At 43.7% G+C, this 493,663-nt stretch overlaps 25 protein-coding genes across 43 annotated transcripts; 12 read left to right on the top strand and 13 right to left on the bottom strand.

Moving 5' to 3' along the window:
- Nucleotides 1–12,066: 12,066 nt before the first annotated feature.
- On the top strand, nucleotides 12,067–18,633 carry pigl (phosphatidylinositol glycan anchor biosynthesis, class L). The gene is made up of 5 exons (XM_036523290.1): nucleotides 12,067–12,100; nucleotides 14,188–14,236; nucleotides 14,441–14,472; nucleotides 16,203–16,336; nucleotides 18,490–18,633. Exons 1-5 carry the CDS (start codon nucleotides 12,067–12,069, stop codon nucleotides 18,616–18,618), a joined length of 378 nt encoding a protein of 125 aa, XP_036379183.1. The 3' UTR covers nucleotides 18,619–18,633.
- Nucleotides 18,634–18,978: 345 nt separating this feature from the next.
- Nucleotides 18,979–20,795, bottom strand: cenpv (centromere protein V). Its single transcript, XM_036524929.1, has 5 exons — nucleotides 20,610–20,795; nucleotides 20,154–20,252; nucleotides 19,597–19,666; nucleotides 19,317–19,431; nucleotides 18,979–19,119 (listed from the first exon to the last, which is right to left on the bottom strand). The coding sequence occupies exons 1-5, from the start codon at nucleotides 20,642–20,644 to the stop codon at nucleotides 18,986–18,988; spliced, it is 453 nt and encodes a 150-aa protein (XP_036380822.1). The 5' UTR covers nucleotides 20,645–20,795; the 3' UTR covers nucleotides 18,979–18,985.
- A 3,079-nt stretch (nucleotides 20,796–23,874) lies between these two features.
- On the top strand, nucleotides 23,875–26,309 carry ubb (ubiquitin B). The gene is made up of 2 exons (XM_036523015.1): nucleotides 23,875–23,972; nucleotides 24,685–26,309. The coding sequence occupies exon 2, from the start codon at nucleotides 24,693–24,695 to the stop codon at nucleotides 26,292–26,294; it is 1,602 nt and encodes a 533-aa protein (XP_036378908.1). The 5' UTR covers nucleotides 23,875–23,972; nucleotides 24,685–24,692; the 3' UTR covers nucleotides 26,295–26,309.
- A 4,156-nt stretch (nucleotides 26,310–30,465) lies between these two features.
- p2rx5 (purinergic receptor P2X, ligand-gated ion channel, 5) lies at nucleotides 30,466–40,637 on the top strand. 2 transcript variants are annotated; one of them, XM_036524378.1, is made up of 12 exons: nucleotides 30,466–30,995; nucleotides 33,099–33,249; nucleotides 34,362–34,433; nucleotides 35,266–35,341; nucleotides 35,997–36,081; nucleotides 36,464–36,544; nucleotides 37,172–37,313; nucleotides 37,795–37,928; nucleotides 38,736–38,829; nucleotides 38,941–39,006; nucleotides 39,417–39,499; nucleotides 40,059–40,637. In XM_036524378.1, the coding sequence occupies exons 1-12, from the start codon at nucleotides 30,859–30,861 to the stop codon at nucleotides 40,174–40,176; spliced, it is 1,239 nt and encodes a 412-aa protein (XP_036380271.1). In that variant the 5' UTR covers nucleotides 30,466–30,858; the 3' UTR covers nucleotides 40,177–40,637. The 2 variants fall into 2 exon arrangements, with proteins under 2 accessions (XP_036380271.1, XP_036380270.1); XM_036524377.1 differs by having other exon boundaries at nucleotides 39,417–39,517.
- Nucleotides 40,638–41,660: 1,023 nt separating this feature from the next.
- On the bottom strand, nucleotides 41,661–42,833 carry emc6 (ER membrane protein complex subunit 6). Its single transcript, XM_036525564.1, has 2 exons — nucleotides 42,724–42,833; nucleotides 41,661–42,490 (listed from the first exon to the last, which is right to left on the bottom strand). Exon 2 carries the CDS (start codon nucleotides 42,468–42,470, stop codon nucleotides 42,138–42,140), a length of 333 nt encoding a protein of 110 aa, XP_036381457.1. The 5' UTR covers nucleotides 42,471–42,490; nucleotides 42,724–42,833; the 3' UTR covers nucleotides 41,661–42,137.
- A 236-nt stretch (nucleotides 42,834–43,069) lies between these two features.
- On the top strand, nucleotides 43,070–47,287 carry shpk (sedoheptulokinase). Its single transcript, XM_036525718.1, has 8 exons — nucleotides 43,070–43,141; nucleotides 43,564–43,734; nucleotides 44,065–44,206; nucleotides 44,909–45,092; nucleotides 45,449–45,601; nucleotides 45,899–46,074; nucleotides 46,211–46,411; nucleotides 46,893–47,287. Exons 2-8 carry the CDS (start codon nucleotides 43,582–43,584, stop codon nucleotides 47,285–47,287), a joined length of 1,404 nt encoding a protein of 467 aa, XP_036381611.1. The 5' UTR covers nucleotides 43,070–43,141; nucleotides 43,564–43,581.
- A 2,659-nt stretch (nucleotides 47,288–49,946) lies between these two features.
- trpv1 (transient receptor potential cation channel, subfamily V, member 1) lies at nucleotides 49,947–63,185 on the top strand. Of its 4 annotated transcripts, XM_036524131.1 has the most exons (18): nucleotides 49,947–50,056; nucleotides 50,393–50,514; nucleotides 51,015–51,123; nucleotides 52,953–53,194; nucleotides 54,059–54,216; nucleotides 54,489–54,641; nucleotides 54,804–54,941; nucleotides 55,762–56,060; nucleotides 56,568–56,744; nucleotides 56,963–57,118; nucleotides 57,239–57,334; nucleotides 57,661–57,731; nucleotides 58,494–58,659; nucleotides 58,994–59,060; nucleotides 59,646–59,995; nucleotides 61,169–61,290; nucleotides 62,032–62,132; nucleotides 62,704–63,185. In XM_036524131.1, exons 4-18 carry the CDS (start codon nucleotides 52,980–52,982, stop codon nucleotides 62,790–62,792), a joined length of 2,358 nt encoding a protein of 785 aa, XP_036380024.1. In that variant the 5' UTR covers nucleotides 49,947–50,056; nucleotides 50,393–50,514; nucleotides 51,015–51,123; nucleotides 52,953–52,979; the 3' UTR covers nucleotides 62,793–63,185. The 4 variants fall into 4 exon arrangements, with proteins under 4 accessions (XP_036380024.1, XP_036380023.1, XP_036380026.1 ...); XM_036524130.1 differs by lacking the exon at nucleotides 51,015–51,123; XM_036524133.1 differs by lacking the exons at nucleotides 49,947–50,056; nucleotides 51,015–51,123 and adding an exon at nucleotides 50,068–50,149.
- Nucleotides 63,186–72,064: 8,879 nt separating this feature from the next.
- Nucleotides 72,065–117,604, bottom strand: fam222ba (family with sequence similarity 222 member Ba). 5 transcript variants are annotated; one of them, XM_036524337.1, is made up of 5 exons: nucleotides 117,522–117,604; nucleotides 116,868–116,877; nucleotides 109,440–109,489; nucleotides 81,223–81,350; nucleotides 72,065–73,672 (listed from the first exon to the last, which is right to left on the bottom strand). In XM_036524337.1, exons 4-5 carry the CDS (start codon nucleotides 81,302–81,304, stop codon nucleotides 72,078–72,080), a joined length of 1,677 nt encoding a protein of 558 aa, XP_036380230.1. In that variant the 5' UTR covers nucleotides 81,305–81,350; nucleotides 109,440–109,489; nucleotides 116,868–116,877; nucleotides 117,522–117,604; the 3' UTR covers nucleotides 72,065–72,077. The 5 variants fall into 5 exon arrangements, with proteins under 5 accessions (XP_036380230.1, XP_036380233.1, XP_036380235.1 ...); XM_036524340.1 differs by lacking the exon at nucleotides 117,522–117,604 and having other exon boundaries at nucleotides 116,809–116,871; XM_036524342.1 differs by lacking the exons at nucleotides 109,440–109,489; nucleotides 116,868–116,877; nucleotides 117,522–117,604 and adding an exon at nucleotides 108,846–108,911.
- eral1 (Era-like 12S mitochondrial rRNA chaperone 1) lies at nucleotides 107,971–113,690 on the top strand. Its single transcript, XM_036524343.1, has 11 exons — nucleotides 107,971–108,330; nucleotides 108,906–109,073; nucleotides 109,451–109,578; nucleotides 109,705–109,782; nucleotides 110,042–110,088; nucleotides 110,209–110,270; nucleotides 110,375–110,487; nucleotides 110,633–110,998; nucleotides 111,274–111,423; nucleotides 111,760–111,840; nucleotides 113,545–113,690. Exons 1-11 carry the CDS (start codon nucleotides 108,225–108,227, stop codon nucleotides 113,665–113,667), a joined length of 1,422 nt encoding a protein of 473 aa, XP_036380236.1. The 5' UTR covers nucleotides 107,971–108,224; the 3' UTR covers nucleotides 113,668–113,690.
- Nucleotides 117,605–120,460: 2,856 nt separating the features above from the next.
- Nucleotides 120,461–126,736, top strand: tbx16l (T-box transcription factor 16, like). Its single transcript, XM_036523289.1, has 9 exons — nucleotides 120,461–120,542; nucleotides 120,917–121,079; nucleotides 121,596–121,698; nucleotides 122,263–122,427; nucleotides 123,590–123,736; nucleotides 124,247–124,314; nucleotides 124,877–124,956; nucleotides 125,716–125,929; nucleotides 126,053–126,736. The coding sequence occupies exons 1-9, from the start codon at nucleotides 120,461–120,463 to the stop codon at nucleotides 126,720–126,722; spliced, it is 1,692 nt and encodes a 563-aa protein (XP_036379182.1). The 3' UTR covers nucleotides 126,723–126,736.
- Nucleotides 126,737–130,892: 4,156 nt separating this feature from the next.
- flot2a (flotillin 2a) lies at nucleotides 130,893–151,997 on the bottom strand. 2 transcript variants are annotated; one of them, XM_036524083.1, is made up of 11 exons: nucleotides 151,068–151,997; nucleotides 142,614–142,695; nucleotides 139,121–139,211; nucleotides 134,848–134,971; nucleotides 134,603–134,721; nucleotides 134,144–134,257; nucleotides 133,309–133,428; nucleotides 132,758–132,972; nucleotides 132,028–132,211; nucleotides 131,513–131,662; nucleotides 130,893–130,965 (listed from the first exon to the last, which is right to left on the bottom strand). In XM_036524083.1, exons 1-11 carry the CDS (start codon nucleotides 151,114–151,116, stop codon nucleotides 130,927–130,929), a joined length of 1,287 nt encoding a protein of 428 aa, XP_036379976.1. In that variant the 5' UTR covers nucleotides 151,117–151,997; the 3' UTR covers nucleotides 130,893–130,926. The 2 variants fall into 2 exon arrangements, with proteins under 2 accessions (XP_036379976.1, XP_036379974.1); XM_036524081.1 differs by lacking the exon at nucleotides 139,121–139,211 and adding an exon at nucleotides 138,477–138,567.
- Nucleotides 149,759–163,304, top strand: si:ch211-283g2.1 (sodium- and chloride-dependent GABA transporter ine). Of its 3 annotated transcripts, none has more exons than XM_036524078.1 (16): nucleotides 149,759–149,810; nucleotides 149,906–150,022; nucleotides 154,008–154,056; nucleotides 154,408–154,607; nucleotides 155,591–155,725; nucleotides 156,172–156,376; nucleotides 157,053–157,185; nucleotides 157,485–157,619; nucleotides 157,898–158,001; nucleotides 158,369–158,493; nucleotides 159,680–159,792; nucleotides 160,628–160,768; nucleotides 161,062–161,161; nucleotides 161,298–161,398; nucleotides 161,520–161,687; nucleotides 161,950–163,304. In XM_036524078.1, exons 4-16 carry the CDS (start codon nucleotides 154,481–154,483, stop codon nucleotides 162,097–162,099), a joined length of 1,737 nt encoding a protein of 578 aa, XP_036379971.1. In that variant the 5' UTR covers nucleotides 149,759–149,810; nucleotides 149,906–150,022; nucleotides 154,008–154,056; nucleotides 154,408–154,480; the 3' UTR covers nucleotides 162,100–163,304. The 3 variants fall into 3 exon arrangements, with proteins under 3 accessions (XP_036379971.1, XP_036379972.1, XP_036379973.1); XM_036524079.1 differs by having other exon boundaries at nucleotides 153,926–154,056; XM_036524080.1 differs by lacking the exons at nucleotides 149,759–149,810; nucleotides 149,906–150,022 and having other exon boundaries at nucleotides 153,660–154,056.
- Nucleotides 163,305–166,006: 2,702 nt separating this feature from the next.
- On the bottom strand, nucleotides 166,007–197,973 carry dhrs11a (dehydrogenase/reductase (SDR family) member 11a). The gene is made up of 7 exons (XM_036524084.1): nucleotides 197,678–197,973; nucleotides 174,603–174,812; nucleotides 168,944–169,038; nucleotides 167,557–167,686; nucleotides 167,175–167,267; nucleotides 166,963–167,028; nucleotides 166,007–166,467 (listed from the first exon to the last, which is right to left on the bottom strand). Exons 1-7 carry the CDS (start codon nucleotides 197,807–197,809, stop codon nucleotides 166,426–166,428), a joined length of 768 nt encoding a protein of 255 aa, XP_036379977.1. The 5' UTR covers nucleotides 197,810–197,973; the 3' UTR covers nucleotides 166,007–166,425.
- An 829-nt stretch (nucleotides 197,974–198,802) lies between these two features.
- On the bottom strand, nucleotides 198,803–209,067 carry ggnbp2 (gametogenetin binding protein 2). Of its 3 annotated transcripts, none has more exons than XM_036524292.1 (14): nucleotides 208,989–209,067; nucleotides 207,631–207,760; nucleotides 206,329–206,409; nucleotides 205,263–205,516; nucleotides 204,811–204,909; nucleotides 204,098–204,211; nucleotides 203,728–203,937; nucleotides 202,469–202,643; nucleotides 202,070–202,258; nucleotides 201,186–201,333; nucleotides 200,470–200,595; nucleotides 200,205–200,359; nucleotides 199,851–200,099; nucleotides 198,803–199,467 (listed from the first exon to the last, which is right to left on the bottom strand). In XM_036524292.1, exons 2-14 carry the CDS (start codon nucleotides 207,721–207,723, stop codon nucleotides 199,261–199,263), a joined length of 2,100 nt encoding a protein of 699 aa, XP_036380185.1. In that variant the 5' UTR covers nucleotides 207,724–207,760; nucleotides 208,989–209,067; the 3' UTR covers nucleotides 198,803–199,260. The 3 variants fall into 3 exon arrangements, with proteins under 3 accessions (XP_036380185.1, XP_036380188.1, XP_036380186.1); XM_036524295.1 differs by having other exon boundaries at nucleotides 203,734–203,937; XM_036524293.1 differs by having other exon boundaries at nucleotides 204,098–204,208.
- Nucleotides 209,068–209,412: 345 nt separating this feature from the next.
- Nucleotides 209,413–211,755, bottom strand: pigw (phosphatidylinositol glycan anchor biosynthesis, class W). The gene is made up of 2 exons (XM_036525663.1): nucleotides 211,431–211,755; nucleotides 209,413–211,101 (listed from the first exon to the last, which is right to left on the bottom strand). Exon 2 carries the CDS (start codon nucleotides 211,064–211,066, stop codon nucleotides 209,570–209,572), a length of 1,497 nt encoding a protein of 498 aa, XP_036381556.1. The 5' UTR covers nucleotides 211,067–211,101; nucleotides 211,431–211,755; the 3' UTR covers nucleotides 209,413–209,569.
- A 184-nt stretch (nucleotides 211,756–211,939) lies between these two features.
- On the top strand, nucleotides 211,940–224,471 carry LOC118775194 (unconventional myosin-XIX). Its single transcript, XM_036524962.1, has 24 exons — nucleotides 211,940–212,180; nucleotides 214,922–215,069; nucleotides 215,258–215,406; nucleotides 215,572–215,685; nucleotides 215,778–215,910; nucleotides 215,993–216,062; nucleotides 216,244–216,346; nucleotides 216,489–216,585; nucleotides 216,753–216,829; nucleotides 216,959–217,049; nucleotides 217,208–217,376; nucleotides 217,672–217,745; nucleotides 217,849–217,970; nucleotides 218,089–218,202; nucleotides 218,531–218,707; nucleotides 218,912–219,052; nucleotides 219,209–219,316; nucleotides 219,844–219,914; nucleotides 220,094–220,173; nucleotides 222,128–222,288; nucleotides 222,440–222,569; nucleotides 222,800–222,885; nucleotides 223,255–223,575; nucleotides 223,986–224,471. Exons 1-24 carry the CDS (start codon nucleotides 212,058–212,060, stop codon nucleotides 224,097–224,099), a joined length of 2,973 nt encoding a protein of 990 aa, XP_036380855.1. The 5' UTR covers nucleotides 211,940–212,057; the 3' UTR covers nucleotides 224,100–224,471.
- Nucleotides 224,472–225,363: 892 nt separating this feature from the next.
- On the bottom strand, nucleotides 225,364–227,319 carry znhit3 (zinc finger, HIT-type containing 3). The gene is made up of 5 exons (XM_036524963.1): nucleotides 227,200–227,319; nucleotides 226,881–226,912; nucleotides 226,304–226,369; nucleotides 226,141–226,221; nucleotides 225,364–225,655 (listed from the first exon to the last, which is right to left on the bottom strand). The coding sequence occupies exons 1-5, from the start codon at nucleotides 227,265–227,267 to the stop codon at nucleotides 225,453–225,455; spliced, it is 450 nt and encodes a 149-aa protein (XP_036380856.1). The 5' UTR covers nucleotides 227,268–227,319; the 3' UTR covers nucleotides 225,364–225,452.
- A 6,562-nt stretch (nucleotides 227,320–233,881) lies between these two features.
- Nucleotides 233,882–243,606, top strand: vkorc1l1 (vitamin K epoxide reductase complex, subunit 1-like 1). The gene is made up of 3 exons (XM_036524448.1): nucleotides 233,882–234,092; nucleotides 238,513–238,622; nucleotides 243,133–243,606. Exons 1-3 carry the CDS (start codon nucleotides 233,902–233,904, stop codon nucleotides 243,357–243,359), a joined length of 528 nt encoding a protein of 175 aa, XP_036380341.1. The 5' UTR covers nucleotides 233,882–233,901; the 3' UTR covers nucleotides 243,360–243,606.
- Nucleotides 243,607–248,271: 4,665 nt separating this feature from the next.
- On the bottom strand, nucleotides 248,272–257,257 carry gusb (glucuronidase, beta). The gene is made up of 12 exons (XM_036525825.1): nucleotides 256,990–257,257; nucleotides 255,596–255,781; nucleotides 254,455–254,636; nucleotides 254,054–254,196; nucleotides 253,642–253,829; nucleotides 253,290–253,442; nucleotides 252,851–253,029; nucleotides 252,202–252,348; nucleotides 251,384–251,468; nucleotides 250,669–250,845; nucleotides 250,137–250,272; nucleotides 248,272–248,960 (listed from the first exon to the last, which is right to left on the bottom strand). Exons 1-12 carry the CDS (start codon nucleotides 257,203–257,205, stop codon nucleotides 248,812–248,814), a joined length of 1,941 nt encoding a protein of 646 aa, XP_036381718.1. The 5' UTR covers nucleotides 257,206–257,257; the 3' UTR covers nucleotides 248,272–248,811.
- A 30,053-nt stretch (nucleotides 257,258–287,310) lies between these two features.
- On the bottom strand, nucleotides 287,311–297,350 carry ca4a (carbonic anhydrase IV a). Its single transcript, XM_036523263.1, has 8 exons — nucleotides 297,234–297,350; nucleotides 291,109–291,153; nucleotides 290,641–290,811; nucleotides 290,264–290,409; nucleotides 289,485–289,577; nucleotides 289,145–289,211; nucleotides 288,243–288,406; nucleotides 287,311–287,721 (listed from the first exon to the last, which is right to left on the bottom strand). Exons 1-8 carry the CDS (start codon nucleotides 297,292–297,294, stop codon nucleotides 287,542–287,544), a joined length of 927 nt encoding a protein of 308 aa, XP_036379156.1. The 5' UTR covers nucleotides 297,295–297,350; the 3' UTR covers nucleotides 287,311–287,541.
- A 4,553-nt stretch (nucleotides 297,351–301,903) lies between these two features.
- On the bottom strand, nucleotides 301,904–369,087 carry mtmr4 (myotubularin related protein 4). 5 transcript variants are annotated; one of them, XM_036523262.1, is made up of 19 exons: nucleotides 369,054–369,087; nucleotides 355,366–355,426; nucleotides 329,852–329,941; nucleotides 320,835–320,951; nucleotides 315,805–315,887; nucleotides 314,607–314,773; nucleotides 313,953–314,049; nucleotides 312,239–312,352; nucleotides 311,694–311,878; nucleotides 310,052–310,180; nucleotides 309,456–309,567; nucleotides 308,548–308,743; nucleotides 308,072–308,257; nucleotides 307,452–307,622; nucleotides 306,850–307,004; nucleotides 305,176–306,478; nucleotides 304,717–304,854; nucleotides 304,479–304,567; nucleotides 301,904–303,879 (listed from the first exon to the last, which is right to left on the bottom strand). In XM_036523262.1, exons 2-19 carry the CDS (start codon nucleotides 355,366–355,368, stop codon nucleotides 303,702–303,704), a joined length of 3,513 nt encoding a protein of 1,170 aa, XP_036379155.1. In that variant the 5' UTR covers nucleotides 355,369–355,426; nucleotides 369,054–369,087; the 3' UTR covers nucleotides 301,904–303,701. The 5 variants fall into 5 exon arrangements, with proteins under 5 accessions (XP_036379155.1, XP_036379154.1, XP_036379153.1 ...); XM_036523261.1 differs by lacking the exon at nucleotides 369,054–369,087 and adding an exon at nucleotides 361,134–361,248; XM_036523260.1 differs by lacking the exon at nucleotides 369,054–369,087 and adding an exon at nucleotides 358,685–358,843.
- A 3,462-nt stretch (nucleotides 369,088–372,549) lies between these two features.
- On the top strand, nucleotides 372,550–381,871 carry hpda (4-hydroxyphenylpyruvate dioxygenase a). Its single transcript, XM_036525769.1, has 14 exons — nucleotides 372,550–372,621; nucleotides 373,455–373,481; nucleotides 373,867–373,929; nucleotides 375,169–375,273; nucleotides 375,863–375,905; nucleotides 376,040–376,122; nucleotides 377,275–377,364; nucleotides 377,981–378,087; nucleotides 378,462–378,539; nucleotides 379,284–379,446; nucleotides 379,706–379,777; nucleotides 380,126–380,248; nucleotides 380,575–380,691; nucleotides 381,359–381,871. The coding sequence occupies exons 1-14, from the start codon at nucleotides 372,619–372,621 to the stop codon at nucleotides 381,470–381,472; spliced, it is 1,188 nt and encodes a 395-aa protein (XP_036381662.1). The 5' UTR covers nucleotides 372,550–372,618; the 3' UTR covers nucleotides 381,473–381,871.
- A 2,902-nt stretch (nucleotides 381,872–384,773) lies between these two features.
- Nucleotides 384,774–470,210, bottom strand: LOC118775768 (E3 ubiquitin-protein ligase RNF43). 2 transcript variants are annotated; one of them, XM_036525851.1, is made up of 9 exons: nucleotides 469,547–470,210; nucleotides 416,961–417,083; nucleotides 391,054–391,128; nucleotides 390,814–390,945; nucleotides 389,559–389,660; nucleotides 389,141–389,305; nucleotides 388,514–388,634; nucleotides 386,713–388,158; nucleotides 384,774–386,471 (listed from the first exon to the last, which is right to left on the bottom strand). In XM_036525851.1, exons 1-9 carry the CDS (start codon nucleotides 469,787–469,789, stop codon nucleotides 386,446–386,448), a joined length of 2,433 nt encoding a protein of 810 aa, XP_036381744.1. In that variant the 5' UTR covers nucleotides 469,790–470,210; the 3' UTR covers nucleotides 384,774–386,445. The 2 variants fall into 2 exon arrangements, with proteins under 2 accessions (XP_036381744.1, XP_036381745.1); XM_036525852.1 differs by having other exon boundaries at nucleotides 388,532–388,634.
- A 7,938-nt stretch (nucleotides 470,211–478,148) lies between these two features.
- On the bottom strand, nucleotides 478,149–480,902 carry hsf5 (heat shock transcription factor family member 5). Its single transcript, XM_036523288.1, is given in 5 exon segments — nucleotides 478,149–478,161; nucleotides 479,002–479,171; nucleotides 479,592–479,689; nucleotides 479,902–480,299; nucleotides 480,367–480,902. Coding segments are annotated over 5 exon segments (1,215 nt in total).
- Nucleotides 480,903–481,914: 1,012 nt separating this feature from the next.
- Nucleotides 481,915–484,870, top strand: supt4h1 (SPT4 homolog, DSIF elongation factor subunit). Its single transcript, XM_036525325.1, has 5 exons — nucleotides 481,915–482,090; nucleotides 483,211–483,317; nucleotides 483,407–483,462; nucleotides 483,969–484,022; nucleotides 484,416–484,870. Exons 1-5 carry the CDS (start codon nucleotides 482,022–482,024, stop codon nucleotides 484,481–484,483), a joined length of 354 nt encoding a protein of 117 aa, XP_036381218.1. The 5' UTR covers nucleotides 481,915–482,021; the 3' UTR covers nucleotides 484,484–484,870.
- Nucleotides 484,871–493,663: the final 8,793 nt, after the last annotated feature.

Genomic DNA, 493,663 nt, shown 5'->3' with positions numbered 1-493,663 from the left:
GTTTGTGTTGTGTAATTTGTTTTCCGGTACGTGCGTGCACGCGAGCGTGCGTGCTTGCTTGCTTGCCTGCTTGCCTGCTTGAGTGCGTGCAGCCGTGCGCAGGCACGCACAGGGCACTAATGCAGGACTAATCCCTGGCGAGTCTGTGAGACACCCCTCCTCCAGTGTGGGTCAGGCCCAGCAGGGGTGCGTTAGAGGTGACAGTGGGATGGGTAATGGGAATCTGCTGCTGGCATCCGAGGCCCTGCCCTTCCTCTGTCATCACTGCTATTCTGCTGTCTCTGCTAAGATGAACAGCTTCACCACCCTGGATATTTATGCTAGCCTGTCTGTGTAGCAGCGCTTGTAAATTCTGAGGATGTGAGCCTCTCAGTGGCCTCACAGCGGAGCATGAACCTCTGCCCTGTATAATTACTGGGAAAAGCTGACAGCTGATGGTATGTGTGATAAAATTACTGGTAACACTGAAATTAATGTTGCTTTTGTTGGACTAAGGTATCATTCAGAATTCATCATAAGTTTATCCATGTTGTAAAAACGTTATAAAATATGAACAGTTTTAGCAGTATTTTGAATGATTTTTACCTCTTATAACAACAGTGTATGTCTACATTATTGCATGAATAATGAATCTAAACAAAAGTGATAATTCTCTAATAATAGGGGAAAAGTATACAAATTAGAAAAACTGAATAGGAGGTTTGATTTTTTTTTTTTTTTTTTTTTTGGTGAATTGGCCAGACTCCCACCTTGATCTGAAACTGTATCTGGTTTTCCTTTTTCCCAGTAGCTGCTATCAGACTGTTGCTGGCACAGCCTCGTCAGAGCTTAGTGCCTGCTGAATAGGACAGCTGTGTTGACAGTATCCTGGCCCCAGAGCATTGTGGGCCCTTTGTAATCAGCACAGATCTGCCTATGCTCCAGTGCGCCCGCGCTGAACTGACTAGACCCCGTCAGCTCTCGCAGGACACAGGAAGGGCAGTCCACGCTCCTTCTTATGTTACATCAGTTGCTTGATTAGCAGACCCGCTGATCCAGGGCGACCAAAGTGGCTTACGGTTTACTCGTGTATGCGTCTCGATGCAGTGGATCAAACGGTTACACAGGAGAACCAAAAAAAAAAAAAAAAAAAGCCAGAAATTTAGGTCTGTGCAGCCACTGAAGCAAAATGAGGACATTGTGAATAGTTTTCCTTTGTTCTGTAACTACTGACAAAAAAATCCGGGAGAGTAGAGAATTCAGTATCTCTGCCTAAGTGTACTTCCTCTGCAGGTTACCACTCCCACTGTGTTTAATTATACATCGCTTTAGATAAGAAAAATAGAAGTGCATTATTTTTGTGTTGTAGAGGAAGTAGAGTATTTGAAGCAGAGGACATATAATAGGTTTGAGTTGTGCCAGCCCTAGCACTGACCTTTGTTTGTACACTAATGTTGAAGACTGAACATGTGCCAGTTAATGAAATAACTGGAAGTGTCCTGAAACAGAACACTTGCAAAAAAAAATGTAAAAAAAAAGAAGAAGAAAAAGGTCTGTATTCAAGATCATTCAACACTTAAACAGCAGCACTGCTCACAGGAAGTGATTTGTTTCCTGCTGAAATGTTCCACACACTCCAGTGGTGTGTTGTGTAATAGCCACTCTGTGTATTGATATGTGCGTTATATGTGTCCACTCCTAAGCTGTCAGCTACTGCAAACTGTGCTAAATGTCTGTCTGGTCTAACATGAGAACTTGGCCTTTTGCCATGGCTATGTTTTATGGCCAGCAGGAATTGGTTGTGCAAACTCAGGTGTTAATCAGTGCTAATGTGTGCCAGCACAAATTAATATTACGGCACATTATGTCCTGTGGTTCACCCCCAAGGCTACTATCTTTTAGAATCACCCTATACATCCATTTCTTCAGGTGAAACCACAGTGCACACGTTTGTTTTTGAAGTCAGCGTGGTGTGATATTCAAAATGCCGCCGTGACGGTGTTTCCTGCCTCCTCAGACAGTTGAGGCCGCCCAAGGCATCCAGTAGCTCCGCCGCCCAGCTGCGCAGAGGCCCCGAAAGGGTTAATGACCGCATTGTTTCAGCCGCTGCAGCCTGCCCCGGCTGAGGCGGGACAGGAGCCTGTGGTTTTCAAGGCCTTTGCCCATGTGATCAGACTAAACAAGCACTGTCAATCAGTCACAGACTTTCTAGTAGGCCAAAGTTCAACAACTGCTTTCAGATGCCTGCAGGCAATTACACGTGGACATGCAGAGCAGCGGGAGGCAGAGAGGTTACTCTGGGCCGTTTTTTTGTTGTTGCCATGGAGAAGCTTCTGCATAAGGCATCCATTAAGCCCACTCTCGGCCTGTGGCCAGCTTGAGAAAGGTCAGGTAGATCATCTGTCTATTGTTTTTTTTTTCTTCTTTTTTTTCCCTTTTTTTAAAAAAAAAAAAAAAACAGTTGCAGGGGATGTCAGCCGAACCTTCCGCCAAACATTACAAGTTAAACTTTTAAAAACTAAAAACTCTTGTCTTAACCCTCCAGTGTGTGAATGTCGTGTGGGAGTTGGTTTGATACTTGAAAATATGTCTGTTTTTCTAGCTGGGAAGAAGCACAAGGAGCTACATTGTTGAAGTTATTTACTCCCACGCTGGCTGCAGAAACTGCAGATACTCCACTTGTTAGAAACGCGTAAAAGGTCAAGGGATTTTTTAGCTGCTATTTTAGATTTATTTTAGCAAACAAGACCACCTTGTGCAAATAACTTTTAGTTAGTGCAATCATGAGAATTTAGGTTGGATTATTCAGGAGGTATAGTTTTTCACAATTTTAGTCACAGATAAGGAACTTTTATGTTGTTTTGAATCACACAGAAGCTTTATTCGGTCTTTTTCTCTTAAATCTATGTGGCATATGTGAGTAGCCACTGCAGTTAATTTCAAAGGGAAAGCGGGGTGAATTGCTTCAATGCAAAAGTTGGTTTACAGTTCGATCACCACCGTGTTAACCCCCGGTTCTGCTCTGTGGGAAGCACTGAGATGGATTGAACATGTTCTCACTGCAAAGCGAGTGAGAACATGAGCTCTGTGTTTGTTTGTCTTGTACAGAGAAGAAGGAACTAAAACGGTTCCTTCTTGCCCAGTTTCTTTCCAGTGCGGTAGAAATAATCTAAATAATCTATTCCTGCCTCCAGTGCATCATTTTGAGCTCTATAATATATTATTTCCAACAATAAGTAAATGGTAACTATTCAATTATTGTTTGCTTTTGCTCATATAGTGCATCTCTCTGCCTGTTTAAGTTGCGGATTCTGGATCTACTTCAGAATTTTGATATTCCACCGACTCTAGCTGAATTCAGCTTTGATTGTGTTCAGTGCCCAAGAGTAATTTGAAGGTAAAAATGATACCTAGGTGCTAGGTTGAAAGCAATGTTGAATGCAACTTCAAACTGAATATATGAACACTCACTGAGACATAAAGCATGCAATATAAAGTAGAGCCCAGTTTACGACTCTGAGGACCAAATTAGTCAGACTTCATGCTTAGTTTTACCAGTACATGTGAGCTTTTAAATTTGTACCTCAGCTGTGGTTCTCTTAGAGTACTTTCCATCTAGAGGAGTCCTTCCAATTTGTGGGGGGAGGGAAGGGCACCAGTGGGCAGGACGGATCTCCATAAATCTGGACCTCAGCACTGTGCACAGATACCCCTGGAACTTTGTTGTTTGCCCACCCACCACCCCCCTCCCCCCTTCCCGCTACTGACACAACATAGCCAGGATGACCCCCCGTGACCTTGGCAGCGGTTGATTTGTACCCTGATCCATCACTCTGTGGGACAGGCACAACAGTCCCGTCTCATTGTAGGGGTTCGGGGGGCAGGGGGAGGGGGGGTGCTCCGAGGGGAGGAAGGGGGGCAGACTCCATTCATCCCCTAAATGTGCCCGAGCTCAGACCATTACTCTCTAATGTGGCCCCCTGACCTTGAGCTGTGTGTTGCTGCGGATATTTTTTAACGCTTTCAGCGCCATGCAACACTATCGCTGCTGGGGTGGCAGGGGGCTCTGCTTTTCCACCCACACTATGCCTGCTTTAGCTGTTATTTTGTATAAACTGTGCATGTTGAAAATAATCCCCCATTTGAGAAGCTGGTACTTAAGCACTGTTTACGTTATTGTACAATTAAGTAATTGAACAACTTCATTGAACAATTAAGTAAATGGTGCTTTTTCCCAGGAGCGTTCAGAGACAAATAATCATTGTTTACAGATGAACTGGATAGACCAGTGGTGAACCGATGGTCTACATAGCAAAGCAACAGGGATTGCAACACAATGTTGAATAGAGGATTTAAAAAACTGAGGTTGTGCATTCCCCCTCGAGTGATTACCTTGCGAACACAACCCAAACACCGGGATAAGCAAAGACATCACAGGGGCCACTGCTTCCTAGAAGTATTTTGGTGACATTCTTGTGTTACCAGCTGTGACTTGAAGAAGCTGGTGACAGACCGGACAGGCACACATGGCCTCCACATTACGTTTCTGCTAAGGGCTGAAGTGGAAGTCTGACCCAAAGCAGAGAGAGACAGTCCCCCAGGGAACCCACATGGCAGAGACTGTTTTGCAGCTCCTGTCCCGTCAAACAACCCTCCTTCTGTGACGGGACTTTACAACAAATTTTACAGTAACACAAATGCAGAACGTCTGTGTACTGCTGGCATCCAGGGCACCACAGCCAAAGAAAGAAACCATTGTCTGTTAACATTGCATGTGTTAGTTTAAGTAGGTAGGGACACTATATATTTTGTCCTGCCCGGATGGCACTGATAGTGTTTGTTTGGTGCGCAAGATTGCATCCTCAGTTGAATTGCGTTCCGAAAGTAAATCGTTTCGGAACCAAAACTCCAGTTTACAGATGCAATCACGCTTGTAAATGGCTCTGCAAACCAGTAAATCAACATTCTGCACTTCAGAAATCTCCGTGTTGTTGTTCCCAAATGATACTAAGAATATGAGGAAAACAACCATCTTTGCCACAGACCAGACACAAATTTAATCAAAAAATGTCGCAAATGAAGATTCTCTCGGTGTGCCAGTCATAGCTTTATTATGCCTCCCGACTGTGCTTGGTCTGTTTTTGCCCATTGTTTGTAGCCTATAAGGAGTTAAGCTATTTCAAAGCTACCCCCTCCCTCCTTTCTAATGATGCCGTGCCCTAAGGCTGTTGTTTTCATCTGAACTGCCTTGACCTCAGTGTGTCCGAATCAGTTAGAATGTGCTTGACTGCCTCTCTTTCATTTGTTTGATGTCTCTGAAGAGAGAAAGAGAGAGACTGCAGTCCGGCCTTCCTGTAACTGGGAGACGCTGACCACAGCCATGGAGCACCGCAGATATAGAATTACCCAACTGGGTAGAAGTTCTGTTTGTTTTGCAAATATCTGCCCTATCCAGTACCTACTGAATGGATGACTCCACATGCCGGAAATAGCCATCTGACGTTCTACAATCATGTTAGTGTCTGTCTAACATGTGAATTTGATCCAAGATTCTGAAAGAACCGTTCTAGTCGCTTAGTATCTGCAGTCAACATTTTTTCCACCAAACAGCCTTTGTCTGCGCCTGTGGTCCTGCTGACGTGAAGCGTAGCAAAGCTCACTAGCAGCAGCATGCAGAAACATCAGATGAGCAGCACAGGGCCTCTGCAGCAGACATCAAAGCAACCCACATGAGAAAACAAAGTTCAAAACTGAGAAGGCTGTCGTTATGAGCAGAAGTGTTGTCTTTTGCTTTAGCTTTTTTTACCCTCAGGAAGGAGCGTGAACTTGCATGTATCGGAAACCACACGGTACACCGACTTGTTAGAGTGGGAACATTAGAAAGTTACAAAAGGTTTCAGTGCAAGACAGTCACTACCAGACTGTTTTAAATAAACACACTGAAAGCCCATAGATCTGTCCTGGTTTGCTGGGGTTTTTTTTGGGGGGGGGGGGGGGGGGGGCTAAAGGCTTTATTGAACATTGGATTGATGGATGCCAACCTGTCAGCATTTCCCAATGGCTGAGCACAGAGTTGACCCCCATGCATTAGAAGGTGGGTAATCAAGTTGTCAGAGTGGAACAGAATGGGGGAGCACCAGCTCTTGTGTGTGAGGTGCAATCATTTTTCCCCCGGCTGAAGTTTGGAAGATGAATATTATGCAAGAACTCCATGACCTCTAACCCTTTTTCCAAGTCAGAGTTCACAGACTCCCCCGAATTGCAAATCACTTGAAAGGACCTGAATTGTCATTAAAAGCGCTTCCCTGTAAGCCAAGCTGAAAATGCCACCTGGTGTTCTCATGAGAAATGCTCCCTAAATCCTCTAACTGCGTAAGGCTACAATGTAACTGTGAAGTCTTAATCTTGAACACATTAAAGCTTTTTAATGATCAAAACAAGAATCTGCAAGTTCCTGGCTCTGATGCATTATGACTGCAGTGAAAAACTTGTCAAGAAAATGCAATTTGGCTGTAAACACAATAATAAATCATGTTGCATTTTGTATTTCCAAATATTCTCTACCAGCTACTAGAGACTAGATCCATGTTGGTCAAGCAGCAAGCACTGTTTCATATGACACTGAAAATAGATGTTCCACATATGCAGTCAGGATTATAGCTGCAATTTCCTTTTGAAGATGCTGCGCATAAGCCAAAGACAGATAAAACATACTGATTGGATATCAGTGCAGTGGATAAAAAGCATTAATAATACTGCCACAGCCAACTCTTTATCAACAACATTTTCCCTTGTGAATACCAAAACACAGTAAGTTTGCAATTATAGCAGCAGTATTGCAGCATGTTCTGGATAGGATATTGTAATATATATTTCCAAAAAGTTGCTTTTGAAACCAGTTCATTACCACATTATTCATTTCATTTCACCAATTCATTACCACTGATGTTAGATTACTAGCTGGTGCTCTTATCTATAAGGACTTGCATACATTACAGTTTCAACTTCCCAATGCAAGGGCCCCTTGACTTGTTCTTTGATGAGGTGTAAATGCTTCAATATTATTAATTAATGATTGTGGGATGAAATTAATTTTTGGAAATAATGGGAATAATTATTTGACCATTAAACCTCAGGAAAGTATCAGGTTGGATGTCACACACACACACACACACACACGTACGTGTACATACACAAGTAGAGCGTGACCTTTACAGGACTGATAAGATGCTTGGCACATACTTTGTCAAAGTCCTTTAAGTTAGATGTCAGTTTGCAGAGGTTGTCTTGCCAGTTGTTGAATGCTTAAAATTCCAGTTAATAGCTGGAAGGCAGGGAAAAGGACAGCCCTAGTTTTTTAAGCCAGTTGTTTTGCTGGGAGTTGAATAGGCCAGTCTAGTTACTATGAGTGGCTGTGGCAGAATGTTCATGCAGACAACACTGGTGTTTTCTGTACAGCAACAATAAATCAGCGTTACACAAACATACACAATTATAAATGAAATGTGTGTTTATTTATTCCAAAGCATTTCAATGTTTATATATTCATTGATGTATTTCACTTTGAAAGCTTCAGACCTCCATAAGGTCTGATTCCATAAGACCTTATGAGTAGCTGTTTTGTTTTTTTTTAATGTATGTTCCTGTATTTACACCATTTACCTCCATTGTGGCAGGATTTTCCTTCTCCATGCAAACAAGGGATGTGTGTAACCAGTAAAATACAGAAAAGTGTTTTGCGGCAGATGTTAACCAGGCTGTCTAGTTTGTAATTTTTTTTTCTCTCGTCTGCAGACTGCTGTAGGAGGGAACCAACTCCTGTTTATTCTGAGGAGTACTATTTGTTTGCTCAGCAGACAGTCTTATACAGGGCCATTTGCGTAGTTTCATTTTTTTCATTTTCTTCTTACTTATTCAGGGTTGCAACAGCAGTGTCCCAGCTGGGAATTGAATCCTTCTTCTTTTTTTCAAATGTTTTTCAGAGAACTTCCAGATGATCCCAAGGCAGAATGGAGTGTTCACATAATCTCTTCCTTGGTCCTGAAGCAGGTTAAAGCAAGCTCCATCAACTTGGTGAGCCCAGTCTTGAAACTGTACTGTTTCGGGGTGAAAATATGGTCACTAATATCAATGATATCAATGCTCATCATACATATATTATATTGCTTATTTAAGTTCAAGTTGTGGACAAAAAAATGAAGCAGCTGCAATGTGCTTAGATGTACCAAACACACATCTAACCCCATTTCAACTAAGGGATGGGTACTTGCTTTCCAGTGCGTGATAGTTTAAAAAGAAAAGAATTTTTTTTTTCGTATGGTGTGTTATCCAGAGCTGCATCTAGAGTCCTCTGTAGCAAATGAAGTTATACATGGTAACATGGCTCTAATTGCACAACAGCACAAAAAAACATACATCTAGGCCCTAGATTCTCGGGCATAAAAAGAATGGTGGGGAAAATAACTTATTACACTTTGTTTGCTTATTATCCAGAGAGACTTACATAATTCACAATGTTCACATGTTATTCATTTATACAGCTGGGTATTTACTGAGGCAATTCGGGCTAAGTACCTTGCCCGAGAGTAGAATAGTAGTGGCCCAGCTGGTAAATTAGCCAGCAACCTTGGGGTTATGATCCCTGGTCCTTAGCACAACACCACAGTGTCCTACTTTAGGGTAAGGGTTAGTGGTGTTAAGGCTGGAACACCTGTTCTTTTTCAAATACCCCAACTCCAGCTCCTACCAAACACTTCCCTTGGTTTAACGGCTAAAAGGGGAATTTAAACCTTAATATGGTGCTTGATTTAGATGCTTTTTGAAGAAGGTATTGTCCTCAAAGAAACACAGCACAGTATTATTGAACACTGTGTTTCTGTGGCTGCTGTCAACACAGGATTCGGCGATAATGTATAGGCATGTATAAGTACACATGGAGTTGGGATTGTGGATAGCAGAATTGTGCAAATCGATGAGTCATAACATCAGTACATCATTAGTGACTCAGTGAAGGGGTAATGATTGGCAGGTCTGAGTGAATACATGAATTAATGGGTGAATTATTAGTAGGCTATCTGTTGGAAAGTAGTACTGTGCACCCATTACAGTAACAGCAATTTTTCCACCTGCAGCAGTGACTCAGTCACTTACACAGTGCTACCAAACGGTAGAACCCTCAATTACCACTCGATCTCAGCAAGTCAAAGAAAAGTAAAAAAAAAAAAAAAAACGTTTGAATTGGTTACTCTGTTTTCTGAAATGTTAATCTCCTGTCGGAAGTACAGCGGTTCTTTATCTGCCTTTTCTCTGTTATGGCTGCGGTGCATCTGTTCTACCAGTGCATTCTGCTCCTCTAGTGTCAGTTTGTGTCACTCTAACCTCGCAAGAGCTTTAGCATTGTGTTCCCACGACAATCTAATTGGGGCATTTGTGTCCCTTTGTGTCTGCACGGGCCTCGCATTGGCTGCTGGGTCAGGCTGCTGCACTCCAGAATCTCATAATAATTAATTCACCAACAGGATCATCCACCCACTGGCTCTCCTAGATGCAGAGTGTCTGTTGTAGCACTCATATGTGGTTCACTCAAGACTCCAGTCGCCCGTCTTGTGTGTTTTCCAAGTGATTTTTATCAACCCCAGACATTATTTGAGCTAAATGTTCTCTTAAAAAGTTTCTGAAGAGGACTTCATAGTTGAAACTGTGACAAACATGTTTTTTTACTCCACAAAGTTTGTTACAACCCTGATAAACCCAGGCAGCAGCTATTGTGGGCTCAGATAAACAAGTTGCTAAGAGCAGAAATGTAGAAGGCTATCTGGAGAATTCTCTCAATAAACATTTCAGCAAATCCCAGAAATGTATTTACCTTATTTATACTTGTATATATTTTGCATTTGCTGTATTCACTTACATGTGTTTGACAACAAATGGTTAACTAGAGCTCTTTTCACAGTGCTCCATTCTGTGTTCTGGGTGAATACCAAGTAATGCTACTTTCTGATTAATATCTGAGTGCGTTTTACCATGCAGTTTTGTTTTTATCAAAATATTTGCCGAAGGCAAATTAAGATATAAATACAAGTCAGAAAGCAGGAGGTGGGTGTGTCTAAACAAAATACATCATCCCGAATGTTTTTTTACTGCAGCCATTTATTTGAGCAGCATTCATGTTTGTGCTAACAGTAAGCCTCACAGATTGAAACTTTTATTGCATTTCTAGCTCAGGAAGAAAGTTTATATGCTCAGTTTAAATGTACATTCATTTTGTTTAGCCATTTGACCATTTCCTGCTTAGTGGCATTTATTTTGATTTGTAATATCAAAATTTTGCCATCGGTGTGTATTTTTTCCATCTCAGAAATGGAAAGCAAGAGTATTGGATTACAATCATTGTGGAATTTTGCTTGATATGTGCCCAGATTGCTGACACAGTCCCTTACATTGCAAGCCATACTGACTGATTGCTAATTTGTTACATATTCACAATACACTCTAATGCTGCACCCAAAGGCCAAGTCCCTGAAGGACCTGCTCATCAACCACCTCATCTGAATGCTTAATAAATTCATATACATTGCCTGGTCTTGTCTAGAGCCTTTTAGGCCTGCCCTGGGCTCTATATTGGCTTTGTCTTTCAGGCAAGGACAGCTTTTCATTTGGATAAAAAATAACTGTCTTTGTATTGTGTTTTTTGGATAGACCACTTCCTCGGAAGGAAAAGAGAGAATCCTGGCCTCCCCAGGGGAGCGGCAGCTATAGTCCCTGCTGGCTTTAGCAGATGTTCCCTCGGACTTAAAGGCCCATGCAATGCCAGCAACAACACAGACACTGTCAGCTGTACGGGTCATTCCCAGACACACTCTGTCTGTCTTTATCCCCTTTTTTTTTTTTTTGCTCTTTTGTTTTAATCGTTTTCTTTCTTTTTTTGTTACTGACTTCCCCCTAAAGTAAAGCAGATTCCCCCACTGCCAGTCTGGAAGCCACTTCAGATTCCCTGTTTATTTTGGCTACATCTTACACTTTAGGTAATCAATGTTCCTGTTGTATTTTTTTTTTTTTTTTTGCTTTCCAAATCGGCAAAAAATACCTCCAGACGGAGGGAAGGCCAAAAGGCCCTGGAATCGCTCACTAGCTGAGAATGCGAAGTGTCTGCCTGGTGATTATCATATTTGGGGGGTCGGATTCCCTTTGCCTCTCGTTAGGGCTGAGCCATGGGGCGTTTCGCCTTGCCGACTGCCGTGCCCTCAGTTGTTTATTTTCCACTCCTCTTTCACGCTGGGACTTTTCCCCATGTCTTAACGAGGTAAAACTTTTCCCCATGTCTTAACGAGGTAAAGTCACGCCGGAAAAGCATGAAGATTCTAAATACCGGTTATCCTCTGCCAAGCAGCGCTGCGTTTGCCAGCAGACAGACCCAGACTCTCAGGGATTCTGATGCGCGTCCCCGGGCCAGTAATCGGCCCATCTTCCCCTCGCCGTTTGGCGCTGTCTCCGCGAACCCCTAAAAACCGACCGCTGGAAGGAGCACCATCAATCCAGCGTGGACCCCGTCCACCGCGGGAATTGAAACATCACTGAACACACAAACAGGCCGGGGAGCCTTTCGGGAGAAAAAAAAAAGCGTTTCAGGCTCCAGTCATATCAAAACAATGATTTTGGTGATGATATGTATGTTTATGTTTATGTTTCATCGCTCTAGTGTATGCTGTCCGTTACGTTTATCTTCATTACTCACATGTGTGTGCAGTTTGGATTCCAGATTTTGGCACTGTTCAATTCCTGAAGCAGCTGAACATTCCAATATCTTTTTGGCAACCCATACAGTTTACTGGCATTGTTGTGTTGTCATTTATGCAGACGTTTACAATCAAATGTCTCAGCAATCACAGAAGAATGTGCTGTATTCCTATCCGGAGACTTTCTGAAAGTCTCTGGAATTACCATTTTATTCACTTGCGACTCAATTGCTGAATGTCGCTTGAGTACGCATAAAAGGTATGCATATTCATGTTAGAACATTTCTCACCATTTGCCAAACAATTATTCTCCTGCAGGTCCTGACCTTTGATGGAAGAGGAGTGAGCGGCCATGCCAACCACATTGCCATTTATAGGTCCCTCAGGTAAGATGAGAGTGCAAAACAAAAAAAGTAAGTGGAGCAGAAGTATATTCAGCACAGTTACCCAGTTACGAGGGTTCTGCACCAGTGTAAGATCACAGTGCCATGCCTACTGCAGTCTATTTAAAAGCCTCCTAGGGCTGTTCCAAGTGAAATAAAACTCAGGCAGTTTTTGGATAAATATACGAGGTGTTTATAGGTCTGCCATGAGAGGGCCACTGCCTTGAATGTGCTGGATAACCAAATACTTTCCCTGGGGATCATTTTTCAATTACTGACTTTTTCAGGATGTGATTAAACATGCATCTTGACTGAAAATTGTTAGGTAAAGTACTACTAAGTATACATTCAGAGGTTCAGCCCCGGGTGTCGTCTAACACCTTAGCCACAGAGTCAGGCACCAAAATTGATTGAGAGAAGCATAAGCTGCCCTTTAACATCTTGGCTTTGTGATATGGGGTACAAGATTAGATGGAAGGGCACAGATAGTGCAGATGAGCACCTTTGTTTTATAATACAGGGCACCAGATTAGATGGGGAAGCACAGACAGAGCAGCGGAATACCTTGTTAGTAGAGCAGGGCACCAGTGTTGCCTGAGAAGCAGACAGATTGTTCTCGAGGCAGCACACGGGACAGTACATCGTGTCTGCATATCCAAAAGGAACCGGGGCCAGGCCAATAAATGGACCTGGCAGCCAGATTCTCAAATCCGTAATTATAACTTACAAACTGCTCTGGTTCCAAGGAGCCCAGCCCCGATGTTCTGTTTTGCATAATTTGCTCTTCATAGTTTAAGGGCCATCCAAGCCACATGCAAAGGAATAACAAGCTGTTCCCCTGAAACCGCTGCAGACCTCATCTGGGGTGGAGAGATGTAGGCGGTCTGAAGGACAGCCTCTTGCTTCGCGGTTGCATCAGTTCATTATAAAGCAGGAGGGGGCTGAAGGAAGCTTTGCGAGTTACAGTGCGTATTGTGTGCTGTTCGAACTGACTTTTTGTCTCGGGCCAGACTGCGTTGTGCCCATAAAATGATAGCGCTTTAACTATCTTCAACATTACGTCAGAGTCAACAAAGATATGAGACAGCAAAGGGTTATTTCTTCAAGATTTCACCAAATGCAGCATTCCGAGATCACTGTGCAGTCAGTAAATATTTCAATTCTGACATTGTCAGTTATTCCAAGAAGTTAAACAATACATTAGGAATATCAAAACTGACACAGAAATACCCCACCCCCACCTCATCAGCACCCTTTAAATGCATCTACTTGTATGTATTCTGTTAGATAAAGCCATTTTCTTGAATTAAAGCAACTGTATTTAAATGTAATGTTGGCAGTAAGGAAAGCCTATTACACTCTGTTCATAAAGAAACAACCACGCCAAACCTAACTGTGTTTCCCACATTCTAGTTGTTAGATGCATCAGCGGGCTGTCGGGGGGGGGGGGGGGGGGTAAGCATTTGGAGGTGAATGCAGAAAGAGGCAATCTGTGTTTTCTCAGCTTCAAATAATTAACCGATAAAACCTCTGCAGCTGGAAGAAAACGCTAGCTGGTTTTTACACTATTTAGGGAGACTCAGAGCGGAGGAATGCAACAGAGGATTGCCAGTGACCGTAGCCCTCGGTTTTGTAATAAAATATGCATTTGCTTTTCCCTGCAGCACATCTACAGGTTCTTGAGGACTTCTGAAACTCTTGTTTTTTAGGCAGCAAGTAATCTGGGTTTTCATCCCTCGCATTAATAGAAAAGGGCAACTCCAATTCCCCCAGGTCTGCATTCACGGGAGCCCTCGACTGTCTGCTCTCATAGCTTTTCATCCCGCCTTTATGGAGGCTTAAAAATGTTCACCTCTTTCCCACTTGGACGGGCGCCAGCAAAGCAGTTTACGTTTTACAAACAGACTTTAGCTGCAGAAGCGTATGCAAACATTCTGAAATTTGTACCTTTCTAATGCGACTAGTACCCACAAATAGAGGCTATTTTCCTAACCCTGACCTGTTTGGCTGGCCAAGCATGACCAGCAGGGAGGTCACTGCAGAGATTTCCAGGAACCTCCAGACGAGGGGTGGTACATTTAAACTGTGAGAACCCAAGCTTTTGTGTACTTTAACCACACGGCAACAGTCAAGGACGATGTAAATAAGCCATTTGGTGGTTAATCTCTTTTTATATAATTTATCATTATGGATACTTTTTTAATTTATGTTTACAGAAGTAGACAATAAAGTGAAGGAGGCTGAAAATGAGGAGTTTAAAAACTGAACTGATCTGCATGTTGAAAGCTTGTGTGTGTTTAAATTCCAGTAGATCCGATCAGATTTCTTCATTTCTGTCAACAGCTATCTGGCCTCCACTGGAAAAATACCAGATGGTGAGTATTTTTCTTTTGAGTGAAAAACCAACAACAGTTTGGAGTAGGTCACCTCAGCGAATTTCAAACAATATAATAATAAGTAAATAACTTCACTTTTTCAAGGATTAAGATTTCTCTGTGAGTATTCACGTGCTTCTGAATGCTACCTGTTTTGTAATTTGTTATAAAAAGCTATTCATTTCTTTTTAAAAATATACCAGCAGACTATTATTTGCATGTTTTTATTATTAAAAGAAATTACGTGTAAATGCAACCAGTTTTAAATCAGTAAAGAGCGCCATCTACTGTTCAGTGTAGCGTATCACGGTATTTCAAAATTTTCTAATTGCATTAAGCAGCATTTGTTGTACTGCATCCTCCTGCAGGCTTGCCATCTTGTGTCTCAGTGATAAAACATAGATGTGCTGCTGGATTTAACTTTTAAAAAATAATTATCATGAACAGTCCTGGGGAATTAAAATATTTTTTTCTGGTAGCCATTAGACAGCATAAGCAGCGAATTGCATAATGTGTGGCTTGATCCCTTGAACAGGATTTAATATGCATATTCAATTTAGTTCCATCCAGAATTTTCCTCTCCACCAATGAGGTCATCCTACTTTATAGCAGCTGAAAAAAAGATACTATAAAAATAGCAAAAGAAGGCACATACAGTACTTGTTATTATGTGCATGAAACATGTATTCTAATATGCATGTATCAAAGGAGTATGTGTGCTGTCCGACCTTTTCTCGGTGCATCACTTCCACCAAATAACCTAAAAACACCATCTGCCACAGCAGACGGAGAGCGGGCAGGTTCGTTCCAGGTTAATCTGCCCGTCCCCCTGCAGCCCTAACAAACGTTTCCTCTTACATAATCTCCAGCACCAGGGACCAAGCGAACCTGGAATCTGTAAAAACATTTTTTAAAATAAGTTACGTAAATTGCCAGTGCAAAGTGGGGGAAAAGACAGAAACAACAAAAACTTCAGGCTGTATGTCCTCAGGGCATCCTCCTCATTTCCTCAGAGGCTGGAAGGAAATCTTTAATAGACATAAAAAGCAACTACTGAATCTTGTAATATATAAAACAAGGATTTAATATGCGTCTTCTGTTTGATTTGACTTATTCACTTGTGATCAACATTCACTTGTGATGTAACACTTGTAGTGTAGTGTAGTGTGGTTTGCAGTCTGAAGCTCTGTAATCTTGTATGTCATGCCTCAGGTAAGGTTACTACACACATAAGCGAGGGTCAGGAAGGCTCAGGACTGTAGAAGAGTCTTTGACACTTTCTCTTAAACCTCTCTCCATATCTCAAGAACTTCATAGACCGTTTTATTGCCTAATATGGAGACGCATTGTAAAGTGTAGCTTGTTTGCCACTGAGTCATTTGTGTACTTTCCATCCAGCACTGCATTCATTCAGAGGGGACTCGTTTAATGGGCACTAGTTACCATGTGACAATCAGCCAGTTAACACAGCGGCGTTGTCCCCTTCACAGGTTTATAAGCTTGGCACAAGCTGCTTACACTCTTAAATCACTTGCATTCACGGTTTTTGCCAACTTCAGAGTTCATGAACAGATGCGGCAATGACCCGTGTCTAACCTTTCACTGCACTCACCATGGACTCCGGGAGCCAGTGTCCGTTGTGGGTACAGCAAGGGCAGGAGAAATCACTGTGCCTCTCCAGAAGAGAAACTTAGTTTTTGTCAGGACATGGTATCTCTTTGCTCCCACAGGCTGCTGTGTCGCCTCACTGCAAACTGTCAACATAATCAGGAAGTACCTGTCTGTCCTGGAGGTGCCTATCAGCTGGCTCTGTCCCTCTGACTTCTCCTTCCTCATTGGCTCAAAGGAGTACAAGCAAGCAAAGGTACAGATCAGATTTTGAGCTGCAATCTCTAAAGTCCCTTCACACACAAATGGGAGCCATGGTGGACCATTACTGGGCATATTATGGTTAAAAAATTGGGAGTGTTTTATTACATGTTTTTTTTTTTACACATACATAGTAATATCCCACTCTGAATGGGCAAGTAGTGTTGTACTCTGACTTATTTGGAAGTATTTCATTTGTTGTGAATTGAATAATATGGTGTGGGAGCGGAAGGACGAATATGGGGTGTGCTCTCAGCAGATGTTTTCACATTCAGCTTTGTGCTGAAATCATCCAGACACTTAAAGCCTTAAACAAAGGGCAAATGGATGCATGAGACTGAGGAGTGTGCAGACGCGTATCTGATGAGAGCTGCCACCCATCGATGTATGATACTGTTGGTGATTTCAGAGTGTTTTGTGCCAAACAACATTGAGTATGTTTTTAAAAACCTTAACCTGCCTCACTACTCTTTACAGAAGCTGATATTTGGCTTTTTTGTTTCCTAAAGTAATAAATCTGCTTGATTGCTTTGAGCTTACATAATGGATGAATCACCAACACCACTTTCATATTCAGATTCATACTTTAGTTTGCTAGGTTTCATGATTTTAACGATTGTTAGTGTTTTGAAATCAGTTATCTAGGGCAATGTTCATAAGTTGTTCTACATGTTACCCATTTATAGATCTGGATTCTTCCTGAAGCAATTAAGGTCAAATTTCTTGCACAACAGCAGTGCCCCACCTATGATTTGAACATTCAACCCCATGGTTACAAGCCCATTTCCTTAAGTAGTTCTCCACAATGCTTATTTTATGTTCCAGGAAAGAGGCCTTCCATTTAAAGATTGTATCAATGTAGATTCAAAGTGAAACATGGTGGTAGACTTATGGCCTGCATTTTCTTATTTAGAGAGTGTATGTATCAAAGGCCATCTCTACGTCCTCTGGATATAAATTACCAGAGTACACAACAACGCAAAATAATGGAGTAATAATATAGTTTTCACTTCACCTGAAACAAATGCCTTGCTGACCAAGTCACTGACTAATTTGAGTAGGTTGTGTTAATTATTATTGACCTCTTCAAGCCAATCAATCAAAGTGCCATTATAGAGGTGTAATGCACTTCAGTTTGTTCCAGTTATCAAAGAAATTAAATGATCATTAAATGATCATACAGCTGGATATTTACTGATGCTGTTCACACTGCTAGATATATCTGAGTACTGTCCAGGGGTGGTGGGGCTCCACCGTGCAATCAGACAAGCAAAGAAAAGGAGAGATGGGATGATTTCACCATAAACTGGTCACTTCCAGCAGTGTAGCATAGTGCTAAGTACCAGGGCTCAGAACTGAAAGGTTGCTGGTTTGATTCCCCACTGGGTCGTTGCTGCTGTATTGCGCAAAGTACTTAACCCAGAATTGCCTCAGTAAATACTCAGCTGTAAAAATGGATAACATGTATAATTTGTAACCTATGTAGGTTGCCCTGGGTAAAAGTGTCTGCTAAATGGAATTAATGTAATGTATTGTAAACTGTCCTCCATCCGTGATAGCAGACTTACCTGGGAGCCAATGAGATGCATTCAGTTCTAATGATTTACTTTTTGTCCTTAAATGAAGCTTGATTTGCTGTTTGGTTAAAAAGATAACACACACTGTGCACTGACTAAGCGAATATGAGGGAGTGTGTTGGATAGGATATTAACTGTAAGTGCACATTCTTTTATATAATGTGTGTAACTTGTTTGCATGTGAAGGGGATTCAGGGGAAGCAGTTAGGGACTGTGGAAATAATGTACACAATTTTAAAGTTACAGAGTGTCCTCAGGAACATTCAGATTTTGCTTACTGGTTACAGAAATGGGCAGAGTTCTTGTTCTGTTATATGTAGGGGTAAAGTGGTGACATGCTAAAGACCGCAGCTAACCCAAATCCAGCCCTGAATGAGCCACTTCAGCTTTAGCTTGAAAAATGTCTCTGGCTATGTTGTAAGAAGTTATGACATCTTGTATTCTGTTTACTGAGGGGAATCAGAGAGCCGGCACGCTGAATACATATGAATTTACACAACGGTGTGCACACTTACTGTGGTGGAAACATAGTGATCATTACAGTGCATGTGAAACGTTTCTCTCTCCCCAGAGGGCCATGTTGTGTCACCACAGCCAGCTCCTGTGGTTCCGACACCTCTACCTGCTGCTCTCCCGCTACATGTTTATCAACACATTCCAGGTCATCACTCAGGACAAAAAGGACCTGAAAATATTCTAGTTTCTCGCCCAACTGTGTGACCTACTGTTCACTTCCTCTTACCTGGGAGATGTTATCTTCTTACGGTTCATTTCTATGCACTGAATCTTACCTATAATGCACTGTTGTTCTTGTGTGATGGAAAAATACTAAGAAGCTGACCATGATTGTACACTATAAGCTGGTGAGTTGTTGTTTTTTTTATTTGAAAATATTCTTCTGTACTTCAATAAAAATTTCATTGCTAACTGTGATGAAGAGTCCTTACTCTTGTTTTGTGTTAAGAGTCCATACTTTAACCAGTTAACGATTACACCCCCCTTCACCAGTATTTAAACAATGAAAAAGCCCTGTTGTAGTTGTCTTGATTTCATTTGAATGGTGCGTGTCACTCAGCCACATTTTTGGACATGCTCCTGATGGTCTGATGCTTCTCCATACTCTCCTCCCAGTTCTCTCCACAGAAATCCTCGACCTTCACACTGCGCACAGTGCCGGGGTCCAGGCAGTGCGGTGCTACACCTGGAGAAACACACCTGTCCAAATACTCGTCCTGCCACACCCACGTCCCTCACATTGCTTTCACATGAGGAACTCTCACAACATTTACAGTGTAAACAAAAAATGGCAGTATCCAAATGTCATGATGTGTTGCTGGTACTGGAATAACAACACCTTGGTTTAAAGGCCCAGTTTTTCTCAGTTCTTCTTTTTCTTACCGTATCCATCAGGATTTGATCGTGGGGTGTAGAAGCTCTGAACTCCACAAGTTTTGCAAAAGGTGTGCTTGGCAGTGTGCGTATTGAATGTGTACGTGGTTAAATTCTTGGACCCCTGCGAGACATCAGAAAATACACATAATTACTTAAATCAACTGGCTATGGCTATATTGCAGAGCCAAAATAAAACTTCTAGTGAGTGGATCTTGACATGCAAATATCAGTAAAATAAAACATGATAAGTAGACTTAAAAGAAACATCTCTGAAATATATACCTACCTGTAAAAGTTTGAATTGGCTTTTTGGTACTATGAAATGGAGGTTCTGTTTCTTAGTGCAAATACTGCAGCTGCCAAGAGAACAAATCGGTTTTGAAACTTATATTACCAGCAGGGGGCGGTGTGTTCTTTTATGGCTCTGCATCTGGAAATATCTGATGGTTGACTCAGAGGTACCACCTACATATATCTGAAAAGTTTTAAAATGCTTCAAAAATCGTGACCTACTAACCAATCGTCTCTTTAAAATAGCCATAGTGCCAACGAGGCACATCGGACATAATTAAGTGCTGTGCTGTATTTATACGGTCATAGCAAATACTTAAGTGCTTAAAAAATACTCAAAAACATGGGAGAAAGTGCAAATACATAATGTTCTTTAAGTACTCGAACCAAGCGTATGGCATTCCACAAATTCATTATTACAGTTTTCACTACATTGTATGTTTTCGTTTTTTAACGGCTGCAACTCGTGAACTCAAAACCATTGGTAAAAAAAAAATGAAGCCCTAAAAGTGACTTCATGAAATCACAGTATGGATGGACATTGTAACATACTTGCAGTTAAAGACGTGTAGATCAGGGGAACCCCACACTTCGAAACGGACAGCCCCACAATGGCATCCACCGGTGTGCATCACGAGCCCCGCACCCTCCCTGTGTACAGATTTGACATTAACTGTGTACATGCCAGTATACGGTCGTCAGCGTTCTATTGACAATTCGCATAAAGACCTTCTTTGTCGCTTCAAGCTGAGATTGTGTAGTTCGTCAACTAGTTGTGTTTCAAAAAGCTTGCTGTCCTTATTGTACAGCCATTGTGGTGACATGTAGTTAACAATAATCTGATTGTTTTAAGGACTGTCCCTAAAACAAAGAGCCCCAAATGCTGCTGTGTCACGCTTTATTTGAGATTTGTCTTTCCCATTTTCTCTTGTATTTAAGGAGAAATATGCGGTCCGTGTTATCAAAAAGCCCCGTTATACACAAGAGCGTATGGGACTAACTACCTACCTTTGAACCGTAGGAATATTTGTTACGTTTGCCATTAGGGGTTGTTCTTCTCAACTTTAAAAATATGAGAAACAAATATGTCACAAACCCATTCGTGAACTAGAAACCCTACGTTTTCTCAAGTTGTTAAAATGGTTCCACCAGCTGGACTTTGTAGCTAGCTCGCCACCGACTGCTGGCGTTGGTTTGCCGACGCTCAGTCACATGTTTGCCAGCTCATTTCCTTGACTATCCCTGCCTGTCGCTATGTACTGATTTCCTGGTATTCATAAACGTTGCATTTACACAGTGCCGTACTTGTTTTCTAAGGCGTATTCCCTCATAGGCGTATAGAAACAAGTCTGATCCTATTTCAGTTCTGAGACACGAGGTAACATGCTGTAGTGCTGGGAAGTCAACAACAAGGTGATGAAACCCACTTATTCTTGATCATGAAAGGCATAATGGAAAGCACGTTGATTTCCCACAGAATCAGTCCTTCCACACAGTGTTTAGAAGAAATTAATGCCACATTCAACTTCAACATTTTGCAACCTTGGTTATCCTTCTTACTGAATGTTGGCCAAAGTCCAACAAGAACCAAGGACAAACATCTTAATTGTTTAATGTAACTAATCCTTGCAATCCCTGTCCTATTTGCCAAAAGTGTCTAACAAAAACATTTAAACTAGTCATGAGACTATCAGGAGTCACAGTTGGCTTCACTGTAATGTGGTGGTGTGATATTCTGGGTAGGCTTCTGTAATGTTATATGTTAAGAAATGTTAAGAAATAACGTGGTCCAAAAGGACAAGCACCCAGCCAGCACAAACAACCAGAGGCTTGTGTCAACCTGCAAGACCAACCCTGACCTTGAGGAATGAGTGACGTGGCATATCACACCCCATATTGAGAAGGGCAAATGACACAGCAATAATTTGTGAGAACATAAACGCCACAATAAGAAAAACAAGAACCCTTTTTGAAAAAAAAAGCTTCCACTCTACAGTTTCACATTTAATAATACTTTATCTGACACTGCCATCAATTAAACCATCCATTGAATGCCCGACAAAGAGAATAAGACCACTGCTTATCAGTTTGGATTTGCTCTATAATGCTGATAATTCCTAATATGCCTAAAGGTACTTTTACTTACAGAACCATTCTAATGTGCATAACAAAATACAGGGTGTCATACTAAATGAAACTGAATTACAAAGTGTACAGATAAACTAGCTATGTTCCTGTTACTTAATTTCCAAAAACTAAATATTACATTACGATCCAATGTCTTTCTGCTCTGTTAGGGAGGATACATTATACACTATCCTTCCATTGCTTGCCTTCCCAGCTATATTAGTATTCCTAAAAATAACATATGATGCCCGCTTGTTAATCCCCCCACCCCCACCGCCCTAAATGGAAATTTGCAACAGGGTAAATATGACTCGTCAATAAATGACCTTTATCAGCACTCAGTCTTAAGACATCTTAAGACAAGTCTTTTGACACCATCATTCATTGCTGATATTGAAAATAAAAGCCTGTTTAGTTTGTTGTATCCTAGGACACCATCTAGTGCAAAACTGGTTCCACAGGGCTATCCAGATTAACGAGGTGCCAGCTGTTTGCGATGCTTGAGGAACTGATCTTATCAGGCTGACTCTGCAGTTACGTTAATCTTTGAACAGAAACTCAGGACGTCCAGTTCCAGGACAGCCAAAGAGCATTTTTACAATACATATTCTGTACCGTTCATCAGAATAAGGACACTCTTATTCTACTGGTGTAACTTTGAACCTTTTGTGGGTGCAGTGCAACTTTTCATGATGTCCAAATGTTTCTTGCGCCTTGAGATGGTGATAATGCACAGGTCACAAAGACTCACTTAAGATTTGAGAATAACATTGTTTATTATTTTCAGTGGTTATTTTACAAGTTGTCTCACACAACATGAAAACATAAAGATTATTACTTAAATGCCTGATATGTGGGAAATATGAATGTGTTTAGTCCATGCAATATGTGATACTATATGTAATTTTAACCTTATTGTCCTGCCCATGTGAACAAGGCCCTCTAGATTGGCAGTTAAATGCCTGGATTTTCCCTGCAAAGAAAATAGAGACGTTAACTAATTATAAGTATTCTTTTCTCATAGAAAGGGTCTGGGGGAAGCAGTGTAGGAACTGCCCACGAATGCAGAAAACGTCTTTCAAATTTACTTACATATTACTCCTACTATTGTTCAACAGAACAAGCGCGACTTTATAAAGGCATTTCTAAAGCTGAGGCTTGTGGTATTGTCACAACTTTGCTCTGACCTACTTTCGTAAGCAAACCAGCTGGCAACATATGTTTGAGAAACACGTTACCATCTGTCTGCGCTCGTGTAGCGCATTACTTTCTATATTAAGTCGCTTGAATAGTTTAAAGTTGATCTTTCAGTCACAGGACGCGTCTAAACACTTGTGTTTTTCCTCTGTTCATAGCCACCAAACAAAACTGGTCTCAAATACCTGTCTGCTGAGTCTCATGTAACGCAAACACCTACACCAATTGCATTCATGGACAAAATGTGTTTTTTGTTTGTTTGTGTTTTATTTGAATTGTCAATTTTGAAAAACAGAGCATGGAATCTCAAGACTAAAGAAATTCTCCTCAGGTTTTCTTATTCTTTCGACAGCGCTAGCTAGAACATGAAAGGATAAAGTAACCTTTATGCAACTCGCTTACTACACTTAACATTCCTAAATCATGACTATTTAATATGCTGTCAAAATTTAATTTATGTATAACATGACTAGCATTTTCTCCAGGCTATACTGTTATTAACAGCAAATTATCCCGATTATTCTAGACCTGACGTTGTTTTGAAATTTCTTAATGTTGCTAGTTACAGTACCTTGACACTGATCTACATTCCATCGCAGTGATGCAAAACCTACCAATCGCATTTCAGACAAACAACCTAACTGGCCAATCCGTGATTGAGGGGCGGGCTGTCACGTTAAGTCCTTCTCGTATGTTCTAGACCTTTTCAACAGGCCGATTATATATTACTCCGCACTGGTTTACTGTAAATGCAAGTTTACCTATCATTATTCAATATTATTTCACAATTAAAACATATAAATAATTTCTTAATATATTATTTATGAAAAACTTTAACATTTTAGTGGCGATTACATGCGGTTGAAATGTAGAACTATTTTTTTCAGCGGAAGGATAGAGACACATTACGTTATGCAACGTCACTAAACGTCGTTTGGATAAATACAGTACAGTCCACATCTCCGGCAGACATAACGGAGCAGCGCACACATAGAATTAAATAAGAAGATAATTCTGCTGTCTTTTTTGAAAGAACGCTACTAACTGGTAAGTTATTCTGATTTCTTTATTGTAGCCCAGAACATATTTCAAAAAATACGTTCATTGTAATGTTCCTTGGGATTCACAGAGTTTAGACAACTGGAAGTTTCGTTAGAAACGTCGAAGGGCGCGATTGCGCAGTTTTTTTTGCTAACCGGTTGGCTAGTTAAATACGTTAACCTTATGTTTTTTTCTCTTTATGGCTAACTTGGTAGTTTATATTGTTTGGATTTAGAACGTTTGGAAAAATAATATCCGATTGTTTACGGCTGTTTTTGGTAGCTAACGAGGTACATTTGGTAGGGGACCAGCTATTGAAAATGCTGATTCATTTTAGAAACTGCCTGAACAAAGAACCCGGATGTCAAGAAATGGCGTTGATGGTCTAGGCAGTTTCCTCATTTGGCTATTGCAAGCTTGTACCAGCCCATCGTTAAGGATTAGAATTTGGAGACCTCTACTTATTTACCACAATTTGAGCGTCTGTATATGGCAAAGCGCATATAGTGTCAAAATGTTAGCCCACATTATATGGTCTGTGTACGAGCTGCGTATATAATCTAATTTGGCCATATGCTTTAGATTAAATTGATAAATGAAATTGCTTTTAATTTTATACGTTCTTGGTTTGACGTTAGGTGACTAATCGCTTGTCTTGTGGAACCTCAATAATGTTTTAGAATAGAACTGATTACTAACGTTTTTTTTTCCTCCCCAGATTGAAAGATGCAGATCTTCGTCAAAACCCTCACAGGCAAGACCATTACCCTGGAGGTGGAGCCCAGCGACACCATTGAGAATGTCAAGGCCAAGATCCAGGACAAAGAAGGCATTCCCCCTGACCAGCAGAGGCTGATCTTTGCCGGCAAGCAGCTGGAAGATGGCCGCACCCTGTCCGACTACAACATCCAGAAGGAGTCCACCCTTCATCTGGTGCTTCGTCTCAGGGGCGGCATGCAAATCTTCGTCAAGACCCTCACAGGCAAGACCATTACCCTGGAGGTGGAGCCCAGCGACACCATTGAGAACGTCAAGGCCAAGATCCAGGACAAAGAAGGCATTCCCCCTGACCAGCAGAGGCTGATCTTTGCCGGCAAGCAGCTGGAAGATGGCCGCACCCTGTCCGACTACAACATCCAGAAGGAGTCCACCCTTCACCTGGTGCTTCGTCTCAGGGGCGGCATGCAAATCTTCGTCAAGACCCTCACAGGCAAGACCATTACCCTGGAGGTGGAGCCCAGCGACACCATTGAGAACGTCAAGGCCAAGATCCAGGACAAAGAAGGCATCCCCCCTGACCAGCAGAGGCTGATCTTTGCCGGCAAGCAGCTGGAAGATGGCCGCACCCTGTCCGACTACAACATCCAGAAGGAGTCCACCCTTCACCTGGTGCTTCGTCTCAGGGGCGGCATGCAGATCTTCGTCAAGACCCTCACAGGCAAGACCATTACCCTGGAGGTGGAGCCCAGCGACACCATTGAGAACGTCAAGGCCAAGATCCAGGACAAAGAAGGCATTCCCCCTGACCAGCAGAGGCTGATCTTTGCCGGCAAGCAGCTGGAAGATGGCCGCACCCTGTCCGACTACAACATCCAGAAGGAGTCCACCCTTCACCTGGTGCTTCGTCTCAGGGGCGGCATGCAGATCTTCGTCAAGACCCTCACAGGCAAGACCATTACCCTGGAGGTGGAGCCCAGCGACACCATTGAGAACGTCAAGGCCAAGATCCAGGACAAAGAAGGCATTCCCCCTGACCAGCAGAGGCTGATCTTTGCCGGCAAGCAGCTGGAAGATGGCCGCACCTTGTCCGACTACAACATCCAGAAGGAGTCCACCCTCCACCTGGTGCTTCGTCTCAGGGGCGGCATGCAGATCTTCGTCAAGACTCTCACAGGCAAGACCATTACCCTGGAGGTGGAGCCCAGCGACACCATTGAGAACGTCAAGGCCAAGATCCAGGACAAAGAAGGCATTCCCCCTGACCAGCAGAGGCTGATCTTTGCCGGCAAGCAGCTGGAAGATGGCCGCACCTTGTCCGACTACAACATCCAGAAGGAGTCCACCCTCCACCTGGTGCTTCGTCTCAGGGGCGGCATGCAGATCTTCGTCAAGACTCTCACAGGCAAGACCATTACCCTGGAGGTGGAGCCCAGCGACACCATTGAGAACGTCAAGGCCAAGATCCAGGACAAAGAAGGCATTCCCCCTGACCAGCAGAGGCTGATCTTTGCCGGCAAGCAGTTGGAAGATGGCCGCACCCTGTCCGACTACAACATCCAGAAGGAGTCCACCCTGCACCTGGTGCTTCGTCTCCGAGGGGGGCAGTAACCATTTTCATGGCTGGTTACTGACCATTTGGTTTTGGTTTACATTTTCACTTTTAGTTACTACTTTTCTTTAAATAAAATGTCTTAAATGTTTAAATAAAGCATTCAAGTAAAATGAAATGGTCTCTTGTACTTGATATACTTTACTGGTGCTGTGATTTGAGACATGCATCGAAGCGTGTAAAATGGTTCCATTGCATAAGGAGGCAAAATAACATGAGCAGACAAAGCATGTATTTCAGGAAAATGTTAACTTCACAGTTTTAGCTTTACCCATTGAAATAAACACATAACAATTAAGAAACTTGTTGAGTGGGAAATGTAGGTTGGTCCCACTTGACATTGTGCTTGGTGCACGTCCCAAATTTTGTAGTGCCTACATTAAGTGGTGGTCATATCCATTTATCTACATAATAGTCCTTAGTACCTACATGTTCTAAATAAGCTTACTATATTGTATATAAATAGCAGTGGTGCAGTTGTAAGGGGAAGTAGGTTGTGAGTTTGAATCCCAGAAAGGCTGCTGCCATACTGCCCTTGAACACTAACCTGGATTGCTTCAGTAAGTATCCAGATGTACATATGTAGAAATGGTTAAAGATATATGCTATGTGTGTTGCCCTTGGTGGGGCTGTGTGCTAAACAAAGCAAATGCACAAATGAAGCACTGCCATTTTGAGTTACAGTAATATGCATTACATGACAGTTTCCTGTGTCAAATGGAGCCGTTCCCCAGGAGGTGGAGCCACGGGTTTGTGACAAACTCCTTGTCTCTGCACTAAGAGATTAATAGCCTATTAGAACAAAACAATGCTTTCCAGGCACAAGAAGGCTATTTCTTGGGGAGTTCAAGTCTGTTCATTTGATTAGCTAAGTAGAATTTCCACTCATCTAGCCAACAGATATTGATAAACTAATTTGTATGGGGACCAGAGCCTGCTCTTCTCAGTGAAACCTATGCTGAATTATTTATTCTCTTCCAGTTCTCTTTGGAGTCATTCATTGACTGTTTGTGAAGTTACTGTGTTTCATATTTTGTAATTTTGAATACAGCAATGGCTATATGGGGAATACCACATTCTTTGCACTGGATACATTCTCCTCTCTTGCATTCTCTGCGATTGACACTGAACTAGCAACTGTTTTAACCTCTGAATCAGAGCATCATTCAGATCACTCAAAAGAATGGTAAGTAAATAAAACCCCCTCATTTTATGACAGACTGACCTGTAACATGGCCACCGGAAAATCTGACATTTGTGTGACAGTACACTTTTCTTGCCAGCAGGGGGTAGAAGAGCATTGCACCCCATAATTAAGGATATTGTCAAGACTTGGTATATTAGATAGCAAATATCTAATACACATGCCTTCATCTTGCATGTTATATTTCTTCTCATATAGATGATAATATCACATATAGCTCTCATACATAATTTCCCCAAACTGGACTCACATAATCCATATCAGCACAACGAATGCATCACAACACCAATCTTGCATATGACTTTGCATCTCCATCCCGCTCAGTTTCATGGGTGAACATATTCCCTTCTTTTCTCACTTTAAAAACTGTTCGATTCATTTCCTCTTGACCTGTTTCTCTTGATTATATTATCTTCTACCCACAGGTAGAAATCAAGTAAACGCGAATCCACACAAAGCTAAATTGTTTTCAAAACTGTAGGATTTATCAGTCTGATTACTTCAAATGAGGTAATAACGTAATTTTGCCATTGATTGATACTTCTGGCTGGCAGCAGTCTGTTACCAAATCCATCAGAATACATTTCCAGTTGACAAGATAAAGTAATTACTCTTAACTGCACTTTCTGTAAATAATACTATTCTTTTGCACTTCTGGTTAGATGCTAACTGCATTTCATTGGCTTTGTACCTGTACTCTGCACAATGACAATAATGTTGAATCTAATCTAATCTAATGTAATCTAAAAAGATCATGGTCTTTTTAGATATTACAGACCAGATCAGCTTTATTCATTTATTTGGTATGGTCTGATCTAGAACAACTTATAGGGCTAACATGGTATGATACGCTATACACACAGATCTGGAAAACAGGGCTAAATAAATACTGCCAACCAATTATTATTAAGCTCAACATTTGCACATCATACTAAAGTGAACATAGAGCCCATGGGGTCTGTAAATCCAAAAAATGGAATTACTTTAAATTATGCACGGCACCAAACAATGATCCATTAGAGCAATGTTAAGTTCTATTATGCTGTCATACACACAATGACTAACAATGATCTGAAATGAGTTTCATTACACTGTGCTAAAATTCACTGACTGCTAATGCACAAAATAAATCGGCACACCGGTTCCAAAAGGGTAATTTTATTATTCAGTAGTGAAAAACAAGCAAGCACTACATTTTGACCTATTAAATCTTTTCCAGGCTTCATGTATTATGTGACATCATTACTAAAGTAAGCCTCTTCCTTAATATATGAATGTAAACCATTATATACCTTTAGGCTGACCCTCATCCCAATCTAAAGCATTCTGAGCTCAATAAAAGTTGCAATACATTATTAATTTAAAATTGCTGGGATATCATAAAAAATCAAAAGTAAAAAAGCTTGTTTATATGATTATTTTTTATCTTTAGAGATTATTATTCACAGTAGTTAAGGGCAGTAATGATGTGGATACTTTAGATTTTCTAAACTGTCATCCAAAATCATATTTGTGTACAGGATACAGGTTATACCTTATATTTAACGTACATTTAACAAACTCTCATCTGCTGTCCAATACTAGGTGATCAGTGGTCCTATTGTCAGTAACATTTATTCCTTGCTGTTGGTTGTTGTACAATAATGGCTTCCAGAGATTCTCTCTCAGGTCGCGCTAACTTAAGCATTACATATGTGTCAGTTAGCTGGGGACTGGGTACAAACATGGGTTTATAGGAAATTTATAAATTAATACTGCAATTTTGCAAATGGCAAGGTTGGGTTATAGAATTTGAACTCTGGTCTTCATCTACTCCACACTCCAGTACAGTGGGTGGCATTGATATAAACCAAATCAGTTGGTTTGTGACCTGATAAAGAATCCTCGGATGAATAATAATAAGATACTAATAAATGTGCCACTGCAGCTAAAAATGTGGGGGGTGGTATGATATCACAAAGTTCAAAGCAAACTGAAGAGAGATGGAGAAGCCTGTGAAAAAGCATATTTGAAATGGAGGTCAAAAAGAAGGTCACTTATTAACGGTAAGCAACCATTTTTTCAGAGAAACTTGTGATTAAAAGCAGGCTAAGGCACCATGATAAAAACAGAATGTGTACCTATGAATAAATGATAGTGCTAGAACCTTGTCTCCCAAAGGGTGCTAGAGACCAATTTGTCAATATCGAACAGTATGACTTTTGACCAGAAAACCTTTGTGTGTGTGCATATATTATTTTGTATGTATGTGTATATATAAAATGTATCATCAACTCATTTTGATAGTTGTTTTTCTTTTGCTGTACAGGCTAACAAGTCATGTTGATACAACCATTTTCAAGGAGTTTGTCATAGATTGCTGTACATACCCTGTGTTTTATTACAACTGGGTTTTACATAATTAAAGTTTGCTATTACCAAAAACATGGTAAAGGCTGAAGAAAGCTTCCTCATGGAGTGGAAGCAACTGGAAAACCCAGACATGTTTACCATGGTTCACCTCTCTTGGCCTGTTACTGGGCGGAGATTTTAGTGCTGTGAGCTGTCAGTCTGAACAGCTGTTCAACAGGGGCACGCTCTCCCCCTCACAGTTAGCAATAAGATCCGCCTGGCAGGCTCAGGTGTCCAAGGCTTATTTTTAGCCTCTGTTGCTGAAGACACAGCCAATATGAAGAGGTGGGAACATCAACAGTGAGCTGTTGATATATAACCAAAGCCCAACCAAAGTGGTTAACATTAATGATGATTTTTCATGTTGAGTTTCAATGTATACTTAAGATAGAACACACTTTGTAATGCTGCCAATCACAACGAAGATTAAATGTTACTGGTTACCTGCCATTTTTGTCTGTAACAGATTGCATTTCCCTTGGTGCTCGAGCGTTCCTTCATTTCACAACCTGCACGGTTCCATTTCCTTTACTGAGTGACATGCTTTTAGCACACTCTGTTCATTATTATGCAGCCAAATCTGCAGGGCTACATCATTTGTATTATGTGCAAATGTGCCTTGGATAAGCGTTTTCTTGTTTTAGTACTCAAAGTTGACTTTTCATCAAGCCCTAACGACAATACAACCTGTCCGTGGTAAATACCCTAAGAAACCGACCAGAGGTTAGCAACTATGCTGTAACAGTTTATAACCTAGGAGGCGCACTGAAGTGAATAATAATGACCGAGTGGTACTACCTGAATTTGAATATTGACTACAAAGTAAAACTAGAAACTAAAACTCTCCTGTTTCCATAGCTGCTGTAGCTTTAACTGTATTAGTTACTCCTACCGGTGAACGGCTATCACCCACCCGGCTTCAGTGTAGTCTCCGGCACGTCGCCGTGTGCTGCAGGTCGGGGGAGGGAATGGCTCAGAATACCTGGAAGAACTTTTTCCTCTCGGTTTTCGATTACAAAACAGAGAAATATGTTATCGCAAAAAATAAGAAAGTCGGCGTGCTGTTCAGATGCTTCCAGCTGGCTGTTCTTGTGTACATTGTTGGGTAAGGATTATATTCTATGTCTTCGACTTATAAATACTGTGTGTTGGTCTGCATTACCGGGTTTCAGAACCCAAAATATGTTATCAGCTAGTAGCTGTAATTCTGTTATAAAGTAGTTTGATTAAAACTGGTATTGTGTTTCTCGCGAGGTTGCCAATTTGTGTTGACAGCAAGAATAATATTCATTCATTTCTGTGCTAAAATTTCACGATGGGCCTTCGAAAAAGAGTGGTATTTTGGATGACAGCTGGTTGTTGGCAGATTTTCCAGAATTGTCGTACTGTAGTGGAGGTCATAGGATTATGGGTGTAATGTTATATTTAGATGTCTAGCTCTTCTGTAATATTTTAGAACTCAGGGTGTCAGTCTGTGGCCCACAGGAGACCGTATCAGCATGAATCGTACGTCTTTTCATTCATGTATTTTCCGGGAACGCATGTTAAGTAGCTATTGAATCAATGGATAACATGAAAAGAAAGACTCATTGAGCTCACCATAAAATATCAATACAAATTCAAATTCAGTAGACATATGTTTTAACATTTCGTTCGCGTGTAATAATAATTACTATCAAACAATTTCCCGGGAAAATTTCCACTAAATACATAACAATAATACAAGTGGAAGTGGAGCACAGGGCAGTCTATGATGTATACAGGAACTAAACGTGCAATTAGGATTGGAAATATATTTATATTAAAATTTATTATTTACATTAATTAAAAGGCTACAATGTAGGCACAGTCTGCAGCCACCACTTTACATGACAATTAAATAAAAAAAAATGCATATGATCTGGTTCTGTTGTCACCCACTAAACAGGGGCTTCAGAAGAATGTGGCTTTGTTGGCCAATACTCCCGGTAGAAAAAGACTGAAATAATGCTTCCAGAAAACATCCAGTTGTCACTTTTACACAGGGTCAAAGTTCAGGTCAATAGGAAATTTTTACCTGTCAGTGATCAAACAGAATGAGATGTTTCATAGGATGTTTCATACCATTAAGAGACCATACCAAATAGGTGGACCAACTATGATATGGCTCAAAATAATTATTATAGTTTATTATATTAGTATATTATTGAAGTTATTAAACAAATTGTGATGTGTGGCAATATATACGTCAAGATTTGGGGAAATGGGACAAACACTCTATTGAAAGACTACATGCAGACTCCTGCATGAGAATCCTTCAAGTACAGAGAAAATGCTGTACTTTCACCTGCAAAAAATATTTCATAAACTTACAAGGACTTGCCCCACAGCTCCCTGAAAGTAAAATGTTGAATTCTCCAAGGAGATGAGGGGAGCTGCATGAACATGTCACAGCTAGTGGTAACAGCTGGTAATTATATATTTATATATATATATATAAATATATTGTTGTGATCTTGAAATGTCTGTATAATATGTACATATACAAAGTACACATAATGGCATTCCTAGTTTTATTTGAGATATTCCCTCCAATATGCAGTAGATGACGATATTGTGTTTATAATCTTTAGAGTGGAAGAGACTGAAGAGGTGTTCTGATTCCAAAGTGCCAGATATCAATCCAAAGTGCCAGATATTAATCCTCATTACTGGTCATGTTCCATGATTTCCAAGTTCACCATTGGAAATTCTGAAGTTAAAAAAAAATTATTTTTGAAATGCGCTTAGAAAGGAATTCTCTGTAACCGTGGCATTGGATTTGGAAGCTTTCCCAAGGGTCCTTAATGCCAGTCACCACTGGGGTTAGCTTACAGCTGCATACTTCCTTGAGGTTATTTAGTCTTTCATTCATCTCACTAATCTACAGTTGTACAACATCTGATATCAACTTCATGGGGCAATTAAAATGTCGGCATCATTAGACCTTTCATCACCAGGAATTAGAGCGCAGAAACTGCTGCTACCTCACTTGCCATTATGTTTAAACTGCCCCAGGAATAATCCAAACATTGACTCTTGTCAGAGTAGTACCTGTGTCTCACAAAGCTACTATAGATAGCTGCTAAAGCTTCTTGTGTAAAGTAAGGAAAAAACAAAACTCCTTCCCTGGATGGTTGTGTCTTAGTCGATCCACAGTAGTTTTCCTCTCTGTTTGGCCTCTACATAGGTGGGTCTTTGTGATGAAGAAAGGATATCAGGAAAGAGAAGAGTCCATTCAGAGCTCTGTGATCACTAAACTGAAGGGGGTGGCTCTCACCAACACCACAGACAGTGGGCTCCATTTGTGGGGGCCGGAAGATTATGCTATCCCCCCACAGGTGAGTTGCAGGTGACCATTTTTTAAGGCTGGTAAAGAGCGTATGTGGAAAATGCAGAAGTGTTGGAGTTTAGAGTTTTAAAACATTTTTAAGATGGTGCACAAAGCAATATCATGCTTTCATGACTAAAATCTTCAGACACCTTAACCAGTGTCAGTACTTGAATGTAAATTCAGAAGGTACATAGATATCAAGATCAAAGCCAGAATTTGTTGTTTCAGACTACCATGCGCTCATGTTACATACTATACTTCTTTTGCAGTGTCACAGAACACAGCTAAAACTGACTTGATCCAAAATTAATTTTTTGTGTTTAAAACTTGAGATGACCATCATTAGATGTTTTATACCACAGGAACAGGTCACACCCCCATTCGTATGTCCATCATTATCAAGGTGCGTGTTTACAGTGCAGAGGTTTTTAGTTTGCACCGCGGTAGTCCTATGGTAATTTGTAGCTGTCTAGGTAAGGGAATTTGCAGTGTAGCAGGATGACTCTTGTGGCATGCCCTCAGCCACTGTGAAATTCACGAACTCAGAAATGACCCAAACTAATAATATTGATATGCTTGTGGAGGAAGTGTTTTTTCCTGATTTGATTTTTGTTTGCTGCTCTTCCCGGATGCCTGGAAACATGTTGGCAGGGAATCAATAGAAACAAATTTTGTGCAATAAAAGCCTTTTCAATTAAAATCAGTCTTTGGTAATTAACAATAGATTTGCCCCTTAAAAATGTTACTGCTTGTCTGTAATATTGTGTCAAGGTGTATCTAGATAAGGCTGCATTTCTTCTGAGTTGCCTTGGAGAAAACAGATTTTAAACACAGAAATTTATGTCAGGTCTTAACTTCATAATGAATCATCTGATTAAACTGTATGTTTGCTCTGGATCAGTATGTCTTGAGCCCTATGTTGTCACCATGAACCAGATTTTAGATCATTAGAGAAGAATATTTTATTCATATTAGCAACATTTTCATTTCAAAAGGAGCAGTAGGGCTTGATTTGTATGAATTGGCAATCTTAAATGTGCAGACTTGTGCAGACAGGAGAAACATCGTTTTTGTTCATCACAATGAATTTAAGCTCAACAAAATGTCTTTTTTCCTCAGGGGGAGAGAGTTTTCTTCATTGTTACAAATTTCATAGAGACACCAAACCAGAGGCTAGGCCACTGTGCTGAGGTGAGAGGTTCACTGTGAGACTTGCGTCTAAGGTATCTGTACACTGGTCCAATCACATAGGGAAAGAACAAATGCCTGAGTCAGTGCATAATGCAGTAGTTAGATCTGCTGATTTAACACAAGGTTAATCTGATGAGGAGAGAGAGCCAAGGCAGAGAACCTTAATGTGGCTGTAGTTCAGCAGCTCAGGACTGCCATCCCATTTAGCACAGAGTAAATGCACATAGTCATCAGTGGTCATCAGTGGTTTGGTGTGATTTCCTGTGTCAGGGCTATTGCATTTTCTTTGGGAGTGCCAGCTTCCTCCACCATGGCAAGAGTGCACTTAACTACACACATGGTACATAATGGTTTGCTGGCTCAGTTCCCCCCATTTCCCTCTCATGTCAAAGTCTGCTTCTGACTGATAAGTAAACACTTTCGTTCTCCTGACACTTTTGCACAGTGATTTCGGTTTTGTGGGACGTGTAGAATGTCACATAGCCCAAGAGGCAATTTTTCAGTTTATTCAAATTTATGGGCAAGGGGTGCAATTAAAAACTGTTATATGTCCCATAGTAAGATGACCATTTCCAGACTCAAGAATAAACCAGACATATGTTGTATTGTCTGTGAGACAGTTGTTGTTGCAAACTGAGATGGTTATAAAGAGATGCCAGGTTCAAGTGTAACGATAATAGATGCAGCATGTAAACCATTTTATTTTTGATATTTTATCACAGCCTGCTGTAAGGACTTTACCTCTCCAAGATGTTGAATGTGTGCTTACTTGCAGCCCACTCAGCCAGCTGGTCAGGTTTGATGCATGCATGTGTAACGGTCTTTCTTCCAGAGCATCAAGGTACCTGATGGTCACTGTAGGGAGGATGCCGATTGTACAGAAGGGGAAACAGTCATAGCTGGACATGGTATGGACCACATTACTCATTGCTAACTTGTGTCCCCAAGGTCAAAGAATAGGTGTCTAACAGGGGATTAATAGTGTGACATTTCTGTTGGTTGATGGTTAGAGCGGGTGGAGTTTGTTAACTGAATTATAGTCATTGGGATATATTTGGTTAACGTGCCACTATATGCCACCTTCAAACAAAACCATCACCAGGTTGTTCAATCACAGTTCTGAAACAGTACATTTCAAAGATCGGCTTCATTCATTTCAAACCTCTCTAAGACAGGTGCACTGTATGAGGAAGTGCTTGTGCATAAAGTGCCACCTTTGTCCTCAGTAAACACACATCTAGCTTATGCCCCTAGGGGTAGGTAATAATGTGACTTCTTGCACTTTGGACTGAAATAAAACAAAGATTACATAGGACCTGAGTGGGAAAAACAAGGCCTGTGAGAGATAAAACTGAAAAAGCAATTGAAAACAATGAAGATAAGTTTTTCTTGACACATTAGTAATGAAATTACCATGGAAACTACATCAAAAGGATTTACATGTGACCTATGATGTCGAAAGGAAGTTTTAGATAGGAATGAAAATGATCTCTGAGTGATGTATCGCACATGTTTTAAAAGGGATGCAACAATGTAAAGTGTGTCCCCTGCTGTCCCCTTTAGGAATAAAGAGTGGCCGATGCTTGAACTCTACAGGTACCTGTGAGATATTTGGCTGGTGCCCCATTGAGAAAAACCACAAACCACAGTGAGAACACTTTTTATTCCACTATTTCACTATCTGTCTATTATGAGGTTTAAGTCTGACTTTCAATATTAAATATTGAAAATATCTTCTTGGATAGCCACTAAAATGATTATTATAACATTACATCAGTGGCTTCCAACAATGGGTAAAGGTATACCCAGGGGTATTTCTGAAGGCTGTAGAAGGTGTTTGGGATCAAGATGAATAAAGATAGATGATAATCAAACTAAAGGTTTAGAGGTCATACACGGGGAACTTAGGAGGAATTAAAGCTTTTGGCATTGTGTTCAGGAATATTGTAGAACTGATAAAATATTGGTTATTAATGTATTTGTTTATTTTATTAGTATTATTAAACAGCTACTTTCTGTATTCCTTACAGAGAAGCAGTGTTACAAAAAGCAGAAAACTTCACAGTCTACATAAAGAACTTCATCAGATTTCCTAAATTTCAGTTTTCAAAGTAAGTGGCGCTTGTACACGTCAGCAGAGACTGGAAGCAGAGACTTCTAGAAACACAATGACACTTGATTGTGTGCGTGTGTTTTGGGGGGGGGGGGGGGGGTTACAGAGAGCCATGTCAGAATGAAGAGTCTCTTGTTTGTGCCAGGCCTGATGTGTTTTGCAGAGACAGTTTCTTGTTATCTGAACTCCCCCTGACAACTGACTCTGCTCTTGGCAGGTGTCACAATAGAGGACTGTAGCGTTCTCACATTTCAGTGTAGCTGTTGTCACAGACTCGCTCTGTTGATCACCCAGCCTTTCTACACCCACACTGCACTGGAAACACATTACCCTCTGTCCTGGCCATAAAATGCTAGGCTTTCTCTTTGAAACCCTGGTTAATTTAGCCCAGGGAAGGTGATTGGCTGGAGGTACCAAGTACTATGAGCCATTAAGCTTGCCCTTGTGACCTTTATGTAAATCATACAGAGTAAGTAATAGTAAATTGTAAAAAAAATAACATAATGTAATGTAATAGTGTGATAGATCATGTAAATGATACAAAACAACAGAGGAGAAGAGCATTTTGTGCCTGGGTATCAAGACAACACAGAGAGACATGTTGTCCTCCTATCTATGCCCACAGGTCGAATGTCCTGGATACAAGCAATGACACCTATTTAAAAGGGTGCACATATAACGAGACCTTGCACCCCTACTGCCCTATCTTCCGTTTGGGTGACCTCGTCAGCTGGACTGGCCACAGCTTTCAGGACATGGCTTCGATGGCAAGTATTCAGAATAGCAGCACTCACGGCTCATCTTATCAGCTAATCAGTGACTTTCTCATTCTGTCCTTAAGATCTCCAGAGAATGGGGGCAGATTTTCCGGTTATGTGAGTAAAGCTACGTGAAGCATTCATGGTGTTAGCTGCTTAAGCTGTGTACAGTACAGGGCATATTTAGTTCTGTCAGTGTTACTCATTTTCCAAGGTGTTCTGGCTAGTTCATATGAAAACTGTATTTAAATTACCCGACAAAATAAAGGTTCACATGTCTGGTTCACATGTCTGGGTAATTACAGTGCCTTCATTTGGTTTGCCAGTTACCTCTTGTCTACATGTTTGAAGGTTTCATATTTGTATGTAGTAAATCCTGATGAACAACTAAGATCATCAGGTGTTACCTCTGGTGTTATCACTGTATTTAATGGGCCATAAATGTCACGCGTCCTTGTCATTCAGAAGCTGCTGATTGTGTCTCATTCAGGGCGGGTCAGTTGGAGTTCTGATACAGTGGAACTGTGACCTGGACAAGGACTATTCCAAGTGCAACCCCCACTACAGCTTCACTCGGCTGGATGTGAATGCAAACAATTCCATCACATCTGGGTATAACTTCAGGTACATCACCCACATGGGTACCTATGTATGGTACAGACCTTGTGTGGACGTTTCCCATCTGGGGTCACAGATGGTACAATATGATTATGAATGGTGAAAATAAGTAACCATTGCATGGAGGGCATGGAAGGCTAAAGTCTGACAGGTGTGGTGAATGGGAAGTATGTCATCAGAGACAGAGTTGGAACAGTTTGATGGAAGTTTTTATGTATAATATGGAAGACCTATTAATGTGTATTAATTCATTCTTTCACTAAAGATTTTTTTTCCAGTAGCGGAAATAGAAATTGCAGTCCTACAACATCCAAAGTCTCAGCGGGCTGTCTTTGTCAAAATAAGGATATTCAGAGTGCATAATACTCCTGTTAGACAGCATTCTTGTACAGAAAAGCTGTTCTGTTTCCAGATAGATATTTGTTTGGTTAAATTTAAGCCCAGTGGGGCTGAAGATTTGAATTCATCCCACACTGTTTTTGCCCTCCAGGTGCTAATGCATAGAAAATGGTTACATCAATTTTCAAGCCTTCCTACTCTGTCATGGAAGAAATAGCATTCATACACCTCACAATAATGCACTGCTGCCCCTGCTGTTGGCTCATTGTCTGAATCTGTTTTATTACTGCCAGAGAAAGCCCATCTTCAGTGTAAAATGGATAAGTTGGCCATAGCCTAGGGGATCAAAGTTTAGATTGGATTTAAGATCTCAGGAAAAAACTCTTCAGAGTTTGAGTTTGTTTTTTTTTCATGGACGGTTTATATGATGGTTATTACTGGATGTGTATTAAATTTTAATCACTGTTTCCCCAGATATGCTCGATATTACAAAGATGCGGCAGGGAAGACTTATCGAACACTAACGAAGGTGTATGGAATTCGGTTTGACATCATGGTGTCTGGAAAGGTGCAAAAACAATTTTAGTGTGACCTTATTCACGTTGACATTCTTACACCCCTGTTGTGTTCCAAAAGCTATGTAAAATGTTTCCTGTCTTATTGTTTGGTTCTTTTTCAGGCTGGAAAGTTTAATATTATTCCCACCATTGTAAATATTGGCTCGGGCCTTGCTTTAATGGGTGCTGTAAGTATGAACACATGATAAATTGTGTTAAATTGCTATGTCCTGCAAGTCTATATGAAAATCGCGTTTCATATTAAGCTGTATGAGATAGTGCCACAAAGAAGTAACAGAAGGCTAGAGCATAAATAGCTGTTACAAAGTTTGGCCAACAGAGGACACTGCAGTATTATGCTTGCTGTGTCTGGGCATGTGTGGCATTGTGAAATGGCACTGTGATGCACAGCAGAATTTGTTTGATCTTTGGGTGGTGCACAAGAAACAACGTGTACCAACATGTGCATAAATTAAAGAAAGAGAATAAGAACAACATATATCTATATACATTGAGCACCGTACATATGAAATGTAACACAAATTCATAGTGAAACAGTTATGTTTTTTTCTCAAAGCCAAGCTTGATGTTGTTTTAGGGAGTGTTCATCTGTGACATGGTGCTGCTTTATATGATGAAGAAGAGCACATTCTACAGAGAGAAGAAATTTGAGTCTGCCAAGTATGAACCTTTCAGATGGTATTTATATTTTATTTTATACTTTCTTTTCCTATGGCAAAAAGACCAGAAGGGTTGCCCTAAGAAAGTAAAAACTCATCCAGGTGAAAAGGGAAATGCTGTCATACTTCTATGTAGGAATGTTGTTAGCGGAACAGTAGGGGCCACTCTGGACCAATTAGCAACCAATGTCTCCGTGGAGTGAGGGGGCCACTGTGTTTAAGGGGGGGGTCATATTTTAGATGGCCTTAATTATCACAGTACCATTTCATTTGTTAGAGATAATTGAGGGCCTTATCCAAGACATATGCTGAAATTCAGGCTCTTGGTATCTGACCAGCCTGGCCTTCCCAGTCTAACTGGCTAATCACAATACTTTGTCTCAAATACATTTGATATATGGCAATCATTCTGGTGCAAAAATATCTACAACACGCTTGTTGACATGCCCTTCATTATAATTTTTACTAGTGCGGACAAATCATATGTTTTTGCATAAATTAAAATTATAATTATTGTGGTTTTTTTTATTCAATCAAACAAAATATTGTTCTGCCTACAGGAATGATAAGAGAATGAGGGCCAAACCGCTGAGGGTGGACAAAACACTCAGCAAACAGGTCACAGAGCAACGGCAACTCACTGACCTGTCTCCAGAAAACCAACAAGGGGCTAAATGAGCTGCACTTCCACCGTCAGGGAGCAAGGCAGAGTTCTGAGACGGGAAGTGGAGCGCAGGCACTCGGATCACTAAACAGATGACACCGATTTTCTGGTGCCATTGGAGGGTGATACGCACTGTGAGGGACAAGGAAGGGACGAGGACAGGGCCCTGCACACCGCTGGAGACAGAATGGTGTTACATGCCCGCAGCTCCCCTTGATTACACGGAAACAAAAGACACTGTGGACTGTGTACTGCAAAATGAGATCCACAAAGGTACAAAAACAAATAATTCCAGTTCTGTCCTCTTGTTGTTTTCTGAATGAGAAGCAGAGCGAGAGTCGACATTTGTCCTCAAGCTTCTCATGTCCATTTTTCACGAGATTGTTTTATGGCAGTGTTTTGAGATTGTTTTATGGCAGTGTTTCTCAACCCTACTCCTGGAGGCCCCCTGCTCTGCACATTTTCCATCTTTCCCTGCTCCACCTACCTGACTGAACTCATCAGTGCCGCTTTTGATTAGCTGAGCACACCTGATTTAATCGAGAGCATGTTAATCACACTAATCAGATGTGTTTGGAGCAAGGATATAGATACAGATAGAAGATATGCAGGACAGTGGGCCTCCAAGAGTAGGGTTGAGAAACACTGTTTTATGGCGATGGTCCGTGATGGACCTGCGAGCATGAATCTTGTTATCTGTAATCCGGGGAACACCGAGGGGTATTGCCAGCAATCTTGACATCAGCCCATGCTGATTTTATCAAAGATCAAGGGTTTGTTTGTGAAAGGCAGTGTTCAAAATCGTGTGACTTCATGGGTCTTCTCTATATCGGTAATGGAACACAGATTCAAAGATGATTGGCCTATGATGCCAGTGGGTAATTCATTAAAAACAATTCTCGAATACCCATCAGTTGTTTAAAAATGAAGGATATCTGTGTGCTGTTTCAGGGTTCTGCTGCGTGGTTCATCCTCATAGACTGCAAATTCAAATAGTAGTTAAAGCCTCTGTAAGGACAACCACAAATGGCATTCTGGTGGTTCTTTAACAGTATGAAAGGTCTGATGTGATTTGCCCTTTGGTGTATTGAGCTCTGAAATTCTGTCATTTGAATGTCTTTAACACATATAACCACTCTTCAGTTTAAGTGGTAAATCTTAGTCCAGACACTTCATGTCCTCAGTGGTGGGAAATCATTGGATTGCAAATACACTCCCAATAAAGGAAATGCACTGTAAGATAACGCTTTTGCCTTTATGCCCAAAACAATGTGTGCTATGAGCCGTTTAATTCTTCAGTTTGCAATGAGGCAGCCAGACTGACATAACAATGCATATACTCCAATTTGCTTATTTGCCTAGCAAAGAGAGAATTTCAGTGACCTGATTTCCAAACACTTTTGTCAAAATTTAATAAATATGTTAATCATGGTAATAAGTCATAGATTGAGAAATAAAATGGGTTAAATAAACTGAACACAGCAGTCCTGTGCATAGGTGACAGGTTGTTTATTACAGTGTACAAACTATGAAATTGGGTACATTTCCTCCCTGCTTTACACAAAGCATTGGTTATTCAGGTTGAAGAGGCAATGAGCTGACATCCTGCCCAGGGTACATAATGCAGATGACATCCAACTGCTTAACCCTCTCAAAATATGGATGAATTCTCACACATTGCCCCATAACCAGGCTTTTTTTTTCTTTTACTTCTTTCATACAATAATTAAATGTTAAACAACAGGCAGCATTTCACATATCATTTCAGTACAAAATGGGCAGGAAATGAAAACAAGGTAAGGTTTCCATAGTGGTGATCTATACAGAATAATTTACAAAATCTTTTGATGCACTATATCCTATATCTACATTTAGGTTATATGGTGTTTTAAAATTGGTTACAAAATCCCGAAGTCTAACGAAGTCCTTAAATTCAGATCAGGCACACGCCGAGCTGCACACTGAAGGTCTCCAGCTAGTACACGTGCACCATGCCATACAGGAAGGTCCAGAAAAGAATGTAGGTAAATAGGCCTCCCACAAGTCCTCCAGTGAAAAGCAGCCGCCTAGACTTGAAGCACTTGTTCCATCGGCGACCAGCCTTGAGTATTAACAACAGCGATAGAAGGAAGGACGCTAGAAAATAGAAAATGAAGCCGTACAATCCTGTCAGCCCCAGAATCCCTGCCGTGGCTCCGGACAGGGCTGAAACGGATGTCCTGCAGTACTCCAAAACCGCTGCGTTGCCCCGTACGGCCACCTCACTAATGAACTGTGGTCCTTCCCGTTTAGCCGCCAGTGTGGCCATGTCTTCTCTAAGCGGAGTAACTGTAAAAGACAAAGACAGATACAACTACTACTGATGCAAAAATAAATAAATAAACAAAAATCCATGGGGGAAACATCTAGCTAGCTCACTAACGAATAAATATTGGTGTTTAAAGCGTCACTGCACCGTCGGATTCTTGTAAATGATTTGTCTTTAACATAATAATCCAAATCAACATAGAACAGAGCACTATCTCATTTTATTTAAAACATTCACTTGTAACAATACTTACAAATAATGTGCAATTGAAACGCAATGTGCCTCGTTTCTAAGTCAAATTCACGATGTCAGCAATCTTCCCACAAACTATTGCAACACCCTTCACACGAACTCAGCCATTGTGTCTCGCAATGCTTCATGGGTATTTCATTATCTATATTGCCAATTTCGTGGAAAAAAAATAATTCAAAATTATACGAACATGTAACAACTACATATTCAATTATTCCTTTCGTAAACGTAAACTATACAATTTATACGATGAAACACGGACTATTGCCACTGTCAGCTAAAGTAACCTTTGACCATTACTACGGTGGCCCTTGTAGACAAATATAGCTAGCTGTTAGTCAGCCACACTGGTTAATGTTTTTTGAAATACTGATATATTTTATATACTAACGACTTATTCTGCGTCTGAAAAAAATCGTGTGAGTGATACTTAAATTATGTGAATGAATGCAACAATTCAGATACGAAATTGTAACGCAAAGATCATTAGCTAGCGAAATAATTTGGCAGGTTGATTACTGTATGTAGCTGGCTAATATGCTTAAACGCTAATGTGACAAAAACGCGTTTTTGAAGTAGATGATTGATATATCGAGGTAAAACAGCTGTGCTTACGTTCTGTGAAACTGTTACTTAACCAAGTAAAGTAGCGAATATAGTTAGCTTACTGTCAGTATATCTAGGATGGTTAACGTTAGCTATCGTTACCAAATATTTTCGACACTGCCAGACCATGGTTACTGTCAGTGATGCTCCGCTGTCATTCCTGTGTACAATGCTTTTTGCTGTCACTGTAATCAAAAGTGGGTTCTTATAAATTGTATATGCCCTAAACGAACAGGTTTGGATATATGACACGATGGCACTGTCGTCAGTTTCTGACAAGTATGTACTTGGCATGGACTTGGGGACAACTTCGATCAAGGTCGTTCTGCTTGAGACTCAATCAAAGAGAGTGACGGACAGCTACACCCTGCCAACGAGGGCTGACACAAGCAGCACAATTTTACATGTATGGCATAGTTTTCAGAGATCATCATTTCAATGTCTTGAAAACAATATCACACAGAAGAAAAAAAATAGTTTGATCAAACACATTGAAAATGTAGTGACTAGGTGTTGTAGTAAGATATCTAAATGCAGGACATTAAACTAAATTCCTGATATTTACACCTTCAAAATACTCTATTGATGTTCATCAGACTGAATGCATCTTGCATGGTGTTATTTCAGTTAGTCTTTTGACATTGCCTCGTACTGAGTATTTTTTTTTTAAAACAAAGCCACACATATAATTTATTAGAAATTTGATTTCCTTTGTTTTCATCAACTGCACTCACAGGCCAAAGAACAGAATCCTGAGCGAATATTAGATACTCTAAATCAATGCATTGAAGCATTACCCAGAGACAAACGCCAAAACGTCATCAAGATTGGGGTATCTGGACAAATGCATGGGGTCATGTTTTGGAAAGGAAGAACAGGTAGAAACATTTTAATACATAAACCCCCTCACCCTACTGTAGCAAACCAAGTATTATTGTCAATGAAGATATGTAGGCTTGCACCCCAAGGCATATAAGAGTCATATAGCCTTGTATAGATTCATTTTGGTCTCATTATGATAGGTGCATTTCCTGTAAAAACATGTTTGAATAATTGGTTGTTTTAAAGAAAAATTTGTAAGAAAAATATAAGTTACCTTGTTGCTACTACTTTCTGTAACAGTGCAGAAGCTAGACACTGGTGTGGTCAGTGTATGGATAGACATCCAAGGGAAAAATAAGCTGTTAGAAAAAAATGTGTTAAAGGGTTAGCACTCTTCCTTGCAGACCTAGACTACAATGCTCTAATGCAGTGTTGGGGGACCCTGTGAGAGATATATTGTGTCAGTTTAAACGTTAAACCTTGGACCTTAAACCTTATGTTGTCCTGCCCATAGTTTTAAGATAATATACTGCTAAATGTGCTTAGCTCTCTATCCAGGTAGACATTACAGCTTGGTGGTAGATGATGTGAAGTATCAATTTATTGCAAAGTTAGGTACATTTGTTAGATGATAGGAGCGACACAAATCTATATTAAATATGTAAATTTGTAATAATGCTTCCATTTCAAAGAGGACCAAAGCATACTTCACTGTTTATTAGAGTGTGAAACCTTTCACCCTTGATATCGTTAATCAGGCTGTGGTTCGGGGAGAAGGGATGCTGGTCACACATCGTGGTGCAAAGACACAAGTCAGCTGATCACTTGGCAAGATGGGCGCTGCAGCAGTGACTTCCTCTCCTCACTGCCACAGCCCGACTCTCATCTTAGTGTGGCCACTGGCTTTGGCTGTGCCACCATCTTCTGGTACCTCAGACACAGGTAAGGCCAGCTATCTATGTCTCTTCTCTTAACACAGGCAGACCTCATATGAGGGGAGTTATATGTGCTAAGCATAAGTATGTCAGCTGACCTTGTTTAAGACGTTGAAGTGACAGGGTTTTTGCGGAATAGTCATTCTTAGCAGTTACTGTTTGCATTAAGAGCAAAATAACTAAATTATAGTGAATGTAACATCAATAATGTGCGATAGTAATGTCATAGGACAGAAGGTTGGTTGTAAAAGAAGTTCCTCCTTTTTTTATGTGTTTATGTGCCCAAATCAATTTTAAGTACATTTTTTCATAGTCAAAATAAGCAAGATGGAGTCTTCTTCTTAGTGTGTCTCTTTAATGTAGGCCTGAGTTCCTGGCTGACTTCACTACTGCTGGAACTATCCATGATTATGTGGTTGCTATGCTGTGTGGCTTGGACAAATGCGTTGTGACCGCCCAGAATGCTGCTAGCTGGGGATACTTCAACACTGACATGAACCAGTGGAACTTGGACATGTAAGCAAGTCATTTTCTACCATCAGTATTGTGTCTTGAAAGTAGGAATGCTCATTATAATGAATACTGGGAATGTCATTAAACATGCAGTAATATGTACCGAAGCACCAGTTGCACCCAGTGGATTGGGAGCAAGATGATTGATTGATTGATTTCCTACCCCATGCCTAAACTACATGGGGTAGGAAATCAAGGATAACAGGGTGTCTGGGGTAGTATACTAAAACTCTCACTCTCTCTCTCTCTCTCACTCTATCTCACTCTTGGCCTGACTCTGTGTGTGTGTATGTACTTCAGTCTGAAGGACGCTGGCTTTCCTGTGCATCTGCTCCCTGAGCCAGTGCCGTCTGGAAGCCGTGCAGGGCTGACCTGCTCTGAATGGCACGGGATTCCCGCACACACACCCGTGGGAGCGGCGCTGGGAGATTTCCAGTGCTCCGTCTACTCCTGCATGACGGACAGGACTGATGCAGGTGGGCGGCTCACAGAGGTTTTGGGCGGAGTCAATGCTCGCATTTTCTTTTTCTCAGGAAAGCACATGAAAAATGAAAGGATCGCACACACCACAACCTTCTTCTCTTCATGTTTTTGTCCTTGTCCTGTTTCCAGTCCTGAATATCAGCACCTCTGCCCAGCTGTCTTTTGCAATGCCCGATGGCTTCGAGCCCCCTGCCACCCCGGACCCCCACTCCCCTGTCTCCTACTTCCCGTATTTCAATGGCTCCTACCTGGCTGTAGCAGCATCACTCAATGGGGGCAACGTGGTGGCTACTTTTGTGGAAATGCTGACCTCTTGGATGAAAGAACTAGGTAAATCTGAATGAACAATGGTGGATTTATAGTCAAATTCTCCTTATTCTCTGATGAAAACCACCAACTGGGTAACAGGTCGTTATAGGTACCATATATTATAAGTTATAAGTCCCATGTTTTACTCTTATAAGGTCTAATACGTGTTCCCTCCCTGATGACAGCTGTAAAGTGTGGTAGTAAGGAGCAGGGCATTTAACCTAAAGGTTATTGGTCTGATTCCCCAGTAGGCCGTTGCTGTTGTATCCTTGGGCAAAGTACTTAATCCAAACTGCCTCAGTAAACACCTGCTGTGTGAATTCAAAACATGTAGAATTTGTAAGCTGTGTAAGTCATTCATTTTTAAGAGCATCTGCCTAGCACATCTAATGTCTATATGTAAATGTAAAAGTAAATGACACTGCTCCTATGAAGTCGCTCCAAGTGTGACAGCTTGATGCAAATTACTTGGCATGGCCTGATTGTTATTTGTGATCATCAGGAACGGACATCAGTGACACCAGCATCTACTCCCAACTGATCAAAGCTGCTCTGAATCAGGAAAGCAGTGACCTGAGGGTGAGGCCAACCATCCTGGGAGAAAGGCACGACACCAGCAGCCTGGGCCAGGTGTCCAACATTTCCGCGTCCAATGTCTCGCTGGGTCACGTGACCAGGGCACTGTGCCGGGGGATCATGGAGAACATAGCCGCCATGCTGCCGCCTCGGACCCTGCTGGATTCTGGGGTAAAGCAGATCGTAGGCAGTGGGAGTGCTCTGTCCCGAAACGAGGTGCTTAGACAGGAAGCCGAGAGAGTCTTTCCTCTTCCTGTACTGTACGGAAAAGATGTAGATTCAGCTGTTGGTGTTGCCATGATTTTGAATGACAGAATGTGAGCCACAAGTGTGACTGTTAGGAATGAGTTTATTCATGCATCTTGGTGAAGCCAGATCAAACCACTGAAGGGATTTATCATCAAACAATGCAATAATCACTTGGAATCAAATCTCTCTCTATATATATATCTTTATAGATAAATATTTTATTTGCACTGTGAAATAACCTCAAGGCTATGTCTTAACATATAATTTAAACATTATAATTTAAACATAGTTTTGTCTTAACAGAATAGTATATAGTACATACAGTATGCCTTGAAACTTGAATCCATCATCCACTGAAAGAAAAATGAAAAGTCCTTTTTTGTGACCAATTTTCTCACAAGATAATGGATATGCACAGGGGACAAGTCACAAATGAGACAAAGACAACAGCAGAATTAATGTACAAACTGTCTGTTCAGAAAAAAAAGATTAAGTGATTTACTAGTCTTTGACAGGGCTGGCTTATTCTGCCTTTTTAAACAATTGTTAGTATGGTTAATAATAATTTCACAACAATGACAATGACAGCTGCCGTATGCAAGACTTTTTCATACATATTCCCCTTCATGCAACCACTTTTTTGGAACTGCCAGTTGTAAGTTAGGCTTGTCTTACTGCAGCAACCACTGCAGTCATGCAAGAGGACTGAAGCAAGATGAATCCTCTGATATACAGCTAATTCCTAATTTTCACATTGCAAGTCCCATGGTGTGACACAGTGAAGTGGGCGGCAGTTGGAGGATAGACACTGGAGAGCAGTGAGATGAGATGAGGAAACCCTGGTGACCCCCCCGACCTTATCCTCGGCAGAATGAAGCCAGTTTGCTCTGCTGCTGTGGGCCCCCTGTCACTGTCAGCCAATGACACGGCTGGAATCGAACCTGGGTTGTGAGGCTGAGCCTGCACTCGAAATGGGTGCCTTGCCAGCCCAGCCAAACAGAAGCCCCTGTATACAAGATTGATAGAAATTTGTAGCTACTTACACATTTCAAGTTCTCAGTGATGTATTATGTTGTAATACTTTTAATTGTTACTCTTAATTATTAATTACTATTGTTTCTCAGGTAAAGCTTCCATGAAATCTTTTCCAATGGTAAATAATAGTTCCATAATAATAATTGTTAATAATTCTGTCATCCTGAATGATCCTGATGCACTCAGGTGGTTGCTGCACCTTGGGAATGGTTGAGGTGAGTAACTCCCCCTTCCCTCTTTCACTGTAAAGCACGTTTAGAAAGGTCCTATATCAGTGCAACTCACCATGTAAGTGCAACTCATAAAAGAGAAAGAAAACAAACACCATGAAAGCGCCACCTGTTTCTCATGTTCATTCTATGAATATTTCTACTGCTGAGAAAGGTACGGTTGCCAACGTTCCGTTTGTCTGCATTCTGTTAAATTATTAAAATGTTTACAAATGGTGTCATTTTAAAGTTTATTTGAAATAAAACCTGAAACTGAACAGACTTTGTTTGATGGATACTTATAAAAAATGATCCCAGTTAGCTGAGATTGAACATTACATTATAATTACTGCTGTGTCTAGGGCATGATGCATGTAGTCTGTGTCATGAGCTGTTTTCTCATAGACAGTAATGAGGACAACATTGTGCTGCCTTTGCACGGTCGCTGTTCAAAAGCTGTTCAATATTTTTAGCAGCTAAAGGCACTTGACACATTAGAAAGAAGCATGTGATTTAACACATTAATTGTAATCAAATTTTAAATGTAGCCAAGAGTGTTGTTCTGGTGCACCCTCAGCTCCTTCATCCTCAGTCAGATTTCACAAAGCAGAACTATTATTGTTCAAAGCACCATTTACTCATATCTGAACCTCATACAAAACCACTTGCTCTGTCTCTCTGGTTATTTATAAAATGGCAGTTTGAATGCTTCCTCATGTGGTGGAATGATCTGACACAGGAAACAATTTAGAATAACCCACACAACTAAGACAATACGTCATGGCTGAGACATGATTTGAAAAAGTGTTAACAAAAAAAAAAAACAAAAGCAAAATAAACCCTATACAGCTGTAATGTTATCACAGGTCCTCTATAATGTATAGTGGTTATTTTGTTTTTGTTTACAAAAATGGGACATTAATTCTCACTGCTGTGGTACTTTGTCCCTAAATTCATTAAATGTGCATGTGTTTCTCCATTGTAGTTTTTACTTGCTACCTTTAAAAAATGATGAAGTTGATACATTTCTTTTGTTATTTCTAACTGTAACCCTGACCAGTTATTTGGGTTACCAGGACAATGTTCTCAGTAATTCCTTTTAATGATAACCATTCTTGGTAACATATGGTAAACGGTTACATTACAAAATTTGAACGGGATGCATAAGTTTGAAAAGAAAGGTATTGAGATGTTGGACCTATCAATTATGACATTACTATCAATTTCATGATGAGGGTGAAACATGGAGTAACAGACACTGTTTCACAGTTAAAGATGTTTTTACATGTATCAATATCTTGTATTGATACATTTGGAAAAGAGGCCAGTGAAGATTTTCATTACAATAGCCACATTATCATTCTCTTTCAAAATACCATTGTTCACAAGAACCTCCTCCTACCAGCTCATAGACCACAGATGAACACTGTTGCGTCTTTAAAGCTGGTCACATGAACAGAACATTGCTTCTGCAGACCTCAGATGACTGTAGCTTTGCAGAAGTGTCTGCAGGAACCTCGGGAATGGGGTTGTGGTTGAGAAATGAAGCGGGGTCAAAAACAGCAGATACAGGCTACTGAGGAAAAGCCAAACTAAGGTAAGCGAAGAAACTGCACTCATGCTGCAGGACAACTGACACAAAAAAACCTTTTCCTGGAATGGTCAGTAAAAGGCTTCTACAGCGTATGAGGTATGAAGTAATATTTTTACTGAATGAATCAGTTACAGCTGGTCTCCAGCATTTGAAAGCTTCTGCTGGAGCAACAAACTTGTACATGTGCAAGGCAGTCTCTGAAGCTGTAAATAACAATGAGGTTTTGGGTATCCGATTTGAACCAAAGCGGTTTTCTGCAGCACGTTGGCATATTTCCTCAGACAGGATGTAGCATCTCTGATGTACGACTTGACTCAAACAGGTGCGTACTTGTTTTAGACTGTGTTTTGGACAAACCAAGACAAAGACAGTGAGAAGAAGAGGGAAGTTGTGAGGATAATCCTAGGACGAGAGAGGAATTCCCCTAAGCATACAGAGACGACACTGCTTAGGAGCTCAGGGTAAGTCAATATTGTGCATCATTAAACGTGTGTTGTGAATTTGCTATGATGACATGGAAGACATATCTGAAGCACTCATGACAACAGAAAAATTATTTCACTGAGGCTGCAAAACACCACCAATTCCTCACAATATGTGGTTTTTTTTCTGCTAATGTCTGCAGTCTGGCAGAAGAGAGGAACAAGCATGTGTGAAACTGCTGGAATCAATATCTAATGAGGGCTAATGTTGAAACATTAGCAGTTAGCAGTGCAGTAATGCCCTCTCAGACTCTCCATGGAGACCTGAATGCCTCCTCCTATCCTCTCTCCCTCCCTTTTCTCTCACGCTACTCCACTCTACGCCCATCCACTGCATCCTGACCCACAGCTCATTACAGCATCATGCCCTGGTCTTCATCATAACATTGACCCGCCCATGGATGCTGGATCTGAACTACATTCGACTGGTAGAAATGCATAGTTATTTGTTTTAATATACCTTGACTTTGCATTTTTAGGCGCATTTTTTAACTAAATAAGGGATGAAACAAAAAACTTTAAAAGGATGAATAATGCAGTAGCGTGGAGCAGTTCGGAATGAAAGGCATGAAATGAGCACACTTTGATGTAAGTACCGCTGATCTGTGATCTGCATGTCGAATGTAACTGCACCTCTGTTGAGTCTGTTCCTTTGGCAGCCCTTGTGCTTTTGATTAAAACTGCTGGACCTTGGCTTGCTAGTAATGAGAAGTAGAGTGGCAGTGAAGGTTCTGACAAATTCTTTTCAGTGTCTTGATGAAGGTCACACTCGGAAGTCTAAGTAGCAAATCTTTTCACATACCAAAGTCTTTACACATGCTTTTCCAATTTTTCATGTATTAACAGGATAATTTTTAAAAGACCCGTTCTCTGCATTTTTAGACATATGCAGACATCATTTTTCTCACATCAAGAAATGAAAAAAAATCTAACACACCAGAGTGATGTCCATTATCCTTAACAGACACCAGAGGACATTGCATAATCAAATCAGTTCTGTATTCTTATCTTAGTAGAAAAACCAGAAGTGGTTGTAATCAGGTTATAATGTCTTTCAGTCAGGTACACTTTCCAGACAGTGGATAGTGTGATAATCATCCATTACAAGAGCTGCAAGGTCATGAATTTTGAAAGCATGGGCCAAAAAAACACCATTCAGAAAAATAATTTTAATTTATTAATTGAGATTAGAGTACATAGTAATTAATTAAAAACAATGTTGATCTTTTCAGATGCATTTTTTTGTTTCCTTTTTCAACAAAAGATCCAAAATAGTACATAGGAATGAAATGGAATTTTCAGAGCCAGAAACCTCAGCACATGAGAATAATGAAAATCCATAAGTGAGATCTGGTTACAGCGAAATGGATACATTAATAATTCAGGTCTCACTGATGGAAACCACCAGCAGCAATAACATGTACATTGCCACTCCTCCTTGTCCAATAGCTAAAAATGTGTTGTGGGGTCAAGCATGGTAACTTATGTTTACAGTTTATGTTGAAACTGATTTTATTGGATCTATGTTTTGTTAAAATATCACCCGAGCATTCATTTTATTATAACATGGCAAGTTGCGTGTTGCTACTGTAACCACAACTATCAAATTTAGAATGATAGTTCTATTAATCACATGTGTGATTTTGGGGAATCACATGAGTGGGCACTGTTTTGTTGCTATGGCAATTGCATGTGTTGGAAATTTAAATGAGAGCACTAGTATGACTTCTGCTTCTTGCTCTTCTTCTGATCTGGGTGCCAGTCTCACTTCCTGTTTACTTGAGTCTTTCTTTGTAGATCTTGTGTTATCATTGTAACGGTATGATCCGCTTTGCATGAAGAAAATTTTTTAAACTACAGGTTTGCCTTGGACAGCAAGAATCATTTGGTGCAATAGCTATTTATTTGAGACTTGTGTGTCAAACACAAATTTAAATTTCAAACAGGAGGATAAAAGCAATAATTCAGGCAAATGGAAAAATAGTCCCATTTTGTCCAATTGTGGCTGTCCATGGAATTCTTGTTTTGGGTCTTAAAAAAATTTGGTTTGGTTTCAAGACTCTAAAAAAACACTGCAGAATGTGACACTGTTGTCATGGGAGGCAACAAGTAAAAAGCATCCTTGTTGTGCAGTTCCAGTATCACATCACAAGACTGCGCACATGTGTATTCATGGGTCAAGAAGCTCTCAGTGTGCCAGAGGGTATGGCTGGAAGTGATATATCACAACCACAGCAAATCCCTGCCACAGTCAATGTTACAATGTGTGGTTTCACTCTTTTCACTCTTTCTTCACACATTCTCACTTTTCAGGTGTGACAATATGCAGCACATATGTCCACAAACAGCACCGCAAGTCTAGTTGCAGTGTTACTGTGGTTCAGATCTTCGGTTGTTAAGACGTTTCCTCTTCTCAGACTCCCAGGCCGCTGTGAGAGGGAGATATGAGCAAGTCTGAAGTCACAGAGACAACGCCCTTCACCCTGGAGACGGATGACAGGAGCGATGAGGAGAGGTCCGAGGGCAAAAGTGTTAAAAAGGACCGGGTGGCGATGGCCCTGGGGGGCTCTGACAAGGGCCCAGCCCCCATGGACTCTGACTACCAGGAGGAGCTGGGAGAAGCCAAGCCAAAAATCAAATTCAATTTGAACTTTGACAAGTAAGCTGTCCCGTTCCCCAGCATTGAAAGGAACAAAGAAGGAACAAAACCAATTTTCAACCAGTTTTGAAACGATAAGATCCATTAGTAGTGTATTCTACAAACATATTCTCCCTTTGTTTGATAACAATCTCTCAGAGAATCTGGTGTGAAATCTAAATGTGATGGTACTACCATTTTGAAGAGAGGATCTTTCTTTATGACTGGTTTCTGGCTTTCCTACTCAGGCAGCCTAAGAGATTAATAAAATAAAAGTCCTGAGTCTCCATCAACCCAGTGACATACGGAACACGTCACAGTGTTATCCATATGTTGTCAGGAGGTATATGCTAACTACTGTAACTAGTTCGTGGAAAAGCCCTGTGCAATTCGTTTTAATGAACTATTTATGCACAGCATTATAGTTTGGATGCTTTTGAATGCTAGACAATGATCAGTGGGTAATCAAGCAACTGTCGTCTACTTACCTAAACTAGCAATGACAACATGAATAGTTAGTCTACCAAGTTAAGTGGATTTTTACCCACATTTATGAAAGCAGATATGTTTCTTTGATCAATTACTTATCAAAACATCAGAGACAACAGCAGAGACAACTAGTGAGAATAGTCTATTCAGCACTTTAAGACACATATCACAAGGCAGGAAATTTTCATTCACCTCAATTTAATGTCATTCAATTCAATGGCTTGGAAATGTGTTTTGTTCTCTTTTAATGAGTCTTCTCTTCTCTGTTGATATTGTAGGGGAAGAAAATCTGTGGTAGTGGAGTGTAAGAGATTAGCAAGAGATTACACTTTGGCTTCATTATGATGTTTTTTTCATTAATTTGATTGGCCACAACAATTTGGTTTCCCACAACAGGAAACTACGAGGTGCTGAGGGGAGCGAGGATCAGAATGAAACCAGGAAATTTGATGTTAAGAAGCTGTTTGATGCGGTGTCAAGCAGGGACGTGGCCCAGCTTCAGGGACTGCACCACTACCTGCACCGGACCATGAAGCACCTCACCAATTCAGAATGTATGGGACTGTTTTCATTATCATTAAATTGTAATCTTAACCTGTTTTGCAACAAGACCAATATTATGGACAACATAACTCACAGGAGGCAAGACACACACTCATTCATCACATATGCATATACATGCCTACATATACTCAGGCAATTATCCATCCATCTCAGTACGTATATATATACAGACATACACAAACACTAAATATTCTCTTCACATCTTGATATTCTCTTTCTCTTCACTTCCTGATATTCCCTTTTCTTAAAAAAAATCCCTTAGATCAACCCAATGGTAAAAATGCACTCCTGAAAGCTCTCCTCAACCTAAGAGATGGTAGGAATGATACCATAGAATTTCTTCTTGACATTGCGGAGAAAATGGGAGATTTACAGAAGTTTGTGAATGCATCCTATACAGACAGTTATTATAAAGGTGAGCAACAAGTCACCCTTGGTTTTTTGTTTTTAGCATATTCTTTTGCATATTGTTTTTATCATATTTTAGAATATTCTTTTCTCTATACGAATAGGCTAACGCTGTACATTCCGTACTGTATTCACTGGGTTGCTGTGTGTGTGTCTATGGATGATACAGGACAGACAGCCCTCCATGTTGCGATTGAAAGGCGGAGCTCATACTACGTGCAGCTGCTGGTCAAAAAAGGAGCTGATGTCCATGCCAAAGCCTGTGGAAAATTCTTCCAGATTCATAATGGAACATACTTTTATTTTGGTGAGTATAACACTCTAACAGGAGGTCGCAACAGAAGTGAGCCACAGGCGTTCCGTTTATTATGACCAGGTGATTGGTTCCTGCATTCGTTCTGTCCCCTGTCTCGGAGTGTTCCGGATGGCAGCTGTAGCATTCCTGTTGTAGCCACGCATCTTCTGCCTTAGATATCGCTCCTCCAAGAACGTTCAGATTAGAGCAGCAAATCAGAGCACTTACAGCTTCAGCAAAGGCAGTGACATTACACACAGAGGTGAACATGATAAATAGATGGTCATAAATGGAACATGTGGTAACAGCCATCTATTTCCTGTAGCTCAACCACAAATGTAAAGTGCAATCCTCTTAGAAAAAAAAATCCTGATTGCCCTAAATACAGCATATATGCCATTGTATGTAATATTGTGTATGAATATTGAATAAGTGAATTTAATAAATAATATTGACTTACTTTCATATATTCCAGGTTTCCTGTATTAAAAAATATGAATTTGTTCCATTGTATGTGTAATTTTATACATTTATTGCACAATGAATATGAATGCATAAGTATACATGAAATGAAAGTGGCAAGATTATATTTATTCTAGAATACACAGTACAAAATACAGACATATGATATATTAACCATGTAAAATTATGTCTTAGACTTTATGTTCTATAATTTAACATCACTTTTTTGGAGAGGGCAGCTCTCATTGGTGTGATTTATAAAGAAATAATGCCTCTGAATATTGTAAGGGCTAGTGTTTGTGCTGGAGACAAGTGCAGACTCTGGATTGGTGAGTCCCCACCCATGTCTGTGAGATCGCCTCATTCACAGGCGAGCTGCCGCTGTCATTGGCGGCCTGCACCAATCAGCTGGACATCGTGGAGTTCCTCATGAACAACCCCTATCAGAGCGTGCGCATCACTGAGACGGACTCCCAGGGCAACATGGTGCTGCACGCGCTGGTCATGGTCGCTGACAACACCCCTGAGAACACTGACTTCGTCACCAAGATGTACGACGAGATCCTCACCAGGTCGGCCAGGCTCCACCCCAAGACTAAGCTGGAGTACATTGAGAACAAAGAGGGTCTGACCCCCATAAAGCTGGCGGCCAAGACCGGCAAAATCGGGGTAAGTCCTCACTTGAGCCACCTCATTCACGGTACCCTCACATTCTCTCTCTATGAAAAATGCCTCTTCTCTAGGCCTCAATCTGTATTTAATCACATATGATTAGACCTAGATTATCAATGTATATTCCGCCTTTACCCTGACGCTCATTGTGCCGTTTGAAGTTGTTGAAGTTTGCCGTTCGAAAGTATATCGTACTAGTTGCCCTTTAGGCTGTAATTGTAAAAATCTGATAGTACTGCGTCCTCAAACAGACCTTGCTCTCAGCTGAGAACTGTCTCATTGTGGAACTGTACACATCCTGTCCCCGTACTGTCGCTGTACCTACTGTATGCACTTTTGTAAGTCGCTTTGGATAAAAGCGTCTGCTAAATAAATAAATGTAAATAAATGTAAAATATTCTACTATGAGATATTCTCCAAAGATCACATGGATTTTGGTATAAAGGTCAAAGCTGGTTCTGTCTGTGAGTGTCACTGCCTCAATTCTACTGCCCTCTTCTCCAGCTGTTTAAACACATGATGCAGAGAGAGTTCAAGGATAAAGACATCAAACACCTGTCCCGCAAATTCACCGAGTGGGTCTATGGGCCTGTGCACTGCTCCCTGTATGACCTGGCCTCACTCGACTCCTATGAGACAAACTCAGTGCTGGAGATCATCATCTATGGCAGCGAAATTCCAGTAAGGCAAAGGGTGGACATTTTGAATTTCATTTAACGTCATTCACGTCCAACATGCACTTATGCTGTAACCGAGCAGGTCTTGTCATTTGTAACACCTGGGCGGGGTGAATCATTTCATGTCATGGAAGTCATTGTTGATACACTCTCAAGCAGTAGTGACTTTGGCAGAGGTATTCTTGTGTGTTTTAGAGATTTAAGATATGTATCATGTTTCAGAATCGTCATGAGATGCTCCAGACGGAGCCTCTCAACAGACTGCTAGAGGATAAGTGGCAAAGGTTTGCCAGGTGGATATTCTTCTTCAATTTCATCATTTATGTCATGTACGTGACTGTCTTCACCTTTACCGCTTACTACAGGAAGGAGGGAAAGGTAAGTCCTGGTGGGTCATATGGTTCGTACATGTTTGTTGGCTCAGTACTTGTCAAAAAGGAGGCAGAAAAGAGGACAAAATGTTTGAGAAGCTGACTGAGACAGTGCTTTGAATTGCAGCCACCATTTCCTATTGAGCATTCCACAGAGGGCTACCTGCGGCTCTCGGGCCAGCTAACCTGTGTGTTGGCATCGATCTATTTCTTCTGCAAAGCGGTATGTGTGCCACACTTCTTACCTGTGCGTCTTATTCACCATTAGACGATATCAAACACAGCCTTTGAGAATATAATATGATACATATTATATTCTCAAATATTATATTCTATATCATATATTCTATATGATGTCAATGTGGTGGTAACAAGAAAATGAATGAGCTATGAAAGTTCTCCAAAGGCTACTCTCAGCTGTATCTTCAACTGCAACCTTCATCATCACACCACACTGGATTACCCTATCTAAGTGTGCAGATACAACGCTTCTTTTGGTGTTGCATCTGTGGCTGACAAAAACCTTTTTTCTGAAACTGCTATTTTAAGATACTGGACTTCAAGAGGAAGCCTCCGAAACTGCAGACGTTGCTGATAGATGGCTACTGTGAAATTCTCTTGTAAGTTCTTACTTCTCAATTTTTTGTTTCAAAACTTGCACACAGATCACCCAGATGACTACCAATTGTATATTAATCTACTGCCCTGATCTTAACAGTTCTAAACAGAACATATTTCTTCCTTACCTGATTCATATTGCAAAGTGATTGATTATGTAATTTACACAGGTTAGCACAGAACAATAGGGGGCTCCCAAGTAGTTAAGTGGTTAAGGTGTTCACCTTGAATGTAAGCTGCACACTATGGCCCAGGTTTGATCTCAGCTATGTCATTTGGTGATGGCAAGGACCCCACAATGTCATAACAAACTGGCTTTGCTCTACTGGGAACAGGAGTAAGTTGGTAAGAGTTTCCTTGTCTTGCTGCCCTCAGACACTCAGTTTGCAGTTTGTCAGGTGCCTGTGAGTTCCTCAGATGATGCCAGCAAAGAAGCATCTATCTTCCAATGAGCACCCGCTCTGCTGTGGTGTGCTGTGTGACTTACAGAGTCAAAAATAGCCACTGGCCGTGTGAATGTGTCAGAGGACCGCATTTGTCAAACCTCAGTTGTCTCAAACCAAATGCAATGTTCACTGCTGTGAGACAAGCCTAATATACAATTGGTGATTGCAAAATAGGGCAGCATAAAGGGGAAATAGTAAAAAAACAACAGCATTCCTGCTTTCAGTTTTCACAAGCAACTGTATATGTACTACACACACACACACACACGAGCAGTGTTTTGTGTGTGGTATCTAAGTGTTTGTGCCTTCTTTTCCCAGCTTCCTGCAGGCAGTGTTCTACATCTTTTCCTCGATATTGTACACCTTTGGTAAAGAGGAGTACGTGGGCTTGCTGGTTCTTTGTCTTGCCCTCAGCTGGATAAACATCCTCTACTTCTCTAGAGGGTCCAGACTGATGGGAATCTACAGTGTGATGATACAGAAGGTATCTATCAAAGCGGCCAGAGGGCCAATTCAATAAACCTGCACTAAAGTTGGGAGGGGCCAAACACGAGTCACACTGATCCACATTCATTACTTTGCATTACAATTGCCAAACATTGACACTCAACATAGCAACACCCTCATACACAGCAATGTACGTAGCTTACATAACATTGATCTATACAGTTGGATATTTTACTAAAGCAATTCACACTTTCCTCAAGGGTACAACAGCAGTACCCCCAGCTAAGATTTATTTTTTACAAGACCAGCTCCTTACTACTGCAACACACTGCTCCTCACGTTTGTCCTCTTCCTCTCTTTGTCCTGGTTAGATGCTCCTCAGCGACATCGTACGGTTTCTTTTCGTCTACATTGTCTTCCTCTTTGGATTTTCTGCAGGTACCCATTCCCCTTCCTCTTCACCTTTTCATGTCATGGTGTGGCTGGCAATTGGCTCTGAGAAAAACTGTGTTGCCGGATATAACCCTTTATATGAAAAATCTCATTGCTGTTTATTGTGTGTTTGACAGCAGAGCCGGAATTTCAAAATCCAGTGTAATATGCTGCTCATTCAAGACATTCTCTTAAATTTGCATGAATATTTTTCAAGTACAGTCAGTTGGTTAAAACCATTATGTCTTCCAAGACCAGACAGAGAGAAACAGATCCATAATAAGATCGTTTTAATGCTCACAAAAGTCTTTTTTTCTAAAGAAGTATATGTACTAATTTCATTTAACATGTCTTTCTAACTGTTGTTTGGAAGTATTTGGATATTACCTAGTGAAAGTTATTAAGTATTTGAAAATGAACTGCAGGGATAGTAACTGACAACCAAACACCAAGTCAGCAGTCTTGAAAGTATAAACAATGCAGATTTGAATGCTTGGGTGCACAAGCAAACGCTTTCCGTGTGTTTTATTGACCAATAGAATATCTCGAGGGAAGATAACGCAAGAAAGCTGACTTTGCCTGTATTCACAGCTGTGGTGACACTGATACAGGAGAAGACTAATGCGACCAATGTCAAACCGGTCCAAAAACCAAATAATCCAACGAGTAGGGCCCTGTTTGCGCCCGTGGATGACTCTGAGGGGTGCAAGAAGCCCACCTACAACAACTTCTCATACACCACGCTGGAGCTCTTCAAGTTCACCATCGGGATGGGTGACCTGGAGTTCACCGAGGACTACCAGTTCAAGGGGGTCTTCTACGTGCTGCTCATCACCTACATCGTGCTCACCTACATCCTCCTGCTGAACATGCTCATTGCACTCATGAGCAAGACGGTGGAGAAGATCTCCCGGGAGAGCAAGAACATCTGGAAGCTGCAGGTACGCTGGCGCAAACAGCCGCTCTGGTGTGTGTCACGTTGAGAGTGAATGGCACAGCCAGGGAAAGCAGACGCAGTTATGTTCCTAACAGCCTAAAACTCTGAGCAGGGACACTCAACCGTTCCTTCTGTTCCAGACATCTACTAATGTTCCTAACTGGTTAAAACGAAATAAAATTAATAGGAGCGTACTTTTTTTTACAGACATGGCCATTTTCTTGAGTACAAGTACAATAGGAGTAATTAGGTCAAATATCCGGTCAAGGAAAGAAATCATAAGAAAGAAAGAAGTCATAAGATCAGAAAATCCTACCAGCTGTGTGGGTGTTCTTCAATAACTGTGAGCAGCAATAGGACAGAGATACTGTCAGCCAAGCAGAGAGTACATACATTCCTATCAATTATATTTAGGAATTCAATCAATAAAGGATGTACAGTATACAGTTACCTTGCAGTGCAGTTACATCATGTGAGGACTGAATTAATGCGAACATATTTATACGTGCCAGTGAATGGGAATTTCTTTTTTCAATTTACCCGGAAATGTTGGAAATTTTGTTACTGTTTTTTGCATCGATTCCTTAGAAAAAAATGTGTGCCTCTGTTCCATGGCAACAGCTGGCAGTCACCATCCTCCATTACAGAGCAAACTGTAACAGGGGCACTGGGGCTGTTTTGCCACAGGAATGTCTCATCAGTGTGTGGTAGTCAGTGCAACACCCTTGGCTTCCTGCTGTGGGGGATGTGGGGATTGCAGCCTCTCCACATTGAGGGCAATAACGGGCATGAGGCCATACTGATGGTGAATACCAATGTCATCCACCTTTTCGTAACCTACAGCAGTCCAATCCTCCCTGCTCCCATTCATAGTCCAAATGTGAAAGCAAGAGTTGCACTTCCCAGGGTGATAAACTGTATCGATGTGGTCTAGCGCCAGGCCCCCTCCCCAGGCAGAGGGGAGAGCAAATCTGTCTCACACAGAGAAAGGTGTGATCACGTGTCCCTAATAATAACTCGCACCCATTTGTCGATCAATCCATTCTGTCTGGAATCCACCCCCCCCAATCCGTTTGTGAAAGTGACAAGAAAAGTACTGCAGTGGAGGGTCTGAACCTGCTCGTCTGAGGTGGGTTGCTGATGAGTGATGGGAGGGGGGGTGTGCCTGCATCCACAGAAAGCCATTACCATCCTGGACCTGGAGAAGAGCCTGCCGAACTGTCTGAGGGAGAGGCTACGCTCAGGAGTCCAGAAGGACCTGAGCAAAACGGCCGGAGAGGACCGGCGCTGGTGCTTCAGGTGAGGCCTTGCCCTCTCTGCCATGCATCGCCCACCCCAGCGGAAGCACACCGGCCAGACGTTTTAGCCATCAGAGTGAAGCTGCAAAGCATGTGCCCCCCCCCCCCCCCCCCCGTGCAGTGCAGCACTGAAAGCAATAATGGCCCATGGCTAATCGTTCTATGCAGCTGAGTGATGTATGCAGCCCCTTTGGTTTTTCATGTGCTGAAGGTGCAGAACGTGTGCATGAAGCATGGTTATTCTCTTGTGTGTCTGGCATATTGAAATTAGGCCCCTTTGTTGAGCTGGAACCACACCAACTTGTTTTGCTCAGGTTCTGGATGGTTTTCCATTATTTTATATATTGTGCTGACCTGTGTCTATTCCTAGTGCCAACTGGCTTGCATTAAGCATAGGATGGTGCATCACTGGTAACAGCAAACAACCAGAGGCAGAAAAATGTTGAGAGGTCTAATAATTTGGGGCCTAGTTTTCTGGGTAAACACAGTTTCCTTAATCTGGGAAGATGCCAGCATTCAGCAGGCTACAGCTGTAGTTCCAGGTAATGTAATGGAAAAACGGTCGTGCTTTAAGTAAATGGGCCAGCAAGCTGTTGTACCAGCTTGTGCTGGCCTCACTCCAGTTCCACTGTCCAGGAGGGGTATTAGACAGCTCTGCACTTAACGCATGACGTGCACCATGGATCTGTATGAAGGGGATGTGTACTGCCATAAATGGAGTGTGTACCTGTTGCCATTTTAGGGTGGAGGAGGTCAACTGGAACAAATGGAACACTGACCTGGGCATCATCAACGAGGACCCTGGGAACTGTGATGGCACCAGAACACCTGGTCCAATGAGAGGTACACTCCAGAATCTCCAGACTGTAGGCCCTTAACACACAATCATGCCATATGAAAGGGAATCCACGGTTAATCTGTGTTTACAGAATACTTTGAAAGCAACTACTTAAAGGTTACCCCACATATCAAACAAGGCAACAAACCTGCACCAAAACCTGTATCTGGCTTTAAACAGTACTACCAATAATTCAAAAAACAAGCTAAAAAAGTGGAGGGAGTAAGGGAAAGCTAACAAATAGAAGGTACTGTATTTAATAAAACAATAAAACCCATTGTACAGTCCCTTCTCCAAATAATGAGTAATAATCCACATACTGTCTTGGTGACGTTCATCTTGCATAGCTGTGGTCATATTGCATATGTAGGGCAGCAGTGTGGCGCAGAGATCACAACATTGGAACTGAAGCTTGAAGGATGCAGGTTTGATCCTAACATGAGCTTTATTACTGTCCTCTCAAACAAGATGCTTAATCTGAGATGCTGCAGTATCCAGCTGTATAAATAGACAGTATTTAACACTGTGAACTTTTGCAAGTCACCTTGGGTGGTAAATGATGTCATGTGCTTCAAGGTCCAAGCTGGCGTCAGACTCTGAGAGCCTTCAGCAGGAGGCAGCCACGTCGACAAGTGGCCCACGAGATGGACCCGTTTCCTCTTTAACATGGCACTGCCTCACAACACAGGTACCTCTGAGGCACCCACAACCTTATTTCATTTCCCAAAAATCACTGTCTCTGAAAACACCTTATTGTGGCACGTGCATTACAGAACCACTGAGTACTTTGATCCAAGTCTGCAAGAACTTTTTACACTGGCTGGACCAGATAACGACTGCCTGAAAAATAATTTCTGCCATCTTTGTATATAAATATGTGTTGCTTACTCTGTGTGCATGCCATTCAATCAACAAATGTAGTGAGTCTGTTTGTTTGTATGAAATTGTATGGTTAAAATGTTATGGTTAAATGATGCCAAAAAATGCCGAATGAACCCCTCTCTTAGATGTGAGTTATATTTATGAAATTGTGATGTGTGACATATTACGCGATTAAGAACCACTTTGTGTTGAAAGATGACATACTGTTGTACTGTTAGGTTTAAATGAGATAGCAGTATCTTTCTTCCCTTTATTCACAGAAATAAAGATAAGTATAGTACAGTATATATTTATGTACAGTCATTGATATTAGAGAAATGATGAAAAATAAATAGTGTGTATGGTGACAAAATTATGTGTTTTTATTATTGAAACTAAACTCTAAAGATTAATATGGAAACCATAAAACACAATGTGGGAGAAACAGTCAGCTCATACAATGAGAATCTTTGAGACATTCTCACAGCTTATCTTTATTTCATTGTCAGGTGTCAGGATTTTTCTTTCTCATATCTCACTTTTGTTATCAGGCTTCACTAAAATTGTTGTCAGCCTTTGGACCTTATTTTCCCATGACTTCACAAAGCTTAATGTCCTATAATGCACCTATTTCTTTTTTTGCTTTCTTTTTCTATAAATTTCATTGTCCAGATTACACGTCAATAAAATGTGCTTTTTTTTTTTGTTTGAGCACTGGCTCAGTTACACAACTGTTTTTACTAAAAGCTGCTGCAACGATAGTTTCCAAATATCTTTAGCAACTTCTCATTCAATTATGAGAGAGGGCTAGCTTTCCCATTTCAGTGCTTCCTCTGAACAGCTAGTTAGACTAAATCAGCTAGCTAACAACCATCTTGATATGGGTATTCACAGGCTAGGTTGCAAATTGAGTACATTGTTTCCTTACAGATGGGGTTCATTGTACACCAGTCAGAATCAGACTCAGAATCCGTCTTTATTGGCCAGGTATGGTTTTACACATACAGGGAATTTGACTCCGGTTCCAGTGTCTCTCGTAGTGCGTTCACACAACGATTTACAAGGTGACAACAACAAATACCATCCAACAGCAGTGGAACAACAAACAAGAAGAGTAGTGCAGGACACATACATAGAACGGCGTAAGGATGGAATGAATGAGGTAGATAGAAAATAAATAGATATGAACAGATACTGTACAATAAGTTAACAGCTGCTGCATAATACATTAAAGTGTACAGGAGTGCAGGCTGTGGGTCTGTACAACTATTTGTTTTCGACAGCTATTGCACAGTGTATTTGACAGTTACGAGAACTTTCTTAACTCTTATTACAGCATGTGTGTGGAAACGGGGGAATGTAAATTGCAAGTGTTTTCAGCTTATAAGTAATGGAAATTTGCTATTTATGATGTACTGTATATGGAAGCAGTAATTTTATCTTAATGCAACACCATGTTGAAGCTGAATTAATTTTTTTGGCTTCCCATAGGTACTCTCAGACAGATCAGTGAAGGTTCTTTGCTATGGCAGGACAATGAACTGGGTCACAACCGGGTCACAGATTCTTTCTGATCAAATTTGTCCCTTGACGTCCCTTTCATAGCTTTAAAAATGAAGAAAATGTCATTAACAGGAAGAAATCTGAAACGTTGAAATTTTTGTTTTAAACATGCAATGTTTACAGCTATCAAAAGAGTTGCAGACAAAAGCACAGACAAGCTCTGAGGGATGTCAATGAAAAATGTTAATAATGGAATCCAGGAAGGCCAGAGGAAATATATGAGTGATTCCTGACGACAAAATCATATCAGACTTGAGAGAGAAAATTCAGATGACACCAAAGCCTAATTTAAGTGTGAGACATTCTCAATAATACAGTTAGGTCTGTTAAATTGAGTCCTCAGATTACTCCAAACAGCAGATTATAGCACTAATGCCTGTCCCTCAAAATGGAATACCCAGAAATTGGACCTGAGATATTAAATCAGAGATTCAACATCAACGGTCCATGGAAATTCATAACATTGTTGCCAAAATACCTTAGTTGGAAAATGTCTACTTTATTTTCTTTTTATGATTTCAATCCAAAAGAGCCTACACAATTTAGCCTGTAAAACTAATCCAGTAGTTGAACTACTTGTGAAATTATCTGATGTTTTTTGCCAGTGATTGATGTTGATTGATGTGCATAGACCACTCACCATATTCATGTGAAAGCTTGCTAAACAACTAGGGTTGGCACTACACACACTTTCTCATTAATATTCATTATATCATCAATATTCATTGGCAGGTGGTCTGCGTTAATAAATTCTTTTCTTAACAAAACAAATCTTTGTTACAAAAGTTGTATTTATATTATTTCGTGTGAAACCCTTACATTTCTTATATTTTAAATTTGGCACTTTCTTAAGGATGTGAAAACATTGCTGGCCTGACAATTTAAATCCCCCCCCCCCCCCCCCAGTTTTGAAGCCAGACATTTTGGCAACAAAATGGCTTCCTTGTCAGTGGATGTCCGAACTCTAAAGGGACTCTGGGATACAAGTGTTAACAACACTGCCACCTAGTGGAGTACAACACACTACTGACAAAGCAGCACCAAGGTGCTTACCTTAATATGAAGCCTGCATCTGAAGGTATGATAATTTGACAGTTTGACATTTTAAATTAGGCTTTTATTTCATATTGTTACTCTGCAAATATCACCATCACTCACACTTACTTGATGTGAAACTAATTATGTCAATTGGGTACCTGAAATTGAGGCGACGAGGAAGACACAAATTGTTTCCACTTATATGTTTATATTATCCTGACTGAAAGCAAATAACTGTAAGAAATTATACCAAATTAAGACTATGGCCTGATTAACAAATCGAGTAAATTAGAACTCAGCTGAATGAACCGAAAAGCAGACAGATTTGGCAACACCAGCTTTATGGAACTGTGAAGGCCTTCTGAAAAACATTCCTCTTTCTGTCTTAGTTTTCCCAGATACACATTTAATAAATCTTGCTTCACATTTGTGAGAGACTCTGTTAAATTGCATTGAATTTGTAATTTGCATTGCATTCTGTAGGCTCAAGCGGAGAGTGAATTTTTTGCAATGCCCCACTAAAGGTCCAGATTCCAGCTAACCTTTCCTCACACTCTAATTGCTCTCAAGTGTATATCCAAAAAAAAAAAAAAAAAAAAACTGTGAGACACTAAAAACTTGTCTTTCAACGAAAAAACACATCAATATTTTACAGTTCATGTTGCAATGAACACCCTTCATCCATTCGGCACACACGCATCACCGGTGCAGTGCAGTGCGGCGCAAAGACTGTACTGAGATCAGTGTTCATCAGCCTCCCTGCTGTGTGTTCTTTATATAGCTCCCATTTGCATGTACCTCAGACAGCACATATCCATTTCAACCTGCCCACAGTAACCAGGCATTCAGGCCTGCACTCTCTGCGGGACTCTTCGGCAGCCCCGGCGAGCCTTGATTGGCATGTATTAAATAAAAATGGCTGTAATCAGCCGCTGTCCGGCTCGCGCTGCCGTTAAACAGCGATCGCGAGGCGCAGGGGGTTAATGGGAGCCGCCGCTGCTCCGATCCCGCTGCCTGCCTCGCCCCCGCCGCTGGGACAGTGATGGAGCGGCGACGGGGGCCGACGGCCGCGGGAGCCTTGAGAGAACGTCACTCCATCTTTGCCGAAATTTCACAGCCCAAATAAAGTTCAGCAAAGAACCAAATGGAGCTGTCGCCTAAGGCAGGAGGCGCACATCCATACTCCAGTGGGAAGAGCTCCTGGGACCCAGGCTGAGATAAAATGCCCCAGCTCAAATTTCCGGGACTCAAATAAATAGGCTTTAGAGGACAAATTACAAAAGACAAATAAATCCACGGTCCAAAGACGCAGGAGTTTAAAAATTTAATGACAGAAGAGGATCTGCTCTGTCTCAGGTCAATTCAGGCTAACTACGAAGTATTTTGTTCTTCACTTTAAATAATGAAATTAAGTACGACTATTTATTCTGTTTCTCTGTTAACTTCAGTGGCTGAAATGCAAAAAGAGACCCACTTAAATTACTTACCTAAAGATGAGGACGTAGCAGATACATTGAGTCAGGGCTTTTGTGTGTGTCAGTCAAGGTGAATGGACAAAGTGAAGGGATGAATGTCACAGGGTTACACTATTAACGCCTCTCTCTCTTTTTGGTGTGGATCCTACAGATACTTGATCAGTGTTTGGGGTGTCTGGGGTTTAAACCAGAGCTGAGGTCTTCAACAGTTAATGTAACTTGCTCAAAGCATGTTACGGACACGGGAGGATATTTATGGTAGATAATCAGCCTGTGAGAGCTTTGTGCTGGGAGAACACTTTTACAGAATGTCAACTAAGCATTTCTATTATTTATAGTGTTTGACTGTAATGATTTGCTGGATCAGTAATTTCACACACATCATGTTGTCCTGCCTGCGAATGCGATGTGCCCGACGCCCGTAAATAAAGCAGCTTTGCGCTTATCTTTCAATGCTTCAGGAACCTCAGCTGTTGTTGTCAACCATGCTGCTGAACTATTTATCAGCATGGATCTACCTTACAGTCACAAATGGAGGACAGCTCTCTTAATGGCACTTGGCAAGTCCTGCTGAACCGATATCCATTTCCTTAGTCGCCAATAAACCAAAAAACAAGGCATGTCCCTTCAAAGGGCTCTTGTGCACTGAAGAAGCACTATTGCTGGGTTGCTCTGTGGGACCATATGCTGTAAACGATAATATACTGGAGCAACAATCGGTAGTATAATCTTTATGTATATGTATACAGACACACATACGTACACATGCACTCACACACAAAGATGTCATACATAGGGGCGTGGCAGATACTAACAAAAAAATTGGTGCTACGGTGCATATTGTGCAGCACCCCACCATCGACACATACGGCAGTAATTAATATATTTATTACATCCCAGGCTTCTCCTGGACCACACTGTCAACATTTCCTGTGGTAGCCATTTCACAGTGAAACAGCAGTGTAGCACAGCAAAACCAGAAGGTTGCAGGTTTAAACAGTTGGAACACTGCTGCTGTAGTCATGGATAGACAGCTTAGATCGTAATCACTGCTTAGTCTTAGGTTTAGTCTGGGCTGCTTCAGTAGAGGTCAAGCTCTATTCACAGGTTGCCCTGGTTAGGGGAACTAAACAAAATAACCTGTACCACTCCCAAAAAAATCATGCAATATGGAATGTGCATATCTAATATCGAATATGTGAATATCAAGTGCACTCGAGGGTGGCACAGACACCCCTAGTTTTCCTATTCAGTGGTCTCATCACTGGCCGCCCCCGTGTCGCCGCCCCTGTGAGCGTGTGCGTTTCTTAAACTCACGGGATCTTTAATCTTCACTTCATAGTTTGATACAGCAGTACAGAAGAGCAGAAAACCCACGCATTCACTCTTGTGTTATTTACTTCCTTTTCTCTCCGCTGTTATTGTGAAGGCAATTACTGGGCCCCCAGTCAGCTCGGTGGGAGGTACTTCCTGTCAAACTGCAGGCCGGCTCCTGAACGCTCCCATGTGGGCCATTTTCACACGCAGCCAATTTGGTGAAACAAGCAGCTGCGGGCTGAGCCCCGAGCTCGGGAGCGCTGCAGAGGGGCGCACGAAAACGCCCCAAAGTCAACCAGGAGAGCGACAGCATGCGCGTCGGCCCCGCTCCCACCACTCGCACTACGGCCCAGCAGCGAGCCTTTAAAGCTGAACACTTTATCCTCCCAAGTACAAAAGCAAAACTTAACATGAAGCATTGTCAAACATACATTTTTCAAATGGGTGTTTTTTTTTTCTTAAATACTATCATGATCAGGTCCCAACAGAAACCGAAAGAAATAAATAAAGAGAGAGGGGGAGAAGCCTGGAGGAATGGATGGTGTACAAACGCAAGTCAAGGTTTATTTTGGTCAGCAGGGAATGTTTGTGCAACACACATTGTCATAAAAAAGGGAGAACAAAGAACCTCCTGAATAAAGGGGAGTGGGGGGTTGTGGGGGGAACTTCCTGTATTCTGTGATAGTCTGGGTATTGGCAGAACAAGACAAGACACCACCTGCTGATGCCTTTGACTCCTCCAATATACCGAATGTCCAACAGATCAATTGCTCGGAGCTTGTTGACCTAAAAAAGACAAGAGGGGTTGGCTGAGGACACGGAGGGTAGGGAGGGGGTGGGAGTGGCGGTGTGTGCTTAGGTACACAGGCTTCTTTGAGAATCCGGCAGCGTCTCTGACTTTTGAGGGCATTCAGGGCTTAGCAGTGAAGATCCCAAAACACTATGGGCCCAGGCTCTTAACCCCTAATCGACTTCCCCTGCCTATTTAGGTATGCTTCTTTAAAAAAATAATAATAATACAATACCCCTGCCATTGTTATGACTGAGTGCCAGCAACTTAAATGCCAAAATGGATTTTGTTGTTGTGGTTGTTGTTTACCCGTAAGACCCCAGGAATTCAGATAATGAACGCAGCAACAGTCATCAAGTGGATTGACCTCCACGGTGGACACTGCGCACCCTGAACATGACAGGGTGTGTGTGCGCGCGCGTGTGTGTGTGTGTGTGTGTGTGTGTGTATGTGTGTACTGGACCATACACACGTACACACAGGGAAAAAAAAAACAAAAAAAAAAAACACGTCTCCATGTTTAGTCCAGGGGAGGCACTTTGCATCATAATTATCAGAATTACTTTGAACCGAACATTCTTATTGTCCTCGGGCTGTAACAAATTTTCATTAAAAAAGGAAGGGAAAAAAAGAAAAGTAATCATGCTTCAAAGCTCACAACTGAAGGCCAGAAAAAAAAGAGACCGTGCCAGTCCTAGAGTTACGGCATTAAAACGCCTGGTAAATTCAATCATCTGAACTGGGCAGACAAGCAACAGTACTGGTGTTCTCATAGGCAAGAAGGTCCCTCTCCTCACCCCTCCCTCTTGGCTGGGCGTACGGGGCCTGTGTGTGCGCGACGTGTGAGATCGGTACATCAGAGATGACACCCATGCAGCGCTGCCTTTTCAAAGCATAAATTAGAACTTTATTTTATTATTACAATATTACAAAAAAAGTAGCACAACTCCCACACTCTTGTCTTGTCTGCCATGTAGCCACAGTGTGACACTTAAAAGGAAAGGCCTAAGGATTTTACTCCTTTTGCAGCAGTAGCAAAGAAGAAAAAAAAGTAAAAGAAAAAAAAAATCAATTTAAATAACAAGCAAATCAAGTAATATAAATATTCACGTATTTGCAAACCTGAAGCTTTGAAACTTTGAAAAAAGACATTTGTTACAGCCCAGTACTACACATAGCTATAAAATGTAATTACGTTAAAATATTTCTTTTTTGTCATTTTAGGAAAATTCTAAGTCAGTTTTTTTTTTTCTAGTCATCTATATTTTCAGTTAAAAAAAAAAAAAAAGGAAAAAAAAATTGCTGTTCATTTGTATCGCCGCCATCGTCATTGTCAACCTCATCGTTTTAGTATTCGACGTATACCATGCTTGTGTTCAAGGAAAAGTCCAAGGACCAAATACTTAAGGCTTTTTAAAGGGCTGTGGGGGGAAAGGAGGCAAACAGATTTTGGGTGACATCAGGGGATCCACCCACATACAATATTACTCAAACCCACACCAACAGGCAACATTCATACACAATCGTTACACTTTTAAGTTACAGTAGTATAGTAGTTAAGCCAGTGTACAATAAAATAAACAATGCATTTGCCGTTTTGCTATTTTTGTTTTTTAAAGTAATTTTTTCCTTACCTTCCGACAAACTTGCAAGTGATCAATTTGCTCTTTTCACGCACACACACACACACACTTCATCTTGTAATCAGTAGTGAATAGGCCTTTTTGTATCTTAATGACATGACAAGAAAATGCTGATTCGAACCTCTGGCTTGGTTCACAGATTTCTAACATGTAAAAAAAAAAAATTTTAAAAATCAGCCTTTCTGGTGCCAAGCCCCCCACCCGCCCACAACTCCCAACCCAACATAACATACACATTTCCAACCAAACATATTTCTGCAATTCAAGTAACAGTTTTCATTCGTTAAAAAAATGAAAGGGTAAAAAAAATGAAAATGGCACTACTTCCAAAGCAGTTTTTCCCCTGAATTCTTCCGAGTGTTGCAGTGTGAGAGAATCTTGGCTTTGCGTGTTCATTCCTGGTAGGATCTACATGTCTATAATCTGTACAAACACCTGATTAGATAACGAGACCCAGCCTTGGACATTGACCGGATTCATTCACAACAATCCTGTTTCACAAATAAATTAATTAACTTAAAAACAGCTTTCAACATAAGCCTCTTTGTGCATGTACATACAGTGAGAGTCACTTCTCTCCTGCATCAGTAGTGTCTACAAACATTCCATTCTAACATGAGTGAAAAACAAAACAAAAAAAATACATATTAAAAATGAGCAGTTCTGGTTTTTTAAGCTTTGAAAGGAAACATTTTTCAGATGTAACAAACCTGGACATTTGCAGCAGGTTTGAAACGTTAAACAGAAAAAGACAGAAATCCATCAAAACTGGTCAAGGCCAGAACCAGCGCTGGACCTAAACGCCCAACATTCTTGACAGAACATGTTTATATCCATAATCGATTACTCTGTATACACATTATATCCATGATAAATCTATTGCTCTTAAAACAGAAGAAACAAACTCATAGGTACTGAAGTAGATACACTTGAGGATACATTAGAGTCAGGCACACTGACAATGACAGCCAGGCAAGAGAGAGGACACAGAAATGGGGAATGATGTGTGAAATACAAAAAAACAAACCAACAAACAGAAAAAAAGACCATGTTTCCCTAAGGTGCCTAGCAACAGCACTAAGTCATTATTTAGAAAAAGATAATTGATCACTTGCAAGATTGACAACAAAAACACTGCTTTTTTAATTAAATATATTCTTTTTAAGTTAGCAGTCATTTACTTAATTTATTAATTTAATTCCTTTAACTTTTTTTTTCTTTAAGACTAAAAGAGATCCATAACTGTGTAGACAAGGCCGTAGCTTATCTGTACCCTGGGTGCTGGATATGAGCATTTCTATTGTCAGCGGGCTCTGGGGCTCTGCTCACTGGGGGCCTGTGCATCTTGCCCATCATGGCCAGATTCTGATCTCGGAAGCAGGGGGGCTGGAAGTCCCCGCCCAAGTAATCCACGGTTTGCATCAGATTAGTCTGGCTGGAGGAACCAGCTCCAGCCCTGTAATGTGTCCCCGAGGCGCAGTCTATGGAGGCCCCCGCGGGGCCCCCGTGGAATGGCATGGCCAGGTCCTGAGACCCTGAGCTGTCACTGTTGGGCGTGGGCAGGATGCTGTTCCACACGGGCTGAAAGTAGTGCCCGTTGGTGTAGGTGACGGCACCCGGCATGCCGTTGACGGGGGGCGAGGGCGTGGGCTTGTCCAGCGGGGGCTTCAGGCCGTAGGGCTGGCCCATGCACAGCTCGGGCAGGTAGCCGGCGCCCTTGCAGGGGAAGCTGGGCCCTCCCGGCGGCTCGCGGGGCGGCTGCTTGCACGGGGGGGCACCCTCTGGAACGTGCTGCAGGTGGGCGAGCTGATGCTGGTTCCAGGAGCGCATCTGCTGCTGCTGCTGCTGCTTCATGTCGCCGTGGTAGATGGGCATCTGGCTGATGGCGGCCATGCTGGGCGGCGGGATGGCGGCGGGGGCAGGGGCGGCAGCGGCCTTGTCGGAGCAGCCGTGGGCGCAGGAGGGCGGGTTGTGCATGGACACCCGGGAGCTGGCGTTGATGAGCAGGTTGCGGCTGATGGGGCTGGGGTTGGCGATCTGCCCCTCGCACACGGAGGTAGTGCTGACGCGGGACCCCGCCTGGCAGAACTGGTTGATCTGGTGCACGATCCTGCTCAGGTTGGGCCGGTTTTGGTGCAGGCTGGCGGCCATGGAGAGCGGAATGGTTGAGGTAGACACGGTCACGTTGGGCGGGACGTCGGCGTCCGCCATCTTCCTGTTCCCATGCAGGCCCGGGAGCTGCTGCTGCTGCTGCTGCTGGGGCGGCAGAGGGGGCTGCTGCTGCAGGATGCTGGGCGGCAGGTGGCCCAGGCTGGGGGGGTGGGGGAGAGTCTGTGCCCGGGGCAGGCCCTGGGACTGCGGCAGGCCCGGCAGCTGGGCCATGCCGACTGGGTGCCGGAGCCCCTGGGGCTGCTGCTGCTGCTGCAATGTCTGTGGGTGGGGCAAGCCCTGCTGCTGCGGTAAGGCCTGGGGTCGCGGGAGACCCTGCGGGTGCGGGACAGTCTGGGGGAGGTTTAAAGTGCTCGCCGTGACGTAGGGCCCGCCCGACGGGTTCATGACGACCTCGGGGAGCAGGCGCGCCCGGCTGCCGTCAAAGTCCTTGAGGATGCCCTTGACGGGCACCTTGACGATGGCGAGGAGACCCGCCTTGGAGCTGGCCTGAGAGGGGTAGGGGCTGTAGCGCTGGCCGGAGGTGTCCAGTCCGTTCACTGTCCGGCGGACGTGGTTCCTCTGAGGAACTTTGACGCTGTTGGGGAAGATTTTTATAGTCAGTGGACTGTTGGCGACTTTCTTAGCATAAGCATCCAATTCCGCTGGGGTTGGATACTGTGCGGATCTCATCTTCTGTGTAATGTCCCCTGGGAGACGGAGACAGTGACGGAGAGAGAGAGAGAGAGAGAGAGAAAAAAAGAGGTATGTGTTAATGCAAGGCAAGACCGTGAAAAGCAATGTCATGTCACAGCAGCACCGCCAGCGCAGCCACGGCCGCCGCCCCCTCCTCCCCTCCGCCGGTTCAGGTGCAGATCTGTGGAAATACGACCAGAGTTGTAATCTGAGAAGCGGAAGCTTTGTTCCACGCAGATCCATCTCGTATTCTAAAGCTCAGCATTCCAAAAACAATTGCTTTTGAGAATACAAAAAGAACGAGGGAGCAGGGCTTAAAAACGTGGTGTCCAGTGACTCCTAACGAGATGAAACCGCACAGGCCATGGGATATAGATTCTAATCTGTAATACCCGGGATTTTTTTTTTTCCACGCTAACGACATTTCCACCGCTTTGGAAATTGCATGCGAAATTAAAAAACAGGCAGACCTTTCCGTGCCGAATCTGCTGAATTACAGGGACGAAAACAAAAAGACGCCCCTGTGCCACGGACCCCACTCCCCCGGGTGACTTGTCAGCCTCTTGTGCAGTATCAACAGGGCCGGACTGCATGGGAGAGGAATGCCATCATGTGGCATCTCTAATCACTGGGAGCGCTCCCAGACACTCAGTGGCGCGGGCCTCGTGTAATTGCTGCGAAGTGTCTCTGCTATATTTAACAATGCTCCTGTGTCACTCTGTGCGTGCGTGCGTGCGTGCGTGCGTGCGTGTGTGTGTGTGTATATGTGTGCTCAGGTGTCAGAGTTGCAATGTCTGTGTAACCGACACGTGCAAGTGTGTCTGTGATCTCCAACCACGGCCCTGGGAGACACGGCTTCTGCCACCGGAGACAATTAGAGGAAAGTAGTATTCGCAAACAGTCAGCTCTGACAGGGGCCTGCGCAGGCTAATGAGCGCAGTTCTTTTACGTACACGCACAGGCAGGTGCGGTCCAGCACCCAGGCGCTGCACACCTGGCTCCCCCGGACTCTCCCTGTCTCAGGGAGCCTCGGTCAGTTTAGGAGACCTCCAGGCCGGCCCCGTTAGCGCAGACGGAAGACCTCCCAGCTCGGATGCTGGGGCGGAGTGCAGCAGGAAGCGGCAACCAACCTTCCTCCCGAGAGCCCCGTCTGGGCCCCGATCCTTATCCGCAACCCCAGCCACGCAACGGGGGGACGCCTACAGCGTGCGTTTAATATGCGCCGTGGAGAATGCCACCTGCACAGCCTGCCGGAGAACAGAGAGAGGGGGAGAGAGGGAGAGAGAGAGAGAGAGAGAGAGAGAGAGAGAGAGAGAGAGAGAGAGAGAGAGAGAGAGAGAGAGAGAGAGAGAGAGAGAGAGAGAGAGAGGGGGGGGGGGGGAGAGGAAGAGAGAGAGAGAGGGACAGAGAGGGGGAGAGGAAGAGAGAGAGAGAGAGGGACAGAGCGAGAGAGCGAGAGAGAGAGATCGCTCTCTGTTCTCGCCCGGGTGAGAACTAACTACCGCATCTGACGACGTACGGGAACAAACGCCTTCAGATTTAATTAAGGTCTTTAATTTAGGGCTACTTAGATTCCTTTTCTTCTCCCCTCCCCGAGCGGGGGCGTCTGTGTCCGCGGCCTGGCCCGGAGACGCGTCTTTTAAACGGCGCCCCTGGCAGCTCACGAGCGAGGAGGAGGCAGCGGAGCGTGAGGACAGGATTTGTGATTTGGTGGAGTGGCAGGAGCTCTGCCAATGTGCTAATTAATCCCATCTTTATTTGCAGGGGAGAAACAATGGGCAGAGAGACGGGGGGGGGGGAGTGTTTTGACTAACTGCTTCTTCTGCTGACGGGAGGGCCATTAGCGCACTGGCATTTGGGATGAAAAGGTCTGAGCCAAGCGTTTAGCTGAATGCTTTCATACACTCCTGATTCATTTTCCCCTCAGTGACGTTCGGGCGGGACTGGCACGCAGCTGGGCGCATGTACACACTCACACACACACACACACACACACACACAAACACACACACACGTTTGCAAACTCACACACTAGAGTGCTTGTATGCCCAGAGACACTTGTCGTCATTCAGGCTCAAATTTTCCCCTCTCCTGAGCAGCTCCAACCTCCGACCGGTGTTCGTCCCCCATGACCACATCTGAGACGTTTTAATGGCCCGGCAGTAAGGGGGACCTGGGAGGTGGTGCTCCGGAAAGTCAGAAGAGGGCCGAGAGACTCCAAATAAGAAGACAATTATATACGACCTTAGTCAAGCCGCTGTCTCTCCACGGCTAGGAACTGTTTAAATAAAACATTGGCCTTTCAAGTGCCAGGAGAGTTCCTGTCGGCTTGCGTGCCTCTGACTGCACTTTAATGCCACCCGGCAAACCTTGAGAGACTCGCAGGCCATTTGCATTGATTTGCATAGGACTCCTGCGGGTGCGCGGTCACTCCGGTCTGCGGCTCGGACGAGCGCGGTCAGGCCGCGTCAAAGCCGCCCCCCGCGCAAATGCAAATGCGTGGGAATCGAGCAGAGCGGCTCTCCGCGGTAACTGCAGGGGCTTTTTTTGGAGGGGGGGGGTTTAACCGAACAGAACGGACGTGGCACGAGCACAACCCACGACTGTTCATCCAATGAACCGGGGCGACAGCAAACCCCGCCCCCTTCAGACATTCCACGCACCCGCGGACGGACACCTTTGCGGGGGAGATTATCAGACGCCGCTGTCTGTGGCCTCCGTGACTCAGCAGTAATGCATCAAGGTCAGGCCGCGCGGACGTGGCTGCCATTTGCTTAAAAAACGTGGCGGATTTAAGACTTTGACACCCGTCCTGCTCAGGCACTGTGAGATACGGCGAGAGCAAACTCCCCCCCGATATATGCACACCACTCGGGCCCGAGCAATAATACATGTTAACTGATGCTTGGCTCGGTCCCACAGGAGAGCTCTCCTGCGCGCTAAGGCGGGGCCCATCCAGATAAGAGGGTTATCTCTGGGGGACAGGCACCTCTATTGCAGGTCCCTGATGAAAGATTTCCACAATAGGTAAACAGGCGAGGCATTCACAGGCGAGTCCGCGGCATCCTTAATTACCCTGCTCCAAGCAGTACACAAGAAAATTACTGGCTAGTCAGCACCCTCTAATTGGAAGGACTTACGGCAATAAATGAGCTTGTTTTTCTTATATTCTGGTGGTTTTTTTTTTTCTTTCTTTTTGAACACGTTCCAAAAAAGTAACCCTGGGTGGATCAGATGACAAACGCAATGTAGCCACAGTGATACCGCAGAGCAAAACAGCAACAAGGAGAGCCCTTGAATCAAGGTTTGACATGAGCCCGCTCTGACCGGAATCAGCACTGCACATCTACCACGTAAAAATGACAAGAGGCAAAAAAAAAAAATCAAAGGGGCCACAGCAGCGTTACCTTCCTCAGATTTCCGAACACGGTGCCGCCGCCTCCAAAACAATGGCGAGGACAAAAACAGGCCTGTTGTCGAGGCCTTGATCTCTCTGCCCACTGGAGCAGGGTGACCCCGCCGGCTCAGTGTCCCCCCCCCCCCCCCGAGGGCAGCCCCCCCCCCCGAGTCGACCTCCACTCACAGATGAAACACAGCTCCCCTCTGTTCCTCTGGAGCCCGCAGCGAGGCCTGGGGGGGACAGGACACGCCCTTCCGGTCACTCCCCAGATTTCGGCTTTCTCAGTCAGCCGGAGAACAAAAAGGCCCGGCGTTCCTCCCGCTCCCCGTTAACCCCGACTCGCACCTAAGTGCGAAAGCCGGAAGCGCAGCCGGCCACCGGCTGCAACGGTCGCCCTCTCGACCGATTTAGGGCCGAGTTAAAAGCCCCGGCGTTCCCCCAGCGGAAAGATTAGAGGACATAATCAAAGTAAAAGGCCTCCGCTGCTGCCAGGGGTTAAGCTGCCACTCTACATTTGCATCCTTTTTTGTTCCCACAGACGGAAAAAAAAAAAAAAACAAAACAAACGCCATCCTGCTGTCCATATATTTCCCCAAAGCGGACAATGCGTTCACATGCACGCTTAATGCTGCACCGGGTACGTCTGTGGTGGGAACATCCAGCCTGGCCTTACTTCACACGGCACCTGCTTTGTGACAGCCCAGACATGACCTGTATCAGTTCATCCCCATTCGTTTTAACAGCTTAAGCCAACTGAGCATGTTTCCAAGTTATGAAAAGGGCACTTTCTTTAAAAATAAAATAAAAAAAAAGGAATCAGGACTTCGGCACATTTCAATTGCGCTCGGTAGTCAGGAATGTATTCTAATGGAGCGCTGGGGCAGACGTGGGCTGGGTGCATCTGAACGTCTGGGGTGCGGGGCAGGCAGCGCACAGCGGATGGAGAGCGACGTCTTCCAACAAGAAATGCCAAGAGAGCGCAGGAGCGGCTCAAAAAGGGCACGGCGTCCAACAGCCGGCAGCGCATGCAGATTTACAGGAATAGAACCGTAACCTTCAAACTTGTAGCATCTTCTGTGGCAGCTTCTCCCATCGCCAGCCCCCTCCCCGCCGCACACCACCCTCCGCGTAACACCCCCCCCTCCCTCCCAAAAAAAAAAAAAAAAAAAAACCTCTGCTGCATGTATCTCCAAAGGCTGGCTGTCAAATTAGTTTTCAGTCATTGTGACAAATCGCGCCCCAGAGAAGCAATTCATTTTGCGGCATGTATTGATAGCCCAGAGACAGATGGGCTGCAGATCACCAGAATCCCAAGATGAAGAGCAATTATGGAGTGAAATTCTGATGCAGACCACTCAGCCGTTGCAGAGCCCCGGCGACAGGGCTGCAAAGTGCCCTGAATATTTGAGTGTCCCTGGCCCTTCTGTAACCCGTGTCCGTTTGTGTAATACATGTCATATTTCATGAGGATTCTAACTAGATTAAAAAAGGGAAAAAAAAAAACATGAGGTATGACCCCTGGAATCCTTTCTATCCTTCAGATCTAAATCCAAACAAAGATATTTCGACGTGATATTTCATTATGCACCTGGAATGTTTTGAGATTCTAATTTCCGTACAGCTGCCCCGGGAATTCACTTGCGCCTGAAGACACACAGGAGGAAAAAAAAAAAAAAGCCCTTTTGGTTGAGGGCAAAACCCAAACCTTCAGCTGAATCGCTTATTCAAAGGAGCGCGCACTTCACTTAAAGCATCAGAAAGGCATTCTATCTGGGACATCTGTGAAGCCGTGCCTGGTAATGTGGAAAGTGTCTTGTTTTCAGCAAACCCTCCTGTATCTCCGATGACAAGGGAACACATCTGGTGCGATCCGGCTCTGCGGGGACTGCAGAAAGAGGAGGCGGATGACAGGAGGGGGAAACTATTTTTCTAAAGGCCCGCGAAATCTTGTCATCCAAAATGAGGGACTGTAACTTGTTTAATATAGGCCTTCTTCGGGATGCCTTCAGATTAGATGAAAAGGACTGTCAGAGACAGGAGGAAATTACTTAGTTTGAGAAAAATGCCAAACGGTTCCCTCAGGATTACCCAAGTAATATAGGCTCCATCCAAAACTGCACAAGGAAGAGGAGGGGAAAAAAAGACAAAGTACACTTTATCAGTTAATGGGTCACAGGAAAGGCAAATGGGGGGGAGGGGGCATCCATCACTGTGCACCTGTCACATGCTACAGACGCCCACTCCACGAGTCCAGGTTTCTAGAGGACAAACAGAATTTGGGCTGTCACCAACTGACAACGCTACCCAGCGAACTTTCTCCCCATTACAAACTCCCAAGGGCAGACTGATTATGGTGATTCAGAAATCACAGCCCTGATGAGCCATAGAGAGGCCATCTTTAAAGGGAAAAAAACTGCAGTAAAAGTAGGTCAGGCTCCATTTAAAATCCATTCACACGGGGGCTTCGGGAGCGATCTCTCCGCTATGCTCGCAGAGGGAGGACGGCCTCGTGGGAGAGGGAGAGAAAGGGGGGAATATGGCGGTGGAGGAGTGGGATAGGGAACGGGCACCCACAACCTCATGCACTACAGCCAGCTACCTGTCCCTGAAACTCACTCGAAAGCGCCAATATGAACGGGCTCTGTGGATGTTCGGGGGCATTGAGATGTTCCCCCACAGACCTCTCAAGCCTGTTTGTAAACAGACTTGTCAGCTGCACAACATGGGACCCAATGTAGGGCTGCTCCCTGGAGGACAGGTCATTGTTGACTTCAGAAAGATCAGAGAAAATCACATTCCTATTTCCATCAATGGGTCATCTGTTGAAATTGTTGATAGTTTTAGATTTCTTGGTATACACATCTCAGACACCCTCACATGGTCTCTTAACACCGACTGCATCCTCAAGAAATCACAGCAGAGCCTGTACTTTCTGAGGCGTCTCAAGAGTTTTGGCATAAGTACCAAAGCTCTTGTGAACTTTTATCGCTGTACCACAGAGAGTGTACTGACAGGCTGTATCACAGTGTGGTTCGGCAACCTGACTGCTCAGGACTGCAGACTGCTACAAAAGTGTAAAGACAGCAGCAAAAATCATTGGCACAGAACTACCACAACTTCATAACAGCTACACCATGCAAAAGGAAAGCCCAAAAATCATTAAGGACACCAGCCACCCCGCTCATGTTCTGTTCTCGCTCCTTCCATCTAAAAACATGTTACCGGAGCATCAAATCATGCACCACCTGTCCCAGTAACAGTTTCTTCCCACAGGCAATCAGGTTGCTGAACAGCTGACGCAACCATATACGGCAACAATGTGCAGTGCATAATATGTAATGTTATTGTATATGTATTCTGTGTATATAATGTACACATACGTGTGCATGGTGTACATAGTCTATGTAGGTCTGTAGTGTCCTTCTTTGTTGGTTTTGTGACAGTGTACCCTTTATGTTAAGGCGAAGAGAGTCGGACCATCATTGTATTTTTAATACACATGACAATAAATTTGAACTTGAACCTGGGGGGGGTGGTTGAAGCACCTCCCCTGAGCCTGCACTGCTGAATGCTTGCCTTGTCTACCTCATTTGGCATCTTAATGAGATAACTCCTCATTACTACTGAGGAGTCCCGTGGGCCACCATGTCTTTTGGGACAAGTTTTCCCTGGTGAACCGGGGAGAGTGCCCCTCTTGCTCTCCCCCTCTCCTTCAGGAGGGATCTGCAGTACTGTGTCAGCGGGGCCGGTGTGGGAGCCTGTGTGGGAGCCTGTGTGGACGCGTTAACTATAATAGATTCGTTAACTATAATAGATTCTGTTAACTATAATAGATTCTTTAGGGTGAGTTCAGTCTGTAAAACAAGAGGACATAAATGGAAACTAGTTAAGAGTAAGTTCCGCACTGATGTAAGGAAATATTATTTTACACAAAGAGTTATCAATACATGGAATAGGTTGCCAGGTCATGTAGTTGAGGCAGAGACCCTTGCTGTGTTCAAGTCTAGACTTGATGCAGTTTTGGATACTCTTTAATTAAGAAATGGCGAGCTTAGTTGGGCCGAATGGCCTGTTCTCGTCATCATATGTTCTTATGTTCTTATGTTCTTATGTGGATTTTAGCGGCAGAGTGAGGCCGGAGGGGCGGGGTCGGGAGGCACTTACATTTCTGAAGTCCAGTGTTCATCTGCGAGTGGGAGAGAAGCTGGAGGGTGAGGTCACCTGGTCCTGGCAGACAGGCCAGCATTTCACACAGGCATCAATGCAACATGGGACACGCGCTCCTCGTCACACTGCAAGAGACACACAGAACAGACAGGAGGGGTCAGATGTTTGAAGAGCACTCAAGGGAGGGTAAATAATGGCGGCAGAGCAGCTGGACCTCCTTGAAAACTCTAGAATGATCTTAGCAGAAAGGCGCCAGACATGCTCCAATCTGATTCAACACAACGAAAGCCAGTTGTGGTCACTTCTCACAGACCTAACATTGTTGCTTCAATACCGACTGCCAACACAAACTTTAATTCTCTTTTTTTTGTCCATTTCAAAGGAGTGGATGTATGAACAATGCACCTTTCTGAAAAGGCCCAGTTATCTTTGTTTCATTCTAAAACAAAGGCCAACAATCATAGCAAAACACACGCACCGAGATTAAACCCGAGGCTTGTGGCACCGATTTTCACTTCAGTCTCAAATTTTTGCAGCCTTACTGCGTGACTAATTACACCGAGCAGAATCCTGAACCAATTAATTTTTTTGGTGGGGGGGGGGGGGATTTTAAGACATTAAAAAAAATCCCAGACACGCTTTTACAGGTCAAAACATTAAAGCCCGGAGCATGTTAATTGCCAGTTATTTTCCCTGAATCAACTCATTTTGTGTGTGTGCCGGGGAACGGATTAGGTCTACACAGTTTGTCAATTTAAGTCACCCCCCCCCCCCACCCCAACCCTCCGTGTGACGTCCAAACCAAAGCAACAGAAGCAGACAAACCTCTCGGATGAGAGGCAATTACCAGCGAGGAGCCCTGGCACCGCGGCATACCTCGGGTGACCGACGACGAGCAGCACTCTTCGCCAGCGCTGCACAAATGTACTCACTTAAAGCCTCAAAAGGTCAGGTTGACAGCTCATTTAATCCTCACAGCGAGGAAAACAAGCGTTAATGAAGCCGCGGGTTACATAAATACCTTGTGCGCTGCACCTGTGGGGGCAAGGGGGGGTGGGGGGGCGGGGGGCAGAGGGAGGGGCTGGCTTGTCGGAGCCAGATCTGAGGATTTTCGCTGCGTTCGGCGGCTGCCTCCCCGCTCCAGGCCCAGCCTCTGCAACCCCTCTTCCCCGATTTCCCGCACGAGCGCCATATGGTAACAATTCCTGTCCCTGATTTAATATGTCACGAGGCATTAACTTTAATAGGCCCGATATTTTATATTTCAATGAGATTTTACAGGCCGGGTGGCTTGATGTAGGAGAGGTTTTTTCTTTAATCTCTCTTTTTTTGGTATTTTTATTTATTTATTTATTTTTTTACAAAAGCAGGTAGACCCTTTCTGGACTGATAAAAATAATTAAAGGAGTGACAACAAGCTGCTATTAACAATGGGTAACAGCCTGCTGGATGTGTCCTTGTGAGCCTGTCAATGTGACAGTGAATATTTACAGCACACCTCCGCAGAGGTGCTACAGAGTGAAAGGTGCAGGAGAAGCTGATCACACAGCAAGAGGTTTTTTTTTAATGGAGGGGGGAGGATGGGGGGGGGTCAGGTTAAGCAGCCCGATTTCCCATTCCGCTGGCACACAGGCAGGGCCGCCCGGGGACCAGGCGGCCCCGGGTCCTTCCGACAGAGGGAATTATCTGCAGGCAGCCAGAGCACGGCCCCAGCGCGCCTGTGAATGTCAGAAAACTCGGAAGAGGAGCGGCAAAGGTCAGGCTATGGTAATGCCCGCTGCCAACGCCGCGCTGCTTTAGTGAGTGTAAAGGTTAATAAACATGTGGACATCAAAAACCTGCACACAGCGCTGGGGGAGGGAGGAGGAGGAGGAGGAGGAGGAGGAGGAGGAGGTGGAGGTGGAGAGGAGCGCTTTAGAGAGGATGAGAGAGAGAGGGAGAGGAAAAAAAAATCTCTTAATAGCAATATGTTCCTCGACCCGAGAGCGCCCTTCCCTCATCAGAGAGGGAGGAAGATTAGAAAACCATACTCCGAGAAGTAGATAAGGACATGGAAGGGAATCGAGAGCCCGGGCGCCGGTATCTCCGACGGAGGAGAAATAAGGACGGGGGGGGGAGGGAACAAGAGCTTTTCAGCGACGTCCTCTTAATCGTCAGTCATTCCACGAGAATAAACGCCGGCGCTCCCAGCTAAAAGCGGGTGTCAGCCTCGGCGGCAGAGATCAAACTTCCACGGCGGAAATATGACAGGGAAGGAACGTAATTGAATTTTGTTTCGGGTAGAGGAGAGCGAACTCTGAAGGGAAGGGAGAGCAAACCAAAAAAAGGCAGAGTTCCTTCAGCGCTGACCTGGGCACTGCCGAGTGCGGCCCAGCCAGGGGCATGGGGCACTAGTCAAGCGTTTGATGCTGACAACTCGAGACACTCAAAGGCACTGACGGTATTAAGCATCCAATGACTCACCCCTTCTTTCCCCTGGCGGTATCTACTCTCTAAAAGGTTTAAAGTGAAGAAAAGAGCCACCGTGACTTCTTTGCCTTTTCAAGTGACGGCAAATAAAAGGAGACTATGCAAAGTCAATATACAGCACTGAAAGGTAGAGCGGGATAGAGCAGCCAAATTCATCTGTCATTTTACAGTTCGCAAAAGTGTTGACCTATATTTTTTCCCCCTCTTGGGGGACCTGCACATCCCAAATGCTTTTGGGTTCCTGGAAAAAAAGACAGAGCGGGAAAAAGACTGGAAGCAAACACAATCTGACTGGTTAAGTTTTAAATGGTTTAAACCAGCTGATGCAGAAATAGCGAGGGCTAATAGGCTGCCACATTGTATGTTACATACAATAAATGTGCCATCTTAAAATAACAGACCAATGGGGTTTAATTCCATGTTTACACTGAGGTTATGGGTCCATAATAGCTGGGGAAAATCCAGTTCATGAATTTCAATGCAGACTCGCGAGAGCATTCTTAACAGAACACAAAACAGCCACAGAATGAAATTACTTTCCGTTAACGCCGGCGTTCAATTCTTCTCCTTCTGAAAGGAAAGAATAGGCCTATCCCGGATTCAAATCGGGCCATTCTCAAATTCCCTGCTCAGCAAGCTCTCGCAAATGCGACTTGTAAGTTTTCACATCAATTCTGCCTTCCTCACGCCATAAATCTACACAAATAAAGCAGCCGGGATTTGCGATACGGTGTTCGGTTACTAGAGGAGGGCTCGCAGGCATGTAGCACTCACTGTTCAAATTCTCCCAACGAGAGAAAAAAAAGGAACCTGATGACTACAGCAGATCCGCACTGGGCGCTTTAGCCGTGACATTTTACCATAGAAACCCTCATCTTTCAGGAATGTTATTTTTAAACAAAGGAGTTGGATTGTGTGTGTGCGTGTGTGTGTGTGTGTGTGTGTATGTGTGTGTGGGAGGGGCACCGTTTCCAAATACACAACACAAAAGGTGTCAGGACTAAACCTGTCAAACGAGGAAATTGCTTTGTTGTAGAGCAGGAGAGGAGAGAATTACATCGCACTGGGTATAACTGGGGAGGAGGTGGTGGTGGTGGGGGGGTATCTGTGAAATTAATCCCGAATGAGATACAACACTGAGGAGGAATAACTAATGAGCCTGTGACACTTTTTTAATTGAAGGTGAAATGAAGAAAAAAAAAAAAACAACAAGCAACCTTAAAAGGCGCAGAATGACACTGCGAGGTAGCTCTGCTGACACTGTGACGGAATGCTTTCATACGTTAAGACCAGTGACACCTCAAAGCATAAACCCTGACAGGAAAGGGAAAAAGCTCTCCATAAACGCACGCGTCCTCTCATCTTTCATCTTTCCTTAAGGTCCTTATTTATAACAACTGATTATACCCCGCTTTTTTGTCTCCTCTGACAGAACTGCCTCAACATGCCAGAGAAGAGATGCAACACATGAAGGTGCTGCATATGTCTGTGGGTTTACTTATGTCCTAGCCTGATCTTGCCTGCAGCCACATCATTACTAGCACTGATTCAACAGTAACGGGACAGCCAGGGGGTGTCCAGCCTGTGGCAACTCTCAGGCAGTAACAAATAGCAATCCGGAATTTCACTCTAATTGACTGAACACGGCAGCTAGGAGAGGGGCATTTGTGTTTCGTGCGTGTGTGTGTGTGGGGGGGGGGGGGGGGGGGGTAGTCAGTACTGGAGGGTGGTACAAAGCCAGTAGAGCCCACAGAAACTGAATCTTGACAGGAATACCAATTTCAGACCCCTCACAAGTGTCATTTGACAGACATGTTTACACCTCATAAAAATGCATTCTGGACGAGCTGCCACGGCACAAAGTGGATCGAAACTGAAAGGTGCCAATATTTATTTATTTCCGTCTTCGCCGCCGCCGCCGCCGGGCGCCGGACATGCCTCGCTGAAGGAATCCGGGGAGGGTTCTTTCAAAGAGCGACGGCCTATAACGCGGCAGCACGCGTCCTGCATTCTGAAGGTATTACTGGTCTGCACCCATGGGTTCAGTGTCCAAACCCGGGCCCGTATTCGATCCGGGCGATGTTATAAATAAGCCTTGCCATAAATCTCTGTAAAATATTTCCCCGCGCGGCCTTAGACGTCTCGCCAAAAAATGTCGGACAAAAGCGAGGCAAACTGTGCCAGAGCGAGGATCCACATTTTAGCTCCCCTCTCCGTGTTTATCTTTGCAGATGCTGCCACTCTGCAATTCATCTGGAGCGCCGACCAACTGTTTAAACACAGATTGGAAAATAATTTATGGCAGGCAGAACAGTAGCAGGAGGCCAAAAGCCAGGGGTATCCTGAGGGCTCGGAGAGCTGCTCTTTTCTCTAAGCAAGCCCCACAGGAGGGGGAAAAAAGAATACCAAGACTTCTCTTGGAATGTGTAACGAAGCTTGCGGCGTGCAATGTTCTCTGTGACAAAGTCAGTGAGGCTGACCAGTGGCATTCAGTCTGAGGGTAAAAATTCTCTCCACAATGTTATTTCTGTGCGACCCAATGCAAAATTCCCCTTCACACCCCCACCCTCCTAGCAGAGCCCTTGGTAAGCCAATCCTGAACTTGCTGTGGCACCTAAGATACAGCCATTAAGAGTGTCTGACTGACGCATGGCGAGAAATAAAAACTTAAACAGACCCTCTCCCAAAATGAAAAATACACATTCGGATGAGCAGACAAAATAGATGGAGACGGATATTGACACACATAAGCATCCGCAGCAAGTGGAGGGGGGAGAAGCAATTGCTTTAACCTGACAATTCAGATTGGTGTTGCCTGGGCAATAAATCAGCGGGAAGTTGCAATCCCCTGAAAGGCGACCATACTTGCGTTTCATAAGCCCTAATATTTCACATAGCTGCGGTGCACTCCTGCCAAAGGGGGATCGGGAGAGAGATTACTTTCTACAGCTACTTTGCCAAGAATTACGACAATGCAGAAAATAAATTCCTCTAAAACCTCAGAAAATCCCAAAATGTGTCGCTAGACGTGCTCACGGAGAAAACGGGGATGTGCGGACGTTCTCGAGCCTGACAGAAGGTGGAAAAAAAAAGCTCCTGCCAGCCTCCATCCCCCCCCGCCCCCCCGCGCCCCCAATAACCTGTCATAAATACACTGTTCTGTGTGTTCTTTGTTGCTGCAAATGCGTTAAGAGCTCACCGCTAATGCACAACAGAATTATTTGGGTTCACACAAAGAGGGAGAGGATTGATTTAATTCATGAACAGGTGCGTCCATTTGTATTACCCCCCCCCCATCGTCTCTTATCCAAAATTGGACGTCCTGGTGACAAATGGATGGCGCAATTATAAAATGCTTTTTAAGTGCGTTTGATTAGGATCTGCTCCGCCCGCGTGCTGAAACGCCCTGGGAGCTGTTCTGCACGAGCGGAGCTCCACGCCCCCCCCCTCGTCTCCAGGTGTTGCCGTACCTCGGGTTACTTCACGCGCCCTGCAAGCCGATCCGGGTCCGTGCAGCTGTTCTTCGCTTTGAAGGGCCTGAGCGCTCCACTCAGCAGTATTCCAACCCCCCCTAACCCCTGTGTTTGAGCTGAAAGGCCTTTCCTGCCGCACTGCTGACATTTTCCAGGAAGACTCTTCCTTTCCAAATACTTAACCTGGCCCTGACCAGCCCCAACCTGTTTATAAGAATCTGAGCAGTGCCATGACAGGATGCCCGAATTAGGAGGGGTCACCTCGATTACAGTAGCCCAAGCCCTGTTCACCCCTAAATCATTCTGAAGGACTTAGTTCAACACTTCAGAGTTGACCACACGGCCTAGCGAGGGAGGGGCGCCCACAGCGTGGAATCAGTCCTCTGTGTCAGTACCCTACATTACATTACTGTCATTGAGCAGATGCTCTTATCCAGAACAACTTACACAGGTCAAAATTGTACCGATTTATACAGCCAGATATTCACTGAGGCAACTGTGGGTGAAGTATCTTGCCCAAAGGTACAGCAGCACTGCCCCAGTGGGGAATCAAACCAGCAACCTTTCGGTTACAAGCCCTGTTCCTTACCATTATGCCACACTGCTGCCGGAGTACGAATCCAAACATTTCAAATCCAAACCTACCAGCCTTGATCTATACTGATGCGTGAATTTCAAGACGAACTTGTAATGGGGCCACAGCTTGGCGATTTGGTTATTTCAAGTACAAAAAAAAAAAAAAACAATAAAAAACATGTACAGATCATGGTTGCGTTTACCCCCAATTAGCTGCCATACTGCAGACAGCAAAGTTCAGATTATTAGCAGCATCTGTCTTGAGCTCTGTCGCTCGAAGGCAGACACATCAAAACAGGCTCGTGGAAAGAGAGCATTCCCCTCTGCGGGGTGCCTGGAAGGAGAAGCACCGCTGGGAATTAGAGGGGTTTGTGTTTCTGGTTCGACTCCCCTCCTGTTTGCGATGATGGCTCAGCCAACCCCCTCCCCCCTTTCCGCCAACCCCCTCCACCCTTTCCACCATCCCCCCCCCCAGCCAGGCTTGTTCTGAGGGAATGGGCAAACACACCGTCCCTCCCTGCCGCATCCCGACGGCAAACATTTCACAGCCATAAGCCGAGAGGAACATCTGGCCTTCTCGCTCGGCTCCCGGATCACCAGCACACGAGCGGGCCTCAGATCAACCTCCATTTCACTTTCTGCGGGAGCGGTAAGCCGCAGGGGGGGCGTCCGCACACCGGAATGTACACGGCAGGCTCTTTTTACCCTAAAGCGGGCAACGACACGTGAAACCAAATCACGCTTTTAACGGCACGTGGCCAAATGCGGGGTCCAAAATATTTAACGCTCCCAGGCGGCGGTGAGCAGGCTGCGTCCCGTAAACGTCAACCTCGGGGTCTGGTCCCCGCCTCGGCGAGCGCGGCTTTCCCCGGCGCCCGGGGACACATGCTCATCAAAGGCCCACGCGGTGAATAGCGGTAACACGCCCAGCGGCAGATGTTGCAGAAACCGACCCAGTTTCCAGCATTAGGGACGTGCACATCAAACAGTCAACAAAGGAGTCTGCCTTACCCGCGGTCAGCTGCAAAACGACACAGCCGAACTTTAAGTGTGACATCAAAAATAACAGCCAGAAACACCTGAGCTGCGCATGTTACCCTGTGACATCAATTGAGGGCAGACCCTTCGCCTTCTCAAATACCCCAGGCATTGGCAGTTGGCAAATTATTTGGGAAAACAGTATTTTTTTCACCAGACTCAAGTGTTCAGACAAAACGGCAGCACTGAACTCCATGTTACGCTGGTTCACGTTGCTCGCGGGCACCACATCACCAGCGCGAGAGCTTACCGCCATCCTTTTTAGCCATGAAAGAAAAACGTGCGCTGGACCTGCACAGCTGTTAGTGCAGGGAGCCCTGCAGAGCCGTTTCAGAGTTAAAGCTCTGCCTGTGATTTTCCGGCGCGGCGGTGGTGGAGAAGGGAGTGTTCTCCTTTCAGCCCCGTGTTGAACATCAGGAGGTCTCACGGATGTGCTAATTGGGGTCTCTGAAAGCGGTCCCCGCAGCCCTGAGTTCGACAGCAGAGAGGTAAATTAATCCTCTGAGCGCTTGTAGATCACTGAAACTTGGCCGCCGCTTCATCACACAGACTCAGCGGCTGCGGTGATTTAGCGCGGGCGGTGTGGGGTGGTGGGGGGAGGGGGGGTGGTTGTGCTTTTCGCCCGGGTCATCTCATAACCGTGCAGGGGCCGGGCGGATAACAACTGTGACGGGCACAGAGCCTTCAGCTGCGGCACCTCTGCAGCCCCGGCAGCCTCCGCCGCCGCTAGGCGGGACGCCTGGAACCGACTGTCTCACCGCACGCTTGTGGGAGCGGGGTTTTGGCCTGGGAGGAGACGCCGATGAACGATGGAACAGGTCCTGCGTCACGGTCCTCAAAAAAACGGCATTACAATAAATTATGGTAACCTTTGGAAGGAGGTATTAATAGTTTTTGGCTTCGGAACAGAAAAGGTGAGCTCATATTTCAAAGCCGGGAGAGGCATATGGCAGCCTTCCTCCTACTGTCTGATGCGCAGGCACGCGGTGCTCTCTGAGAGGAGTCAGAGTGCCGGGGAAGCGCCCCTCGCCTCTGCGGCCTCTGCCAAGTCCTGGCCTCATTACAGGGCCCCGCCCACCGCGGTTACTGATGCTGGGGCCGACAAATGTTATCCGTAATGTCAGTAATTTGCAAAATAACTGAGGGAAGACCATTTTGGAAAGATTTCCCTAAATTATCCCAGATTTAGGGTCTCAGTGGTTTCAAAACTACAGGGCGTATTACACATATTGCGTGGTAAAAGCTGCAGTTTATCTCTGCAGCTAATGCTACTCGCTAAACTCTCGACAGATACAGCTTATAGAAAGAAAAGTTTCAATACAGTTCCTGTGACAGTAGTGGTAATGTAAAAAGCAAACAGCTACTGAATTCAGTGAAGAAAACATGGCAAATGAAATTCAAGTCAATGTATCTTGGTACTAAACTGGTCAATCTTGCAGATAAACACCAATTACATTAAAGGTTGCAGCTCCCTCCCATCAAGCCGGCTACCAATCCAGCCACTTAATGTCCTGCCTACATTACCCCCACAGTTATCCTGAGCAGTATAATTGTAATCTTTTACAGTGCTGCTACATTTTGTCAGATATCTGTGCCTTATTTTGTACTTGGCAAACCAGATTTACAGTGATAGTTGCCTCAATTAATTTAAATAGTACCAATTTTCTGTTGAATGTTGGAAGAGCAGTGATGTTTTTAAAAACCGGTTCAATCTAGAAATTCCTCCTATCAGCAATTCAAATCCACAGAATTTGGAACTGCATTTGCCACAATTATGCATTAATATTAATTCAGAAAACCCTCCCTCGCCACATGTACACTGATCACGCCACAGAGAGGCCTGGAAAACAGTCAATTCGTAGAAAAGAAGATGAATGTTATACTGTTTATCAAGGCAAAAACAGGTTTTGCTGAAACAGAATACATTTGTCCAAAAAACAAGAGCCATGGGCAGGAAAACCAGTCACTGGCTATCCTCCTAAGGCCATTTCCAGTGAAAGCAATGTTGGCAGATTTCACATGCAGACCAGCTCAGCTCATGCAGACCAGCTCAGCTACTTGCGCTTGGCCTATGCTATGTTAGCATGTTAGCATGCGCAGTGTGCTGCTGCTGCTGCTGGGGAAGCAGATCTTTACACACTCTTCCCCTAGAGTTCTAAAGGTTGATTGAATGATTAACCCAGTTTCTCTACGCAGCTTTTAGTGGGGTGGGGGTGGGGGTGGGGGGGTTACAGCAGCGAAGCCCTGTGAATAATTAGATAATGAACATCGCGGTCTTTAACCAACAGCAGTCAATCAAATCTCGGAATTGGTGTCAGTGTTCAGGGCAAACTTGCCCCCACTGCGCAGAGAGCGCAAGCAGCGCTGTCCTGTGTTTGTACTGGCCACATTCAGGCTTACCTGCCCTCTACCACAAAGCCAAACATTAGTTAAAATGGCCGTTAGAATTTTTTGCTGAACTTCTGCAGGTGCAACAATAGAACTTTGGAACAGCTTGACGAAAGTATGCAGCTGTCAAATCATTTTTTACACCCCCCCACTTTTTGTAACATTTCTCACAGTAACACAACATAACGGAGCGCGATGACCTTCCTTCGCTGTGCTGTTTATTTATATGAAGGCTGTGCCACCACAGTGTGAGAAGGAGAACCTCCCCATTTCCAGCAGACCTGTTCTGGCCACAGTGGGTGCCGTACTGGAACGCGAGCCGAGGCCGCGGTCGGTCCTGGCCTGCGCAAAGTTACACCTGAAGGTAACGTAAACGTGCCAAATAAAAGCCACAGCCACACTGGGGCCGCAGCTTAGCTCAGTCTAAACACAGCATTAGTTCCTATCTACACGCCGGGCGGGCAGGCAGGCATGATAAAGCGATCAAAAATGCAGCCTTTTTATGAAACAGCACGGCCACCTTAGCGGGTCCTGACCAGATCCAGGGGATTTGTATATTAAAATATGGCAGAGCAGATTGAACTGAGAGCAAACAAACAATACTGTTTACCTTCCTCACAAAAGCATATCAGAATTTAATTACTTTTTCAGGCGGGAGAAGATGAGCTCAACCTGTTTCTACATGTAATATCTAAGGGGTGGGCTACTGTCAATTTCTCCAGGATAGCTGTTAAACACACCTGTAGTTCTCAGCTCCTCCAAACACTCGGGAGGTTTCAGCAACACCTGGTCCCCATTTGGGTGCAGGCTATTTACTATTAATTACAGAGAGCTGACACGGCGGGGTGGTAGACGTGCACCGGGACCCTGGAATGTCAAATACAGAATGATAAATAGAGCTCTGTGACTAAACACACATAGGCTTGAAGCAGCAAAGTGAGGACCCTGCCTGCTCCAAATTCTTCCCCCCCCCCCATCCCATACCCCTTTCTTTAAATCGCATACTGTAAAGTTAAACTCAGAGGCATTTTCATCCCGAGTTATACAAGATTGTGAGCTTGGAGATAAAACTTGACATTTTCCCTTCAATGGTCCCTTATAAACAACTCCTTTATACACGCGGTCTGGCCAGCGTAATGGGACGATTTTAGTATTCACTCCAGGGCTGCCCAGCCACGTACAAAGGAGGGAAATGGCAAAAGATAGGCTACTGTAATCATTGATTGCTGAAAGATGTCGAACAAAGGAGGCCAAACAAAACGGCTCCGCTTCCCTGTGGCATGTACCGCGTCAGTCCACTCAATGGCTGCAGAAAAGCACCCTTCCACACTCCCGGGTGGGGAGGGGGTGGAAATATAGAGCGGTAATTAGGGCTTTTTTTGTCTGAGGTTTGTTTGCGATGCCGGAGCCCGAAGTCTGCATCGACCCTCTGAAGGGCAGAGAGGTGCCCGGTCGCCACATGTAAACCTTCTGACGACGCATGAATGCTGAACCGCCGTAAATGTCACCCGAGACGCGGCAATGGCAAACATTTCCGCTATTCCCGTAAAAATTCACGAACCATTAAAATGCACCTGAGCACACCACCTTGCTAAACAATGCAAAGTATGAAAATCCAAAAAAACTACAAACCTACTGAATACTTTACAAGAAATGTTAGAAGCATACCAATATGACAAAATTATTCTGTCCATCTGAGCAAATTAATCAAATACTCTTTATCAGCATGGACAATGCAATTTCAGAGGCAAGTTTCATTTTACCTTAAATGGTTATGTGCGACAGTTTTTCTGCAGCATCCCTGGTGAATTATGCAAATTGTAATTTTCAAAGTTTTAAACAAACGACCATTGAAATTATTATGTTCTGACTCAGCCTTTGAAGGTCAAAATTTACCCTTTGCTGTAGCCCTTACAATAATGTCAGCCACATTTTACGACAGGAAGAATGTCATCTGGTTATTTTTCTCTGCTGGAGATAGCATTTGCTATCACTAACAATGGTCCCAAACAAGGACAGGGGTTAGGCCACATAAAGGCTTCCTTTCTAGGCCCCAAGTTGGGCTCTCACACACACACACACACACACACACACACACACACACACACACACACACACACACACACACACACACACACACACACACACAGAAAGGATCCTCTGACAGTTAAGTAACCAGGTCACCCTACAACGACATCTAAGCAGTGCCTCTTCACCTCACTAGCCCTCATCCCCCAACCCTTATCCCCACCAGCTCAATCCCTCCAAAACAATACCGCTTAGTCGTCTCAGATAACGGCTTTAACATTCAAAAGAAAATAAAAGCACCAAACAGGACAAACACTCCAGTGTCTGGAAAAAAAAAAGAAAAAAAGATTAGGGAAAGAAAAACAGGCATGCTTGTTTTCGCCCCTGTTGCAAACTTTCCACAGTTCTTATCTTAACAAAAGCGTGGCTTCAGACACAGCAATGGCAACCTCGTTACACTATCGCTCGTGGCTTTGAATCTCACGCCGGCGAGACCCAGCTGTAATGCCACGTTGTTTGCAGCATACCAGCACAAACAGCACGTCCACACTCAGCTTCCACAGCTGCTGTAAGAGTCACCTCTGCTGGTGTGCGGGAAGCGTCCATGCCACCTATGCCAGACACTTGGGACAGTACAAAAAAACATGGTGTCAACGTGGTTAGAGACCATGTGACTCTCAACCTGCGTCACAGATAATTGGGTCAGAGGTCATGTGGGTGCGGTGCCGGGTCCTGATTCGTGCCTGCGCCCGTAATAGACAGCGACCTACAGTAAAGGCCAGCAGAGACAAATGAGCCCCACTTTAGAATTTCAACAACCCCGCAACAGCCAGATCAGCCATCAACAGAGATGTCTCATGAGACGTGGCCTGATTACAAATTCAACCTACAGCAGATACCAAAACAAAGACAGCTCTCGACCCAGGCAAAGTCAGTCAACCGATGGGCACAACAACCCCACACTTCATCAAGTTGTTTTTCAAAACTGCACTTAGATCTACTTGATTACCTTCTGCACGGGCTAGAATTCACAGCAGCATACCTGTGAGGACAAAATATTTTGCATTCTTGGGATGGCAAACCAAAAGCTTCCTCACTGGGTTACCATTCAAGTGCACTGTGCATCTGCTAAGGCCACCTGCTTGTCTAAGAGGAATGTGGGAGATAACCAAAGGCAGGCCCTTCAGGTCATCACAAAGGCCCACAGGCAGGAAAAAGAGACATGAGGAAAATATGAATGGCTTGCCAGACATATGATCGCTGTCACAGTGTGGCGAATATTTTCAGCAAGGAACACTGCAGTTTGATCTACGTCCAAAGATCTGTGCAGTGATCATGGCTGATTCCGGAAGGTCGAGGCATCGGGCTAAATCAAACAGCAACGCAGTATGGCCTGACATTACAGCCTCAGGGCCATAGGGCTGATGTAGGTGGGAGCCTTCATGCATACACCACTCCCGAATAATAGTAGCTTAGACGGTGGTGTGTGGGCATATCCAACCGGTTTGCTCGGCCCCCTGGAAGGAGTAGGCTGTGGTGTTGTTTGAGTTGGTGGCAAGTATCACGCCTCTGATGTGGAAATTAAGAGAATGGCAACATGCTCTCTTGGCAGTCCACACTTTTGCTATTTGAGCTTTCTCAAGCTGGAAGGTGAGGTCTCCAAAGTATTTTTTTACCCTCTTACAAAGTAAGTGTTAATAATGCTGAAATGTTTGGGAAAAACAAATGAGCTCATAGCTGCACTTATCTATCCCCCCGCGATGTAATTAACACAAAAGTGAGCTGCATGAGCAAAACATGACTAACTGCAATGAGATTTCACAACATCACCTTTAGGTTAAAAACAATCAAGCAACAACAGTATACTGCTATTTAATCTGAACTGGCCAAGGTTTTACAGGGAACGGCCAATGTTCCTTGTACCAACTGCGAATCTGAAAAGTAGCCATGCCTCCACCCCATACCCCGTCTCTTCCTCCTCCTCCTCCTCCTCCTCCTCCTCTTGCTGGGGGCTGAGCAGAAGGCACCCCAACTTGTGCCTAGTCAGCTTAACATTTGCCTGGGCAACCACACCATCTCCAGCTCTCTCCAAAACAGGAAGTAATACAAAGGGTCTTCCTCAATCAGACCATGAACACACCCCCAAACCCTTTGCTTCTGCCTATCAAAAGCTGCGACATAAAAAAAGAGTGCATCTTTTAATCATGCTGCAGAAGCCCTGCACTAAATGATGGCATCTCATTCAAATCCGCCTGGACTCGCCCTACACGCCATAAATTCAATGACCCTTCATACAGTGAGAGAGCAGTAAAGTTGAGGATTGAAATTCAATCATCCTGACAGACACCCCCCCCCCACCAACCGCCCCCCAAATTAATTGTAAGTCTCAATGCTCGATTTCCATATTGGAGGTGATGCAATCAATCTATCTGGTTTAGGTGGGCGCTCTTCAATTCTGATGGACGTCTTGTTATTTATTAAAATGAAGAGGGCGGCAGGTATCAATGCAGCGAGGTTACCCGGCCTAGCGTGTAAATTCATCAGCCAATACAGCCCACAGCAACATAACCGCTCACAGTGATTTGCATGGGGGGTGGGGGGGTGTGTAACAGAAGAGCTCAGCTGCTCCTACAGATTTATACAGAGGCAGTGAACCCTTCACCTGCCAGCATGAGACATTTAAGCAACTTGCTAAATTATTTGCAGTTATTCTCCATTTCAGGCTAGTCAGAAACACATGTCATGAATGATTGATTTTCACCTTCCTAAATGGGTCAGGTGCCCGTTCTGCTCTCTGCTGGGAACATCAGGCTCGTTATTTCCAGCCATTAGCGCTGCTTATCATATGGAAAACGGACAAAGTCTAAAAACCTGCTGAAGGTTTCATTAAAACACAAAACAAAAAACCCCCACTAACAACCATTCCACCTCACTAAAAACATTTACCGCTGTTAATGTCTGAGCCCACAGCATTGGGAAACCAATCTAATGCAGCAAAAAAAAAATTAACCCTCTCCTCTTTCCTCTGTGGGCTTAAACTTTCCAGACCACAAGGGCAAAGGGCTCAGAAGTTCACAGCAGGGATCAAGCCCCCGGCAGCCCCCCTCTCGCTCTTTCTCACGTATCACTTGATCTCTGAGATAGCATGACTGCAAGAAGTGGCAGCCCTGTGACTCCTGGGACCTGATTGGGCCAGACAGCCCCACCAGCTCTGCAAAAGCTATTCCAGAGTTGCTTGGCCAGCAGTCACCCCCCCCCCCTTCCATATCACACACTCACCCTGTATTTGTCGTACAAACCGGGGAGCCCATCACAAAGTGCAGACCTGCAAGTGACATCTTAAGGATTAAAGTGATTGAGATGCAATTTCGCCTGGCAACCACTCATTAAGCAAGGTTCAGAAGCGGGTCAGCGATCCATTCGGCCTCCTTATCTTGCGCCATAAACAGATAACAGTCTATGCCCTGTCCTCTACTGTTCCTGTCAGACCCAGCGGCCCAAACAACTTCCTCCAAGAAAAAAAATTAAATAACATAAAAATAATAAAAACACTTCCTAAGTCCTGAACACCCTGCTTCTTCCACTTAGCTCCCGAATAAACAACACGAACTCAATGAACCTAATTTCCTACTGTAGGCCACACTCAGAGGGGGGGGGGGGGGGGGGGGGGGGGGGCATGGCAATATAATGCTCCCCATGTTTGACACAGTACAGAAAGAGCAAATGCCACAGGAGTCAAGACAACCTGGGGACTGCAAATTTGAATGAGAGTCAACTCTAGCCATCATAAAACAGAGCTGAAGAAAGGTCCTATGGTAGCCTCCACCCAGCACTGCTTGGTTTTGCATTTTGGTTAATGCAACAGAAAGGAAAACTCAGAGCTTGAGGCCTCTTGCATGAACTTCAAAGGCTTTAAGGCTGGACCACCATTTGTGCTTCTTTGTTTCTGTGCAAATGACACTCGGCCAACAAAAAGATCTACTGAAAACTCAAAGTGTAACATGGAAAACAAAACCGCCCAATCCTCCTAATGAACGAAAAAAGACAACACAAACAAAGCAAAGGGGAAGAAAAACCCGCAGATATCTGGAACTGCAGAGCTACCAACCTGTGCTGTTTGGTTAAAGACAATTCTAATTTTTAAAGGTTTGGAATACAGTGCCAATGCCTCTACAATACTACCCAAACTGTCACATAAAACCTGCTTAAGGAGGAAATTCTGAAGACATTTCAGCTGCCTTTCCCTTGAAGCCCCCCCACAGTGACTTGCACTGCTACTAAGTGCTGTCATGGTTCTCTACGCTGATTAAGAAACCTACAATCCAGCAGCGAAAAAGGCCTGATAAATCACTCCGAAGTTAAAACACTCAGGTGTTGCATTTAAATGATCAGAAAGAGACAACACTAAAAGAAACATTTTAAAGTGCAACAGCACAAACTGTGTTGCCGGGATGGATGTGGTTTATGAAAGTACAACAAAACAGGCCTGTATTCAAACTAAACTCTCACTCTTGATGCAATCACTGTATATAATAAATGCCTTTGTTAAATGCTGAACACACACTGTCAGAGAAAACTAATACTGAATAATTATGCTGCCTAACGAAACTGTTTTGATGAGCACTTACTGAATTGATTCCCAACTTGAAAATATTAAATGGCAAACATTAAAATGAAAACATTCTGATGAATCATTTGGAGATCTGGGTTTTGCTTTAACATTCAACATTCCTCTGAGGTCTCAAAGAAACACCAAGCATCTGGTGCTATTTAATACAATTTGTTACTGCACTGTGTGTTATATCTTGAATATGGAGCCATGTCATTTCATCTTGCAATCAAATCCTTTAAGACCAAACTGCCACCAATTGACTGAACTTGTGAGATGCAATGCAAGGAAAACAAGGAGTAGTTTAAAGCATGCTTTATTTGTGACAAAAGACAGGATAAATTTGTGAATATCACAGGGCTGGATGGCAATTTCACAGGTTTAAGATGTTGATTTTCATGGAGTTTGTAACAAGGGATTTTACCCGCTTTAAAGGAGACAGAAAGTAACATTATTATACAACATAGCACAAGGCTATTGATCCCCCCTCCTATGCACAAATGCCACTTGGTCACAATGACCTTCCCACACTGTGTCTAGAAAACACACACACACACACACACACACACACACACACACACACACACACACACACACACACACACACACACACACACAGACATACAGACATACACACAGCCATCCATGTCCTTTAATTAATATTTACTGAAGTGCTTGACTAGCCTGGAGTGATTTGCAGAAAATGTAATGACAAACAGGCTGTATTATGTTTTCTTTTTCCCCCAAGCTATAGTCACGCTTAGCTCTGGCTAATCAATTAAACATAAACTGGTTTCAAAAACAGTTATGAGCCTATAGACAGAACAGCAATCTAATTAGCACATGGATTATAAGGTTACCATGCATTGTGACGCTTTGCGCTTGGGAAAAAAAAACAGTACCTACTATATATACATATATAATTCTTTCCCCCAAAAGAGTCTGTTTGCATGCTCCCCCAGCACGCTGCCATCATAATTTAATCGTTACTTCTGGGAACCAGTTTATGGATAATTGAAAACCCCAGGCTAAGTGTGACTAAAAGACAAAAGGGCATAAAGTTGGCACGCATCTGTCATTTGCATTTACATCCTACCTCTGTGTTATACGGGCCTATATACTGCATTCTAATGAAGAGGTGCCAACATCCAAATCTAAGAGGATGGGCATTTTCCTTTAAGAAGAAAAAGCTTTCAGACTTGAGAAGGAAAGTGTTATTAAAGCTCTGATGTCAAAGGTTTATTTGTTTTCATTTGCCTGACATTGATGAATAAATTGCTTCCTCCATTTAGCAGAGAATTTTAAAAGGACCCTCGCCCACATTTCCCCTTCACTAATGATAATTAACATGCATAAATCGTCCACCTTAAAGGTCTTTTGAAAGGACTGCGCTGAACTTGAAGTGGCCATCGTTGTTTAATTATACCTTGTTTTATAGGTGTTATATGACAAATGGCTAGTTATCCATACATCATATTTTGAGCAATGAAAGACGTTAAGAAATTCAAGAATAATCTAAAAGCACGTGATAAATGGCAACGGAGGACTAAGACATTCATAAAACCGCTGAAGGTAAAAAGCTATTACGTTACACCCCTCTTTCAGAAACAAAATAAAGCCCCGAATGTCAAGCTAATAACTTCTTTCTTCAACACATCCAAAAGCAAAATCACTTAATGGCTTTTCATTGTGAGAGGAAACGTTACACCCCAGACGTCGAAACGAACCCTCACAATGCTCGATAATTGTACTGAGAATAGAAGCCAGCGTTTCTCGGGGAACAAGTGTAGAAATTTAATTATCCTGCCTTTGGAAAATGTAGGGCATGACAATGACAGCGAAACGATGTAAAACTGCACTCAGAAGAACAAATGTCAGCCACTAATTTTGGCAAAGTGGCAGGAGACATCAGACAACGGAACCATATGATAATAACATTAGCTTCTGTCGTGAACGGAAAAAAAACGTTCCCCGATCAGAGGAAATTGCACTTTTAAAAATTGTTAAAGGTGACGAGTTTAGTCATATTGTGGCAACATTGGCTAACCCTCCTGACGAAATCCGCACGGGACCCTCAAGTAAACATCACTAATTTTTTCTGGTCTATTGCAAGAGGTTAACTAACTAGCTACTGTACTATCGAGTGACGGAACCAAACCTAAACATTCTTGAAAAGGAAAAGTGCTGCAGCAAACTCGCTAATTAGTCTCCACTTTGCACTGTCAACAGTAAGTCTTAATCCTCCGTACAAGAAATTGTAATGAAGCTTTCATGCACGCCATAACAGCTGACAGTGCCGTGAAAAAGTACGATCATTTGGGAAGCTGAGCAGCTATAGCTGGCTAGTAATAACTGCCGCTAGGTCGATATGCAAAGATTGCTAGGAATGATGTTGATATCGGCTACCTATTAACAATAACAAACGCCCAAAACTAAGTTTATTTATTTCGGCATTTTACTTAGGTGTCATTTGGGGGCAATTTGTTCATCACAGATGGGAAATATTCCCGTAGGACTCACATCCGACAGCGTACATCCCTGCTTAAACAGCCTGTCTGGAGTACAGTATAGAAAGGAAAATTATCAAAAAGAAGCCAAGCTTGCTACCAATTTAACCTTACCACACGATCGTCTGTAGAAAAAAGCAGAATTCATCGGTGTTAGAAGATGCACAATTGAGCGAAGATCCATTACCTAGGAAATGCATTATTCCAAATATCCCCGATCGCAGTCAGAGCAGACATCCAACCCTCAAAATAACCGCAGCCACCTAAAGCAGATCTGCCCTGGTTTAGGCACACTTAGAAGGCTTTCCTCCTCCCATCGTCTACAAACTCAGCCCACAATTGTGACATCCACCCGGAAGTCGCACATTGGTTGTTAACGATAGGTCGGCGACCACGTAGGAAGCGTCAACCGGCACGTTTTAGCCAATCGGACAACCAACTACGAATAGAAGAGGTAGGGATTCCGGACCCGAGGTCACGCAGCCGGATATACAGCATGACGTCACCCCTTTGTTACCTTGCCGACCCCTCTCAATGGAGCTCGTGCAAGAGGATTCCAGGGAAAGCAACGCGACACGAGAACGAATACAGTAGCGCTCCCAAGAAACATCACTTCATCAAAATTAATACACCCTAAGGCATCGGCACATACAAAACAGTGCAATCGCAAGGTGCACACAGCTAGCCAAGTCGCAGAATGCAAAATCAACGGAATGTGAAACATAAACCATCCTAATAGTTCTGACGGCGCCTGGACGTGCAGGCGAGCTACGTCAAAACAACACCAGTCAAATCATTTGCAAAACAGCAATGGATACTTTCCCATAGATTTGGCATCGCTGCGTTTCTATCGGTAGCTAAACACATAATATGCAACTGCATTGTCCCTGGGAAATGATTGAAACATTATTCGTGCTTGGAAACTGAACGCTTGGTACATGAACTCCGGTAGCATCAGATCTGGCCAACACAACAGCTAGCTCTGGTTAGCTATGGCTGACCTGCAGCTACAATGCGACATTAAGGAGGTCCAACACTCCCAAGGAATCCGTTCAACCATTACTGCGATGCTGTCAAATCTTCCACAATGGATTTCTCCTAAATACGAACCTGAACGATATTTTATGACGTCGCGTCAGGTGTAGCTCAAGTCATTGTGCTGAGTTAAATAGCTAGACTAAATGTCAAATGGCGACGTGTTATTTGTATGAAGTCCACAAGCTTATCACTTAAACAGCAAGACGTACGTAATCGGGGTGTCAAACTAGTTAATATTACCTGTCAAATAACTGCAACACTAGCCATCTGATCATTTCACAATCACTGACAGATAACGTAGCTAGCCACTACTTATGCACACCATTGTTAGCGTAATCATATCGTTAGCAACCAATCAGAAAAGCTTATATTGTGTACATATCTAGGCTAAATAGTCATCTATCGTTAGAGAGCTACATTTTATGGGTGATGCGGTAGCAGTAGCTACTGGGACACGCATTAAATCTCAACAGTAGCTTGCTAGGCTGGCCATCTGACTCGTGGCCGAAAAATCAGTCGTATTCAGATCCTAAACGTTTTAACTAGTACTCACACTAGCACATCTTCACAGCAGAACACAGGCAGGTGGCTAGCTAGCTACAATTTCACTGCTAATCAGCAATATAACAAGCTTGCTGGGTAGCTAGCAAGCAGTCCAGTAAATGCTGAAACAATGTAAATGTTCAGCAGATTACAGTGCTGTATAATGGATTATGCAGCCCGACAGATGTATTCAGAAAATTAGGTAGGTAGCTTGCTAGTTACACAACTGCGTGTTATCCAGATAGCTGGTACAGCTAACTAACTGTCGCTGATACTAGCTACATAGCTAGCAAACGCTTCCATAGCTTAGACTTCTTTGTTGCAGCCACCAGCTTTAGACTTGATAAGAGCTATTGTTTGCAAATGTAATGCAAGGAATTAAATTTAGAACAATGATACTCACTCTCCGTGAACCGCTGCGACAGGCATAGTTTAAAACATCTTTACTGTTTATTGCTAAACACCGATATTTTCTGCTGTTGTAGCTGTTCGTTGCCGAATCACTGCTGCTGTCTGCGGCAGCAACTTCCGGCGCATGCGCAGTCATACAAAACACAAAAAATCAGGCATGATTTCGGCATCCTTTCTGCATAAATCAAGAACGAGCCTGTCTGCATATCGCCTGATTGAAAACTATAAATGACTTAGCTGTGAAATATTTTTGTTAACATTTTATTTTTTATTTTCATTTAAACAAGTAGTTGCAAGATAATGGCATTCATTTCGGAAACACCAAAGAATAAGGCATTATGGACCTGATTCACTGGTGAATATCTGTACCTAGCTTAAGTGTTAAGACAATATATTGTGTTTGCAAGGTAGAAAATGGTTTTTCATTCATTTAACCTAATGCACTGAAATTAACTTAGTGCTCGCCATAAAAATTTTGACTCATTTTCTGCCGACGACCGCAGCAGTGCTAATGCTTGACCAAATATGTCGGTACATTACATTCGTTGAAATAAATCAGTCAAGAGTATTCCTGTGGACTGGAACTGACGACATTAAGTTAATCATTCAAATATATACAATATTGGAACTGATGAAAATGCAATAATGATGATAACAAATCTGCACAACAGTGTTCGTAAGGCGCTCGGAACGCCATTTGCCAAAAACGTCCTAATCCAACCATCATTTTACATGGTTGTCTATATAACTTCGCCTTCATTTTATGTAGTTTGTACAGACTTTGTAAATGACAGTACGGTATTTAACGATTAAAACCATTGGAAGCATTGGCTTGGAAGTGGATGGCCCATTCATTTGTTAATATCTTATTGCCCATGTATACAAGTCTTCAGGGAGCCATTTAAGGGGTAACTTAATTCTTAGAATGAATACAACAAAAAAAAAAAAAAATTGTTGTAATGGTAGGCTCTAGGTACTAATCACTTAAAAGTCAGCAGGCACTATATATTGAGGAGCTGGGTTTATAATGTTTGCAAGACAATGCTTCAAAACCAAAATCCTCATTGACTCACCCATCTCTCATATTTGGTTTCAATCTAAAATGGAGTTGTCCTCCTCTGTTTTCACATAAACTACATGTATCCTCAATTGTTCATATCAGCTGTAGACCCTGGGCTAAACAGATGTTTGTGATATTTGTTAAACAGTTCCATGTAATATATACATGTCTTGTCAATATGCCTGTGTGTGTATCTACCAAATCATACTCTTCACATTGAACTGCATCAGTGACTTATATATCTATGGTTTGAGACATCATCCAGTTCACTATGGCACGGCTGTCTCACAGATCAATCTGTAAACCCATTGTCAATACTGTCATGTAGCTTGTGATTTGATATAGTGCTTGATTGTGCAGTCTGATCTGCAAGGATCTTTGGTCAAGGACTTATATTTCTGTGACAACTGAAACAGATTACACAATTACACCTACCCAGCTGTTCCCTTTGCAGTATTGATTCATTCTGTAGCTGGAACATATAGGTGAAATAAGATGAGAGCTGTGTGACAATGTATTTTGTTTCTCAACACATTTTCTTAAGATAACAGAAGGGGTAACTATCTATATATAGCTGTACAAAGAAAGATATAATGGGTGTGACTGATGGAATGTCATTGCACTTTACTAAGACCCTAATGTAGATTGTTTGCCTGGAATGTTAGCGTGCTAAGTGTTATTAATGAACCCCCATCCGCCAGTGACAAAGAATGCATACAAATGAAATCCCATTTCTGGAATGGATTGCATGCATTTCTGACAGACTTAATATTGTCTAGGTTATGTCCTGCGATTAGCAGAATACAGAAACATTATTATTTATCAAAGCAAATGACAATCCTGAAATGACAAGAAGCATGGCTAAGGCTAATGCTTGATCTGTACCCATCATCTGTAACCATCCACCTCCATCCATACATTTCAAATAATTAATAATAATCCATAACCAAATTATCAGATGGGCTTCAATGTCCACACAAATATTACAGCTTGCGTGCTCACATTGTTTTTTCAGACTCAGTTCATCAGGCACTGGAAAGATGCGTCCATATGGTAACTGTACAATGTTGGCAGTATGTTAAAAATTTGAAAGAGGTGCTGAGTAATTTGGCTTGGGTCAGTAATTTAAACAGAACATTACAAAAAAAGGCTGAAAATAAAATTAAAATCTATGAATGCCATTGTCACTCATTATTTAAAGATGAACCTCTCAAGTGTCACATTTGAGAGGACAGAGCCAACAGGCGTGTTCTTAGTGCTACATTTGAATAGCTGGCAAAGCACAAGCCAATGAGCTGGAATAGTTCAATTCAAATCAGCTTTCGACTGGGCCACACCTATACTGCTGGAATATTTCTTAGGATAATAAAGCAGAATGCATATTAGTCCACTGAAATGCCATGAGATAAATGTGTATTATAGTGATACATTTCTGTCATCCTGATGGTTTCATCTCCACCATACCAAACTAGGTGAGTCAAAGCAATTGTGTGGCTGCTCTCCAAGCCAGGCCATTTAATGGTGCCTCAAGTCATATTGTGTCTCAGAGCATCACTTTACCTCCTCCTTGAGAGCACATCTAGAGAAAAAGCTGCTTGAAACCCCAATCACACAGCGTCAGGGAAAGCCAGGGGAAGTGCACTGCAGTGGCTCCATCAGGCCATAATACAAAGTTAATGATGCAGAATGGTGTCTTTCTTCAACCCTGGAAGAAGTCAATACAGGATGTTTAAGAACAGCGTTCCTAATTATGCTTTTTATATTCAACGCGGGTGTGATTGATGATTTCAAAGGAAGGCATTATCGATCCACTTCACAGACAAGTCATATTGATTGCATGTCTGGACTGAATATAAGTTTTTTTTTCCTTTTCTTCTTTTTGATGGGGGGGGGGGGGGGGGGGGGTCGAGCTGAGAATCAAAGTAACAAATGCGAGTGCTGGATTTTTTTTTTTCCTAAAGCACTCCAGTGTAGGCCTGATAAAGGATAGGCCAGCTGTACTGCCTGCATTATGGGAAGCAGTCATCTGTAATGGATTAGCGAGTGTTCTCTGCCGTGCAGCGATCCTCCCACTCTGCTAGTCACTGTCACACTCATGTCTAGTGCTCATCATTTCATTAACTTTGTTATTCCTCACCGGCAGCAAGGTTGAAATGGTACCGTGGCAGCTGTTTGGCTGCATATCTATTTGCAGCCTTTTAAATGGACAAATATGAGGCTTACTGAAAAATGAGACATGACAGGGGCTCTCTGCTGGAGCCTACAAAGGGCCCGTAAACAAAGGGAATGCCATGGAGCAATACGGAGCAATACTTGTTTGGAGCAGATTACTGGTCTCCATTGTAGAAAATTTAGAAAGGGTACCGTCTTTGATTTAATCATGCTCCGCTGATTTTTTAAGAGCTTAAATTCATTCTGTGCACAAGAACAAGACTTGAGGGGAAACATCTTTTTTTTTATGAATGTATTTTTAATCCTGCTCCCCTCTGTAATCTGGATCTGAAATCGCCATCATGCTGGCTGATTAAATGATCCCCTGCAAAAGCAGCCCTTTCATTTTTGAGTGTGCCATTTTTGCTTGTTTGAAGGGTAAAGCTAATGCAGTCAAATTACCACAAAAAGCACTCTAGTAATGTTACACGTGCAATGGCCATGTGAGTAAGAGGCTAGAAGCGCAGCCGCTGTGGAATCTGGTATGTGTGTGTGTGTGTGTGTGTGTGTGTGTGTGTGTGTGTTTTTATGCGAATGTGAATATCTCCCAAAAAAATGCAATGCAAAAATGCAATCCTTCAGATAAACCTTTAATTGGGGGGCAGTCATCTAGTTTCTCTTATCTGTGTATCCCTAAGGTCTGAAATCCATTTCCTTGGCCTTTCATTTCCTAATTCTATTCAGGACATTTGCATTGCAGTCTTTTTTGTGGTTGCTCTTTCATTTTCTGTTTCAGAGGTGGATAGTGACAGATTGTGAGCCACCTGATATCCTTCACCTCTCCCAAAGGAGGTGTTTATTCAGCTCCGAGCGGATCCTAAAGGACTACCAGAGAGTATGTTTGATAGGAGAGAAAACATCCATTCTTTCTGCCCTTACTGGCTTTCTGGGATGGTTGTTTTCAAGCATTTTCATACTGTTTTTTTTAATTTCAGCATTTGTATTTAGAGTGGAATCTTGTGTTTGAAAATATGTCTGCTCAATAGAGGCCCTTTATGTTAATTGGCAGCGCTTTATTGCCTTTGTGCTGTGTTTTGTGTAGTGCTATTTTGCAGTATTATCATCATTTCTGACTGTCAGATAACATTTTTGTATACTGTTTTTAGATGGCTTCCCAACTCTTGCTCATTATCATAACGCACTGTGGAGCAGCTGCCCTGAATATTGACTCCTTTATTTATCACTGCGTGGAAGAATGGCACATTATCACGACTGTATCCACCCTGTCTATTGCCGAGACCCCTGACCCCAACCCAACAAGTCACACAGGGCATGTTTGTCCCATCTCAGAGTCGGAGGGTGCCAGACTGTCTCACCAGAACTTTGTTACAGCATCACATGGCATGAGAACTGGCCGAGAGACTATTTTTCTTTGTGGAATCATGACAGCTGAAGGGCACTTTACTTTACACTTTTAATGGATCAGCCAACTTTAAACTGTAGATGACAATTGGTGGCTTTATGTATCCAATAAAGATGTTTATGTGCTGTTTGAGACATACATTGCAAACAGATGAGAAGTGTCAAAACACATAATATTTGCAGTCTGGCAGTTGGTCTAATTACCAGCTCCACAAAAGCGGTTTGAGGGGAAAAAAAAAAAAAAACTCAGCTTAGTTTACTTAACTTATTTCAGCTCCAGTATGAAAAATTGCTTTGGCTAGCTTCATTAGTTAGGTTTTTAGTGGTTGAATTATTTTTTTATTAACAGAATGAACTTATGTATACACAGTCAAAGCAAACATTCCCTGTCTGAATCAAGCATGCAAACACTCTCATCGATTACATGCCATTTATTTTTCTCTTGGTACAAAACCAATGCCATTCCATGCTACGATCTGTTAGTAGACAGTCAGTGCTCTTTGTCACAAAGTAACAGATCAAAGGACTGGTCATCAAAAACACATTACACACTTGAGGCATTATTGCCAGTTGCAGATGCACGTCTTTTGCAACTATTATTTTAAAAAGATAACCAGAGTATTGTCAGAAGATGGAAACAGACAGTCTTTTGTACTGTCCTGCAATGGCATGCGCTCTGTCGTAATTCAGAAAGTTGAGCCAGTTCCTTTTATACTAGTCACTGCCAAAGCAATACACTGCATACAGGACATATTATATGTGCAGATGTATATAATGGTCCACAAAATATTCTGGATAAATACATAATAAGGCTAGTCCAAATCATTTATTCAGAATTCATACAGCCTGTAGTGTTGGTTCTACATAATCAGTTTCAAACAGCCTAAATTTACACAAGATTTTTTAATTATTTGCGCACACCTATGCATTTCATTTTAAATACAACGCATGTCATCATCAGCCCAATGACTGCATTTGATTCTTGGTTGTTTTCTTGACATGTTTAATGAATTCTTACTATGTCTGTAAGTCAATGTAAGGAGTTTTGCTGCGTGTATACATTCTTGTCCGCTAGATGTCACTACAGATTAATGCCACTTATCAAGTTTCTGCAAGGACGCTCTTAACCAAGTCCAACATTCCTTAGTCGAAACAAAATGTCTGCGCCCTATGGATAATGTGGAAGTAAACAATCATGACAACTCAAATAACCTTGCGATTGGGATAGCGTGGTGAGATCGCCTCGGATTTTATAAATGCTAGCTCCATTGTAATACCAGTCGAAGATGTCATTACGTTTTTGCAACCTAGTTTTGCGAAAATGTCTGCGTTGTCCTGCTCACGTTCACGTAGCTGCCCAAGTTGAAAATGCGTCATTGTTTCTTAACACAGGTCAGTAGCTACCAGGTTAGCCACTTAGCCTTTAACGTAGGCGTATTTGCAGAAAGTAGCAATCATAAGCAAGTATAGAAAAATTATTACAGATGTCTGTAGGTAGCTATATCTAGCCAGCTTGCCGACTATTTTTGTGGGTACTTTGTGTCTGTAGACGACTAGACAGCTAGTTGGCCAGGGACGAGAGGCAGCAAACTAAACAGCTAATAAAATCTAAGTATTAAAATATATATCCAGCTAATAATAACATTTTATTGTCAACTTTGACAACATTATGACACTAGTTTGAAACATTTTGAACTAAGTATCTAATTAGCTGGCTTGCTAACATTCAAAATAATTTTGAGGGCGTTGCTGCATACCCACGTGCTAGCTAGCTGGCTAAGCTCCTTGGCTACATCAACTAGCTGGCTGGTTATATTGGTCTAGTCCTTTTTTTGGTTTGCAAACCTTTATGCAGCTGGTTACATATTTTCGAGATTGTGACATTGCGTATCACGATGTCAAGTTACCTGTCTTGTCTTACGACGAGCAATCGACTCTGTAGACGGTTGTCAATGTGTTGTTCTCAGGTGGTGGTGGTGTCGGCCGTCTGAGGATCACTGGACAAATTGGTCTTCACTTCACTCCTGTCTGTTATATTGCATCGAAGGCGGTTTCGGGAACTCTAATAAAAAGCACCGCGACGGAAACACATGACAGGCTTTGTCACCATCCAGCCTCCGTTCCGCCCGACAACGGTAATCTCCAGTGGTTTTTTACAAAACATCATGAGTGGACACGGCCGTTTTTTTGTTTTCAACGCCTTTTTTCAGCTCTGTTTGTTTTCAACTGTTTCCACTTATTCCCAGGAGATGCAGATTGTATTGAATTTGCATCTGTTTATTGGTTCATTTTCCAGTAACGACATATCAACTCATGTATATGTGTGTATATTCCTTATTGCCGTGACATCAGGCACAAAACTTTGCTTCTGACAATGGCGCACAATTTTAAAATGTCATTAGATGGGTGATGGAGAGCATTCTTAGAGGAGTTGCCATGTTAACCTGATTTGTTGCTAGCATTTTCATGTCCCTGGCAATGTAAGCATACTGAAAACTTACCTCTGTTTCAGATGACCATGAGGCGTTGATGGTAAACCATCCAGATCAACCTGCAGATTCAAAGATATTAAAAGTGGCCATCATTGGTGCCCCAAATGCAGGGAAGTCAACTTTGTCAAACCAGCTGCTTGGAAGGAAGGTATATGTCATTTTCACTGCACCGTGTTGCTTTCAGTTACCAACAATGACTCAGTTGTGCAGTGTATATGTGTATAATCAGTCTTTTCAAATTCTGAGCTATGAATGGGATATTAATTTTTCATAGGTGTTTGCTGTATCAAAGAAAGTGCATACAACAAGGACTCGTGCTCAGGGCATCTTCACAGAAGATAACACCCAAATTGTACGTTTTTTTTCCTTCTATTACAACTGTTTAGAACTATTTAATCATTTAGAAATCTATTTGGAAATAAAATATTTTTTTACCTCTGGTTTTATCATATGAGAAAGTATCTTTTGATACCAGCATGCAGTTGATTTCATGTCATGATAATTGAAATTTTGTATCATACTACAGTTGTCTAAGTACTTTGAAAGCTTGTAACAAAAGGTAACTGCACTTTCATATGTTCTCATTTCTTTCTCTTTCTTTCTCTCTGTAGATCTTGCTGGACACTCCTGGTCTCACTACCCCTTCAAAAATGAAAAGGTTTGTTCAGCTAAAAGCTTTATATTTGGGGCAGTATTCATTGCACATCAGTACAGTAGCTTGCTTTGGTATTTAAGTTCTAAAATAGGCTATACTAAAAATGGTGTGTTTCTTTCCCAGACACCAGCTGGAGAGGTCTCTCCTTGTGGATCCGGGGAATTCAGTCCAGGAGGCTGACCTAGGTAAGGCGATTCGACTTTCCAGCAAGGACAGCAGCGCTGACCAGGAAGTTATCAGGGTGTGGCCAGGGTCAGTGAGGTCACGTGCTTCCTCTTCCCTCACGCAGTGCTGGTCCTTGTGGATGTGTCAGACAAGTGGGCCTGCACTAAACTGAGCTTTGAGGTACTGAAGTGTCTGGCCCAGAACCCAAACATCCCAGCGGTCCTTGTCCTCAATAAGGTACAACAGTATTCACGGTCACCTTCAAAATGTCAAAGTCACCCTCTCCTCACTTAAAGCCAACGATAGCACAGTCTAGATATGTTTTCTCAGTACAACACATGTGAAGACCACCCCCAGCCAAACGCATATCAATCTCTTGCAGGTGGATCTGTTGAAGTGTAAGAGCAGGCTGTTGGACATCACTACCGAACTGACCGAAGGAGTAGTCAAGGGCAAAAAAATACAAGTCAGGTCAGCGGTCAAGCCGCTGCCCAAGAGGGGAGGCCAGGACAGGCAGGTGGCCGTTGCCAAACCAGATGGCAAGCCACAGGAGGGTGGGGTCAGTGAACTAGAGGGACGTGACTCTGACAGCCCAGCTAACCTGCCTGAGGCCCCTGTGGGAAACAGTGCACCGAGAGTGCTGAGCAGACAGGAGCTGCGCATACTGAGAGCCAGGCATGGCTGGCCCCACTTCCAGGATGTGTTCATGCTGTCTGCCGTGGAGGCAGAGCAAGTGGAAGCTTTGAAGGTATCTATACTTCTACAGCAACGGGCAACGCCCTCTTAACAAACTATGCAGTGAGAAGTCACCTGAACTACGACCCAGACACCCTTCGTCTATAACTGGCAAGGTCTTATGATGTTCATTTGATGTTCATTACATTAAGGCGGAGCTGCACTTCGCCTTTAATGTGTCACGCTTTGTGCTGTATTTGTTCCAACCGTGCTTATGTAATAAAGATGGAGGGCACTTGCTGTGAAGGTTTTGGTTATGCCTTATGGTTTTGTCCTTCCATCCCACAGAGGTACCTGGTGATAGGGGCCAAGCCTGGCTCTTGGCAGTTCCACAGTAGCATCCTCACAGACCAAAATCCACAAGACATCTGCATCAACACCGTGAGAGAAAAGCTTCTAGAGTATTTACCCCAGGAGGTGCCCTACAACGTATCTCAGGTAAAGCCATACATGCTGTCACACACTGGGCACACTCACTCCTCCGCCCTACATCTAAACCGCCACAGGCTATCTCACAGCGCAGCTTGGGCCCTATAACGACCACAGGGTTTAAAAACAAACAGCTGCCGTGAATGCGTGTTAGCTCACAGTGTTCTTCCTTGTTCTTTTGAGGGAAAGTTTTAAGGACTGTCTTGCAGTTCTTGGGAGTTCTGTGTGAAATCCAGTTTCTCTGATGAATGAGAACAGGAGCAAGGGCAAACTAAGTAGGTTGGTTGGAGAATTCATTGTGTACTACTTTGCTCTCCATTTCTTTCCCACATTTTTCAATCACAGACCATTGAGTTGTGGCAAGAGGGAGATCAAGGGGAGCTGGAAATATCATTAAAACTGAACGTGAAGAAGGAGGGCCACATGGTAAGTGTTGCCTGCCTCCTCCTTTGGTTTCATCAGCAGCATGCAGCAGTAAAATGAAGATTTGATTATTGGAAGATGCAGGACTCAGAGAGGTAAGTTTGCCGCGGAAGGTGACTGAGGGTGAGTTTTCCCATCCACCTGCGAGGCAGACAGGGTGAGGGCTGGCCCAGTTGGTGCGGTTTTCACACCTGGCCGCCAAGCACGGGCCCATGTTCGTCTGCACATCCCTCTTGTTCGTGGAGTCGATCGCGCCTCCTCTGCCTGTGCGTTTTACCCTCACTCACAGGGCCAAACAGGAGCGTCTTGCACTGGTGTCCCAGCGGCTCTTCAATGCCCTGTCTCCATTCTTGTACCAGCACCAGCAGGCCCCAGAGGGCTCCACCCATTTTCCACTGTGCTCCTTTGGCCAGCCATGTGAGCAACGTGAAACTCTGGACCAACGGTCTATCTGTTGATGGTCAGGGGTGTTGCTAGCAAACTGTGCGGCGAGCTTGCGTCAGTCAGCAGCAGAGCTTTTTGGGAACAAGGGAATGGTACAGAGGGCTTTGATACCTTGTACGGTGTAGCCAGCTGTTTGTCGATTTAGCATGCACGCCATGCTCACCCTGTGACAGTTGTTCTTATCCAAACATTCATTCTTTCTAGCAGTATAGTCGTGTGACAGCTATAGCTATCTAGAGCTATATTAACTTTGCATTTTGCATGGGGCAGAGTTAGTTCTAGGCAACATTATGACTTCGGTAAGGGGCAGGGCTCTTAACCCACAGGTTGTTGGTTCCATTCCCATTGGGGGCACTGCTGTTGTACACTTAGGTAAGGTACATAACCTGAATTGCCTCAGTAAGCATCCAGCAATATAAATGGATAATGTAAAAATGCAATGTAAGCTATATAAGTCGCTTGGGATAGGAGCTTCTGATAAGCAATTGTACTGTGTTTCTACAGAGTGCACTCTCACATGGATTAATATAAATATATACAACGATATAGCTTACCACAGCTGTTTTTCATGCTAGCAACGTGTATTAAATTATTTGTTAGATGAAAGCTTGGGAATTTGATAAACTAAAAGTTTTCTTCTCCTGTTTGGGTGTCTACAGTGGCGTATGTGGCTCCTCATATTCAAATTTGCGTGATGCATTACAGTCCTGCTCCAAACAAGGCCTTGTCATTCACGCTCGGCTAGGTTCCAGCAAAGATTAACTTTGCACGGGTCCTTCAGTGGAAGATTGAGTACAGGAGTGGTATACTTCAGCCCCTGGGAAGTACACCTTGTTGTGTGTTTTCAACCAATGCTGTTTGTCAGTCTGTCTGACAATATTTGTATAAATAACAATGAAATAATATAAATTAAGGATATAAAAACATATACATAAAGATTTGTGCGAACGAATGTGTTTGAAAGAACATCTTTGGCTGTCCTCTGAAAAAGTGTCAGTAATTTACCACACAGTTATCATTTTACGCATGTACAGTATGTAACTGGAGCTTCAAATCAATCAGAATTTTCACAGAAAATGATTTGCAGTTGAACCCTAGGGAAAGTGTTTGGTTGGATGTAATAACCAAGAATGGGAACAAAGAGCTTCTTTATCCTGAGAGAAAAAGCCATGTGATCAGTTGGGGAGCTGTAATACCAGAGGGAAAACCTAGAGCACTCCTAGCTTATGATTGCTAACATGTTGCATTTCCCTTGGATTCCAGAAAATGCTGATTGGACAGGCCGGTCAGATGATTGCCAGGATTGCCCAGGAGGCTGGGAAAGATCTGATGAATGTTTTCCTGTGTGACGTCAAGCTGAAGATATCAGTGAAGGTCAAAAAATAAAGAGAGTGGGGGGGGGGGGGGGGGGGGGGGGGGTGGGGGGGGGGGGGGGGAATAAAGGACAATCAAAGGGCCGTGTTTTTTGGAGGAACCATGTGACACATCTGAGGCCAGCTGTCACAGACGAGCATCCTCATTAAAACTGTCCTAATGGAGCGGGAGATATGAGAAAGCGTGTGTTTGTGCGAGTGTCTGTGTGTGTGAGAGAGTGTGTGCATGCATGCTCACTAGCTGTGACAGTGACTCCAGTGGAATATCGCTGTGCATATATGTCTTCATAAATAAAAATTTTTTTAGCTAAAGCTATACACTTACAGTGCACTGATTTCACAACTTCCAAAACTTATTTATGAATGGGAATTTGGTATCAGTCTCTCCAAATGCAGTGTACACAGGTTTGTTGTTCGTTTTTAATTCAAACTGGCTTTATCTATGAATTTATGTTGTCTCAAAGAATAGGCCAAACTAAACAAAACAAAGAAGAAAAACGAAGGAAAATTGTGACAGTGTAACCTTATGTTGGGCCTAATGTGTGAAGTCAAGTGTTCCACAGGGAGAGGGAGGGAAGGTGGTGCCGGGGCTTTAGAAGAATTAAGGGTGTGAGAGGCGGGGGGAGGGGTCTGTGAAAAAGGTGCCTTTTTATCTGTCCCGCTGCAGCTCTTGGAATCGGCCCCTTGCCAGTGTTGTCCCGCTAACCTGGGCGACTGCAGATAAATAAACTGGTTCTGGCACAGTCATGTGCCGGACTCAGCCCTCCGCTCCTCTTGTCCACACCCCCCCCCCCCCACCCCCAACCACCACTGCCACCCCCACCTCTACCCAACCGCACTTACACCCCCCCCCCCCCCCCCCCCCCCCCCCCCACAGTGTCCAGGCTGCAAACACTCAGGCCCATAGAACTAAATTACCTCCTTAATGGAACGCAACCTGCTCCACAAAATGGGTCAGATAATACAGATTAGAGGCATTTTCGTCCTTTCGAGTTTATCAAGGCTGGATCAAGGCCATCTTGATGAATAACACCAGAGCTCGGTCGCTCAAAGCAAGGGTACGGAGCTCTGTTTCATGCACCAGCCCTGTCATTCTGGTTCATTCTGTAAAGCAGAAATGGCCTTTTTTTGTTCAGTTAGCCAAATGGTTCACTTAAGGGTTTCGCTGCATCTGGGCTGACTGAGGGCTCCCGAAAAGGGGCACAGGATGGTCAGCTGTTACTGACAGCTTGCACCCATTGGTTCGACATCTGTAGTCTGACATGAGGTGAATGTCAGACTACTACACAAATCCGTTTCAAATAAGCAAAAAGGTCAACTTAATGTATCATGGCCGCCGACTTTGCTCTTACTGAATTTTGTTTTGGATTTCCATCTCTTGACTTTGTCTTATATAAGACATTGTCCAAATCTAAGACAGCTGTTAATATGTAAATAATGGTATAAAAAAATATATTTAGATATATTTTAACATGTATGAAAGCAAAAGTTGCATTTCAAATAAAATACTGGGGTGGAAAATTGATGGAATTTTTTCCAAAAAAAACTTGACAAAGTAGCAAATAGCAAATAATATGTAGCAATGACAAGCATTCAAACATTGTGTCAAGCCGGTTCAAAAATGTAATTATACTTAATTTTTCATTTGTTATATTGTTCAGTTGTTGGGCCTTAATTAACATAGTTGGCTCTTAATGCACAACAATCATTGCTCAGTTAAACAGGTTGTGCTAAAACCCATTTGAAAGTTACCTGTAGTTTCACCTTTGCTGTCATGTTCAATGGTACAGTTTCATGGTGCTTTCAAGCATGATGACATACAAAATGAAAATGCAAGGAGTGCAATTCTAAAAAGCTCAGGTAAAGGGAAAAAGAAAAATTCAGAGATGTCTTCCATGCAAACCATACCACTTATGTGGCTGAAATGATATCTGCATGCATCTATTTAATTGCACTTTTTGTAAACCTTCACTGTTAGTTTCGACGAGGGTTAGAATACCAAAAGACTTCTTGATCAGATCCTCCAGTTAACAGAGGGGAAATTTTTACATATTCAGATCACGGTCATCACAGATGGCCAGTTAAGAACATCTGCTGTAGGAAACATCGTAGTGTCCCCCCTCTACTTTTAAACATGAAGTCTAAGCCTTGTTTAAAGTAAAATCATGTGTGGGGTGGGGGGGGGGGTATTTTTGATAATTTACATTTAAGAATTAAGACAGAAAGTGAAAGGCGGATTAAGGGTGATTACTGTTTTGGGACCAGTCCAGACCTTCTTTATTTTATTGGATTTCAGGTAATACTCTTCATGATATCTTCAAACATTTTAGAGAAGAACCCCAAACCACATTCACTATATTACCTATGTGGATGACACAAAATCAGTCTAAAAGTCTGCCAAGAACTTTTAAGGAATTGTAATAGGCAAGATTTAGCACCCTGTCCATTTCATTGTTCAAATGTTGCCCCACTATCATCTTGTATGTACTTATGTATGTATAATATGTGCAGTGTTAATTTTGTATTTTTGTGTGTTAAACATACAATATTCAAAATAAGTCCATGGTGCTGAACTAACACATATGTACTGTATCTTTTGCACTGAACTGTTGTTAGTATTACATATTAAATATGCTCACAATATGTCAGATTATCAGATAGTGTGCATGGAGCGTGGCAGTTAGTTACAGTTAGAACAGACAAATAAACAGACTGGTACAGATAATGCCTGCGGAACCAGGGGAACTGTTTCAGCAGGCGGTTTGAAGGGAAATTAATTCATTTAATCACTTTCATGAACTTTTTAACATTTATAAATAGGCCTACTTTAAAATAAATCAACCATGAAATGGCTCTACGCAGCGAGTTATGGATTAAGGTCTTTATTATTATTTTTTTCAGTCCATTCATAGAGACACGGACCCTTACACAAGTTGAAGATGTGTGGGTTGTCATATATAACTTCCTCTCTGTGATTTCAGATGAGAGTGAGCAGAGGCGATATAACCCTTACCATTACTAAAAACTCAGTAATGGTAACGGTTTGACCGCCGCTGTCTGCGAGTCCTGTCCTGGCACCGCACGCTGTGTGACGAGCACATGAGACCCTGGGTAGTACATCATCTATACTGTAGTGCCTCTATAACAAACTTACAGTATATGATGATATCCTGTCCAGGGGACAAGGCATACAGCAGGGAGGATTTTGGCTACCTGATTCTTCCTGTGATGAAGAAAAAAAATTAAGTGCAGATTAGGTCAAAGCTTGGGAATGCGTAGCATTTTTCTAAACCTAAACCTGAGTTTATGCAGGTGTCCAAGCTGAAATCCAGTATCTTCTTAAAAAAGGATCATTCTACAATTTTAATAAAACTGTCTACAGATATGGATTATTAATTTCTTTATGTTATTACCTAATTACGTGTCACAAAGTCCACTTTTTATGTTCTTTATGACAGCGTAAAAGTTTTCATAAAAAAATAAGGAAATGAAACCTATGTATACAAAGCAAATGCCTCCCGCCATAACTTTGTAATTGGGTTGTACACACGTATCAATTTTAAAATGAAAATAGATTGTATTTAAACATCATTCATGGGAACTTCTGTCTTTTTTCCTTTTACATATACAATATTAACATTGTAACTGTAGTCATTACTGCCAGCAATGTATTTGATCGGCAAAACCACGGATGAGTGTTCCTTGACTTGACCAAGTATATTTTTAGTTGAGAGTCATGTGTGTTTCGACTCAGAACTTCTCCAAATGCCTCAAAAACTTGGACACAACGTTCCCACACATAATTAGGCACCACAAATGAGGCCTTTGACAGCTTTAGAAGTTATATTGACTAGGTTAAGTGCTCACCTTTGTGTCTGCGGTCCTCTTGAAGCAAGTGTTAATTAATGGCTTAATTACACCTTTTTATTGTGCTGTGTCTCCATGCTGTTCACGATCCCTTGACAGATTGCACGGCCCTCCCAGCCCTTCTTTTAATGTTGCAGCCCCCATTTGCATATTGTGATGACCTCAGAGCTATGTTCCCCTTATCTTTCCTAGGCCCCTCCTGAACCAATGAAATGTCTCCCCAATATCAGACACGAAACAGTTACACAACATCACGTTTCCTTCACACCGCATTGCGCATCCCCATACTTCGTCATTTTTACTGGCAGAGAGCCCTTATTTTCATCTCCGAGTACCCGAATATCTCTGAATGTGGGACTTGTTTTCAAGCACAGCCCTGTGATATGGCAGTTTATGGAAATGTAAAAGTCATTGGTTAGTAATTATGTTTTTTCCACAGTTTTCCTCTGTCTTGGGAATTTCAGTATGCCATGTCTGCCTCCCTTGAACACTGCTTGTAAGCAGGCATTGCTCAGTGTATGACTACAGGACAGGTTTAGACTGATGCGCATTAAAAGCACGGCTGAATGCTGAACAATGAAGCCAGAACGCACCCATACATCTGTGGCAATGCCCTGGCTTTGCTAAAAGAGAGGAGAGGCTTCTAAAAATACAGCACAGGTGAGGTCTGGGGCTTATTCTGCTAGGCTCTGAAAACTTCCAATACACTTTTGTCTGCTCAGTTTTATGTTGTTTTTATTTTAGCTTTTTGGTATCTGGGTGTTAAATTAATTGGAACACTTTATACCACACCTTCAAGTATAACCCACTTTCAAACTTCTAAGACCATTGATACAAAGGAATGAAAAGGGACCGTAATAAAGCTACTTACAGAGTGACACTGAGACCCGTTTAATAATCATAATAATTATACCATATTTACTGGTTTCAGTGCAAAATTCTAGCAGACATTGGGTAAGGTGTATTGTTCAGTGGCATGACTGACATGAGTCATGAGTGAAAAGTGTATTCCCAACATAAACAGAATGCAATTAGAGAACTCTTTTTGGTTATATGGATTACTTCCATACCGCTGGCTCTGAAAACAGATTAGCAATAAATAAATCAATAAATAAATAATATGGTCACACCATATTAATACGGAAGAGATGTCAGTGGGATAGTATGGGTGACAAGAGGAGATGTGCTGGTTACCCTGGAAACGGGATCCTATGTAAAGGGTGTGGACTTGACCAGGACAGCGAGTGCTTGGGCCGTGTCCACAGATAAACTGGGACAAGGGCTATCTTTCGGGCACCATCGTGCAGCCTGGTGTCACTCCAGCTCACTATCAGGTCCAGAAATAAATGGCAGGTTCTTAGAAACTTAGATCACATGCTTTAGAAAACTGAATCTGAGACTGTAGGTGTGTATGAATTATACACGAGAACACCAAATTGCTGTACAGTTCCTCTATATTTAAGAACACATGTTGCCACTGTCCATACAGATCAGTAATGATATTGACATCTGGTATAATGATTTATTTATTATCTATAGTTTTCATAAAGATAGTTAGCACAATTGCTAAACAATGTAACATGAATTGTTATATGTTGTATGCTATTTATGTATATTTTTTCTTTATTGAAACCTTTATTGAAATAGCAACTGATTATTTCAAATTTCTCTCTTCTATGAGGTGCTACCCTACATGACGTAGTTTCTTTTCTTTTTTAATGATGACGCCCAACACTTGTTATTGGTTAATATTTCAGGAATAATTTAGTGACTGCATGTAAGCATTCGCTGGAAGTACAGATGTAAACAAAAATCAAGTCTGACTCTGCTTTGCAGCACATTGTAAATAACAGAAATAAAACCGGAGTAGTTTGTGTGAAATTACTCTGGTAAACCGACTTAGCACTTAAGAATGAGCACGCACGTGTTTTAAAGCTGCAGTTAATGGAAGTGAAAGCACTCTCTCCTAATGGCTCAATTAAATGTAAATTTACAGGCATTTCACAGCGGACAGAATACCGCAGCACTTTACACAAATACCCTTTGCACTGCGCTGTAGCTGTCAAATTCCCCTTCATATAAAAAAACTAACATTTGCAGAAACCACAGGCTTCTCTGCATGTAGCAGACATAGGCATACTATGCTTTCAATTCCCACTGTGCTCTGTGGCTAAAGCCAGGTTCCTGACTTTCCAGTCAGCATTTACTTTGACATTTGCATTTCACCCAAAGTGGGTTTTATTGAAAATGACATGCAATAGCATGTTCTCAAACTACCCAGCAATTTATTTTGGATTATGCTGCCTGGGGATTATTTCATACGTCTTGACGTTCTGTTATGTCAGACAAAATCACACAGTTTGATTGGTTAAGAAGGACTAGATGCTGACAACAAGCAGCATGGGAGTGTGAATCTGAGCAGACACCCAAGTCAACTTTTTATGTACTTTTTGAAGATCAAGCTATAGCAACCACCACCACAAGAGAGGCAGTGAAAGTTGTTGAGAAAGTGGCATACAGACAGTTAATTCACTCAATATGCACTCCATTTACACACCACCGCCCCTGTCTAGGCAATACGTGAACTCTGCCAATAAAGGAGCTGGGCCCTCCCGGCTTCCTGTAGTAATGGCAGGACAACTGCTCAGGTGATTAGCGCCTGAGAGTGGGGTTTTGAAGTGGAGGAGCCCGGCGTCTCTGATGTGTCCTCTGCTCAAGTGCCAATCCCAAACTGTGAGAGACGGGAAGAGAGATCAAAGGAAGTGAAAGTTGTTGTGCCCCCCAACCAACCCCCCTCCCCCACACCTTCTTCAATGGAAAGGTAGGGGCAGAGAAGATAGATTATTCTTCCAATAAGATACCAAGCGCAGACTGGTTGAACCAGCACCAGCACCAGCACCTAGGGTGGCTTAGGAACAAACGCAGCTAGCTCCTAAACCATGTTTTTGCACAGAGAGGGGCCGTTCTGTGATTACTCCTTGCCACTAAATCCTCAGCAGAACTACACTTACTGCTCACAAGGTAGGTTTTGTTACAGACACTTACATATGTCTAACATTTATTGATAGATTATCATAATGTATGTATGAGGAATTTTTAATATATTTTTCCCCAAAACTATCTGTGGTGGGAACTGGCCCGCTGCCATGCTGCTGAATGCCAGAGCAATTGCCTGTACTATAACAATAAGAATGTGGTAAATTACATAGCTATAATGCAGATGTGTTTTTCCACTGGGTAGAGAAAACTGCAGGTTTAAACAGTTTTCTTTGGCGGAGAGTGGTTGTAGTAACACTGACATACCATTACAGATTTTTTTTGTGGCAGAAGACATAAGTGTAAATACATCAGGTAATTGTACTAAACTGACATGCAGCAATTTCCCCGGCTGGCAGACTGGAAAGATGCGCTTCTCAGAGGCCAGTGTCTGGATGCTATGAAAATGGACACAGAAGCCGAACTTTCCGCACATCAGATTCGCGTGTCACTGCAGGGTCGCGAACTCTGGGACAAATTCAGTGGCATAGGAACGGAGATGATAATCACTAAATCCGGCAGGTAGGCTTCCCATATATCCTTCAGTACAAGTATGAATGCAATTGCATGCATGGCCAACAAATAGCCTCATGGACACCATACATCACTTGTTTTTTTTTTCGGACGTGTGTTGGAAATATTATTGCAGTTACGCGATATCTTTGAGAATGTTACTCATGACATGCTACAGAATCTCTCTAAACTGGAACAGATCTTCTTCATCTTATTATTATTATTATTATTATTATCTGCTTCTACTGCACAACATATAGCGACGCGTGTCCGAAAGTGTGTATTGTGTTTGGTTAAAAGTACGTTAACGGGCTAGTTTTTTCCTATTAAAGCGTCCCTGCTACCCCTAGGGTTAATGGTAATGTGTAAAAGATTATTCTCTTATAGTTACACCACAATTTAATAATAAATACATAGCACTTCCTTATCGTGTTTGTAGCACAACTCGTTGGTTTCAGAAACTACACGCACACCACATATTGGCTGAATGTATGACGTAAAATCTCATTGCGTGTTGCCTTTCAGACGTATGTTTCCCGCCTGCAAAGTAAGCATCACGGGGCTGAACCCCAAGGCCAAGTACGTGCTGGTGATGGACATGGTGCCTTTTGATGATAATAAATACAAGGTATCGCTACGTAGGATCACCCGGATTAACAACGGGCACGTCGCTCAATTCCCCTGTGAGATGTTGTTCTGTGTTGTTAAGTTTATCAGCTGAGCTCCATCCTTTGCTTCATTTTGTGGCCTCCTGTCTTTGTTCCTGTGTGGGATCGTATCTGCAGACGGTTACATCAAGTCTCTCCTGCTGTTATGTTTATATGGAGGAAATAATGAAGAGGAATTAAAGTAAGGCACAGCAGCCAGACAGCTGTGCCAGCTGTAGAAATGGATAATACTCACAATGTGAGGTATCCAAGTCTGCTTTGAGTTTATCTTTACAATCAAATGCATGAAACACAGAAATGCTCAAGAATCATGCTTAAGTAGCTAAATAAGTAAATAAATAATTGAATGAATTGCAGTTTGCCACCCACCAACTCCCCTGGAAGGCACACCTACCATTCTAATAAACACTGACGCATTGGGCAGGGAGGTGACGAGACGAAGGGCCAGTGGTGCCTGTCTGTGTTTGTGTGTGTGTGTGCACGCGGGTGTGCGGTATCTAAAGCAGAGCATCTTCCTCCCGCAGTGGAACAGGGACAGATGGGAGGTGAACGGTGTGACCGAGCCCCACCTCCCCAATCGCTTCTTCATCCATCCTGACTCGCCGGCGCTCGGAGAGAGGTGGATGCAGTACCCCGTCTCCTTCCACAAGCTCAAGCTCACCAACAACACCCTCAACACCAGCGGCTTGGTAAGGCAGAAGAGCCCCCCTTCCCCACACTGTCTGGCGCTCACCCTGTACGCCTTCACAGAAAGCTGATGTACAGGCTGCAAAACCGTGTGCACTGAAGAATGTCTGTATATACATATAGATGAAGGCCTATGTGAAACACAGCACCAAACACGCACCAAATGGGAGATCATTCTCACCTGCACAGAATGCATAAAACATGCAGGTAAATGTACGTCTCCGTTACACGTCAAGCCCGCATCCAGAGTCACAGCGGCAGACTTTCATAAAAGAACTGCATGCAAAGGCTGTATCGCGCAGGCTCATTTTACCTCCGCTTCCTCACGGAGGCGACCATCTGATATGTCTTCTGGGCCTGGGGTTTAAACCGGAGGATTAAACCTGTGTATCAGCGTTATCTTGGAGTGACAGCGCGGAAAGAACAAGTAGAGCCGGGTATTAGAAGTGCACTGGTGAGTTCAGCAAGTGCAGTATGGATTCACAGTTTCCTGGGTCTGGATGGGCAGAGATCGTGCAGTGACGGGGACACTTAATCCCTGTGAGCCATGCTCCACCACCTTGCAAGAATAAGCAGGAAATCGCTACAGCCAGAGGGAGTACGGCGATATTCAGTTACCCAGGACATATCCAGTAAATCAAAGACCCTTTTTTGCTGAAGTGCTTTGTCAATGCAGGTGTATCTCTATTGTAACGAATCAGACAGAGGACTGTGAGTGAGGGCAGGGCCCTTGGCGAGACTTACGCAGTTAGGCAAGGCCTGCATTGTGCCTCCACCAAGAATACAGAATAACTTAGATGGTGGGCACACCATGCTGAAAGTCTGCTTTGGAACGGCATATAAGTGGTGTTTTTCCTTTGTTGACAGCCCTAATGATGTGTTTATGAGCCATCACCCAGCTGGTATAATGGGTTAGGAGTAGCACGCGCTATGCACAAGATTCCTGGTGCAATTCCCAGGTGTTTGTTGTTGAAGCTCAAACGCCTCAGTATACATGCCTGATGTGTTAACTGTAAGTTATGTAAGTCCCTTTCACATGTCAAGATGTTCTCTCTATGGCCTGTTTACACAGCACAGTCAACCTGCATGTCTTCCTGATGCAGTAGGTGCCTTGCCCATCTCTCTTGCTGTGAGGTGCTGATGCCCTTGTGTCGCTTATTGCAGGTGATTCTCCACTCCATGCACAAATACCAGCCTCGCCTGCACATCCTGCAGACCCCAGAGCCCTCCAGCGGACACTCGGGAGGTTGCCTGCGCTTCACCTTCCCAGAGGCTGCCTTCATCGCTGTGACGGCCTACCAGAACTCAGAGGTACCGACCACAGCTCTCAGGGCTGCGGACAGAGGGGTCAGGGTGCACTCGAGACAGTGCATCCACTGACAGGAGAAAACCGTTATGTGTATTTGGATTTATCTGGTGCTACACAAACTGGGGTCAATGGTGATGGAGGCACACAAAGTTATTCTGTGATCTCTCCTGCCCTCTGGTGGCCAAAAGTTGACATGACAATTTTGGGACTACCTGGGCAAGTCAGTCAAAAGAACCCTTCGGCCGTTATTATCCTGAATCATATTTAAGTGATTTTATATTAAGATTTTATCAAAGTAGGTTATACAATAATAATAATATAATTTTAGTTTTTATATTTTATTATGATTGCAATATTTGACAAAAAGCAATGCCTCGGAATAGGCATTTAATTTAAAGAACTTGATTCTTAATATACCAATGTAATTAGTAGCTTCACATTCTGGGCACGTTCTAAGCATTATTAAGACCTTTGCCTTATTGTGTGTTGTTGGGCTGTTGTTTACATTTCAGATAACAAAACTAAAGATAGACAACAACCCATTCGCTAAAGGCTTCCGTGACGGGCTAAATAGTAAAAGGTAAGAGACCTGTGGAAACGAACCTGATGGCTGATTTAAACGGAAGCAGTGTGTCGCGCCTGCTGTGATGGCATAATCAGAATGACACACTGTAACCTGCTGAAAGAGGTCACACTGTGTTAAATGGATTGCTTCATCACAACTCAAGCCATTTCTACATACTATATTGTACTATTGTCCTGCCAAGCCATGTTGATTCAGATGAGATCTTTTGTGGCTCAAGTTAGTGTGCTTATAGCGCAATTCAACTCAATGTAAAACTGAAGGCTCTCTAAATAAAACAGACTATATGTATATAAAGTGGAAATAAAAAATATGAGAAACACATGTAAAATTAGGTTAGGTTTTGCTGCACATTACAAAATCTGTTCAATTTTATATTTACACACTGCAGAATATAGGTAATTTTACAATATTTTAAATGATATCTGTACTGAAAACTTAAATAACAAACGTTTATATACTTCCCAATGCATAAAACATATTTTGCCATGTACAAATGTATTTCCCGTGTATGTATTTATATGATGAGTTTTACATGTCAAGCTTATCTTTCCTATAGGTACAGGGAAAAGCCAGAAAAGACCTCCAGCCAACAGCCTGTAGAAAATGATCAAGAAAGAGGATCAAAAAGCCGTGCTGGTACTGACCATTTTATACAGCACGCTTACATCATTCATTGCTATTGTAATCTGTACTGAAGGTGAAGGGTTGATTACATCTTTACCTTTGGACTGTCATTACAAGTATATGTAATGCATGACTGTGCTTTTTTTAAATGCTAGACTTAATAACATCTTACTTTAGGGTTACATGAGGTATGGCTATAACCTTCACTCACTTATGCTAAGCTAAAGTTAAATAGGAAAAGGGCTGGGGTTGTTCTTCCTTACCCTACACTTCCATTGCAGCGAATTTTGCTTCGCTTTCTTTCAGGTTATATGGGGGCGAAATTCGATCTGATTTCACACCCATACAACCTGAAAGAGAGGGAAGCAAAATTTGCTGCAATGGAAGCATAGGGTAGGGAAAAATGGGTTGCCATTAGTCTACCAGCAGGGGGAGCTTCTGTGCCGAAATAAAGCCAAAATTTAACTACTGCGCTAAGTTGGAGATGCTTGACTTTTGACAACCTGTGGTTAAGTAAGACCTCTCTTCACAAACAGCAAGTGTGCCATACCAGGCCAGTTGTCCTGACTAAATGCTGAATTTTTTTTAGCACATAGAGTTATACACCCTCTAGTTTCACCATCACCATTTCTGTAGTTAAGCTGTGGTTGAGCCAAGCGCCTCACGCTCTGTAAAGCATTTTGAGATGTGACAAGCACTACACAAACATGGCAAGTCATTGCATCTGCTGGTTTCCATCAATTGTTTATTTTATTCTCTCTTTTTTTTAAGTATTAAGCACATTAGACACAGGAGATGGAGCGGACCTCACAGTCTCAAGTTCAGAAGATTCCCGCAGTTTTGGGTGCAGGACGGGCAGCAGTGAGGCTCCAAACCCTTTCATCTCCGCGTTCATGAGCCAGGGACCCTGTGGCCCGGAGGAATGGGGAGAGGGCGTCAGGTTACCCAACAACCACAACACGCTCCCTGCCATCCCTTACACCAGGTAGTAGAACTGGCTTTGGATTGCGGAGTGGAGCCTGACCCTGTCTCTGCTTCAGTTTCACATAAGCTGTCTGTTGCTGTGGCCTCTGTAAACTTGCATTCCAAAAACCTCTTGTTGTTTCAGCTCCAGCCACTATGAGGCCAGAGCTTCTCGTCCCACGAATGCGGTCGTGCCCCTCTCCAGACAGCCCCTTCACGACCAGTCCTTCTCAGAAAGCCTGGTATGTGGAAACCTGCCTCATTTCCCACAGAGTCTACCCGCTCCAAGCGGCAGGGCCGTGGACCAGCAACGGTGTCCTGGGGGGAACCCTGTGGCCATGCTGGAAGCTGGCGTGGTGGAGAAAAAGGAGCGGCAGCAGCCGGAGTTCGAGTGCACCCTCCCATTCCCGCCAAAGGTCAGTAGGGTCCAACTCCCCGAAAGCACACTGAGGAGCCTGGAGATGAGCCTACCCTCTGACCCCAGCGGCCCCCGGCCCCTCTCAGACATCCTCAACAGGATCCGGGGGAGGCGCGAGGGGGTGGCAGGCAGCCCGGGGAAACCGATACAGGCGGAGGCTGCGTGGGCGCCCCTGGCCTTCAGCAAGGAGGCCGTGGCGCCATTTTACCAGCCACCACTGGACCACAGTAGCGAGTACCTTGGGTTGCAGGGCATGCTGGGATACCCAAACACCATTGCAGCCAGTGCGCAGCTGAGCAGCGGCCACGCTGACCCCCGCGTGCCCCCAGCCTCCCTGGAGTATCCATACAGAACGCCTCTGATCGATTTCTACTTGAATGAGTATGCTGGGAAATGAAGTCCATCAACATGTCAGAGTGAAACACCTTTCACCTTTCCCCTCTAGGTTGTGGAATACTGCGCTTCGAAATTGAGAAACTGGAACGGTTTTAAAGAATAATGTTCATGTTTACCATTTTCCACCAGATTAATGGTGTTACTAATGCCTTTTAAAGTCAAATGATTAGTTATCAACCTGTTGAGCTACACAAACAACTCGCTATACAAGTGTCACTTTCAGTCAACACTATTTTTTCAATTATGTAATTACTACAATAAATACTACAACTAAACCAGTATCTTCAAATGTAAATACCACAAGACTTTCACTCAGTGCCTGTCAAACCTGGTTAAACAGCATGTCAACATTTCCTCCAATGTAACCTAGAAGTTTGAGAGTAAAGAGGGTCAAAGAACAGATGTAAGGTATCCAAGTAACAATTTTAGCGATTAAATGAGACCATCATGTAAATAACTGTTCACGAGTGCACACTCATTTTTTGGCGTTACCAGAAGAGCAGTTTCATACTGGTGGTGCTTCGGTTGATCGTGTCATAACCACGCTGATTTACAAAAGTGAAAGAAACCTCTGAAGACTGGAGTGTGGTGACTGAACATTTATTACATGAATGTGAGCAACAGGTCAGGATCCCATGGAGGAGGGTCACATGGGTACATGCAGAATTTCCCATGCAGGGTCAGCTGGATTCCAGTACATAAGTCTCCCTCAGGAAAAGATAGGCCGATACATTTAGTGATAATTCAGAGCTGAGCAGACACAAGTTGACACCTCACGCAGATATATGTATAAAGTATATGTAACAATGCATGTCTAAGAAGGCTTTAGCGTTCGGTCTTCACTCACTTTCTTCCCTCTGCGAGTGTCTGTTAAAGACTTTACTCTATATTCTACTCTTCAATTCAAATTCACTACTGAAACTACTGTCATGCCAAAATGTCCAAATCTTATTTGACTGGCTTTGGCACTTACATTTTAAGCTGAAATGATGGGGAACGTGTCATGGGTAGTCCAACAAACAGTAAACACTCATACAGTTTGTATCAACATAACCCTTCATTTGCCACCGATAATGACATTTCACAAAAAAATTCATGTGCCGAAATCAAATCATGACAGCTATAACAAAAAAAAAAAAAAAAACATCAAACTTGACATTAATATTACGAGCTTCTATTTTCCAAGGAGTGACAGTTCAAGGTATGATGTACAAGATAATAAACAAGTATTCAACCTACTCGACTTGTACTTGTCTGTTACTGGGCAACATTACTCACTGCCCGGTAACAGAGTACAAAGGACTGACATTTTACACAGATTACAATTTGTAATTAAAGTCCAGGTAGATACTGACCAAAATGAAATGATCCCCATTTATATAAAAAAAGGCCTTTTTAAAAAATGCACATTGGTTACACACGTTTTGTTTTCAGGCAGCTAAAATTGGACGCAGAGAGGTATACAGGTGGTTTATGCATGTTGGGTCAAATACAGAGTGAAGTTAAGCCTTTCTTAAAGAGGTTACTTTATCAAAGTATGACTTGTGATTCATCGTCACAAACCGATCAGCTTTACCGCCATGTCGCCCACTGCCACTCCAGTCACTGTGGATGGGGAGGGGAATCTTCCTCAATTCCTGCACCAGACTGCTTATGTAAAAAGAACCTTGGCAGGAATCCCTCCAGTTTGGTTTGGCAAGTAGTGAATCCTGCAAGTCTGCAAAACTGTTGCATACCACTGTGTGGTGTACAAAACTACTGTATATGCACTGTAAAGAAGGTACTGTAAAAAAAACTTACAAATAACTTTTTTAGAACTTGGCTTGAGGTCACTGGCTTAGAACAACCTCTTAAGGTCAGTGGTTTGAGTTTTCCAATGAGGAAGCAAAAACCAATAATAAAAAACCCATCTCCCATACCTACTAAACTACCTGGTAAAATGAACTAGTATGAGAAGGCTATTAAACCTTAGACTTAACAAACATTGGACAAGGAATGTGACGAGACATAAAACTGCAGATTAAAAATGTAAAAACTGCTTTTGAGGTGTGTTCCAAAATGTGCATTCTTTTTATCTAAGCACAGAACAATGTAGAAAGCTGGTAACAAATCTGTTGTGGAACACCAGAGCAGAACATCCGAAGTGGGACCATAAACATATTCTCTCTCCTGTGTCTAATAATTCACAGTCTAGAGCACAAAAACCAAGTTAACACACAACTGGTAGAGCAACAGAATTTTCACACCATTGTGGTATCACACCAAAAAAAGAAACTACCACGGGATACAGTAGCAAAAGAGCGATAGTATTTTTTTCCTTCACAGAACATCTAAAAGGCATAAAAATATCTTACAACAGCTAGAAAGAAGCGAGTTCAAATCCTTAAATGTGTTAAAGCTTCGGTCTTCGGTAAATGGCAAGACAAATCTCGAAATCTGGCGATTGGTTATATGGATTAGTACTCAGGGGAGCCTGACAGAATTCTACAGACAATCTTGGGCTCCTATTAAGGCTACTTACTATGATATGGCTTAACATGTACATGTATGGGTGTGTGAGTGTGTATGTACGTACACATACATACACAAACACAGACACACATGGACACATTCAGTTACTAAAATTTCACGCTATTTTCAGTACTGCTGTTTGCCCTCCCGCTGTCTGCCCACCCCCACCCCCCAAACGGAGCCAGTTACCTCTCTCCGCTAATGCAGCGCCTCGCTGCCCTGTTCATGGGGGCGACCCCACCCCACAGGCAACAGAGGGTGCACCTCAAATATGACTTGTGGAGGACGTAGAGTGAAATGAGAGTGCACCACACTGAACTGAAACGGAGCAGCACCGAGAACTGTAAACCAGACTCAGACAAAATGGATTTATGGACTTAGGGTGGATAAAGAGAAATCTACTACAGAAGTACAAGCTGTCCCACTAGACTACTGTAACATTCCATGTGTGTCAGTTGGACATCGTCTAACCAGCCCCTACTCTCAACCACAGAATAAAAGGCGACCCTTGTCGACAGACGAATGAATTAAGATCAATGGATTGCATGTTATTCCACACTGATAAACTGGCCAATAGGAGGGAAACTGCCTGGCTGGTCTGGCAATAGATTAACACAACCGAACAACAATTGGGGGGGGTGGAGACAGCGGCCGGCCGGGGGAGGACTGGAGGATACAAAAGCTGCATTGAACGGCTTTCTCTCCTACTTTAAGCACGTCTAAAGTGAATGAGGTAGGCTGTGTGACCCACTGAAAAAAACAGGGCTCCTCCTGAGCAGGTCCGAAACCCAAAGCAGCACAACCCTCGCTCGGGTTGTCCTTTGATCTATAGAGCCAGACTGCCATGGCGGGTCTCTGGAGACTGAGGAGGAACAGCAGAAGCCAAAAAAAAAAAAAAAGAGGCGCCTTTTTGATCCCCTGGGAGGCAGGGCCAAAATGGAGGAAGTGAACTCCGCACCTCACCCTGAGAGGAGGGGGGAGGGTGAATCACTTCAACCAAAACTAACGGGACAATAAACCACCGCCAGTTTTTGGCTTGCCTTTCGAGTCACGCGATAAAACTACAGAGCGGTGACGACTGTCTGAGCTGTCAACCGGACCCCTTTAGGGCTGGCCTCTTCCGAACAGTCCTAACTGACAGGGTTAGAAGGAATATAATGGACAAAAAAAACAATACAAACAGATGTAAATCATCGATGACCGATCTGTATCAGACGGGGGGAGAGATCGGGATATAGCAGTAAGAGATGCATCCTAAGTAGATCGCTCAGACATCCCATACCACCGCTGCAGCTACAGACAGAGGCCACCTGTCGCCTGCGGCAGACAATGTGGCCCCACCATGGATCACAGTGCACAGACAAGCCTGGACTGCACAGCTGACTCTAAACAAATAACCACAAGCAGCTGCTCAGGTAACTACATGTTGAAAGTAAGAGTGGGTGTTTTCCTTTTCACTGTGAAGCCAACTGGATTATGGTGAATTATCTGAAGAAAATAAAACTAAAATCAACAATGAATGGAGCAGTGGTGCATGCAGATGTTCTGGTCCTATGGAACTAAGGCACCAGAGGTTCAAAAAAAATCCACCTGTCTGTAGAAGAAAAAACTCCATTTTCAAGTGTTTTTGTTGAAGGCAGTCGACGTGAGTGCATAAAACAGACGATTTTGAGTAAAGAGGGCGGCGATTGTTTTTATGCTTGAGGATTGGTCATCTTCTGCAGTAAGGGGATCTGTTGGAGAAGAGAGAATGAGTCGGTTTAAGGGTACAGTTACTGAAGGCATTACAATCAGCAAACTGCAATATGGCAGCAGTGTGGCATGGTGGGAGGGAGCAGGGCTTATAGGGTGCTGGCTGTGTTCCTTCCTGGGGCAATGCAGTTGCGCTACCCTTGAGTAGGGCTGTTAACCTGGATTGCTGCAGTACAATATCAAGCTATATAAATATATGATATATAAGATATGCAAGTCCCTTTAGATAAGGAAGCTTGTTACGCTGGAAAGAATGTAATAATAAAAATGAAGAACGCAGGTAAATGAAAAGGAGTAAAATATTTAAGCACTTGTAAATAGCCCACTCCAAACGAATGAAGACTTAACCACACCCTTTCCAATAAATTCCTATAGTACAAACAAACAAACTCCATAATCTAACCTTTAACCTTACTTTTGATAACATTTTATTTCCCTACTATACTGAAGCAACATGTGAGAGAATGGTGTGTGTGTGTGTCCGTCTGTCCATCCACCCACACAGGCGCAGGTTTCCTGGTCTCTCACCTTTGACAGGTCCACCCCGGTCAGGGCGTTGACAGACACAGGAAGCTCGGCTAGTAGGCGGTTCACCTCCCCAGTCACACGGTTTCCATCCCCACTCAAGATAACGATCTCATTGGTCCGGGCCAAGGGGGCAGCCACCTTGCCAGCAATCTGCAGTGACACAGCAGTTTTTATGTGAGGACTCAGAAAAAGGGCACTTTATGGAGCTTCAGGTCATATGATCCAGTTAACCAGCCAGGAGTCTACGCCAAGCAGGTGCTTTGCTTAGTGGCCAATTCAATTTCCTTTGGTGCTTTTCCAAGCACCAATGCCTATGTTTTGAACATTGAGTCCCTTTGTGGGATCTCTTTTGACTCAACAGTACAGAGGAGAATCTTTGCATCAGTCCCCTGAACGGGTGTAAATATATGCAGAGTCACTAGTACATTCAAGCTGATATAGCTTCGCTTGATTGCAGAGTGCCCTTATCTAAACGATGCTCTGGCAGCACACCCTGGAAGAGGGAACCCACGCACCTTTGGCAGGGCCTCCAGGACAAGCGCGGTCTTGGCTGCCTCTCCGTACTGCTGGTACGCCTCTGCTTTCAGCCTCATCTTCTCGGCCTCGGCTTTCCCCACGGCCTCGATGGAGGCTGCCTCTGCCTCGCCTATCCGCCGGATCTTCTCTGCCTCGGCCTGAGCAGTCAGCACTTTCTTGATCCTGGTAAAAGCAGACACGGGGATGCAGGTGGCTGAAACTTGATTGAACACACAGGTCTCTGGCCACAGCCAGATACAACAGCATATTTTCTCTGACAGCCTTGACATGCTGCCTGTCTCACAGCCACTCTCTTAATACACACGATGGAAGAAGTCACCTCGTTATGAACCCAATTCCTGCCTGCCATCCACTGCACTCCTAGTAAAGCAAAGCTGCAACAGCCAATGGAATTTGGAGTATAGACCTGAAGAAATATCTGACAGGAAATCCTAAGCTTGCTCCCATTGAGAGGAAGGAAAAAAACAAAAACGCCCAATACAGCGCTGCCCCAGGAGACCCGGTATGTGCACCGGCATGTTGCATGTACTTTCTCAAATGCACCAGGGTCTTCATTACATGAGGAGACACTGGGTGGCTTCAGCAGATGTAAATACAATGCATACTAAAATGAGACCATAGAACAGTGAGTAACCCTCAGGAATATCAGCACTGCATGCTCCCTGTCCTGCAGACACGTTTTTTTTGGAGCACGGAAGGGGGGCTTACTTCTGTCCCTCGGCCAGCTGCTGCATCTTGTAGGCCTCCGCCTCGGCGGGCCTCTTCACCGTGGCGATGAGCTCCTTGTCGGTCCTGAGGATCTCCTTCTCCTCGATGGTGATCTGCTTCTTCCGCTGCACCACCTCGATCTCGATCTCCTCCAGCCGGATCTTCTGCTGCTCCTTGGCCGCCTGCAGCTCGTAGGCCAGCTGAGCCTCTGCTTTCTACTCCAGAGAGAGGGAGAACGCAGCGTTCACGCACCCACAGCTCTTCATCTGACGCTCCGACTGCATCTTTACACGATTTTTGTTTTGCACTCAAATATTTTTAACATGCATGAAAGAACGCACTGCACTCCATCTACACCTTCATTTTTGGGATTCATTCCACAGACTTTTGATCCGTGCTCATGTATGGTGTTTTTGATATGCGTACATTAAGGGGGGACGTGCTACAAACAATCTACTAATCCATATCAACATTGCACTTCCACTATACCCTTTAACAAGAGGAAATAAGAAGAAACCCTTTTGGTGGTGACAGTTCTTCCACATTAGTACCTTTGTGTTCACTTCTTGGTTGAAAGCAGCTTTCTGCATCTCCAGCTCTCGCTTGGAGTCTGCCATCTTGGTGTCAGCCTGAAACTTGATATCCATCATTTCTTTCTTACACTCAGCTTCCTGCACAGAAACAGAGATGACGAGAGGAGGAGAAAGAGCATACAGATTACATCACTATCTTTATTAGCAAGAATAGATAAAACAGACAGATTTCCACTTCCTGTGAATATGCAGAACCACACTATTTTTTGTTCCTGTATTTGTGCTCCAGACAACTGCTAAAGTTCCCAATGAATAACTGACAGAGTTGTTTTTGTTGATCATTATGGTGAGGTGGGCACCAGCATAGCTGTTATTGGATGCTTTCATTTCAGAGCTGACACGGGCCTCTCCCTCCCGTTTTAATATCTTGGCTTCTTGGGTTTGACATCAATCAAATTGGGCATCTGTTGATAGCGCTTGGCACTAGATATAGCTTATTGGAAGCTTTTGTTCTAACAGGAGTGAAACATATGTGTTTCTCAAACATAATTCTATTAATTAAAATGATAATCAGCAACGGACACATATCTAGGTTTGTTAAATAGGAATAATAAGAATCAACGAGGCCAAGAAATAACTGAACAACAAATTAAGCTGAAACTCAGACAGCTGTTAATACCCTGCCCCTTGAACAAATCCAAAGCTAAGTAAATAACTGAACTTAAGTGGTTTAACTTGTGCGCAACACTGAGTTCCACAACACTGTAAATGCTGAGCGGAAAAAGCCTTCTGGTTTTCCCATCATTGCAGTTACAATGTCCTGCCTCCGGTTCAAACTCCACACACCCCTTACCCTGATTCCTGCATCCCTCTCAGCTTCTGCCACTCCGATGTCTGCGTCCCTCTGGACCGCGGCCGTCTGGGTCTTCCCCAGGGAGCTCAGGTACTCCACCTTGTCGTACACATCCTGCCAGAGGAAGAGCCCCACTTCAACACCCCAACCCCACACCACAAGTACTGGCTAAATTTTAAAACACTACAGTGAAACAGCTGGAGTGTATTGACGCTGGACTGGTCACCTGTGGTACAACTTGTAAAACCTTCACAGGATTTACAGTTAAAATCAGTCCTTTTGCATTAGCAGAAAGTGAATTTACAAACATATGTAGTCTAGAACCAGACTCCTACGTGCAAATATCTGTTGTTCGTGTTGTGCTATTGTTTGCCACTGCTCCTATGTGACACCTGCTGAACCTGGCTTGTGAAGAGGATATGGTTGCCCAGCAATGCCCCCTTCAACCCCCCCACGCACCTTGATGGTGAAGCTGAGGATCTCAATGCCCATGCGCCCCACGTCCGGAGCCGCCACCTCCCGCACCAGCCTGGCAAACTGGTCCCTGTCCTGGTAGATCTGCTCCACCGTCAGGGTGCCTGGACACAGCAGAGGTCAAAGGTTACCGGGACCTAGCAGCAAGCTTGAGATAAAGCCTTCTAGGTTTTCACAGGCATGGTTAGGAGGACCCAGCAGCACAGGGGTTCAGCACTTTACCCACTCACCCAGGATGGAGCGCAGATGTCCCTCCAAGGTTTGCAACACCACGCTTTTGATTTCCGTGACCGACTTCCCCAGGAACTGCTCACAGGCAACAGCCAGCAGCTCATTGTCAGTCATGACTTTCACCTGGTGAGACGAAACACGGATATTAGCAGGACACTGCTGAAGCCCGGAATGTCTACAGTTAATCTGTGGGGGGGGGCGACTATTAACCTTTTAAAAAATGTCATAAGGGTCAAAATCATTACACAAGGAAGACTGTCATTTTAAGATCAATGTACAATGGTTTTGCCTCTGAATCACTGTTTCAAAAGACAATCCAGGTTATGCGTCACAGTTTTATAATGAAGCAGGCCGTTTCGTCCCAAACAGACCATGGCCTGGTTTTGACAAATCTGTGTTATTTCAGGGAGCAATTTCACTATATTTACCATCTATGGCCCCAGGTGGCCCTTTTCCATTATAAAATATCTGCTCAGAATAACCAGGATTCTCACAGCTTGCAGTACTGGGAACCCTTCATATAGCCATAGTAATCACACCTGGTTGGATTTCAGTTGGATTTTCTACTAAATATGTTGAAATATCATTTATGCTAAATACTTTTACAATATAAGTGATCTTAATACTCTTGGTAAATCAAAAAGTGACTATCAAATGAAGGGCACTTTGAATTCAAAAGATACAGTGTAAACTATTACATGCAAAACTTAGACTCAGACCATTGAAACATACTGTACATAGTGCACTTATTGATTATTGATCAGTTCACAGCATCTGATTGATCACTTACAGCATCCAATATATTCTAGTTTCTACAAAAACAGGTCAACAAACACATATAGGTGAAAATATACAACATTGTGAACAACTTTCACTTACTGCTAGGCCACTACAGTAAATATCCAGCTGTATAAATGGATAAAATTGTAAAGAACTGTAACCTATGTAAGTCGCTTTGGATAAAAGCGTCTGCTAAATGAATAAATGTAAATGTAAATGTAAATGACATCTTAACAAGATACTGCATGTAGTCAAAATATGTTTAACATGGTGAAAACGTCCATCTTAAAGGGGATTCGAGTTCCACCAAGATCCCACTTTAAGTGTAGAGATGCAATGATCCTTACAACAGTGGAACACAACTCCAATTCTGAATAAAAAGCTGTAGAAAAGCAACCCGAAGGCTTTGGCTACCGACTGAATATCAGGCTGGATTCACAGGCCCTCCCACCCCCAGAACACTTTGTTTTTATTGTAACCGTCACATGGTGCAGCACAAGAGATAACCACAGCCCGCATCCTGTCCTCCCCCAATTAAGGAAACAACAGACGTGACATAAACTGAGGGAAGAGATAAGGGAACAGAGGATGGAAGTTGTGCCTTTCGCTGTGAAAGGAAGGCAATGAGCAGGTCCTCGAGGCACAGTACAGGTATGGAGCACTGGAAAACACGGCATGCACTCGCGGGCCGTCGCAGCTCGAGGGCACCGCTTGGTCGATCGATGGGGAAACGCAAACAAACAGCACTTCTCTGGCAGGACCAGCTGTGGCATTGGCATCAAGGCAAGCAAGAGTGAGGGCGGGTGCATTCGTGACCCCACCTCCCATTACTCAACATCAACATCCCACCCCACCCCCTCCCCTCGACAACTTTCCCAGCATGCTCCACACAGCAGACAAAGCAAAAAAAAACAAACAAAAACATAAATGAAGTAACTTTAAAATCAATAACGATTACAAAAAAAAAAACAAAGCAAAAGTGCACTTTTAAGACTCCAGTGCGTCTTTGACTGTCCTTGTTCTGGTGTTTGCTCCACGAAAACAACTGGCCTTCAGCTAAACAATGAGTTTCACCTTGCCTTCATTCATCTCGTCTGAATGTGTTTGAAATACAATAATTCGGTGCTCTTAGGGAGTTGGAATGCAGGAGGGAAAAAAAAAAACAGTACTAATCACTCAACCTGTTTTACAATGGTCTAATCATCTATATTGACGTACACTAAATTCCAAAATATGGGTCTGTTGAATGTCATGTTGCTGCCATGAGCAGGTTCATTGGCACACTTCAGATCATGGCACACTGAGATCTGCATGCCTTCCTTTACAAAGACACCATTTTTGGAAGGCTCTCTCTCTTTGGACTACAGAGTGACCCTTCCACCACAATGGCTTCCATACAGTCAGATCAAATGAGACAGAAACACGATAAGTCCCAATGCTGGACCAGCAACACTGCTCTCTGTCTCAACGCTGTCATGCTGTCACTACCTGACAGCTCAGAGACAGGAAAGGGAAGATGAATGAAGCATTGTGGAATATCTTACAGCAACTGAACCCCAACTAAACTACCGAAAAGACTAAAACTGAAGAAATGCTTCTGAAAGGTTTGGAGGGGTATTTTCACCAACAGTGTGAGAAAGGAGCTTGATCAATATTCTTGCTCAAGTTCACCTGCAACTGGGTTTTTGGAAAGGTGATTTGCTTTTCTCAGCTCCTCAAAAATGAACAAAAGTGGGAAACTGGAACAAAAACTTGTAGTAGTGTAGTTGGTGGCTTTAAGGTCAACTCAATCCCCAAAAAACATTTTCTTTTTAAGATGCAGTCTTCAAAATATAGATGTACTTGTAGCATGTTAACATCAGGAAGCGGAATGCAGGGGAAGGCTCATGCCAGGAAAACTGAATGCTTCCCATTGCAAATCAACAGACTTAAATATGACACACATTTGACAGCAGACTTTAAACATAACCACTAACATTTCAGGACAGAGAACATGACCAGCAGTAGAAAATAAGATGTGAATGCTGAACTTCCCAGCACTAAACTACTTGTATCAACAGCTAAACAGAGAAAGTGTGTTTTCTGTCTGAAAGGATTTAATGTCCTCTCCAACACACTGTAAATCTTGGCACATAGAGAACACAAAAATGAGGGAAAAATCAAATCATACAGAAGAAAATGGATGCAGGTATACAGATACACATTTCAGCCTCTCCAGTTCCCTCCCCCCTCCTGCAAGTGTGAACTTTAAGCATGAACACGAAGCTAAACAATCCAAATGAAAATAATTGTGTAAACAGCCGTGAAGGTCAATGACTCTTGGCGCAAACATGCTGCTGCATCCTGTTCAGTAACACACAAAAATACTGTGTCCTTCTCTTATTCTGAAAAGACTGAATCTTAACATACTTAAAATCATACATTGATTAAGTCGTTAACATTTATTAGAATGCTCCAACTGTCGTTAGTCTCATCTAATAATGTACTTCCAGCTCACAGGTGCCTCTTTACCTCCTTTTTGGGTTTGGGGCACATGCAACTGTATTAAATTATTTAAAATAATTACAGTCACCACCACGTGGTGACAATGACAAAGGTAATAATACTAGTGATTCAGGGCAACTTGATCATTATCCAGCTATGCAATTTCCTGAAGCAACTCAGGTAATGAACTTTGCTCAAGTCTGCCAGAGGACAGATTTGAGCATGTTTCTGGAAGAATGATTGACCTTTAGTGTGGTGTGTGGAGCACACAGTGGCTCTGCTATGTGTTGGACTTCCCTGGAGGTCATTGGGAGACTGGGCCCGACTGAGCTGAAAAAGGCATTCCCAGAAGGTGAGGATTTACCTGTGCCACCCCAGTGACAGTAATAGCTACACCCTCCGCTGTCTCTACATCCTCACACTTGGGCTGCAGGGTCATTATCTCAAGGGTAATCCTGTGGAGAACGTAAAGAATTGGCATGTTCGAGGTAAAGGGAAACCAAAGTGGGGGGGGGGGGGGAGCAAACAAAATGGAATTAAGAATATGAAGAAACAACCAAAAAAAAAAAAAAAAAAAAAAAAAAAAAAAAAAAAAACTTCACCCCAAACTCTGAAGAACCCAGTGTATTGGCAACGAGGGAGAGGCAATGGAATGCTCACATCAAACTCAGTCAGAACCGGGCTTTGTCGGACCAATCAGCATCCAGAGCACCAACACAGACACAATTTCAGTCACGTGGAGTGATTTTTTTTTTTGATTGGGGGGTCCATATAGTTTTACTGCCCATGGGTTCTGGGTTCTCTGAGCAGACATTACAGGGCCTGTTGCCAAAGCACCCGGGTGGCGCCAACAAGGTGAGAGCGGTGTTGAGAAGCCCAGAGAGGTTAGTTAGATCATCCCCTTGCTGCAGAAGGGAGTCAGGAAGAAGGGAAACAGAGGCAGAACGTTAGACAGGTGTTTGTTCGTTGCGTTTTGTCCCCCGGGCTCATCTTAGCGCGATTCATTACCTGAGCGACCCCTGTAACATCCAAGGGGACACCCTCCGAGGTTTCGATATTCTCGCAGCGACAGAGGATGGTCATAATCTCCAGAGACAGTCTACGCAGCAGAGGGTTGGAATAGGAGAGGCAGGACAGCAAATATACAAAAGCGGTTATCAGAGACATTGGGGTGGGCGCCCGTTGTCATTAAAAAGGAACCAGAAATGCGACCCCTTCATTAAAAATGCCTGCTTGACTGAAGGATTTCTCTCACATTGACCGATCAGTTCTTTAATGCTCTAAAGCCTTTTTTCCAAGTCGCCAAGACTCTCCAGACAATTGATTGTTCAGCTAAAGACCAGTCTCGAGTCTGAGCTGCATTGACCAGCATGAAGCAAACAAGCCAATGCGTTCAGCCATTTGGGGCAGGGTCCTGCTGGCTTTGCCCAATACCAAGAGGGGATAAAATTGCAGAGATTACACAGGAATGTTTCTAAAGAGCAAGACCCCATAATCTCTATTCTCTACAGCCCCGCATTCTAGATTACTCTAGAGCTGCTTAAAGCCATGCCGCGGATGGCAAAAAGCTCTCAGTGGGAGAACGAAAATAGCGGCATGCAATATAAATTGTGTCCTTAGGCCCATAACAATGTCACACTAATGGAATTAAGACACTTGGATTGATGAGTGCATCGTGACTGCAGCTCCACAATCTCCTAAATACAAGAAGGAAAAAAAAAAAAAAAAAGACATAGAAGGGCTACATTTTCTTGCCCAGGTCTCAATTCAACACTATTGCAACCACTTAGGAAATACTTCTAAAATGCCAGAAGGTCAGCACTGTACATCTTAAAATGTGTCCATAATGAACGAATCTCCCCCCAAACATTTATGGCCATGTGGCTGGTTTGTTCAGATGTATACATTTGTGTTTATCCGGTTTTTAGATGACTTACAAGGTCATTTATTAAGCAGCTCGAGAAATCCTCATTCAAGCATCTGTCCCATTGTTTGTTCCTTTTTACTGGAAACTGACCCCCAAAGCAACTTAGCCGCCAAAAACGTGGGTACCTATTTATTAGAAAATGTTATTTGTATATTTAAATAAGAAAAAAGAAACAGTATTCTATAATGTGCTCTGAAATAAAACCCCACTCTACTTCCTGTCACAATGTGGTCCCTGTAACAGAGCATCATCACCATTCAACTGGGTTCTGCCTCCCCTAGCTTAAGGCTTCGGTGTGTTAAACCACAGGCAACCATACATTTTAAAACCATTTAAAACTGGCGGACTGGCCTCTATAGGACATTAATCAGCTATTTGAACCAGTTCCTTAAATTCTAAATTTTCTCGATGCCACAGTTTTGACACAGGCAAAAAAACATGGGGCTTATAAATGCATATTTGTGTAAAGGGTAATAAATGGTAAAGGCAGAGCACATTAGGGTGTGTCTGCACCTCCATTTCAATTCTAGGTGTTTTGTACTCAACAGGCAGACTAATCCTCCAGCTCCCCTTTCCAGAGAATTAGATCAGATACTCTGCTGGTCTGCAATACGATTACCAAGCTCAGTGTCGGGTCTAGGGACTATTATTACTCCCACAGCACCCTGGGTAATCCGCTCACTGCAATATTTGGTGGCCAAGTCCTCTTGTTAGGTGGTTAGTTACAAGCGTACGCATGGATGGCTCAAATAGTCTTTGTATCGAATCAAAAATCTGTTTTATTCATTTAACACAGCAACTAAATAATCACCAATATTAACACACTAATACATTAAAATGTGTGCTGCAGACACTCACAATATATGCATTTGTACATCAACAAAAGTGATTGGATTGTTTTCCAAATTATGTATACATTCCAAGATCTATGCAGCTAATTTATGCCACAATTAAATGCCTCAGAGAGCAAAAGCAGTTAAAACTGGAATATGTGGCATGAAGCACGGTTTACATCCCTGTTCAGAGAGTCTGTGTGCAATACTTTCAATACATTACATCTGCCAAAAATGAAAATGATATATGTCAACCAAACAAGTGCTAACTAAAGAAAAACAAAAAGCTAAAAAGTTCTGAACATTTGATGAGCTCTTACCACACTACTTTGAAAAAGCTAAATGTGTAAGAAGAGCAACTTTTGAAGCATGCAGGACATATTTGAGCCATCCATCTAGCAAAACCTTTTAGCTAGGTACTAACAGCGGCTACAGGAGGCTATTTAAGCTGCAGAAGACGGCCTCCTCTGGTCTGCATGATGTTAAGATCCAAACCCAGCAAAGTGACAGACAGGGGTGAGTTCCATACCAGGCAAGCAAGGAGGGTTAGCATGGCAGAGACCAAAAACAAAAACAAACCAAAAGAAAAAAACAAAAGCAAAAGGCAATATAAATCAAAGCACATGGTCTAGTACCATACATAATATAGCATGTTTTACCTTTAAAAATCAGTGAAACTTAGTGTAACTTACATGGACATCAGTGATATGAAGAAAACACAACACATCATCATCAGAACAGAGTAAAGTGCAATGTCTACATTATGTATCTAGCCTTAAAACATGGATAATTTCTATGTGCTATAGCCATGGCTCACCGCTCTCTGTTGGGATAGCATTAAACTGAATCTCCATTAAGAGTGTCTTTCCAGTATGTTACCAGTGCTGCCAAATCTCCAGAAGCCAATAGCAATTGTAGTGATATGCTGTGGGCAGGCATTCAGTTGGGTGTTTCAGATCTATAATCAGTGTCTGTTGCAATCATTCATTCGTTCTTTTGCTTACAAAGGCACCAAGGGTGCAATTTTCAGACAATAAAATGCAGTTAAAGAGTTTGGTTTGAGGAACCAAACATTTCTTTATGAACGGTCATAAGCTTTGAAACAAATCAGTCTCATGAGGCCACTGGCGTAGTGTGCGCTGTGTCCATCTAACTAAACAATTACTTTGCGGTTCACTTTTGAAACCTATAAACTTATACAATTCAGCTTTAAACACAAGCTCCGGTTAAAAATACATGTTAGATGACAACTAAATTAGAAGTTTCCCCAGGTGCCTTGTATGTGCCGTCTGTCATTTTCCAAATCTTTTAAGTGGTGTGCCTGAACGACTCATTATATAATAACAAACCTTTATTCTCTGAGATAGAGTTCGCCTATCCCGGTTACTACAGTCCTGCCCAGCTGTAGAAATAAGGCCTTTTTAAATACTGACTTGTCAGCAAGGTATATTCTTCTAAACGTCTTTATGTTGAAATGATTCTGTCATAAGGAAAAAATGTGCGATCCTACATTCACATGAATGGGATGACAGCTTTCATTCAGTTGTACTGAGACTGCACATGATGTGTGGGAGCAGCCAGCAAACATGGCTCTTCAGCAGATGCTAATTAAGGGTGTGCAGGAGTGACCTGCAGGCACAGGCAATGTGAATGTGACTTGAAGGTGTGTGTGTGTGTGGGGGGGGGGGGGGGTAGGTGGAGGGGTGGCCCGCAGCAGCATCGCCGGAGGTGGAGGCCTTACTTTTGAATGTCTGAGATTAGCCACCACGCCCACGCCCAGCCTCCCACCATATACGTCTTCTGGTCTGAACCGCAGCAGCCACCTAGAGGAGGACAGAGGACACTGCAGTTAGAGCAGAGGGCTAAGCTGTGAGCACACTGGATGCGGGAGAGCTACCACGCAGCGGTGCGCATCATCGCTGGCTGAAATTTATGCCACGCGCTTCCCACGCCCAGTTTCAGAATCAATCATTCATTTAGTATCTATATACAACTTGTAATGCTGGTAGCAAAGTGCTCGCTCGTGTGGCACTGACAGGCAGGGTACAGAGGCCTTCGGTCAACATGCCCTGTCCGGACAACTGGTATTCAGACTGTGCCCTCCAATCCCTGCCCATTAAAATATTATGTCACGCCTGACAGCACTTCGGTAACAACAACAGTGTGTACTCTCCCGCCTAAATGCGTTATCCACAGCGACTTTCATTCTGATAACCATCAGTATCTCAACAGTGACACTCTAGATAACATGAGAAGACCACAGCCTGAGAACCCAGCAGCCCAAAATCACTTACAGGCACCAACTGCCTGCAAGCTCTAACTGAGCCCTTTCACATCTGCCCTTTGAAATCTAGCCAACTGCCTTCTGCTCTGCCACTTTATTGCAAAACGGCACCTGAGAAATCACTTTGGCTTCACACTGGTAAACTGCTAACCATTTCCTGCTTGAGCGATAGCCACATTTATGTTACGAAGTACGGTTCCCATCATGAAAATGACACACAGAATCGCACAGTGCAATTCCTACAAGCACTCAAAGGGAGACTGATCATTTTTGTCCAAAAAATGGAATCACTAAAACCTAAAATCAAGAAACTGCAGATACTGTCCTGCATTGTGCATGCTCTTCTCCATGTGGCCAGACCAGTAAAAGACTGGGGGTGATGTCACATTACACCCACGTGCATTCGTAACTGAATATGAGGAACTGTGAGCTTCTTCAATACCGTTTACGTGCAGATATCCTTGTATCTGTTTCAAGCCATTACTGAATAGCAAAATATTAGCAAAAACTCTTTTCTATGACACGGTTTTGTACAAACTGTCATTTCAAAGTAGAACACAGAGGCTGCGTTAAGAAAATGAGGTAAGTGCAACTGCTCCTTGTGCAACCATGCATTCTCTTCCGATGGAATTCACAGTAGTGCCAGTTTCGACATTACGAGAACAAATTAACCAGCACAGGAATGCTGTGGGCATGCATGGAAGGGCTATGAAATAGATGATGTATCACACCGTTGAAACAGAGCCAAACTTCAAACACTGGAACGAAACTCTGAAGGCAAAGACGCTGAAGAGTCTCTAGAATAGTGTACACGGGGGTCTCTTTTTTTCCTTGCTTCCCCCCCCTTATTTTTAAAAGCTCAACTACTGAAATCATTTTTGCACGTTTTTCCCCCCCACACTGAGATAGCATATATTCTGACCAAAAGACAAGAGTACATGGCATGTGAATGAATCTGTCCCATGTATTTCACTTCCTCCAAAATCAAAATTTGCTTTACTTATTCTGTAATTCATACTATAAGTAGCAAATGCAATTAGCGGATATCTCAAATAACACACCTCCATTTACAGTGATGGCGTCCTGCTAGATCTGGCACAAAACAGGAGAAGCTGCAGTGAGTAACGGGGACCTGGCCCTTCAATGGGCTTCACAGGCTATAGTTTCAAGCACTTCAGTTCAGCCTACCGCTTACTGCATTTATTTGCTTTGCAGACAGCCATACCCAGAGAGACATGCATACCTTACTTTTTCCATCATACCCATTGACATAATTGGATATTTGCTAAAGAAACTGAAGGCAATTCTTGATTAAGGGCACAGCTGCTCCCAGCCAAGATTCTTCCCTGCAAACATTCCGGTGGTTTCAAGTCTGCTTCCCTGACTGCTGTGTCACACCACTGCACCATCATGTGAAGTTATGATGTCATTGGCTTGAGCCCATTGGCTCAAGAAAGAAAGTCATCCCTGCGGATGAAGCTTCAGCCACATCCTGCAAGCGCCAGCCAGTATACACCAGCTGGAATGCTGTGAGTGCAACTGATCAAGCCTTCCGCAGGCCCCGGCCTCCAGCTCCAGTGTATTCAGCCTTTACTGCTGCCCGTGGGCCTCTGACAGGACATTTAGAGGACGATGCTGGAAGTGGGAGGGGACAGCCATGCAGACCTAAGTAGCCACTCCTCTCTTCAGCTCCTCTCAGGCTGGTCTGAGGTGCCTGAGAAACACATGGAGTGTGCTTCAGAAGTATGGGATGGGAGGAATGGGGAAATTGTTGTACACCTACTTACATTATACAGGTAAGCACTTCAAGACATTTTGTTGTACCAACACTCAAATTAAACATCCACATTTTGAAAGGTTGTTTAACAGTACAGAAGCAGAAGCCATGTAACATTAATCATATGTTAAGGCATGAAACCACTATCCCCCTATGTGTAGTTTTGAAGATACTCCCACCGCAAAAAAGATTTGGCTATGTGCCACATGAGGCAACATATGTTTTTTAATGGTTTACCAAAAGACAGTAACTGACAACAAAATTTATGCTAAAGCAATACTCAACATTCAACAGCTTCAGACTACCCAAAACTAGGCCACCAGCACTGACTGTATGGCTGAGCTGTTCATGCGGTTCACCACGGGTTTCTGATTCAAAGTTGAACTTTCCCAGAGTCTGGGGGAGGTTCAGGTCTTGCTCACTAAAGCCACAGTAAGAGCTTGGCAGAGCGCAGAAGACACATGCCACTACAGGCCTACAACTTTCACTGCCTGTAAATCATAAACCATGACATAACATGGTGTTTTTCCACCTTCTTAAAATGTTTAGTGGAATCTTAAAGTAAAGCCAAACAGAGCCATCTGAAAGTACTTCCCACAACTCAAAGAGGAAACAAAGAACTTCCCATAAGTCCGAGGGGAAAAAAGGGAAAACGGCCAACTCTAGCTAGGCTCACACATAAGGACATCTAGCAGGCATGGAAACAGGCTCTGCTGTGTGAGGAATCCGTGGTCTTCAACAAAGACTGCCTGGAAACAGGGTCTGATATCCACGGTACAATCAGCAATTCTTACCCAAGAGTCTGAGGCACTCTGGTCCCAGGATGCTTTGCAACCAATTAAAATGGACACCACAACAACTATTCTTCCTTCAGTTCTCCTTCTCATATCCCACTGGCAACGGGTCAAGCTCTTCATTCATATGTAGTTCAGGTCTGTAGCTGGTTTCTTTGAATGTGGAGTTGGCCCTATTTACCTTAGTCTATGCTGTAGTGCAAATACAGACACAGAATACAACGGCTGCATTTCACCTGACGACCGTCCTGCAGTGCATTCGAGAGCCAGCAATCAAAACTAACGAGAAAACACATAACCGGCAGATAACTCTAAGGTGTCGCTAGCAATTTAGCTATTGAAAGACTGCACACCCTGATCTCCCTGTAACATTTTTTCTCATGAAAGATTCCTTCGTCAGCAAAACAAATGTGTACCAGCCACTGCCATCAACAACAACCCTAACTATCCGTCTATCACAGGTAACCATGCAATCGCAAAGTGTGCCACTCTTTCAAGGACACGTACAAATAATGGATAGTGGCTGCACTTTTCTCCCCTGTTTGTCTAGCTGGCAAGCACACAGTTTACACAAGGAAAGCTGGACAACTCTGCTGAACTCTCCTGCTAAGGGGTTTATGCATATCTCTCCTACTCAGGTTCATTTAACACAATGTACTGACAGTAAGTACTGTGGTGGACAACAAAATAAGCTTCATCATCCATTCCAGCAAGACTCAGTTAGACCCATCAGCAGAGAGGATATTCTGTCTTTTCTCAAATTTTTCCCATTGAAATCCTCTCTACTACAACGATCTTATCATAGCCACAGAGATCCCTTACCCTCCAGGGTGAGCAAGGTCTTAGAACAAGTGAGGAATTTAAGGGAAGGACAGCTTTGAATATGAAGTCAGTTATGAATGTACTGTCACTGGCTACAGCAATCAATGGTTAGCTAGACCATTTGAAATTTCTCCTGATACACAATCACCTTCATTAGCCCATTCAAGGTATCATGTAACTCAATGGAAATTGAAATTAAAAAACACACACACACACACACACACACACACACACACCTACATGCCCACACGCCTAAACTTGAATGAAAATCAGGTAGCTGAAATACTTCTTACCGACACATAACACTGTTGATGGTACCCACCAAATGCCTCCCCACATACTGTTTCCACTCTCGGACTGGGCTGTTCCTCTCTCCCCCATGACTTCCCGTATGTACCCCAAACATTGCTGTCTGGACATCAACAGCTGCATTCTCAGCCACCAGGACACTTGCTCTTATTGACAGAGCCACGACGGAATGAATCCAGCTCTACTGTGCTGATAATCCAAAGTAGACAGCGCTTGCATGACCACTTACAAAGCAACTCCGCAACATAAGCTATTTTTAACTGTGCTGAAACTACGCCGAGAGTAGGGGAGGGCCATGCTCGATATACCACGGCCAACTAAGGGCTCAAAGGGGTCCTTAGGCTAAGCTAGAGCATTAGACTTGTGAGTGGAATTGACTTGATGCAGCTCATTCAGAGCACTTCATTTCATGTGGCACTGAATCCAAATGTTGGTACTAAGTATGCTGTCCATCTTTCAAAAGGCGATTTTTGACATTATGGGGAGCTCTTATTTTTAGGTGCGCCTACGACCAACTGTTGCTGCCCCAGAGGTAAGCTGCTCAAACATAACTGATTTGTTCCCCTTTTCCAGCGGAGAACAGGAAACAGGCAAGCAAGAACTGGAACAGAACAGCACAGCATGATTGCATTAGGTGAAACCAGAGCTGCAGCACATGATGTCACACTAAACGCTACCGTCTGACTTCGTCTGCAGTCCAAGGCTGAGGTCTACCCAAAATAGTCTGTATGACTTCTATCTACCTGCGACCATCGACATGCTCTGTTCGCCCTCTCCTTTTGCCTTCTGTGTTTCTAACATAGACACTGGTGGAAGCAATAGAGTTGCAAAACGTTTCAGTTCTACCCACAGCTCACTTGAATGTAGGCTAATATCAGAACATTTCAAATGCAATAACTGGCTGACGCAATGGAATTACAGCAACTAGAATATATACACAGCATCCCAGAAGAGGTCTTGCACAACATACAAGCAAGGCTGCAGATGAAAATAATTTGGCTAAAAACTATCCTTTGACTAACCCATAAGAATGGGAAACCATCACAGACTTAAAATGGCTGAATCAGTGATTCTCCACCATGTGATCCAATTAGCACATCCAATTACCATGTGATCAATTAGTGCAGATCATTTACGATTCGGCAAAGGGGAAAGATGTCAATCTGACCACAGGAGGCAAAACTAACTTTTGTAATATGCAACGTATTGTAGTTGGGTAACAGCTGCAAAATCAGTCATTCCCTGTGATAGCACAGGCCATTCATTTTGTACGGCTGCGGAGCAAGAACTGTGGGTGCGGGCAGCCCGCACCACACATTCTGCTCCCCGAAAAGCCCACACTGACTAAAGGGCCGATGACCACAGAGCTGAGGCCCATAAACCCCAGTCACAAGAGCAAAAACAGGTGGTCACAGCTGTTCCGCTGGATTCAGAATACTACAGGAACGCTGCGGTCTTTTCCAGTAGATTCCACAGGGATATTAACTAACCAGAGTAGAAACAAAGATGGCTGAAATCAACATGTAATTCTGCAGAGAGGTTCCTCTAATCCTCCAGCTCTGTCAATCATGGGAATCATGGCTGAGAGCTAGACACAAAGAGAGCTGCCCCGAGTTGGATGAATCCAACACTGGAATTCTAGGCATGTGAATGTAACTGGTACATGCATAAAGCACAAGACAAAGCAGACAGGGCCTCAAAGGAGCAGCACAGCTTGTATCCCCAGGATGAACGGGGGGTCATGGTAATTAAACCATCCGGCCAAAGTACCTTTTCCACAACAACGCTCAGCCACACGCACGCACTAGGCTGTTGAAACACACCGACTGCATTTCTGTTCCCCCGTAACCCAGCATCTGCACAGCAAACAACCGTTCTTCATTAAGATGCAATTGCCAGCGCTACCTGGAACACTGTTGCACTGCACTGCTGTGCACCACAAACCATGAATAAACCACTATTCTCCATTTCCACATCCTGTTATCATTACTTGTTGTTTTCATCAATCAAGTCTCGCCATTTATGCATGTTATCTTATTTGGCAAAAGGATCCAGGCTCTTATGTTATGTCACTGTGTTCACAGGAAGCTCCTTTAAAAAGAAAAAAAAAAGCTTTCAAAGCATATCCATTTACATTGTGTATAAAAGGAGGCTGAAGCTGGGCGATGGCTATATAAACCATCTCTCCAATCCCACCATCTGGTCCATAATTGTAAAATTCAAGGCCAATTGCCCATTTGCTTCCTTGCCAAGAAATGGATGCAGGAAAATATTGCTGTCACGTGGTGAAAGAAAAATAGTTTGAGAGACAGGCTCAAACCCAAAGTGAAATGGTGAACATCTTCATGTCAGGATTCATGATGATATAAGGTTTAGAAAAACACTATTTCATGCTGACTGTGTGAATCTGGTGTTTGTGGCAGAGACGCAAGGAAGAGGTCTCTTCTGAAGGCCCAACACAATAAATGGTGGAACAAACTTGCCAGACCGTATCTCAGTAACAGCTGGGACCTTGTCTTATGGTCAGGTGAAAGTCTGAGTTTTAAACACAAGCTCACCAGCTTAGTGTTAGGCATTAAAAAGCTGAGAAGCATGCTAAGAAAACAGTCATTCCCCAAGTGAAAGAAAGGGGTGGAATTGTTTTACTCTGTGGCTTACATGTTCTGTTCCTGGTGTTAGTACTATAGTCAAGGGGATGAAAATTCCAGCATCGACCAGGATGATCTGGTCAAATATCTTGCACCTGCAGCTGAGAATCTCACATTCAGTTTAACATGGACATTTCATTCAAGGCAATGATCCAAAGCCTGCCTCCAGTATTACAAATAAACAGTCACATGAACACAATATCGATGTCCTTGAACACAGAACATTTGCTTTGAATTCAAGAAGGCTGTGACGTGTGAATAAACAGCAAACCTGAGAAATTCTACTCGGAGGGATCTTCTTTCGGTAGATTGCATATAATCTTTTGTATAGCTAATGTGCAGAGAATCTGCCTGGTTCGCGTCAGCTCCTGCATTAATATTTCCCTTTATATTTTTCAGCATGATGAGCTCATACAAACGCAGAAACTCTAGTAAATCTAATTTAAGGGGAGCCCAGCAGTGCGTCATGCGCATTACGTTTTAAACGACGAAGTGATCCCTCCAAACCCTTCGACGGTATGTGTGCCTCTATGCAATTTGTTCGAATTGTCTTGTCAATATATAATATGGAAGACTATAAAGATTTACAAATACATGTTGCTGTACAACTCATCGTGACGTTGACGATGCGCGCACAAACCCACCGATTTTACTATTCGTTAGCAGAACATGTTAGCAGATTGCTAGTTAGCAACATTTCAGCCCTTCGCATATTGATGGTGTTCATAACCTGTTAAAAGCGATATACAATGCGTGAATTTGCCTCGAAAACGCGTCCCTTGCAGTTAAAGCTCAGGTCGAGTCAGACGTGGAATTTCGCCATCCAGTGTGAGCTGAAGAATACGTCATCGGGTCACGTGCGCCACTTCCCCCCATACTCGCTGCCTTAACGATAAACCTCAAGCTCTTAACGTAATTTTCCCCTCACAGAACCGTGACCGAAACGGTAATCTTAAATGCCACCAGTTTAGTCCGGTTTGTGTGCAACTATGTTGAAGATGGCCATCTTACTGAATTTATGACTGGTCAACTCGTCAGCATCGAGCAAGATAACGTTCGTTAACGTTAACTGCCGTATACGATTGCCATACCATTGCTTCACACAGAGGACAGACACATGGGAATACGCAAACCATCCTGTTCAAATCTGGAGACTATCTATCAAGAGAATATGCACACCTGGCAAGACTAAGCACTGATCTAGCTCACTGGCTTTCACTGATCCAAAATAAAATGCGGAAAGTTCGGAATTGTGAAATCGTAGCAATAGGTAACACTACGGCTCATTTCATTTCTCGTCGAATGTCGCTTTTTGAGTTAGAGTCGCAACTGCTAAACCCCTGTATAGAAATACCAATGCTGGAATACTTCAAATTCCAACTGAATTTGTTAAGCCAACAAATCTAACAGAGCTAGCATGCACAGCAATACACGCCCACGAATCCATGCGTTCCGCGTTTTACTTTGGACCATTCCCAGAGCGCCATCTTCTCTTATCAACAGCCCAAAACAATATAGCGTTACCTACGCTAAGAAAGAAATCTCTGTAACGTTTAGCTACCTGAGACCACGAGGGCTTCATTTGGTCCAACGGTATGGCAGTTACCCATTTTACGCTATTTTTGGCGCAGTTAACACGCAGTTGGCCAGCGGTTTCTTCTTCGTAACGGCTGGCGACAGCTTTGCTCCGACTATAATTGTCCCCTTTGCTACAAACACTCCTGGCTCCGTAGCTTCTTTGCCTCCGCCCTTAACAACCCCGCGTGACGTAACTTTCCACAACACAGCTGCGTAACGCCCCAAAGACTCGTAAAGAAGGCTGTTCACTCCCTTCTCATTCCCATCCTCAGCTTCATGGAGGGGGCGTGTTTGTAACGTTTGAACACACGCAATTTTCCCCAGCAGATGCCATCTTGAACTGCAGCGGCGTTTCTACACGTAATTAGGCTTGTTTTGTACAAAATAATTCCTTGCTCGATGTTATCAGAAAGACAAGACGGGGGTTTGCTAACTGTAATAACCCAGTTCCCGTTCTGAAACCTGGAAAAGCGCACAAGTTGTATATCTCGTTGCCATGTACAAAATCTATGCTAAACTACTCCGCTGTATGATGTGATTGGATTTCCCGGCAATGAAAATGGGGCAGAGATGGGCGCTGTCCAGCTGGTGAATGGAGAAGGGAGTCTCTGTTCATGTCAGCTGTGTGACATTCGAGGCAGTGGAGTCGGTAGCAATGACACATTTCACAGAATTTAAGACTTACATCCGGCACGAGTCAGACAGATGCCTAATAGACAAAAATAAGATCGGACAAAAGCTCGATTCTTTGCAACCTAAAGAACATATAACTGCAATTTCCCCAGAGGTAGCATAGTAGTCCACAAATGTAGTTCCCAGTCTGCTTCAGTGTTTCTCATTCTGCTTCTGGGAATCTACTGTGTATGGTGGCTTGGTTTCCAGTTCATCTTTCACCTCGCTAATTAAGTTTCATTGAGCGGCTCCTTGAGTATTAATTTGCATTTGATGTTTCTTAAAATATTTTTTGCTTACAGGCATGGATTGCCTAACGTATTTGTTAAAGGGAAGAATATTGTTTATGTACGTTAGTCACTCATATGAATAGAAATTAATATAAAATTAATGAAGCAGACTGGTATTATGCTTGACAAAATAGTTTTCCCGTGGAAGTAAGAACCAAAATTAATGAAGTGAACTGAAACAGCTGCATTGAATGTGTTCGAAACAAAATCTGTTCAACAAATATATGTCTTTACATGAGCACAAAACTCAATTTTTCTTTCACAAAGAAATTAAATGCAGATTAAAGCAGGAGTATTGAATACAGTTCCGCGTCAGTTCAATAAAACAGTAGCTCAGACTGAATAAAAACCAACATAATAGGTGGGTCTCCAAACGAGGTCTGAGAAACGGCGTTCGATCTTGCAGAAGAAAACGCTGTTTTTCTTTCGAGTCGAACGCTGAAAATATTTAATGGTTTAGAACGTCTGATTACTACACATGCAAAGACGTGCAGTATTATAAGAAATCAAGACTATTAAGTTGTCGGTTTTCGTGTGCCATCTAGTGGCTATATACCTGTACTGCTTTTTTTTTAAATTACTGCACTATGCGTACCTTGTGTGTGGCAGTAGGCGTTTGATGCTAGTGGCACTTGTTTGCCATCTTATGCCATAGTTGCAATCAAATTAGCTTTTAGGGTGATACTGTCGTGTCAACACAACTGGTTTAAGCCTTCAAATGATATTTGATTTCCCCTCTGCATCATGTGGATTAAGAAAGGAAGCCGATTGATGTATTGATGTATTGATGTATTTGTGTAATAAATCGTAAATTGTGAAGGGCCAAACTTTGAGTGTCATTCATACCAAAACGGCTTTTCACTTTGTAACCACTGCAGATTTGACCGATTTTCTGTGCTGACATAGTCTGCCTCTGAGGATTTTCATGATGTTGTCAGGGCCTAATTCGAAGTTAACTCGCTGAATGGTTTTCTAATCACTCTTAAAACCACCAGATAATGCCTACCACGTTGTCACTGCGAGGAACCTCCATCGACAAACATCAATACGTTTGACACAGGAGCCGTATGGAAAATGAGTAGCCATGAATGATTAGTTAATTGACTAATTAACTATAAGCCTCAAATTCATTCTTACAATACAGTGCTCTTAATGTTGAGTTGAAGGTTGATATTCTAGGTTATATACTGCAATTCGTAATACTATCTGTCAATAGGCTAGGCTAACATATTTAATAGAATTAGAAGCTCAATTCTCACAGGTCTCAGTATCTCATGCCATTTGATATGGATATGGATATAGAATACTAATCAATTTAAACTACAGTTTTTCATTGTCTGCTTCAACAGGTGTCTTACGGACCGGCAATTCACCTTCAATGTTTTTGTTGAAATACATAACCAACATTGGCAGGTGTATTTATACTAGGCCTAGCTGCAAAACGTTAAGCAGCTGTGAGGCCTCAAAAATACACTAGCTTGTAGAATGTAGCCATCTTTATAATTGTATTGTTTAGTGCTGATTTTCATTAGCCTTTTGATGTTCTGTCAGCTAAGAGCAAACCATACATTACTACATATATTTTACAAACATAGCTTGATATTATAGACACATTGAAAGTAAACTGATAAGCTGAACAACAGCAGAAGTATTCTTGTGAAACTAACTTTCCACTGTTAATAAACAGTCTGCAGTCCTATTTTCTGTTCCAACATCTTTTTTTTTCCATGTCTCATCAGCTCTGAAAATGGAAGAACATTTCTACACCTTAAATTAATTGTCAGCATCCTTGATTAAATTTACATGGTCAAAAAGAGGAAGAGCCAAAATTCTTATAAGAAATATGCAGCTGTAAACTGTCGTAAAATGTCTTATCTAGCCCATGAGTACCTTGGTCAAGGGCACAACAGCGTTAATCCAGCCAAGATTTGATTGGAGGATCTTTCTGTCTTGTCTTCAAGTATCCCTGCTTCTACACTGCTAGACATTGGAAGAATATCCCTGGAACAGGTATGCATAGTTAATGCTGTTCAATAGCTGATTTAAACAAAGACGGAAATAGTCTGAAAGAAAAAGTTTATTTGTGTTGTTCAGATGGGTATTTCTACTATTACTGTCTGCTGCAGCACTAAACAGCGAAGTTGCCTTGGGGTTGCATGGCATTCCCAAGGACAATTTATCACTGTTCTGCCTGGTTTTTGAATCTTAAAGGAACAGTAGATTTGAACTTCGACCAACTGTTATATGTAAGAGTCTAAAGGATAACTGTTTTATTTTTTCTGTAAATTTAGGCAGCCCTCCTAATCTCAGCTAATCATTATTGACAATAGAAAAGATTAACAGCTTGTACTTTACTTATAGTCCACCAAGAAGCTACCTCTGTTGTGTGCTCCGGGCTGGGCACAGAACTGGGGCAATTTAGGGGACCTTGAGAATGGACGGAGAAGTTAGCAGGCCGACATGGAGCAGGCAGATAGAGTTTACTTTGGCTGGGATTGGCTGTGCCGTCGGCCTGGGAAATATCTGGAGATTCCCCTATCTGTGCTACAGGAGCGGAGGAGGTAAAGCACTCCTTGTGATTTCGACTTGTTTTTTCCTTTGAATGCTCTTGCATGTACTTCAGTAGAATTTCATACTGGCCTTTAAAAATGTATCTCTAAGAGTGGTTTCGTAGCTAGTTATACTCATCAATTTCGCTAAACATACAAATACAGTAGCAGGAAAAGGGTAGTAAAATAATAAATATAGAATTTCTAATATTTTGAATAAGGTAATAAGGTTATATACTTTGTCTCAGTTTAAACTACTGTTGTGTGTTCACATTAGTTCCTGTTTACCTGCTTTAAATGTGCACTTAAAGCACATGAAAACATACTTTATGATAAAATTAAGCTGTGAAAAATTTAAGATACCTGTTTTATAAAAATATGTGGTATTTTTCTTCCACATGATAGACAAAGACATGTTAAAATAGGACCCATGGCCTGCTGAGCAATATCCAACAACATACCACAACAACAAAGTATTTATTTTATTGATTAAAGAAGAGATAGTTTGGAAGAATTCGCTTTCATGAAAGAGGCAAACTTATTAGCAAGACTTAAACATTGTAGCACTCTGCATCTCTCTGTTTAGAGTGCCTTTTAGTAAATAAGTCATCAGTCATAGTCCAAGTTTTATGATGATTCTATTCTGAGAAATGTTTCTGTTGGGAAATTACCAATTTCCCCTTGACACTATTTGTATTTTGTAACAAATCCTACAGAAACTTGGCCTGTTCATCCAATGGGATATTTTGTACAGAGCCACAAGAGAGATTGAAAAATATAGCTGAGTCATTTGGAGAAAATCCATGCTTTCAAATTATGAAAAGCATGCAAAAGCTGACACAGAGCAGGTGTAAAAAAGAGGCGAGGGGATGCGGTCAAGATAGGATATAGAACTAGGACACCGTAATTACAGTTACATCACCACACATGAATTTTAAACTCGCTGTGCGCAGTGATCATTATTGTTACCTCTGCACTGCTTGTATCCCACAAAGGTGCTTTCCTGGTTCCCTACCTCCTCATGTTGGTAGTCCTGGGAATTCCTCTACTCTACATGGAGCTAACATTGGGACAATATCTGAGAAGAGGGCCTGTACTGGCCCTTGCCAAAGTTTGCCCACTACTTAAAGGTAGTTGACCATTTTAACCTCACCTTTGGAAACTGCATGTTGGCTCCCCTACCTCCTCATGACTTAAATATTTCATTTTCTTGTGTATTACTTTAGGGTATTCTTGCACTTGTTGTTGACGTTTACGGTCACACTTTTGTATTCAAGCTGACACTAGTTATTACAGCAATGTGTTACGGATAGATGAATGGCCAGATGTGGTTTGTTGTATTGTCGTTCAAATGACTTTATTAGATGCATTTTGGTTCCCCTGCTTTGTAAGTTGCTCTGGACAATAGCATCTGGTAAGGGGCGAAATGTAAAAGTAAATGATACAGAGCCAGTTTAAAGTTGGAGTCCTGAAATGTATGTGCTCTTAACCAAATGATTCAGGACACAGAAAGTAGTCTGAGATTTCCGCAAGTCCGTCAATGGTTTCATCATGATTCATTGTGATTTGTCCTCAGGGGTTGGCCTGGCGACAGTGGCCATTTCCTTCATAATGTGCACATACTATAACGTCATCATCACATGGAGCTTGTACTACCTCTTCAGCTCCTTCCAGAGCCCTTTACCCTGGGAGAATTGCAACAACACCTGGAGCCAACCAAACTGCACCGATCACACAACCAACAGCTCCTTCTCCACCACCGCCAGCCAGCAGTTCTTCAAGTATGTGCTGTAACCATAACACTGTCCCACAGCAGGGCTTGAGGTGGGGATTGGGTTGTGATTGGCTGAAGTCACATATTCTCCACGTAAAATGGTGATGCGTTTTGCCAGTCAAGTGCAAGCTGAGTTTACACGAGTGGTCCTGAATGTTGGTGGTGGGGTGCTGGTTATGTTGTAGCCTGTGTGTGTCATTTTTAACAACATCAAACTAAGCAGTTACATCAGGCAAATCCTCATGGTTATGGAAGTGACCCTACTCTTATGACTTTAGTTATCAGATAATAGTATCCGGGAATAATGTGGCTTTATCTGTCTGTCCTTCACAGCAACTTTGTCCTGAGCAAAGTCCGCACCAAAAAAACTAATATGTAATAAGCAGTATTATTTATCAGATGTTATTGATTATAATAATAAAACTACGTAATGATAGTAAGGTAATCAGATGCTTATCAGATGTCAGATAGGCTTCTAAATAGATTGGCACCTTGCTGAATTCAGACTCGCAGTGTCACCCGGATAACTTACCTGCTGTGTGCAACAGGGAGCATGAATTCACAACACTGCGGTCACGTCATGCTGTTGTGTAAATGTTGAAGCTATGAAATCCACATTGGTAAATGGAGTGCTGGCGTGATTTTTGGATCTGGTAAGAGGGACACTCAATGGTGCTTTGCAGTTACAAGGTGCTGGAGCGGACCGGGGGAGTGGAGGAGACAGGGACTATGCGCTGGGAGCTCTTCCTGCTGCTCTTGGTGGCCTGGATCCTCAACTACCTCTGCATCTTCAAGGGGGTCAAGTCCACGGGGAAGGTAAGGGCTGTGGCCCAAAGCCACTCAGAAAGCAACACAGTCCGTCAATGCCCGTTGTCACAGTCATCCATGGGACAGGATGACAGTCAGGAGACAGGTTAGCCATTCCATGAAGCTTCATTTTTTCATGTATTGCAAATAACCTGTAGCCTGTGCACCAGAACACAATGAGAAAGACCACAAAAAAAGCCGCCCATTAGAACTGTCCTCCCTAGACAAGAGGAGCTCCTTGCTGTTGTTTTGACACCAGGCTGTAGACCTTATGTGCACATATATGTTTTTCTTTTTTTTTTCCACAGGTGGTTTATTTCACTGCCCTCTTCCCTTACATCATCTTAGTGACGCTGCTGATTAACAATGTGCGGCTGCCGGGGGCCCTCACAGGGATCGAGTTCTTCATCATCCCAGAATGGGAGAAACTCAAGTCATTGGAAGTAGGTGCATCTGACGGCGGCAGCAAAGTGTGGAGGCAGGGTTCAATGAGGGGAGACCTGCAACCAGAAGGGTGTGGGTTCCAATCTCACATTTGAACTTGTGATGGGGCACTGCCGTTGCTGGCTTGAAGAGGTTGCTTGACCTGAACTGAATATGCCTAGCTGAATGTATGTGTAAGCTATTTAAGTTACAGTCGAAAAGATAAAGTGGGGGGAGGGAAGCCCTCTTTGGCTGTCTGATGTGGGAGATTCAGTACCTTCCTGCCTCTGCCTTCCAGGTGTGGGTGAACGCTGCAGCTCAGATCTTCAATTCCATTGGCATCGGCTTCGGCTCCCTTATGGCTATGTCCAGCTACAATGCCTTCAACAACAGTGTCCTCAAGTGAGGCTTTACATTATTGCCTTCGCAAATCAGAATTGACCATCAGAGATTGCTATCTACAGAGATGGCTACGATGATTCAGTTTGCATCGTAAGCAAGAAATGGTATAGTTTACCATGAGCTATGAATACAGGAGAATGAAAGGATGCTGTATTAATGCATTATATAATGATACCTATGAATCTGTAGAATTTCAATTTCCAATCTTCCCCCTTTGCTGCTCTGTGCTACTGTAGGTTATGATGTGCATTTAAAACCATAATTTGGTGATAAATTTGGTGATGTCATCGTTGTTAATCTGTGATTGGTCTCGTTGATCCAGAGTTTGTACCTTACTAATTCATTACCTGATTCTGCTCTTACTCAGAGATACCCTCACCATCGCCATTGTCAACTCCCTCACCAGCATCTTAGCTGGATTTGTGATCTTCTCAGCTTTCGGCTATATGTCACACCTGCAAAACATACCAGTCAGCAACATTGCCGTGGATGGTGAGCTCATAACTCGATTTTGTAACTTGATTCGTTTACAAAAACCTGAAATTCTAGTTTGGGTTATACAGAAACATTTCCGACATGGACATTTGTTGATTGCTAAGGTGGATTACAAAGGTCACTTCGAGAATCTTAGGACATGAGGACAAATTCAAAGGTTACTCTAACTGACACTGAAAGGAGTACTATCTTGTTTCCTTCCATATCAGAACTTTGAGGCACAGGATGCATTACTGAAACACACCAGCAGATTTATGATTGTTTGTCGCTGATGTGTCATTAACTAGAAGCCTTGCTACAGCTTACATCATGGAAAACACAGAGAAATAATTTTCAAGAACATAACTAAGTAACTATAATATTTAATATAAATGTGCTCTGAGAGCTTGCCTGGCAGCGGGGGTGGTTTTGATGTTCTGTGCACCTTGATAAAACCATCCCCGTATAACTAAACAGTGCAACCATGGGCTTTGATTTTTCCGTCAAGTAAGGGAAAAGAAGATAATACGGATTCTCATCCAATCAGAATGGCCAGCGTTTATCAAGGTGCTCAAAACTCAGCTCATTTTGTTTGTTTTCCCATTTCAGACTGTCTGTCATCTGTCATGCATAAACCATATAACATATAACATAAAATTTATATCATATAAAAGATGTATCACTTAAATTTTAAAATATCACATGGACTCAACTACAGAAAATATAAAAATACAAGATTGCAAAAAATGTTGCCTCAAGTATAAGTTAAATGTTATAATAGCCTTGCTCTATTTGTTGTGGGAAATGAGGAAAGAGTCTCTTTGTTGAAAGAAGACTCTTTATTTTTCTCCAAGGCATTGCATCTCAAGTGAAGTTATGTGCATTTTCTACACAGTATATGTGTAGGATCAATTTGCTCAGTTTAGATAACAACAGTAAAATGATATTTATTGACACTGTATCAGAAAATTAATTACACAAATATTCTGTCCTAGTGAAGGACACCTATTGTACTCAGGTATGACGTATTTGCAATTTCCAACTTTTGAACAAAACAACTGTTCATTGTATTTTTTTTAATAGAGAACATCATGCTGATCATGAGAACAACTTCTGCAGTCTTTTAGCTAACTGCACTCTGATTACATGGACAGTTCTGTGTCCACATTAAATTATAATGTATGCCTTTTCCATATGTGTTCAGGTCCTGGCCTTGTGTTTGTGGTTTACCCACAAGCCTTTGTCACAATGCCGGTGGCTCCCCTCTGGGCGGTCCTTTTCTTCTTCATGCTCCTCTGTTTGGGTCTGGACAGTCAGGTAACTTTCAACTCTCAACAAGCCGTACAAAGTCATATTGAAACAGACAGTGTATGTTCATATGGAGATAAGAGGGTGTTTCTTTGATGTCCTCACCTCACAATGCTCACTGTAGATGGTTAAACCCCAAGCTAACCCTCTGATGCATATGCTACACAGTAACCACAATACAGAGTATTGCAAGCTAATCTTTGACAGTCAGGTGTTGCAGCCATGCAGTAAGCTAAAGCCACTGCTTGAACCTCTGTTTGTGCACAAGTATTACAGAGCTACAGGCCATCTTGACTAGTTGACTGTCAGAGCCATAACTGTGAATAAACACTAGAAAGACTTAACACATGGGGGCTTCTGAGTGGCTCAGCCATCTAGTGCTTATTTCAAGTGCAGGCTGAGCCCTACACTCCTGGCAGAGCTGTGTCATCAGCTGACGGTGACCGGGAGCCCACAGTGGTAGAACATTTGCTTCATTCTGGCAGGGGTAGGGGTGGGTATATTGACAGGGTTCCCTTGCCGTTCTGCTACCGTGGCATATGACAGCTTATGAGGCACCTGCAAAGGATAGAAGGCAAAGAGACAAGCCTACTGTACAACTGCTGGTCCAAATTAGGTGAAAGCATGATGAAAATACTAAAATAGTCTTGACACAAATGATTCCTTAATCTTAACCTTAAGATACTACCAAACCACTTTGGACGCAGAACACAGGAAAAAGGAACACACTCCCCATGGACCGTAGAGGCAGACAAGCCTTCTCATATGAGACAGAGTCAGGTAGACAATCGATTACTGTGTGAAGAGGGAAACACCACAGCGGTGTGTGTATGTGCTCCTGCAGTTTGCCATGGTGGAGGTGATGGTGACCAGCCTCCTGGATAGCTTTGGTGCCACCATTCTGAAGTATCTGAAGCACACAGAGTTCCTTGTCCTTGTGGTCTGCGGCACAGCTTTCCTCCTGGGAATCCCTCATGTGATGCAGGTAGATAAGAGACCCTTAAAGTACACCAAGAGCACTGAAACATCCAATCATTAACTCACTGACGGAAATCGGTGGAACATTTACTGAAGACACATTGCAAGGTATTTTAAAGCGACCCCCTGGAAAATTGTTTAGCTGTGCGCACCGCATGCGCGCTCATTTATATAAGTCATACTCTCTTGGCTGGTAATGATTACAGCGGGTATACATGTTTTCTCCTTGTAAATATGAGTATGCGCTGGAATGTATGTGTAAATTCTGGACTGTAGAGTGACCCAGTTGTTTGTGTCCAGGTGGGGATTTACGTGTTCCAGCTAATGGACCATTACACCGCCATCGTGTCCATCATGTTCCTTGCCTTTTTCGAGGTGGTCGCTGTTTGTTGGATATATGGTGAGCGTACAGTGCAAACTCGCAGAATTGAAAAAGAGAACAGTAGAGTTTTTCAATGACCTGTGACCTCAGCCAGTTCGGCCAGGTGCTTGTCTTTTAATTTCCTGTAACTTCATTTATTTTTGTTCCCTCGTAGGGGTAAAGCGACTCTCTCAAAATGTCGAGGAGATGACTGGAAAGAAGCCGAGCATTTTTTTCATCGTGTGCTTGACAGTGATCTCGCCACTGTTAGTTTTGGTGAGGGCCTGTTCCAGCTCTACTAGGAGCATGCTCAGTTTTCGCGCAGTGAAATGGCTGTGTGATTTGGCCACTCTCTGAACGCAGAGTGTTAACCGTAAGCCTTGTGTTTTGTCCGCAGATAATCCTGGTGTTTTCAGTCATTCAGTTTAAACCAGCCCGCTATGAGAGTTATGTCTACCCACCGTGGGCTCAGGGGATTGGCTGGATCATCGCCTTGGCGTCCATCATCTGGATCCCTGTAGGGGCTGTTCACACACTGTGGGTCCTGCCTGGCTCCTTCAAACAGGTAAAGCCTATTGGAAATCCAAATCCTCAAATCTCAGAAAGGATCTTGCATGGCTTTTAGGTGTCCTTGATTAAATTGTTTAGTTGCTCACTGTTTAATGCAGATTAATGCAGTCTTTATATTGGTAAAACATGCTTGCAGAAAGATTAAAGCAGACAGGAAACCTGACTTACACAGTATCAGTGTAGCACTGCAGTATGGAAATTGCTATGGCTTTCCGCTCGTCATTATAACTGTTTGTTGCTTTTCTTTCACTTTGCAGAGACTACAAAAGTCAATCACTCCATTTGCGCTTGATAAAGATGCAAAAAGACCTTATTATTTGGAGAAACAAAGAGGGATATGCTCAAATGTATCAGTTTTGTCCATTGACCCCCTGCCAGTGAAAGCTCCAGTTCAGACCAATTTATGAACTCAGCACACCCTAACCCTGAAACCCTGTCAATATGTGCCATGGATTCATCTCTTTGCCAAAAGCTGCCTGGAGCCCTGTGTCCTCTTTGCAATGAATGACAATATGGCAGATGCATAAATCTGAGTGGTGAATCACTCACTTACAGGGAGTTTACCATTGACTGTTTTTTCCTCACCTAAAAAAAAATAAACTAACAAGTACTGGAAAGGCGTCGGTCATCAACCCCATGAATAAAAGGACAGTAAACTGGAGCCTTTATGTTTGGACAAGGAAAAATTACTTAAAATGTCAACAAAGAAGAGGTACCTTTGCATAAAATCATAGCAGGTTGTTGAAACAGCACAGAAGAAATCCTGTGTTGTAACAAATGCATATTTAGAGTGTAACAGGCTCTGTATCAAGCCTGGTCTTCAACATTCATGGGTCTATGTCATGGCAGCCACTTTCTCATGCAAGTCAGATTTGACAAGGTCGTCCGCTGAGTGACTCATTTTTACCACCAGCCTAATTTTTATGCATATGTGAAACGATACACTACAGAACAAGCAAAGCTGTATTTTAGGCAATTATCCTTCTGAGGTACCACAGGGTTTATACTTTGGGTTTCAGTCAGTCAGTATGTTTCAGTCAGCAGCTGAGGTTAGTGGTTAGAAAGGTACTCAAACCATTTAGTGCAATGTGTGTTAATCACAGACTGATTGAAAGGTATTGATAAATCAGACAGATCTGTAGGCAGTGAGGACAGGGGTTCCTATCACTCAAGATAGAGGCCACCTCTATGCTCTGATCCATTATGTGTTAACCAAACCAACCCCCTCCCCTCATCTTGTAAAACAGATTAAATGGATGCTAGATCAATATTTGGAGTCACAGCCTTGTACATAACCAGTATGCAAACTCCAGTAGCCTCACTCTCTGGTGAAACCTTAAGGCAGCACTTCCTGGATGTATCAGTTGTGTCCAATGTAAAACAATACACTTTTGCAGGTTTTCCTTTTAATCTGCATATTGTCTGCCAAGTTTTTGCTTGTTCTGTATAGGTATTACAGTTAGCAAAAATCTGGTACCAGTCATTTATACTATGTAAGCATGACTAGCAAAATAAACTGTCAGCACTGCACTAAGGTAAAAAGTCAAAATCAAAGTCCATAGCATGACTTTTCAGAAAGGATCAATAAATTGAGCGTATTACACCTGGAAAACACGGCAAGCGAAAACACAGAAATAATTAAATCATATAAACATCTCAGTAGTTCTCTGAATCCATTTTTTTTTTCAGCACGAGCAGAGATGAGGGCATGTCTTTGGGTTTAAACTGTTTTTATGTTTTATTCCTGTTTAACTGTTTGAGTCATGAACAAATGTATCATTTCACCTGTAAATGTTTTTAACTCTTTCTGCTGCGAGGAGCTTGAAAAACCTTCTTTTATGTAAACTCTGTACTCGCATCTGTCATTTTTTTGTTTTTGTATGCTTAATAAAAAAAAAATCATGAACAAGCTCATTTGATTTCATCAGCGATAATTACACTGCAGTAGGGTGTATGAAGTGGTGGAAAGGTTGGAGCGCGCACATGTCATTAAGGCATTTCATGTGTATGTGTGTATGTGCACAAACAAGCATAAAGAAGAGGCTGATGAATGGCTAAATTCATTTACTACAGGAGTATTTATTGTACCCTATAGGGAGGAGCAGTATTTTGGCAGCTTGGTTCGTTCTACTTGACAGTCCTGTACGTGATGGTTTAAGAACGGTCGTGGGAGCATGAGGCACCGGCAGTGTGATATCTCTATAGGAATGGAAAGTGATTGCGGGAGCACAGGTCTGGACAAGTGCACTCAGCAGTCTGTCACCCTGATGTGGGCCCGGTCCTGCTGTGTCACCTTCACGGCCTCGTCAGCCCTCCTCATGCCACACGGCCAGCAGCCACCACAGACCAGCCGTTGCTGACGTGAACCCAAAAGCGGTCATGCCACTAGTTTGCATCATGAAGATGTGTGAGCTGCGCCTTTTCACTGCATGGTTTACATTAAGTTTAATATTATTATTCATCCACTGTGTTAGACATACACGTATGCACCCAGCATGTGTAATTTTGTGAAAAACTTCCAAGTAGGCACAACATGTGAAAACAATCCATTTGCAGCAAATATGATGTATAGTCAAGCCTGATTCATTATTTCAAATGTCAGCGAGTCAAACTGCTGCTGCAGATTGGACAATTAAATGGAGGGTATGATATTTGATGTTACATCATCAGCCAGTGCATTATCCAAAGAGATTCTAAAACACAGGTCTCCAGCATTTGATATGAACATTGTGATGATCATTAAAAATGAATGAACAAACTGGTATTCATTTAATCTCAACAGGGCTTTGATATTGTGCTCACCGTACAGTAGCTGTCATTTTCATTCAATATGATTTGGCTTTACTGGCAATTTCAGGGCTGGGTGAAAACGATGTCTGCGTAGCCTATGGGGATAAGCTTTTTATTAAACATTCTTTTCTTAAAGCTCTTTATGATGAAAACCTGCTCTATTTCATACTATATTCCTGATGTGTTTTATATGATGGAGAATATTCCCTACAGGTCCCTACAGTGGAAGTGTACCTTAAGGCATTTGGCTGATTCTACCCGCAATTTCCAGGATTCGCAAATATCCAGGTAATTTTGAAAGGAATTGGACCGCGTAAGTTAAGCGATGATGGATGCAAAGGAGCAGAGGGCCTTTGTCAGCTGTGGCTTTGCTGGTCACACGTTTTATCATTGTTCGTTGGCACCCAAGTTCTGAGTGCGCTCAATGAGCGTCAACCCCTCACCCACTTTTCAGGTCGATACCAAGAACAATATGGGTGCTATTTAAAGCCATCGTCACACTTACACTCACGCCCAGTCAGGGGTGCATGGGGAGTACCACTCTGTCAATGGTTGACAGAATCCAACGCTCATATAATCAGTCACCCTGTACGTGGAAGGGCTTTCTTAGAAAGATTCCCTATTTCCAGACATCGTTCTTTCAAAAGAAAAAAAAGACAAGAACATTATCGATCTCATTTATGTCTACTCATCAGCAACTACTCCAGCCTTGAGATGGGCCAGATGAATAGCGTGCCACCCTTAACCTCTGTCAGTTTCATAAGAGGGCCTTTTATAGCTTCAGCACTTGAACAGGCCCTTCAAACACAAAGCCTTCAAATGTTTGCCTTGGGAGAGTGCGTGCGACAGGAACCCAGCAACGTCCCATTTCCCACTCAAACTTCCCCTCAGAAAGCGAAAATGTCACACTCAGACAGGCAGGAGGGAAGGACACCACACCAACAGTCCAAGCTGTAACAACGTAGCAATAAAATTTTTTTTATTGAGAATACCTATGATTACAGTACACACTCACGAGTAGTACTTTTAATTATACACATGCCCACTTCTGAGTTAGAAACATTATCTAAGGACATTAGTGGTTTTCCCATCAGCCTCCAAAGTGCAAACCGATTTGTTAAATGGGTGATACTGAGAGTGTGTATGTGTGTGTGTTTGTGTGTGCATATGTGTGTTGGAGGGGGTTGTATGTTAAAAGGCAGGGGTCCAGAAATGTTCTCAAACTTTCACCTACACCATGGTTTACAGTCTAATGCATGATTTACACAGGACTTGAGAGACCAGCGCATGGCTTGCCAAACATTTCAGCAATATGACAGACTGACAAACTAAATGCGTTGTATTAAAACACAGAACAGGAAATTAAATGGATTGATCCCCTATGGTTACGGTATGAACCACACCAAACTATCAAAGTTCTAATGCTTATAAAAAATAATAAAATAACAATAGTAATCATTATTATTAACAATGTTTACTTTTATTTCTCTTTTTTTAAACAGATATGTAATATGACCTAAAAAACAAAACAAAAACCAAAAAACAAACAAAAAACATGTGCAACTGATGGCAAACGTTTCCACTGTAATAATGATCGTGCATGTGACCACATAGCTCAGGAGTGCTAAGATACACACCTTTTACTCCTCTTTGCAGTCGTTTAATTTTTTTATGAAGGCTGAAAAGACACCAAAAGTATGACATGTTCTATTCTTGCAGTTCTCTGAATAATTTGTAGTTTCCAATCAAAAACAGTGACTCATGTCACAGAAGGGACCGATCATAGGCTCCCACAGTACTGTTTGAGAATTGTTCCCCACCCCCGTCTCCAAATCTGATCCTTCCAATCCAGTTTAAAACTATTTTTTTTCCAGCAGAGGTCGCTAGGGAGTCACCAAGGCTGCTGGGTCTATCTGTTCCACCAGCTGCGTCCTGCTCAGTTGCTATGACACCTGCTCTACTGGCCTCATCTGCACGTCTCCGATCTGGGTATGAGGGAGAAAGTGTTTAAATCAAAAACGGAAATAACAGCATTTTTCAAAGACCGTTATGGGCTGAATTCTTTGAAAAATTCTACATCTCTAATGGATTTCATTTGAAACGTTCCTTCCCTCCCATGTGTGCCCATCTTAAATGAGAATTTGTCTACTATCTCCATGCTTTATTTTTCTGCATTGCACATGATTTGCACCACTCTGTCATGTAATATTCTGATCAGAATGGTCCACAGCTTGTAAAAAATATATATTACACACTTTCAGATATCTGCTCTTGCAATGTGAGGGAAGGAAACGTCAAAATGAGAGCATACAGCTGAGTAAATTGAGAAGGAGACAGAAAAGCTAAGATGGGCTGGGCTTTCATGTGACTGGAGAAACTTGACGTAAGGTTACAGAAACAGTTACAAGAGCCAGTGTCAAATCCTTACAAGGGATGTACACAGGACATGGATATAAACTAAAATTAGAGGCACTGCCTACCTGAACATGAGGAGGAGCGCTAAGGACATATGTGACAGCGTTGGCTATGTCTTCTGCTTTCAAACACTGCAGGAGCAAAACAAACCAAAACGGCCTCTGAACTGCCCGCATGCTTTCAAAGAAAGACTCGCCACTACCATCCCAGCACAGGAATGGAAGTGCTCTGCACTCTTCATAAAAGAGTGTTTGTGCGAGAGCTGTACGTATCTCACCTTTATACTCTCATATGTAGCAGCAGCTTTCTCTGGGTCGCTGTTGTGATGCCGAAAGGCAAACTCAGTTTCCACTATTCCAGGGGATATACTCTGTGATCAAAGTAAAAGACACAGTCATATCCACGGCGCCAACTCCTACCGGCTTCTGTGAAAGAATTCTGCAGAAATGTTACATTTACATTTACATTACGCAATCTTTAAATAAAAGCCACCGGTGAATGCTTCTGAATGACAAGTGTGCTTTAAGTCACATAAGACAGACAATGAATGCATTTGTTTTCCATGTTATGCAAGGCGGCAGATGTGACACAGTGGTCCATCCAGGCAAAACCGGACACATCCGCCATACACGTGTACGCGCAGGACGGGCCGCCCTTACCGTGGCGCGTATGTGACTCTTGGCTTCCCGCAGCTCTTGCCGGAGCCCCTCGGTCAGCGCCGTCACGGCGTACTTGGTGGCGCAGTAGAAGTGCTCGTCGGCGCTCGGCACTATCCTGTGCCCGCCCATGCTGCAGAGGGGGAAAGAAGTGAGCGAGCCGTCCGTCAGATTCCGCACTCATTACTACATTACATTGACATTATTGCTGTTTAGCAGACGCTGTTATCCAGAGCGACTTACATCAAATTACAGGTTTTACAATGTTATCCATTTATACAGCTACAGTAAGGTTATCCATTTATACCTCAGTAAATGTACAGCTGCATATTTACTGAGGCAATTATGGGTGAAGTACCTTGCCCAAGGGTCCAGCAGCTGTCCCCGTGGGGATTCGAACCGGCAACCTTTCGGTTACGAGCCCTGCTTCTTAACCACTACGCTACACTGCCGCCCATTACCACGCAACTCGGGCCTTGCTCAGACACAAACAGGTGAATTCTTAGACAGTGTAAAGACTCCTGATGAGTACAGAAACATTTAGGGGAAAAAAGTGCCTTGAGACAGTGCATACAGACAAGTGCACTGAGACAGTGAAATATGCATTCACAAGACCCACTGTGTGTACGGTTATGAACAAGCGCACGTTTTCTTCTCCTTATCTATTTAAAATTCATTTATTACACAGGGTAATGATAACTTTTTTTAATGAAAAGCAAGTAGGGAGAATCATCTGCTATAGAGAGAAAAATTAATTACACATTCAACAAGGTATTAAACTAATATCCATGAAAAATGGCTGTCAGGTCTTAGAGGAAAATGAGAAGAGAGATAAAATATGTAGTACGCCTGTGGCAAAACTGAATTTTTAAAACGACAAACATCTGCAACACACAATGTTATTACTCTTGCTAATCATGAAGAGTTTAAAGGCGTATCAAGGGCATGCATATTACCATGGCAGCAGGGAGGCTGTACGCTGGAATGCATTTTATCCTGAGATGACATCGTCTGCACACGTATACTGTACACGCGGGCCTGATCCCTTCTCTTCGGGAACAGAGAGGCATCAGGTAGAGGAAGGGGGTCAGAGATGAATGGCTGATTGTGCTGGCGAGTCACTGCGTAATCTGCCCGTCTGGCCTGCGCGCGGGCCTAATCGCAGCTGGAAAGGAGCCCGTTTTCTGAGGCCACCGAGGGACTGTCTCATTCGCCGGCTAGTTCTGCCTCCCATTGAATCTGGGTTGCAGAGATGTCTCTCTTCTGACCTAGAGGGAATGCCCGAAATAACCTGCCCCGCCAGCGACGGGTGAAGTGGACAGCCTGGTCTGCCTTACATTGGTTAGCCAATCGGACGGCTGGAAGGCTGTGGGCGGGACTGGTGCCGTACCTGTTGACGTTGATTATGTGGCCGTCGTCCACGTGCCTCTCCTTCATCGACTGGTAGGCCTCGCGTGTGCAGATGGACAGGGCCAGGACATTCACCTGCAGAGCAGACGGACACAGAGACACTCAGACCGCAGGCGTTTCCACAGCAATACTACCGCTGAAACGAAGTGCACAGTGACATCAGGCGTCTCAAAACACAGTAAACTAGCACAGCTGTTGGCCCTTAATCCTGAACTCTCTGCCCTTAAAGAGGTGGGGGGTCAAGGCCCGACGCTCTCCAAGATGCAGAGAAACAAAGTCAAATGAGCGAAGCTGCTGAAACTCTAGACACGCCTTTACAAAAGACCTTCACTCAGGCTCACGGTTTCAGGAGGTGATTAACACAACGAAGCAACGCAGGATCATGCCTACAGTGTGCCATAACACCGAAATACACAGGACTAGTTAAAAAGATAAAAATATATCACATTCGAAAGACGGTTCAGTGCGTGCTGACCACTTCCGCTGCCATTGGGAGGGAGACCGGGAGACGGCATTAGCCATGTTAGCCCTGGGGTGTGTGCGGCGCTGCATGTGCAATAGCCAGCTAACAGGGATTAGAGGAACAATGGGGCGGCCCCATTAGAGGGGCGCACCCCCGCTGGGCTCTCGATATATTCTCCCTGGGGCCGGTGAGGCTGCCTTTTTCCTGGGCTCCCAGGATAACGAGCCCTGGCTTCCTCCACCTCCCGGGCAGCGAGCCGCCTCTTGCGGAGCCATGATTCAGGCCGACAGCAAGCACTTTCATTTCAGCATGCATCCTCTTCTGGATGCCCTGAATCGTAGGCGAAGACCCGTGTGTCTCTTGGCTATTTCTTCCTACTGGACTTTTTTTCTGAATTCCAAGACTTATTGTTTTTCTCTTGAGCCTGGGTGTCACCCTACAGCATTAGGTTCTTCAACAGCTCCAGTCTCTAAGTTCTTGGAGCAACAGCAACAAGAGAGACATCTCCACAAGCTTACATAAAAGAACAAAAAAAAAGAAAAAAAGAAAAAATGTAGACAATAAATACCATTCAGAGATTAAGATAATGTCATCTAAAAGATGAGGTTTTCTCTCTTTTTGTAGGACAGAATGAAAACCCCTTTTGTCTGAGGCAAGATGGGCTCTTTTTCTGCAAACTGTGGCTCCATTAGGCTTCTAGCTGTCCTTTTGTCCCCATTAAGTGCTCCCTGTGAGGACAGAGCCGCGTCCAGACCGGCTGCGGCCCGTTTCAGAGCGCCGCCGTGGGCCCCGGTCACTCACCGCTCTGGCTCAGGATGTGAACCGACAGCTGGATGCTACAACAATGCAAAAGGAAAAGAGGGGGATGAAAAGACACAATGACTGGACTGTAGCAATATGCCCGACCAGGAAGACGAATAAACACCTCTGAAGAATGCCTTTCAGAAAAAAGCAGCACCTCGGAGAGGAAGTACTTGGCTTATGAGGTGACGCTCCTCGCAGTTTCAGAATGAATCACAGCGCTGGACGGAAGGAAGGGAAAGCTTGCCTTCCTCCAGGTGACCTCTGACCCCACTCCCATGAGTCTACCACGCTACGGCCATTAATAACATGAATGGAGGCATGTAGTTACAAAACCGCTGACTGCCACCTCCACTGTAACACCCTGTAGGTACTCGGAACAATCACCAGGCGACGGGTTAATGGCAAACTAGCGTACAGGAGGAAAAACAAGGTCAGTATGCAGATTAGACACGCTAAAAATACTCCGGTGCACATTCATCTTGGACACCATGGCAACAGATGGACGGGCAGAAGAAACGCCGCACCAAGGTGATGTGCTTTTAAGAGGCTGAATGGCACAGTCTTAATGAATCACACATCTTCTGTATGAAAACAAGGAAGGAAATAATGAGGGCCACACAAGTGTCGTCCTGTGTGGAGCCAGGCCCCCTCTCATAACCAATAGAGCAGCTCCCTCTCTCTCTTGTTGGTGCGTGTGTGTGTGTGTGTGTGTGTGTGTTGTGTCACTCACTCCCTCTCTCTAAAGAAGCTCAGTGGGGCCTGATTCCCTCAGGACTCCCGGGTCTTTACAAATGTCGTCCCTCTGCTCCATTCTCACTCCCATTCCCCACTCCCCAACCTCCCCCAACTCCACACCAGAACCCCACATCCAGCACGTCTGGGTTAGAAAGTGACACTAAAACTACTGAATTTCATTTGAATATATTGGCACTCGGTTTGAGAGCGTGTTAGAGAAACAAACCTAACAAGACGAGGCAAGTGGCGAAGCCACTCAGTTTCAGCTGGGGGATTTTGCACTTACTGTAACCATTTAGAGGGGATTCAGTTTCTTCGCCTCTAAGCTGTAATTACGGATTAACACTTGTACAGCTCTCCAAATGCACACATGCTATTAGGGGGAGGCTGGGCTGCTGAGTATCTCGCTGTCACGATTTTAAAAGTAAAATATCTATGTATGATAAGTTAATTTAATCATCAGACATAAAGCTAAAGTACATTTGGTTCTCCTAATTTTGCAGTGTAGCAAGAAGATGAGCCCTGAGCTGTTCAGGATGTCTTAAGATGGAGTGTGTAATAGCCATAAATGGTTAGACTCTGGACCTAAGGTTGTGGGTGTGTATCTTGGGTGGGATGCTGCTGTTGTAGCAAGGTACTTAAAGCCGATTGCCCCAGAACAAATGGATAACTGTATGTGTCACACATTAAATAAAGAAAACAACACTGGAAGCCACACTGGCTATATGTCTAAAACCTGCCAAATTTCAATGTTCATAATCAACTAAATAAAGAACAGCCAATACATTTTTGATAAATATGACCACCAATGTTTTGATCCTGGACCACAACTGGTGTCTACTGAGTCAAATCTGTCCATTTTTCTTGCAGTTTTAACCCTTTACTAATCAACAGATGTGACTAACGTCTGTGTGCATATTACAGCAAAGGAAGATTAAGGTATAGTTTTGACACAAATCTTCTAAACCTGAAGTAAAACCACCACAGCAAGCTATTTGGTTACTTACATATGTAGCATGTAACCGGTAATACCTGAATAATAATAAATAATACCCTTTTTAAAAAGGAAACATTTTTCATTCAAGGTTTCCAGATCTAAATCCTCCCAGGAGCTAATCCATGTCAATCTCAAAAGCAATTTACCACAGTTCCCCATTAGAGGTCACTGTTTTCTTTTAAGACACACTACAATGAAGTGGGGGTTGGGGTAGGAGATGTGGGTGTCAAGAGATGTTGCCAGAACTTTCAACAAATCACATGACCCAACTGCTTCTGGTAAAGGAGCATTTAACACTGTTTGTGTTGTGTTGTGTGGAGCACAAGCACTGAGCTGGTCAGTGGGTGTGCCTTGCTCCTGTGAAAGACTGTGTCAACATCCATCAAATTACCTGCTCTAACCTGATGCATGAGACTGTTCTTGCCAGTAGGTAGTTACAGGGACTGGAAATGCTGGACAGGGGGAGAGTTGAGTCGCACAGGCTCAAGACATGCTCAAAGAAAGCCGGAATCAGCTACTTCCCACCTAACAGCTCTGTTCTTTTGTTATTTTTGTAGGGTGTAGTGTGGTCCACTTCGACAGGAACCAGAAAGGGAAACACAAATGCTTCCGAGCAATAAAAAAATTGTTATTCTCTTCCTTGTTTCCATTCTTCTGGTGTGAGAGCAGAACTACAATATGTCAATGTTACACTGTTAACAGATCAAGTTATTGCTGTGTTCACAAGATCGACTGTATTATGATAAGTGAAATATAGGGGGTAGACAAAATAAAGAAAACACCTAATGAAAAAGGACCCATATTGACTATCGTAATTCATAAGGAGTCTACAAATGTGTTTCACATTAATGTCAATACTAGTTACCGGTATGTTTCTGCGTTAAAAAGTTTTAAAACCAGCACTCTGATATGTGAGCCTCTAAAGCAACATGAGAGATCTAACAGCTTTTGAAAGAGGATGAATAGATGGTGCCGATATTGCAGGTGTGTCAGTCACTGAAGCAGCAAAATTATTTAGCGTGTCAAAGGGAACAATGTTGCAAAATCGTGACAGCACATGCCAAACAAGGAAAAAAACATCAAGATCAACATTGAAGCTTAAAGGGAAAAAAATTTAAACAACATTGAATGTTTATGGGAAATTCTGGAATTTTCACCTCCTTCATCTCTCAAAAAGCTCTCAACTCCTGATCTCTGGTGTAAACAGAACATGTATATATTTGTGACATTTGTCTGGAATCATCTCTACAGCCACAGATAACAGTTCATTTGCAATCATAATTTTTGCACCCAAACCAGAACTGAAAAACTCAATAATTTGAAAATATTTTGCTGGAAATGCGCCCTAAACTAACTGCATTCAAAGGTAAGGAAATTTTGAATGAATTTTACATTTTTCAACAAAGTAGGGTTAGGGTTTTAGTACAACACAATCTCATTTTCACTGCGCCTTCTTACCCTTTTTAAAACTTGACTACTTCGATTAATTTGTTTTATTCAATGCTACCACTGTATCGCAGACATCCCTTTTTTTTGTTTTTAAAAGAGTGACTTCAATATCTGAACTGAAGAGAAAAAAAAAAAGAAAACTCCAACAGATGACGGTTTCATGCGGGCAACCATGTTTGACTATGAGTGACAGCAGCCTGGTCAGCCAGGTCAGTCTATCTCACGCTGACCCTCAGTGGGGGTGGGGCGTGGCTGGAGCGTGCTCTGTGGAGCGTGCTCTGTGCTGCGCAAAGCCGGGCATGTAAGAACGCTAACACGCTTGTGTAACAGGACAGTGGCAGATGGGCAAAGCCCAGCAAGAGCCAAAGGCCACCGGGTGAGGGCTGCCGTAATCCGCATCCCTCGCCCTGGGAAGAGCGCTCGTTATCACGCCAGCGCGGCAGGACCCCGGCCCAGAGCGCGGACAGGCCTGCGAGGTGCACCCACTCCCCTCAAAGACCTGGCTGAATTAGGGATGTTTAATCAGCCACGCCAGAGCAGATGCGGGCAGGGTGGGGAGCGCTGGCTTCCAGGCTGTTAAACTAAGTGGCTGAAGATATCAGGCCCTTTAATACCTTTGTGCCATAATTCCTTGATCTGAGCTCCACAGACACGAGCCTTTTCTGTGCTGCTGCCCTACATACTGCAGAGAGATCGCACACAGGTGCGCCGACTGGCAGCGGCAGCCATGTGCATAGTGATAACGAGCCGGACTCCTGCTCCAAAGGTTGACGGTTCGACTCCCTGGTAGGGCACTGCTGTTGTACCCTTGGGCAGGGTGCTTAACCGAGACCGAGCCTCAGTGAATCTCCAGCAGTACGATTGGCTACTATAAAAAGAGTTAAATATACAAGTCGCTGTGGTTAAGCTCACCTACCAAGCAAACTAACTGAACTGAAACTGAAAGGGAGAGAATCCCTCTGTGCAGATTTGACATGAGTACAGCATGGCTTGGGCGAGAAGAGGAAATCACAGGGAGCGCTAAGACCCTCTGAATCACAGTCCTAATCCGACACCTGTTTCAGAAAAATGCCAGTCTCTGAAAGCGAGGAGGGAGCAGGAGCTCAAATCTCAGCCTCCCTCCAAACCAGTGTGTGTTTCCCAAGCAGAGATGCAGCATACGGGGCCCGGGGGGGGGTGGCGCACACTCACGTCGATCATGTTCCTCCAGCCGTCCGTCCTGCCGCTCAGCAGGGACTCGGCGCGGGCGAGGCCGGCGTTGTTGATGCACACGTCCACGCCCTGGTGCAGGGTCTTGATGGCGGAGAACATGGACAGGATCTCCTCCTCGTTGGACAGGTCGCACTTGTAGGGGATCAGGGTGCCGCTGTAGCCCGCGCTCTGACACTCAGCCGCCAGTTTCTGAAAGCCGGGAGGAAAACACCCCATTACGCTCGCAAGCAAACTCTTCCTGTGACTGGAACCAGTTGCTTTTTTCCCCACAACAGCACTATGTTACAAGTACAGCACTAATGAGTCAGTAAGTGCACAGCTTCATGCCAAACCCTATTTAATGCAATTTCTGTAAGTCAATCTGGATAAGAGCATCTGGCGAATGAATAGGTATAGATATAAATATATGCAGTTGCGTAACATAATTGGCTTTTGTGTTGAATTACAGCAGTGCGATCAATTGAGTGAGGGGCACCGTTTATTTAAGTTCTGAGCTGCAAAGGATTTAAGAAAAAGGACAAGAAATCCAGATGAACGGTGGCAGCGTAATCGTGATTGTCACAATATTCCCATTTACCGACAAAAGCTAATCAGATAGATGTGCGCCGATATTATGAGAACCGTACAGTACACACCCAGTATTGACGCAGAGCAATCGATCTGCAGAGAAACACAAGCACAGCTAAATATAAAACACTGCCAGACATGAGAAAACACAGCCCTCTCCTTCGGTGATGTCGGTTTTATGACAGGCATGATGTGAAGGCAGTGTTTAATTAGACAGAGTGCAATCACAATCCTGCCGACAAGGGCAGGGAGGCAGAGTGACTGCAGCAGAGACCGCAGGGCTGTGGTGATGCACAACAAAATTTGTGCTGGAACCCGATAAAAAAAAGAACTCTGTAAATATGCAACAAAAGCTTTTTTTATATTACACTAATGCATGTTACACTAATGCCAATGCGTGCCCGACATATAAACCCAAGTAGTTTATGACTGTGGAATTGTGGATGAAGGGAAAAAAATTCCCCTCCCTACTGCCCCATAAATTCAGACTAAACACAACACCAACCATAAAATTAAAGATATAAAAAAAGCAAGCCTTAGAAGTCAGTTTGAAGACTCTTTATTGAAGCTTATTATTTCTATTTTTCTGTTTCAGAAGACTCAACTGCAGAGCGCATTCTCACAATCAAATTATATAAAAAGGTAACAAACATGACAAATTCCACTGAGATGAGTATGCTTACTCATAAAATATTTCTGAATTACACTTAAAACTATTTTTCCATGATCAGAAAGACTGGCCTGTGAAGAGCTGGTGATGCAATTGAACTGAAGCAATACTCTGAGGTGAACGGGGCGCCCTGCACCAGACCTTGGCGGTATGGAGCACACAGATGTGGCACGGACAAACACACACAGCCTTACCTCCCTCCCCTCCGCACTCCCTAGAATCAAGACCAAACAAGTTTGTATACCAGCTGAGGCATCGGTGGAGAGGGGTTTGCGTAAACGCAGAGGCAGGAATGTGGCTGGTGATGTGCATTAGGCTCAGCTGCGGGCACTGGGCCAGGCCTGCTCAGGTTTGATGTGCGTGGCTCAAAACCAAAGAGTCTTCCGACTATCACTTCAACCCAGTTCTGTCAATTTTATTATTTTTTTTTTTTTTAGCTCCGACAGGAAGCCAAAGGAAGGCAAGAAGTCCTTTCAGGGCAAAGAAGTTTTTTTTCTCCCACACTGAACCAAAAACCTCCATTTTATGCATTATTAAAATGTTGGTTGAGAAACGTCAAATAGCCTCTAGATTAATGTGTACATGTCCTTCTTATCACTTGTGTTAAGGAAGAAAAAAAACCTCTGAAACCACCTTGTCTAAGGAATAAACTAAGCTAGCTGACCTACCTGTAACCTACGGCTAGGTGAAATACATACAGCAAGTAGGAATGTGTGAAACTACAGTGTTTGTAATGCAGTGTTGCTGGGAAGACAGTGATTACCCCTGACCACCTTGCCCTCTCCATGCGCAGGCCGCCAGCTCAACCCGCCATTGACACACACCAAGGTTTTTATTGTTTTCATCACAAATATTAGTATTAACAAGAAGAAAGTCAAAGTAAAATCTGAAACGAAAACCAAAACCCAAAACCAAAAAGCACACAGAGTGAATAGCAGCAGTCATTGCCGTCCAGGTGCCACCCTACCCGAAAAACCCTGGTCAAAACTCCCACCCAAACCTCACGCATCACTCATTTTTGAGCACCTCTGTGCAATCTCCCAAGCATTATGATGTGTGTACCATGGGAAGTGGACTGTATGAACTAAATACATCTGGAGAGCATGACTACCCTAACACTTACATAACACTTACATATTGAGGAATACCAGCACATATGTTTAGTCTGCAGAATCTGTAGACAAGTAAATGGGGGTAAACCGGCGCCAAAAACTGTAACAAGGGCAGGCAAATTGGCACTTATTTTTAAAAGGGCACCTCAGAGGATCAGGTAGCACAGGCTGACTGGTGGATTTCCCTTTTACCCTGTAGTGTGCTGACTTTAAGTGCATTGAAAGTGCACATTATCAAATTAGAGATATTCTAGTCTCCTAGTACCTACATCATGCAGCCAGCTAATTCACCATGGCACCAGGTCTACACCGCTGCCTCAGTCAGGTACATCTCCAGCTCACAGCCTCAATTCTGCTAATTTGAAACTGAGAGCAAAAAAAAACCGCTATAATAACATTACATTTTATATACACACACACACATGTGATTAGCTTTGGAGATGCACCCATCCAGGGCGACTGGAAATGCTTACAATTTTATTTGTTTCTGCAACTCATTTACCAGTTTACTTGTGCTACAACAGCTCAGTAACATTGTGTATGATACATTGTGTATGATGGGTATGCTATGGTGTCCAATCTGGGATTTAAAATCACAGCCCGCATACCGAGGGTCTGGGTACCTCACCACTGTTACTACGAAAGCGGTTTCACAGTAGTTTTGCACTGAGGCCCGAGAAGCTGAAAACTCTTCATACGATTCAGTGTATTTCAGGGTCCATCCAGATTGGAAACACAGTGCATGAGGAGAGACTTTATCACTGAGTCTGCACAGCGGACTGCATCAGCTCAGTGAATCTCCTCCTCTGGGCCTGCTGCGATCCAGCGTGTATCCTTGGGCACAGCTGCAGTGATCACGTGATGTCTAGGTCTGGTCTGCGCTCAGACAGGAGATGTGTGGGGGGAGTGCGGGGAGGGGGGTGTGTTAGGACGGGATGCCAAGGCAGTCTCAGACGCTCTGGGCTCTTATTCTGAACGGAGTGACATTTTGGACAGAGCATGACAGTGCACACAGACAGCCCCTGTGTGCTGACAGGTCACGAATGAGGCGGAGACCAACATCACAGGCCACGCATGCACGCCCACACACACACACACACACACACACACACACACACACACACACGCATATATCAGTGTCTGAAATTAGACAAACCGCTTGGAGATATCTCCGAGCATTGTTTTTTTTAAGCTCCTGCTTTGCCATTAGCAAACAAGCATATGGCATATGGCATATGATTTCTTTCACTGCTGAAGAACGAGATACCTGAAAATATAACTATAGAGTAAAAGATGAGATAAATTATGACAAGGGGTAGAGATTTACACTGAAACAGTGAGCAGAAAAAAAGAGTGTTTTCTCCACTGGTACTTTTTAGAGAGAAGAGATGCAGTATCTCCTCTAGTTCTGGTACCTGGGCAGCTGCAGATGAGAGCACCGGGAGAGAGCACACGTTCACAGCTCTAGTGGCAGTACGTGCACTCCACAGCCAGTCCCAGCACTGCAGACCCAACAATGGGAGTTCCCTTTGTGCACCATGCATTCTGCCAGCCTGGGGCCGGCGTCAACGTGAAGCAGACTTGCGGGAGGGGGGGGGTGACTGCGCGCGGACTCTGCGCCAGGCAGCGTACTCAGTGCAGACTGGCGAGGGCTGAATGCCGCTTCTCCCTTTTGTGAGCTGGGACTGAAGTGGGGGCGCAATAGCTCCAAAAGGGGAACACAGCCCCGGATTTTCGGCCAGGGGAGGAGTGTCAATCACACAGCATGTGATCTGGAGCTCTGGCTCAGAGGCTCGTCTTGTTTGTGTTCCCATAGGAGCACCACTGTCAAGGCATTGGTCACACTTCTCCATGGAGCCGAGCGCCAACACACACACACACACGCATGGATGCACACAAGAGGGCAATGAGGTCATATACCATTGAGAAATTGGCACCCAGGTTTGGTGAATCTCATTATTTCTTGGCTTGGTAGGCAAAATTACTGAGCCCCGTATGATTCATAACTGCAGCAAGTCCATCTGTAAAGACAGTTTTGAACTGAACCATTAAACATTATCAACAACCTCAAAGCAATGCCTCTCTAATTCAGGTAGAGAAACAGAGACAGAGGCATGTATTGTAGATTTCTGGTGAAATAAACCATGGGTCTCAGTCTCTGATAACGAGGCATATTCCAAGCCCCCTCTAGGCTTAACTGGAATTGACATTTACAATTAGAGTTAAAGGTAAAATAAAACATGACAAGCGGCAGTTTTACATCAAAGTACACAATGTAGGAAGAGAGCGCTCAACTGGTAAAATTTAGACAAGTTGCCACATTTGGCCAGCCTTCTCTAGGTCTAATCGACAGCCTGGTCATTGACGCCTTCCACCCCAACCTTTACATCTAATGTGACAGAGGAGAAGAGAAATAACCGCGGACGAGCCTCAAAACAAAACTCGAATCACCACTTCTGAGCCTCTGTACCTGTTTGCCTCACAGCACTGAGGGGACAGGAGGACACAGGGGGGGAGAGAGACTACAGAGCGACCAGGGTCACTCTGGATCAAATCACACACAGGCACTAATCCAGGCCGGCCTCTTATGTAAGGCAGGCAGTACAGAAGCTGCTATCACTGGCCTGCCCAGTAAATCATTTTAAACATATTTTTATTATCAGTAACTCATTTACAAGATAATGAATAATACATTGCAAACGCATAATTGTCCACTCTTTTGCCATTGGTGACACCTGTATACATGTGTATGAAAAATGAAGGCTCTGCCCTGTTTAAGTACTAGCGGGGCTATCAGTAGAAACACCGCTGATAAAATGTCAATCAATGATACAGTTCAAATAAGGCAGAAAGGGTCTAAATGAATTTGGTTTCAAACAGGAGAGGAGCCTCACCACGCCTTAGAAGCCTCAAGACAACTGAGGAATTGCATTACGTACCGATGACTGGGCACGGATTTGTTCCTGCCATTTGCAAGTAGGCTATACAAAGCAGGGTGGTGCGGTTAAAAAGAGTGTCCATGAGACTATTTTAGGCATTGGTCACAAAATCCTTTCCCCCGCCCTGTCTCTTTTAAGCACCTGTAACACACAATGCAATTCGGCTTGTCACATTGCATTTCTGTCCTCATTACCAGAGCTGTTGTGCTGAGCTGACAAAACAGAAAGTGTGAGAGAGAGAAAGAGTGTGTGTGTGTGTGTGTGTATGTGTGTGTATGTGTGTGTATGTGTGTGTGTGTGTGTGTGTGTGTGTGTGTGTGGGTGTGTGTGTGGGTGGGTTCTGTGGGAGAGACAGAAAGACATGGGAGGGGAAGGGAAGTACGTAGAGAGAGAAAGAGTGAAAGAAAGAAAGGACAAAAGAGAGAAAAATTAATGGTTGACACCTTGAGATGCGATAAAGAGGTAGAGAGAGAGAGAGAGGGGAGGGGAGAGTGTGAAAAAGAGAAAGTGAAAGAGTGATGGGGGACAGATATCAGTGCAGGATCCTGCTGTGATCTGAAGGGGGGGGGGGGTCTCTGGTAAAGAAAAGGAAGTTCCTGCCTTTGTTAAAATTGAAACTGGATCGACCCCATCGTTACCACGCTTTTAACCTCATTTCAGTACCGCAACCACACCACTGCAGCTCCTTGTGTAACATGCATCACACATCCCAATCAACTGCTTATAGGTGACATTTTCTTCCAGACTAACAAGTGCTCCATTTTCATTAAAAACACCAAAGGCCTGAAAAACAATTTTACCAATTTACATTCAAAAGCTGTGGAGAAATATTTTTAACCTTCCAGGCCAAGCACTAGAACCTTCTTGGCCACTGCACCACAGAAAGTGACACTTCGTTTGAAGTCAAGAATATCAGAACTGCTTCACAAAAGAAGATTAGCTATCATATCTGCACTGAAACATCGTGAAAAACTGTTGTAGTAAAACAGATTCAGGGCTAAAATGGACATGTGTCTGACCATTTTCTAAGCAGCATTCTGTCAGTGTAATTAATTTTCTTTAGCATATCAGAACCCAGTTTTGTTCTTTGCACTAAATTAAAGAGACATAATAAAAGTGACATAAATGATAGATGACTATGAAGCTAGATATACGAAATCCCTCTGATCCTCATCCATAAACTCACCAGAACTTATTTTGTGTATTTAATACACTCAGAATCACTTCTGACTTTTCCACCCTTGTTGAATCATGCCGAAAACTTGAGCCACAAGTGCAAATGTGCTGTGGGGTACACTCTGGGTGGTCAGTCTGCAAGAATGACTTTAAAAAAAAAAAATTGCCCTCCTCTAAACTGAGCTGTCATCTGGTGTGGCGATGACAGCGCCCCCCTGGGCGCCCGTCTCTGTCTCGACGTCCACCGCGGTGTTGCGACCACACATTTCACAAAATCTCTCCCAGGGCATGCGTAGGCACATGCACATGTTTGGCTGAATTATCGCTTGTGTAATGTCTAGCACTTGCTAGAAAATAGGAAGAGATATGTACTGTAGAGGATTTTATTATTTTTTTTTTTACTAAGATACCAATATCTTTTTTCATCGCAAATGCCTCACTCTTCACGTCTTTCAAACTGTAAGGTGCATTTATGACATTCATGACTCAGGAGGTACATGTGATTCGCTCACCAGCGCAGCCTCCTTCACTCATTAGCCAGGCCTTTTACACTCGCCAGCCTCGCCTCTTTTGCAAGCCAGCCAAGCCTGTTTCACTTAGTGTCTATCGCTTGCTGGCCTAGCCTCTTTCACTCACTAGCAGATGCAGGCTGTTTCTATATTTTTCAAAATATTCAAAGGTCCATTCATTTGTGAGTGACAAAGATGACCTGAGATTCTTCACGCCCTCAGACTGTAAGCTTCCAGCCACAATTAAACAGATCTGCCCTGACAGGATTTAATGGCGCAGAACGAGACAGGAACCTGCACACCAAACGCCCACACTTAAGCTTCAGCAACAAGCCGGTGGCAGAAGTACCGCAGCAGTGGACTTTTACATTGAGTGGTTCCGGATGATTGCAGGTACACTTAGTACTGAAGGACACAGAAGATTACAAGGACTTTCATAAGATTAGGCTGATATATGAAAGGATGACGTCATAATGGAGCTGATCACAAACCTGACTGTCTGTGTCTGGGCGTGTCCTGCATTGCAGTCCAAAGGTTGTGACTATATTTTACTGCATTGATTCCTGTAATCATAGATCTTTGTAATATGGCAGTAAATGATTATTACACATTGGTTGCTGTCATGCTGAATAATGATTCAACATATAATGTGTACGGTATCTCAAAAAGGGCATGACTGTATAAGGTACGAGGCCCCACCAACCTATGACTTGGCGGATGACACACCTGCCATCCCAATATCATTAATGGGCAAAAAGTAGTTAGCCAGACCCCAAGCCAAAGGCACATGCTCCAGAAACTAGAATGTAGCACTACGAAGCACCAAGGGAAATACAGAAAAATACAGCGTAGAGTCAAGTAAAAAAAAAAACATCCCATTCATAATTTGCTGACTCTGAACTGTTACTACATTTTGTGACACATCCAGCAGTCACGACAGTGCCCTTCGCTGGGTGTTGTGTAATAGTGGAGTAACCAGTATGGCAAGGTTTCCTTTAACCTTGCACAGAACAGGCAGCTTTCATAGCGACAAAGGTTTACTATAAACACACAACAGCCCACGATTTCATGAACTCTTTGTGGCCATTGCTTTTAGCCACAGGCTAAGAGTCCAGAGAGGTGCAGTTTGAAAGCAGTCAACAACATGCATGTCACTACAAGGAGTGGCATGCATGAGCGGAAAATGTCAGACAGTGTCCTATCCCTGTTCCTGTTCAGTGTCCCTGGTACCTGTTCAATCTGCCTATAGAGTGGAGTTACGTGCAGTACCAGGCTGTGATTTGTATGGTGAAAACATCAAAGCACAGCTGTCTACACACTGCATGCTTTTACTTTTCATTCCACTCCGCTCCGCCAGCTACCTGGTTGGACTGGATTTGCTCAGTTCTGCAGGCTTCCCCTTAATACCTTATATGTGTATGACACCATTGGGGTGTGCCAGCAGATTCCAAATCAGGAATCAGTACGTTATGAGGTTGTGTAATTAACCCACATGTATATATACATACACAGTTTACATAATGTTTATTAGCCACTTATCTGTATCAATCTGTAAGAGCGATTACATGTGGAGTAGTCACACGTTATTCTTATTAAGCTTTCTCTTAGTTGGGTTGACGGAATAATGGTAAACCAAGCTAAATTAGATTGTAAACCGCTTGCCAGCTGGACTGCATGATGGGAACTTTTCACTGCTTGTCTGTTTGACAGCCTCACCAGGGTAAAATAGGAGCCGATGCCAATGCGCCGGGAGCACACTGTGCTGAATGAACAGGATCACATCACTCACGCGGCACGCATAAGACTCATTCCTATGACATCCTGCAAGTGTGTGGAATGTCTTAATTAGAAACCCCGTGGTCAAGCCCTGCCTTCTGGAACAGAAGAATGTTACCCGGACAGACCCAGCAGCAGGAAGGGAGAGCGTCTGTCTCAGCCGCCTGCCTCTCTGCAGGGAATTATCAAGGCAGCGGTGATCACGTGTGGCTCAAACACGTTAGGGCCGGAAAGGCAGAGAAGCAGTCGCACGCAGAGCACCATGCTTACAGGCAGATTCCACTACTCCCCCCCCTGAAAGTGGGCTGATGCCATTCCAAAGGACCCAGGATGCCCTCTGTATGGCGGACTCATGTGACGTGCCATTTAAACACCTGACCGCTGTTCTGTCAGGCGGGCGTCTCACCGATTTCAGCGCCACTCGCAGCATCCGCCATGGGCCAGGGGAATGCTGGGACACGACAGGCACCCGGCTCCCCTCCCATCGCGTGAAAACGGTCTCGTGAAATTTTAAGGTCGCGTCAAAGACACCGTCCACACCCCCAGCACACATGCAGCAGACAGTCCAAACCCTGGGGAAGTCTGACGGCAAGGAACTGGAAATGGCCCCCGGGGGAAAGTGCAAGTCTCACTTACTTTATAGCTGTGCACTTCAACATACAGTGGCTCGATTTACAATCCGTGCACCACTCCTCTGGCTTTCCGAGTCAGACTTGACATCTGCTTCTGGGTAGCACTGCTATGATTGTTGGGAGCTGAGAGTTGTTAAAATAGCATTCCTGCCGTTTTCAATAATAGGGATGACAACATATTCCCCATTACCAAAATGTTCTTACCACCAGTGGATTATGCCATTTCTTCTTTAGGAATTTATTAAGGGACCACTACAGGAATTATCCTGGATTAACATGTAAGCCCTTTACAAACGTTTATTTATATATTTATATAACATACTTGAATGTCAGCATTAGGAGACGTTCCAGTATTCAGGATGGGTAGCGATTTAGGTCCCTAAAAACCCAATTGATTTTCATCTGCCATCCGTCTTTGGCTCAGTCTCCAGTCTTGTGTGCATCTGGCTCTAACCTCTGGGCATGTAACTTCACGCAGTCACAGCCACATCCCTTGGTGAAATACCTGATGGAGCCAAAGTGTCCTGAAGGCAGGCATTTATTCATTATAAAGTCTGGCATAGCTCTCAAACACAGCCCAGTGCACAGGTGCTCTTTATTTTTTTTTTGCCTTAAAACTTTGCCTTTCACTTAAAAGTCAGGAAACGCGGACCATGTGACACACCAAAGCTTTACCAGAGGTGCTGCCGCTGTCTGGGGGCAGAGGCAGGTAAAGAGTACTTTTTCTCTCCGGAAAAGAAGTTAATGTCAAAAACAAGATGCAAACAACTGACTGTCCTGGATCCCTGCAGGAAGCCCTCTTTATGTCACAAAACAGCTTCCCAGAAATGACAGCCTCAGACAGGACGGCGCAGTGGGAGAGGGCACAGTAAGAACTCTCTGGGGGCTTTCCCGGCCTACCCCTGAAAAGACTGACCTTTTCTGTCAATTTGGTAACGAGTGGGCAGCTTACTGCCCAGCCTCTCACACACCATGACCTCCCAGTCATGCCTGCACAGAGAACGGCACAGAAACTGTAAGCGTATCTGTCATTGCAAACAGATTTGCATCGGCTGTCCTCTGGTGATCGAAATCCTTGCCACACGAGATTTTCTAAATCACGTAATCACATCAACGAGGCCACAATATTCACAGTTCTGCAAAGTGGATGTCTTTTATTACATATCAAAGTCACAAACATTTTAAAATCTGGAAACCCTGGCATTTGTTACTTAATCCTAAAGGTGCTGTAGGGAGTATCAGTCTGGAAGGTTCCGTGGCAGCAGGAGCACGCTTCATACAGATATAGCGTGCACATTGAAAGCACTCCCACATATGGGCTTTCAACCGCTCCACTCCATATAGAGATGCTACAACACCTCAGGCATTCTAAACTCTGCGTGGATGATCAATCACTACAGTGAATCTCAATTCCGAGGGCACGCAAGTCCACACCCTGAGTAGGATAAAGCTCAACCTAATAATGGGCTTTGGTCGAGTATACAATTCATGTACAGAGGGCTTTAAACACCCCAGTTGGAAGCAGAGAAAACACCCAATTCTGTGACTATGAAATCTGATTATAACATTTGCAGGAGATGTATATATCCACATTGTATATACAACTGCACAAACTTTTACAAGGCACCATATACACATGGAAAAAGAATGTACCTTTTAAAGCAACGGTCACAAACTGAGTCTGTGTGTGCTATGGGCATTAAGTGCAACATCATACAGTAAATAAGTAATTTCCCTTGCATGGCAGCACTGAGATTGTTTTGATATGATGTGATTCAGAAACTCATAAACACATAATTACCTCAGCCAACAACATCATACATGACTCCAACGTTCAGGCTGAGGCTCTGGGAAAGCAATCCATTTGCATTTATCTCCTTGCAGGTGTGCATCTGTAATGGTATCATGTTGCTTCATGGGAAAGAAACCAATTTTCACAGGAAAATGCTATCAGGAGAGATTCAAACAGGGGTTTGTCAGCATACCACGGTACCAAAATACAAACAGTGCAGAGCCCATTAACTCAAGGACAAAGCAGTAACCAGGGCAAAAAATTTATGGGGGAAAAAAAGAATAAGCTGAGGCAGAGTTTTTCCCCCCAGTTCTCTGAGCATTACAGCAGCATTTTACAGATAGGGGTTATGATAACGATCTGTTTAAATGCATTTTACATTCTGACTAATGGCAGACTCAACACATGACCCTCCGTGATATCCAGCCTGCTGTCACATCTGAGTCACCCAGCAGCTCCATGGTAACAGCTTACGGAGACAAACCCACATGAAAAACAACATGCACACACACCAGCCAGAGGTATGACCTTGTCACCACCTTGACTTTCCTCGGGAGTGGATCTGAAATGAACAATATGCTGTGACAAGCCATCCTATTGTTTCACAACTCCAGTTAAGCAGGAAACTTATTATTCATAACCACCATAAGCAAAATCTGGGTCTGTTGAGGCAACTCTTGTTTTAAATAACCTTATGTTACTCCAATAAAGCAGCATTTCTCACAAATGTGAAACTAATAATCAATGACCTGACATTTGGTTATTTTACAGCTGGCCATTTGAGTCAACACATAAAAGATAAAAACCAAAAAAAAAAAAAGAACGCAAAATGGAAAACTTCAAGGTTTGGATTTTCAAAGGGCCTTTTGAGAGCAAATTCAAGGGGACATACTTTACAATTAGGTCATGGTATCATTAAGATTTTATCAAAACCAGTACCAATATTACCACTGCGTAACAATACCAGTAACAAAAACTACCGTACATCTCCCAGACAAGGAACAAACTTGCGCTGTGAATGATTATATTTTGGAACTTTAAAAAAGTGAAGCCACACTTTGGACTGCTTATGCCTCCGCCCACACCTACATCGTAGACAGGCAGCAAACGGTAAACAAACAGATTATACCAGATGTTGAATTCACTGTAAACAAGAAACTGTACTAATGGTTAGGTGGTTGTGACACATGCGTTTTAGTCTGGTTTATAGGCACAGGTATAGCAAATTTTGATATGATTTAGCCTGGTTTTTCCCACCATAAAACTAACAGTATCTGTGGTGAACCAAGATCCGGGACACACCCCTACTAAAAGGCCTTGTTATTGAGCAAATCATTGGGGGGGGGGGGGGGGGGGGGAGAGGGGGGGGGGGGCATAAATAGGGACAGACAGTGACAGGGAAAGAGAGAGACAGAGACAGGGACAGACAGAGAGGGGAGGGAGGGAGAGACAGAGAGAAGGAGAGACAGCCAGAGAGGGAGAGTGCAAGTGCGCAAGTGAGCGAGTGAGTGAGATCACTCTTCACAGGCCTGACCGACTTCAGAGCCACTGCTTGGTTAAACTACTCACCATAAAACAAGCTGCCCCTGGCTGTCAGCCCAGACGTACTGATGAATGAGATAGCCAGTCACTCGATTGGCACCAACCGGGGCTTTAGTCTCACGCAGATACAATGAGTGGCAACAAGCGATGGGATTCATTAGCAACTGGCATCATCGATCGCCACAGGAGTGGAAGGAAAAAAAAAACAAACCAGCTGGCACAGCAACACTATTTATACATGACTGAAGACTTTTTAAGCATCACACTGAGCTGTAAATCTAAATCTGACGTGTCCAGTAACCCTTCCCATCAGACCACACGGAGGGAGCGGACATAGCAGTAGCTATTTCTGAAGGGTGACAGATCTCCACGTTTTATTCAAGATGATCCGCTGATCTTTCCATCAAATCGCTTTGCTGCGTGGTTTCCAAACAATCCTGCGACAAAAATAGTAAGCAGGTTTCGACCACGATCCCAAAAAGTTTCACAATGTAAAACACACAATGGAGCTTACTAAGGCCGCACCCTTCACATTTTTCCATTGAAAATCTGCTGTTGTAAAAACACCAATGAATTTAGCTGACCACTACGAAGTGGTCAAAATATAGCCTCGCACTCTAAAAATGGTCCCCGATAAAGCGTTTTGTCACTTTAAACTTGCTCAGTGCAGACTCATTTAGAACACAGTGGTGGTTTCTCAAAATGTCACATTTTAATTAATGGTGCTTGGCAGGGTTTTAAGCTTCAGCCGAGTGATTTCAAAGTGTGATTTACGGCTCTGGGGAGCTTTGGGGGTCTCCAGAGAGAGGAGCCGCTGGAATTCCCTAACAATGGCGGGAGGAGGACTTCACTCCACAGCGCTCAGCTGCCTGTGCTTCAAAAAAAAGAGAAGAGTCTTCATCATCAGATGTTACTAAAGAAAAGGGGCCTCAGCACACAGATATAATGTACTATAGGCACCTTGCAAAGACAGACTGCACATTACAGGGCCCATTACACAGCTGCACACACCCAAAAGGGTAACTTGCCACAGCCTCTCCTCACGAGACTAAACGAAAGAACCACAATATCCCCATGGCTACAACACTGTGCATAAATTAATTAAGAAGCGATGACACCAAAAAGCCTGTTAGGCCATTTGCAATCATCAGATACCCACAGCAAGTTCTCATTTCCATTATGGCAGAAGAAGCGGAAGATGAAACCCTCTCGTTACAAAGCGCTGTAGAGAGCTGGGCTCAGAGGGACACGTGTTACAGAGGCGCCCTTTTCTGGGGTCACATGCTAAAAGATGCAAGGTAGACACAGACTGATTAGTTGCAACAGGAGCAACAAATCAAATCACTACTTTATGCTGGTTTCATAGTATTTTATGGTAACTATAATGGATAGTCTATATCCATAAATCAGTGTCATCTGCAGCCATACCACTCCGAAACTTTCTCCTGCCTTACAGGTGAAGCCAACCATGGTAAGGCTTGGTTAGTGTTTAGATGCAAGATCCCTGGGACAGCCACGTGACTGCTTGTAATGATGTCAGTGAGCCAGTGGGGGGCAGTCTCCTTTGGGACCGGGCGGACGACCAGTGCCCTAGTGCAGTAATATGGACACTGTGCTATAGCATATTGTTATCAGGGCGATATGCTAAACCAAGGTCCTGACTCACAGTGTTCATTAGGGAGCCCTGTGGAACCTACCTCAGAAGACTAGGGGGTTCCCTATTGTCCTGATGCAATTACTAATGGCCATGTAATCATCCTCCAGTGTAGCTGGCCACAATAAAGCTCTCCCTCTCCATCCCAACTGATGTAAGTGTGGTAAGTGTTTGGGCAGAAAATGGCTGACGTGAATCACCCAGGTGGGTGCCACGCATTAGTGGAGGATAAGGTGAGTCACCCCTTTCACTCTAAAGGGCTCTGAGAACGTTGAAAGGCGCTATATAAATGGAATCCATTGTTAAATACAGAGACGCGTGGTGGGGGACACTGCTGCGCTGGCTTTGCGCCGACGAGAGAGATAATCAAATTCAGAAGGTGGCTCACAGATGGCGGCTGGACCGCAGTCAGAACTCAAGAGCAAGAGCGCACATCTCCTCATGTCATCAGCTCCCCTCCCGATAAAGGTCAGCAGTACAGCACCCCAGAACTATGCATGGTCTGTGGATCAAACCGCAATCCTCCCCTCATCCCGGCTTTGGTTCCACATACTGCTCGCACATTTTCTCAGAACTGTCAGATCTTAAAACAAGCAGTCAGAGATTAAGTTTCAACCTCCCAAAGTGAGCTAACAAGCCTTCAAAAGCTGTATCTGCATCCCTGGACAGAGCACACAGCACAACAGGCTTCCATTCAAGGATAAATCAAAGAGCTTGGCTATTAGTTCTGCTCATGGTCAGACTTTTGATCAGATGGATAAGAAATCAGAAATATGCAAACAAGCAAAAAGGTTACGGCTGGTGCACAACCTTCCACAGAGCTAATAATGCGTTTACCATGTAGTTTCACAAAAGGACACAAGCAGAAATTGGCTCATTTTTCATTTTCAATTTCACACTGACACCAAGTGATAAATGCATAGAATAATTTAACAGATTTCATAGATTCAGAGTACATGGAATAATTTTCCAGGATTCACAGATTCAGAGTAAATGGAATAATTTAGCAAGATTCATAGATTCAGAGTACATGGAATAATTTTCCAGGACTCATAGATTCAGAGTAAATCGAATAATTTTCCAGGATTCATAGATTCAGAGTAAATTGAATAATTTAGCAAGATTCACAGATTCAGAGTAAATGGAATAATTTAACAGAATTCACAGATTCAGAGTACATGGAATAATTTAGCAAGATTCATAGATTCAGAGTAAATTGAATAGTTTTCCAGAATTCACAATGCATGCAGAGAACCTTGGAGTGCTCAGGATAAGACCTGACATAGTGCTTAACACACTCTTGATACGCTAAGCAGAATGATGAGCTTAGCTGGACTCAATAACCTACTCAATGATAAACCTTTGTTAAAACAATCTTATGTTTTACCGTACTTGTACAGGAAATTAAACATATGAACATATATCTCTGTGAAAGTCTGGAAGTATTGTTGTCCAGTAAATTGGGGAAAGTGGCTGAAAAATGACATATGGGAAAGAAAAAAGTAAATGCAGTGAAAGGAATGGAAAAAAAAAAACCCCAGACAAACCAGAATTGCTCATTCTGAAAATCGTAATTCATCCTTTCAAAAAACAAGACAAGTGGTGGCCCTAAATACAGGCCTGTGTAAAAATGAGCAGCTTGGAAATGCTGTCTGAGAAGCATTCTTTACATATCTGGAAAACAATGGGAGACGAAAAGACACATACAGTTCAGCTAACAGTCACTCAGTGAGCCAGTGATCAGACACTCTGTGTTGACTTGGTTTTCATGCATCTTCCTGCGCTTGTTTCACATAACATCAACAGAAAAGTGGAGACAGCTGCCATTCTAGTGCCTGCACTGGTCATGAATACACTGTCGACTAGAATACAAGAGGCAGCTGGGATCTTTATTGTCTCAGCCAAGAGCCACGCCTGAAACACAAAACATGAAACCGTCAAGCTGTGACACTCCAAAATAACAATAACACACCCTACACTTCTTGTCAACATCCTGCTGGACGAATTAGCTTTTGAGTGGCTATACAGTGTATAGTGTTTGGACGTGCTCAGGTCGATGGCTACTGATTTTTTCCCCTCAGAGATGGCCCTTCCCTGTGCACTCTGCAGCTGGACCATTTCCCACAACTCTAAATTGAATGCAAATCAGCCTGAAAGGCCATTTAAAAGGGCAACTTGGCAATCGGAGTGATAAAGTGTCCCCAGACTCTTTTGAAAAAATTTGAGCTGTTTATGGAAACACTAATGAGAGGACATAGAAAGGTAGATAAAAACTGAAGCCGTTCAGTCCTCATGCCGTTATTTAACAGCATATAGGAGAAGGACAGTAATATTCACATATCAGCCTGTTGTTTCAATGTAAGTGCATCTGAAGGAGAAGGTTTTAGTCGACGGTGTCCTGCTGTGGCCAGATCATCTAGACTGACCTGTCTCTTTTAGAAATAGGAGTTGTTAAAAATGCGATTTGGAATGAGAACACCTGGTGTTTGCATCTGTCAGTCCATCTTGTCAGCAACACACAAAAAAAAAAAACCTTCCTAGGGGACTGACCTTCAGCAACCCCGGATTTCATTCGCTGCCAGTCTGCGAAACAGTTCAACATGAATTGGGCTTTAGTGGGCATATTAAAATAACACTTTTCTGCTGCAGGCATACAAATCAAACACTGACTCCCTAAACCCTGCTCAACAACCAAGACACCTTGTGTAATATGTCCACACACATTTTACCTCAGTTGACAAAAAGGGATCCTGTTTGTAAAGTGTTCACTCAACCTTTGCTGAGAGCACAACCATAACAGGTCCAAGAGAACAAGTTAATAAAACCGACACCACAAAGTCATGGTATTTCTGTCTCAATATTTTGAAAAAGTGTTTATGACTTACTACAGTTAGGATACTGTAAACCACAGAAGAACTACTGTAAGCTGGACCTTTAATTTATGTAAGAGATTGAACAACTGTACCACACTTTTATATGTAGGACAGTGCAGGACGGAGGTCTAAAAGAACCCCAATCAGAATCAGCTTTGGGCTTCTGAATTTTATGGATGAGCAAAGCACTGCATTTTCAACACAGGCAACACTCATCTTAGATCCGACTTTGGGTTTTCCCATACATATAATAACTTTCTTTGTTCCGTTAAGCACACACTCCTCAATGGCTCGATAGCAACGGCAAGGAGCCCGCATTTAAGAAATGACCAACAGTTCCATTCAGCCAGCGTCTCACCCCGCTTATCCAAGTCTCCCCATTCCTGACCGCACGCCATGGAGACCACACGTTCTCCACCACCGCGCTGCTTTTTTTAACCACTCCAGAGAAGCCCAGACGCGAGTGGCTGCCATCGACTCAGTTACGCCACTAAAATGACATGTTTCTCCCGAAAAATGTGACCTCTTCAGATCACCTCATTCTGGCACTTTCGGTACACAAGCAAACATCTTGAGATCATCTTCACTGCGCTGCTGATCCGCTTTAGAGGACAGAACTTAAAGTAAGATAAATCTTAGTGCTAAGGATTTGATTAGACTTTCACACATAAAACCCTGGTTTAAATCTCACGCAATTTTAACATTCAGGAATATACATTAAAACAACTGGACAACATGGCAAGTAAACAAATCTTCATCTTTTTTTACATTACAAAATTCTTTATAAAAAGTTAGTAATACTGCCATTTCTACCCAGTCTTTTTGTAAATCCTGCATCTGTTTTTCGGTAATGTCAGTCCAGAGACACTAGGAATCTAGGAAGTGTTGTAAATGGACTTGTTTAACGCATACAACTATAATATAGTACATGCCTTGGACGTAAATGGCTCGGAAATGTTTGCATTTATCACATTGAGGAAACAACATTCTTTCTTGAGATTTATTTTTGTTGTGGACGTGCCAAGAATAGCTAAGTGTGTCCACTCTGTGCCATAGATCATGTCAGAGCTGTGCCAGGCACAAACTCATTAAGAACTTGGTTGGGTTGTATTTTCAATGAAATTACTGGTAACAGACAGAGAATTTAAAAAAATGTAAAACTCTCCTTCTCTTTCAAGGAAACATTTTCACCCTGACTATTTTACATGGTTTGTTTGCTGAGGCTTGAATTACATTCTCCAAAAATAAGCTTTGTGTCAATCAACATTTTTCCACGACATCAATGTAATAGTAAATGTGTTCCAAATGTGCTAAAAAAATCCACCATGTTTGATGGTTTTTGTTCTTCATGTTTACTCTTGTATATGCCATCAGCAACGATTTACAGCACACAAACAGGAGAATGGGCTCCAGGAGGATATTTTAAGCCCACACCACTGATCTGCCCACTTCTCCTCCACCACCTCCCTGCAGAGGAGACTGCACATCCTGCTCCTGCCGCTCTCCCGGGGCACCTAACACGTGTCACTCACATAACATCCCCACAAAACAACGGGCACGTTGTGAACAATCGGATGCCATTGGACACCTACAAAAAAAAAAGGAAGACAGAAAGACCTCTTTCAGGGCATTCATCTCAGCATAATTACAGCAGCCCCTGTGATCTCAGAGGACGGGGTACAATGCCAGCTTTGTGGGCGCGAGCCCGGCTCAAACACAGACAGCTCTCTCACAAGACACACCAGGGGGAGGACCTGCCCCACGCTCACAGAATCTGACACCCTTCGCTTGGCTGGCCAACGATTTGTCACTGGCCCCTTGAAACAGCCTTCACCCCAAACTTGATAAATGACCACACTCTCTGTTCAGAATCAAAAAGCTTTACTCACAGATTTTTTTTTTTTGCAAGCTGGTACATGTTGCGCCTTGCACCTGTTAAGGTCACGGTTTAGCTATACACCCAAATTTCTATCTTCACTTATTCATGATAATGGCCACACAACATTTCATTATCATGTTGCGGCAATACTAAATCTGGTGGAGTTTAGCCTACTGCTTAACCTTCAGTGTCTTAACACCAGATATTAATTAAAAATAAATATTTTTAACGGCATTCCTCATTCCGTGAAAGATGTGGCACAGATGGTGGCCTTTAAGCATAGCAAAGCTTTTCTGATTTTGAAGCTAAATGATGTTAGACATAAAAAGGTGAGTAACCAAAACACACCATTATTATTCAATTAACAATCATTTTCTTTTACAATTTATATTTAAGATAACAAAAATTATAAAGTCTTCATGTTGTCAAGACCCCTCCCCTTCTCCCTCTGGCCTTGTACACACATTTACACACTTTTCCACACCTTTTTGCGTGTCTAATGTGATTTAATTTACACCTGTTATAAGCAACGATCAAAACCAAGGTTGCGCAGCATTGCACTTTTTCAGCTAGTCTGTGCAAGAGAAAGTCTTGAAACAACAGATGTGCAGAACAGAGCTACACGGAGAACCCCTGCAGAGAGACACAATGTGACATTAAACAACCATTCCCGACTGTTTCAGAACACAAACGATGAAGTCCTGTTCTTTGAGCCAACAGTTTCTGCATGCACCGGTTGGGTCCATTTTGCAGCGCTGCCTCCATTATCCCAAGACACAGGCAGAAAACTGGCAAGCATGGCACCTATGTTTGCATTTATGACTTTTCCCAGATGATAAGGGTATGTTGGGTGGCCTTGCACTCACAAAACTCTTGTGGTATCCTATAGTGGGAGTGTGAAACATTTCACCTAAGAGAGGAATCGTCTCACAACCAATACCCTCACAACTGTGTGTGTGTGTGTGTGTGTGTGTGTGTGTGTGTGCGCGTGCGAGAACCCAAAAATGTAACACCTATATCGGTTTTGAACCTCAACGTGCACGCATGCGAGACGCCTCTGTCTCTCCCTCTCCTGAGTGCTTTGTAGTTGTAAGAGTTTGGCAGCCTGGCTCACGCTCACAATAATGCAGGTCAAAAGAGGATCTGTTAAATGCAAGGAAGTGGCTAATCCATAAACCCTGACATTGGCTATTCAGTCAAAATAAGGGATGGACTTCCTGTTCCATCTGAACCAACTGATCCAGGCTGCTGAAAAACCCTCAGAAGGTCTTGGACTCTTCTGTACCCTTTCTTATATTCTCTCAGCATCCATCCATCAGCTCTGGGGTCTCACCTAAGCAGCCAGAGAAGCTGTGACTCTGGGACAACCCTGCGTCAGAAACAGAGCATCAATCAGCACCGGTAGAAGTGACCAAAGGAGAACAAACTGTAAGATGAACCAGAACTGCGCTTCCACAAAAACAGCTGCCGATTCAGACAGTTAAATTGGTTACTTAATGAATCCAGTAAGGAAATATGACCATATTAGTTTCAGGGAAAAGCTAACTTGATTTTCTTTGCCACTCGCACCTGCAATGAGAGTCAAATGCAAGTTTGTGTGTGACTTTATGCTAATCTCAGACTAGAACTCCACTGGTTTCGCATTGCTACTTTTCCACAGGGCTTGGTTTCACTATAGAAGTTCTCTGAAGAATAGGCAAAATGGAGAATACAGAAATTATGCAGCTATATTCCTTCTTTGCCTGAGAATTATTTGCTGCTTTTACTGCAGTGGGTACACAGTGAAAAAGTTGTGCGCCTGCCTGTTGAAGACTCGTTATTTTAGAAACGGGCAACACACAAGACAGGCATCTGAAGCGCGGCAAAAAGGTCACCTCAGGAGAGCAGAGTTTAGTGCCCTTCATGAGCAGGTTTGTTTCCAACTGAACTTGAATGCATTTTCTTTCACACTGCACATGGTGTCCTGAAGCACCAAAAATCACAAGAGCAATGAGTCTGGTTCCAAAGGGAAGACCAGTTTTTATTATTTAAAGCCAAACCCTGATGCGATGTCAGGGTTGCGTGTGTCACTGCAGAGGAGCCGAACCAAACTTCTTTTAAAATTAAACGGTAAAACAAGCTATGTGTGAAAGAGCTAAACACTTCAACAAAGACTGTGTATTGCCACATATCATCTTAAAATACTGTAATATTATTGATTAACCACATTGCAAAAATCAAGACACAGATATAGTTTCCACAAAAAGACACTGATAAAAAAATTCATAAATTAATAAATATATAAATCTGAAAGAGATACAATTCAAATGAGCGAACCAAATGAGTGTCTGTTGGCCTCTTGAATTAATGTTAGACTTTTATTTGCAAGTAAAACTTCACAAAACGACGCATTTGCATCACGGGTGACGGTTACCATGAGTCCCTGCATTGCTGAACCGCAGCCAATGCATGATGCATTTAAAGACCAACAGACTCGTCGGGAGTTTCAAACGGGCATATCAAATTTTTCCTTGACAGCTGACAGCAACAACCCCCTGTCCACGCGCTCCACTGGGCGCGCTGACAGAATGACAGACTGCCCCGACTCTCCTCTCTATGCTAAGGACTCAAAACACTTTCACGTCCACTCTCCTTAACGAATGTGATCACAGGCTAAGGGTAAGCACTCGGCTGTGTACACAATATTAATGGCTGAACAGCTGAAAGCCAACACACAGAAAGGTATCCGTGGCTAGTGGCCACCGCCCAAGTGTGACTTCATATTGACTAACTTTACTCTTCTCCACCTTCATGGCAGTTATTGAACCATAAAGCCGAATGTTACGTTTGTTCTTTCAATCATTAAATTACAGGAGCGCTGTGGAATCGTGCAAAAAAAAAGAACGTCAAGGACAGGGTTTCCAGGACTTAAGCAGCAAGGTTAATGTTTGACATGGTCCCGTGATTAGCAAATTACAGCAGCGGATGTTTTGCATAATCTGCATTGTTGCGCAATGCTCCAAATTGTTCAGATGTTTGACTCTGTATCAATGAATAAAATACGACTAAATCTAAACCGATAAATTAAATTATCTGAATGAGAAGTCTGCTGAATGTACTTTCCTGATTATGCAAATAAACTTAAAAATACTGGCATGTAACTAGTTCCAACACATGTACAGTTTAAAGGGTGGGTATCTATTTAAATCTCTTGCGTAGCCAGATCTGTGAGATTGGAAAGGACTGGCAACAATGAATTCGTAGAGATCTGTAGCATATTTAAGAATACTGTATTACGTTTGAAACTGCATAGAATGTTTGGATAGACCAGACTCATTAGTGAATTTATGACAAAAATAAGGCGTTAAATGACGATAATGACGTACTTCGTGAAGGCTTCAAATACGACAGACTGTTATGCCAGACTGTCCTTACAAAAACTCTCGTCTAGCCCCACTTCTACAGACATGAACGAAGTAGCATGCGTAGTATTACTTCGAAACGAGAAAAAAATCTATCTATACAATTAGTGTAGTTAGCTAGCTGCATGTCAAGCAACAATGGTTTGCGTGTGAATAGTCATTTGTTCCCAGCTAACTAGCAAGACTGACTCTCATAATGTAACTTGCATGCCATCTTCATATTTTCAACGCCTGTGCTAAATTTCAGCTCTGCGAGATGTAGCAAGCAAGATACCTAGTTTGTTACATGCACGTTAGATCAGCTGTGTTCACCGCGATTTGGAGCCGCTTAGCTAACTCACTAGCCAGCTAGCTTGCTGCTCTACTGTTTGTAAACGAGTCTAGTTAGCTAGCTAGCAAGCTAATAAGCCATCTAATACATCACAGTAGTTAATAGAGGGACAACGCACGCCGGGTGCTAAGTAATGAGCGGCGTCAACACTTTACACACTCCACACTGTTGGCCATTTGTTTTTTAAAACAAATTACCCACCTCTATTTTGTCAACATTTCTGGCACAGCCGACCACCTTCATGCCGTGTTGGACAAGAGCCCGTGCTACAGCCGCTCCAATCCCGACCGAGGCTCCAGTCACAAGAGCAACTCTGCCTTTCCAGCGCTCCATTTCTGCAGGATACAACAAAGAGGAACTTTGCAAAAACCGTCGAAAGCGGACAAATTTCGCTTATGTCTATCTCTACAATAAAATAAAAACCAATCACTCGTGTTATATAGGGCGGGCAGTAGTACTGTCCAACCCTCCCCTAATCCTGCTCTCTCAGCATCCAGGAAAAGGCACCGTTGAGGAAGCTCCAATCCCTGCACTCTGGATTAAATATTAAATAGCAAAGCAATACGCAACGTCTTCGGTTGACGTTGCCTCCCGCATGCTTTTTGTCTTTCCACTGGCGCCGAGCGTCCCGTGATGAAATGTACAATGCTGTAACTACTTTCAAAGTATCTAGTATTTATTAGTCGAATGAAATCTGAAAAATTTTAATCGCCTATGCATGCTTATTCATGGACAAAGTGAAGCATTCCATGGAGGGCAGTTATTTACAATACGGCGTTACTTTATTTTCATTATTTTAATTTGAATGACAGTAGTACCTCTTTAAACTCTTTAATGTTACATTGTAAATCTGCCAACATCATCAGGTATTATTTGAAGCATAATTCCGGGTTACAGTTAGCAACCACATAATATTAGCCAAGTACATCCACTACTCGTCTTATAGTGCGAGCTCGAATTCGAATTCTTGTCCAAAATGTTAACGTTATACGAACGGTTCTGTTTAATTGGAGAACGATTATTTTCTGTCATTTCCCATTAAAGTTACAGTAGGCTACGGGCTAACAACTCATGTACCGCCTTTGACAAGACCAGTACATTGGTGCCCTAGCGCCATCTAGTGGCGACTTAAATATCGCGCTGATTCAACAGGTGCCCGATTTCTTTAACCATTCACTTACTCCTTCACTTACATCTTCATAGAGTCCTTAAAAATACTATGGCTAAAGTCTCATAACACACACGCACATTTAAAAAACAACAATTTTCTGATGCATATTAATAAATATTCTTTATTTTTGTAGATTTTTGCACATTGCACTCTTTAACATTACATCCGAACCTCTTTATAAATGGATGTCTTTTTTTAGTAAAATCTTTATATTCAGATAATTTCATTTCTGTACACATTTATTGGTACAACATTTGCCACTAAAATGAAGTGTCACAGTCAGAGAAACAATAAATGGAAGAGAAGAGAAACATAAGAGAGACTACCACATCTACCTTAATGTCACAGCTTGCAAAGCCTGAAGAATCAAATCAACTGTGCTCTCTGCCACCAGCCCTCAGAGTGATGCCAGAAATAAATAGCAAGGTGGACAGAGAGGAATGGGTTGGGGGCAGGAAGGAAGTACAAAAGAAAAAAAATCACATTCACTTCCGATGAGAAAAAAAAAAGAAAAGTAATCGAACAAGACACCGAATGTACTTCAGAAATTTTAAAGGCGGCGCAGTGGTCATTATGAGCATTTCCATAAAAATACAGATTTGTGTTCAGGTCATTACTTCACGCCAGCTGTGGTCAGCCAGTCCCCACTGTTAACCGGTTTCTTCTGCTCGTTTGAGCGGCAGTACTTGGTAAATTTATCTTTCAGGTGCTGTCGGTACTGATCTCGGTTATTGTAGAACGATTTGTTGTTTTCCACAAATGACTGGATTTCGTCTTGCGTGAGACAGTTCTCCTCGTCTGAAGTGACTTCAGATTCATCCTGTTTCAAAAGAAAAATAATGACTCAGACAAAAGCTAAACACAGCTCAAGTTACATTCTCCAAAGAAACAAATCCACACAGGCAAGAAACATGCTGAAATTTGCACAAGCTGCCACCTCTGACAATATTCAAGCACAACATTAAAAACCGGACGCATCTGGAGATGACTTCAGCAAGGGTTAACTGGGCTAAGCCCATCTTGCTCATTCTCTAGATGAAGCACTAAAAACCGCAAACAGGTGAATAGTATTAATACATTAAACAAAGGTCCAGATCCCACAGTTTAAAACGCTTTGCTCAGACAGCAGTGTTTGACCTGGGATCTGAACATGAAACGTTCTGGTTACAGCTGCACACTGCTGCCCATGGTGTGTATACGTACGAGGAGTTCCATTAGACTCTTAGTGCTGCTGTCCCAGCGCGCACACGAGCTTGCATCCGGCGGCCCGGCGGTGCAGTTCATGGTTTTTCGGTGTTCTGCCCAAGGCAACTTGAGTGCAATGTTCGCAAAGGTGTCGCAGCAGAGTTTCACACAGGCTTCTTTGGCTCTGCAGGTGTGCGGTACGCTGTGCGCGCTCCCCGCAGATCCTCTCCTGCTCGCGTCCACCACACAGCCCTCCGCCTTGTGACCCTGAGGAGCCGAGCGAAGTCAAGTACGTTTCATAAATGTGCTACGACGGTCATCTAACTCAGTGGCGTTCGGGGATTTGACGGAAACCGCTCACTGCCAGCTTACCTGATCATCAGCGCATGCCAGACCTTTGTTTTTCTTCTTCTTCTTCTTGCTCTTGCCCTTTGTGTTCTCTTCAGAGTTGGCCCAGCACTCCACACAGCTGTCAATGCCATCCTCCTCCTTATCCTCAGTGTAGCGATGGCTGCAAGAATATTCACCTTGAATGAAGGGAAAAGAAAAAGCAAAAAAAAGCCGTTAAGTCAGTGCTTTCAGAGGCAGGTCCTTCGCGAGACCACGCTCGGAAGTGGCTGAAGCGGAGTCACTGAACCTGTTTCATCGTGGTTGCAGATGCCTTCGGTGCAGGCCACGTCTGAGCCCTCTCGCGAGCCCGTCTCGCTGCCCTCCATGCTCGAGGAGTAGCCACAGTCACTGCCATTGCAATGTGGTAACAAGCCTAGAGGGTCACACAACAGAGGCTGTGTAGTTAAACCTCCTGCGATTGGCTGTGGAAAACACTGACAACAGTTTACACATCGTTTCCTATGCGAGTTACACTGATCACTGCTAGCACTGGCGTAACTCTGTTCCTAAGACATTATACATTTCAACAATGTCCTGTTAACAGATCATTTCTCACTGCTTCCAAAAAATTAATGACAAAAAAAGACATTAATGACCATGTATTACGGCATACTCTCACTGTTTCTATGGTAGGCAGTGTTGTAAGTACTATGCTCAAATATATGGTAACATGCACTTTAAAAAATCCTCAAACATCTGAATATGTGCAATTTCTCACATAATGTTGATGTATAAATGCGGACCACAACATCAACAGCAAACACCCTGCTTTGATTGCGTTGATCCAAGTATACCATGTAAACAAAGGGTTTTGCCCTTCTGCAGTTAAAAACGAGAATCTCATTGGGCTACTGTAGTCTACACTATATGCCATGAACAATCCTGTGTTATAATTCTGACTAATGTACATTTGAGGGAAATCCCCCTCCTGACTGGCTCTGACACACTCACGAGGGCTTGTACCTTTCTTGGCGTTTGGTGAGCCCAGTATTGCACTGTCGGGACAGCTGCACGTGGAGCTCTCATTGGTGACGATGACTTCCACACATCCGTTTAACTCCTCTGAAGTGCCACAGGCAGTGCAGCCGTTCTCCACGGACTCCAAAGAGCCCTGACACGCAAGGGTAAAACGCATCAGAGGAACGGGCGACAGATGCCTGAGTCACAGTTATTACTCACTCACAGCTAGTGCTCTACAGTCAGCGTGCAAGCTTTAAGCAAATAAGCACGACGCCTACATCGGGAATGACTTCACAAAATAAATGCATCCGGCGAAAAATCTTCGTCTACCAACTTAAAAAAGAGATTTGTCGGGCCTCTTCATGGTTCTGAGTTCATACAATATATTACGCTCATAAAGACAGGATCAATGCCCATTTTTCAGAGGTCTTAATTGGCAGGCAAATATGAAGCCTAGACTTAACACAAGCTGCAGTGATAATAATGGAATGTTTAATGGAGCACTTTCATAAAAGTGCTGCATCCCAGCAATACATATCCATCAATGTTATTGCACATTGATATTCTTAAGTATGAATTTGGACCACTGCAGCATGGACCACTGCAACATCAAGCACTCATCACTACTTTTTCTGCTGCAATCCACGTGTAAGCAAAACCTACATATTACGTATTATATGTGCAAGCCAAGCAAACCTAGGTATTAGCAATTGAGGAATTTTAGACAGGACTTCACAAGGTGACCTTGAACGTATGCCCAAAATGACTGCTTAAGAAAAGCAACAGACTGCACCAGAATTTCTTCTTCGCGGTGAGAGGGAGGGGGCGGCGGTCGGTGACAGATTTACACAGGCACGCATCCGCGGCGCTCAGACCCGGATGATTACCTCATCCAGGCTCTTGTCCTTGTCCTCGGCCTCCTGCCCGGGCACGTCGAAGCCGCACTTGTTTTTGCGCCTGTTCTTGCGCTTGAGCCGCTTCTTCTCCTGCTTGAGCTCGCGGACGCGCTCCTCCTCCGACAGCTCCTCGCACAGCTGCTCCAGCCGGCTGATGCCCTGCACCTTCTCCACCGCCATCTGACGGGACGCAACGCGTTACTATGCAGCTCACGCGCCGCCGCGCAGCCAAGGGAGACGGCATCGGGCACGACCACTTTCAAAAGTTTTACTCAGAACATTGCAGACGCCAGTTTAAAAAATATATATTTTATATATAAAAACACAAGAACGTCAATAGCAGGGGCCTACATTACTGGTTCTACGATGTGCGCACGTTTACATGTTTACCTCAAAGCTTTTGCGCAAGGCGTCCACGCCCAGATAGAAAAGCATCTGCCAGGTCTGCTCCTCGGCTCTCAGCTTCTGCCATATCCTGTGCAGACGCTCGTACAGGTGGATACCCAGACAGGTTAGGACTTCCTCTTGAGCAATGTCAATGGTTTTGGCATGCCTTTCTCTACGCCTACAGGGGGGAAAAAAAAAAACATTACTTAACACAGATGAACTGAAGAACAGTCCATTCAAGTGTATTCAGGAATGTGTGATTGTGATCCTCTTGGAGTAATCTCTGTCTGGCAATACAATGTCTGAGATGTTATTAGTCAAAGACCCTATTTGTGTTCTAATTCAAGTAGAGTGCATCTTTAACATTCAGGGTTGCACAAAGCATGCCAAAAGCCAACAAACTGGGGAAATCCCATTGTAAAGATCATATGCATTGATTACAGTAGCATATGCTGTTCTGAAGCAATCAGACCCCAAACACATTTCTGTAACATAATTAGACATACAAGAGACCAGTGAGATTTTCTTAGGTTGAACAGTGAATGTCATTTCAGTCACATTATCATTAATAAACATCATGAACAACTTTTATTCAATACAGAGGTCCCTTTACTGCTACGACCCATTACACACACATTACACCCAAACATCTCTGGGTACTCTTCTATAATTTAAATTCTTACTATTCTATTCTGAGAACGTAGTTTCCCTTTTGCTTTTCTTCTGAAATGAAAATGAAAATGGTAAGTGTTCCTCTTACACCGCCAGCAATCCACAGCAGCACTTCATTTAAAACTGATCTAATAATGCCATACTGAAAACAGAAAGTAACTGCTGGGGATTAACATTTAGACTGGCTGATATTTGTGAATCTTCACAAGAAGCAAAATTGTCATTAACAGCAATTTCTATCAGAGAAGATTTAACACAGAAATATAAAACTGCAGGGCAATTCACAAGTGACTGAAATGACACACTGGCCCCAGAGAATCAAGTCATCTTTCTGGGATTGCCGTTGAAAGGATTAAATGCACTTGAACTAATTTCAAGCATATGACCTTCCATGTAAATAGAGCACAAATAAATTCAAGATGCTGGCCTAAAGCAAACAAAAAACAAACAATAATTCATGTATGTACTGGTTGAAGGCTTCATTAATCTAGAATCAAGTGGCTGGAAAAAAAAAAAAAAAAGATGATGAAGGAATGTGTAGAAAAAGCGAACGAAAAGCGCTAGATAGCCCATTCTAGCAAATTACATACTCATACCCTCCGGCAAACTCGGGCTCGGCTCGGCCAAGGAGATGGGCGATGAAGTCGGTCTCGCAGCACACGTGGATGTGCCGCTCCTGGGGGCAGCAGCGCAGGCCCTCGTACAGGGCCGCGCAGTAGCCCTTCTCTTTGCTGCAGTCCAGCTCGCCCACCAGAATGTTATATGCCCTCAGTACCTTGTTCTTGCAGTCAGTGCAAAACCTGGAGGGGAGGGAGGCCATCATTACAATGATCGAAGATTCTACACGGAACTCCACACAAAAGATGCAACGACCGACAGATTAATCCCAAAGACCACTTCAGTGAAACAAAAGGGGAGGGGAAAAAAAAAATCGGCGCATAAAAGTGCAGATCGTCTTACCGGTGTTTACGCAAGTACGTTTCAAGGGTTTCTAAAAGACAGGCACTGTCGATCAAAACAACTTCGTCCCTGCATTCCTGAGACATGAGCTCCCACACGTCCATCCAACAGCTGCTGCAAGAGAAAGCTGTACCTTTAACACCTCTGTTCACACAATGTCTACATCTGAACTCACAAACCCACCTGTCCTGACTACACTAGTATGATCAAATTTTTTTTTTAAAAAATTAAATACCGGACTCTGGTGCAAGGCTCTTTGGGATGCCCTTATATCCTTCGTTTTTCAAAAGTTAGCAATTCAAGCTGTCCGAGTTGAAGGGCATTCACCACGGTTTCATGCTTGTGATTCAAAACTGACATGAACTGAAAAAATCCCACTCCCTGCAACCTACCTTCCGTGAGCCTGAAAAGGTCCAAAGTGAAAAACGATGCTACATCTGACTTCCTTCTCAGCTCCTCCACAGTCTGTATCTACAACTAAACCCTTGTCTGCACTTCCTTCTCTATGGTTCACAAAGAAACAGTCAACAGTAAAGACTTGTAAAACGTCCCTTTTCACTTTACTTTTTAAGGCTGGGGCACTCCGTAAGCAAATAATGTACGACGACACAAGTCAACACACTGACAAGGCTAAGGTCATATTATTAAAAAAATATATTTCAAACCATCAGACGAAAGAGGGAAAAAAAAGAATAGTAAGAGACAAGACTCACCCCAAAGGCTTGGGTTTGTGTGTATCTAAGGAGTGCAACTGGCAGCGCTTGTTCTTTTTGCTTTTAGGAATAGCATCGATCATGTCATTCAACTTTGACCTACAAGACAAAAGATGGTATAACGAGGTATATTTTTCAACAAGTACATTGGTAACTTATCGAGGACACGTGTCCTTGGGCAATTGTTCTTCTTTTGAAAGAATATCATTGCACAATTTTCAGACTGTGCGAGGCTTGCTGAAAGCCAACAATCCTGGATCATTCCCCAGATCAACATATTATCAGTTTGTACTTCTATCTCTTATCAAATATATATATATATATATATATATATATATATAGCACGCTTCCTGTTCGACCACTTCTTCCTTGAATAATTCATCTGCCAACAGGCACACATACAAACGGAGTGATTTTGAAACAATAAAAATTGAACCCCCATAGGGTCTCACCCATGCACGTAGAAAAGCATGTAGAGTTTCTTGGCGTCCGCCATGCAGGCCCTGGTGACGGAGAGCACTCCTGTGGAGCCCACGGTGAGGGGCTCCAGGGCTGGGTTCCCCGACTCCACCAGCTGGGAGAAGAGGCGCTCCACGCTGCGCCGGCAGCCCACGCACGGCACCAGCTGGGACAGAGCGCTGAACACCTCCCGCGAAGTCACCATCATGGCAATGTTGAGGTCCTGCTGCTTCAGCATGCTGTGATTCTGCGGTGAGGGCCAGCCCAAGCGCATACTTCAGGATTGCGTACGTGCATCTTGCACTCAAGCATTTACCATATCGATTAGTACAATTCCATAGCTCGAAGATGAAATCTGTCACTACTGATAACCTTGTCCTCCTGAAGACAGCCTTTTACAGTATGTTCAACAATAGGAAACGGCTATGTATCAGTTCAAACACAGAAGATTACCTTAAGTTGGTTACATTAATTTCTCCAGTTTGATAAAACAGGGGTGAGTTTTAATTAAAAGTGCTTCAGCTATACTGAGTGTCATTTTTTTTACATAGTCAGCTATTCAGTGATATAGTCAACTAATGGGAAAACACTACCAAATCAATTCTTTAAATAATAATCATGTATCTAATGGACCAACCGATTTATAGCACGTAACATTACGCAAAATATAACACACTCTGCCACCAGACCTAAAATGTATCATTTGCAGTCCAAATCTCATATTTTGAAACCCAATATTAGTTTATCATCAGTGTCACATCTGCACATAACTCAATTCTTGCCCCCCCCCCCCCCCCCCCCCCCCCCCCACCCCACCTCAATTCACTATACATCTGCTGTCTAACCTCGCTTTCCACCTGCCTTCAACCTCTTTTACACCAGCAAACTGGTACACAGTTGAAGTATATCATCTATCATATTTTCAGCAGCTAAACAAAACCTTACCTGACAGCATCACATCACTGAAAAGGCTGTAGTGGATATACTTTATACCTGTAGTGTACTGCTCTCTCTTTTCAGCAATACAACTCTACGCACACTCCCATACACAACCCATACCTGTATGAACTGTTTCATCTGTGAACTGTTAATCTGATGGCTTTCAAGGTGCAGCACATTGTCAGAAAATTCCATCACCATCTGAAAAAATAAAAACAAACTGGATGTTTATACATATTCATCTTCCTGCATGCACAAACACAGCATTGACAGTAATAAAATATCATTTGTCAGGTATTTGCTGATACCTATTATAAATAAGATGACTGAAGCCCTGTTTCCAAAACAGACATCTTTTCAGTTTAGGGACTGACTGAGTGGCTGTTAATTAGATTACAGGACTCAAATGTTAACAATACAGATTCAGTAAAAACAGACCAAACTTATGAACACACCTGTTAACAACAGAAAGGGTTTAGACAAAAATCCTTGACACTGCCACGAGGGCATTAACAGGACGCATGGCAACCCTAAAGTTAAACAAAAACCTCAACAACTGTCATTACAAACTGCCATGTAAATGTGGACATATTACACTTTTTAAACAAAAACTGTCGGACTAATTAAAGCTACACGTTAAAACAATTCCGTGAAATGACACGTTGTCTTGTATGATTTTTGCATTTGGTTTTAAAAAATAAATATTGCGTTTAATCCTTCTGGGCTAAATTTTTCATACGTCATTACACGCTAATGCTAGCTATAGAGCTAATTGAGACTGTTTAAACCACTCTCCGGTCATTCTTAGCAGTGCATGTAATTAATCCAAATTACAACACAAGATTGTCCAAGAAACAAACCTTGCACCCGGTATGATTTCGGCAAACGACCTGCTGCTGATCAAAACGTTTGTAACAGCTTATACATGGAGACAACTGCGCTATGTGGACATGTAGCTAGCTAGAATTACCTATGGGGTTGAAAGAAGGCCAAGTGGCAATACCTAGCTAGCTAGCCACCAAACCAACTAGCAAACTAGCTCGCTACCTTCCTTGCAAAAGCACACGTCGAAAATCTTGACACTCAAAATATACGGCTCTAAGAAACCACACTTAATAAAAGTCGGGTTGATTGGGGTAGTTCGCCACATGAACTCTGGCTAATGCACAAACCCTGCTTTCCATCTGTAGCTAACGTAGCACTTTAGTGCACGTACTAACAGTCTCTGTGGAGCGGGCTAGCTAGCTACAAGGCTAACTAGCAGCCCAGAAATCCAAGAGGCCTAGTTCTTTCGCTCCCAGCCTCCCCAGTTTATTTGTCCCGAGTTTCCTGGTTGTAACTTCCAAACAAATTACAGGCAAAATTTACACAAACAAAGCACACAACCTTTCCGCGCACTTGCTACGCTGACAAATGACTTACTGTTAGCGTGTCATCGATGTACAGGGGGATCTGTCTTGCGAGGAAAGGGAAATCCTCTTCCCCGTCCCTGCAAACGGCAACCAGACGCGCCATGTCTTCTTCCAGCTTCTGCTGTAGCTAGCAGTACTGCCTGCATACGGAGGGGACAGTCTAAGTAAGTTCTCTCAAAAACATTCCGCAGTTTCACCAGAGACATTTTCACCACTGGCCATTTTTACTTTCTCACTAAAATTCGCTTTTATAATCGCCTTTTGTCAAAGTGACGCAGAAGTAGTTATCTTTAATAATATAACTGTTGGCTGGGTACATTTTTGAATGTCAGTTATCGGTTAGATAGATTATCGTATCCAATGCACACACAGCTGCAAAACATTCACATAAACAATAAGCAACACTTAGCAAGATTTTTAGCATATGGTCTAGCCATCTTAAACTGTTTCTGTTAAATAGCTGGTTAGCTTCATTAGCTTGCCACATAGACTATATGAAGTGTTAAGGACACAGCTGTCCACCAGGTCCTGCTAACAAGCTATATGCTATGAAAAACTTAGCTAGCAAGCCAAATGATTGACGATTTACTTTTCAGTGATACATAAAACGAGAATGACCAACCAACTAGATTAAGTGGTTTGCTAATAACGTTTCGCAAGAAAGCACAAAGAGGCTATAAACGGGAACTATAGTATGAGAGCCCTTTTCCTCAGTTAGCCAAGAGAGCCAGTTTCTGTTCTCTCCGACGCAGCAATAGGTAGTTAGCTAAGATTTAGTTAGCAAGTTATGGCCAGAATATATATTAACTATCTTATGTGCTAATATTCTCGTCTTGCCTGTAGGATACAGACACTTCAGAATGCTGCAACATGTCGCACCTAGTTGTGAGACACAAACCCAGAACCGAAGCGTCGCAGCTGGCTAGCTTGCTCGCTAACAGGCTTATGTTAACTTACAAACATAGCTACCGATCTTACAGCTGATAGCTGCATTAGCTACCTTGCAAAATGTCAACTTCTGAAAGAAAAAACAAACTGAGTTTTAACATAGCTAAACGCACAGCTCGTTACCCCCGTTCCCTATTATTTTAGCCAACTAGGGTTGCAAATTCCTTTTTAAAATTAAACGTAAAAACAACAAGCTAGCTAATTTAGCTATACAGCAAACTGTCCGTGTTTCTCCAAATAAACTAGCTAGCTAGCGTTATAACCATCGTTTGGTAGCTAGCTAACTGACACACTATGGCTACATTTCAAGTTTAAGCTAGATACTTTCTTGAAATGGTTGAAGGTGATCATTGCAAAAATAAATAGCCGCAATGCTGGCTGTAGGTCTCTGAACACAAGTCTGTGTTCTGAAGAACTTACCTGCTTTTGAAAGCTGCGTTTTTATATAAAAACAAACAAGCGTAGCCAGCTACCAGGCGTATGCGGGCGACGAGATCACAGTAACCTTTGACCTTAGCGTTTACGTAGAAACTAGTTCCGGGCTCGTGACGGAGAACGGATCACATGTTGTCGGCGGGTACACACGAAGCGGAATAAAAATCGAAGTGGTAGCGTTGCGTGAATATGGGGATGTGAAAAGGCTAGCTGGCTTACTTGATGATCATAGTATGTAAGCTGTTAAGACTTTTTAAAGGTTGTTGGTATTTAGCATACAAATTGTGTTTGCACAGTACAAATACAGTGATATTTTTATTCATTCATCATATATTTACAGTATTTTTCACCATAACAATATGTACAAAACAAATGCATGACACTATACAGTATCAGCTTAGATGCTGCAGCTTCACGTTAGGGTTATTTCCCCCTTAATAATAAAACAGTTAGATCATCTTGTACTTTCTGTTCTCAACATTTCAACACCTTGAATGAATAATGGTTCAGAAACCATGGTCCATGGTCCATCCATTCCTTTCTTCTGTAAACAGAACAGGACTGATTTACCAGAATTTAACTGTAATCTTCTTGAGATGTAAAATTAATATGATAGAACAATTCATAAACATGTACAACAGCAATACACACACAGAGAAGAAATCATTACTATTGACTGTATCAACCATAACATTGGTCAGACCTGTCATAATATTTGCCAGTAGGAAAAACAGCAGCTGATTTCTGTTTACAGCTTGAATGAGACAAACCCCCTCAATCTTCTCCTTTATTTTCTCCTCTGCCAACTGGGCTTCAGGCTTGCTATTTTGAATGGGGTTCCAAGATGAAGACACTAGTGTACAACTAGATAACATTTTGGAAAAAACTAAGACAACATCAGCAATGCTTATACAGGACAGGAAAAACAGAGACTGTGCAAGAGTCCAAATACAAAAAGAAAGATTTGCCATTCTGCGAGAGACTGGCTCTACAAACGTCTGGCAGATATACAACACTGCCCATAACACAAAACTTGCTAACAAGAGATGACATATTGCTTTGATCCAGTCTTTGACTAGTGTTCTTTTTTGCATCACATAGAGTCCCACCTGTACCCCAGCAATATAGATAGCTATGTACCCTATGACTGAAAACACTCCTTCTTTGTTGGCACTTAAAAATCCTCCAGTTCTGTCACTGTCGTGTATAATAAAGGACTTGAGTTCGGTTATCTCAAGAACGATCTGGTAAAGTCCACCAATGATTACAGCCAACAGCCATGACTTACTAACTGGAAACAGAGCCAAAAGTATTGAGGCAGACACTCTGACTATAGCCAGTGTGAAAAAGAAATTCCAGTGCACACCATACTCTGTAACATGCTCGTGGTAACCTGCTATTTTGACACTAATCAGCCTTGCCATTCCAAGGAAAATGAGGGGCCAAACAGACAAGAGCTGTTTAAAAATAGAGCTGAACGTAGACCCAGGAGCATCCTTTCTTCGTGCTTCAGGGCAAACTAGAGAGTTAGCCAAGATGAAGGCTCCCACACCAAAGTCCATAACCCCAGTCCCATAGGTTTCAGTTTTTGCATAACGTCTGGGGAACACAGGAAAGTCAACAGCAAGAATGCTAATGGCGGTCTTCACATTGACAAGCACTCGGAAGACCGTCACAAAGGGTATGCAGCTGGTCTCCAGGTTCATCTGCAAAAAATTCTTGACCACATCCTGCATGGGCAGACCAGCACCATGTTTTCTTCTGTGGTAAACACAGAATAGCAAGCTGATATTAATGGCTCCTAGAGTCATGATGACCAGGGGAAGGATGTCACTCAGTATTGTGCAAGACAGGACAAGTGGGAGCATCACTATGGTAAAGTCCAAAAGAAAGTGGACGTTCCAGGGAAAAGGAAGTATACCCTTACCAAGGTGATAAAGAATCAGAACTAACCCTCTGCTTATCAAACACAGAGGAGCAAGGGTGGATCCCAGCGAGACCTCAACCAGGCTTGTCCCAGTCAGGTTGCTGACAAATGCCTCTTTGAGTTCTCTACAAGTCATATTGGTTTGTTTGTCCGTTTCCAATCAGAAATCGTCTGAAATGACACAAAGTACATGGAATTAAATTGAATCAACCCGTATGAAAGGAATGTCAAATTATCAGATTTCGTTTCACTGCAGCCTTTTCAGTTTTAATTTTAAATTTACTTGAAATATCCATTTTGTACTGCGTACATCTCCAAAGTGAAAATGTAATATACAGTATACTAATGAATAAAAGTTTACACAGAAGATAACAGCTGATACAAATAACTTCAATCACTCAGCGGCTCCGTAAGTGTGCTTTAGTGTAGAATATATGCATGCTTGCATGCAGACAAGAACTGAAAAGAAGAACAAGGGAAAAAAAACACATTCGGCCTACCTCTGAAAACTGCGGAGGGAAAAAATCAGGAAGCTGTAATTTAAGTGATTCGCCTTGATAAGTATCCACGCAGGTGATTAAAGTAAAACTTCAATTAGGCTGCCCAGCTAGCTAATAGCTATGTGATGTTACAGCTAGCTAACTGTTAAAGTAACTGCTAAATAAAGCTATGCCTCGTTATCAGTTTTCGGTTGGTTGTTTGATAGTTAAATATGTGTCTTACATTTCGTAAATATTAAAAGTATTTTATACATTTTAACAGTATGCCGATTCTATCAAACCTATAACGCACTCACACGCCAAAATGTTTCTTTTCATTTCCGTGTTGTTCAGTAGGCGTTTCTGAGTGAAACGTCACGAAGAAGGCGTGGCCATGCCTAACGTCTGTCCCAGGCTACGTAGCGCTTCGGGTTTCTACGATCTACGCATGTTTCGGCAGCCGGGATGAGTTTGAGTGAAGTAAGACTGGGAGGGGGTTTACCCTTGGAATTTCACGGCAGAGAGGAAAGAGTTAGAGTGAAGTGCCGTCGCCTGCGGAGCGGAGTAAAACTATGGAAGTTTAGCTGGGAGTTTGATAAAGTCAGACATATCAGCACTTCTAAAGTTGGCGTGCTAGCCTGTTAGCTAATGGCAAATGTCAAGAACAAACTCTGGGAAAACAGCGGTAACGCCACATTCTCCACCAAAGACGGGATGCACGCCAGTTCTATGAATTTTGAAAAGGGTCAACGGACGAGACATCAGCAAAAGGTACTGGGCCCTACCCTAGCAAGATAGATATCTGGCTGGGATGTTTTTGCACACGTGTCGTTTCAGTTGATTTACGTTTGTGATGTTTACATTACTTTAGCTTTTTCGCAATCTCGGTGAAAGCTGAGAAGTTCCCAGCCGTTTTTAAGTGCCAAAACTGACTATAAAATGGAAGTTTATGCAATGGTTTTCCAAGGTAGCTCGCTGCCTAATGTTGTGTAAATCCAACATTAACGTTTTCAGTTGTAGTACTATCTAACGGTAATTAGATACAGTTAGCCTAACCGTCGTTAACTGGTAGGTATTGTGAATAATGTTAATTATTTAAGTATAGTATAATAGTTAAAGATTATCTTGATTAAAGGAAGCTAAGGGGAAGATTAAATTAGCGTAGCGTAGCTGCCTTACTTTGATATAATTTACTGTTTTAAACGATAGGTAACAAGGAAGTATATGTAAAAACGTTTCCAATCAGCCTAACTATGTAGGAGAATAAATGTTAGTTGGAGAGTAAGATTGCATTATTTTGGCAGTAAACATGAATCAAATGTCAGATAGCAAAGTGGCAAGTTGGTTAGTCGAGACTAGCAGGTCAAGATAATTTCTTGTTCAAAAAACTAAACCATTTTAGTTAGCTAGCTACATTTATAGTACTTATCTGTGGGAAAAGGTGGGGTCATCCTATCAGTGGTGTCATTTTCCTTATATCTCAATAGTATAGTTAACTAGGGCTACCTAACACCTGTATTATGATAGCCAGCTCCCTATAGCTAACTGCCCATACATCTAGCGATTATGTTGTCATTCGGCTGCAGCACATGTCGAGGACGTACTGTATCGGATTAAGCAACTCACCAAAACAAGGACACCTCCATTACCTTAATCTCCACCCCCCGTTAATTGTCAACATAATCCCTTAGTCATTGGTATTCGTCGCCCGAATTCACATCATAATCTGGAGAGCGATAATTCCTCCAATGCGAGTACAGTGATTACAGAAATTCCTCACGTGTTTCCCAGCGTTGCAGTTAGCCTTACTGTTAAACATACCTGTAGTTAGAATTTAATTAGTGTAAATAATATCCGGGCGCACAACAGGATTTTCTCTGACAGCCATTTATCTTCTAAATTATTTCACCACTGTTTGTCTTTATGTTGTGCTTATTTTTTCAATGGATTTATGAAACAAATGGGATAGGTAATGGGAAAACAGTTCAAATCACGTAAACTTTGAGGAATATGATTCAAATATGAGATCTGTTGTTTTAAAATAAGGCAGTGCACACCTTACATGAATTGTAAATCACGCTTCACATGGGTTCTGTGTACACATATATTTACATTGGATTTTAGAAAGCTAATTAACTTCTAGACAACACAACGCCATCAGGGTTTTCAGGTCATTGATAGGTGTCTGAATTAGAGTAATCCTGGATTGCACTAGATGTACACTTAAAATCAAATATCAATAAATGTCCATAAATGCATTACACATATTGGGTTTTCAGAAATATTACTTTATATTTCACTCTGAGGACAAAGCTAGGATACCATTGAAAACTGGTGTGTGGGGGAAAATAACCCCTTCATTTTACATTATGTAGGGGTTAGAGTGGAGCCACTATGAGTCTGCTGTCTGATCTAAATGCTGTCCAAGAAACACAAGTGTCACTAAAGGCCTGGATGCCATTCAAATCCAATAAGAAGTCTGGAACAAACCAACAACTCTAATTAAGAACTGAGACTCTGAACTGTGTTGTCTAAACGTTTTTGCTTCATCTAGGTTCTCAAAATTCTCAATCGTTTAGAAGCGCAGTTGCTGTGTTGAAGAGAGCGTGCATCGCAGAATATGCTGTGGTCGTATGCTTGGGAACTGTTTGCGTTTTTCTCTTGAAAGCTGTCAGTCGTCTGGAAATGGATGACTCCTTTGTTGCTAAGTTGTGTCAGTGCGTGAATCCACGGGCACAGCATTTTTCTTCATGTTGTGTTAGAAGTGGCATTGCATGCTCATCTGATGGCATGTAAAATTGGTCTGTCTCCTGGCTGCTGTCCTGTCTCTACAGTAAGGCACCGCCCTGTGCTAGGGAATGCAGCAGCAGAACAAGCAGTTCTTTCCACTTCTGTAGAGCTCCTCAGCAGAACAGCAGAGGCAGAACGTTACCCCACCTTATCTTTGGTCATGGTTTACATTGAGAATGTACATGCTTGAGTGAGAAATAAATCGTATCTGAAACATCTTATTTTTGTGTTACCTACAAAAGGTTTTTGTATTCAGTACTTTTATAACTGTGCTGATCATAGTCATTCTGCTAGCTTTAGTGCTGGTTTCCACAAACCAATTCTTTAAAATGATTTCCTTGTGGCAGAAATACCCTTGAGCCAAGGTGAGCTGTGTCATCTTAAAGATAAGACTTTATCCTAGACCCAGGCAGAACCTGATACTGTATGAAAAGTACATAGGGCTGGAACCAAGAACAAAAATGTAATTGGGTCTGAACGCTTAACAGTGAGAAACCACAATGTATCGTGTCATTGATGTCAGTTAAAGAGGGGACAAATGCAGCAGCTCTGGTGTTTAAATAACACTTCCTTTGCTCTCAGAAATAAATGCCTGCTGCGATATTCTGTAAAGAAGAGCATGCTGTATGGCCAGGTTAGTGTGTATTTGCCTGATAATTGCAGGGAGGCTTGTAGGATTTTTGTGTGTTGTACAGTGAATGTGCTGTGCCTGTGTTGTGTAGGCCAGCGGTCTCAAAGAGAAGATCCAGTCCCCTCGTCAGTCTCTCGATGACTCATTGGAAGCAGATGTCCGAGCTTTCCTGATCGATGAAGGTTTACTCCACACCTACGACGACCTAACCAAAGTCAATCCTGTGACCCCCACTACAGGTAACGCGTCCTTTAGCGGGCTGCTGTTTTCCCAGCCGTGCTATTGTGCGATCACGAACATCAAGTCGTCTCACCTGACTGCAAGAGTGCATAGCGTGAGGAGGATGGAAAGCTGCCGTCAGTACTTGACTGGTCACCGCAGTGTTGATTGTTAAGCGGTGGTGTTTCCCGTTCTTCTCGTTCTGCAGTTCTGAAATGCCTGCAGGCCAGGTACCGTGCGCAGGTGTTCTACACGAACGCCGGCTGCACCCTGGTGGCTCTGAACCCCTTCAAGCCCATTCCTCACCTCTACACCCAGGACCTGATGATGGAGTACCACCTTGCTCAGCAGCTTCAGGTAGCGAGTTCACTCCTCAAAACCAGCAGCGTCACAGGCTGGTTGAAATATTGCCGTGGTGCATGCAAGGGGCATGGGCTTTTGGAGTGAATTTGGTCAAGCTGAAACCTTTAACTCAGTGACTGATGTCCAGTTAAAAATCCCTTATCTCTGTTGCTCATCCAGGAATACAAACCACACATATTCATTGTGGCTGAAGCAGCATACAGGAATGTGCAGAGTCAGGTGGAACCGGCGAACCAGTCCCTGGTGGTCAGCGGGGAGAGCGGAGCTGGAAAGGTATGTCACGATGGACTGGCCAGGTATTGCATTGTCTTTACAGCTGAAGTAGGGCGAAGGAAATGTGAACGTTGAACGTCTGTCTCCTCCAGACATGGACGTCTCGGTGCCTCATGAAGTATTATGCCACAGTTGCCGCCTCGTCATCTTCCCTGAATTGTCAGGACACCGTGGAGAAGATAGAGAAGAGGGTTCTGGACTCAAACCCCATAATGGAGGCCTTTGGTGAGAGACGAGGTCCAGAGATTGGTTGATTCTCTCTGGTTGACTTGTTTTGGCTGACTGCTTTACTCTGTTTTCTCCACAGGGAATGCATGCACTTTAAGGAACAACAACAGCAGTCGGTTTGGGAAATACATTCAGCTCCAGCTAAACAGGTCAGTCTGGTTGTGTTATTCAGTAGCCCTTAATCTAAGATCCTTTTGCTGTTTTATTGCAATATAAAACAGATTACCACAGATGTGTGGTAATGTGTAATGTGCGGTTAAAACAGATGTGTAGAAATAATGGTTGTGCCTTGGTTTGGAGCCTTGTTTGACTGCTTGTGTGTGCTTTCAGATCACAGCTGTTAGTTGGGGCATCTATTCAAACGTATCTCCTGGAGAAGACCAGAGTGGCTTACCAAGCTGCAAGCGAGAGAAATTTTCACATATTTTACCAGGCAAGTCATAATGAAATTTTAACATAGGAGTGTTGGCTTGTCCCAAGGTTGGCTGAATTCTCCCTGACTTTTGGTCCAGGCTTGTTGGATGTTTTTGTCTGTAGGCTGTTTTTGGACTGAGGGTCTCTTTGTCTGTGTACAGATGATGAAAGGTGCTACAGAGAAGCAGAGACGTGAGTGGATGATGCCACTTGACCAGTGCTTCAGCTGGTTGCCGAATGCTGAAAAAACACTGGAAGGTAAACCACAATTTCATATTTCAGACCACATCAGATTAAACGCAGCTTCATGATTATTGTTACTTTGTGAATGATGCAGTTATGTACATCTTAATGTCTTTGTTGCATGTAATGATGTGATAAGCGCTTCACTCTCACAGAAGTGACTTTTCTTTTGTGTTTTGTAGAGGATTGTTTTAACGAAACCATAGATGCAATGACAAACCTGGGCATTACCAAGAAGAAGCAGGGACAGATATTCCGGGTAAATTGAGCGGTCGTTACCGGCGACTCAGGTAATGGTGTACTGTAGCTGTGTGCATTTTGGTAAGTCTCTGAGGAGTACTAAGGAATCGGTTGTGTCTTCTCCCTTCTTTGTTTTAACACCATCCAGATATTATCGGGCCTTCTTCATCTTGGGAACTTGAACTTCTGCCCCCCAACAGACGAGTCCCAGCCTTGTGATCTCCTGGAGGAATCCAAAGGTAAGCCACCTGCTCATTCACCTGCCAGCCTTGGCGTGTCTCCGTACTACACCAGGGCAGAATGAGAGCATTGTGGCGGGCAGATTTGGAACATGCCCTGTAATGACCAGCTGTAGGTACCCGTGACTCTTAATCTCTGTGGCTCTGTCCTCTTTTAGATTTCCTGCAAAAGACTGCAGACCTGCTGCAGATACCGGCAGAGCATCTGCTGGCCTGTCTGAGATTAAGGACACTGCGAGCAGGGAAGCATACTGTCCTCTTTAAGCCCTGTTCCTCAGCAGAGTGCGGTGTGAGGAGGGACTGCCTAGCCAAAGTCATCTATGCCCAGTGAGTGGGTTTTTTTAAGGAAACATGTAATTTTGTGTCATAAACAATTTAATTCCTGGAGGTGCCATGTTGGAAAATATTCGCACACGTTGATAGTGCTCCTCAGCAAAGGAAGTACTGCCGACATGATATCATGTTTATAAAACGAAAGCTCTTAAAAGAGCATAATAGTGGTATCACCAATATTCTGTCAATCATATACTTGATGAGACTCTGTCAAATGGAAACATTCTCAAAGGGGGTCATTAGCTTGTGAATTATATGTTGCTTTTGTTTTTTTTACTTCACTGTACAGAGTGTTTGACTGGTTGGTAGCATTCATCAACAACAGCATCTGTGCAGACACGTCCAGCTGGTGCAATTTTATAGGTACAGAATTCCCCTCCACTGATTACACATTCTGCGCGCTCATATTCTTCAATGTTCTATTCATAATTCTTGCAAGCTAAAGCTTTGTCAATGTTCTGGGCAGGTGTCCTGGATGTCTATGGTTTTGAGTGCTTTCTGTTGAACAACCTGGAGCAACTGTGCATCAACTATGCCAACGAGAAGCTTCAGCAGCACTTTGTTGCCCACTATCTCAAAGCACAGCAGGTACTGTTTGTGTGTATTGTGTGCAGATCGCAGCCGGACTAGAAAGAGCAGCCTGACTGTGTCGAGACTGACTTCGGTGGTTCTTTTAGTTTCTTTACCCAGTGTGCCCTCTCCGCAGGAGGAGTACGTCTCCGAGGGGCTGACGTGGTCCTTCATCAAATACCAGGACAATCAGAGCTGCTTGGATCTGATAGAGGGCACTCCTTCTGGTGTCTTCTCCCTGCTGAATGAGGTTTGTCCATGTTTCACCTGTGTGCTTCACTCAGTCTGTTATTTCTGTGGGATTATAAGGAAAGCAAACTAACTCTTGTGATAAAGTGACTTCAGAATACTCCTATCCATAAAATGGTTCTTTATACTTGAAATTTGCAGTTTGTTGTTATGTGTTGCTAGTATGTAGATGTATGTGTGTATGGTATGTAGCCAGTGTGTATTTCATTTGAGTCTTCCAGTGCCTTGGTTATTAACTGCAAGGCTATGGCTACTGCACTGTATATTGCCATCATCATCTGTGATGTTCCAGCGTAGAGCAGAAGCACCAATTCCCTGCTTGCTTTCAGGAATGTCGTCTCAATCGTGCTGCCGACGCTGAGCAGTTCAAGACGCGGCTGGAGAAGGAGCTGTCCGACAACACCTGCGTGAGCTGGGACAAGTTCAGCGCGAGACCACACTTCACCGTCTCTCACTACGCAGGCAAAGTCAGCTACCAGATCGAGGGCATGATGGAGAAGAACAAGGTTTGGAGGAAACCTCAGGCTGCTCCCCTCTTTGCTCCTTATTTCTTTTTCATTCTTTCTGTCTGTCTGTTTGTCTGTCTTTCTCCAAAGCTGTCCAAAGCCCTTGCAATATAGACAGTGCACATACATACAGACTCTCTGTATCTTGAAGGCACATCCAGGTTTTTAGTACTCATGTCTGAAGCTGCATACATTTCCCTGCAGGATCCTGTGCCTCCTGAGCTCATACACATGCTCCAGATGTCCCAGGATCCCCTGGTTCACAGTCTCTTTGCTGACTACAGCACAGACGAGGAAGGCCTCAGGGGACACAGCAAAGTAGTCACCGTTGTCTCCAAATTCAAGGTTAGAGTTAACCATTGTTGATGAAATGGCTTTCCTTGAGAGTGAGTCATTTATTGTTACTGTGCATTTGTAAGTTGATAAGCTGTTAGGTGAGGTGTATTATTAGCCTCCCCTTTTAGTTTGGGTTTTAATAATGACGTTTTTGACTTGTTGCAGAACTCACTGGAGAGCTTAATGAAGATCCTACACAGCACCACTCCTCACTACACCAGGTGCATTAAGCCCAACGCAGACTGTCGGCCGTTGACCTTTAAGAAAGAGGAGGTGGGTGACTGCAGTTCATTGTGCTGTACATGCAGTATTAATAGTTCCAAAGACTATTATTTGTATTAGGTAAGTGAGAGGGTACCTCATTCGTTTAATAATCATTTTTCTGTACTCTGTTGTTCTTACAAAATTAAGCAGATGCCCTTGCCTAGGACAACATATAACGTGTAAGATAATTATAGTGCCAATATTAGACAGACCCTAGAAATAAGAGCAAATGAATACAGATGAAAAATGAGACATGTTTAATAAACGTAATATGCGATTTTAAAATAAGCTCATAAACGGTGTCGGGGGATGGGTTAACAACTTTCTAACAACACACATGCGCAAAGCTGGTGTATGCCATTAAATTGCCAAGTGTTGCTTGAAGTGACAAGAACTTGAACAGGCTCCTTTTCCTAGATAAGATGTAAATGCGAATTATATTCACATTACAGTGGTTTCCCCATGTAGAAGTCAACAGTGGAACTTTAAGATTCCTATTGATGTGACAAAGAACACATGATTTCCCATATCTTAAGGTAATTGTCCAGCTGGAAGCGTGCGGCATTGTGGAGACTATCAACATTAGTGCAGCAGGCTTTCCCATTAGGTATGTAATACATTTAACCATCATAGTGTTCAGCATTCACAGACTGTATGTATGTAGAGTTTCTGGAAAAAAATACTTGGATTAATTGTAATTTTTCATGCTAGTATTTGTATTGAATATGAATATATTTCATTGATGTGTGCTGATTGTAATTAATTCATTGCTTTCCTCTTATCTAGGATTCCTTATCTACGCTTCATGCAGCGCTACGGACTGATGACAAACTCCAGGATATGCTCTCAGTCCCAAACTGGAAATGGTAGGACTGATTTATGCATATGGGCATTTTACTGCTTGTGATAATGACAGTAAATGTGGCTTTTTGTGGGACCCTTTGGCCAAAACCAGATCAGCATCAGGACTGCCAGGACAAGCAATTGTGTTACCATAGCAGTATAATACAATTGTAATGATTCATATAACAATATAAGTAAATATTAACAAAATGCATAGCGTGAGCATGCCAACTTTATATGGTAGTATGGATTGAGGGTTAGCAGAAAATCATATGGTGTTATTGCCTTTAATAAATCAATACCCATATATAGCAATATCTTAAATCTTCTCTTTCTCTGTTATGCCTAAAGCTGAAAAATATCTAAGAACAAATGAAGTATGGGGAAAGTACTAGGCATTATTAAAGGTCATGTCGAGCCATTGTCTCTGGGATTATCAGTACTTCATCTTGCATTGTCATTCAGTATTTATAATGGTAATTAGTTTGAAATTTATTTGAACTTTTCTGACATTCACTAAGAATTTACAAAAGAACTGTCAAGGAAGTCATGTAGCTGGTTGATGGCAGCACACACCAAGTCAATGTGTTTCTCCGAACATATTTATAAATGTGAGGTACACCCAACTAATTGTCCTCCCAGGGTATAATTTTCGCACTGTGCAATCCCAACTGCCTTTTCAGTTGTTGCATATATTAGCACATTTTCTGGAAGTATTCCGTTTCCAAGAACAAGAACCAGAAATAAGCACTATTCTAGAGTATTCCAAGAACATGGCAGAAGGCAAGGTATATTATTTTAAAACTACTTTTAAGAAAGTGCTGCTTTTGATTTCTCTTTGTGAATGTAGCTAGCTAGGAGTTTCCTGATTTAGTCTTAAGAGAAAATCAAATCCAAAATGAGACAACTGCATTAGTAAGGAATATTACACTGTTTCATCAGAAAATCAAGCTTTTCAGAACTCTGACTGTGAACAGGTTGTGGTGAAGTCTAGCTAGAAGAAGTAGCTCACTTGTGATCATGAGAAAATACATAATTTTTAAAAACGTATATACTTATTCAAATTTCCCATTTTACTTTTGTGGTGTGAACTGCCTTTTCAAGAGTTGATATTAATGAATCTTCACAGGACATTGGCACCTATTGCCAGCACTATCAGGGGTACACAGAATTGTGGTTAATTGGATTACTGGGCGCTCGTGAGCTCTGGAATGTAATTTTAAAGGCTGGCATGCAGGCAGTCTTGTGATTTAGCATTATGAAATTAATGTCAACACATTTCTCTTACTTCCTTTGCTGATTGCCCCTCTTTTTTTCTTTCCTCTCCTTTCATTCCTCTTGCTACAGTTTAGCCCTCTCCTCCTCTCTACCCATTCTGTCTATGGCTATGAAGAAGTAGCTTTAAGAGAGATCACAAATATATTGTATTTGCACAACATGGTATCTTATACCAGGTGTGGCAGGTAAAAGCATGCTTAATGCTTGATTTCTCATCAAGAGAAATATATTTGCTGTACTGACAATAATTTGGATAATATTTGAAAGGGATGTTTCTCACACAAACTCCTCTCAGCATGAAGTACTTTTACTCTGAGGTCCAGAGTCCACGCGTTAAGCCACTGCTCCACAATGTATCACACAGTGTTATCATCTCTGAAAGGAGTTTGCTTTTCTTAGGTTTGCATAATATCAGGACTTAAGTATTCAACAGACCCCACTATCGTGTGCTGGCGCAGAACAACAAGGCTTGGTTTAAGTGATTAAATGGCAAGGCAACATAGGCAGGCTCATGTAATGAAAGCACATTTAGTTTGGCCTCTTGTAACCACGCAGAATACAGATGGACTTGGGCTAAGGTTTTGTTGAGGATCCTGTCAGGATCAGCATGCTGTTGAAGAAGGAAATGTGGCTGTGTGCTAGTTAGTACTTAGTTGTCTGCAGCTGTTTCATGCATTCTGCCTCCCCTCTCTGTCTCAGGACTGGAGCTGGATGAATCCACCCTGGGTCCTGCAGTTGCTGATGCTCTCAATATGGTGTTGCAAAGTCAGTCCCTGGATCCCCTCAACCACTCTAATGATGAAACTCACAACACTTTAGTACACTGTGGGAAGACCAAAGCATTCTTGACGCATTCAATGGTTTGTATACCTAACAGGCCTTGGTCAGTGGTGTTACAGTCGAAAGTGTCACTTTTTGACACCATGTTTCTTCTTTGTTTGTTTGTTTTAATTGCCTTGGTGTAGTACGTTTTATGACTGGTCTGACTGGTGCTCCTGTTTTGCTCCTCAGTTGGAGTACCTGGAGGGCCACAGGGACAGGGTGCGTTCTCAGAGAGCTTTCAGCATCCAGTGCTGCTGGCGCAGGTACAAGCGGAGGAAACGGGAAGCTCAGAAGCAAGCTGCAGTCAGGATCCAATCAGGTATCGCCATAATGAAAAGGAGGGTCCAGTTAGAGCAAAATGAGCTAGTCAAAAACTTAACTGTCACTGTTCTTTTGTCTAAGAGTATAGTAACATCTCCTTTAAAATTAAGTTGTATTTTGACTTGGACCATACTGGCCTATGTAATTATAAGTATGTAATTTAGATTAGTTTAGTCAAATCTGATTGTCCAGTTCCTGCACTGTGCTAAGACAAATATTTACCTTCAGCTGTGCGATCCTGGCTGACAAGAAGACAGATCAGACAGTGGCAGAAGGCTGCGTCCCTCATCCAGAAGTCTTGGAGAAAGTGGAAAGTGAGCAAAAAGCACATTTTTATATGTAATGTTTTTCATTCTTTAATTTACATTTACATTTATTCATTTGGCAGACGCTTTTATCCAAAGCGACTTACATAGGTTACAGTTCTTTACAATGTTATCCGTTTATACAGCTGGATATTTACTGAGGCAACTGTGGGTTAAGTACCTTGCCCAAGGGTACAGCAGCAGTTTCCCAGCGGGGATTGAACCGGCAACCTTTCGGTTACGAGTCCTGCTCCTTAACCACTAATAGATAACCGCTAATAGACACAGTGCTATAGACACTACTAATAAGACACCACTAATAGACACAGTGCTGTAATAGATTACAGCACTGTGTCTAACGCCACACTTTGCCTGTAGGCTGCAATGGAAACCTTGGCTGAGGCAGAGCTGGATGACAGTGCAGATGTTAAGGGTGAGCTGCCCGTGTGTGACCCCACTATTCGGGAGAGGGGTTCAGTGCAGCTCTCCACCCGCCAGAAGCCCGTGATGGTGCGGGCGTGGCCCCTTGGACTGGCACTGGCTTCGGCACCCAACATCACCGTGGCAGTGACCGCCCACGGCTTCCAGAAGGTGATGTCCCTGATGGCCTGTCTGAAGCTGTCCTTCAGGAGTGGAGCGTACAAAGTGGAGACCAACCAGTTTGAGGAGGGAGTGGCCTCTATCAGGGCTCAGCCCCAGGTAATATGAACTCCTACTAAACGAGTTTGTCTGTTTGCGATAATAATCAGTACAGAGCTATCTCATATATGAGCTTTGGTGCAAATTGCAGGTAATGAAATTGGAGTTGTATTGGTGATCCTATATAGGTTATTGCCAAGTTTACGTGATTAGTAGCCTCTCTCTGGTTTTTCTTTAAAAAAATGGGGGTTGTTTGGGTTCAGGTGTATTGAGTTCAGACATCAGTTGTTTATTTATCAACCAAAGGACTAACCTTGAGTAGAAAAAACAAGGTCAGTATTTCACTTTTAGGTCAATCAAAATTTTTTTTTAATTTAAATATGCCACAGGTTAAAAACATTGAACATCTTGTTCCACAGTGCCTATGCTAGAATGTGTTTCAGTAATTTTTCCCCACCCTTTCTATTTAGGAGTCAGTTAAACTGCATTTCCTGAGATCTCCACTTATGTATGCAGAGAGGACACCAGGGAGAAACCGAGATGGAGTTACTGGCTTCAACCAGATTCTGCTGGAGAAATCATGATATTTCCATTTTTTCTTTTTTACTTTTAGTCAACACTAAGAGTGAATATCCTTATCACCGCACTTTTCAGCAATAGCCAACCCAGGGAGATTTGTCTTGTGCTGCCTTTTGAAATGTTATTTAAAATCAGTATTTACTCTTTTGGTCTCAGGCTGATTTTACACACAGCACACTAAAGTGCCTTCACCAGTCGGGTCTAAACTGGAGAGTGTAATGTAAGCCTTTTATTTATGTATGTAGATCAATTGTGTTTGTCTTTATTTAATTTGCAGTACTGTGTAAGACCACCGATAATGTAAAATTTTAAAGCATTGTATCCAATTTTATATGATCAGATTCCTTCAAGGATTAGGATGCCACAAAGCATATTTTAATAGCGATGTGTATCTTAACACTAGATACTGAACTGTACTCTTTACACTACATGACCTAAATGATGATTGAAATATTTGTCTATTCATCTACAATTTGTAAACCATGGATAATGAGACACTAGATCTTTGTAGGGACTTGGAAGTAGTGCTCTCGTAAATGAACTTGCTGAGTATTAACATATCATTGCATTTGGAATGTTACAATGTACAGTTCATATGTGGGAGAAAAAACACTAATCTCAATGTTTAGTGCTTTTTGAGGTTCAATACTCAATTACCAAAAAAGGCATTTCCTATACTCTTGTGGGTCAGTCTTTTTAGAGACACTAATTGCCTTGCTGCTGAACATTCAAACTAAACCAAAGACCAGGGAAAAAACTGAAAAATGTATGCCTGTGTGGTTCTGTATGTTATTTTTTTTTTAATCCTGAAATGTTGGGAGTCAAGAACAAGTTTATGTACACTGCTCAAGAAACTTGTTTTGCTTAATTCAAGTACCTTGTATATTTATAAGTACCATTAGTTCTTCTTGCTTTGTCAGTTTTGTTGTTTGAGATTTTCTTTGGGCTGTTCATCATCAGCCTCCTCAACATAAATACCAAAGCACTAAATTGGTATGGTAACAGCATGTTGAACACATTATTTCATGTAATTTCCATATATCAAATGGGAGTTGTGTGAAACCTGATCAGATACCTTGATTCAACAAATATCTACCTGTAACAAGTAAAACTGTAAATTAAACAGATTGTCATAATCATCAGCTTGAACAAGCAAAATGGGTTTAAGTCAATACTGTCAAAGGGATGCAATGACTGTCAATAAACGTCCTTAAAGTCCTTGATTCTGCATTTTTTGGGGGAAAAAGACAAAATATGGAAACAGTGAGTTGCAGCATTTAATTACAGTATTTACAACCATATTTTACAGCACATTCTAGAGGCTCTCCAATGTATGCTCCATCAACTTCTCACACTCCCTACAGGGGTTCATCCACTGGACAACTGTCCTCATCTTTAGCTGGTTCAACAATTTTCAAGCATTGATCAGCAAACTCCACAAACAGGGGTTCCTGCATGGCCACTTTCATGATATCTGCTTTGCTCTCCGTTTGGTCTACAGTGAGCAAGAGCTGTCTCAGGTGCGGATTACACAACATCGCCTTCAGCTCCTCTGATTCACCTGAGGGAATAGGAAAAAATGTATCAATCTGCAATTATTTTTAAAAAAAGTGGTTGAAAGATTCTTAGTATTTGCATCAACCTTTGCAATACTACTTTTTGAATAATCCAGCAATAGAACTAATACTGTTGACTCCTTATGGTTTTTTGCTTGTATTGTACTCTGCCTCACTTGTAAATTGCTTTGGATAAAAGCGTCTACCAAATGAATAAATGTAAACGTAGAACAGAACCTCATCGACTTCGTTAGACAAAGGCAGTTATGCTGATATTAAAGCATAACGAAGAATTGCATATCACATGCTACAAAATCAGTCAATTACTGTCAACTGAAGATTGAAAGCTAAAGCTGAACTGACACTGAAATTAATGGCAAAAGTGATCATGTAAGACTGAAGTTCAAAATAATCTGCTTGTGCTATACTGACTTTCTATTCAACTCTAAAGCTCTAAAATGTTTGAATTCCATTACTGTGCAGAACATACCCAATTGTTTAAGCCTCTGTAACGGAACTCTGTCTGATTGGTCGTCCTCATCGAGCAGATCGTCCACACTCCAGCCTCCCTCTGTTAAACAACACAACCGTTGTTAACATGCAAGTTTATATTCAGTAAATAACATGCATGAAGGAATGCCATATGAACTTACCACTGTTGCATGTCACAGACAAATCTGGTGCAGGTGACGCAGTCGGTTTCACAGGCACGCACTCATCTATTTAAAATATTTGTATTATTCTTAATGCTAATGACTGTCCTATGCAAGATCACGATGTGTACACAACTTGCTACTGCATGGTAAAATAATCTTATTCCATCGATTGGTCCAAAGCGAAGCCTATGGAACGTAATGTAGCTGTTCACCATAGCTCAGAATTAAAATACGAGGGATATGGTTGATTTATGAGTAATACACATACTAGGTTATACAGCAAGTGCAATATTACAAAACCCCCCGAGCTTATTAGCTACAGTACATAGGCAATTAAATGCATAATCGTTATTCGTGTTTTATTTCAGACCAAGAGGGCTCTTGTTACGCCACCAGGACGCTGCTAGCTAAGTAGCGAGCTGGCAGAGATCGTTTTCGAGCCTCTAACGTACAATTTATAAGCATCGATAAAAGTCGGAACATGTCGTCCAAACGTGTGAAGCAATCAGTACAACGGTTGCTGGCTAGTTTGATTTGTATCGAGTAAACTAGCTAGCTGTAGGGTATGTCATACCTTTGTGTTTCTTGTAGCAACTGACCGAACAGCTGAATGAAGAAAACAAAAGACGAAGAAAAAAAACAATTAGCTACTACATATATATTAGAGTCTGGCAACTCACTTCCTGGAATTCTCCCACAAAGCTTATTAACCAAGCGTTAAACTATAGGTAGTCAGCTATGGATTTACTGAGCTATGAAAAAAGGAAAGGCAAGGCAAGGCCTGGTTGTATTAGCCGACACGAAATCACTTGAGCCGCCTAACACAGTTTATTCAACCTGAGGCCCAACTGTTAACACACGCAGACGAAATGAGACTTGAAAGTAATACTCACTATCTGATTTTGCAGGCCGGGCATCGATATTTTGGTACCTGCTCGCTACAAACACTGCAGATCTGCATAGCTAAGCTGCACCGTGTCTCACTTATTCCCACGTGGAAATGTGTTCCGCTTTCTTCGGTTGTGCCGTGGTGACGTCGGCAGATCAGGAGGCGGGGCTGAAGAATTTGCAGGGGTTTCCTAGCTTTGCCGTGCCATATTCGCTATGATTTGTCCAAGATTTTAAGGACCATGTCTGGGGATCATGTTGGACCAATATATTTTTATGTTTTAAATATTATGTAGGTAGATTAGTGGGACAAATCTAGTCTTTATAGGGGGTTATTACTGGTTATATTTTTTAATTAATTGACTCCCCGTGCTCCTCAAAGAAAGCGAACGGAATTCCTTTGATCATCGATGTGCCCAGTTTTAAATTTCTATCATACATGTGTTTCAGTTACCCCCATCCTCCTCACAAACTTGTGAACCAGCATTGGTATGGAGCAGAGCCTGTTTAATGTGTATGAGGATATTTATGTTCTTGGATGATGAAAGAGTCTTTCATTGCTGTAGTTTTGATTGCATTGACAGTACCTGCATTCACAGGTATGAAGAGGTGCATTGTACAATGCTCTGCTTTGGGGCTGGAAGTAACGACGCTCATGCTTACTTAATACGGCAGCAAAGGTGGTAAACACTCATCCAGACAAAAATAATAAAGGTTGCCTTGGAGTATTTATGTGACATGCCAAAGTGCATAAAATAAATGCAAATATTTTAATTCAACTGTAATGTGTTGATTAGTGAAATCTCAATGTCAGTTAACAGTTTACCCTTTTGTTTGATACATTAGTTTAAGCACTTCTCATATGACAGAGGCAATATCCTGAAAACAAAAATCATATACTTGACCATGAAAGAGATCTGAAAACAGTACTGCAGTGAATCAGCAAAGGTCATTGAAAGATGTAGATAGATGTAATTTGTAACTTGCAGAGGAGGTGTGTAAATAATTTTGGTTAGAGTAAGAAAATATTCTACTGATTTCATTTATTTAAAAGCAAACAACATCAATTCTGCATAAGTTTCTTTATTTCTTGACAATTACTTTCACCTTTACAGAAACACTTCTGGTAGATTACATTATATCCATATATTTAACATATTCCTGTTCACTAGTGTGACCAGAAACCATCCCAGGTCACGCTGGAGTGACAGACTGCAGAGCAGAAATAGAACATTTCCTGACGAAAAATCACGCCATATTCATAGGCACATAACAGTCATCAAGCTCCATCCTTGGGACAGGAAAGGCAAACCAAACACCTGGACCATATTCAAGGGGAAGAATCCAGTCACGTCATGAGTCCGTGAGTCCGCTGTGCAAACACCATCACTACATGAAAAAGAAAAGACAATGTACTTGTAATTTATTACTGCTGCTGCTGCTTTAAATACAATGAGCACCCTGAGGTTTTTCGAAACTCTGTGTCCTTCCTATTAAACTTGTACATTTGTGCAAATTATGAGAGTGACGTCAGAAGTTTAATTGGTTTCAAAAAAGTCACGCATTCATCATGGATTAAACAATGCAATCAATGCTGAAGTTTAAAGTCAAATTTCCAAGTCAGACGTTTTTTTAGTTAGTAAGCAGACATAACAACAATTGTGTTGCACTTCGCAATGTTAACATTATTATGATTTCCATAAGAAACATTGCTTTAGCTACGACGACATGCAAAATGTACAGATTAGCTACACGTACAAACGGTTCCATAGCAGATGAACGACCTCCATAACATTACCAGCCCACTGAATGGCGCAATAGGAGTCATGTTCAGACATGTCCTCCCTACAGAGGATCATAACGAAGCGTTCCTTTAAAGGCTGCATACATTACTTTCCTTTCTACTGTAACGTTTCTCCATTCGCTTTGGCATTACCTGTGTTTTCTCATTTAGGAACAGCTTTTTGTTCTTTTGCGCTTCAGCTCGCTGTTGTGGTATTTCTCTGCAATTTTTCGCTCGTGCCCAGCAGGGCAATGGCGATTGGTGTTCAGCTCGATCTCTCTTTTGGTTCTCCCTTTTCCTCCCGCGTGGCAGGAGTATTCGATCAGGTTATAGTAATCATACTGATCATAGTGTTGCTCTTCGAAATTTGCCAAAGTATCCAGATCTGTCGCCATGATATCAGAAGTAAAAAGCAGTTCTTTCCTCGTCGTTCTATCTCACCGTTCGCTTGTATGTAAACAATCTTCCCCACTCCTCAAAGTCGCAGTTGTCACGTGCTCGTATTTTTCTCAAATAGCGCTCTCTGATTTGCTGAAAATAGGGCGAGATGTAATAGTACTTTGGACGTTATGCTGCGCAGAGTCTCGGATCTGTACTGTGTGGGGACTGACTGACGTTCGAAGACAAAGTTAAAGGAATGACCCATGTGGATGAATTACACATCCGTGAATCTGCGCTGAATTCAGCGAAGTACATGACGTCCTACAATGCGACCATCGCATCATTAAGAAAAAGCCGTCCAGGGCTACAGTTTGTCTTTTGTTCAATTTATATTCAGTTATTTAAAGCCATTTTAGTGCCTTTATTCTGAAAACATGAGTACCTACAGCGGAAGCTTCCTTTTTACCTGGAAGGAGCTAATCAACGTTCCCAGACCTCTGTCAATCTGCTGTGTTGATCCCCTATGGTTGTTTCGAATAGAATTTACAGAGAGGAATTAGGAAGATCAGTGATGACATCAGATATGAAAAAGGGTAGCAGGAACTGAGCAATTTAGTAATTTCATACGATTCTCTTTATCACCACAAGAGGGGGCTTTAACTCATGGCAAGTGAAGATGAAGGGCACTTACAGTATGTGGTCTTAGCCTTGATGAAGTACACCATCAGCCTAATTTAAAACAAACCAAAACTGCATCACCTTCCACATTTTATAAGCCAGGCTGTTATAATTTTGGATATGATTTACCCACCCCAAACATTTAGTGGCTTAACTGCATTGGGCTTTAGGATGAGCTGTGTCCAAATGATGTGGTTTATGGTCAGAGCTGATCCCAGTTTCTGTCGACTGATGTGGTTGATTAAAAAGTCCACCCCCTGAGCATGGCAACAATCTTTCCCAGTCCATAACTTGATGGAATAAATGATCACGGCTGCAATATTTTGAAACAGAATACATTTATGGAGCTTTGCATATTATTTGAATTTGTGTGTGTGTGTGTGTGTGTATCATTGTTCAATGTGACCAGTCAACTTATGGTGAAGTAGCTGTAAAGTTTCTGACGCTAATAACCATAGCCCCCACTGAAACTCATCATGAGAGGATGAAGTGAAAATAAATCCAGGAACATCTTCAGCCGCCATTTCTCAGCAGATCATATACTGAATGTTCTGTGGCTCTGATGCTGCAAAATCCGCAGCTGACTCCACTTTTCTTTTTGTTTGTTCATCATATTTTTCATTCATCAGTAGAAAAACAAAGTACGCTGCCTTAGCTGTAAATCAGGTTGGATAAACTAATGTATAAAAGCGGCAAGATCTGGACTAAATAAAAAAATTGTGCTTACCTGCCTGATCTGTACTAAAACTTAAATTGGGGTAACCATTTAAGATGTGTAACAACATTGATAAACATCTATTTTAAGGAAATGAAATGATATAGAAACTTTATAAAGGAAGCTTTGATAACCAATGTCAGAAATATGTAAAGTTGTTTATTTTTAACATCTTACATGCCAGTCTATTGTGAGATCTGAGAAGACTTGCCTTTGTTTCTAATTTCATTTCAGTGAAAGAAAAGCTGCTTGCTGAGACAGTAGCTGAACTGTTTGAGGAAAAATGTGAGACATTTCTCATGATTTTACACCTCAATGAAAATATATGTTTCAGATACACTTTTCCAATATATGTAGGTGTCTAGATTACTTTTAATTTTTCTATCTTTTCGTATTTACACAATTTCTTACGTCTAAATGGAAACTCAACAAACCGGATAAAAGGATGGGAACACTTTTATTCAAAATGGATGACATGATGACAGAAAGGGCAAGTGAAAGAGAAAAGCATGAAAATGAAATGAAGAAAGTTTAAGAGCAAATTGATGCTATGATCACTGAGCAACAGTATCAAGTATCAGTGAGGCGAGATGTATACAAATCATGTTTCGTATCTAAATTTTCATTGCAAATAAATCTATGTATATATAAAATGAATACTAAATTTGTTTATAAAACTGTCAGCTCGATGTAATCTAAATCCCACACAAGCATGCAGCGTGAAATAGACTGCACCTTCTGTTATGTAAGTCAATGTCTTTGACCAATGCAGTCTATTAATTCCCCCTCTTTTTCATCCAAATGAAAGCCTGTGCATCAGAACAAGTCCTGGAAGTATAGAGAGGAGTGAGAGCCAAGCTTTGACAGGAAAGCAATGTGATTCATTGATTGAATTGCACAGCTCAATAAAAGCCTTATTACAATCAGCTGAGATGTTGACAGAATATTTCATCCAAAGTTGCAACATGGCTTTACTGAACCAAATGACTTTTAACCTGATGAGAAACCACCTCTTCAGAGTCAGGGAGTTCCTTGGCCCACTCCAACCTCTGACCCCTGGAGCCATTTTCCAACCAATCAGCAGAGAGTACACAGCACATACGACTGGAAACCAGCAACATTCCACAGCCATTCTACTTTGACCTTTCTGGTTATCTCATTTTTACCTCTGACACACAGATACACTGATATCCATTAAATGTTCAAAATTAAATCAGTAGCAATGAGGCAGCCATGTGTTCTTTGGACATAAATACATATTATAAGGGCAACTGGCGACACTGATAGAGGCCTATTATAGAATGTTACATCTTCACAAAAGATGCTTTCAGGATATAAAATGCCAACCTACTATAGAAAATGGCATTTGCTAACTAGTGGTGTATATGGCTTCTGGGTTAACAGGCTAACTATCTTGCTAGCTAATGAGCAGACTGTCTGAAAAGGAAATTATGAGGCTAGTGATGTAACAAGCTAGTTAGAAGACTGGCAAGTTAGAAGACTGAGTCAATGGGAATTAGATAGCTAGCTTTTGGTTAGAACCAAGCTAAGCTAGCTGTCTTTCTTGCACAACCAAGACGGCTGTCATCTATTTTTTGCTAAGGGGTGGAAGTGACTTTCAATTTTCTGTAAAGAGGAGATGTATCAATTGTCTGGATATGAGGCAAAACCAATTGTAAAATATAAATTTGGGTACCAAGTTTAGGTATTTATTGTGTGGCCAAGATTGCATCCAAATCCTTTTTTTTTTTTTTAGTTAATTGGTACTGAAGTAAATGTTTGTAACGAGTCAGGCTTCTGGGTGATTGTAATTATTTCCGTAGTAAACCCCCAAAAAGGCCTATCTCTCATTGTTGTACAAGTATGGAGTATTCCCTGCCAGCCATAATTTAGCAGATGGTACACCTGCCACCTCAATACACACTTCCATTGTTTGTTTTGGATGACACTATTGATAATATTGTGCCACCTGCTATATCAGAGTGACTTTTCAAAAAAGACATTCTTTTCACCTTTATACAACCTTGTTTGGAATGTCCAACCTCACATTGGGCATCAACCTAGCTGTGGTGAACAGACACTCTTGAGAATCTCATTATAACTGGCAGCAGATGTAACACTTTTTAGGTTAATTAAAGCAGATCTTTGGTTTGTAGTATTGAAATATCATGGCCCAGTCAAACTTGAACCTAATACATGTCCACTGTTATGACAACATTTACATATTGTACCTAGATACAGTAGTTGTCTAGCCAGCTAGCTATGTGGGTGTGTTTTACAAGAGAAATATAAAATTGTCATTTTTAAGAACATTACTACTCTTAAATACATTTGTTTTGCACTAAGTGTAATGATGCCTTGTAATTTATCTTCATTTTGCTAAAATATTGATGAAATATTTGCTTCCTGGAAAATTGCTGGTATTTTACAGTAAATGGTAACCTACTAATGTGTAAAGGTTTAATATGTTATCATTTATAAGGAGATTTATTTAGTCTTTGTTGGATGTTTTGGCCTGTTATCATTGACCCTGATATGAAGTCGGACCCTTAAAGCACCATGTTTCCTCTTGAGCTAAAATATTCTCTAGAAAGTCAGTACATTAAATATAATGAAAAATATTTAGTATAAGGTGAACACTGTTGCCAACTCACCCCCACAGATCCAGAAAAACTAATATGTCTTAGGTATTGCCAAACTGCTTAGGTCACATGGTTGTTCAGAGTACATCAGTGGTACACTTAATTTAAAGTGGTAAACTTTGGATTTGGAGCCACTTGAACAGGTAATTACATAAAAATATGGCAATTAGTCTCGTTAAATCTGAAAGGTGTATGGAAGTGTGCTTTAAACCTGAATATTTACTAGAGCCAGACAGATCATAAATATTTATCAACACCTTTGCTCTTGAATACAGTTAAACTGACCAAGACAGTCATTTCTCTCGCCTTGTCTCCAGTTCCAAGATCAATCTGAGTTCTGAAACAGCAGCCTGCCCTACCCTGGTTTACTAGTGGGCTTGGTTAACTCAACTAGACAAGCAAAGTCGAAGTGGGTGACACGCCCCTGGACGTCGTACGCTGTTCCACGTCGCAGCTCCCCGGAGCCCCAATGGTAGGCGGCTGCGTGTGCAAGCAAGGCCGGAGAAAGATGGCGGCGCCCGTCCTGAGTGTGTCCACCCCTCGATGGGAAAGAATAGCCCGGCTCCTGGTCTGCCTGTTGGGCATCCTGCTGTCCGTTTATGCTTTTCATGTGGAAAGGGAAAAGGCGAGGGACCCGAATTACCAGGCCATGTGCGACGTGAGCAACTCAATGAGTTGCTCTAAAGTGTTCTCCTCCAGGTAATTTGAATTTAGTGCAGCGGGCGGTTGGTTGTTGGTAGTGCGAGTTCAGACGAGCGGCTGAATGAGATTGGCGCGGGGGGGTGAGGGTATCGGGTGGCATCATTCACCTGTCAAAATAATTTTGTTCAAGTTGCCCCTCATCACACGTACGTTAGGTAGTTAGTTATCTAGCTTGTATAGCTAGCTATTTAACGTATGCACTCCCAAGATCCTTAGTTCAGGTCACTGTTTTGTATGAGTTCTTAGCCAGCTAACGTTAGCTAGCTAGCGCGCTATATAATGCCTGGTATTGTTCAAAGGCCACAGTGAAACAGGGTTCATTTCCTAAAATGCGTTTATATTTGTGCACTTGGATGAGCTATCGATAGCTGGACGAGCCACGAAGTCGCAAGCTTTCTATTTGACTGAAGAGGGGAAATTAATGGACAGCAATAGCGAGGTATCGAAGAAGGGAGCTAGCTACCGTTTGGTAGCTATGCGTGAGCAAGCGAATACGAGGGCTGCTCTGCATCTATGGATTCACGCGCGTGTTTGTTGTCATCAGAGTTTAGCATCGGGCTTCCGATCGTAGCCATGTATCAGAATCGATGGAGACTTTGTTGCTAGTTTCCCGCGGTGGATGTCCGAGTTAAGCAAATGTAGGCGTTATCATGTAGTTATCAGTAACGTTTGGAATGCGATCCTAGGTAGCTAGCCGCATATTCTGCAGATTTTCCTTGCATTGTACTTTATGTGCTAAATGCTCTAACTATACATATGCCTATTTACGTGTGTAGGCATTTGTCTGTCTCAGTAGCTGTGTAGCTAAGTGGAATGTTGGAGAGTATTGGAATACATAAAATAAAAACAAATACAAACTGCCGGGGTATCTAGTTTTAGTTTGTATTTTAAATGGGATTAAGTGAGCATATGTGCTGGAAGCACTTCAGCAAGGACTAAACTAAAAACTAGGATGAATATTCATATTCTTAAATGAAAACATGCAACTTATCTCAATTTGATGCTGCATATGGATTACTGTGCAGGTCACACAATTTAGTTTAGATTCCTCAGAAGTATTCATTGTAATTGACTATATGTATATATCTTCCACTTCAAGATTTGTGTGTGCATAGTTATCTGTTTAATTAAGAGATGAGGGTCACCTGGATCTTAAAACAGTGGCTATCATTGGACAGTCTCAGATCAGCTGATAATTGGAAAAAGAAAAAAAAAAAAACCATGAGCCAATAACATTGCCGATAGTTCACAGTTGGAGTAATAATCACACTCAAACCTTTTATTGTCCCTTTTTATGTTGTTCACAAAGAAAATTAACAGATTCCTGTATGCAGCATGGCATTTTGCAAGTTTCTGTATGTTGTACCTGCATATGGTTATTGGTGATCATAGATTTAGTGTTTCTTTCATAGGTCATAACTTGTAATCCTAGCCGAAGGACCATGAATTGCGCTTGGTTGGTTTAGTCACTATACTGAAGAGGGTCTTTATGATGTGACAGGTGTAATTAAACCAAGGGCTATCAGACAGGCTCAGTCTCTTTACATTTGGCATTCACTCCCTGTGAAATGAGAAGGAAGAATGACACATGTGGTGGGAGTCATGAGAACGACACTGCTGACAGTTAGTTTCATAAGCACTCTCACCTCAAAAAAAAAGGCTGTCATGTGACCACACCGTTGAATCATAGATAAAAATGAGGGAGCATTTTTCTGCAATTGAAGGAAATCTTTTCTTGCTAAAAGGCCTAATCCAGCATGTTGTAGTTTTGCATCAAAAGTAGAGGCTTGGTGAGGAAATTGAACAATACAGGGGAAAATATGTGGTTACATACCTTGTAAAAACATGTCTTTGTACTACAAATAATAGTGTCATTAACTATTGTTATACCCAAAGCTGAAGGACGTTGGCAATGTACTGTGTGCTGTTCAAGCAATGAAGAACCGACAGGTGACGTAATTACTATTTTAGAGGCCAACGAAAAACAGTTTTGGCTTTGAGAGCTTGGATCTGACATTATGTTGACCCAAAGTGGTGAAGCCCTCCTTTTTACCGTGAAGAAGTTAGGCTGAATTTTATTCTCAGGACCCTTTTCCCCCTTCACATCTGATTGCATATTCAGAAATGTGTAGATATGTAATACTTTATGGATTGCAGACTAAATATTTTCCTTGGTGGTTTGATTAACACCATAAGATACTGAGTCATCTGTATTTGTAAACTACTCAGTGCTTAGAAATTCTGATAAGATATTTGCTGATTCATTGTTTGAAACCAAAAGGGCAACTTCACCTTTGTCAGTAGCAACCCATATAGGGTAGATTGCAGGACAAACTGGATAGTTGATGGTGCAGGAACAGGACATTTAACATTTCAAGCAGCACCAATAAAATATTCATCTGCATGGGCACTCATACTAAAATTATGGTGTTGGTTTCCTTTTGATGTTAAATAGATTCGTCTACCACAAACGCATTTTTATCAACCGCTTAGAGATGAGCTGTTTCCTGAGGACACGTAGCTGTGGCAGTGATAAAAACACACAGTATTTGTATCTGTTTAATGTTCATTTTGGTGCCGTAGAATGCAAGCAGTGGATGTGATCACAAGGTCTGCAGAGAATATGTGACCTTCAGCACATGGCACGTTGTTGAAGAGAAAAAGGGAGATTTAACAGTTTGAGGAACAGGACAGTATGAGTCTAGCCTACTTCTACCCCTCTTGTTCCATTAACCATGTCCTATCTGCTGTTATTGGGGTTTTTGACTGGTTTCCTGAGCTAAATAGTCAGTTTTTTGTATAGGTTGATGTTTTGTACTGGAAAAAGAGGGTTTCCTGCCCAAGAGGGCCAGCTGTTATACATCTTATAAGCGAGAAGTTAAAAAAAATCTTCTTTATGTTTTGCTGAGGGCTGCTGCATGCTCTGATGTTAGTCTAAACCCGGTCCTTGTGGGGTGTGGGAATGCTGAGGATCGCAGTGCTTGTGGTAGCGACAATGTGTATGCTACATTATTTTGAACCCTGTCTTTGCCTGTGTTGATGTGAAATCACCCATTTATGATCCTATTAGTATTCATTTGCTAATATATATTCATCCAGGCTTGATTATTATGTTTTAAGATGTGATTACTTTCTCTTTGAGCACTGTGCTTTAGATTAGACATGGCTGTACTTTTGCTCAGATGTTCGCACCTTGAGGCGTCTTCCAATTTGATTGATTGATTGTAACATGTCTGATCTCACATATTTCCAGGCGTTTCTCACAATTGCTGACACCCCAGGCGTTTCTCACAATTGCTGACAAAGGGTCAGGGAAATAAATGTAAAGGTTTTCCTGATGTCCAGGTCTCACTTTGATTTTCTTTGTTTTTATTGTTTGAGTCCCTCTGAAAATAGTCCTCTGCAAAGCTCTGCGTGACAGTCTACTCGTGCTGTACCAAATAAAAGTTGATTGATTGATTGTCACTATTTTATTTTCATTCTGTTTCTATCACTGTTTCTGCTGTCATTATTCTGTTTTATTTTTACATTACGGTTAGTTACAGTCTTGTGCCTCATTGCAGTGGTCCGCTGAGTTTGAGTGCTGTGGTGCTCAAGGCTGGCAGGGTACATCACCATGGCAGAGAGCAGAGCTGTCAGGCCAGCTGAAGGTTATGTCACAGCTCTGTCTCAGGGCTTTTTTTCTAAAGCCTCTCAGCAGAGTTAACAATCTTAAATATGCCGCAAATTTACTACAGGCTAAAGGAATTCAAACTAGCCCAAACAAGGGCAAAGTTGCTTGCTGAAGGCCAGACATCTGCTTTATTCTAATCTGGGGTAAGAGAACTAACTTAGGTCCCTGCGGATAGTTTCCTCAATTATTCTCTTCCTACATTTTACAAGAGAACAAAAATCCCATAAATCTAATAATAAGCACTCCTCATCTTAGTGTCATAGTGGAAGGCTGTGCCCCATTGAGACTAATGTATTAATGACCCATAGTTATTGTTGTTATGAATTTTCTCTTCCATTCTATATTTGGAGCAGAGCCGTGTGGGTGTCATATTTCCTTTAAAGAAAGTAATCTCGAATGATACTCTCTTTGGCTCTTACAAAAGGCTCCTTTATTTGTCTCACTCTCATCTATATGGAAATTGTATTTGTTCTCTTTTCCCCTTTGTGTGTAAACTCGAGACGTGCGCATGCATAATGCTTGAAATTCAAGAGTGGTGTGTGATCATGGCTGTAACAGCGTGTTGTTGATGTTAATGTTGCCACTTGTCATTGCCTGCTCTTGTTCCTCACAAGTAGTCTTCTGTTCAAGATGACTAATTTTAAATAAAATGAAATTCTCTAATAAATGTTCATAAATTAATTGTAATTCAGTTTGCCAACCAGTTGAAGTCCCTCTGTTTTTTTTTTTTTTTTCCTTCTTCAGGTGGGGTCGAGGATTTGGGCTGCTGGGCTCTATCTTTGGGCAAGACAGCGCAATGAACCAGCCAAACAGCGTCTACGGCATTTTATTTTATGTGTTTCAGCTGTTACTAGGTGAGTATTTGTGTGGTGATGACAGACCCACTGATATGAGTCAGAAACAAAACTGATACATGTCACCTTTTGTTTGTTAATATCAGAAGCTATACACTTGTCTCCTTTGTCAGATTAGTGTAGAATGTTGATTTAAGGTAGAATGTTATTTTTACTTTTCTTTACCAGTACAGCCCTGCCCGCAAATCATGTATGTCTGGTGGCCTGACAGATAATTTAGTGTTTACAAAAGTGTGTCTGTAATCTTCCCTAAAATACATTCATTGTGCCAGTTTTTATGAACGCCGGTAGGTTAGGCAATAACTTGCAACACCCTGTACGGACCTGTAAACACTCCGGGAATTAAAATGTAGTGTGAGCTGAAAATATGCGAAGACTGATAATGGCATGTTGACACAGCCTCCCTGAAACATGCATTCCTCTTTTCATAAACCAGGACCATGCTAACAGAGGAAAGTATTCACTCAACAGCCTGAGCAGATCTGTGATATTACTAAGTGTGCATAAAACAGTGTTAGACAGGGTAGAATGTTTCCAGTACAAGAGCAAATGGGAATAGAAATAATGCCAGGGAGGGATTTGCAAAAAAAAAAAAAAATTATAATTGCAGAGTGTGAACTGCTGGGTTCATATATTTCTACGAAATGCATGGCTTTTCATTCTATACTTTAAAACATTATTTGCAAAGTAAAGAACCTGGGATGTATGGTGAAAAGGAAGGAGACCATGCACTTGCTCCAGCAGACAGAAGCCACAGCTCTTACAAGCCCCCACAAGGTCTGTGCATCTGAAAAACTCTCTCAACCTGTTGCCTCCAATATTCCTCATTTCGAAGGTCGGCAAATTGACATCACTAAAAAACTAATTCCATTGTTGTAACCTACAAGCAGCAGCATTGTAATGTAGTGAAAAGGGGCTTGTAACCCAAAGGTTGCCAGTGTGATTCCAGATGGGATGGTGCTGCTTGGCACGGTACTTAACAAGCATTGTCTCAGTAAATATCCAGTTGTACAAATGGATAACATGCAGAATTTGTATGCCATGATAAGAGCTAATATGTGTCATATTGAACCTGTGACTTTGACTTTGCAAGTTATGCGTCCTTCAGCCATATAGTAAAATGTCTGAACTGCAAGAACATTTCGGCCAGTGTGGTTTAAAGTTTCCTCACCATTCCTGACAATGGCTAAAATTCTGAAGCTGGGTTACGACTTCGGTCAGTTGCAGTCAGTTTAGTCAGCGCACTACATACTTCTTCAGAGCTGTGCACATTTTTCACTCCAGTCAGGCGGTACTTTTTTGTCATTGTTCTGAGTCCGCATTGAATAAACTCCCTGGATGGCACAGGGACTGTGCCTGAGAGTGCTCTGCATACCACAGTACTGTTAAGCAGCGGCAGAGAATTCTTGCATTTTTGGACTGTTTCAGACATGTTTTCTCGTCTTAGGAAACTGAGAAAAATGCCACTTGACAATTGCAGACAATTCAGTGTAGATGCAGACCTTGTCCTCTTGTGTGACCAAATATTTTCATCTTAGCTGCAGAATACATCAGCTGCTACCCCATGTGAATGCTGCACACTGTTCTTTAACAAACAAGTGCTTGTATTATATGTTATCTGTACTGTTGCCTCGTGTACAGTATCCACAAAATAGATGTGTAATTTGCAGACCTTTGCAAAAGATTACATTTCTCCTTGATTGAGGTTGGTCCATACTTAGTTATATTTTAGAAATTGTCCTGGGCCCCATTCTGGCATACAAATGTGCATTTTTAATTCACCCTTCGTTGCTGCATGGATAGATAGGTTGCTCATCCCTTTTGTTGGTTCATTTCAGGATCTTCCCACTCACTCAATAAACTGCATTGGTTCTGAGCCAAAAGTGTTTGACATCAATTACAACACCTTAGCATAAAATTTTGATAGCGGTCATTAAAGCAGTTTTATGTCGGATGCAAACAATTGAAGGGATAGTGGATAAGCTTATTGGTGTCAAAAGCTGAAATCAGAGTAACATAATTGCATGGTTGGCTTTTTGTGTACTTTGGCTTTAGGTTGGCTTTTTACTTCAACCTCAGTTTCATTCAGAAAGCAGCACAAATGAGTGGGCTAACTCCACCTTGTAACATGAATGATGAATCAGTGTAAGTTTCAAGATGACTTTCACCATTCACACATTCCTTTGCCTTGAAGGTGCAACATGTAAGATTTGTGTCACTATTTGGACATTTAGTTGCTTTATGTTGGTCCAGACACATTTGACCTGTTGCCATAAGAGTAGTGAAAAATGTTTTTTAGATCAGTACATGTGGCTGTATTGGCTGTTTGTTTTCACATCCAAGTTGGTGAGCGGCTGTTTTCATCCAAGAGGTAGCATTTCCTCGGCAATCCTCAGGAAAGCCTGAGACGACATTAGCGTGCAGGACACTGAGAGAGCATGGTGGAGGATACAGGCGTAGCTGGAAAGTTGCCTACTAAAATGTTTCCATTCAAGCTGGGAGCTGCAGATGCTAAACAGACAAGCAAAGGAAGAAAACTCGTATTGCTGCAAGATGGGCATTTTTCCTGTGGAGAACATTATGTCACAGGGGATAATTTACACTTATGATGTGGCTGTTTTGTCTTATTGTATATGTTAATCTTCATATGAAAACATAATCTGATGTGTATCTGGAAGATGAAGATCACATAGTGTAAGTTTATTTTCTTTATGTTTTTTCCCCCTAAATTTGGAATTAGTAGTTGTACATTGGCCTTGTCTCACCATAACCTCTGAACAGGTGGGCAAGGTAATGCAAGGGCAATCCTCCAATACCTACACATGCCACCTGGAGAAAAAAGGGGATCCCCTATCCATCCCTAACCCTGGTAGAACAAAGCCAGTTTATTCTGCCACTGTGGGCTACAGGTCATTGTGGGCTATAGACCTGGCTGGTTTCGAACTCAGGGCGCAGAGCTCAGCCTGTGTTCCGAGCAAGTATTGTAACTGGCTCAGGAGCATATGTAATTTAAAAAATAAAAATCATAATTCTCGCTGCTCAATTGACAATCGCACTTTGAGAGCCCTAACTGCTGCATGTTGCTGCGCTTCATTCTATGATGTGAACTCTCTTAGTTTGTCCAATCTTCCTCTCAGTTGTCTGGGTTTTGCATTCCAGACCTCTGGGCTGAGGTCACAGGGGTCGTGCGTGAAAGGCTTTCTCTATATCTGAATGCCTCTCTCTTTGTAAAGCGGGCCTCACATCTGGCTTGGTGCTGTGCTGTGGAGTGTTCACACCAGCAGGTTGGAAAGGTCATGTCTCCTTTCCGGGCAGAGTGCGGTGGTGTAATTCAGTAGTGTACCAGTCTGAGATACAGTAGCAGGTAAGACCTGTGTCTGCATAGCACAGAGGCCACCTTGACAGTTGTTGTATACTCCCTCCCAGAGTCTGCTGCTCCAGGACAGGCCCAACCTTTAAAGGTCAGATGAGCACCCCATGGACTCTGGTTAATTCGGTCACATTTGCGTTTGTGACAGACAGCACAAATGTTCATGAGACTGCATGACTGTCGCACAAGATCTCCAGCAATGGCACACGTTTCTCTGATTTGTGTCAGAACAGGTAATTCTTTTCAGTGCCTTCTTGGTGCCCTGTGCGATAAGTACTGTTGTGACTCAGAGGTGCCATTTGCAATGTAGTGCCCTCCCAAATGTCTGAGGTCCTGAATTTCTGTCCTGCATTTGCAGTTCTTTTAATACTGTGCAATTTTAAATCCAAGCTCCTACAGTTATTGTAGCAAATGGCTACCTCACTTGTAAGTCGCTTTGGATAAAAGCTTCTGCCAAATGAATAAATGTAAATGTAATGGGGCTGTGTATAGTAAATGTTTTCTTCCTAAGGATGGCCACACTTTTATAGAAATGTTTCTCATCCACACTTCTGGAGAGCAAACCTTGGCTCAGTGCAACACCTGATCTTTGTCAAAAATGTTAATGCTCCCGTTTTATTCGTATAAAAATGTTTTAAGGGCTCTTGAGTAGCTAAATTGGTAAAGCGCATGTCTTGAGTTTAGGCCAAACCCTATGGCCCGGGTTCGAAACTGTCCATGTCATCTGCTGACAATGATATCCATAGCAGTGGAACAGGTTGGCTGTGTTCTTTCACAGATAGGAGTGGGTAGGTCAGCCAAAGTCCCCTCGTCACACTGCTCTCAGGACCCTGTGAGTGCTTGGATGATATCATTAGAGTAGCAACTGATGTATATTTTTTATCTTAAGTTGGAGACTTTGTTTTGAAATGTTGGATAATTTACCTTGAAAAAGTAGTTACAGTTGACAAAAGAATGTACCAACACCAATGAATGCCAAAATATGTTGTGGTATTTTATGTTATGCCTTTTTAATACTGACTGACTGGATTTTCCTGTGCAGTAAAGGAGTGGTTCTTGTTGGTAATGGCCATGTGAAAAGCACATCGCCTGTCTCACTGATTTGTACCCCAGTGTTCTGACCTCTCTGTGTCTTCGCAGGAATGACCGTGAGTGCGATGGCTGCCCTCATCCTCATGACCACGTCCATTGCGTCAGTGGTGGGGTCGCTGTACCTTGGCTACATCCTGTACTTCGTCTTGAAGGACTTCTGCATCATCTGCGTCACCACGTATGCACTGAACTTCATCCTCTTCATCCTCAACTACAAGCGACTGGTTTACTTGAATGAAGCTTGGAAGCAGCAGCTCCAAGCAAAGCAAGACTAAAAAAAAGAGGTAAAACAAAAAAAAGAGAAAATAAATGTGACCTCTGAACTTTTGACTCGCCATCAGGAGACCTTGCTTCCAAACAATGTTTATTCTGCTGTTAAAAAAAAAAAGCAAAACAACAAATATCTCACCATGTCGGGGATGGAGATCATGCGTACCATGCATACAAAGGAAGGATTTAAAAAAGCAGAAAATTATGTCTTTTATCTAGTATTTTTGTTTTGTTCCCTAAAATAAATATTCTTTCATAAGGGATGGGCTTTTGGGGAAAAACAACAAGAGAGCCAACAAAATTAAAATGAGCAAGCACTGATGGAAGTTTGACAGTGGAGGATATCCTACTCTTGAAGAAGGAAAAAAAAGATTTAAAAAAATGGGACTATGAAGGTTTATACTTGAACCGGATAGGAAATAATGAGTTCCTGTTTCTCTCAGCTGTACGTAAATCTAAAGGATCTGAATTACGGGGATAAAAGTAGATGCATGATCATGAAGTTATTTCATAATTCACAAATGTGATTCCATGAAAAGAAATCAAATGGAATAAAACCATAAAAAACATTTTTTATGTTTACATAAAGTTTTGAGGAGGACCACTAATAGAAAATATGTGAGAATGTGTATTTTTTGCAATTCTGTAAATAGCTGCTTAGCAATATTCCAAGCTAAATTGTGTTTTAGTCTTTGACACACAGACTTAAACAATACACTGATTTAAGTCCTCATCTGGGTGAATATTACCAGAATGTATTTGCAGTTGGTGTGCAGCCACCATGATTTCTGCAATCAAAGCAAGGAAATGCGGCGGGCTATTTTCAGTTCTACTGGTGATTGATGCTCACTGACCAATCTCAACAGTCCTCAGAAGTCAAAGGGGTGAAAAAAAACCCCTTGTTTCAGTCCTCCCTCAGTCTTTAAAGCTGGTCTTGCTCAGATGCACTTCCAGAATGGCACCTTTCTTTCGAAATAAATGGGTCAAGCATCCCTGGCACCACACTTGGAGAGTAACGCATAGATATTTACGTGCCTAAGACACAAGTAAAGTATTTTGGCTGGGCTTGTGTAGTCAAATGATCACTTTCACCTAAATAGTGGTAGTTACACAGCTGTTTTTTTTTTTTTTTAAATAGTTTTTCTTCAGAGGTCATAGCATGCGAGGGCGAATGCGTGGCCTCCGTGGCGATGTTAACGGTAGAATTACTGGAATGAAGTAAACGGTCATTTTCACAGTATTCCACTCAGGCAGTCAAATGGCTTGTGAAATATTAAGACTAGGCAAAAAAATAAAATCAGAGTTCACTTTTTAAAAACATTGTTGCAGTGATTCCATTGTGTGTGTGTGTGTGCTTGACACGCTTGTTCAGTGTTAAGTCTTACACATTCTGTAACTTATTTGTGTGCAAGTTACCTAGCTTATGGGGCAGAGCCAGAGCCCAATGGGGATTTAAACCCATAATGCTTTTGTGCAGAGCCCACTGCTCTATCCACTACTCTGTATTGCTGCCCACATGTATAATAGCCCAAGCTTACATGACTGTCCATAATAAGTAAAAATGGGCTGGTGAGTCAACCCCACAGCCTAACAAAAGGTTTTGAAATGGTTTACTTCTTGATGAAGGAAAGTTCAGTGGAGGCTTTTTTTTGTCTGTTTCTGTCTGTGTGTATGTACTCTCCCTCATTGGGCAAGGCAATATCTCAAGAGGCTGAAGTAGATGTATGCTGTTGACAGAAAGGCAGACAGTAGTTTTCTGGTACTGTTTAAATGAAAAATCAGACATGGTAAAACTGGCTTCTCAAATGCTAGTTTTCCATGCATCAGTTGAAGAAGAGCCGTTCCTCTGCGATTGTAATAAAGTTGCAGGCGTTTGCTTCATCAAGCGATGTGAATATTATGATCAGGTTATATTTAATCATAAACAATCTATTACAAGCTCAGACTGAGTGTTAGGCCTGTATGGTGAGGCAACGTGTGTATTTGTCTTCTCTGTGTCCTACTTTCCTGCCCTTATAGTTCAGTTCCCTGGGAGTCTGTAAACTGTATCAGAATTTCATTTAGGAAATAAATCTCTCAGCGCATAGGGCTAGCAAGTTTAAAATCCAGCTGCATCATGGTGTAGATCAGAAATTCCCAGACCTACTTCAGGATCACTCTCCACTAAAAGGGGGGATCCCCACACACTTCATCCATGCCATGGAAATGGGACATAGCATTCCTGAACAGAACACCTTCTATAGGTCTCTGTAATCAAAAAAAATAAAATGTAGATGGTCTGTGTTAAAAAAAATGGAAAAACCATAAGATAAAGAGATGGTGGTTCTTGTTAGCTGGTTGCCAACATCACTTTCCTGAGTATGATGATGCCCAATCTATTTGTGCCATTTTTTTTAAATTTGCAGAGCAGCCATCAAACTGTTAGCAAGAACACCGGTGGCAGCTACATTTGTCTCATTTAAGATGGTGTTGTAATTAAAGGATGTAACCCTCTGTAAGTTTAAGTCAGTGGTAAAAATGTTAATGTCAATACAAGGTTACTGTTTTATGTGATGTGGTGCTTTATTGGGCACTCTGCAGAAAGGGAGATGTGTAATGGTGGGAGAGAGTACAAAATTTTGTGGAATCATGTTCATTTTTAAGCAAACAACCCGAAATGTACAACCAGTTGTCTGTAGAAATCACCAGAAATAAAGACATTGTCAGAGCGGCTTTTTAAATAGGTTTTGGTTTAGCCAGAAGTGAACACAGTTTACGGCAAGTGCTTTCCTCATGGGCAGTATCACTTCAGATTGAGCCCCTGGTCTCTGACTTGTAATACCACAGAATGTGCCTTCTGCTCCAGCACTGGGCCTTGAGCAGTTCTAAGCCAGAGTAGGTCCTTGTGAGGCGTAAAATGAGAGTGGGCACTGCTGCTTGCCTTTTTATGGTACATTCAGATTATCAGAAATCCCTCAGATTTCCAGTTTGCTTTTATGGATGTTGTGATAGAGCCAGCCATCAAAACTGTCTTTCAACGGTTGCTTCTGCAGTTTTCCCATTTGGTTTACTCTGTAGCATTGTAATTTTTTTTTTTTTTTTTTGCTTTTAGAGTTAGCAACCTCATTTTTTCTTCGAATATTTTGTCAAACTGCAAGAATGTTAAAAACTGACCTTTTGTCGTCTGTGGCTAGTAAACAGTTTTTATTTCTCTGCTAATGTTATAAAAAGGGGCTTTGTTTTTGTTAAATTACTATGCCCTTCAGCTGTGTAGACTTAACACTATAGGTTATTTTAGTAAGGAATGAACAGGACTGGAGGTCGGGTATTCCATGTGTCAGCGTCAATTTTATTTTTAATCTATTTTTGTGGAGGAGAACTGTTTTTAGGTTTGCTTCTGTATTTGCCAAATATGTTGTTTAAAATGCTGTATTTTCTTACATGGAAAAAGTGTTACATGAAGGGTAGGATGACACAAACATGAGAAGCAATCGATTAAATCCACCATTAGACTCTGTATATGAAAAGTGTTGCGTGTGATGACACTGCAGTGAACATTGAAGTCGTGTCATTGTCGTGTGGAAATGGTCTACCATTAAAACATTCCCTCTAAATCCACCCTCTTTTGTTTATCCCTGACTATCTTTACTGTCTGGAATTACTGTTTCTTGAAATTGACTGTTAAGGTTACGGTTTTGGCCAAGTCTCAAACTGCCTGATAACACCAGTGCAAATACAGTAGACAATTGTAGCACTGTTTTAAACCGTTTTAAAATCATTCACTTGTGGGGTATGTAGTCCTATTGTAGTATGCGAACTACAATACAGATGGAGTTGTCTTGGCTGTGCTATTTTGTCATGCAATACTGATCACAACTTTTCTGAGTATTTTTATATAGGGGGGTTAAAATAACCTTGAATTATAAACCCACATACACATGACAGCTGCATAGAAAGGTCTTTTATTGATTAAATCCTATTAAATTTCAGTAGGTACATACTTCAGTTGTATGATGCAAGCTTCTTTCAACAAGTTGGAAAAAAATCCCACCATCATATACTCATATGTTCAAAAATAAAGCACAATTCTTTTCACCAGTGTCTGAAAATACTGGCATACGCAGGTAATTGAGACAGACCTCTTGTATTGCCTTCCATGTTTGGTGATAAATACCTATGTGATGAAAACGTAAATGGAAGACTTCAGGAACACACTGGAACAACTCTGACAAGAACTACGAAACCCTGTCCAATAACAGCGGGAATGTTATGCGAGTGACGTTATACTGTGCTTAAATAGCCACTCAGTCTCTCACTACAGCACAGCTTAAAACGACAAACATGACCTGTCATTTCCAGGTGTTCCTGTGATCTTCAACAAAAATGGATTCGCAGTTGCTCTGTCGAAGGTCTGATGATTCATAATGGAAGCATCAAGGATTCATATACTGTACATACAAGGAATTTGTTTTCAATGCAGCTGTGATTTTTCAGGATAAATACACTGCAGATTATCAACATCACAGGGATGGAACAATGTCAAAAATGTGCAGACATTCTTCAATCCAGTTGCAGAAGGTAGAAGTAGAGTTTTTCATCCTAGGACTTCTGAGAGATAAGTCGGGTGAAGGAACACTTACAGAGTGATTATACTTCAGGTTTTTTAAATTACTGCAAATGGATTTCAATAGCAAAATGACTGGTTGTTTTTATTTGTGCTGTATGTCAAATGGTTTGATATAGACAGCTTCACAAAACATTCAACATATGCCCAACCGTTTCATATGTTACACAGAAGAAATGCAACTGAATGCTGGAACCTACGATGGGAGTGGTACAGAAGAACTGCTCAGAAGTATTCCATGCAAAAAGCGCTTCCCACATTTCTTGTAAGCCGTACTTCAGGAACTGGAATCTTAGGAATTGTCAGGAATCTTAACCTGACACGATAAGATGGCTCCATGCAAAGAACGAGGGGGTGGTGTTAAAATTTTGGCAGGTGGCCACGGAAGAGCTTATCAAAGTTGAAGTGCTCTGACGCTGCAATGAGAAGACTGCTGGGGCAGCAGAATCACCAGTGACCCTTGTGAGATACGCAAGAACGATATGAGGTAGACACTCCGTTCAACCTGTCTGTCAGCCCCTTAGACATGTGCCCTGTCGACAGTAATGCTGGAGGAAGCAGTATTTGTTTATCTGCATAAAAGTTAAAAAAAGTGAATCATGCTATCTGTACAGACAGGTACAACTAATAAAACCGTCGATTCACATTCAAGCGAAACATCCCTGAATAATTTCTTTTTAAAAACCTGACCCCAGGATAATATGAGAGGCCGCAGCTGAATCGATTGAAAAATGGGGTACTGCATTCTGGCAGAGACAAGGCACTGTGTGAAAGAACTACCCGCGTGCCGGTGTGTCCACGTTAACCTCCGGCTCCTGCGACAGCGAGGGACCCGCGGCAGCCAGCTGTCGGCCTCACAGACAGGGGTACCTGGCCCAGGTGGGGAGCAGGCCCGTTTGGTTGGCCAGCCTCCAGTACCTCTCCCTCAGGATGAACGCCCCCGCTTTGGGCTGCCGCTGGCGGCTGAAGATGCCCTTCTTGTTCCCCACGACGCGAGTGATGGCTGCAAGTCAAAGAGTCAGACATGTTAGTGAAGCTCAGGGGTTTGGAGCTAGGAGACAGTGCAGCTCCCAGATGGCTCACTGAAGCGGGGGGACTCGGGGGGGGGGGGGGGGGGGGGGGGGGCACAGAGCCTCGTTACTGGCTTTCTTTTCATGGCCTCGCGCTCCTTCATGCTTCGTCAGAATGCGTCTCGGTCTCACTCGGGGAGGAGCGTGGGGGCAACTGTTTGGGCTGTCACTATGGCGTCCTGGTATGGTAATTCGTGGAATATGAATGCGTGTCTTGCATGGCAGCAGGGAGCCGTCACACGCCCAGCGTGTAATTATGAACTCTCCCGCTGCGCCACCTGTGTCCCTGCCGAACAGGGCCAACGCTGTGACACAGCAAGCTTTAAATACCAGAACGCAACCGCACAATGCTTCGCTCTGGGAACGCCCCGCATGAAGGGACGCGCTGCGTGCAGAAATATCAGTAATACCCTTTTTATTATATGGGATTTGTATGCGTAAGAACATAATCACACTCAAACAGGCGTGGCTGTGGTGACTGTGGGTGTGCTTCCAATAAGTATGCTTTTTTCCCCCCTTGAAAACCTGTTTGGAATGGCCAGTTTGTACATTAGGCTTGTCTCTCAATGTCACAATGCATTCTTACATGAGGTGAATGCAATCTCCTGATATACCTGCATGCAGCCAACAGATATTTTTCACACAACTCTTGCAGTGCAGCAGACTGGAGTGGGAGGGCCAACTGGAGGGTAGGTGTTATGTCATGAGGTCATCTGAAAAACTTGCAGGCACCTGGCTAACCTCATTCCATGGTGGAACGAAGAAGTTTTGTGCCACCGTGGGCTCGCAGTCATTGTCATCAGATGACAGCTGGTTTCAAAATTGAGCCATAGGGCTCAGCCTGCACCCAAGACCAGAGCCTTGCAGAATGAACCACATGGGAGACCTGAATGAAAATTTCTAAAACAGACATTTTTATAATCTGAGAAAGAGGTGAAGTACTAATGAAGACCCATGGGTTGTTTGGGTTCAACTGGTTAGAAATAAATGCAGCTATTGTTGAGTGATTATACTTTTATTTATACTGTGATACATTTCGTTTTGTTTCACCATTAAATTAATGAGGTCATCTCTTGCAACTTCAAAATGAAGGTTTTCGCATTTCTTACTTTGTGCTGTCATAAAATCTGCAAAGTTCCAGATGAGCTCGCCGATGACGTAATCTTTCCGCTTCTCGTCGAAGACGTCATGGTAATTCTGCAGGACGATTTTCTGGTACTCCTCTGTGAACATCATGGGAGGGTCCTGCCACCAACAGGACATCATCACTTACGGCTTTCCTGTTAAACTTTGTGTGTGTGTGTGTCCGTGTCCGTGCGCGCGCGCGTGTGTGTGTCTATCTGTCTGTCTCTGTCTGTCTGTCTGTCTGTCTGTCTGTGTGTGTGCATGTGCTTTGAGCACCTGACCCTTTGAACTGGTGTGTGTGTGTGTGTGTGTGTGTGTGTATGTGTGTGTATGTGTGCGCGTGCGTGTATGTGTGCGCGTGCGCGCGTGTGTGTGTGGATGTGTGTATGTGTGCGTGTGCGTGTATGTGTGCGCGTGCGCGTGCGTGTATGTGTGCGCGTGTGTGTGTGTGTGTGTGTGTGTGTGTGTACGGACAGACACATGTGAAGCAGCACTCCTGGGTTTGCAGGCACTCACAGTGTGCAGGCCCGGCACCACGTCGGCCCCGTACTCGCTCTGAATGATGGGCTTCTGGTACTTCTTGTACCAGTTCTCAAACTGTGTCCTCAGCTGGATGGGGATGACCTCCAGGTGTCCAGGGTCATGGTACCACGAGAAGTAGCTGTTCACGCAAATGACGTCCACATATGGAGCCTTGCATGCAAATACCAGACATTCTCAGTAAAGACAGAGCGACACAGCTATGGTTGCATGAGAGCTATGGAACTGTCAGATGCTGTATTACAAATATGGGAGTACAAAGTTGGAACTGTTTAATTTGACATCTCTTTCACCTCTAAACGAAATACACAAAGTGTAATAAAGGCAAAGTCAGTACTTCTATGCACCGTACCAACAATTCATACTACTACAAGTACTGACTTTGTGACTTCTACTGACTTCGATGAAGTTAACTAACGCAGCACAGGATGGTAGTTAGTCGGCAGTGCAATCTCACACACTTGTACAGACCGGATCAGGGAGCTGGAATTGGGGCGTTGGAATGCTGTCCAAAATAGTTCTTTTCTTTCAGTTACAAACGTTTCTGAATGAGTCACAAAGAGATTTTTGTGCTCAGTCGAAAGAGGTGATTAAAATTTTCCACAGCAACAGGACCTGCAGTTTACCAGCCAGCATGTGGTACATTGCACACAGAGGGGTAACACACTTGAAGCAAACCAGTCACACTCACCCCTTTATCCCTGGCAAAGTTGCTGTCTGTAATGAAGGTGACAGGGCGAGAGGGGTCCAGTGACTTGGTATGTGATATCAATGTCCTAAAAAGACATGATATTTGTTTTTTTTTTTCTTCAAAAAAGAGAACACTAAACTTGAACCAAACTGAGCACCAAAGCTCTCTGAAATTTACATAAGGATCAAAAGGAAAGCTCAGAGGTTCTTGTTGGATAACACTTCCTGATAAAGCAGAATGGATTCTTTTTTGAGCACACTACATGATAGATTGTCTGTTGAGTTTGGAACAGCACTCATGTGTTTGAGATTCTACATTTACTGTACGTATCTGACATGACGGAATTCTAAAAGGTGGAGACATTCACTGGTGGCATTGTTACTCCCCTTCTGAGGTATGTGTTTCAGGCTACACCTGTTCTGTCATTCTCAACGAGCGCTTTCAGGTACTCCTCAGACAGCATTCCTTTATGACATGCTCAAACTACACACCTACACCCCATATCGCCACAATCAACAGCACAGCAGCTTTCAAAAAGAAAAGCGTGTATTTAAAATGCATCAGAGCAAACGAAGCTGGATTCTGGGCTAGGTAGCTGGTTCACTGTATGCTACAATTCACACCTTAGTGTATATGAGACAACTACATGGCAGTTTGTAATGCAGTGTGGCAAATATTAAACATAAAAAGCTAAAGACATCACGGAGGAAAAGGAACATTGCAAAACATTTATATGTTAAAGTGATTTTGAGGGAAATGACAAAACAGTATATTAATTTAACACATAAGTGCAAGGTGACGCTGAGGTGTTCTCTTACTTAAAGTAGGCGCCAGCAGGGGGCATCTCAGCAGCCGGTTCATTGGCCACAGACCACATGACCACAGAGGCGTGGTTCTTGTCCCTTCTCACCAGCTCCTCCATAACCACCAGGTGGTGAGCGAGAGACGCATTTCCGAAACTGCGGCTGAGGAATCACACGCAAAAACACAAAATGATCAGTCTCATGTCAGACGAACACATGATCAATACTAATAATATAGATAATAATAACAATAACCTCAGAGATTATACAAGTGGTTATTGGAACTCAAACACTTGAGTGCTTAACAAAAATTTTGAGAAGATAACCCACCTAGGAACAGCACACATTTTGCAGAGGGTGCTCTCCATTACATAAAAGTCAACCTATCGTTTGGCACCCAAGGACCATGGTTCTACAGATGCATTACAAGATGCAAGAAAGAAATTTTACAATAATAATAGTGACATCTTGTGACAAGAAGACCAGACTAAGGTACAGATAAGAGATTTCTGCATTTCAATCTGAAATGATTAAAAAATAATGCTTCAAACTCTTCAGCGTTCATTGACGGGGCCAACAGAGGTGGAAAATTAGATTCGCAGTTCTCACTGGCGCAGTAAGTGGCAGTGTAAGTGGAGGCGGAGGCGCTGAGAGCGGCCCTCACATGTCTTTGATGCCCACGCCCGGACACTCGTCTATGACCACGATGCCGTGGCGGTCGCACAGCTGCAGGATCTCCTCCGCGTAGGGGTAGTGGCTGGTGCGGAACGAGTTGGCCCCCAGCCACTTCAGCAGGTTGAAGTCCTTCACGATAAGGGCCCAGTCCAGGCCCTTCCCTCGGATCTGTGCCACATGACGCAAGCCACACACTTTCACAGGCATCATATTCAAGTTTATATCATGGGGACCGAAAACCTGCCCAATTAATTTTATTGATTTATAGAACACTTTTTATCAGCAGTGCTAAGTTAATGCATTTTAGGTTACTGAGAGGGACAGAGTGCAAAGCTGAAGTACACTGGAAATTCACTGTAAGTAAACAGCAGCAGCAACAGTCAGGCCAGACTCAAAGTGGGTTTCTGCTGCCACCTGGTGGAGCTTACATCAGAGTCCTCGTGCTTGTTCACTCCATGGAAGTAGAAGGGCCTGTTGTTGATTAGGAACTGCGTATTGGTGACCTGTACTGTGCGGATTCCCACTGGCAGCGTGTAGAAATCCTCATACTGAGCACTGCCATTCTCTCCTTTCATGTGCACCTGAAACACAGAAGCACATCTCTCCAAATCCTTTGCTGCTGTGATTCATGGACCAGGAATTGCAGCCACACCCAAAGGTTCTGTGACAGATTTTTTTTTTTTTTTAGAAATTCTGGAATGGTATCTGAAAACATGTATTAAATTTTGTGACAAATATAAAACTTATTAAAGTAGACAAAAAGTGAAAATACAGGCATACCTCCAAAGAGTACAAGTATCCAGGGTTTTCATGCATCAGGTAAGGCCACCAGAGGTTGACATCCACAACTTTCAGAATCCCAGAAGGTCCATCTGAGGTAGCCACACATCGACCGTCCTTATCTGACAGCATCACCTTCACTGTGGGGTTCTGGCTGCCCAGGACAGACACCTGGTAGTTTACTACACCTGGGAAAGGACCCACCAACATTCACATTCACTCTCACGTAAACTAGACATCAACAGCAAATACTATCTGAATAGAGGAAAACAAGTTCTACAAAGTGCATCTACAGAGCCAGAATTTTTACAAGCACTTGCTTCTTATTCAGTTTGCTTTGTAACATTTCAGAAAGTACTGTGTGAATTAGAAGTACTACCAGTATATAAGTATTAGGGGTATGCCTACTCACCTATATTGTCTGCAAAGCTAGTTCCCACTGTGATGTCATCAATGTACGCCTTGGGAGTTGTGTATAGTAACACAGGACGATGTATTCCCGCATAGTTAAAGAAATCAAAGTTTGTGTTCTGCACAAAATATCCAGCTGGGTACCTGTTCAATGGCAGAAAAAACACGTCAAAAGATCATATACATTCTCCTTTTCATTCAAAACAACAGGGATTTGCCTCACCATGAACTCACTGCGCACACACATCTGTAATCATATGTGTTGCTTGATTATTAACATGACCAGATTCAGCAGCCTGTCCTGCCCACATTTCAAAAAGCAGGGGATTAAAGAGGACCACGTCGCCAAAGCAGCCAAGCTACCGTGCATATTGGACTGCTGGTCCAATTAGCTGTGCTTACTTTGTAGGGTCGTTCATGTACTGGATGGTCCCTGGGGGCAGGGTCTGGAGGGTAAGGGTGTTGTTGACTGCAATGGTGATCCTACAGGATATGCTGGGGCCAGATCGGATCACGCTGCTGATATCAGCCTCAAAGGGAAGGTGACCCCCCTCGTGTTCCGTAACCTGCACTCCATTCACCCACTGTCCAGTTCAGACAGGAAAGAAGGGGAACAGTCACAGCCAGGATGTGTCAGCATTGTGTTACACTGACTCACAGGCCGGTGCTGACACATGGTCACATTCATAGAATGACTGGAAATAAAAAGGCTTAGGAAAATGAATCCTTTTCATTTACAATTGTACATTACATTCACACTTTCTTTTGCTGGGGCGTAATGTTCTCATTTACTAAATGTAGAATAACATAAAAAGTGTATTTTTCCAATGTTGCAAGAGACAGATAACATGCCCAATGGTTCAATTGCACAAAATTGCACCATTCAGCTAAAGAGCTAACTGACATTTCACAATTTCTCTGGTGTGCACCAGGCAAGAGGTTCATACACTCTGAAAAAAAAAAGAAGTTTTTTTCTACCAGCAATGTTTGTAATTGATCCTATCAAGGCTTTGCAAACAGCAGGTGGTCAATCATTTATGCTATATGGGCAAACTCGAATCCTGATCCTTCCAAGGACGAGTGATCACACAGAAGTGCCAAACAACATATTTTCAAAGACAGTCCAGTCTGTCTGTCTAGTCTGAGACTGTCCTAGTTCAGAAAGCTTGGTACTGTGCACAGAAAAGCTAACTGGGATATACCTTCTGCCTAGCTGACCCCCAAAACCCATTTCATCAGTGGAAGCCCTTACTGGGAAGGACTGAGGACACACCTTTTTTTTTTTTTTTTACAATTGTGTTGCATTTTACTTGGGCAATTTCGCCATGGTGTAATTGTGTGGAAATTACTGTGAAAATGTAAGTCGCCTAATTTTCATCACTATTAATGTTTTTTTTATTTTCTTATTATTTATCAATCTGTGTGTTGATATCATATAGTGAAGTTTGAAAATTTAAATAACAGTAACTATCCTCACACCTGACTACAGGGAAGGAGCATTTTGGTTAAGGAAACAGAGATGGAGGGAGGGCGTTATACTCACTACAATGGAGTAGTAGTGTGCACTTCCCACCCTCAGCACTATCCTCAGTCCCTTGTCAGACACCCAGCGTCCTGGGACCAGCACCTCCCGCTCATACCACACCCAGCCAATGAAGTCCCTCAGCCGTCGCTCCTGAGTGATGTCATTGAAGCTGGCAGGCACAGGCATGTCTATCACTGGACCTGTCTGCACACAACAGTCACAGGGAAATGTGAGAACAAAACAGGTTTATGTGGGGGGGTGGGAGGGGGTTCTAATTGAGAACTAATTTACACAACTGGAGCTAATCACAGGAGCAATTTAAACCAATAAAGAATTTTTTTTCTGATTAACTGAGCACCCAACGGACTGAATACAAAAGAGTACACATTACGTCACGGGAAGGACTTGCAAGCAACAAAGTAATTTGGCCAACTCCCAGAAAAATGTTTCTATACGCTGCGTACAAGATAGGTCAAAAAGTCTCAAATCTCCAACCTAAATTGTTTTGTGAACACCAAAGTATAAACTTTGGATGTTGAGGCTTGGAAGTACACCGTGAATTGTCTGGAAATAATACAATGCATTTTATTTATATATACTTTTTTAAACACAGAGAAAGAAAACAGCAGGAGGTGTTTACATCAAGTGTTTTGCTTTATTCAAAGGACAAAACATTATCCCTGAAGTGTTCAAACAACTCGCTTCCCTTTCATATCCGAAAATGACGTCATTAACCCTTTCGGTATTTGTTCGGCCTTATCTATTCCCTCGAGTGGCACAGGTAGAACAGGAAGGAAGATCTGTTTCCTCTTTACTCCCTGTGCAGAGTTCCTATGATTCCAAAAGCTGGTGAGGCAGCAAAAAAAAAAGTTAGCTAGCTCTGCAAGCTGGGAACTGGGCTGACTTGTATGCACGCAGACAAAGGGATTGGGCCAAAATGAATGAACAACATGCACTGGATATTAACACTGCGTTTTAGGTGGGTGGAACCTAAAACGTAGGCTATGTGAATTATCCTGCACTTAAATACTTGATCATACAACGCACTGCATGAAATAAATACCGTTAACTTATGAATGCTAGCATGCTATCAAGCCAAATATTAGCAGATAGCTAACCACATACTAACGATGCTTAAACGGCTGCGCTAGATTGACTAGTTATGAAGAACATCATTACGACCACAGATAGCTAAAACGTTCTATTAATATCACTACTACTATTGTCTCCAGACAACATGTAATTTACCCAGGGTCTATTAACCCATCTAGCTGGCTTAGTGACTTCGTTAATAAGATGAAATAGTTCATGGCTAGCCAAGCAGATAGACAGCTAAAGCATTAAAACGCACTCTCAGTACGGCAACATCTATTTCTTCTATCGATAGTAGCACTTTCTTGTTAGCTTATTACCTCTGCCAAGGGACTCTTGAACCATGCCTTTTCAAAGCCCAAGTTCCTGTTCCGTGAAAAATCGGCCCTGAAGCTCCACAGCCCATTCAGTTCTTTTATTTCCCGAGACAATGATTCTCTGGGATAGAGCATTCCGCCGTCTAATGCCCGACAGGCATCCCATAGTGCAGAAATGCAAAGCAAACTGGCGACGGCCGTCTTTCTCCTTCGCTCCATGGCTGCACTATTTGCAAATCCCGCAAACCTCCTGCCAGCCTGTGAACTTGGAGCGTCACATGACAACCCGGGCAGCCAAGATCACATGAGCGAGAAGTGTGGCGTCACTCAGCAAGGCTGCTTTGTATCGCGCGGTACTGTACTACAGCGTGTAGTAAACGAATTGTTTACGACTTTGCGTCATTTTACTATTTCTTTGCAACTACATTAGCTAAAAGCTATCGCATAAAAAAAGCTGCTCAGAAGACAGACTAAATCTATTGAACAGGTGGCAGGGAATTCAGCAAAAGGGCCGCAAATTTAAGGAGTCATCGTTGTGCGCTTGAATGTGAGACTATAGTAATAATAACAAAGTTAGGTAGTTGGCTGGATGTACTGCTTTGAAAGCAGTATTAAACAAAAAGTTATAAATTTGTCAATTGCTAGTGTTCATTCGTTTTATCATCCGCGCAAATAAGTAAATATTAAAAACACGAACGGCAACAGTCAGATATGTTGAAACAAAGGTACACAACCTAAAATAAATATACAACATGGGACAATAAGGACAATAAATAGAACAATAAATACTGCAACTGCAAACTGCACCATTAAAGTGGCAGTTTCAGCTTCTTGCATGTATTGCACTTACTGTATTGAACCTAAACATACAGGTGCAATGGGTTCATCAAAAATAAATGACAAGAGGATCTTTCACTGAAAGAAATAGGTCCCTGTAAAAGGTAGAATCAAAACCCTTACACCGCACTGAGAGTAGAGCATTCTGGGAGCTGTCAACTGGTCCGTAGTTCAGGACCAGCGTTACAAACAGGAAAATGGCAGGTAGGAATGTGCCAAGCCAGTGTTTTTCAGAATCTTCTTTGCAGTTGTTGTTAGTGTCTGTTCAGTCCTGTCTGGCCTAATATATTTGGCTACAAATACGCAGTGCAATAAGCAATATAAACAACCCCAACAACACCAAAATATGTATCTCCACGTCTACTTTACAAATATGTAAGCGTTCCAGAAATACACTATATGGACAAAAGTATTCGGATGCCTGACCATTACATTGTAATGGCATTGTATTCAAATACATATACTTTAATATGGAGTTGGTCCTCCTTTTGCAGCTATAACAGCTTCCACTCTTCTTGGAAGGCTTTCCACAAGATTTTGGAGTGTTTCTGTGGGAATTTGTGCCCTTTCATTCTGTAGAGCATTTATGAGGTCAGGCACTGATGTTGGACGAGAAGGCCTGGCTCGCAATCTCCGTTCCAGTTCATCCCAAAGCTGCTCGATGGGGTTGAGGTCAGGGCTTTGTTCAGGCCAGTCAAGTTCTTCCACACCGAACTCATCAAACCATGTCTTTATAGTCCTTGCTTTGTGTACTGGGGCAGTCATGTTGGAATAAAAAAGGGCCTTCCCCAAACTGTTGCCAAAAAGTTGGAAGCATAGCATTGTCCAAAATGTCTTGGTATGCTGAAGCATTAAGATTGCCCTTCACTGGAGATAAGGGGCCTAGCCCAAACCCTGAAAAACAGGTGTAGCCAAATACTTTTGTCCATATAGTGTATTTGACATCCAATTTTACAGTTCTTGCTGACGAATCAGTTTACTTGACAGATATGAGACCTCTAACCACAGGTGAAGAGCTTTTGTCCATATAGTATATTTGAATGTGATGCACTTGCAGTTGTAAAGTGTGCAAAGCCTGGCAGTCCCACTCACCCTCACTTTGTTTGGAAAGTTGTGGCTGCAGTAATTGAAATTGTTTTTGAAATGCTTTATGTGACTTCCTTTGTATAGAGTACTATGCTAAAGGCAGTTAGACTGAGTAAAACAATCAAGTGTTTATGACCCACCTCCTTATTAAAATGTAGAAGTGAAAAACGTCCATCAGTATGAATTAGTTCCTTTTGTGCATGGGTCAGATTTGAAGTAATCCTGACATTAGTTTCTAGTGATCTAAAATTTTGCAACCTGCTCAGCAAGAATGTATAGCTAGTATGTGGATAGAAATATCATGCTCGCCAATGATATCCTTAGACCATGTTTATTTTAACACTAATTAACAGAGCTGAAAATCAATATAGCCCTTACAGTGGCTGCTTTCTGCAGTGGCAGCTTTGTACTCATCAAAATAGTAAGCATTTTTGGTCACAGCCCGTTTCTTACTGAAGGGCTTTTCAGTGCACCAAGCCATGTGTGGTTTAAGGATGCAATTCACAGGTCAACACTAGGTGGTACAATTTTGTTAGGAACTGCAGTTCCTACACTATTGTGGGTAGCACAGTGTTTAGCTTTTGAACCAGATATGGTCAGGTCCTCATCTAGCTGTAAACAGAAAGAAGATCCTCAGGCTGTTAAAGCGCAACTGTTTTTAAATTCTAAATGAGGTCACAGACTCCTATTTGCAAGAAATTAAGTCACTGATATAATGGTGAGCTTAAAACAAATTTCCTGCCCAAAATCAACTTCTTGTCCCACATGTCCTCTATAAAAACACATTTCATTCCTGGCAGGATTTCCTCATTAAGACTGGGGTTAAATGAAGGGTATGTTATTTCTATTTTAGTTGTTTCACATTGTCTTAATTCAAATCAATTGAAATTCAAAGTCCCGTCCAATGTAGTTGAAGGAGAACACACGGAATGCTATAACCTTCCAGAATATCCATAGCTTTAAGGTTGTTTCCTTGGATTTTCTCAGTCGCTTTAAGGTACATGGCCCAGGTCTCTTGAGGATACACAGAACACTTTATATAACTTCAGTGCGTCATATAAATGCTTACTCCAGTAAAAAGAAAAAGTAACAAGTTGGCTGTATTAATTATGTATTGCACAAGTACGCAGGACTAGATGACAGAACTCATTGTTCCCGGTTCAGCTAGTCTCATTTAGTTACAATGATTTAAACCTTATTTCACCTCTTTGTTTACGCAATCTGTTGTTCCACACATGAAGACAACACTGTAGTCAAAGGCAGATAGTCATGTGAGGTGTATCACTTTGGAAGGGCAGAAATATGCTTTAAAATGCAGGCTACAGACCACCAGGGATTTGGTAGGGTTGAGTTTAGCCAAAAGCACTGAGAGAAAAGTTCAAAGTGTTTTGCCATTTTCTGCGTTACAAAAAAACATGGCAGCTGTAAAGTGCTACAGCTGCGTGCTCACCAAACACACGGACTCAGAAAAATGTTTCACAACCCATTTTGTTGCATCCTTAGGTAACCTGTGTCTAGAAGAAGCTTAAAAGCTGTTGATATACCCAGAGCACCAGATAGGCTGTCATATGACACTGCAAAAATTAAGCAAGTCAAGTGACATCCCTCTCAGTAGTCCCTTCCGTTCATGTCAACAATGCATCTGTTGCATCTGTAGCGTTCTAATGACCTCCACTACCAGTCTGTGAATTTCTCCAGCTGGTTCCGTCCAGCTGGAAATATCAAGTCGCACATTTTTCATTGCTTTTTTGAAAGTGAAAGAGTAAAGACTTCATTAGTGTTTTAGTTACTGGTCCCTGTCTTTTCAATCAATATTTTTCATTCATATAATGAAAAGAATAGTGCTTTTTTTTGTTCTCTATAAAATGTACACCAATCATGGCTGCCATTTGCTGTTCATGTTTCAGTTTCAGCACCTTTCTCTACGCTGCTATTTCAACAGATTATGGGCTCACACTTTCCTGGCATAGTAATAACAGTGACCTTGGTTGTTTTGCTATTTGAGAAACTTACCAATGCATCTTATACAATGAAATAAAAAGCCGTGGCCTGTGAGGGTTTTAAACCATACATTATTAATGACTGAATGAAAGCAACAATATCCTCCGCTGGAGGTCTGTGGACTGAATGCAACCTTTTCCAATAGCTTTCACAAAGTTCTTATATTTGTTCCCCACTTTGTGCCAAAACGCTACTTGTTTCATTTAAAGAAAATATACATCGGCTCTCTGTAATGCTCTCTTTGTTTTAACATGGATGAGAAGAAAATCAGCAGTCTCTCCTGACGTTTGACAGAAAAGGAACAGAGCATTCATGGATTGCAGTGGTGAGGATAATGGATAACCCACTGGGAAGATTGCCTGTGGCATTCAATTTAATTACAGGCAAATAAAAGCCCTCATGTAGCCCTGTTGGATTATGATATGCAATACATTCCCAATATGTGTACCTATAAGAAATGAAAGGTTTCCGGTTTACAAGCTCTATTTTATGACTGGTGCAAAACCACCCAAGCATTTACATCAATACAGGTTTTTCAATCAATACAGTCCAAATGGTATTGTGCACAGGTCATCCTGCCCGATCATAGTATACCATGATGAGCCACAATACAAACCCCTGTGGGAAAACAAGTTTAAACAATGGATCCATGTCCTCAAAGATGTGAACTGCATGTATGGGGCTGCCACTGAAGTGGTCCATATAAGTCATCTTTCATCTTATGGAAGAAAAGGGGCATCTTCATTGTTATGGGTGATGGTTCATTCTTTTACTTTAAAAATGTTTGGATTACAAACATCATGCAAAGCCCAGTCTCTGTAGGGAAGAAACCACTGATAACCAGTTTGTTATTGATGTTCTTCCTGCGATTTCAACACGTTTTCTGCTTCCTGTTTCTCATCATTGTTGGAGATGTGTGTCAGCCTCCATAGTGGTTTTGACAGGAAAACAAATGTTCTCCTAAAAGACCCCATTGAGGGGTCTGAGGTCTGAAAAGCTAAGCTTTGTCAATTCTTTCAGCGGTCACTAAATTATCTGACCAGTCGGGTCCAACGTTATCAAGATTTTAGTGTTTTCATTTCACATGACAGTCCGGTGCCCTCATTAAATCAATTATTAAAACCTCCTTCCAGATTTTAACTTAATGTTCAGAGACAAATATGAAACAAAACTGTGGATGTCAGCTGCTATTTCAGCTGTGGAATCTGTTGAATCATTCAATGTCAGCTCGAGGTCAGAACGAAGCCTCCTCACAGAGTTTGGCCAGATTTAGAATCAGGGACCATGCGGTGCAGGGCGAAAGAGAGCAATTAATGAAACCTCAGGTGTCTTCTCTCTCAGTCTACCCCACAGCTCTGGCATTGATCCCTTACCCATGATTCATTTCTGTGCCACATCATTGCCAGCTCTGAACATGTAGTTCAGCACAAACAAGGAAACACAAGAGGCTACTCTTTCTTTTCTTTTTACTTTGTAGCCATCTGTGGTTGCAGCATGAAAAAAATAAAAATAATATTACAGTAATGTGTCGGTCTGGTTTGTCTGCTGTCCTTCCTTTTTGTATTTAAATTATTATAAAGACAAGGGCAAGACATTCGTCCTCTGAAAATGAGTTTTTTTTATTTGGGGAAACACAGTTATAATTAAATGGCATTAAAATAAACAGAAATTTGTTCAGCTAGCATCCTTTTCTGTTTGGATTCTGTTTCCTCCTGGAATACATGCCTTGCCCTGGATAAACAGCTGTAATGAAGTAATGAAATCAGGCAGGAAAATATGCAGTGTGAAAGACACTAGTAAATTGTTTGTGTGAGACCAGAGGTGGCAACATAGGAAGCAATCTCTTAACTCACGCTGACCCACGTTGCAGAGATTTACTGACACCTTTCATGTCATGACCCAGGGTGCGATTGAAGCAGTCAGCCACTCTATTTAATGGCCAGGAGAAAAAACACATTAGAGGTATATTCTGATGTAAATCTTCGTCAACTGAATCTGCAGGGACCAATGCCTGCAGGCCTAACCAGCATGTGAATACGGTACTATGCAGGGGAGGAATCCTCTCTCTGAAACACAAGCTATAAATGGAAGCAGACAAAAGCTGACAGCCCTCACTGTGTAAGACGTGGTGGCCTGTAAAAAAATGTGCTGTATTTTGATAATTTACAAGTCGAACGGCAAACGTCACTATTACTCACTACTGCCTCTACCCAGGTTTCCGTGTCCCGTGTCAACCCTGAAGTGTGTTTCTTTCTGTTTTTTTTTTTCAGAGAGTGACATGGCTGTGGATGAATTGATTGCAATGCATAGAGGAGGAACCTATTTGAGAAGCGGTGAGACCCACAATAGAGGTTACAAAGAAGCAGAGACTGAGATCGATAGTAATTCCACTTCACAATCCCAGCTGTCCAAATGTGGTGTGCGAAATATATATTATACCTTGTGTTTTTCCATTAGAGATATTAAGGTGAAAATGGGTATGGATTGCAGGATTTCGACAACTTAAGCATTTCAAAGAATTTCAAGGGAACATAAATTCAAAGGACAATGTATACATTTAGAACGCATCACTTAGGCACATACATAAATTTCCAGTTGATTTGTAGGGCTGTTAGATCTCAGAGCAGGTGACCATACACGTAGAATGGAAAAATCAATCCAGAAGTGAAGGGTCAATGTCCTTTAATGCGACAGTTCATTATAGGCTTTAATTAAACAGTCACATGGAAAGTGAGGGGTCTGGGGGAGAATAGGATGTCCACATACAATGTAAAATGCATTTATTTTCAAATACATTTTGTCTATATATTTTTATCCCACGTATTATAGACAGATGATATAATGCTCCATACTGCTGTATATGTAACATGTTACACTTAAAATTATATTTGTAAGACAAAGCAACTACTTATACAAAATCATGTACTGTTTGATATTTTTCCGCATTTTCTTAAATGCAACATTCACTCAGAAATAGCTCTTGTAAAAAAAGAAATACTGGCATGTTTTTAACTGTTAAGCATCATTTTCCTGTCAGCAGGGTTATTTGATACAGCATAGGGTTTGGATCGGAAAAAAACGTTTCATAAGCACTTTTTAGCCGTCATCTCACAGCATGTTCTCTTATGCTATTTAGCAGATGTGAACTAATTGCCCTTGACAACTGTTAGCTGTGCTTAGATATTTAAATAGAAATGGCTCTCTTGTATTTCTTATATTTGTCATTAGATATCTGAGACTCTGTAATCACCTTACTCTAGTAATCCTTCATCTTAAAAAATACAAATATTAACCATTATTCCAGTATTAGTGTACATTTGTAATTTATAGTATTTTAATAGGCCTATTAATGCACACAGAAATCTCATAATGTAATTGCACACTATGCGTGCATGCGTGTGTGTGTGAGTTGTGGGCTATTGGCTGAAATAGTTCTTTCTTATAATGTTTAGGGACACAGTTTTAACGAAGCTTTCCTTCCTTTATCAGTGTTTTCCTCTTCTGTGTCATACCTCTAGTGGACGCAGTTGTTTACATCTCTGTTAACTGGTCTGCTCCTACAGCGGTGACCAAATTTCTCTTCCCTTTGCCTGTGGCTGACACAATAACAAAGTCATGGAAGAATGCTCAGGTTCATCTTTTCGGCTGAGGGTGCTGTTACCGCCATGAAAGTGCCATTAGGGCGGTGCTGCTCACAGCCATTACCCCGTTTATGATAATGATACTGATAAAATGATTCTGTGCCGATTTTTCTGCTTGCACTCGAAACATAAAATTGCAGCAGCGTCAATGAACAGTCCATTACCTTGCAATGATAGAGGATGGTGAAAATAACTTCAGTTTCAAAAATGAATGCTATAGCCTGACGATCCTCATAGTGCCAAGATCTGACAGAGTAGGCGACAGATGTTTGGTATCACAGGTACTGCACTGCCTGCGTGAACCTGAAATAGCGCGGAGACAGAGGAAAGAGGCATTCCTCACATCCTCGCAGTTCCCGTGAGGAAATGCCACTGTTAAATAATTCATACAACCGCCGCTGAATAATGAATAGTGAGTGATTAAAGGGATGCATACTAATCAAGAGCTCACGGCCCTCTCCCAATTGTGAGATCTGTCACCTACGCTTCCGCAGAAAATCCGTTGGTACAATTGTGGGGGAAAAAAAACCCAACACAACCAAGTATTAATACGAAGCTTTCGTTGTTGTTTCCTTAAAATAATATGTGCTTTTCCAGAATAAATAAAATAAAATAACTTAAAACCTCACAAAGGTTGGTACTCTGATCCCTAAACCTATTTTGAACCATCCTATGACCTTATATCAGATTACATAAGCGGGGTGCAATTAAGTATAAAGGAGGTTCCATGCTTAAAGGAGCGCTTTTTGTGAATAATGCATTTCCATCCTGCAGTTCTGTGCCTCGAGGCGGGGGTTCCCTGCGCACAGCACTGCTGCGAGAAGCTGCATAGCGCATCCACGGCATCAGAGATCTTACATGAGCCGCAGCACGGAGCTGTTAAGAGCCGGTCCTCAGACGGAGGGTCGTAAACAAAGCAGAAATGCACTCCTCACATGTGCGCAATTGCCGTGGCACAGTCAGTACAGAATAATTTATACCGTACGCGGGGGTGAGTCCAAACATTTCATTGCATTAGCATGAATGCAAACCTACGACAGAGAAAAGGAGAGCATATTTACATCATGGTATATATTATATATAGCCCTACTTTTGGCGCGCACAGTCAATATGACTTAATTTGATGATTGCGAAGTTAATATTTGCAAACATATATGATGTGGTCAAGGTAGAGACTTAATCGTGCGTAGTCTATTCAAAGGATCTCTGCATACCCATATCTTGGGAAAACAGGAATCGCTTGGGTTGCTAATGCAGGGGCATGAACAGATAATTGGTAAGACAGGCTACATAACCCTCATGAACACAGTACATTCACCTTCTTCACTATAGCCAGACTCGGCAGAACTGAACAAAACGCGGTAAAAAAGACGTTTTGATCAGTTCATTCATACTCACTCTTATATTGTTCAGAATTTTTGTTTTGATGTACTACCTCCACCATAGAATTTTCTCTGTTTCAACATTGAAATGATTCAGAATGACGCATTAACTGCTTGGTTGTGTGAAAATTTTTTCAGAACTTTTTAGGAAGCTCCTTATCTAAAAAAGATTACTGTTATATGTCTCCATGACCAGCAGACAGAGTGAAATAGATTTTTGTACTTTTAGTTGGCCCTTCGTCAGACCTCCTAACGAGATCTCAGTGACTACCACTCCTCACTGAGATATTTCTCTAGCTAAATTACGTTACCTTATTATCATTTCGCCAGTGCATGTAATGAAGTGTCAGGAAAAGCTGCACAAACTGGACACCCATAAACACATTTGAGCAAGCCTCAATACAAACATAGGGTCGACATCACAAGTGTGTGCCTAGATCAATATATTCAACAAGTGTATGTCAATGTCATATAACCAACAGAGGGATTGTGCCATTCCAAATACAAAGCTAACACATACCCTGAAGAATCCTGAAGTATATCTCTGTTTAAAGTGATTATACATAACACTAACATACACTTCATCATATATAATTACTTATCAAGGGAACAAATGATCATGCTTTGGGGAGGTTGAGGTGTAGCCTGAAGAAATGGGCCTTCAGTCTGCGAAGGAAGACGGCCAGAGTCTCTGCTGTTCTGTTCTAGACTGATGTTCTGTTCTAGACAGATGTTCTGTTCTAGACTGATGTTCTGTTCTAGACAGATGGCGCAACCTGGAGAAATTCCGAATTCTGACAGGACAACTTTACTGTTTCCTTCAATTAAACAAGTAAATTTACACAAGATACACTCTTGGCCTTTTACTTGGCCACCACTACACCAATCACTCTGAGGGTAGTAGGGGAAACAGCCACTAAAAAACAGGTGGAGGCTAGGGAGGAGGACAGACCTGCATGCACAACAAGCACAATGCACTTCACTGGGTGAGCTGGGTAAGTAACACAGAGCATCTGTCAGGTACTGTAAGTAATACTAAATCTAATCAATTAAGATGATGGGAAGTGAAGCCAATCAGCTGATGATGCTCACTAGTGCCTAGAACCAGGTGTGAAGTGGTTGCCCAGCAGTTAAGGTTTTCAAGCCTACAAGGCTTTTAGAGCATCTACAACATTTTACATTTGATACTAATATTACTTTTTCCTCTTAATGTTATTTTACCTTGTATGGTGCTGGTTAAATGTTGACTGTATGTGTATGTGGGTTTATATCAAGATTATTGGTTAGGGCACATTTCTTTGGCCTACAGCATTGTGGGTTCAGAGCGGGGATTCACAGTATTGCCGTACCCATGGGAGGGGTGCTTAAGGGTGTATGTGAACTTCCAGTATTATAAATCAGTAACACAAGTGCATGATGCTTTCCTGCATTACTCCACCCCCCTTACAACCACACACCTTTACGGTGTGAGTCCCAGATGCAAATATATGCAAATAACCTTGTGGCACATTACTCTCCTGCCACATTCTGATTGAGATTCTCTGCTAGCACATACAGTGAGTGGGCAGGTGTAATGACACTGAGAGCTGTCTCACACACTGCTGAAAACAGCCCATTATGGTGTTAATCAATGCTGCTCCATTGAGGCAGCTTCACATAATTCATCACAGGCTGTTCCTCAAGCCCAACAAGTGGAAAAAAATCACTCCACTGGGAGAAATAGGTTCAAATACAGGAAGTATGCTGAACAACTATTGTAGTATCACTTTGTACATTGTGTGAAGCATTGGTTTAAATCAACAGAAAGTAACAATTTGATCCTTTTAATCAAACTGGTGCAGAGCCAGAACAAATAAATTGCAATGTTTCCGCGGTGCATGTTCAATCTGCTCCATAGAAGTGTAAAACAATAGACGTAAGTTTCCGGGCGCCTCTGATATCTTAACGCTTTTGCATTGATACTCAGTCGTGAGTTATGGAGAATAAATAAAAAATGGAAATTATCAGCCTGCTTACTCTTATCATGTAGGGTCCTTGCCAAAAATGTTTTCAGCCATTTATTTCAGCCGGCTACCTTAAAGACAAACATTTAATACAAATATTTTGTGCATTAATGGTTTCATTCATTCATTGGTAGAATATGGGTTAATGGCAAAGGGGAAGGTTCTTCTGCAGCTCCATTCTATCCCTTCTGTTTTGTGAAACACAGAGGGAGGTTCCACTGCACATAAGTCACGGCAAAGTGTTGCTTGGATGCACCAGTTGATCTGACATTTGATTTGATGTGTGCTTGTAATGTGCATTTAATCACATCCCCTTTTTGAAAACCACACTGTCTGAAGCCTGAAATTAATTCCAAGATCCAATTAGACATTGAGGCTAAATGATAACTGCAGAGAAAAGCACTGATTTTTTTTTTTTTTTTTTCAAACAGAACAGAGCTGGTTAACGTGAGCTCTACTCCAATACAGATCAGTAAATCCAAACTAGATTTGCTGGTCCAAATTAGTTCTTCAGTAAAACCTGACAGACTAAAAAAGGAGCAAGTGTCGCAATGACATGTGTCATCGTATGAGATCAAAAGGAAGGCTTTTAACCAATGAGACACAACATGCTTCAGTGTGTCTCCCCTTCTGCTAAACTCTGATTGATCATGGCCGTCAGCTGGCGTTGAGCAGGGTGGGAACGTGGCGGTAGGTTTATCCCTTTCTCATGAGGAAAAATTTGGCCAGCTTTTATTTCCAGGCTGCGGTTACTCTCATCCCTTCAACTTTTGACCTGCGTTACTCACCCCTCACAGGCGTCGTGCCGACCAGGTCGGTGTTCGGGCTCATCATCACAAACAAACTCCGGCTTCCTCTTCCTGTTGTAAAGCACCAGGAGGAGCCTGGTGAGTAGCCGACAGAGGCCAGAAAAGAGAATAGTACACACGACAATGTAAAACAGGCAACCAGGATGTCTGTGTGAGTAGTTTCCCACGGCGGAGCCTCCCCCTTTCTCCTCGGCTGCTGTGTAATAATCGCTGGAGTCAATGCAAGGGGACAAAACGGAGCAAATGTCATGAAACAAATGCACGCCCTGGAGCCATCGACGACATTCCAGCGAGGGTGACCCAGCATATGAGGGTGACCCCTGTGCCAGTATGTCTCCGAAATGAAATGTTATTTTTCAGGGGGATTCGGAGCCAAATTAGCAAAGCAAGCGCCTCTTACACAGAAAAAGGACACGACCTCAAAATTGTGTGAATGACTTTTTTGTTCTTCCAGAACAAAACTCTCAGTCCCCACATTCATTTTTCATATGAACATTTGAGCAGATGGATTTTTGTGTAAATTCGTATTTGCCCTCCTTTTCCTTGAATTGCTATTGGTGTTTAATGTTGGGAGCCCATGCTGAGTATTTAGGCAACACACACTTCTCCTCTCTATGCCCAGAAGACCTAAAGACAAGACAGTCAGTAAGAGTTGTATAGCACATCCATACTCCTGCATACCCATTTACCCCAGGGAGCAATCCGACTGTGTTTTTCAGTCCTACATGTCATACCAAGAGGTTTCTCCATAATCGTAGAATAACAAGCAAAACAAAATGAGTATCAAGGGATGAACACCGTACGAACAATAGACCACCTCTATTCTGAAGCTGACTAGACACATGAACTCCTTCGTGATTAATTACTAGGGTCTTTGACTGCTCTGAGTAGTATCTGGATAACAGTGAAAAAAATCACAAGTCAAACATATGTATATGTTCTTAGTAAGGCAGCAGTGTGGTGTAGTGGTAAGGAGCAGGGCTCATAACCTGCTGGTTCAATTCCCCACTTGGGCAGTGCTGTTACACCCTTGGGCAAGGTATTTAACCCATAATCATGTCAGTAAATATCCAGCTGTATAAATGGATACAATTATCACTCTGGATAAGAGCATCTGCTAAGTGACAATAATGTGTTGAGTTATGCATTATTAAATTCAGGCACCACATGCACATTGTTTCTGTCCTGCATGTCCCGGGAAAAATATATAACCTACATTTGCAGTTCCAAGCAAAAATTAAGGAGGAGAATTTTCCCTATGCAATTAACCAAACTGAGAACAAACTGGTCCCACCCATGCCTGCAAATCTCACTATCGGCTTCCTTTACACACCATCTGTTCACAACATCCCTCCTCAACCCCATCTTCCGCTTTTTTTCCTCTGTTTACAATGTCTACATGAGGGGTCAACAGCTCACAGCCGGGTGCAGGCCCTTCGTTGGCCTCAAAGGCAAATAAGATACCGCTAAGTAACCACATCAAATACATCCTTTATGCTTTGATCTTATGGAAATTCATATCTACTGAATTTCAATTTGATTGCATTTCAAGGACACATGTGACGCATGGTCATATCTCAGTCTCTCATGATCCAAGCAGTAATTTCCCCAAATAAACCTTGGATTTGTATTCCAGGACACCGAATACATACATTGGGAGTGGTATACAATGGGACATCGATCTTGAGTGCTCAGGTATGTCTTGTGGGGAGGATGAAATGTGTGCTGTCCTTGTACCCGTATAAACTCAATTTAAACAAAAGAACGTATTCGTAGTAGAGTGAACTAAATCATCCCTTATCAAACCATCGGTTATGGAAGGATTAAGTGTTATTTTTATTTTTATAGCAAACGTACTCAACAATAGCACGGCTGACAGTTTGATGGATTGATTATTAGAATGGGAAAAACAGACGCTGGTTAGCAACAACTGGTGGGGATTCAGGGAACAATTAAAAACACAGAAAGTGACACATATTCCCCGTTTACACACTGTATCGGGGGCCAGCTGCTCGCTAATCGCCCGTCTGGCAGCGGCTGAGTTATTCACATAGGCTCGAAACCTGGAGGGGGAACAGAGGCAGCACCGCCATCGCGGCCGCTGGAATCCGGGCCTGCTTATCACAGCGATTCATCTACGTTGTGAATTGTCTGGTGTTATGACGTGGCCTTGCTCCGCTCGGTCCTGCATTGTTAGCGGGAAGGTGTCTCGGCCCTTTCCCCGGGGAGGGCCACCGCAGGGCCAGACGCATACCAATGTACAGACACGGCCCTTTGCAGACAGCCAGGAGGAAATTTCATATTTACTCTATTTCCAGGCGGCGTACTCCTGAGGAAGTCGCAGGGGAGGATAAGCAGGGGCCGGAACACTGACATAAAACGGGAAAAGTCGCATCAGATGAGGCGGACGACCGTCGCAGCTGGAGCTATTTTAACACTCCTCCGAAACGATCCAAAAAATTACTGACAAGAAAGAAAATTGACATCATTCCTCCAAGTGCATTAATGAACCGTATAGCACAACCCAAAGTTTGCTGTGAGTGGGAGTAATCCAGAGTAAACCCCAGTCTGGACAAATGCCCTGCGGGGAACTGCCTGGGTGGAGCAGTGCAATTTGAAGACCCCAGTGAGCTCCCCTGTTGTTTCAGGCTGGCCGGAGTTCTGAAGACCTGGTCGAACAGCACGGTTCTGCCTTATGTCTTGTCTTTGCTGTTGGAGAGTCGGAAAATGTGTTAGGCTGCTGAGTCTGCTTTTGCACAAGTGCTGTTACTAGTTTACAGACCGAGTGGGAAATATCCTGAGCTCTATCTGGGGGGACAGTAAAAGGGTATTTGGCAAACGCTCTTTGCTAGCTCAGTGCTCTAACACAAGTCCACTCAATAAAATATGCAACTGCCTTTGAGGTGTGTCAAATCAGAGTCTGGGTAGACTAATCCTGAAGAAGAGCAGCCCGGTGTGTAGTGTCTGCCACCTCATCATGGTTTGGGTCATCTCAAGAAAAACAATCTCCTTTTACAGCCATAACTTTGTCCCTTTTTGTGCCTTGGGTTCAGACTTCATGCTCCGCGGATGAAATCACCGGTCGACCAAGCAGACAAAGTTATGACTGGAGATGGGACTGTTTGCCAAGAGCGTGCGATTGTGCACAGAACGGGCGACAATGTTGGGAAGTAAACTCCGACCCATCGGGCTTTGCCGGAGAAACTGTGGCGCTCAGCGCACCACAATAAACAAACCTGGTGTTCCAGGCACCGTCTCCAAGGCCCGCGTGATGGATGCCTCCTGTTTTCTTTCGCCACTCCCACCCCATTGCGGCCCCCGCTAAAACAAACAGGGCCCTCACTGTTTGTGCCGTATTTCACATCCTCCCCCAGTTTCGAGCGGGGGCCGAAATGTCACCCCGCCCCCCAGTGGGACACCACCTTTGTGCGCCGCTGACACACCTTTGTGAAGGGTGCCGCCCCCGCCCCGGTCACTGCGGGCACTACGACAGCACCAGCGGGGGGCGACCAGCTGCTCGCTCCGGAGCACATACTTCCTCCCTCCGAATAAAAACAAACTAGAACATGAGACCACGTTCCGTTCACGTCACACCGCCCCCCTGTCCACCGGGGCCAGTTCCTCAGCAGACGCCCCCGAAGTCATGTTTTGGTTACGCCGTGACAGAAGGCCCAGGCATGGTCACGCGCTGTACGTCAAAAAGCTCAGGGAAAAAAAACACCTATGAAGGGAACGCTGTCATTTATCCAGCCTCTGCTCTGTGCAGGTTTTTTATAGCATCCATGGTGCTAAAAAACTAAGACAGATTTAAATTACTTCTACATGCAGCAAGATCACAATTCCTTTGTGGTAATGAATCAAGTGAGCACCAGCTTCCTCGTTAAGCAGTTGCTTTTTAAAAATGCATAACTTTGAAAGCAGAAGAATAATAAAATTTAAGAATTTCATCAACAAGGCAGCTCCTTTGTATTTTATTAAATAAACCAATGAGACAGTGAGGATTTTCACTGTCCATTGGTCTGGCAAGTGTGTGTGAGGAACATGTCTTTAGGCTATGGAAGAAGTATACGGACTCCAAACATGGTGAAAATTAGGAAAGAAATAAACATTTTTCCTCTATATGAAAATTTGACCCAGAGGAGCTGTGCAGACATATAAAAACCATATTTTCTGCACGAGCATGAACACATATAGCTCACAGGATTACAGTTTTTCAACTGTTCAGTTAGTGTTAAGTTAGTACTGACTTAGAACTGAGTTAGCAGGTAACTGTTGAGTTAGGGCTGATTTGGTTAGGTGAGTTAGCACTGTGAGTTAGTCATGAGCACAGTGCCTGGTGCAGACCTGTGACAGACTTTTGCAAAGACCTTGAGATGGTGTGAGCCTGACAGACATTTTCATTTTTTTCCATTTGCTCAGACCCCCTCTGCGTGCTTTATCTCAGGCACATTCTCTCAGCTGCGTGAGCGGTTAAGCCCTGGCAATGAGTCTAATATCGAGGGAATATTCTCATGGCAAATGTGACTCCTGTATCGATAAAAAACTGAATTCAAAAGAGCAAAGACGAGGAAGGAAGTGTAACAATGTAAAATGGGGACCAGTGGTCACCTTTATCCTGTTCTCCGTAATGACTCGAGCGGCGCACAGAGATGCTATTGTGAGTTGACGCAAGGGAGTCACCAATACGGTTAATTAGTAGCGTGGTGTGATCAGGGCGTGATCTTAGCCCGGAGAGAACAAAAGACCTGATTCGACATCTGAGCCGAGTTAAGCTCAAGCCTCGGGCTGTCCTCTCGGGCCCTCACATAAATAAACAAAATCTTGTTTTCTGCCCAGAAAATCTTGTTCCCCTGCTGCCGTGCGGCAGGGGACGTGATTGATAAATATTAAATAAGGTAATAGCTGCGTTTCAGGGCACTCTGCTGAAGAAGGCCGAGAGCAAAAATAAAGCCAGGCTGAACCAAAAGAGGTGTGAAAAATGCCTCGCTTTAAGCCAGCTGTCGCATTTATGCACTCTTCTCTAAGGCAGGCATTACGCTACCACCGTTTTTTTTTCTGCCATAGACAGCTGAATAACAACTTTATTTTCTCCAAGTTTTATATCACTTGGAAAAATGAACTTGATTCATCCTGACATTGAGTTTGTGTTTTGAATGGATTTTACTTAGTGTTTCTGAGACTGGATGCCTGCTTGCATTTCTGTTAACATAGTGTCAGTCCTTGCCATTGTGTCAGCAACAACAGAGTTGCACCAATACTAGTATGAGTCTTTCTTGCAGCCTCATAACTGTAGTGTAATTTGAGTGCACTCCAGAAATGTTTTAACTACATTCCGCTGCAAATCATTGCAGAGTAGCCGGACCCTGATTCCCATCGATTTGTCAGCTGGCTGAACATGAACCAGAGCATGGTGTTTGCTACACAGCTGGTTAGGAATATCCACTTGCCGAGGCAGACATACACCAGCACTCAGGTATAATCCAGAAAGCCCAAGCTGTAAGTAGTCCCTGCATGGAACTAAGAGCCTTTTCAGACCGAGCCTGAAGCCTTTATGGAGCAGTCCCATTGCACGCACTACAGAGATTAATCACCTACCTTCACACAAGCTATGCATGAAGGAAGGAATTCGGCATGTGTGTGTATAGTTATATTTTACAGTAATAATTGTGTCTCCAGAGGTCCTGCCCTTTTTCACGCTAAAGCTCACGGAGGTGCCGGGTGCCAGGCCGTAACACACGCAGACACATGCGCACGCAGAAATACACACGTATACATTGAGCCCAGAGGTCAAGAGGTCGGCTCGCTGTGTATTTGCACATGTAGCCACTGTGCTGGAAGAGAGGCCGCAGTTCCCTGCTTCCTTTGCCGTCTCTGGTGAAAAGGGAAAGCCCTGCCAATGACCATGTCCCGGCCCCAGCACGGAGTCTTCCTGTCTGTTTAGGATCCGGGCTACCTGTAAACATCTGTACATGAAATACAGCACCAGGATCTTTAAAAAGCTCCATCTAGTGATCCCGGTGTCATAAAAATAGATTCAGCTCCAGTCACTTATCAAACCAGTCAACGCTGTCATGACAACGGCATTTTTAACGGTATTGTCTTTGAGGCATGACGGCAAGGCCTTGTAGCATGGGGAGCAATCAGGATCAGGAAGCATTCATAAAAACGCCCCACCATGCCATTTATTCTTTCTATCTTTATCTAGGTAAACTGTCTGCTTAAGATATTGTTGAGAAATTGTAAGAGGACTGTGCGTGTCTGTGTGCACATATATAATGCATCGAGCTCTATATATATGTAAAATGACAGAGTGCTTAGAAGTTCCTTTCTCTACCTCTCTCAGGTGGACTGCTGGAGTGGCCCCTTTTAAAATCACCAGAACCTGAATAAATCATGCCACAGAAATGGAGCACTGTGAAAAATAACTTTCCCTCTAAAGGTAAGTGCCCGGCCTCTTAGTATTGGTTGAGCAAAATAACTACTATCCAATACTATGAACACAAGCCGCAAGAAGGGCACATAGACAGGGAGCAGCTTGAGTAGTTTCCGTTTTGGATGGTGAAACTCTGTGTGTGTGTTTGTCTATTCCCTTTGAGTTTTCCTTGAGTGCATCTGCTGCTTAGGTCTTTGCCTACAGAGGCCTAATATCTCTATGAAATTGCTAAAATAAACAAACAAAACATATCTGCAAGGTGGGCAGTCAGGTGCTCTGTCTGGCCCAATTTATATAGGTCAGAGTGAGGATGCTGATTTCCTGGATTGCAGCTGACAGCACAAAAACAAGGAAACAGAGAAAGTGGGCAGAGGCCGTCTTACCCCTGACTGTAAGCAGAATCCTGGAAACCAAGGTTCCTCTTCGCAAAGTCAGCATGAGTCGGTAAAGAGAACCTCCATATTCACACATAAGCACTCTCACGTGCATTCATATTCTCACTCTCTCTGTCACACACACACAAACACGCACACACACACAAATACTCACATACAGACAAGCATACACTCACAATCACACTCATTTACATGCACAGTCTCTCTCTCTCTCGCATGAGCTCAAAGATTCTTTCCCGCATTTTAAACACACATTTTGTCTAACACTGTACACACACTCACGCTCTCACTCTGCCTACAGCTGTTGGACAGGCTTAGAAGAAACAGTGGAGTTTGAACCGTAATGGCTGCCTGTTGCAGCAGAGCACATTGGGGTGATGGAGCCCCAAGGCTGGCAAGGTGCATGTGCTCCGCAGGGGACGATGTTGATGTTTATGGACAGTACGTTTCTCCAAGGATGTTAGCAACACACAAAGAGCTCTGCGGTGGCGGACCTGGTGATAGCACTTCTCTAGTCTGCGCACATATCCAACACACGAATAAAACGCGTAACCCGACACTCTTCTCCCTCCAGACTCAGCAGAGGTCAGTGATGAGAGGGGAACAATCAGGCTTGCGCTCTCCAACTGCGATTAGAGGTGAACAGAGAGCTGGGGAGAGAGCATAACACTAGGTGCCTTTCTTAATGAGGACAAAAGCCAAGCCTCACCAGTGTGTCCATAGGTAGGGCAGATGACGACGGCTTTTAAGGAAAAAGCGCTCGTTGACATTTCCTCTTCGCTTTTCTGCATAAAGGGCACGTCTGAAATATTCCCTTTCGCTGCATGTGGTTTTTGGCACCATCTGGGAGAGCAATCTGACTTCGCTCCCAGGGGACGTGAGGTGTAACAATATACGGAAGACTTTTTACTGTCTTCTAAAGGTCAGGGCCCAGTGCAGGGTAGAAAATCCCAGAATACCCTGGTACCTTGACTATATGAATAACCCTGATACCCGTGTCTCACTTCTCTGTTTAAGGGGTTTGATGTTTTGTGGAATTCAGAAATGAATTTGAAAAGCCTTGTACAAACCACAAATGCTATCATCGTCTAGAGGGGGGCTGTCCTCCCCGGCCACAAGTGTATTACCTTCTTGCCCACATAATGCTGTTTATGTGTTTATTGATTTCATGCAATACAGAATTAATATGATGAGCAGTGTGACATTAAAGCAACATCAATGACTTCTTTGTGTCCAGTTATATTATTTAACAACTGGTTTAAAGGTGCCTTTAGAACAACAAGAGATGATGGACTAGACTGACCATGGCAGAACTCACGCTGCAACTCATGCTGCAAGCAAAGCAACGAAACAATGCTACCATGATGACGTCTGTCAGCCAGAGACCCGTGCCCCCCCACCCCCCACCCCACCGAAGTGATCATCCATCTATCAGATATACAGCACCCTTTCTACACACCATTTCACTGCTATCTAAAGTTTGTGATCCATTTCGGTCCGTTTCTGCAAGCAGGGATCATGAAGAAGTGCTGTCCTGATTATACTCACGGGCAGATGTGCCTCCCAATGAGTTACATTAATGGAGAAAGGGGAGTGTTACAAACTGCGTGAGATGGTATTTGTGGGCAGGATGGAATTACATTTTGTGTACCTGCTGAGGTATTCCATTTATAGGGAAGTATTACACCTGCGGTTTGAACAGTTTGCTCTCTCAGATTATTCAGTCCTCATGGCAGAGACTGAACATGGTGTTCGTGTGTATTGGCAAACGCTGCGATACAAGACATACCTCAATACACAAAATTCCAAAAAAAAAAGATGAAGGATGAATGTGCAGATGATTAGATTTAGCAACATGGTTTGTAACAGATGAGTCTGTTATAACATATTTGAAAGAGGTTAATTTCATTCTTTCTAGCAATATTTACATCCTCCTACCTAATCAGCCTACGCTGCCCTTTGAAAAAATGTTCAGCTACACGTAGTGCTGAACACACCCTTTATGTAATCCTAACGTTTTACTGGGTACGTCATTTTTGTCTAGGTTTATAGTGTCTCTCCTGGCTAGTGCTAATCTATTGAATTACATTAAAATGAAATGATAGGGCAATTTGACTGAGATTTTTTAAAGACTGTAGCAGTCAGCTGTGCCAGTCTATTTCCACAGCCCTAGGTAGATACAGGTCGAGTTTAACAGAGCAAAAAAGGTTTGCATAGCATTGGAAATTAAAGCAATATTTGAGAAATAGTGTCTCCACTTGATCTTAGAATGGCTTAATCCTGTAGGAAAAAGGACAGGAAACATCAAACAAAACCAGGTGATTAAAATTCAAATTATGCTATTGAGTAGAAGACTGGATAACTATCCACAGTGATTTCTGAATGTAGTGCTTCTGATTAAAAGGCCTTCAAGAGTTACCATATTGTTACCATATCTTTGCCAAATCACATCAGACACATAAGATAATTTCTTTGTTTGTAAGTATTTTCCCCCTTTTCACCCAGTGTCTGTAATCAGTAATCAATATTAGATTCATCTCACTGCAACAGCCCCTGTGCTGGTGCAGGAAAGCAGTGTATTGCGAATGTAGTTTTGCACAGACCAACGGCAACTACTTTCCACACTACAAGGCCCACAGTGCATCAGGAGACACAAGGGACACTGGCTACCACTACCCCAGTAAAATGAAGCCAGTTGGGCTCATGGTCATTGTCAGCAGATGACACAGCCTGGTTCAAACAATCTCCTTAACTGACTGATCCATTTGGGTGCTGGGACAATTTCAAATAAAACATTTCCTTAACCCTGCTGGATCCTATACTAGGTGTGTCATACAAGTGTTTTGAAATTGAGTAAAAAAAATTTAATCTGGATCTTATTATTGAAAGGGGCATCCCTGTGTTTGTAGAGATGGGGATCACCACAGCTGATGGCAGGTTTATGGGTTTCACAGTGATTTAACAATTGTTTGTGAAGTGATGGTGAAACTTGAGTATTCCCCAAAGCCACATTTTGGCTCTGGTTACAGATTATTACCAATTACCAAATTCCACTTCCAGTTTTGTTTTTATCAAAAGAAATGCATCAGAGTAGCTTGTCTTGTAAGAAACTGGAAAATCAGCAAATGGCAAAGCAAGAAATTGCAATTAGCCCCAAAACAACACTTCGCTTTCCCTCAGGTACAACAAACAATACCTTAGCAGAAAAGTCATGGACAGCTAGTTTCCCTTCTTCTTTCAGCTGTCTCTGTACATGTCTGCATACAGTAGCTTCAAAGTCTCATTTAGCCCCACAGGCTTCGAAGTCACAAGTTGTAGGGTTGGCTGTGAGCGCTTCCTTCAGAAATCTAAATATTACCATTGAGGGAAAACGAAATGCAATCTTCTCTCATGTGTGGATGAAGTCATCTGGTGAGCCGTTGAATGCGCGGCGTGCCTGTTTACGTTCCTTGGCCTTGTTTTTTTGGAAGCTCTGTAGTATCCAACAACAACAAGGCGCAAGACAGTAGCACTTCAGCAAGGAAGCGCCCCACGAGCAGCTCCCACTTATTGTCATTGTGACTCTGGTTCATATGACTCACGCAACTGAATTTGGAACATGTAAAAGGCCTCTTCCTCTCTGTGTTCCAGGCACAGGGAGTGCCGCCAGTCGCGACACAATCACACTGGAGGGGGTAAATGTGCAGGCGGACAAAGAGACAGAGAGGCAGAACATTTAGACCAGGGTCCACACAGAGCCCGATGGGAACTTGATTAGACGCCAGACTTCACTTCATACCAGAAATCTGAACACCAGCCAGCGTGTAACTCTTGAATCACTGCGAGGTAACAGATTTTCAAAAAAAAAGCAAAAAACATAAGCATGTATTCAGTAAAGGACATGAAATATTTTTTTTAAATTTCTGCAGTAGCCTACACTTCTTTGAAGGCAACACACTGTGAAACTGCTGGAGGGGATGGAAAGTGATTATGTGTGTGTGTGGGATTGCTGAACTCAGTACAGTACAGTATAGGCAGCTCGCTGTGATGGGTTACAGGATGCTGGGATTCCTTTAATGTTGTGGGAAGGGGAGGGGGCAGGGGGGGGACACACTGCACCAGAGGAGTGTGGGAGGGAGGGGGAGGGGAAAGCGATTCCGATGAAGTGAGGTTTGGCATTCTGTTTTTATCCTGAGCCTCCTGTGAGAAGAGACATGAAGAGAAATGGGTTAAAGGGCACCTAAGACTGCTTTCAGAAAAAAACATTCAGTAGTTTGCCTCAAAATGGTCACGGCAAAATGAATATCTAATTAGAGCTGGAAATTGATTTTGGAGTGAGACTGGTGAATATAGTGAGAGGCGACATCTCTGAGACAAAATAATGGAAGCTTGGTTCATCTGAAGCAAACACTTTCCCTAGATTTTATTTCTCTATACATCAAATGAGATATCCCTGAGTGACAGTTCCCTCCCACAAAATCGATGCTACGGTACTACAAATGGCAAAAACTGAGGCAGGTTTCCAATCACAGATCCCCCATGAAATGCAGGTTTCAAGACACAGTTGTACCATTAGAAAAGAACACTTTGCCAATCCATCAGCCCACCATGGCGGTGATATTTGACCTTTGACATTACACAAGAATGCTCACTTCCCCAGCATCAGGAATGTCGATGGGTCATTCTATTTTTAAATCCTACGACATTCATTGAAGACCAGAATTTTGACTTTTTTACATTGGCAAAACCAGCTTCTGCAAGATGAAATACATGTTATGTGCATTCATTCAAAATGCAGGAGTACGAAAAAAGAAGCTAGCTCTATTCTTGCATGGTCTGTGGCCATTAGTACAATATATGGTCTATATATGTATCCTTTTTGAAGTGATGATTTCATAATAACTTTGGAAAATGTCCTTCATAAAAGAAAGAAGAGTATTATATAATGCATGGAAGGCATTCAGCACACATGTGGTGAGGTCTTCAGCAATTTTCATGTGAATTATCACTGGCCACAAGAGCTATAGAAACATAAGCATGAAACTGTTTGCTCAATTGAGAGGCATAATTAAACAAAAAAAGATTAAAAACTAAAAAAGATTATCATACACTTAAACACATTTTTAAATATTTTTTTTCTTTTCTTCTCTGATGATAAGGTTCCCCAAAACAACTATCAACTTTTACACAAGTTTTATAACAGGATTAAAACCTGCGGCCAGTTCCACCTTAAGCACTGATAACAGAGCACATGATACGCCTGCTGCAATAACACAGCATGTCACTAATCCAGATCAATTTCCAAAGCGAGTGTTCCTAAGAAGGATTACGGTGGTTAACCTATTGGTTTAGCTGACTTTCAATGATTTACTTCCAAGGCAAGGGGCGCCTGGTAAGCACATAGATGAACAATGATACTGACCATCAAACAAAGCTCACATTTAAATCTAAGTTAACTTGATTGAAATACACTGAAATATGCAGGCACTATGAAATTATTTCTCAGTATAAGAATGTACCCCCCCCCCCCCCCCCCCACAAATAAACAGTAGAGTAAATTAGAAGTGGTACAAGCATGCATACTGTCTTGTGAAATAAAACAGCATTATGAACCACTGGATTTGCTCCAGGTTTCCTTCTTTCTAAGTTTCATTCAGTCTAATCTTTGAGTAGTTGTGCTACAGTGTATCCAATGATTGATATGAACGGGTACTGTGTCTACAACTGATTTAAATGTTTGAAACCCAAGACATCTGAACTAAGATAATTTATCTTGTATTTACCAGATACTGTCTGTGGAACTGAAAGATCAGCTGAGGCCACTTGATCAAACCAAATGAAAGATAAGTCTAAATATAAGAACAGCTTATGACAGCAAATTTTTACTTTTTTTTGGTTAACTGCTAACTAACTGCTTACCTTACAGTTTCAATCTATTTCAGCCTGAGATGTGATGAAAATATTGTGTAAGAACAAGAAGCATTTGCCTTAAATTTGTCTCTGAATTCCATCTGTTCTCAGTTCAGTGGCCCAAATGTCACCACATTTCACATCATTTCTGTTCCTCCCAGTACTAGCAGAAGAACACCGATTTGAAGACATGTGGCCCTCCCTGTGAATATTGTTCCCTTAATATATTGGAATCCTTGTCAGTAGGGTTGTAAACCTGTACTCATTTGGGGGCCTTTTTAACCGTTACAGATGTTGGAACAACGCATTCATGGAATTTTATCATGTGTCAAGAAGAACAATGCTAACAAAGGATATCTCATACTTGCAATCTTTACTTATGTCACTGACATAATATTTTGATGATCTTCATGTGTATGTTTTTAAGATGATGGTCATTTGGGCATACGCCTCTGCTCTGACGCTTTGACAGGCATTTCCAAGGGTGAGTTCATCATCACATCAATCCGTGGGGTTTATCTGCTGCTCAAGTCAGCTGCTTCAGGTTTCACTGTTGTGAAATAAACCTTTACCCTTTCAATCACCTCCAACTGCTGACTCCAAGGATAGGAACAAGGGCAAGGAATATTGTTTTAACCTCTCTGGTACCATGTGTAGAGGCTGATTGACATAGCTGGGAAGTTTTTTTTTCTCCCAAAGCAATATTCGATCTTGTTACATCATGATCACTCTACCACGAAGTATTTCATCTCACATATATGTTCCTACACAGAATCAAATGCAATTTTTTGGGTTTATACAATATCTGGGTTGAATCACAAATCATGCAAGTCATGCTCCCTAGAGTATGATGGCTTTGTTCTGTTTACCATAAAATTCTGTTAGTGTCATTTAAATATTAACTAGAATATTCCCTAAAATAGATAGTGCTGTATGGTTGAGCCAAAAGATTCTAAGTCAGTGGTACTCAGGTATTTTTAGGTAAGCCCCCTTGAAAATTTCGATTAGTTCCTGCACTCCTGCATCCTGTACCCTCCGCTCTTGTTACATTACATATTACATTACACTTGATTAGCAGACACTGTTATCCAGAGTGACTTGCATAGCTCACAGTTTTTACACGTTATCCTACTCTATAGTGGGTATTTACTGAGGCATTTCGTGTTAAGTGAGAATCGAATCACTCCCTCCTGGGAACAGTTACTGCGCTAACCCTGTCAGCAAAACCACTGGAGCTCCTGCTCTTGATCACCCTCTATAGATTTCTCAGAAGCTCAGAATTCGCTCTCTTCATCAGTCCCTGTTTGATCCTTCAGGGTACATGCGTACCTCTGGTCTGATCATCATCAACCTCAAAGTCAGCATACTCCACCCTAGGAAAGGTAACACTGACCAACATCGAAATGGATCATTCATATTCTACTCCAGAAAGCATACTCTCATCAGCCTTCACAATGCCCATATGGAATTAAACGTTTGAAAATTAATCATTGATATTTTGATTTATTGACCAGCTTCTCTACCTAATTGAACAACCTTTTTGCATGGGAATTACATTGCCAGCCTGCTTAAAACACGCACCAGAGACAGTCAGAAAATGCCTTTCCACCACGTGGGTCCACTTGTGTGGTGGGATGGTAGCTCTGTGGAATGAACGGTGATTTCAGATCTAATGTCATGAGCCTGGGAGCTCACAGGATTCCCTCTGTCTGGGGATTCCCAAAAACACAGTGACTAAGAGTACTCCCCTGATTTTGTATTTTTGGTCCTGGTACGCAGCCATGCTGTTTTTGATACTGTCAAACTTAGTTGAGGCTTTGCAGCAGTGGAGCAAGCTACATTTCAGTTTGTGAGTAATATGGAAGACGAGTGGCCAAAAATCTTGACTAAATCATTAAATGTGCTGGGCCTACTCCCTTGCTTGAATGGAATCTTGCATTAATAACCCTGTGGAGTTTATCACTACCTGCGGACAGTATGGGCTATGACTTTTTTCATCCCAAAGTTGACAGCATGCCATGAAAAACACTGATTTTCATAGTACAACTGGCTGTCTCAGAACAGGGAAAGCTTTAACTGTAAATAAAGACAAAATGAATAATCAGAGAAAAATAGTCAAAGCTGAATGAAATTCAGGAGTTAATAATAAAGATTTAATTAAATCCTTTGTGTTGATGTCATATGAACTGTGTACATTTTATGTTATGCAATAAGTTATGGCATAGCTTATTGCATTACATGTGTACATTTCTGTGACTAATTTATTGCCTACATCCTGCCTGTGATGTTTATCTTGAATTATCTTGTTAGTATCATAGCCCCAGTTCTGGCATGCTAATGTAAAGAAAACTATGTTTAAGTTAAGATATTTAAGATTTGTTCATCATTATGGTCCTTCATAATAAGATGGCAAAACAAGCAGCGCTGGTTGAATTGATTAAGAACTTACGATGCCAAAAGCAACACGAATGGATTTGTGCATAGTAATGCAATTTGAATTTAGTCAATCCTCCTGTTTAGTACAGAGGTACATCAGCTGGATATTCTATGTGCATTTTCCACATCTGTATTGTAGCTGTGAGCTGGATAAGCTGTTTATTATATTTATCTGAATACTTAAAGGCCAGTGTTTTCATCTTGTCGTAATAATTAGCGATTCCCCTTCAGAGCTAACAAATGCTCAAACTAACAATTACAACAGCACTGTGTTTCAAATATCATAAAACCTCTGCTTTGGAGGGTACCATACATACACTTATTTAAACAGGGAGATCCCATTACTGCCCTCTCTGAATTATTCCTTGGCTTACACATTCCTTTAACTCGATTTACTAATGTGGCACCGATTAGGGTAGCTTGGGGGACGCAAGAGTGTGTTTTGCCCCAGTTTACGCTTTAGAAAGTGCCTCTCCATGGAGACACGCACTGTGTTGGATGCCTCATCTTACCCATTGTGATGCTATCAGATTGGCAGGGGTCACTGAAAACACGAGGACGAAGTGGCTGTGCATTGATGCCTCTGGTTTCCTTTCAGGAGAATGAGGTCTTTGTCCGTTGGGTGCGGAGCCTGAGCAGGGGAGCGAGTACTCGGCCAGAACTCAGGGGTGGAAGTGGAAACATGTTGTTGGGTCACACAGGACATTTAGCATCGCCTGGCAAGGTGAAGCCTAATGAGCTGGCGTCTGGCCTTCCCAGGCACAGGAGGTGTACACAGTCCTCTCACACCCCCAGGACACAGGCAGAAGTCTCCATCTGTGATTCTGGAGCTCTGGTCCTGGGCACTTCGGTCCGAGTTGCTCGTGCACAAGTGGCTCTCTCAGACACCAGTGCCCCCTCTGTCCTGGGTGCCACAATGAGGCTTTTGATAATTTGGACATGGGCAGAAAAATCCTGAGAGGCGGGTGATCTTAGGACTGAGCCTCTCCTACTTGGACCGACCTGCCGAACTCTATCGGGACAGCGCCCGTGTCCAGTGTAAGTCAATTAGAAATGGATTAGGGTCGATATCTGCAGCAGACTCTCCACCTCAGGGTCTGTTTGGGATTCGGCTGGGTAAACGAGAGCCCTGTCGTTTCTCAAGCTTCCCCAGCCTAGAGTCAAAAGAACCTCAAAGATACTTTTTTCACATTCACTTGCTGAGCATGTTGTACTTGCTGACTGACTTTAAAACCTGAAGTGTTATTTTATTCCATTGCCCATGGTGATCAGAGTGCTTAACTTCCTCGACCCCATCAACGTCCCCTCTAAAAGTCATGCAAAACATTTCGTACCCACTGAATCTTTGTTTATAACTAGGTTAAAAGAGATGCATTTTGGGTAATGCCCCTGCGATAGACTGGTATCACAGGCAGGAAGTGTGCCTGTACCAAATTAGCTTTAGGCTGAGCTCCAACCTAATGTGCCATCCAGGCTCTGACTGCTGATATTCAGTTCCATTTCCTGAGCACATGAAAATGTAACTAGAAAGGAAAGTTTGAGGATAAACTTGAAGTTGGTTGTGTAACAATGATTGCAGCTAATTGTTTTAAGCTCTGCTTGAGAGACAGTCTGTATCTGAGGCCACTCTAGCAGTCCTGTAAGGTGCACATATTAGAATTTTCAGATTCTGAGTGTTCTGTCCATGTTTGTAAATGGAAAATTTTTCAATGTAGAATTGTAAATATCTCAAAAAATATTTTAGGTACTGACGCAAAATGCACCAGCAATGCAATCCCATTTCAGCTGAATGTACTGATCAAGTTTAGCTGAAAAGCTATAGCAGCAGTTAAGCGCAGAAAATCAGTTGGAATAATAATAAGACGACGAAGAACAGTGAGTTGGCTTTTTCAATCTGCCTTATCTGGTGCATAAAATGGAAAAGGCAATTCAGTATTTAATTGAAAAGAAGAGTCAAACCCATGATGCGTCCATCACTACCACCCCTCAGAGTTTCTCGAAAGTAAATGCGATTCAGACAAAAATAAGACAAAAAGGTGATCCAGTTTTTTGTCCTTGCATTCAAACATATTGTTCATTTTATTAGCCATATTGTTCACTTAGCATCACCGTCAGAATCATATTTGCAGTACAGGCAAGATAAAAGTTGCTCTGTGTGTACAAACATTTCCTTACTGCATACTGGACAAAGGAGGAATTTCACAGTGAGGCCAGCGCCTGACAGACATCCACTGGTGTACATTATCATTCCTTTTACGCTGGATGATTTTTATCAAATGAATAATATGCTGAATTAAATTCAATCCAATAAACAAAAAATATATATAAATAAAAATGTGTCTCTTCATATTAATATACACATACATACATGACATGTGTTCAAATTACACAATATAAAAATAATGTTAACTTAGCGTTGCAAAAACATGGAAAATGCACACAGCCCCTGTTTGGTGAGCACACAGATCTAGTCCTGATCTCTGGGGAAGGTGTGTGTTTTTCAGTTTTCCTGACATGGATGTACACCCCCCAAATGGAGACCAATGGGAGACTGTATATTGACCAGTAAATCAAATTCAAGAATCAGTGCATGTCACTGCAAGACAAGCTATACATTCTGTGGGTTTGGTAGCGTGGCTGGTCCCGCCGTGGGCGCCAAGCCTACCTGTGGTGCATAACAGAACAATGAAGCATTGCTGGAGCTCTTGCTTGTTATACAGGGTTTATAAAATGCTGTATTTCAAGCGGGCTGTGGGACTGCAGACGACCACAGGCCTGTCTCAACAGCCTGAAGCGGACCGTGCTTGGTGTCGCTGATATATATTTTTTAGGGAAGGGGGGGGGGGGAATTGAGGCGGGAAATGTCTGCTTCAAATGGTTATCTCAAAGACGACGTGCACGTTTCTTCAGTTCTGATGCAGCTCCGCGTCACTCGCCCAGGGCGCATTCTCAACGGCAGAGCGTGTCGCCCCGCTGTATCATCTCCCCCTCGCAGCTCATTCGTGACACAGGCTGAATGTTACCAACAACAGGGAGGAAGTGTACATTACACATGACTGTAAACTCTCAGAACAATGGGGTGTTCGTCATGGGTCACACTGTACTCTTCTCACAGTGTGATTCAGAGGGAGAAGACTATTGAAAAGGGGCTCTGGTAGGGGGCAGTCTGACCTGGCCATGTATGCAACAAAGCACAGACATTGCTAGGGATCCAGTGCTCGGAAGTATTAATGAGTGTTCCTACTGATAGCTGCAGGCAATTTACACTGTCGGTTCATGCCACTTGATCGTGTCGTTCCGTTCAGGGCTCTGCGACAGCTGGCTTCAGATCAGCAAACACCCTGAATCAAATGGAGATTTAGTGAGAGTGGAGGGTAGTCTCAGGAGGGACAACGGGATCATCAGTAGTACGTTTCTGAAAGCGTCAGTGCCTGGAACACCTGAGAGGTGGAGGTGACGTTTTAGGGTTTCAACAGCAGTTGAGGTCTTAATGCTCATGAATCACTCTGTAACGGGATTGTGCGGTTTCCGCTGAGGCAGTTAGTGATGAGACATGGTTGTTTGCTTTTTTTTTTTGTTGTTGTTGTTTTTTTTTTGTATCATGATGTTTGTGCGTTGTCGGTGAGTCAGCAGACTGCCTCGTCTAGTTGGGCCGGGACAGCCCAAAGGCCGCCGCCACCGAGATGGCCAGGAGCGCCCCGCTGGCCAGAACCACACTGCCTGCCGATCGGTACACCTTTCGGCCGTTCAGCGGCTGCACCGGCCGGAACGTGCCCACCATCTTCTTCCCGTCATGGAACTGGAGTTCAGAGAATGCACGAAGCTGTGGGAAGGAGACACAAGCAAACCGTGAAGGCTACAGTGTGATGGATGTCTGCTTAGGTCAGCTTAGCTTAAAACACAGTGGAATCACTGTCCGTCTTCTAATATAGACTGAAGACACACCTCTTCAGACTGCATTTGGGTTGCACCTCAATCCCCACCACCTAACATTTGCTACTTGTATTACTTGCTGTTTATTTTACGTGTATAGTTCTATTGTGTTGTGGATTCTGTGATCTATTGACTGTTGATGTATGATAGTGTGTGTACTTGGCTTCCATTATTTTCTAGGATATCTAGTAAGGTTAGCATAGGTTCACTTGTAGTAGGACTTCAATAGCATTATGCTCACACTCACTAGTCTGGGAGTGTGATAGCCTGGTCTGACACTGTTGCTCATTCAACTCAAATAGATAGACTTATGTTCTATTGTGCTGGAGGTTGCTCTGGATAAGAGTGTCTGTTAAATGAATGTAATGTAATGTAAATGATTATACTGATATCTTAACAGAAGCCTCATACCTGGTCCCTGCTGAGAGGGATGGCGTGTTCAAAGACGGTCCACACAACTGCCTCGGTACAACCAGGGGTGGTGAGGGAGCCCTTGTAACGGTAGTAGCTGGTCATATTCTTTGGTGAAGGAAGGAGAGCATTCAGAGACAGACCGTTGATGGTTGTGTTTGCGCCTGGGAACATGGGATGACAAAAAAACAAGATCAGGACACAGGTGTGCCGTCATTCAGTTTCAAAGGGCCACCTTAGCCTCTTTGAATTCCATCCCACCGACATTTTTCACCGATAAACCACTGTGCAACTTTGGTATTGTTAGGAGATAGTTTTGTGGAACGGCATGGCGTTTGATCTGGAGACACGCGATGTGTATTCGAATACAAACGCTGGAGACAAGTGATGTGTATTCAAATACAAAGCGATGTCACTACATCCGACCAGAGCCAAACGGCACCTCTTGTGAACCCTATGGAGCCAATTAGGTTACAGGGCTCAGAAAATACCCGATTAGAGAGGGAGCTATGCACAGCTCCACAAAACCAATCAGAACCAACCTGGTCATCATAACTCATATGTAAATGTATGTATAAACTGTATAAAAAGAATGAAATGATATACTAGTTGAACTTCTGCTCAATGCTGATCCCCACGGCCGGCTGTGCAAATAAACCTTCCTGTCTTTTGCTGTGAACATCGAATCTGCTTCTTTGTCATAATGAAACACATTTTGGTTTTCCGGACTTTTACTAACAGTATGAAACAAGCAAAAGTGACATCAGTATATGCGTGAGGTAGTTCACAGCTATTGCATTTAAATTTAATTTAGTCATTTATAACACATCCACATAACTGGATAAGCTACAAAACTAAAGGCAACAATGAAGAACAAGGTGAACCAGGATGTTTTTACTTACCAGTAGTTTTGATTTTTCTCAGGGCATTTATGAGGGGTTCATATTTCCTATTGGCACTAGCTGATTCCTAAAGTGATAAACATGGCACATATTAAATATGCATAAATGCACATGTACGTCATTACATTTTTACATCTGCATTCACTCATCTAACTGGTTATACAGTCACTGCTGAAATCATTCTGACTAATATTTACATACAGCCATTGTTTTTATTATGAATGCCAATAATATATCAGGGTACACTTTCTTTTTTTAATTATTCAGTCATGTTTTGAGTGATATTTTTTCAGAGAATCTAAATTAGTTGGCATGGAAAGGTGAACATTGAGTTTTTTACCTCATAGAAAAATCCGAGGACCGCCACTCCAGTCGGGTCTTGGAGAGCACTGGACAAAGAAGTGTGACTTTTTTTGATATGGACAATATGTAGCTGTGGAGAACACCAGAGAGAGACAGCTCTGTTGGTAAAGCATCAGTGACAATCCGAATCGGAACATTTGCAAATCCGTCAATAAAAGCCACAGCTCTTCTCCATTGAGAAAGGCCTAACCCTGCGGCGTTTGGAATGGCTTTGTGCTGATTTTATCATAACACTAACAAACTATGCAGAACATGTACTCTGCTACCCATGAAAGTGCTGATTGTGTCCAGCTGCATGTACTGCACAACTGCTGGAAACATCTCATTTCCTCTCACACTGACTTATCTGCCGAACAGATATGCTTATCCAGGGTGGCTTATCCAGCTCATGTTTAATTCATTACCCATTCACACAGCTGGGAACCACCGGAAGATATGCTTATTAATGCATTCAAGGTGCTCTATAAAGTTTTATATCACTAAGTGCCTTAAGGGTGAAACTGGATTCAAAACTCACAATGTACTGGCTGAAAAGTTTGCTCTGTGAGCCTTTACATCATGCTGCTGCTCAGCCTTGCAATGTGCCGTGTATATTTCACATTCCTCAGCACAACAGCTAAAGTGAGAAACAATTCAAGATGCAGCGGAGGCCGACTGAGAGAAGCGGCCCGGTCTGGGTTGAGGATGTGTGTCTGTGCAGGGGTGTGAGCCTTTGGGGGGGGGTCAGTTTGGCTCCTCTGCGAGCGGGCACTGTACCTCCATGGGGTACTGCTCCCCGTCCACAGTATGCTCAGACCCAGGGCCCCCATCCGTGCCCCAGTGCAAGTGGAACTGCACGGCCTTATATGTGGTTTTCAGGTCCCCGTCGCTGACCGTGGCCACGTGGGGCACAGCCACTGCAACTGCAAAGAGGCATGGGAGAATTGAGCCACGATAAAAATCCAGAAACAACCCCCCACCCCCACCCTGTGCTGCAAAAAAGCACAACTTGAGTTAGTTCTTAGTGCCTCTGAATGAAAAAACTTTAAACTGTAACTCCAGTGGGTGCCCAGGAACTCACAAGACAGGTAATACACTAATGTCTGTATTCAGTGAAGGGAAAAAAATAGTTTATAAAAATAGTATAAACATACCAGAATGTCCATTATTTTTAATGTTGCTGTTAAAGGTATCCTGATAGCCGGTAAATTTGAAGGGGGTAAGGCGCTCATCTGGCAGAGTTCTCTTGGTCACAATGTTAATGGGAGACTGGGATTTTCCTGAACAGCTCTGGGCGTGTTCAGCCTCACTCCAATGGTCAGGAGCTGCACAAAAATGAACAGGTAAGATTGCACAAGAAATCATACAATTTGATTACATGTCAAAGACAATAGTCATGATAATTTCCCAGTTCTCACAGTATACATTTTTAAAATAAAAATATTTGTTTGCTTACAGCGAATGTGACCTACACACTACTAAAGGGTACAGTAGTAGTAATACTAGTGATAATTACAGGACACAGTGCACTGAAAAATATTTGTCTTGTCGATGGGGTATCCTCATGACATCACCAATGGCAAACAATATTTGAATAGATAATAAACAAGGTTAAAACTCACCTTTACAATGGGATTCACATGTGAACTGGGACTGGTAGCACCAATCTGAAACAACAAGTACATCAGTCAATGGAACCCAAGATTCAACTCTGCTGTCAAACCTGTCCCTCATTCTCATGAGGTCATGATTTGCCTTAAAGTCTTTGGTGACTCTACATGAAATCATGTCTGAGCCACAAAGGAGCTGCAGTTTAAAACTAAGCCTGCATATTAACACATGGGGCCCTCTGTTGTCACTTCAGACCTGTGCTGAAACACATAAGTAAAGTGGGATTACAAGGTGAGTGATTACAGCAGATGGTAAGAGTCAACAAAGAATGGGAAGACCTGTATTTTATTACTATAATTCTCCTTTTCAGGGCATTTAAATTCTGCTACCATCTAATGCATCCTTTACACATGTACTATAGGTGACTCTTCTTACAAAGAGAATATTACAATATTTAGATATTCATATTCAGATTTGATCTATTAAATGATGTAATATTCCTGCTTCCCATCCTTAAGCATAACTCTTTTTTTGGGAACAGACTGGGTAACAGCGGAAGCACTCAGGAGTTGATCTGGCAAGTAGCCAAATTGTTGGAACACCCTCCAAAACAGAACTTCCTGTATTGAAATCTTATTTGTGAAATCAGTTCCAATTATCAATACTTGTTGTTTCTTTTTCTGTTGTAAACAACAATTGTTCCAGCATTGCCCAAGTCAATTGTTATTCCCGGTCATACAAATGCCTCTAATACACAGGAATTGTCTTCCTATTGTTCAGTGCCACAAAGGACATAAGCTTTACTTATGCTTTATCTTTCCGTAATATCAGTATATATACAGAAACAGAATCACTGTTCTCAACTAAGAGCACAGTCTTGCATGTTTTTCTTTTTTTTTAAGTTTATTAATATTGAACAATGGAGCTGCATGTTTCCACTTCTCCAAACTGAGACAAATATCTGGTTCTATCTCAGAAATCAAATATTTATAAAAAAAAAAAAAAAAACGCACATTCCATTGAAAATCTGGGAAGGTCTCCCCGTTCATTAAAACTGGAAGGTTTTGTTGTATTTGTAAAGGAAGTCCTATGAATTGGGTAAAGCAAGTTGGTTTCTTTTAGCTCAGCCTTATACCATTTCCTTCTGTGGAAGAATGATAATCTCCATTAAAAATAAACACTGTAGGGATATGAGAACACCATGCATCTTATGCCATTGCTTGATAATACTGTCCCATTGCACTGGCCCCACAAAAATGTTTGCATGTGGCTGCATAACATTCCCAAGATTGTGATGTGTTCCCTCTTGGCACAAAGCCAAATTTACAAACACCATGTTCCCCCACCTATAATCCACAAACCACTTGTCCCAGCAGTGCAGCCAATTTCTGAAACATATGATACAGCACTGCAGAGTTTTTTTTTTTTTTTTAAAAAAAGCTTTTACAACACTAAATAAACAGTACAGTTCAGTACAGCTAGCAGATGTTCTTATCGAGAGCGTGCATCTTATCTTCTTATCAGTGTACATTTCATCCATTTATACAGCCAGATATTTAGTGAGGGCATTCAGGTTAAGCACCTTGCCCCTGGGTGCAACAGCAGTGCCTATCCTGGGAATGGACCCTGCAAGCTGTGGGTCACGAGCCTTACTCCATACCACTACACCAACACTGCAGCCCCTATCATACCTGCCATCTCTACTTTGACCAGGTTATAAGACAGCAAGGAGGAAGACCTAGCTTTCAATGCATCCATACTCCAAGTGCAAATGTGAATAAAATATTTTAGTTTCATATAGTTATGTGTATTTCTACTATTTATTTATTTAACAAAATTTTTTTAATGGCTTCACATTCAATTTAAGATGTAAATTATTTACTCTACTTCTTCATGCACAGGTCCGATCTTCAACATCCTTATTTTCAGATATGCATTCCACAACAAATCCACTTTGATCTTTTGTGCTGTCCTTAAAGCAAGGTATCCGTGAACAATGAATCTCAGCACAACAGCGAAAGATCTTAGCAGAAAAAAAAACAAGGAGAGGAAACTGTCCAAGAAAAGGACAAAGAAAAGAAAACAAATAAAGGAACCTGTTCTTTGACAAGTGTGAAATCTATGCATTTCAGTTTTGCGAAAATTGTAAGATGGTTAAACAGAAGGCACTTGTATGCTATTGTTGTCAATATACAATACAATGTATGATTTGTTTGATAAAATGCAATATTTTGCTTTGGCGCACGTGGAAACATTCAGTGAGAGGCGAAACTAAAGATAGGGAGGTGGAAACGGATAACGATTTCAGAATGCATGCCAAATGCAAGGATGAAAACCGGAATCGCACCTTCTACAACGATCACGGTTGCATTTTACAAATGCACCACATTTGCTCGTAAACACCGTGAGCGGGAGGCCAGCGTTAATTATCCCAGTGCTGTAAACTAGAGGGCGCTGTCATGCCCAGTGTCCACTTAAACGTGTCCGTTTCCTTACAGTTCGACGTCAGCGACATCAAACGAAAAGATGAGAAAGCCAACACCGTTTTATTTATAACCCTGTTACTCTGTTTGACCTGTTCAACAGAACCATTATACAACAGAACCATATATATTGCCCCCCCCCCCCTTGCCCTTGCTATACCCAGTTTTATGGACGAGATGACCATTTAATTACCAAAAGCGTGATATTTAAAATAAACGTGAAAATAGCCTTTAAAATGTAAAAACTGAACATACATGGAATAGGTTGATTGTGGTTATTCCCTACCCTTTACAATAGTCGATTTATTAATCCGTTTTCAATAACTGTTCTTTTCACTAAAAAGACAGCTAACAGTTTTTGACAGTTAGGCATCGATATAAGCCCTAGAAGACACATCTTGCAGATCTGTACTATAAAGACAACTGGTTTAATCTTTGTTAATATTTTTGTGTCACCATTCATGTAATCCACGCGTGGTTTTTCGTTGTTCAAACCTTCGCCTCCTCATCAAAATGTTCCTGTGTGGTATCAACAAAGCAATTAAAATCGTATTTGAATATGCGTCGGTGAAATTTCATTTGATATAGTTTAGGGACTGGCTAGGTTACTTCGTTTATCACAACGACCACATAATGAGTCTGCGGACTGCGCGCCGCTGGGAACCACTACGGCGGCCGCATACGCGCGTGCGCCTTTGCGCTCCACTTGTGTAAGGGCAGGACAACCTGAGATATGAAGTAGCCTACCACCCTTTAGAAGCAGTCTGTCTTGTTAATAGGCATTGATTCAGAGTAGGTGGTAAGGCAATACGATGGTGTTGATGTTGTCAGGGTAGGTGTTTTTTTTTTCTCAAATAATTTAATTATCGAATTCGTACACTGTATAGATCATACTGTAGAGATCTGACTTCCATTCCCAGCAATTAAACAGTGCACGGATGTAAAAAGCGCTCCCACACATATAGTGCATAGATGCTCAAATTAAAACAGATTTTAATCGGAGGTTTATCATCAAACCGTGTACACTTATATGACTGTTACTTTCCTCTGCTCCATCAGGTGCGGAACCATACGATGTTTGAAAACCTTTGAACGGCAATATGCATCAACAGACCGCAGTGTCCGTTAAAACTGTTTAAAAAGACATGTATTGGCAAATACAGAATGCAAGCGAAGACGATTCAGCACACACGAGTGGAAATGTTACCTGTTGAAAGAGGAACCCCGATTTATCAACACCATCTTCCTTTTAAAACAGTCAGAACATACTGTATTTTTTTTTTTTTTTTTTTTAGAAATTGAGCATATTCGCTTTTATGGGGCTGAACAAGATTCCACTAAGCGTACAGACGTACTGACTAGTCCACTGAGTCAATATTGTGTACTTGATAATGATTACGCAATTTCTATGTTCTAAGCATAAATGTAGTCATTATTTCGATAAATTGCTGCTATGCCGCAGTAATTCTTTGCCGGTGAAAATAAAGTAGCACATCAACAGACCTTCGGCAAGTGACCGTAGTTTAAGTGACGCAGATATTGTTGTCATCGACTATTAGCTTGTTTTATTTACACAGAAGGTCAATCACTCAGATGACAAGAAAACAACTGGCAATGACAAGGATCGCCATGTGCTTGTATTCCAAATGATCTCATTCAAGTTAATCGTTAACGTTAATCGCCTATGTAAACGAATAATGACATAAAATGTTATAAAGCATCATTGGTTGCTGCTTGCTTTTAGCCGTTTTCAGTGTATACATTATTGCAGCTGTACAGGCACCAAAGCCGTGTTCAAGCTCTGTACCGAGACCTATTTCGTCGGATTCTCAAAAAATGTCACCTGCTCGAATCGCAGAGGTAGAAAGACGCGGGACGCTGTATCAGAAAACCAATCAATACACCTCTGTGCACAATGCATCACCTACACTGAATGCTTTTACGACCTTTGACAAATATTGAAATAGCACACACGGATCTCAGAGAAATTTCCTAGGCAAGGGATCCAATTCTGCCTGCGTAAATACGTCTCCATTTCCAGTTTTGTCGGGAGGTGGACTGCCTCCGCAGTGCAGGGATGCCCTGGAGCTATTGCGTGCGTGATCTGAAGTTGGATAAAAGCGACAGCCAACGGGAATAATCGATCGCCGACCGTTACATCAAAAAGGCTTACAAACAGCATTAAGATCACCGACAGAATTGTGTGATTGACGTTGCATGTCCAAATCATAGCGACTTAGCCAATACTTTCTGAAACACAAAATTGTGGACCTTTGGCACGGACGAGTGCAATCAGGATGCCCTTTTTCGATTTGCTGCCGTTGGAAAGCAGGAAAGTGTATTTCCAGGTGCACTTTAATGCAGGACAATATTAGGGAAATTACATGATCTAAGGTGGGTTTCTCTTCTTGAATTCCGAAGCCATTCGGATGTTTGCAGTTTTCGGAAAATCTTGTAATATTAGCGTTACGCATTGCGGTATATTAAATCTGGCACTTTACGGTACCGATACCGTCCTTCTCGGATCCGATTGCCCGTTTGCAGATTTACAGAGTTAACTCTTGGAGCATACAGAGGGAAGGAAGGCGTGCTAGAAATCAGTGTGGAGCGCACACACTGTGACGTTCTGGAATGCGTGGGAACATCTGTGGCCACTCGCTGTGCTGATAGACGCGCGCGTTGAGGCGCGGATGGACATCGCGCACATTTATCTTGCCTATCATCTGACAGTTGGAGCTCCGATTTCGCCTGTTATCATTTTTCTTGAAAAATCCTTTGTGTTAGATGTATAAATGGGGCACACGAAATAACTGATTCAAATCTTAAGTGCCCTAAAGGCATTGCAAAAAAGGCCATTGGGATAATACATTTCAATCAATCAGTATCTGGTGGGCTTGTTGATCGTACAGACCGTTTTGCAACTTAAGCTTGTGCTGACGTGAGCCACCTCTGACGGTCCAGATAAAGTACTCGTTACTTGATCACTAACCGTCGGATGTGAATGCAAGCGTGGTTATAGTTATTTCATTTTTCACAGTCATATTAAATTCATATAATTATTAGAAATATTACTATGGTAGGCTACCTATCTGTTTTGAAACTGAATTACAAGAAGCATAAACCGTATAAATATTTGAGCAGTGTGGCATATTAAACAAATGTGAAACAATTGATGTAACTCAAAATGTTAAAATGATATTATTTGTGGCAAAGCTAAAGATGATGCGCCCAAGAATATCAGTTTTTGAACAGACATTTACCACTTAACATTTTATGATCACCAGGCTTTGCAAAGTGTTGCAGAGCAATTCATAAAAGCAAAATGTCATTTTGGAGTAAAAGTCTATTCTTCTTTGAGTAAATGCAACAAAATAGGCAATATTAATGTATTTTAAGTTCAATTAATTTGTTGAGCTGCATAAAAGACAACGCTTTGATCTTTGTAGTGATACCCATCTGTAAGAAATTATTGTATAATTTCAGTAACATTGAAAAGATTCATCCAAATATACCCTCCATGCAACAGTGTTCTGTTATATATATTACATTTTATTATATAGATGTACATATTTTTTAGAAATTATGTAAAAACCTTTATAATAGATGCAACCAGTATGTTAAACCGTGAGTAAAGAATACCAAAGTTCACTCACCTGCGCCCTCGTTGATCTTTACAAAGAGAGCTAGAAAAACTGAAAGAAATACTAGATGCATTTTGGTTCGTCTTCAGCTCGTTCACACGAAGGCGCCACAATGAGGTCTTTTTTGAATGTGACCACATTCTTACAGAGAGTCTTATACTCCATCACCGTAAGACGGTACGACTTACCAGGAAACAATAGCCCCTCCCCTCACCTTGATAAGCACGTGGGTAAAATGAGCCCGTTTTTCGTATCCGTCTTTTAGTGACTGCTTTTCAGATCTATGATATAGACAGGTACTAAATGGGTATCAGCAGAACTGTTACAAATAATCCTTTATAGAAGGTTTTGTGCATCAGAACTGAAAATAAATTAGTTCAAAAACGATTTTCTGCACACACACACACACACACACACACACACACACAGATATACCAGTCAAGCAAAACCCTTGACCCCCTGTACATATTGATATTTGCTTTCTGTTATGGACATACCTGAATAGCAGAGTCCACAGTGTTCAGTTTACTGGTATATCAGCACAGTGAATCATGTTGGAGTTGGCAGCTTTAGTCCAGAGTGGTGGTCTCTGCACTCCAGGGGCTCGTACTTGTCAGGAATGGGGTGCATGTGCCCTGAGTATCCAGCTTCCTCCTTCCTCCTGTTGCACCAGGCTGTTAAAGTACAACATGATAACACCTAATCTCAGACCTAAGACTGGCAACCTGGTTTACTCTGGGCTGCCTTTAAACCCGCTATCTCCCGGGAAGAAAGAGGGGGCCAGCAGCTAGCTACAGCAACTACACCGGTCCCCTCATTTCATTGACTTTTTCCCAGGACGCAGTATCAGGTTAAATCTTTTTTGTTAAAGGCTGATTGTTTGAGCCTTGAGGACCTAGAAACAAAGGTACAAGCTGTTTGACTCCTATCTATATTCCGAACACAGCCTTCCTTAAGGGTACACTGACCCGCTGACGAGACAAACGCAGTAATATGATGAGCCATTAACTATGACCACAAAGCATTTCAGAATTATATAGAAGGAACCACATTAATTTTATCTGACTATTAGCTAAATGTATCTTATGTTTGCTGTTCTTTTTGGTGTCTGCAAAATGTGTTTGTCCAAGGTAGGTTCAAATTTTCATATCATACAAATGTAATTTTAATAAGAAATCTAAATTCAGCTTGTTTTTTTTTTTTTTTGGCACAAACGTGTTTTAAGATATGTTGCTCTTTTATTTTGGACAGTCTTGATGTGCTGGGTAGGAGGTTTATGCAGTGAAATAGGAGCTGCACAGATACATATTAGAATTAGGGGTCAGTTTTTCATTTATCTGTTCATATTTTCACTGTGTTTAACTGCAACTCCTCTTACACACATTACCAGCTACAGTCCATCTAACTGACAATTGAAATCACAATTTTCCCATTCAGTGAAACAGTTCAATCAACCCTGCATGCACTGTAGCTCTTTTACGCACCCGGGGCATTAACATAAACGACCAATGGCTATGAAAGCTACAAGGTGATTTGCATTCTGTCAGAGGTATTTTGCGCAAGAATGAATCTTTTCAGCGAGGGAAAGTGCATCAGTGTGATGAAAGTGTTGAATGATCCGGTCCTTTGTTAAACACTTAGACGCGCTTCTGTGTCCTCCACTCAGTGCTGAACAGGGGCTCGTCCGTTATTTAATGTTCACTGACCAGCAGACCCCTCCCATTGCAAAGAACATGTAACAGCACCACAAGAGCTGCCCGTTGCTAACTGTGCTGGTGGTTCCCACCTCCGGTTGTAGGAAGAGGAAACCCCTTGTTTATTGCCGCCAGGAAGACCTGTAGTCATCCTGTAACCAGGTCAGATGAAAAAATAAGACAAAACGGTAAGAGGGGAGCTCACCCATATATCAAATATTGGAGACATGGGTAACATTCCCCACCACGATCTGCTCCACTTCAGCAGAGGAGGTCTTTTGTTTCAAGCTGACGTAACTGGCATATCATAAATGTTGCTCGGCACCGAATTAGAATCGTTCACTTAACAGTTGTGCTGATTAGAGATCAACGCTGCTGAGAGGGGCCAGGAAATGAGGGAGCAGTTCAGAATACGAACCCAAGTTTGATGTAACTCAGCTCAATTCATTCACTGCTGTGGACATCCACTCATATTAGACATTGTCACGTGGTGGCAAATAGACCAGTAACAGTTCAGATGCACACCAGGACAGGAAGTGCCTCTCATCAGTCATCATACAGAGGCCAGCCTATTTATAAATGCAATGTGTCATAATTACACTAATGATCAATAAGTATTGTGTATTTGAGTGTTGTGTACCCACAATCAAATGTGTGTTGGGTTGAATGCATGTAGTTGGCATGAGATGGAAGACATAAATAAGGGACTGTCTGGCAGTTCAATCCGACAGATTATGTTGACACACAATGAATTACAACCAGTCTTTGGAAATTTTAATAGGTATTCGTTAGGTAAACTAGTGCAAAACCAACGCAAAACATGGTCGTGATTTTATATATATACATCAATCACGACCATGTTTTGCATTGGTTCTTAACTAAAATTGTTTTAATTTAGTTAACTAAATTTGGTTTGGTCAACAAGAGGTTCTGTAGCACCAACTATAGCACCGGTGACATCTAGTGGATGCTGTGTAAAGGCACAGTATTTGATGGCAGTGTATAAGGCATTGTGATTACTGCCGTCATGGTGTGATGTGGGTGACCTCTACTGGTCAATGACCTGACATGATTCTTGCACTGTGTCAGATGTGCTCCTCAATTTCATGCTCCCCACCCCGCCCCTCTGGCAGGGGATTGAGACAAGCAAATGAGTAGCGTTTCGGCGGTAACAAGGCCCACCGCGCAGTTTCGCCTGATTGTTCTTAGTGGGAGATGCGTTTTACATTTACGTTGGTTCCAGTTTTTCATGCGAAAATTACTCAAACACCCAACATATCTCTCATTCAAATTAAGAAGTACCTTCTTAGACCTGCAGAGACATTCTCAGTCGTCCATACAGCTGCCAGTCTCCATCCTGGGTACGTCGTCGGTCCTCCCATATCGTTCTGTCAGGCAAAGGTGAGCATATTGATGGAGAACCGACAGGCTGCCACGGTGTATTTCTGGAATAGATTCGAATCTATTCGAATAGATTCTGCATACTAAATTAGGCCTGATAAGTGTTTTCTTTCCAAATCAAAGTGCGTGATACTGTGGGTGACCTTAATCGGAAATGCAGTGATACTTTAAAGGTTGGATATGAATAAATATTACTTTAAACGCAATCTTCATATATACATCTTCATTATTGGTACGACGGAGAAAAAAGTACGCGAATGCAGTTTCTCTGCTTCCAGTTTATCAGTTTGGCCGACAGCTGTAAAGCTTTAAATCGTGTTGTTTGTAAAAGTCCAGAAAGTGAATGACTTGTGACCACTCTCGTTCGGAATATTTGATCACGGTGGGCTCTGTCCTTGTTTCAGCACCTTGGCTAGCGTCGATCTGAAACGTCGAAAGTCAACGCGACTCCAGTCAACTAAATACTCCCTGTGTTTCCGAAGTACTGTACCTGGGACAAGTTTTATCTTCTCTTTACTCCTTGTACAACCAAAACTGTATATGTAAGAGGGGGTTTTCCCAAAACATAGTAAAATGTATTCAAATCTGACATTCAGTATTCTGTAAATTCTATTTTGTTCTTGGTGACACAGAGCGGACACACACACACACACACACACACACTGGTCTTTTGTAAGAGTTTTAGCCACCCCTCGGTAGAATTCCTCCACCTGCTTTCTGATTTCAGATTGCAGATGTTTTTTCCTTTAAGCATTTCCTTGTAGACTTGTAATGAGACATTATTGTATTTCCTTCCTGACAGTGACTGTGCCAGTGACCCTAACTTTTGCAAACTGATGCTCCAGTAGAAACTGGGAGGCTCCCCATATTCTGAGCTTTCTTATAGCCATTAGCAGATTGTGGAGGTCAATTTGCTGAAACCATGACAATGTACCCAGTACATAATCTGTGATACACCCAGTGTAACACTGGTGTAAGAAGTTTAACTTTCAGAGGACTTTTACAGGAGTTTTTTTTTCCCAGTTTTTAGAAGGTAATAATATATCTGGTCACCTTATTTTTGAAAAACAAACATGCTGTTACTCTCTGCATTTGTGGTAGTAAATAATTTAATAATCTGACATTTTCCTTTCTTTGAGAAAAAATTATGTGCATTTATTCATCGTGTGTAGATTTTTATACATTGTATCCTCTATTGCTCAACTCTGTCACTCATAATACTTACCTTTGCATACAATGAGCAAACTACCATCCCATAATTATCTCCTTACAAATCACCAATCTGGAACTACATCAGCACTGTCAGATATAGAAAAATATGCAGACCGAAATCACAAAGAAAAATAACCTTTCATACAACTCCAAGAGCCTCAAATGATTAAAAAATATTTAACCATTATTTTATCAGGTATGGACAACTGAGGACCAGTTCTCTTTATTAAGTCACTGCATTGCTGAACAAGCTGATGACGTGGAGCTGTTGGCCACAGTAGAGGAGTGTCAGAAAGAACCTTCAGTTGTGGTATGACACCGACTGGGCGTCTCACTGAATATAATGAAGAAGACACATTAGAAGCAAATCCCTGATATAGATATATATATCTTTTTATTTAACCCATGGGATTTCACTTGTACAGTGCAATTCTTTACAACAAGTATTCACTAGGTGACAGTTTAGCCACTAGTACAGATTGGATTACTAGATATATTACATTTCTGGGTTCTCTTTTTGCCTTCATTAACACCACTGAAAGACAGACCCAAAACATTAGGCAACAGAGAAGGCCTGCTAAGTAATTCAATTTTCACAGTTTTTTTTTTCATTCAAACTTTTAACCTAATTTTCATTTCCCTGTTGAGCTCACAGAAAAAAAAATCTCCTTCTCGGTAAGCAGCTAGCTATTTGTACCATTAACTTATCAAGCAATTCCAATTAGTTACCTGGACATCATCCGTCATGGAAAAAAGGTAAAAAAATAAACAACAAAAAAAAGATGGCACTATTGTTTTTTTGAGGAACACCATCCAACGATACACATACCTTTTAAGAGAACAGTGTGTGGGAACCATGACCAAAAAGAAAGATTTTCATAGTACTTTTGTACGTTCTTATGGAGCTTCCATGCCTTCATGTAATGTTTAAAGATGTTTCCCTTTGAGAAAGGAAAAGGGTTCGATATATAAGGATACTACTATGTTGTGGAAAGACAGTTACTGTACACTTTGACTTCAAAAGCCTCCTGATAAGCACACTTCGAACATTCCTTCACCAGACTCCTTTGCCTCTGTGTTGATCAAACAGCCAAACTGCTTTAGAGTGTGAGTTTCTTTAGTGAGGACCTATTGTTGGAAATTGAGAGTATGGTGTAACTAGGAACAACATTCCGTTTCAAAAACACAAGGACGGCTTTGCCTCACCTGAACCGTTTAAAACTTATTTCTCTGACAGGCTGTTTTGCTAAATGTTGTCTCTCTCTCTCCCAAAAGAAACAGGTAAACCTGGTGGAGAGTCTCGGCCCTGACCGCGATCGCAAACTGAAGAACATCACGACAATGCTATATTCAGGTTAGCGTTGAAAAGACACAGATCTGCATAACTGTGATATTTAAAATACACTGCAAGAACAGACAAGTACACAACCAATCTACGCACATAAACATAAACCGTGTCAGCTTTTCAGTTTTTTTTTTTTTCTGTCTCTCTCCGTTTTCGAACATTACATTCAGGCTCCAGTTGAGGCCCACAAGAAGATACAACAGCGTTCACAGAAGATTTCTCCCTTTTGCTCTTGTTTGGTCTCGAATTCCCTCAAATATACAACAGCTTGTAGTGCACAAAAATGAAAAATAAATGTCAAATACTGTAGCAGCATTTTAAATAGTAAGCCTCCGTTATACTGATCCAAGGCCCGGGAGTCCCGACACTTCAGTGGATGAGAGATTGTCTCTGGGTGGCGTGTCGCAGGATGCACAGCTCATGGTGCATAGCTTTGAAATGAGCGCTGGACAGAGGTGGGCTCACCTACGGCTCCCGATGGCGGGCCCAGCCCGGCGGCCATCGCAGCAGGACGCTGCGGCCTTAAGGCTGGAAACACAGTCGCTGTGGGGAGGGGGGGGGTCGTTGCGTCGACGGGACCCAACCCCTCAAAACCCTCTCTTTCCTCCCTCTATAATCTCTCTCTCTCTCTCTCTCTCTCTGTCTCTCCGCGTCGCTCACAGTGCCCTCCGTAAGCTTTGGCTCCAAGAACACTGAGTCCTCACCCGCAGCCAAGACCAGGGGGGCGGGGTGGGGGTAGGGTGGGTGGGGCTTGGCTCGTCTGTTGAAAGTGGTGTGTCAAGAAGTGGCACCTTGTTAAGGGCGGGGGCAGGGGGCGGGGCCAGGCCCTCAGCTGGAGGCGGTGGCGATGGGCTTCTTCAGCTGCTGGCTCCTGATCTCGCGCGTCCTGGACTCCAGGAGCAGGTCGTGGCAGGAGTTGCACACCAGCACGGGGTCGTACAGCTGCTGGTCGGGGATGGGCAGCTTCAGGTGGCAGCAGTCCTTGCAGAACACGTTGCCGCAGTTCCTGAGGAGGCAGGGGGATACCAGAAGGTTCAGAATGTCTTGCTGTAATGGCATGGTAAAGTGAGGGAGCTGCTGTTTCGCCTTTACTAAGAAAGGACAGTAAACTACAGGCTTAAAATAATGTATTCATCTCTATCTGTGAATATCTATCCCTTTTTTCTATAAGAAAAAGCACTCTACACTAGTTGAGCACTTAACTCAGTATCTTACTGACCTCTTGTAAGACTTCTCAATAACTGCTCTTAGCACAGTGATGCACTTATTTGGAAGTCGCTCTGGGTAAGAGCGTCTGCTAATTGACGTAATGTAATGTAATGTAATGTATTGACATGGTTCAAGACTCAAAGACAACTCGATGTTAGGGCCATTAATTATGCAGTTATCTTTAGTCCAGAACATCTGTATCACTTCTGTAGAATCAAGAGGACTCTTTCAGAGCTCAACTGCAATGTGGCAACAGTTTTCTTCTATTACAATGTTAAAGGCAGCATTCCAATCCGTATTGTTATGCTTTCTGCTAATACTGTACGCAACAGGCTCCACTCTCCACTGAGTTTTGAGTTGCCTATGAGAAGAAAAAGGAAACGAAAGGTGACCCACCTGCAGTGGTGGCGTCGCTTGGCTATCCAGAACTCACAGTCGCAGCTGAAGCAGTGGGAGGCCATGTGATCGGGGACCCACCGGGTGACCTGTGACGGGAGGAGAGGGACAGCAGTGTCAGAGCGGAGCGGCGACCGGGCCACGGCGGCGGCAGGGGGGGAGAGACGGCGGGAAGAGGAGGAGAGGAGGAGGAAGGGAGGACGGAGGGAGAAAAGGAGAAGTAGGGAAGAGAAGAAACCTGGAGGAGGCAATCAGGCACGCTGACCTCTGTGTCCTTCCGCTCCACGCGGTCCCAGCTGCCTTCAGAGAAGCGGTCCTCGCTGTGGTCGGACAGCGAGTCCTCCTCATCGCTGTCGTCCGACTCCCGCAGGCATGTCTGCAACAGAGAGAAAGGCACAGGGTGAGGAGACAGCAGCGGGGTGCTCTTCCTCATCAGTGTGCACTCTGTACATGTGACAGACTGACGACAGTCCATACAGAGGCCTGAGCGCTGACTGCAGATCAAGTCATGGACAGACACGTGCGGGTGTTTCGTGCATTTCAAGGATGTCTGATCCTGTCATACTGAGGACAACGGTAGGACAACTGTGCGCACATGCTGTGAAATGAGATCACAGTCGGTGGCAGCCGGTGCGTTAGTACTAATACTGCATGTCGAGCGGAGGGAAGTGTGTGAATGCGTAGGCGGGTCACTCACGATGTCGTCCTCGTAGTCGACGTCGGGCTCGGAGGGCGGGGTGCAGTACTGCTTGCTCTCCAGCCTCATCTGCAGCTGCCGCACCTGCCTGCGCAGCACCTCCACCTCCTGCTTGTATCCGGCCTCGATCTGCCGCAGCCGCTGCTGCACCGCGTCCATGGGCACCGGCAGCCCGTCGTCGTCCAGGTAGGCGGGGGCCGGCGCCGGGGGCGGGGGCGACAGCGGCGGCGGGAGCTGGCGGGACGAGCAGCTGAGGGCGGCGTAGCCGGAGCTCCGGACGGCGGACAGCCAGCTGGAGTGGACGGGGCTGCAGGCGGGGCGGGCGCCCTCCCTGCGGCAGCACGGTGCCCCGCTGGGCGCCATGCCCTGGGCGCGGAGCAGCTTGCCCGCCAGCCGCCGGCTCTGGTATCCCGGCTGCAGGGCCCTGCAGAGCCCCGCCTCGGCGGCGCAGGACGACGGCACCAGCCCCAGGCTCTCCCAGCGGGAGCCCAGCAGGGTGAACTCGCTCAGCTGGCTCTGGGAGATCAGCCTCCGCGTCGTCCTGGTGCCGTCTGGGTGGGCGTGGCCCGTGTGCCCTGCCTCCGCTGTGGCTTCCTCTTCCTCCTCTTCCTCCTCGTCCTCGGGCTCCTCCTCCGTGCTCGCGCCCTTGGAGTGCGGCGGAGATGCCCTCGGCTGGGGGACCGCGTGTGTCTTGTTGGAGTTGTCCATCAGTGGGGCGGGGGGGAGGAGCTCCATGGCCGTTGCGGGCACTGAGGGGCCCTCCGTGGGGCCCAGCAGAGGGGTGTGGCCATTGGGGAGCATGTGGGCGTCTGCACTAAGTGAGGGGGGGCTGTCAGCAGTCCGTGACTCCCTCTCCACTTCCTGTGACAGGGGCGGGAGTGGGAGTGGGGCGCCGTTGAGGAGGGGCGGGGCCTGGGGGAGGAGGGGCATGGGTTGGAAGGTGTAGGCATCCCCCTCCTGGGCAGGGGGTGAGAGCACAGAGGGCAGGGGCTGTGTGGTGAGACAGGGCTCCTTAAGGGCAATATAGTCCTCACTGTCCTGCCCGTTCTCCTCAGAAACTGTGGGTGGATCCTGGAGGCCAGTCTCCGCCTCCAGGCCCTCTCCCTCCCCTTCCGTGTCCACCGTGGCCTCCTCGGGGCTGTCGGCCTCGGCCACGGCCCCTCCCACGGCAGACACGGGCTCGAGCGCGGGCCGGCCCTCTTGGCAGTGCTTGTTGAGGTTGGGGTCACTGGAGGTGCGAGTCAGCGGTACGCCGTTCTCACAAGCAGAGACCAGGTTGTCCATCGAGCGCGTCTTGGGAAGCCTGCAGGAGACATCAGCTTCACTGAATCACCTGAAAATTTCTCTCTGGCTGTTATGCTTCCTTGTATTGCCACAAGGAGGCGCTCTGTACAAGAGTAAATCTGACTATTCATTCTAAACCTGAACTTCAGCTCTCAGCTGACGTAACCAAAACACACTTTTGTAATACAAAGAATCATTTAAGAAGCACGTATATAAATATTTTCCATCCCATAAACCTTAAGGCTTTGAGTTTTCTCTGACACTCTTAGTGTGAATATAGCCCGCTCGTGGTTTGGCGCATATTATTTTGTTATGCTTCCGTCTGCCTGTGAGCTGTGCGCTCGTGTGGGTAGACAGGCATGGCTGCAGCTGATTTGTTGAGAGACTGACCTATCGAGCGAGCGGGAGGTGAGCTCCTCCCCCTGAGTGGAGGGGGACAGGTAGAGCTCCACAGCGTCCTCGGCAGCAGTGCAGGGGGAGGAGGTGGGCAGGTACACGGCCGTCCACAGCTGCAGGGCCCGCGTGTGGCACACGGGCTGCAGGACCTGAGAGAGAGAGACAGACAGACAGACAGACAGACAGACAGAGAGAGAGAGAGAGGGAGAGAGAGAGGGAGAGAGAGAGAGAATTGAATTGAATTGAGAGAGAGAGAGAGAGAGAGAGAGAGAGACAGAGCTGGTCAGAGGCCATCTCATTGGTCAGAGCCAGTCACCTCTAAGCACAGCTTTGCACTGCAGTTTCCTTCTCTCCAGCAGACAGACACATGCTCTAAGCAACAGTGCTGGAGATAATAGATTACACAGATTACAAATCTCCAAAACCGGTGCACACAGCAGTACAAACATGAATGACACATTTATGCTTTCATGGTATCAATTCTGTCTCCTGTGATGTCCTTCAGCCTTTTTCATGGACTAGAACAGATCCTTTCATGTGACATTACTACACTAACGCAGCAGTCAGCTGTGGTACAGGACGGTGCCGGCGGTTACCATGTCGTGACTGGGGATGTAGAGAAAGTTCTGGAAGTTCTTGTTGCCGGTGCGAAGCAGGGACCAGACGGAGCAGGTGCGCTTGTAGATGTTGCGGGCCTCCCTCTCCCTGGCGTTGTTGCACAGGAAGGTGCCGTACAGACAGGAGTAGGTGTGCTGCACCAGTTTCACCTGCAAGCACAGCCCCGCACACACACACGATAAGGGATTCTGTGTTTTCCACTGCAATCAGAACTTTTATGACATCAGTAAATCCTTACATAGTACATCCTTACATACATATACTCCATACACACCCCTGGCCAGCAGACATTAAACAATAATTCAACTAATAAGTCCAATTCACAATTAAATAACTATTGTTAGAAACCCTGGGGAGTATTTGGTACAACATAACCAAACAAGACATTCAGGTCAAAACAGGGCATACAAGAGAGAAGCCACTAATCAGCTTTAAAAGTACTGTAAAATGTGGACGTGGTAAAAACAGTATCAAACTGTAAAGTGCAGAGAGATGAACATTAAAGTTATGCTAATTTCTTTTTCATGCTTGTTGTTGACAGTCTCTGACTGCAGTCTCCTCTGGAGCAGTAAAGGAAGCAGGTGGCGGCTGAGCTGACCAGGAATGCCTCGTTGAACTCAAAGAGGCAGGGGAACTGCTTGAGCAGCTGGTGCACGCAGTCCAGCCACTGCAGGAAGACGGGGCACTGCTCGCTGACGTCGTCCGCGTTCTCCTGGTGGCCGCAGCGGTCCCCGAACTTGTGCCCGTAGTCCAGCCACTCCGTCTCCACCAGCACCTGAAAGCCCTGGAGCAGGTGTGGTCAGTTACCCATTCAGTTGCATTGCCTTTCATTACACGCATTTAGCGGATGCTCTTATCCAGAGCGACTTTGTAAAAAAAAAAAAAAAAAAAAAAAAAAAACTATGTTATACATATATACAGCTGGATATGTACAGCTTACTGAGGCAATTGTGGGTTACGTACCTTGCCCAAGAGGGGAACTGAACCAGCAACCTTTTGGTTACGAGTCTTGCATCTTAACCACTACGCTACACTGCATAAAATTTAGAAGTACCGGGTACAGAGCAGGCCTACCTCCAGTGTCCTGTAGTAGGGGTCCAGCAGGATTTTGGCCAGGGCCACTATCTGTGGGGTGCGGTCCCAGCCGTCCGAGCAGTGCACCAGCACAGGCCGGCCCTCCCTCTCCACTGCTGAACACACCAGGGTGGCTGCCTTCAGCATGACGGACAGGTGCTGGAGCCAACGGGTGCTCTCCAGAGCAGACAGCCAGCTATGTGGAAACGCGTAAGCACCAATCAGCAACGCCTAATTCTCAAATCTTCAACAGATGATTCAGCCACAGCTGCCTGTGACTGCCTAATGAAAGGTAAACCTGGCCATCAGTTCTGCAAATACAGAAATCCATCCCCAAACACCATTCTACCATCTATGGATTCCACGTGTCTATGGTCTCCCATATGTATACCATTTTGTCAACCGCTAAAAGTTGAGTCTGAAGATCAGAACATTTATTGTTGTTTCATTTCATCTTGGCTTTAATTCTGCTTTTGTGCATTTAGTAACCCCATCCAGGAGATAACTCAGAAGACAACTCCACAGGTGGTGAGGAATGGCTGCACTCTAAGAGACTGCAAACCTTGAGTGCTTTGGGTGGCTGGGTTTGCCCTGCACTAGTTGACCTACACAATGCGAGGTGCTAATTCGGACTGAAGAAATAACTTGTGAATACCTTTTCATCGCATGGCTCAACATTTTAAGAGAGGCCACCGCGCTGAAAACTAAGCACACCGACGCTATTCGTGTGCATGTGATGTCAGCGGTGATGTTACCATCTCAGGTTGAACACATGCTATACGCAGAGAGACAGTTAACATGTAGACATAACCTCCGGCAGTCTGACTGGGCTGCAGATATGTTCCTCCCCCTCGTCGGTGTAGTGTTTCTGGGCACGGGATGATGAAAGGTCGGGCGGATCCACTTACTTGCCAGGGTCCGGGATCTGGCTGCAAACGGCACGCAGAGATTGGAAGCTGTTCCTGATGGAGTGGATGTTGGCCATGCCCATGAACATCACCTCGCAGTTGGGGTAGTATTCTGCACGGACAGAAACACACCAAGGGGCAGGGTCAAGAAAGGGTTGCCTTACCCTCAGCCAACGACAGTGCGGGCCGCACTGCCCGGCAGCGACCGTCTGATTGGTCGGGTGGGGGAGGGAGGGGAGGGGCAGGGGCAGGGCTGGATGGGAAGTGGGGCAGATGGGGTCGACCTCCCGCTGACCCACAGGGCACCCTGATTTATACTCCGGATCAGGTGGTAGTCCGTCTCCAATTCTATGAAAGCAGCAGGAAATGAGAGACGGGTGCGTGACGCAGCCAAAGGGGTCACGTCTGTCTCGATGGCCGAGCGGGGAAGACAGCTGGAACATGACATCCACCCGCAACGTGAGAACGGCCCATCAGCTGAGCCGGGCATGTTCAGAACGCGCCGTGGACGGGGGCCGAGGGAGGACAGGATGAATGGCCGAGCCGGGGGTGGTGGGGATGGGCTGGCGTGGCCGTCTGGCACCGCCGGCACTCACCTTCGCACTCGCAGCCGCCTCCCTTGGCTCGGTTGGCCACGGCGGCGGTGTAGGAGCGGGCGTCCAGGATCAGCAGCTTCTGCGGCGTGGCGCTGCCATCCAGACTGGGACAGGCAGTCAGAGAGGAGTCTGGGAGGTGGGGGGAGAGGCTGGCGTTAACAGCGAGGTCGATAGCAATGACAGTGCTCCAATCACGAGGATCAATGCTGCTTCCTGATGACATAACAAACCCGTCACACTATCCTCACAGAAGTGACTGAAGGGGCACAACTTTAACGAATCTGATGGCTTTTCAGAAACAAAGTATATAAATTCTCCATGTATAAGACAAAAATTAGGGCATGTATGTTGGTCAGCCTTCGACATTTTCAGGGTTTTTCTCATGTTTGTATACAGAGCACTCCTCCAGGTACTCCAGGTACACCTCAGCCTGGGCTGGAATTGGCCTCTGTTGGCTAACTTTCTGATCTGATACTGAGCTTGGCCAAAGAGACCAGGGGGGAGGTAGGTGTAGTTTATTATGATACTGTTGAATGATGAATGAGAACACAGCCTTCCACAAATACGCAGTGCAGAAAGGCAATGGAAAGATGAAAAGGGAGATCAGCATCCGGGACAGTGAGCCGAAACCTTACACTCCACATAGAGATACGCCAAAGAGAGTGAGACATGCTGGATATGGGGAGACTACAGCAGGGAGGAAATGATACTAAATCCTTTCAGAATATGGACCCTGCTGTACGGAATGAAACATACATAAAGCTATAGCTGCATGGACCTGACCCCAGCTAGCCCTGATCTAGGACTACTCGTCTCCTTTATCCAAACTGATCCCGAGATTTAAAACATACATTTTTCAAATTCCTCTGTATTTCTTGGCACAATAAAACACTGTGTTTCCAAGGAAATCGGCTCCAATAAACCCGCAGAACCCGCGAGCAGACTTTAGCATTCAGCTTTAGACGAAGCGCGCCGAGCTCCTGCGGACCGAAGGTCATTACAGAGGCTTTCGGGGGGAAAGTCTCCAGAGCTGCGTTTTTGCCATCCTCGTGGCCTCCTTCCCGTTCATTTCAATGTCACCCGCGCGCCGAGATGTGGCGACTGGCTCTCGCAATGAGCCAGCATTCTTGGCCTCGGACACGTAAACAGAGTAGCAAAACAACCCCCCCCCCTCGCCGTACATTCGGCTCACAATGTGCTTCTGTCTCGGCGCATCCGGCTGTCGTCTCGGAACGTTAATTTTCCCCTCTGTCCCGGTGCATGTGTCGATCTGAGGCGCGTAATTGAAATGGCACTTTCCCAAAGGGGTTATTTTTAGAAAATGTCTTCATTTCTTTCCGCCGTTTCGAATTTGTTTTTTCCACCCCACAGAAATTTAATTGGGGTGTCTTTTTGGCAGATGAATAAATTAGTTTATTTCTCATAACTGCAGTGATAACAGCCTCTTTGTCTTTGTACTACCTGGTAAAAAAAAAAAAAACGAGACAGCTTGAACATGAGGCTGTCCTTCTCTGATGAAGTAATAACACAAAGCATCTGTTTGTGGAGCAGACTCAGGGCCCGGGATTATCTGCAGGCCCACTGGGGCCCGGTCCCTGTGGGTTGTGCCGTCTTGGTGGGGGGGATGGGGGGCGTGGCTCACCGAAGTCGCTGTCGGAGTTGTCGGCTCCCTCCGTGCGGGGCCTGCAGGTGGAGCGGGTGCCCGGGTCCAGCAGGCAGGCCTTGGCGATGGAGGTGACCAGGTACTCGTCCTCCTTGTTCCTCCAGCCCCACCAGCTGATCTCCGGCTGGCTGCAGCGCGCGATCACCGCGCCGTTGCGCTGGTGCCTGGCAGGTCCCGATGGAAATAGAGCAGGCGGTTATTGTGACGCAAAAAACGCCGCTGGATAATGCAGGCTGAAAAACGGGCTTGATTAATGAGCAGGTCCAGAACTGAACACACCAGGGCAATGCAACTGAGGTCCTGGAGGGATCTAATCTAAAAGGTTTTCCAGCTCTGTTTGAGGCACTAACAGTCACAGAACTGGGGAGAGAAGCTAAATTGGTTCAATCAGGATGGTAATTCATTGAATCAAGTGGTTAAGTGCTTGGCTGGAACACAGGCCTCAGGATATTATGGTTTTTCGGACCATGAGGGGGCAATGTGTTGCGCAGAGTGTGTGTGCGTCTGTGTGTGTCAGGGCACACCTGTAGACCACCACTGGGATCCTCTTCCAGGACCTGAAGGACGCCACGCTCTCAAGCTCTTTGTCTGTGATCCAAACTGGGACCAGCAGCTTCTGAGGGTAGCTGGAGCACAGCCTGGCACAGCAGGGAGAGAGGGAGAGATGGTGAGGAACCTGTGATCCAAAACACTGATCATGCAACAGTCAATACACTCATTCAGTACACTCAGGCAACACCCTGTAGGTATAAATATTATACTTGTATTGTTCTGCTCATATTTATCTGAATTTTATACGCATTGTTGGTTGTTGTTATCATTGCTATCATTATCAACAGAGGGATGAGCACACCTGGTACACTGGCGCCCCAATTTTATTTTGGTTTCGTAATCACTTACTTATTGGGACAAAAAACACAGCTACTGGAAAATATTAATTCAGATTTTCCAATCTGAAATGAATTCAAGGCATTTAACAAAGTGTCACAATGAGGGAAAGCACAGCTTTTTCTACACAAATTGTAATGGGCATGGCCAGAGAGGATTTACACCTGAAACAAAGCAATTAATCTTATGAGCAGCACAGAGCCTCAGACACAGTTGACAGAAGAGCCTTGCTTAAATCCCTTCAATAAACCTACAGAAAAACACAATCAATACCACTCATCCATCACTGCACAACACACTGATTGCGCGCACACTCACACACACTATTCATACACAGATACACACAAACATGCCCAACTGATGAGACACAGACTCATTCGTTTCAATTTTCGGTTGCACCACATTCATTCAATGGATGCAAAACATATAAAGTTAACACTGGAATGTGGAAACGTTGGCACACGAGTGCCACATCTCTCATCTCTCAACATCGTTCTCTCTCCTGTAGCTCTCTTTACCCACCCTCCCTCTGTCAGACAGCTCTCTCCCTCTCTTTCCCCCTACACTTTTCTCGTCTTGGCTCCTGTATTTCTCTCCCATGATCACTTGCACGTCTCTTTCCTACAGCTCGCTCTCCCTCCCTCTCCCGCCCCACCAGCCCCCCCCCCACCCCCAGCCTGCTGCCTCCTTCCTCCCGTATCCTGGCAGCCTGTTCAGGCTCTTGCCACTGACTTGTGCTGATTCATCAGGAACAGCAGGCCTTGATCTGCTCTAATTACACACCTCAGCTGGGAGGCCCTCTGGAGAGACAATCGCAGGCCCTCAAAGCAACACATACCCCCCCCCCACTGCGCCTGCTGTATTTATTGTAGAAAAAGCCCTGGAAATTGTGTGCGCTCATGTGCGACTGTAAGGTGCGCGTGTGTGTGTGTGTGTGTGTGTGCGTGCGTGCGTGCGGAGCCATAAGCCAATCAGTGTTTTCACTGTGGTGCGTACATGTAGAGTGGAACAACCAGCTTTCACTACCTTGTCTCTCACTGTGCAAGTAGGCTACGACAAAGAAAACCTTTCCTCGATAATTACAGATCTTCAAACTTTTCGTTCCGCTTAACAGAATATAGTTTCTATAAAAAATATTTCCATCCATTTCATAACCAACAGCTTTCCGCTACAGTTCTGTCTAAGTATCATCCTGTTCTTTTGTTCTGCATCCTGCCCATTCATATAAAAAAGTGTGAGCATGACAGAATGCAGGCACCCAGATGCTTGGCTGAGCCGCTTCACTCCACAGCAGGCAACGCCGAACTGTGGCAGAGCCCAGCGTGACGAACACAGTGTCCTGAGACGTACTTGTAGTTGCTGTTGATGTCAGACACTCTCCAAGCGTTCTGCATGTCGTAGCCCATTCTCAGCACCTCCATTTCCAGCCTCTGTCTCACGTGATCGCCTGAGGACAGAGGAACATAATGAACAGGGGAACGAAACGCACACCCCAGCACACACACATTCACACGCACCCAGACACACACACACACACACACACACACACACACACTCACACGCACCCAGACACACACACATTCACACGCACCCAGACACACACACATTCACACGCACCCAGACACACACACATTCACACGCACCCAGACACACACACACTCACACGCACCCAGACACACACACATTCACACGCACCCCGGCACACACACATTCACACGCACCCAGACACACAGACATTCACACGCACCCAGACACACACACATTCACACGCACCCAGACACACACACACACACTCGCACGCACGCACAAAAGCAAGGAAATACAAGCCCATTGTGTTCAGTGCTGCTACTCCCCCTTAAAAACAGTTCACCGCTGTTTAAGTACAAGAAGACAGAAGGGTCAGAAGGCCCACGTTTATGCATGAGAAAGAACATATATGGGCTGATATGTATAGAGTGCTTCGGCATCTGAGTGTCGCAGTGGGAAAGAGCAGCAGGGCCGCACCTGGACGACACAGGTGTACGTGCTGGTCCTCGTCGTCCGCGCTGCCCCCCAGGCACCAGGCGTGGTAAGCCAGGGCAAACAGGTCCTCCAGGCGGGACGGGTGCGCAATGGCCCTGTTCAGCCTCTTCAGCCACTCCTGGCACTGCTTAAAGGTGGAGAAGTGGCACCTGGAGCAGAGCAAACACGGAGGGGGTCGTTCGTGGACAATGAAGGTGCTGAGCTGGACTGCTGCCGGTCAGGACTGGCAGCTGCGGTAAAGGGAAGGGTTCTGGGGTGGGTGCGCTGATTGTTTCTCTCGTACAGCTTTATCTCTATAGCTGTAACACAGCGGAGGTGCTGTTTGTTTTTCTAGAAAAATTGACAAGTTTCCATGTAGAAAAAATGGAACGGAATCGACTGTGTGGAGAGATGAGATTAAGAAAAAAGGCATTTTTTCAGAGGGTGTTTTGCTGCTAATTAACATGGCCTCTTTTCCTGTGTCGATCACATGCTACGAAGCGGGGACGGGGGGTGAGCCAACACCCCCTTCAAGGAGGGCGCCTTCCTGCCTGCTAAGAAACTGTCAAAATCAAGGCGGCGAAAGTTGAGACGTTTCACTGGCAACAACAAAACCCGCCTTCAACAGAAGTAGGTCACATCATTTCCCTGCGTGGCTTTTAACAGCTTAAACCTGCCATTTCCACAAATGCCAGCACCTGGATGTCTGCTCAATTTCGGCATGCTGTAGCAACTGAGCAGGTTTCCATTTGTCAGAAATAGGAAAAAAAATGCAAGCCTACTCACAAATGTTCCTATGCAACCACACAGAATCACAGTACATTACTACTGTGTCTACATGCTGTAAATATCACCTCTCAATGAAAACTGATACCCAGTACAGTACATTCAGTGCCCGCACCAAAGCAGGTGCTCACCTAGGTTTTCTGCATGCGTGCATACTACACATATTTATTTGCTTACCAGATGGCCTTATCCAGGGCAACTTACACAGACAAGAATTAATATATGTTCAGCTGGATATCTACTGCATTACTTCCAACTTCTACAGCACAGCGGCAGTGACTCGCTGACCACTGAGCCACAGGGTCCACTGTTAGGCATTCTGTTGCTCTGCAGCAGGTAGCATAGTGCCTATCAGATGGTGTGGAGCCTGGTTACTGGGGGCCCAGGCTGAGATGGGCGTGGCCTCGCTGCTCACCTGACCACTTTGGAGTCCTTGCAGATGATGTGCAGCTGGAACATGTCCCTGCTCTCCACGCTCTCGATCAGCCGGAGAGGAACCTGGGGGAAAGGACAGCACAGGACAGGTGAGTCTGGGCCCGCCTCAGACACAGGATTCCCCTATCATGTGACAGACAACAGCCAATCAAACACAGGTACAGTGAAGGCCAAAAAGATAGGGGGGTCAGACGTGTTAGAACACTCTTGACCACGGCCTCTGTGTGAATAGTAAGTACACAGTGTTTTTAAGGTCACTGGTTTGGTAGTTCCCCTGTGCATGCAGACACCCTTTACAGTGCAATGTTTAAGGGTCATCAAAATTTCTCATTCAGGACCATGCAAACTTCCAGGGCATGACTACCTCCATTTGAGACATTATGAGGATTCAGCTCCTCTTTAATACTGACTGAAAATGATCAATTAAGGTATTCATTTCCTCTTTCCAATTAATTAAACTCTATTGATACAGGCAGGAATGAAATGTCAGTATTAAACTGGTGCAGTGCCCGAATGCAAAACACTCCAAACATACTATAAGTAGCAACAGATATACAATTTGCTATTTGTTGACATCCCTATCTTACTACTGAAACCACAGATCATCCTAAAAGGAAAACAATCTGTCAAAAGATGAGAAAAACAAATAGAAAGAAAACTGATTTAAAAAAAAAAGTGTCTCGAGTTGTAATTTTTGCGACTGCTTGGGTTAGTTAGAGTTCAACAGCAGTATCCTCCTTGTTAAGCAGAGCCGTGTGTCGCTTGGGGGAAATGATTATGCAGTGCTGACAAACAGCTCAGCACACACCTTTCTGTCAGACCAGTCGTCTCAGCACACTGTGAAATGAGGGCAAACAAGAGGCGCGCGCGCGTGTGTGTGTGTGTGTGTGCGCGTCTTTGAGAGTGTGTGCGTGTGTGAGAGCGTGTGTGCGTGGGGAGGGGGAGTCCTGCATACTAAAGGAAGTCGTGCATGAGATTATGACTCAGTACCGGCGCATAATCTGCAGAATCTGCAGTCTTTTCAAAGCCACATTCAGCCGTGAGGCTCTTCTCCCTGCGCCGGTTACAGCTCGTGTCTTGTGGGGAGGATGTTGCTATGGTAACAGCAGCATTGTCAATCTTGACTGCAGCTCGTGCTCCATCATCTGACTGCTGCTTGAGTGAAATCGTAGCGAGAGCATCAGTGATAATGTCTGAATGTTTCATGTTTGAATTCATGAAGTGGTTGTAGTCGCTCACGAAAGCCAAACACAAAGCAGCAATGTTAAAGTAGCAGGCATATGTAAGACACAACATGAACTCTACTTCTTACGTCCGCTGTACTCATAATTTTCAGTATCAAACGCAGTGGCAACCGGTTAGACAGGGACACTATTAAATTAGCTAGCTAGCTACTCCGGCAACTTCATTTTTAAATAATGTTCCTGAGTTGTTTTCAACAATTTGTTTCAATCAGTTGTTATCTTTCATTGACAACATTCTCTTCTTTTAAGTGGTGCATTTCTACAGAGAAAATCTATAGAGGTACTGATGTCCTACAATAAAGCTTAAGGTTTTTCGCTATGGTAGAAATGTACAGACAGCTACACTTACTGTAGGAATGCTCACTTTGAGCTCCTGAAATAACAATAACAATGCAATAGCAATAACAATGGGATCAGCAACCACCTCAAAGCACAACATGTATTTGAGCTCTCAATGGCACAGCCATGGAGTAGCCTGTGAAAGTCCTTTAAAAAACAGTCAGTAAAACTAGAACTTTTAGCTGTGGCCATTGCACATCAAAATGATGGAGTAGGAACTGCATTCACTAAATAATACAGTAAGATTTGGTGCTTTAGTCAAATGTACCATAACACAGTGCAATATGATTACCCCTGTTGTTAAATATTTGTTGGCATTCGACATCTACCCAAATGGAGCATGACACAATATCTGACCCTGTGATTTTCACCCTCTGCACTAGGAGTGATCCGAGTCATTCATTATTTGTTGTCGTCCGGTGCGCTTAGCGATAGGGAGCCATGTCACCCGGCTCAGTTAAAGCTGCTGTTTCATGCTACGCTTCAGAAGCCTTGCGTCTTAAAGAAGCAGGGGGTGGGTGGGTAAAAAAAAGATGCTTGTCATGAGGTGGCGAGACAGAGGCGCCGAGTACTCACTGAAATCTCAGTGTCCACACCTGGATAGGTCTACAACACAAAGACACAGGGGGGGGCACAGGGAGAGGAGACAGAAGAGGAGATGGAGAAAGGATTAAACTAGTAAGGAAAAACAAAGAGGTTAAATGAGAGACGGCCAAAGGAAAGCAGGTATGGATGCACTCAAGTGGACAAAGAGAAAACAATACTGCTATTAAGGAGTAATTAAAGAAAAGTAAATTAACAGAATGCAAACACAGGAAATAAACAGGAAATAAACAGACTTGGTGAGAAGGGGCATGGGGGTAGAGTATGAGGAGATGACTGTATCTTCATTTTCCTTTTTCACTTGCTCAACTACCCACAATCCTCGCGCAGACAGGAGCCTCGACCGCCCTTGTGCTCCGTTATAATGAAGGGAGTCACGGTGACAAATGCTCTGCTCCCCTCCAACGAGGGACACGGCTTAAGGAGACAAAACACTGCCTGATTTCAATGCGTTTCAGCACACCAGCCAAGGTCAGGACAGCAAACAGGGAGCTTATTCACTCCCTGTCTGGTGGGCAAGAGAGAGACATGGTGTGCAAGGTGATGAGTTTACATTTGCTGGGCTTTTTCCCCCCAAACCCCCCCTAATGATACCTGAATGGATGGAGTAAGGGAATAAACTCAGTAATAACTCAGTAAGGGACACACCTTCCCAGGGGGAGAGATAAACATACGATGAATTCACTCTCAGGACACACGGCAGAATTCATGTCAGGAATGTTAAAATACGTGGCCATCATTTACCGTGCAAATGGAACTATAAAAAATATCTACTATTGTTAGAATGTTTCACATTCCAGTTTAGCATTTTGTTTCCAGAAACTCAGCAAATACGGTAAAAGCATGAACATTTATGGTTGCAAGAACTAGGCAGATTGTTTTGTATAGGCCTGCAGTACCTACAGTTTAAAATTTTGGTTGCAACAAGCAAACGAAAATCTAATTACAAAATTAATCAAAATCAATCTTGCTCTGGGATGAAGCACTCAGAGGAAATATTCTGAGACTGAATGGATACAGAGGTGTGCGCTCACTCAGAGTGCTAAACTCACACTCCACAGTGTCCTCACTGCTCAACAGAGCGCAAAGTGCAGGGTCAGATCGGAGGCAAAGATAATCCGTAATACATCAGCCCTCCTGGCGCACAGACTGCGTGAGCCCGGCACTGATCTCAGGCTTCCCTCTTCCCTCAGGTGCCCCTTTCAATCCCGAGTCATGACTGCACCTCGCAGGCCTCGGTTCAACCCCTCACACGTCGGCTAAACACCCGAACAGACGAGACTCCAAAGCAATTACACAGCCTGTGGTTGGAACTGATGCAATCGGGAGAGAGAAGAGCCTACTGCGCGTGAAACACTTCACCTGGAGGAAAAACCTGTGGCTGAAATGCTGTAGATGACTGTGTAGAATTCTCAGAATGCAGGAAACTATGGAAACCAGTTCTACCGCAGTGGCCTTGAATTATAAAGGGTGATAAAAATATCCCAGTGTTCCATCTAAAGCAATGCAGTTTCCACCACTGACATGTTGTTTCCTTTCTCCCCTAACACGACCATATGTTAAGTAGTCCCTATTTATTTATTTAGTGCGCAAGAGTTCTCTGGGAAAGGAAAAGAAAAAAATGAAACCACGTGAATGTGACTGGTTGGACATACAAAACTACAAGCTTGCAAGTCAAGTATGACTTGCAAGCGTCATACTTTTGTTCCGCTTGGTATGACTAAAACACTTCCTGCTTTTAATTTTTCAATACTTATCGATTTTCTGCAGAGAACTTTAAACAATTTCCAGCTCATGAAGACAAATATGTACATAAAAGCTGAGTAAACCCAGGAGTCCCCAACCGCAGAAACACCCCTGGCGTACTTTAAATCAGCACCCATGACAGCATCTGCATAATGTGTTGGTCTGCAAGGAACTGCTAGATTTATGCCGCTGAGATGGTAGGATTTCACAGCAGGGGAAAAATCAAACAATCGAAACAGTGTCTTTTCCGAGCCTGTCCACTGACGTCAGGACATAAAGAAGGCCGCCGCTGACGTAAGCCTTGCCCAGTCTCCTGGAACCCAGAGATCGTATTAAAGGCCGGACTGGTGGATCAAAGAGTCTCCTGTCTGTGGTCCCTACAATGGTGCCAACTTTGGGAGCGAGAGAGTGAGAACATAGGAGTAGTTGTGAAATTCTGTTGCATTCAGCCGTTTGAAAGCTCTCTAGTCGCAACGCTCACGATAACAGCCGACTCGGCCGAGCGGACTTTAGGACTGTATTAGGACTCGCCCCCAACTCTGGGGATCCATTTGCGGGTTTATGAGATTTTGGAGCGGCGCTCGTCTCACGTCGTGGACAGAAACCAAAGCGCGGCATGACCTCAATATAACGGCAACACGCCTTGTCCTTCATTTTGTGCAAATAATGTAAGAAAGAATTAGTTTAGTCAAGGGAGCTTGGCCGTCACTGAAATGTATGTGAAAATGTTGCGTGGCACGGGCTGAGGCTCGTAACTCAAGGCTGAGCTAACAGCACAGTGAGGGTAGGAATAACAGAAGCCTATCTGAGGCTGGCTGCTAAAGGTTTCAATCGAGCCCCAGTGATGTGCGCATGTATTACTTTCTAATGGAGTAATATGTACTTACAGTAATAATTGATAACTCATATGTGATAACTAATATGTACTTATACTGATATCCTGTACTGTGTTGTTACAGTAATAATTATTAATAATAGATTAACTAATAATAATAATAATAATTAATCTATTAATTATAATAATAATAATAAATAATAGATTAACTAATAATAGATCATAATGAATATGAATACTTACATTGATAATGGAGTCCTTGAACTTAATGTGAAGCCTGTAGTTAGACATGGCGATGATGGCATCATCAGCACGGCCGAGATACTCCACCCCTTCCCCCTGAAGAACTGGAAATGGCACCTGATTGGAGGAAAAACAAAAGGAAGAAAAATGCATCAGAGAGCAACCTCAGGGCTCATACGAGCTGACTTCCTGTTTCCCTCTGAGAAGGACGGTAACTTCAAATTAACTCTGTGAAAGAGGCACTGCCTGACCAGACAAGAATATATTTGTTGAGCTCTGGAGAGACCCCCGCACCCATGTGGCAGACATTTAACCTTTTTCCCAGTCAGTAAATTAAACAAACCTATATTTTTCCCTGAAAATTTTGGGGATAAACTTAAATTTACAGTAGTAAATACTGACAGCCCTCTGCTCAACAGTGTAGTGTTAGTGTTCATACATTGCTCCTGCAGTGAAAGTGTAGTGAGGGTCACACCCAAGTGGTCAGTGCACCAGCACGGTTCTGCATGTCGGGCCTCTTGAGTAGCAGGCCTTGGGACGGTCAGCTGGCATCTCTCTAAAAACAGCAGGCCTAGGCGAAAGCCTTTTTGCACGGAGCACAGACGCCAAGGCCTTTAAAAATTTAAATCCTATTTTGCTAAGATGGCAGATTTTGGGGCTCACCCTTCTTGAACAGAGCATTTGTTTCGGACATATGGAAATAGAAACATCTGTGGCTTTTCCCATCTAGTCTGTCAAAAAATAAAGACAAAAGCAAATCTCTCTCTCTGGGAGCTGCAGCTCCACTACAGTCTTGAGAAAACTGCTCATTAATATTACAGCTTAGACTCTGCATAAAGGACCATGCAGTAGATAATTGGTGTTACTGTTAGATAATAGAACACTTCTTCTCCCAGTTTAGGGTTTCTAATTAGGCAGCTAAACATGTGAAGTGTGTGAGAGAAAAGCAAGCAGCTGCTGGTGCCAATTTATTAATGATACTTCAGTCTTGTGAAAAGGGGCTTATCGGTTTTGAGGCAGGTTCAACAAATAAACAGCACATTTAATCGATCACTATTTCAAAGAAGATTGAATTACGACCGTGGGCATTTTCATCAAATTTGCTACCGACGCACAAGGACTTCATCATGGTCAACAGCAAGGATGTTTTTTTTGTCTTACTTGGTATGTGTACTAGATGATTGTGGTCAAAGCAGTCATGGTTCCTGTTCTCCATGCTGGGATGAGAAAATAAATGTTTCTGATGAACGGGACTGTACAGATAAGCTCCTGTTAAATAATGCATCGCCTACATGCGTGGAGCGCTGATTAAGCCTATAGAAAACTGGAGAAATAAACCCTACTGGCACGACTGTAATGCTGGCAAACGGGATACTGCAACCAAACAATGCACATCTCAACAGGGGCTCGCTTCAAACCAGATTCTGTACAGCACGACCACTTCTGAACTCTCCTGCAGCAGACGACAGCCACAAAGGACGAAACAAAGTCACAGATTTGGGCGTGTTTTTCCATAAACGATGACACGCGTCTTCTCCAGGACGCTAATCCACTCACGGGCACCCTTCAGGTAACACCTGCGGTTCTGCACGGGTTCTGCACGCAGACGCGGTCTCCCCATTTTACCCAGGGCCCAGGTGTCCAAAGAGGCCGGCGAGGGAATCAATAAGCCTGTTTAATGATGGCGATGCATCACACAAGGGAGGGGCAACTCCTGGGCCCCCCACCCCCCCCTTCTGCCGCCGGGATTAAAACCTCAACTTTTATTACTGTTCCCTGCTCTGCGTCAGCCTGTGCTGAGGCCAAAAAAAACCCCCTGGCTCCGATCTCTTATTCATGTGCTGCTTATCTTTCGCGCGGCGCCTGGGTGGCTTGGCGTAGAGGCGGCAGAGGGGAGGGGGAGTACGCGCAGCTGCGGTGACCCCCGCTGACCCTGAGCTCGTGCCCAGCCTCGGTACCAGCCCCGCCGAACGCCCTTCACGTCGGCAATCTGTCACGGTCACCGCAGCGAGGAGCACGCGCGCCCCAGGAGAGCACGGAGGACAGGCTGCTACTCATCTGCATCAAAGCATCCTGATTGGACCGTTTCCCAGTTTGCCTTTTGTCACCTGGAGTGGGGCGCGATCAAAAATGCAGCTAAATGACAGACTGCTGATGAGCCTGCATTAGGATCGATTTAAACACTGTCATCCACAACTAGACAAATGGCCACTTTTTTTTTTTTAAATGTTTTTTTTAAATGAGGCACAGGTTAGACAAAAAAGGACACGATGACCATCGGTAAACTCAGGAGCAATAAACCTGCATTTATATAGATATACCTACAGAGATGACAAGGCCACGTTGATGGTAAATGCATACGCTTTGCTGAGACAGACCAGATTTACACTCTATCAGGACACACATCATGGCTGCAGCACTGCATCTTATAATTTGTATTCTAAATTCAAGCGCATGAGTCACTGGTCTGTGGCTATCGTAGAAGAAGGTACTCCGTCACGTTTTCCTGGTTACGACTGCCGGCAGCGCTGATAAAGGACTGACTAATGCTTTGCGACGAGGCTCGTGACTTAGGGCCTCTGCTGCCTGATTGGAGAGGGAGGGGAGGTGGGTGCAGGCCATAGCCAGCGTGACTCTGCCGAACGTATGCTCGTGCTCACACACACACACACTTATTAGACTTATGCACATACATACAGTGGATGCCTCACAATACAATAATTTTACTTTAAAAAGTTCTCGCCTAGCACAGTGACTTTTAGAAAGGTGTAGAACCATCTGGAAAAATTATGTAGGATACTGCAAATAGAAACACTTGACTGCAATCACCAAATAAACAATTACGCACCAGTACTTCAGGTCGGTGTGCAATCAGTATGTGAATACAACATTAGTCTACAACGCACTCTGGATTCTGTTTTAGCGTCTGACTAACAAAGCCTGTATCTCCATTTCCACAAACATCCTTTCCTTGTCTTCTGGCAATCAGTTAAAATGGAGGTTGCGGTACGAGGAAATGTTCTAATTGAAGCCCTGCGACACAGTGGCGGCGAGCCGGGGAGATGTTTGCAGATTGCCCGCAGCGAAGTGCATACTGAAAACATCAGCTGTCAGCGGAATCATCCAGGGAATCGCAGCCTGAAAGCAGGCGAGCGCAAGTCGCCGGAGAGGGAAGCGGCGGCGTGTCTCAGACCAGCGACGAGAGACACGGGGGGGATGTCGGGACACGGGAAATGAGAAACCTGCCCATAAAGGGTCTGCTGAACAGCTGCGCTTCTGGCGGTAACAGTGCCCCTTTTCTGGGGTGCCTCGTAATCAGTTTCAAAAAGGACCTAACTTGACATCTGTCTCAAACTTTCAAATGATGAGGAAAACAAAAAAAAAATAAAAACCAGTAAGATCAGAATATTTAATTTGATCAATACAGGAATACAAGCGGTACATACAAATCGGTAATGCACAACACTGATTTTTCAGACACAATTATAATTATGTATTCCAGCAAAAATTAATTCAAGGAAATTCACACATGTGGGAGGCTTCGATTTGTACTGTTTTTATCCAACTGCAAATAAAGTATCCGCTTGTGTTTTGAATGCAATAAAGAATCATTCTGACATTAGACAATTATGGCAGAGGTTCATTTCTCCGTCTAATTAAAGTGCCTCGTTCCAAAACCTGGCTCCAAACAGGACGGCTTTCAAGATGAAATTCGTTCAGCAAGCTGCGCCTCAAGCCCTTTGCAAGAACATTTAATTCTCTCATTAAAATACACTTCTTAATCCTCGCCACTTGCAGATTATCAATAACACTTTCACTCTGTATATCACCTTCTGAAGCACCCGGCAAACACACCTCCCCGCACTGCCTCTTTGTCCTTCAGTACGTTTTCAGCAATTACGTGGCTTGGGTTCGGTTGCTGGAGGCGGAGCGGCAATGCTCTCGACTTTGAAAGCTGCCTCTTCAGACATGTCACTGGAAGCGTAATTGGTAGCTGGCCTTTGATGTAACGTCTCAAGAATGACACCCCCCCGAAGAATGAATAGCAAAATCTCAAAGGGCTCCACCGTGGCTAGGAGGCCTTTCTCGATGTGATAGAGCACTTTAAAAGGGGCTAATTTTGTCTCTGGCTTCATTGGAATAATTTAAACCTTTAGCTAACATAACGAAGGAAGCATGTTTACTGGGTCATAAGAAACTTGGCAAACGACGGTCCTGTCCATTCCTGGCCATGGTGCTCTGCTCCATGCTCCATCCCATTGGCAATACTGGGAACAGAGCGCATGCATTTTTCATGGGCTGCAGCGGGGAAGCCGGCGCTCTGATGAAAGCCGCCCGCATCAAAGCGAGCAGGTAAAGGCCTCCAGGCAGCCGCAAAACTCCAACAAGGCAAGCTGGGAGTACCAGATCAATGCAAAAACACCATCTAAAATTCTATACAAAGACCTTCACCGTCAGGTACGATTTTTCGTTTGTGAATATACATACTGTGCCATATGCTGGACTGACTGAATGTTACTGTAAATGTGTGCCATTTTCAGTAGGAAGGTGAGGTCATGGTGAATTGTGTTATGCTTTCATAATGCTGACATTAACTAACACTTAAAAAACATCAGAGCCCGTTTCAGTTGGATTCACATTTCACTCGAGTGTGACGTTGCAAAGCTTCCTCAGATGGGATTGTACAATGCCAAGAACACTTTTGGTGGTGAAAGAAAGGCCAAGCAACTCACACAGAGGAGGTTCTACGATGCACTGACTGGGGTGATCAAATGAGGCCCTCTTTAAGATGAATTCCCGTAGGTCTGAGTTCACCTTCAGCAGATAAATAAGAGCTTTTCCCCAGCATGCTTGACAACGTAAATTTCGCAAATCCACACTTTAAAACCAGAAAATAAGCAGAGGAGTCCGGCTATTCACAAGGGAAATATCTGCTCTCACAGTACAACTTTAACATGTTTACGTTACGTTTAACACGTTTCATTGAGGAAAATCCACAAAGTCACAGAGTAGAGACTTGCATCACTAAAATGTAATGACTCAGCGTGCCAATGTAAAACTCATTTGCAGTAATGCATTTTCATCCAAGAGGACCAGTGTAAATTAAACCACACAGCCACAGGCTACTTACAATGGACCGGTGACAGTAAGTGATGTAAATGAACTAAGCCGGTTTTCTTAGCTGCTACTTAGGCTTATCACCATTTCCCACCCCAAACATGCATCAGAAAGCCCACTAATAAACAGATGCATCCCCAGTATTGACACATTCTCAAGACATCTTGATTCTGGACTTATTTCAAATGTTCCAGACCATTACGCACAACAAAACAATCGCGTTGATGTGCGGCTTTTCGGGAGAAACGGAGGGTAAAAACCAGGAACAGCTGCTGGAAATAATAAAATAACCAGACGTCTTCCTCCGTAATCTTGCATATAAAGATGTCATCATTAGCAAGAGGCAGCGGGACTCGCGGTACTATGTTTTGCCTGTTCAGTGTGGTTGAGCGGCCCTCGGGGGACAGCGGTGATGATGACAAACGCTGCCACTTTGCCGGGCCCCCTGGGTCTCCTAGGGCTTACAGAGGTCCAGTGTTTTTTGAAAGGCAGCTCAACTGTTAGACAGTAAAGTGTGACGAAATACAAAAGCCTGATGATCACTGTAGAAATACTTTGCCTTACATTTATCACTTACCATGTTAAAACAGGTTTGCCGATTTCTGGAGCAAATCCCTAAACTGGTCATGAATCCCAGGGAGAGTGCTTAATTGGATCTTCTGAGCATAAGCCAAATCAATGGTCATTACAGAGCAAGGTTTTTAAATGCATAGTGTCTCTAACCATACACTGCCCCTGGGACTCATCTTCTAACAGAGCCCCCGTCTACGCACATTGTTCCTTTAGACTGTGATTTTGGGATGCAATCCATGTTGCCGAGGTAACTCAGATTAGCATTTACTGAGAACACCGTGACTGCCGGGAAATAATTCATCCTGGTGTTTGGAGTGTTGGACCAGCTGTTTTTGGGGTACCTGCCAGTCTGAAAGGACCTGTTCATATGGTGGCCCAGTCACGGTGGTGGGACATCTTACACATAATGAGTGTGGCCACTGAGTCCTGCCCCAATGAAGCTGGGGTTCCTTCCCCTTTCTGACAGCATGAGTCCTAAGTCTTATACTAAAGGCTAACGTCCTGCTAGGCTGCTTCCTACAGACAGATCTCCACAAGTCAAATTTGAGAGGATCTGAGGGTGAAAAATCCTCAAAGCTAAGATTTGCAAAAGCAAGCTGCTTTTTTGGCCACTACATTTCAACTGAGCCATTTCTCAAAAATCCTGAGGCTTGCGCTAAACGCTAAAGGCCTGCAATGCTGCTTCCTATACAGACCCTATACAAATTTTAATAAGTCATATTTGAGAGGATCTCAGGACGACAAAACTCCTCAAAGCTGAGGTTCACTAAAAGCTGGCAGCTTTTTTTTTGCCACTACATTTCAACCGAGTCATTTCTCAGCGCTGCCAGTGCTGTTGGACTTCCTAGCTTCCAGACTGGTGCCCAAATGAGGCATTTCTGGCGATGCAATGTGGCGGAGCGGTGTGGACGGCACAGAGGGTCAGCGCTTCCCTCGTTTCTGGAGCTTGGCTGTGTGAGGCGCGTCTCCGCACCATGCTGCACCACACGCCAAACAATCCCCCTCACCAAATGGAGCTTATTCTCAGCACCTCCTCTGCAATCGCGCGACTTGGACCTGAAGCCCAGATTAAACTTCATCCTGCCTGATTAATGCAGATATAAGAGTTACACAGACCTGCACTGGAATGCTCTATAGCCAATCCATGGAGCGATTCAACGGTCATAACCGTCACCCACTCTAGCAGGTAATCTGCTGGCTTTTCAAGTGTAAGGGACAAGTTTACTGTGTATTACTCAGGTGGGTATTACACTGTTGATTTGCCAAGATCCCACCCAAACTGCAAAACACTGCAAGATCCTCAGCTGAAAGGCTCTTTGGGAAGACTAGCCATGATCATTAGATGATCTATATGACATAATCGCTACTCATATATGGCCTTCAACAGATGCAACACAGAGATGGAGTGCGATTTTGATCTTTCCCATGAATTAAAGGCTTTTACACATAATTCCAAAACCATGACAGTCTTGGGGCTGAGGTATACAGTTACAGTTACATTTCCTCTCATTTCAGAAAAAAAAAAACCTTCACAGGAGGCATATGCACCAAGGACAAATGATCTTCATCTCATTCCCGTTATTTTTATGAAAATGAAATAAACATGATGGTGCAGTTAACTTTTCTGAATTCAGCTTCCAACAGCAGTATCACCATATGAAAAGCTCCATCCCTTTTGCTCCTGTCTGATTTATTCTTCTTTGTGTCAGAATTTTCACTGAAACTCAAGCCAGCCTCAAATCTCAAACAACCCAGTCTTATCTCTCAGCTGCACCAGGTCAGTGTGACTGCAGCAGCAGGGGTTTTTTAAAAAAAAATAATAATAAAAAGGAGAGTACAACATGCTGTTTCTGTCCTGGGTGTTCCCGGATGTTTTTGTGTACCCAAAAAAGGGACAGAGAAAATCATTGACTGTGTAAGGAGAAGGCTGAAGTTAGCCTGTCTGCGCATTTTCAACCAGCACGATTCCACGCTCCCAAACTGATGCAATGTTTTCACCACAGATACCGACATGGGGGAACAGGAGACTGACCACAGACACAACAGGGAACCAACCGAAATCACACGCCTCCTAGGTGCGAAATGTTTTTAACAACTGTAGCTTCAAGTAAATATTTTGTGCTAGTTCATGTGTATTGTACCTAAAAGACCTCAAAAGACATTACTCTGCTCCATGAGCACACATTCTGATGGCAGCCTCTACCATCTGTCTCTACCTTCCACACTAAACAGACTGCTACTATTTCAAAATTCAGTATTTTGCACTATGGTGTTGAAGTTAACAGACTAACAAGAAATGTGAATAGAATTAATCTTTAAAGGCAACAGGCAAGTTCAAAAGTGGTGCCCACTTTGTGCAGATATCCACTTTAGTGGAGAACGTAGAGATCTTGGAAAATATTAATATCAAAATTCTCTGAAGAAAAAAAAAAACAAAATTTCATTTTCTCATTAGAGCAGAAATGGTATTTTCATGAATTATTTTTCCAATTAGACTGCTTAGACTACACCCGAATCCCCACTTGTACAATGATGGCAGAATAGGAATGTTTGAACTGTGAAGCTTAGAAAGTACTGCATAAATATCCAATTAACGTAATGCAATGTCAGCTGTGAGAGGAGGACTTGCATGCTTAGTGGGAATGAGGTATTGGACAACCTAAGTGGTCATGTGTTTTGCAAAGACATTGTAAGAATGCATGATGGGCAGGGATGAATTTTAAGCAAAACAAGGTCTGTGACCTTGAGTTTTGACCTTTAACACGGGGATGACAGCGGTTCTACAAAACAGTGAGAATATTTGTGTAAATGTTCAAAGTCCAAATGGCTGACAATATGGGATTAAAATATGTCCCAGGTACTTCTTTGTCCATGGCTTTCGGTCTTATGACCAAAACATTAACAGGGTTCGAGACCAGAGAGCACAACATTCATGGTAAATCAAAATTCGGCGTAATGCAAACGGGTGTGATGTTATCGACCAGCAACCACTTACCCCTCGTCCAACAGCAGGGCAAAAACACATAAATAGTTTTAAAAAGCAACGTTACAAACATTAATGTTGTCAAGGTTGTGGTCACACATATGAAAGAGGCAGGCGGATAGAATCATTCATTTTTCAAATTTCAATGCAATTCAAATTTGTTTACTGTGGCAGAAGCTGCTGCTGTTCTGGGAGGTCATGCAGCTGTGCCCTAAGCATGTGGCCATTCAGGGCACCGTAATTGGATAGGGGAAGTTTGTGCATAACAAATGCAAGTTGACCGATCTTGTAGCTCTATATCTATTGAGACAGTGCCCAGCTGATGGCAGAGCTCAACACTCACCTGCAGACTCTCGTCTTCCTTCACCAGCTCCTTCTGGGGGAAAAGGTCCTTCGCCTGAATATACTCCAGGCTGGGGGGTCCCTCCTCACCCTGTCAAGAGAAAGGGACAGAGTCAGAGAGCCTAGCAGCCGGGGTACACAGGGAACCCATAGTCACAGAGAACGCAATGCACACACACACGCGCACGCGCACGCGCACGCGCACGCGCATACACACACACACACACACACACACACACACACACACACACACACACACCAGATATGCTTCACTGTAGACTGTAGACATCTCTCAGAACATACCACATGACAAGAAGCATGGGACATCTCAATGTATCCCACTGACAACATTCAGTGTACACGATGCAGGGTTCCAGGGCCCTCAAGCCTCACAGACTACACGTGTCTGTCCTAAACTCAGTTTTTCCTAGAATCGCACATTTCTCCTGAAATGGCATTGGAGGATCTTTCAAAACCATCATCATGTTTTTTTTCCAAGCAGATTACTTGCTATGCAGTAATCTGCTATTACAGAGGAACGTGATTGAATGCATGAAACCGGATTAAACATTGACTGCGGGCCTTGTGCAATGTGCTCAATGCGTCTAAAACTGGGTGAAGGAGGTGAAGGACCTTCTGTTGGCACATTCTTGAAGCCGAATAGAGGGGAACTTAGCAGCAGGCCTGAACAATTCCCCACACAAACAGTTCTAGGAAGAGAAGTTCGACTTCCTGCCTGAACCTTCGCCGTAAAATCTCAAAACCCGAGACAGGAACATTTTGAATTAATAAGAACGCCTTCGGAGGTCTCAAAATCACACCACAAGCCCTGAGGAGGAGCCATTTTGAACCACCATCCTAAATGCTGTGTCACTTCTGAGCCGGGCCTGACTGACCATTAACGGCTCGCGTTAAACATTTACCCAGTGCTCCCTGCCAGCCGTTATCACCGAGATCGCTGATGAAAGGCACTGTGTCATGAGCAAACACGGAGAACGTGCACCAGAAGGGTCACTATTGGGAGCAGAGTTCACAAAATCTGTTTGATATAAGCCAAACTTATCAGCAAAGTCACAAGATAGGACAACCAAAGACTAAGGGCTGCAACAAAGAAATATGTCTTTGTTATTTGCCATTGGAATATGTGCAATTACATAATGCCCACTACAAATAATCTTTCTGCTTCTTTAATAATATTACTACTAGTAATATCAACCTTAATTTCAACACTACGAATAAAAACTTCAATTTAGCCAACATTATACTACATGGACGTCATATCCAGTAATGGATTATTCCATCTGAATTCCAATCCATCCATCAGTTTCTGCCAGTTTATCACGGTATGAAAGTCTAACAACAACCACAGGAGAACAGTACAATATAGTAACAATGTGTGAGTGCAGTTTGATTGGTCCTTGCCAGTCCATTAATCTAATGTTAAAACTGCAAGATGACAACACAAAAGGTCAATGCAGCATCGTCACACAAAGTAAACAGACTGATATTATGGCTAGTAATGTTTGTTGCAGTTATTATTTCCTCCTCAACACTGTTTGCCTTCTCTGTAGCTTGACCAAAACATGACAGCATTTTTGTTTTATCTTTCAGATAGCAGGGCATTCCACCAGTACTACACAAACAACTTGGAATGCTGTTTTTCCAAACTATGCAATCACATCCTGCTCAGCAAAAAAGGCAACAAAAAAGGCAGTAGCTAAATCCGTGAATAAAGTATGATGTCCACACGCCTCAGAAATACGTTTCCAACATTACCAATTACTCAATTAATCAATTAAAGTTATGCAAAAATGTTATGCTGAAGAAACAAGGTAAAAGACATCAACCATCTATCCTGGTAACTTCTAACGTTTCATTTTCCCATCTACAACTGAACCACTGCTATCAGTCAAAACGAAACCCATCCCAGCTGTACCTTTTTACTGCCCCCAACCTCCAGATTCTCCCTCAGTGGTGGCAGAGCTAGAAGACCTGTGCAACTGCCCAAAAAGTCAAGACCTGTGACAAGACCCAGTCAAGACCCCTGGCATTAAAAGGGGGGGGGGGGTGAGAATGATGACCTAACCCCAGGCATCACGGAGGCTAGCATGGCCCACGCTGCCCTGTGGCGGGGCAGGGATGGCCATAGACTCAATCAGTTCGGGCGCAAACGCATTCCCACGAATGGGCCCAGGGGCCCCAGACTGTCTATCAGTGAAATGGAGGGGCAGCCTCCTCCGCGGTTACACAGCCAGAGGCTGGAGGAAACACAGGGCTGAGCCCGCGGAGGCCAACTGATACGGAACCGCCAACTTGATGAGGGGAAATCATTCGTGGGCTGCTTCGCCGAAACTGAGGGACTCAGGAGCCACGCTCATTTCTGAGACAAGGCAATTGGGGGTTGGGAGTTGGGAGTTGGGAGTTGGGAGTTGGGGGGGGGAGTGCTCCATTCCTCCAGCTAAAATCAATGCTGTTGCTCTGAAGCTGTGGTTATTAGGCTGTCGAACCCCCCTCCTCCTTTATTGATGAGCAGAGCAGTGAGCCACACTCATCTCCTGCCTCTGCTTCTTAACATGGGCACTCCAGTGGAGAATTATTTACAGTCAGTGCCCACAGGGGGTACGTGGGCTGCAGCCAGATAGATGTCCCTTGGTAATCGATAGGATGCCACGTTCTGAGGGGGATGTGAACCCCCTTGGCATTGGAACGGGCTTTTTTGATTCGATGAACAGGTGCTGTGAAATGGATACAGTGCGCCCAGGCAGGACTCTCTGAGCAGAGCTGGCGGCGCTTCTGAAATCGTTTTGATGCTTGGCTGCTGCCAACCACCGAAAGAGCAAAGGTTAGAGGGGCGCGGGCTTCGCTTTCTCTCCCTCTCTCTCTCCCACTGCAGCTGGGCAGGTTCGTGAGGCCGAGCACGCCCGGAGCGTGAGCAAACTCAGCGGGCCTCCCGGAGAGTCCCACGGGACCTCCATCAAGATGCAGCCGCATCAGCCTGCTTTTAAACACTCCTTAGCCTCTGCAGCTGTTAGCAGCTGGAGGTAGCTGCTCAGTGTGGTGCTTCTTCTGCATTGAAGAACAAGGTCCGAGTTGATTCCTACCCTGTCGTAAGCTTAGCTCATGCTTACATTACCTGTAAAATCAACTGACATTTTTTGAGAGAGACGGATTATGTTTATACAAATTACACATTCCAAAGAGTTGTTTTACTGGGGCATCTGCTTAAGCCTCAGACAGAATAAAACACCACCAGCTTTCTTCTTTATTTAGGGGGATGGGTCAGGGCCAAAGACGAGACTACTGACATTTAGTCCTGGAAGCTTTGTAAGTTTCTTAGGTAATCTTGGGAAAAAAATTCTGACTTGAAAAGCCTAATTTCCTCTTCGACCCAGACTGTTTTGCCGAAGTGCGAACGGGCCAGACACCTGCCCTCTGTGATGCTCCTGAGGCAGACACGCCATGTGGAGCAGGCAGCAGTGCAGTCTAAACAGCGCCGTCCCTGAGCAAGAACACTGGGACAAGGCAGACATCCTCAAATGACATTACTCATCCTGTTAGACAGCCACTTAGGACGGCTGTGGAACTCTGGGAACGCGTCTAGTTTGACGCATGAAACATTCATAGTTTACCGTACATTTCTCACGCATAGTACATCTGTTCGGAACTTGAATTTAAATCTAACCTTCCTTTGAAAAAAAAATGGGAGCATATGAAAATTAACCAGAAAGTTATTTTTTTTAAGGTTGAAATATCAATACTAGGTGTGTTCAACTGAACACTTTCTCTGGGTTTTATTTTCTCATAGAACCGCCACAGTATCTTTTAAGATTCACTTTCAACGTTCAAAGAGTCAGAAGCACAGCCATGGTAACAGCACCGTGACAACAGACGCATGGGGCATTGTGATGTCACGGCTGCATTCATTAGCATTTCGCTTCAACTCAAATAACCAATAGGCTGTGCTGGGTCACTCTCGCTGCGGCGTAGTGCAGCGGGAGCATGAGTGAGACAGGCAAACGCGGTGCTGCAGGACTCCTTAGGCAGAGCGAAAAGGAGCCTGCACAGAAACTGCTGGAGGCTTTGGTAGGGAATACACTGGGGGGGGGGGGGGGGTTGGGGGGTATGGACCGGGCATATGTTTGTCACCGTCCACCTGTGGGAGGTGACGGGGTGCCCTGGGGGTCCAGACACCAGACGCTCCCCGCCAAATCCTTCACAGCCAGCCATACCCCCGCCCCCCCCCAGCCCTGGGCCACAGCTCCTGCCCCCCCCCCCCCCCTCCCTCCCTCCACTATCTGGCACTACAGCAGGTGCTTGGCTCCCTCCATCCATCACTGCCAGCGCTGCAGACAGGCTGAGCGTCCCGCAGTCCTGCTGGGGCGGCTCTCAGGACACACGCGGACACAGTGTCTCCGTCCCCGCCTGAAGCGGTGGGGAGCAGAGCGCCCCCCCCTTCCGCAGAGAGCCCCGCCGGCGTTTCAGACGGCTCCCCGGGACGAGGAGCTGATGCCAGCGTGCGATGGGCGGGGGGGGGGGGTTGGTGTGGCACGAGCTTGCCACATCGCAGGTGTCAACTTCAAAAGCGACCCCAACAGGTGACGCCGGCAGGGAGCCCAGATATCATGTTGCAACAGAATCGCGTGCAGTTGTGTATCTGACCGCCCGACAGAAACAAGTGCGGCTAACTGCATCATGAATAATCAAAATCAGCGAAAACACTCCAATTTGTTGATCTGAGTACATATATGGAATGCAGTAAGGACCCATACAGAGTGAAATAAACATGTATAGGGGTAGAAATTCCTGAGGGGCACCGTTTTTTGAAGGCTTATACACAGTTAACTAACCCACTTCATAGTCACAGGTGCCGTCACTCATAACCTATGCAAATCCGTGTCAGGGCTGTGGTTTGCTCAATATAGTCAAATCTACCACAGCAGCACACTTGACTTGTGGCTGGCGGCTCACGTCCGCAGCTCCATGACTAATGAGAATTATGTGGTTTTTTCGGAGAAGAGGTGAGAGGCAGAGGAGAGCAGCAAACACAGGCTGCATCAATAACCAGCTCATGTGCAGTGTTGGTCAGCCTCCCAATGGGCCCTGTCAGTGAGGCCTGTCCAGCACCAGTGAACTGACTTTCAGAAACACAGTAAATGCTGCCTCGAAACCCACTTTGTGTTCCAGCCCTGACTCCAAACTTACAGGACATACGACATTCTCATCCACAGAAAACGGACCCTTTCCCAGCTTTCTGTTCTTCTTCTCCTTTTTTTTTTTTTTTGTTTTGTGTGGTACCGGAACTGACAGACAGGAGATGATTTAAAGGCCGGCCGCTTTTGACAATCGCTGGAACGGAACCAAAGGCCCGAGGGTGAAGGGGAGGCCGCGCTCATCAAAGGCGCTACGCTGATCTGACACGCAGACATGTGAGAGACGGAAATGATGGACAGAAGGTGGTGGGGGGGAATGATAACAGTGCATCCACTGTGAGACACGGCACAGGAACGCGGGGTGCAGTGGACCGAAGGAACCAGAGTCACTGTAATTAAAATCTGCAGACAATGGGCGAGACGGTACAGTAGCAGTCTGCTCCAACACGGGGCCCCTTCAACCGTGAATCCTGGGGACCACTCTCACGGTCGCGTCTTCCCCACAGTGCTTGCCAAACAGCAGCACATCCACAGTGATGACTGTTATTTGCATAGCAGACTCCCACATCCAATCCTAATGTTTTACACTTTCTCCATGTATACAGCAGAATGCTTACTGAGCAAGGCTCAAGTAAGCTCAAGTATACAACAGGCAATCAAAACAGTCATACAATAGGCCACCTGGGATTTCAACATGCGGTCCCCCCTTTACAGGTTCAATTCCCTAAACACTTGAGACAACAAATGCTCCATTTTTCAAATATTTCAAAACGACATCACCATGGACCACCATCCAAATGCTTTATCAAGACAAACGATGAGCGATTTAATGAAGAAAATCGAGAGTTCTATTATTTCCCATCAATATTCATGAAGGAAAGCCAAAGAACCCTGCATAAAATAACAGATAATTAATTGATGTTACTCAATTTGAATGTGTGAGGGAATGCAGATCTTTGCAATGAGTCATCATTTACACAGAGCTGAAACTTCATACACCACATTGGGGAAAAAGGATTAGATTAATCAAATACTTAGCCTTAGGAGACACTGAAGATCCAAATATTAAATTAATCAAATTTCACATCCCTGCTAGTAACCACAGAGTACTGCTGTCCACATATTAGCAGCAGAAAACTGTCATACTTTTCCTACTGCATCTGTCTGCAAAGTCAGCTTAAGAAGAAAAAAAATGTATTTATCTTAATTGATCATATATTGTTTCATTTATACCTATTTATAGAGGCTGGTATTCTTTTTTGATCCTTTCAAAAGTTACAAAATTTGCAGCAGCCTCTTCAATGACAGAAGTAACAGCTTTCAGACAGCTTATGTTATGGGGGATGTTCAGGCTTTACATGCACTGGTCTGTGTAATGATTCACTCTGGACAAAACAAGGCACACAGGTTTGAAAGGTACCTTCCCCAAGATTCAGGTAAAGGAAGAACCTGGCCGAACAAAAAAGAAAGCAGCAGTACAAAAAAAAAAAAAAAATCACCAGAACCCCAATTCTCACAGAGGATCAAGGATCAAAACTGATCAAAACTGTTGTGACAAATGTATCATCCACTTGCATGGAATTTTTCTGCTGCTGGCACAAAATGGTTTCCGTGGTGGTCTGTGTGCATAGACTTCACCAGAAAGCGAGTGGAAGCGTAGACCCTTCCTCGCTGGCAGAGAAATGGGTCAGAAAACTGTAAGAGAGCAGCCAGAGCCGGCACCCTGGAGCCTGCGCGAACCTCCACCTGTGAAGCACCGGGGTTCTAACGCAATCCCGTCGTCCCCTTCCCCTCGCCTGACAAGGCGATGCTAGCCGAGGTTAATGCGATTTGACGCTACATTAGAGCCCGTCTACCTGCTAATTGAAGGCAATAAATTACAATTACGGCCATGTTAGATGGTGTTCGTAAGCTGTACGGGAGTCAGTCTGGTCAGCCTTGGTGACGCCCACGAGCCCGGCGATGCCACCGACCCTCGGATATCAGAGGATTTCTCCCACGTTGACAGCATGTAACACGCGCTGAGGAAGTCACGTGTGCACTCCCCCATCCACTGCCCACACTGTTTCTAGGCGGTGGATGGGGGATGGCCAGGCCTGTTTCTGGGCTAAGACTGCCCAGACCCTGACCCCACTCCCTGCTTGGAAAGCAGAACTGAGATTAGACCACCCTGCTGCTCCAACCCGCTTCACTGGCACACAGTTTATAACTGCGGCAGCGCTGAGCCTTCACCAGCAGTGTGCCCACAGACACAGCAAGGACAGACACGAGCATCGTAGTGACACAGGACACATGTAGTAATTACTCAAGTCAAAAAGCATCTGCAGTTTCTTCTAACACACAAGTCTGTTAGTCTGCAAAGAGGGAACTAAGGAGAAAGCTCAAAACTTCCTACATCCAGAGTACATCCAGGGCTAGAGAGAGAGAGAGAGAGAGAGAGAGAGAGAGAAGAGAAAAATAGCAACAGAAGAATAAAAGAGAAAAAACAGAAAAAAATTGAAAGAATGAGCGGCTGTGAAATAAGCTGTGACAGGATTTCAATTCATGGTTATCTAGGCACTCACTGGAATGGAAAACATTGACAGTGAGACCAATAAGAAAACATAACTTGCAGTGAGGAGTGGGACTGCCACAACAAAGGCAACACAGACTGTGTATTTCAGTCGGAGGGTAAAATCCACCTCGTTTGGACCACGGACACCATTATGTCGCCATAGAGGCCCATCCATCTTACTTTCCAGGAGACTAAATGACAGCCAGTCCGAGTGGCTGTGAGACAGACTGCAGTCCTCCTAAAGCCAGGTACACACTGTAACCACTGCTGTTGGGAATCAGTGCGTCCACACATTACTTAGTTTTGAGTCCGAGTTTTGTTAAAGCATGACTGGGCCTGGCTCTGCCGTGGCCGGCCAGGTTCTGGCAACTTCTATTGAGAGGTGGGATGGGGCATAGCGGTAGTGTCGTGGAGTGTTTTCTGGGACAATCAATCAGCCGCGTCAGACACCTACACTCGGCGCAAGAGCATCACATGAACCAACTGTGCTCCAAGATGATCTGAAACTGTATGAAGCTCAAGCCTATGAATTATTCCTAGGCAACTTCATTTGGGATCCCCATGACAGAAGCTGAAGATTGCTCTATCCTGGGAGGGTACCCTGGACACGGCAGGCAACACTGTGTTTACAACTCAAAAGCATGGAGAGGTGGAAACTGGGGAACTCCATCTATATTGAGTGAGAACTGAGCACTTCAAAGGGGCAAACTAGAAAAGAGCTGGAGGGAATGCTGGGATAGCTTTGTAGAGGCATCCTGGCCCCCCGTGAGAGACATCCCTCACCATCTGTAATAATCCCCCCCGGGACAGTGAAGCTGCTGGAAATGGGATCTCAACAATAATGCTGCTGGTTCATCAAACAGCTCTCCATCTACTCAGCTGAATCAAGACTTAATCCAATCACATTTTAATTTCACATTGCAGCGGTGGCCATCTTCCAGAAACCACTGACCATTTTCTTTTCTTTTTTTTTTTTTTGTTCACTTTATGAGAAAAAAACTGACATAGGTTATTCAATGGCAAGAGGTACAGTATTAGGACAATACCAATTTTACTGCTGGCAAGGGTCCTGATAGATTGCATTCAATTTACGGTTCACTGAACATTCTTACTGAATGTCTTTCACCAGATGGTGTATCATATAAAGTAGGAAACAAGCTGTAAAAAAAATCTCTGAAGAAAACATGAGGAAAAATACTTATGTATCTATTTACCTCGGCAGAGCCACTAGCTGTCTGGACCTAAGATAACAAGCTGATCAGTGAGATAGCCTTCTACATCACTAAACCACATGAACATTGGTGATGTTACACAGCCAGAGGACAGGTGTGTGATGAAAGATCAAATTCCTAGATTTGCTGCAGACTTTTGCAATAGCGATCTATACAGGGAGGTTTCAGTTTAAAATCTGTGGAAAAATCTGAAAAACATACCGTAACAGTATGACGTTACTGCACCTAAAAAGCACGACTTCACCCAGACCAAAATGGTCATTAAAATGAATGTGACCTCGATTCACTCCACCTGCAATGTACTTCCTCCTTAACTTAGTGTATTTTCTCCCACTGCATTTTCCTTTAAATTCAGCAACTGCTACACTTAGAAACGTTGTGCAGGAAACAAAGTACTGCTTCCTAAAAGTCACTCAGAGTTATTGACGAAGCACAGTGCAGTTCTGTAATCTGAGGCCTTGCTCACACCGCAGTACCTCAGAACATAACGTGACACCACAGTCACGTAAATGAGGAGGGGGCTTCTTCCAAGCTGGGAACAAGTGGTTTCTGCCCTCATAAAAAGGCCATTACATTTTGCTATCAATTAGCTTTTTGAAGCCAAATGAACTGAACTGAACTCAAGTTAGATGCATCTTATGAAGTCAAATGAACATTCTGCTTGACTGTCACATCAGACAATGCAATATAAAGTAATGAGCATTATGTATAATTAACCAATATAATTTAATGACATCTTGAACTCATGCACCACAGAGTACTAACAGTACTGCAGATGAAATAAAACCCTAAGATTTCTTTCGAGCATGTAGCAGGGTGCCTATATTTTGACAAAACTGTCATGCTTTTTGAAATAATGTTAAAAATGCCTTTTAAGGTCCCTTGGCCAGGTTATCACAACACGCTTAATTGCAGTTTGTTATGGCAGGACTCTAAGGCAAATGATTTCCTGGCTGGATGTTTCAAAATTACCCACCATCACATTACGCTGTAGATCATTCTGCTTCAGCATCAAACGCTGGCCAACAGGTGCAGGGCCCCGAGCGGCCCTGTCACTGCTCAGAGCTGCGACACAGTTACTCTCCCCGGTCACGTTTATACAGGGGCATTCCAGCCTGCAAAAGGCACTTTCCACACTCCGTAAGAGCCTCTTATGGAGGAACAGCCCTAATAAAACATGATCTAGAGCTATTATTAGCGTGCTGTGTCTCATAATAGCTTTTCCACATCCATCACCAAAATGCAATGAAAACACCAAACCCGCTATGCGTGATGCTAGAATGCACCACCACGTGACCTTGAGGAATCAGCTTAGCCATCCTTCACGTGATTCTCATTGGAGCAGAAGCCCTTGATTGGGTGACAGGTCAAGAGAGCTCCCTTGACCCCGAAGGGAGGGGCGATATTGCTTTGCCCGGCCCCCAAGTGGAAGGAAGCCCCCCTCTGTCCCCGAGCTGTGCGGTATCCCAAAACATCCATGCAGGAATATGGTGACAAGGTGCCATAAATCACTGAGCCAGACCGCAACCCTCTGAGATATTCATCTCGCGTCAGAGAGGGGAGAGAACAAACCCCGTCCAATTCATCACATTCTACAGCTATTTCTCTTTGGCAAAACTACTCACTTGGTGGAAAACTTGGCAACATTTTTTTGGACTTTTTAAAGAAATTATTCCATGCTCCTTTAACCCTTTTCTCCTATCTGCATCTCTCTGAGCCTGATGGTCAAGGTTTTTTTTTTTAAGAATCCAAGCTGTAACACATATAACTATAGTACTTCAACTCAAATAGAAGGACAGACATACAGTACTTATGCTGTAGATACCCAAGTGGAGGAAGAATTTCATGTTTATAATGTGGTGTTGAATACCATCTTGTATTAATACAGCAGTGCAATTTGTAAGCCATTCATGCTGTCCATAAAAATAGTAAGTTCATGCAACTTGATATTTGTAATGCAAACTTATAGCTTGACAAGAAAAGCTTTGACAGGAAAAACAATTTCACAGGGAGGGCTGTGCATGCAATCTTTCAGCAGCTAAAAATGTAATTTTACCTCCTTCCCTCCAGCCCTGCCTGTTAACTTAAGCAACACCAGTGCATAATTTAATAACCCCACCCCTGAACCACTTCCAACCAGGCAAACATCACTGTTAATTCTTCTCATGCAAGAAACAAGATGGAAAACTGTGGCAAGCCAGTCTGCTTCTGGAATGACAGAAGAGAAGCATTTCTGCACTGCTCAGACAAGAGGGCATGGATAGAGAAAGACTGACAGAGGCATGGTCACATTATTAAGGGTCCTCCCAGAGCCAGTTGTGATTCAATGCAACAACAGACACATTTAGGCTAATGACTCCATAAAAACAAATGGGATTTCACGGCACATGGAACTTTCAAAGCTTTTTTTAGGGGAGCAGTTTTGACTGTAGCTGGGACACAGACGTTCTAAATTCGGTATATCCTCAGACAGCACATCAAAGCCCATCCCTGGCGGATCCGCGCGGAGCCGTTTCCGTGGCGTTTCAGGGACCGAGGAGGAGATGCCACACACACAGACGCGCACACACACACACACACACACACACACAAACACACACACAAACACACACACAAACACACACACATACACGCACAAATACACACAAACACACACACTCGCACACACACACAAAGCAGATAATTTGGTGGCTGAGGGCTCTGGCAGCGAAGTGGCACAGTTCACTGTCTGTCTTTCCTAGGCTGGCACTGACACCTGCAACAGCCACCTCCCCAACCCCCCACACCCCACCCCCCGCTGGCATTTTAATCACCTCTCGTGGCACGTAACCAGCAGCTCTGTGTCAAAGTCACCTGTAGGCTGAAGAGCCCCCCCCCCCCCCCCCCACCCTCCCCTTCCACAACACGGCGGGCTTGTATTACTCACAATCCCTCGACTTTTCAGAGTGGGCGAGCGCTGTTCGCGCTGCTCTCAGGCGAGCATCGATTTCAGTGGCTATTTTTGCGAAGGGGGCACTCAGAGACGATTAGATACAGAGACGAAACCGCAGAGGCTGGCATCTCACCGCGTGTCGCGGGGGGGGAGGTGAGACGCACGGTGAGAGGAGTCGCATAAGCGGAACAGGTTGTGCCAACTGCGTTTTGCTTTGTCACTCCGCTTCCATTGCCCGCCCCTCCCCCACATCTGTTCCCAGCGTACAGCAGACAATGCCCAAATCGCAGACTTCCTCTCCCTGCTTCCTTTCATCAGAGGACCACCGTGTCATCTATCCAGCTAAAACATCGGAAACCGAGCAACAAATACAATTTTTTAAATCAAAATTCCTCTCTCTTCCTTGTGTCGACAGTGTCAGAGAAACACTTTACCTACTAACATTGTCCGTGGAAGGGAGTATTAACACTACACAAGTTGAAAAGAGAAGACATTTTCAATTCATTAAAACAAGGGCATTTACTCGTTTCTAAAACGGTGTGAATGAGACTGCGATCAGGATGCTGGCAAGGTTTACATGCAGAGTGTGGGATCGTGGGGTGTGCCCGAAAAAAGACTGACTGCAATGGCATTCAGATCAAGAGACAATAACACTCAGGGCCAGACAGCACCGAGGACCCGAGTCCGGTTGCCATGGAAATGTTTTGAGAGACGCTTTCCCAGGGAACAATGTGCTCCATCATTCACACAGACTACCGTCCCCTAAACTGACTGGGGCTTTGTTGTGGATTAGAATTTTTCGGATTAATAAATCACTGTTGCTCTGGAGTCCCAAAATATCTCTATACCTCACAACCTGCATGGCTTACAGCAGTATAAGCAGCAAAAGGGCCTTATTTCTCCCAGGACACATAAAAAAATACAAAAACCTCCAAATATCCAAATGTTAGGTTTACTTCAATGGGCAATACACCTGCATGTTGTTAAGCAAAACAATAATATTTTTAAAATATCTGTCATATAAAAGCCTATTAGCTGGTGTGAGACTCACAAATTAGGCTGTGTTCTGCATCAAGTTAAAACGAGACACATGTGTCTCTTCATCCATAAGGACTTTGTCATGAGTGGATTTTTTTCCTGACTGTCATTCCATATAGTTTAGGCAGGCTGATTAAACTGTCAGTTTAACGTGATCTTAAAGACTTGCTTCTCAGTCTATATGGTAATTGATGTCAACCTGTAATCTGATGTAATCCGTTGTGCTTTCAACAAAACTAGTCCCAGTTCTAAAAAAAAATATCTATCTGTCAACCTCCAGGTATTACTACAAGGAAATGACTTTAAATGAAGATGTTTGTCAAAAATTAGACACAAGTTCCTCAAAAAATTTCACTTAACCATGACCATCTCCTGATCGAAGTTTGGTCAGGATCCGGAGCAGCCGGTTGCACAAGGAGGCAGCGATGGCAGTTTCCTTCAGCCCTGGCTGGGAAATATCCCCAGCTTGGATACGGCATACACAGGGAGGGGGGGAAAAGCTTCCAGACCACAGGCTCACCGCATGGACAGCCGAGCATGTGTGGTGTGTGGCACGCCGTGGCCGGGGGACTGGGGGGAGGGGGGGAGGGGGGGAGGGGGGGGGAGACAAAACGAGAGGAGCGGAACGCACCCTCACAGTGACGGACCGCGTACGCGCGTGGACACAGGCCGGGCTCTCTGGCTAATCCACAGCTCTTGCCGCGGGCGGGACATCGTGTGCCAGAGAGTTCCAGCAGGTCGCAGCGGACCGGGCAGCAGGAGTCTGACGAGCTAGGTGGTGGTGGACACGCTATGAATCATCCTCTCCCCTCTCTTCCCTTTCTTTGTGGGAGTGTAAATATTTCAGAAGGCTGAATATTTAAAATCACGGTGTTTGTGACGAGTCGAATCCTCGTCATGCGTTAAGTGCGGCCTGCAGCTCGGATCATCTCAGACACGCGGCCCCTGGCATCACGCACTCCCTCTCTCCCTCCCTCTCTCCCTCTCTCAGGCCTTCGGCAGATGCAGGGGAGAGAGAGGCTTTGCTCACTTCCATCGTGTCTTGTGTCCAGATGTGTGGCTCCCCTGCTGTACGGTCTGATCAGTCAGGCTGTGTGACAGCTGTGTATCTCTTGCGCATTTAACCACTTTCAACCACTTTTTAAAGCAAGTATTTTTAAAGTGGATCTGGAATCCCTGGCTGGGGGAATGAATGATAAAGAACTTTAACTCTGAGTGACTCTTCGGGGGGGGGGGGGGGGGGGGGGGGCGCCTTTCATCTCCAGCACATACAGTAAATTCCATCTGAAAGGAAACAGCCTGTACTGCGCAGAAAATAATGTCAGGACTCTTTGTGAGCAGTAAATCTCAGCGTATCGTGGCTGCACCGCAGGGAGGAGGCGAGGCGGGGCCCGGATGCTACAGTCACGATGCAGATCCGCTCCAGACGACCCGACCCCCAGAAACAAAAACGGGTGGGCCGGGGGGGTTGGGGGTGTCAGGGGATGGCAGTGATCTATGGTGAGGTAAAACAGCAGCAGAATGCAAAGCACCAGGACACCTCTCCCCTCTCCACCACGGCAGATGGGGACCGTCTGTCTGAGGTCCCCTAATCATCAACGCGGGCCACACGCAACCTGACTGCCGTCCCGGGAGCCCCAGACAAGCTCCTCCAGGTGCGCCGCTGCCTTCATTAGGAGGAAATCAATAATAAAAAAAAAAAAATAACCATGGCAACGCTCTTCTCATTGGCCGCTGTCGCACCTCCGTGGTGTTTGTTACTGTTTATCAAGTCACCGGGAGGCCTGCCCTTGAAAGGATGTGAGCTGATACCAGAGACGCGACCCCCATGCACAATCTGAACTCGTGGAAGGACACCAATCATGAAAACCCATCTGCCGTCATGCCCTAACGTGTCCCTCCGACTGTGCCAGGCGCAGTGGTGTCCAATGCATCAGCTCTGTCATATGCCAGCGTTGCCGGTATTGTGCACAAAGTCGCCCTCGTATCCAGTTACACTCTGAGATCAGTTAGGCGAATGCATTCGGAACATAATGGCATCTTTGTAACGGAAAACCTTTATCAATGCAACAGTGTTTCTATGACTCATTCTGGAGGCAGTCTGGTCACTGCAATTGAGACAATTACTCCACATAGAGAATATCAATTAAGGGGAGAAAATCCCACTTAGCTTCAAAGCACATAAAGACAGTTTCAGGCAGGCCTGATATCTACCACTGGCACCAGGAGTTTCTGAAAGTCTGCCGTCCCCCGTCTTTCACGATAATTCCGCTGTGGTTAAGCTGTGGCATCACTGCTGTCTGTAATTTTAAATCACGCCAGAACGCTGAGCCTAAAAACACACAGCCAGATAAACTGAGAGAAAAGATGACTCCCCTCCTTCCAGCAGCTGTTAATCTTGTGGTGCTGTATCTGCCTGACAGTGCCTGTGTGCTGAGGCCAGAGATGCCTGGGGGAAGTGACCGCAGCCCTAACCGGCCTGTCAATCTGAGCATCACGCTCAGAGCAACTCCAGCAGCTGCTAATCCTCAGTTTAATAATCAGAGGCGCTGGTCTCCATGACGATGGGCCAGCGTGGCGTTTGTCCTCTGCCCTCTGAATCCCCTTGACACGACAGGCAGGTAACCAGCCAATCACAGCGCCGCGCTGGACTAGGGGGCTCCAAGGGGAGGTCAGAGTGCGCCCCGCATGCGCCCCGAGCTCCGCAGCTGCCGAGGCGGCTGTCGGAGAGCCAATCCCTGCGAGGGGGATCGGAGCGAGGCAGAAACCGCCAACTGTGCACTTTATCAGCGGCGAGCACATGCTCTACTGTACCTCCTGACCTCAGAGCCCATGCTGTATTCTTTAAATGCGCTCGTCAGTCAGGTGGGAGAGCTCTGCGTTAGAGAGAGACGCGCTGGGATAGCTCTGCGTTAGAGAGACGCGCTGGGAGGGCTCTGCGTTAGAGAGACGCGCTGGGAGAGCTCTGCGTTAGAGAGAGACGCTGCCTCTCCCCTGAGCACGTGCACGCAAGCGTGCCCGTTCTACGGCATCACCTTTAAAGGTGAAGCCGCTCTCCTCGCGAGCGCCGAAACAATAACAATGGAGCACTTCCTTTTCCTCAAACCACACCTTCGCCCTTCTTTCCTGCGCCGCAAGCAGACACACATCCTTGTTTAACACAACGCTGCCCCCCTCCCTCCTGATGGCTCTCTGGACCATAGCAGGCGCTAACGCTACAGCTCTGTTTTCATAAGCGTCACGTCGGCGACTATTCTATTTTTTTTTTTTTTTTTTTTTTTTAAGAGTGGTGCTGGTTACTTAACAGCTGCAGTGCTCACATGCTGACATCACAAACAATCCCCTGGAATAGAGACACACACACACACACACACACACACATGCGCACACACATATACGTACACACGCAAGCAAGAAGCAAGCACACATATGCACACACGCACACGAACACGTGAACATTAAAAAAAAAAGAGAAGGGCTCAGACTTACAAAGCAGTTTAGCATAGAGCAGGAGACGCGCACAGCCAGGCTCATGATCAGGGAAGGTGGGGCTGCGTCGGGGAGACCAACAGCCAGCGGAGCATCAGAAAACACAGTGCCGGGAAAACCATCATTCCCTACCAGTGCGTCCCTCCTCCACCCCGCCACATGCACACACGCGCGCACCGCCGACCACCCCCCCTCCCAGACTCCACAGTCTACCCCAGCAGGCGCACGCTGACTGTCCGACCACCCCCCCCCCAAAAAAAAAGGCGCCTTCCTCGCTGGTGCTTGGATGAGCTGGGTACTCCGTGACAGAACTCCCCCTTTCACGGCACGCGAGGAGGAAGAAGGGGGGGGGCGTGCAAAAGCAGGAGAGCGTCAGCGAACGTGCCGGCCCAACCGCACGGAACGATGTGGATCCTGAATTAAGGAGGGAGGGAGGGAGAGAAAGAGAGGGAGAGGGAGAGAGAGGGGAGGGGAGGGGACTGCCCGATGCTAGGCTCCGCCCTCGGCAGCGACTTCCCCCTCCCTCTCTGCCATCGCTGCGCTGCTCGCAGAGTCTTTCTCCTCTCTCTTTCTCCCTCTCCCCCTCTCTCTCTCTCATCCTTCCCCAGACCCCTCCTTCCCGGTTCACCCTTCACCGAGATCCCTTCATTAGCGGGCCTCTCTCTCTCTCTCTCGCCGACGCGGCAGCTTGGAGGAGAACATGCGCGGCGCTCGGAGGACGCCCCGGCAGCGGCACGTGTCACAACAGTGTGCTGTGGGAACGCGCATCTGCGCAGCAGCGGCGGCGGCAGCGGCAGCAGCGCCGGGCTCTCTTCCCTGCTCTCAGCTGCTACAGCAGGACCAGATGCAGCGTTCCGAGCCGGATCGGGCTGGGCTGGGCTGAGGTGGGGGGGGGGGGGCTCGCTTTCGTGCAGCCCCTGCAATATGATGGCTGCTTCCTGCACGCCCGCCCCGCCCAGCTGCGGTACTGCGTCCGGAGGGGCTCGCCTGTGCTGGGGTAGGGAGACGCTGATGCGCAGTGAGCTCCAGTGACACAGCATTCTACAGCGCCCCCCCCCCCCCCCCCCCTCCTGCTCTCTCTCCCTCTCTTCATCTCTCTCTCTCTCTCTCTATCCCCCCCTCGGTGCAATGAGTCACTGCCTGGGCAAAATGCATCACCATCACGGCGTGCTGCAGAGCTGCAGCCGGGCTCACAGCTCAGGCAGGACCTCCATGCTGCCCCATCCCCCCACGCTTCCCCGCGTCCTGTCCTTGCCGCCATCCTCCAGAGGAAGCACACGCTGGCCGCCGGGGAGAGCGGGGCCCCCGGGGGGCCCCATCACGTGGCGCGTCTCTGCGTTCGGTCCCTCCCCAGGGCCACTTTCGCGGGAGACAGAGCCTGACATTGGGCTGTTCTCCTGAAATTACACATCTGCGAGCGTGTGCTGCTAGCAGCCGGAAAGCAAGGACGACCGCGAGGGTCACGCACACTGCGGAATGTCTCAGTTTGCAGTCAAACATGAAGTATGACAAACCTGTACGTGTATGTGTAGATTTACACACACACACACACGCACATATTTTCAGGTGTATTTTTACACACACACAACAAATGACTTCGAATTAAGGGATGTTCCCTGACTGTATCCTTAAATCTCAAAACTCCCCATAATGCAACATTACCGCCACTGTCCTGTACCACTGTTGGGCCGCCTCGGTGATGTAATCAGACACTGATGCAATGCTGAGCTCCGAGGGCTAACGGCACAAAGAGTCCGAAGCGTGGGAGCGTGACTCATTACTGCACTCATCGTGACAGTGAGCCAGTGGAGAGGGGGGGGTGGTGGGGGGTGTTAACACAACCCTGAAAGAATCTCCCAGATACACAGAGTGCTGCTGAATATCCCCCCCACAGCGCCGGAATACCAATAGACCAGACCGTGTCAAATGCAGCTCATTTGCATGGCCGGCTTTATCTGGGTGTTTGAGCTCCAGCTCCTGCCACAGTCCTGCCCCCCATCCCCACAGTGTGTTTGGTGAGGTGTGTGTTGTTTGTCTTTGTGTTGAGGTCAGACAGAGGTCGCAATGGGCTGGGGATGGGGGGAGGTTCATTTATTGGTTTCAGTGGAGTGGATGGATGTGTGTGTGAGGGTATGTGTGGTTTCAGTGGATTGGGTGTGTGTGTGTGTGTATGTGTAAATGACTGGTTTCAATGGGTTGGGTGTGTGTATATGTGTGTAAACGACTGGTTTCGGTGGGCTGCGTGTGGGTGTGTGTGCGGGTATGTTTTAATGACTGGTGTCAGTGAGTTGGAGGCTAATGAATGGTAATGACGGGTTTCAGTGGGTTGTGTGTGTGTGTGTGTGTGTGTGTGTGTGTGTGTTTGTGTGCGTGCGTGCATAGGCATTTACTGACAACACCAATTTAGGGAGAGGAGGACATCCGCTGATACTGGGCAGCTGTAGATTGCACGCTTAGGGCAATTCTTGTAGGGCTTTTACTACAAAAGACAACGCTTTACAGGGAACGTGCCAGGCCCTGACCGTATATCAGCGGGATCCCTCTGCCTGTAGGACACACGGCACACCTTCTCTCTGGGAGGGGGAACCGAGGGGAGGGGGGGGGGGAACATAAACGTGCCCACCTTGTGTAAATCACATCAGTCCTACTCTCTGACTCCCCAAGGATTCCCCGCGCTGTAATGGAAACCCTTGGTTAATGTCATATTCAGGCTAGGGGGGGGGGACTGGGCAAAGGGACGATTTCACTGCTGCATGGAGTACCGCAAATAGCGCATCGCTCACGTGGCACGCCACGGCTGCCCGCCCGCCCCTCCCCCCGCCGACAGCGGGGAAACCCACCCCCTGACGGGCAAGCGAGAGAGAGAGCGGAGGCTCTCTGATCAATGCACAGGCCAGCCACCGAGACGCAGTCTACTGACCCATTCAAAAGGCTGACGATCCATTCACACGCCTGGAGGAAGGGGGGGGGGGGGATCCTTCATTAGCCAATGAAAAATGTGCGTTTGCTTTTAAAAAAACAGCTGCATAGCCATAATTCAAATGAGCGGATGTTTTTTCCCTTGGCTATAGCAGAGAAAGGTGCAGTCCCGCACGTTTAAAGCAAGGAGTGCTGTTACGCAATGGTGGGGGGAAAAAAGGAAGCCCTGACCTTTGCGTAAATCTCCCTGCTCTGTATAACTAATTTTTTCCCCACTTATGAGAATAGCATTGCTTATTTTAGCCAAAACCAGGCTGACCAGTGATGGAGGGAGTTCCACTGGATTCAATACCTCCCAACTGTACCTCAGCATATCTTCTTCTGAATGCTACTGCTGACCGCAAAAGCACTGTTTTTTAGAGGTTATCTGACTCTTGCGCCACCTTATCAAACAGAAATAACAAAAATCCTATTGCAAGAAGGATAACAAAAATGCCATCTCGTTTTCACACCAAACAAATGGACATTTATGTTACTGAGCATCACAAACCCTAACTACAGTACCCAGGACAAGCCTGCAAACAGCAAACAGATGTTCACAAGGGGTGGAATTGAGTTTTAACCACAGACATAAAGTTCTATGGAGGATTTTTTTTCTTTACAAGGTTCGTAAAGAGGAAAGCGAATCCATTCAGTGCTGAAATTCAGAGTTTCCTTCCTCCCTTTTCCAAGCCTATTACCCCCAAGCAGGCTTTGATCAGGCTGTGCCTTGCCAACTAAACCTATATTGGCCAAAATTTGACCAGACTTGGGTGCCCTCTAGGCAAGTGGGAGTGAGAGGGAGGGGGCCTTGCTGATTTTCTACTGCAAATAAGGCTTATGAAGGGAACACATTTCAGGTGCTTCCAATTCAACAGCCCTTATCTGAGGTAAGCGCTTTGCAGGTGTTCCTCACAGCGACCGATGCCCACAGCAGTTTGGGCGCTGAGAACAAAAACAGCTGGAGAGTACAGGTGACCTCATGCTTCACATACACAGATGACATCATGTAGGGCAGTCTCACAATGGGAAATGTTTACCTGCACGGTTCTCAGGCCCGGCACGGTCACGCCTCGCAGGTATTCCACAGCCGCCAGGTACACGGGTAACAATGGAACGTAAAACAGTCCATTGTTCGCGCCCATTTCCCCATCACCGGCTCACAAAGGGGGCCGCTACCTGAATGCCCGACTCAATACCGTAGTGTCGTTTCAACCTACCAATGCATGCTGAGGCGAAGAGAACCCTAGGAGTCGCAATTTAACTCCCTGCCACCTGACTGGATTAGGGCAGATCATATTACTGTGAAGTGGCTGCCGATGTGCGCTCTGCCTGTTAATATCCAACCTGTCAAAAAGCATGCCGCCTTCCATCCACCAAGTCAAGGGTTTCATTATCTGCTACAAAGAGACTTAATGATTACACCATGTTGTCATGCTTTGCATTAAAATTCTGATGTGCAACTGTTCACTTCAGCGCAGAGCTTCCGATCGCCCAATCGCGTGGCTTTGCTAAACAATTCCGCCAATGAGGGTGGCCGAATAGCTCAGAATTTGCATGATTTAATTACTGAGAAAGCAAACAGTAAAGCAGGGAAGGAGGCGACGGGGTGATTTACTGTCTACTTGAATGGGGAAAAAGTCGATCAAACCCTGCCGTGCCTTTGGCTCCAAACTGGCCCTGCAGCGTGAGGAATTGGAACATGTGTGAAGAATGAACGTAAACACATTCTCCTCGGGGGGGGGGTGAACGGGGAAAGGGGCACCCTTAAACCCAAAGGCGACTTCCCTCCTAAAAAGCCGTAATTAGCCTATAAAAGATCAAATGCATGTTTCAATGCATCGGTTTAGGTCACCAATATCCTCTGCCATTTCCAAGACAACTGCTACAGCGCATGACTGCAGGAGGATTTTGAGGGGCGGAGTAATGTTGGCCCAAACAGCCATGGTGGTGAGGTGATACCCCTGTACCCATACACTGACAGCTGATGACAACTGCAGTAAAACATCAACAATAATGAGAAACTGAATAAAAGTGCAAAAAGTCAGGAAATGGCTCCTCAAACAATCCCAAAATCGACAGGACGAACAAGAGACCATTTCAATTCTAAATTAAGATCCCCCCCCCACCCCCCGCCAGGTTTTTTTTTTTTTTATGGCAGGTGTGTAAAGATTAATGGGTCACCCCGTGTACTTTATCAGATGACTATTTTTGTACATCTGACATCCTGAATAAGGGCCTTTACTTGGCTCAGCAAGAACGCAATCAGTTCGAGTGCCGGGTTCGAGTGTCTCATCGCTCCTGGGCGGGTGCCACAGTCGCACGTTGGCAGGCGCTTGCAGCCGCGCAACGCCAGCGCTCGCCTTCCCCGAGCCGCGAAAATCTCCGCAGCGTCCGCCTGCCTGCTCCACGCGGCGAGGGGAGCGACGCGGCCCCCACTCCTGTCCTCAAAATCCCCCTCAGAGATAAGATGCACACTCTTCCATCTGCAGCTTTAACATTTGGGAAGAAATGGACAATTTTAACTTGAGAGATAATTAAGACACTTAATTGAGATGCCAAAGTCTGGATGCATCAGTATGGCAGACTGTATGACAAATAAAGACAAGTCGATATCAACGCATATTTATGCAATTCTGTGGCACATATCTGTGAATTACTGTCGAATGCATTTCGGCAATTCTCATCTTTAAAAACTGGGAAGGAGCATGTAGTAGTATTTTCCAATCACTTAACGTGCTATAATTGCAGGCAACTCCGATTATCCAGGCTAAGGGGGGTTGAGGCGTGGACAGTAAGAAAAATGTCATTTTGACTAATTGTCTGTTTACCTTTGAAATCGACATATTATTCTTAACATCCAAAAATGAAGACTGCTACCTGGAGAGCCAACATCCTGTTTAAATACTGCATACAAAAATTAGTGTGCTTCCCAGAAAGATGCCTGTAACAACATACATGACACATTACATTACAATATCGTCATTTAGCAGATGCCCTTATCCAGAGCAACTTCCACAGGTTGCGGTTTTTACATGTTATCCAATTATACAGCTGGATATTTACTGAGGCAATTGTGGGTTAAGGCTCAAGGGTACAGCAGCAGTGCCCCAGTGGGGAACTGAACGAGCAACCTTTCGGTTACGAGCCCTGCTCCGTACCACTATGGTATACTGTCACCCCATACAAGGTGAGTCGACTGGTGGCAGCTAGTAATACTGCCACCTATCTTTACTTGACAAGTAGCTTTAACAGGTAGCCGTCTATGTATCATATCGATGAACATTTGTGAAACAATCAGTTATATTATTTGGCAGAAGGTCACAATTTTCCATCTTTCCATCTTCCATCTAAGTGACTTGTGAGAGGTAGACTTACACCCACCCCTACAAACAAACATGTGAGTAAAAGCATATTAAAGAAACGTAAATGCAAACAAATTATGATTCAGCTCCCAAAAACAAAAACCAGTATTCAGAGGTATCTCATTTCAGTACTACAATGGCAATCAATATCAATGCAATTTAGTATGCCAATAATAAAACTGTTTAAAAGTCTACAAATATAATGCAGTTGAAAATGGTTGAATAGCCTCCCACTGCAAGTTGCATACAGAAAAACTATGTTCCTATGTGTACCTTAATGTGAGGCAAGTCAGTGTTAAAGATGGAAAGACTAAACATGTTCACATCATCCCGAGAGGATATAACAGTCTGGCATATTGCCCATCGAGACAAATAATGCCAAAAAACATTTTGTTTTTAAAAAAAGGGAATGCCAAGTAATCTGTGAGTCAATCAGTCTTTTGCGTTCAACTCCGAAGGTTCTAGAATCACAAACCTTTGCAGTCTGCTAAAAATACACAGCTTCCTAACAAGCTGGCTGCATTGTCTGTGAAGGTTTTGTAAGCAGACCCACAGCACAGTAAAAGGGCTCTCTGGTATGACAGCTGACAGGAAGACAGGCAGCTCTCCCATTCAGTATGGTTTGTTAGCTTCATTATCCATCTGCAGGCGCATCAACAATTAGGCTGGCATACAATGGCTGCCCCGGCGCTGAAGAATGGCACATTTGGCCAATTTGGTGGAACTGTAAGTCACGAATTCCAATGCTTCCAATGACCCTCTGGCGACACAGATAAATGGAACCTCATTTTCCTTGCGTACCCCTCTTGGACTCTCTCTATCCGAACGCCGTAGGTCCTCCGTACTAGATGTTTGCACCTCAGCAGTATCATATCTTAGCGTCATTCCTGTAACTCAGGGTATACTAGGAAATGCGATTATGCCAGGCTTCCTCTGAGCACATCAAAATAACATAGTAAATAACATAGGTAAATAAATACTGCTGGTGTAATGCAAGCTATTCAATTGAAACCAAAGCAAATAACCGGTCTTAACCAGTCTGCGCAAGGTGACCGCAGAGGTCAAGGCAAGTGTTTGATTTATGATTCGAGATTGTAATGTACAAGGTCCTCCAGGCACATCAATGTCAAACACTTTAATGCAATGGCACTGGAGAGGACGACTTTATTGCCGCGGTTACCAGAACCATAATGAGCACCCAGTGCATGGGAAGCGTACAGGCCTCTGAGAACCGGGACCACACTGCGATGTGCACGCGTGAAGGTCAGATTCTCAGACAACTACCTTCATGTAGCTCTACGCAATGGTCTGCTTTACGGCCTTTACTGCGTCAGGGACACCTACTGCTTAAGAAATAACAACGTCACTCAGGGGAAAAATTTAAAAACACTTAGGCCAACTCAATAGCTGCATTCCGGCTGCAAAGCACAAACATCCAACAAGTGTTTGCTTATTGACTTTTGCTCATTCAGACTTGGTTTGTGGCAAACAGCTGCCTTCTGATTGTGCAGGCTGTTGATGTGGAAAGGACGCTGTACTTTGGAACAAAGACAATACAATACAGATAAAATAGGATCCTCCCCAGAGCAACAGTGCTGTTAAAATAACATCTTCACACTGACATCTGTTAGCGAATGAAAATGTCGAGAAATAATATGACATGGTATATTACATATATTACAGATATTTCATATGAATGATAGTGATATGAATTTACCTATCAAATGTATGCATATGGAAATATTTAATTGATCTAAAAGCTGAAAATGGTTTATCATAAATCCAACAACAAGGATTTTTCAGTGACGTTTTTCCATATGTGAGAATCAGACTGGGAACATTCCTTATCAACACATTTCAAAATAGATCATAGATAAATAGATTAATTTGTTGTTATTACTCGCAATCTGATTAACCTAAGCCCTTTATAATTGTAAATTTGAAGCATAAATACATTTCCAATATGTATTACAGCAACGGTACTGTGTACGATTGTTCAGGAACAACGCACATAAAGCATCTTTCTACAACATTAACATTTATGGTGAGATTTACGCCCCTGAACATTAATTCTCTGCAGCTCTGACACTTTCACTGGCTGCTTCACCGTCGTGTCCATCAGCAGATCTGTATTAGTCACACTTCCCGGGCAGGCATGCCTGAGCACCTGCAGTGGGCTAGCGCCTTCCCATCACAAGAGGGTGTTGTTTCAAGGAACATGGCACAGAGGATGGGCGAGCAAGGCTTCCAATATCCTCTTAAGGGGTGGTGCTGATCTGACCTGTTTGTACTCTGAGGAAAACCGATCTGGATTGGTCCATTTCAGCCAGACAGCCACAACACAGCCTCACCCTTTACGCGGTCCACAAAGCCTTGCTTGTGCATCCCTACCAAACACTGTGTGACATACACTGTGTGTGTGTGTGTGTGTTTCATGCATGTATACTCACATACATAGTTCAAAGGAGAAGGAAGACTACTGACTTTGCTCACAACAGGAGCTGAGCCCTGACTAAACAGGAACTTTAAACAGTTGGTATGCAGTAAAACCAAAACCCCCCTCAACATCAAAGACTTCAAACATCTGCATGCTCCCCCCTGGCCAGTCTCCATGCTCCTTGCTCTTACAATAAGGAAATAAAACCAAGGTGAACAGAACAGTGGGGTACAGGGAGACAAATCAAGACAAAAGTACATGGCATCCCGTTCCTAAGGCAGAACCCCACTCGTTAGCCCAGAGGGGCGTTGCAGAGGGGCGATGCAGAGAGGTCGTGCCGTCCCAATGCCCCCAACTCACCATGTTTCCAGTTGGTGTTGTGTGCTTCCTCTCTGCCTCTCTCCACGGTCAGCACCGCCTCCTGCAAAGGGAAGAGAAACACTATTCAGGTAAAAGGGACACCTACAAATACGGCCGCTCCCTGGGGCCACACAGTCACACACCCCATAAATCCATATTAGTTAAGCTCAATTTTATACTGCAGGTCCACAAAATAGACATAATGAAAAACAGTTTTTGATCACTGTGGTTTTCTTGATTGTTTCTATTTGGGTTCATTAGTTCTTAAGGGTCATTATCTGTCAATTACGAACGACAATTATATAACTATTTAAACGTTTAAAAAAAAAAAAAGTAAATTCTAAATTGAACAAGTTGAAACAATAACACTTGTAAAATTAACTTATCATACCCATGCTGGATTGATATAACAATCATTTCCAGTTCGGTTTTCAGAATCTCAAAATTTACCCAAAAATGAAATCACTACAGCTTGCAGATTCATACAAAAAAGAAGTGAGCAGACTGCTGTGCTTGAGTCCTCACACTGATAACTACAAAACAACAATTCGGGCTATTTTTGAATGCTTAAGCCTCAGCTGCCTTTGAGTGAAATGTGTTTTTGAATGTCAGAACAGGAGGGAAATAACCCCATAAGAAGGCAGCAGCATATTACAGTAATAGAATGACACTGTTTTCCTTCGAATGTAACAGTAGGCAAAATCTCTGGAGAATTCTGACATTAATCATTATGCGTTTGAGGCAATTTATCAAGAGAGTAATCATTACCATGCCCTGCTGGGCAACTGTGACAAAAGTTTCCACATTTTTAGATAAATGTCAGAAACGCAGATGAGCACAGGCAGCAGAAAACAGGAGATGGTTATCACGTTGAGGTGACAAGCCGACATCGATTTGATCATTTTGAATTCGCCCAGCAATGCAGGACTCTGTCTCATCATAAATGGCACTAATTGCTCTCTAATAATTTCAGCTGTGAATTCATTTTTTATGGCCAGGCACAGCAATATACTGTCAATATAATCAGCAAGCAAACTGTTGATAAGGTGAAATGCATTCCAAACAGCAATGGTTGTTTTTTCCGGTTTCATTCTGTGCTGACATGCTGATCTTAAGCTCGTCTGATTGGCTCATTCCATGCACTGTGGCCACGTCTTCAAACCAGTCTGCCACTGTGCACTGAGCTTTGGGACAGACATGCCTCTAAGACAGAAACAACAGTGGAGAAGCCAAGCCTCAGGAGTGAGGGGTACAGGTGAAAATGATGTCAGGGTAAGCACTAAGATCAAAATTAGACAAACCACAGCCAGTCCCCAGAGGTGTGAGTTTCAGTTCTCTTCAAGCCTGGACACAAGCCAGGTCATTAACAGAGACACCAGCATTCTCTGTGCTACTCCGGTCTGAAATGTCACTAAGGTTACTAAACACAGAAGTAGTCCAGGTGCCGGCAAATCAAACACATAAGCCAAACACAAGTGGGCCGCACGCTGGACTTTTTTCCCCAGACACGTGACAAACTGTGCCCGAAAACACCAACACAAAAGAATGAATAAGAAGGAAAGTGAAAATGGAGCCAACAGATGCTTCTGCTGAAAGCAGCTGGGCGCCTTCCTGTGGGCAACCTCATCGCTCAGCTGCAAAAGGGCGTGTGCTGACAAGGCACGGGGCATTTCTCAAGGGCGGGGCTCGGGTTGCATGTGATGCAGGGGAAGTCCCCAGAGTGTGCGGGAGGCAACCTGTTTGTGCATCTCTACAAAACAGGGAATCTTGGGAATCTTAAAAAGTGATGCTCATCTGTTTTTACTATGATTGAACCAGACAAAAACCAGAACAGCTATTAGCTCAATTCTTTTTAATGCAAACCTGGCATAACTCATGTAAAAAGCACTTATAATAGAGGCACACTGGAGATAACTCACATTTTGCAACAGCATGAAAAGTGTGAATTCTCAAGGATGCAGAAACACTGCCACCTCAGTGGCATAAATCTTTTTTCCAGAGGAAAAAAAAAATTAAAAACTGATGTCAGGTCACAGACAGGAATATTCTGTTTCTGTCTTTTTTTTTCCCACCACAATCAACGACATCTGCACATTATACAAGGGAATCTTTTCTGCATATCAAGTGATTCTAAACTGAACCGTCCTGTTTTCTGTAGAAGACTAGAATATCATAAAAATGAAAAAGTATTTTTGAAAATGGAAAAGGGAGTGTACAAAATGCTAACCATCAAAGTCTACTTATAGAAAGCTAATTAAAGTAAACGATCAGACGTACATGTTTCTTTAAGGGATTCACATTCTTCCCGAGTTGTCATCGTAGGGAACATCTGGACCAAATTTGATCATTCCCTTTTAGCAAGCTCAATGATCAACATTTTGTCAAATTTGCGTTGCAACGTACTGCAGCCAGAACTCAAGAAAACCGCTTAGATAAGGTAGCCTAGTGTCTATACACGGCCCACGTGTGCAGGCTAAAACACGCACATGCACACGCACTCACTCACACACATGGGCGCGCCCTGATCCAAACCAACCAGTCTAATAGGATGAGGGGAGATTTACAGGAAAGGGAAGCCTAACATGCTTTCAGAACTGAAACACTGGACTCCGTTAAAGAACGCACAGCCAAAAAGCCAATGGTGGAGTCAAGCGACATGGGCAGCGCACGCAAAAAAAAAAAATCGCATAATAAAATTAATCAGATTCACTATTTTTGCACGGTATGCATAACCTACGTCCGTTTAGATAACTTGAGAACTAGGTCCAGGCCAAGCCCGACGCTATGCGTGTGCTTAGGTGTTGTACAGCACCCCCAGTTGTCTCCTCATATCCCGATGTCTACATAGTATTTATGACTTTTGTGCCCCCCGTGGATTGCAATTGCACCTCTCTGTATTTTTTCCTGGCCCCGAGCCTGGTCCGGGCTATTTAACTAGATGACTGAGAAACGCCTTTAAAATAATATGAAGACTAATTCGTTTTTAAACACCGCGTAATCCTCTCACACAGGCATCTCCTGGCTTACAGCTTTGAGCCAAGGGTGACAGTATTCAAATATTAAGGTTATCTGGTTACCGGTGAAACAGTATCTACAATACATGAAACTCCCCTTCATCTTGCGAAAGGCATGAAAACATACGGTACCGGTGTAAGAAGGTTTCACATTTCTTGACATTGTAAAAAAGAAACAAGGATCAAGAGCTGTACACATCAGGCACAAAAACTTAAAACACGGGCGAATGAATCCGTTTTGTTTAGTGATACATGTACATATCTGCAGCTAAACAATCGTCCGTGCAAAACAGTGGGAAGTCTACCTGTTGCAGGTCCCGTGCTCGCTGCCGTCGCCTGCACGGCTCCTGAGAATTTTCTTGAGTAAGCTGTGTTCCGAACATGCAAACCGTGACTTTCTGCGTTTCCGAGCAATCGTCTATAAAAAGTTTAGAACGAAGTGAAAGTTTGTCTCCGTCATTCAGAAACTCAACACGCACGCCGCGCCTGAGGAGCAGCGCTGTGTGTAAGGCGTGCTCTACGTGACTGCCCTCCACCGTCAATCACCACGCTGCGTGCCTTCCTCAATCAAACTCTGTCACACAAGATGAGCCTCAACAAACAATGGTTTCCCTTTCTTCTTGGCCGCTCACACTCGTCGCCGAAAGGGGTCGAAGGGTCTGCCATTGTATCCCAACCTCATACTTAGCGACACAAAAGTAAGGGAACATTAATTCGTCTGTTTAATACTTTCCGATGTAAGATTTATTTCCAAGAGTAGTCATGTAACGTTAGATTAAGCCGAAAAATCATTTCAGAACCTTCCTTATGTACTTTGCTTTACAGCGAACGGCTCATACAATACACTAGCATGAATGAAAGTAACAACATTTAGATAAGGTGCCAAATAACGCAGAAAGAAAGAAGAAGACAAGAAGGGTAAACTGAACTGTCCAAATCCACGCCCCGATTTACGAACTAGTTTACTCCAGCGAGCTTTAATCTGATTTTGTGGGCGTACTTGCTCCAACACGCCGTTTGCGACAACGCCAGAAGACAGTGGGCATCAACCAGGTGTAACCTGTGTAATCTTGTGCAACTGAGCTAATACTACACAGCGCTAATCTGTCTGAAGTCGACGTAATAAAACCTCGATGGAAAGGCGTAGCCCGACTGGATAAAGGTAAACGGACAACCAGCGGGTCGTGCTGTTGTAAATGCCGTGCATCTTCCTCAACGGTACAATAGTCCATAAAAGTATCTCAACAGCAGCAGCAATGGATAGGAAATGACTGAACTTTCCTAGAAATTCATGGCATCCCCAGAGCTTCCTGGCCATACAAAAGATGGAAGAGTGTTTGTTCTATGAGAGAAGCTTTGCTAGAAGGAGCATGTTTCAGCTCCTCTGCAACACAGGCCCTAATCAGCAGAAGCAAGAAGGGAGTGAATTGCAATGCTGCATTTTGATCTCACCATTCTTTTCCATCAAAGTTCTCACATTGCTGTAGCAGTTCAAAGTAACAACCATAAAGTTAATGGCTCATCTCATTACACTCTATAGCGCCATCCAAAAAGCTCTCCATGCTTGTGTGTGTGTGTGTGTGTGACGGGGGGTGGTTACAGTCGACTCACTATTAGCAGTATTTATTGTGGCAAAAATACTGAAATGGGCGAGGAACAAGGCACCGGTACTGACATCTTGGATGAAGCCAATTCAATACACTGCAAATGCCAATTCAATACACTGCATTACTCCCCAAAGGTTAATATTTGCACATACTGTCAAGCACTAAAACAGTAAAAAACTAAACAGAGCACACATCCTTAACAAGGCTGCACAAAAGGGTATTCCTACAACAATGGTCACTGATTAACCATAATTTTGGACCTGCACTTTAATGTGTAGTGTCTTCTTTGAAGAAAGAAAAAAAAACAGGTTGAATAGGATCAGCTTGTGCTATTGGCCAACCAGTAACGTGCTTGATGGAAAGGATCTGCCAATAATATATCACCACTGTTTGCAGCTGCCTGTAAGGCAATGCTCTATCTTTCATGTTATTCATAGCCGCAAGCCTAGGTGGCCAAGTTTTGATACCGTGTTTCAGCCAGTTCACATTTTGCTGGCAGTATACAGACCTTTAATTTACACAGGAGTGTAAATACAGATGATATGAATGTCAAAAAAACTGATAAATACAAATACAGAAACTATACAATAACAATTATTCATGTCAAAGGCGCGACAGAGGTACAGGAAGAGTCCACCCATTTATGCTTGCATATGCATTTCCCCCTGCAGTCGCTTGTCCAAACTTTATCGCTCATGCAGCGCTCGGCCAGATTCAGCCACGGAGTAAAGCGCCATTTAATTTTCTGCTTTTTTCATTTGCATATTTTACCCAGTCTGTGGGATTGGAAGCAGTCCTGGCTGCCCAAGCTGAATTGAGCCGTGGAACTTGTAAAAAGTGTGAACAGAAAACAAGACGAACACGCACAAAAAAAAAGAAAAAAAAAAAAAAAAACAGCAGAGCAACATACCCTGGTCTGCTTTCAGCTGTTTGACTACAGCAGATTACCCTACAAAGACTAGTAGGGGACAGATTCAGATCTGGTGAATGCATTAGCTTGGGCTTTTCCAGTAGCCCTTGCTGCCTCATACTTCAACCCCCCGTCTCCTGACACACCCCCCCAAGCGCACGGTAAACTTGTAAAAGAAAACGCCAGGAACTCTGAAAAATCTGCCCGCAGTGTTACTTAGCTATCAGAATCACTTACCTACTGCAGGAGTATCTTAAGCAGTTAAACTGGCTGCAGAGTGTTAAAGGGTTTTGCGTCGCGCTGAAATGAAGTGCTACTCCTCTGCTTTCGCAGCTCGAGCTTCCTCCTTCCCCGAGCCAGCTCTTGTTAAAATCCAGGCCATGACGTTGATTTGACACCATGCCAGGTTCCTTTTGGCTGACAGGCAAGCTTTGCTAGGGCACAACTACAGTTTATATATAATCTACACCAGCGAGAGCTCAATAACTTATTTGAAATTGCATCAACAGTGCTTGTCCGACGTGCAATACGAGGTACGGTGTGGTACAATGCGCTACAGATCTGTCCAGGCTACCCTGGAAAGAACTCACCCTCATCCCTGAAAGTGGGAGAAAACATGACACATTTCAATTACTCCTATGAAGTTTTAGCAGTAATCGTTCCTCTGTCACACACTAGAGGGGGTGTGAGAAGTTTCTGCCCACAAGCGCATGACTCTGCAGGCCTATATCTTGGTCACAGCTTTTTTTTTTTTAGACAATTTTGAATCGTCTGAGGGGCCAATACTTCATACCGACTGAAGGAAGCCAAATGCAAAACATGGAAAAGAGCATGGTTCGTCTTAGGTCGATGTGTGGAATTTCAAGCAATTACACACAGGCAAAGCAATCTTCCGACAATCTGTACAGGCATTCCTTCACCACACCTTCTACAGTTGTAAGCAGGTTCATGCATGTCAGATCTTATCTGGGCTTCACCCACCAGTACCGTGTAATAGCAGTATGTGTGACACAGCGCTGTCCTGCAATTATCCTGACAGCCGTCCATTTGAGTCGATGTTTACTCCGTCTGCCCTGTGCTTCACAGTGAAGCCGTGGGACCGAACCAGCAGGGGAAAAACACACATCCAGTGAATTTCGGCATTTCAGTGGGAGTCGGATGCACTGTATATGGCTGCAATGAAAGAAAAGTGTGTTTGGGAAGGCCTGTGATAATCCATGTAAACTGTGCTGTACCTAGACCAGACAGCGATTCATCAGAACTACAAGAATAGAGCAGCTCTTCAAATAGCCCCATGCTAACAAGCTCATGCTGACGATTCTTGGTTGGTATCTACATGTTCCATGAGATCAAAATGAGTGAATCTTTCTGCATTTTCAAAGATAAAAGGATAGATTCCTCCAAAGAGAAGTGTAAATGCAAATCAAGTAATAAAATAACTTATTTAAAAAATATATATTAGAAGCCTCTAAATTCTCATCCTTTTTCATCCTAACTAGCCTCTAACTTCGATGTTTGGTCTTTCAGACTGACAAAGAGTAGAGTGTTGTGGTAGAGTGAAAAGAACAGGTATTTCATAAAAATCTAAACACAAGTGGCACAAATCTCTCAGAAGCCCATGACACGGACCTTTGATATTGTGACTTAGAAATCGATATGATTTTGGAAGTGTAAAATCCTAGCATAATTGGATGTGCTAGAGACCGGAAACCACTTTTGTGTTTAAAACCATTTTCAACTTTGCCATTGAGAGACTGAATGTACAAACATAATTAATAATTAATTAATGGGCACATACACTTCAAAATAACATTCTCCAAGGTAATGACTAAGCTACATTTCAAGAGTTCATAATGAATAAAGTCTCATACCAGAATGATAAAAAAATGTTTCTAGTTGGGTCTTTGTCTTTGCTTTTAATATTTACAAATATCAAGAGCAACTTAACTCTTGTCTACAGTAAGAAATGGTACCTTGAGAGGTTAACGTAATACAGAATTATTTAACTGACTCCAAAAAACACCATCTATTTCAGAGCTTTAAAACCACTGCAAACAATTGCTGCAACAATGGATGGAACATGCCCATCGTGTTCCATCGTGGGGAGAAAACAGACTCACAGAAAAGCACCTGCCTATTCCATGCTGTCACAGGACTAATGGAAGGGGGAATTCTGGGCCGGAGGTGGGTAAGCCTCACTGGCTGTGATTGTTTCAGTTCCACTTTCAGCTTCACCATCCTGAACAGAAACCTTCTTTCATAACTTGGTTTTGAGGAACAGGATGTTTGTGACTTATTATTGACAAACCTCCAAAAAAGGAAAAAAAAAAAAAGAATTCTTTTTATGGCAGGCTTCCTGAGGATCACTTGTTGCTAACAAGATGGACACTGTGTTGTTAGCTGGGCTTAACTGTTCAAGTGAGCAGGTAGCACTTTAACCTGTTTAGACTTACATATTATTTATTTCTGTATGATAACTCCATAATTCTAGAAAAATGAACGCTCCAACTTAATTGTCCCCACAGCACATGGTTAGAACACGGCAAAGGGGGGGTTACAGAAGACTCATATCTGTTGATGGCTGGTAAGGGACTTGTTTGTGTCAAAAATCACAAAACTGGAAAAGCAAGCAGGAGAGCAACAATAAGTGAAAGAGAAAAGGCTCATCATTTTTGGGAAACAAAATTGGTTACCAACTTTCCCACTCAGAAATGCTGAGACTTCTGGAGATATCGGTCAACAACTTCAATCAACTGGCTGTATAAGAGACGCTGAACAGTTAGGAACAGAAGCACCAGTATCAGTAACAGAAATTACGCTCTCTGTGCATAAATGTTAAAGGGGACAGCCATCCACAGATGTATAAAGAATTCAGATCACAACTCACATGGTCTTCATGTGCATTCTGGTATGGCTTGATTTACTGCATTGAAACGACACTGTGTCTCAGGAATCAATCTAGTGTATCACACCAGCAAAACAGATTGCAAAGTGAAAGCTGTCAAGCTTCAGGTAGGGCCACTTTATTTCAAACTCACAAAGCAAACTGAGACAGGGCACAAGGCCTCTCCTTTCCCAAAGAAAGAGAAAGCAAGTACAGACCTTATACACATTAATCTGTAGTGATGCACATTAATCTATAGTGCAATCACTGGCAGCAGACATGATCATAAACCCATAAATCAGGGACTCAACTGTAGAGAGCCGGCTATCAAAATCGTCTCTGGTGGTCTTTCAAAAGCTTTCCAGCAAAACAGCAGAGGGAGAAAGGGGAAAAGTGACAGGGGTTCACAAATTATGTACAAAAATGACAATGTTTTGAGAATGACAAATCACACACTGAAACATGACTGATGTGGTTGCTCTGAATGACTCATGGCAACCTGTGAACAAATAACAACCACAGCAAACATACGCTCTCCTCTATTGGCCACTTTCTTTCTGGGCAAATCAAGCAAAGGTCTGTAGTGCCCCCACACCGCAATGTTACCTATTAAAACAGCATTTGAAAAAATTTCTACATTTCCAAAAATTTCCAGTGAGTGGCAAACACGGGCAATTGGGGAATTTATTTGCTTTAACTTCTCTTTAGAGAGACTGAGTCACTCAGCTCAAGGCATAAGAGAAAAAAACTGGAAAATATGCCCAGCAGAAGGAAAATGCTATCTGCCAAAGCCAACGAGAGCGAGCAAAGAAGTGTTTGGCAAAGTTATGAACTGCCACTACGTTTCATGGACTGACTTTGGTTTTGAAACTATGATTTACAGTTTACAACTGACTTTTAAAAGCACACACCATTTCGAAAAGGCCTGTTGAATTGGGGGTATTGTGTTACTGAGCGAGAAACTGGCATTGGCATACAAGTTTGTCGCCCACACTTTCCACACGAGGTAACCAGGTCGGAAAGAAAAAGAAAAACGACCAAACAGCTGGGGACCTTGGGGTCAGCCTGATATTTTCACTTCTTTTTTCTCTGTAAAGGGGGAGTTTCATTTACCAGATACATTCCTTGTGCAGCTGGATATGCTTTTGAGCACCCGGGCTACCGTAGCTACCAAGCCTAGTGATATCACTTCGCAACAATAATGGCAATAGGACAAACGCATGCAAGGTGACAGCATTCGAAAAAAAAAACTGTACAGCAGATGTTTTGGTTTAGCCTAGCCATCACAGCGCGGCTAAGAAGCTTCAGATTCTCCATTGTTTACAACCACTCTGCAGCACTTTCCACTCCTACGACCAAACAAGACTGTCTCAAAGTTCACCTGTGATAACAAGCATGTGTTAGCAGTTAGGTAGTTCATCCTTATCTGGCACCAGATATATGAGCAGTATGGTTTTCTGTTGGTACCAATACACCGTAAAAAGGTACAGATAGCGGAACCATTCAAAGCTGGCCCGTGATGACTAATACAACAATTAGTGCTTACTCCTTCCGATTATTGTCTTAAAATGCCCTTTGATACAGATTAGGTCATATTTTCAGACATAATCATGAAGTATGCAGTGCACGTGACTGGACTGCGCCATACCTCCTTCCCACCCACACCAAAACTGACATAGGAAAGCAAAAAGTGGGGATAACTCCCCTGTAAATTTCATCCTTCTGACAATGATATGACATGACACTGTAAAATTCAGTAAAATTATAGAGGAAGAGGTGAGAAAATCCTTCTAATTTGCTCTTGAGGAAATGTCATATTCTCACCTGAACTTAAATTCTTACCTGCAATAAAATCTGGAAAGACAAATGCTTTATTGAGCAAAAACACTTGACATCCTCATGAAAAACATTTTTTTCCTGATCTGACACTGAATATAATATGCTGAACACTCACCAAATGTTTTTACGTTTAAAGCAATTCTGTGGCCCAGGCAACACTGATGTTATGTAATTTGCAGTTTCGGAGGGCAACTTTCACAGACTAAAATTAGCAAACAGACCAGACTGGATTATCTAATTTAACCAGAGCTTAGTCTTTAGATAAGTGCCGGGGTCAGTGAAACCACCAGTAAGTCTTCCTTCAATTTAACGTATCAATACGTTTACAAATTACACACTGGTCTTCAAAATCTTTCCCTTTAAAACTTGAGATTAAAATTTGCTTGAGATTACTTCCATTTATTTTTATTTAACTGGAAATTTTTCAAAAAAAAAAAAAAAGATTTTTGGCAGTGAAATCCATTGGTTTGCATTTGTACAGCAAAACATAGCCCAAAGTCGGCTTGACAAATGTTTTGGAAAAAGTTTTTTACCACACCAATTGCAGACAAGGAGGAACTATCTCAGAAATATCGCTCATGTTTTTTTTTTTTCCATACCACTCTGAGATGAGAGATAACACAATGCCAAGAATGTAAAGTTTACTGCCTGGCTTGTACCAACTTGGAGTCGTACAAACTATGAACAATGTGGAGAAAAATAGATCTTGCTTCACTCTAGGGGTAGAATCCTTCTCCAAACAGGGGGAAGGATCACCTCTGACAGACTTGTCAATGAGAGCCCCTGAGCTATTGCACATTTCAAAGTGAAGCACACTCTCCCCGCCTCAATCCAGACACTCACTCTGCAACTCCCTTGGAAATAAATAAATCAGTGAAAGACAATGGGAGCCTTTGGGCTCTGTGCCAATTTGTCCATCCTTTATGGATAAAACTACATCTGTCATCATGAAATCAGTCTACTGTGTTCATGTGAAGACACTGTGTTCTGGACAGAAGTTGTTGGTTACTCTCCATCTGCAGTGCTTTGACCCTTGACAGATGTTCTACACAGTTTCTGTAGGTCTATATCAATGTATTACTCACCACTAAATATGAACAAAACAATTCATACACAGTAATAATATTGTCAAAAGAACAACAATTTTGGTCATATACAAGCATTTAAAACCCAAACAGCAATGTTAACAACTTAAACTTTACATATCTCAGAAGAAAATTAGAATAGAATATTAGAATATACAATAAATATTACACGAGAAATTTGACAAACGTGTGGTATAAATGTAAAACTCATTATAACTCCAAACATTAATGCCTCAAACTCAAAATGAATTGTGAGTTCCTATAATTGTAAGATGACATTAGCTTTAGTAAAATATCAAAAGTAAAGCTTAAATCCTCACAAAATCCCTTTTGTTATGTGATGTTACTGGGCTTGTGCCTTTGGAAGATGACTACCTTTAAAATAGTGAATTTATTAATGAAGCATTTTAAAACATGAGAGGAGCAGTAAAAAAAAAAAAAAAACTGCGTGTGTTTGGGGGGCAGCATAAGTCAAAAGTAATCTCATTCCAAATCAGCCTTATCCCCCAACATTTTGCATTTTGCATGGATTTTGCAGTTTCAAAAACAGACACCTTGGTAAAGAGCAGACTCTACAGAGCACACTAAGATGTAGACTTAAAGGCCTCATCAGTTAATTCCCCTTGTTCTTGGGAGCAGAAATACACTAGTGACCAAGCAGGAGTTTTAAATGTGGGAAGGCAGTGAGCTCACTGTAGCCAGCCAAATGCCATGCACGCAATCATAAATGCAATAGCTGCATGCTGTGCCTCTGGACCTCAGAATGGGTTTCATCTTGTGACACGCTTAAATGCAAAGACGCAGTCTACGGGATCCCATGCTTGTGAACACTCTTGTAACTAGTCAATGTTACAGAAAGGCTTGACCTGAGGAGAATCAGCTACACATTTCAGCTGGCACTGGGCTTGCTGCAGATCTTGCAGGGGACAAGTGACAAGTGACGCAATGGCAACGCCACCAACCGTCTCATTAAATGGGACACGCGGGGGCAGCTTCAACTTTTGACATGCTAGCTGATGTAGATGAGGAATCGGCTTAGCTCTCTGAAAATCGGCAGCACGATCCTTACATGACACCCAATGTAAGGTGCACAACCTGGGCAAATATTTAACTGTTCACTGGAGTTTGTTTCGGCATGTGTATGTCGTTATCGTGACTGTTAGCTCGACTCAAATAAACCAAATAATTGTATTTGTAGTATATGCATAACTATGCTATCTAGTTATTACTTGTCAAATGTCTCCAAATGCTAGCTAGCCATCTACCGCAGACCTGTATTTCCAGAAAACTCAAGAATACTGGACCCAGTGCATTGTGTGGGCCTTTTGAGATACACTGCAAGTAAAAACATATTTACTAAATAGCTCGACTGAATCCCGACTGAAAAGAATGACGAATTTCGTAGTTAGACTGTTTGGCCAAGCCGGTCACTCCTGCAGCTGCCAAACGGTTGACCAGAGACAAAGGCATTATTTGGCAAAGAACTTGGAGAAATCAACGTCAGTATCCCGCCCACCTACACCCGAGAAATTTGCACTACAGTTAACAGTCTTTAAATGACAGTGCATCAGCGAGATAGCAGGCTAATAAGCTAGCTGGCTACAGCTAAACTGTGTCACTCACATCAACGACATGTTTCTTGCAAACCTGTAGTCATTATCTAGCAATGTTGGGAAAATCGCGCCTTGGCTCGTTAACAGAATGGCTCTCTAGTCAGGAGACAGCAAACCTAACTATCCTGTTGTCAAGATTTGGGAACTAGGATAGCTAGTCTGGCTAGAAAGCGACATGTATGGCAGTGTTTTGAGGGAAAAAATCTGTTTTCCCTCCTTTATAAAGATAGTTTTCTAGCCAGACAGAATGCAAGGTAATCACCGCTAGATACCTTTGATGCTAGTAGTAGTTTGCAAGATGATGTCAACCGGTTTTTTTAAATTATGGACGCCGACTGTCAAAATCATATAGCTACAGAATCATTTCTAGTCTAGTTAGCTAACATAAAATAGTTTATTACTCTGTATATCTAGAGTAGGGGCAAAACAATCAAAGTAACTGACGGTTTGCTATCGAATCATTATGGGTGTTCCCTGTTGAAATGCTAGCTAGCTAGATAGCTAACAGCGGAACAGCCATCAACAGCTACAGCTAGCTGGCTAGCTACAGTGAATGGCAAACAGTTGCAATGGGTGAAACACATGCATCTTAAAAAAAATCTTAGACATTACCAACAGATATCATGCAATATTTAAACATAATTTGCAGGACTCTTGATACAATTTAAAAAAATACGTGGGAAATGATAGTGAACAAAGAAAGACATTTTTAAGAAAATACAATCGAGTTACTCACTCAGAAACAATCAGCTGATACAACGGTGACTCAGTATACTACACCACTTCCGCATTCAAGAGCGATGACCTATGCAGGAACCAATCCCGAACAGATAGACAAATACACTTCACCAATACAATCGCAGCATTTAGAACAATAACGTCACAGGCTAGGTCAGTGCAACCAATGATAAATGACAACAGGTAGTTTGTAGCACACGCGAGAAGAGGTCTGAATGGCGCGCACACACCCACGGGTAAGCCAATCAAACGACAGCACAGAGGCGGACGAAGACCAAGTATAAGTGATATTATTGGAGAGCCAACCAAGTGGCAAAAAGTGAAAGCCAATAGAAAATCACAGCGCGGCACCGGACGGTCACATGCAGAGGCGCATGTAAAAATGAGACGCTATTTTTCAATAAAGGGATTTCCCCCCAAATTTATATTAAATAAATCATATGAGGGAATTCACTCCCATTAATTACTAGGCAACCGCATGAGTTACAACATGTCTTTTTAGGAGACTTCTATAAAACAGTCAGAGTTGCCTCACGCAAGCGATTAGCTGTAATTACATTTTAAAGTGCATTTCAAACCATGCGCAAGGAGCCGATTTGCTATACTAAGCAACTATATTATAATAAATATGACCACAACAGCTATAACAATAACAACAGCAACAACAACAACAACAACAATAATAATAATAATAATAATAATAATTTGTTCCAGGGCACATCATTTGTAATAGTAGACGATGACTATACACATGGATATACTCAGCCAACTGGGAGCAAACTCTTCTCGCTCACCCAGGATTGGTAATTATCTGTACAATTACAGCCATCATTGATCACTTCTTGGGTCATGGGTGGTCGTGCATGAGTTGTGCAATTAAATGCCATTAGTGAGAGATCAGTGAGCGATATCCTCCCACACCCCAGACCATTTGTTGTGAGAAGCCTTCTGTCTTGGGTCTTTGTGCCCTGGCTTGTTGCTAATAGACCACATATTTCATTTACACTTCAACTCATAAGCAATTATGCAAAATGAATCTGATTTCCTGTGAGTGTCCTGGTGGTGAACACCACAGAGTTTTTCATTAATTCAGTTATATTAATAGGTTTACTTTTTTAACATTGTTTATTCATTCACATGACAATTGATTCATAAACAGACTGCAAGATGTCTAAAGCAGTCTAAATCAATACTTTCTCAGCCATCTAAGGGCTATAATACCATTCAGTAGAGTACAAACACTAGGGCAACATGGAACCTTTCAAAAAAGTAAAGAAAACAGTAGCCTATAGAATATAAAAATATACATTTATGATGTTGGTATTATTGCATTCAGGTGTATATTTTGGACTTACCTCCAGTGAAGTTGTAGGCTGTTCTATCAGGGATGTAACATGTCCTTACAGTAACCGGTTGCACAATTTACAAAAAAAAAGTCTTCACTGTGTGCTTGTCATGTGATACCAACATAAAGTAGTCAGGTGTTTTTCATAAAGTAAAACTGAAAGAAGAAAACTGCCAGTCAATCTTTTCTTTAGCACATTAGGGTGGAATTACAGAGTTGTGAGTGTTTTACATGTGGTACAGATTGTATTCTTTCCATTTGTAGTGTTTACAGCTTTGTAGTTAAGGGCTGGGGCTATTTCTGTTGCTGGCACTCACTTTAATCTTCTGGGCTGACCTCAAATGGTCTGTCACATCAGCCATCAGTCATACAACCCCTCACCTCTCTTTTAGGTATGTGACAAGGCTGTGACCTTTCATTGCAGGCCTTGAAACGCACCACCCACTGTCCCACTTCAGTAGCCCATCTTTTTGGCCCACTTAGTAACTGTCAACAAAACATTGGGCAACACCTAAAAGTTGAAGGAAAACCACAATGGAGACTTGGATTTGATTATTTACTACAGGCAGGAGGAGCAGTGTCAGATCAATATGAACTTTAGCTCCATAAAAAAAGAAAGTCAAGAGGTAACAGATGGGAAGATGGAATTTAAGAGGTTAATCTGTGTCTTGGCCAGAAAAGAGTTCTAATGGATTACTTTAAACACATTCTGGTATGCATAAACCTCAAGGGAAAGACAATTATTGCCACCATATTCAGTATTCTTTTATGCTGTGACAGGCACATTTTAGGGTGATTTTGAAATGCCATATAATGTTTTGTACACCATAGTAGTGATGTGGAACTGATCCCTTACATCATAGGCACACAACTGAGTGACTTTATGTGATCATCATGATGTGGAAAGATATCGAAATTTTCCAGTCAAACCTGTGTCTAGGGACACTATTGGCCGTCTTGAAGCTAATGAAAGTGCACATGTTGTGAAAGTCAGCTGATTTAAAAAAAAACCTTTAACTCACATTACATTTCCTTGCTGGTGTGACTTATTGTCTGCAATAATGGAAGAGAAGTGTCCTCAGGCTGTTGCTTTTATCTTTGCAGATGACGCGCAATCATCTATTATTGGTGCAAACTTGACACATAGGGAGTTTACACCAATCAAAGAGGAGTGTGCATAGTTTGCAAAGACAACAACATATATCTTCTCCCAGCTCCATGTTTCCAGACTCCAAATAGAACAGAGTTGTAAAGAGGACCATTAAATTTCTCAGCATTCTAGTAATAAAACTTATTCTGAGTAAAAATATATATTTTTTCAATTCTTAATATTTTCCTTAATTACAATGACTGCTTGTGATGTCGTGTAAGAATAAATAATGAATACTTGCTCAGCTTTACTACACAAACTGAAGGAAAAAGGGGGTTGATTATACGCCCTTACCCCCTTAGTGCACATAACAGGTGAAGCAGTGTCTCTCTCTAGAGGAGACAAAGTGTATTAACTTGTCTTCAGCAATAGCTGTAGATGAGTCTGTAGCTGATGAACTGTGTCTGACAATCAAAAAGCATGCCTTTGACTATGACCTGTCTGTAAAAATGTTTAGAGAGACATAATGGTACACAGAGGCAAGATGGGTGAGTGAATGTACACACACTTGCTTTAAGTGTGTTACATTACACTAAAATATGTGCAAGCACTCAACATGTCATGATTTCTCTTGGTGTGTATAAAATAGGAAGTTGATGCTGTCACACTTAAATGTATACTTTTTTACTGAGCTTGTCACAGTTGTTTTTCCAGTTGGGAGCTGATTAAAGTATCTCTAAGGATAACACAGCCATTGCTTAATGTATAATTTTTCTTCACTCTGGCAGTACTATTTAACTGTGATATGAGAAGAGCAGCAGCTTGCTGTAGTCTCTCTACCGATCATGGACCTGGTTACATTGTGGTTACCTCACAATCCTGTAAAAGAGAAGAGAAAAGAAGATCGATATCTGACGAGAGGTATGACAACACTTGGCAAACATCTCTCAGTGCACAGAGAGCACAGAGCCACCGGACCGCATCGCTGTGGACGAAGAGGTGGAAAGGGGGTGTCATCCCAGAGACCAATCATCAGGGCCCTCTGGTCGTACTTATCTGTGGGTCCAGGAGGTTAGCGAGCGTTCTTGGTTCTCATTCCAGTCACCGGCGTTTGCTGAGAAACGCAACATGGTAAGTCCAGTAATGCTGGTCCTCATCAGACAAATGACAATGCTGGATCCTCATTAACTACTTTAACCAATGTGATATCAAATATCAAAAGCTACTGTAAGGTAAAACAGTAGATTCATATGTGAGTTACAATTCTGGGTTAAGACAAGCTGAGGAGCAATAACTGCTGGAAGAAATGTCACAGGTTATTAAAGGAAAATGATACATTGTCATAAAATTGTATCCTTGTTATAGTACATAATCTATTTTTACATTTGTCTGATATATATTGGAGCTGCTGAAGGACTGTGAATAACAACTTCACAGTTATGGTTCCTATCCAGAAGAGAGCAAGCAGGTAGTGGTGATGAGCTGTCCATGAGTCACCAGTTGACAGTCCACTGGTAGCTATCATTCTGAGTGTTAATTTGGACACACTCCTGAGCAGAAATTCGGCTGTTTATATTGCATATGAGGACTATAATATCTGTGGATTTGGTATTCTATTTAATGAAACGTCTGCTTCAACACCTGTAAGACTAATGATACACAGGAGGCACCTGCTATTAGGACACAGTGCTTACTTGGAACCCTTGTTGTAAACTGGATCGTAGTGACGTGAATCCTATTTTCCTACAGACATAGTGCCGTACATGGAGTTACGTTGCTGAACATGGGCTAGAAATGGATATTTTCACAAAAATCAATTGCCCAAGAAATATAATTCAAATTTTGCTTTTGATCCATCGTATTTTATTGAATTGTGTCACGTTTTTTTCTCTTTATCTGTGAAATTCAGTAGAATTTCCTTCATGTGTTTCTCAAAGATAACATCATTTTTTTTCCCATTCTAGACTTCTTACACTGACAAAGGAGAAAAGGTGCAACCATAATTATTGTTCATTTCCAATCGCATGCATAGTTCGTCAAGTTCATCATTTGTCTGTAATATTACAATAATGCTGCTGAACTACAATAATTGACTGAATGTCTTGGTAAATGGTAATGTTGCCCCAGCATTTTCCATTGGGAAAGCTACACTTGCATGAACTATACTAGGTGCCTTTTATCCTTAAAACCACTATCTGTCATCTTCGTCTTCATCATGCAAGTTTATTCTTTGATATAATGTGTTTGCCATTAACCCTCACACGCAACAAAAAAACTAGAAAAACACTTTAACATTGACAAGAATTTGTAAAAATTATTACTTCATTTGAGCATGGAGGAGAATTAACAGATCATTTTCTTCATATTTCCTTTTAGCCAGAGAGGGGGCGCTTTGTTAAATTCCATCATGTCACCTTCTGGGTTGGCAACGCAAAACAGGTGAGAGTGTGTAACCTGTCATTCATTCCACAGTACAATTTAGCATGTGGGCGCAATATGTATGAACATAAGCGCATTCATGGATAACAGATAAGAATTTAACAAAATGTAAAGCTAGCTCACATACAATTGAAAGGCATTTCATCCGTTTTCGGTGGTAGGATTTTTACACCAACATGCCAGGTCCTTGCCTGAGTGAACCATTGCGTTTGCCGATGAGCACCACTCGGGTCGTTCACCCTTCCCTTATTGACGTTAGCATCATGAAATTTGATAACGTGGTGTTCTCAATACCCAGGAAAATGCCTTCATGATTTAAGATTTAAGATGATTTAAGATCCCTTTACAAGTACGCAAACTCCAAAAATAAGAAATTCTGGAAATTGCCCCAAAATAATATATTTGGGGTGATAATGTGGAGATCACAAAGGAATTTGTATAAAATGTTACGATGTGAGGAAAACCTTGTCGAACAACGTGTCAAACAAAACTTGTCAAACAAAATTGTGCATTTTCCTGGTGAACGTGATGTGCATGTCAGTAATGAGGCTGGTTCATTCAACACAGTGGCCTGCAGATAGCACTGCAGGCATAGGATGGTGTCCATAGGACATCCGTTTACCAGAAATGCTTTGAGACATATGAAAAATGAGCCAAATATAAAAACAGCTTTATATGACATGATTGTCATGTGGGATATAAAACCAGTCTAATTAATTCTGACATTTTTGTGATAAACACTAGTTGTCACTGTCTCCATGAAGTCGGACAGCCTGAAAATACTTACGCAAAGCATTGCTGTTCTTGCTTATGTATCTCAGTTACTATGTGTGGGCATAACTAGGTCAAAGATGAGAAGCATATAGCCAGCGTAGTTTGATTTCCAGGTAGTTTGTTGTACTTTCTGCAAATATTTGAGCTATACATGTTGGTATGAATTTCCATACACCAGACGTAATATATTCACTCTAACCTTTGCAGTCGCAGTACCTGAAACCATGTCACCGACCACACTTTGCATTCAAGCTCTCACATTGTCAGTTTAAGAACGATTTTTAAAAAGAAGTTTTCAGTGGTCCTTCCTATCTTTGACGAGACATGGTATCGTATCAGACTTTTGATCATTAATTTCAACTTCATGAAACTTGGAAATCGAATCGTTTGCTTTATTCAGTCTTCGAACAAAGCCACCCTGATCAGCGCAGCCCCAAAAAGACCAGCGATCTTCTCTGTTCATAGGCGGCTGTATTCTACTGTGACAAGATGGGCTTTGAGCCACTAGCCTACAAGGGTCTGGAGACTGGCAGTCGTGAAGTGGTGTCCCATGTCATCCGACAGGATAAGGTCTGGAATTCATTCCCTTCGCCGCTCGCCGCAGCCCCGTGAATCGTCCACTCTTCTGCACTGATGCACATCGACCCGAGGGCGCGCGCGCATTGTTATGCCTTGCTCTAGAATTTTAGCTTGGTCACGTTGTTGTACGATGCTCTTGATGAGGTTTGCTGCATGACATGTTTAATCTGCTTAAACGTCTATTCCCCTATGTTACACTTTCACAAATACAGTACAAAGCCATGCGGTTAATAATCTTTCCTCCTCGAAAACCCTTTATTAAACCTTTAGGAAGTGTTGGATTATAGCTAGCATGCACACGTGCACATATAGTCACGGGGCTTTAAAATGTCGAATTGTAAATGCTTGGTACACCCAACCGAAATCTTTTCAGATCCAACATGCTATCCTTTTAATACCTTTTCCTCCTACCTTTAAGAACTTGCCTGAGCCGGTATCGTTTTCAATGCTTTCAAATGTGTCGAGAAAGTTAAATGAATGAAAACTCTCCCTCTTACAAATAAAACAACAACATTTTGTTATATATGATGTACAACGGTGAATAATGGTATTAATCTGATTTTTTTTTCCTCCTTCCCAGATATTGTTTGTTTTTGAGTCTGCCCTGAATCCTGGAAATGAAGGTTGAGCACAGTTTGTCCTTTATGAAATAATCACATTTAACATGGCTCCTTCACAGCCAGCTCTTTCTTACAGAACAACGAGAAGTGATTTCTCGTCGTCGTAAATTTTTCATAATATTGTGTTTCTTGTACAGAAATTGGGGAGCACTTAGTGAAACATGGAGACAGCGTCAAGGACATAGCATTCCAAGTGGAAGACTGTGACTTCTTAGTGAAGGTAAATGACCTTTTTGTTGTGGGAAACAATAGATTCTGGTGAACTGTCTTCAAACAGATGTGTAATTCAGGGGTATGTGGTAAGCCATGAAGGTCGCTTTGTTTTAAGGCATTTTATCATACATCCAGAAGTGATATTCCATGTTCGGGCCAACAGTCACCACAAGGTGGAGCCCAGGGACAGGTCGACACTGACATGTTATTCATTTTGTTGAATTTTGTTGAGATGCCCCCAACAAGAGCAATGTATAAAGTGCAAAGATTTATACCTTATGCATATTGTTGTAGCCTGATTTAAACAGAAGCAATTGGGCCACAGGAGCTCTGTTGAGTATCCCAGCCCGGCCTCACAGGTCCAGAGTTCAAAGCATGAACTTTCTCAGTACGTGCCAGCCTGAGGTGTGCGTTTGCCAGAGAAGTGCTCTAACAGCACAGGCCAGGGGTTGGAAACCCAGGCCAACAGCCAGAAATGCTTCTGTTGTGTTGTTTGTTTTTCCAGACCCTGAATTATGATCAGTCATTACTACCCAGAAACTTTGCAGGTGACCGTGTGTTCAAGTTTAGAGAATAGTGAGAACAGAGAAAGGTTAGAGAAGGAATAGAGAACTAGAAAATCTGTAAGACAGGGCTGAGTACTCCTTGGCATAGGCAACAGGGGGGTTCTAATGGCGAGATCATCTGAGGCCAGCCAGCGAGCTGAACAAACCAGGCTTTGGTTGAGCTCCATGGGGAGAAGTTATCCTTTAACCAGCAGGGAGATAGGAGCCCTCCCTCTGCCTGGAGGTGGGAGAGACATGCAAAGAGCCGCTCTGTTTGCCCACGGCTTCAGTGCTGACTGAAGCAGGCTTGCCATCCAAATTCAACAGGGTGAAACGTCTAAGTGGCGAACAGGGGCTGTGGTGGCTGCCAGCGGGCTGCAGTCTTCTGTGAGAGCTGCAGTAGGCCGACCGATAAGTGGCCCTTTGATGGAGGCTCTTAGTGCACGAGCGAAGAGCTCTCCCTCTCTCGTTCTTTTATTTTACCACAAGGGGGCGCACAAGCCACATACAAGAATGTATGGGATCTTTCATTGAATTTATATGCAACTGTTCTCACACACAGAGTATGTGACTGAAAAAAAAAGATTTCAAACTGTTTTTTTCTTGTTTTTTAGAAAGCTAAAGAACGAGGCGCTGTGATCGTCAGAGAGCCCTGGGTGGAACAGGATGAATATGGCAAAGTGAAGTACGCTATTGTGCAAACTGTGAGTCAACAGAGAGTCGGGGAGATGAATGTACTGGGGTGTGCGCATGCACACGCACACAGACACACACAGACACACACACAAGCATGCATGCACATACGCACGCTCGCTCGCTCGCACGCTCGCACGCGCAGACCTGCAAACATTCTACTGTGAATAATGACAGAAGATTAGCTTTCACCTGCTGAAGGCACAGCATTCTTTGACAGTCCCATAGTATGAAAGCCCATGAGGCGTTCATGGTAAATAGCTTGTAATCCCTACTGCACCAACACCCTGACCAGCTGTAGTATTTGTGCTCTCTTGGCACTGTTGTGTCTGACAACTGCAAGTGAACTCATTTGACTTGCTTTACATATTTGTACCCTTACTCACAAAGAACAGCCATACATTAAATCAGCTCAGATAAGGCAACTATGAGTCACTGGCTTTGTAAGCCTGTGCGCATTGCTGTGCAATCAATCTCCACAAAAAAAGCATTCAGCTAAATCTTTATGAAAGGAGCAGACTTTAATCAGACCCTACAGTTAGAGGCAAGCTACGTTTGCATGTCTGTTTGAGTCACCTACTGCTACAATTCACCTGAACTAAAACATGTTCTGCTTCCCTGTTCTAGTATGGAGACACAACACACACATTTATTGAGTACCTGGGTCCCTACAAGGGACTGTTTCTGCCAGGATACAGAGCGCCACTCTTCAAGGACCCTTTGCTACCCAAACTGTGAGTGCCCTTGCTCTCCAGGATCCTTCTTCCAGCACCATCCTCTTTTCCATACACGGACATTTGCTTGTAAAACTGCTAATAGAACAATAGTACATAAACATGATGGAGTAACATAATTATGCATACGCTATCAACATGATTACAGTATGTGATCTGTTGTAACACTCAAAGGAAGCAGCACTAAAACCAGACAGCGCATTTTGCAGTCCTCCATTAGAGTTCGAGCTACTCCAAAATATTTATAAAGCTCTGTCAAATAGAGTTACAGAGGATTTGAGTAACTAACTGTGAGAAGTCTCTCTCCTCTCTCCCCCCTCACACACACACACACACTCATCAGAGACTCTGTTCACATGATGTTTTTCCCCCAGGCCGCCAGGCTGTCTGAGTTTCATTGATCACATTGTGGGAAACCAGCCAGACGACAAGATGGTGCCAGTATCGGACTGGTAAGGGTCATGCAGGTCTCACGTACGAGGCCGACAGAGGTGAAAAATATCCCTTCTTTCATTTGCAGGTGACAGAGGAAAGGCAAAAATCACTGTCCTAAAGCATCCTAAGTTACAGTACATTAAAAGGGTTTTCTTCAAAAAAGTATCTGTAGATTATCTTACAAAGTCTATTTACAAATAGATAGTCTTACAAATCTACACATTTTTAAACAAGATTTAAACTAATTTCACTTTTTTTTTTTTTGGAAAAAGTCAATGTCTGAAATGCATTGGAAAGTGTTTCAAAATTAAATCCAGGGAAACTGCTTAGTTGTATTTACCAAGCAAGTCAATTATTTGGACTTTGTAAGGCTCATTTTAAAAAGCTGGGTACATTCAACTAAGCACTTACCCTGGAATTTATATTTCCATAAAGAAATGTAGCAAAATTTTAGTCTCTCAGTGCCATAAACTCTCTCAGAATCATGAAGAAAGGGCATGAATCTGTGTTGTCTGAGACATCCTCCTGGGTATGCAAGCTAAGTGGCCGTGTTGCATCTAGCACCAACGAACCATTCAACAAACAAAGCCGGGTCAGTGAGCACCCAGCTGATAGTGCTTGTGCTGAACAAAGGCAGATCCACATCCTCCATGGCATCAAAAGCTTCAGCGTTTTGCAAAGACATGAAGGAAAACACCCTCAGTTAGAGGAGGTGAGGTGAGGCCCCTCTCCTGAATGCTGATGGTCTTCCGTCCCTCCAGGTATCAGAAGTGCCTGATATTCCACCGCTTCTGGTCCATAGACGACAAGCAGATCCACACGCAGTACAGCGCCTTGCGGTCCATTGTGGTCACCAACTACGAGGAGACCATAAAGATGCCCATCAATGAGCCCGCGCCAGGGAAGAGGAAGTCACAGATCCAGGTGCGGCTCTGACCCAAAGACTTATTCTTTGCACCAAAAGCAGATCCATCCATATAATCAAGCTGCATCCCTGCATCTTCTGTTGTGGAAATAGGTGCCGAGAACAAACACTTCATCCATGAGAATTACTGACTTGTTTCTGCTGAGTATTATAGAGGCTACTAGGTATGAATCGAGTATAAAGAAGGTGTTTATCCACAGTTCGGTTGTGCTTTTGAGTGTGCACATGAATGGATTTTGTTATCTCCTGTCCATATAGGAGTACGTGGACTACAATGGTGGCCCTGGTGTACAGCACATTGCTCTCAATACCTCAAACATCATCCAAGCTGTGAGTTTGCCATGTTAAAGGAAGCTAGAAAAAAGCATATGACACCATCAAAAACTCAGAAAGTGTTTTTAGGCACACCATGCCAATCAAACTTGGAAAGGTTGAAGTTTTTTTTACATTACATGGAACTACATTAATGGAATATTTAAACATTAAAGGAACTTGAAATATTTCAGACCCAAACAATAATAGCAATGTTTTAGTGCAATTGACATACAAGGTGTTGTATTATTGATGTTTGACAGCACCTCTGCCTATACCAAGCTCAGTGACCCTATTAATAGCTTATTACTCCAGGTTTGTCATAGAATGAATTGGATCTCATGACCCTGTCTTTGTCCCTCCCAGATTATCAATCTCAGAGCTCGTGGAATGGACTTCTTGAGTGCTCCAGACACTTACTATGACACCTTGCGAGAGAAACTCAAGTCAGCCAAGATCAAAGTGAAGGAGGACCTTGATAAACTGCAGGTGGGCAAAATACCAGAAGTGCCATTTTGGATTACTCATGCTTTTGGGGACATTTTATATTATTCATACCAAAGGAAACATTCTGAATTAGTCAGTAACTTTGCCCCGTCCCTCTTCGAACTCTTCTAAGGTCACTGTTTATTTTTAACTTCAGCAAAAAAAAGTGTCTGAATAGTTGCATGTAACAGATTTAAGTTACAAACTTTTATACTGTTTTTAGCAACTCTCTACCACTTTGTTACCTTACACTGGCTACCCAGAGTTACTATACTAGACTTGCAGACCAGTGCACTTTCACGCTCAAAGACTTGTCCATCTGAATTCAGGAACTGAAAATCCTGGTGGATTTTGATGACAAGGGCTACCTACTCCAGATCTTCACCAAACCTGTGCAGGACCGCCCTACCCTCTTCTTGGAAGTCATTCAACGACACAACCACTTCGTGAGTATGCTGTACAGTGGTCCAGAAGTCATACTTACCCACATACTCACTTTAGTCATCAGCAATACTTTAATTGCACCTTGCCCTTGCATGACTATGGCAAGGCTGAAATGATGATGACCGAAAGAAGAGTAATTCAAAGTACTTTTGTCATAAATCGCTTCACTGGAAATAATGCAACCTTATAGTCAGGGTTTAGAAAGACACTATTCATTAGGCTGTTTATTGAGTTCTGAAGCCAGTTCGAATAAATACCAATACAGTCACTTAGACAGCATCAGTGACATCAGATGTATCTGCCAGTCATGTAAAACCTCTCTGCTCAGGCCAACCCACCAAGCTCCATTCTGGGCATTCCATCCAAATCCATCAGGCATTTACCACCAAGCATTTTAACACTTGTTTCCTCCTCTCTCGCTAATATGAAAACAACGGAACAAAGTTGTAAAATGTCCCATAAATCTTTCAGGACTTTGGTAAAAAGACAAATTGCCATAGGCAGTTTTTTTCCTGATACCGGTGCAGTGTTGTAAAGTTTTCCTGTCAGAACATGCTCCTGTAAAATACATGAGACATTCCACTGTTTTGGGTAAGTGATATGCCAAATGAAATTAAAAAAAAAAAAAAAAACAGCATAATTTAGAGTAATTGTCTGTCCCCTTTTCAGGGCTTCGGGGCTGGAAACTTCAAGTCTCTATTTGAAGCCATAGAGAAGGACCAAGATGCCAGGGGCAATCTCACCGTGTTGACCTCAGAGGCCCAACCCAAGGCTTTTTACTAGCGCATGCTGCTACCCCCGACCAGTTCAAATTGTATGCCAACAATAATAAACTGAATACAGTATGCATTGGTATAATTAGTTAAAGCAACATCTCCCCACTCTTTTGAGTCACCTCTTACCCTGCTTTCATTACTGTTTGTGAGTGATATTAAGTGAAGGCTATAATGGTGTGCAAGTACCAGGAAAACCTCAGAGCCAGTGCAGGCTCTTGTCTAGCACACCATTATTGTGACAACACTCTCCTAAAGCGCAGTCAATTTTAATATTCGTTAATATGTGCTATGTGCCTCAAACTGGAAATCAGCTCAAAATGGAAGCATGCCAGTGCAGTCAAACCTTGAACAGAAATAGGCTGTGAGAAGATTCTTGAACTGTTCGCAACATTTTACCGGAATCTCTAAACTACAGTTTGCTTTGATCGTTCATCTGGTTAAACCTACCTCTGTGTCACTGAAGCTTATCCATCTGTGTAAAGGCTTCTCCTGAGACTGCACCAAAACCATGCACTTCTACTGGGTCACATTAACAGGAGAACACGAGACACAATTGAACTGCACTGATTGTGTGTTTTGCTGACTCTTCCCATTCATATTTTAACAAACAACGAATGATAAAATATCCTCTTCTCAGTGCATGATTACTATGCATTGCCTCCAGGAGATGGAAAGAACACTACACTGCTCATCCTCTGTTAAACCCTGACTGGATTGTGATGGTCTTGGAACAATGGGCAAAACAAATCAATTGAAATACAATTCTGTGCTATTAAAAAACTGTTTGTTTCCACTCATTAGAGAAGTTTTCCATAGTTTTTCAGAGTTTACAAGACGGGGGTTTGCATCCAAATCAACGTCACAGCCCACCCACACAGAAATAACTAGCGGAGTGTGAGATGATTGAGAAGAAAACCTTCAAAAACATCATGTTCAAAATGGAACCAAAGATACTGTATTAGCCCATGATTTCAACCTCTCTCTTTTACACTGAAACTTATGCCCCTGCATTTTAAATTGAAAGTTCCATTACTGAACCTCCTTAGGTCAACATTTTACATTGCAACTGGAACAGTTCACCTGGACTAGGAAGAAATGCAATGTGCAGTCTCCCTAGTATTTTTTGTGATCTCTGGTAAAACAATGTCCCCGCAGGTAATTCATTTTGACACCATTATACTCAGTGTAGTGATGAGCTCACACAGTAACAAAAGAGTTAAGATACCCAAAATGTAATTATATGTAAATACAACTTATCTACTACTGGATTGTACAACTTCCAACACTCCTTTAGCACCAGACTAATGTGGATTGGTGTCTGGTATCTTTCTCATTTCCTTCATTTTAGATTCTGTACAAAAGCCATTTTTTCAGGAATAAAAGCCCACACAAAGCTTCAGAGATCTTATTTCAAAATAATTTATTTGTATATAATTGGAATGAAACCAGGCTGGTACATCTGTGATGGCACTTGTTTCATATAGATATTGTTCTGTATGTAACAAAACACTTTCAGACCTGGCAAAAATGGATAAATATATTAGTAAATAAATATATTAGTGACATATTACCATATTGAAATGTTCTATTATATATAAAATACAACACTTTATTTTTTATTTTGTCTTTCTCTTTTTTACACAAAATATCGAAAATATACTGAGAGACCCCTTGGATTTCTACAGGGATTGTGCTCCGTTATAAAAAGGCAGTTTCAGCTCATTTGTTTAAAAAAACAAAAAATAAAAAACAAAAAAAAAAAAAGAAAAACAAAAAAAGGACCCAAACAGGATTAAAAAAAACCCCGAAGTTCTCTGACGTTTAATTGATTTAGATCCAATTACCGTATGCTGATAGCTACATAGTGCTTTGATTGTTTGCTTTTGTTTTTAATCTTTTTATGCCAAAGTGCAGTTTGCGTTTCAGTGAATTCAAGACAGATCTCAGATAAGGACCAACTGCTAAGAGACACAAAAGCCCAGTTTAGATGCGTTCCCTCACAACCAACAGAACACAGCCCACTGTTTCTGTAAGGACGTGATAGGAGGGAGCTCCCTTTCAGAATTCTTAAAAGCACATTGGCATGGGATCTCTTTGGTAGAACATCCAGATGAAAGAGTGTGCAATACATCATTTGTTTTAGTGCGGCCACGCCAAGGCCCAAATTAAATCAAAAGAGTGATTTACCCGCTAGTCAAGAATTACAGATCAGGTACCAACAGTATTTCGCTTTTGCACTCACCGAGAGATGCTTATTTAATCTTAAAATATAGCTACTTGCTCAATACATGTATTTATATTTCATCAGCAGGCAAGTCAATGTTTGTAAATAAAATCAATTAAAACTAAACAGCATTAGATCCAGATTTATTCTGCCTAACTCCCAGTGGCTGTCAACTGAAATAGAACTAATATTCACGTTACTTGATTAGCCAAATTACAAGGTAAAACGGTTAAGTGCTGTCAGCTCTTTCTTTTCACAACACTACAGATCTACACTTGGTGTCTACAAGCAGCAAAGCTGTTTTCTGAGCCAAAATACCAAAATGAAAGACGTCCTTTTTCACATTCTCACTGCACTTCAGTGTTCTCAAGCCTTACCCAAAATAAGGTACTGTGAATGCTGAAATTATTTTTTCAACAATTATTCAACAATTGAAAGGCCTGAGGGTTATAACTGTAGAGCATTTTTTTGTAACACTTCCAGTGTTTTATTTTTTTTAATCATATGCATAGAAAAGGTCTCTCCTTTAATGAAACTGTAACATGAGACCTAAAACACTTGGTCTGCTTGGGTGAATGCAACAGGGGCAAAAACGTAAGGCACAATAAGCACAGATATTTCTGTTGAGGTCCTGTTTGGACTAGGACTCCACTCATTCTTTCTGTTGATCCAAAGGCACCTTCTCTTCTCCTCCAAGGATACCGTATCGTTAGAAAGTAAGATGATGGATTCTAATTTACACTGAAAGTTATGTCCCTGCATTATTACAATTAGTCACTGGGACTATAGGTCCAACTGTTTAAATAGTGACCGGAATTCCTTAGCCAGACTAGGAAGGAACTCAGAGTGTACAGTCTTCCTAGTGGTAAAACATCTCTGGTTTCTCTCTGTAGCAACATTCGAAAACTATTAGCCGTTGGCAAGAAAACAAAACAAAAAAAACTGAAAAAAGAAAGAAAAAACATAGCTAGTAAATCATACAAAAACATTTTCAGTCAATTTGTTTCTTTTAACATTGAAAACAGTATTACAAACTGAAATAAACATTGGGAAAAAAATCAAATGAAAATAAAAACAGCTGCCTTTTGTTGAATTAACTAGCTCGAACCCCCATCTCTCAGTGGCCTCAACCTGGGCACATGGCGACTAGGGAGATGACCATGTTACGGGGCTTGGCTACCTGAAGGGAAGCTTATTAAAGTTAACAGAAGATTTTCACCAGCTGCTTTCTTGTGGCGCGCAGCGGTGACATCGTTCCGGCAAAGCGGAGGGAACAGCACTGGTAGCTTTGTGTTAACTCCTGTCACTGCGCATTCTGACTGCGAATGTGAGGTAGGCTGGAGAGAGCAGGACTGTGAACGCCCCCATGCACTCAACCACAGAGATTAGGACCAAAGATAATGGTCCTGCTTCTTAAGACCTGGGCAATACTGTCATCAGCACACACTGGGTACACAAAGTTGTGTCCTCGACTGGGGGGGGGTCGAGCCAAATTGTTTGAAGCCAGTTTTCAGTTTGAAGAATCCCAAAAACAGAGCGGGAGGGGACATGAAAACGTTAAAAAATAATTGCACTTCTCCTGCTTGCCCCATGCCGTCTCCACCATGAACCTATAATTGATTTGTTTACTATATTAGTTCTGTACGTCTGCACTTAGTCTTCGTCTGTACTTTGTAGTGATTTCCTTTAGAAATGTCTCATTCCTAATGCTTTAACTTTACTGAGTGTATTGATTACCAAGACTGGTGTATTGAACTTTTGAATCCTTAACATTGGGGGGGGATAACTTGCACTCAAAAAGAGAAATGAAACATTAAATGCTACCAGCTGCATGATTTGAGAGTGCCTTTAAGCTATGCAGATAATCAAGAATTCAGACCTTCATCATCAGTGAGGCAAAAACAAACAGAGCTCCTGAAACAGACATTAGCAGCAGATCCCAGATTTGTTTAACAAGACATCTCATTACGATGTGCCTGGTTATGTGGTTGCAACTTATACTGGTGCTGGTGCTTTCTCCCCCCAGATAAGTGATGAGCATCTAAGAGAGAAATGTTCAGAAAAAGATTCTCTACTCTGAGGGGCTCTCTAATGTAGAGCTTCAATCTTTTGGTAGTGGGGTAGTGGGCAGTTACTAAAGAGCACAGAATTATGATGCATCTTGAAACTGAAGTCATACTGCCATCTCTTTCAAAATGCATTCCTACTGTGAAATGAATCCCCCTGTTTTCTTCATGCAAGCAACCCCCAGTTCCAAATATAGATATCTGAACACATTTCATTAGAAATCTTATGGCTGCTTTGCATTGACTACAATACGAATCAAATCAAATCAAATTGAAATGTAACATTTACTAAACTGAATTTCAAATGTTGGTTATGCCTGTTCAATACGAACATGAAAAAATATTTAACATGTATCTTATGAAAATTATTTCAGAATGTTGCCTATGGTCCACAGGGTGATACATGATGAATCACCCCTCTGCTGATGAGTTTAAATTGTTGAAAATCTGACATAACGAACACCAAGTGAAGCATTCTGATTTGACAAATGTGATCAGCACAGCTAACACGGCCAGCATTTACGTGTCCACTGAATAAGAACGGCGTGCTACAGGAACTGGGAGCAGCTTGAGAAAGTGAATGTGGTTTACAGTATGGAATCGTTTGGAAGACTTGTGAAAGACTGTAGAGGGGTAGGCTTGTCCATTGCGGCTCCTTTTAGCAGCGTGGCGTTGGGATGCACCGTGTGCTCACACACCGGACTCCTCCTCTGATCCTGCGGAGAGAGGCAAAAACCAGTCAGCCCCCTCACAATCCAGAACACACACACACACCTGCACACACACGCACGCACTCACGTACGCGCACACACGCACGCGCACACACGCACGCATATGATTTACAGGGTTACAGGGACATTTTCAGTTGCTTATTTTGGGAAAGAAGCACAAAAATTTGCATTAAAAAACCTGAATATCTGGTGCTGGTATTCTAATAGAGTGGAGGAGGGTGCGTACCCTGATTGTTGTGTAAAGTTTGGCAGTATAAGCAAATGTCTGTAGAGAGTTCGGTCCCTGCCTGGTGGGCCCTGCACAGTGGCCTGTCCATGGGGGCTCGGGGACCCTGGAGCTGGGGCTCCGAGCGGGCCTGCTGGACCCCCTTCTGCCACACCACGTGCCCCCCGCAGCACGGCCACTCCCCCATGCCCCCCGAGTCCAGGATGAGAGGCACGGGCAGCAGCGGGGGGATGTCCGGGGGGCAGCAGTAGGCCGCTCCCTGACCGTAGTGGATGTGGATGCTACAGTCGTCCTGTAGGTCCAGGCTCTGGTGGAAGTGCACGGCAGGGGCGTCCAGCACGCAGCTGCTCTTTTTCCGCCGGTGGTGCCGGCCGGGGCCCTGGTGGCAGCAGGGGGGCGGGGCCAGGGAGGGGGGCGCGACTAGGACGGGAGGGCTCAGGGTGGGGTCTGCGAGTTCGCGCTCAGCCTCCTCTCCCTGGTGGGGTGGCCTGTCCGCCGGCTCGGCTTTGGGGCACTGGCACGCCTTGCTTTTGCACTGGCCCTGCGGAGAGTCCCCGCCTGCGCCGGGGGCGGCGGCCGCACCCTGCTCCTCGTCCGAGCCCCTGTCGGGGCCCTGGCTGTGGTCCCCGTCGTCGTAGTGGTGGTGCCTGTGACGGTGGTAGTGGACGTGGTTGAACACCTGCTCCTCCGGGCAACTGCGGTTGACCACCGAGTCCAGGGAGCGGGGCCTGGTGCCGGCGTCCAGGCTGTCCCGGCGGGCCCGGCCTGGCCCATAGTACACTAAGGGGTCATAGTCGCTGCTGAGCGAGCTGCGGAAGGTGGACCAGCTGCCGTACACGCCCTGTAGGCTGACGTCGGTGCAGTTGAGGACGGAGTCGCTGGATGAGCCGTGGCAGGGCCCCGAGCTGGAGTCGCTGGCCGGCCCGTCGGCGAGGTAGCCGCTGCGCTCGGTGCGGTAGCTGCCCCCCGAGCAGCTGCCGTCGTCCTGCCGGCTGTGGGCGGCCGGGCGGGCGGCGGGGGCCTGTAGCCGGGGGTTGGACGTGCTGCGTGGGGCGGGGCAGCCGGAGCGGTACCCGTGGCAGGAGCGCCGGTGGTAGTGCGGGCCGAGGTGCCCGCCAGGCCGGCAGCCACTACTAGTCCTGTGGGGCCGGCTCAGGTGCCCCTCAGGGAGGTGGTAGCTGCAGCGGCCCGCCCCCGCCCCCAGGGGCCTGCTGGGAAGACAGTGGAGCGCTCGCGGGTCCACGGGCGGGGAGCCGCCGAAGTGACCCAGGTGAGGGTACTGCCCGGCGGGGGCCCGGGGGTAGTGGTGCCGCAGGGGAAAGGGGACGGTAGGCTGCTGGAAGGTGTGGTGTCCGGGGTAAGGGTGGGGCCGCAGGAAGCCCGGGTTGTGCTCTGTGTTGGGCTGGAGTCGGCTTCGTTGTGTCTGACGGCTGGTCATCTCCGCTCCTGAAAACGGTAAGAGCCAATGAGAAACGGGCAACACGGCAGGGATGTAGTGCAATCATCCTGGCAATGCAACAGGGATGTTTCCAGCTCACACATCTATCGAAAAGATACTGTTAAAAAAAATCAACGGTACAATATGCAAGCATGGAGAACCGTTTCAAATAACTTTCTACAGTGGAGAGGCTGAATGTATGATAAATTAATAACTATATCTTCAGTACATTTGATCCAGATGAGTCACACGGGAATACATTAGCTTATTATATACTGTATAAGAACCCCTGTCCCTTTCAGCACAAGCAAGCCAGCACAAGACTGTTTATTGGGGCTTTTCCCAGCAGGCAGCGGGGCCCACCTGGCCGGAGCACATTACCCATGATGTTGTGCATGCAGAGAGGGCAGGTGCGATGCTGCAGCAGCCAGGGGTCCACGCACTCCTTGTGGAACTCATGAGAACATGAAATGATCCGCAAGTCCTGGAACAGAGAGACGCCGCGGTCAGGGAGGGGGGCCGTGGCGGTAAAGCTGCGGCCGACACAAGTGCTGATGGAGCAGCCACGCCGAGCGCGACAAACGACAGCATCTCTATGACACCGTGGCGTCGTGAACCTCACGACGGGTGGAGCTGCCATGCGTGGCCACTGACCATCACCATCACCAATCAGAACACGTCCCTCCACGGCTTCATGGTTCTGTCGAAATCGCTGAGACATTACGGGCATGTTGCGACTCCATCCATTTCGGATCTCAGGGGCAGAATGGGCCGTTCGCCAGAGCGCTGAGGAGCAGCTGAGTCAGCTAAGCACACACGCACCACTGGTCTGCCTCTATTACGAGCCGGCAACAGGAGCAGACCAAAGGGGGGGGGGGTGTCTCGTGTTAACCAAAAGGCAGCTATTTCAAATGGCACACACCCATCACAAACACCACACGGCCTTTCTCACAGAGCGCTGGTAATGCCCGCTCATCGAACCACGCCCACCTGTCCGTCCAGGAACTCCTCCAGGCAGATGGCGCAGACGGGCCCGGAGGTGGAGCTGCTGCCGGAGTCCCGCCCACCGCCAAAGCGCTGGCTGCAGCCCTGCGAGCTGTAGGTGCGCGTCTCCAGGCGGTTGATGGCCCGCATGGTCTGCTGATGCACAGAGTCCTGCAGGGGAGGAGGGAAGTAGCCATCCTCAGCCCCTTCACATGCACCGCTACGCAGAACACCAGAGGACAATGCGGGAACAGTGCTCCACATGCACTGGGAGTGTTGTTAATCTGGTCTGACACTGTTGCTTGTGTAACTTGGATGGATACACTCTGTTCTTTGTGATGGAAGTCAATCTGGATAAGAGCATCCGCTAAATAAATGTATGACGGAGGGGACTTGTGACTCATACCAGGGTCTGTGGACTCACCCAGTTCCTGTTGGACTTGCAGCGGTAGCGGAAGGCGAAGATCATGATGATGGCCAGCACAGCCAGGACCACGGTGAGCAGGATGCCGACGTCATAGTGGGGCTGTGGGGAGAATCTTGTCACTGACAGGGAACACACACGGTCAAGCATGCACACACACGCATACCCACCGCCTGACAATGTGAAACCCTTCATGTGATTCCTGCTATACACTGCCACTAGGCCTCAAGTACACAAACTCTGCCTCACTGGCTGAGGACTAAAGTCTAGAAACCATCTGATTTGTGTGTTGTATTGAGTTCTCCTACTCAGAACACAGCACAGAGTGGATGACCAGCTATAACACAGAAACCCACTATGGCCTGGTGTGAAACACAGGTGTGTGAGCAAGTGACAGGTTAGGCTCCCGCCTCCGGCTCCTCTGAGCTAACCGCAGTGTGACGTGGAAAACACCGCCGCTAAAGAGGCCCCCGCTTGTTGATAAGAGGTGAAAAACTCTGCTCAGGAAATAATAGCCGCGCAGACAATGAGGCGAATGTTTACAGAACGCTCTTGGCTTAAACCCACACTTCCCAGAGTCAACAGTTCCTGCTGCACACCAAACTCCGCTTTAGATTAAAGGAATCAATGGGCGACTGTTTGCATCCACTCTCACAGCTCTCTGCAAGAGCTGCTATCGCTTGGTTCTCAGTCTTCACAGAGGGAGGGGAAGTGTCTGTCCACACTGGGACCTTACCACTAACCTTCAGTGTGGAGCCACATGGATGACATTCATAACCTGAGAAAAATCTGACACACAGCCCTTACAAGTGCATCTGATGCTGTTATATGAAAATTCCCAACAAATGTCATGTAAAACAGATATGTCTTTGCAGAACTAATTCAGTTAGATTTGTACTGTTTTCTGGGGTGAAGTCAAAAAGAATTAGAAATGTAAACTCAGGGAGAATGTTCTGGTGATCCAAGTGTTCTGGTGCAATCTAATTAAAAAGTTCTTAAAAGGAAGATTTGTACCTTCTCAGTTTAGCCATGTACCTACTTTCCCTAGGGCTTTTTCCCCACCCTAGGTTGCTATTGAGAGTTATTTTTAAGCATGGGAGCCCTTGAAGCTTTTCTTATGAGGGAACCAGATGAAACGTGACACATTAACAAATTATGTGAAAGGCAGACCAGTGCCCCATTGGGCAAGAGACACATTTCATGTTCACAGTGCGTTTAAGGATCAGCCATCCTTGCTTCCGGGCAGGGTACCTACCCACTTGACCTCGACCATGACTTCGATGCGGACCATGGCCTCCTCGTTCCTGTTGACCAGGCCCATGAGCACCTCGGCGTCCTTGGCCTGGACCAGGACCACGGGCTTGGGCAGGTCATCAGAGTTCTGCAGCTGTGTACAAATACAGAGGGTCAAAGGCCGTCGTGAACACACAGGCCCGTCCCTCTCCCAGGAGCAAAATGTGCGGCCCCAGTTCCGGCCAGCAAAAGGCCCTCCCACCTCGTGCGCGGCGGCGGCGTTGTCGGTGACGTCAAAGATGACAGCCTGAGCCCCCCTCTTCAGCGCCAGACGAGCCTGAGATAAGAGACAGAAGGTATGACAATACTGCCCATGAGGGAGAGGGACAGGGAGACAGAGAGCTGAAGGAGACAGAATGGCATGGAGATGGTAAGAATGGTGAGAGGTAGAGAGTAGGAGAGTAAAAGCTGTTACTTCACATTCGTGAAGGAAAAAAGGGAGTGCGCACAAAAATAACTGATGCTGACTAACACCACTGCACTCACAGTTCAGGTCCATGGGAAGGCAGTCCACTAGGTGGCGATCGCGCACAAGGCAGAGAAGCCTGCAGCGGAACCATTATGCAATAGCACTGGCCAGGATAGCCCCTAAAGGGAAGGCAGCGGGCGCAGCGACGATAATTAAATGCATCTGGCCGTGCTTCCCACCAGAGGGGTCCGCGCTCAGCGCAGCCGCATGCACTGTGGCGTCTTTGCTGATAATACTGAGCGCTAAGCCGAGAGGCGAGGAGCCAGGGGGAACGTGCAGGAGAAGCCGTGGCAGGACGGGGGACACGCGAGCAGGTGGCAGGTGCCTGTGCCCGTTAGAGTCAGCAGCAGGGGGCGGGGCAGGGCAGGGGGGGGAGCGGGGGCTGCAGGGACCCACCCCCCTGGAGGCCCATCTCCGATTTCAAACCAAAACAAATCGAGATGCTGCCAGTGAGTAAACACGGGGGCTGTGGAACAGGAGCCAGCATGCGTCCCACTGAGGAACCATGGAGGGGGGGGGGGCACTGTGGCCCTCTGCCCTCAACCCTGCACTGGGTATGAGAGCTGGTGGGCCTCTCAATCTGACTAGCAGTCTTCCTTTGGAATATCAAACATATTTGCTTTTTGCTGCCATCTATATCCATCTACACCAAATCTCCGAACAATTGAGAAGACACAATTGAACACCCAGGTCCGACTTAAATGCTGAATTAAATATAAAAACAGTGAGGGCTGGAGCAAACCACTAGGTAAATACATGCTGTCAAAATTTCAAAATCGGTTGATCCATCCATCATAAGTTAATAAGAAAACCCCTTCAGGTATGGTGTGCCACTGCCTCTGATCACTTTTTAACACTTCAAAAAGTAAAAGGAAAGTTAATACGTGACTACAAAGGGAGCCGCTTCCTTTGAGTGTGCACGAAAATTGTCAGTTGGGCCCTTTCCTGATACGCATTGTAGGTTTGGTGTTTTTTTCGCCACCATCTTTGTGGGAGAGTTGCCCACGCGGTTGGTGGCACTCGGCAGCCTCGACTCACACGGGGTCCCGCAGCTGCCCCTAACCCCTCCCCTGAGGGGTTCAAAGGGCACTGCTGTATGCGTGAGGTCAGGCCGAGGTGGAAGGTTAGGGCTGCGCGGCCGTCCTCTTGGCCGCTGGTTCCCTCTCTCCGAGGTCCCATGATGGCGCGGGGGAATCAATACAGCTTTTCCGTGCCGCTCTACGCAGCTGATCAAGTCCTGGAGCGGTCCCAGGGCAGTCACGGGTTTCGTTTTTCCAGTATGACAGATGATTTATTGAAATTACAGTGGAATATGTATGCGAATAAGCGTGTGTGGAGGGGGGGGGGGTCTGGAGAGAGCAGCGCCACATAAACGTTAGCAGAAACATGTGCGAGTCTTCATTCCATCTCTCTTCAAAAGCGTTCAGCCCGGCTGAAGTAACGTACACCGAAAAACAACACTTGTGGTGTGTGCACGAGGTTATACTGAACTCGTTTTCTCCGCACTGCTGTAAGCCTACAACTTTAAAGTATCTGTTTTACTGAATTAATGAGGGAGGTATGAGATCAGATTCAGCATGTGTGAGGTGCCAGGCCCCAACGGGTCAATTACAAAACTAAACAAAACAGCGCAATTCTGCACATTTGGCAAAAGTAACTCCCTGGATAGGCTTCAAATGAAAACGATTTCTCATAACTGCAGTCAGCACTTTGCAGCTATGGAAACCAGAGCAGAAAGCAGCTCACATAATAAGTACTGTACAATACATATTTTACGCCTTTTCTTTTCCCTTCTTTTAACTTGGAATAATGAAAAAAGCACCTACCCCAAAAAAAAATCTTGCCACGGGGACACAGTAGCAATTAAACAGGAGATGACCTTTCATGGTGTTCCGTGACAGCGTAATCATTTTAATAGATTCGCACAGATACAGGGACAGAGATAGTGCTCCCCAGGCGGCCAGCGGCATCCAGCCCCGCGTTAGTGCCACATCAGTTCCGCCGCCACCGCGCCTGCTCAACCCGGAGGTACCGCGGATCACAGGCCCGGCTTGGGGCTGGGTCGCGCTGGCATGGAAAAGCACCATCTGGCTCGGCGATCTTTTTAAAGCGCGCCACCGACACAGCAAAGGCCAACGGCCCGTTGGAAGCGTACAATAACAGTCACTGTGATGACACCTTAAACTGGCTACACACGAGAGGCAGGACAGGTCGCACAACAGGAGCAGTACCACATTGCTTGAAACCAGTCCGCCAGAGCGATATATCATTAAACCAGCCCCAGACAGAGGGCGCACTGACGGACATGATATACTCCTGTCTAGCTTCTGGCTCCGGCGGAATCTGATTGATGTGGGCAGGAAGCGCTCGGAGTGGCCGTGATGGAGCATAAATCCATTCTGCTCTCTCTCTCTCTCTCCCTCTCTCTCTCGGATTGTTCCCCCCGCTTAACGAGCAATAAGGGCCGGAAAGCTTCCTCTGGGACACCTGCGACAATGCCGCGCTTGGCAGCAGGCGCCGCCGCGCTCCATTTTCAAAACGGCCCCGTCGATTTTCGTTTCATTTGTTTATGTCATAGCTGCGGTTTGACATTATTTTAAGCCCAGCCCGGCGTTTTGGCAGCGGTCGGGAGCTGACTTTGATGTCTTTGTTTCACGCAGACGATTTTTCCACTGCCGGGCGGATCATTCAGCTTGTTAACTTGTTTCAGTGTGCGATTGATTTTATATGCAACTTATACCATGACTAATGAGATTTCATCCTATATTCCACTGATTTGCAGCCATTTTCCCTCTTGGAAGTCGGAAAGAATTCAGAATGCCCAACTTAATATCTCAGTGGATGAATCACAGATAAAAAGGGTCTGTGAACCTGGATTTTGTACATTATGAGCATAAGAACATTAAATCCATCATACTTTAAGAGGACAGTACAGTTAAATACTTTGACTTACTGACAAATAATGAGTGATTGAGGCAGGAATTGAAGGTTACTGCCTTGTTTGGTTAGATTGGCCACATCAATTTTGGTTCAGAACAAAATTCATGGTTTGTAAATCGTTTAATGCGATCCATCCACAAATACAGCTGCACAAAAATAAATTAAACAAAATAAAAGAAAGTAACATTATTACAGTCCAAAAACAGGGTAGGGAGGGAAACCCATTCAGCAGAGCAGCGTTTCTTCGGCAGGTAGTTCAGTTACAAAGGACCCAGTTAAAAGAAAACAAAACACTGTTTTGGCAGGGCTGGGAGTCAGCCGGCATGAAGAATGCAGGGCTGCAATTCGATCCGAGTGCATTACAGAACAGACTGGAATGTATAAGCTGGTGGAGATGAAGTGGCAGTCCGTGTAAAAGCGGGGCGGGGAGCCCCCCTCTTCCGAGGGTCTTTAAAGCCAGATGAACCTGTAAATTTGTCCTTCGGAGAGGGTGAAAGAAACAGGTGTCTCGGAGCCCAGCTGCTCACAGCTGCTTCTGATGAGGGATTTTCACAGCGCTGCTGTGAGCGTATGTGACGGAGTGAGCGTCCCACGGCCCCCGAGCAGCAGCGGCGGCATCGGTTGTGTCTCGACCCCCATCTTGCGCTTCCCGCGTTTTTGCAACTGGTTGCATGCAGGGAGATGATGGTGGCTGAAGGGCCACTCAGGGGAAATCCCATCCAGTTTGAATATGTCCCCGAGCTTCCCATCACCCCCCCCCCCCCCCCCCGGCCAACAGAGCCTGGGAGAACGGTGCAGGAGCTGACAGGACATGCTCCCAGCCCCCCCACCCCAGTCAGACAGCACTGATGCAGCTGCACTCAGCTTCAAACACAAGGCCCAGTTGTTTTGGAAACTGGGAGGGTGTAATGGAGGAGCGCTGTGATCTGCGGGGTTGTCCTGGGGCCAGCCTGCGGCCCCTTATGCAAGCCCTCCCCCCACAACCCCCCTCCCACCTTGCTCTCCCAGCCATCGCTCACATCTGCCCCCCCGGCCACCCCGTCACGCCATCTGATCACATGCACTGACCACTCTGCCCCCCGGCACATCAGCCCATTAACTCTGCACGCTGACCCCCCCACCCCCCCCCAGAGCCACTTCCCGCTTCAATCGCTAACTCCACGTATGGGATCACCGCCTGAGGCCTTACCATGGATTCCACCCCCCCCCCCCAACCCCCCCTTCAAAACTGCACAGAACGAGCTGTTTTACAGCTACCCTCCTACATCAACTCTGTGCACTTCAAAGAACACACAACCCGCCCCCCAATGAAGATCAAGACAAGTGCCAACAATATATCCCACAGTTCCACTCTATATAAGGTTCCGCTGCTATAAAAGGCGAGGAACATGCAGCAGCCTGATTGTGAAAGGAATTAAGTTCATGGTGAAATGAGATTTAGCCTCTACTCAAAAAAACAAAAGAGCATGTCTTATATCTTCGACACAAAGGATGCAGGACGGGAGAGGCTTGTGAAACTGAAACTCCCACATGAGACTGAAACTCCCATATGAGATAACCCCAGTCGTTACTTAAATATATTTGGCACTAGTCAGACGACTGACGGCTTCTTCCACAGAGAGCACTAAACTCCATAATGACAGGGTCCTGCCTGCCGGCCCTACAGGTTTGAGGAAGGGCGGAAAGTTTTTGCAGCCTGTCATTTTGCAGTTAGCGGAGCACACTGAAGTCATTACTAAATTATTGTGACAGACCACCGATTAAAATAGGAGACATTAAAGTGACAAAATACGCCGCCATTAAAAACAGGTGTCGGTTTAGGTTGGTTGCTAAAATTGCAAGTCAAACCCCGGGGGCCAGCGCAGGCTCAGTAGACATGCCGCAACAGAGCAAATAGACTCTCCTTTTTAATCTTTCATATGGCCCATGAAAGCGGTTACAGCCCCTCTCTCCCGAGCCATCAAAAGGCCTGTTCTGTTTGAAATGACATCCAAATGGTGGCTTTGAAGGCCGAAGCCTGGACTGCAGCCTAAACAGTCAGTCCACTGCGGGTCAAGGCTAGGGGAGACAATCCCGCCCAAGGCTGAGCAAACAGACCTCGGCTCTGCCAGGAGACACGATGTACCTGGACACACACAGTTATTCCACCACACTCTGGGGCTTACAACCACCCCATACCAGTAAGCTCTGACACGGCACCCTTTCGGCCGCTGAAAGAGCGTGCGTGCGCGTGCATGCGTGCGTGTGTGCGTGCGTATGTGTGGCTAGTACGGTGTGCCCTTGATTGCAGGCTCAGACCCAGCGTGTATGGCGTGAGCTTGCGTGTTCTGCCACGTCACCAAGGTGAGCAGGTGAGTCGGTCTGGCTCTTTTGAGCGCCACAGCTACGCTCAGTTCCCAAGGTCTATACGGCCTCTTGCTCACCTCAGTTTTGCATACTGCAACCCCCCCTAACCCCAGATCAGCCCCCTATCCCTTTCTCCCAGCTCCTGTTTTCTCCATACAGGTGCCCAGCCTGAAATGACACGTCCCTTCTCAGTACCTGCAGTGAAAACCAGGAAGAGTACAAATCTGATAATGTACTGTACAGGTGTATGCTGCTTCCTTTTCTAATGAGGAACCGTTTCATTACTTCACTTCGCACTTGCAGGCCCTTGAACCTCCACGCAGCACAAGCCGGAGGAAGCTTCAGACAGGCCTTGATTCCTCATGGACATTCAGTATTTGCTTTGTTTTAAAACACCAGATGCTCTGTTTACTCTTCAAAGCTGATTACATTTCTCAAATTCCGCTCCAGGCGAAATGTTTACCGTCACAACCAGCCTCTCTCCAACTTCCAAACTAACTCAACCGCACTCTACGTACAGTATGTATACTTCATAGTTCGCTTCATTAACTACAGACGTGCCCTTGTGATGATGGCAAGTTAACCCCCCCGCCCACACACACACACACACACACACACACACACACACACACACACACACAACAACACAACAGAGCACGCTGTGAAAATAACGGGAAGCTGATTTCAGTATGCCTCAGGGGGGTGCATTTAACCTGGTCATGAATGGTTAAAGGCCGTGCAGAAAGGTTTGCAGTGAGGCCCCCGGGTCTCTCTGTCTGTGTCACAGCGAGTAGAGCGTGTGAGCCTCCGGCCCGCCCCTGTGCACCGCCTCCTCCATTCACTGGCTCTGGAAGGTGGCCAGGACCCCACCCCACTGCCCATCCCCCGTCAGGCGGCCACCTCAAAGAGCCGCACACACTTGGAGTGGAGCGCTGCCAGCGGCCTTCTGCTCCTACCAACACCCCCCCCCAACCTGCCTAACTTGCAATGCCATGCCTTTCAATGAGGTGGCCCTAAACCAACGCACTCCCCCCTCCTCCCTCCACAAAACCCTTACAAAGCCTTCAATTTCCCATCATCCCTGTGGAATGTCAAACGGACCCAGCTTTCTGTGAACTTTACATTTACAGCCATTCACATATGTCCTGCTGTGAGCAGCAGTGTTCTTACAGTTCAAACACCAAAACAGGAATCTGACAATGTTACTACATACACACCTGTTCATGAGGATATGACAGATGCTCATATATTTTATGCTTCTATGCTAACAGAACACGCTTTTAAAACAAATGACCATTAAAAGGCAAACAAATGCTCTTTTCCAGTTTTCAGAATTGTCAAATAACACTGCCATAATTCATTTGTGAAGTCAACCTCCATTTCCTATTCAAGCGCAAAAAAAAAAAAAAAAGAAACAAAAGACCAGCGGACCACTTGAATGGACATCCCTCTTCAATGTACAACAACCTCAAAGCTGCACACATGCTCACCACATTTTTCATCTATGAACATAAGGTATGAAAAGCAGCCAGCCATATGAGCCAAAAGGATTGCAGATGTAACTAGACCATACTGAAACCAAAGCAAGCTCGACCATAACCGAGCATAGCATGAGAAAGGGCTGCCAAGTCGCGCTCATGCTTGATTTCACAGCAATAGGCCGAGCAGATGCCAGACTTCAGGTGCGAAGCAAGCGACACACACATTGCACTCTCATCACCTGCCCTTGGGGAACAAATTACAACAGGAGTGTCGACAGGGAATACCACACTTCACACGAATTATCACTGGTGGGAAAAAAAAAATCATAACATTAATCCCCTGGAATCAGCTGGGAATCCAACGCTGATTGGCATTTATTTGTTTTGAGCATTGTTATAGTAAAGAAAAGAACAGACAGACCATGTTAACTGAACACAGTCACGCTACAAACTAAAAAAAAAAAATTAACCACTACACATCTGTCAACTGACTTAAGTAACATCTTTTTAATAGATCAGCTGAACGGATATGATTATTGTATAAAATTTTGGAGTGAGCTCGTTTCTAGTTAGGGGTATGATATCTCTTCAGCCACTCTGTGTGACATGGTGACTTTCTACGCTATTTGTACCTCCTACTGCAGTTCTCAGAGCCAAGAGGCTCACAGTGTTCTGCATTCATAAGGAGTTCCAGTGGCTCTGGGTGCATGAGTATGTGTGTGCGTGAAAGCCTATTTGAGAGCGGAGAATGGGTTGGGCTCCTTTAAATGTGTGCCAGGATGGAGTGGGAGAGTAAGTGTGTTAATTTGAGCGCTGGCTGGGTCGCGGCTCGCCGGCAGGAGAAGGAGAGGGAGGGTGGAGCTGACTAGAATATACATTACTCACGCGGCCCTTTGATCTGGTGCTGGAGGCAAGCGTGTCAGCACAGGTAGACGGCAAGTTCTCAGAAACGCTGGGCGAGTAGACGAGCTTGAATCACACGCCGTGCCCCCCCCCACCCACCCCCTGCAACACATACTCATCAATGGGGACTCAAGGATATCCCCTGGAAAAAGCCATGAATCCAAACAGGAGGAGTGGGAAGTACAGAACTCTCAAACCACCCTCCCCCCGACCAACTTTTCAGTTCTCCTTCCCTTTTCTCTCTCTCTCTTGCTTGCTCGCTCTCTCCACGTCTCTTTTCCTTTGCTGGGCCGCGGCACAGATTTGAAATGCAAAACACAAGGTGACAGAAAAAGGCCACCGTCATCTGATACACTATCACTTGTTAAACACATCCAAGATACAGACATCAAAGCGCTGGCGTTGTGGGGGAGGAGATAGTCAGAGGCAAGCTTTCATTCCGTATTAAAAATACCAGGAAAAACAAGGCAGGTTTTTAATGCAGGCCCTCCAATGGGCAGAGCCCTGCATCACCGCTTACCTCATTATTTAATCTTATCCTGGACACAGTGACTGAGGCTGCTGCTGAATGAGAGTGACTGATCGTCTGGTCCAGACGGGCTCAGATCTGCTTCTCACCCCACAGTGACAAGAACATCAAGTTCCACACCTCAACCTGTAGCTTTCTTAAGATTTGACTGCCTTCCCTCTATATTAGACTGAAGTGGTACTGTCAGCAGATCTTAGTAAGGTGCTGACAATGATGGTGCACAGGGTCTTGGAGCCCTCGGCTCATGTTATTCCAGAGGAGAGGGGTGAACAGCCAGGGCAGGCACCTTGACATTGCGTATTTTGTTCTCTGTTAAAATCTTGGCTTTTTGGGTCTGAAATGCAAACAGTGGTCCTGCTTGGTCCCAGACTTGTTTATGCTGAGTGAAATTATTCTGGGGGACTGAGCGCTGTGAAGGTTTTGGCCATAAAAGCGCCCGCTGCAATCATTAAATCCCACAAGGGACCAATAACCGATTTATTATTTGTATTGCATGCAACCATGAGTTTTATGATAGCCGCACTGGCGGCTTCATTTGCTAATGCTAAATTTCATTTTAAATATTTGCACTCTAAAATGTTTCTCTATTCAACTTACAGGGAGGCAAAATGGTGTTAGATTTCAAATGCATGTAGTACTCTGTATAGTTTGGCCAACTCTGAGTAAGCGTTTTTCTAAGAGAACAGTCTCAAGGGCCCCACTGTAGGACGTGACAGACTCCATGCTAATTCCTTCTACCTCCATAATAAATTGACACTGAAAATGGGGAAGTCAATTAGAGCCCCTTTCCTGTCCTTTCAAGCGCTAAATAGTGTTCCTGTTTGGACAGTGTATCCTGTTATTTAATCAACCCTGTTATTGACAACAGCCCCCCTCCCCCCAAGCCTCCTCCATTTCAGCAGACCTCTAAGCCACGGGGAATTTTCCTTTGAGACCCAGTGGCCGCTTCTCTCTTTAAAGAAAACACGCTGACAGCGCCACAGATTTTGTGAATGGCTTTTTTCAAGATGAGTTTTTTTTTTTTTTTTTTGGTGGGGTGGGTTTCTTTCACATTTCACCCATTCCTTTATTCCTCCAGCCTGAAGCCAAATGACGATCCAGTCTGATGGAGGGAGCTGTACAGTGCTAGCCCAGTCTGTAAAAGGGAGTAGTATTGTACTAACCCTGTCAGACAGAGGACTATAGTACTGTAATAACTGAGTCTACGACAGGGTGGTATTGCACTATCCCAGTCTGCAAGAGAGGGCAATACTGTATTACCCCAGTCTGACCCAGTCTGTGAAAGGGTGTATCACGATTACTTCACCTCAAAGATTTTCACTGATTACTTGTTTGCTAATCTCAGTGATGCAAAACAAAGCAAAATGTTGCCAAAGGAGTACCTCCATCAATTTTTTTTTCATTTAGCATTTTCCAGAGTCCCTGCCTAGGCTCCAGGTGGAAAAAAAAGAGATGGGAGAGAAACATCTTTTTATGGGCATATTTGGGCTAATCTCATTTAAGACTGCGTAAAGCCCGCTCTGTTAGTACAGTGCAGTTCAAAAGGCTTTTTACGTGCCTCTGCTTGCTGACATAGAAAAACAACATTCTAACGCACATATTTAGGGCCAATTTTTCCTCTTAATACAACAAGCGTTTAACCGAGCTTTTGGTAGAGAGAGGGAAAGGGAGAGGGAGCGGCAGAAGGAGAATGAGAGAGAGGGGAAGGGAGAGAGACAGCGAGCGTAAGAGCGAGCGAGCGAGAGAGAGGGAGCCAGAGAGAGAGAGAGAGAGAGAGAGAGAGAGAGAGAGAAAATGAAATGAAAGTGGCAATTAGATTAAGTTTCCTGTCAACACGCATAAGCTTGACTTCCCGACCTCGGAGCAACCTGACAGAAAGCATGCGCCGTTCCATTCACGTTCACGCTGGCACACATCAGGGGTGAAGGCCTTCGGCGTCGCCGCACTTCACAACGCGCCGGCGTGAAAATGCGCCTGCAACCACACGACTGGGGTCAGAGGAGCAAAATAACTCCCCCGGTGTGCATCACGCTGTCACTTGTCACTACAAAGGCTTTGTTTGCTTTGACAAGTTAAATTAAAGAATGCATGCTTCGGAAGACGAACAACAAATGCACAATTCTTTATATTGAGCACACGAAAAGCTGTGTGGTGAGTGGTGACTTTTGACAGGGTGCATACAGTTAACACTCCCCATAAGGTTCTGCTTATTCCAGCGGTGCATAAGTATCTGATGTCATCACTTGAGGGCAGGCAGTTTTTTGCACATGTACATGTGCATAAATATATAAACCCACATTACAGTAAACTGACGCACAGGCACTTAACCCCTCTCAGTGTGGGTTTTCAAACAGTTCAAGTCCACAACGCACCTCACAAACACATACTCTGTGACTCACTCGCTGGGAACTGGCACATTCTTTCATGCAAGCATGACACCAGTTGCCATGCTATTTTAATTGTTGTTAATTATGTCTGCATTCACAATGTCTGGATCCAACTCAAGACTTCAGCACTCACACAAACTGTTATGATTGGGATGTGACTAAATGTCAGATAAGGCTGATAAAATTAAAATACAGGAACAATCAGTCTAAGAATGGAGCAGCTGACACAGTATTGGCCTCCATATAATTTTCGATTAGGAACCCCCTGGTTTTTCAAACACCTTGCAATTCTTATTTTATTTGTAAAATCTATTTCATCTTTGTCAAGAAAGAGTAAACCTTGTACAGGGATTGTACTTTTAATAGTCTAAAATTAACTTGTGAAACAAACAACGTCCACATTGATCCTATACTGCTGCTCGTCTAGTCAATGTTCCACACTTGCACATCTTCAGGATGGAACCCCCCCTCCCCTCTCCCTCCCTTCCCCCCATTACTCTCCACCTCCACCACATCCTGCCTTCCAGGTACTTCCATCACCTGAAGAGTGAGCGGCCTGCTCACTGCAAGGCAGGCCCGGGCTTGATCCGGAAGCTATTTTCGCAGGCAATTAAAAAATCTGGAGCTTCAAGCATCTGAAGGAACAAAGGGCTAATAAGCATTTCAGACCCCAAAGTCTAAGCCCCCAGACATTTTCATCTTACCGCGTCCTGTCTAAGAAAAAAAGAAAAAAATTCCATTTTTTCCCCTTTTTTCTTTTTACAGAAAGGCTTCTGTAACCAAGACAGTGATGGTTTAATCCCTCACCCTCCACCCTCCCCCCATCTCCCCCAGTAGTTGACTGGTGTTGACTTAGTTCAAACGGCAATTTTTCCATCTGCATTTTGCCCTCATCTGAGCCTTATTATCAGTCAGTTTAAAAGCCATTTTATTTCTATTGCTCATGTTATCTCCAACATCATCCCGACAGTCTGTACGGCATGTTGGACATGAACAGTAGTCAGCCGAACACGACGGTTACGCTAGTTCACTTTAATTCTTTGCAACATTCTGTTGATTCTAAAGTGCATTGTTGCAGATCTGAGATATTTTTTATTTTCTGGTCTCTGAAGATGCCGAAAAGCACACGTACAAGACTGCACACAAAAACACATACAAAAGAGTAAAAAGAGGGCAGGTTCGCCCATCCATGGGCATGCACGCACTAACTAGACATACGTGCGCAAATGAACGACTACAAACAGAATCAGAGCTGCATGTTTAAAAGGCCCCACGACAGTGCTGTACGAGACACAGACGCTTTGCTGCTGCAGAGTGATCTTCACCTCCGTTTCAGCGCGTACGTGTTGGAGGCTCAGTGTGAAGAGCGGGAAAGTGTGTGACAGAGGGACTGACCCAGCGTTTTACTGGAAACCCAACAGCAGCCTTTCCTACTGGCACAGTGGCCAGGGGAATGGGGGTTGGGCGGGACACGGCGCCCTCAGATGCACCTGGGTGTGTTTCCAGAAGCCTTATAACACATTCTCACAGTGGCTGAGAACAAGGCCGACAAGAACATAACCAAAAAAAAAAAAAAAAAACGCTCCAGGCCTGTCCTTACACCCTGTCCTACCACAGAAATGACTCGGAGCCCCAGTGGTTTGCACCAGCAGAACCGGTGAGAGGCTCCTGTACAAATGGGCCAGGCCGGTCGGAAAGGTATTTTAATAGCTATGATTTAACAGTTACTTAATGGCAACATCCCCAAGGCGCGCTGTTGCTTTTCTATATTTAGCGCCGCATTTTCTCAGCTCGCTGTTTCCAAACAGTGACGACAGGCTGATGAAACCATGACCCGGCGCTCTCTTTGATGTGACAAGTGAAAGATGCAGCCAGCTAATACGAGCACCATGAGATGCAAACACTTTGCATTCCCAAATACCAGCAGCCCCTTCAAGTTTGGGTCTCTGAACGCAGAGAGCCAAAAAAAAAAAAAAAAAACACTCAAGCCAATATTCCAACTGAAGCTATTTTCAAATGAACCTCCTCCTCCTCCTCCACCTCCTCCTCCTCCTCAAAAAAATAGCTTTGTAGACGTCTCACTGTTTGCTTATAAAAGTTCTGTGGCTGTGCTGTCAACAAACCCAAATTTACTCCCGACCAGCTAGCTTGATGTAATTCTGGCACCCAAATTACAACAATAATAATGTTCCGAGGGGAAAATATTGTGTGCTCTGAAAACGTTCTAGATTTCATCTGCCCTCTTTTGTGGTGTCTCCCAGATGAAAAGACAGCCATGACAGATGCCATGTATCATTTGTAGGCTGGAGAAAAAAGAGCATTTGCACAAGTAAAACTGCGACCCATTAACCCTTCAACCCTATACTCCAGGGGAGGGGCCCTGAGGGCAGGTGCCGGCTTACTGTCTGACAGAGACAATTTCATACATTTTCCACTTAAATACCAATACTCAAAGCGCACCTGGAGCTATTCTCAGAGAAAAAACCTACAGTCAACCATTCAAGAATCATTTAAAAAGCATATCTACAGGATGCTTGAAAGTAGTTTTTTTTTCCTGGTAAATATTGAGTAGTACGCTTGGAACCAAACCCCACAAAAGCATGTACAGTAAATTAATGGCTCATATTGGGATGATTAAAACATTTTAGGTTCTGTATATTACACCGAGTTCACTGAGGTTGCCAATATCCCCCTTGGTTTACCAGCACTTGCACTGAGTGGGTGTGATAGGGGCTGGACTATTGTTTAGGGGTGCTGGATGTGGACACCTGCAACCCAGAAGGTAAATAATGCTTTTAATACAGACGCACAGTGTGTCGGTAATCCCAGAACACTTGACTGAATGTTTACTGCGTAGGTGAAAGCATACAGATACCAGTATAGCAATAATATTTTACTTATACAATCACTATAGGTAAGTAAATCATTACAACATGCATCAGTTTCTAAAGTTGTTTCATCTATAGCTGAAAACAAAAATCACTGAGCGTGTGGTGTCAAAACAGAAATAAAACTACCAAAGCTGATTTGCACACACCTCCATCTGAATGAGCCTCACCTTTGACAACTTTGTTTCCCCTTCCACAAAGGGGCTTGTAGGAGCCAAAGAGAGGACCTCATAATGCACTATGCCTGCCTAATGCTGTCTGAAGGATACACAGTGAGATACGTGCTGACAATAACTTGGGAGAAGTCTGTTCCTCACCAGCAGTGACATTTCACTCTTTAAGATTGAGAGGCCTCTGGAATCTGCTGGCCAGGGGCCAGATTATTAATGTGTGACAATTAAAAAGCAGCCAGTGGCTTTTGGCGAACATAAATAAAATGCTCTGACAGGCCATAAAGATCAGTGCAGAGGAGCGATTCCTCAAAAAAAAAAAAAAAAAAAAAAGCAAAGGCAGCTTCTAATCAGTCAGCATTCCAGCATATTTCCCCTGTTCCCTAAGCTTGAGAGTGGCAGAGTATCTGTGAAACTGATTCATTACCAGGCCACGCAATGCTCCACAGTATTGCACAGTGGAATGGGGGGGGGGTCTGGGGGTTGGTAAATGACAGTAATGCCCCTTTCTCAACATGAGACCGGAGGGCAACTGTTTCAGCCGACCTGGAAATTTCCATTACATCAGTGGTACTTTACCACATATACAAAATCTATAATTATGGGAATAAGAATTGAGGCGGGTTCAGTTTTTCCCCACTAAATTCACCAGTTCAAGTTCAATTAAAGTTGGCCACATTCAATTGAAATTGAAATACCCCATTTAATCTGTTTTGTTGTTATTTTTGTTTGGGATTATATAATAGAGCTCTGACTGTAATAAATTAAGCAATTATATCAGGACACCAGTTGTTACAGCAGACTACACTGAGTGGATAAACTGGCCTTAATCCACAAAATGATGCAAGAAATTCAGTGACACAATTCAAAACAGCCTGAGACATTCAATGGAGTGGAAGTGAGCAACTTCTTCCTCTTCTTGAACCAAAATGGCAGTGCACTGAGGCATTTGTTCCAGCTCCACTGGCTACTGAGACTCAGTGGAGAATTCCATTTGGAGAGGACCCCATCTTTCCACTAGATCTGAGATGCACTGTTTTGCAAACAAGAACATGATACAGATGCAGGTCCTGCTGGAACAGAGATCCAATCCAAACCCCCCCCTCTCCCCCCCCCCCCCCCCCCTCCACCGCCCTTCCCCAACCAAACACTCCAGACTCAAGCACTACCCTGTGAAGACTTGAGAAGAGGCTTTGTGCGAGACAGCGCCGGCGTCGGCGCAGAAGACGGTGCGTCGTCTGACTCCTAAACGCGCTCTGGAGGAATGCAGCCGTTTCTCAATGCCCCAAACGGTTTACTCTGCCAATCAGTACAGACAGGGAAAGGGGGGGGGGGGGGGCGTGTATCTCAGCGCTGTTTGCCTAGCTGCAGTCAACATCAAAATGCAGAACATGTGAAACTGGAAAAGCATGCAGTTTATTGATGCCACTGATGTGAAAACAAGGTGCTTCAAAACGCTTGTTCAAATGAGGAAAAAGTCGACATTGAGCTCAATGTAGGTATTTGTGCAACCCCCGACAAGAATTTTGGCCCACTGGTTGCTTCTTGCTGTTTTTTAAAATTTATTAATGGGGGATATATGGTGGTGCTTTTGCACAACTAGTCAAATACTTTTTTTAACATGTATTGATGTATTAAAAACACAAGGATAATAATTAATACAGTGAGGGCTATTCTGTATTTATATAGTGGATATGAGCTCTTTTCCAGACAGTGGTAGTACCCTGAAATCTCTGTTAATGTAAAACATTACAAACAGACAGATCAGTTTAAAAAGCACCTAGGGTTTTCCTATGAGAAAATATGACTTGGTAGATTTATCAAGCATTAAATCAGCCATGAAATCAATGAACAGAGTTAGCAAGTATGGTTCATCTAAGCAAATTCTTTCCCTGTGGTTCATTCTTAGATGTTCAGAGAATTTGAAATTAATCAAACAAACTCCAACCAGATAACCGATAAATATTGTAAAATAGACTCCAAGCAATGTTAGTGATTAAAAGATTAATTCCACAGTACGGTGAATAGTTTCTGATACTAACGATTATGTCATACCTTTAAAACAGAGTAACTGCTTAATAAAGCTAAACACTAGCACCACATAGTTTTGATGTCAGGTCTGGATATAAGAAAACCGAGAACAAAAAAAAATGCTTTGAAGTTGAAATGGTTAATGCCATTTTGACCTGTAACGCAGCCTTCAAGGAGAACGATACTGCTGGTGCTGACCCTTTGGTAAACCTTGGCCCTCAGCTACATGGAGGTTAAAAGCCAACCAGAGCATGCATCTAAGAGCAGATTGGCTCAGAGAAGTGGCCAGCAAAAAAAAAAAAAAATTCCTCCACACATCAAAGGGAAATATGCTGACTGTACTGGTTACCTTTCACCCTGTTCTTACTGGCCCACCCCTACTTGACCTCTGCTAGCACAGCATACCAGACTAACAAAAACATCCATCTTGGTAACTACGTATAACAAGACATTACAGTATTTGCTTAGTATATGCCCTCATCATGTGCAGCTCACAAATTTATCATATCCTTCATTTTACTAAAGCAATCCACCTTAAGAATTCTAGCAATGTTAAGTATGTTAAGACTGCAATTGGTTTCTCAGCAAAAATAGCACCGAAGCTTCATCCAGGATTTTACTCCACTTACAGCACTAACGCTGTGTTTGTTAAGGTAATCGATGACTTGAAAATGTCTTTTCAAGTTTTTTAGTTAGACTCAGATCTAAAAAGGCTGATTTTACACACGGGGTCCCACAGGGATCAATTCTTGGCTCCTTGCCCCTAACTTTGTATATGTTCCCCTTATGCAGAATCATTCGTACATGTGGCACCACCTTCTGCTGCTACCTAGATGAAACTCAGTTGTACATCTATTTTACCTCATTATGACAGTGCTACCAGCCACTTGGCTGAATGTCTGAGAGATAGATCTTGGGTCAATTCAATTTCAAATCAGTCAATCCAAGGATCAACTTAAATTCAATTAATGAATGAATGGAAGACTGCATTTTCTATGAGGATTTTTTTTTAAATAACTGAATTTCAATCCATTTCCTGATCTGGCTGGACTGAAATGTAACTGTCTCTATTATTTACCTCCAGACAAGTGTTATCCATCAGCAGTGCCTTGGCCAGGATTCATACCTGTAAATGTCTGACTACAGCTCCTAAAGTTCCTGACCTCTATGCTACCATGCCACCTGCCAGAGGATCTGTGCCCTGCCCTTGACCTGCTCTGGTGTCACTCTGTCCCTGTTCTCTCTGACCTTCACCCACCACAGCCAGAATCCCATTCCACGTTACACATAAGCACACATTTCTGGGAGTGAGACGGCTGCACAAATGTTCCAGTTTCACATTTAAATCAACTGTTCAAAACCACAAATGTGAGACTTGGGACCATTTGTTTAAGGCTGGGGAGGGGAAGGCATATCTGCTGGAAAAGCAGCTTTATTCTCATGAGAAACCTTTCAGCGTTCACCTTATTGGTGCAAATGGTGCCAAGAAGTGCTTTCCAAAGGAGACCAGCTTTCATTCACTAATCCTTCAGGTATGAAGCCTAAAGTAAAGTAATACACCATATACAGATTTCCTTATTGTTGACTACCCCCATGGCCAGCCAATGAACTCATGAGGGAAGTTCCCTGAACCCAAATTACATTGCAATTCAGTGGCTTGAATGCACATTTGCTTCCAATCAATGGTCCGGAAACACATCCAAACCAAATGTGCATAAAATGTAGTCCTTGGTATGACTCTTGACATGACAATGAAAAAGTAAAAAAAAACAAATCCAGGCAGACGGCTTTGGCTTCTCTCGGACGCTCGCTTTGTTTTCACACCGTAGCCCAGCGCCGGAGCGTTAGCGCACGCATTCAATAGCAGGGGGGGGACGCGGAGGCTTATTGCTTGTTTGGATGTGGAGATTAGACAGATTTACTCCATTCTTTGGGAGCGCTCCTCAGGCTGCGTCCCCCCCCCCCCCCGGCCCTGTTGACAGGCGGCTTTCTGCGGCGTTTCAGATGGGAGGATATCAACGCTCGGGGCATGCCGGAACGCCGCGGGTTCAATCGCCCTGTTTTTCGCCGGATTACACGGCCGGCACATTGTTTATCACAGGTGGCCCTGTTCTGAATGGCGTTATCTCCGTCTCCCTCACACACAGAGACGCGGAGACACAGAAACGCTATGTGGCGAAGTTAAGGGGGGGCAGAGTGTTAGGCTCGCTTGTCCTTACCGCCCTGTCTGTAGACTTTGGCTCGTTTCCGCTGGACGGTACAGCGTGCTGCCGCCTCTATGACGGCAGCTAAAGACTTATCACCTTCAAGTCTGGTCGGGCCTTAAATTTCAAACACCAGGGTGGGGGGGGGGGAGGATTGGTGGGGCCCCACAGCAACTGTGTCCTGTTGTTCAGTGACAGTAGTGTGAAACAGCGGTCGCCATAGAAATGGCCTCTATCATTGTCATCTGTTTGCTATCATCTCATCACCCACATCGCCCCTCTGGTCATCACTGCGTTGCTCCGCAGCTATGTTACAATCTCCAAATATTTAGTCAGAAAAACAGGGCCCTGGAGACAGGGGGGTTTATCGCATGTTTTTTCCATGGGAGAGACAGCATTTCAAGGGCTTTGTGAGAACAAAAAAAAAAGACCTGGAAGGGGTATTTTGTTTCAGGGTCTTTATGCCCAAAGAAACTCAAAATCACGAAAGGAGCTGAACCCGTCCTGGGAGCAAATCTAATACACTACACCAACTACGCTAGATCTATTAAAACAAAGACGAGGCCGCCCCCTTCCAACCCCATTCTCGCTGCGCAGATCCAGGATTCCAGACATTCATGATTTCCCTTTGTTTAAAGGCGTTTGCAAAAGAGCGGGTCCGTGTTCCAAGATGAGAAGGACAAAAAGAAAAAAAAAAAAAAAAAAAAAAAAAGAAATGCAACGGCATGTCTTTTAGCTCTCCACTTCAGCTGAAGAGTTAGCGCAGAGGCTGAAGGTCACGCTAGTTAAGTGTCAAGCTCACCCACCGGCTCCACGCCAGGATCCTTACGGTTACAACATCAAACACTGCAGCCTGTGCCGTCCTCCACATTGTTTAAATACTTTTTCATCTGGCGCTGCGGAGTGACTCGCACCGCGCTTGGGGACGGCCTCACAAAGGCTCTTATTGTTTTCGCATATCAGAAGTCCTACGACCGCGGCCCGCTTCCCTGATAATATCAGCACACAACGCTGTGGAAACAGCACAGTGGCACAGGAATTAGGGAGCCAAATTCATGCCTCCCGTCACAAAATGAGAGATACACGACCAGCATTTTCACTAAAAGAAAGAAAAAAAATGACCAAAAGAAAAACAAAAAAAAAAAAAATCTATTGAACAGACTATCTGACTCCCTGTCAAACTGGCCGTGAAATCAGTTTCATCTCCTTCAAAGTGCCTGACAAAAAATAGAATTCTAACTGGCTGACGTAAATGGATATAAGAGTTGGGGGGGTCTGATTTTGGGATTTCGGAGAGGGTCAAGTGTGTGACTGTGTGGCACCATCCAGCTTGGGGAGGATAAACCAGGAAGGATAGGAAGAGGTGCATGTAAAGGAGGGAACTGTGCTGGCAGGCAATGTGCAACCATCGCTCTAAACAGGGCTCTCCATACTCAAAGACTGCAAAACGCTATTCCCACTGAACTGTGGGCGTCCCGGAGGAAGGGGCATGAGGGGGAAAAAAACAAAGAGAGAAAGAGACACAAGGAAAATTGGACCACGTAAAAGCTTCTGTTCATTAATTCTGGTCGCTTTTGCAGTTAGCGTGCAGGAGAGGTATGTGGTGCCTGGGGACACGTTTGAAAAGTTAAACCTAAACAGACATTCAAAGGGCTTCAGGTGAAACCTGGAGACCTGACGGAGTTGGGCGTTCACTCCCCAAATGGTGGATTTGTGGCATTCCTGCATTGTGGGAGCGAAACAAGTTTGTGAACAAAAAGAGTCGAAAACGAAAGCTAAAGGCCATTGTTTGAAGAGAAAAGAATCAAGGCGGGGGTGAGGCGGCCTGGAACTTTGCTGTGGGCTGGGAGAAGAGTGCTACGGAAGGAATCCAGGTATGCTCTGACAATACCTGCCCGGACCTCGCTGTTGACTGAAGCTCCGGGCTGTGGAGCCACAAGACGAACTGAAGCTCGCTGACAAACAGCAGGGAGCCCCTCAGAGTGTCGACAGTTACAGCTTCAGCCAAAGGGCACAGAGTCTGAGGCCCGGGTTCTGGGAATTGCCCGGCAACAACGCTGTCTGTCAGTGTGCTGTTGTTGGAAAACACCAGTTAGTTCCAACAACGTTTGAAAAACACTGACATCAGCGCTGTGTGAATACTAAAGTTTGCTAGGATGTTTGTTCAGTGAGTATTAACATGCACACAAGACAACACGGAGGTGGAGTGAATGTTACAGGCCTGTCTAAACCCTTTCCTTTTTGGGCCTGGTTTCTACGCTGCTGGACTCATCTCCCCCCTCGTGCTCACCACGCTACACCCTTAGCGCCAGCTCATCCCCTGGGCCTCAGACGAGCGGCCCAAACGCTCCTCAGAAATTGGCACCGGCCCTGCGCAATCTGTAACTTCTCCCCGGCAACCACTCTAAATGGATTAAAAAGTCAAACAGATAGAGGGAGTGCGTCCGACTGAAGTGGTGCCAGAGCTAAACAATGTCCCAAACTGCTGCGCTTTCAACAAGCCGAAGGTCAGGCCCGCCCGTTCAGCAACCCGACGCCTGCTCTCCCAGAGGCCCCGCCTCCGCTCCCCTCCCCTCCCCTCCAGCGCCAGCCCCCCGGCTGGCTGGAGACCGCATTAGGAACGAATGAGTGCCTGCGAGGCGGGGAGACGAGGGCCCGCTTTTCAAGTGCAGAGAGAGAGTCGGCAACCCTGCCGCAGAGACCCACGCATTAATCACCGCCCGGGCCCCGCCGCTGCAGGCCCGGCGGGGCCGAGGAGCGCCCTTGTTCCGACCGCTCTCTCTAAAAAAAAAAAACCTTAAATAGGATGACGAGAAGTGACGGAGCAGCGCATGCATTTCCTTGTTTATAAGCCTTGTTTGAAGGCTTAAGATCATGGTGGCCTAGAGTTATATATATATATTTTTTTTAGAAAAAGCATGCTTCAAAGGATTTAAAAGGAACTTTGGGTGCGTTAAAACGAGCCTGCCAAAACTTCGGAGATCCCAACAGAACCGCGATTGAGGGCGAGACAATGGGGAGAGGCACTTGGAACGGAGCTAAAAGCAAACTGAGGTGGTCTGCTGGCCCAGTGGCCGATGACACACAGCCAATGTGGCGTGGAGTTGCCTTGACTCAGGCAGCCACACAGTGCACTTGCCCATTAATGCCGTCTGATGTGTGAAACACGGGCTGCACGATAGCTTAAAATCTGCCGTTATGGACTCTCTCCTGATCTCTTAAACAACAACAGTGCCTAGGCCCTTCACAATCAGTGCATCTATTCTGAGATATCCCTTTTGTACCTGCTTTCTGCATTTGCCCTCAATGCTGATTCAGATATTTTCCAGATGTTTCTCCGGCAGTCCATTCTTGATATGTCTCCCGTGAGTTACAGCAGACGTTTGACTCAAACTACCGAACAAAAACAGCCCGAGCCCAGCCTCGTCGCGTCCGCTGGTGTAAACAGGGGCAGAGGCAGGGGCTTCCCGACAGGGCAACCTCAGATGATCAGAGGGGAACAAAAACAGTCTCGCGGGTTTGATTTATTAATCTCTCAGCGGATTTCCCTTGTTTTCTAACATTTCCTGTGACCCGGGCTACTCTTCCTGTGCCGCCGTGCGCGCAGTGCCATGGAGCTGCACCATCTCTGTGCTCGGGTGGGGGGGGGGGGGGGGGGGTTGTGATGGCGCATCTCCCGGCCAACCGACGCGGTGGCTGGTGACCCCTCAGCTCCTTTGGGTGCTGACACCCCGAAACCCCCTCCATCGTTATGCTGAGTGGCTCGTTAGGCGTCCGGGTCAGGGGGTGGGGGAGGGCGGGGGTTGCCAAGGCGTTTAGCGGTGCTGCTCAATGTACTCATCACCACCCTCTCAGCTGCATTTCCCACAGGAAACGGAGGGCAGTCCCAGAATGCCATTTGTGAGGCACGCTTTCACATCTAGACACTGGGTGGAGAATACAGCCCCTCTCCCCCCACACACAAAAACACATATTATCATCACCAGCAAGGGTCCAGTCATAACCCCTCATGCACCTCTCATTCCCATTCAAAGCTCAGTCATCAGCAGGGCAACACTACAGGCCGTACTAGAAGCCAAGCACAGAGGGGGGTCAGTTACAAACTGAAGTCCAACAAAAAAAGGCTTTATGTCTATGCAAAATGAGGTGGAGGGAGTACACAAGAAGAAAAAGTCAAAAGAAATTCAAAGGAACTCTCAGAGCACAGTGGTGCAAATATCTTGTACACTTGTGCAACCAAACCAAAACAAGATCCTTCTAGTAAAAATCAACATTTCAACATATAATTTCAGTCCAACTTTGTTTTGTGGTCATTTCCAGACCTATCACATTTCTTAAGTGCCACTCTGTGACTATCTGCTTTGGCAGTGCTTCTTAGAGTGCTGAAAGGAAGTTAAGAGGAGAAGAATTTCAGCGTTACACACGCACGCACACCCATTTTACTGTCCCTCCCTGCTCAGAGTTTTTTTCCTCCCAGACAGAATTAGAGAATTAGAAGGCACCGGGATTACTACTGGGCAATGAAACTGCTTTGGAAAAACAGGGAATGAAGGAGCGAGGTTTTCTTTGAGTGCCAACATGTCCAGACATGGAGAGCATGTACAGCCATTCTTGGAGATCAGGCTTGGTGAAAGAGACCCCCCTCTTAATACCTTGCTCTTTATTAAGACTGCATCTTTGCAGAGATGAAGTCTGTCAGGGAGTTCAGCTCAAGATGCGATTTAGCCATGTAGCTTGGCAGACCTTCTAATCTAGAACATCTTAGGTAGTTACGTACACATCATCCATTCATACAGCTGGGTATTTACAGAAGCAATTTTGGTGATGTACCTTTCTCAAGGGTACAACAGCAATGCCCCCACTATGCCACAATGATCACACTGAGCGCTAGTTTCCGTTTAGCTTGAGAATCAGTGATGGGTGACCAGTTACAGCCCACTGCAATTATGAACTGTGAATGATGTCGAGCAGTTTGCGGGGGGGGGGGGGGGGGGGGGGGGGGCAGTCAGTACACGTTGCACAATGGCACTCCTGAACCCTGGGACTCGCCCATCAAATCCTGATACTGTTATTTGCATGCCGAGAACTGCTTTTAAATGCAAATGGAGGTGAAAGCTGCGCTCGGGGGCTGGGAGGCAAACTGGGTCAGCAGTGAACACCAGGAGAGGGCGACGACACAGCTCGACAAACACACTGGCCTTGCTGTCACCTGGCCGGCTGGAGAGGACAGCGGCCATCATTATCCACTGCTCTGGCACAGTAGTTCCAGCGCTCTCATTCCCTACAACCTGTTTACCCATTCAGAACCAGAACTCCTGCATCGCAACCCTCTGTGACGTACAAAGTTTAGCTGCCAGCGATAGCTGGTAGCTACCATCCTGGTGAAACTACCTCAGTTTTCACAGCACCTGGGTGGGGAGGCTAAATCAGACACAAAATCCAGTCCCTGTGGTGTCCCTTCCCTTCCTTTCACAGGAGAGACCCAATCTCTCCTTTAACTGGGCGTTATGGATGACAGTGGGGAGTGAAGAAACAGCAAAACGGGACGCTTTCATGTGTTGGTCTTTCATTTTGGGTCAAACAGTAATGTGACAATGAGCATGCAATGACTACATTAAAAAGTATAAATATGGCCACAGGTATGGCCAGTCTGGGAACACCTGCCATAAAAAGTTCCATAGTTACCAGGCACAGCTGCCAAAACCAAAATGAACACGTTAGCAATTTGAACAAGAAGATGATGGTTTCAAAGGTCTGGTCAAAGGGCATTTTATTAATACTTGGCAACAAGCCTGTCTCTGTGCCAGGTCAGAAATGGATTCAGATACATTCAGTTACAGTTGTTAATGAGTCCAATAGATTAAATTAATTAAATGTGCACAAACTGGACTCATTTTCATTCAGCTTGGTGATGGGGTGACAGGATCCATCTTACTTTTACTACAGTTAAAATTACAGCAAAGCAAGTTGTGAATCAAAATGACAGAAAATTATTAAAAATAAATACTCTGGGTTTGAAATCTATTCAGAGACATGTAGGCCACAAGTGGATATCTGTTTTGTATATATAGATTTGCAAAGCAAGTGCACTTAATGAAGCTGTAATGAGACGGTACTTTTCTTCTTCATTCATTTTTTTTTTTTTTAGTCTCGAGGTCAGAGTGTAACTGGTTCATTCAGCCCTATGCCGTGTTCTTTGAAAATAGCGTGGCTTCAGCCCGGAGCTGGAGCGGTTGTGCGAGAAACTCTGCCCACTATGGAACGCGCGGCCAACTGTCTGTTTACAGCAAAATATATTTACGGCTTTCTGTGTGAAAGGCGAATCGACCACAATGCAAAGCGTGTGGAATGTATTGGTTATGGCTTAAAGAGCGCAGCCGCGATAACTGTAGTTCAAGGACAGTTCGCAGGAGGAATCTGGATCCCGCTGTTGTGTTTAGGGACAACAGAGTGTTGCCATTAAAGCTTTAATCAGTGTTTGGAGACAGTCTGAACTTGACACAGTAATCTTCCCCATAACACCACCTGTGTATCAACAGGTCTCACGCAGCAACTGGCTAGAACAGTAAGGGCAAGCAAAAGCACTCCTCCCCCCCTCCCCCCTTAGTCTGGGAGACAATTTAAGTCCAAAAGTTCTGGTTCAATCAAAATCTACCTTTACAAACCCGCAGTCAAAATTAAATGAGAATTCTGATGTTGTAGAAATAATTTTTCCTCTTTGTTTTGAATATGGTTTAAATCATCACGGTTATTTGCTTCACCAATTCCTTACAAAACGTACAAGAACTGCAAGTGTAAATCTTACCCTGCAGCCTAGTTATACAGCACAACTTTTACTGAGGGTTGGAAGTAGTGTTAGCCTTGCTCAATCACTCAGTTACAGCTGGGATATGAGCTTCAAACCCTCGTCCCCAGCGGCCACCGGAGCTCTGAACACCATATTGCGTGTGGCCCTGAATTTACACTTCCAGTGCATCGCCATCTCCTCCCTCTGACCTTTGTTCCGAACGATCCAACATGGCGCCAGAGGTCCTCGGTGGCACTGGAGCGCGGGGATGCGGGAAAGCAGCTGGGGGCCCTAGTGGAGCTGTCCCTGGCGACAGCTGGGCCTGCATTTCTCAAGTCTGAGCCAGGAAGCCCGCTCTCACATACCAGCTCTGCCCTGCTCTTCCCCCAGCGGGACCATCGCAGCCATATCAAACATCCCCGCAATCACATTCAGGCCCTGCCAACATCCTGCTCCCCCAATACCATGAAAGGGGCCAAGTAATATCCGTAAATCCCCCAGTAAAGGCCAGTCCAGCTTCAATGGCAGACGTGCTCACTATAAAAACACGAGGAGCGCCGGCGAGAGTCCTCCCGCTCCGCCGTTTGATTCGTTTTCCAAACGCGTGGGTGCGCTTTTTGGACCGAGACAGACCATCTTAAACAAAGGGGCTGTTTCGCTCTAATATGATTGACACTTTACCACTCTTTGGGTATTCAAACTACATTTCTGAGCGGAACTTTAAATCAGCTAGAAATTCATTGGGGTGGGGGAAACAAAAGCATTCGAGAAGTAACCTTCCAGAAGTGACCGATGAACTTGTGCATCTTACAATAAAACCAACCACTTATTTTTCTCTTCAGGAAACATCTTCCAGGTGTGCTCCGAGGAGAGCTCTGGGCTGTGGAAGGTGTGTGCGCGCACAGGCGGCAGCACTGAGCAGCCGCGCGGCGGGTAGAGGTTAGTGGGACAATGCACCCGGGATCCGGCCTTACCTTCTCCAGCAGCGGCAGGCACTGGGGCACCTTGCGCTCCAGGCTCTCCAGCTTCACGATGCTGATGAAGACGGTGGCCTGCTGCTCGTCCTCGCTGGTGTTGCACAGGGACAGCGGGTGGGACTGTGGGGAAGGACACAGGGCACGCGGTTTAGGGCGGGGTGCCATATAGGGCGACAGAAATGGCCACGCTGGGTGCAGGGAAAACGGGCATGCTCAAAATGTCAATGTCACACCTGAATGGTTTGGAACGGCCCATAATGTTGCAATTAAAAATGATCTGATTATGCCAAGATAAGAAAAGGTACACAACTTGCCTGAACCGTTGTTTGCTACCACTGATGGGAGTGTTTTTTATTCCTGTGGTCCTCCCCAACCTCCACTTTACAAATAATTATATTCTCCTGTGTCTAAAGAGGTGGATGCTATTGTTCGACCGCACAGGAGTGAAGCTGTGCAGATATGTCTGAAATAGGATCCCACCCTCTACCTGGTTCCCGATAAGCACAGCGGCTGATACCCTGTGCTTCCTCCATATGTGGGCTCAGATTTGACTAATAGACTCCTTATCAAAAACAAAAAACAAAACAAGCAGAAAACACAAACCCGTCAGACCGCTCCAGTTCCCTAAAATCGGACAGGTGCTAAATCAAAAGCAATCGTGGAGGCAACATCAGGGCTATAAAATGTAAACCCTCCCAATGTGGTGCGCGATTAGGACAGGAGGCAGCTGCTAATGCCGAGTCCAGCCCATAACGGCGCTGCAGGACTCGTGTGGTGCAGGACGCTCCATGCGTCGGTGCGAGTTGCGAGGGGCCGGTGTTCAAGAGCTCCAGAAATAGCAGCGGTGACCGCGGGCGGTTGTGCCGGGGTTGGGGGGGGTGGGTGCACACACAGCGATGGGGTGGACACTTCACTTTCATCCCCTTGCAAGCAAGGCCAGATGTGCGTGCGTCTCCCCCCCCTCCGGGACTCGCCAGCAATGGGGGCTTACTTGGGAGCGCTGGCTCCCCCCCCCCCCCCCCCCCCAGCCCAGGCCATGAGGGTGAGCAGCATCTGCCGCGGGGTTTCATGTGGCTGGGCTGAAGTCATGGGACTCCCCTGATCTCACCAGCGGAAATCCCAAAATTAAAAGACCCCGGGGGTGATATGGAGGGCTGGCCGCTCTCCGGGCGTGACGTCATGCGCCCTCGCGTCCGCCGATGGAGAGTGTGTGCGCCGCCCAACGAGCCCGGGGCCGCAGGGCAAGGTATGCCGCAGCCCGGGCCACCACCCGCTGGCATCCGCACAGAGTGCATGGGGGCACCAGGCTAACCACGGTGTAAATTACACCCTGCTGAGACCCAATGGCATACCAGGGCGTGCCACTGAAATCTGGAAAATGGGGGAGATTTAGCAGAGGAAGAGGGCGGCTTTTTGAAGACACGTCACGCCACTCACAGAGGACACCCCACCCAGTGCTACCCACAGAGAGATGTTCTCTTCCGTTCTCTTTCCTTCCACGAAGGTAGGGAGAACACCATAAGGAACAGAAAGTACATCGCTTATTACCTCGTTCCACATAACTGCACTGTTCCTCATTCTTGCCAGGAGAGAGCTAAGCTGGGGAGTGAGCATTCGATGGAGGGTGGAGAGAGGGCATTGACTACGCAGGCAGGCCGTTTCCCGGGACACTGCGCGCCCAGAGGACAGAAAAGGAGTATCGCTCTCCCCCTGCGTGCAGCGCGTGGTCTTGGTCTGGCTCGAGCAGCTGCTTTGCTCATTTGCCATTTACTACATCAAAAACAAAAGGCCTGAAGTAGGACCTGGAGCTTCCAGAGACAACAACAGAAAAATGAATTAGGCAGCACTGCATCAGTGTCATCATGCAGGCTTGCCATCACGGCTCCTCCTCCGTTCCATTCTCACGCGCACCACACCTCTGCAACTGCTCCCTTACAGGAGGGCAGAGGGAAATGTGTCAAAAAGGAATTAAACGTCTGCATGCTGTCTGCTCCCGAACAAACAGGTGACAAAGCGTGACCTGTGCACACAAAAAGGACAATGTTTTAGCGACTCTCGTTCATCGAGGTGAGACATGATGTCACCAGCATGTCCAAAACACTTCTGTGTGAACAGAGAGGAATCTTATCAAGCAGGAATGAAATCAAAACTATCCGCCGCTGGAGCTTTTGTACATCAAAGATGGCTGACGATTAAAAAAAAAAAGTAATAATTGGCATTTTGTTAAGTGACACCATCATTTGCGCTAAATGGTCATAAAGACTTAAAAACCTTCAAAGTGGACAATGGTTTGGTCACATGCCAGTTTGACACAAAGTCTAGTATGGAAAGACTGTACAGTGTAAGACAGACACAATCACTGCAAATATGCGTGTGTATGCCAACGCCAAAGGAAGCTGCAGCCCAGCTTCCATCTATTTTTGCTCGCTAATTTTGGAATTGAACTGCAAGCAGCGACAGTAACAGCCATATGATCTACCAAAATGGGTTTGTTTGGTTTTGAGGGGGCCCTAAATGAGGCCTGAGAACTAGAAGTCGAGTCTCCATTTCACGAAAAGAAACCACACTGCTTACAAACAGTTTCCCATCCATGTTAACAATGGTCACTCCAAGGTCTATACCCATAAAAGCACAAGAGATGTCCTTCCATTCCTCTGTAGCCACGATTAAAGACAACCCTCCTCTTCAGTTCAATCAGTCTGACCAAAATACTCCCAAGGCTAAAGTCTAACAGCTTGAAAACAAACGGCAAGGGAAAAAAAAAGGAAAAGTAAATAGCAGCTATGCTGAGAAGTCAATATTTTTTTCCCCTCTGCCCTGTGGGTCTTCTTTTTTCATCCGCCAATATCGGGAAAGCTTTTCTTGTTCATCTGATGCCAGGAACAAGCTCAGCCTTGGCGGTTATGTCAGTGTGTGTTACAACCAAAGGGACATGTCTCGTATGCTTCTGCCCTTCAATTTCAATCAAAATAAGTCTATTAATGTTTTCATGCATATTCTTAATGACCTTGTCCTTTTTTAATTACAAAAAACAAAATTAAAATCAAAAATACATGTCAGGAAATGTGGAGGTAAAAATCCCATTGTTTACAGTCAATAAGGAAAAATAAGCGCCCTTCGAGTACATCTGCAGAGAGCCAACCCTGTGAACCGCAAGGAAGAATTCCATTAACCAAGCTTCCCCCCACACCTCCCCTGCCCAAAAAAGAAAAAAAAAATATTTGGCACCTCAACTGGTTCTGTTCCGACCCAGTTTCCAGAGGAGCCTTCACCGTCACTCCTCTGAGCTCCGCAGCTGGGACCCTCAATCAGACTCCAACAGCTCCCAGTCCAAACGGGCCACGGAGCCAAATTTCCCATCAGGAGACACCTGTGGCACAGTGTAAGCTGAGCGAGCAGCAGCTGTACGCAAACCGGGTCTGGAGCGGGCGTGAGGGCGGGGGGGATGGCGGGGCTCAGTGTCCCGGGAAAGGCCCGGAAACAGAAAGGAGGCTTGGGAAATGGCTGCGGGGATATTTTGACTGGTCTGGCAGTCCTGAAGGGGAGTCCTGGCTGACATCTGAGACATTAATCTGAGGCTGTGTTGAATCCCTCCGTTTGGTGCTCCTCTCTCGTGCCTCCTCAAGCGGGCTTGGCTCCCGCGGCCGGCGCTGCAGGCCCAGATTCGGATGCGCTTGGCTTGCACTGACACTACATTCAAAATGTCGCTCCCGCCGCGGCCGCCGCTCTCCTTGCTTGTGCGGAGACGCTGTTTGTTGGAATGGTGCACTGCTCCATCCAGTTTCTTGGCCGATTACTCATAATCACAAAGGAACTGCTTAAGGGAACTGACTAAGTGTATTTCCTCTCTGCTCTCACAGTCCTTATATCATTCCTCCTGAAGGGTTCACCATTCGCATCAGACATGATATACACGCACACAAAGATTGTATTTCTGTGTGTGTGCAAGTGTGTGTGTGCATGGAGGGAAAGATTAATTTTCTGTATTGGCCAAGGGATTGTTTTTGTGAATAGTTATCAGTGTAAATGCACTTAAACACATGATAAAAACTGTAACAAAATAGTAAAAAATAGTAAAAAAATTTTATTTAGTTGTTTTTTTTTCCCCCCATACAAAAATTGGTTTATGGACTCTTCATCAACATGAGGAAGGTTTGAGATATGATCACAGTGAAAGACTGCATATAGCTCATAAATTGAAAAACACACTTCAGTCCTCATGCTAAGGAGGTGGCAGATACAGCGACGATTGTTTCAGCTTGTGAAGGATTCAACCTGCTGTAAGCCTCCCGTCAAAGAAAAGTGACAGATTATACAAGAGATTTATAATTCCTCTGAAGCAGCCTTAGTCTGCAGATGTCCATGTACTCTTCTGGACCGTTCATCATTTTTAGATGCAAAATCCTAACCCCTTTCCCCTGTGCTTCCCCTTCCTCCAAGTCTCAGATTATACGGACCATGAATGTCTCACACAAATGAACATCCTGACAGAAAACATTTATCTTCCCAAGAGGAAAATGAAGCAATATTTTGAAATGCATCTTTCTTTCTATATGAGTAAAAGTATATTTTCTATATTGTAACCAGTCATGGTGTAATGTACCACCAGCAATCGTCCCACCTGGCACAATTTCTGCACTTCCTGTTCATATCCCCCTTATCCCACTGGTTACACCAAGGTGACAAGCAGGTGCTGGAGGTGGTGGTGCAGATGGTTGAAGTGCCATAAAAACCAGTTTGCTGCCCCTTCTCATAAAAACAGTGCCAACAGTCCCAAACTAATTACTGGTACCAGCCAGTAAGTTGAATAAACCATTAACATCACGATGTGATGTGTTTGCGCTAACTTACTTTGCCCCAAGTTTACTTCACTGGCACCCAGGAGAATTCATCTCACTTCCAGCATAAATTTTCCAGCATTTGTGTCGACTTAAAACTTTTCAGTGTTGCACACACTAGCACACATGCACATACAGACATAGGCACAGCCTTCTTTGTTTTTGCATTTTCAATTTTTTTTTTTTTACCATGTTCAGAGGCAGACAAAAATAATAGCTGGTTCATCTTATTTCCATGTGGCCACTCACGATCTCAGATTCACAACAGACAACAAAGTGGTTGATTTGTAACTGAGGTTTTGCAGTTTCAGCTACTCGCCGTTCTGACCACAGCACTCAAGTTGCATTACCATTTTGACCTAAACGGAAAGCAGGAACGTCCAGTGCCGTTCGGGAGACCCCGACACAGCTGGACGGTGGGCCCCAACCACACCCTGCAGGTTATCGAATGCCCCCCCCAGCAGCAAGGGTCGCCCGCAAGACCCGACCTGGAGTCCCGGGGACAGAGGTGCCTCGCATGGCAGTGCCGGTCCGGGCTGGCGGGGGGGAGAAACCCTACACCTGGCAGGGCCCGGGAGAGCAGAGCCGCAGTGCGGCGGAGAGAAGGGATCTCATTGCAAATGTCAGCGCCGCTCAGGGGAGGCCAACAGCTGCCCTCCCACCCCCCTGCCCTCGGGCCCGTGGCTCCTCCGAAAACTGCCTCCACGCACTCCCGGCAAATAACAACTATCCCTACCTCCGAAACATCTGGAAAAGTCCCGCTGCAGAAGTTTCCGATCCCGGCGAACGCGGGCGGACGCGAGGCATTACCGCTTGAATCTTGTCAAAACAGAGGCGCGTCAGATTTCCCCCACTTTATTGACAGTGTCAGGCCCACCCCTCCCCCCCATGCGATCCAGTAACCGTTACCGCAGTGAATAACTCGCAGAAACGCGATACCATAATGACTTCAAAATAATTACTTCATGCCTTAGAAAAGCCCTGCTACCCAAAACCACCGGGGTTTTTGTTTTCCAACTTCCAAAGAACGATTTCCTACTTTTCAAATGGTCCCTCTTGTCTTGGACGCTTAAAGACTTCCAGACCCTCCGTATGCCCCGACACAAAATGAGACCTTAAGATCACGCATAGTCAGGTGTTGCAGTGAGAGGCCATGTGTTTTTCTCAGCACTGGCACTGTGATCTGCACACAGGAAAACTTCTATGAAAAATGAGCCCCTGTCATTTTATTTATTTCAGGTGACGCCGTGCTAAGTGAGCTTCTCTTGTACTGGTCTTGTCAAAAAGCGGGTAACTGCAGGTGAATTGGTACTGCGGGACACAGACAGCCAGCTAAGTAGTAAAACACAATCCTATCGCCTTATCCAGAATCAACAAAAATAAAAGATGCTTTGGAGACGTCCACGGGAATTCTGAAAAAAAGGTCAGCTTGCCTGTGCATTTTTTTTTATTGTTTTATATGTCTGAAGCTGTGATTATGGTACATATGCTCTCACAAAAACATTACAGCAGCAGCACTCCAAGCCCTGTGACTGCACTGGTGTAGTGGTGTTGCAGCAGTTCCCCACAGTGGCCAGCAGGGTGCGCAGTGTCACTGAGAGCACAGGGGACTCCAGCTACGGTGTGCAGGAGCAGCGCAGCACGCTGCCTGCTGCGCCACTGACCCGTTACTATCCCCCAGGAAGAGCACAGACTGGGGACGAGTAAAAAGGGGCGGGCTGATGGGCGGCGCTCCTTTCTGACGCGTTTGCCACTGCAGCCTGTTCATCAAAGCGAGGAGCTGTCCCCGCTCCAGACCAAGAGGCCTTAGAACAGGAGCCTAATTCTACTGTACGTACAGTGCCACAGCACAAGAAATCCATGACATCAGGAACTATTACTACTGTACCCTGTGCCAATCCAGTAAGCGATGTGTACAGTTTGCGCAGCGTCTGTTGTGAGCGGTGTTGACCTAAAACATTTAATGAGCTTTCTAAAATTAGCTCCGAGCGCCATGTGTGGGACGCTCGTGTCGACCGTACTACAGGAGCAGTTGGGCAACAGGAAGGATCAAAGCCAGCCGCGCGGCTATGGGGAGGCGATCTAAAACGGGAGCGACCCAGAGCGTCCGGGAGCAGTCAATGGCTTCTCAAGCGCCCCTTGACAGAAAAAGAACAAAAGAATGTGGTGCGCGGGCTTCCCGCCCGTTCCCCTCCGGCTGTTTACAGTACCGGCTCCCAGCGTGTCCGGCGGCAGGCCTCTGTTGTGGGCCGGAGCGGGCCGCACAAGTCACAGCCCAGACGGGCCGGGCCGGCCAGATCTGTGCCCCGCTGGATTCTTTCCACCGGGGACCGCAGGGCCTCCCATGAGAGTCCCTGTGATGGATTTCAAAGCTCACAGATAGGGTAAACAAAGAGCTTCCCTTCTGACGCGACGTCCCGCGCTGGCGTTTTGATGAGCCGCCTTTCCTAAAAGGCGGGCCGTAAACGCAGAGCCCTCCCGGACATCCTCTCCCCGACACGTTCTGAGGAGCAGAAGCGCTCTCTCTGACACACTCTCAGGAGGAGAGAGGCGCTCTCTCTGACACACTCTCAGGAGAAGAGAAGCGCTCTCTCTGACACACTCTCAGGAGAAGAGAAGCGCTCTCTCTGACACACTCCCTGGAGAAGCACTCTCTGATACGCTTATCACTGATATGCTCTCGGGAGGAGAAACCCTCTCTATGAAGTGCCCTCTGGGAGAGAAACCCTCTCCAACGCACTGTCTGGAGGAGAAACCCTATCCCTGATGCTCTATGGAAGAGAAATCTTCTCTCCAACGCAGTCTCTGGAGGGGAAACCGTCTCTCCTACGAGCTCTCAGGAGGAGAAACCCTCTCTCCAACACACTGTGACACGTTCTCAGGAGAAGCGCTCTGCAGCTGTGGATGGAAAGTTGGCGGGGGGTTGGGGGGGGCTTTGATGGCTGGCTCTTGGCAGCTGGACCTCCGCTCTACAAAGCCCCCAACATTCCCCCACCCCCACAATCCCACAACCCCCATCTGTACCTCTCACTAAGTCTGAGCTCGATCTTCCTATAGTGACCTCACAGCACGGTCCTCTTTGAGGACATCTTGAGTTTCATCTCACAATTCCAGCAGGATGGATTTGGGTTTTTTGTTGTTTTTTTTTTTTTGGTTGTTGTTTGTTTCATCCATGGGTCACGACCAAAATCCGCAAAGGCCACCTCGTCGAGAGTACCCCCAAATTAAGATCATATCTCATGCTGTTTTGGAATTTCGTGACCACAAATTGCATTAAAATCGGCCCCTAATTCAAACTGTAGAGGGAACACAGCAAACAAGCTCACTGTGGAGAGGAGCAACCCGCATTTAGTCGCAATACAAAATGGAAGATGGGGTAAAAAAAAAATAGGCAAGCAGGCAAGACATATGGAACGTGTTGCGATGGGTGGATCTGAAGAATGGCTGTCTGTAACCAGTGTCCCTTTTCCAATCCGTCCGATCCTTATTAATCTCCCGCTCTGCGCCGCCTTGCCTTCCCCAAAGCTGTAACCACCGGCCACATCATCTCTGAGTGCCAACGCACCACTTGGCTCTGCGCAGCCCCTGGCGCTCACCAGCCTCAGCCACCTCTCCCCCTGTGCCGCTCCCAGAAGCCCGGCCCCGCTGACGTCTGGCTACTGTGTGCTGTAAACCCAAATAAAACGGGGCCTTTCGAAAGCCACGCGTTTAGAGGCTGCAGGGAGGGCGTCACGGCGTGGGGGGGGTGGGGGGCTTTCATTATGTCCTTTTAACGAGAGACAGGTGCGTTTTATGAACGTTCACATAAAAAAAAAAAAAAAAAAAACTCGGCCCGTCATGCATGTTTTAATATCTCCCTTTTCACACAGGATGAGACACCGCAATCATCCACCTTCCTTTATTTCAGCTCAAAGTTCAAGGCTGTGCTTGCTCTGATGGATTCTGCCTCCCCCACTCTCTCTCTCTCACACACACATACACTCTCTCGCACACACGCACACTCTCTCTCTCTCTCACACTCACACACACACACACACACACACACTCTCTCTCACTGACACACAGCCTTCCCTCCACGCAGGGCCGTGGCCCTCCCAGCAAACGAAACCGCTTTCTGCGCGGTGTCTTTGCAGCCTCTGGAATTCCTCCCCTTTCACAGTGCTCTTTTGTGGGCCGGAGGCCGCACAATGGACCTGGAAACAAAGCACCTGAAGCGGAAGTGTCTCTCTAGCCTCCAAGCAGGTATAGAATGAGGTGCCAAGCTGCCGTATCCCACAATGCACCGCCAACACACTTCAGCTGAGGCCGTGGCCCCTGTAAAATGATCCTTATCTTTAACCTGTTACAGGTGCTGCAAGTTAGACTACTAGTTTAATTTAATTTCGCACTTCACCCATTGACTATCTTTTAACTTGTCACTTACCGAAACAACAACCTCAAAGAGTTTTTTTGACATTCAGCCATGTCTGGACCCAAACCTGATTTAAAATGTTACTGTGTGTAATGACACTTTTGGAGCGCAAGTAGGATTAGGTTTCTCTGGGATGGTGAGCTGTGGCTACAGTTTTATTTTCTAGGCTGAGGCAATGCGGAAGAGAAAAATTCAATAAAAGTAAGGGAAATCATCATCATAAATCTATCAGATATCCCTCCTACAGCACAGTCCAGAGTTTATAAAGTTTATAGTACAAGGATTATACTGCAGTTTGCCTGATGGAGGCAAAATATCTGCCAGTGCTTCCTCTACAACAAAGTCAATGCTGTCGATTGGGCTTGCTGTTGTTACTGTAAGCTGCGGATGAAAAAACACAAGCGAATTCCAGCTAGAACGCTGAGCACTCCCCGGGCACCGCTGTGTGTTTACGGAATTATGGAAGAAAGTCATTTGTGGGAGAACACATCAAAACCGTGCCGCGCTCTGACGTCTTTCTCCACAGAGCGGCATTCTCGGGCTCTGACGCACGGGGCCCCCGCTCAGTCCCGCACTCTGACTCGGAGGCCCGTGCTCCCCGACGGGCGAGGCAGACACCGACTCAACCCCCGTCCCCCCCACCCTCCCCCGAAACCCGCAATCTGCGCCATCAAACATCTACATCTCCATCTTTGCATCCCGGAGGAGGAGGAGAGACTGGCTGCTGGTGGGGAGGCAACTGGAAGGTCACCTTAGAGAGCTCGCCTTAGAAAGCGAAGGCGCACGGTTCTGGAAGTGCATCCGCAGAGGTTACGTATAAACAACTTCTGCATTGCTACTGAATATCCCTCCTTTAGAGGGTGGGGCGAGGCTCCCAATACTGTTTTCAATCCACTGCCCATTGTACATAGAAGACCCCACCCAACCCTCATTCTTTGCATGCAATCATAATAGTACCAGAGATGCAGTGCTTTAGATCCTGAAACAGAAATCTATTTCAATGAAAGCAGCAAGTTTATAAGTTACCCAGAGTACATTTACATTTACATTTATTTATTTAGCAGACGCTTTTATCCAAAGCAACTTACAAAAGTGCATACAGTAAGTACAGCGACAGTGAGTACACTGTGGCTGACACTGAAATCAATCATATAAGCAGAATTCTCCTTTATTCACCTTTATTCTGCATCATCCATGCCAAATGAGTGAGTTAACAGCACCTTTTAAAGCAACAGAGAAGAACTAGACCAACAGAGAAGAACTAGGCCAACAGACAACACCGAAGGACACATATATTTTGAAGGAGAATTAGGCTGAAAAAGGCTCTTCCCCACTGGTAGACAGGGTAAAGCATGTGACTGCATTGGGCGCTGGAGCAGCCGGAACCGCGTTTGACGAAGAGCCTGGTAATCCCGGCGTGGGAGCGGCCGAGAGCCGAGACGTACGTGGGCAGGCTGGCAGAGAGTGCAGTTGGGCGCTGGACGTGGTCACGGGGTCACTCTGCGGCCGGAGCAGGAAGGACGGGCGCTGGGTGACCGCGCCATGGCGGCCTTTCATCGCCTTCTCTGCAGAGCCGCTGAACTGCACCTCCCTCACCTCCCGCGGCGGACCTACAGAGCCCTCGGCCTGCTCTGACCCAGGGCACCATCCCTGCCCAGACGGCCAATCATCATCCTACCACAGGCGCGGAGCTGAAGGACAGCGTGTAGGGTGAACCATTTCCTGAACTAGGAAAATGTAAACACACACACACGCACGCGCATATGCACACGCACACACAGAAACCAGTTCAGTGGGGCAAACTCATGAGTGGCGCAGAAGATCCCTGCCGCTCTGTGCGCTGCCGTGAGCACCGTCCCGTTACGTCCAGGAGGCCACGGAGCAGGGGGCGCGTGGGCCAGCGGAGGATGACCTCTGGGTTGCTGCGGCGTCTGGTGCGGGCGCTCCTCCTGAGCCCAGGCCCGTCCCCGCTCCACGGCCTGACGCTGAGCCAGCAGACGGCCGGGAGTGAGGGCTTCTTGGAATGTCATGGAAAAATGATTGCGAGGAATTCAGACTTCTCTGCGCAGAGTAAACAGCCGGGCCGGGGAATGCTGCCTCTCGGCTTTGAAGTCACTGATCTCCCTTATCGCCGGTGATTCAGCCGAGATAGGGACCAAAAAAAAAAAAAAAAAAAAAAAAGAAACTGTTTCTTAGCAGTGCAGTGCAGGCCGAAACTATGTTGGTTTATTTTAAACCGTAACTTCACAGTGTCCCGGCCACTGTGGTCATGATACTGCCTATACCACCAGGAGCTACACCTACGCAACGCATTATGAGCTTGTTTGGCGGTTGCCCGCAGTCAGGGAGACTCGCAGAGCTTCCATCTTTACTGAAGCTACTGAAGCCAATTCTGACAAGTTGCATACCTCGCAACTCGCAGGAACAACAGCGCTGCACTCAGAATCAAAACTGCAAGCTTCAGCGGAGCGCCCCCGCAACGACGCCCTCACACCTGCTCTCACACAACGCCGACAGCTCTGAGACCTCTGCTCGACGGAGTGCAGCGCCCTTCTGAAGATAACTCTCCCAGCTAGCGTCAATTAACCTGGCCTACTCCCTCCAGCGTGTTCTAATACCTTCTTTCAACATCATTCTTCCAAGAAACTGCTGTCCAAGAAAGCTATAGCAGACTAACCGCCTCCTCGCAGTTCACCAGACTAGCAGGCACCAGCATTTCAGCTACAGGCTCTGAGGCAGGATGTTCTAATATATGGCATTTATTCAGATGCGCCTCTCAAATGTCATTCGCATCTATATGGGGGGTAAACTCAGTCAATAATCTCAGCTGTCCTCCTAAGGACATGCTCTTTTGATTTAGATATTAGGAGAGCAGTGCAGTGTAGTGGTAAGGAGCAGGGCTTGTAACTAAAAGGTTGCAGGTTCGATTCCCTACTAGAGCGCTGCTGTTGTACCCTTGGGCAAAGTACTTAACCCACAACTGCCTCAGTAAATATTCAGCTGTATAAATGGATAAAATTGTAATCTACTGCATGTAAGTTGCTTGGGACTCTGGAATGCAAGTGGGCAATGACATGCAATTGTGACAAGCTGCAGCATCAACCTGGCCACATATTTCCACATATGTGCCACATATTCCTTTAACTGCAAGTTCTTCACTGGGTCACGGAAGAGAATAAGCTAGAGGTCATCAACTTGTGACTTCCATGTGGTGAGGACAACTCAAATCTGATACGGCACTGCAATGGACCGACAAATTTCTACGGCAGAAAACAAGTGATCGTATTGTGCTTGTACACTGTCCTGAGGATAAGCGAAGATTGGAACAGGAAAAAAATAAGCCTAACTACAAAGCTACGTTGTTTTCTTAAACTTTTTTCCATTGAAGTAAGGGGAACAATGTGTTTTGCATGAGATTGTTTATTTGCACTTTATTTATTAAAAGGGATCTCTGGCTTGCAGCTGTGTAAATGGAAGAAGTTAGGGACAGTCAACACTAATTAGGCAGAAAAGCACAGGGAGAAAAAAAAATCACAGTGGTTGATGGTGGTGCCTGGCATTTAAAAACTGTTTCTGTACAGCATACAGAGTGCAGATCTGAGCCCACAGAACATCACCCCGGCCTGTAGAAAGAATACTTGGGGTGTGAGGGTGTACCCCCTTAGCCAACCGCTAGGAAAAACTGTGCATATGGTTGACAGATCTCCTTTCTCCTCTTAGTGTGACCAGGATCTCACATAGAGTGGTTACGAGTGGCAGCAACAACTATGGTTGCCAGTTCCATCTTAAGAAAGTAATGACACCTAGTACTGGTAATGACTATAAACAAACATACGTGAGTGGAAAGTATAAGCATAACTACTACTATTTTTATAGTTAGAAATGAACAAGTTAAACAGGCATTCTGGCATTGAGGCATTCTGTTGTCAAGGAGGGACTTTTCAGCTTCCCAACTATTGTGATTGTTGAAATTATAGTTGTGAATCTGATTATGCTAGTGATGCACACAACTTTCATTATTTAATCAAACTTACTTGTAAAATACTTAGGTATAAAGTATAAAGATGCTGAGCAGCATTTCTGATTGCTTTGTGACATTTACAAGTGTCACAATTCCAGTCCTCAAAGAAGGCAATCCATCATCGATGAGAACAACAGAAAAAAAGCTTGCAGTCAGTACGTCCCTATTGCCCATATTTTCCCACAGTCCATTCTTGTGTCGGTGTCTTGCACTCGTAGGACTCTCGTAATGAGTGACGAGACGAGTGGGCTACATTACAGTATGTAATGGGTTTGCATGAGCAACCACACGACTGTACTGAGCACAGTTTGCCAGTACAGCCATTGTGCCCAAAGAGACATGTGAACGAAGCTCCGGAAAATGGAAGCCACCATCGCTGCGTTCCCGACCCCCATGACAAACGTATGATCAAAACTGCCTTGCTCGAAATACACAGAGGACACTCCATTTCCAAGTGTCTGTCTTGTCCTTGTGCCAATCAAAAACCCAGATCAAAGACCCAAGAGCAAGCCATCGATTTCCACAACCCTCCAAATACACCAGGAACAAAATGTCTTTGTGCACAGCTTATATTTATTTAGACATCATTCCTCATTAAATGTATTTTTGACATAATTACAGAACGAAACAACTTAAGCTCTCCTCAAGGCATGCAGGCCTTGCCAGGACTCTCAAAGACAAAGCAAAGCCCTCTGGCACCACAAAGTGATATTTTCAATTGCATTTAGGAATCACGATTTTTTCTTCCCTCTCGGCGGGGAGAAAGCCGAGATCCCAAACGCTCAATTAGGAGCCGATCTCGTCAACACAGGCCATCTCTGATATGATGTTTCACATTTTTAGCTGTCACCTCAAGCTAAATCTTCAAGTGGCTGACTTGCCACAGGCATCTCGCTTGTTGAAAAAGACATCCCCTCATTTGCGTTGCTGGCAAAACAAACCTGACTTCTGCTCCACTTTCTCCCGGTGAGGCCTACCGATCATGTCTGCGCTGGGTCCGACGCAAAGGCTAGCTATGAAAGGTGTTCGGTAAACTGTTCTCCAAAACCTGGACAGTCTGGGAGTCACAGGAAATCCTGTTCTGGAGGACAGGCCTGTTGGCAGGAGAAGAAGGCACTTGGCCACAGACACACTAACTGTGTTGATGTTTTGGTCTTCTGCTGGCAGCCGCCACCGTAAGCAGTTGGAAATTTTGCATCCTCGTTCGCAGCCTCACAAATATATATCACCGACAAAAGTGAGCGAGCAACTCCCCCCCCCCCCCCCCCCCCCTTCAGCAGATTACAAAAACAGTCCTGCGAGGGTTCCTTGGGCTCCTTAAGTCATTTCCTGCTGGCATATTTATTTCAATCTCCTGTCTTCAAAGAGTCTGTCTCGTTGCGGCGTTCCTTTCTTCCCCTGCGCCATGACGCTCCCTCGGTCATCCTCGCCCTCTTTTTAAATTCAGGATTTATCGGCCGGCGGTTCCTTGTTTTCTAATATTGCCCCTTCCTCGCTGGCCCACTGACAGGAGCCAAAAAACCCGGCCGGCTCTTCAGCCAAGAATAAAAGGAGCTGGCACACTGTTGACACGGGGACTCTCCTGGCGCCAAATGCGAAAAGCAGACTCAAGCTGTGAGGAGGATCACGTTATAAAAAAAAAAAAAAAAAATTCAATGGAATTAAATAACCGTCTCATTCCATGATACGAACGCTCCAGGCTTTGCAAAACTGGACAGGGTTCATTCGCCTATGGTCTGAATTTGAGCACTGCTGAATTTATGGTTGGTGTGAGTATAATAGCACTAAAAAAAGTCTGTGTGCAGTGATTTACCTACATTTGTTGTCTGGGAAATGTATAATTTCTCAGCATACCAAGGAAATGCAGTGGATAGCCTACTCTGTTCACCTTAGAAGATAAAATGCAGCACTTTTCAAAAATGCAAAAACTGACCCAAATATCTGCAGGTTGGATGTCTGTACCGATAAGCCTCTGACGGCTGCACCAAGGGCTAGAAGGCAAACTAAAAACTAGGTCTTAAGTGCAGGCCTGTTTCATTCACACAGTCAATGAAACCAACTTTGACAATGAATCACCATCAGCCTGCAACCTGATCTAATCTGGCTCCTCACAGTATCACTCAACAGGTTTACATTATTGCGGCTCTTCCGCACAGTCTGAGCCTTTTCTTTGGCCCCGGGGCGACGGAGCTGGCAGAACAGCCCTGTGAGGATGAGGGGTCAGGAGACAAAGGAGTGACCTCACATGACTGTAAAGCATACCCCTCACAGGCCAGCGGAGGGATCGCCATCGCCATCTTGTTTGTGGTGGAGAAAGCCGCTGGGCCCACAGCAGGCTGTAGCGAGCGTCTCAGGTGTGAGGCCCCGAGGACCTGGGGTGGACAAGACAAGCCCATCTGACAAGTACCTGCTACAGATGCCCCCAGGGCAGTGCTGTGACCCAACACCTTGGAAAAGGCCCCCAAAAATCTGCTTTTTTCAGCATCCTGTTTCTGCCATCTTACTAATGCCTCACAACCAAATACCCATTTTACCACATGTCGATGAAGAGCGAAACAAGACGGTTAAGTTTCTGTGGAGACAATCAAAGGGTAAATCCTGCATTGATTCGACAGTGAAGGCGGTAGCCCTTTTTCATTTTTAAAGGCAAAAACCGGTAATGGAATAAGAGCGTTTCTGAGAAACTTTGTCAGGGGGAGCCATGGCAAAGCGGAGTGCGAAATTCCAGACCCATTTTAGTCGCGGCCTTTGTAGGCGTGCCAGCGCAGAGCTTTGCCCAAGTACATACAGCACCTGCTTGAAAAATCTCTCAGATCAGGATAACTTCACAGTCAACCACAGTAAATAACCACAGAAATTAATCTCCTGGTAATAACGAGCGCTATTTAGAAAAAACACAGCACACTTTCTTTTCCCTCACTCTCGCTGTGCAGCGTGGGTGGGCTGCAAATCAAATAGCTTCATAGTAAGTCCTGGCTAAGTGCTTAAGTACAACATGGCTGGAGGCGTAGAAGTTATGCTTACAGTGACAATCACACACATTTGATGCAGCTGCATTTGATGCAAGAACATATGAGAGGACAACATACACACACACACACACACACACCCACACCCACACACCCACACACACACCCACACCCACACCCACACACACACCCACACACACACCCACACACACACACACACCCACACACACCCACACACCCACACCCACACAAACCACCAGTGGAAATGTGTGGATAACACCGTCAGTCAGAGATTACACTGGCAATTCAGCTGATCTGTGTCCACGGAGAGAACAGAAATATGCCTCTCAAGAAAATCCTCATTTCCACTTCTAAAAGAAACTGACAGCTTAAAATCCTGAGGGGAGCAGCAGCGGAGACACACGTCAACATGCGATACTTAAGCTGGTGACAAACAATGCCCTGTCAGGTATCCCACACCAGGTAACGTCCCCTTGCGCTGAAAGGGAACATTGTTGGCTACTCCAGATGGCAATCTTCAAACAACAGACAAAATAGAGCAGCCCCCCTTCCCCCCCGTGCCTCTTTGAAACTGTTTACTTCCTGAGCAGTGGGGTGAGGGATCTGGGAGGCTCTGCTGTAGGGGTCTGACCCACAGCGCGAGGCGGGAGGCCACATCACATGGGTCTACGTGCCCATCGTGCCAACTGCACCACTCCTCCATCCGCATGACTTCCTGCCGGTAACCCGGGCGTCCTTTCATGCTGTGGATCAGTCACCCCCGACAGCATCTCAAAGCCACGCGTATGGCCTACTGTCAAAATTCTCTCCATGTTGAAGTCAATCTGCAGATCTGCACTTCTGTGGACAGCAGTCATTTGACACCAAAATGACGGTAATCAGAGAGACAAACAGTGCGTATCTTATTTTAAACCACACATCTTTTTTGTACCTGTGTATTCCCAGGTTCTTGAAACTCAAAAGCAGGTGTGGTCTGCATGATGAGCCTGCTGCCCCGACACCCTGAAGTTCTGACTCACAGTGCCATCGTGACCAAAGGAACAAGGGGCTGAGGGTGGGGGCTTGCAACACGCACAGGAAAGCACACCAACAGTTTAATTACAGTATCGAGAGTTTCTTAATGCTTTCATGCTTGTAATGTGCAGTAGCTGGAGGGGTTTCCGTGATAACCTGTACTGGTTGAAAAGGGATAGTTCCTTTTCATCTCCGTGTCAGTTTACCGCGGTAAAAGGATCACGCCATGAACACCTTCTGTCAAGCCCGGATGATGCTGCAGACAGAAAAAACCGTGAAACGCTGAGAGGAAACCCCAGCCAAACAAACAGGACTACCTTCAGTACAGGTACGTATTTAACGAGTAATTTCATGGACATAATTATTCCACATGTAATAACATTTGGATGAGGACAGAAAAAAAAGGCAAACCAATCCATAACTATATATGAAGTGAAAAAATTCCTTTAACAGCCCTTTCAGAAAGCAGCTTTTCCATTCTTTTCTTCCCCCCCCTTAAACAGCTTCATCAATCACCTCTTTGACCCTTTTGGTACAGTAAACGCGCACAGACGGAGCACAGAAAGGATTAGCCAGTTCTGTGGAATGTGAACTCATTCACTGTACACCGGGCTGAACAAACAGAATTATGCTCCAATCAGGACTGGAGATGTGGCAAGAGAATATAACCACAAGCCTGAAAGAAAGGAAGCGGAAAAAAGAGGCACAAGCTAACTCTTAGATGCCCAAACTCTAATGCAGTTGTTGAAGCCCTGCAATATTGTGAACGTTGAAAATCCTAGGGTCTAATTTTCATGGTCATCGGTCATTTTCATTGCTTTTTTCATTAAAGTAACTAGCTAACACAGCATGCAGTTGTCTAACTCTGCATGAATGGGGGGGGGGTTAACTGAAAACTGAAATTTTTTTCCCTCATCAGTGAAAAATAAGGAGGTGTGATGAAGGCAAGACTATGTACTACTACTGCCTTTAGGGTTTGAGATGGCAAGGAGTGATAGGATGGAACTCATCAGTGCTAGCTTTGCACACGTTGCGTACTCTGCACCGATTGGTCTAGAGGCTCCATCTGGCACTCCTGTGCCCATCACAGACAAATGTACAAATGCCAATAAAGTTTACCATTGTCTGCATCCTTACTTTTTTTCATTGCATACATCCCATAGCTACTGACTGTCAGGTTTATAATACTGAGTTCGTCCACATAAAATTGCCACAAACTAGCTGAACACAATGTAACTAGTCTGTGATTTTAATTAGCTATGGCAATTTGTTTATCAGCTATACACCTTGATATCTACTGATGGTTTAAGTTAATTTCCTCTATAGCTTTTTGTTTGCTTATCTGTATTTACTAGCTACTAAGATAATGTTATTTTTGTTTACAGCACAGAAAAAGTTTATATGCTTGGTGTTCAAGTCATTGTTGCTGCACAATCAAAACTGAAGGAGCTCAGCAATTACAAAATTATATATATTATTTATGATCATAATATTGTCCACAAGACTAGGCTGTAACAGTTTGAATCTACATTAGGTGATAACTGTCTGAATCTACATTAGGTGATAACTGCCTGAAACTACATTAGGTGATGCTTGTGTTGCAAGTGTTGTACAGCTACTAGGACATAGCTAAGGGAGCAACTAACTAAGAGCATATGTATCAGACATATTAAAAAGGGGTGTGGCTTGAGCAGTTATGATTTCTCCAATAGCTGGTAGGACTGGTCCGTGATGGTGCCATTAGGCAGGCACGTGTTTAAATAGGGCGTGGCATGCGCAATTAGGATTTCCCAGGGGCTGTGAGAGTGACAGTTAATACGAATGTCTTTCCACACAGAAGCATTAGGCAACCACACGGCTGCTGAAAAATATGCCTTTTGAGATATGGATCAAAATATATTATGCAGAAATGTGACTCAGTGTCAGAAGTATGTGAACAGAACTCGGGGAAAAACAAAAATCGCCCGCCGTACAATTGACACCTCAGCTTGGCAGATAGTGCACTTCCAGTTCTGCAGTTAAACAACCCAAGACCTTTATTTTGGCGCAAATTTGGTTTCGTGTTCCACAGATACACACTGACATATACATGCTAAACACGCATGGTGTAGCAGGGCTGGACTTTGTGTTCATCTTGGCGCAACTGTTACAAGTGTTTACAGAACAACACAGATTACATTTCAGCCGTCATGCCAAGGTAAAGGAAGGCAGTGTGAGAAATGACACAAATGTCAGCTTTTGTGATTGAAGAACAGACTTGGCTGCCCCATGGGAGTGCTTCCCTGACACAGATGGCGAAACCTCTCTTGATCAGCTACGCTCGCAATCTAAGGACATCCAGAAACCCGTGACTCATCAAGAGCTTTGTCATTAATTGCCTTGACAGACACCCCGACCGAGCGTCGATGTAAAACAGAGTGCAGGGTTCTGTGGTTTTTGGCATATGGACAGTTTTAGCAAGTGGTGCCAGAGCAATGTTGTTCAAGGTTAAGAAAACATCCACCAACATGCCCTACAGTATTACTGTCCCATTATCTTAGCTTGCAATTTGTTTCTCACTTAGACCCAGGCAGACGGGTTCAACAACTGACAGCAATTTTCAACACACCCTCACACATATGGGATATGGTGGGGGGGTGTTGGGTGTCACAGACATTTAACTTCCTTTTGAAGGGAAAAATCAGAAAGAGTGCACAGATCAAGATAACCCAATCCAAAACAACAAATCAAAACAACTCCACAAGCTCCCTAGGTGGAATCAAGACGCTCCAGGACGTGAGCGAGAAGCACTACAAATACAAACTTCAATCACATTTTAATCGGTTTACACAAAACCACACAAATGCGGCTAGCTGTAATGTGGTTCAAATTATTCATTGCGGCATTCAATTATTCGGGCCGATTCACTCCTCAGAAGTGGAGGAATGCGAGTGACTGGTGTAAAGTCATGCCATGATAAGTTGCCTTGTCTGGTCAATAAATTAATGGATGAAAGGCATATTTGGACTTCCATTCAAATCTCCAGCACTTTACCCCCTCCCTGTTTTCTCTCTGCAACAATGGGAGGTGGGGAGGGTCGGGTGGGGGCAGCGGGTGCAGTTACAGATTAATCTTGTTAATATTGCCATTGCTGTGCAGAAAGAAATTGGGGAAATTAAGCGGTTTTGAAACAAGGTTCACTCAACCAAAATCACTCAACCAGCACACCCACTGGGCATTTCCACAGTGGGGAATTTTTCTGGCGTTCCTCCACAAAGGGGTGTTCATGATAGCATGAAAGTAACTGATTTATAATTGTGAAATTCTTGGAGGTTCCTCAAAGCCTTGGTTATAGTAGTCAGGTGCCTACCTGGTACTCAAAGTGGTCAAATCTGGTGAGGCCATTTTCCAACTATTTTCCAAACCTTTAAAGGCCTCACCAATCCTAGAAAATCAAGACTGGAAATTCACGAGTAATACCTTACTACCTCTTTATAGGATAAGACCCACTCGGGCAGAGAGGACCAATGTGTCTTTTCTTAAATTTAAGCAGGAAGAACAAAAACAGGCTCTGAGGAATTGCAGGGATGTTAAAGCTGCTTTTTGCTCCATTCTCCGTTATCCTATAGATACAAGTTTAGGTCAAACTTCATTTAAGGTAGAAGGAAAGGCAAAATGGTGTGCTAAACAACTTTTGAAATTTAACTGGGCAAACAGGGGTCAGTTTACCCATTTAATTTAAGTGGGGGCACCATGTTCTGGCTTGAGTATCTGGGCCTCGCTGTGCAAACCCAGCAAATTTACTGCTGCCTTGACTGATGTTAAGAATAGATCATGGTTGCTTCCCTTCATTTTTGAAGAGGGAATGCAGAAGTGGCGTTTACTGCTACAATGTTTGCTTCAGGCAAGAGCTCAAATGGCCCATGAGTCACAACCTGCTGCTCTCTGATTGGTTCAGTGGTTAAAGGCTGTTTGTTGACAGCTGACTAAGATTCTACATGTAGAATCAAGGGGGATGGTTCCAGGCTTAATCCATTCACAACCAACTCCCACAGCATACCAGGCGGATTTCCTGGGCCAACCGCCTGGTCACTCCTGCCATGTCTGTACTGGCCTTAACACAAGGGACTTATTCCCCAAGGTTTTGCCGGTCTGTGTTCATCTGAAGGCCTGAGTTGTGTGCATCCTGGAAACTCCACACAGAGGAGTGTGGTTTCAACTCCTGCCTGATTTCAAGCTGATCACTCTATCAACATCTGAACAGATCAAGAACCAAGTATTGCAACCAAACAAGTTATCCATGACACCAAAACAAGCCATTAACATGAGTTAAATCGAAACAGATATTTTTGACTTGTGTGCTGACTTCATGAATGTTGCAACTTTTAATCTAGAAGCAGCCTACTTATAAACTGCTTACATTCTAAACAACTTATCAAAAATTAACAGGTAATCGTATTAAAATCTTGTAATTAGGATCAGGACAAGCATCATACTGTATACTTCGGTATACTTCCATCTACCAAATATGTGATTTCATACAAAATCCTAAGTATGTATTTGTTTTCTTAACAAACACTTATTATATGTAATCCTCACAGATTAATTAGTTAGAATTTCAACATCAGAGGCAGAAATCATTTCACACTTGATTCTTTCTTCCTCATGTATTTCTAAAACCTGTGATTATCTGCAAATGCAACTGTATTGTTGGACTAAAGATCCAGTGATTTTGGATTTGCATTCTAGGGGTTCCAAATGCAATGTTCCAACAGATGTATGCAGTGTGTAACGTGTAATGTTGCAACAGCGACATAAAGAACCCCTTAATCAGCTTGAAGGTACAAAAGGTGATTACAGGTCGGTCTAGAAATTTTTATAGTTTTTATAGAAACATCTATCAACTGTAAGCAACTTTCCAATCAGCCAGCCTGTATCTGCAGAACATAAACACCCAGCACTTAATGGGAGTATTGAGCTACAGACGTAGCACTGGTTTCTCCTGAAATACTGCAACCAAAAAAGTACATCATTGCTGCACTTCCACGTTTGAGAAATACATTAATGGGAGCAAACACTTGCTCCCTTTACAGTTTCATATGGTGTTGAAAATCTAAAGGGGGTGTAGGTTACAGATATAAAAACAAAGTAAAAAAGTGCATCAGTGGTGCACTTCCATGTTTGAGGAAGCTTGAATGCACCGATGTGAGCCAATGCTCGCTCTTTTTGGCGCAGCGGATTGAAACTCTCACAAGCGCCTGTACTCTGTACTTAAATCTGTAACCTTTAGATTTTCAGCAGTGTTTGAGACTGTGAGGAAAGCGAGCATTGGCTTTCAAAACGGCCCCTTCGGATATCCCCTAATCTGTTTCTCGGTCATTTGATTTTACATCAAACAAACCCCCAGACGGTCCAGGTGAGTCCAGGTCTGTCTAGCCGCGTCCTGTTATTTACTTTCCTCCGCTCTTTTTCGTGTCAGGAGCTCCGGAGCTCTCGGGCTCAATTAAGCTGGCACCTGGCCGAGAGAGTGGCGGCGGCGGAGCGCAGGAGTTGAAAGGTGGCGCGGTGAAAGAGCCGTGTGTCTCCCGCCGGCGGAGAGAAGATGGTGGGGGGGGGAGTCTCAGCTTGCAGCCCCTCTGGGGATTGGCAAGGACATGATTGCAAGCCTTCTTTCTTCTTCTTTTCTTTTTTTTTTTTTTACTGCTATTCACAACTTTCTGTACCCTCCTCCAACCACACTAGGGCAGAAAAAAAGAAAAAAAAGAAATTCGGGATTGACACCCCCCTATTAAACGCAGATGAAAGTTTTGACTTGGGCCTTTCGTCTAGGCGAAAAAAGGGAGAGTTGTAAAGCAGTTCTTGCCCCGTCCCTTTCCGCGTCCATTAACATGACTGGACCGGTAGCAGCAGGAAATAATACACTGTAAGCACGATTAGATCTTCACAATATGGCACCTAATACAACAGACCTCTGCTTTGGGTGTTTGAAGTAATATTGCTAAACACAAGCCACCAAACTCCTCTCTCGTTCACATTCTTTCCATTTCAAATAGAAAGCCTACTATAATGCGGATAAACATTTTCTTCTCTTTAGGTATTACATGCATATATGAAAACTTTTGAAAATATACATATTTCACATAGTTCAGCTGGATTCTGTGGAAACTACAAATCTCCCGAGGACTATAAAAGCAACTGGCATGCAAAGCCCCAATCGTTTCAGAAGGAAGCGGAGCTGAGACAGGGTGTTTTCCACATTACATGCATCCCAATATCAAAGGATATAGGAATTCCAGCTGCAGCGTTTTCTACTGGTGTAAGAATGTCATCTGGAGGAGCCATTCGGAGCCAGTGGCCTCCTCGCCTCACTGCCAAACACCAGTGCACACACAATGAGCAAAACACAATGATCTAAAGCAGCCTCAGGTCTCCTTGCGTGTCTATCACACAAAAATGCAGAACCGAACTATTAGCAACAGTCAGTCATCTTTTACCTACTGATAAACCTACAACAATCCTTAAGACATAGTATCAAATAATGATAATAATAAAATAACAGTTATTTGAATTACTGTTATGCTCCTCATCATCAACACCGCCATCACCACCAAGTGAGTTAAGTCATTTACAGGCATGGGAAAAAAAAAATCTTCATAGCTTGTACAGGCCTCACTTGAAAACAAGGTACGTTTCATTTGATTGACAGGACGGAAGAGAGCAAGAAGAGAAAATTGCTAGATATTCTTAATAAAAATCTGTCTTACACTTCAAAGGTTTAATTACAGGCTGTAAATACTAGCACGCAAGCGATGTGGCTCGGGGGCATTTGTGGAATGCCTGCTCGGTTCTTTTGGTGCTGATCAGCCTCATAAGAAACTCTCCAGCCCCTCCAGGCCAAGCGAAGCGGAGCAGGCTCCCAGGGGTCTGCTGTGGAGGCACGCACGTCAGGGTGGACGCGGGCCCCTCCAGGACCGGGGCCCACACAGCGCGGCCCTGCACCGCGGGACACCGGAGGGGGGAGGAGCCCCATGCGGAGGGCTGTGCTTCTGTGTTCCCCTGACTGGAACGGAACGAACCTTCCTCTGCACATGCTGCCGTGGGGACGCCATCCTCCTCTGAGCTCAGCCGCGCTCCACCCACCTGGTCAACCAGCCCCGCCGCCCCCGCCGGTGCGGTGGTTACGAAGTCCCACAGAGGCAGCACACTGAGTGCATCCACTGCGACTGAAAGAACAGCTGGTGTCACAGCAAAGAGAGCAAAGGGATGGAACTATAAGGGCAAACATTTAAAAAAAGAGACTTCTGACCTCCTCACAACAGAGCCAACCTCAGCTGCGGCAAATTCAACAAAGTATGCAAAAGAAAAATGAAAAATGATGCCATTCATGGTGCAACCTGTCATGTTGATTATCGGCTTTAAAGCGAATCTATAAATGACACCAGTTGGATCTGCAAAGCAAACTTACTTCCTTAGCAAGCCTTTATTCTCATGCTGCACCTTTCTTTTACTGAGAGTCCCTGACTCCTGCTGCCCTGTTCCAGTAAAGGACAGCCGAGTCTACAGTTAAACTAGATGAAAGGCCGTGATATTCCCTTGTGTGACCTGTCAGCTGATGCGATATCGATCTCCAACAGGAACATCTCAAGATTATCTTGTTTTACCACTGGCCTGGGGAGGCATGGAACAATCTCATTGAGAAAACACCAATTATAATGATTAACAGTGCAATATTTCAAGATGAGAGCCCGCGTAAAATTCCTGGCATTTCTTGGTGCGGAGGCGAGTTAAAAATTAGTCGTTTATTGTGGAAGACGTCAAAGATGGCAGTAGGAGCATATAAAATGGACAGCGTTTCTCTTTTTTATGGCCGTAATAACCCCGCTGAGGACTTCAGAGCGAGTCTGCTGGCATTCATGCTCTGTTTGGAGACGTCACCCGTTAGGGCAAGCGCCTTGATGTGGGCTTTTATTATGAAGGCTGGGAAAATAAAGGTTGCCGAATGGAAGGGATGGGGGGGGAAGTCGAAGAAAAAAAGTTTTCACATAAAAGGCTGATAAGAGATCTGGATTACGGATAACAGACAAAGGCCGTACGTGCAGAAACGCGCCACGGCCCAGGAGATGAAGGGCCGAGATAAGAGGGCATAGTGAAGGTAGGTGTGCGCGTGTGTGTGTGTGTGTGTGTGCGCGCGCGCATCTGGGGGTTCTGGGATCAGAATCAAACCTGGCGCTTTGGAGAAGGGGAGAATAATGACAAAGGCCGGTCACATTCCCTGCACCTGTGAGCAACATCTCAGGATCGTCTGAGCGCTCGCAGAGGAATACGGCAGGCATCGCTTCCTCTCAAAGGGCCAGATGAATAAGTAATCTTTTCATATTCATCTCCATTGATCCCAGTCCTTTTGACTGCTTTCCTCCCCCGTGTTCAGTGCCAGCAGTCTGTGTCTGATAGCGATACAGACGCAGAAAAGAGGCCGCGGTAAGAACACCACCAATGAGCACCTCCAGTGCTCTGAAACACACACTGATTTCTCATAATGCTATCGCTCATTTGATCCACGACAAGGTTGTATATCCAAGACAGATTCAGTGTGTACAATTGTCCTACTTGTGTTCTGTTAGTGTTTATAACCAAGAGAGGCGGCCAACATTTCAGTCCTGGCCGAATGTCTGAATGGAAACCACCACTTTGTGAAGGTATGGCAAGATACGTAACTTCAACCTAATGTTCTGAAGAGCCAGAACCATACTGTAGGTTTTCACATAAAAATACACAACCTTAAAATATCAAACAAAACTGACATGCAACTATACTAAAAGTGACTGTTAGGCTGCATTTCCCCCCAAAGAATCCTCCACTGCTCTGCTGAAAAGGGCCAGCCTCCTCATTTGACAACTGATTGACAAATGATGATTACACCTAGCAAGGGTTTCATGAATCTGTGATTCTCTGACACACCTGTTCTCTGAAGCTCAGGTCAGCGGGTTGGCTGACACAACCCCCCCGCCCCCCAACCCCCCCGGAACCTTACACTCGGACATCCCACGGCTTGGCCCAAACCGGCCAAGCGACAGAGCACAGCAACTGGATCCCCATTGTTAACACAGAGATGTGAAGGTGGATAAGGCCTCCTGTTATGACTGCACACACTATCTGATGAGAAGAGATAGCAAGCAGGCAGCGTGGACAGAGAGGAGCTATTGGAATAAGGCCTCGGTCAGAAGGTGGGCTCACTGCCACTGTGGACAGGTACACCACCAACTCTTATCTCCAGCAAGTACAGCCTGTCATGCAGACCTTTCTAATATTAGCCCACATATTTATAGACACAACCTATTCCCAAAATAGATAGGCCCATCCCTTTTCCTTGGTCATTAAGGCCCGTGTATAATTTGAAACCTTTAATGCGACACTGCTTTTTTTCCCCCAAGAGTTACCTGAAACCCTGTTGCAGAGTGCCTAGCATTCAGTAACTGACACTGCATGTACTGTAGAAGGTAAACAAATTATAGCTGACATGAAAGAAGGCAGAGTGACTTGGCGGAGCCTCAATCTAAACTATTCTAAAGGTGACGCTCGCTCATATGAGCCATTGCTCAGTTCATAACAAATGAGTAATACTGTCGTTAGTGGGGCAAGTACCAAACACCAAAATCTGAAAAGGTGTACAAGGCCAGGTTTCCTATGAGAGCAAAGCTCGTAAAATGCATGTGTTTTTGCAAGGAATCCTCCATCAAAAGGCCATCAGTGGCTAAAGCCATAAAAAGGGCTGCAGGGTTGTTGTAGGGGTTGCAAAGCATCCTGACACTAACAAAGTGATATGCAGTACGAATTCAAAATGCTGCTGTGCTCATTCAACAAAAATATAATCCAACTGTTGTCAAATCAAGATGATTCCAGGACATGACGTGATGATAACTGATCAATTTAATACAGTTCTGAAGCCACACCTTGCCGTTCCTGTCCTAACAACTATATATACAGTAGGTTTTGATGACAGAGCACTGTATCAGGTATAATGCTCCAAGGGTTGAATCAAAGTGTAGTTTTGAGGGTTTTATTCCAACTTTGCAATACAAAGGATGTTGACACATCGAAATGATGTCACGAGATGCATCCCTCCCGCAATGAGAATTTCCGACAGTGAAAATATCCTGTGTTCAATAAGATCTCTTGCTCTCTACAGAGCCATCCAAGATTAAAGCTGTAAGATGAGCTGGAGCACTGAGGTGGTTCACGCTGCAGACCTTGCAGTTACGGATGTGGATGTTCTCACACTTCTGCTGCTGTTGATGGCACCATTTTGTTACTGGTAGCTCGCTTTAATGCAATAACGAAATGCACGGCTTTCTGGACACTGCAAGCTGCTGCCCCCCCCTTCTTTGTCAACATCAAGAGCGCTTTGCATGTTAGCTTAACATCTCCTCCTCCTCCTTCTCCCATTTAAAGTTCCGTAACTATTGAGGGCTTGGTGCCAAATATGCTGGAGCATTCATCCACAGCTGCAAGCAGGCGGTTGCTGCTTAAAACAATGGAAGTCTCTCATTAAGGCTGACCCTCCCCAGCCAGAGAAAAATGTCCTTAAGACCTGGCTACTACTAACAGGGACTTTTTTTTTCCGCTTCCCTCTTACAATGTTACTGAAGTCATGGCCAATTATTTTAGGGGATTCATTTGGTCGGAGCGAGGGGGGTTGGATGGGAACAACCACAGCGGACACAGAGCAAGTCTATGGTAGCTGTGATCCCACAACACACAGGCCTGCCATTTCTGTGGTGGACTTCGGAGTAGCCAATGAAACACGGGTCTGTGGGCCCTGCCCCCCAGCCTGACAGCCTCCTCTGTTGTCATAATTCATTTATCATTATTAATAATAATCATGTGGATGGACACATCTGAAAACTTATTTGTGAATTTTTCTCAGAAAAGTGCAGCAGAGGGGCAGGAAGTCGAGCATGGAAGACACCAAGCTCTTCAAAGCAGGCCAAAATCCACGTTTCTTCATAGCAGCGCTCGGGCTAAATGCACTGCAGAGGATTATGTTTGGGGGGGGGGGGGGGGTGTTAGAGGTGCGCCACTCCTTCTGAATTAGGCAGCCCAGGGGAAACGCCTTAAGCATTTCCAGTTGTTGCTTTGGGGCCACACCCACGGCCTAATCCCGCTGGTCTGTGCAGTAGTGCAGCAGCGTCGGCATGCGCCTGAGGGTGGCGATCGCCCAGCGCGCAGGGTTAATAACGAAAATGGAAGCGGGACGCAGATAAGATCGGCAGCGAGGGCTGCACAAACAACGGGCCCGTGGCGTGCCGCCAAAGAAAGCAGGCCTCCCCGTACGAGAAAATGAAAAGGCGCAATGTGCCCTCCACACTCTTCTCCTTTTTAATATAGCACCCCTCTTTTATTAATGACTACCCTTCTCCGCCCCCACCCCAAACGTGTTGAGGGTCTGCTGGCAACGAAGACCTTAGTGTCTTGGGCCATACAGGCAACACTGGGCTTTCAAATGCCTTTTCAACGCCTCTAGGTTGGCTTTGAGCTGCTGTATTCCAAATGCGTGCATCTAGTCCATGTAATGCTCCTCGTGATCACATGAAACTGATTATCGTACATAACTACCGAGGGGATTAATCTCAGAAATGATATGAGAATACTTTGGTGCAAATTGGCTAAACAGCATCTAACAGGAAGATGGAGCAGAGGTTAAGCCTAACAGCAGTGCATGACTCCACGCAAGTCTGCACATAATGCTGCATTCTAGCTAGCAGCAGTAATGTTGCTTCAGAGTTAGCAAGAGCTCTGCCCACATCATTAGAGAACTTATTATCTCACCCCCCTCCCCCCCCCCCCATTCATTTTGTGTCTAAAGAGAAAACACTGACCCCTGATGGGCAACCTTGGTAAATTACTCTTGGGTTTGATTTGGATCCAGTGAAATCTGGACTAAGAATTCATTTCTTCTTTTTCAGATGTACATTAGTATTTGTTAAACTAATCAGCACTACTGGTTAGACAGACTGGTCTACTAAAAACCTGGATATTCATTAACATTCCCACCATTAGGCTATAGCAGTATCTAAATATGTAGACTATCAAAATATGGAACAATCCTCAGGGGAGGTTTGAAAATTTATCCTGCAAAAAGCAGGGGGATGAGAGAAGTGGGTGGACTTAAACATACCATGAAGTATGCCATGCATACTTCTGAGCTGAAGGGTACTAAAAATGTATTCTTTGTGAAATCTGAATAATACTGACATTCACCTTCAATCACTTTTCTGAAAATAATAAGCAAACATGTAAAAACACATTGCCAAAGTTTCCAAATTACAAAAAAAGTAAACATAAAGGCCAACATAACAACCAAAATATACTTTGAATATGATTTAAAATATACTGGCAAACAGTTACTGACAGTGGACAGTAACAGTGTTCATGTAGACTATTTTTGTCGCTTGGTTACATTCAAAGTGTTTGCCTCTGCAACCAGCACCACATTGGTTTGGGGGGTAAGTTGGAAGCTTCAAGCTCTGCTGACAGTCGAGCTAGTGTCTCTCATTTCTGTGATTCACCACATCCTTATTGAAGCTCAACATACACTTCATGTGGTGCCCATGTAACTTGATGCCTGCCTGGGAATGGTATTTCATGCTTTTAGAAAGCTTTGTCTGAGTTAGGAGGGGTGAGGACACAGGGGTGTGTTGGAACTGGTGAGGGGTAGGACAAGGGGAGTTTCAGCGCAGTGGTGGGTGAAACAGCTGGCATTTCACTGAAGGGCTTTGAATGCTGGCAGTAGTTTCACTTGAAATGTACACAGTCTGTGCTGGTAATGTCAGTGTAGGGGTTAACTGTTCCTCAAAGCTCCAGAAAGATGTTCCTATAGCACAGCACGAAAGACAGGGGGTGATCCCCCTAGCTAAATCCAGGAGAGATATGAGAGAGAAGCCTCTGCATAGCAAAACTGCCTTTCTACCAGAGAGTGTAGCTTAGACTCTTGTGAGGGCAGTGCTCAAGCGAAGAGAGGGAGGAGACCGGGGGCAGCACGGGCATGGTGACGGCATTTCAGAAATGGCCTGCACGTATATCAACTTCACTGGCTCCATGCACGCACACACACACACACACACACACACACACACACACAATCAGGTTTGTGAGAGAGCGAAAGGCAGAGGGAGGAGTTTGGCAGCCGGCCCACTTTCAGTGCTCCCCTCCTTCACTGCCCTGAACACTTGCTGGCCTATTATATAGCTTGCAATCACAAAAAACATAAACAAAGCATCTTTTTATTCACCCATTAATTGGTTTGTTACATACGGTTTCCTTATCAAATGCATAATGACAAAAAGGTTGGGGGGGGAAGGGGGGGGGGGCCCTGATGGTGCACAAAGCACCCTGACACAAGCACAACTTCATTACCGACGACCGCTGCGGGTACCCTGCGAAGCTGCCCGGACACGCTGCGTCCCCCAAAGGCGCCCCACACCAAAGTGTGCGCGCCCGCGTGCACACACACACACACACACACACACACACACACACACAGGGAAACTCCCAGCTCCTGGCGCTACCCGCGCCCCATTGCGCCCGCTCTCCATTCTCTCTCGCAGAATTAGGCCACCCCAGTGTGGACGGGAACATGTCGATTGTTGCGTTCAGAAAAGAGACCCTGCCAGATGACACTGCCCGCCCCGCGCGGGGTCTGCCTTTCCCCAAACTCCTCCGGTGCATGCACCTCTCTATTCTGCATGTCTGCATCGAGGGCCGCGGGCGATGACCTCACCACACACCGCCATGCGAGCGTGCGCCTTTGGTCGGCTCGCCCTCCCTCTGTCTTCTGAGCTGCCATTTCCTCCGAGGTGTCTAAATAAGAATGTGTACACCCGTCCCCGCCTGCAGAAATGATCTAATCACATTTCAGTTCAAAAACAGTGATTAAATAAGCAAGTGTGGCCTCCCAGGCGCAGTGGATCGTCGAGCCCGGAGAGACCCTGCAGCAGGGCTGTGCTGAGGCAGCTTCACGCTGCTACAGTGCTGCTACAGAGCGCTTCGCCTGTCCGGCAGAAAGCCTCTTTTGATCACAGCCAGTGGAGGAGAAATGCCTTCAAACAGGTTCCAACTCCTCCACTCGCCTATATCGGCTCAGTCTGTTTACACTGAATTGCTATGACAATAACAGATAAGTGATCTAAAAATACAAGAGGAAGAAAAAAAAACAAGCATATCTGAAAGAGTAGCATTCAGGCTACGCTAACTGATCCTGTGTGGGAGTGGAAACAGAATGAGATTAAAGGAAATGGCTTACAGTCCCTATCTGTTACATGTATGGACAAAAAAAAAAAATTTCAAAAGTTGGTTCTCAATTGAACTCAACTGCAGGGTTTTTCCCCTATTGTGAATACAAAAGAATGTAAACTGTAAAATATGACAAAGTCCTTTCCCGTCTTTCTTTAGTCATTCAATTTTACAGTGTCATCAGGAGCATGGCATGAGCACATAGGACCAATCCAAAGACCCCTACCACACCACATCCAGCAGAGGGGAGTTGGAAGAGGTTGTTCTTGTAACATGTGAGGACATTTACTGTATTAGAGTTTCACAAAATGAAAAAGAACTTAAGTACTCGGTTGCTTGGAATTTTATGAATAAATGAATACCAGTAATGCAGCTGCACTCTGAACTGGTTGGACTTATTCTGGTCAAAGAAAAATACTTATATGTGAAACCACCCGTATATTACACCATCTGTATGTTACATCACCTATATGTTACACTACCTGCATATAACACCACCTGTATGTTACACTACCGGCATATTATACAAAATCTTACATACTCAGCAACTGGAAGAGATTACATGTCCGCTACAATATCTCACAGAAACCATTGTCTCCTGTCATTCAACATGATACATTAACTCATCTTTAACTTGTCTTGCCTTGCCTGTTCTGAGACGTTGAGTTTAACTATCATGAGGGAAAAAAAGACCCGGGGAAAACCCTGGATGCGATTCCATAGGCTACTTTGAAAGAAACAGGAATACGCCACAGATGCGGTTTGCATAGGGCTGGTGGAATGCCGTTAGTTTCTGGTATCTGAAATAAAAACAGCACTATCATGCTTTAGTCTAGCCACATTGTGTGCAACCAAAACAACATACGGGAAATAAAAACTGCAAGGAACGACCCAATTTTTCGACCTCATAAACCGTTAACTTGTTTGGTGGGACACTGCTACGTTGACGCAGTTAATATTTTAGGATACGGTTTCAAAATTTACTTGGCTGGTGAAGTTCAGTCAGGCCACACTGAACGCACACCGTGCTATTCTGCTGTGGTCCTTGCCCTAAAACACTTCCTGGGCCTCTGTCCTGTGGACCTGCCTGAGCTCTGAAAGTAAAATGAGAACAAAAATTGGAGCAGAGAGAACTGTAACGAAATCTAAATGGATCGGAAGACAAAAGTTGAGATGTTAGGAACTGTTAGGAAAACAGAAAGTGAACTTTTGAGATCTTGGGATCACTGTATAATGAGGCCTATATGAGACACAATACACGCATTTGTGGAAGATGGTCCTCACACACAGTGAAACAGTCTGTAAAATGAATGCTGCCAGTGTTGAGAATGCCTCCTCTCATGTGTGAGTGGCCTGAAGAGGGGTGACGTGCAGTAGTCAAGGGCCATGGCTGACCTTGTACTGGGATGCACTGGTCAACAGACAATGGCTAAAGGCCTGAACTCTCCATGAATGTTTTACAATTAAAGGGTCACTTCAGGACTTATAGAACGGTTTATTCGTTTGGCTACCAACTTAGACATGTGGCAGTCCCTCCTTTGATCATCCACGGATGTACTGCTATAGCAGAGCATACCATGAGAGGAAGAGCATACAAGTGGATGACAAAGAAAACACACTATGAATACACCCCTAACCCAGCACTGTGGCTATTCTGCATGGATTCCATTATCATATATAGGCCTACTCTATGTAGAAATTACTGTTCCCAGTAGACCCAGGTAGGTAAATTATTATTAATATTATCATTTGCAGTACTAGTACCATAGCTGCTACTACTGGTAATAAATATTGTCAATTGTTATATAATGGCCACTAATAATTACATTCATGTAAAGCATAACTAACAGTAGTGCCCTCAGACATTCAAAATGTGGGGTAAATGTCTAAGTGGCATTTCAGCGAAACTTTAAATCACTATTTAAGTAGTTTTCACGTGTTTTTATTCCACCGAGACAGTGAGATTGCACATTCTCACACTGTAGTTTATTCACAACATCAGTGAATGAGCGCAAACAGCAATTGCTGGTGAAGCATTCAGCTCTGCAGGGTTGTAACTGCTCATTCTGAGTATTCATTTGATATACACATCCTTACACTGCAGGTAAGTTCTCAACAGCAGCACGTCCCCGTACACAGCCTGGTGCGTGAAGACCACTATTACCACCGTCACTGTCCTGGGCGTGTCGCATATCCACAGCTACAGGATACAAAGGTCATAGATTTATTCTGTAGTATTAAAAAGCATGAAGTAGTTCAAAATGCCAGCCTGTTGTTGAATTGATACTGAGGATAGCAAGTTTCCATCTAGCCTACATTGTACTGATGCAGTTTTCCAGGATGAAGTGCACTTTCCACTTGGAATAAAAAGGTCTCCCTGGCTCTATGTTTAAAATAGATGAGGAGAACCCGCTGTCACACCTGAATTTACATTAGATTAGTACTGTAGATCTGAATGTAACAATGAACAATGCAATGCAAAGTTTCCACTGTGCACTGCTTTATATGCATATCTAAGATAGACCGGCCTGCAGAATATTGTAATGTAAATGAATGTAATAAATTTGAATATACAAAATCCCTCGTTCACAACAATCTGGTTTACGACAATCCACATTTACGACATATATAAAAATGCCGCCGTTAATTGTTTCATGGCACGAATTTATGACGTCTTTACACGGAACATCGGACCAATTTGAAGTTGTTCAGGTTAGGTTGGACTTAGAATTGAAGTAATGCATGCTAGTTCTCAAGTATGTCTTAGATATTTACCGAATAACCAAAAATGTTAGTTTCAGTTATGTCCTGTATTTTTAAGACAGTTGACCAATGACCTTACAGCAGTGGAGATGAAAGCGAGGCTAAGCAAATAAAAAACTAAATCAATAAAATTTATATACCACTCTCATTATAATATTGAATGTAAAATATGGGAAAACAGTACTCAATTCATGATGATCTTAGGAACACATTCTGCCTTAAAGCTGGACAGAATTTAAATTATTGTAAATCTAACTAAATCACTGTAAATTTAAAATTACCATTCAATGAAATAAAAATTGCATTTTAGGCAATGTGTGAAAATGGTAGTACAGAGCATGTCCCATCAGATTTCCCTTTGTCTTCCAAACAGTTTTTTTCAACATAATAACAGTAAATTTATTTTTATGATTATCATTGGATTAAGCACACAGGACTAAATCCCTGGCAAAACCATCCAAAAACTGAAATTCTGCACCACAGACAAAACAAAAATGGACCCAGACTGCTGCAAAAGGCGTCAACACATTACAATTCAGAACACTCCTGAAACATTACTTGAACCAGTCCAGCTGGGAGAAAGTTGCAGTAGACACCTATAATCACTGAACGGGTGTTTCAAAGTGAGCAAGTTCCAAAAAGACAGCGTCATGTCTTGTCAATCACCCACGTTGTGAACTGCAGGTGAAAACTGAGGTGAACTAAATGGCTGTTTAGCATTCCTCTCAAGAGCGCACAAAACACTCGCTTGCGTATCAAGTTGCCTTTCTTGTCATTCAAAAGCGAGATCCTGCAACGTGATACCCAGTAACAAGGAGGAGCTGACATTTCACTCTGATTATTGCTTTATTTTGCGAGGATTTATTACTTGCACTTGTCTCAATCCGCTCCTTCGCCACATCGATTCGGCTGCTTTGATTTGAAGCGGGGTAGGTCCCACTGAGAGGTGTCAGGTGCCCAACCGGTTCGGTCGTTTGCAGATGAGGCAGGCCGCGACCGGGGCCCGATCGGCTCCCCGCTCCGCGGGCTTCTGGAGCGAGCACCGAGGGCCTGAATAAGCAGAGACACGCTCACCCTTAACCCCCTCCTGCGCAGCACAGCGCAGGCTCGCAGGAAACAGCGCAGCGGCGCGCAGCCTCTCCGGACGCGCCGGCTGCACTGCCACCCGGTGACATGAGCCATCTTACCTTTGAAGATCAAATATTGTGTGTTTGTTATGGGGGGGGGGGGGGGGCAGACTTATCTGGCTTTCTTTATCAGATCCTCTATGTAACGGATAGCCCTAACGGTATCCACTTTCACCATTCTGAAAGCGTGTGGAAGTGACTCAAAAGGAAATTATTATGGGGCAAAACAAAGACGCTGGTCCTTTCGCAGGCGTGGAAAAAATCCACAAGGGCGCTATCCACCCCCCCCCCCCTCCCCCACCCCCCCTCTCCTTCTCAAACTCTCTATCTCAGGTTCAAACAGGCACTGGGCTGCATGAGTGCATGTTCTCTACGGCCTTGCCGACAGGTCTTGAGACATGATCTCCTGCACGTCTTAAATACAAAATATTTGGCTGTGTAGTTATCAAATCAAAGCCATCACATTCTCAACTGAAATTCAACTGCCAGCGAACAGACGTATTATCAAAGGAAAAATCGCTGTGTTGTAGGTGTGCTGAGACATTACAAAGCAGTCCCGCGAACAACACAGGCCATTTTAAATACATTCTATGATAAAGTATGAGGTTCTTTGTCATTAACTGTCTGGAAAGAGCTAAAGACTGAAGCACCAGAGACAGAAGCACAGGCCTTCATTACCACCGCAAGCATTAGGCTACATCTGCAATTGAGTCACACTCAAGGTCTACATTGGTACAAAACACAATAGAATCCTCAAATCTCCATTACACCGTGCAGTTGTTACCCCCTCAGAGCAGATTCAAAGGTGAGCCCGAGCCAGAGCGTCTTTGTTTACCGCTAAAACAGATCCACTTCCTTTAACTCCTGTAGTGCATCTCTCAGCCAGACGGGCCATTGTTCTCTGGCCCTACGGGAAAGGTAAGCATCGCTTCCCAGCGCCTTTTATTTTGACTTATTTAACATTTGCTGTGAATCATGTATTCAGGTCACAGATAAAAGAAGTGGGCGCTACCATTGTCTGCTGCCTTTTTTTTTTTAAGTGTTTTTTTTTTCTCCCCATGAAAGGCAAGAAGAAAATGGCAGCGGAATAACAACGGCACACCAATGCCAGGAAAGAGAGAGGGGGGTGGGATAAAATTCTCGAATGCCTTCCAACCAGGAGCTTCAACCTGTTCTTTCCCATTGTGCACAGGTATTTTGTACAGCTGGCTGCAGCGAACAGACTTCTGCTGGCTGACAGAATGCCTGCATGCAGCGTCGAGGGAGCTCACAAGCCAGCACTGAAAGGCATACTTTGCTATACATGGAAAATGGCTTTGCACGCGTGAACTCCGTATCAAGATCAAGAGACAGCTACGCTCAAGAAGGCACCTTCACGACACATTTGGGGGAACCACTTTAATTTTGTCTGCATATCCTGACGTACTTATTATACACATTAGTGATCAACCTACAATAGTGACATGTAAAAATCAGTTAAAACACATCTCATGCTCTTCACTATGTAAGCTTTATGTAATGGACAGTAGGTGCAGTGATGCCCCGCTGCCAATACTCTACTCAACCACAACACACAGACACACATGGTTGTAACTCGGTATTAACGGCCTGCAGCTTGATTTCGTAATCAATGAAATTGGCATTTGGAATAGCCGCATCAATTTAAAACTGCAGATTTTATTTGATAGAACCCTGTCTAGTTAAGCTATTTCTGCTTATTGAGGATTGCCTTTGGAGATGGGCCTGCTGGCTTTAATTTCTTTTTCCCTGTTGGAATTGTTAAGTTAACCATAATTTAAAGACATGGAAGAAGTAAAGCCCTTTTGTTGCCACTGTGCAATACAATGTAATTCCATCTCTGGATATTACCACCAGCACAGACAGGGCTTCCCTCTTCTTGGAGGACTGATAGGCTGAAGGACAGTTTTAACAAAGGCCTATTATATCCCACTGGGGGACGTAACCACAGGCAGACCGTGAATACCCAATAAGCACCACAAGAATCATCACTGATAATGTGTGAACTGCATTATCCAACATTTGAAAGATCCGCTGGAACATCTTTCAGACCAGCTGGCACCACAAAGTAAATACTGAAAAGCAAACGCAGAGATGCACACAACACACATGCAAACACACACACACACACACACACACACAGATTAATTAATGACTAGTGTAGTCTTTAAATAGAAAAAAGATCTATATTAAAAGTACAACAAAAAAACCCTTTTCATTGGCAGAGTTCCTGTTCCTTTGATGCATTAGTGATTAACAGTGAGTGAATGGGTGGGGTGGGGTGGGGGGGACCTGCGGTGGCCCGGGGTACCGTGTGTGCAAGCCACCACAGTGACAGGGCAGAACGCTCTGAGTTTTGGAAGGACTCCAGCCTCGTAGTGCAAGTCTCTTTTGATAATCGCCCGCGTGTGTGTAACAGTTTTGGGATGCAGCCAAAGTACACAGTGTTAGTAATAGTTAACAGAGTCGGCAAACAGTCGAGGCAGCACGAGGGAGGGAGGTCAGGAACTACATTAGAAATGGCCTTTCATCCCCCTCACGTTAGATTCAATCGGCGTTCCACCTTCAATTTAATACTTGGCCAAAATCCCTCTAACCCCCTCCCCGCCCCCGCAAATCAAGGCAACCAGGCAAGTCACTACCAAGCTCAGACCACACACGGAAAACAATGTGGGATGGATACTGCATACAACACTAAGCATGGCTGTCATTACGGCCTTTTAAAAAATTTAATTTCCCCAGGGGACTACAGGCGGGAGGTTACTGTCCATCCCCATCCATCCCTGTCCCAAAAACACCAGCACGCACATTCAACTCTGAAACCACATTCAACTTCCACCAATACAACAACAAATAACAGCAGCAATAAGCTAATGGCTGCTAAAAAATAATTATCATTGACCCAAATAACAATTACACACCTGTGAAGACAGCTGCTACACTTGCGGCACAAAGGCAACCTGCAGACGGCAACAACACACATCACACCTTCTGTGCAGACGAATCCGCACATACACGGACACACACAGTAACACATTCCATACATGCCAAAACACACGTGTGTGCGTAAAACGGAAAGAATGCACATCCTGAGCAGGCTCAACATTAATTAAGCCACATCTTTATGTACTAACACCAACCTCTGTAATTGGCCATCTACCCCGCAAGGGCTGCCACTCCTCAATACTTCACCGCTGGTGCAGGGATCGAGCTGAAGACTGCCAATCACAGAGAGAATCGAGGCACCTACAACAGCCAGGCCTCACTCCAACGCTAACTTGCACATCTTCATATCAAAGCCACCGCCATAAAACGTAAAAGCTGCTGTTTAACACAGTCTCTCCCAGCAATACAATTCTATGTTTCACAGAATTATGGATAATCAGAAATACAGTTTTCATCTGCTCACAGTATGATACACAGGAAGGGTCATAAAGATAAAATTATATCATTTGTAAATTCCACAGGGTGTCGTATTTATCTTCACAGATGTGCTTTTAATAGTGTACCTTTGTCGGTCATTCTGGCATCACCTGCTTTTATGACTGGATGACAGGCCAAACCCTGTTTTTATGTGCGTTTCTCTCCGCAGCAAGGGACCCAAGCATCACCACCTTCTGTCCCGAGACCTGGTTCACGTAAATCATTGGTCCCTGGCAATCCATCAATCGCTTTTATGTCTGTGGATGCCTGCCAGTGGGATATAAAAATTCATATACCGTGTCGAATAACCCATCGGCCCATCAAGGCAAATCGGAACAATCAACATACATAACCATCAGCGGAGCAGGTGACTGAGAGCGGGGTCGGCTCTAATGCACACAGCCGCTAGCGCCATATGCTCGTACTTAATGCCGCTGCGGTTTCGCCATTAATTTGGCTGCAATTACAGGGCGGTAAAAAGCGATGGGAGACGGCATGCTGTGGTCTGCGTCGGGACCAGACGTCCAAGGCCTCAACAGACGTGTCATTAATTGACTAGCCCAGCCAGCCAACCTGGGACACACCAGGCCCAAAAAACACAATCGCCTCGTCTCATGCGCGGCGGCGCACAACTTGCCCCTCTGCCAGAACAAAGGGGCCGGTCGGTAAACGCTGCCGACTTTAAATAGCCGCTGTTATCAAAACAGAGCCTGCCCTGCACTGTGACAGAGGCCGTTTCAAAGTACAGGCAAGCTGTTCTCCGTCCACATGACATTAAAGAGCACATAATACGAACTGCAAGCAGAAGAAAGAAAGCCACCCAGATAAAGCGCCTATATAATAGAGTTAGATTTGTTTAACTTGGCTTTCTGGGAAAGATCACACAGATGCCGAATGCCTGCCTTTCTAGCAATCTAGTGTTTGAATTGCCAATCAAAACAGAATGAGCAATTGTGAGTGTCAATACGTAACCTGAAATGCTATGATGCAACTTACAGATAGCGTACAGTACACAGGTTATGTTTATTCCCATTTTTGTTGACGCAGGTCTTACTTATATCTCCACCCCCCCATTACGCCTCAATACACTCTCCATCATTTCTTAACTGAGGAGATAGGTAGGTAGAGGCAGAGTACAGGAAGAGGAAGACCATGAGAAACCCAGACCTCATGCACTGCCCTTCCTAACATACTGAGTATCTTTTACACTTTTATGGCTTCCTGTTAAATCGGTGTTGGCCAGTCAGGTGCAGGGCAGAGTGCACCATTCTACTGTGGTCCAACAATACCAGGAGCCTGACAATAACAGAAAACATGGCATCAAGGGTTATGTAAGAGATACAGGAAAACTATAAAATCAAAATATGTTTTTTTATTATAAAATTACACATTATATTTTGTATGTACATATACTGTATATGTGTATATACAGTATCCAGGCACAGGTTGGAGATCTGAGATTGGAGGATATAAGGATTTAGGTATGAGATCGTAAACTGATGAATCAATTTATTCCACCACACAAATCAGAATAAAAAAGGGTTAAGTGAAAAAGCAGCCATTTCTGAATGATCTCATACAATACACAACTAAGCTACAGCCCCCCTCTTTTTGAGCTGGATCCTGTGAAGCTCGCCTCTTTGAGAAGGCAAAACCATCCCGGCTGTGCGACACACGGAGCGCTGCGCACAGAAAGATGCTGAAAACCTGTGCATCGTGTCCCTATGATCAAGGCTGTGAGGCTCTGGTCTAGAACAAACACAGATTACGAGACCAAAGCCGCAGTGTAGCTGCAGCAAAAAGAACAGCTTTACGATTACGCCGGGGTACGAGCCAGCACATGCCTGCAGCAGGGAGAGGGTTAAAAATCCAAAATGGCCGAGGCACCGCACGGAAGGGTCCCTCGGATTCAGTCACACAGCAGTGGGCTGTTGGCTTTTGCATTCCAGGGTTCACTGCCAGAGTATTTGCTTTACACAAAAGGGAGACATGAAGGACAGCTTTTAATTAGAAGGAGTCACTCTGAGGGTCGATGCTAATTTTTACATCCAAACTGGAGACAGGCACTTGGTCTCAAGCTGCTGGAAGGAATGCCTGGCATTCCTTTTAAAGGCTTTTGTGAATGACCTAATCAGCGCAAAGATCGGATAATCCTGCGATGCCATCCCACGGTGGGCCGCCCTGGCCATCAGTTGTTTGCCTCGCATGCGGCGTTGGCACAGCTGAGGGGTTCTGGGAATCTTTGCGGGGAATGAGAGGCAGCGGGCACGGGGCGTGGTATCAGACAATGTGACCCTTTAGATCAGTTACTGATGCCCTGCCTGCCGAGATGGTTGCAGATTCATAATTCAAGGTCCCCTTGAAGGTGCCTGTTTTTTCTTCCATTTAGCAAACACGGGAAGGCACACAGACCACACGTTTTTGGAAATGAATGATCGAGCACACCATAACAATACATATAATAATATATAAATACAAAGGTGTATAATTCTGAATTCACTTCATCACTGCCTGAATCTGTACTAAAGCATCCCTCACAGAACATTACAAAACTTCAGATGACACAGCAAATTAAAGCCCCATCTGTTTGAACTTGCAGTGTCATGGCTCTAAAATATTTGTTATTGTACTTCAACCTAAATTCCATCTGTTTAGCCATAAGCAAAAGATACTGCCATGGTAACTAATCTTTAGAATGAATGCTGTTTTGACGAACACCACCTTACTTCAGCTGTCATTTTGTGTTTAAGTAAACAGGCAGATATGCCTGTCTGCTGTCTTTGATTTGTTAGGAGGGAATATTCTTGGAGGGCACAGTCGGTATTAGTACTGAGAGACACCAAAGCCTTTCTGAGTGGGGAAAAATGCAACAAAAGGTCAAAAACGGGACATATTCTTTCTTCGGCTGGATGCAGGGCAGCCATGTGACTTAATGAGATATAAAGCATGTTCTGTCAGCGTCAGTATCTGCCAGGATCTGGGCTTACAATATAGCTTTTGTTGCTGTTCTCGCTCAGAGGTCGAAGTAACTTTGATCCAGTTAATTGAGTTTGGGAAAATGATCACAGCGCGAGTTTCAGTCACTCTTGCCCACAGGTGAAAAGAGGTTTTCTGTACTAGGACGGACACAGGGTTTACAGTGTAAATTAGGTTAAGGACGGACTCCAGGTCCTTAGTTTAATGGGACAGCTGTGCAATCCGTAGAAAATCCTGCGGCAGAGGGCTTTCTGAATGCCTGGCTCATCTCTCTCAAAAGTGTCAGAACCTTTACAGCTGCACAACTGCCACCAAAAACAATATGGTGTGATGAAAGACGTTTGTTGCCACCAAAGAAAACATGAACAGCACATTCCAACATGCATCCCATTTAGACCTGGTCCACATAATTCGGCTGCTGCAAATCTACTCTAGGTCTGAACAGCTCAAATATTGTGCACGCCCTCTACTTGCAGATGGCCACAAACCTGTGCAATTTTCAACGAACAAAGAGCGCTACTCATTGAAAAAAAGAAAGGCCTTGACAGAAAGCAATTATTTGTGGTTTGATGATGAATGCATGCCTCTGGAGAGCCTTTTGGAAATGAAGTACTTCCTGTCACAAGTATTTGCGTTAAGCTGCCATTTTTGTTTTTATCACAGCACACGCTATATAAATCCAAGTCATTTAGTTTCTACTAAATTACTTGTCAATGATAGCTGCGAGAAAGGGAGGGAGGGAGCGAGAGAGAGAGGGAGGGAGAGCGGAAAGCAGCAAGAGAGGGAAGGAGTGAGAGAGGGAAGGAGCAAGAGAAGGAGGGAAAGAGCGGGAGAGCACATGTGCATTTGTGTGAGAGAGTGTATGTGTGTCTATGTGAGAGGGAGAGAGTGTATGTGTGCGTGTGTAAAAAGAGAGAGAGAGAGAGAGAGAGAGAGAGAGAGAACACTCCAGCTGCTGTGCTTATCATAGCCACAAACCACAGAAATGAGGTCATGGGCGGCCACATGAACTCTATCACTATCCTAGCACTCGACCTGACACACATGCACACATACGTGCACATGCATGGATGCATGCGCATGTACGCACATGCACACACTCACAAATCTGGAGGAGCTAATTAAAAGGCAAGGGCAGTTCATGGAATATGATGCAACATCAACTTCTGTTACAAATATGGTGTTCAAAAAGTGCTATAAATCTGCAGTAAATCTTTAAGGAGGGAGAGAGGCAGTGTCCCCACGCCCATGAAGAAATGCCTTTCCAAACAGACAAAGCTTACATCGAGCAAAGCTCTCCTGATCAAACAGCTATGCAAACAGGCTCTTATGAAACATACAGGAGGCTTTAAAACACAGCGCTCCTGGGAGAGAGAGGTCTGCAGTATAATGTGAGATGCGAGTAGTGACTCATGCTCTTTCAGTAACACACATCAAAGTGCAAATCTCCCGCAGTAAATGAATTCCTGAAAGTCCCTGTAATACTGTCAAACTCCACACTTTCTGCAGACACTGACTCCGGCCTTCTGCTTTAAAACAACACTGCCCAGCTCCACTGTGTAACTTGGTGTACCTTCAGAGAGGTAGAGAATAATCACTGGCACTTAAAAAAACGTTATGAAAGCATTCCAGACGAAAGCAAACAGTAAATATTCTGATGTGTTGAGCGACAGATGAGCCTCAGACAAAAACAAAGAGATATTTCAGATAATCCTAGCTGCCCGAGTCTGCAGACAACGTGCTGCCCTTGCATGGATGGCACCAGAGAAACGAAGCAGCCAGCACAATAGATACAGTCGTCTTTTCAGCTCCAGTGTGTGCAGCATTGCCATTGGACGGCAAACAGGACGGACTCCCCAAAATTACCCCCTACTTTGCGCACAAACTATTTATCAGATGAAACAGCAGGCGATAAGGCGGAGAAGGGGCAGAGCTGGCAGGTTTGGTAATGCTGTTGCTTCAGTGCTTTCCCTTGGGTTTAGGAGCTTCCCCTGCCTGGTTCAAGGATGTGGCTCTCACTAATGCTTTTACCACATTGAGTCATGTAGCAGAGTTCGACAAAACAGGAGCCTCAACATCGCTGGGGACACCAGGCTGACAGGAAGAGCCCTAAAGTTTAAAAAGCGTGTGTGTATGATTTTGTGCGTGTGCATGTATGCGTGTGTGTGTTTGTCAGTGCACGGGAAATGTACCGGAAGCCTTCAGAGTTGTTTGTACCGCGAGAGCCAAGAAAACTGGTGGAATGTGTTGTATAACATGGACTGACAGACTCAAACGCATCCAGGAATTCCAGGCCGTTCCTAATGACTTAAAAATAAGGCTGCACACTAAAGAGATTTGCCATGCCCCTTCTCCAGTGCCCTGAGAAACATTCAATCACGGCACAAATGAAAACAGGACAAGCATAATCGCACTTTTTCCTGCGTTCCGGACATTTCGGACGCATTGTCTGGCTCCACAGACGGAACAGGGAGTGTGTCGAATGAGCCGCTGATTATAGGTTTTGAGCCGTGGAAGCGGCGGCTGGGGGGTTTCGGCCGTTGGAGCTGTTAAAGCAGCAGGTGGGGGGGGGGTGCTGCAGGTGAAGCCACTCGCACGGTGCAGATAGCAGACAGAGCAGAGGCCCTGATTTATGGGAGTTTTAAACAGGTGTGGCGGCAGACGCGCAGGTTCATCCTAAGCCTTATCGGTGGGCCGACGTCATCGGCGTAGGGGGGAAAAGGGCGCCGCTTCCAGGACCGGCTTACCGGGTGGAAGGGCTCAGGCTCAGCAGAACCAGTAGCAGACCGCGGCCTGTGATTAAACGAGGGGAAAACCACACACGCACACTTCATGTAAGCATGGTTATCTCAGTTTGTAGCCTGCACCAGAAGAAAAGCGTGATAAACATTTGGCATACTTTTTCTATTGGGTGTTTCTCCGTTAGCCCATCCTGACCTTGTCCTCAGAAGACTTGCAATTTATGGGAGAACATGTGGCTATTCGTTTTAGTAGTTGATCTGAGTACGTACAGATCTGATAACTTTAATTGTTAATGTTTTACAAGTGGAAACAAACATTTTGCAACAATACATTCAAAACAAATTAAACACTTTTTAATGGCAAGTGGACCAATTTTATTAGCTGTAAGTTAAATTTTGAATCAGACAAATAGAAATTATATTATTATAATAACTAGCACCCTTTCAAATCAATAAAGATGTCAGCAAACAGATAAACAATTACTTTAAACTTTCATTAAGATTCACCTCAATTTGAAACCATTGAAACTCATGCATTTCATTGTATTCCATCAGCATCACATGATAATTAAATACTGTAAGCTTTTCCTTCATTCAACCTGATGCAAACATTTGTTAGTCATTGCTCCAGGGAATATTTCTTTTGTTCAGTACACCTTGCTGGTCAACACCTCCATCTCTGTCAATATGTCTGAATCATCTCATTAGTTACGGTTGCGCGTTTTGGCAGTGGAACGCTGTCTAACAAATTTCACTCAATGTAATCCCAGTGATAACTGTCATGTGCCCTGTTAATGCTTACAAACTGAACATGCATCAATGCATTAGGACATCGCTGAGAGACGTGAGTCTGAAAGCAAAAGCAATTAGCAAACAGCTGTTGAAAGGCTCAGCCATCTTCCTTCAGGACTGCTCGAATAGGTCATCTCTTCCGTTTCCTCTCAAAACCCACGACTCTGCCCACAAACGATTACTTCCTTCACTGGCTGCCAAACTATCTGACCACTGTTTTACTGTAGAGCAATGCGCTAAATAATGTCAAGTGTGAATGTACCATTATTGCATGTTCCCGTTAAGCCATGATTCAGCTGCTTTTGCCACATTGCTAGCTACTAAACATCTTTTTGTTGTTTTGGAGAGTAACGTTAGCCAGCTAGCTAACTACTCTTGAAAGGGCAGTTTTTGAAGGATGTCAGCTTCCAAAGATTAAGGCTAGGGAACAATTTCAAAGATGCAAATACCAGCAGTATTAGTGATTAGTATTAGTTTTCTCCAAGTTGCTGCATTTTCAGGCAAATGCATTACCTTCAAGAGCGACAAGAAAGCCACTTCATTCTTTTGTGATTTTGAGGACAGTGGGAAACCGAGAATCTCAGTTTGAATGTTGATTCATCTCGTATTGGATCAAGTGAGGAAGCGGCTATTATTCTGAGTGAGTCACAGAACATACTGCCTCAAAATAATAAACAACAATTATGACATCCCAGACGAGGGCCTTAGTTGCTGTTTTATTGTCTGATTAGCTGGTTAAAATTCAAATGCGTGTCTTATATTTTATTTAGTTTTAGTTACAGTAAAAATCTGTATTGTGATCACAGATATTTTGTCACTGTCTTTTGTCACAAGTAAAACTACATCATATATGACTGTGAATCATGAATCTGTCGTCAGTTTGGTGGCTTTAAAACTAGCAAGCCACTTTTTCTTGAATATAGAATGCATAACCTAACATACTACCCTTGTTCAATGGACGGTTCTCCCTCATAGACAGGTCATTTCCACCCATTGGTTTTGGATACCATGTTTCATGGTGTCATGAACCAGGTCAACTGCTGTAATGTGTGTAGCACTGGCTAGCAAGCTAACAGTATATAAGAAGTTATTTTTTCCAAAACAGTATGAAGCGAAGGGCGAGAGCAGTCACCCCACCCGACCCTGAACAGCAAAGAGCCAGGCTCGCTGGTATGGCAGTCAGAGCGCATACTCAACTGTAGTGACAGCACTCTGTCACATAGTATCTGGGGCAGGGCTAAGAGAAGAGATGTGTTTTCGTTATTATTGTCAAAATGTAATTATTGTGATTATAGTATAACGACGATTTGTGATTTACAAGTTAAATCCGTTCCTATCCAGTTCAAATAATGCACACTCTGAGTTCTGGTGCAAAATGGCCCAGGTGGGTGCTGCATGTTGGTGGAGACTGAGGCGAATCAATCCCCACACCTAACTGCAAAACACTTTAAGATGTACGAAAGGCACTACACATTGTTGAAAAATGCACTACAGTTTTTGAAAGCAGGCTGTTATCTGGCCACACCCGCTCTTAGCTCTATAGCTAGAACACCGAACGTACTTGACACATCCTGATGGAATTTACTGACGCTTTATATTGCACTTCTATTGCATCTTCACAGAAATGCTGAAAAAAAAGTTTACAAATGAGACAACTGCTATTTCAGACCCCAAGGCAAACTCCAAAAGGCTTGGAACATACAGGAGTATGCTCACAGTGGAAAAGGAAGAGCAGACTTCAGCAGTACCAACACCGTTGATACATGCCACTGTAAATCATACAATTAGATAACACCGACATTTCTAAAAACATGACATACTCTGAACAAATATTACATTATTAGATCTTGAACTACAGTGGAGAAAAACAAAATCTCTCACAAAGAACCCTTGTTCCACCTGTAGAGAGCGTTCGGTTTCAACCAGCTGCACTCAGAGATGCACACGAAACCCTAGTGAAAAGAAAAAAAAATTATAAAGCAAAGACAACAACAGCCAAAAAGCAGTCGGGGAGATCAGGAGGACTGAGAGGCCATTATCTCTGGGATTTCAAAAGGAGCAAAGCAGGAAGCCCAGCAGGAGAATGAAGGATCCGGGCCGGGATGAAATCGGAAGTGTAATGTAAACAGAGGCCTTTAATTATTTCGGCTCACGTTTTTGACTTAACACGCTTTGATCTCTCCCCGGCAACCGATCTGAAAAGCACGACTCTCTAAACAAGATGGCCAAAGAGGCTGCAGAGATAACGGTCTTTGTCCGCCTCAGTCAGGGTCGGTTCTTGGGGGGGGGGGGGGGGGGGGGGGGGGGGATATGAGGTGTCTCATGGGATATGTGGGGAACAGGATGGCCCTTAAAAAAATGAAAGAAAAATAAGATGGCATACAGAAGACCCGAGTGTGCCACTGTACTGTTCTGCACTGCGCCTGTCCCAATGACACTGTATATCACATTTGTGAGACCTAACCAGGGTCAATCCACCCTTTCATCGGTACAAAGCCAACCACAGAAAACATCCAAAGAGGATTTAGCAAAAGTGAACCCTTTAAAATCGTTTAGCTGCATTTAATTGGGCAGAAAGCCCACTGCAGGATTAACTTCAAAGATGCATCAGGCCTAACCTTTTTACACAAGTCCCAAGGGCCAGATGGCTTTCCCTTCAAGTTCAGAGACATCCCAGAATGCACCGGATTTCTCGGTCAGGAACTGTCTACTGCACCTAAACATACAGACTCCAAATGAACCAAGGCGTTTTTGATGTGCATTTCTGATGCACGTGTGTAACCCGACAGCTTTGTGTTCGATGGTTTGAAGATGGTTTCCGATCAATAGAGGGACACATGGCCACGTCAAAAACTACTATGAAAGCATGGGCATGTTGTTAACCTAGAGAACATAAAATGGAATATCATCTCACTGTGATATCTTAAAAATACACTACAATAACAAGCAATCTTATCCACTGGGAGGAAGAATTTCTGTTCTAACTATTGCAGTTTATTCAAAAACTAAACTCCTTGAGACCACACAGACAATCTGTACCAAAATATGCATATATCACATAACACAAAAAGACCTTGACCTATAGTTAAAAACTAAAAGCTATGCAGATATTTTAAGGCTTAATCAGTTTTATTTTGCTTGAGTCTTCCACATGTGCACAATTCATTTTTGAAGTGGAAGAATGAAGCATTTTCTAAACTTGCACTGCCATTCTGTGTCATTTCAATGACATAGCTAGTGATAGCTCAGTACAGAAGAACAGAGATTGAAAGATGCTCTCATAACCATGATTGGAACCATTCATACTGGAACAATCCTACTAGTTTGACACAAACTCTGGCACTCAGCATTCATGGATGTTAAGGAAAGAGAAAGCATTCCTCAGCATTCAACACGTGGCTGGCTGGCGTGTTCCCCACAAAATGGTTTTCTGACAAAAACTGTATTATGCCATACCTACTCCTGTTTTTTCATGAACAAACAACAAATGGGGGAAAGAAAAAAAGTCAGCAAAGAGGAACTGCTAAACAACCTGTGGCTTTAAAGTAACAATGTGCAAAAGAAGCTCAAATGTGGTCAAAGAGGTGTAATTACTGTGGGTTATGAATACTGGCTGTCATGCTCCACCACAATTGAGAGAGCCGAATTTGGAGTAGCCTCGGGATCTGTGTGTTGGACACGCCTGCAATCTGAAAGAACTAAAAAAAAACTTTCTGGATTTTCAAAAGCCAAGCTCATTATCTTAAATTTGGTTTTTGTTTTGTAGTATTTTAGCCCTGGATACCTGAAGTGTCTACAGAACACACCCTGTAAAGGGTTCAAATGTGGACAAAACCTCAAGGCCACATTTCCAATTATTAGAACCAGGTGTGGATCCCCCCCGCCCCCCCCCTTGATAGATGGACATCCAAAATGGCCTGTTTTTTTTTTTTTTTTTAAATAAAATGCCAGCAGAACGACTTTGTTCCTCAAAGACTGGGAGGGTGTGAACCGAGAGGAAGAGAGGGCCCCGACGTTTCTGAATTACCTGCACTCCCCCTGGGGACAAGAGCACAAAGCAAAGACATAAAGCAGTGTGCCGAGGTAACTACAGCCTGTTTGAACAAGTCGGCCCAGCTACAAAGAACACTCCACACGGAACAGGGCGCTTTTAGGAACCAACCGCACGGCTTCGGCGCACCGGCACAATGACAGGACTTCCCAGGCCACGTTACCAGGCTCTCCATGATTTATTCCTGCCTTGGCTGCAGCTCGCCGTGGCTGAAACGCACCACATCCGCAGCCCATCCGCTTGTCAATCCTCATAACATTAGACGCAGCCACACCAATAACTACCGCCGCAGTCATCTCCTCCAGCACCCAACCTCCTCCAACCAGAACAAACGAACCAAACATGCGACTTCCACAAAAAAACCCCCAAACCCTCCAGGACTGATGAGTAGTTCATCGCATCTTTGCTGACCTTCCAAATTCAAACCTACACCTTCATAACAGGAACTTCACATAGGAAGGTCAAAGTGGGCTGGTATTTCAGGAGCTAATATGCCCCTTTAATCCCCTCAAAGTGAAACCATTTTTAATGTAACTCCACAGTGGTACAACATTGTATTCATCCATACGCACATCCACATTGAATTCATCCATATACACAATGCTTCTAGGACTACTAAATGTCTTTGTTTTGAGATACAGTGTAAAACAGGCTGTCAACCACATCCGGAAAGAAATACATGAAGGTGGAGTGGCTCATGTGAACTGAAGTCTCCTTAAATACCTGTGGCAACAGAGTATGCCTTTGATCTCCAAAACAGTCATAAACATTATGTAAAAAAATCACTTGTCAAAAGTGAAAATGAGGAAATAAGAAAGCATTTCGCAACAGTTTAATTCCCATCTTCCAGACCATCAATTTCTCCCATACCAAAAAGGACATTTAGGTGTCCTTCTTAAACAACTATGGATGGAGGATGGATACTCAAAATGCAAACTGTACCACCTGGTTAGCTATTCAGAATGTTTCTAACATCTGTCATGGGCTCAGAGACAAGAGCTAAGAGTACCTCGTATCACTCATACTCACAACAGTTAATAAAACTCTACTCTCCAGCAGAAGACAACCACAGAGGACCCCCATCTAGGAGACGTACACATACACACCTTAAACCGCACTGTTTTACTAAGCACAAACAGTGGCAATATTTAAAAAAAGAAACACTTCTGAGAATGTTGTATTTTCAGAAATCATTCCTGTGGGCAGGCCCCACTGGGGACGGTAACCACACTCTACAGCAGGAGTGGGCAATTCCAGCCCCGGAGGCCCAGAGTCTTGCGGGTTATAGCTCCCTTTCAACTACAGTAGCAGCTGATTTACACCTGGAACACCAGGTGACGTGACTTCCTCTCCAAATAATGACTAATTTAACAATTAAGAGCTGAAACTGAGCAAATAGAACATGCCCTATCCTTCCTGGACTGGAATCTGTCCATCCTAGTTACATAGGTATTTCAAGACATACTGGAAAGCTAAACTTAAAGATCTCAAATCAAAAGGTTGCATCAAAAGGACTCACCCCCCCGTTTTGACACCTTAAGCGTTACAGTCCAAGTAGCTATAAAAACGAATCGTTTCTGGCAACTGAACAGCATGGGCCTAACAGTTTACTAGGCCACAAATCTATCACCTCTGAAAGGCATTGGAGGTGGGAATGCTGACACACTTAATAACCAATGTTTTATTGGAAGAGGCTTATATGCAGTAAAGCAAAGGGATATAATGAAAAGCCGACATGATAAATCTGTATGTCAACACTGTCGCTTGAAGAAATTTGGAATTTTTTCATCGCATAAAAACATGGAAGCATATCACAAATGGCAAAATGGCCAGCAGCCTGGACGTCTGGGAGGGAGTACAACATCACTGATAGCGTTACCAGCTCTGCCTTAATGTTGAATTAAAGAGTGGAAAAAAAAAATCTCTGTGGTGGGACTGAGGATTGTGGGAAGGTTGCGGTTGACAAGGCACCATGTTTACATCAGTTTTTTTGAATGAGTTTAGCCAAGATAAAGAACAGAATCATGGCTTGTAAGGAATCTTGTCCAAACAGGCTGACTATGGGAAATGAAGATGTGCATTGAGTAATGTTGTTGTTTTTATCTGCTACATCTGTCAGTGTTAGCTAATGACTTGTCTGAATGAAAACCAGTCAGCCTCTCCTTGCGGTATTTATTTCATAGGCCATTGATCCAAGTTCTGGTCCTAACCTTGGGCAATTTCAAACAGCTGGTTAAGGGTCAGTGAAACACCCCCCTTTGAAGTGAATAATCCATGACAATCTCATCACACAAGTGCACCCAGCCTCCATGTTGTCCGCTTTTGACAATGCCTCAGTTCCCTTTCAGTTATAGTCAAGCGACAAAGTAGACCAGCCTTTTTCAGTCATGGGCCTGGCAGACCATTGTGCATGCTGGTTTTGGTCCCAAGTGGACTCAATTAATCAGGGGTGACTGAGCCGTTACTTGATCTGTTGATCTGGAGGTGACAGTAAGAGTTACCTGCCATTACGCATTTGTGGAAGACATGCTTTGGCGGTGGTGTGCTAACACTACTGAAAATATATCATAGAAATGGTACTGCAACATAGTTTTGTTAAATTGTGCCTCTTAGATTTTCAATACTGATTATTCTGAGGATAACCTGTGATTGTTTTGTTGTTGTTTTAAACCTTAAAACAACTGAACAGTTCATCAACTTGGACATTCCCTTAATTCATTGAGAAGATGTCCTTAGACACAAATAAGAATTACCTTTATCTTTTTAAGCAGCGCTTAAATACACCGCTGCCAATACATTTCTCCTACGAGTGACTTAAGATCAGTGTTCAAAACTGATTCAAGCATGCATCTGAGACTTGCTGGAAACCTTAATAGATAGTCGTTTACCGAGACTAGCACGGAAAAAAACGGATATAGACTGTAATCGAGACAATCAACCACACAATACCAACAAAGTTCGGCTTCTGCCGATATCAAAATACTGCGTCAGTGAATTGCGGATAGTAACGACAAAGATTTGACAGGAGATGTACAAACCAAGGAACGTAAATGAGTAGATTATATTTCTGTGAAGTGGTGGTGGGGTGCTGGACGTTTATGAGAACTTTCATGCACGCGTACCCACCTTCCACCCCTTTTTAACACCTACCTGCATCAATTTTCCCTCAGCATAACTTCTTGGGCTGGCTCCGGCGAACACCCCCTCTAGGGTAATAGGCTTCCCCGCCTGCTCCTGTTTCAGAAGTGTCACCTTGATGACAGCTTTGGGTGCCGATCGCTCCGACTCCACTGCGGCTGCCAGCTCCAGGCCCGTCTGCCCGAACACCACCTGCAGGGCCGCCATTAGAAGCCAAGGCCAGAGCCCGGCCAATCGCCGCTGAGAAACGGTCATTGCACCGGCTGCAGCGGCGGGCCCCGGCCGTACATCGTGCACTGCAAAGCTGTCAGCCCACACCGTGAAGTCAGATCCACAAAACCCCCCTCTGATTTACTCCTTTTAATATCACTGCAACCTGTAAAAATACTATGCAAATTGTTATATCCAAATTTGCGTGCACGTGGACAGTCTTAAAATCTTCGTCTATGCATGGTTTAAGGGTTTCTGATGTGCCCGTTTGAAAGTTCTCTCCATAGACAGGTTATTCGCAAAAATGACATAAAAATTGGTCATCCTTGCTGCTTTCAAAAAATTGTCTGAAACAAAATTCAAAATGCATGATATACGCTTATCTATGATGTAAAATTGTAGATCCTACTTAAATCTGAGGAAAAAACCTCACACTAAAGATAAACATTAACCGGTACCACTCAAACTTTAGTAAAACATTGATTACATAAATTAACGTTAAAACAAATGATGATGCTCGGATAAAGGTTGCTAAACGTGTGCACTGATTTGTATTCCGCACTGACACGTACTCCGGTTTGCTGGAACCACAATCTCTGTCCACATTTTTGAGTTGCACATCAACATTACGCTCCCTCTTTTTGATTGTGAGGGATATCCAGTCAGTCCCGTGTTTCTGAAAAATGTGGACAGGCTTCTGTAAATATTTCACTTGCTAAACAGACTTCAATTACACTTCCGACACTTTGTTGTTGTAATGGTTAATTGAAACAAATGTATTCCATGTAATAATCCAAGATCGATTTAAAATAACACAACGAAAGTACCAAAACGCATCGTTTCGCGAATATATCGGATTTAAATGCAAGAAAATCCTTCCGATGCAGTTCCTTTCTTCGAGCCGCAAGGAATAGGGAAAGACTTCACCACCAGCAGAGAATTTCCAATGAAAACAAAACTTGAAAGCCAATGGGTTCGCTACTTGTAAGCACCACAGGAATAGACCATCACGCTGCTGCGGTCTTAAGAAAAAGTTACGTTCTCCGACAAACTTTTGGAAACAAAAATCTAAATGAAATCAACTTGTTGCATTCGCTCCTTTGCAGAAGTACGCAGGTTGAAAGTACTCTCGAGACAAGTATCACCAAGTTCGCCAGCTAGCTGTAGCGAGCTAGCCTACTTGTGAAATGTTTAACCCACGGAACCGTTGCACTGGTTAGCTAACATTAACTATCGATAGCTGAGTAGCTAGCAAGCCATGTACAATTACACAAGGCATAAAATCACGTGTAATTTCTGTACCCAAAGTATCCACATGGCGGTTGGTAGCTATTATTTCCCCAGCATCTAAAACGTGCTCGCTGTTTGTGTCACTTCCACGATGATTATTTCCTCAGGTTTCCAGGGAGGTTAAATGAGCTAATTTCAGAAACGAAATCCTTTCGAGTTGGCGTTAAAAACTGCCGAAAAAGTAGCAAGCTAATGAACTTCTGTAGGTTTGCAGAGGCAGTTTACGGATTGTAAAAAGTAAAACTACTTCAAAGTTAATCCTTAAAGAGGAAATATGAAGAAGTATAATAGTTCAGAGAGGAACGCTGTACATTTGCACTGTCTCGTTGCCTGTTTCCTTAGCCCTCCCCTGGGATCTCATTGACCGTCTACCTGCTGACTGCCTGTCACCGAGGGTGGAGCAGCCATGGGCTGCACAAACCCAAAAGGCGACACCGCACTCCCTCTACTGGAGAGATAAGACAAAGTTCAGCAGCACGTAGCTCCAAGGATCTGGGCAAGCATAGGACGCTTGGCCGGAGCTTGCTGAACGCAGTCCTAGGGACCCCTGTGGATGCTGGTTTTCGTTTGAACTGAGATGGCTATTCCCAATATAATGAACTGTTTGTGAAGCTTTATACTGAACTAGCCGTTTATCTGTGACGATCTGAGGCCACATTGTAACAGAAAGGCAAACACATATGGCTGCCACAAAGAATGAACATCACCTGTTTATTCAGGGATATGCTAATCTTTCCAACAGCTACTGCATTTAGTTTCTGAAATGCGCCCTGTGGCAACTCCGTTGAATAGACGCTTACACTAAATAAAAATGGGTGGAGGGATGGGTGGATTTATTGAATGATTAAATGTTTTCATTCATCCATTCATCCTATAATTCATTCATTTATCGATTGGTTGGTATGTGTACAGGTGAAATTATACTGGAGACCTAAATGCCGAAAGTGTGGACGTGTGGTTAGATTGCTGAAATTAAATGGATACATGTGGGAAATGAAGTTCACCAGTGAACAAAGCAAATGTTAGTCAGGCTGACTTTATTTCGGTTTAAATTTATTTTAAGGCAAAAAATTAAAAAAAATAAAATAAAATAAAAAAATCACAGAAGCACATAAATGAATATTTTCAATAACCTTGACTAGTTAAGAGATTGCTTTGAATGAAAATACAGGGGTCCCAGGGACAAGATGTGGGAAGAATACAGATTATTTGTTTTGACTTTATTATGTGCATTAATTCATTTACCTTCTAAAATTCAACACTCTGTTAGTTTCTCTAGGAGTTAATAAGGAACAGACTCTGCAGTGAACATATGATCAAAAATGGAACCCATAAATATATAGATGCAAACATAACTAGACATTTTGGATTCACAGAAAGGTACCTTTGCCTGGTTGTACATGTTCTCACAATAACATTCGCTCTGGCTGTGTGGTGGGCTAGATCACTGGATTTATATAAAATCAGTTATTGCAGGGGTATTCCCAAGCTGTCCCCTGTACTTTTGTGGCATGTTTCCTATAAATTTGTTCATGTGTGGCCAAACTGTAATTTATCCTAGGCATTTCAACATATAATTTAGACCACAGAGAACAGACAAATGGCATCATGTCTGGAGATGCTAAAAATGGAATCCTTTTTTCTAAATCAAAATTTTGGACATTATTTGCCCAATGTAATGAATAAACAAATAAATAAACAAACCCCAGAGTTTCTTTTTTCCAGATAGAAATATTCCTTGAGTACTGAAGTGGACACTCATTTGGAACATAAAAGATACTGTGTAATTTCAGTTCTCAGTTGAGTCAGAAACTATCTCTCCACCCAGATACATATTTCACATGTACAGAACCACTCGTCACTATGACCACTCGTGGCATGTGACATGGATACTCTCTAAGACACATTAGCCCACATATGCACAGGGCCTCATGATCTTAGTCTGTATAAGACCTCTGTATAACTTTATATAGACTAAAAGACAAGAATGACATGAGTATTCAGACCCAATTCTCTCATTTTACTGAATTAAAAATATGTTGAAATTTTGTTCTGTGAGATATTTTATCTAACACTTAAAGTCAAAATTCATAATTTTAAGGTGACATTGCTTCACTTTGTGTGTAATTTTTTAAAAAGAAGTTGCACTGTTGGCTAAAGGTCTTCATGCCAGTCCGTTGCCTTCTATGGATGAAAAAGGCTGCATTCTTGAGCCTTATGGTAGTCTTAAGACCAAATAAAAAAGAGGAATTCCACAGCCTACACTGTCAGGTGAAAAAATGGTGCCACGTCATGAAAATGAATGTGAGCAGGCAAGATACCACAAAGCAACTTATCATGGAAAAACTCACAATTAATTAATTTGAGTCTAACCAAATTAAAACTATGATATTCTGTTTGATTTATTTGGACATGGACTGGGCTATGGCAATGCAATTTGAACACCTCCAGCAATCTCATTCATTATATTCAGATATTGAATTAATTGAAGTGACTCATATTTTTAAAATTATATTTAATAACAGATTGTATAAAAATACTGAATACCTCAAATAGGTTTTGTTCCATGTTTGAAGAACTCAGCTAAGGACATTTCTTAGTAAATTCAGAGAAAAAAATTATTGTTTAAAACAAAACTGTTAAAAATCTTGTTACATCTTGTCGGGCTCCTCTTTTAAGCCCAAACTTAAAACATAAGAATCTTATGGTCCTGGAGGGATGTGGTTCTTATAACTGGAATACACTGTGTAAGGCACCATCTCAAGTGATTAAGCGAGAGTCTATCAGTGGCTCAGTAAAGCCCGTATTAATTAGAGTCAACCACAGGCCTTGTCCTCATCTGGGTATCAAAAACTTTAACAGCAGACCAATATTTGACCTAAGTCAAAGACGTATTTCTGTTAATAATAAACATATAGAAAATACAACATATGAGGAAGTTGGCATTATGACACACTAAAAATATTTCCACAGCAGGCTTCCACAAAGTGACGAGTGTCACTAATTACCTTCATGACAGAGTTGTATACATCTGGAAAACACAAGACTGCCTGTTTAATAATGATTTAACACTGAAATTTTATGAATATCAATGTACCCTTTTTTCTGAGTCAGAAATAAGATAACGAGATGGGTCAAAGTTCCTGGTGGGATGGGGAAAGGTCAAAGTGGCATGGCGTACTCCCTGGTTCTGAGCAGGTGCTTTCCCATTCAGGTCAAAAGGCAGTTGGGTCAGTAAGGATGATGTCATCCAACAATGGATCCAATGAATACACTGTTAACATCTCAGCTGATTGTGACCAGCCTTTTATTCAGTTACATCATTCAACAGTGAAGCACAGTGCTAGTCAGTAACTCATTTATGTGGCTATCAGTCTGTGTATTTGAAGGCTGGCTGTCACTCCTCTCTATACTTCCAGAACTGGCTCTGATATACAGGCTATCATCAGGATGGAGAGGAGTGGAAATCATTTACTGTACTGGTCAAAGACATTGACTCACAAAAACAGAAGATTCAGTCTACATCAAGATCCAAAACATGTACATACATCTTATCTCTTTCACACTGCCATGAGTGCAAAAAGCCCATTTTCCCTTTACAGTGTCTTGCTTGATATGCTTACTGCTTGATTATGCCATCAATTTGCTGTTCAATCTTTATAATTCATTTTTCACACCTCCCTTGTTAACTTGTAGTTGTGGTGGTGATGGCATCCATTTTGGAATTTGTTTTCTATACTTTTTTCAATTTTTTTGAGAGATTCCTTTTTGAGATGTAAAATGGTGTACATAGAAATTCTTACAAGTAAAACAGTTGAATATTTCTTCCCTGGATACCACATCAAAGTTGATTCCGAATATTGAAAGTTGAAAGATGAAAGCTGTATCTATTATAATGTTAGGCATTATTGACGGTGGTTATAAATGGGCCAGCTGCCTTCTCACCTTAAATTCCTTGTTGTTATATTCCATAGTGCACAACAATATTTTTCTGAATCTCTCAACTGTCCTTTACATTGTTTGACCTGTAATGGACAACTGTGGGAAACAGGAAACCTGTTCTAGAGACTTACACGTGTGGGAAAAGTGCCTCTGAAGCATACTTTTTCATTGAAATAGAACACCATGAGCAGTTTGTCTTCCAGGAGTTCAACTACTGTCTCTGCAAGCTGCTTTTCTTTTACTACAATGAATTTAGAAATAAAGATGAACCTTGCCATATGTCATAATGTGGCGTGGAGGTTATTACAAATAAATACTTTAGTGATATAATTGATAAAAGTGCTTAATCTTATCGTATATCAATGCACAACCTTTTTACTAAAAGTAAAAAATGTGTAAAAAAGATTTCCTTGTGTACTATTTCAGAATCCAAACAAACAAGCAAGCAATTATACCTATATTTACCTAAGCGGAACCCTCAAACACTTCACCACTACTTGTGTTGCCATTGCTTATCATCTGGTCCTTTGTTCAACCTTTGAGATAGAACACAGAAAAAAAGACAAAGACGTAGGGAAATGTTTCTTTACAAATATGTTTGTTATAAAATGGTAGTTACAGCCTACAGTTCTGACCAGCCTGATTTGAAATGTATGCATATGTATATTTAAAAATAAATGAATATTGACAAAAATTAATAATAATAAAATACATAATAACAGGAGGCAACCATCCTATCTGGGGAATGGCTATATGGCTTCCTACATAGGCTGTAACACAGGGGAAAGGAGAGAATCACATTGATTAAATAATGTTCATCCTGAAAACACACTTCAGAAACCTGCACTTCTGTCAATTTGCAAACAGAAACAAAACGGTGCAGGCTATTCGTATCTGAACATAACTATGAACATTATATTAAAATTACAATAATATTTTTGTGAGGCCAGGGCTCTCAACCAATCATGATGATTATATCACAGACGTTAACAAGTTATAATGGATACAATCTCTATCACTACATAGTATAGCTATCAAATGCATTTCTCCTATACAGTTGCAATCACAATTGCAAAACACAAATTTAAATTCAAAGCCAATGTTCTGACAACAAATCAATCAGCAAGATAATGTTGAATAACAATATGTTTAGTAGCAATCTAAATCAAAATATCTTTAACTTTAACAGCGTGAGATATCTTAGTGGCTATAGATACGCTGTGCTAAAATTGACTAATCTGTAGAGGTAGTGGACCAGACAGGTATGCTAATTAGCTGTAAATTGTATGCTCAATTTGAGTAATTGTCTAGCTCGCAAAGGTAGTGGACTGGTCAGTTATGTAGCAACATAACATGAGGTTAGAAACATCTGAACGAAGCTTGAAATGCTCATCTGTCACTTCTATTCATTTTATCTGCAAATGCTACGAAATGTCTGAAAGTTTCATGCAGGTTTGAATAGTCTTGACATTGTGCCCCTCTGTTGCACACATACACCTGTAGTTTCACACACAGTCTTATTAACCTAGGTAAAAAAGGTAGGTGGTAAAATTTTTTCGGGGTTTGCCTGTATTCGAAGTGAACAACTCTTTTTCATATGTGGAAAACAGGCGCCCTCTTGAGTTACCGTCAAAGAATTACACCAGCAGACAATGTATAAAGAGTCTGATATTTTGTACTTTCCAAGTTAAGCATCTGTGATGATCTCTCTCACTATTAATAGAAACCAGAATTCCTACGAAAGGACCACAGAATGTGTAGACTCCAATATGGTGTCTCATCATTCATTACTGAAACAAAAGCAGGAAGAACAGCAGTATTTGATGATGTACTGTGCTTGAAATAAATAGAATATATTCATGTAACGTAAGTAATATGTACTGGAATGCTACATTGGGCATATGCATACATACAATATAATATTCCAATTGTATTATTAAAGGATTTTGTCTGTCTATCAACATAGCTTTACAGCAAACCCTAAGTTTAGAATTTCTCACTCATATTATTGTGACTCCAGTAGCCATCTCCTTTGAGTGATTTGTAACTACTACACATTTATCAGCTGGTCACATTCACAAAAATGATCTCAGTGAAGGAGTTTAGATACTACTTTATCTACCTATACATGAAGGAAAATAAAATATGTACAGTCTGGAATCTGATTTCAAGCATTTGAAGGTTATAAGTGAAAGCTCAAAAAAAGTCCGTGGCTCAGTCTACAGACAATCACCACCTGTTAACACCAGTATGATTAGACCAACAAGAAATACAACACTGAAGAAAGAGTCAACGTTGCTGTGAATAACATTACATTTTAATTAGAAAGTATTTTAATAGTGAAGAAACAGCTTTGCCTCACACTAGACAACAATATCACTAAGCAAACTTGCATATTTGAAAAAATGTAAAATTAAGATCAATTTCAGTATTCAAATAAAACCCTGAGAACATACAACCAATAGTTTACAGTCAGATGATTGGGACGTTAAACATGTTTTGTATATCTGAATAGATTTAACAACAATAAAAGTAAAAATACATTGGAAAAGTAATATAATTCAGAGTATTTGTTACTCTATTCATGACTTCACATAAACAATGTCAAAAAACTGAGGTAAATTAATGTATGATTTACAAGAATGCCTATCAAACATTAGTTAAATATGAATTTGTATTTCCTTGGGTAACTAACAGATATGCCAAATGAGTTAACTTCAAATCATAAGTAAACTGCAATAGCATGTCAACACAGAGCTAAATATAAATTAACACTACAGCTGCCAAAGTAATAATCTAACTGAACTGAAATCGTAATATTAAGTTGAATTATATATATAAAATACAATTACCTCTTCTGCGAATACAACAATAAATTAGAATAAATATGCAAAGGGAACAATGGACTCATAAACATGAACTATATACAACCTCTTGTACTTGTACTATGTAAAGACACCTACTCTTTTATTCATTACTCAGAAATTACAGGCTAATAACTCTCAGTACATTTAGCATAAAGAAAACTCTTATTCTTTGGCACAGAGAGTGATAGGGATTTTTTAAATCAAGAGGAATCTTTGCTAGCCCTGTGAAACATTTCTTGGAAATGGGTGCTGTGCTGTGAAGATCCTGTTTTGTTTGTACTCAGGATTGCTGTTTGCATGCAACTTCAACCAGCAGATCTGAGGAGAAAGAATTACATAAATACAACACAGGGGATAAGCATTTGCAGGGTGGCAGATATTTTAAAAAGTCTCATGAACATTTAATTTGGAACAAGTATAGATAACACACACATTTGTTTTGAAATGTCTCGTACAAAATACTTTCGTGTAAATAGCAAGTTACAGAGATAATTACACAAGACAATTACAGACAATTACACAGAGACACTTATTGACACTTATTGAAACCAATGTGAACACCAAGAAATGCAAAATGACTGGCTAACTTCTTGTTAATAAAGTATTACCTAGAGACTTGTGTTGTCTGCTGCTCCTGCTATCCTTGGCCTTGCTGGGGGAAGTTGAGGCCTCTGTCAGTTTACTGCTGCTTTCCAAGGGTCTGACCTCTGTAGTTTTCCCATGGCATCTAGAAAGATTCTCCACATTTTTCAATACCTGTAAACAAATCAAATGAATGAAATTCATGAATTAAAAATGTGAAAATCTAAAATCTCACAATAAGCACAGATCAATGGAAAGGACCATAACAAAATTTCTTGTGGCTCAAGTTGATTTCCACTGTGACCTGCATGTACAAAGTTTTCAACCTCATTATGAATTACACTTGGGATATATCTCACTTATTAAAATTTTGACAGCTCAAAAGGTAAGTACCCAAATGAGGTACTTGCCCTCTGTGAGAAATCCAAAGGAACTGTCTGGCTGGACTCTGGAAGAGGCAGTCCCTGCTCTTGGTCATTCTGTGTGTCAGTCTCTGAAAGTCTGGTAGGGGTCATGACTGGATTCAGACTGATGGTAGTGGAGAGCTGTTGCTGTAACACAGTAGTGGCTTCAGACTGCTTCTCAGGGCTTTCCACTTTGACCATCTGTGGTTTAGGGGAGACCTGCAGCTCATCAACTATCTGGAAAACTGTTTCCAAGTTGACATCATTCTTCTTGGCCTCTTCGTTACCATTGCCCTGCCAGTCTTGGCTACAAGGGTGTAAGAACCCCATAGGGTAATTTGGCTAAAAGAGGGACAGAAAAGTATACAATCAACATGACAACCAAACCAAACCAAATAATAGGTTCTGAACTTACTGACTTTCACAAACACATGCAATGGAACAGAGTGTAGTACACAGTCTCATTGTGTAGCATTTTTCATGTGTTTTTTTGGTGTGTGTCATTTTTCATCTTGTCTGTAAATATTTACAAACATTTTCTCAAATACACATTCATTCCCTATTGCACAAATCAAGGTTCTTACCTTGGACTTGAGTTCGTTAAAACTATTTCTGTTCACTCCAAAAGCAAAGCAAAGTAACAGCTTGAAATGCACATTTGAGATGAATGATATTATTCATTAATAACCGATATGTAATCTATGTGACATTACTCTTGAAGGGGTACTTTATTGTGGAAATGTCTTGTCAATATTCGCTCACCTGATAATAACTGTACTGTGAAAATGAGGAATGGTTTTGTTGGGCACATCCTGTCATGTTAGGAGTCACTGACCCAGGCGAACAACACTGGCACATTGCTGTAAACCATGAATTAAAAAAAAAAAAAACAACAATGCACATTTGTATCAACATTGCAAATCTACATTATACATTTAAAGAAACATCTGATCATTGCAAACTAACCTCCTTTGGTTTTGTGGTCTAAATAAGTCATGTGCTTCTATATATAATAAACTGTATGAATGTATAACGACACTATCACGACACCCATCACTAAGATACAACGAACCTGAAGCATAAAATCCAGGGGCGTACTGTGGATGATGGGGGATGAAATTGTTATACTTCTGTCCTGGAGCGGCCATGCCTTGTGAACCCTGTTGAACGTTTTTGGTAGTGGGGCCGGACTGTGCTGAGCAAGTTGTGTCAGTAGGAAAACGCTGAATGACTGACACTGGGATCCCCTTGTCTGTGAAAAAGGTCGTAGGTGAAGACGAATCGCTGTGTCCCATTAACCAGCCGCGCTGTGGGATCGGGGTCCGGTCATAGCCCTTCATGGGATGCGGTCTACTTGGCTGGTACTGATAGGGGGATGAGTTATCTCGGGGGTATCCTCGATGTACCTGTCCGACAAACATTGAACCTGTACACACGTTATCAGTGTTGTAGTACTTTTAAGAAAATCTACTTTTAAAAAAAACACCAACGTTTCGGTATTAAAAAAAAACCTTGCTGTAACTGGCGGTGCATACACAGAAGTCTTATCTACTTACCACGCTTAGCTATTTTTCCCTTATCCTCTTCGGATGCATTTGATAGAAGTCGTTGAATGCGACTTGGGGGCCTGCAGTTAACTTCTAGTCCTGCTTCAAGTTTCGCTTTGTTGCTAGTAGTCAGCCGTTTTAAATTCACAAGCAATTCTGGGTGGTCTCGCTTGAAATTTGGATTTTGAAAGCGGTGTTTTTGCTGTTGTACCCCGTCCGTCACGACGAGATCGCCGTCTCCTAATTTCTCTGAGCTACCAGGACCCTGATCTACTTTTCGGAATCCGTAAAGGTTGAGCTGACGAATGAAGCTGGTGAAATTGGTGGTTTTGAAAACTGGTTCGCTCACTGGCTTCACTGGAGACAGCAGCTCCGTTTCAAATAATTGCTGATTGATTACGATACCCTCACCACTGTGATCCCAATTAATCGATCGATTCTTCGGGTTGTTCACAAGGCACCAGAGTTTCGCGGGGAAGTTGTTGGGGTTAATAGGGAGGGTGAAGAAGGCCTCTTCTAGTTCCATTTGATCAACAGCTGGATTGAAACAAATAAACAAAAAGTTACCATTCATAAACTGTGGTTATCATGACGATCAATAAGGATCAGCCATTAATTATCCACGGAATAAGATCTTATCCGTGTGGATTTCGCTAGCTAGCTGACTGACAACCAGTAGCAACCTCGTTAAAGCTAGCTGAACCATTAACTCAGGCACATCGTAGTAGCGTTAGGTCGTTGGCTTGCTAGCAATTATTTAAACACCTCCGATGCTATATTTGTGAGACTTTGGTCAAGATCTAACATTAAATAACTATAAAGAATACCTTGAAATGTGACCTTTCTCATGTTCTCAAATGGCTCTCAGAACCGTTGAAAAGTATTCCCGAACCGTTAGTGCGCGTTCCCATATCAGGTATTTGAATTCCAAAGGAAACCATGGTTCTCGAGCTACAGCCGTAAGCGCACCGCTAGATATTACATAGCAAACGAGTTGACGCTGGAATCAGAGACCATAATTAGATACAACTCCTGTTTTGGCTTTAGAATTCTTATGATATGCACCAGACGGTAGCTACACAAGTTTTTGTGAGAAGGTCCTCACAGTCGTGGCTACCGTTGTTTATTTTTATTCAAAGGGCTTCTTTATGAAATGATTTTTTGATGAACGTTTTCTTCACAAACATGGAAAAGCTCCATTACAGGCAGTTAAGTTTGTTCGAAAGCAATGGGTTTATTTTCACAACTCTTTGCTAATTATTTGTCGTAGGAATTCAGTGCGTTTACTTTTTGCATTAAACATTAACATCCTGTCAAAAGTTTCATCAACCAATCACAAGAGTATGTCTAATTAGATAGCTAATGTGGAGTTGAGTTAGCCTGAATCAGCGTTTGGGAGGGGGATAGCCTGTCCTTCCGTCAAAAAAGACAGTGAAAGAGAAGCTATACCCTTTGCTCATTGATTAAACGGGTAACAATGATGTCATGGACCGAGGTGATAGCCTCGACGCAAATTTATGACGTATATTCACGTCGCCGGAACAAGTCTTCTGTTGCTGATTTCTGCGACCGGAGAGAGCAAACTGCGAGTTAGAAATCAGATTTAGAGGACGAACATTAGCAATCTAACGTTAGGCAATTTCCAATGGCCCTGGAGACTGTACCTAAAGATCTTCGCCACTTGCGAGCGTGTCTCTTGTGTTCCCTTGTCAAGGTAAAGACGTCATGTTAGCTAAATAGCATGTAGCAGTAGCTAAGATGGCTAGATATACGCCATAAATAAGGCAAACAAAGCCCATGGGCTTTCGCTAACTAGCATTATATTAACACGTTAAAACGAATTTGGAAGAACTAGACTAATATTAGTAGCTAGCTAATGTTAAAGCTCATAATTAGTTTGTTTACGTTAGCTGTTGTTGTAGCGCTAGCTTGATAGTTGTTAGTTGTTTTTGATGAACAAGAGCGGGGAAGGGGTGTAAGTGTAACTTAAAAACCTAAATGGATCACCAAAAATATCTGTCGATGCTAGCAGCAGGCCAATTTACCTAACTCTAGGTCTAGCGTAGTTTGCTTGCTGTCTGTGTTTGGTCTACAATGCATTCGGTGTGAATGGGCGTCTTTAAAAGTAATGTAGCTAAAACAAAGAGAATATTGGCTTTTTTAATCATTGGTTTTTTATCACCATTGTACTTTGTTCTTACATGGGGAAGTCATCTACTATAAACCACCCGTACAGCAGACATCTCGGTTGAGGCCGGATGATGATGATGATGATGATGATGATGATGAGTGCAGTAGACATAGTCAGCCCATCTGAAATGGGACCTACTTTGCTATGATCCTCTCAGATGTTCTTCAGAGTTTGCCTGTTTGGCAAGTGACAATTAGAATATACATTTCCAATCCAATGTAGTACAACATTTTTGAGATATGATTGGCTGAATTAATTTTTTTTTTTGTGCTTAACTAGGTATCCACCATGTATTATCATTTTTGATCGATACGATATGCAGGGCACAGTCTTGGTGAATAGAAACATTTCAAATGTCAAGATATGGGCATGTGTATTTTAAAAGTACCAGCTATTTTGTGAGACCTCCAGTATGAGTGCTGAAAAAGAAAAAAACAAATAAAAAATGGAATAGGTCAAGTTCTGAGAGAGTACCTTCAAGTGGATGGCCTTTCATGGATATAAATGACATTTAGGATTCCCATTCTCACGTTGTGCCTTGAAAAACCAAGATAAGTGAGTGTTAGTGGAAGACGAAGGTAATATATCCCTTGGTGCTCACCACTGTTTTAACAGTCAGTATGTCTCCTCTCATCTGTTGTAGACCATCGATCAGTTTGAATATGATGGCTGCGACAACTGTGAGTCCTACCTCCAGATGAAAGGAAACCGGGAGATGGTTTACGAGTGCACAAGCTCATCTTTTGATGGGTACAGTTCACTCCTTCCTATGCAGATTGATTTTATGCTAAATGTGAGTTATGTCCGTTCTGAACCTTGAACCATCTTTTTTTTTTCAGGGTGATAGCGATGATGAGCCCGGAGGATAGCTGGGTGGCAAAATGGCAGAGAATTAGTAAGTAATATGTTTGTGTTGATGGAAGCAAAGAACAGCAAGCCTTTATTAAGACAAGTTGGTGTGCTTTTTTCCACATGAATTAATTTCACATCAGACTGCTTTGTAGGGTGTCCAGTGATCAATTTTAAAATCATGAATATTCATTAACCACAAATGTACAGAGTCTTTAGATTTGCCATGTCTACCACATAGGCTCAGTTGGATATGGTAGGTCATGTCTTCCACTGTCTCCTTTATCAATATTTAATGCGACACATGTGTACTGCATAAATTGCATGTTCTTGAGCGCTGGGGCTTTGAGTGAGCAAACATAGGCACATGTCCACATCCCAGAATTAATTGAAGATAGAAGTCAGGCTCTTCCTTGGTCTTAACCTGGTTTGTTTAAAGTGTCAATTTGTGTATGTGTGTGTGAGTTTGTGGAGAACCATTTTGATATGTTTGCTTAAAACTATGAATCAGTTGGATGATATTAATTTTATTATTATTATTATTGTTTACAGGCAATTTCAAACCCGGGGTCTATGCTGTAACCGTCACAGGACGATTGCCTCCAGGTACTTTCCTATGAATATAGTGACATAGTCCCAGCACTGGTCTTGGATCACACTACTTCGTATCTCTGTGTTTTGGAGGGAGAATCAGATGTCCTCCTTAGTTCTCTAATTGGCTAGCCGTATGCCTATAGTTGAATATGAACAGAAAAAGTGGAACATTGCTCATACTAGCTGAGCTTCCAGCTCCCTTTTTTCCCCTAATTTCCCAATGAAACAAAATGGAAGCTCTTGCACCGGGGAGTGAAAAGAGTTCCAGTTTTTCTGAATAAGCATGATGGCGGGGTTACTTGGAGTTTTACTCACCTCTAGCCTGAAGCATCATGTTGTAGTTTATGTTCCATAAATCACAGCATTGCAGACAGTTTCTGTAAACTGTTGTGTTTGTCTTCTCAGGTGTTGTGAGGGAGCTGAAAAGCAGAGGAGTGATCTACAAGTCCAGAGACACAGCTGTCAAGACATAAGAATGGCACCATCAATCACGTTTCATTCCTGTAAAAACGGCCCTGATTGTCATGTCTTCTCATGCGGATGAGTCATTTGTCCTGTTTTGTAAACTGAACATGTCTCCATATTTCACATTATCTGTGACATCTCTTGAATAGTCCATTGTTCTTGTTTTGAGTAGAGTAAAGATTTGTTGAATAAGGATAATAAAGGACTATTGTCTTTTTTTATTGGGGAACGATGTGTGTATGTTGGAATTTGTGTTGAGATTACTTCTGTATTTCTAAGAGGAAATGGAATGGGTTTATTTGTGTTATTAGAATTCAAAATGATTATTTTGTTCTGCTGTTTCCATTCCTTTTGAGGGCTCCCTTTGGGGAAATGCCCCAAAATTTTAAAGTACCTGTGGGATTAATAAACAACATTAACTACTTTTAATTAAAAATGATAAATGTCATCTTTGCAACATTCCAGAATAAAGGTTTTCATTTCATTCTATAAAAACAGAGGATGAGTGTTCAGAGTGATTGTCATAAACCAAATATGACAGTTCTGCTGAAAATACGCACAAAATGAACTCTATCACAAGTGATGTTTGTTCTAGATTATGGGAAAAAGTTTACCACAGGAATTAACAGGAGACCTTTTTGAGGTCGTGGTCTTGTCAGTACTCAGGGTTTTGCACAATTGTGAGGGAATGTGTCCAAATGATTTACAGTTCAAACTTGATTTCATGCAGTTTTAAACTTATAAACATGAAACTAATTATGGCTGATATTTCTCAGGAGGGCTTTAGATTAACTGCATCTACATAATACATATATAACTAGTACATAATATGTTCACAGTGGCTACATACAGTAGTGATTGTTCATTATTCCATGCTTGACAGCGCAGATGATAAATATATTGTACTTAATTTGAAATTCACCAATCATACATAACATTCCATGCAGTGCATATAATTACATACGATGAATACTTGATCTGACTGTTATGTAACTCTTATTCAATGTTTTTGAATATATTATCTTTTTAATATGAAGATTCAGTCAGTGAAGCGTTCAAAATGTATTCAGACTGCATAATGAGGTCTTAAGGGTTACGTTTTGTAATTCTGACAGCCGTTAGGTGGCAGCCATGAGCTGCATAGAGCTCAAAGATTGTGCTGCTGGGCATTTCCTCTGGCTTTTGCCAGGAGTTACTGCAAGTGCTGAATGAATTTCTACACAGATACAGTTTGTGGTGGTTCACAAGGTGCATATATGCAAAAATGTGAGATTGTGAAGTTCATCTGATGTAGGTCTGAATAAGCCCTGAAAAAAGACAATGCACACTGCCAAATGCTTCCAATAAAGAGATTTCCTGCATGTTGTTTTGCACATATTTCTTTTTCCAATTTTCAGACCTTGTTGTGTATTATAAAATTGACTGAGATGTCAGTTTTGGCCATAAGTCCTGGCTAGAAAGTCAGTGAACTAGACCTTGCAATTAACACCCTAAAAAGGAGGTGAAAGGAGAAACATTGAAGAATATGTTTATGAGAAGATTGAAAATATGTATGGTACATGATAATATTGGCAGCGTATGTCTTTCCTCTCAAGGTTTATAGAGCCCACTATATTCAATCTATATATAATGGCATTTAGGGATTTTGATAAGCAGAGATCCTTATCAGAAAGGACGTTCTTGTCTGTAGCAACTTTGTGTCCATTCTACAGACTGGAGACAGAAAGAAGAGATGAATAACCTTTCTATCTGCTATTAAAGTTATGAATTTTGGAGTTTTTCGGCAGTATTCAGGCACTTGCTCATGCTTTGTTTACAACACCATTTGCAATTGCTACACAGGAAGCTGAGAGAATGCTGCTGTCTTTTGCACAGGATGTAAGTCACACGAGGGGGCATGGTTGCATCAGGCTCAATTTGAGCGGAAACTGCCAAGGAAGTTGCATCACACAATTGTCTTGAAACTGTCATGGCTGTGATGGAGACTCAAGGTGACCACTGTTAAGGCCGGCTAGAGCTCCTCCCTTTCTGGGTCCTATCCATTGACAAAGATGTGCCCCAGAAATGCCATCATGTGAAACAACAGTTTGATCAGCCAGGGGCTCAGGAATATCCTAGATCCTTCATCACCCTATACTTTGAGGTACAGACGTTAAGAGGTCAGTGTAGTCGACAGCAATCAAGTGCACAAACACTGACATAAATATAAATGGGTGGATAAATATTTTAAGATGGACTCAGTCAATGCTTTCATTCTCAAATCCTCAGACTATTGTATTCATCTTCGAATTCCATGTGGGATGGAAACCTTATCGGAGGACGTTGTTGTGAGCGCAAACAGTGAGACTTAGTCCTTCCTGGCCAGTTGGAATCATGCATTCAAGGTGGAAAGTTCCAGCTCAACTGCCAAAAAAACAGTGGTGGGAGTTCAGTGGCTGCTGGCTCCCACTGTCATCCATCCCCCATCACACCATGGCACGCTGGAGCAGATACCCATTCGCACAGCCACGCCCTGTGAGTGTGACATTTTAACTGCGTTGGATGTCGCATGCATAACGTTGCATAACTTGTTGTGGAGTGAAACTGTGGTATAATACTTTCCATTCTCTGCCTAATTGTTCAGTCAGTAAAGTGGATGTAATCAATTTCTCCACAAACAGAGGCTTCTACTAGTACACTCTACGAGTACATATTACTCTATATATCTGTAGTGATGGCTATAGATAAAATTTTGCTACCAAAGAAATGTTATATTATTATATTGTGAGTACAGGATGTATTTTAATATTACAGAACTCAGTGGCAATTGGTTAATTTCTATAATGTGGTTAATTTATGTGTGGTAAGTTTCTTTGCTCTCTGTGGCTATTATTAAAATTCTCCACTATTAACAGAATATAGGCAGTCTTCAGCAACTCCTTTTAAATAAACTTGTCAGTACAATTTTACAACAACACAATGCACATCTATACCTAATTAAAGAGCTTACACCAAAAAGTAAGAAGAAGAGGATCAATGTAGAGGCCTATTAAAACACATAAACATGAGTGGTTCCCACAATGATATCTCACGATGCATCAGTGGATTAAAATGAAAACATCTCTCCTCAGCTTTTCTATGCACTATGTTTCATATGAGGACAAGAATGTATGCATCTGATAAAGCAAAGTTTAATAACATAAAATCACGATTACTAAACCCTCTCTGCCTTCATCTGTTTCAGGCCTACTACATTTGCAAGAATCTCCTGGTCTGCAATCTTATCCTGAGTTTTTCAGCTTGACCAGTGCTTTTTTGCTGGAACATGCCTGATACTGAGAATGTATGCTGTTTAAAGAGCCTCCCACTGAGATGTAATGGACAGGTTTTATTGTAGGGCAAATGTGACAGTTCACCCCTACACTGAAATGATAAATTAAGACAAGCTGAGCTCTGCTTTCAGAATGTGTAATCTTTCCCTTATGACAGATCCCCTGCCATTTCTTGCAGTTTTCTTAGAATATTTTTCACAGGTATTGACATAGACATTCTTACTCAGCCAAAGTTTGACACAACTGCTTATCAAAATGATCCAATCTAATGCAATTACCAGAATGTGTCATCGGGCACCCACACAAGATAACAGTGATAATTATGGGGTTGGAATTACACATACTGGATGGGTTCAGGTTTGCATCTACTCTGCAGCCTAACGAGATTTCCTTCTGAAAATCGTGTTATCTGTATGTCCCATTAAAAACACTGGCTAAGGGGTCTCTTTTATCTATAGTCTCTCAACTTCCTGACATTCACATTAAAGGGTAATATATACAAGATTATAACTTTCAACAAAATATCCTCTAAATGGCTACTGACACACCATTAGGGGAGATTTCCTCAAAGTGCCAGATACTAAAAATAATGTTTTGTCAAAACATCAAAAATAGAAATAAACACGATATGCAAACCCATAAACTCAAGCAAGAGTAAAGTCAGACAGGTTCAAATACAGTTTGCACAAATTCAAAAGCTTGCACATAGTGTTGTTTGTTCAGACTGCATTTTATTGCAAGGATCCGATGCAAGTAACCGCAAATGTGTAAAGGTGTATGGTGCCTTGCTAGATACAAGCAACACATTCATGTGTAGTGCACTCTCTCCACCTCTCCGCACAGCTACTACCTGGATAATCTTTTTCTCTCTCTTCATACATACTTTTCAAATCCTCAGTGCCTCTATTGTGTACTGTATAATCATGCATATCATATCTCTGGTGCATCTTTTATGAAGTGCCTTTTGCTTTGTGCACATAGTCAAAGCAGGCAACCTGGCACTTGAGCCACTCTGCTATTTGAGAAGGGCTTTTTCCCTTATGAAATCTGGCTTTCACTCTTTTTACAATAACAGGGAGTGACATCTGGATATTTTAACAGTTTTTCATTTGTAGTCCTAAAGCAACCGCAAATTTTACTTAATAACCTGCAGCCTTAAACAAAGTTCGCTTCGCTCTTTCACATATTCCTCTATGTCTCACAGCCTGCTTAATGGGACAAGCCGGACCGGATTACTTTCACATATCCTATGATTCTCCAGCCTGACTACAAATTAAATCAAAGAACACCAAGCCATTGCCAATGTCCATACTACACATTATGGACCATACCATTAAGACCTGGAAGAGAACTGAAAAACAAAGTAACTGATCCCTTAGTATCACTTTCAGAAGCCCAATCCAGAGTAGCCAGTGTGCTCATATATAGCTAAACACCCATCTTTCTGTGGAAACTGAATCAATGCAGGAACATGGTCAATTTCTATGAATAGAGGATCCGTGTTTAACTCCCTGGGTACTATGGGGGAAAGCTGCTTCTGCAACCATATCAAAATCAGCAAAATAATTAAAATCCCACAGAGTGCTGAAGGCAGTAATACAGGACATTAGACCAGAACCAATCTACAGTATATATAACTGTATCCCCAGTAAAATAATAGCTTCAAATATTTACCAGAAACTTATGAAACACCACATCACCTTCACAAAGATCTAATAGGAAAAAGGAAAGAAGAACTGGGAATGATTTTTTTTTGCCATGGTTGCTGGGATAACACATGGCAATATTGCTTTGGGTTGACCAGAGTGGACAAAACAAAAACTACTCAGTATAATATTCTAAATAGAACCTACTGGAGGCCATTTAAATTATTCAAGATGAATTAGCTGACAGACAGGAGCTGTAACTGGGATGTAACTGGGAAAATACTGGTTGCAAACACATTCTTGCGGAGAGCAGGTCTTGTCTTTTGAAATAGCTTGGAATAACATATTCTTGCTTTTCAAAAAACGCTGTCTGTATGGTTGAAAAAGAAACATATTTGATGGACCCCATTTGGGGCAGGACTTAACATAATTAAAAATAGGGTAGGGTGTGGTCATAGGACTAGTGTTAAAGTGACTCTTTAAAGTGGCTCACTTTAATGGTCAGGCCAACTATCGGACAAAATCTTCAAAAATAAAAGTAAAAAAATGACACGGATAAAATTACTATTATTCAAATTATTATAATTCATAGAATGTCTCTAAGAACATCTCTGATTTGGCATTAAAAAAACCAAACACTGTGCCTTTTAGTCCAAGGTTAGTTCCACACAATTGATGTTATGTGTTTGTATACTGCCTTGCTAAAGGCAGTGAACGGGAAAGTACCTGTATTCCCCTTCATTACATTTTTTCATCTCTTTATTCTTTTTTCAACAATTCCTCTCACTTGTTGACCTCACGTATAAATTCAAATCGACCAATCTGGCAAGTAAATGCATTTTAACCATAGACTCCTGTAGCATTGTTTTGGTTGGCTACGTTGCTGTTATGTTTGCATTTTTGTTATGTGAGCATCAGTATTTACGCTACTGCATGTTTATCGTGTTTTTGGTGATGTGGAGGAGTAGCGCTTTGTTGCCTGAGTCAGTATCATCTCAATTGAGCCCCTCCCCCATTCATACCTAATAGTGATACCGTACTTGCCACTATTGGTAACCCACACGGAGCGGACTGGAAGCAGATGTCCTTTTGTCCAATAAAGACAGCAAACCTGACAAGGCCTATGAAAGCGTGCATTCCACGCGTCGGCAGGGGACGACTGCAGCTGTGACTTCGGGCGACGGTTACCGTAGTTGGCGACGGCCCTCTTATGCGTCACATGCCACAGTTTGTTCACTGTTGTGGTACAGCGAGGCAGCTGTTGCTAACACACTCTGAAGCAGGTGAATAACGAGAAGCAGGGGTCAAGGGTGGCTGATAATCAAATGAGATTGATGTGCATTTTACCTTCAGCAAAACCAACATCACTCCCACTCCTTTCCTTCCTGTCACACACCAGTGTGTCTCATTTCCCTGAACAGGTCTGCAGACAAATAGCACAAGTCTGCTCAGCCAGTACGTTTTTCACTCATAAACACAGTCCTTTTCCCCCAAGAAAACTTGATGATAGGCCTATACGTGTAGCAACACTTATCAACTGAGATACATACGTGTGCATGTATGTGTACATACATATTCATTCTCAGATGTATTCACACATATCTGTGTGTGTGTGTGTCTGTAGAGGCAGCTCCCTCAGAATGTATGTGTTGTTTCATTTTTGTATATGTTTAATTTAGGACTAAATGCACACGCCTTCCTATTCCTTACTGGTGTGTATTTGCTTGCTATTTAATGCATGTATTTTACATAATAAATGCAATAAATGGCACATCAGATGAATTCTACTGTATCAGTTTGGTCACATTCATTCGCAGAAAACTTTACTTTGTTTTAATCTTGAGAAGAATCACACAGGTCATTCACTGAAATGATGTCAAGCACCAAGTGATTAGCAACTCATTATGCATTTTCAATTGATCTGATTTTAAGGAGATTAAAAAAGCTAAACTGCTGGTTGCAGGAAGTGGTGGGCGATGTGTGCACCGGAAGTAGCTGAATGATTTTAGCACTGTTGAGTGCGGTAAATAAGACTCATGCATTCGACTGTTTGCTTTCCCTTTTGAAATGTCATTTGAGGGAAACTCTGACATGGAATTCACCCTCTTGGTTTTTCCTCCTTGATGGATGCCGTGCTCAGCAACACACTGCGGATGTTACCATGCATAGCGGGCCTCAGCTATGGATAAGATGACGTAACGCAGGACGAAAGAGCCCACTTCCTATTGGGCACACGGGTGGCTCGTGATAACAAGTCAAGGAGGCATCAGGCGAGACCGCCCATAGTGGAAAAAATGCAGAGCCCTGGGAAATCTGCAATGCATAACAAAACCCAGTGCAAGCTATGGCTTTTCTTCATGCAGCGAGACTTAAACCACAGCTCTGAATGGAAAGCTCCCCATTTGTATCAGCTCCTCCCCCTCACTCCTGCTCAGCCCCCGGTGTATCATTCGACAGCCCCTCCGCAAATGAGAGAGTTCTCTTTGTCAGGTTCTCACTGGAGCCCACAGAGCCAGCAAGCCTGCTTTCCATTGGCTGGCTCCTGCAACTGTTTTTTGTCCATATTTGGCAATGTCTAAGCCTCATCTTCGGTAAGTTCGGGGGGAACAACGGCGCACGCCGTTAACAACGGCGCGTCGGACTCCTGCAGCGTTCACCCTTTTCCCTTGCTCGGTTTCTGTTTTGTTTTGTTTTACGGTCTGAGCAAATAAGACAAGTGAGCGAGCAAAAGGGAGTGTCTCCTTCCCCCGCAAAAAAAGTTAATTTCTCCTCTCTGTGAATTTTCATTATAATTAACTTGGCAATGCAAGCTAAAGACAAGATGGGCCTCAGATAGCCCACATTATCTCAGTATGAGAATCAACACCGCCCAGCAGACTCCCACAGGCCCTGCGCTTAGCACTCAGCGCACGGTTTCAGTACACAACATGCTGCATGTGAGGTTTTTTTCAAAAGCTTCTTGAGCAACTTCTTTTGCTTTGTGCCCCTGTGAGCACAGGAGTCCATGAGTTTCATCTCTGTAGCCGGGTGGAGGAGGAGGTGATGCCCTTTACACAGTGGTGCAGCCTGTCAGAGTGAAAATTAAACAAGACCTGCTGACCTGGGGAAGCGTCTGTTCATTTAACCTGTCAATATCTCATACTATTCATGGTAACAGCAGTTGGAAAGCTGTCTGAAATTCTGCACTAAAGCAGTTATGAACGTCTGGTCTGTTATGTATCATGAGGCATTCACAAAAAGATGAAGAATTTATAAAAAAGCAGAATTCAATCTAATACAGCGTTGTTTGACAGGCTGTCAGGAAAGCAAAAAAAACCCTCTTTTCCTCCTGTGAGAAGCAGGGTCTTTTGCTTCTTCCCTCAAACTGAAAGCAAAGCCCACATTGGACGTGCATGCCACTGGATGAGGTAATTGTCTGAATCATTGTGAAATACCTTCTTTTTCCAGGAAATTTAAGGGGGCTCTTTTATAATCTTACCTGTCTAAAAAAAATTGAGGATTACTGTGTATGTATCTTCTTCTGCGTGAAAGCCAAATGATAAGATTATTTAAATGGAAAGGCAAAATGAATGGCAACCTTTAAGGCTTGTGAAGGGAAGACGAGGAGCATCACAGTACTAGAAAATCTAAGCAGCTAAAAACTGAATAGCCCAGAGTGCAGGGCTGAAAATAGCATATACTGACCTCTCAGATTCCTGTACAGTGGTGGCTTCATGCCAGTTTACACTACATTTACATCAGTGTGCCATGCATAACCCTACAGTATGCAATTCCCCTACCTGGAAGCTGACTACCTATTGTATTAGCTAGCGAAGACAAGTGAAATAAATACCCTCACCATCACACTATCATAACTTTTGGAGCGTTGTTATGTTAGAAATAAAATCGGGTAAATAAAGAAAGCAGATCTTTCTGGAGGCTGGGGAGGCTGCTACGAGTTAGTGGGAACGGAGAGAGGGAGGTTGTGTCGTTGGATGGGGAGGGGAAGTGGCTGTCTGTGGAGATAAGGTCTGCCTGCAGAGGCAGTGTGGCCTCTCCAGGCCCGTGCCCTCTCACACAAGTGCCGAGCACCCGCTCACAGAGTGCTTCCTCCCGCAGCCGCCCGAACCCTGTCCCGTCTTTCCCCGCCACTGTCCCCTGCCAGCTTCCCTCTCTCTCTCTCTCTCTCTCTCTCTCCCTCTCCATTCTCATTTCATTCACAGGCCACGTAATCACCGCCCTCGATGGCCCC

This window comes from Megalops cyprinoides, chromosome 3 (assembly GCF_013368585.1).
Source record: "Megalops cyprinoides isolate fMegCyp1 chromosome 3, fMegCyp1.pri, whole genome shotgun sequence".
NCBI classification, from domain to species: domain Eukaryota; kingdom Metazoa; phylum Chordata; class Actinopteri; order Elopiformes; family Megalopidae; genus Megalops; species Megalops cyprinoides.
This window is presented reverse-complemented; position numbering and strand designations above follow the sequence as displayed.

Coding starts and splice junctions, on each gene's coding strand:
- hpda (XM_036525769.1), top strand. Junction 376,123..377,274: donor ACTGTGACTTCTTAGTGAAG/GTAAATGACCTT, acceptor CTTGTTTTTTAG/AAAGCTAAAGAACGAGGCGC. Junction 378,540..379,283: donor ATGGTGCCAGTATCGGACTG/GTAAGGGTCATG, acceptor CCGTCCCTCCAG/GTATCAGAAGTGCCTGATAT.
- eral1 (XM_036524343.1), top strand. CDS start 108,225: ATGTCATTACGTTTTTGCAACCTAGTTTTGCGAAAATGTCTGCGTTGT. Junction 109,579..109,704: donor ACCAGCTGCTTGGAAGGAAG/GTATATGTCATT, acceptor AATTTTTCATAG/GTGTTTGCTGTATCAAAGAA. Junction 111,424..111,759: donor TGCCCTACAACGTATCTCAG/GTAAAGCCATAC, acceptor TTTCAATCACAG/ACCATTGAGTTGTGGCAAGA.
- trpv1 (XM_036524130.1), top strand. CDS start 52,980: ATGAGCAAGTCTGAAGTCACAGAGACAACGCCCTTCACCCTGGAGACG. Junction 54,217..54,488: donor GCACCTCACCAATTCAGAAT/GTATGGGACTGT, acceptor AAAATCCCTTAG/ATCAACCCAATGGTAAAAAT. Junction 56,745..56,962: donor TCTATGGCAGCGAAATTCCA/GTAAGGCAAAGG, acceptor ATCATGTTTCAG/AATCGTCATGAGATGCTCCA.
- ggnbp2 (XM_036524292.1), bottom strand. CDS start 207,723: ATGGCGCGTCTGGTTGCCGTTTGCAGGGACGGGGAAGAGGATTTCCCT. Junction 206,410..207,630: donor ACATCGATGACACGCTAACA/GTAAGTCATTTG, acceptor TTATTTTTTCAG/ATGGTGATGGAATTTTCTGA. Junction 205,517..206,328: donor AGATGAAACAGTTCATACAG/GTATGGGTTGTG, acceptor CCCTCACCGCAG/AATCACAGCATGCTGAAGCA.
- supt4h1 (XM_036525325.1), top strand. CDS start 482,022: ATGGCCCTGGAGACTGTACCTAAAGATCTTCGCCACTTGCGAGCGTGT. Junction 482,091..483,210: donor TCTTGTGTTCCCTTGTCAAG/GTAAAGACGTCA, acceptor CATCTGTTGTAG/ACCATCGATCAGTTTGAATA. Junction 483,463..483,968: donor GGCAAAATGGCAGAGAATTA/GTAAGTAATATG, acceptor TATTGTTTACAG/GCAATTTCAAACCCGGGGTC.
- gusb (XM_036525825.1), bottom strand. CDS start 257,205: ATGGAGCGAAGGAGAAAGACGGCCGTCGCCAGTTTGCTTTGCATTTCT. Junction 253,443..253,641: donor GATACTTGTACTCTTTGGAG/GTATGCCTGTAT, acceptor TCTGTGTTTCAG/GTGCACATGAAAGGAGAGAA. Junction 248,961..250,136: donor AGATTTTATGACAGCACAAA/GTAAGAAATGCG, acceptor TTTGACTTGCAG/CCATCACTCGCGTCGTGGGG.
- vkorc1l1 (XM_036524448.1), top strand. CDS start 233,902: ATGGCGGCGCCCGTCCTGAGTGTGTCCACCCCTCGATGGGAAAGAATA. Junction 234,093..238,512: donor TCTAAAGTGTTCTCCTCCAG/GTAATTTGAATT, acceptor TTCCTTCTTCAG/GTGGGGTCGAGGATTTGGGC. Junction 238,623..243,132: donor TGTGTTTCAGCTGTTACTAG/GTGAGTATTTGT, acceptor GTGTCTTCGCAG/GAATGACCGTGAGTGCGATG.
- pigw (XM_036525663.1), bottom strand. CDS start 211,066: ATGACTTGTAGAGAACTCAAAGAGGCATTTGTCAGCAACCTGACTGGG.
- znhit3 (XM_036524963.1), bottom strand. CDS start 227,267: ATGCAGATCTGCAGTGTTTGTAGCGAGCAGGTACCAAAATATCGATGC. Junction 226,913..227,199: donor CCGGCCTGCAAAATCAGATA/GTGAGTATTACT, acceptor TTCTTCATTCAG/CTGTTCGGTCAGTTGCTACA. Junction 226,222..226,303: donor GTCTGTGACATGCAACAGTG/GTAAGTTCATAT, acceptor GTTGTTTAACAG/AGGGAGGCTGGAGTGTGGAC.
- ca4a (XM_036523263.1), bottom strand. CDS start 297,294: ATGCATCTAGTATTTCTTTCAGTTTTTCTAGCTCTCTTTGTAAAGATC. Junction 291,154..297,233: donor AAAGATCAACGAGGGCGCAG/GTGAGTGAACTT, acceptor TTGTTGTTTCAG/ATTGGTGCTACCAGTCCCAG. Junction 289,578..290,263: donor GGGAGCAGTACCCCATGGAG/GTACAGTGCCCG, acceptor TGTTCTCCACAG/CTACATATTGTCCATATCAA.
- dhrs11a (XM_036524084.1), bottom strand. CDS start 197,809: ATGGAGCGCTGGAAAGGCAGAGTTGCTCTTGTGACTGGAGCCTCGGTC. Junction 174,813..197,677: donor GAAATGTTGACAAAATAGAG/GTGGGTAATTTG, acceptor CCCGGCTTTCAG/AAACTGGCGGCTGAGTGTCA. Junction 167,268..167,556: donor AGAGTCACATACGCGCCACG/GTAAGGGCGGCC, acceptor CTTTGATCACAG/AGTATATCCCCTGGAATAGT.
- cenpv (XM_036524929.1), bottom strand. CDS start 20,644: ATGGCAAACGTAACAAATATTCCTACGGTTCAAAG. Junction 20,253..20,609: donor AATATTCCTACGGTTCAAAG/GTAGGTAGTTAG, acceptor ATCTGTACACAG/GGAGGGTGCGGGGCTCGTGA. Junction 19,667..20,153: donor CTACACGTCTTTAACTGCAA/GTATGTTACAAT, acceptor TTCTCTTGGCAG/CTGCAGTATTTGCACTAAGA.
- emc6 (XM_036525564.1), bottom strand. CDS start 42,470: ATGGCCACACTGGCGGCTAAACGGGAAGGACCACAGTTCATTAGTGAG.
- p2rx5 (XM_036524377.1), top strand. CDS start 30,859: ATGGCTCAGAATACCTGGAAGAACTTTTTCCTCTCGGTTTTCGATTAC. Junction 35,342..35,996: donor AACAGTCATAGCTGGACATG/GTATGGACCACA, acceptor TGTCCCCTTTAG/GAATAAAGAGTGGCCGATGC. Junction 37,314..37,794: donor TTCAGGACATGGCTTCGATG/GCAAGTATTCAG, acceptor TGTCTCATTCAG/GGCGGGTCAGTTGGAGTTCT.
- flot2a (XM_036524083.1), bottom strand. CDS start 151,116: ATGGGTAACTGCCATACCGTTGGACCAAATGAAGCCCTCGTGGTCTCA. Junction 134,258..134,602: donor TCCTCAGCTTCACCATCAAG/GTGCGTGGGGGG, acceptor TTCCTCTGGCAG/GATGTGTACGACAAGGTGGA. Junction 132,973..133,308: donor ACCAAGAAGTGAACACAAAG/GTACTAATGTGG, acceptor TCTCTGGAGTAG/AAAGCAGAGGCTCAGCTGGC.
- ubb (XM_036523015.1), top strand. CDS start 24,693: ATGCAGATCTTCGTCAAAACCCTCACAGGCAAGACCATTACCCTGGAG.
- mtmr4 (XM_036523258.1), bottom strand. CDS start 346,290: ATGAGCCTGGCTGTGCGCGTCTCCTGCTCTATGCTAAACTGCTTT. Junction 315,888..320,834: donor TCAAGGACTCCATTATCAAT/GTAAGTATTCAT, acceptor CCTTTCCCCCAG/GTTCCTCTCCGGCTGATCGA. Junction 312,353..313,952: donor GACATCAACAGCAACTACAA/GTACGTCTCAGG, acceptor CTGCTGTGCCAG/GCTGTGCTCCAGCTACCCTC.
- LOC118775768 (XM_036525851.1), bottom strand. CDS start 469,789: ATGACCGTTTCTCAGCGGCGATTGGCCGGGCTCTGGCCTTGGCTTCTA. Junction 391,129..416,960: donor GCCTGCCGCTGCTGGAGAAG/GTAAGGCCGGAT, acceptor CTCTTATCTCAG/GCTCGTCTGGCGCTGAAGAG. Junction 388,159..388,513: donor GGGTAATGTGCTCCGGCCAG/GTGGGCCCCGCT, acceptor TACCGTTTTCAG/GAGCGGAGATGACCAGCCGT.
- fam222ba (XM_036524337.1), bottom strand. CDS start 81,304: ATGCTGGCCTGTCTGCCAGGACCAGGTGACCTCACCCTCCAGCTTCTC. Junction 73,673..81,222: donor GAACACTGGACTTCAGAAAT/GTAAGTGCCTCC, acceptor TCCGTCTCCCAG/GGGACATTACACAGAAGATG.
- LOC118775194 (XM_036524962.1), top strand. CDS start 212,058: ATGGCAAATGTCAAGAACAAACTCTGGGAAAACAGCGGTAACGCCACA. Junction 217,377..217,671: donor GCCAAAGTCATCTATGCCCA/GTGAGTGGGTTT, acceptor TTCACTGTACAG/AGTGTTTGACTGGTTGGTAG. Junction 217,971..218,088: donor ACTATCTCAAAGCACAGCAG/GTACTGTTTGTG, acceptor CCCTCTCCGCAG/GAGGAGTACGTCTCCGAGGG.
- pigl (XM_036523290.1), top strand. CDS start 12,067: ATGCCAACCACATTGCCATTTATAGGTCCCTCAG. Junction 12,101..14,187: donor GCCATTTATAGGTCCCTCAG/GTAAGATGAGAG, acceptor TTAAACTGTGAG/AACCCAAGCTTTTGTGTACT. Junction 14,473..16,202: donor CACTGGAAAAATACCAGATG/GTGAGTATTTTT, acceptor TTGCTCCCACAG/GCTGCTGTGTCGCCTCACTG.
- si:ch211-283g2.1 (XM_036524078.1), top strand. CDS start 154,481: ATGGACGGAGAAGTTAGCAGGCCGACATGGAGCAGGCAGATAGAGTTT. Junction 159,793..160,627: donor GTTTGGGTCTGGACAGTCAG/GTAACTTTCAAC, acceptor GTGCTCCTGCAG/TTTGCCATGGTGGAGGTGAT. Junction 161,688..161,949: donor TGCCTGGCTCCTTCAAACAG/GTAAAGCCTATT, acceptor TTCACTTTGCAG/AGACTACAAAAGTCAATCAC.
- shpk (XM_036525718.1), top strand. CDS start 43,582: ATGGCACTGTCGTCAGTTTCTGACAAGTATGTACTTGGCATGGACTTG. Junction 45,093..45,448: donor TTCTGGTACCTCAGACACAG/GTAAGGCCAGCT, acceptor TCTTTAATGTAG/GCCTGAGTTCCTGGCTGACT. Junction 46,412..46,892: donor CTCTTGGATGAAAGAACTAG/GTAAATCTGAAT, acceptor TGTGATCATCAG/GAACGGACATCAGTGACACC.
- tbx16l (XM_036523289.1), top strand. CDS start 120,461: ATGTTTTTGCACAGAGAGGGGCCGTTCTGTGATTACTCCTTGCCACTA. Junction 120,543..120,916: donor CTACACTTACTGCTCACAAG/GTAGGTTTTGTT, acceptor CCCGGCTGGCAG/ACTGGAAAGATGCGCTTCTC. Junction 124,957..125,715: donor AGGATCAAAAAGCCGTGCTG/GTACTGACCATT, acceptor CTTTTTTTTAAG/TATTAAGCACATTAGACACA.